We start from the raw sequence: 576,716 nt of genomic DNA, 5'->3' as shown, positions 1-576,716 counted from the left end.
GGCTCAGAAAGAACAAGCTGCCTCTGCAAGCAGAGGATTGCTCCTGGCAGATGCTGTAATTTAGTGCTCACAGGTCCCAAGATTTCCTCAACTCGTTTCAAGCTCCGTAAGCCATCGAGACAACATAATCTGCCTTCTTAAATAGCTTTTAGAGTAGCACCTAAGGTTTTCTTTTAAGGGGGGCAGGTTCTACAAAGGATGCAGAGCACTTATTTCTTAACAAAATCCCTTCCACCGTTTGGTTGACATTTAGAAAAACGAGATGCAGCAGCCTAGAAACAGACTTGTGCAAAAGAGTTGCATCGACTTTTGGAATCTCAGCAGCAATAACGTATTGATTACTGCACACGTTGCAAAATTTGCATTGGCTGCAAGTCAGTTGAGAGCTAGGCACCAAGACCAGCATCATAAGGGGGAGTGTGATAAGTGGTGTGCTTAACTTATGCAGGTGTGGTTTTTCCATTTTTGTATGTTTGCTTTGCTGTTCAGTTTTAATTATTTGTATTTTACGCATTGTGACCAATTGTGACGGCTAGCTTTTTGCAATAAAGATTTCATTCATTAATTCATTCAGAATGTTCCATGTTCTGGTACACATGCTTATTACAGACCACAGAATGCCTATACTCATGTTGATTTATAATATTTAAAATGACTTACTTATATTAGCATTCATTAATATCCAGCATGAATATTAGCATCCAGTGTGATGTAGTGGTTAAGAGCAGTGGACTCGTAAACTGGTGAACCGGGTTCGCGTCTCCGCTCCTCCACATGCAGCTGTTGGGTGACCTTGGGCTAGTCACACTTCTTTGAAGTCTCTCAGCCCCACTCACCTCACAGAGTGTTTGTTGTGGGGGAGGAAGGGAAATGAGATTGTTAGCTGCTTTGAGACTCCTTAAAGGGAGTGAAAGGCAGGATATCAAGTTCAAACTCTTCTTCTTTCCATTTGATATACAGCTCTCATATAATTAGTTAAATTTTCTATTTTTGTGGAATTTTCTGTATTATGCTCACATCCGAATTTGTTTGTTGGGTTTGGATGTTTGGCTATGGCCCCTTCCTGGTGATGCTCCCCTGCAACCTATGTGGCGGCACATTGGTTCAGAAGCAATGGGGCAACTCGGATGGCACAAGGGGCTTTTTGTGCATGCAGAACATCCTCTTCCTCTCCTGTCCTCAGGACCTTTGTGTGCCCTCAAAATCAGCTCAAGGTTTGGGGGGACCCTCCAAAGCAGATCTGGGAGGTGTGCACCTGGGGAGGAACCACTGCGCCAGTATCACACCCAAAGTTTTCTTATGCATTCACTGTCTGCGGGCTTCACAGAGACACCTGGATGGTCATGGGGGAGTGTGTTGGTCTGATGCAGCAGAGCTCTGATCTTACGCAGCCAAAATGTCATCACAACATCACACGCAACAGGGAGGTATCAGCAGGAATGGTGAAATCCCAAGGTTGCAAAAGTACAAATAAACTAGTGAAGGGGGGAGATGAGCGCAAAAAAGAAATGAAACTTATTTAGGACGATGACTCACTCAACTCAGATTGCTGACTGATTTTGGGGTGGGGAGACAAACAGAAAACTAGGGGGGGGGGAGAAAGTATATTGAAAATGAGCATGGCTGGCTGGAACCCGGAATAGGGGTACAGCACACAATAGACACATTGGGTTGGGACCACCCTAGCTTCAAACTCCTACACCCCCCCCAAAAAAAGCTGACCCTGATGATCCATTCAACCTTCAGCAGTGTGGAATAGCTCGCAGAAGGCTGCAACAGGATGGGGAAATCAGGGATCTGGAGGGCTGCTTTGGCATGCAGATTGGAAGACATCTCTGAAGCCAGAAATACAATCCACAGAGAGAAAGGGCATCAGTATGCAATAGCTTATAACACAACTTTTATTAGAAAAGTTATACATAACAGCAACTATTTTCAAGAATATTAACCTTGAAAAGCAACAAAAACAGACTAACAAAGTTTAACAAGAAACTAATGACCTCTATAATTAAACATTCAAGTTATCTACAATGTCTCTTTGTACAAAGGGGGGAAATCATGGTTGTACAGGCACATCATGTCAAAAATAAAGCTGCAGTAACTATTTTATATAGTTAACTTTCTCAAGGATTATGAAAACATGTTGCAAATTTTTAAACATTCACATAATTTTACACTTGGGTATACACTGAAATCTTAGTTCCAGAAGAGAATCATTTCACAAAAGTGCCAACATTTAAAGTCAGAAACTTTAGTAATTTTGCCCCACCTTAAAAAAAGAATGTTGATGTATCCATCAACATAGTCACATGATTTCTGGTATGGCCTGGTCCTGATAATTAGTAGTAAAATCAAATCAGAGGTTATTTGTAAATCCGCTCAGTATTTCAGGAGTGTGCATTATTGTGAAATACACTGTTACAAAAACTGTAAAGGTCACTGGAGATCTATTAATACTTATTACACAACAAGATTATGTTCAATAAATGCAAGGTTCTCCTGCCTCTAAAATATACATATGTAGCTTGCTGTCGTTTCAGGGTCAGTGGTGTGCCACATTTGTAAAAAGAAAAGAAAATGAAAAAGGGAAAAAAGTAGCATGCTCAAACCGAGACCCTTCTACCTACCAGCATACCTAAATAAAATTGCCTGTAATTCAGAATTATGGCATTTCTCAAAAGCCTTTAAAATTCTCAATAATTTTCAAATCAACAAGTAAAAAAAAAACCCTTTATTGCAGTTGGTGCTTTATAGCAGAACTACCCCACCCTTGCTTTCAGAAATGGACCACTGAGATGGAATGTAAAATCCAATACCAGAAATGTATTGTCTCTTGTACTTAAATAATATTTTCCAAGGATACCCATTTACATTTAGCCCCAGAGCTGCTTAAACTCTATTCTAAAGATACCATGGCACAGCAAATACTCCTGCCAGGCACTAACATTCATATTGGCAGCTCCAAGAACAGCATCAGAAGTAGGAAGATGATAAAACACTGACAGAAATGTGGGGCAGGAAGAATTCACTACCATGAGGAAAAGAGAGCACATTTTAAGCATGTTTGGCAAAAACCTGTAATGAGACAATAGGGTTGGCCATTTTTGGGTCTTCTGGAGTAGCATTCTAGCTTACTAAGCAGATAATTGTAAAACAATGTATTAGTCATAGTTACATGCACCAATATTGCACACATCTGTTTTGATTTGTTTTAGAAACACTCTTTATTAGGTCCTTGAGTCACTTTCTCTCATCTCTGCAACTGGAACTCAAGTCACCCAGTGCAGAAGTTACTAGAAATGCAAAAGTGGTAAAATGTAATAGAAAAAAACACAAAACACAAGTCAATGACTGTACAGGACAATGGACTCTAGGTTTCTTCTTTTGTAGGCCCTACACATTGGGCAATGTGTAAGTACTAATGATGCTAACTATACAGCAAGCCAAACAAACATTCAAATAATATGGAATCTGGGACCAGGAGTAGCAATGATGTCACTATAAGGTTCTTCCTGTGTCAGCTCAATAGCTTGCTGCTTTTTTAGTACCAAGAAACTGTAGAATTTTGCTGCTGCTTGTTTGCGGTTTGTATTCCTACACAGCTCAAGCAAACTGATGGATTCTGCTCCAGTCTTGGCAAGAGCTCTCTGAAAAAAGAAAATGTTATAATTACTTCTGAGCTTAATCTAAACATTTACTACTGGACCACAATTGAACCTACTAGAACATCATTGGGAAGCACATATCTTATTCTTCTAAGACTATGTGTCATTCTCTGAAGCCTGAAAATGCTAGATACTCTTCCTAACCATGTACTTAATCTTAGAAAGCAAAAGTAGAAATTTTGCTGCTTTCTGAGCCTCTTTCAATTTAGCAAATGCAATACCACCAACACCTCCAGCTTGAAGGAAGGGATGATCGTGAAGACATGCCACAGCAGTCAACACTGGGCAAATGTAACAGCCAAGATCCCACCCCTCTACCTCAGATGAAGACTGATGCAGAGAGGCAATCTCTGACTATTATAGCCAGTCAAGATGTGTGGACCCCACCCAATAAGTACAGAACCAAAACCTGATCAAGTAAAAACATAAGCAGCCAAGAGGGAGATTATAAAATACATATTTAATAGTAAAACAGAAACTTTCAAGTATCTGAATGTGGAAGTGCTCCTTCCACCATGTACATGAGTGCATAGTAACATAGATATTTTAGCATAATTAGCATGAGCTTCAAATTATGTAGAGTCATGTGGAGTGGAACAATCCCCTGCTTGTTTGGGAAACTTTTGGTTTTAGAAAAGAGCATAGAGTTTGAATTGCTAGATCCTAAAATCTGTAAGTCACAGGATCCCCACTGCATACTAAGTTTCCTACAACACCAGCTATTAGACAGCAACTATGGGAAGGGCTTGTTGCATTTATGACCTACACGTCGGCTTCCTGGCTGGCCTGTGTGGGGAGACTCAGGTATGTACTGTCTGCATAAAAAGCCATGCTCAGAAGAACTCTTCATTTACTACTGAAACCATTTCTTACCTGAAGACCATGAAGCATTTGTTGAGTTCTTTTGTTCCATCGTCTTTCCTCTTGATCCTGGTCACCACCTGTACCATCTTCCTCCTGCAACCAATCACATTTTAGATAGGGCTAGCTATTTCATTAAAATGATGCTTTTCTGCTATTCTAAAAGGCCAGATTGACTTCACTTTAAAGCTCAGGGCACAAAAGAAAAGGCACATGAAGAAACCATAATGGATTATGGTTACATGCATGAACCGTACAACAGCAGAATAAAATTCATTGCCTGTAGATTCATGATAAACAAGAGTACAATGAGCAACTTATATGATGCTGCACCCATCTACAAATGAATTGCATTGCATACAAGTAAGTGCCCTCCTCCGTTTAAAACAGGCATAGGCAAATTCGGACCTCCAGATGTTTTGGGACTACAACTCCCATCATCCCTCGCTAACAGAACCAGTGGTCAGGGATGATGGGAATTGTAGTCTCAAAACATCTGGAGGGCCGAGTTTGCCTATGCCTGCTTTAAAAGCTAAGGGGCAACATTCCTAATCCTGAGCAGTCTTTACTCATCAGTTATCTAAGCACCGTGGAATATCTTTCTTCAATCTGTGTTCCTTCAATCTGTGGCAACACTGTTGTAAGATGTAATTGGAATATATCTAGTTCTATGCAATACATATGCTAAAAGCAATTCTGGCATCTAGTTCATCTTTACAGGAATCTCATACTAAGGCCATGTACAAAAGATCTGTCTCCATAACTAGTTTCATTGAAGCACATTTGAAAATCTCTCTGAAAATCATTACAAGAGCTTCACAGTTCTTTTTATTTTAGGCAATGATGAAGTACACACAACTATACATCCTAAGATTTCAAAGTATTTTTATCATGCTATCATATAAATATTGTTAAAGAAAATGATTAAGAAACTTATTTGAATTCATTCAAAACTGCAAAATGTTCATATACCAGTTTTTTTGTACCTTCTGTTTCAGAATGGTTTGTTAATAATTTGTTTGTACCACTGCTAAAATTAAATAAAGAACTGCTCAAAGGAATTTAACTTTTACAGAAAAAAAAATGATAGGGTTTGTAATGTTTCTGAATAGTGGTCATGCTTACTCTTTCAACTTTTCTATGTAAAACTATTTACATAGTTTCTAATTTCTACTTCTCTATTCTTTTTAAACAAGAAATTTCCTTGGTGTGTCTACTTGATGAGTTTTTCAAGTGTTCTATTAGCAGCACAATCTACTCTACTGAGAAGTAAATCCACTGAGCTCAATAGAACTTATTCTCAGTGATTGTGGGACTGCAGACTACTACTGTTTAGCCCTGTTTAGGGAAGTTTTTAATGATTGATGTTTTAATGCATTTTTAATCTTTTGTTGGAAGCCGCCCAGAGTGGCTAGGGTTTAAATAATAAATTATTATTATTTTCACAAGCTTCCTATAGAACAAATTGTTTAAATAACTGCCCAGGCCAGTTAACTTATTAATTGGCCTGGCAACTGCAAGCCCAGAAGTATGAGAAACATTACAGGAGGTTGGAATAGATGACTCTCGGGGTCCCTTTCAAGTACAATTCTATGATTCTATAACTCTTCCTCTTTCATGTTCCTCAAACGTATCACTAGATGCAAATTTACATGAGGGGGAGAGGGGAGAGATAGAAGAGACACAAGGAAGATCCTGGCCTTCCAGCAAAATTAGTGGTTGACAAGGGATTTAAATGGGTTCAAATATACCATTTAGAACAAGAAACAAGTTACTCAAACCCAGCTCAGAGATCATCAACTCATGCATACAAATGCAACCAAACACATGATTGTAAAGCTTCAGCATTTTTCTATATCTGTAGAAGCAACAAGTAATAAGAGATACAGGTAAAGAAATATGCACAATCCTGTTTCTGCCTGCTTAATTCTGCAATGAAGATATATAAAGTAGTAAATGTAATCCTTTTCAAGGGCAAGGTAGGAAAAATCCAAGCATACAAATGTGTTCAAATTCTAAATGCCATTGAATTAACTCGGCCAATAGAAACTACAGTGTTGCACCCCTGTTATAACAACTCAGTACCTACCTCTTCCTCTTCCTCCTCCTCCTTTTCCTTTTCCTTTTCTTTTTCCTTTTCAGGCAAGAGCTCTAGCTCTGGAATTAGCTGGCAGATGTTTTGAGGCTCTTCTGGAGGCAGTTCCACTGGGGGCATTTCTATCGGTTGCAATGGTTGAGACTAAGGAGAGAAGCATTCAAGTTATAACAACTGAAACTAGATAACTGTTTAACTATTGAGTACATATTATTATAATTTAAAACTTTCAAAAGCTTTGTATAGTCTTACTGCATTAAGCATAAATGTATCCACATTCTGTTAAAGTCTCTTCAATGACTCTCACTCACATCTTTCCTCAATAGCCAAATTTGTTATCATTTATTTACTTATTTCATACGAAATACTCCCAATTGCTACTGAATGACATAAATACTCTTAATATGGTGTTGAAATCAGTCAGTGGAGAAAGCTTCCTTCTTTACAGCAAAAGGAGTAAACTTTTAATATTTATGTATTTCTTGCAACATTACAGCTTATGGACTCATGTCCTTAACAAAGGAGGTAATTCTTTTAAGTTTAGTAATGCTCCCATGCCTTTTACATTTAAGGTTACTACTTTTAAGCTAGCCATTTTATTTATTATTTCATAAAATTTATACACCGCTGGATTGGGGGGCTTTTTTTTTTTTAAAAAAAAACACACCTCAGAGTGGTTTACAAGACTGTAAAACAAGAAAATCAAGACAAATTTACGACCATATTTTAAAACATATACAAGTTAAAATACTAAGATTAAAATACTAAGATACAACCAACTTACTACACATCTAGAACATAAATATTTTCAGCAAGTGCCAAAAAGAGGGCAGTGAAGGCACCTGCTTGATCTAAATAGGGAGCAAGTTCCAAAGTAGATGCTGCCACAATAAATGTTCTTACAAATGCAGAACAAGTTATGAGAGGGGAGTATCCCACACTATTGTTCCACTAATGCAGTGGGCTTCTGCTTCTACAACACAACTACCTTCCTCCTCTCTTCTCTCCTGTAGCCCTCCCCACTGCTCATCTTCAAAAACGGCTCCAGAGGCCTGTGATAAAACCCAGGAATTAGGATAGTGCTACTCCCAAGTTGCTGCATTATTCAGTGAGGATAGTTTGAAATACTGCCAAGCATAGCATAGACTTTGAATTTACACTCATTTCCTATATTAATATTCCACATATGAGTCATAGTGCTGCTTCTGAATGCCCTCAACACATCGAGCCTTGCACAGCTTACAGGTCATTTTCTTCCCTATGTTCTAGTAAAACCTAAAAGTGAACAGAGAGACTCGCAATTATGCACAACATTGGGGAGTCAACAGCAAGCAGAATAGGACATTGTCACTCACGGGTAGCACAGGCTCTGGTTCCACTTGTGCAACCTTTCGCTTTACACCTGTCTGAGGTGGCGGTGGCGGCATGACCGATTCATCCAAGTTGGTCCTGCTGCCTTCCACGATGGACTCCTGAAGACGACTTGGCTCTTCCAAGATGGGTTCATCTATTGCATAGAAGTAATCATAAATGACAACCTTACTCAAAAGTCATTTAGGAGTTTGTAGCCCTTTCTATTTTGCTTTTTAAGCATGAGAGTGTTGCAAATTAATGTACTCTATTGGGGGGGGGGAGATACTAAAACTCAACATTTTCCTTTTTATGACTAGAACATTGCTTTGCTCTAAACTTAGATGATCCCAGTACACTAAAGCAGCTACAAGCATTGAGCACTAAGATTATGTAAGTTTTTAGATGTAGTTAAAAAGTCTCTACAGGTTAGGAAAGATGCCATTAAAGAAGCACAAACCAATAACACTGCGCTGTGGTTCCTCTCTGGGCACTTCTGGATTCTCAAAGTCTTTCAGGAACTCATCCAAGTTATCAGCTTCCCCACCTTTCCTCCTCTTTCTAAGATCTTCTGGTACAAGAGGTGTAAGACAGCGAGTGAAAAGCTACAAGCAAAACAAAGCAAGGTAAGTCTTACATGTGGAACAGCAGCACTTTGAATTGCTTTTGCAGCCAAACCACTGATTTAGTATTAAGTGATTTAGTATTAAGACCAAGACCAGAAAGATACCAAATTTTATGAAAATGATTTTAAGCAAAATGGCAAGCACGCACATATACAATTCTTATGAACTTGCCATTTGCAATCTGTGATATGCTATGGTGTATTTAGCTTAGGATAACTGTTATTTTTAGGGACGTGGGTGGTGCTGTGGTTTAAATCACTGTGCCTCTTGGGCTTGCCAATCAGAAGGTCGGAGGTTCGAATCCCTGCGACGGGGTGAGCTCCCGTTGTTCGGTCCCAGCTCCTGCCAACCTAGCAGTTTGAAAGCACACCAGTGCAAGTAGATAAATAGGTATCGCTCCGGCAGGAAGGTAAACGGCGTTTCTGTGCGCTGCTCTGGCTTCGCCAGAAGCGGCTTAGTCATGGTGGCCACATGACCCAGAAAAACTGTCTGTGGAAGTGGACAAACGCTGGCTCCCTCAGCCTGTAAAGCGATATGAGCACCGCAACCCCAGAGTCATTTGTGACTGAACTTAAATGTCAGGAGTCCCTTTACCTTTACCTGTTATTTTAAAATAAATTTCCCTAAGTTTGGTTTACCTTCAACAGTCTGTTATTCCACAGAGGCTGAGCAGGGAGAGAGAAAAGTTTTTCAACACCCCCAGTCTCTTTCCACATCATTAACTTCTTAGTAGGAGGTGCCAAATCCAGTGTAGTGACAATATCAGAGTAGTCACTGAGTTGGGCTCTTATAGTTTTGCTGTCCAGTTCTTTTACGCTGTCCACAATCAGTTTTCTCTTCCTTTTTGCCTTTGTTTCTTTAACTGGTCAAGAAAAAAGTAATGTGTTAACACTTCTCAATCAGCAAAAATAGTCATATTTAGAATCAGGTCACACCATTAACAACTTTAGAATTCTTTACAAGTACTGTGCTGCTCAGGTAGAAAACATTTTTTTATAAAAAGATTTCTCTTAAGACTTGTCAGCGCTAAATCGTATTAAGGTATCACTCGCAGTTAATACCATATGCACCAGGGACTGAGTAACAGCATAATTGTGACCACTGACTAAAAAGGACATATTTTATCAAGGTCAACAAGCACAAGCTGCTGCTATTGGTTGTTTGCATGTGTGAATTGTATGTATGTACATACACAGGGCACACAGGTTGGTTTAAAGCACTCTTTCTGTATGGTATGTTTTGTTACTTGAAATTAAAAATAATAAATAAAAATACTCTTTTTCACTCAGTAAAGTTAACCAGGCTTCCACCATGTTTATATCAAAATAAATTAGTTTTTTTAAAATGCCACAAGGCTCCTGTTTTTGACACAAAAGGCTAACATGGAAATTCTTCAGTCAAGACTTTTCTAGTACAAAAGTGAAAATAAGAATCCAGTATTTACCAGTTATATCAATAGGCTCTAAAGCAAAAGCTTCTTCTTCATTTGGAACCAGTGTTGTCTGATCAGTCATCGTTGGCAATGGTTCAACCGGATCAACTGAGTCTGGACTATCAGGTCCACCCACTGCGAATCAAAGATATAAACTGAGTTTCCTAATAAATGGTTAAAAGCATGGAAGTTTACACAATTCAGCCCATTTCCAATTTTCACACACTGCTAATCCATTTATAATTACACACCACTCAACACATTCCCACACTCAGACAGTGTGCTTAGAATAGGATAATTGGCGGGGGTGGGTGGGTGAAGGAGGCCTAAAATTCAGGAAGGCAAGTAAGCCAAGCAACAGAGTTGACTTGCAGCTTTTGTGAACTCAAACCGTCACCCTTGCCCTTTATTTCCTTAGTGCAATACTAAACAAGAAGAAATATAAGGCATGCTGGATCAGGCCAAAGGCTTGGAAGCCTGTAAGTAGAACACAAGGCAATAGACCATAGACATCTTGCATTATTGTTCCCCAGCAAGTGGTTTGAAATACCAGACATAGTTTGCTGGGGGTGAGGGGAGAGAGGAGAGGAAATATTATTCCTTCCCTTAAAATATGCCTTCCTTTTAGTTTCCAGCCTCATTAGCAAAAAGTACTTTCTCAGTTACTGTCAAGATGCTTATTAGCATACAAGATATACAGACTACATGAGTTCAACAAAAGGTCTATGAAGCGCTGCCCATCATTCACGGCATTTTTTTCTGTTTAAAACATTAATTTAAACACTCACTTGAGACATTATCATCATCATCTATATCATCATGCGGAGGTTGCTCAGGCATCATTACTCCACTTTCTGAAAGAGCAGGTGGGTCATCAAATATGCCTCCCTCATTGTTGCTGAGAAGTTTGTCATCTGAAAGGGCAACACAAGAGTTAAGATTGAAGGCGCATGCCATGTACCAAAATGTGGCATAGTGGTGGGAATTACTACGGTAAAGTTGACATTAAAGAAAAAACACAGCTGTTATCAGTAATAAAATTTGGGCTTTTCGTGGAAAAAGGAAATGAATGACACTTGGACCTAAACAACTTTATAAATGTAACTGGCAGGAGGAAAAATCAGACATTCTTGTTTTTCCCCTCCCTTCCTTCCTTCCTTCCTTCCTTCCTTCCTTCCTTCCTTCTCTTTCTTTCCTTTTCCCTTTGGCAGCTGTTTGTCTTTTTAAATTTACAGTAGTTTTCTATATCTAACTGTATTATGAAAAACTTTTTAAAAATCATAATACGGGGGGTGGGGGGTGGGATGGCAAAGACACTTTTTTAAAGGCAGCAAATACCATGAGCTAGCCTATGATACAAGAGCAGCTTGCAAGGAATGAAGAATCCACCTGTAGAATTCCATTCCAAGATGACACACATAGCCCAAATCCTTTATCTTCAGGATTTTAAACCAAATCCTCTGTTCACCACAGCCATCCATTTTTAATATTGCCTAGGAAAGAATGGCTTGTATGCAAGGGGGAAGATGTCCCTGCATTTTAAGACAGACAGAATACATAGAAGGATACATGAGGACAGTTGATCCCCATACAATATGGTTACCAGATGTCCCCGTTTCCCAGGACAGTCCCCGGATTTATATTTTAAGTGCTGTAGATTTATTAGTAGGGAATTAATGTTGCATGATTGGTTCAACGGCACAAGACACATATGGGGACTTCTGGTGAGGCAAAATGACGGGTGCCATGGCAGCGAGCAGCTCCTGAAGCCAGCCAGAACCAACTGCACTACCTGGCTGGCTCCAGGTGGCTGAGACTGCAGCTACCGCTGCTGCTGCTGAGGGGGAACCCGGGACGCCCGGCACATCAACTGGGGGAACCGCTGACACACAGCCCCATGATCAAAATCTAGCCGGCAGCAAGAGTGCCCAGCCACCTGGCCGACTGTCCAGCGGCGCTCCAGGGCTAGTAAAAACCCTGGAGCCAATGCAGGGAGAAGGAGGAAAGGAGAAAGAGAAGGAAGAGAAAGAGGAAGGAGAAAAAAGAGGGGAACCCCAACCTTGCCGCACTGCTGCCGCTGCCACCGCTGAGGAAGAGAGGTAGGAGAGCACCGGGAGGGCAAAGACACATGGCTGAGCCCAAGCCCGACCCAAGCCTACTCCATGGCGGATAGCGCTCCAAGAGATCAGGCTGGGGCCCAGAGGAAGGCCGTGCAACAGAGGAGATCACAGAAAAGATAACTTTCTTAATTTTTTTAAAAAAATAACTCCCCCCCCCAAAAAAACCCGTGTCCCCAGATTCTTTGAAAAAAATCTGGTAACCTTACCATACAACCCAGAAAACATGCTCCTATTAGTTACTGGTGCCACTGTCCAATAACCCCACTCAGTAGCTAGCCTGTCTTCTACAGTAGTATTTCTTCAACTATAAGTAGGGTCCTTTCTCATAAACACGAGTTTTATGTTTTTAAAACAGTGAATCAGAACCTCAGGGACTAGATAAGTAAGTGATGCTGGCAAGACGTTCAAACAGGCTTTAAGATTTATACACTATATTCTCTTTAAAACAAAATCCACACAAGGTTGGACCCCTTAAATTATGTAGGGTGAAATATGAATTACCAACATACCCAGGATGCCACCATCATTTCCCTCTCCAAAATTGTCATCTTTGTACTGATCTTCATATTCCAAGTGATTAGATTTCTCATTAAGGTGACTGGTGCTCTGCTCAGGCTCCAGCAGAAGGTTGGAAGCACTAGTACTATCCAACATGTCATCTGCAAATGCACTATCTTCTCTCATCATTTCACGATCATCCATTCCAAAATCACCTGTTATAAGAGCAGTCATCATAAATGCAAGTGACATTGAAAAAGAACCTCAACTGGTAATACAATATTATTACGCTACAATTTATGAAATCCTCTACTTCTAATTTTAATCCTACTGCTACTGAATGGCATACTCTTAATACGGTGTCAAAATTGGTCAGTGGATTCTTTATGGCAACAGAAATTAGCTTTTAATATTTATGATTTTTTTGCAACATTACTGTTTGCAGACTCATATCCTTAACACAGACGGTAATTCTTTTAGTTTTAAAAATGCCTCCCATGGCTTTTGCATTTAAGGATACTACTTTTAAGCTAGTGGTTTTATTTTATAAAATTTATATACCACTTGATTGTAGGAAAAACCCTCAAAGCAGTTTACAAAAAGCCATACATATATACAAGTTAAAATACTGAAACTGATAAAAACCACCTCAACTTTCTAAACATCTTGGTGAACTTGTCTAACCAACAATGCTTTAAGCAGACATCCTGCTTGATCTCAACAGGCAGGGAGTTTCAAAGTATAGTTCCTGCCACAGTAAATGGCTGCATTCTTACAAATGTGGAATGGGTATTATGTGGCACTTTTAGTAGTGACGATTCCACTGATCGAAGCAGTCAAGTGGGCACATGTGGCGAAAGGCAATCTCATAGATAAACTGGACCCAGCAGTGCAGTTCCTTCAGCACAGGTGTTATATGCTGACAAGGCCTCATTCCTGTCAACAATTGTGCTGCAGCATTCTGCACCAACTGCAGCTTCTGGATCAAGTGGGATGGAAGCCCCACATAGAGTACATTGCAATAATCCAGTCTTGAAGTAACCAACATAAGAAGACATTAACTACTGTGGCAAGGCTTTCGTGGTCCAGCAATGGCAGTAACCGTCAAATCACTTGCAGCTGGTAAAAGGCACTTCTTCTAGCCACTGAAGAGAAGGTTAGCAGTTTGGGGGTGCTCCTGGAACCAGCTGTCACTGGAGGCTCAGTGCCTCCATATCACCAGGATTCAAGCTTAGCTTGTTTTTCCTCATCCATTTCAGCACTGTGTCCAGGTGGCTGAGGGACTGCAGGGCCTTTCCTGATTCAGATGTTATAGAGAAACAAAGCCGAGTATCATCAGCATAATGCAGGCACCTTGCGCTGACACTCCTAAACATCAGGAAGAACTTTCAGAAAGTAAGTGTCATTTGACAGTGCATGGACTCCCTCTTCAGGAGGTTGTGGACTCTCCTTCCTTGGAGGTTTTTAAGCAGAGATTGGATGGTCATCTGTCAGGTTTTAAATTTTTCTAAGCTTTGATGTTAATTCTTCCTTTTTGCTAAATCCCTGGGGGTGCTCCCTGGAAGGAGCAGCACCTTTCGGTTTGGCAGTAAGTGCTGAGAGACTCAACGTTCATGGCCAAGCTTTCAAAATCAGAAATGATGGAAATCAACCAAACAGCAATAAAAGTAGCCATGGAAGGGGAATGATCCTCTGCTCACTCCAGAATCAAGCAAAAGCGGTTATTTCCAGCTTACTTCTGTTTTCCATTTCTTCAAGATTTTCTTTTATAATCTTGTTCTCTTTTCTGAGAAACACTAGTTCTTCAGTTTTTTGCAAGCCAATGTGAAGCACCTCTGAGGCACAGGTAGCCATGTCATCAAGGTGTATTCCAAACTGAATCATTTTTGTTTCCAGAGGCTTAATTATCATATTCCAGCTTGTTGCTAAAGCCATTGCAAAATGTGCTTTAAAAAGTCTTTCTTAAGTTACCATGATCACAATCAGTCTGGATTCGTGTTTGTTGGACAGATCATTGCATTCTTGGTGCCATTTTGTTCTGGGTGACTTTTGTCTACTTACTCCAAAGAGTCCTAATCCTGGTCAGCTTTCTCTACTGTTCTAAAATAGTCAATAAGTTTTCTTTCTTTTTTCTAACTAAGGAAAGACAGAGCCAAGCAAACTACCACAACACTATACTAACTGCTTCTGTGGTAACTTTACGTAAAACTGTAGTGCAGTTGCCACAAATACATTTAAGAACAGAAGTTATACTTTACCGAAGTCATTATCCTGAAGGATACTGATGTTTCCCACTTCTTCTCTCATTGTAATTTCTTCCACTCTGCTTTGATTTAAACTGAATTGCTGAGCCACATCAATATCACTTTGAAAGAACAAAAAAAATGAGAAATATCTTTAGTTGGAAACCATCTCAAAACACAAATAATAACTAATAAAGCTTAATCACAGAAGATCAGGTTTATCAAACTAATACTACAGAGACTTACTTTTCTGATCAACTTACGTTTGTAAAAGTAGTTACAAGTATCCTTAGACACAATTATTTAAATGTTTGAAAGAATTTAGTTAAAATATTGGCTCCATAAAGTAAGGAATATACAAGAATGCTACAAGGATACATTCTGAAAGTAGCCTGGGTACAAAAAGCACTATCCATTCAATAGTTTCTATCATTACAGCAGGTTTAGAAAAGTGGTAGCTATCCAACTATACAATTTAAAGACAAATAAACCACATGCACTGTAGTACAATCATTCAGAATTTGGCATGTGGTCAGCCTTCCCCAAAGCAGTCTTAGCTGAGGCATCTGTGTGTCTTACAGGGTTCAAGTGCTTACACATAACACAATTAGAGGAATATGAGAAAATGTCAACAACCATACATTCTCCAGGATAGCAGTTCTAGAAACAGCAGAAGACAAAGCAGCTTACTCTAAATCTGGCAAGGGTTGGTCAAAATCATGGAATTCTTCAGGTAAGGTGATAGCATTATATGCAGCTTCTCTATTTTCCTCCGGCAAATCAACCACACCTGAAAAACAAGTGCTATAAAATTCGTAAGGTGATACTTTTAAACAAGAAACAACCATCTTGGCACATGGCACTTATTGCGGCAGGAGTCTTTTTAGCCAATGAACTATTCCATCCACTGAAATAAAACCTATTCTTTAAGTAGCATTTTCTGTTACGGTGAGGCATCATGTGCTCACAGACTATTGGGTCTTTAAAGGTTCCACATGAAGCCAGTGTGGTATAGTGGTTAAGAGTGGTAGATTTGTAATCTGGTGAACCAGGTTTGCGTCCCTACTCCTCCACATGCAGCTGCTGGGTGACCCTGGGCTAGTCACACTTCTCTGAAGTCTCTCAGCCCCACTCACCTCACAGAGTGTTTGTTGCGGGGGAGGAAGGGAAAAGAGATTGTTATCCGCTTTGAGATTCCTTAGGGTAGTGATAAAGCGGGATATCAAATCTAAACTCTTCTTATTTTTCTTCTTCCTGTAACTCCATGAGCCCACTGAGTTATTTGTGTGGCAATGTATTTGTAGCTACAAAAAGCGCCCCTAAACAAATATGCCTCTGGAGAATTTCAGTGGGTAATAACTTAGGAAACATTCCTACTTATAAAATATTCCAATATTCAATAGGCCTTACACCTACTTAAGCATGCACAGGAAGGGAAATTTAAACATGCTATGAAAAGAGAATGAAAAATGTGTAAAACAAGTAAATGTTGATATAATACAGGCAACCCCCAATTTGCATGGGGGTTTCATTCCGGGTCATCATGCATGACAGCAGAGCACACATAAGCCCGATCCATCCCCTTTTTTGGCCACTTCAAAGTCGCCACAATGCACAGCCGCGCACATATGAAACACACATAAAATCGGTCATTGCCTGTACAGTCATACGTCGGTTTAAGTACGCCTCGGTTTGAGTATTTTCAGTTTAAGTACTCCGCGGACCCGTCTGGAACGGATTAATCCACTTTCCATTACTTTCAATGGGAAAGTTCGCTTCAGGTTAAGTACGCTTCAGTTTAAGTACTCCACGGACCGTCTGGAACAGATTAATCCACTTTCCATTACTTTCAGTGGGAAAGTTTGCTTCAGGTTAAGTACAGACTTCCGGAACCAATTGTGTTTGTAAACCGAGGTACCACTGTACTGTATATGCTCATGCCTAGTACCACTGTACTAAATTCCAGAGCAATTTGCTCTTTATGTAAGAGCAGTAACTTAGTGAATAGCAATTATGCAGCAAATACCTGGACGGAAAGCCATCTTGATCTTAATGAATGCCTCATTACAATCTGCAAGGAGATATTTAGCTTTCCTGTGATAAATTCTAACAACTCCCAGTAAAAGATGTCCTGAAGTCCGAAGAGCCATCTTCACCTGAAAATTTACTTATAGTTAGTATGCAGCAGTCAATCATATCTGATGGAGAAACATTTTTTTTGGCGAAAGATAATTCCTCAAGCAAACAAGTTGGAACTTCTTTTCACTGTCAAAAATATTTATAACTTTGAGAAGTACTTTCTAAGACTATCCTTCCTGGATCGCTAAAACCACTGTTTCACCAATATTTTTGTTTGTTTGTACATGCAAATAGTCACACACTCTGCGTCAATGATGACTAATGATCATTTTCCAGCATGCAGGTAGGGATTACTTTCTGTAATCTGGCTGAGCATGAATTCTACCCATTCACCAATTCAACTATTGATGTACCACAAATTACTTAAACTGATATCCACAAGCTTGGGCTTGTAAATTTATGTGGCTTTAATATCAAAGATGTTCTATTACTATTTTTAGCAATCATGAAAAATATATATTTCAGAAAGACTGACAAAAAACTTATTGCAGAAGCATCCAGAAGAGGATCAGTACTTGAACAATGAATTATGAGAATAATTAACTAAAATAGCCAGTTTTAGTTTCCATTGTTCTAGGTCATTTTACATGATGCCATCTTACCTGGATAATATAGTACCTGGTATATTTTATTGAAGACAATAGGGAGTTAATTAAAGCAATGTGGGTTGTGAACACAGAACACCAACAGTAAAGTAAACAACACAAGCACAGATGAGATTCAAAAAGCAGGTATGAACTAAACTTCATCCTGCATGTAGGATCAGTTTCTCATTCTGCATATAGGAAGTCTACAACAATTCCTAGTCATGATAGATAAATGATATCTCTTTGTTGAAGCAAATATACCTCTGAATGCCAGATGCTGTGGGCAAATGAAAAGAGAATGACACATGTCATTCATGCCCTAAACTGAGTGCCCAGAAGCACCTGCCTGGTTACAAGTGGAAACACGACACTGGACTAAGCGTATGTTGGTCTGATATAGCAAAGCAGTTAATGCCAAGTTCAATGAAGCAGCAACTGAATGAATGCATATTTTTATATCAACACTTCTGATAGCACATGAAAAACACAGAATCCTATTATCTCTAAACAAATGCTATTACTTTTGTAATACCTTAGGCGAGATGATGCTTTCCACACTGCTCTCCAAATTGCATTCAAACACATGGGCTTTGGTTAGCTTCTTATCCCAATGGGCCGCCAGCCAGATTTTGGCTAGCGGCCCTCGCTTGCTCAGAACAAAGTGAGCGTAGAACATTGTGCCAACTGTCTATGCCACAACCTGTAAAGAAATACAAGTAAACTAAATTATTATGCAACAAAAAGGAAACAGATTAATTCTTGCAAGTTATTTTGTAGAGGTATAGATGTTTTCTGTTTAGCAGAAAAAGAAGCCATGGATTTACCTATATAAGGGCCACTTTGTACAGTAGGGTTATCAGACATGACACCTGGGAACATGCCATCTAGAAACACCATACACCACTGTTGGCCAAACTTTGGTCTCCAGCTGTTTTTGGACTACAACTCCCATCATCCCTAGCTAACAGGACCAGTGGTCAGGGATGATGGGAATTATAGTCCTCAAACAGCTGGAGACCCAAGTTTGGCCAACACTGCCATACACCAATCAGGAGTTTGGAGCATTACTGTGCACAGGATTGTCAGGTAGCAGGTTGCATCACATCAAGTAGTTCCTTAAGCTTGTTTCCTCATGAAACAAGCCATGTGATGCCCCACAAATATACTTCAAGGCACGATGCTAAAATACCAGATGTGTGGAACGTCTCAGTTGTAGAGACAAAAAGCAGAATTGAGCTTTTTCTGCTTCAATTATTATATTACTTTCATTCCAGTAGCACAACAACCAGCAGGCAACAAGTACAGCAAGAATCTTAATTAGTTTAAACCTCCAGAACTGTTTCCCTAACCCAGTATGAAGAAATACACTTGCAAGCTTCAGTATGTGTCCATATTATTCTCCCTTTTGCAAAAGTCTTCTGCAAACTATGTACTTAACTGCAAGCCTTGAAATACAATGCACATTTCATGAAGTCAAACAATTTACAGCAACTAGTCTGCAACTGCATCTGCTAGCCCCCCAAATACCAATATTGCTATGATTTCACTTGCTAGCTCCACTTCTCTTAACTGCATATTATAGACAAACTCCCATTACTGTGACAGTGTCAGCAATAGCAACAATATCAACACCAGACTTGTTCCCTTCCAGCAACTGGGAGCAGCAGAGAGAATTTTCAACAACCAGGTATAAACGTTCCCTTCAATAACTGTAGCCCTCTTCTCATATTCTGTACACATTCTACCAAAGTGTGGGAGTGAGATTTTAGCTACTGATCCTCCCTCACTTCATCAGCTGACTCTGCTCTCAATTTGCTATATTGAGCACATGGTGAGAACATGTTTTATGTACGGTTTGTACTTGGGATCAGGAAAACTAGTAGTTTCCAACTGCATGTACAGCTGTGCCTATATATGAAGCCCATCCTAATCTACTAAACATAGATGGAAATCGGTGGGTGTGATTCTGTCTCCCTCCACACGCTGACTGAAGTGAGAATGGAACACAAGAGACTTTATACCCAGAAAACAAAAATATGTTTATATGAACTACACACAAACACTACTCTTTAGGAATACTGAAATTATTATGCCTCATTCACACATCACACTAAGCCAAATCATGAACATACAAACAAACAAACAAACTCCAAGAGAGATCGGAGTCATTTTGGTTTTTCCTTATCATTTTGCTACTACACTGAACGAAGCCATGGTTTGGTTTAGTGTGTCATTTCAATCTAGGCTCATGGTTTAGCTCTCTGCAACCAACTGCATCCTGTGAACTCTCAAACTTTATTATAACTTGTGTTTGACTAGAGAGCTAAACCAAAAGTTTGGGTTCAAATGACATAAGCCAGCATTGTGCAAGACAGCAATAAAACAACTAGGAGTAAAGCAACCACAATCTTCTCTCTAGTACAGGGGACCCCAAACTATGGCCCGAGGGCCACATACGGCCTGCGAGGATCTTTTATGCGGCCCCCGGCAACCCCATCGCCCGCTCTTACCGGCGCGGCTGCCCACTTCCGACCCGGAAAAGCGACGGAAATAGCTTGTGCGCACACGTAAGCATCATTTCCGGTGTACTTCTGGGTGGGAGGAGGCTTCTGCACATGCACACAAGCTATTTCCAGCGCATTCCAGGTCGGGAGTGCGCACGCGCTCCCTCGCCCTCCGTGCGATCGGCGCGGCAGGCATCCGGCCCGAAGCCAGGTAAGATTGGGGACCCCTGCTCTAGTACATATCCTCTGGCTGAGAAAAATCAAATGTTCCCCTTAGGAAAAACTTCATGCAATTAAGAACTCCATTCAAATAATAGCTGCTAGCCACTGATTTACAGTTATTGCACCTCTGTGACCCAATAAGAATTACTATCATGTTAGGTACTTTTCAGAAAAAGATTACTAAATCCACAGCTGAGCATGCTTTGCTGCTTCAGTGAATGCTATCCATAAACTCCTACTTTCATGTCTTCAAGATGGGAAGAGGATCTCTGGCACTGCAATAGTGGGATGAAAACTATCGTGCCTGCTGTAATCCTAATAACAAAGCATCCAACAGACATAATACAAGGCTGAAATTCTGGCACCACAGGAATGTGACTTAAATGACCTTTGACATTACTTGTCCTTCCAGATGAAAGTTCTCTCCAGTGACCAAGAATGTTTGTCAACACTGCTCATTTATTAGGAAATGTTTGTGTGTTAGTTTGTTTAATTTATATACCACCTTAATCTTGCAAGAAGCTCAAGGTGGTTACATGGTTCTCAGTGTTTGAAACACCCATTGTTCCAGGAGTATTTTGCAAAAAGCGAATTTCATTAGTGTGAGCAGTTTCTGAGCTGGGAGGGCATTAAGATTTCAGATTAAAACTGCAGAGTGGAAGGAAAGGAGGAAGTTTTTCTGCCTCCCCACTTCCACCTACTCTCTGAAGATTGGAAAAGAGACCCTCTTAAGAATATTAGCAGGTGAGCAAAGAAAGGACTAGACCAGTGGTTCCCAACAGGTGGTCCGGGGACCCCCAGGGGTCCGCGAGCTATGCCAGAGGGGTCCGCAAGATGCTATTAGAATAAAAAATATATTAAATATATTTTGTATGATAACAGATTTTTTGTTTTGGCCGCTTCCTGCATGAGCAGAGTCTAGCTCAAAACTAGAATTAGATAGAGGCAGTAGTTCTGCTGTATGCCGTTAGGCGGCGCTTTACAAACACTACTGTTTTGCAAAGAGGCAGCACGAACATTCTACTAACGCTCACCTCCCCAAGATGCTTTGCGCATGTCGGCTTCATTTGTGCGCTACTGTGCAGGTACCCTGTCTTCTCCATTCCCCTCCCTCCTCCCTGGCACGCGCTGCCTCTTTGCAAAACAGTAGTGTTTGTAAACAAAGCGTTGTTTTTCGCGGAAGCTACAGTTCGCGTAGTTAAAAATGGACTGTTGGTTAAAAAGTCTTTCGTTAAAACGACAAAGGCCTACAGATGAAGAGGAAGATAATGCATTTGATGTTCAAGCAAGTAAGTCAGTGACTCTCGAACCGATCTTGTCAGTGTCCATTGAACCTAAATCGTCGGCGTCCCTTGAACCTAACCCTTCCAAGATCAGTGTTAAGCTTACTGGAAAAATTAGATTAGGAATTAGGAATTAGATTTAGGATTAGGAATTAATGGGGGTCCTTGTCACAATAGCGGCTCGATGAGGGGTCCTCGAGAAAATTTTGTTGGGAACCCCTGGACTAGACCATGTGAAAAATGAACAGAATATTTTAGCTGCAGTTCATTCATTTTCAGCTTTGTATTCTTGTTAGAAAAAAAGCGTACCTAGACATTCTGTTGTTGTGCCCGTAACCTAGGTTTAAGGTGCGATTTAGCTCCTAGCTTTCATATCTCAGTTTCTTACACTGTTGGTTCTCCTCCCCACAGCAACCCTGTGAGGTAGGTTAGGCTAAGAGATGGTGACTGGCCCAAGATCACCCAGCAAGCTTCATGGCCAAGTGGGGATCCAAACCCTGGTCTCTCAGGTCACAATCTAACACACTTGCCAATACACCACACTGCCTGGACATTCTAACTTATGCAAATTCACATATGCAAGAATCCTCCTCATCCTGAAATTACAAGTTTCACAGATGACTGTGCCTTGCCATGAGATACCAGCCGGGGAAATCACTCAACCCTGGAAACATGCATGAGACTCTCATGGCCTTGGTCTGTCTCCCAATCGCTCCCACAATCCAAACATTTTAGGAAGCTGAGCCGCCTGATAGCAGAACCTCCAGCTGTCACAGTCCTTCTTTTCCTAGGCATCAATTAATATCTCACCCCCTTAAGCACCAACAGTAAATTCAACCTGTGGACCTGTACTACATGAGGCCATCTCCCCCCCCCTTTTTTTACAATGAAAGGAATCATAATATTACAATGCTGGGCAAAGCGCAGGAGGGGAATTAAAAACATACACCAGTTAATGCCATTATGAACAAAAAGTTTTCAGCACAGCCCTATACCTATTTACTCAGACGTATTCAACTGAGTTGCATGGAGCTCGCTTTTACCGTGGACTGGATTGCAGCATTTCGATTTTTCACTTAAATGAACAAAATAAAGCAAACAAACAAAAACGCATGAAGGGGAGAGGATATATTGTATCACTACGTATGCAAGCAACAATTGCATATATGCCAGTCTAAGCAACTGTTACTTAGTTATTACCTAAATACATATACAGTATGGCTATTTATAAGATGAGATATAAAGATTGATAGATATGGATAGATATAGTTATATAGATATGTACTGTATATATATTTAATAAACGCGTTCAAAATATCTTTACACTTGTCCAGGCAAAATCTGCAAGCAATCCGTCCATAAGTTGCGAGTTTTGTCCTATCTTCATTTTTTTTGGGGGGGGGCGACTGGATCGTGGTCTTTTTTTCCTTTTTCTTTTAAGTAGACCATAGGGGGGGGAAAACCAAAACACAGCCCAATTTTCTGCGGATCGAGACCTCCTTTTGCAACCGTTTGCGCCGCGCAAGGGGCTGCTTCTTCGAATCAACGGCGCCCGCCGCCTTCGAGGAAGCGGGGAAACGAGGCGCGCGCCGAGCCAGGGACGAGAGAGACTCAGAGGCGGGGAAAGGCTTCCTCCTCCTTCCCTGCCGAGCCTCTCCGAACACGCTGCGGCGACGTCGGAGGCGAAGGCGGGTTTGTTCCCCCGTCAGGCGGAGGGCGAAAGGCAGCCAAGGCCGCCTTCCTCCCTCCTCTCGGCCTTCAGCGGCTCTTTCCCGGCTAAGCCAGGCGGTTCCCTCAGCGGCAGCGGTTTCTCCTCACACGGGCACCTACCTGGGCCCGAGCCTAGGCCTCTTCCCCGTTCCCAGCAGGGTTGGCGGCCCTTCCCGCCCGCCTCCAGCCCCTTACCTCGATTCCTGCGCGGCCGCCGAGGGCAGCGGGCCCCACGGATGAGCGCTGGGGTGAGGGTGGCCACCCGCCGCCGCCGCCGCCGCCGCCGCTGCCCCTTTCCTCGCGTCTCCCCCTCACCCCCCCTCCGCGAGACACTCAAACAAACAAGATGGCGGCCGCTCCCCTTCCTGCCGCCCAAACCAGGCGTTTAAAAATCGGCAGGATGTTTACCGTTAAAAAAAATGGAGGGAGGGGAGAGAGAGGAGAGAGATTGGAGGGCGGGGGAGTGAGAGCGGGCCCCAGTGCGCCTGCGCGCACGAGCCTCGCGGCGCTAACAGGCCAAGGCTTGCGCAGTCGCCAGTCGCAGGGTTGACGTTGACCAATGAGGTGCGGAAGCTTGTAGAGAGACCGATAGTGGGGCGGGGCCGTCGTAGAGGCCAGCGTGTGAGGGAAGTGGGGAATGCGAGCGGCTTGAGTGTGGCGCATGCGCACATGTTCACCTGGGAGGAGGAGCTCTAGTTTGTGTGAGTTTCTAGTAGGCTACAGTATATGGTATTTCATGGGTTGGTTACTGTTCCCCGAAAAAGAAAGAAAGAAAGAGAAATGCACTTTGCAAAACATTATTGCATATTGGAGGATTTGATATGTGTGTGTTGAGCATGTGCAAGTTTTTTGAGATGCGCAGGAGTCCTGTTTGGTATTTTACTCAGAAAGTCTCCAAGCACATCTTTATTAAGTAATGACGGAAATTAGGGAATTGTAGAATTAGAAGGGATCCCGAGGGTCATCTAGTCCAACCCCCTGCAATGCAGGAAACTCAGATGAGCATCCATGACAGATGGCCATCCAACCTCTGCTTAAAAACCACCAAAGGAGGAGTCCACAACCTCCCTAGGGAGTCCATTCCACTGTCTTTACAGCTCTTACCAAAACAGCATTAGCCTTTTTTTTTTTTTTGCTGCTGCTGCTGCTGCTGCTACATCACACTGTTGACTTGGGGTGTAAAAGTTGCAAAGGAAAATGCAAAGCCTTTTCCAGCTACGGTGCTGCAGCGATACCTAGGGGAATTCTTCCTTCTGTGTGACTTACAGGCATATGCAGCCTTCCAGGGCCTGAACAACAGCAGGTCATAATTCTGCTTTCTTTTTAGTCTGCCTTTCATCCTGGTGACCAACATTCACTTTCCACGCTGAGCCGTCAGTTCCTGTGTTCTCCAGTAGGCTGCCTCATTTGCTTGTCTTTCTGCTGCCCTACAAAAAGCGACTGGCTCACGTGTTAACTCCTGTCCATGCCTTACCTGCAGCTTGAGGGGCACTCCTCAAATACAGTATGTTGAAATGGGCTTCTGTGATAAGTAAAACCCAGTGGCAGCTTTACAAGGAGTCGACAGGTGACAAAGAGGACTTGGCCTCCTGCAGCACACCTGCTGAAATTGCTGCTGCTCAGCTACCTTTAATAAAAAAACGACACACTAATGTCAAACAAAGCTGTCAATAAATAAATTAAGAAATAAATGTGACAATGGTGCCAGAAGGATTTTTGCTGTTTAAAGCCACTACCTGTGGTTTTATGTTTGAGCAATCTATAGGAAAATGGAAAGATGGAGATCTGGACAATTTGATGACCCAGTGCCAGGGCTGGCTTTTCCTTTACGCAGAGTGAAGCAGATAGAAGTCAAAGAACAGATCTGTGTGTGGCACTGCATCTTGCTAGTCTCTTGCCCTCAGATGCAGTGGAAGATGCTGTCCTTTCAAAATACGCAGCAAAAGGAGTTCCCAGTATAAGCAACCAAAAGACAAACTCACAGGAACCAAATAGCATATTATGAGAACAAACAAAGAGAAACAAAACATATCAAGGTCGCTAGATAATAAGAAACAAAGTACACCATATTCACCGAGATTATCCAAGCAGTCCACTACAAGCAGGTCACAAAGCAATTCTGCAGTGAATATGGAGCATTCTTCCATAGAGAGTAGGCATGCATTTTGCCTAGGCCCCCCACCTGCCTCGAATAAAACATCTGAAACAGAACAGTCATGTAAAATGAGTTTATTTGATATGTTTGCTTATTCTGCATTGTGTATTCTGTTTCCATTAGTTATGGAGAACCCAGGATCGTTAGAGAACTTGCTCTACCCCATCTGACTTGAGATTGCTCAATGCATTGTCCATATATTTTGAAGCTATTTTCACAGTGTTAAGATCTAAAAGTTCCCTTTTGAAAATATGAAAGCTCATTATTTTCAGGCTGCTGAAGGCTGTGTCCCATCCCAAACTCTGCCCTCAAACAGGTCTAGCCTTAGGTATACCACCAGCTATAAATACCATTAGGCTACCCAGTCTGGTTGCCTTACATTATGAATTGCTTAGGGACCACAAATCCCTAAAATGGATGGACTTGGAGTTGAGAGCTCCATTATTCTGTCTACCCTAATAAATGGGGAAATGCTATTAAGCATGTGCCACAAACATTCTGTCTTACACTCCAGTCCTATACAGTATATTATCAGAAGTGGGGTCCCATTGATTAAATAGGTCTTCCTCCTCAGTTAATTAGGTAATGCATCGTGGGGTATATGGCTGAGTACACACTCCTGTTTACTCTGTATCCATTGCGCTTCCACTGCTGGTTTGGGAAACGGGGCTACAAACCTTGGCAACCACAATCTGTATCTCTCCTGCATCCAGCCTTTCGGTTCTTATGAAATGCTGCATTTGTATGCATTTTCCCCAACAACCAACATTGACCTGAATTTACCTGCATTTCAGGCTGGTAATGCATGCAACAGTCTTTGGTTGGAAATATGTCAGAGTAATTCCTGCAGTGAACATTAATCTGAAATAAGCCCATGTCTACTGATTCAGGGACTCCACTCCCATCTGTCTGTAGAACTCTGGACCAAAACATGGCAGCCAGGGTGCTATGTGGCCTTCCAGGTCTCTTTATCTGGCCCCCAGGACCCACCCCGGGCCACAATCCTCCTCTTGAATTAATTATGCATCTTTCTTGCCTGGATGGAGGATGCTATGTGTGCAGAAACCTCTGTGAGATAGCTTAGGCTGGGGGACTGTAACTGGACCGAGGTCACCCAGCAAGTTTTATGGCTGAGCAGGGATTTGAACCTGGGTCTCCCAGCCCCACAGCCGACCATCACCAGCTTTTCTCAACCTTGGGTCCCCAGATATTACTGAACTCCAACTCCCATCATTCCTGACCACTGGCCATGCTGGCTAAGGAGGATGGGAGTTGTAGTGCAACAACATTTAGGGACTCAAGGCTGAGAAAGGCTGCAATGGTTGTTACACCACACTGGCACATCATGGCAGCGGGAAAGAGCTAAACTCTTCCTCCTTGCTTCATGTTTCCCAAATGCCTCTTGGGACCCCTAAACCTGATACTTACGCTTGAAAGCTGCACATCAGTTGCATTTGCACATTCTGTAGGGTGAGCAACAGAAAGAGAAAAGGGGATTGTAGGAAATTGATCAGGATATTTTATTGAAAATGCTTGGGACCCCAATGATCTGATGGACACAAACAGTTCTAGTTTGCTGAAAGACTTACAGGATTTTGGCATTTTCTGACAAACATTCTTTCGTTGTTCCGTCTGAGTCAGAGGTTGCATCAGATATAGAGCCTTTCAGTAACTGTTGAAGAGACCTTGCTGTGGGTGTTCCAAGTTGCTGCAGATAAGATTAATCAGGGCTACAAAAGACCTTGGGGACTTTGTGTGGAATTTGAAGCTTTGACTGAATTTAAAGATAGTGTGATAGACTGTGAAATCCGCTGTAGAAAAATGACAAGCAGCCAGCTAAGTGACCACAGTTAAGATGGTCTCTAGCCAAAGGAAACCACTCTGTTGGTTTAAAGATAAAGAACCACAAGAGTATTGAGAGCAAGTGTGGTGTAGTGGTTAGAGTGCTGGACCCTGGGAGAGCAGGGTTCAAATCCCCACTCAACCATGAAACTTGCTGGGTGGCCTTGGGCCTGCCAGAGTTTTCATCCTGACCTGCTTTACAGAGTTGTTGTGAGAATAAAACAGAGGTGTGGGGGAGAGCCATTTGTGCCATCTGGAGGTCACGGGATTTTATATTTAAATAATATACAAATACTGTACTGTAAAGGCAGACCCTCTAATTTTCCTTTTTTCCAGGGACAGTCCCAGATTTACAGAAGTTGTCCCAGTTTCTGATTTGATCCTAGAATGTCCTGCTTTTCCTTAGGACGTCCCTATTTTCATCAGAGAAATGTTGGAGGGTATGGAGTTACCGTATGTGACCCGCAAGCCAAGGGGATAACTAACTATACAACCTTTAGAAGGCATCTGAAGGCAGCCCTGTATAGGGAAGTTGTTTTAATGATGTTTTATTATGTTTTTATATATGTTAGAAGCCACCCAGAGTGGCTGGGGCAACCCAGTCAGATGGGTGGGATGTAATAGTAGTAGTAGTAGTAGTAGTAGTAGTAGAATAGGATGTCCCTATTTTCATCAGAGAAATGTTGGAGGGTATGTAAAAGTAGATACTTTACTCCAAAACAACAGTAAGTTGCCCATCAACAGCTAGCACCTAACAGCAGACACTATAGTGAAATATATTTCTATGTATTTCTAATTGGGGAAGGAAATGAAGAACAATGTTTTTAAAGAGCAACAAATAGGAAGAAAACAAGGACTAATTTAAAAATGACAGTTACCAGAAAATAGGGAACTTTCTTGATAGCTTTACATCTAGAGGGCCAAGTTTGGGGGTGCCTGTTTTAAGTGCAATATACAATATGACACTAGATGGCAATGGTGAGCCTTATGGAAAATTCAATGTATTTTAAAAAACGCTTTTTTATATAAAAAAAAGCATTTTCAGAACGGCTGCCAGTCCAGTTGGCTTTTTCAGGCATGATCTTATCCTTTGCACCAAAATATCTTACGCTAGCCCTGACTCAAAGGCTGTGCATGCACCATAAACATAAAACACATGACACCCCCTCCCCCCCAAAAAATCCTGTGAACTGTAGTTTGTTAAAGATGCTGGGAATGAAAACTCTGTATGTCCTGAACTTCAGTTCCTAGAATGATTTTGGGGGGAAGCCATGTGCTTTAGACGTGTTTTGAACACCGCTTAAATAATGAATATTTATGCAAACCACCGAATGTAAAACATCAACCGCTTTTCATTTTTGTTTCTTTTGGCAATTGTTTTATAGGTACATTTGACTGTGGTGTTCAGCAGAACCTTCTGCAAAAATAAATAAAAACCATTACTGCATGTATCTTCTGAAGGTTCCCTCATGTGCAGGTAGCTCCCTCAACAACAAGGAGTTGAGGTTTGTTGCAGAAGGGCCAAACCAGTATTTGGCCTTGACTTGTTGCTAAGATCCATTTGGCAGAAACAATCCATCCATCCACATTGTAGCACCCCTTCCCTCCCACCCACCTTCTTACTGCAAGGAGGGTTTTTGTTTTTTTGTGGTGAAAAATCTGCTGACATTGTTAAAGAAATTGAGAAGAGCTCTTGTAGCTTGTGCCATTCCTTTCCTCTCCTTTATAGCCTGGGAACTTGCTTGTGCCATTCCTTACTTCCAGCTTATAGTCTGGGAACTTCATTTCCACAACAAAAAGGCTAAATTCTTCATCTGTTTCATGCTGTCCTTAAGTGTTTTGCATCATAATTGCATTTGACTATGTGGGGTGCCACATGGAAAGGACAAATGTGCAACAAGTTACTCTCTTTTGTAGCCTTGCAATTTGCAAGATTGCAAGGCTTGGGAGAAAAGGGGGGGGGCTGACCCAGTTTACCTACCTTAAATGATGGCAAATAAGGGGAGAACCCTACTCTGTTCTCCATTTCTGCTTAATGGGGGACCTATTTGCATAAGCCCCACAATTATTTGCACTCCCTAGTCCCCCCCTCTTTTGAGGAGTGGTATACCAAGTCGCACGACCAAACAGCAGCCTGTGGTTCTCTCTGAAGGGGTTATCACACAGAAGCAGCTTACATCCAATTAAAGGGAGTTCCTACCTGCAGGTTTACAGCATAAAGGGAAAAAGGGACAAGGAGGGAAGGGGGGTGGGTGGGAAATGAAAACTTAAGCAGTGCTTGTAGAATGGGTTTTTACTCTAATAAGTTGCATTATTTAATAATAAAACTATGAATAAAAGCTATTATTTTACAGCAACAAAAACACGATCACTAATACCTTTTATTGTAATTTTGATTATATAGTTTTAATTCTGTTACTGTTCAATTGTTTTTCAATGATTTCTTTTCTCCCTCTCAGTTTTGAGCGGCTCTTAATTTTTATCTGTAAGCTGCCTTAAGTCTCCTAAAGCAGATTATTAATAAATATATAACAACCACCGCAACAGTTGTTATTGCATTATTTAATAATGAAACTAAAAACCGTTTCGAAGCTGGTATTATTTCTACCGGTATGCAGGGGCTACTACCTTTCCTAAGCTGCGCATCTCCTTCAAGCAGAACCCAGACCGGGCCAGGCGGGGTCGGTTCCCAAGCGTGAGAAACGCCTCTCCTCTTCCCTCTCCTCTCCCACTTTCTTTGGAATGACATCGGGGGTGGGAGGTGGAGATGTGTTTTTTTTTCCCTGCAGAAAAGGAGCCGCGCTGGCCAGCCAGGGGCTAGGAAACAAAAGGCCTGGCCTGGGAGGAGGAGAGGAAGAGGAGAGGAGAGCGCTTGTTGTTGTGGTGAGGTTTGGAGCAGAGATCTGCGCTCCATCTCTCCAATTCCCCGCATCCTTGCCCGACGACCGGTCCCGCCTGATGGAGCCCATCAGGGTGGGCGCCGAGCAGGCTCCCTGCGAGGAAGCTTTTTGCAGCTCGCTGCTGGACGACATCAAGCAGAGGCTGCTGCACGCCTTCCGGGGACCGGGGGGAGACGCCGCGCCCCAGCAGCTGCTGATGCTGTCCAGGCCCGCGGCGCCTTGCAAAGGCAGAGGGGTCGAGGTGGCCCGGGAGGAAGCGCGCAGGGCGCACGTCGAGGGCGCCATTGCCTGGCTCCGTGTGGAATTGGTGAGTGATTTGGGGCGGGGGGGGGGCTTATTCTAGAGATACGTTATTAGATACTTATTTATACTCCGCCTTACCCCACCCCCAGGCGGTTTACAGATGAAAACAAGAATTGCTAAAAGCATAGAACTGGAGATTTGGAAGGGGGGCGTCCAACTAATCCAAGCCCCCTGCCATGCAGAAATCTCAACTAGATCATATCTGGCAGATGGCCACCCAACCTCTCCAAGGAAGGAGAGTCCACCACCTCTAGTGGGAGTCTGTTCCGCAGTCAAACAACTCTTACTGTCAGAACGTTCTTCCTGATGTTCAGTCGGAATCTCCTTCTGTGTGGCTCGGAAGCAATCAGTTCGGAGCAGGAGAAAACAAGTTCGCTCCGTCTCCCATGGGGCCAGGGTTCAAATCCACGCTTGGCCATGAAGCTCACTGAGTGGCCAGGGGTTGGTCGCTGCCTCTCAGCCTAACATAGCTGCCAAGTTTTCCCTTTTCTCGCGAGGAAGCCTATTCAGCATAAGGGAAAATCCCTTTAAAAAAGGGATAACTTGGCAGCTATGGCCTAATCTACCTCGCAGGGTTGTGGTGGGGATTAAATGAAGAGGAGGAGAACCATATACTGTACGCCGCCTTGAGCTCTTTGGAGAGAAAGGAGGGATAGAAAGGCAATAAATGATAACCAGTTTAGGGAGAGGAGGAGCGAAGTCTGCAGATCATAGAAGGATTAGAGCTGCATCTCACCCGTAGAGGGACATGCCTTGATGAGGATCAGGCACTGTGTATGTTCACATTAATGCTGGAAATGGCAGGAGGGGAGGATGCTCTCGTGTTTGAATCCTACTTGCAAGTTTTTTTCGAATAGTTAACTTCACTGACACAGGTGTTTTTATTGCTGACCTACTCCTGGCTCCAGCTCCCGACACTCGTTCTCTCCATGTGAGCAGGAGCTCGAAAACGGTGAGGTTACCAATCATAGAACAGAATCCTAGAATTGTGGAGTTGGAAGGGACCCCGAGAGTCATCTAGTCCAGCCCCCCAGGTATCTCAGCTGAAGCATCCATGACAGATAGCTGCCCAACCTCTGCTTAATTTTTTTTAAAAAAATCAGCCAGAACTTGCCATTGTCCATATGTAGAAGCCATGCAGATAGATGATCATCCGAACATCTGCAGACAACAGCTGGGTGGCGCTGATGGGAGTTGTAGTCCAAAATATTTGAAGGGCATCAGTTTGGCAAAGGTTAGCATGGGGCTTCTGTTGCTCAGTAATGAGGAAAATCCGCCCTGCCCCTGATCAGGAGCCCCCCTTTTTGTAACCTACTCCGTCTACACGAAGTCCAGGAATGGATTTGGACACTGACACAATGCCAGGGCTAAGCGCTGGCACTAATTAAGCCCTTCTGGGTGGCGATCACCTGCTAAAAAGTAATTATCGTCTTTTTGTTCTTTGCAGTTGGAGATGAAGTCGCAGAACCACAAGCTTGCCAAAACCTTGCTGGATTTAAGCATGGAAATACAGAGGTTGAGAAACGAAGCTGACATGCCAACTGCTCTAGAATCAAAGGCCCCGAGCTTTGCTGCAAGCTCAGAATAACGGAGCTGCGTTTCAGGGAGAAAGCCAGAAGACGCAACACACAATCCCACCGGCGAGCCTGGCAAAAATTGGAAGATTATGTTGCACAGTTAGGTCTGAATTGGTCGGGGAGTATGGCTTGAATATTAATGAGAATTTCCATTAACTTGGCTGGAGAAGGAATCTTAGTTATTATATTAGAATTCAGAGCCTCCTTTGGAGTAGAGGAAAGAATGGGACACCTCCAAAGAATGGAATGTCTGCTTTACTTTTCAAATGATTGCTGCCTGTTTAATCTGCTTAGTTCAGAACAATCACCACCAGTCAGGTCACTGAAAAGATGGGAGGGCAACCCACACACCCCACCCCTCTGAAATGCAGTGGTTTGGCAGTTATCTGGATCCTCCATTACGAAAGAGTGAATGAACGGTGTCTGTTCCAGACCAAACATTCAGGGCAGTTCCAGATTGCCACTAGTAACTTTAGTGGGATTCAGGTACATGCCGACAAATTCAGGTTGTGCAATCCAAGACGGTTTAGCACTCTTGTGCAACGAGTCCACTTCTCCTGCAAAAGACTGAATCCCTTGCAATGAGGAAAGTGATGGGGGGGGGGAATACACAGGGAAGTGTTGGGTCACATTGTCTTGATGCAGTGCCGTCTAAGCCCCCTGAAAGCAAATGTTCAATAAATAGCTGACATTGTCCAACATGCCTGCAAACTTTATGCAAGCAAATCAAGTCAAACTGGTTTTTTTTTAAAAAAAAGTGTTATCTGGAGTGATCTCACTGTGAAAGCAGGGCACAACTATGATTGAGTGTCTCAGTCCCCCCCCCCCCAAAAGGCAAAATGTAGCCGGGGGGAATCTACTATGAAACTAACGAAGCTTTCCCCCCTCCCAATATTTTTTTATTAGTTTTCAAACAATTCAACAAATTTAATTCAATTTCAGTACACTATTCCCACTTTGGGTGGCTCCCAGAAAAATATTAAAAACGCAATAAAACATTAAACACTTCCCTACACAGGGCTGCCTTCAGATGTCTTCTCAGTAAACACAAATGTGTGTCTTTGGCCCCATGTCTGGCAAAAGCGCACATGAAAGTGGGGTCCTGATTGACGAGCAAAGGGGGACATGCATGTGGTGTGCCCGTGTAAAACTCCTACTCCCATTGGCCTCCCCACAGCCTGCTCCTGACATCACTGTCCCCATTAGCTGATATCTGACAGCAGCCGAACTGGCGAGGGCCGTAGCTTAGTGGTGGAGCACCTGTCCTGCATGCAGAAGGTCCCAGGTTCAATCCCTGGTGTCTCTAGGTAGGACTGCCTGAATCCGTGCAGAATGACTGCCAGTCTGTGTCTACAGTACTGAGCTAGGTGGGCGTGGCTGGTATAACACTTATGGCCCAGTTAGAAAATTGCAGGGGTTGATGTGAGTGGTTTAAATCACAAAACCAGAGAGTTGGAAGGTACCCCCAAGAGTCATCAGGTCCAACCCCCTGCAATGCAGGAATCCTTTGCTCAGTATGGGACTCGAATCTATGAACCTGAGATTAAGAAGAGTCTTATGCTCTGCCAACTAAGCTATCGCAGTTTATGATCTCCACAGAACCGGTTGAGTGTCAGGCCTGATGAGCAGAGCAGCTCATTCCCAGTGGTCCTAACCCCATGAAAATCAGTTGCCAAGATTGAAAGTCCCCGCCTCCTTTACAGCCATCTAAGTCCCATCCTCTCCAGGGCATTTTCCAAGCAATCAGAAACTGTGCCTGCTTGCAGCCAATATCTCCTCTGCCCTTTTCATGCCTCTCCTGGTTCTGGGAGACAGGGGGAAGGGGAGATTGTCGCAGGAGGAGACACCCTGGCTTCTTCACCAGCCTCTCCTGATTCTGATTCTGAACTTCTCTCTGCCACAGACTCTCCCTGCTCACCAGACCCTGTTACCTCTTCAGCTTCCAACACCTCCTCCCCTCAGTCTCCTCTCTCTCCTCTCTGTGACCACTGTCGCTCCACCACTCCCCAGGCACTGAGCTAGAGGGTACCTTGATACCCTCACACCTGGTGGCAGCCTCATCCTGCAAACGCCACCAGTAAGATGAAAGGCTGATTCATATGTCTCAATTCACGACTGGCGTGCGTTGAAAAGCTAATGCAGATGGAGCCCTTAATGAAGAAAATATGAAAAACAGCAGGTAAAAATAGATATCTTCCTTCCTTTCCCTTTTTTTTTAAATAAAAAAAACAATAAGTGGATATATACAATGACTGTGCCCTCTTTACCTTAAAGGCACAAACCCCTGAAGAAAATGCTTTTTCTGTTCAGAGACGGCAGCGCACAAAACCCACAGGGCGATTGGTGCTGTTTGCCGTGCATAAACAGTGAAATATGTGCTCAGACAAATTTTTTAATTAAAATAGTTCTCTTGCCCTACAGCTGGTGGCAGAAGGTAGGGTGACAAATGACGACATTTGCAACAACAAGCTGTTAGGGTCCTAAACACCGCAGATTACAAAGCAGCGTTAAATCTTGACAAAAACGAGTTTACAGTCGCCTACGCAGGGATTATACATAAATGATACTTAAAAAATAAAATAAAATGCTGCCACCAAGCTCAAAAATGCCGTGATTATGAGGCCAGCAAGCCTTGCAGTTACCCATACACTTATACATGCTGGGAGCTTGAAATAATACTGCTTATAAATAATGCAGCCAGTAATCCAGAAATAAGCTTTACTAGCTAGCCCATTATATCCAGATTTCGTACAATGTGCAAAGTTCACAGGAGACGAGGCTGCTTTGCATACCAGTATTTAAGGTATTCTGAGCTGTGTGATGCTTCCAGCAAGTGAAAGGACCAGCTCCACACAGGGCAGGTGTAGCGAAACTTTCTCCATCCAGATGTTGCAGAACTACATCTCCCATCTGCCCCAGCAAGCATGGAATAGTCAGGGATGATGGGAGTTGTAGCTCAGCAATGTGCTGGCGATCCAAAGGGTCAGATCCAACTACATCCTACTCAGAGTTGGCCCACTAAAAATTAATGGAGCTAAGCTAGTCGTGAGCATTACTTTTGATGGGTCTACTCTGAGGAGGGCCAGTATTGGTTCCCCAAACCTTTCAATAGGAATTGTAGAGTTGGAAGGAACCATGAGGGCCATATTGTCTGAAATGAAGGAATCTTTTAACCCAAAGTGGGGCTTGAACCCATGACTCTGAGATTAAAAGTCTCAAGCTCTGCTGACTGAGCCGAGGGGATAATAGCTGTAGCATCAGTCACTGGAATACCGCTTATTAACATGCATAGACACATTAGGCAGAAATGGGACACCCTACTTCAGGTGTTATTTCTTTTTAAAAAAGAATAAGAAAGAAAACCAAGAGTCCTTCTTCTTTGGCGATCACTCGTAGCCGAGTAAGATTGTCTTCCATAAACACGGTTTTAACAATGAGTCCGTAAGTGACCGTGGAGACCAATTCTGGATCCACACGTCCTTCCACAGTGGGGACATCGGTTTCCAGGTGGGAGTTGATCACGGTGTGGAATTGCCAAGCATGCCTTCCTCTTAGCACGTTTCTCCCTTGCGTCCTGAGTTCGAGTGTCTTCAAAGCCCATTATACCTTTGGTAAAGGCTGTTCTCCAATTGGAGCGCTCGCAGGCCAGTGTTTCCCAGTTGTCAGTGTTTATACTACATTTTTAAAGATTTGCATTGAGACAGTCTTTAAACCTCTTTTGTTGACCACCAGCATTACGCTTTCCATTTTTAAGTTCGGAATAGAGTAGTTGCTTTGGAAGACGATCATCAGGCATCCGCACAACATGACCAGTCCAACGAAGTTGATGTTGAAGAATCATCACTTCAACACTGGTGACCTTTGCTTCTTCCAGTACACTGATATTAATGTAAGGTAAAGGTAAAGGTACCCCTGACCATTAGGTCCAGTCGTGGATGACTCGGGTTGTGTGCTCATCTCGCTTTACTGGCCGAGGGAGCTGGCGTTTGTCCACAGACAGCTTTTGGGTCATGTGGCCAGCATGACAAAGCCACTTCTGCCGAACCAGAACAGCGCACGGAAATGCCGTTTACCTTCCTGCCAGAGCGGTACCTATTTATCTACTTGCACTTTGCCATGCTTTCAAACTGCTAGGTGGGCAGGAGCTGGGACTGAACAACGGGAGCTCACCCCGTCACGGGGACTCGAACTGCCGACCTTCTGATCGGCAAGCCCTAGGCTCTGTGGTTTGTACCACAGCGCCACCTGCACCCCATGTATAGGACTGCACTGTATTGTTAAAACACCTTCTGTGCATTTAAATGTGCATGCAAGGGGCAGAACTGTGGCAGGAAGTCCAGGGGCGGCCCACACATGAGGCAAGGTGAAGCAAATGCCTTAGGTGGCAGATCCCAATGTAGATCTTTATTCTCTCCTTGTTCTTGATGTAGATAGTCACTCACAAAATATTTTATTATGTTTTTTTATATGTTGGAAGCCATCCAGAGTGGCTGGGGCACCCAGTCAGATGGGTGCGGTCAGTGCTTTTTTCCTATAAAAAAAATAAAAATGTTTCGCAGTACTCTCATTTAGACTCAAGAAAATCACCATTTTATAGTTCAAATCGGGAAAAAGAAATACAGTGGTACCTCAGTTTACGATCGCTGCAGTTTGCAATCAATCGGTTTGCGAACGCCGCGGACCCGGAAGTGCTTACACCCGGGATCTGCGGCGTGCAGATGCGCAGAAGTGATCTGCACAGCGCATGCATGCGCAGAAGCGCTCTATAGGCGCTTCGCGTACGCGCAGAAGAGACACTCCGTTTATGGACTGCTTGGGGAGCAACCAGCTCCCCAGAACCAATTGTGTCCGTAAACCGAGGTACCAGTGTACAACAAATGGACAAAAGTGCAAAGAACATGCATTACTCATATTGAAATACTGCCCCTCAATGAGGCCAAACTTTCATCAGCAAAACACCATACATCTACATTCCACACTGCTTCACACATTAAACGCTCACTTCCACCTGAGACTCAGGAAAACCGTGACAGGAAATGAGGCCGCCATCGTGGGTAGCAACGGAATTGACGATTCACTGTGCTACAGATTAAACTATATATATATATATATATATATATATATATATATATATATATATATATATTTCTTCTCCCATTAGATTCACAAAATGTTTAGGGGTATGCATACCCCTGTGTCTCCCCAGAAAAAAAGCACTGGGCACGGTACTATTATTACTACTAATTCTTCCCTCTCAGCAGGTGCCATTTTGGGGTTCACCTCAGGGGCCAAAATGTCCCGGGTTGGCCCTCAGCAAGCTCACCCCCCAGGCATTCTTTGTTTGCTTGTCTGCAAAAACAGGTACAGTTTGTGCAGACTTATATGCAGAACCGCACCAGCATAACATATTTACTCTCTATCTTTTTCCCCCCTCCCCAAATTATGCCCTCCCAAAAGGGAACCTGAGGCAGCTAACTATTATAATCCCACCCTATACAGAGAACACTTAATGCATCAACTCAAAACAGGATAAAAAAACAACGGTTAATACCTGCAGTATAAAACATCACCCAAATGCCTGGATAATTGTTAATATTTGGGTGGGGTATGTGTGTTGCATTCGAGTTCCTCGGAGACTTTCCCCATATAAATGGAATAAATGAAATAAAGAAATGGATTAATAAAATGTTGTGAGGATGGTGATTTGGGAAAATTGAAAAAGAAAGGGCAGTCTAGTAGAGCCACTGAAATTAATAGGCACAACTAACTTAGGTTTATTGATTTCAGTGGGTCTGCTCTGCATAGGACTTAGTTGGCTCCAGCTCGGAATCTTCTGAAGTAGCCAACATTTCCAAGGTTCATCCTTCTGAACAGCAGGCATGCTGCCCATCAATTTGATTGGCAGGACAGCATTGGCAGGAGAGGGACCAGAAAGCTATAACGATCTCTCTACTTCAGCAGAGCTGTAAAAACCAAGCCAGAATTTATGGCACCACTGAAATATTTCTGTCTGCTGCTGTGGAGGTTATTAACTAAAAACAATCCCTCACTGGAGATTTATTTGGCTAAAAACGCGCTGAAATTATTTGCATCAATGAACTGCAATGTCGGTAAAGTTCGGCATAAATACTACAGGAGGGAATTCAAAACTGAGACAGCCAACTAGCTAGATGAAATGCTTCTCTTTCTTAATATATTGCTTTTCACCCAGAAACAGAATTTAAATCTTATAGAAGCACACACACACATTCTCCACACACACACCTTGATTTTGAACACAGTAGCACAGCTCAGCCATGTGATTTTAACATTCTCTTTCTCTCTCGCACACAAATGCCAATTAACCCAACATACCACTTTGCAAAGAAGCAAACTATAATTTCCCATTATATTGTCTTAATTCAGAAATATATATTCAGTCATACCTCGGTTTAAGAACGCCTCGGTTTGAGCACTTTCAGTTTAAGTACTCCGTGGACCTGTCTGGAATGGATTAATCCACTTTCCATTACTTTCAATGGGAAAGTTTGCTTCAGGTTAAGTACAGACTTCCGGAACCAATTGTGTTTGTAAACCGAGGTACCACTGTAACTTTTTTTCAAACTCCTGCAATAAATAAATACTATTCACAAGTGTCATTCTCATGGCCTTGCTTCCTAAGGCCCTTGTTGACATTTTTACATGATGAATCATCATTTAGACATGATGATTTGTGTTCATGATGATATTGAGCTGGTTAAACACAGCCCCACAAATGTTCCCGCTTGTTTCCTTCCTTCTGCTTTCATTGCACTATAGCGCAAGAGGGCCCCGTCAGAGACGCCATAATGCAACAACACTGGGGAAACTAATGAAACGGAATGAAGTGCGGACACTCCAATAGCAAACCACCACCACATTCACACCATATTTTTAAAGCTTCCCCCAAATCATTATGGGAGCTGCAGTTTGTTATGGGTGCAGAGAGTTGTTGGGAGAGCCCTATTCCCCTCCAAGATTTACAGTCCCTAGTGTCTCCTGGGAAGAGTGATTGCCTGCTAAACCACTCAGGGTATTGAAGCTGGGAGAGAGGACTAGGAGTCTTCTAGCAACTCTTAGCACAGGAGCTTAGGAATCTACCTTACGGAAAGCTGGACCATGGATCCAGATTGCTCAGTACTGTCCACACTGACTGCTAGTGGCTCTCCTGATATTCAGACCAGGGACTCTCCCAGATCTACATGGAAATGCCAGGGATTGAACCCAATACCTTCTGCATGCAAAGCAGATGCTCTACCACTAAGCTGCAATCCTTATCATGTACCATGCAAGGAGGGCTCATGGGCCAATCAGAATCCTCCACAGCACGGAGGAGCTCGATGCATGGACACCAGCGCCTTAAACACGCTTCCATCAGGGGGTGGGGCTAGCCTGTTCAGCCTTGGGTCCCCTCACTCATGCCTTTAATGCGAAGGAGGGTTGCCTGAAGCCCCTTAAAGGCAGGGGGGAAAGAGGCAAAGGCAACGTTGCACACAACCAGAGCAGGTCCCTTTCAGCTCAATGCTATACCTGTCCATTTTCAAGAGCAAGTCTCAAAAGAATTCAGAGGGCCTTGCATCTGAGCAGGATTGCAGCTTTAATTGCTCCAACTAATGGATATACAGCAGAGGAGTCTGTGTGGCTACTCAGTGAGGTGACTTGCATGGTCAGAGAAACCTACTTGGATGTAGAAGTTTTCATAAGGCCCTGGTGTGTCTTTCTTGACCTGTAGGGTCAGCTGAGCCAACTATCTTCAGGCACAGGCAGAACTGCAGTCCAAAGGGTACTCTGACTGGGTTGCTGAAGGCGGCAGAGGGCACAGGATGTATGGTGCAAAGGCTAGCTGTCTGAGATCCACACTATGTGCCTTGACAGGATCTTGCTACCCCCCTATATCAGTCCTGTTTCTCCTCAGGCCTCAGATATCAAGGGGCTGACAGCATTGCAATTCTCCGCCTCTGTCTCATACTCTGCTACCACCACCAAAGGCAGAGCCACAAGACCAGCCACCAGTCGCCAGTCCAACCACCGGGTCATTGCCCCATCCAAGTTTTGTTGCTGAGCAAGTAGGGGCCAGGAGTCTCTGAGGAACTCTTGCCTGAGAGCAGAATCCACATACAAAGTCAGACAGCCCAGAGGTCAGAGAATCTGGATGGAGAGCAGGAAAGAGTAAGGTGGGGCCAGGAAACACAGGCATTGTTTCCAGTATCTGACTGCTGCTGAGAGCTCTGTTTAAGAAGGCCAGAGCCAGCTGCTTCTCATCCGTTCCTTCTCCTCTGTGACGGCTGATCAGCTGCAGGTGGAGTCACTCTTTCTCCCCCTTCAGGCTGCTATTCAACAGGCGAAGCTGACTCCTTGCCTTTTAAAGTAGGTGCTGCAAACTGTGCATGCTCCTACAGGTCTCATGGCCTCATGTGGGGCCACCCAGGGCCCTGACAGGCACTTCTCCTTGTGTGTGGCCACATTGCCGTGGCAACTATTCATGATCACCTTCCAGCTCCTCGGTGCCCATTAAGGGGCTGACACTCACGGCCAGCAAATCTCCCAATTGTCCCTCTTGCCCATTATTGATGGAAGAAGGAAGGGACTGCCTTCGTTGTTTTCATTGTCCAACACCAGAGTTGCGATAAGATTCAACTTCCAGTTCAGTAGACCACTGTATGTGGAATGGAGGCAACCACCATCTTGTCCTTTGCTTCCAGCGGCTGCATATCTAGGCCCAGGCCCTAAGGAATGTAATAAGTAAACAAAACAACAACAACAACAACAAAACAGTCAAAGCTATTAATTAGGAATGTCAAAACTTGATGATCCTGAGGGTATTTTCACTGTATGCCTTTCTTTATTAGGTAAGGATATAGGCACTTCACTTCTGCTAATCAAATCTTTAATTTAGTATATTTGGATGATAAGGTACAAAAACATTAATTTTTACAAGGCTGGCTCATTATTTTAAAAATGTTTTCCCTCTCCTCTCGTATTGCTTCATCAGCGAAATGTGTAGATGCTAGATTATGTTTACTTCGTTGTTCGGGTGGTGAAGGATTGTAAATACTGCCGCTATTAAAAACAAAGCCATAAAAATACATTTAATTGTTTGTTTCTAAATCTTGCTTGACAATATGGCTCTCTGTACAGGAATTCAGATTGTGTCAGCTTTCCCATTATACACCCCTAAAAAATAATAATTAAAAAAAAGTTTAGAGATCAGCCATAAACTTTTACTCCCAGCCGAAATTTATCAAGTCTTTGCTTGAGAATTTTCTTGTTTTATGTTACAGGACATTGCAGAGCTTATACTCTCTATATCAGGCATCCCCAAACTGCGGCCCTCCAGATGTTTTGGCCTACAACTCCCATGATCCCTAGCTAACAGGACCAGTGGTCAGGGATGATGAGAATTGTAGTCCAAAACATCTGGAGGGCCACGGTTTGGGGGTGCCTGCTCTATATCATGGATGAGGAAGCTGAGGCATTTCAGGACTACAAATCCCATCATCCCTGTCTCTTGGCCTTGGAAGGTTCCCAACTCTGCTTTACTTTTCCAATTCCCCCAACGTAAGGGTGACTACCAGCAGTACAGTAGCTTAAACTGCACCAATTTGGACAACTGCAGCCCACGATCAGTTGATTGTCAGTTTGCATGCTTTCAGAAGAAGCCTGAACCAATTGCAATGACACAATGACACGCTTAACTGGCATTGGTTGGGGAAACCCAGCCAGATGGGTGGGGTAATAATAATAATAATAATAATAATAATAATAATAATAATAATAATAATAATAATAAATATCCTACCTTATTGTTCGCCACCTAAAAACTGTGGTGTTAAGTGGTGTAAAAAATGATTTTATATATACCGGTATATATATATATATATATATATATATATATATATATATATACACACACACACACACACACACACACACACACACACACACACACACATATACATATATATATACTTGATAAAAAGGATGATAGGTTTCTTCCTGCATACCTAAAAGGGCTGATTCAAAAAAAGTTGTGGGGATCGCTTTATCTCTCACTACTCAATTCCCCAATCCTGGAGTCTGGTTCAGACTGACGACTAGTCTATCAGCAGTTCAATGAAAAAACTGTTCTCATTGAGAGTTCTTAGGAGATTCCCTTGAAGAGCCACAATTCTCATCACCCTTAACGAACGATGTTTTCCTAGATTCTTTGAGGAAAGCCATGACTGCTAGAGTGGCATAAGAGTGCTTTAGTGTACAGTAGTTGTAACCCAAGTCTCATCAGCTTCACGCTTGTGGCTAATGGGAGTTATAGTCGAAAACGCCTTGCCTGGAATGTGCAGCTGGTAGCCGGAAGTGAAACAGCAGTCACAGGAAGAAGAAGAAGAGTTTGGATTTGATATCCCGCTTTATCACTACCCGAAGGAGTCTCAAAGCGGCTAACAATCTCCTTTCACTTCCTCCCCCACAACAAACACTCTGTGAGGTGAGTGGGGCTGAGAGACTTCAGAGAAGTGTGACTAGCCCAAGGTCACCCAGCAGCTGCATGTGGAGGAGCAGAGACGCGAACCCGGTCCCCCAGATTACAAGTCTACCGCTCTTAACCACTACAACACACTGGCTCTCAGGAGAGAAGGAGAGAAGAGCCTATGAGGTGTATGATGGGCACTTGCCCGAATGTTTTACGCAGCTGCATATTTAGCAACCTGCCATATTTATCTTTCTGAAGAAATTCAATTAAATAGGCACATGTGTTATACAAATTGCTACATTTGCTTCACTTCTGTTCCTGTCCTCTATCCAAATATGGCACACTGTCATATTACAGAAAGAGGCCTTTTTTTCTTTTTTTCTTTTGCAAGATTCGCTGGAAGGTAATCATTGAAATGATTTTTATTTATTTAAAAAAAGCATTTGGGGTTCTCTAGAGATATACAGAATTGTTTTTCATTTGTGAAAAAAGAAGAATGTGTGCCATTATTCCCCTCGCCATATGTGTTTGCATAGATAACAGCACCTTTTGCTCAGCTCTCAGAATTAAAGGCATTGCTTGCAAGGGAGATTTTGCAGTTATTTCATGTATTGAACATCCTATGAAAGGAACCAGCAGCACTCCTTCTCAGCTCTGGGAATAGATCTTTGGCTGACTGTGGAATCTCCCAAAGCTGAAAAGATTCTGGTATGACAGTGGGGAAAGAGTAGTTCACACATCCTCTTTTAAGCTCCTCTGTCCAGATAGGAGGGCTATTTCCGCCTGTCGGTGTCATTTAAAATCTACTCAATATTGATCCGGAGTAGATTCCAATGTATAGTTAGCAGAGTAAAAACTTAAACACGTTGCAGGATTCCCCCCAAAATAGACCAGAGGCAATTAATATTTCATCCAGCAGAGCTTTACTGCTACAGCGGTACCTCGGTTTATGAACACAATTGGTTCCGGAAGTCTGTTCATAAACTGAAGCGTTCATAAACTGAAGCGAACTTTCCCATTGAAAATAATGGAAAGTGGATTAATCTGTTCCAGACAGTCTGCGGAGTACTTAAACTGAAGCGTTCATAAACTGAAGCGAACGTTCCCATTGAAAGTAATGGAAAGTGGATTAATCCGTTCCAGACGGGTCTGTGGAGTACTCAACCTGAAGCGTACTTAGCCCGAAGCATGGGTGTAATTGGTTCCGGAAGTCTGTTCATAAACTGAAGCGTTCATAAACTGAAGTGAACTTTCCCATAGAAAGTAATGGAAAGTGAATTAATCCATTCCAGATGGGTCCGCGGCGTTCGTGAACCGAAAATTCGTAAACCGAGGTGTTCATAAACCGAGGTCCCACTGTACTGAAGGCAAATGAGCAGAATGGTCACAAATCCAATACATTCAGAATTGGCACTGTCCATAAGAAATCCAGTTGCAGCACTTATAGTAAAACTTAAAATAATGTGTAATAAGACTAAACCTTAACACTAAGCATACAGAACACCACACTAGACAGAAAAGAGATAGAAAGTGTAAAGGCCAGGCTCCTTCTGGCCCTCCTATTAATGTCAGCATGACCTCGATAGAAGAGATAACAGAACCAGTGTAAAGCAGCTGGTACTCAGCTTCTCTGAAGGAATAACCCGAACATCATGAAGTTTCTTTCACGCAGAGAAGCTTCTTGAACCCTCTTGAATTAAGTAGAATAGGAAAGGTCTCTGCACATTTTGGTACTAAGAAATGCAAACTGACAGTCGGAAAAGAACTCAGGGTGGTATCAAATACACTCATTCTGTGAGCAGAAGGATTTACACCAGGCATCCCCAAACTTCGGCCCTCCAGATGTTTTGGACTACAATTCCCATCTTCCCTGACCACTGGTCCAGTTAGCTAGGGATCATGGGAGTTGTAGGCCAAAACATCTGGAGGGCCGCAGTTTGGGGATGCCCGATTTACACTTTGCAATGGAACATCCTTCTCTTCCACTCCCATGCATACCCTGCACCCAAGGGTGGAGAATGGGGGTGCAATGGGTGTGGTGTGGGTCACCCCAGGTGTCACCACTGAGGGGGTGACAAAATGCCAGGTGGCACCGTGGGGCCTGCAGTGCGCCCAAGCCATGCATCTCTCCTAGGAGTGACGCAGTGGCTTGGGCACCCGCAGGCTCTGTGCTGCCCCGAACTCCCCCCCCAGCTGTAGGGTGACTGAGTGGGAGGAGACAGGCAGACTCCAGAGGCCCTGTGGCGCACCCCAACCTTGGCTGCCAAGTATCCCGTTTTTCGCGGGAAACCCCCGGATTTTAATCCGTTTCCCGCTGTTCTCCCGAATGGAGAAAAATCCCGGAAATCCCCCAGAGTTCCTTTTTTTTAAAAAATTATATTTATTGTCATTTTCAACTTAAGATTTCCATTCATATCATTATCTCCATATAACCAATCATCAAGGAAAGAAAAAAGTCCAAAAAAAGACAGAGAAAAAGAAAAATCAAAAATAAAGAAAAAACTGACAAAAAGCAAAAAAAAAACCATACCAATCTATTATTTCATAACATTATCATAACATTGACTTCCCCGCTCCTCCCTTCCCGAGCCTAATTTTAACCCCTATTTAGCAATTTTCTAATTAAACAAAATCAAACATCTCCAATTATTCGTCAAAAAAATATTCTAACTTATACAATTTAACATTCTAGCATATACAATTCTTTAAACCACATAACAGATTTAATTAAGCCTCTAATTACACCCTTTAGCCTCTTAATTTTCACTAAAATTATTCTAACTTATAAAAACAAATATTCTTTCACTCCAATTACGATTTTAAAAACCTAATGTCCCCCCTCCTCCACCGGATGACTTTCCCCTGGATATCCCAATCAGCTCGTGTGTTCAGTCCAAATCCAAACCATTTAATCTGTCCCTTTGTTTACAATCCCTCTCAACCCACTCCATCTCTCACCCACTTCAGCCCAGCTTCTTTGCTCCACCAACCCCTCTGCCATCCCCAGTCCAGTTGTTCCTTTTTCTTAGCCACCCAGTTAACGTGTTCTTCACCCGGTTCTTGCCTCCCCTCTCTCACTAAGGAGGTTCGAACCCAGGCCTCCTCTTCGGTCTTTGGCACAGCTTGATTATTTTTTCCAGGAACCTGCTCTCCCTCTCTCACTGGGAGACGCAGTTCCTGGGAGTCTCTATCCGATACAGTTCTATTATTGTAACTCATGTCCCGTGCAGCCTCTCCCACCGGCTGCACTTCGTTCGAAGTCTGTAACTCCTCTCGATCTTCTTGTCTTGAAAAATTGAAGTTCTTGTTTTCTAAAATTTCAGTCTGTGTTTCAGTGCTGTCAGCGGAGAGGGGTTGGCGTAGGTTTTCAATGCATAACTTTGTAAGTCTCGTATATTCTTTAACTCCCCGCATCACCTCTTGCACTTTTTCCCACACACTTTGCATCCCTTTCTCACACAACATGTCTGCTTATTTTGACTATCTCCGTCCTTTGTCTTCTCAAATTACAATATGGCGCATAGGCTGTTGTGCCCGGGAGAGAATCCTTCTTTGGCTGGCCGGTACATCCAGGCTTCTGTCACTCCGCTACCGGAGAGCTTGTTCTTATTTATATCCAAAATTTGCGGAAATCCAAACTAAGAATCACTCACCTCCCCTTGGCTCCGCTACCACCGGGGAGGGGTTCAAATTGCTTTTTAGCAAAGTCCAGAGTCCCGTTCCAGCGTTATGGCTGCAGGCTCTGCAATTGCTTGATGGTATCTCGGTAGGGGGGGAACGACCTCCGTTTTCTTTTAAATTCCCCTCCTGTGTCCCAATTCCTTCCAAATTATGAAATTTCTTTACTTACAAGTCCAATTTTCTTTCTTTGGAGGTATCTAGCGCACGTTGTCGCTGGCACGGAGCTTACCGCCTCAGAGGTAGCGAAAAGACCCAAGGCTCCGTCCCGCTCTGCCTGCGCACGTCATCCCCCAAAAAGGGGGTTGTCGGGCGGCGAACGGGGCTCAAAGGAGCTCAGCTGGGTACCCACATCCCCGAAAAGCCAAATTCAGGGGTTCTCAGGGTGGCCGCTTCGCTCGAGCGGCTCTATCCCCCCTCTGAGGCGCCGGGAACCTCGGAGCCCGAAAATTCCCCTCCGGCTTCCAATGGCACCAGACCGGAAGTCCATTAGTGGTGGAATGGACTGGGGCGGGGAGATTTCCTACCTGCCAGGGAGCCTCCATTTTGGGTGCCGCTTTTCCCATGTGTGGGCACCGGAAATCGGGCAGAGCAGCACCGGAAGTCGCTTCTACGCATCCCCGGCGGCCATCTTGGTGATGGCCGCACAGCGGTGGCTGTCACCAAGATGGCCGCCGCCATGCGGCCACCACCAAGATGGCCGCCTGGCATGCGTAGAAGCAACCTCCGGTGCCTCTCTGCTCGATTTCCGGTGCCCACACATGGGAAGAGTGGCCCCAGAAGTTGCTTCTATGCAATTTCCGGTGCCGCGCCGCTGCTGATCCCACATTTTTCAGCGGGAGACTTGGCAGGTATGACCCCAACCCCTATGGGTGGCTCACCTCACCCCTGGGCACGCCACCCCACTTCCTCCACCGCTGCCTGCACCTTCCCTAATTCTTCTCTGGAGGGTTGGAGGAGAACCCAGAACAGATTTAGGGGATGTATATGGGAAGGAGAGGAGGGAACGTCCCTGCATGGAACTCCTTTGCACAGCTCAGCCTTTAAGAAATCAGGATTCAACCCACCACCCATCAGCTGATGGACGAAGGATTAAATCCTGCTCGGTTGGCTGCACTTGTGTTCCTCTGCTCCATCCTGCAGAAAGCATTCGTGGCAATGTAAAGGAAACAATTTAATAAACCATGTCGTTGGCTTTGATGGATTTCTATTCCTGACAAACACACAGACGTCTGAGATTTCCCTTTCCGTGTTTGTTTGCAGCAGAATTCTTTGACACCCAGCAGAATTCTTCAACCTGCCCATTGCTAAGCCATAGTTTGTGTGGTCTGATCTCCTAAACATGGTTAGGTTGTCATTGAGACCACCACATACACAAAACTTGCACATTTCTCCCCTGCTCTCCTCCTCTCTTCCACCAGTGTTTCGGAGCTAACAATGGTTAATACCACATTCATACCATATCACATTTAGCACTAAACCACAGTTTTTAGCCATGGTAGAAAGTGGGTTTGCGAAACTTTTGTTCATTAATCTACCAACTGAAGCTTGCAATGATGAATGTAATGAATGTATAAATGTATAAAGTACACTCTGTCAACACATGGAGTTTTGAAAAATGGTTCATTTCTTTCTGAGTTCCACCTTTTTTGGGCCTGTGCGCCCATAATTAAGTGAGAGAGAATGGAAGAGAGAACAACTTTGTCTTTGTAACAGAAAAGAACAAAGTGTTCCTTCACTGAATCATGTTGATCACAATCTGCTTGCTGCCTCTCGTATGCCTCACTTATAATTAACTTATATATATTTTATTGAGATTAGTGGCTTGTCAGCATTTTTGGGTGTTCTGCTAGAGATTCAAACTAATAACAGCATTTATCTTCTCTGTCTGCTTGGGTATGCTTCATTTTGGCTGATAAAAACGAATCAGGATTTGCAAATGGTTTCCATGTACCTTCATTTCTTAAAAAGAGTCCTAAGAGCAATCGCATTTTCGTGGAAAGCTTCCAAATATTAAGGCATGCAGAAAGCGTTATTTATTGCTTTCAGGCCAATATGGAATAGAAATGAAGAACTTTTCACCCTCTTCCTACCATAAGCTCTGTACTGTATAATGACATTTGCCAAAATATATTTTACAAATCGATAGCCTCTTTCTTTCCAAAATAGACAATACAGAGATAGCTCACCAAAGAATTATGATGCTGTGATGTAAAATCTTAACCTGACCTATCATACGGTAAGCCTGATTTGCATGCAACATTAAACCATAGTTAAAAGTAACTATGGTTTAATGTGAAGGTGTATAGTGTTGGTCAACACTGGTGAAATTGTGGGCAGCTCACTCCTTCATTGGTTCTGCTGCTGCTGCTGCATTGCCAGCAAACAAGCCATGGTTTGACTTAGTGTTATGTCCAAACCAAGACTTTGTTACCTGCTTATGGTTTGCTACATTCAAACCCATAGCCTGGGTTTAGCCACACCTCTTTAATCCACAATCAAAGTGAACTGGGCACTCTTGTGCAACAAACCTGCTTTCCCTACCCCAGCCCTCCTAACTTTGGGTGGTAAGGAAAACAAACGGGAAAATTTGGGGTAGCAATTCCTAGGTGCGATGTCATGCAGCCAATATGCTTTGCAAGGGGCAAACAAACCAGAATGAATGATCAGTAAATGGTGGACGTCATATAACTTTGCAAACTTTGTGCAAACCAATCAGGACGAATGCTGAATAAACAGCTCATCTGGACGTGACCTCAGTAAAGTTTGCCAGGCCCTCTGCTTCCTGGATTCAGTCTGTTTTGTTAATCTGCTTCTACTAACAGAAGGTAGGGAAATTAAATATGAAATGCGGTCTCAGACTGAAACATCCATAAGCAAGGTCACTTCTGCTTCCTAAACAGCTTTATCTGGTACTGTACTGTGGTTGTGCAGCCAAAACCCTCCCCAACAGTCTCTCTGTAAAAGGTGTAAAGATAGAATGCTTCCATACATTTCCGGTTAAATGTGGCAGATCAGGGGACCTTTTAGTTGTGTGTCAGAATCAGCTTCATCTGTCTAACTTTCAAGTCAGCTGTGAAGGATAAAGCTTTCGTCAAGGCTAACTGAGCTTTGCAAAATGATTCTGGGTACCCTGGAAACCAGGGGAGGAGGAACTAAAGGTGCAGGGACAGAAGGTCCAATAGGAAACGGCACCATTATTCATAGCCTTGCTGTTTCATTTCTTGCGTCATGCTTCCGTAGCTTCCATGGAACTCCAAGGTTTAAAATGTAGTAGCACTTAAGCAATATTGAAGCAGTGTGTATATACTTCTAAAGCAAGGTGTGTGAATCAGCTGGCACAGACTTCACCCATCTCCGCTTTTGCAGACATGGTACCACCTGAGCTAAATCATGAAACACATCACACGCACCCCATTTTTAAAAGTGTTTGTTTTCTGCTTTTCCTGCAAGAAAACCTTGAAACATTGGCATGGCGTGGGTTGCCAGTGCCTGGGGGCCACATGGAGAGGGGAGGGAGGGAAACAGATGGAGCACATATGCACATTCAACTGCCTAGTGGTGTCTGCATCACCCAGGAGATAGTAGCCGCAGGGATCAGAAAAGAAGAGTCTGTTCCGTTGTCTGGAGAGGTCACTTCCTAGTTCACATGGAGAAGCAGTTGTCAATGGAACCCAGCGATGGAACCACGCAACTGTATTGAGGCAGTACCAACTGTTGAAATATTGCGCCCCTAACAATTTTGCACCTGGGCCAAATGCCACTGCTTTGAAGCAGCTTGCATTTCAAACACCACTTTCCAACTAAATAGTACCTTTGGGGGCATAAAGCAGGGGGATGTGTAGTGATTAACTAGCATGCAGCCCCGCCCCCCCATCCACACTGCTGCCCTGCAGTTTCTTTTCCTTCAAAGCCAAGGTGTCCAGCTGAAGCACACTATTTAAAAAGGCTTGTTTAATATAACATGCAGTTTGCCCCCATTCCCCAAGGAAAGTAGGGAAAGCATTTGGCCGTCACAATAAACCATGGTTTGTTATCTTTCTTCGTCTTTGGCGATCACTCGTATCCGAGTAAGATTGTCTTTCATAAACACAGTTTTAACAATGGGTCCATAAGTGATTGTGGAGGCCAATTCTGGATTCACACGTCCTTCCACAGTGGGGACATTAGTTTCCGGGTGGGAGTTGATCACGGTGTGGATTTGCCAAGCGTGCCTTCCTCTTAGCACATTTCTCCCTTGCGTCCTGAGTTCAAGTGTCTTCAAAGCCCATGCCACCTTTGGTAAAGGCTGTTCTCCAATTGGAGCGCTCGCAGGCAAGTGTTTCCCAATTGTTAGTGTTTATACTACATCGTTTTAGATTTGCCTTGAAACAGTCTTTAAACCTCTTTTGTTGACCACCAGCATTAAGCTTTCCATTTTTAAGTTCGGAATAGAGTAGCTGCTTGGAAGACAATAATCAGACATCTGCACAACATGACCAGTCCAACGAAGCTGACATCGAAGAAACATTGCTTCAACATTGGTGATCTTTGCTTCTTCCAGTACACTGGTATTAGTTTCCCTGTCTTCCCAAGTGATGTGTAAAATTTTTTGGAGACACTGTTGATGAAATCTTTCGAGGCGTTGGAGATGGCGTTTATAAGTGGTCCATGTTTCACAAGCATACAGTAAGGTTGGTAGTACAATAGCTTTGTAAACAAGGTTTGTTATGATGGGAATGAAGCCACCCGCACGTCAATGCCCCTTTCCTTTTCTGCAGCTTTCTTTTCTGATTTCAGCTAACAGTTTAGCGTCAGACCGATATACTAAATTGTGCTTAATCTTAACAATGGTTTGTTGACACTGGCCGTCTTCATAGATAAGGGCTTGAAGTTTACTGGTTTCAAACAAACCATATTTAAGATTAATCACAATTCAGGATTTGGATCTAAAGATAACCAGTTGGTTTGTTGGGTTCAGACACCATGGCAAGCTGTGCTTAATCTAATAGAGTGATTATTCCAAACTCTGCCTTGTGACTATGCCAAAGGAAGGCACGCATGAGCCCAGGCAGCTAGGCTCATTCCCATCGCAATAAACCATGGTTTATCATGATACCAAGACATAGATGTTTTCTCACCTGTAAGCAGGGCTGGTGAAGTGACCTGCTTCAGCTGGCACAAAGGGGTGAGATTGGTGAGGACACGGAATAGATAAAGACAATAACTGATGTCTGAATAGTACAACAAGATGTTTTATATAGCAGGAGTAGACCATGTGATGCTCTCCAGATCTTCTTGGATTCCAGTTCCCATCAGCCCCAACCAACATGCCAATGGTCAGGGATAATGGGAGTTGTAGTCCAACAGTATCTGGAGGAAACCATGTTGTTTAAAAGCCAGGGTAGAGAGCTGTTTGAATTCCAAAATGTGTTGAGCCAGAAGTGCTTCCCTCTTTAGTTTCTACTGATGTTGACCACAGAACGCTTCTTTTCTTTTAAGCCTAATGGGGGAAGGGGCCCTCTGGACACCAGGAAAGGCCTCTGTGGGTACCTGTGGGCACCGTGTTGGTGACCTATGTCCTATAGTCTGCAAATGGTTCTCTCTCCCTCATAATTTTGCTGAGTCTGCAACTCTGCTCTTAAGAGCTCTGCATAATTAGAAGCAGAGATGAACTCTCGGCTCTCTGTCTTTTGCTGGGCCACTTCTTTGGGAAGATATAATGTATATTTCATTTAGTGCCTTCATTGTCCCTTTATTGCTTTCATTCAGAGAGTAGGCTGCTGAAATACTGCCAGTGGAGGAAAACACATTTCATGATGAATAGTCGTACAACATGAAAAATGAGATTGGAAGGATATCTAAACTAATTTCAGGTTATTACAGTCCTCATTGCCGACTAATTCCCAGTAGCTTTACTCCGGGTTTAAAGGCAGAAATTTAAAGCCCCTGCTTTGTATAATCTGTATCAACCAGCCCACCCCCTCCCTGCCTTCTTTCAAAGTGGGGCTTTGCAGCAGTCTCTTTAATTTCCAGGAGACTGAATTTCACCTTTTATAACATTCAAAGACAATTATGCTGTCTTTATGATGAAGGATGTCTGCTTGGACCTGACAATAAAAGCCAATGTACTAATGCCAATAAATATCTGAACTATATCTTTCATTCGGCTTCCCACTCTTTTAGAAGATATCAGCTTTATAGCAGGGATGAAGTCCTGTGGATGGTTTTTGGACTGTGAACATCTGTCTGAGCCAGCACGGTCACTGGTCTGGAGAATGAGAGATCTAGAAACAGCTGGAGAGCCACAGGTTCCCCCCCTTGTTCCGCCATGAGAGTCATTGCTGTAGTGGTGAATTCAATGCAGGACTTTGAGATGGAAGTCCAGCGCCCCATTCAGAACAAGCAGGAGGCGCCCTAAACACAGCAGGGCTAGCGCACCACATTTTTACAAATCACCGTATTTTTCGTTCCATAAGACACTCTTTTTTCCTCCTAAAAAGTAAGGGGAAATGTCTGTTTGGCTTATGGAGCGAGTGTGTGGTTGATCGCTGGCTCCCTTTCTGGCCCCACGCCCTTACCCAGGCCTCCATTGTTGAATGTTCTGCAGATGGAGACTATTTGTTTCCCCAGTGACCTGTGACGGGCTGATTAGATTATCTGTCTGGAAACTGTAGAAACGGCTCCCTTTCCTTTCCTAAAGAAGCTGCAGAACTGTGAGTTGAACCCCATAAAACAGGGTTTTTCCCCCTTTGCAAAGTAAGCTCAACAACTTTGAGCTGATCCTCAAAAAGGATCCCATTTGCAAAAGAAGCTGCACAATTGTGAGCTGATCCCCCCAAAAACGGGGCTTTCACCCTTTCCTCCTCTAAAAAACTTATGGTCTTATGGTCAGGTGCATCTTATGGAGCGAAAAATATGGTGATACACATTACTGTCAGAAGAGATGACGCCAGTGAGAATATTAGATCCACTACAACTGTACTACTGCATTGCAGGTGACACCAAACTGGGAGGGATAGCTAATGCCGAAGAAGAAGAAGAAGAAGAAGAAGAAGAAGAAGAAGAAGAAGAAGAAGAAGAAGAGGAGGAGGAGGAGGAGTTTAGATTCGATATCCCGCTTTATCACTACCAGAAGGAGTCTCAAAGCAACTAACATCCTCCTCTCCCTTCCTCCCCCACAACAAACACTCTGTGAGGTGAGTGAGGCTGAGAGACTTCAGAGAAGTGTGACTAGCCCAAGGTCACCTAGCAGCTGCATGTGGAGGAGTGGAGACGCGAACCCGGTTCCCCAGATTACGAGTCTACCGCTCTTAACCACTACACCGCACTGGCTCTCAGAAGACAGAATTGGGCTTCAAGATGACCCGAACAGATTGGAGAACAGAGCCCAAGCTAAGAAAATGAATTTCAATAGCGACAAATGTCAGGTTCTGCACTTAGGCAGAAATAACCAGATGTACAAATATAAGATGGAGGACACCTGGCTTACCAGTAGTACAGGTGAAAAGGATCTAGGGGTCTTAGTGAACCACAAGCTTAACATGAGTCAACAGTGTGATGCAGCAGCAGGAGGAGGAGGAGCAACTAGGGTTCTGTGCCTTTAATTGCCCTGCTCTCTTTTGAGTCTGGAAACCTTAAAAAGAAACCAGCAGGCCCTTTGTTTAATTTCCAAGCAAAGGGTCTGCTGGTTTCTCTTTATGGTTTCCAGACTCAAAAGAGAGCAGGGCAATTACAGGCACAGAAGTCCTGTCCTCTATTGAGTCTGGCAACCCTAGGAACAACATCAACAAAAAAGCTAATGCTATTCTAGGCTTCATCAACAGAAGTATATCGTCCAGATCAAGGGAAGTAATAGTACCACTCAATTCTGCCTTGGTCAGACCACGCCTGGAGAACTGTGTCCAGTTCGGGGTGCCACAATTTAAGAAGGATATTGACAGCCTGGAACATGTGCAGAGGAGGGCGACCAAGATGATCAAGGGTCTGGATAACAAGCCTTATGAGGAACAGTTGAAGGAACTGGGTATGTTTAGCCTGAAAGAGAGGAGAATGAGATATGATAGCCATCTTCAAATATCTCAAGGGCTGTCACATGGAAGAGGGAACTCTTTTGGAGGTTTTTAAGCAGAGGTTGGATGGTCATCTGCCATGGATGCATTACTTGAGATTCCTGCATCACAGGGGATTGGACTAGATGACCCTTGGTGTCCCTTCAGTCTCTACAATCCTATGATTCTATGACTCTATGAGGGAGGATGGGAATTGAAGGGAGACTGTACGCTGCAGAAAAAAATGATAACAATGAAACAATGCATGCCTTGATAGTTGCGGCTTAATTTGCACCAAAGCTCACCAGGGCTTAGCAACAAAACCTGTTTCACCATACGGCCTTAACTTTAGCACATGGGACGTAATAATAATGAGCAGAATAGCAATGAAGAAAGTACCTCTGTGCATCTGCAGAATTCCTTTCCAATTTACTCAAATGACCTTTAGACATGAGAATGATGTTCCCATCCATTATACTATAGCCTGTATTGATTGTTTTTCATTACAAACAAAACGTATGTATTAGAGAAGATGAAAGGTGACCTTTATATTCGTTGTCTATCTATCGATTGTGATAAAATGACAGGAAATGCAGGCTGCAGGGACACACTGAACAGCGTTCTGCTTTCATCCCCGAAACCTAAGCTGGTGCTGCCATCTTGTGTTCCAAAGGAACCAACGAGCCGAGAGAGAGAGAGAGAGAGAGAGAGAGACCTTGTTTACAGTGCTCAGCGTTTCAGTCTGACCCAGCTTTGAAGTGGTCCTGCGACCCATTCTGGATTTCACACTTTAAGAAAGGTTAAGAAAAGTTGGACGAGTTTGAGAGCAGGGCAGCAAAGATGGTCAGTGGCATGGAAAACAAGTCATAGAGGGAAAGGTTGAAAGAACTAGGTCTGTTTAAGCTGGAGAAGAAAACTGAGAGAGGACTCGAGGACACCCTTCATATGTCTTAGGGACTGTCACCGCAGGGGTGTTCACATGCGCACACAGATAATTGAGTTGAACAGCTGTTCACACGTAGAGCTTAACAAGTGCCGAGCTTGTGTACAGAACTGTTGAGCCGTATGGCTCTTTCACACATGCATGGAGACCGCTTGTACCTGTGTTCAGTGTAGCATGCGAACAAGCATATCAGAAGGGGCTAAGACTTGCCCCCCACTGCCTCAGAGGTAGGGCTAGATCTGAGGGGCTTAAGTTACAGGAAGGTAGATTTCAGGGAAGCAAGATGTGTTGGAGTGTTAATGCTGTGAACCCTTCCGTGAAGTAAACAACACATCAGAAAGATATACAAGAGGATTTTGCTCCTGCGTCATCATTATTTTTATTTGGTTTGTTATTTATTTAATGTATGCACTGCCCGTCATCAAAAGGCCATGTAGCAGGTCTGTAGCATAGAACACAAACGTTAGTATATATAATTTAATACCTACACGGCACAAAAATCATGACAGTTACATACATGCAATTGTAATGATAAGAAACGCACAATAGAATGCAACTTCTTATAAAATGCATATTTGCTTTTCCTGCCTTCCCTCCTTGGTCCAGTTCCCTTGTGTGTCATGTTTTTCAGACTGTAAGCCTCAGGCAGGGACTGGCTTGTTTTAATTGATTGTATGTAATCGATTGGAGATTGGGGTATGTAGAACAGTATGTTGTTGAGATTCAAGACACCCAAAGGTGAACCAAGGAATTAGCTGCCATTTGTCATCAAAAGTGAATGACAGGCAAGCGAAACGACTGGTCTGCCGTGGGATGAGTGCCTGAGAAATTGTTTGAAAACACAGAGAAAAGTATTAAATTTTAATCATTATTTGATCCCGGTGATTTTTTCATTTGTTTGTTTACTCTCTGCCGGAGACTCCGCTTTGTTTCCTCTGAGGCTGAGGAGGAAACGGTAAATTGTCTTATCAGTTAATCTGACTCTTATCTGCTCTTTGTCAACTTTCAAATTGGATTTTCATTATCCTGAGCTCAAGCCATGATGAATAAATAATTACAGTGATTGACATTTGCATTAAGCAAGAAACAAATAAAAATTCTCGCCAGAGGCACAAATGGAAACAAATAATTAAAAATAAAGATACAGCATCTCGACTCTTTAAGTTTAAATTATTGCTCCACCACCTATTTGCTGTGTGGCTTACTTGATCACCTAACTTGGCCTAGGGACATAGGAAACTGCTGTATACTGAATCATATAATCTGGATATTAGAACAAGTCTTGCACATCCTTAGGGCCATGTACCAGTTGTGTTTCCTTCCCTGACTATTTACAGCTCCTGCAGAAACTAACAAAATCCCCTAGTTTGTGACCCATTCTCATCTTGTGGCCAGGTGTAAGCCCACCTAAGCCTTTCTCTGTCTTTTCGTCCCCCAAATCATTCAGGACGTTGGCAGGGCTCTGGCACATTGGAAGAGTCTGGAAGGCTCTCTGGAGCAAACCTGCTGACGAGCGTCGAAGTGAGTATCTTTTGGTCCAGGTCTCTGGTGTGACAAAAAAAAACCCCAGTACATTTCAGGATGCAGACAGAAGCCAGGATTGGCTTCAGCGATTCTGGAATGTAACTAACCTTTGTTACCCAGTGGGTACACCTGGAATGCTGAATAATTACCAGGGGTAATTATTCAAACAGAAATTCCCAGATGTCAAAAAAGGCTATTTATGTATGCTACTACTGCAGCCTGTGTTTCGTTAGCCCAAAAATGGAAAACGAGTGAGGTCCCAACTAAACAAGAATGGCAACTTAAGCTGATGGAATATGCACAGCTTGCGGACTTAATATATAGAACAGGCATCCCCAAACTTCGGCCCTCCAGATGTTTTGGACTTCAATTCCCATCATCCCTGACCACTGTCCTGTTAGCTAGGGATCATGGGAGTTGTAGGCCAAAACATCTGGAGGGCCGCAGTTTGGGGGTGCCTGATATATAGAACAAGAGAACAAGAAGAACATATGTGACGACCCGGGTCCCACTCTACCTTACTATCACCGCGACACAGGAATTCAGAGGGGAAAACACCCACCCTCTGGTCCTGCCGCCTCAAAAACAAACCCCTTTTTCTAATGGGTTTCTAAGTAAGGAGAGCCTTCCAGCCTGCGTGGCCTGGTACCCTAAGGAACTCTAGGCTGTCCCCCCAGGAATAACCTCTTGCCTCCAGTAAAGGGTCTCCCTCAGTTGGATTCCCCTACTGTAAAAGTTTGCCCTACACACTCTGGCAACTTCTTGGCGCCTCAGGTTACCCTTCTAAGCCTCCTCCGAGTGACTTCAGGACACCAACTACCACCTCCCTGCCTGAGGTGAGTTTTGTCCTCTCTTGAACCACCACGGTTGTGAGTCCTGGTACCTCGCTGGAAAAATAAAGACGGACCTCTTTTTGGCAAAAACAGAGATGAAGATTTATTGTGTTAAAAACATAAGGGTTTCTTTAACGTGTCATTTATTAATTAGCTTTGTTCCAGTTGTACAAAATAAACTCAGTTCAACATTTAACTTTAAGTTTTCCTAGCCTCTTCACTTTCTTCAAACAAACCACCACATCAAAACCACATCCACACCTTCCTCCCTCTCCCTCCTAACTGACCAAAACCGACACTCCCTCCTTTCAAACCGGGCACAGTCCCGCCCCCATCAGAGTTCTATGCCAGTCAGGCTGGAGGTGGGTTAACTCTTTGCCAGCCGGGCAGAAATAAACATTTTAAAAGTGCTTCAATTTGTCACATATCTCCCCCACCACAAAGACATTGCGTCGGCTTGCTCTTAACTAACTAGAGCAATGCCAAAGCAATGGGCTTGGGGTTAAAAATACTTCAATGCATTCTATAACATTCATATTACAAAGTCAACTAAATTAACATCTCATAAACTTGTACACAGATAAACCATGTTTGGCATGTGTCAGATTATAACGCCTAAGCACAAATGTTCTGCTAGGGTTATCACCGTTTCATATAATAATTTGCACCATCCTATACCTCTCAAAAATACCTGGATAAGGCGTCCGCTATGATGTTTTCCTTCCCACTTATGTGCTTACCCTGTGTCTATTACATGAGTTGCTAGGTTGGTCCTCCCTGGGATGTTTGAGAAGATCTGAGCAAACTGAGCAAGGACTATTTTTAACTGCTCCTTTTGCTCTGGGGTCAGACCTTCGTCGAATGACACCTCTGCTAGAGTTGTGCCCTTACTTAGCTCTCCCCACCCAGTTAAATGAATTCCTTGTGTCATCTTCCCCTTTACTTGCAACACCAACTTATTTCTGTCAAAATAAGGCTTAAGTAAATTTACATGAAAGTTTTTACATCGGTTCCCTTCCCCATCTAACTCTACCAAGTAGTTCACCGCTGATATCCTCTCGACCACTTTGAAGGGACCGTCCCACGACATCTCCAACTTCTTTCGACGTCTTGTTCTTAACACGAGCACACTGTCACCAGGCTGGAAAGTTCTGTCTCTTGCGTGTGCATCATACCACTGCTTCTGTCGACGCTGTGCCTGCTGCAAGTTGTGAGCAGCTTGCTCCCGTAGCTCTTGAAGGTCGCTCTGCAGCTCCTGTAGATACGTCACAACATCAGGGCTGTCAATCTGCTCCTCCCCCGACCACGCTGCTTTCATCAAGTCTAGGGGTCCTCGTGGCTGTCGTCCAAATAGGAGTTCAAAAGGACAGAACCCTGTGCTCTCCTGCGGCACTTCGCGATAACCAAATAGGAAGTGTTGCAGCCTCTCATCCCAGTCGTTAGGATGATTGATGGAATAGGTTTTTAACATCCGGCTCAGGGTCGAATTAAATTTCTCCGTCAAGCCATTCGACTGCGGATGGTAAGCCGTAGTTTTAACATGCTTAATCCCACAAAGGGTTAAAAGCTCTTCCATGGTCTTGGACGTGAAGGATGTCCCTAAATCTGTTATAATTTCTTTGGGGAATCCCAGCCTTAAGAACACCGACATGAGGGCTTTTGCTACAGTCTTTGAGTCAATGTCCTTTAGAGGTATTGCTTCTGGATAGCGCGTAGCATAATCCACTAGGCATAAAATAAATTTATTCCCCCTTTTTGTAACTCTGGATATAGGCCCGAGGATGTCCACTCCTACTCTGGAAAAGGGCTCAGTAATTACGGGAATAGACTGTAACAAGCCTCGCGTTTTGTCCGCTCTTTTGCCTGCTTTTTGGCAGATCACACAGGACTTGCAATACTCTTTGATGTCTTTGCCCATCCCAGGCCAGCAAAATCTTGCTTGGATTCTATCACTAGTCTTTCTAATGCCTAGATGCGCTGCTGAGGGTGCGTCGTGTGCCATTTGTAGCACTTGCAACCGGTATGCTCTTGGCAACACTAACTGTTTCTTCCTTTCCCAAACAGCAGCAGTTTTCCTCCTCCTAGAAATTCTATACAGTCTTCCCTCAATGGTGGTAAATAAGCAGGGGTTCTCCACAGTTACTTCTGCAGTAGGACTTTGTGCTTTATCCCACAGCTCTTTTATAGTTTCATCCTCTTTTTGATCACTCAAGAATTGGGCACCGTGCTCCTGGACCACTGGCACGCTAATCAGCCCTTCACCCTCACTAGGATCTATGGGTGACTCTATAACTGCAGGAGGATTACTCTCAGTGACTTGAGACTGTGACCTAGTTATCACTTGAATACGGTGCTTCTGACTAGCTAGGTCATTCCCTATTAAAAAGGGCACCTCCAATTCATTTAGGATTCCTACTCTCCATTTGCCACAAAATCCTTTGTAGGTAATATCAACTTCAGCTAATGGTACTTCAAAATGTGGGCCCCATATGCCTTTTAAACTATAGGACTGACCCTTGAGGTACTGCTCCTTTGGAACAAATTGTGATTTGACAAGTGAGACTTCTGCTCCTGTGTCCCTCAAACCTAAACAAGACTGACCATTTAATTCAATAGGCTCCATGTAATCTTGGTTGCACTCCTGCTCAGCCCTCCAGACCTGTAAGACCTTAGAAGTAGTCTCAGCTGAACTGTCTGCTTTCTCTGAGCCTTCTGTCTGAGGCGAGCTATTTTCCTGTGACTGCATTACCAGTTTTACTTGTTTAGCTGCAGTAGGTGTAGTTTGCGACTTAACCAGCAGGGGGCACCTGGCACGTACATGGCCCTCACGATTACAGAAAAAACAAGTGATTTTCTTAGACCCTGTCTTGTCAGAAACTGATTCCCTGACAGGAAAATTTTCTTGCCTGTCTTTAATTTCTCTGTTTCTCCATGGATTACCCTTCTGTGAGTGTTTTGGGAATGCTATTTCATTGAAATCACCTTGTAGTTCGTCTAAGACCTCGGCAACCTGTGCCACAGTTTTCAGTTTTTTATCCCTCAAGAACCAACGTAAATTGCTAGGGATTTGCTTAAAAAATTGTTCTAAACAAATTAATTGTTTTAACTCATCAAAGTCCTTCACTCCACTCCCTTGAATCCATCTGTCAAGTAATTTATCTAAGCGGCTAGCTAGTTGGGCATAAGTCTCTTTATGTTCCTTTTTTGCCTCACGAAAAGCCTTTCTGCTTTGTTCAGCCGTGAGTCCACATCGAACCCTGACCCTTTGCTTAAATACTTGGTAACTTGACAGCTCTTCTTCCCTCAGGTCAGCATAAATTTCACTTAGTATCCCACAAATTTGAGGTCTTAAATAAAGCATCCAGTTCTCCTCAGGTATTTGAAATTCCACACAAACGCGTTCGAAGGTAAATAGAAACGATTCGACATTATCGTCTTTTCCAAATTTGGGGAACCTTTTTAAATTAATTGCGATACTATCATTATTAACTGGACTCTGAGTTAATTCTGATCGCAAACGTATCTCTTCAAGCTTCATTCTGTCCTGTTCTAATTGAACCCTTAACCTCTCGGACTGCATTCTCTCCTCAGCTTCAATTCTAGCTTTTTCCCTCTCACTATCAATTCTAGCTTTTTCCCTCTCACTTTCAGATGCTATCTTTTCCCTCTCAGCTTCAATTCGGGCCATCTCAATTCGTAGTTTCATCAGTTCTACCTCAGAACCTGGGCTTCCCTCAGCCCCTTCCGTTCTTTCATCTCCTTTTGCCTCTCTGGGTTTTCTTACGTGAGTCATTTTCCTCACAGGAAAATCCTGACAGACTCTAACCAAACTAGGCGCGTGAGCTTTGAATTTCGATCACGACGCTGCCACCAAAAATGTGACGACCCGGGTCCCACTCTACCTTACTATCACCGCGACACAGGAATTCAGAGGGGAAAACACCCACCCTCTGGTCCTGCCGCCTCAAAAACAAACCCCTTTTTCTAATGGGTTTCTAAGTAAGGAGAGCCTTCCAGCCTGCGTGGCCTGGTACCCTAAGGAACTCTAGGCTGTCCCCCCAGGAATAACCTCTTGCCTCCAGTAAAGGGTCTCCCTCAGTTGGATTCCCCTACTGTAAAAGTTTGCCCTACACACTCTGGCAACTTCTTGGCGCCTCAGGTTACCCTTCTAAGCCTCCTCCGAGTGACTTCAGGACACCAACTACCACCTCCCTGCCTGAGGTGAGTTTTGTCCTCTCTTGAACCACCACGGTTGTGAGTCCTGGTACCTCGCTGGAAAAATAAAGACGGACCTCTTTTTGGCAAAAACAGAGATGAAGATTTATTGTGTTAAAAACATAAGGGTTTCTTTAACGTGTCATTTATTAATTAGCTTTGTTCCAGTTGTACAAAATAAACTCAGTTCAACATTTAACTTTAAGTTTTCCTAGCCTCTTCACTTTCTTCAAACAAACCACCACATCAAAACCACATCCACACCTTCCTCCCTCTCCCTCCTAACTGACCAAAACCGACACTCCCTCCTTTCAAACCGGGCACAGTCCCGCCCCCATCAGAGTTCTATGCCAGTCAGGCTGGAGGTGGGTTAACTCTTTGCCAGCCGGGCAGAAATAAACATTTTAAAAGTGCTTCAATTTGTCACAACATACGTTTCGAGAAGATTGGAAAATGTTTATTGAATATATGGAGGGAATTGTGTACACCTGAAAACGATGGCAGCATTAAGATGAATTCAACAGTGTAAATAAATTTCGATGGGTGTATTCATGGAATACTGAATGGTTTAGTTTATGTAAAATATGCAGGGATTTATGATGTGCAACATGAACCATGGAAAGAGAAGAAGGGAAGTCATTGATATTTTAAGGATGCTTAAATGAGTATTCTAAATGGTAAAACAGAAAATTTAATAAAAAAAATAGAGGGGGTGGGAGAATTGCCAGGGCTGCCATAGAGAGTGGCATAACACAAAATAGGTGCAGCATCTAAAAAAGCAGAAAGAGAGAGGATCGCAGAATGGTGCAGGAATTATTCCCCACCCTCAATAGTGGAAAAGAGGCACCCGTATCAGTCACCAGTGTGCTTGCTCATGGAGAGAAACTCTTTGCACTTCTCCTTTGCTCAGAAGGCAAGGAGGGTATCCACTCATGGCAACCAATGAAATGTGGGAACGTGTAAGGGTGTGTTTTCATTACAGGGGAGACTAAGGTGGTACAAACAGGAACTGAGCCAGAAGAGCAGCTTCTCATGCATTGAGGATTTTTGAATGTGTATTTGCAGGTGTCATAGACACATTGGCACCTCTGGGTGTCATGTTGATGACCCATTGGTCACCATACTATGGGGTGGAGAGAGAGAGAGAGAGAGAGAGAGAGAGAGAGAGAGAGAGAGAGAGAGAGAGAGAGAGAGAGAGACCCATGGTGTACAGAAAGAAAAGCCAGGGAGCTTGGCAAAGGAGCTCAGAGAGACCTGTGATGGTTGTGAAGAGAAAAGGAGAGTCTGTATAAGATGGGTTACAAAAGAAAACACCGAGTGAAAACTGCAACAAAAATACTGTTCTGTGTTAACTCAGCAATGTAGCCTTTTGAATTAATAAAAATGTAATTAATAAAAATGTAAAAGTGGCCTTCAGACTTATTTGAGTTCTACACAACAGGCTTAGATTATGTCCCAGCTATGGTTTTCCCAGTAGTGATGTATGGAAGTGAGAGCTGGACCATCAAGAAGGCTAATCGCTGAAGAATTGATACTTTTGAATTATGGTGCTGGAGGAGACTCTTGAGAGTCTCATGGACTGCAAGAAGATCAACCCTATCCACTCTTAGGGGAATCATCCCTGAGTACTCACTGGAAGGACAGATCGTGAAGCTGAGGCTCCAATACTTTGGCCACCTCATGAGAAGAGAAGAATCCTTGGAAAAGACCCTGATGTTGGGAAAGATTGAGGGCACTAGGAGAAGGGGACGACAGAGGACGAGATGGTTGGACAGTGTTCTCGAAGCTACGAACATGAGTTTGACCAAACTGCAGGAGGCAGTGGAAGACAGGAGTGCCTGGCGTGCTCTGGTCCATGGGGTCACGAAGAGTCAGACACGACTAAACGACTAAACAACAACAACAACAAATGTCCCAGAGTTCTCTACAACACACAGGCAGGTGCTGCTCAGGGGATTTCCGCCAGGTAAGGTGGCATGGATAGTTCAGCTCCCACAGGTAGGAAATTTGGACAACCACTGGCTTAGCTGTAATAGGCCCGTGCCCTTGTGTCATTAGTCAATTGAGCTAAGAGTTGAAACCTAAGGAGTTTTTTCAGCCAATTAAAACTGAACATGTTATGACTAATCCAGGTCACTCAAGCGCTGCTGAATATTCTGAGCCTCTAACCCAGGGGTCCCCAAACTTGCGTGGTGGGTCGGAGGGTGCGGGAGCGCGCAGCTGTGCGCGCCCATGTGCATGTGCAAACACTATTTCTGGCACACTCCCAACCTGGAAAGCACTGGAAATAGCTTGTGCACATGTGCAGAAGCCTCCTCCGACCCGGAAGTACACCGGAAATGACGCTTGCGCGTGCGCACAAGCTATTTCCGTCGCTTTTATGGGTCGGAAGTCGGCAGCCGTGCTGCACCGTGCTGGTAAGAGTGGGCGGCGGCAGCGGACAGCAAGGGTCCCCGGGGGCCGCATAAAAGAGCCTCGGGGGCCGTATGTGGCCCCCGGGCCGTAGTCTGGGGACCCCTGCTCTAACCTCCAATGCTCAGGGCTGGGGAGAACCAGCATCAAACTGGAAAGCAAATAGGAATATCTTCCCAATACCAAGGGAAATTGTTTCACATGGACACCATTCACACAAACTGCAGATGAGCTTTAATTTTGTTCCTGGAGTGTCCAACTTGGGGTGTGTGTGTCAAAAATCACACGATTGAGGGTTCAGTATACAGAAAAAGAAATGGAAGAATTGCACACATCAAGTTAGATGTCAGAGAGAAGATCTGAGGTCTTGGTTTCTCCCCTAACCTCATTGTTTAGTTGAATATTATCGAGGAAGAGGCTTTAACACCTCATCTGTAGTTTGTTCAGGGTGGTGAGAATTGTAAGTCTGCAAGATCAGCACCCATAACAAACTACAGTTCCCAGGGTTCTTTGGGGGAAGCGATGGTCAAAGTGGTATAAAAAGGTAAAGGGGGTTGCGGCGCTCATCTCACGTTATTGGCCGAGGGAGCCAGCGTACAGCTTCCAGGTCATGTGGCCAGCATGACAAAGCTGCTTCTGGTGAACGCAGAGCAGCGCACGGAAATGCCATTTACCTTCCCGCTGTAGTGGTACCTATTTATCTACTTGCACTTTGACGCGCTTTCAAACTGCTTGGTTGGCAGGAGCTGGGACCGAGCAACAAGAGCTCACCCCATCGCAGGGATTCGAACCGCCGACCTTCTGATCAGCAAGCCCTAGGCTCTGTGGTTTAACCCACAGCGCCACCTGCGTCCCGATTCAAAGTGGTATAAGAACACTTTAAATGTATGTTGTGGATGTAAGCTCAGTGTAGCTGTTGTAAAACGGAGGCTATGTGTGTGCCTGGCAGCCTGTACCTCAGCCCTGCCTATAGAATCTGTACCACAGAATAACAAATTGGTATGCCATGATTATTTTAAATGAAAGAGGCAGCCCTACGAAGGAAGTTTTCTACTACAGTCTTCTTTTGTTCTATAACGCGTTTGATGGAAGAATCATCTGGGGCAACTGACGTTTGGAGTCTTTTCACATCAATATTATATTCTCGCTAGTTAGTGACAGCAATTGCCAGCTGCACTCAATTTTGGCCAGCTGTGTAATTTCTCCCAGAGGGAGAACAAAGTCAAAGAGGTGGTAGAACACCACAAAGGAAAAATCCATCCACAGTTGTCATTCTGTCTCCTCATCTGCATGATATTTCATCTCTAACTGTTTCTCTGCGTCCATTATCTCCAACCTGAAAATTGCCTCCTCTTCTCTCAGATCCCTTTCCATTTGTTTCTAAGCTCCCTGTTCCTTCTTGAGGAATCATTTTTGTGTTTTCTTCCTGTTTCTTGGAGTACATATTGAGGTCAAGGGCAAACTTCCAACCAGGGCTGGCACACCCTGTTCCACCCCCGCTGCTGCCGTCACTGGCAGAGAAGCAGGGCTGGCCTCAGCGCTGATTTCCTGCGAGATCTCACCATAATATCGCGAGATTTTGCATGCTTGTGAGATCTTGCGAGATCCTGGTGATTTCTTGTGAGAGCTCGCCAAATCCTGGCACTGATAACAGTGCCACTTCTCTGTTGGTGACGAAAGCAGTCAAGCACCATGGAAGGGCCACCTCAAGGACTTCTGCCACCCAAGGTGGCTGCTTCACCCTACCTCATGGGTGGGCCCATACGTATCTGAAGAAGTGTGCATGCACATGAAAGCTCATACCACTAACAAACTTAGTTGGTCTCTAAGGTGCAGGTGGCGCTGTGGTTAAACCACTGAGCCTAGGGCTTGCTGATCAGAAGGTTGGCGGTTCGAATCCCTGTGACGGGGTGAGCTCCCGTTCCTCGGTCCCAGCTCCTGCCAACCTAGCAGTTCGAAAGCACGTCAAAATGCAAGTAGATAAATAGGAACCGCTACAGTGGGAAGGTAAACGGCATTTCCATGTGCTGCTCTGGTTTGCCAGAAGCGGCTTTGTCATGCTGGCCACATGACCTGGAAGCTATACGCCGGCTCCCTCGGCCAATAATGTGAGATGAGCGCGCAACCCCAGAGTCGGTCACGACTGGACCTAATGGTCAGGGGTCCCTTTACCTTTACCTAAGGTGCTACTGGAAAGAATTTTATTTTGTTTCGACTACAGCAGACCAACACGGCTACCTACCTATATCTATAAGTTCTAACTCAAATTTAAGTTAAGTCTGCTGCAACTGGATTTCTTATGGACTTTGCCAATCCTGAATGTATTGTATTTATGACCATTATGCTCATTTGCCTTCAGTAGCAGTAAAGCTCTGCTGGACGAAATACAATTGCCTCTGGTCTATTTTGGGGGAACTCTGCAACGTGTTTAAGTTGTCCTCCTCCACGGATGACAGAGATGGCAGGGATTGAATGTGGAACCTTCTGCACAGGTGCAAAAATGTCTTATTCTTTTTTTAAAAAAAAATGCGGATTTGTTGTGCAGGGGTTACAGAGCTCTTTTATCCACTTTTACAGCACAAACCTAAAGTTTGGGTGTGCTCTCGAATCCCTTCCAAGAAATACTCCCAGTCTGCGAGTCAGGAGAGGATGTGCGCCTGTGCGGTGTGGTTTGGATGGCTTTCTATCCAAATGGCAAGTGCACCAGAGGATGTGCCCAGAATCTTTCGCAGTGCATAAGGGTTATGCCACAGTTTGGGTGGTTGTGGAAAAGTTGCCCTCAGGGTAAGAAATTTGAACTGTTCCAAACCGACAGATGCTGGTATGGATTGAAAAGGCACTAGCATGAATAAAGTCTGGGTTTTTTTTTTTTTAAAGAAGCCACCTTGGGATTTAACTTTAAAATAAATATTGTATCAGAAGTTAACTGTAATCAGACAGTGGCAGGACTGTGTTAAGAATGAAATTGGAAATCCATAGGCAAGAGAACTGATGGGACCTGCGGGGATACAGATGATAAAATATCAATTTGAATCTCATGATTCTTCTTTGACTGGCACATATTTAATTCCTTCAAAAGAAATAAAATATGTGTACAGGCCTGTCCTTGATTAGAAGCAGATACCTTCCCAGTTCATTCCTGGGGAAAACAGAATATTTTTTTCTCCCCCCCCCTATCCTTTTGTTCTCGCGTACCTTCATCCTTTCACACCATTTTTGTCTTCAAGAGCATATAGGCAGTTTTAAAAAGACGGTGGTGAGCCAAGAAATGTACTTTTAAAAATAAGGTAAATAGCAAGTGTGCTTAGACATGTGGCAGGCTGCATGTGAGGTCCATTTAAATCATGTTCAAATACGTCTTATAATGAATTTTTGCCAACTCCCAACCGGACCCATTGATGATAATGCAAGATGACTCACAAATTCAGCCCCATTTTCTCATTCAATTACTTGTGCAGTGGAAAAAGAGGCTAGAGTTTCATAGCCTCCTTCTCTTTTCAGTAGAGCTTCTAAGATCTTAACTATTAATCTCCCAATTATCAGAATTCATTGCATGTATCTGAGAAGTCTCATTTCAACTAGGGCATATCGCCCAAATGAAAGTTTACAGTGCAGTTCTATATGTGTTTACCTGCAGTTAATCAGACTGAGTTCAGTTGGACTTACACAGGTGTAATTGTGTGCAGGATTTCAGCCTCTATTGATTAGTCATGTGAGTCTTATCTAACCAATTGGATCTACTGTACATAAATTTGTACAATTTTGCACAAATTAGCTCTGACTGTTAGCTAGGCAGATTGAGGCAGAGACAGAGAAGAATCAGGCAGGGGAGGAGAAGCAGAGCCAGGCAGAATCTGATGGGTTTTGTTTTTTTTTGGTTTTTTAAAAAAAACCCCTCAGAAAATGCTGGCTAGTTGAGAAATCTAGTCTTGGGGTGTGTGGTGGCATTGAATCTGTTGTCAGGCTCCAAGGTTGATGAGGAAGGATTGGCAGAGGTCTCATGCAAAAGGAAACCCTTCCTCACAAAACGTCTACAAATCTTTAAGGTTGTTAAAAAGAGTTTGGATTTGATATCCCGCTTTATCACTACCCTAAGGAGTCTCAAAGCAGCTGACATTCTCCTTTCCCTTCCTCCCCCACAACAAACACTCTGTGAGGTGAGTGAGGCTGAGAGACTTCAGAGAAGTGTGACTAGCCCAAGGTCACCCAGCAGCTGCATGTGGAGGAGCGGAGACACGAACCCGGTTCACCAGATTACAAGTCTTCTGCTCTTATCCACTACACCACACTGGCAATCAAGCCAGTGGTATAGTGTGGGGGGTACAGGGGTGGTTGCCCCGGGTACAAAATTGTTAAAGGTGCAACATTTTAACACCCAGTGCTGCCTCAGCACAGCTGTGCACTTCCAGCACATGGGTGCATGCAAACCAGCAAGTGATCTCTCCAGACAATGGAATAACTCTTCTTATCTCTGCGCCTGCAATCTCCTGGGTGATGCGGACGCTGTTAGGCAGCTGAAGGCACATGCACGCTCAGTCCGTTTCCCTTCCTGCCCTCCTGGGCACTGGCAACCCATGCTACGCCACTGCCTCAGGCCCTCTGTTTGGAAGCACCCTTTGACTCACCCTACAGCACAAGTGGCTTAATAGAAAGGGATGAATCTACTTTGTAAAGAGAGCTGGGAATAAGACAAAGCAGCATCAAAAAAGTTGCGCAGCCCCATTTAAAAATTAGATGTGAAGTAGCTCTTAGACAGAGGCCCGAGGGCGCTACAGTTCTTTCAGCAGCAGCTCTGAGGGTATGTCCCCATGTCCCCATGTCCCCATGTACACACCTTGGGCACTGCTCTCAGAGAGCTGCATGCAATAATTTAAACATTGATGGTAAATTACAATCAGGTTTTTAATCCCTCAAATAACAAGGCCTCTATTTAGGTTGGGGAGTTTATGTTTCATGATTGCGTCTGATAAACAGACTGTTGTCTGTTGAACTCCAAAACATTCATTTAAGCCTTTATTACCTTCCCTTGCAAGAACTGATGAATTACTACCCCATTTTAGTAGGCTCTGAGGCTACTCAGTTTTGTCGAGCGACCTAAGCTTTTAACAAAGGGATCCAGTTTGATGATGACAGGCATTGAAAGCACAAAGGAGGATTTCTTGGGAGAAAGAGATTTGAGTGACAAGCAGTCATAAGTGAGGAGCAAATAAGGAGTCGCTCAGTTACCAAGTCCACATGGTCTGCCATGCAGAATACATTTTGTAGAGAACAGCTCACAGTTCTTTCAAGAGGTGACTAGGGACAATTTGAATGTGTTATAAGTATGTAACACCAGAGGGCACCAAAGAGCAAAAAAAAAAGTATGCTATTTTTACATCGCATTTTCTTTTGTTTTGTTTTAGCGATTTAATTTCTGACCTATTTATAGCATCCCCCATGTGTATATCCACCCATAAACTGATTAAAATAAATAAATGAATAAATACTAACTCAACATGTTGCAGAGACACACAAGAGAGGTAGCTATGGTTCTCAGATCACTGGGCTCCCCCAGATTATATCTTTATTCAGCACCCATCCCTATTTGCTTTCACAAATCTTACATGGCAGTCAGTACTATTTTTCTAGAAAAGGTGGTGCCGGAACTCATCATGAATGCCTCCCTCATTCTCTTAGAATGGCAATGGCACCCACCAGAGAAGTGCCTAAACTCAGTTCCTGTAAGATCTAGCTGAAAAAGAGTCCTGACGGTAGTTAGTCTATGTTCTGTCTATACTGAGCATTTGTTGTGATTTGTTTACAGTGTAGTTATGGGCAGTAGGGAGGACTGGTGCTTATTGCAACTGGTAGGAAGGCAGGGAGCCCCAACAGTGGACCCACAACCATGGGTTGAATCACAGCCAATAATTCTAGTTTTCATAGAATTTCCTGCCTCCTTTCACTGAACTGCTTTAAAAAATGCAATGTATGTGGCCTTGCTTTCATTGGTGGAAGAAATCTGGGACTATCAACGCAACAAAAAAATTAACGCTAAGAATTAAATAAACTATCCTATGATCTTTGTTAGGACCAACTCAGCCAGACTGTGGCATAAGACTTTACGGTGGTAAAAATTAGTGCTGACCAAGGTTATTTTTAACTTCTTGATAAGACAGTCAGAATGCAATGCCTACAAAGAGTGCTTCAGTTTATTGCTCTCTCTCCTGCCTCCACCCCACCGGAAGCTAATCTAAATTAGAATCTCCTGAGATCAATAGCTCATATATATTTTTTACAGCAGAGCATTCTAACTGTATCATACAGATTAGATAAATCATCTTCCACCGCACTTGAAAGTTTATAAGTTGCAGGGGTAAAAACTACATCAGAACTGGCATTGGGAGTTAGGAGAAATAGCTATAAAACACCATTTTCCTACAAGTGCTGGCTTTAAAGCATAGCAGCTATTTTGATTGCAAATCCATTCCAAGATCATGGTAGGCCTGCTCTTCTTACAGGATAAACATTACTCTTTATAATATCGCTTGGTGACACGTTGCAGAGTTCTTGGCTGCGTTTGTGAAATGAACAGATCAAGGATCATGCGTGGGATGAAATGGGAGGACATTGAAAGTAAAAACTATGCATTTATAACACAGACACACTGAGAATGCATTATCGTAGATTCAGAAAGCTGTCTGGTGAAGGAAATGGCACAGTCAGTTAGCTGTAGCCTACCTTAGTTCAGGCTCTGGCGGAAAGAGCAGTAGTGGGTCCAATGGTCAAGAAGGCCATTGCATGTGCTGTAGAGGGTGGTGAGGGGCAGATGGGACTCGCAAGCCTGGGAAGGTAGCCCATCTAGGAGAAGGAAAACTCAATACCTTTGGGAGAAGAAAAGGCCAAGGGGTAAACTCTACATCAGGGATCCCCAAACTTACCCGGCTTCGGCCTGGTGCCCACTGCGCCGATCATGCGGCGGGCTGGAGTGCGTGGGAGTGTGCGCCCATATGCATGTGCACACGCTATTTCCGACACTCCTCCAACCCGGAAGTGCGCCGGAAATGATGCTTGCGCATGCGCACAAGCTGTTTCCGACACTCCAGCCACCCGGAAGTGGGCAGCCGTGCCATGTCGGTAAGAGCGGGTGGCGGCAGCGGGCGCCGTGGGCCTTAATTTGGGAAGCCTGCTCTACATGAATCCAGAGTGGAGCCTCTGCTTCCAGCAACTCCTGCAGCCAACTGGTGCCAAATGTATTGCTCTGCTTTCCTTTGGACCACATCAGTGAAACCGAGAGATGACTCTTGTCGTCTGGGCAGCCCACAACCTCCATACACACTGCCCAGGCTTGCACCCCAAGGAGGTTCCTTGGATGCTGCTAATGCATCCGTTTGACTTCACCCCCGGAGGCACACTCCATTGTCTCTTGAGACAGATGGCTGCCAACAACCTTAGTTCGGATCCCTACTCAGAACTACTTCGCAGATTATGTTTTCTTTTGCAGGGATGTAGGAAATAGTTGTTTCCACAGTGGTAGGCCATGTGGTACCCTCCAAATGTTGTGAACTATAACTCCCATCATCCTTGATCACCAGCCATGCTGCCTGGGGGTCAGGGAAAGTGTGATCTGCAGCATCGGATGGGCGTCATGATGCGAAGGGCTGCAGCTCAGTAGGAGAACATTTCATATGCAGATGGCTCCCAGGTTCAATTCCTGACCCCTCCAGGCAGGGGTGGGAATGTTCCCCTGTTTGAAACCCTGGAGAGGCACTGCCAGTCCATGTATGAATGCTCAATAAACAGGTCAACTGGAGGAGCCCCCTATTGTTTAGCCGAGCTGAAATCCGACAACTTCTGGAGTAATATGCTGGGCGACTGATTGGAATTGATAACTCTGTATCTCATCTCTATCACTTTTTTCCAGCTCCAGAAATACCAGGCTTTCGTCTAGGCTGGGGATTTTAGCAATTCTGTGCTACCCATGACAAGAGGAGGGTGCTTAGGGACTAACTATAGTCATCATGGCTAGGTTAGAATAAATTATTATGAATAGCTATGGCTGACTTGGGAGCGATCTGGAAATCACATATAATGAAATCAGCATTCAGGGTCTCAATTTCATTTAGCGATATTTAAAAGTTATAAAAACTCGGAGCATAAATTTACATTACTAGGTCCTAATCACAAGGGAGCCGTTGTTTAGCTCACTGTTTAATTTCCAGATGCTGGGTGTGTGAATTGCATAAAGCACTGTGGTTACAAGTAGATTCAGAGCTGATGAAGCGGCTGGGCCAAAGCCGAAAGGACGCTCAGTTGCGGATATGCCTGGAAGCGAAAGGAAAGTCCGATGCTGTAAAGAAAAATATTGCATAGGAACCTGGAATGTAAGAACCATGAATAGAGGTAAGCTGGATGTGGTCAAAAATGAGATGACAAGAATAAATATCGACATCCTGGGCATCAGTGAACTAAAATGGAAGGGAATGGGTGAATTCAGTTCGGGTGACTATCATATCTACTACTGTGGGCAAGAATCCTGTAGAAGAAATGGAGTGGCCCTCATAGTCAACAAAAGAGTGGCAAAAGCTGTAATGGGATGCAATCTCAAAAATGACAGAATGATCTCGATACGAATCCAAGGCAGACCTTTTAACATCACAGTAATCCAAGTTTATGCACCAACTACCGGTGCTGAAGAAAGTGAAATTGACCAATTCTATGAAGACCTACAACACCTTCTAGAAATGACACCAAAGAAGGATGTTCTTCTCATTACAGGGGATTGGAATGCTAAAGTAGGGAATCAAGAGATAAAAGGAACAACTGGCAAGTTTGGCCTTGGAGTTCAAAATGAAGCAGGGCAAAGGCTAATAGAGTTCTGTCAAGAGAACAAGCTGGTCATCACAAACACTCTTTTCCAACAACACAAGAGACGACTCTACACATGGATATCACCAAATGGGCAGCATCGAAATCAGATTGATTATATTCTCTGCAGCCAAAGATGGAGAAGCTCTATACAGTCAGCAAAAACAAGACCTGGAGCTGACTGTAACTCAGATCATCAGCTTCTTATAGCAAAATTCCAGCTTAAACTGAAGAAAGTAGGAAAAACCACTGGGCCAGTAAGATACAATCTGAATCAAATCCCTTATGAATACACAGTGGAAGTGAGGAACAGGTTTAAGGATTTAGATTTGGTGGACAGAGTGCCTGAAGAACTATGGATGGAGGCTCGTAACATTATACAGGAGGCAGCAACGAAAACCATCCCAAGGAAAAGGAAATGCAAGAAGGCAAAATGGCTGTCCAACGAGGCCTTACGAATAGCGGAGGAGAGGAGGCAAGCAAAATGCAAGGGAGATAGGGAAAGATACAGGAAACTGAATGCAGATTTCCAAAAAACAGCAAGGAGAGATAAGAGGGTCTTCTTAAATGAGCAATGCAAAGAAATAGAGGAAAACAATAGAATGGGGAAAACCAGAGATCTGTTCAAGAAAATTGGAGATATGAAAGGAACATTTCGTACAAAGATTACCATAATCAAGGACAAAAGTGGTAAGGACCTAACAGAAGCAGAAGACATCAAGAAGAGGTGGCAAGAATACACAGAGGAATTATACCAGAAAGATATGGAGGTCTCGTACACCCCAGGTAGTGTGGTTGCTGACTTTGAGCCAGACATCTTGGAGAGTGAAGTCAAATGGGCCTTAGAAAGCACTGCTAATAACAAAGCCAGTGGAAGTGATGATATTCCAGCTGAACTATTTAAAATTTTAAAAGATGATGCTGTTAAGGTGCTACACCCAATATGCCAGCAAGTTTGGAAAACTCAGCAATGGCCAGAGGATTGGAGAAGATCAGTCTACATCCCAATTCCAAAGAAGGGCAGTGCCAAAGAATGCTCCAACTACCGCACAATTGTGCTCATTTCACACGCTAGCAAGGTTATGCTTAAAATTCTACAAGGCAGGCTTAGGCAGTATGTGGACCGAGAACTCCCAGAAGTGCAAGCTGGATTTCGAAAGGGCAGAGGAACCAGAGACCAAATAGCAAACATGCGCTGGATTATGGAGAAAGCTAGAGAGTTCCAGAAAAATGTCTACTTCTGCTTCATTGACTATGCAAAAGCCTTTGACTGTGTCGACCACAGCAAACTATGGCAAGTTCTTAAAGAAATGGGAGTGCCTGATCACCTCATCTGTCTCCTGAGAAATCTCTATGTGGGACAAGAAGCTACAGTTAGAACTGGATATGGAACAACTGATTGGTTCAAAATTGGGAAAGGAGTAAGACAAGGTTGTATATTGTCTCCCTGCTTATTTAACTTATATGCAGAATTCATCATGCAAAAGGCTGGACTAGATGAATCCCAAGCAGGAATTAAGATTGCCGGAAGAAATATCAACAACCTCAGATATGCAGATGACACAACCTTGATGGCAGAAAGTGAGGAGGAATTAAAGAACCTTTTAATGAGGGTGAAAGAGGAGAGCGCAAAATATGGTCTGAAGCTCAACATCAAAAAAACCAAGATCATGGCCACTGGTCCCATCACCTCCTGGCAAATAGAAGGGGAAGAAATGGAGGCAGTGAGAGATTTTACTTTCTTGGGCTCCTTGATCACTGCAGATGGTGACAGCAGTCACGAAATTAAAAGACGCCTGCTTCTTGGGAGAAAAGCAATGACAAACCTAGACAGCATCTTAAAAAGCAGAGACATCACCTTGCCGACAAAGGTCCGTATAGTTAAAGCTATGGTTTTCCCAGTAGTGATGTATGGAAGTGAGAGCTGGACCATAAAGAAGGCTGATCGCCGAAGAATTGATGCTTTTGAATTATGGTGCTGGAGGAGACTCTTGAGAGTCCCATGGACTGCTAGAAGATCAAACCTATCAATTCTTAAGGAAATCAGCCCTGAGTGCTCCCTGGAAGGACAGATCGTGAAGCTGAGGCTCCAATACTTTGGCCACCTCATGAGAAGAGAAGAATCCTTGGAAAAGACCCTGATGTTGGGAAAGATTGAGGGCACTAGGAGAAGGGGACGACAGAGGACAAGATGGTTGGACAGTGTTCTCGAAGCTACGAACATGAGTTTGACCAAACTACGGGAGGCAGTGGAAGACAGGAGTGCCTGGCGTGCTATGGTCCATGGGGTCACGAAGAGTCGGACACGACTAAACGACTAAACAACAACAACAACTGTGGTTAAATCACTGAGCCTAGGGCTTGCTGATCAGAAGGTTGGCGGTTCGAATCCCTGTGACGGGGTGAGCTCCCGTTGCTTGGTCCCAGCTCCTGCCAACCTAGCAGTTCGAAAGCACGTCAAAATGCAAGTAGATAAATAGGAACCGCTACAGCGGGAAGGTAAACGGCGTTTCCATGTGCTGCTCTGGTTTGCCAGAAGCGGCTTTGTCATGCTGGCCACATGACCTGGAAGCTATACGCCGGCTCCCTCAGCCAATAATGCGAAATGAGCGCGCAACCCCAGAGTCGGTCATGACTGGACCTAATGGTCAGGGGTCCCTTTACCTTTACCTTTAGCCTAGAAATTCTGGGCCAGGGGGTGGGCAGAGAGAAAGGCAAGTACAAAGGAGGGCAAGTTGGCTTTAACAGTTACATGGAAGAAAGCAAGTCAGTCAATAGGCCAAAGGTGGGGGATGTTTTCAGCCCAAGAACTTCATTTCTTCTTGGAGAGCCTTCTGGGGCCCACATGCCAGTTCTGGGCAGTGCCAGAGGCAAAAGTATGTGGCACAATGAAAATATGACTTGGGGAGAACACTTTGGTGCAGCTGACATAGCAGTTTAACTCAACAATCGATTCTCTTTCAAATGGCAACAACAACCACTGCCCATAGATATTGAAGCAGTTTACAATATGGAAATTTAAAGCACACAATCAAAATACCTAGCTGTCAGAGGTGTCTGCGGCTACTCTTGAGTAAAGACGCTCCACTCCGTCTTGTCTTTCAGAGTTTTATTGTGCATATTATTGACAGTGCAAAGATATCAGCAAACATGACTTCCTAGTCCGTGTCAGAACCCCGCAATGGCTTCTTCTGGGTTCTCGCCAGCATAAAAGCCTGGGCACCCCAAAGCGCCGCCCCCTGGCCCTACGGGTGGGCGCGCGCCTCAATTTGGGCATCAGAGGGAACGGTCTCCTTTCTGGCGGTCCTGTGTCCGACATCTCTCCAGACTCCTCCCCCCCCCGGCCCTCTCTCATAGTGGTGCTGAAGCTCCGATACCTGAAAGAGCCCTCTCTCCTGCCCGCTCACTTCCTCATTCCTTTCTCCTGACCCGCTGCTTGTGCTGATGCTGGGTGAAGAGCTTGTCAGGATGACAGGGGGCGGCTCTCTGTAGGGTGTCCCCCTGACACTAGCTATGCAATAAGCATGGTTTCAGATGATCTACATTTTTAAAAATCCAGATGCATAAATATGCAATATCCATAATAACCATAGCTATGTAATTTAAGACTGGAGAAACTGACTAGGCAGTATGATAGAAGATGCCTTATACCAAGTCAAATCATTAGATTGGTCCATCTAATTCAGTATTGCCTTCTCTGCAATACTCTGCTCTGCAACCATCCTCCTGCTTGACCACTGGCCATGGTGGTTTGGGGCTGATGAGAGCTGGTGTCTAACAGCATCCCTGGTCAGCATCACCTTCCCTTAACTTGATGTCTTCCAGATGTTTTGCAACAAACAAAAAACGGCCATCAGCCTCAGCCAGCATGGCCAAAGCCTGAGATTATAGGGGTTGTGCTCAAACTTCTGAAGGGCATCAGTTCTGGGAAGACTGTGCCTCTGGAATGAGTAGACCAGTCCTGTCCCAGAGCAGAGAGGGGAAAAGGTTGGAGAGAACAAACCAAACTTGCCTTCAAGAGGGTAGTAAAGAGGTAGCCTAAGCAACACAGAGGCAGCAGGGCCTCTGCATTGAAGGAGTGCTAAGTCCAAATGCAGGGATGTAAGAAAGCATCATTTTCTATTTCGCCCCTGTATTCATCACATGCATCACTGTTTCCGTTCCACTGCTGTTCAACTTCTGCCAAAAATAACTGTCTCACAGCACTCTGGCGAAATTATGTAATTTACACAGATAACTATGTTGATCACATAAACCATGTTGTCTTTACATTATTCCACCCCATTCATTTCAATGCAAAGGAAACACAATACAAATGGAGGAATGTAATCAGTTATGTATCATTTACAGACTGAAAGCAACAACAGTGAACACCAATCGTATTCTCTGAATTGCTTTCTTTTCCAGAGATGGGTCAATTTGGCAAATATGAGCAATTTCCTCTCCTGTTTCTGTTTCTGCCAGAATTCTCTGATAACCCTACCCAAACGTAAAGCAGCCAGACATTTTAAAGCACACTTTCCCACACATTTGGGTAGGAAAAAGTTAACAACGAAATTGTTACTAACATTGGAAACGCAGTAAAATTGCGGTACAGAAACTTAATTTTGAAAAAGGGAAGTCTCTGGCACCTCAATGGAATCTTTTCTCTGCCAAAGCAACTGACCTGTTTAATGTAGGCTCCATGATAAATATAAGATTTAGTATGGGGCCAGGGAGATGTAATTCTTTTAAAGTCCAGCCAGGCAGGCAGTGGGAGTCGTCATGTGTAATCATTCCTGGGTTACTAGCAGCTTGACTTTTCAAATTAAAGTCCAGATCCAATTGTGCTGGATTCATTAAAGAAGAGAGAAGACTCAGAGCTGCCCAAGGAGCACTTGCCTAGTATACCACACCTTAGGGGGGAAGCAATAAAAAATATTCTTAAGAAAGAAGGAAAAACACTGCAAGGATTCTTGAATCCTGTATAAACAGGGTAGAGGATGAGCTTCTCAAGGCCCTTCCAGGTTGGTGTGAGGGCTATTTTTTTTGGGGGGGGGGTTATTCTGCAATATGTCACTGATGCAACCATAGGACATTAGTGGTTGATTTATACTGGATCCTCTCCACATCATTCCGCTTTCTTAGTTGTTCCGTTATGCTTTCCCAAAAGTTATTGCATGATTGCCAGATGTCCCGGCACTCTTGCACTATAGCGGAATGAAAGCGGGACAGTCACAGGATTTCAGCAGGAAGTCACAGAACATGCACTGATAGGAAATAAAGCAGTCTGTCCACCCATGGGTGTAGCCAAGATATATGGGGGGGGGCAGAGCACCCACTTGACATCATCCTCTGTTTGGCTCTGTCTAGCTGATTTGGAATGAAATGTCCCAACAACAGTTGCTTTGAATTACTTTCTTTTGACCCCAAGTGCTTGGAAAAATCTGTCAAAATCTTTTGGCAATTTCTACTTCTATTTTTATTTTATTTACTTGATTTAAGGGGGAGCAGCTGCCCCCCATGCTCCTCCTGGCTACACCCATGTGTCTACCCCAAAACCTTTCCAGGCATAAACAGTATCGAAAGTGGGATTGCGTACACCAATGCCATCATGAGCACAAATAATCATGATTGCACAGTAAAAGGGACACCTTTAACCTTTGCAATGAAGAGAAACCATTACTTTGCAAATTAAGCTCACAGTCTGAGCATATGTTAGCCAGGGGGAGGGTGGGGGGAAAGTTGGGCATCTGCCGAGGCCAACAGAATTCTGGGGGCTTTCACCGTTGACCTCCAGAGCCTCTTGACTCTTTCGCTCATCTTCCTTCCTTCTAATGCATTGCCAGAAAAAAAATGAGCGGGTTGCCATAAAAGGGCACAGATTTGCACAAAATGTGGCTAGCTTTACGTACAGCTGCCAAAATCTGAATGGAAGCACAATAAATATACCATATTGGGGAAGACTGTGTCCAGGTGGTGTGTCTCTGTTCAGCCTGATGCCCAGGTGTTGTTCCCTGTCGATGGGCAAATGTCAAAGCTTCTGCTCTTCTTCTTAGGTGTCTTTAAACCACACTTGGACAGACAGAGGGCTGACCTCTGTAAAGCAGGATGTGAGGCCATGCTATTGCTGCTGCTGCTTGTCTGTCCACTCTTGAGCATCCAAGCAGTGATGAGAATGAGGACATGGACCAGCATCTTCCACTTGTCCATTTACCTGCTCCAAGGAAGACTGGTCCCAAGGGCTTTGGATTCCAGAGGAGCTGTTCCTTCAGCACCGATGGAGTTAGCTCAAACTGAGAACTTATTTAAGAGAGTGAAGCCCTGAGGGAGCAGGTAGCTCCCCAGGTGCTGTTGGACTCCAACTTGCATCACCCACAGCCAGCATGGCCACTGACCAGGACAATGCGGGTGGTAGACCAACAACATCTGTGGGGCCACAGGTTCCTTATCCCTGAATTGGGTCATCCCACAATGCTTCCTTGCATGATGAGTCGCTACATCCATGGCAGCAGAATTACTGTGCATTTGGTAACTTGATGCTTCATTTGCTTGTGTTCCTTCAGCTGGCCTTTCCATTCCAGTATCCTGAGATCCTAATTTAAGGCTATGTTGGCTCTCCAGCCTCTCTGGTCTGCTTGCGCTGTTAAATTGCCGCACCGCTCACTAGAACAACCACTCAGCATTGATTATCTTTTTGTCTCACAATAGTGTCTCGTTCCATAAACTGTGTCTTTGTGTGTTGGGAAGGGGGAGAGGCAATTAAAGAAGCGTCTTGTTGTTTTGCTCATTTTCAGTAGTTAATGATTCCACCGGCTTCTTTTTAAACGTTTTGTTCAATATTTTATTACTTATTGAAATTGAGGCAGTGTGGTAAATTAGAGCCTGTGCGTGCTATTTTGCTGTGCATGATCCAGGAAGACTCCTGGATTTATACAGAGTTTACAAGCTCCTTTTCCTTCCTAGGGCCCAAGGCAAGGATAGCAGGAATGGGGAGGGGGGCTCTGTGGCCTTACAGATACCAGTGGGCTGCACCTCCTATCATTCCTTAACCTTAGCCATGCTACCTAGGGGTGATAGGATGCAGTCCAAACATTTATGGGGTTGGGCATGAGGTTTCCCCAAACCTTTCTATGGCAGCAGGAATAGCCAGCTCCCATCACCCTCAGCCAGCATGGCCAATGGTTTAATATCTTTTTTTGGCAGCTCCTCACAAAGCATGGTATGTATGCCAATGTAGAAATAAGATGGAATGGGTTGCTTCCTTTCATTGCTAGTTGTCAGATACTGACTGGGCAGAGGGGTGGTGGTGGTGGATACCGCCTCCTCAGCCTGAACCTGCCAGAGAAGAGGGAGACAGTACCGTGGTACCTTGGTTTATAAACTTAATCCGTTCCGGAAGCTTGTTCTTAAACCAAAGTGTTCTTAAACCAAGGCGTGCTTTCCCATAGCAGTGGGGGACTCAATTTACAAATGGAACACACTCAACAGGAAGCAAAACATGTTCTGCTTACAAGGCAAAGTTCTCAAACCAAAACACCTACTTCCGGGTTTGTAGTTTTCTTAATCCAAGTTGTTCATAAACTAAGCTGTTCTTAAACCAAGGTACCACTGTATAGATGTACAATGGGAGGTTGTGAAAGGCCCCAGTCCAGAGGCTGCAGAGGGGTGAAGCTGGGAAATATTGGAAGAGGAGCAGGAAGAAGAAGCACCAGTGGAGACACAGCAGACTGACTCAGTGTCTTTGGAAAGCATTCCAGACCCCCCCTCCCAGAACCCAGCAAGCATTGAAAGTTGGAGAACAGAAAGCTCAGAGGCAGAAATCTCAGCTCAGCCAATGTAGGGATGACATATAATAGGAGAGATGGTGGGGGTGGGAGGCTTTACTTGGAGCAACACCATTATTACTACAAGAGCTCCTTTTTAAGCCCCTCTCTGTGAATATTGAATAAACAGACTTGGTAAGAACTCTCCTTCTTTATCTAATTTTTGGCTGCCTACCATGGGGGTGGGGGTGGGGTCAGATTCCCTGAAGCCTGACACTAGTAGGGGTGCTTGAGGAACTCAGTACTTGCAGAGAGTGCAATCAGATAGGCAGGGAATAATAATAATAATAATAATAATAATAATAATAATAATAATAATCTCTCCTTTGCTTGTTATTTAATGAGAGGCTAGAGAGCTGTGTGTCTGTTGCATTGGACAGGGCGTGGGTAGGTGTTACTAAATGACCTCCAAAGTCCCTTCCAAGTATCTGAGTCTATGATATGAACCAACTTGATTGGCATCTCCCGGACTAATGGGCGGATTGGAACTCATAGGGCAATCCAGACCTTGGTTGCTGAACAGTGAGGCTTTATGCAGCAACGGGATCATTACAGCAGAAGATGCGGGTGCTGGAGGGGAGGTGCAGGATGGCTGTTCTAGTTTGGAGCTGATATAGCGCCTGGGACCGATGCTATCATGTGACAGTGGTGGGGCCAGCAGATGCCGGGCCACCTGAGCCACCCTTGCCTTCAGAAGGTCTCATTTTGGGGTCTTCCACTGGCAGCCTTCCTCCCACCTGCATGTTTTGTAGTTAGAAGGGGAAGCTCTGCATTGACAGAGCGGCGCTTGCATCATTTTGCAGCAATGGCAGCCAGCAGAGAGTTGGGTGTAGGGATGGTGGAGAAATTCAATCCAGTTCACATTTAAAGGTGAGCTTACCCAATTTGCACCTTCTGAAACAATATGCGCACTGAAACACAGCCATCCTTCAAAATTCACATGTCTCTGAATTTTGCAATGCAGTTCTGCAGCCAAAAATGCATGTACTATAGGGGACATTCTGCATATGAATGCATGCATTAGTGGAGACATCATACAATAATGCATTGCAGTAAGGGAAATTGCTTTGCAAAAATGTGTGCATTAGACAAAATTGCATACATTAGGAGAATTTCACACTAATCTGGGGGTGAATTTTGATGAGGACTTAAAATATTGCAAGCTGGTGAGGAAATGTGAAAAACTGAACTTAAGACAGGAAAAATAAGAAAATAAAATTGACACTTATTTGAACTTATTAATAAAGGATTTTTTATTTAAAAAATTAATTTTTTTGACACATTTGCCCACCCCTTGTTAGGTAGTGGGGCGAGTAAGGGGGTAGGGCAGTTGGGATTACTCTGTTACTTATGCACTGACTTTTGCACTGGCTCAGTTGTAATACTCAGCACAAGAAAACAGAACAGAAGAAAGCCACACATATTTGGAGAGAAAACACATTTTTAAATGCTTATTTATGAGAAAATACATTTCAAAATGTAATCTAAATACATAATTGCAGACTTTTTTTAAATAAAGAAGCAGATTAATATGGAAACAGAATGGAAAGGACTTATGGGTGAACATACACAAAAGTTGTAAGGAGAGGAAATGGATTAAATCACTGATCCCTAATCGTGCGTTCTGCAATCTTAACAATGCTTAGGCCATTGTGTTTCCAATGCAGTTTGACGGGGGGCCAAAGCAAAGCCTATTAATCCATCTCGTTTAGTAGCCATGGACCCATCAAATGACTGATTATTCGTGCAACCCAATAACTTCAGTCTCTTGGGTCTTGACAGAAAACACAGCCTGGTTTCTGGTCTGCTTTGGCTTCAATTTGAAGGGTGACCGCGTAGAAATGGTGAGTGTCAAATAGAACGTCAGTAATTTTATTCAAAATCTGTTGTTTGTCTGCAGCATCCACTGTAGGAGACAAACACAAGGAATTAATGGATGCAGTCCACATCTTACAGTCCTAAGGACAAGAGTTTTCTCATGTTTGTTGAACAAGGGATGGGGTTTGCAAAAACTAGGCGGCTTCCAGACTGTTGCTAATTTGTAGGGAAGGATTCAAATTCAGGTTAAACAATTAAAGTGTTTTTGGTACGCTTGGGAAACAAAGCTGCTTAAAAAAAAAACCCAGGCTTTTTGCATTAAGGAAACTGACAGGTAAATACAGTGGAAACGATGGGATAACAATTGTTTGACGCAACATCATATAACCTCCCTGCAGAAAAATCAGAATGAATGCACAAAATGTCATATAAACTCCCCACAAACTTTGTGCAAGATAATCTGGATAAATGCTCAGTAATCGTGGATGTCATAAAACTGTTTGTGAACAAATCAGGACAAATGCCCAGTAAACAGGACCCTAGTGACTTTCGAACGTAAATATTCCCATTCCCTTTTTTCCTGGTCAGTATAATGATCATCTTCGTATCTCAGACAGAGGGCTCCGAGCTCGAAAGAGCTGTGGTGTCAGGGATTGGACTGAAGAGGAATGGTGGGGGCCGCCCCCCTTCTCCTGAACCTTCCCAAGAAGAGGAGGACAGTATAGATTTACAACAGTGGTTTACAGAAGGGCATACGGTAGATCAGAGACTGCAGAGGGCAGAAGGTGGGAAATACTGAAAGGAGAACAGCAGGAAGAAGGAGAAGCACCAGGGGAGTGACAGCTGACAGACTCAGTGTCCTTGGAAAGCATTCCTGACCGCCCACTCCCGGTCCCAAGATCAGACGGGCATTGAGGGTATTAGAACAGAGAGCCCAGAGGCAGAAAGCTCAGATTAACCAACGCAGGAGTGACGTTGAATAAGGGAGACATAGGGGGGGGTGGGACTTTACTTGGAGCAACACCATTATTAGGGACGCCTGCATTCATTTGCCATTCTCTGTAAATTATTGGATAAATTGCTTGGTAAGAACTTTTATCGTTTCTCTGATTCTGGGCTGCCACCGTGGGAGGGATTTGATTCACCGAGCCTGACATGTGGTGCCCATTAGACCCCCGCTAGCCAAGGCTACCTTGTGGCTAAGATTTGAACTTCTGGCTCACAGCCTACACTCAGGTAGGCTACAATTACAAGCACATAGAAGGAACTGCCATTTGATGTCAGTGGGATGTATGTTCTGAGTTGGGGCCATAAGATCCACAACATTTGTGTTTTTTTTAATCTTCTCGTGTACCCTTGTACAACCAAGCAATGACCACAGATAAATAGTGGCCTTTCCTTCAGCTTGACCTAATTTCCCGAGAAAACGCTTGAATATTGACTCTCTCATTTTATTTTATTTTTACATAAATGTACTGACCTGTGACGATGTGAGCTGTTAGGAGTATCTGGTTCATTGTCAGACACCAAATATGAAGGCTGTGAACAGACTCCACTTTTTCTATTGCTAGAATTCTCTCTTTCACCTCATCATAGGGAAGTGCCCCCGGGGACCCTGTAGAAAAGGGGGTAAATTCCTTTGTTTTATTTCCAAAATACAGATTCCTACATTTAAGGAGAATTTTTCATCATAGATCATTAGAAATGCTTTATTTCTGAGCTTGTCCACGTGTTTACCAAGCCAATCTAATTTCTTCCCGTAGTAGAAAGACAGGTGTATCCACATCAACCCCATTCACCATGTACATAACGTTACAAGAATACACACAGCCCCACCATTATTTCTGCCTCCCTTGTAAACATTGGAAAGTTTGTGCAACCCCACTCTCTCTACACAATGGCTTTGCATGTTGCACTGCATATCTGAGAGAGAGTGGAAGAGAAAGAATCCACCACTACAGCATGTGAAAGACCACCAGGCTGCGTACATATGTGAACCGGTCCTTTGTTAAAGTAAATTAAGGGGGTTTGTGTGTTCCACAGTGGAAGGGCAGGTTCCTTTGAACAGGAGGCTTGTTCAGAGAGCTAAGAGAAACCCCAGAATAGTTGGATCAGGTTAGATACTCAGACCAAAGTTCTGGCCAAAGGATGATGCAAACAGCATCTGGTCTGCTCCTCCACAGAGCTCAGTTGCTTCTAGATATCAAACCAAAGCAATAACAGCCTCTGCTGTTGACCTCCTAGGTTTGGGGTCTGCTGGGTATTTCCTGCACCCCACGTTCATTGATATCTGGTGGGACAGCAGGAACGTAATAATGAAATCCCATAATTTTTGAATGAATTCATAGTCATGTTGAGGCTTTCTAGCAATTCTAACCATGGCTATCTTCATCAGATGAAACGCCCTAGAAAACCCGGGAACTACCGGGGATACTGTCATGTTTACATCATGTTTTATTGTTGAATTCAATATTTAGATCTATGCCGGTTCATACGTTGATATTCTGTAGGTGGCTTTGCTCATGAATGGGATGCCACCTGGACACCTCTGATGTATCTCACTATGAGGTTCATCATGCAAACAAGGTGGGATAATAAGTAGTGTAGATATTAAAAAGGAAGGAAGGAAGGAAGGAAGGAAGGAAGGAAGGAAGGAAGGAAGGAAGGAAGGATTCTTGGGGGGCGGGGAGTTGCTCTACAAACAAAACACCTTACCTTCCATCAACACAAGTAAAATGTCCCGTAAAATAGTGAAGGTTGTTGCCAGAATAAGTACAGAAAATACAAATGTGCAGATAGGGTCGGCTATTTTGTATTCTGGCTAGAGAAAAAAAATTAGATATTCAGTGAATAAACCACTTTCTGTTAACAAGCACTTTAAAAAATGCTTTGTAATATAAAATTTGCTATGTAACCAAATGCCTTGTGGTTGTCATCACAGGTTTGTAAATAGATTGAACCAAAGTTAATAAATATTAACCATATTGGAACCCAGAGTTTGGGGTCTGTTCTCTCCATCCTCACCCTCATAGCATTTTCAGTAACAGAGGTGGCACTTTGAGGAAGGAAGTCAGGACAAAATGACTTAGTGCAACATTGGCGGTTTCATAAACAACAACAACTAATGATTGAGCGAGGCCAGATCCACACCATGCCTTTAAAGCACTGTCTTACCCCTTTAACAATCACAGAGGATCCTGGGAACTTTGGCTCCATGAGGTCAGCCTCCTTAATAGACTACAGTTCCCAGGATTCTTTGGGGGAGCACATATAACTGTTAAGGTGGTATAAGGGTGTAAATGTATGGTGTGGACCTGTGGGTAGCGAGCCTTTTGTATTCCCTCAAATGGCAACACACCTCCAGTATCTGAGGCAACATCCCTCTCAATAGTATATGCTTGGGATCACGTGCAGGAGAGTCTTATTACACTCATGCCCTGATTCAGGCTTCCCATAGGTTGGCTACTGAGAGAACAAAATGCTGCACTGCATAAAAATTGGACATGCTATGAAAACAGCTGCATGCTTAATTGCTATGGAGGTGAGTCAACTCAATAAAACTGACCTTAAAGGTAAAGTAAAGGTAAAGGACCCGACAGTTAAGTCCAGTCGCGAACGACTCTGGGGTTGCGGCACTCATCTCGTTTTACTGGCCGAGGGAGCCGGCGTTTGTCCGCAGACTGTTTTTCCGGGTCATGTGGCCAACATGACTCAGCCACTTCTGGGGAAACCAGAGCAGCGCACGGAAACACCATTTACCTTCTTGCCGGAGCGGTACCTATTTATCTACTTGCACTTTGACGTACTTTCGAACTGCTAGATTGGCAGGAGCTGGGACAGAGCAACGGGAGCTCACCCCGTCGCGGGGATTCGATCGGCAAGCCCTAGGCTCAGTGGTTTAGACCACAGCGTCCCTAAAACTGACCTTAAAGAAGATTATAAGCGCACTGATTAGCACGCTAAGGCTCTGAAACAGATCTCCGATGGCGTGGACAAAAGCGGCTCTTATGCTGGCATTGGTTAACACTTGCTCTGCATCCGAAGGTCTGTGGTGATGGGCTTTGTGGCCGTGGTGAAGATGCTCCTTCCCCTTTGGGTGCAGGGTCAGGCCTAATCTGCAAGAATCACATGAGCAAGACTACTCATCCCTTCACCCCTTTGCTTTTCCAGCACATCATTGACAAAGCTATTAAAATCAGGTTCTGATGCTCTATGTTTTCTGGTTTCCATTCAGCCTGTTTTTTATGTGCTGTTTTAATCTTTAATTTGATTGTGTACACCACTTTGGATTTTTCTTCCTTTTTAATTAGAAGAGCGATAAATGTTCTAAAGGTCAAGGGAACCAGAAAAACCACTACGCTTTCTTTACAGTTTTTGCCAAATGCAAAAACATCGCGCATAAAAACAAGTTATTGGAATCGGCATAACACATACAATTTCTGCACGCTATGATATGTAATTGAAAACATCCCATAGCTATATAATTCTCTCTCCTGTTTCTTGAGCAAAGGAAGCAAATATCCTCACAGTTTGTAATGCAGGCAGATGAATCGGTGTCAAACAGGTTTTTTTAATCAGTGTATCAAAAGCTATGTTTAAACACCCTGGTTAGGTGGTTGCAGTTATGGGGATGAGTTCGGGCAGACAGGTGCATTTGTTTTTTCCTGTCTCCCTCCACAAGACTGTTGAAACACTTGTACAGTGCTACCTTGGCTCTCAAACTTAATCTGTTCCGGATGTGCATCCCAAAACCAAAGCGTTTCAAAACCAAGGCACACTTTCCCATAGAAAGTAATGCAAAATGGATTAATCCGTTCCAGACTTTTAAAAACAACCCCTTAAACAGCAATTTAACATGAATTTTACCATCTAACAAAACCATTGATTTCTAAAATGAAAGCAATAAACAATGTACTCCATTCACACAATGAACCAATCAGTAGCTGTGGGTTCCACACAGTCACAAAAACAAACAAAAAGAGGCGCATAAACAAAAATGCAAAATAAATAGCAAAAACAGACAGAGCTCAGCGCAACACTCAAAACAGAAGTGTGGCACTCAAAACGGAAGCGTAACCCCCAAAACGGAGCACGTTCGGCTTCCGAAAAATGCTTGCAAACCGGGACACTTACTTCCGGGTTTGCAGTGTTTGGGTTCCAAGTTGTTTGAGTCCCAAGGCGTTTGAGAACCAAGGTACCACTGTACGTGGTGGCCTCCCTGCTCCTCCTCCGAATCACCTACTTTTCCCATGAAGCATTTGGCTTACACCCCTGATCCTCAAATTGTAATGAAGCCTAATTATGTTTAATTGTAATTGCATTTCTCTCTCTTCCCTTCCTCTGTTGTCTTCCCAGTTGTCAACATTTAGACTGTAAGCTCCTTGAGACAAATGTCATTCTTTCCTTTCCTTTCCTTTTCTTAATGCTATTCCAAATAATTGCAATAATATTTAGATAACAACTAGGCCCATGCATCTGGACCAGACAAATCTCAGTTGAGCTGATTTGGGCTGTTCTGAGATTTTTCCAGAATAGGTTAAGGCTGGATCTGCCTGGGTCCTAAGAATGGACCTGCATGGATCGGATTCACCCAGAGCAACCCAGAGCTGTCAAAAGGGGTGGAGGATATTAAACATTTGTTCAGGCAATGGGGCGGGGGGGGGGGAGAGAGAGATGATGTAAGAGAGACATCCATTCCCTCTCCCATGCTTCTCCTTGGTGCCTGACCCAGGGGTTGTGGAAGTTCACTGATTTGGTTCCGCACCTGGGTTAGGTGAGGCATGGCATGATCCAAAAATGAACTGGGGCCCGATCAGAATTGCCGAATCAGGACTTGAAGCAAACCGGGCTTGTCTTGCACAGCTGTTCTTTGTGCGAATCCGACAACATCTTAGCATCCCTTTTCCCTGAGCATCGCAGCTCATTCCAGCCATGTCAAAATATCCAGCTTAGTTGAACTCAACCCTCTTTTGCAGTTTCCCCCCGCTGAAATATAACTGCAGCTAGACTTTTAAAAAGGGGGTGGGGTGGGAAATGCTCATGATAACATGACATTTTTCCTTGACACAGTAGCATTTAAGATTAAAACAAAGGACCACTTACATTATGTTGGCTATTACTGCGCAGGCAGACGTAATGAGCATGACTGTACTTTCAATTTCGTAATGTGGGTGCAACAGCCTCATGACGGCTAAAAATGTCAATATGCCGGTCACCACCCAGATGACGATCGTTGACAGGAAAGCTCCAAGGATTTCTAGTGATTCAAATAATTGTTAGGATAGTAGGATAACTGAAACATTTTTCCGGCGAAAAGCTGTCACACACCCCTTACTGTTGCCTAACTGGATGTAGGGCATATGATCTTCTATCTACACTATAGACTGGTGCTGGTTTGACCGCACTAGTTCTGGTCTGACTGCACTGGCTACCAATTAGTTTCTAGGTCCAGTTCAAAGTGCTGGTTTTGACCTATAAAGCCATAAACAGCTCAGGACCGCAATACGGTTTATACTACATTAAAAAAATGTAGTATAAACACTAACAACTGAGACATTTTTGTCCTCGAAATCAACCTGCTCTGAAGAAGAATGCTTTGGGGGAAAACCAGGAGTTTATTTATTTATCACATGGTGGTGAACTCCATTCTGACACTGTGAACAAATTCCTGGACTAAGCATGTGCTTAAAAGCAATCTGTTTCTTAATCCTAAGGATCTGGAGATCCTCCTGAAGCGTGAAATAGCCCCAATGAAGTTAATAGACATGGACTGAGGTTTATTAATTTAAATGGGTCTACTCTGAGTAGGACTTTAGTTGGCTACAACCCCAAACATTTTACAACCTGGTGCCCCCTCCAGTTGTTTTTGCACTAGAATTCCCATCATCCCTGACCACATTGGTCCTGCTAGCTAGGGATGATGAGTGTTATGGTCCCAAAACAGCTCGGAGACCCAAGCTTGAGGAACTCTACTCTGTGCTGATCTCAGCATCTGATCCATTGTTGGTAGGGATTGCTTTTCATAGTTTTCACATTGCAATAACGTTTGGTACCTGCTCTGTGCCATCCATAGGTGAATTTCTTACTGGGTGGTTTAGATGACAGCCACAGAGAAAAGAGGCTGATCAGAAAGCTCATCAGGTCCACCATTACATGGGATGCATCCATCATCACAGCAAGACTCCCTGCAATGTGTCCACCTAGGTCAAAGCAATTATGATAGTTACTCAATCCAAGGACGGAAGCAAAAATGTAAAACAGGTGTCACACAAACGACAGCGGTAGCATACCCTCCAACGTTCCCCAGATGAAAATAGGGACATTTTCCACATCAGTATCACTACTTGAACATTTCCTCCTGGTCAGGTACAAAAGTTATTAGAGGAAACAGTGAAGTTTTTTAAGCGCAGGAATCTTTGAATTTATGTATCGTGGGTTAGGAAAGCCTGAGGGAAACAGAAAACCCCCAAATCAATACATACAACTAACTAGCAGTGATACTGATGTAGAATAGAATGCCCCTATTTGCATCTGAAGAAGGTTGGAGGGTATGTATGAGGTTTTTTTGTCACTCAAAACTTACATATTTTTACTCAGGAGTGGCCATTGCAGCAAGACCTGTGGGTCCTCTGAGACCACTTCTCCCCTCCATCCTCACTCAGCCTGTCCTCCCCCTCAAGATCCAGGATACCATATCTCCCAGATCTTCCAGACAGAGACAGGACAAGGGATGTGGACTTTACAGCACCTTCTCAGGGTTCCTTTCAATGCTTGGTCAGTGACACCCAGGAGAAGAAACAAGAACAGCACAGAGGAGAATCACCAAGGACAGGAGGCACCCGGGGATTGGTAGTGGGTCTCCTCCTGGGGTTTGGGCCTCTCAGCTGGTCCCTACAAGGCATGACTGAGAGCCAGTGTGGTGTAGTGGTTAAGAGTGGTAGACTCGTAATCTGGGGAACTGGGTTCACGTCTCCACTCTTCCACATGCAGCTGCTGGGTGACCTTGGGCTAGTCATACTTCTTTGAAGTCTCTCAGCCCCACTCACCTCACAGAGTGTTTGTTTGTGGGGGAGGAAGGGAAAGGAGAATGTTAGCTGCTTTGAGACTCCTTCAGGTAGTGATAAAGCAGGATATCAAATGCAAACTCTTCTTCTTACTATTAGGTGGCTGGACATGGGTGGGTGGGTGTGAACCACTGTGTCCTTCAAACCAGGATCTTTCCATCCTCTGGTTCACATTAGCTTAGGTATTATTGAATCTGACAATTGGGGTTTCTCTCAGTTTCTCATGTTTCCAATCTTAAAGTCGGTTCCCCACATTGCCATGTCCATTTGCAGTTTGTTTGTTTTTTAAAGTCCTTATGAAACCAACATTGATCCAAACCATAGCTTAGCTCCAGGTGGCCCATCAAGGCAGGAGCAAAGTGGCTTTGACTCTTTTTGCTCTGTGCAGCTGCGCACTTCCTTGTCCGCATGAAGTACAGTGGTACCTCAGTCTACAAACTTAATTCGGTCTGCAAGTCCATTCTTGACCCAAAGTGTTCTTAAACCCTACTGAGGCCTCCTGCCACCAGTGCCCTTCCACCGTTCGGCCTCTGTTCCGAGGCAACATTCGCTAGCCGGAACGCCTACTTCCAGTTTTGCGGAGTTCATTGCCCGAATAGTTCATTAGCAGGACTGTTCGTAGACCGAGGTACCACTGTAATAGCTTTGGCATAGCGTTATGTGTGAGCCAGGCCACTGTATCAGTTGCATTTGCCCCTAAGAGTAGGATGGAAGGATAATTTGTTCTCTCATTATTTTAAAGACAAATGCTTCTTTCAGATTAGCAAGTCTTTATTGCTTTGTAATGATGCTTCCACCAAATTGTTTCCGAGATGGAGTGTTATTCACAGTGACTTTTTTTACTGCTTTGTGCACTAACACAGCAATGGGAATTGTCAGTCACTCAGTGGTCAATCATCCAGCAAGCACTGTCTAGACTGATTTTAAAAATAAAAGAGTTTCATCGTTGCAAGGTCAGAGAGACTGCTGTCTGTACTAGCAGTTAATACGTGTTTCATCAGAGTTTAAAGTTCTGCAGCAAAAATAAAAAAATTCCTGCTTAAAGTTGGCACTACAACAATTTAAACGATTTATAAATTGGGAGATGGGGAAAATCTTATATTGCTAACAACTATCTGTCCATGCAAATAGGTTCTAGGGCTGATGAATTCATTTAACATAAAGCTTATGTTTATATAAGTTTGCTAATCTTGCACAGCACCTAGAAAATGACTGCCCGGAGCTTAAGAAGCAGGCAGCAGCCGCCAAAAGGTGCATAATGTTTTCTCCTCTGCTGTGTACACAGAAACTCACTTCATTTTTGAAGACGCCTGGGAACCTGTGCACAGCTCCAGATAAATTAGAAGACATCTGGAATCTGTTTCTCTTAGAAAGGCCACGCGCCATATATGCTTATGTGGCCCATGCTGAGCAATAATATGGAACTCAGGACAACCTATTTTAGAATCATAGAATCATAGAATCATAGAGTTGGAAGAGACCACAAGGGGCATCCAGTCCAACCCCCTGCCAAGCAGGAAACACCATCAAAGCATTCCTGACAGATGGCTGTCAAGCCTCTGCTTAAAGACCTCCAAAGAAGGAGACTCCACCACACTCCTTGGCAGCAAATTCCACTGCCGAACAGCTCTTACTGTCAGGAAGTTCTTCCTAATGTTTAGGTGGAATTTTCTTTCTTGTAGTTTGAATCCGTTGCTCCGTGTCCGCTTCTCTGGAGCAGCAGAAAACAACCTTTCTCCCTCCTCTATATGACATCCTTTTATATATTTGAACATGGTTATCATATCACCCCTTAACCTTCTCTTCTCCAGGCTAAACATACCCAGCTCCCTAAGCCGTTCCTCATAAGGCATCGTTTCCAGGCCTTTGACCATTTTGGTTGCCCTCTTCTGGACACGTTCCAGCTTATCAGTATCCTTCTTGAACTGTGGTGCCCAGAACTATTATTAATTATTAATTATTATTCGTTGTACCCAGGGAACCATAAGAACTGCAGCTATACCTGTATGAGGATAGCAGAGTTCTGCAGAGGATTCTCAGCCCTCGACTACCAAATTAAGTCCCCAGGACACTCAAGGGGTGAGGTGAGAACTTCAGACCTGGTGGGTGAATAATAGTGCTCCAGACCTGTTTTCTGATGCTCCCAGGCCACAGTCCTTCTATATAATTACTTCCTTCGTCAATAAGAAGTTCTTGAAGAGGGAACATCCCATAGAGATGAGTAAGAGGAGTAAGCAGGGTTCCCTGTCTACTATACTCAAATTCATATTTGAGGTTACCTGAAGCACCTGGAGTCTGTTTCTCAGAAAGACAGCCATGCTAGGCAACAACACATGCTCCTCTTTGGCCCTGCTGTACATCTTCCTCAACTGCCTTTGGAATGTGCATTTGAGTTGTGTTTCTACAGTCAAACCTCGGCTCCTGAATGCCTCTGTTTTGGAATGTTTCAGCTCCCGAATGCCAAAAACCCGGAAGTAGATGCTCTGTTTTTCAAACGTTTTTCGGAAGCTGAACATCCGACGCAGCTTCCACTTGAGTGCAGGACGCTCCTGCAGCCAATCGGAAAGTGGACCTCGGTTGTCGAACATTTCGGAAGCCGAACGGACTTCCAGAACGGATTACATTAGACAGCTGAGGTTTGACTGTACTTCCCGTTTGCCTCCGTTAGAGAGGTAGGAGGGTGTGAGAGAGGGGAGAGAGAGAGAGAGAGAGAGAGAGAGAGAGAGAGAGAGAGAGAGAGAGAGAGAGAGAGAGAGAGATTTAACAAGAGAAATAGTGAACTCCCACCTACGACTTCTGCTATCATGAAGACGCAGCAAATTACCGATGCCAGGTAAAGCTTCTTCTTGGCTTGTCGCTCCTCTCCCTTTCTCTCCTCATAGGCTTCTGAGTGGTTATGGCAGTGATACCTTGAAACCGGCACAACGTTTCCTGATTTCTCACTGCTGTTCGCTTTGTGTGGATTATTCCTTAGTAGATCAATGTCATGTGTGAGAGAGGAACAAGAAGCTTTTGTGAATTCAACGACTTCGTATTCTCTACACAAGCCTTCCGTCCCTCTCCATCATTTCTGTTCCAAGAAAAGCCGCATTCCGCAAGCTGAATAAATTATCAGGCCCTCTCCCCAGTCGCCCAGTAAGCCTTGCCAGCCTGCTACTGGCATCTCAGTTTTCACCAGGCACTGACCACCAGGTGCGCCAACTCTGGGGTGCAGAAGTGTCACCCGGCCCCTCAATATTCCTTAGCAGGGGGCTCAGCCCCCCATTACTGATGGGGCGGAAGAGGCCGAGTCACCAAGCTGAGCATGGCACAACATCAAAGGCAGGCTTCTCCTGAATGTGAGAAAGGAGAAGCCATAGCCATTGAAGCTGCACAGCACTGGGTAATAATAATAATAATAATAATAATAATAATAATAATAATATATTATTATTATTATTATTATTATTATTATTATTTATACCCCACCCATCTGGCTGGGTTTCCCCAGCCACTCTGGGCAAGGTCTGCTCTCAATGAAACACCTCCTCCTGACAGTGTGCGTGCGCCACTCAGAACATGTGAGATTTCACACTCACGCTGCGCCTCCCTCCCAGTCTTCAGCCAAGGTGGCACCTCTGCTGACGACGCATTTTCATGCTCACCTTTGCAGCCACAAGGATTAGAATTGTGCTCCTTCTAAAACAAGGGCAGGTACCTGAGATCTTTAGGATGCAGGTTATGAGAGAGATTCTCTGCACACGAGAGTATGGAAATGTGGGGTCCATATTGGTGAAATCATAGATTTCAAAGACTCTGGGGATCAGAGCTTGTTTAGATTTCTTTCATTGATTTACTAGCCTGCTTATCTTAAGAGGTTTTATGCATTCAGCGGGGGCCCTGAATAAATTACACGCCAATAGCATGTAATTAACACGCTGTGCTGTGTGACAGTAAATTTGCTAGGCTGACTGAGAAAACATCCCGCTCTGCTCCCGATTCGCCGAGTGAGTTATTGGTATTAGCGTAGTGTGGCTCAGACTAGTGGCGCAAAATACATCAGTCTGAAGTAACAAAGAGTGTGTGTCAATATTCCTTGGATGTGAGCGTGACAAATAACCACAGTGGCTGCAATTTGTTTCTTTTCTTCCATTTATATCAGGCTTCCTCAACCTCGGCCATCCAGATGATTTGAGACTACAATTCCCATCATCCCCGACCACTGGTCCTGCTAGCTAGGGATCATGGGAGTTGTAGGCCAAAAACATCTGGAGGGCCGAGCTTGAGGAAGCCTGATTTATATGAATCACACCCTATGAAGCCTCTTGAACCAATTTAAGGAAGTAATAGATTTCTTGCATATCTTTTCGGCCATAGCTCCTCCCCCAGTTTACTTGGACGATAACAGGGCAATCATCTGTAAACTTACTCAGAAGTAGGTCCACAGACTTCAGTGGGGTTCATTCCCAGTAAACGATATATAAGGTTGCGACCTAACCCTAAATCATCTAGTTCACTATAACAGCAATCCTATACACACTAGCCTGGGAGCAAGGTCCATAGAAACCCACTGGGCTTACTTCTGAGTAGACATGTGAGGATTGTGCAAAATACTTGGGAGGAAATGTATTACAGGAAAAGGGAGATGGAGCCAAGTTTGCAGCTATCTGAATAATTAGCTTTAATATTTATACTTCAGTATTTTGGAGTATAACAAAAGTGGCTTATAATACAGTAGGATAACAGACTATATCAAGTAAGTTAAACTTGTAATCCATAACTAAAAATGAGTGAATCTGTCAGTTTTGCTTTCTCCCAGCTTCATTCATAAGTTCCGTTCTCATACCTACGGTACCTACGGGACCGCCTCTCCCGGTATGCCCCGCAGAAGACATTAAGGTCCACAAATAATAACATACTGGAGATCCCGAGTCACAAGGTGGTTAGGCTGGCCTCAACCAGGACCAGGGCCTTCTCAGTACTGGCCCCGACCTGGTGGAACGCTCTGTCTCAGGAGAATAGGGCCCTGCGGGATTTGTCATCTTTTCGTAGGGCCTGCAAGACAGAGCTGTTCCGCTTGGCCTTTGGACTGACGCAGTCTGACCCCGGTATTACCCTCCCCTAAGGTTTTATCTTACAATGGTTTTATCTTACTTGTAGATTTCTAATTTTAAAATTGAATTTTAACATTGTATTAATCTGCATTTTAATTGAATTGTTTCTTTTATACTTGCGTTGATATTTTTGCTGTTAGCCGCCCTGAGCCCGGTCTTGACTGGGAAGGGCGGGGTATAAATAAAATTATTATTATTATTATTATTATTATTATTATTATTATTATTATTTCTACATCTGTTTGTGATTTACTTATTTTTTGAAGTCCTCATGAAAATTCAGCAGCATTTTAGGGTGTAAATTCTCCTAATATACACATCTAAGTATGCAGTTTTGGCTAATATACAATTTTTTAATATATATAATGCCTTTTTGCATCCTATTTTCACTAATATATCCATTTCTATGCACAATTTACCTCAGTATATGCAGTTTTCTACACCATTATTTTATTGGAGAACTACATTCCAAATTCAGAGAAATGCAAATTTCAAAGGTGCGCGTGGTGTTTTAGTTTGTGTATTGTTTTGGAAGGATCAAATTAGGTAGGCTTACCTTTTCAGCGGCAAAATGAATTCAATTCCACTGACATGCCTATGCATAACTTATCCCACATTAATGTGATTGTTCTGCAGTAAGTGATGCTGCAGCTTGCAGCAAGTCTAGAACCAATAATGTTTCATCATCATCATCATTGATCTGCCACCCACCTGTCTGCATTGCCCCAGCCACTCTGAGCAACTTCCAGCAAATTATAAAAGTAACAGTAACATCTTTGGAACATGCTTATCTTGATATTCTGCAGAAAGTAAAGCAATTGTATGAATCAGGCATGGCATGGTTACCTGGGAAGATCTATGGTGTACCTCTTGCCACCTCTGTCATTCACAAGGTAAGTCCTTTCGGCATCCTTTGCCATAGTTGTCATGGTGGCCCCGTTGATCCCGAATGATGGCTGTGTCACTCTTCGGATGCTGATGAGGAATTAAAACGGTTCTTGTAGCTCAAGAGAAACGGCAGCCCAAGTTTCCAAGGTTGGACCTCTCCTTAATCATCCCCAGGGACCCAATAACTGCTCAACCGCTGAGAGCATCTCTATCTACCTCCCGGGATGTAAATCTGCTGTTCGGTCTGTGTGCCTTGAAGGCTTCCCTGCTTTCTGACAGCCCCCCCAATTGACACAGTCAAATGCACAAGATTTGCTGACTCAGGTTCGCTCAAACCCCTGCAACAGGTGGCTGCAGAACAGCCCTGGCTTCTCTGAAACAGCTAATCTGCTGTTCACTGCTCAGCAGCTACAGCCTGGGTCATTTGACCTGCCTGGACAGAAAACCGTTTAAGCCTGAGGATTTCATAACACATTTCTCCTGTGCTTATGAATTACTTGCTCCACAAAGACTGTTTGTAATTCCAGTTATGGGCTCGGTGCAGGATATCCATATGTCCTACTTTCTAGATTTGAAAGTGTCCTCTCTTTGAAGAGCTGTCCAAATTAACCCCAGTTTTAAACTGACTGAGCAGGCACCCGCTCACAGTCTTCCCCAGATCCCGATTCTATTCCCGTTTAAATTGCATTTTGTTTATTTTCTTATTTTCTTATTTATTCAATTTATGTACCGCCCTTGATCAGAAGATCCCAGGGCAATGTACAACATTAAAAACACATTACAGAACACCAGTGATAAGTACATAATAAAAACCCATAATGACAGACAACCTAATAATAACATAAGTCAAGGTAAAGGTAGCCCTGACCGTTAGGGGTTGCGGGTTCATCTCGCTCTATAGGCTGAGGGAGCTGGCATTTGTCTGCAGACAGCTTCCGGGTCATGTGGCCAGCATGACTAAGCCGCTTCTGGCAAACCAGAGCAGCGCACGGAAACACCGTTTAACTTCCTGCCGGAGCGGTACCTATTTATCTACTTGCACTTGGCATGCTTTTGAACTGCTAGGTGGGCAGGAACTGGGACCAAACAGCAGGAGCTCACCCCGTCGTGGGGATTTGAACCGCTGACCTTCTCAGCAAGCCCTAGGTCTAAACCACAGAGCCACCCGCGTCCCTTAATAATAAAATAGTCACCATAATAACAGACCTCTCTCCCCAGCACTTTCGTGGGCCATAGTTAATAGCCATAAGCTTGGGTAAAGAGGAATGTTTTTGCCTGAATCTTAAAGACATGTAGTGACCATGGCTACTAGGACGAGGGTGGTGCTGTGGTCTAAACCACTGAGCCTCTTGGGCTTGCCGATCAGAAGGTCACAGTTCGAATCCCCGCAACAGGGTGAGCTCCTGTTGCTCTGTCTCAGCTCCTGCCAACCTAGCAGTTCGAAAGCACACCAGTGCAAGTAGATCAATAGGTACCGCTGCAGCGGGAAGGTAAACGGCGTTTCCGTGTGCTCTGGCTTACGTCAGGGTGTTCTGTTGTGCCAGAAGCGGTTTAAGTCATGCTGGCTACATGACCCGGAAAGCTGTCTGTGGGCAAACGCCAGCCCCCTAGGCCTGAAAGTGAGATGAGCACCGTAACCCCATAGTTGCATTTTGACTGGACTTAACTGTCCAGGGGTCCTTTAGATTTTTACCTTTACTGCCCTTCCTTTTGATCTGCCTCAATGCTACTGAAAACACAAGTGGACAAAGCTAGAATAGGCTTGCTCCCTTCCTCAGTTTACACCTGCCCCAGTCCCAGTAATACATACTAGGACAGCCCCTCTTACCAATGATCAAATAATGAATGGCAGCTGCTTCATTCCGGATCGATTCAGCATATACTAACACCACTACTGAAGCAAAGGACAGATTAACAGACCTCGTTGGCGGGGGGTAGCAACAGCCATGGGGGGGCACCTGCAGTCAGAAGTCCTTCTTTCACCTCCTTTGGCCAGACAAGACCCCTCTGCTGTAACTCCCCATGCCCTGGAGGGTTGGCATATTGACACCCGCACTCCCCACCCCTCACAATGCTCACCCAAGCACAAATTCTAGTGCTTACTGTGCAACCATTGCAAAGTGTCTCTGCACTAAAGGGTTAATGATAGGCTTTGTGACATCACTTTGTGCCCCCCCCCCCGGCATCAACAGGGTCTGGGTTGCTCTGCCCTCTGGCCTGGTGACACTGTTATGAAAAAGGAGGGTGGGGAAAAGGCTTTGTGACATCATCACAGGACATCTTCAGTGGACAAGAATTGCTGTTGCAGGAAGAGGGGAAACACACACGCACACACACACACACACACACACGATACCAAGCCAGCAATAGGTTGGGAAGATAAGCAGTAGCCAGGGCATCATACTGACATCAAATGAAGTAAGCAAGTTGTTGGAAAGGATTGTATTCCTTTCAGATGTCCTCTTATTTGTCCTGCATAATGAAACAAGCTGAGAATTTGGGAACAGATTACCCCTAAGGGACTACTTTGCCCCATATATATCCCTGCCTGGCAACTGCCCCCTCAGATGAGGTAATGCTGAGAGTACTGTACCTTAATCTGTACTAGGCACTGGGCTTTTTAGTGCTGCAGCTCCAGCCCTCTGGAATCAATGCCCAGTTGAAATTTAGACAGGTGCCCATCATCATGAATTTTATATACCAATGGGCCTGGTGCCTGAAGCTAGCTCCCCACAGAGCACATCCTTGGGGATCCTGCCATCTTCCATTCTGTGGACATGACCAAGCCAGTGTTGAGGTCACTGAGACAGGAGTACCAAGATCCTGGGAATGTGGGCTTGGGAGAGCACGTCTTTCTTTGAGACTCTGTCCTGCCATGTGATGCCCGTAGAACCACAAAAATGAATGGACCTGTGTTAATTACATCCATTCATTTCAATGGGTCTGCTCCAAGTATGACCAGTGCTAGATACAACCCTTAGTTGCTCTTTTCATTTTGCAGCGTGGCCACAACAGATGTTCTCTCATTTGTTTTCATTTTTATGATGTCTGGAATCAGCTGAGGAATTAAGTCTGTAATTATGTTGCTTACAATATCTCTTGGATGTACTTCTTTTTTCTTTGGGGATGGGATCTTGTTAGTAAGAGCAGAAACATTCTGGCAGCAAGAAAAGGCAGAGGTGATGTTTAGCAGATAAGCAATGAGTGGGGAGGGACCTGGTTTCATGTTCATCTTAGAGCCAAGTCTCCAAGCTGACCTCATGGCTTGATTATTGTCGATACCTCTGCTTTGTGTAACATCTCGCCGGATGAAAGAGTAAGTGTCTACACCTCTTTCCAAGCCTTTTTCTTTTTGCTGGTGGAACTTGGGGTTCAGAGCAGAAGAACAGCTCACTAGATCAAGCCAAAGGCCTATTTTCGGTCACAGTTTCCTCCCCCCCCCTTTCTAGGTGGATAAGCTACATTATTTCTCACCCAGTGCAAGACAAGCCAGTTTTCCCCAACCACCGTGCAAATATTTACTTAAGTGTTATCATCCACATTACTGTAAATCAAGACAGCAGCTTGGTGAAAATGAAGGCAGGCAGCAACACACTTCAAGATTTCCTGGTAACCAGGTATCAAGAGGGCCTTCAAACCATGTCCATTTGGGGCCTCTCCGTACATGTTGGTTGTTTTCCTGGGGAGCTAGTTCAGTGCCTTCAAATTGTTATGTATTCAGTGGTCTGTGTTTGCCTGAGCTTGAGTTTGGACTAAGGATTCTGAGCCCCTTTGTTCTGATTCGACACATGATATCCAATCACAGAACAATTCAGGATTCGGGGCTCTGCCATTGGCCCTTAAACTCTGAGTTATGATTCGCAGCTTGGAAGCTTAGATAGCCAATCGTGTTGGGAGTGGGAGTGACCAAGGCCTTCAGAAATGTATATAAGCAGTTGCTTTGCCCCTGTTATCAAGTTCTGTTAGTTCAATAAAGGTTCTTGCTGTTATCACTGTGTCTTGCCTCGTGGGAACCCATCTACACTTCATAAATCTTCTCATATGCCCTGTTAGTAAGAAGCCAATTGATTCTGGTAACAGTCAAGTGTTGTTGTTGTTATTTAGTCGTTTAGTCATGTCCGACTCTTTGTGACCCCATGGACCAGAGCACGCCAGGCACTCCTGTCTTGCACTGCCTCCCGCAGTTTGGTCAGACTCATGTTGGTAGCTTCGATAACACTGTCCAGCCATCTCATCCTCTGTCGTCCCCTTCTCCTAGTGCCCTCAATCTTTCCCAACATCAGGGTCTTTTCCAAGGATTCTTCTCTTCTCATGAGGTGGCCAAAGTATTGGAGCCTCAGCTTCACGATCTGTCCTTCCAGGGAGCACTCAGGGCTGATTTCCTTCAGAATGGAGAGGTTTGATCTTCTTGCAGTCCATGGGACTCTCAAGAGTCTCCTCCAGCACCATAATTTAGAAGCATAAATTCTTCGGCAATCAGCCTTCTTTATGGTCCAGCTCTCACTTCCATACATCACTACTGGGAAAACCATACTTTTAACTATACGGACCTTTGTTGGCAAGGTGATGTCTCTGCTTTTTAAGATGCTGTCTAGGTTTGTCATTGCTTTTCTCCCAAGAAGCAGGTGTCAAGTGTCCCACATAAATTCCTTGCTTCAGGGTGGGCGTTTAAACCCTCCAACAGACTCTCACCTTCATACCTCAACATCCCAGTAACTCACTGTGCATCCTAGCCAGTCTCACTCCAGAGCGACAACTCATTACTTAGAGCTCAAAGAGTTGGGGTCTGTGCGGAGTGTGCATTTGATTTCTTGGGTACGACAATTGAGACGAAGTTCATCCAGTTTTTATGTCCAACCCCCCCAACACTGCGACACGAGACACATACCCTGCGAGAATTACAGATGGTTGGGATAGGAATGACATTCTCATTTATGTTTAGTGGTAAAACGTGGGTATAACAATCCTGCCCGGTTTTAGAGTGGGTTGCTACTTTTGTTGCCTGGCGAATGAATCACATAGATAAACCTTGTCACTCAGCAACTGCATCAATTATTTCAGCGTTGGGCCTCTGTGCCACCTGCATGCTAAGTGGCTGAGGATTTCTTTTACCCATCTCATTTGCTAGCGGTGCTCAAATTGCTGTGCCTGTTCAGCCAGCTGGTCCCATCATAAGTGGCAGTGAGGGAGGAGAAAGAGGAGGAGGAAAGCAATCCACAAAGAATGTCTGTTGAGACAAATGAGAGACATGAAAGGATACATCTGAACTCGTGCATAAATCTCATTAACTTCATTTGGGTGTTACAGGTAGGTAGCTGTGTTGGTCTGGCGTAGTCAAAACAACTTCTTCAGAAATGCATGCACACGAAAGCTCATACCAAAGACAAACTTAGTTGGTCTCTAAGGTGCTACTGGAAGGAATTTTTAAATTTTGTTTTCATTTGGGTGTGCTCTAGAGGTGATCCACTCTGCCAAAAAGTAAAAAAAGAAGAGGGGGGGCGAGAGGAATGTCATGACCCGCTTACTGGTAATGCTATGATTTTGGTGTTGGAAGTGCAACAGCAGGAGTGATTGATTGGTTACTTAATTTCTTTACCACTTAATATATTTAAAATATATTCAAGCAGTTCACACAGAACTGAAGCAACAACTTAAAATATTACAAAAGCACACAGTTACCTATAAAATGTTACATTAATGCAAAGTTGCTAATATATACAGTCATACCTTGAAAGTTAAACGGAATCCATTCCAGAAGTCTGTTCGACTTCCAAAACGTTCGGAAGCTGCGGAAGCTGCGTCGGATGTTTGGGTTCCAAAGAACACTCGCAAACCGGAACACTCGCTTCCGGGTTTGCGGCGTTTGGGAGACAAAATGTTCAACTTGCAAGGCGTTCAACTTCCGAGGTACGACTGTATATAGAAATCATTATCAATTCATTTTTCTTCTGAAGCACCATCCTACTCAGCTTCTGGGTTCTTCCCCAGGGTCCAAACAAACTCTCAGCTCCCCCACAAAAGTCTCATAATAAAAATAAATAAATAAATAAATAAATAAATAAATAAATAATATATTTATACCCCGCCCATTTGGCTGTGTTTCCCCAGTCACTCTGGTTGGCTCCCAACAGAATATTAAAAACACGATAAAACATAAAACATTAAAAACTTCCCTAAACAGGGCTGCCTTCATATATCTTCTAAAAGTCAGATTTGTTTATTTCCTTGGTGTCTGATGGGAGGGAGTTCCACAGGGAGGGTGCCACTACTGAGAAGACACTCTGCCTGGTTCCCTGTAACCTCACTTCTCACAGTGAGGGAACTGCCAGAAGGCCCTCAGAGCTGGACTTCAGTGTCTGGGCTGAACGATGGGGGTGGAGACGCTCTTTCAGGTATAATGGACCGAGGCCGTTTAGGGCTTTAAAGGAGATTAGTTCCAGGAAACAGTGGACATCACTCTAGTCCAGGTTTCCTCAACCTCGGCTCTCCAGATGTATTGAGACTACAATTCCCACCATCCCTGACCACTGGTCCTGCTAGCTAGGGATCATGGGAGTTGTAGGCCAAAAACATCTGGAGGGCCGAGCTTGAGGAAGCCTGCCCTAGTCTCTCATTCTAGACTTGCTTTTATGGGCAGGTCCAAGGTGAATGGTCCGTCCTCTGGCTGCCCACAGCTGTGTCCTATTCAGCTGCACTTTCCACACCCAGCTCCGGGGGCAGCAGGTTTGCTGAGTTTCTCAGAGGGTCCAAAGGATGGGAGAGGGCCCCGCTCCACTTACAGCACTTCCTTCACCCTCTGTCCTTGCCTCCCCCAACTGCTTTCATTCAGTTGACAATTTAAGGCACTTGAGGGTTTAAATTTTTAAAACTTAGAATCATAGAATTGTAGAGTTGGAAGCAGGGGAGCCAGCTATAGGGGGTAGAAGGGGCTTTAGCCCCCTCAATATTTTGATACAGGAGGCTGAGCTCCCCCCCCCCAATATTGAGGGTGCTGCCATCCCCCACCGCCTCCGGGCATGCACTAGCCCGCTGGGCAGGGGTGGGAGGCTTGAAAGGCGATTTTCACCCTCATCGCCCCCCACCATGATTGTCAGAGCATCCCGGCAGGCGACCGTGTGGCCCAGCAGGTGTGGCCCGACACTGGTGGGGTGTCACACTTGTGACATCATGCAACTGCAACAGCGCCCCTCCCCAATGTTCGGCCTAACTTGGCACGCCTGGTTGGATGGGACCATGAGTGTCATCTAGCCCCCCACAAGTTGTCCCCCCAACATACCACATAGGGGGACCCTTAACAGTTCAGGGAGGTGTTGGCAGAGGGGGGAAGGAATGCAGCTGGCTGCAGTAGGGACAAGAGGACGCAAAATGTTCATTTTGTGAATTGTATTTCTTTAACAACTCGGGATCCCAGTAGAATGTGCTCCCCAAACCAGCACAGATTGTAGTAATAGATAAAACTGACAAATGAACTCGGAAGCACGTATCTCAAATAATTTCACTGAAATGAAACGACGACAAAAGAAACTTCCAGAAGACTTATCCTGCCATACCTTCTTCCTGCAACTGACTTGCTACGTGAAAATCCAGACATTTTCTGCAATACTTAGTAGCTAAACGCTTGCATGGTTTACTATGAAAAACTGGTCCCGGGAGTTTACATTCAGTGGACATTTTCCTAAAGTGATGAATCTGGAGGCTTAAGAAGTTATCTTGTATATATTAGCACTACATATTCACCGGGGGGCAAAGGAAGACAACTCTTTAAGCTAATGTGCCCCAAATTACCCCCAGGATATCTAGCAAGCTAAGCCTTTCAACAAGGAGTCTCCATTATAGCACAGGGACAGCAATAAATAAATCGGAAGCAGGAGATTAAGCAGTGAGCCGTTATCCTGGTTAAAAGGAGAATTGCTCTGTTCTGTTATCTGTTTTCGAAATGTGCGCCTCCCAATTTAAGACACGTAGAAAGTAAATCCAAGACTAAGGGAGGAAATTGATAAAGCAGAAGGAATAAATGTAAGGCAAGAGAAAATGTCTGCAAACTTGAGGTTAGAAAAAATCACGGAGGGAAAAGGCTAGCAAATAGGGGCTTGTCATGATAGCTATATATTATACCCAGGATCAGAAGCAGAGTGTTGCTGAATGTCAGCTGCTGAGGAGCCCAAGGGACAGGAGAGGAGGGCATTATTGCTCCTTGTCCTGCTTGCGGCCACTTGAGAAACAGGATCCTGGGTTAGCTTTTGACCCCATCCAGCAGGGCTGAGCTGTTTCGTATGGGAAATGTCAGGAAGTGGCAGGACAAGTGTGCACTGGGGATAGGAAGTGTGGAGAGGGGTTCAGTGATTTGTAGAGCCCTGTACCAGCCAGGAGGCAAGAGGCAAAGGCAGGGGAAGCTTCAGAGTTGGAGGGTGGAGAACAGGATAGGGACTTCTTAAGAAGAGGAGGAAACGGCAGGTCAGGCAAGTGAAGGGCCAGGTGCTTCCCCACCCTCTCCTGTACTACTGTCTCCCAGAACCTTCTTGTCCCACATAGAGATTTCTCAGGAGACAGATGAGGTGATCAGGCACTCCCATTTCTTTAAGAACTTGCCATAGTTTGCTGTGGTCGACACAGTCAAATGCTTTTGCGTAGTCAATGAAGCAGAAGTAGATGTTTTTCTGGAACTCTCTAGCTTTCTCCATAATCCAGCGCATGTTTGCAATTTGGTCTCTGGTTCCTCTGCCCCTTCGAAATCCAGCTTGCACTTCTGGGAGTTCTCGGTCCACATACTGCGGCACCCTTAACAAACCACAACTGCCAGGATTCTTTGGGAGAAGCCACGACTGTTTAAAATGGTATTGTGCTGCTTTAAATGTGTAGTCCAGATGGGACTGGGGAGATACAAAAGAAAATAGAAAGTAGAAAGTAGCCTACTGTACAAAGCAATATTTATACAGTGGTACCTCTACTTACGAATAACTCTACTTATGAATGTTTCTACTTACGAACGGAGCTCCATCCGCCATCTTGGATGCAGTTTAGATAGGATTTTTTCTACTTATGAATTTTTAGATAGGGTTGCTTCGAGTTATGAATTTTTTCTCCCAATGCATTCCTATGGGATTCGACTTACAATTTTTTTTTACTTACGAATGTGCGTTCGGAACGCATTAAATTCGTAAGTAGAGGTACCACTGTATTCACTGCTCTATTCACTTTTGCTTCGCACCCTCCCCACTGGTATACACCTCCCAGAACCTCTGCCCAGAAGGGAATCTGATCCCTGGCTTCGAAATATCCCCTGCCCGCTGTAACGGATTAGCCCCAGAATGGAAGATTTATTACACCCTGGATTAGAAAGAGTTAATCCACCTCCAGCTTAACTAACAGCACATCTTTAGGAGGCGGGACGGTGCCCGCTTTTAAAAGGAGGGAATAACCGTTTTGGCAGTTGGAAGAGGGGGAGTGTGGTGACGAAGAGGGAAGAAGAAGGGTGTGGGGCCAGGATAGTGGTGGTTTAGGTTAGGCTTAGGATAACTTGAAGTTAAAGTCGGACAGAGTTAATGTATAACTGTAACTAAGCTTGTAAACTTATGCATCATTAAGAAAAGAAAAACCTACGTTCTCAAGAAAATAAAATTCATCTTCTTTTTGTGCCAAAGAGTATCGTCTTGGTTATTCCAGCAGTATATTAAAACTCACAGAGGTGGAGACTCAGAAAAGGGCAAAAATTACCTAAGGAAAAAGGGATAGTTTGTGTCCTAGAGTCACACAGGAAGGGCAGTACAGTATGGTGAAAACCTAGAGTGCCACAAGTTTGCCAGGTTGATATGGCAGACTGATACAATGGGGATCTGAGTTGAAGGAGTCCCTGTTCTGTAGGCAAGAGGTTGTTCAATTCAAATAGCCCTGAGTGTTTGTGAGATCAGGCCACGAAAGCTGGAATTAGACTCTCTTTACGGAGAAGCCCAGACTTGAGGGGTTTGTGTTAAGGCGTAAGGAATTGAGTGGGGATTGCTTTACCCCTGTACCCTTTCGTCTCATAATCTATTGGCAATGTCGGCGAGGGGGTTCGTCGCACCTGCCACCCCAGTGTAGATTCAAGGCAATGGATGAGCAGTGATTGAAACCCAGCATTCCTTGGACTAAGGACGAATCTACACTTGTAGTTTATAGCATTAAAATGTGCTATTAAAATGTGACACCAAAGGGGACTGTAGAGCAGCGAGACTTCGACAGTGGAAAACTGCATTGAGAGCTATATAACGTTATATTTAATAACATTTTTACAGATCATTGTAGATCCAGTCTAAGGCTAATACTCTATGCTAGAGATGATAGTTCTAGAACACCTTCTGGCTTTTTGTCATGACTGTTTCATTAAAACCTACATTTTAAGTTCTGAAGTTACTAGATTATTTTAACTGCTCTACCAAGAATTCTGGATTATTAAATTGAGCCACTAAGCTATCCTTCCTCATTTACCCTTGGTTGGCGGGTTTAATTCACACACACACACACAATTCTCCTTGCATATGTCCAAATTGTGCAGATCTTGATCATTTTAAAATGTGGGTTAAGCCTATGGCAGAATTGTTCCCTGCCAGACCTTTTGCTTTGGTGCTATGATAACTCATTCCAAACCTGAGGCACACTAAGGCCTTTTCAATTTATTACTCAATTTAAGTGAACTTATCTAAATTAAAATCTCCTTGAATCAATACCTTGTTTTTATCACGGGGAACTCTGACTGTATCATTCAGATCAGTCACCCATTGCCTACTGTAGGTAAGCAGAAAATTTTCCCCCTCAACCTCCTGTATGGAAACAATGCTCTCTCTCTTTCCGTCAGTCTCACGCACAAATGTGATGGAAAAGCTAGAGCAGTAACTCGTGTGGCTGCACCTGTCATAAATGTCACCAACCCTTTGTAGCTCTGTAAATCAAACATATGCGTGTTTCCTTGGAAGTTAGTTTGAGTGGGATTACCCTGAAGTAAGTAGCCACAGGATCCCTCCATTCACTCTTTATACATCTTGCACCTATCTCCCTATAATCTGAGACAACACAGCTATGGCCTATTCTGTGAGGGCAGCAAAATACGTAAACAGATTCCTGCTGGATCTGGCCCATCTAGTCCAGCATCCTGTTATCACAATGGCCACCTGCATATGCAGACCCTATTTAAGTGTCCCTATTTTCCAGGGACAGTCCCAGATTTATGGAAGCCATCCCAGTTTCTGATTTGTTCGTGGAATCAGGGGTGTTCTGAGGGGAGGTGGGGGTGGTTCGCCCCGGGTACCATTCCAAAGGGGGGGGCACAAAATGCCGATCCTGATCAGCGCCCCCGGGCATGCGCCGCTTGCTGCATGCCCCGCTGGGGGGCGCTACACCCCCTGGGATGTGCGCTATGTCCCCTGGGACGAGCACCACTCCATAATATCCCGCTTTTCCTTAAGGACGTCCCTATTTTCATTAGAGAACTGTTGGAGGGTATGGAGTTATGCGACCCGCGAGCCATGGAGATGATTAACTACATAACCTTTAGAAGACATCAAAAAAGGTTATTTATATATGCCACTACTGCGGCCCGTGTTTCGTTAGCCCCAAAATGGAAAATGAGCAAGGTCCCAACTAAAGAAGAATGGCAATTAAGTTGATGGAATATGCGCAACTTGCAGACTTAACATATAGAATAAGAGAACAAGAAGAATATATGTTTAGAGAAGTTTGGAAAATGTTTATTGAATAGACGGGGGAGGGGCAATTGTGTACACTTGAAAACGTTGGCAGCATTAAGATAAATCCAACAGTGTAAATAAGTTTTGATGGATGCAATAAAGGAATGCTGAATGGTTTAGCCTATGTAAAATATGCAGGGTTTTATGATATGCAAAACGAACCATGGGAAGAGAGGAAGGGAAATCATAGATATTTTAAGGATGTTTAAATGAGTATTCTAAATTGTAAAACAGAAAATGAGAGAGAGATCTGAAGGCAACCCTGTATAAGGATTTTTTTTTATTTGTTTAATATTTTATTATGTTTTTATATATGTTGGAAGCTGCCCAGAGTGGCTGGGATAACTCAGTCAGATGGGCAGCTGGTAGTAATAATAATAATACTGTAATTATAATAATACCATAATAATAATAATAATAATAATAATAATAATAATAATAATAATAGGACGTCCCTATTTTCATCGGAGAAATGTTGGAGGGTATGCAAGCCCACGGGAAAACCTGCAAGCAGGATTTGAGTGCAACAATACTTTCCCCAGTTCTGATTCCCAGTGACTCGTATATAAGCATACTTCTTCTAATGGTGCGAGCAGAACACAGCCATCGTGGCTAGTATGTTAAGTATAGCAATTGAATTCACTGAAATTTCAAGTGCTCGTATGCATTATTATGTGTTTAGATCTGGTTGGTAACTGAATTCTAGAGAGTTGTTTAGTACAGTGGTACCTCGGGTTGCGGACCTAATCCGTTCCGGGGTGCCATTCGCACCCTGAAAAGTCGAGCGGAGCTTTTGCGCATGCGCGAAATCTCGATAGAGCACTTCTGCGCATGCGCGAAGTATGCAGAACGCTTCTGCGCATGTGCACGCAGCGGAACCTGGAAGTAAGCACTTCCGAGTCCGCCACATTCGCAACCCGGAAAAACGCAACCCACAGCAGACACAACACAAGGTATGACTGTAGTTTTCATGTGGTTAGCTAATGTTGGTTGCATGGGAGGTATCTAGTGAAGAAGAGACTACATTTTATGTGAAGCAAGATGACAGCGTTTCAGAATCCACTGTAAATACTGTTAAGTTGAACAGAGTGTCGGAGTGCTTCACTGCTTGGAAGGAAGGAAGCAAAGCTGCAGGAGAAGGTGAAAGTAGAAATCTCTCATAGGAGCTACATGGCATTGCCTAATTGAGATACAGAAGTGTTATGTACTGAGCTGAATCCTAGAACAATAGGATTCAGAATCAGCGGGAGCTACCCAATCCAACTCCAGGTGGAAGTGAATCCGCAACCTGATTGGCCTGCTGGAGCAGCCAATCAGGCGGCTGGCAGAAGTGAATCTGCTACCTGATTGGCCTGTAGGAGCAGCCAATCAGGCTGCAGGCAGAAGTCAATCCATAATATAATTGGCCCACAGGTGTAGCCCTGAAGTAGCCAATCACGCAAGGCCCATTGTGTAAATAATGTATATAAGCAGATGGTTTGGGGAAAAGAGCCATTTTTTCGTCTTCTCTTCTCCTCCTTGATGACTATGAGCTGAATAAAGAGCATGAAATTCACTCTTGACTCCGAGTATATTTCACTGGCGACGAGGATGGGATCCTGCTGAGCTGACCGCCACCACGCACTGCACCGCAGCACCGCCACCTGCTGCACCGCTGCATCGCACCGTGCATCCAGGCTTCAGCTCCAGGACCCAAGGAACCCAGAATGGCAACCGACAGCAGCTTCTCGCCATTCAAACCAGCATCAGGAGACTGGGAAGGGTACGCCGCCCGTTTCAACTTCCTCCTGCAAGCGAAAGAAGTCACCAACGATGCCATGAAGAGGGCAACATTCTTCAGCGTCTGTGGAGAGGAGACGTTTGAAATCGCCCGGGCTCTCCTTGCACCTAGAGATGTCGCTACCGTCTCTTACAAAACAATAATGGAACGGCTGAAGGAGCACTTCTCACCACAGCCCTCGGTGGTAGCTTGCCGAAATGCCTTCTACGCAAAGCGGCAAGCCCCGGGGGAAACCATAACTGGGTTTGTGACCTCCCTCCGCCAAGCCGCCCGGTTATGCAACTTCTCAGAATTGGAGAACATGCTTCGTGACCGCCTCGTCGGTGGCCTGAGGGACGAGATGTTGCAACGACGCCTCTACGCCCAAAAAGACCTCACGTTCCAGATTGCTCTGGAGGAAGCCCTGGCAACCGAAGCCGCCGAGAGGTCAACGCAAGAGGCACGACCGGCCCCGCCATCCCAACCGAGGGTCTACCACGAAGACCTCACCGACGAATCCGAATCTGACAGGGAGGAAGTACACCGAGTACAGCGGCGCACTCAAGCAGCACACACACCACAGCAGCCTCGACGAGAAGGAGGGAACTGTGCAAGCTGCGGGGAGAACCACGAGAGGAGGACCTGTCGTTTCCGCAACGCAGAGTGCAGGCAGTGCAGAAAATTGGGACACATCGCCCGGGTGTGTCGGGCTCGACTCACCCGTCGACAAGCATCAGATGACCGACCCAGGAGCCCCAGGTCACACGGCACCATGCACCAAGGCAACTCGACGGAGATCACGGACTACCAGGTATTCCAGTTGCCCCATCCCAGCACAGAGAAAATTTATATAGAGGTACAGATAGAGGGAGCCCCATGCCGCATGGAGCTGGACACGGGTTCAACTCTATCCATAATCTCGGCCCGAACATTAAGGGAACTGTGCCCTAATGGGGGTCCCAAACTAAGGCCGGCCCCATTCACCCTCCGGGACTTCCAGAAACGTAAGGTCCCTACTATGGGGGTGGGGACCTTCAGGGTGCAATATCGAGGGCGAAAGCAACAATTGGACTTGCTGGTAGTTAAGGGCCCCTACGTTAGCTTACTGGGACTGGCATGGTTTGGACCTCTGGGGCTAGCCGTTACCGGGGTGAACCGCACTAGCTTACAAGTGGACGTGGACGCCATATGCAAAGAGTTTCCAGGGGTTTTCGATGGGGCATTGGGACGATATACAGGACCCCCCATTGCCCTACAGCTAGACCCCGCTGTACGACCCATCAGGCACAAGGCCCGCCGGGTCCCGTTCGCCCTGAAACCCCGCATAGACGAGGAATTGGACCGGCTCGTGGAGCAAGGAGTGCTGGAGCCAGTGCCCAACGCCCCCTGGGAAACTCCAATTGTCACACCCGTCAAGCCTAACGGTTCGGTCCGCATCTGTGCAGACTACAAATGCACCATAAACAAGGCTCTCACGGCCCATGCATACCCAGTGCCAGTGGTCAGCCATGTCCTCGCCACCCTGGCTGGGTCAAAAATCTTTGGCAAACTGGACTTGGCCCAAGCGTATCAACAGTTGCCTGTGGACGAAGCCACAGCAGAGGCTCAGACGATTGTGACGCACAGAGGGGCATTCAGAGTTAAGCGGCTGCAATTTGGCGTTAGCGTGGCACCAGGCATATTCCAGAATCTAATGGACTCTCTCCTTAAAGGGATTCCTGGCGTCACCCCCTTCTTCGATGATGTACTGATCGCCGGGCCCACACCAGAGGAATTTGAGGACCGCCTCCGCTCCGTCCTGCACCGTTTCCAGACGGCGGGCCTCAAGGTGAAGCGGGAAAAGTGTTTACTGGGAGTGCCGCAGGTGGACTTTCTGGGATTTAAGGTGGACGCAGAAGGGGTCCATCCAACCGGTGACAAGGTACGGGCCATTTGTGAGGCCCCAGCGCCCAAGAGCAAGCCCGAACTTCAGTCATTCTTGGGACTATTGAACTTTTACCATGCCTTCCTTCCCCATAAGGCAGCGGTAGCGGAGCCCCTACACAGACTCCTAGATAAAAGGGCCCCTTGGGTGTGGGGCCAGCGACAAAGGGCCGCATTCCAGGCAGTCAAGGACTTGCTCGTCTCGAACTCGGTCTTAGCACACTTCGACGAGAGGCTGCCAGTGGTGCTGGCATGCGACGCCTCTCCCTATGGCATCGGCGCTGTCCTGGGACACCAACTCCCGGATGGAAGAGAGGTGCCGGTGGCATACTTCTCCCAGACGCTTGCTGCAGCCGAACGAAACTACTCACAGATTGACAAGGAGGGTCTGGCAATCGTGAAGGGCGTAAAAAAAATCCATGATTTCTTGTACGGGCGGCCCTTTACCATAGTGACTGACCACAAGCCGTTGCTTGGCCTGTTTGCCCCTGAGAAGCAGACCCCCCAAGTGTTGTCTCCACGTGTCCTCAGGTGGTCAATTTTCCTTGCCGGCTACCAGTATGCACTAATCCACTGCCCTGGGAAGGCGATGGGCCACGCAGACGCCCTCAGCAGGCTACCACTACCAGAAACAGGCCCCGACCCAGCGCCTGCGCAAGAGGTTATGACCCTGGAGCTGCTTCCCGACCGACCCATTCAGGCACAAGAAGTTGCGCACCATTCCACAAAAGATAGGGTCATCTCCCGGGTCCTGGACTGGGTGTGGCGAGGATGGCCCAGCAGCAGCCCCGGGCCAGAATTCGCTGGCTACACAAACCGCAAACATGAACTGTCGGCCCACAAGGGGTGCCTGTTATGGGGAAGCAGGGTTGTTGTTCCCCAGCCCCTCCGCAAAAGGGTCCTCACAGCCCTACACGAGACACACCCAGGGGTAGTGAGGATGAAGGCCCTTGCCAGGAGTTATGTGTGGTGGCCGGGGATTGACAGAGAGATAGAGGCCTGGGTCCAACACTGCCAGACCTGCCAAGAATCCCGCCCGGATCCCCCAAGGGCCCCAGTCCAGCCCTGGGAGTCCGCCCGACATCCATGGTCACGCTTGCACGTGGACTTCGCTGGCCCCTTCCAGGGAAAAACATTCTTCATAGTGGTGGATTCCTACACCAAATGGCTGGAGGTCGCACTGGTACCATCCACTTCTACGGCGGCAGCCATCCGGGTACTACGTAAGCTGTTTGCGACCCACGGGCTCCCTGACACCCTCGTCTCGGACAATGGAACCGCATTCACGTCAGAGGAGTTCCAGACCTTCACAGCGCAGAACGCCATCCGCCACATCCGCTCAGCACCATTCCACCCTGCCACCAATGGCCAAGCGGAGCGCATGGTGCCGACCACAAAGGACGGCCTCCGCCGCATGACACAAGGGGACTGGGAATACCGCCTTGCCGCATTTCTTCTAGCACAGCACAGCACCCCAAGCACAACGACGGGCCGGAGCCCAGCTGAATTACTAATGGGCCGGCGCCTTGCAACTAGACTGGACCGACTTCACCCCGACAGAGCTCAGGATGAGGTAGTGGTGGGGAAAGGCAGGAACCCCCGGACATTTGTGGCCCAGGACCCAGTGTATGCAAAGAATTTTGGGGCAGGCCCAGCATGGGTACCCGCCACAGTCACCAAGGTGACCGGTCCCGTGTCGTACGAGGTACTAACGGAAGGGGGGCAATGTTGGCGCCGCCACTGCGACCAGCTACGGCGACGATTCCCAGGAGGAACCCGGGAGGAGAGCGGGACAGAGGGGTCCCAAGGGGACAGCAGGGCAGTGAGGCCTGTAGAGCGAGAGGGGTGGGCAGGGGAAGCAGAAGCAGTAGGCACAGAGGGGCGCCCCGAGGCTGGAAGGACACCGGAACCAGAGCTACAACCTAGTGGTTCAGTGGCGCCAGACCAGACAGCCCTGGCACAGCCAGCAGCCTCGGAACACGAGCCAGAACCAGAACCCCTGACCAAGGAACACCCCAGGCCACAACGCACACGGAGGCGGCCAGCAGACCTTGGGGACTACGAATGCAACTTCCCGGGCAGGACTGGAACTTAGAGGGGAGGGGTGTTATGTACTGAGCTGAATCCTAGAACAATAGGATTCAGAATCAGCAGGAGCTACCCAATCCAACTCCAGGTGGAAGTGAATCCGCAACCTGATTGGCCTGCTGGAGCAGCCAATCAGGCGGCTGGCAGAAGTGAATCTGCTACCTGATTGGCCTGTAGGAGCAGCCAATCAGGCTGCAGGCAGAAGTCAATCCATAATATAATTGGCCCACAGGTGTAGCCCTGAAGTAGCCAATCACGCAAGGCCCATTGTGTAAATAATGTATATAAGCAGATGGTTTGGGGAAAAGAGCCATTTTTTCGTCTTCTCTTCTCCTCCTTGATGACTATGAGCTGAATAAAGAGCATGAAATTCACTCTTGACTCCGAGTATATTTCAAGAAGGCTGGGTGCTGAGCTCTGGAAAGAGAAGAAAATACAGTTGTTTGGAAGTTAGAAGTAGAGACTGCTTGGAGAAGCACGTGGCTGTAAGGTAGCCAACTCCCAAGAGACTGTGATCTACTCACAGAGTTAAAAACTGGCGGTGATCTACCCTGTTTTGGGGGGTTCAGGTCAAAGTTGTAGAGCTTTTTAGGGGGGAGGAAAAGCCCATTTCTTTGGGGTGCAGGGCAAAAATGTTGAACTTTTTTTAGGGGAGCCAAAGTTGTTGAGCTTCTTTGGGGGAAGCCAGTGATCTACCACAGACATCCGGTGATCTACTGGTAGATCACGATCTATCTGTTGGACGTGCCTGATCTATAACTATAAGTTTCAGCAAGTAACGTTTTTGAACGTTGAAGTCTGGATATTGGTTTAATGTCCAAACGAAGGGTGTCAGTCATATATATGATTTGAGCTTCTTAGCTGCATTTTTGCTACATGGTAGCCATTGATAGCCTTTCCCTCCATGAATTTGTATAATCCTCTTTTAAACCCGTCCAAGTTGGTGGTCCTGACTGCCTCTTGTGGGAGTGATTCCCTAATTTGACAACACACTGTGTGAAGAAGCATCTCCTCTTGAATCTTCCAGCATTCACCTTCATTGGATGGAGAGAGAAAAACTACTCCCTATTCAGTTTCACCCCACACTATGCAGAATATATTTGTTTGTTTGTTCATGTCTCCCAGTTTATTTTGGGAATTTATACCCTGCCCTTCCAACAACTTCCCACGGTGGTTTACAGAAATTAAAAACACTGCAAAAAAAGAAAAAGGGAAAAGATTAAAACCAAAATATTAAACGTCGCAATTTAAAAGAGCGGCACAAAAAGCAGTCAGCAGAAATAAAACAAAATGCAAAGTGGTGTGAAAGTAATCCGCAGAGATAAAATAGGTCAGATTTTAAAAGCTAGGGGAAGTAAATGTGTGTTTTAAAGTAGCATTTATTAAAAAAATACACAGGCATTTCTTATAAAACCCAAAGCAGTTTATGGCAACAACAATAAAAAAAATCATAAAGATAAAATACAATCTAAAAATTAACAATGGCATCAGAAAAGGGCAGAAAGGGTCAGTGAAGTGCAAAAACAGAACGAAACTGGGCAGCCAAAATGAGCCCGTCTACAAATATAAGATACAAAAATGTTTGGGGGGTTTTAATCCAGAAAAAGGGTAAGTAAAGGGGGATGTACAGATACATTTTCATGATATAGAAATACTAGAACCTGTAATACTAGAACCTGGGGTCCTTTGATGAAGCTGAATGTTCGATGATTCGGCAGGATAGACAACAGTTTGTACTTCTTTACACACTGCATAGTTGTTGAACTATGAAATTCACTTCCACAAGATGCAGAGACAGTCACCAACTTGGATGGCTTTAAAAGGTGATCAGAGAAACTCAATCCATTTCATTTTTTTGCTGATGCAACTCAAAGCAACTTACAATATTTTAAGCAAGCAAGCAAGCAAGCAAAGTAACAAACACATAAACATATTAAAACCAGCATTGTAAACAAATTGAAAAGACAGTTCTGTGTTGTTGTTTTTTTAAAAAGATCTGGATTGAAACACCCCACATTCACAAATAAAAGCCAAAAAGCTAATTAAGCTTTCTTTTTTGAAACAATTTTTATTGGAGTTTTGCCATACATAATAGCAAATAACAATCTGGAGTTACTCCACTCCAGGAATATGAATAAAATAAATAAATAAACAATAGAAAGAAGACATCAAAACCAATTACGCATCAACTCTCAAAGTACACTGCATACACAATATTAAAATAGTTGTGTGCATAATTAACTCTGTAAGACTCTGCAAGATTGGAGGAGAAATATAATAAATATTATGATTGGTGATGATGATGATTGCACCCCCTGGTTAAATCACTCTGCTGTCGTGGGGATGGATTTTTGAATGAGAAACTTTCTCCAGATGTTTCACTGAGGTTCTTCCTACTGAATTGTCTCAACAAATACTGTAACAAGAATGCTGGAGAAAGTGTGTTTTGCAGGAGGTTGCCTTAGAAGGCCTCTCATTTTGTTTATGGAAAAGACATCGCTCTCCCACCATATTGTTGCTCTTGCCTGCTTTAACCTTCCAAGAGCAAGCAGGAAGAGAATCTACACTTCCCGCTGCTGCGTTGCAAGCCCTAATTGTTTTCACACAGCGGCAGCTGTATTTATTTTGCTTTCCCGACATCTCTCTAAGTGCATCTGACTAGGAGTTCGAGGCAATGTTGTTAGCTGCCCACACCAAGAGCACATGCTTCGATTCCCACCCTCTCACCCCACTTTGGCAAATGTATATCTATATATATTTGCTCATTCTATCACCTTGCAGATAACATTGAAACAACATCTGTTCCTCACTGTTTGTTCCGCTCAGTGAAGTTAAGGGCAATTTTCTGGCTAGCCCTTTCAGAGTTCTTTTCTCTATGTCAAACTGCCTTTCTTGGTGTTCTCTTTTGATTTTGAGAACTGTCTCCATCTTTGCTCAATTCACGTAGGTGCAATTCATGTAGGATTGGTGGAAATGCAATTTTCAAAGAGTAGCTGCATTTTGCTTCATGCATGTTTTCGTGACATGTTTACCAGACTGGATTATTGTATTGTGTTTTAACTTTCAGACTGATTTGATTTTTGTATCTCCTGTGTGCTATTTTATATTGAGACATTTGCATAAAAGGCCATTTTAACCATTCTGAAATATATGTTTAAAAACCACATATTGTTTTCCAAAGTGCAAATCAGGTGGATTATTATTAAAGTGGAATGGAAGTGGTGGTTTGTTCTCAGGGCAGTGATATGCAATACACTGTTTGGGCCTGCAAAAGGGGTGGGCATGCCACTTCATTTCCAATCAAATAATTCCCAGCTGAAATCCTGTAACTTTTTATGCCACAAATATTCTAGGTGTTGTTGTTTTCAGTCTGGCTTTTGTTGTCCTGTAGCACAGAAGTGCCCTTCCAGACAGCAGATAAAATTTCATGGAATAATAGAATCATAGAGTTGGGAAGGATCCCAAGGGTTATCTAGTCCAACCCCCTGCAATGCAGGAATCTCAACTAGATCATACATGACAGATAGCCATCCAACCTCTGCTTTAAAACCACCAAAGGAGGAGATTCCCCAACCTCCTAAGGTTGGGGAGGTTCCACTGCAAAAAGTTTGTCCTGGTGTTTAGTTGGAATCTCCATTCTTGTCATACAATCATAGAATCATAGAGTTGGAAGAGACCACAAGGGCCATCCAGTCAACCCCCTGCCAAGCAGGAAACACCACCAAAGCATTCTTGACATACGGTATGCCTGTCAAGCCGCTGCTTAAAGACCTCCAAAGAAGGAGACTCCACCACACTCCTTGGTAGCAAATTTCACTGCCGAACAGCTCTTACTGTCAGGAAGTTCTTCCTAATGTTTAGGTGGAATCTTCTTTCTTGAAGTTTGAATCCATTGCTCCGTGTCCGCTTCTCTGGAGCAGCAGAAAACAACCTTTCTCCCTCCTCTATATGACATCCTTTTATGTATTTGAACATGGCTATCATATCACCCCTTAACCTTCTCTTTTAACTAGAATCCAGTGCCACGAGTCCTTTTTCTCCTCCTTTTTCTCCTCCAGAGCAAGAGAAAACAAGTTTGTTCCATCCTCCCCGTGACAACCCTTTAGATATTTGAAGATGGATATCATATCTCCTCCCAGTCTCCTCTTTTCCAGGCTAGACATACTCAACTCCCTCAACCATTCACCATAAGCCCTAGATTTCCAGACCCTTGATAATCTTGGTCACCCTGCTCTGCACATATTCCAGCTTGTCAGTATCCTTAAATTGTGGTGCCAGGAATGGACACAGTACTCCAGGTGTGGTCTGAATGGCCACAGCAGAATAGATCTGGACACTATACTTCTATTGATGCAGTCAAGAACAGCATTAGCTTTTTTTTTTTTTTTGGTGCTGCACCGCACAGTCGACACATGTTAAGCTTGTGGTCTACTAAGACCCCCTAGATGGTGTTTGCCATCTTATATTTGTGCATCTGGTTCTTCCTGCCTAATTGCAGAACCCTACAATTGGGAGCCATGAAGTTTTCTTGGCAGGGATACTGGAGTGGCTTGCCGGTTCCTGCTCCAGGTGGATCACGTTTATTCAAAATTCAAAACTCTTGGGTTCCATGATCACTGCAGATGGTGACAGCAATAACGAAATTAAAAGACGCCTGCTTCTTGGGAGAAAAGCAATGACAAACCTAGACAGCATCTTACAAAGCAGAGACATCACCTTGCCGACAAAGGTCCATATAGTTAAAGCTATGGTTTTCCCAGTAGTGATGTGTGGAAGTGAGAGCTGGACCATAAAGAAGGCTGATCACCAAAGAATTGTTGCTTTTGAATTATGGTGCTGGATGAGACTCTTGAGAGTCCCATGGACTGCAAGAAGATCAAACCTATCCATTCTGAAGGAAATCAGCTCTGAGTGCTCACCGGAAGGACAGATCCTGAAGCTGAGGCTCCAATACTTTGGCCACCTCACGAGAAGAGAAGGCTCCCTAGAAAAGACCCTGATGTTGGGAAAGATGGAGGGCACAAGGAGAAGGGGACGACAGAGGACGACATGGTTGGACAGTGTTCTCAAAGCTACTAACATGAGTTTGACCAAGGCAGTGGAAGACAGGTGTGCCTGGGGGCGTGCTCTGGTCCATGGGATCATAAAGAGTCAGTCAGGACTAAACGACTAAACAACAGCAGCAGCAACAACAACAACAACAACATTTGGGAAGCATTGCAGAACAACTAAGGAAGCAGAATTATGTGTGGACGGCTTGGTATAAATCCAGCACCAACACACTATTATTGTCTCCATGATATGTTGCAGAGTATACCCATAACCCCCCCCCCCAACCACCCCACCAGTCCAGAGGAGCCCAGTATGAATCCCTGTGAATCTCTGTTGCCCCCCACCCTCGTGAGATTCTCCACTCCATTGCCATTATCAGGAAATTGTACGTGCATAAGTTACTGTCTGGCTATAGCTCCTGTAATAGAGATTTTGTTATTCCAATAAACCTTTAAAAATAATTGAATGTTTTGGTTGAATGTCTGGGAGTGGGGACGACTCTGTCTCCCTCAAACTTTACCATTCTGGCTTGTCTGGGAAAGGTAGTGAAGGAGACCACTCTAGACGGGAGTTTAAGGAATTAATTTGGTCCGTCAGGTACTCCTTCGGAGTTAAGCCATAAATTCCCCTTCAAAATCAAAGACATTTTTTTCTTCCACTGCTCCCCCTCCCCACTTCAGTTTAATATGTTTAATAGATTGCTGTGTGGGTGTAGGAATTACTCTCTTACCATTTTAAAGACTTGCTTTATGATGTATTTATGATGTAAGCACTCTCTTTTTATTACAGGCTGCTTTGAGGGCCTTGTGACCAGTAAGGAGGATATAAAAATAAATGTTGACTAAATAAATAAATAATACAGGTACCGGTGAGAATATTCTGCTGATGCCCTTTTCTCCCACCCACCCCATCCCCAAATTTATCCTATTTATATCACTAACCCAACGAACCTTTAAAGTTCTAACTTGCCCAGGGAAAAGATTTGCCATTTCTTTTAATAAGTGAACACTTGTTTCCCCAAGAGGGGAATGGCCCTGTTTATGGTGTTCTGGAATAAGGAACTAGACCAGTGGGGACCAAAGTCTCCAGATAAATAGATTTTTTAAAGAAGCGACACCGATCATATAAATAGTTCTGTTTTGGTTAGCAGTCCCAGCTGGAGAACACATCTAGCCCAGATTGGTGTGCGATGGCTGGGCTCTGATTCTAAGGGAGTGAAATAATATTGATTGAGTCTTCCTGCCTCCACTGTGCAGTGTCAGATTAGGCTGGCTAATCCAAATTCCAGAAAGGCAGCTCAGCGAACAGAAGTCGGGTTCCATTATGCATGGTCAGGTGCAGCATAAATTCAGGTTCAAGGACAGCCAGCAAATGAGAGGCTGACAAAAAATTGATAGCACAAGTGTCCAGTGGGGGGGGGGGAGACTCTGCTGCAGACCTGCCTTCCAGCAGCAGCAGCAGCAGCACCATCACTGCCACGTCACATACCCTCCAATGTCCCGATTTTCCCTTACAGCTCTCAGAATTCTGTTATTGCTCTGTAGTCTTCAGTGCCATCTGTCGGTGGCCATGTGAACTACTGCTGCATGATGACACCGCTACATTTTTATTATATAGTAAGATCTATAGAAACATATAGTAAAAGCTTACTGTTCAGGGTCCCAGCCAGTCCCAAGCTAGACATTTCACTCTTCACCTGCCACACTCCTGCCACACTCCATTTTTTTCTGTTCCAGCTGTTATTCTACATTACATGGATATTGAACGTTCTCAGGCGTCATTCGGCTGTTCTCTCTCTCTCTCTCTCTCTCTCCACACACACAATCTGAAACATTAGAGTTGCCCTGAGAATTCGGATTTGTTCATCTTTTTTTCTCAGTGGCCTCATTTGTGCTACACTCTAGGAGCACTCAAATACCTGCATTTGCTATTGGATGGTGTTAGTTAGTTAGATATGCAGCATGGGCCGACAAGGGACCTTCAAAGTCAAAGGAGAATGAACATTTGTATGTGGGAGAGGACCAATATGAATACAGTCTGTGTACATGTATTTTATCTAATAAATCACAAATGAAGGGCAGAGAAAAATATTGTTCCGCAGGGCATCAGTTTGTGACAGGAAGAAATAAAATATTATTAAGACATGAATTGTGTCCTTGTTCTAGGAGGGATAACCTGCCAGCTCCCATACCGTTATTTAGCATGAAGGTCGCTTTTAAGATATACCATTTGGCCTTTAGGTTAAATTTTATATTTACACCCCACAATGTGGCAACACTGAAAAATGCTCAATGAGGAATGGGTCGGGTGTCCTTGTTGCTAGCTCCCAGAGCATCTCTGTGAGTTCTGTGGTAGTGGAATAATCTTTCTCTTTTTTCCTCTGTGCTGTAAATTGATGCTACACAACGCACAGGGAGAAGGGATGGAGCAGAGCAATACAGTAGCTGTCAAGTAGCCTTGGAATTGTCACTGACAAACCAGGACAGCAGGGGGGGTCTGGGGAAGGAAGAAAATCAACGCCATAGAGACATGAAAAAAAGAGGAAGAAGTAAAATGTCATTCTTTTACCTTTTAAGTACTGTACGTTCTTTGTGGTGATTTTCAAAATTTTACCAGTTGAGTAAGGTAAAGGGTAAAGGGACCCCTGACCATTAGGTCCAGTCGTGACTGACTCTGGGGTTGCGCGCTCATCTCACATTATTGGCCGAGGGAGCCGGCGTACAGCTTCCAGATCATGTGGCCAGCATGACAAAGCCGCTTCTGGCAAACCAGAGCAGCACATGGAAACGCCGTTTACCTTCCCGCTGTAGCGGTTCCTATTTATCTACTTGCATTTTGACGTGCTTTCGAACTGCTAGGTTGGCAGGAGCTGGGACCAAGCGACGGGAGCTCACCCCGTCACAGGGATTCGAACCGCCGACCTTCTGATCAGCAAGCCCTAGGCTCAGTGGTTTAACCACAGCGCCACCTGGGTCCCAGGTACCAGTTGAGACCAAAGCTCAATTGCTCCATTTATCTCCTTTTAGCCCCTCTGATGCTTTCAGATGCTGGTTCTTGCAGGGTTGTGTATCCAACAAAGTCATCCCATTAGCACACGGACTTCTGCCTCTGCAATGGGATCTCCTCTTTTTCTCATCTCCCTGTGAGGACCTTCCCTATCTCTCCTCTAGAAGGCGGGGGAGAATCCAGAACAGGTTGAAGGGAGGGAGGAGAGTTCTGCCAGTGAGTCCTGTTGTGCCAATGAGAATCCTTGCAGTGGCAACATGATTTTGTGAGTCGAGGACCCGCCACCTGCATAGGGATAAATAAGACACAAAAAGACACATTATTTTAGGTTAATGGGCAAAATAAGGCCACAACTTTATTGGTTACAGCATGTGATTCAGATTCATTTATTATTACAGTCGAGGACCAGCTCTTATTACAGCATGTGAGTGGTATTGGCTTAGGCATTGGAAAAAACAAGCAATAAATGAGTCCACCCCGCTCAGCGGGGAGTCATTATGAGGGTTAACACCCAGTGGGAGGAGCCTGTTGATGCAAATACAACTGAAAGCTTCCCCTGACGTCACCGGGGGTTGTGTCATGGCCCTAGCCACCAGCAGGGCATCGGACAGGATCCACAACCACCAGATTCCTTTAACGAAATACGCAAAATAGAAGGGGCAGGTGGATGGCCACACCCTTACCTCCAACACAGTACACATAATCCAATGCCTAACCGCCAATACCAGAAAGTTGTGACAAATTGCTACGAGGTAGGCGATAAAACCAAGAGGCCGGTGCCAATTAGCCAACTGCTGCATAGAGCACTTAAAAATGTGGGATGGGCAAATTATTAATAGGAAGACATATGACACCCTGCAAACAGATCAGAATGAATGTGCAATGCAGTATGGAAATAGTCTAACCGCCACTGTAGGGATGGGAGTAAAATTCAGTTCAATTTGGATTTGAAGGTGAACCTGCCCAATTCACGCTTTCTGAAACAAGACGTGATCCGAAACACAGGCACCCTTCAAAATCTGCCCTTCACAGAATTTTGCGATGTAAAGTAATATTTTACAAAGATGCCAGTGCTAATGTGGAGAACTGCATTTCTCCACTGACTTTGATGTGGGATGCTTTGCAGTCACGAACAACTAAAAAATAACAACTAGAAGCATTTTCACATTCTCTGACCCTTGAGATATTTATCGCTTCCTCCGTGACAGGATGAAATGAAATGGTTGGATTGGAAGATGCTCAGCCTGCCTCTAGGCTTGTGAAATGGCTTGAAAAGGAAACAATGTCTTTGCAGAACAGGGCTGGGGGACCTTTTCCACCCTGAGGGCCACTTTGCCTCCTCGTCAGACTTCTGGCGGCCACATACCAGCACCGATTGTGGCAAAAGTGGCTGTGGTCAGACACACACCACCCTCCGTGTGAGGCATGTGGCCTGGAGGTCAGAGCAGGGTCCTGAAGGTCAGAGAGTGAGGCCTGGATAGCTGCATCCTGAGGTCTCCCACCCCAGGTTCAATTACTGTTGCTGTTGACTTTCTGCGGATAGACACGGAGTCAAGAACTTCCGTGCGCGCCAGAGAAGAAAAAGCATCTTATTAGATGCAGCCTAATGAAATCTGCACAATCATTATGCAGGAAAGAAAGATAACAAAACTGCAATGAGAGGCAACATTTTTTAAAAAAAGATACCAGTTTTTGCACCGTGTCTGCGTGGGTGTAAGGAATCCAGGCAGAGCAGCGGCAATTAAATCTGGAGGAGGAAGAGGTCATTGGACCAGTCAATATCCAGCGTCCCATTTCTCCACTCTTGGCGTACAGAAGAATTTCCAAAGCACGTGACCTAATTAAAGTTTGGATTTTGGTGGGGGGTTTTTTGGATTTGTTTTATTTTTCGGTGGAGCATGCCTGCCATCTAGAGGATCCAGAAAAAGCCAGATTTGCAAAGGTCTGCTGAACTCTTACTGTAATACAAGTAAGATCGGCAACAAAAGGCTGCAGTGTGGAGGGCTCGTTTTGGGGGCTCCAGCCAGCCGGTCAGCCAGCTATGCTGTTTTTCAGGGTGCTCCATTCCATCATTCCCCTGCTCAATCCCCAAAAGACATTCTACAGCCACTGAGCATGCTCATTGGGCAGTTTGGGGCTATTTTTTGCCCTCAAATATGTTTGGTAATTCTGCTGAGCTTGGCGTTTCCAAGCCTGCTGATACCGTACCTCTCTCTTGTGCACGAGCTGCTTTTGCTACATCGTGTCCTCCCTCAAAGAAGGCACGTGTTGTGGTGCAACTTGGCAACCGAACCCTGTGTTGTGGGTGGGTATGATTGGATAGCCACAACACCCTATTGGTGATTAACCCTTGATGCCGGGTTAATCAGCCCAATGGGACGCTAGCCAAACCGATCAAGGGACCTATATATGCTCATGCATGTGACTCAGAGCTTCCTCTTTTGGTCAGTGCATCGGAACACCCGCCCACCTCTCCCTACTTTTAGGGCTTGCACACTTGACCTTGCTGTGCCGTCCTGTCGTCTGTCATTGGGACAGGGGCACGGCTGGAATTTCCCCCACTTGGCTGATTGGCTGGTGCCACTTGGGTTTTGCCTGCCGTGTAGCAAATCGTCACAACTTGTAAGGTTGCGGATAGGCTCTGGTTTAGGTGATAGGGATGGGGGAACGCTTTGGCCATCCCTATGTGCCTATGTGAAGGAATCCAGGGACTCAATGGTTGGGTCAACCCTGAGAGGGGTTGTGCCCGTGCCTGAGTCCAGGGGGACATCTGGGTGGTGGACATAGACTGTTCCCGGCTTTCCGCCATTCTGGGTGTTCACCCTAGGCTGACCTATGCTGGTCGCCTGGGTCAGCGCTACCTGCAACGGTGCAGGGAGCTAGTCGAACCAGAGCCTATGCAACCACTCACCTGATGTAATCAATAAAGTTGTGGCCTAAATTCTGCCAAAAACCAAACCAAAATTTGAGTCTTGTCCGAATTTATTTAAGGGGGGAGGTTTAAAGGTCTAAACACGCAAGTAGGTTTCCATGCTTATTAGTACAGTCGTACCTTGGTTGTCGAATGGAATCCATTCCAGAAATCCGTTCAACTTCCTAAATTGTTCCAAAACTAAGGCAATTAGGCAAAGCTTCCGATTGGCTGCAGGAGCTTCCTACACTCAATTGGAAGCCACGGACGCTGCGTCAGACATTCGGGTTCCAAAGAAAGTTTGCAAACCAGAACACTCACTTCCGGATTTGCGGCATTCAGGAGACAAAACGTTCAAGTCGCAAGGTGTTCGGGATCCAAGGGACAACTGTATATAGGATCATCCTTCTCCTGCACTTCCCTTAGGAAGCTCAGTGTAGCTTACATGGAGCCTTCCGAGGTTTCCCACTTAGCTTCCACAGTGCAAGGGACCAGGGGGATGTCAGACCATTTATTTGGCTGGGGTTAGGTAGGGAATTATTATCTAGTTTTGGTGCACAAACTGTCGCTGGAAGATCTGATGACTGCATGAAGGACTTTTGGATGTGAAGTCAGGGGGTGGGCTTTGGTACTATGGTGCCCTGAGCTAGGCCAAAATCTCTTGTAGGGCTTTGGGAAGGAAGTGGGGGTGGGGGGCTCTGACAGGGTCCTAGAGCCCTCCTACCCCCTTCCCAAAGCTGGGCAAGTCCTAACTAGGCTTTGGGATGGAAGCAGGAGAGCTCTAGAACCTTGTTAGAACCCTCATGCTTCTGTCCTGTAGCCCCTGGCACCCTCTCCGCTTAGCATCCAGTGCGGGGGACCGGTTGTGCTGCCCTAAAACCAGCAGTGGGTATTCATGGATAGATAAAACCAGTGGAAGTTGGCAGGATGAAGTTAGTGGATGAAGTGGCCAGCCAGAAGCTAGTGGAGGTGCCAGGGTCATGCTGTCAAATGGTTGCCATCCCCCTAATTGTCTCTGCTTTCTTGTCTTCAGGGATGTTTGCAGACCCTGAGGTTTTTTTGAGACCACCCTTAAAAGCAATGAAGAGGACTGCAACACTTAAGCAAAGCAGCTTATACGTTTGACTAAATGGATTTCTAAATACATCTAGCTGTAGCGCCCACCCTAACTTTAAAGACGGATAAGGGAAGATTGAATATCTGAGATGTATGGTGTGTGTCCGTCGTGTCTTCCTTGTTAGAACACTTGGAGGATGGGTGGGGTGAGAAATAAATAATAAACAAATTGATCAGGTGTCTGGTGATTGACAGGTAGGTGACCATGGCCAGGGCAGGGGAAGAGAGAAAGATCCTCCTGTCCCCAGCCACATCTACTTCTCCCTCCGTGCTTTATGGCATACCTGTTGGAAGGTGACAATTACATCCTCGCAACACATGCAAGGAAGCAGGGCTTGGCAATGGCCACAACTCTCCAACAAAGCAGCAAATTCAGGTTTAATGCTGCATGGCAGGAGGTGAAAGGAGGAAAAGACTTATCAAGGGCAGCTTCTAAGTTTATGCACCCTTGGACATCTTACAGCCAAGGTCATTGCAGCAATGAAGCACGTAATGATTCAAGAGAGATAGCATAATTAAAAAAATTCCAGAGGATTAAGATGCAAAAAAATTGCATAAATATCCCATTATCCTTAACGTTAATCAATGAAGCACAAGGCAGAATTCACCTTATGCATGACCCAACAGCGATGGTGAGAAATTGTGATTCTCTGCTGTGCAAATAAAAACCAAAAACAAAAGATGAGTAAGTAATACTCGGTTGCATCTCATGCTTTCTCCACGGAGCCTGGGGCAGTGGGCATCGTTTTCCAGCCTCTCCACACTGCTGTCGGCGTAGCGACCTTGTGAGGTCAAGTTAGGGTGGTGAAATATACTCGGAGTCGAGAGTGAATTTCATGCTCTTTATTCAGCTCATATTCATCAAGGAGAAGAAGAGAAGACGAATCGCTCTTTTCCCAAAACCATCTGCTTATATACATTATTTACACAATGGGCCTTGCGTGATTGGCTACTTCAGGGCTACACCTGTGGGCCAATTATATTGTGGATTGACTTCTGCCTGCAGCCTGATTGGCTGCTCCTACAGGCCAATCAGGTAGCAGATTCACTTCTGCCAGCCGCCTGATTGGCTGCTCCAGCAGGCCAATCAGGTTGCGGATTCACTTCCACCTGGAGTTGGATTGGGTAGCTCCCGCTGATTCTGAATCCTATTGTTCTAGGATTCAGCTCAGTACATAACAGGTGGCAAAATGTGGCTGCCTCAAGGTCACCCAGTGAGTTTTGTGGCTGAGTGGGCTTTGGGACCTTGGAACGTGTCCTCAAATGTCTGAAAGACTTTCTTCTTTCCGTACAGGCCCTCTCAGAAGATAAGATGAAGAGAGAGGGCCTTCTTGGTGGTTCCCCCACCCTAGGAAGTTTGGAGGTGCTGGTTGCCCAGGAGATACTGTAGAAATTCTTGGTGCAATCAGGAAATCAAATGAAAAGGTTCCAAGAACTCGGGCCAGGAAGGTGATTAATTATGAATTATTCAAACTGTTTTTTGCTTAAGGTAATGAAACAAATTCCAGCTGAAATGATTTTCAAATCCAGGGCAAGGCCCTGTTTCGTTTATTCTTCATCAGCTATAGTTTCATGGTCAAAGTGTACCAATTAATCACCTTCCTGGCCTAAGTTCTTGGAAGCTTTTCATTTGATTTCCTGGTTGCCCAGGAGATGGCATTCTGTGTGGCATTCCCTCCACACAGAGATTTTTTTGGCACCTTGTTCAACTAGTTTTCGTCATATGCTGCAGATGCACCTCTTTACCTTGGGGTGTGTGTGTGTGTGTGTGTGTGTGTGTGTGTGTTTAAATATAAAATGCAATATTAAAACACACAAGTGACGCTGACACAACCCCCTCCCCACACTAAGTAGAATAGAAGCATTGCTACCCGACCCCACCCCACTCACCATTTTCCCCTCCAACACTAATGTCTCACAACAAATGAAACTGATCTGTAGGAAACATAACTTGAAAAAAGAGACATTGCACATACTTTTGTAAACCCAGAAATCATTCTCTCTCTCGTATATATATGCAATATTAAATTGAGCTGAATATAGGGGACCCATTCAATTCTTTCTATTCTAAATCATTTAAACTGATTTTAATATTGCATTTTATATTGCAAACTATGATCCTCGGATGAACAGCAGTGTATAAATTTAATAAACAAACAAATGGAGAATGATAATATTTTTTTACATTGTTGAAACCCATGCTGGGACCTTTAGGGTGAAGGGCAGGAACAAAATTGAGGAAAAAAGTACAAAATGCCTTAATCACTATGCCACACTGGTTTATTACAATGGCCAGAAATTTCCCACCTGGAATTCCCCTTGACAGAGAATGAGAATTGCAGCAAATTCCATCCCTCCATCGCTCCAGCTGGTTGATTCCTTTCATTGCCAGAAGGAAAGCGTTGGATGCTGCTTTCGGAGGGTTCATAAAGTGCCCAGTCTGACAACAGGCATCAGATTGGCGATGGTTGGATTAATCTGATTAATGGACTAAATGTTGTAAGCCAAATCTTACCATACATGCAGATGAGCTTCACAGAGCTTTTGACTTGGTAATTTCATCGCAATCATTCCCAGAGAGGCAAAACCACGCGTGACCAAGATTTAGTGAGCTAGACCGCAGACAGGGCCTCCTGTTTTACAGAAATTTTATGTTGTGTGGCAATGTCCTTCCCTCCCCGTGAGAATAAAGACACACAGCACATCAGATAGATTTAAATGGGCGAAAAGGCCACAACTTTATTGGTTATGGATGTTGAGCGGTATTGGCTTAGGCATTGGACCCTAACCGTCTATATCCGACACCAACCCGTGTGTTGGATGTCCGGGAAGAGTTAACCACCAGTAAGGAGCCCCAGTGATGTACATCAACCGGAACTCCTCCTGTGATCACCGTTAGGGGCGTGCCTTATGGCCCTAACCTCCCTAGGCTTCAGACCAGGCCACGCCCCCGGAATCCTTTAACAGAATACTCCTCCATTTGTAGGGCAGGTGATGATGGCGCTACCTGCCCTCCTCAGCTCTAACGCAATTTCCAATGCCTAACCGCCAATCAAGCCTAAAGGGCTCACCGCCAATACCCTCACACCCACAACCAACACCTTATACTCCTGATTATGTCAGACAACCAAATATCGTTCCCCACGACTGAAAGATGTACGCCATCGTCACGGTAAAGGGGTCCTTCACTGCATTTCAAATTGGGGTGCTGGATAACCTGACCATTGAGCGTTATCACCGTACGAGCCACAAATGAGTCCAGGAGCCTCCTTGCTTTGTTTAAGGCGCTAGGGCAATGCCCATCATGCCACGAGCACCTCTGAAGCAAAGAAGATCACAGAAGCGTCAGTCCTGGGTAAGCAACCAACTATTTGTCAAAGTCCTCAAACACCTTCCATTTCAAATCAACGGCATTACGGTTTGCCAAGTCATTTCCCCCGAGTTGTATGACCAAAGCATCGGGGGACCCCAGTGAAGCAGCCCTGGCCTGAATGGTTGGCAAGAGTTCATCTCACTGCATCCCCCGCCTTGCAATCCAGGACACTCTGACATTTCTTGGAAGGCCGAGACCACACCCGAGCCCAGATTTGATCGCTCGTGACTGAGCCCAACGCAATCATTCCCAGAGAGGCAAAAGCATGTGTGACCAAGATTTAGTGAGCTAGACCGCAGACAGGGCCTCCTGTTTTACAGAAATTTTATGCTCCTGTGCAAATTACAACCGAGAACTAATTGCAGGGCCTGACTGCCTGCAAGCTTATTGGCTTAGAAATATATTTCCTATCCTAGTTAGCACTAAGAAATATACAACCAAGTATCGCACCAATTTGGAGGCTATCACCTTTTGGGGGGGCTGTTAACAGTTTTATTTAATAAGGACCAGAATCAATTAGTATATATACATCTAGATCTCTGTAACAATTTGATTTTATGAGGCATCTATAAAATGGAAAGTCAAAGGGAGTTTTATTGGCTCTTGCCTCAGATTATCATGCATCATAACTTTAATCTTTTCTAGGCTTTTCTACTCATTAACAAACCTCCATCTAGCATTTTCTGAATATTGGTTCAAATGATCCTCCTCCTCTTTGTAATTAGTACCAAATGGTAATTAGGTCTCTCCCCCAACCCCAACCCCCCCCCCAATGTAGAAGGTTCTTCTTCATCTAGATACAAGTAAGCTGAATTATGGAAATGAGAAAAATCTCCATCCCTCCTTCAATTGCTCCCTGGTGATTACCTTAATTGGAAACGCTAGTTCTATAAGAGTAGCTAAGTTCAGTAATGCTGTCTTTGTTTGTAGATTTCCTAAGAGGAAAGGTTACAGTGTACTGCGACTTTTTAGCTGAGTAAAAGAAGTGATTGTTGTTGGGGGAACGAAATGACAAATTACACAAAATTATGAATTGCATGCAGGAAGTGGATAGAGATATTTTTCTCTCTTTCTAATAATACTAGATGATCAGGTCATCCAATGCAGGTGGAGAATTCTGGACAGACCAAAGCCTGTGTGGAGTAGCAGACAGAGAGCTGGAAAAAGACCTGGGAGACCAGGGGTCAAATCCACACTCAACCCCAGACCTCACTGGGTAACCTTGGACCAGTCACGTTCTCTTAGCCTAACATACCTCACAGAGTCTCCCTAAACCTACCATATTTTTCGGTCCATAAGACGCACTTTTTCCCTCCTAAAAACGAAGGGAAAATGTCTGTGCATCTTATGGAGTGAAGGCACTGGACAGCAGTGGGATCCCTCAAGTGGAGGGATGCCTCTGCTGCCGGAGCCATGGCTCCCAGCGGCAGGGGAGGGACGAGCAGCCCGAAGGTGGGCTGCTCCTCCCTCCGCTGGCACCACTGACAGCGGCATTGATTCAGAATATTTTTTTCTTGTTTTCCTCCTCTAAAAACTAAGTGTGTCTTATGGAGCGAAAAATACAGTAGTACGCCCCCCCCCAAGGTCTGAGGGACAGTGGACTGGCCCCCTGCTGAAAAAGTTTGCTGACCCCTGCACTAGATAGACCAATGGTCTGAGCAAGTCTACAATGTTCTCTCTCATCCAAATGAAACCGAGACCTCAAGCATGCGATAATATTCGGTTACTACATTTTTGACAAGTTTCCACTATTTCCAGCACTGCTTTGGAAAGAACTTCTTACTGCATTATGTCCAAATGCCAGACAAAACCAGTGCGTCATGTGACTAGTGAATATGCTGAGTAAGATAGAATGACTGATAAGAGTTTTAAAGTGTGCAGTAGCAAGGGATGGGGGAGGGATTTGATTATGTTTGCATATAATGGAGAAACTACCGAATTAGCACATTCTGAGGCAATATGAGAAGTGAAACACAGCCATCCTTTAAAATCTCCATATTTTGCAGTGCTGTTCTCTGGTCATGTAATGTGTACAAAAACACATACACTGGGGTAAAATGTACATACAGTCATACCTCGGTTTAAGTACGCTTTGGTTTGAGTACTTTGAGTTTAAGTACTCCGCGGACCCATCTGGAACGGATTAATCCAGTTTCCATATCTTTCAATGGGAAAGTTCGCTTCAGTTTAAGTACTCCGCGGACCCATCTGGAACGGATTAATCCAGTTTCCATAACTTTCAATGGGAAAGTTCGCTTCAGGTTACGGTAAGTACGCTTCAGGTTAAGTACAGACTTCCAGAACCAATTACACTCATACTTCGGGTTAAGTACGCTTCAGGTTGAGTACTCCACGGACCTGTCTGGAACGGATTAATCCACTTTCCATTACTTTAAATGGGAAAGTTCGCTTCAGGTTAAGTACGCTTCAGGTTCAGTACAGACTTCCGGAACCAATTGTGTACTTAAACCGAGGTACTGTACCACTGTATACTGTAAGCACATATATCAGTGAACATAACACACAAAACTGCATTATTTTAGCGGAAAGTGTGTTGTGAAGATGTGTATATTAGGCAAAATTGCATACAAAACTGTTTATATTAATTCACACTAAAGTGCCGGTGAGGCTATTCATGAGGATTTAAGAAATAAATAAAAATAAACTGATGTGGAAATGTGCAGAACCCTAGGATTGGATAAACAAGAAATGGAGAGAAACCAAAAGTGAAATATTTCCACATTCTTAGGACTCAGCTACATTAGTCAAAAAACAGCATTTTAAATATGCTATAAACATGCAACACAAGATGGTGATGTCGAGCACAAAAATTTTCTATGCAATTTTACAGTGTTTCCCCCCTTTTGTTCTAATGATTTAATCTATGACTTATTTATAGCATCCCCCCCCCCTGTGTGCAAATCCACCCTTAGTTGCAGCTACAGTGGTGCCTCGCTAGACGAATTTAATTCGTTATACGGGTCTTTTCTTATAACGAAAAAATTCATCTAGCGAGTCCCATAGGAATGCATTGAATTTTTTTCGAATTGTTTTTTGCCCATAGGAACGCATTAATTGAATTTCAATGCATTCCTATGGGAAACCGCGATTCGCTAGACGAAAACGCATTCGTCTAGCAAAGCAACCTCCGCTCGAAAAATCCTTTCGTTAAGCGGAAATTTCGTTAAGCAGGCCGTTCGTTAAGCGAGGCACCACTGTACCTGGAATTGATTGATCATCGAGATTTGGGCGAAGCAGCTTGAATGTTCAGGAGTGAAAGCTGCTGCATAAGATACACTGGAAGCAATTGCAGGCAAAGTTTTGCAGTTGCAAAAGACAGAAAGGAAAAGCAAAGGGATACATAAACTTGAATAAGCAATGACAGAGAATCGTAGGGTCTCAGAGGTGCTAAGTGGAAGAGGCCAGATGGCCGGCTCCAATTAATCAGGGTTGTATTTTTAATTTGCCACCGAGCTATTAATCAGTTCATCGCGCCAATTAATCGATTAATGTGCTCAGTCCTAATTAAACTTAACAGCAGTTTTCACATCCGTAATTTCAATTACGCTGCCCTTATGTCTCCTGACTGCTCATAAATTAGGAAGCTTGCTCATAGGGCAAATAAATGAAACAGATAAGTGGAGAGCATCTGGATTCATGGCCGCAACTGCCATGGAAGAAAGGGATCCGCAGGTGTGATTTACGGAGGAAAAGCCAGTGCACAGTTAGCCTGCGAGATTTTCCATGTGCTTCTGGATTCCGACAAGGCGACCAGACGTAAAGGAAGGCAGGGCTCCTCTCACTTTCTTTGAATCGTTGGCTGGCTGCAATCTCAACCCTGGTCAGCCAGGTTTAACAGAGTGACGAAACCACTGCCACATCCACACCTCTGCCATGCAGGCCAGCTGGGGTGAAAGGCAGGCAAATTGCTGACAAACGTAGACCTAATTGGGCCAGGATTGGGTTGGATTCCATCAAGCAATAGCAGGGCCAGATTAAGACCTTTAGAGGCCCTGAGCATTGAAAAGATTATGGTGCCCATCCCCGCATAATTCAAAACAAAAAGTCGTTAAAATTGCAGCCGCGGTGTAAGGGTCTGACTGGTGTGTAATTGGCATTTATAAGTTTTTGGAATGCAGAGTTAAAGTAAATTATCAAATCAATTCTGGCTCGCGGGGACCAACAAAACAATATAATTTGGCATCTGAGCAACTGGCATAATTAATTGTATTATAATTTGGCATTGACAATGAGGCTTTTATTGAGTTATTGTAATTGAAACTAATAAAAATTACTACCCACAAAATAAAAACAATACTAAAACGTAAAATAAAATTTTATAAGTTGCATTTCATCCTTCCTCTTATTTCAGTTATTTGATTTTTTTAAAATGCACAACATACACTATGTGTGTAATATTAATAATAATAATAATAATAATAATAATAATAATAATAATTCAATTTATATACCACCCTTTATCCAAAGATCCCATAGACCTGGGAATAGCTGCCTAGCCATTAGATCAGTGGTTGCAGATATCCAGAGTTGTAGAAGCAACTGTGTTATCTTTGACAATAAATAACTACCTTCCATGTGCATTCCTTTGGCTGGGAAGAGCCTTGACACCCTGTGACTTAGACAACAGCTTGATTTTCAGATTGCAGCAAGTGGTCACACCGAGTGTTCACGTTTGTGAGAAACTTCGCGCTGCTGATTTCTGTATCTAAAGCTTTCATAAAGGGCACAGGGCTAATTGAGTTGTATCTCAAGGCAAATCTTTAAAAATGTAGTATAAAGGTAAAGGGACCCCTGACCATTAGGGCCAGTCGTGACCGACTCACATTATTGGCCGAGGGAGCCGGCATATAGCTTCCAGGTCATGTGGCCAGCATGACAAAGCCGCTTCTGGCAAACCAGAGCAGCACATGGAAACGCCGTTTACCTTCCCGCTGTAGCGGTTCCTATTTATCTACTTGCATTTTGACGTGCTTTCAAACTGCTAGGTTGGCAGGAGCTGGGACCAAGCAACGGGAGCTCACCCCGTCACAGGGATTTGAACCGCCGACCTTCTGATCAGCAAGCCCTAGGCTCAGTGGTTTAACCACAGCGCCACCTGGGTCCCTTCCCAAAAATGTAGTATAAACACTGACAACTGGGAAACACTGGCCTGCGAGCGCTCCAGCTGGAGAACAGCCTTTACCAAAGGTGTCATGGGCTTTGAAGATACTCGAACTCAGGATGCAAGGGAGAAACATGGTAAGAGGAAGGCACGCTTGGCAAATCCACACCGTGATTAACTCCCACCCGGGAACCAATATCCCCACTGGAGAAGGACGTGTGAATCCAGACTTGGCCACTTACGGACTCATTGTTAAAACTGTGTTTACGGAAGACAATCTTTCTCAGCTACGAGTGATCGCCAAAGAAGAAGAAGAATGAAAGCGAGTAGGACTCCCCCTACTGATCTGGGGTTGATGTTTGAAACTTGAAAAGAACTCGTTGGGTTTTTAGAAATAAATGCACAGAAAAATACTTTGCTGGGTCTAACTGTAGAAGAACCTGGCTCAGAGAGCTCAGATGCTGTTACGGTATATATATATAGCACCACTGGATTATTGATGCTATTCAAATGACGACCTCGCTTTGAAGTTCTCTTCCCCGCCTCCCTTTTTAAATTCACCCTAGATACAAATATGTTTTATGCTTCTTAACCACAACAATTTCCTCCTCCGGATTCTTGTACTTTGCTTCAGGGATCAATTATAAAACACACGATATTTTCTCCTCTTCTACTCTCACAGGTCTTTAGCCCAGGCTGCTTTGGGGATCTGGAGAGTCTCATTTGGTATACGAGTGAAGTAGATCACGAAGCCACGATACAAAGGGCAATTGGGAAAAGGAAATAAAAGTGCTCCACTGCAAGTCGTTTATACAAATAAGATCCATTTTGGCTTCTTGTACTTATTCAGCTTTTAATAACATGACGCGCCGCTGCACAGCAGGAAACTTGGCTGATGCGAAAGGAAATGAAAGGAAGCTTCGTGGGAAATGTAAATGGTGTTCTGATAACAAGTCATTTTGTCTGCTAAGGTGGGCAAGGCAAAGGCCTCTTCCAACTCTACAATTCTATGCTTCTATGTATTTAGTGAGTAATCTCCTTTATGCTGATTCTTCTAACTTCATAATTTCGTGCCCCCCTTTCCCATTTCTTTGTTTCTTTGCAGCCTCCATGTTAATGAAAGAACGTGTTATCACAGATAACCTAATTATTTCAGCATTTCTGGATAAAACTCAAGGTTCTTCTAATCCAGCATATTATTCTCCACAGTGAACGCAGGAAGTTGCCTTAAACAGTGGTACCTCGGGTTACAAACGCTTCAGGTTACAGACTCCGCTAACCCAGAAATAGTAAGAAACATTGTTAGAGCTACAGGTGGAACTTGGCAGTTCCCAAGGACAAATTTGATGTGCTTATCTTACAGTTTGGGGAGATGCATTGGGCTATAGTATTTATGAGGCTGCTCAGACATACTTGTCTTCCAAACTTTGGCTTTCTTCTTCAAGGTTGCTGTAAGACAAGCGGGGAGGAATGATTGCAAAGCATGAAATGTTTCGCAGAAATGCCCCTCACCCCCCTTGCAGTATGAATAACATTTTGTGACATCAGGACATTTTTCTTTCGTCAAACGTTTCATAACTCAGGTTCCACATCCTATTCTCTCTCTCTCTTCCCCCCCCACCCTTTTTGATACATGGCACAAAGCTACTTTGACATATGATGCAATCTGTCCTGTAATTCTGCAAGCTGGTTTGTGGAATGCCGTTTATCACCGCAGAGTATCTTCCACAGGGCAGTAGAATATCACACAGCCTCCTTTCTTTGTCTTGGCGATCCCAACAGAGAACTTTTGTTTCTGTGGGAGATGTGAGTGGTTGGTATTAGAGGGAATGCAATAGCCTAGCCAGCCTGATCTGGCCCCCTAAGCATTTTTTTCTGGTCCCCCAAAACCCTAGCAAAAAGGAAGGAAAAAAACAGGAGAAGGATGGATGGAGAGGTCCCCACCCCAGCCTAGTGGTTTGGAGTGGGTGCAAATGCCCCCCTCCTCAACAATCAGGATGCTGGACTAGCTCCAACTTTAGACTGGTTGAGCTGAATTCTGCTATTTAAAAACAAATCGTTTTATGCTTTTTCAGTACCTAACCCCTCTACTGTGTCCTTCAGCTGGGTCTTCTTCTCCTTGGAATTGAGATCTAAGCCCAGTGGGGATTGTGTAGTGAATGTGACTCTAAAGGAGCCCTGGGTTCCTTTGGAGGAAGGTGCAGGGTCTAATAAAAGTAAATGAATAAATAAAATAACAGCACTCAGTAGCCAATCAGATTTGGCTACGTGATGATTCCTTGAAGCCAAATTAGAGTGAGGGCAAGAATTCCTCACCCTCACTCCGAATGGGCAAAAGTCCTTCAGAATGATGTTGATAAATGTTTTTGCAAAAGGAGCCCCGGCCTCATCCTAACCTTACTTTACTCCCATGCCCAAGAAACACAAATTCTGCCAGCAGCCATTTTGGCTGCTGTACTCTCGCAAGAAAAAACCGGCTGTCCAATTTTTTTTCCAGGGCAGTTGATGCGTACATATAAAGTACATTCAAAACACGCCTCCACCACCCTCAAAGAATCTTGGGTACTGTAGTTAAAGGTTGATGGGAATTTTAACTCTGTGAGAACTGAAGTAAACTACAGTACCCAGAATTCTCTGAGGGACAGGATGCACTTTGAAAGTGCCTTAAAGGTATAGCATGTGCACAGCCATTTCCTGATTTGTGAGGAAATAATTTGCTTTGCCAGCCCCAATTACAGACTGAATGAGGTGTGTGTATGTGTGTGTGTGTGGGGGGGGGGGTGTTTCTCCATAACTATCTCAGAGATACCCATTGCCTTTCTTTTTAATGAGAATTTGCCTAATCTCAACCTTCCACCAGCAGGAATCATTGTACTTCACTTCCGACTCTCCACCATCATCCAAATTATTACGTTGGAACCTCGGAAGCCAAACGCCTTTGTACTCGAATGTTTTGGCTCCCAAACGATTGAAAACCGTAAGCCAATCAGAAGCTGTGCCTTGGTTTTCAAACTGTTCCGGGAGTCGAACAGACTTCCGGAACAGATTAAATTAAAAAAACCAAGGTATGACTGTGTTTATTTTCCGCCAACAACAACAAGAAAATATTTGAAAGGTTTTTCTGTTTGGCTCAGTCGGCTCAAAATGGCCTTTGAACCTATTTGATTTTACTAGTTATTTTTTTCCAAACTGGGCTGTCCGATTAATGACCCACAAACAATTAAATGGCAGCTGCTAGAGAAGTGAACGATCATTTTATAATTACAAAGGCATTGTAGCAACATATTATATGACCTGTACTGTGAACATTTCTAACAGGTAAAAATAAAATTAAAAAATCTGAAAAGAAATGAGGTTTTCCTATGAGATTTTTAATCAAATTCAAAGCACCTGTTCATTTCAACCTCGGTCAACCCCCCCCCCCATTTCCCATTTCTTCTCGTTCCTGAGGCATTCTTTGCTCCCTATTACTTTCTGCAACATCTAGTATATTCTGTTTCATATTGCTTCTCTTACCCTTTGCCCAGTCATTCGATTTCACCCTCCAACCTTTCTTTCTTTAGCCAGTTGCTTTCATTCAGCTCTCACTAGAACTATAAAATAAAAAATATCCTATTTGGCATTTTGCCTCAGGGGCAAAAAATATACCCAGCGAAGCTACAATATAAAAACGCAGTGGCATGGAACAAAGGGAAGATGAGGGAAGCATTGTGTGGTGCGAAGATCTTCTGCATATTGTGTTCTGGGGCAGCCGTACATATCCGTGTGGTTGCTGGAACCCACCAGGGTTGCTTAGACAGCTTACTAACAGCGAAGGAGTGCCTTCTGCCCTTCCCTCTGGCCTGAGGCACCCAGACACAAAATAGGATGTATTCAAGGCTGGCCCAAGACATTTTGCCACCTGAGGCAAAGGGCAATATAGCACACATGCACACCCCTTCCAACATGTTGTTGTTGTTGTTGTTGTTGTTGTGCCGTTCAGTCGTGTCTGACTCTTCGTGACCCCATGGACCAGAGCACGCCAGGCACTCCTGTCTTCCACTGCCTCCTGCAGTTTGGTCAGACTCATGTTGGTAGCTTCGAGAACACTGTCCAAACATCTCGTCCTCTGTTGTCCCCTTCTCCTTATGCCCTCCATCTTTCTCAACATCAGGGTCTTTTCCAGGGAGTCTTCTCTTCTCATGAGGTGGCCAAAGTATTGGAGCCTCAGCTTCAGGATCTGTCCTTCCAGTGAGCACACAGGGCTGATTTCCTTCAGAATGGATAGGTTTGATCTTCTTGCAGTCCATGGGACTCTCAAGAGTCTCCTCCAGCACCATAATTCAAAAGCATCAATTCTTCGGCGATCAGCCTTCTTTATGGTCCAGCTCTCACTTCCATACATCACTACAGTACCGGGAAAACCATAGCTTTAACTATACGGACCTTTGTCGGCAAGGTGATGTCTCTGCTTTTTAAGATGCTGTCTAGATTTGTCATTGCTTTTCTCCCAAGAAGCAGGTGTCTTTTAATTTCGTGACTGCTGTCACCATCTGCAGTGATCAAGGAGCCCAAGAAAGTAAAATCTCTCACTGCCTCCATTTCTTCCCCTTCTATTTGCCAGGAGGTGATGGGACCAGTGGCCATGATCTTGGTTTTTTTGATGTTGAGCTTCAGACCATATTTTGCGCTCTCCTCTTTCACCCTCATTAAAAGGTTCTTTAATTCCTCCTCACTTTCTGCCATCAAGGTTGTGTCATCTGCATACCTGAGGTTGTTGATATTTCTTCCGGCAATCTTAATTCTGGCTTGGGATTCATCTAGTCCAGCCTTTCGCATGATGAATTCTGCATATAAGTTAAATAAGCAGGGAAAGGAATGGAACCAATGGAATATCCCAATGTTAAACTCTTAGCAGCACTGGGACATTCTCCATTTCGGTGTGCAATTAAACAATTGTACTTAACAGATTCCTGTTGCACCAGTGGTGCTGCAACACTGCATATGGGCCTATATGTCCGTGGAGGCTTCCCTAAGCAATAAAGATTTTATCAGATGCCAAAAAACAATACGGCAAAGGTGCCTGCCTAATATCAATGGGCAGGTAGTTCCAGAGAGTAGGTGCTGCCACATTCAGCCCCCAGACCTGAGGTACCCCACACTGACATATACAACTGATGCCTCCATTGTTGTTGTTTAGTCGTTTAGTCGTGTCCGACTCTTCGTGACCCCATGGACCATAGCACGCCAGGCACTCCTGTCTTCCACTGCCTACTTATGGCGGGTAAATTCTGCAGCAGGTTTTTGAGACAACAATAGAGCGTGAATAGTGTATTTGTTCTGCACGAGTTTGTTCTGCGATGCTCCTCCAACCCTGTTGCAAAAACAAACCAGAACGTTTGCGATATAAAAAGTCTGGGGATTTCGAGGAGCACTGGTTGGAAATGAGGCAGTGCAGCCACCCCGAAATGTTTGCAAGCATGAACAGTATTGAAAGTGTGAATGGGTGAGACTGCCCTGTGAGCAAGGATGTCTGGAAGGACAAAAAAAAATGCCAGCCCTGGTTTCTAGCTGGAATTTTTTGTTTTGATTTTGCTTTCCCTTGACTGTTAGCATTTTGAACACCAGGTGGCACTGGCCTCTTACGGGTTTTCCGTTGCCCTGTAACTGAGACTCACAGAGCGACAATTTGCTCTTCTGGTCAGTGAGATTCTATGCAAATATCTGGAAAATAAATTATATATCGATCCTTCCCTAATGCGGAGGATTTTAGTAACATCCCAAAAGGAATCTCAAGCTAATTGGTTTTAGAAACATGCAAATTGCAATACTGCATTCGACGATATTTCTCGCTGTAGGATACTTCAGAGAAATTGATAGAACTGCTACACAATGGATGCTTTTAAAGCGCTGAAATAAAAATAAAGGCAGTATATATATATTGTGGCATTAAAATGGTCCTCTTTCCTCATCAAGATAGCTGGGAAGCTGCAGAAAGCTGCGAGGCTTACCTTTCCCAACTTACTTTTGAATACCTTTCTGATTTTATGGTTCATATTCCACTGTCATTTCTTGTAAATGTTATCTCTGGTGATTTATTCTTCTTCTATATCCAGGTTTTAATATTGATGTTATGCTTATTTGTAAGCAGCCTGGAGGTGGTGACGAAGCTGGGCAAATAATTTCATATACAAATGAAACCTTCTCTCTAATTACCAGTCAGCTTTAGGAAGGGAGAAAAATAAAAGAATGAAAATGAAAGGATAGCCAGATAATGTGGCTGGCTATATTAAAAAATATGTACAGAGGGGGTGAAAATATACAGGGACTGGAAGAGAGATTTAAAAAGGCATAGATCCAGAGTGGCAAATATCAAATGTAGATAAGATTTAGAAGATGAGCAATTAAATAGTCCTGAGATGGTATGTTGGATGTTGTTGGGGCCAGTAATGGTGTTGTCCGGGTGTATGTGGCAGCAAAGTTGGCATCTGGGTTTATTGCAGGCTCTGGTACCAGTGTCCATGTTAAGTCTGGTGGTTGTATTATTGTGGGTGAGGAGTTGTTTAAGATTGGGTTTCTGTCTGTAGGCAATGACAGGTCTTCCTCCCAGAGCTTGAGAAAGAGAGCTGTCATTGTCCAGGAAAGCTCATACCAAAATAAAAACTTAGTTGATCTTTAAGGTGCTACTGAAGGAATTTTTTTATTTTGCTTCGACTCAGACCAACACGGCTACCCACCTGTAACTAATCAAATGTAGAATTTGTTTCAGTATTATTATTATTTTTATTATTTTCATTTTCGTTTCTACACCGCTTTATATTATTAAGAAAAAGAATCTCAAAGAGGTTTACAGCACATTAAAACATCAAATAAAACAATCCACAATAAAGCATTACTGAAGAAAGTCAGATATAAAGTATACATTCAAAGCAATGTAATTGAAAGGAAGCTAAAATATTCTCTTAAGGAGTTCAAAATGAATTATTACAAAGGAGGTTAAGTGCACATTTAATGCAGCAAAGTTAACATTTCAAAAGAAACCATTACTAAAGGAAGTCAAATATAAAATGCACATTTAAAGCAGCATAATTAACAAGAGAATAAGATAATTTAATAAGCAGGGAACCTGTCTGCTGCCGTTGCTGCCAATCCTGCCAATGGTGGTTCGTGCCAGACAGTGGCTATGGAAACTCTGGGTCAGTGAGCTGGGTTTGCACTAAGGTGGTCTCTGGCCTCTTCAGCAGCCTCAGCTTTTGTAGCTGGAGTCAGTCCAGGCCGCACCCTCCAACGCCAGGTGGAAAACATTTCTGTGTTAAATGTGCATTCCATACGTGACCTCCTCTGTAAGGCTTTATTTTGAAATCTTAAAGATAATATTTCAGTTACCTGTTAATTATGTTGCTTTGAGCGTATATTTTCTACTTCACTTTCTTCAGTTATGTTTTATTCCGGATTGTTTTATTCAAAGTTTTCATACAAACTGCTTTTAGATTTTCCCCTTCTCAAAAATATAAAGTGGGATACAAAGGAAATGATTAATAATAACAACAACAATGGGAGACATCTGCACTGAAATGCTGACAAATTTTCATGTAGCCTTTTTTTAAAGCAGAAATGTCCAATTGGGAGGAAATTGAAATGGACCGATTTGCCCATCCCTAGTGCAGCCGCAAAAGCTGTTTCTGCTGCTCATGGTATCCAGAGTCCATCAGGGTGGGATGTTATTTTAAAAATTGCTGCTGGGATCAATACTTGCTTTTGGAGTTGCATGGCTTTTTTCTTTCCTTTTTGCTGTTATCTGGATTACGTGTCTATTTATTAGATCTCCTTATGAGTCATCAGTGGATCGTTCCATTTTCTGGTCTATTTATTAAAATAAGATGTTTTCATTAGCCTATTGTTGATGTGACCATTTAAATTTTGCATCTCGTAATTGTGAGAGAATTATCTTATGTAAATTCCTCGGTGCCGTAAGCTGCTTTGAGCTGGATTTACCAAGGAAAAGCAGAAATAACAAAGGGACATTATTTTATTTTATTTTTTGCACCCGGGCTCCGAGCTCTGCATTCATCAGAGTGCTACTGTATATGTGCGGACGAACAGCCTCTTACCTCTGCTATGACGAATAAATCAAACGGCAGAATGCCTTCAGTACCTGTCAATCCCCTTCTGGATGGATTAACCAGGCAGAGACATAATCTTGGCACCCATCTCAACTGCTGTTAGGTTGTCTTCAGATATATTGGATTCAAAAGGCTATGGAAAGCACGCAGCGAGCCAAGTAAGTAGCTGGGTGCAACAGAGCATTGGCTCAATGAACCCAAGACATCCCCAGGGGAATAGCATGGAATAGCGGTCCATTTCATAAGTGCATGTCACACAGCAAAAGACAAGAGTTGACAAGAATCAATGCGAGCAGGGAGGGAGGGTTTAAAGAAACTCCCCTAGCCCAATGCAGCAATTCTCCAGATTCAACTCTCTTCGTACCTTGGGCCTGTCGCCATATCTCGGCCCGGCCTACCTCACAGAGTTGCTGTGAGAAGGATAAAATGGGGAGCAGGAGAACTACGGTACGTTATTATTATTATTATTATTATTATTATTATTATTATTACTACTACTACTACTACTATTACTACTACTACCCTGCCCATATGCCTGGCTTTCCCGAACCACTCTGGGTTGCTCCCAACAGAATATTAGAAACACAATAAAACATCAAACATTAAAAACTTCCCTAAACAGAACCGCCTTCAGATGTCTTCTAAAAGTCAGATAGTTGTTTATTTCCTTGACATCTGGTGGGAGGGCGTTCCACAGGGTGGGCGCCACTACCAAGAAGGCCCTCTGCCTGGTTCCCTGTACACCACAAACCACATAGAATAAAAGAGGGATGATAATAACTCTGCCATCTTAGTCCACCTCGTCCAGCACCCTGTTCTCACACTGGCCAGCCAGACTCCTATGGGTTGCCAAGAGGAAGAGATGAGTGCCATAGCCCTCTGTACTATTGTGATTTCCAGCTATTGGTATTCAGAGGCATACTGCCCCCATTCAGGGAGGTAAAACATATATGAAGAGAGGGTTTTCCCATCTCTGCAGGATCCCCTGTATAATTTTGAGGGCTGGTTCAGCTGCCGCTCAGCATACTCAGAGAAGAGCAGTAAAGTCTATTCTTTATTGAAGGACACAGAATACAAATACAGTGGTACCTCGGTTTAAGTACACAATTGGTTCCGGAAGTCTGTACTTAACCTGAAGCGTACTTAACCTGAAGCGAACTTTCCCATTGAAAGTAATGGAAAGTGGATTAATCCATTCCAGACAGGTCCGCGGAATACTTGAACTGAAAGTACTCAAACCAAAGCGTACTTAAACTGAGGTATGACTGTAGGGAAACCTACGGTGAAGCAGTTGCCAGAACGGACGACCCCCCCCCCACCTCACACTTCCCCCGAAGTCTCTTCCCCATCTGGCTGTTTCCTCAGCAGTCTTAAACTACAACAGAAAGGGAACCGCTGCACTCTCTGTGCTCTTTGTTCTGCTGCATGCAAAGCCCTTCAGGCCCTTGGAGACAAGGGGAGAGGGGAGCTGAATACAGTAGGACCCGCAGGTTCTTGTAAATCTGTTGCAGCCTGAGCCTCCGCCTCCTCCTCAGCTGCCTGTCCTACATCTGCAAGCTTTCTGCCTCTTCTTCCTCTCTCTCACTTAAGCCTGTTGCTTGTTCAGCATCCAACCATTCTGCCCCCTCCTCTTCATCCTCTTACCTGTCTTCCATAGCCCACCATCACTCCCCTGGCTTGAAGCCTTCTTTTTCTGAGGTTTCCCTAGTGGGTTCTCTGGCTGAAGCTTCCCACCCCACTCCTCCCCATCCCTGACACCGAGGTTCTTAAACAGCAGGTGGTCCCTTCCAACCCCTGCAATGCAAAGGCATCTCACCACAAGGTCCCCCATCCAGTTTGAAACCCTACTGGACCCTGCTTAGCTTTGCAAATGTGCCAGCAGTTTTATAGCTGCCACACACATCTACACACACAGCCTCACGTGTTTACTCTCACTGATCTGAAGAGAACTTCACTTGGGAATGAATCCCATCAAACTGAATGAGACTTCTTCTTTCGTCAAAATGGGTAGGATTGGCTCTCACAGCAGCTTTCCATCATCCTTGATGCTTTCGTTGGTGGAAAAAGTTGTGGGATCGAGTCTGCCTTCTGTGCAATTTACAGATGATCAGACGGTGCTTTTTTAAAATTCTCTCCTTTTGGTGCTTGCTATTGATATCTCTCTGCTTCACACATAATCGCTGAGACTTGCAACAACTTGTTTCAATCTTATTTTTATTTGGAACACTATGCTGCCCTTCAGCTGAAATGGTTCCCAGAATGGTTTTCACATCCAGATATAACCAGCGATACAAAACCTCGCTGTCTGTTCCTATCCCCCGACAGGATTGCATGGGGGCTGTTGCCAGTTTGAGGAACAAGGGGCTTACGGCTGAATAATTCCAGTGGGGAAGAATGTTCTGAGGAAAAGGAAAATGGCTAATTCCTCCCCCATCCATGCAAACCTTTCCTTTTATGTGATAGGTAAAGGTAAAGGGGCCCCTGACCATCAGGTCCAGTCTGGGGTTGCGGCGCTCATCTCGCTCTATAGGCCGAGGGAGCCAGTGTTTGTCCGCAGACAGCTTCCGGGTCATGTCGCCAGCATGACAAAGCTGCTTCTGGCGAACCAGAGCAGCGCACGGAAACGCCGTTTACCTTCCCGCTGTAGCAGTACCTATTTATCTACTTGCACTTTGATGTGCTTTTGAACTGCTAGGTGGGCAGGAGCTGGGACCAAGCAACGGGAGCTCACCCCGTTGCAGGGATTCGAACCGCCGACCTTCTGATCAGCAAGCCCTAGACTCTGTGATTTAACCCACAGCGCCACCTGGGTCCCTTCTATGTGATATGGGTCCCTTTTATGTGATATAAAACATTAAAGAGCCCTGTTCGCCCCATACTGGAGTGCTTCTCTGCTATATAAAGGTATGGAGGAGAAGGGGAAAGAAGCCCATTGAACCAGACATATTTCAGAAAAGGGCAACCAAAATTATCACGAGTCTAGAACAACTTCGCTATCAGGAAAGGTTGCATTGCAACACTTGTGGCTTTTTAATTAGAAAAATCTAAGAAGAGAGGCATGGTAGAGGTCCACAAAATTTGCCTCACATAGAAAAAGCAGCCAGAGGTTGTTACTATATTAGCAGAGCCCGCTGCGTGAACAGAAGCGGCGTGAGGAGGCCTGTGAAAGCATAACAAGCAGATTTATTAAGCATAAATCAGGACAAAGAAAACATGTTGTCTCTCCTTTGTCTCCTTGGAGAGACTCACAAAAGCAAAAGCTATACACAACGGAAGTACCCAGCAATCTGTGCTGGTATGTTAAACAGACATGTGACACATAACAGTTCCATGTCTGTTCTATCCCATAATAATAGAACCTGGGGTCATCCAATGAAGGTGGATGATGGAAGATGCAGGAAAGACAAAATAGTCTGTTAAGGCTGCAATCCTAAGTGCATTTACTCCACATGGAGTTCAGTGGGACTTACTTCTCAAAGAATCATAGAGTTGGAAGAAAGAAGGTTGCCATATATTGAAGAGCAAAGAAGAGGACACATTTGCCAACTTCTTTTAGCTATGGATCGCTATGACTTTCTCTACCCTTGAAAAAGAGGACGTGTCCTGGAAAATGAGGACCTATGGCAACCTTAAATCCTGAGGGTCACCCACCCCACCCCCCTGCAATGCAGGAATCTCAACAAAAGCATCCATGGCGTATGACCATCCAACCTCTGCTTTAAAACCTCCAAGGAAGGAGATTCCATCCGAGGGAATCTGTTCCATTCTTGAACAGTTCTTATTTTGTACAGGTTATTTCCTTCCCCTCTCCTATATAACACGATGCATCTGAAAACAAAGAAACTATGCTTCTTGCTTCGGAAATACTGTTTTTGCCTGTATATAAATTTGATCTGGTTACTTGATTCATCAACTAAGACCAATGGTTTGGATCCTAAAACCAATACTTTGGACCGCAACCAGATGTCTGTGAAGAGAAAGACTCCTTTCATTTGCATCTGGGAGCAGCAAATAAGATCCATCTGAGGATTCCTCTGGCAAAAGGAATTAAGGGAATGTTCACCATATACCCCTGATCTCTGTAGGCCCCGGCCCCGTGTCTCATGCTGTTCTATGAGCCTGACCCTCCAAAGCAAAGGACATGAGGAGCTGCAGGTAGAAGCAAAATCGGTGGAAGTCATTCCACCTTCTGATGAAGATAATGTCCCATGAGTAGAATTGTACCAGCAGAACCCTAGATAGGATCCAAGTCCTTATAATCAATTAATTAAAATGCACCCAGTCAGATGGATGGGGTATTATTATTATTATTATTATTATTATTATTATTATTATTAAATTGGTTGCTGTCCTAGGGTTGTCTCCAACAAAGGTCTACTGAGAAGAGACCCTTTGAAATTAATGGATCTAACAATCATGCCCGTTAATGTTGATAGGTCTGCAATGAGTATAACTAACATTGGGTGCAACCCCTAGATATTAACGAAAAGTAGATAATTTATGAGTGTGTGTGTGCCTCAGAGCTCAGGAGAAAATCCTTTAGGATTAGAAAGCGAGAAGCACATATCTGGGGGGAAAGGAAAATAAAGTGAAAGGACACAGTAGGAATATACCGAGCATAGCCACACTTGCAATCTAGTTGAAAGTATCAAAGGAAGGAATAGTTTAACTTGTCAGGCCTTTCTAGGCTGCAAAAACATCCTTTGATAGCATTCTCTGAAGATCGCGGGGAGAGGGGCATGGTATTCAAGAGGGACACATCCTTTCGCTGAGGCCTGCAAAAGCACCGCAGAAAGTTGCCCCTCTAGCAACGGATGTCAAAATGCATGAAAAAGAGCTGTGGGCAGATAAGGATGAAGTTTGGACAATGAGAAGCAAAATGGCAGGTTGTCACAAGCGAGCAGTTCCCTGGCTGCAAAGGCCGTCCTGAATTCTGCAAAGAGGCTCTCGTGCCTGAGCCAATCTTGTTGTTTTGTCAACGTGTCATCTGAGAGAGATTTAGATCAGCTGCTCATCTTGCTGAATAATACTAATAATAAAAAGAAGAGGGAGAAAGTGCACTTCAAAGCCAAACAATAGAGATAAACAAATATGCTAACATGAGTTTCCTCGCCTCCCTTTGTGGGATATGTCAGTCAAATCCAACATTCTGAGAGAGGACTAGCTGCCTCTATGTGACAGTCAGTTGGTCAGCTGCTGATAGGAGTGTTAAGTAGTAAATGCTCTGATGGAATCTTTTTAAGATTCACTAATATCTAGTATATAGTTTATATGTTATGTAACCCCGTATATACTCAAGTATAAGCTGACCCGAATATAAGCCAAGGCACCTAATTTTACCTCAAAAAACTGGGAAAACCTATTGACTCGAGTATAAGCCGAGGATGGGAAATGCAGCAGCTACTGGTAAATTTCAAAAATAAAAATAAATACAATCCTATGCCTTTCCCAGCTGTCGGCGGTGGGAAGGGGGGGGGGGAGAAGCGGTGAGGAAGGATCCCTTCCTTGCCGCTTGTCCCTCCCTGCCGCCTCACACAGAGCAGGCATAGGACGGGGGTTCGGAGAGTCGCAGCGCAGCGCTTCTCCGAACCCCTGATTCTGTGCCTTTCTCCACCACCGCCCGCCTCACTCGAATATAAGCCGAGGGCGGCTTTTTCAGCACATTTTTGGTGCTGAAAAAGTAGGCTTATACTCAAGTATATATGGTATGTACTCAATGAATCTGACAGTAAAGTAGTTTATGTTATTATCATTCAGATTCATGTGTATTTTTCTTTAAGAGGGACAAAAGGGATTATCAACCAGGAAGGCAAGAAGGCAGGAAGGTAGAAGGCATAATTATTAAAAGGACTCCAACGAGTTAGCAATCCGCTTGCTGCTGTTTAAACTCAAACAAGGAATCGTTTAACTCTGCTATATTTGTATAAACGTTCCTACACCCTTTTCTTCTCTCGAAGGTGTTCTACAAGGCAGCAGGAACAGATTTTTCCTTGGGCTTTACTCCCAAAGCCTTTCTAACGAGTGAATATAGCCACAAGGCAGTGGAGGTTTGGGATCAGAGTTTTCCTTCTTCCAAGCATAGATATTCAAACGCTACCACAAATGCTTTTACAGGATGTTGTTGTTAATAGTTGTAGTAGTTTTCATATTAAAAATATAGTGCTGTTCATAAAGTGGCACTTTGCACATGCTCCAAAGAATCCTGTGATTTGTTCCTCCCCGCTTTTCTTTCTAAAATCATGCTCATTCCATCGGCAGGAATCATGATGCAGGGCTTGTTTTATCAGCTTTTCCGAAAGACCAGTTCCACCAGACACTTCCCCATCCCTGAACTGTTTCTGAATTGCTATTTAAGAACTGGTGCCTGAGTTTGCTTTTTTCCTCTTCCCTCCCCGTTCCTCACCCCTTGTGTGTCTTTTTTAAAAAGATTGCAAGCTTGTGGGCAGAGACTGTCCTGTTTTAACTAAACATTTGTGAGCAACTCTGGGAGCCTTTTTGGCTGAAGAGTATGGTGCAAATGCTTCAGACAAACAACTAAATATCACTGGAAATGTGTTCTGTTCATGCTCAGAGGCACTGCTTTCCCAGTCATTTTAAAATATTAAATCTGTTGGTGCCCTCTGAAGGAGAAGATGCTCTGCACATAAGATGCCAGAATTTTGGCGAACAAAAGTTAACAAGCCAAAGAAAGGTTCCAATTCAGTTGGCAGCTTTGTCTCCGTTGATCAACTGTCTTTTTCTCTCTCTCTCTCCCTGTTTTCTGAATTACTCTGAACTTTTAAGTCAGGAAGCCAAAAAAGGAATCACGAGAAATAATAATCTGCTAAAATGAAAAATGATACAGCCTGAGAAAGAGATTTAGGACTGGGGTGGAGAGGGGAAATCTATAAAGTCAATGATGATTCAGAAGTGCTGGGAGGGGGGAACTGTTGAGCCTTACAACTTTGGAGGGTGATGAATTGGAAATTTGGCAGCATGCATCACATGGCGTTTCAAAATGGTTGTCCGAATTCCAGTTCCCTCTGCCTCCTGCCTTTCCACTGAAATTGCCCGTCAGCAGCAGGCACCTGCGACGGACAGTGGGGCTTACTTCTGAGTAAACATGCATAGGATTGCACTGGGAATCCACAGCCAGACTTTCCTAAAACAGGCCTGTGTGGGCAGGCTATAAAGTGTCTTACCAGATCCGCTTGCTAAATGAATTACAAGCTTTTTTGCGGTTGATTCGATTTTGTCCAGAGGCTACCAGAGATCATCCCCACAAAAGGCAATTTGCAACAAATGGTAAAATCTAGCCAAGATTTTCCTGAGTAAAGAAAGCTGAAGTGGCTCAACACTGGCAGAGTCCTTCAGTAGCTGCCAGGTTTTATAGAAGACTGGTGGGGCTCAGCTAGTTCATCAAGCTAAACTGGAATAGAAGTACTGGCAGAAGCATCAGCAGAAAGGCGAGATGCAGATTGATTTTGTAGCTAAAGATACAGTTGGAACTTGGGTCTCAAATGCCTTGGCTCCCGAACAAATCAGCTCCCGAACGATTGAAACCCAGAAGTGTTCCAGTTTTTGAACATTCTTCTGGAAGCCGAACGTCCAACGGGGCTTCCGATTGGCTGCAGGAGCTTCCTCCTCACTTTCTGCCATCAAGGTTGTGTCATCAGCATATCTGAGGTTGTTGATATTTCTTCCAGCAATCTTAATTCCGGCTTGGGATTCATCCAGTCCAGCCTTTCTCATGATAATTCTGCATATAAGTTAAATAAGCAGGGAGACAATATACAGCCTTGTCATACTCCTTTCCCAATTTTGAACCAATCAGTTGGTCCATGGGGTCACGAAGAGTCGGACACGACTAAACGACTAAACAATAACAACAACAACAACAACAACAACAACAAGCAGGGAGACAATATACAACCTTGTTGTACTCCTTTCCCAATTTTGAACCAATCAGTTGTTCCATATCCAGTTCTAACTGTAGCTTCTTGTCCCACATAGAGATTTCTCAGGAGACAGTTGAGGTGATCAGACACTTCCATTTCTTTAAGAACTTGCCATAGTTTGCTGTGGTTGACACAGTCAAATGCTTTTGCATAGTCTCTGGTTCCTCTGCCCCTTCGAAATCCAGCTTGCACTTCTGGGAGTTCTCCACATACTGCTTAAGCCTGCCTTGTAGAATTTTAAGCATAACCTTGCTAGCGTGTGAAATGAGCACAATTGTGCAGTAGTTGGAGCATTCTTTGGCACTGCCCTTCTTTGGGATTGGGACAAGGCAGTGGTTCATGAAAGAGTAGCACCTTAGAGACCAACTAAGTTTGTTCTTGGTATAAGCTTTCGTGTGCATGCACACTTCTTCAGAAGTATGCACACACAAAAGCTTATACCAAGAACAAACTTAGTTGGTCTCTAAGGTGCTACTGGACATTTTTTTTTATTTTAAAAAAATATTTCGACTGCGTCAGACCAACACGGCTACCTACCTGAATTTGGAATAACTGTATTACTTATATGCCTATATTTCGTATTGTATCACTGTTTTATGTATTTCTTTTTCTCTTTTCTGTTGCTTTCTTTTCTCAACGAAAATTTTAAAGAACATATATATATTTAAAGTTTATTATGCTGTGGACGCATAGCTCTGCGGCTGCTCTGAAAGAATTGCATATTTCAGTCCTCCAACTTCTACTTGGCCTAAGTATTATTCACTGCTTCTAAGGTTCCAGTGGGAAAGAGGAAAATAAATTCTTTCTCACAAGAACTGGTCAACAAAGCTGTCAAATCATAACTCTCATAGCTACGGTTCTTTACAGCAGCCATCCTTGCTTATTGCATTTATTGCATTTTTGTCCTGTCCTCTTCCCAAGGGAGCTGAGGTGATGTATGATGGCCCCCTCGCTCCCATTTTCGGAGTTCCCTGCACAAGGACTCTGTGCAGTACTTTAAGGTGAGAGAAAGTGCCTGACCCAAAAATCATAGAGTTGGAAGGGACCCTGAGGATCATCTAGTCCAACCCCCTTCAATGCAGGACTATGTGGGGGATCGGACCTGCAATCTTATCAGCACCACACTCTAACCAACTGAGCTAAAGAACCCCATAGCTGAACCTCTCCTGTCTAAGTTCAATGCTAGGCTACAATGGAACCAACCCCAAAGATCAGTAAATAGACATTAATATTCTCTTTGCAGCTGTGGTAGGTGTGATTGCAGCCGATTTCCTGCTAAATGACAGCAGCTCGGAGTTACAGTATTTTTGGGTGGGTGGGTTAGAGAGCCCTTAATGAAATCTACAAGCTCTACCCTCTGTCCTTTCAAAAACGGAATCAAATCATGGCTTCCCCCAAAGCATTTCTTAAAGCACGGGGCAGGGGTCAAAAGCACACAGGATGAGGCTGCATGGCTCATCTAGTACAGCATCCCATTCTCACAGTGGCCAATGATATTCCTGTGGGAAACCAGCAAGCAGGACCCAATCACAACAGCACTCCTCCCATTCTGTGGCTTCCAGCACTGAGTCACAGAGGGAGAGGGGGCTGTGCCCCCTCCTCCTGTAATCTGAGCAGTGGATGATGCTGTTGTGTGTGTTTCTGAGCACAGTTCAAAGTGTTGGTGCTGACCTTTAAAGCCCTAAACGGCCTCAGCCCAGGATACCTGAAGGAGCATCTCCACCCCTTTGTTCAGGCCGGAGGACACTGAGGTCCAGCTCCAAGGGTCTTCTGGCTGTTCCCTCCCTGCGAGAAGTGAGATTACAGGCAACCAGGCAGAGGGCCTTCTCAGCAGTGCCACCCACCCTGTGGAATGCCCTCCCATCAGATGTCAAGGAAATAAACAACTATCTGACCTTTAGAAGACATCTGAATGCAGCCCTGTTTAGGGAAGTTTTTAAAGTTTGATGTTTTATTGTGTTTTTAATATTTTGTTGGCTGGGGAAACCCAGCCAGATGGGTGGGGTATAAATGATGATGATGATGATGATGATGATGATGTTCTGCCTACCTAGCAACAGGTAGATTTCTTTTACTGCTCATCCCACTTTTTGAAGTGGTGAGGTGTTACTAGGGGTGCAGCGGTTACCAAGGTTTGGTTCCCTTTGCAGGAGGCTACTGGAGCCTTACCTGTTGTTGTTGTTTGTTGTTTTCAGGTTGAGCATAGGGGGAGGCATATCTCCGCGCTCCAACAAACAGCCAAAGCCCCACTTGCCCACAAGAGAGAGAGAGAGAGAGAGAGAGAGAGAGAGAGAGAGAGAGAGAGAGAGAGTCAACCGAACACCCAAAATGCTGTTGACCTACAGGGCCCAAGCTCAGAGCTCAGTTCTCTGTCTTGGGGTGTTTAAAAGTATGGAGGGGTATGCACACAAGCCCCACTCTCAATATCCTGACATGTCTCTGATCTGCTTTAGATATTCCTGCCTTCAGAAGGGGGGGTCGGGAGGCGAATTTGTGTTGAAACATGGTTAACGGAGCATGCTCAGAATTCTCCCTGTGTCTGGGAACTCTGCCTAGGGCTTTAGTCTCCCTCGGAACCCACAAATATTGTTCTATTTGCATTGTTGTTGTTTAGCCGTTTAGTCGTGTCCGACCCTTTGTGACCCCATGGACCATAGCACTCCAGGCACTCCTGTCTTCCACTGCCTCCCGCAGTTTGGTCAAACTCATGTTGGTAGCTTCGAGAACACTGTCCAACCATCTCGTCCTCTGTCGTCCCCTTCTCCTAGTGCCCTCAATCTTTCCCAACATCAGGGTCTTTTCCAGGGAGTCTTCTCTTCTCATGAGGTGGCCAAAGTATTGGAGCCTCAGCTTCACGATCTGTCCTTCCGGTGAGCACTTATGGCTGATTTCCTTCAGAATGGATAGGTTTGATCTTCTTGCAGTCCATGGGACTCTCAAGAGTCTCCTCCAGCACCATAATTCAAAAGCATCAATTCTTCGGCGATCAGCCTTCTTTATGGTCCAGCTCTCACTTCCATACATCTATTTGCATAGAGACCCCTAGATTGCTAGCTTATTCCTAGCTATGTGTGGTGGAGAGAAAGATATTCCCCTTTCTTGCAGGCACCATCTGCCTAAGGAAGATCATCTAAGCATTTGTACCATAGAAGCACATCACTGGAGCACCCTGGGCTTTTTACTCATTTGCCAAGTTCAGTATTTCAACCAGGCAACCCACAGTGATAGACCTCTGTTCACAGAAACCCATTGCATTATTCAATCATTCTGGGGGTGCTAAGAGAAAATGCCACTGGGGGACAGTTAACCCCGCCGCCCAGTTCCAAATCACAGATCTTATTCTCTCTCACACACACCCATCCCAGCTATTAACTTTTGATCGTAACTGCTGGAGATCTATCACAGAACTCTTGAAATCATGGTCACACCTAGCTGCATCCCAAGATACAGTATTTGAGGTAGAGGTCATCCAGCTGACGTGGATAGGAAGACCCCCTCCCACCCCCCTCAGCTTTGGGCTGGTCTGAAGCCACCAAGACATCAGGATTCCTTTGCAGCACAGAACCACCAGATAATCCTGGGCGAAATCAAAACACAAAATCCTCCTCATCTTTCATGCGATTGAGAGATTTGGCTTGGAAATGTAACCACAAAGTAACCATCATGTGATGTTTCTTTTTAAAAAATAATAATAATGCCTTGACCCCTAGACTGAAGTTGTCTCCCTTGAGTGGCTTTGGCTAAGCCGTTAATTCTCTCCCAGGCCTGGAGTTATTAGTCATCAGACAAAAGCTGCAGAAGGACCCCTTCCCATGCCCTTCTTTATTACTGTGCATTAGCTAAGAAATATGCTTCTCCCAGTGATGCAAACAGCACCATTGTGTACATTTTTTTAACGATTCAGTACTTTAGGAATTCTTAGAGGAATTTGAAGAGGGGTTGGCGCAGAAGTCAGGCCCATGGCCAGATATTTTGAGATCTGTTCCTCATTTTGTAAGAGTGAACTAAAAGCGATGCTAAATGGGACTGGCTTCTCTCCTCTGCATCCCCTTCTCGGTCTCTTTGCCAGGCCACGTTTGCATTATTCTATGGCCCGTGGTATCAAGCAGAGCTCATCCATTCCTTTTATTTGTATGCCACTTTACCACACTGGGGGGGGGGGTGTTCAGAGAAAACAGGAATGTGTTTCAAAACCAAACACTGCAAAAACCATTTTGGAACAACACAGCAAAACAACACAACATCAAATCTAATAACATACAAAAACATTTCAGTACTATAAATATAACAAGATCACGTAAACAACACCCAGCGTCCAATAGCAAAAATATCAAGGCAGGTTTGCAGTTTTGTCTTCGTGCTGGAAATACACACCACCCAGTGTTGTTCACAGTCCCTCTTCCAAGAGTGGAGAGATCTCTGGTGTCCTGCATCCTAATAATCAAACAAAAAAAGGCACCAATTGCAGCTTCTGAGGCTCCAAGGCACATTGGGATCCTAAGGTAAGGTTGGGGACTTTAACTGGTAGGGAGCTACAATCCTCTGTTGTAGTCTCAAATCAGTTCTGCAATTAGCACTGGGGGGAGGGGTGCTCCTATTTGCTCCAGTGGTGGTTGAGGAAGTGGGGGGGGGGCTTGATTCCAGTTGCCAGAACTCCTGGCTTGAGACTCCTTGCACACACATCCCTTCAAGTAAGTTGACTGCCTGACCATTGGCACCAGCCTTGTAGTAAGATGAGTGGCATCTCTGATGAGAAGGCATTGCCTGGTTATTTCCCCCCTCCAGCTGAAACACGAAGTGATGCATGAATAAAATGTGTTTTCGGCTTTGAAGGAAGAATCAATCTGTAGGGATGTCAGACACATACCGTATCGGTGAACTTTAAACATTCCAGATAAAATTAAAAACTCTTTCATCTCAACTATAGAAGTAACAACAGGACGCAGACTTTTTACCTTTAAGCTTGCTTTCAAGACCAAGACTTTGATTCTCTAAAGGCTGTAAAAAGAATTTTTTTGCATATATATATATATCCTTTAAATTTGATATTTATATATGCTTTTCATGTTACAGTAATTTGGTATCTGCATCTATAAGATACAACACAGGTAAAGATGAAGGCTCTGTATTTCTAGAGATCACACAAGAACAACTAAACTTTCCCTAGAAGTACCAGGCAATGCAGATAAACCCCATTGCATGTTATGGGTGAAACAGCCTGTCCTATCAATCCAATCTCCCTCCGCTAGGTGTGAATTTAGTATGTTATTTCTGCTAAGATCCTGAATTCAGGATACACCAGCAGTTCCCCCTTCCCCGCCCCTTCCTTTTTGTGTTGTGGCTTTTTTAGATTGTACGCCTCATGTCAGGGATTGTGCTATTTTTATTGATCAGTTATCCACGGTTGGAACTTTTCTAGGGATATAAATGTTTTCAATGAATTAATTAATGGGAAACGGTTCCTTATCCCCATTTTCCTCTGGCACGAAGCCACATTCGGACACTAGCAAGAACATGTGAACATTTGTTGTGAGTGCATCTCACACACACCTCACAAATATGTTTATCCAGACGAGTGTTCCCAAAGCATTTCAGAAAGCCCTGGAATTCAAATTTCAAAGACAACCATACAACATCCATATTGTGCCTGCTGTGCTTCTTCCAGGGAGCTCAGGGCGATGCAGATGGGGCTGGGCTGTCTCATTTATTTAATCTGCAATACCCTGTGAGGGTAAGCTGAGGTGTAAAATGAGTTTCATGGCTCACCAAGAACTTGAGCCAAAGAATCTCTGCTCTGGGTTCAAAAGTCCACGGTCCACGCACAACACACCTGGCTCCTGTGTCTCCCAGATCAAACCTTGAACTCGCAGCCTTTTGCCCAGCATGTTTCTTAACAAACACACAAAGGACAGATGGGGCAGATGGAGAAAATAAAAGCTGTCTTGCTTCTTTTTTGAAAAAAATTGATTGCTTCCGTGCAAGACCCTGAAAGTAGGCAGGATGACGGTGGGCCGGTTCCGACATCACCTCCGTATCGCAACACAACCAGAGTCCTTCATTTGGAGAGAAAATGTGAGCCCTCTGGACCTTTGGGCTAAAATATGAAGCGTAAACCTTATCCTTTGAATTAAGTCAGAAAGTGATACCAAATTTATGAGCACAGGTACAAGTAGCTGCAGAAATGTTGCAGAAACACAACATTTTCTGTTTTCAAAAGTGGCTGGAAGGGGTTGGGCTCTGCCATTCCATCAGATCTCACCTGGGTGAGGCTTAAATGTTCCCCGTTAGCCAAAATCTGAACTCCACAGCATCTGCAAGTATTAGCATGCCTATTCCACGCAATGCTGTTATTCAGCATCTGATACTCCTTGCTTTGCTAATAAGCATTTTTTGCTTCTTCAATATTTTTTTTAAATCACTAATTACCGTCTCCATTCTTGGGGGGGGGGGATAGAACTCCTGCTCCTGCAGCTGATGAGCATGTGAAACTGCAGCAATGCCAGATTCCCCAGCCACATCAGCCAGCTTGAGCTGACAGATTTTAAGCTCTTGCTCATGTTACATTTGAAATATATATAAAACTTTTATCTGGTCTCCTGTCAGCTATTCTGCAAATGGCAACGGCTGGCAGGATTGACAGCTTGTAGCTAGACAGCTTCCTTTCTTCCTCTTTCCACCACCCCTCCCTCGTTCGCTCATGCAGAGTGCAGCAGGCAGGCATTCCATATTGCCACAGCATGAAAGCCAAAAATCCATCCAAAGGACATGGCATTCTGTGACTGGGTTGGGACAGTTCTGTGGGGAGGAGCCCTAGGCAAACTGAAGTGCTGCTTGTGGTCCTCTGCCACATCTTCTCTGCATCTTCCTTCACTCCCAGACTTTGAAATGCTTGAGCAGACTTTAGCAACAACTGCTAAATAACAATGATTTTGTGCTATCCCTTTCCACATCCTGCAGGACAGGAGCAGCCAATGTGTTACACTCCAGAGGTTGTTCCCCTCAGCCCAGCCACCATGGCCAATGGTCAAGAATGAGAGCTGAGGTCTACCAGATTGCCCTGCTTTGCTGTAACTGGTCTTCTCTGGAAATCAGAGCACTGAGCCCTATGGCGCAACTCTGTTGCTTCCTTTCCCCCTTGGGTTGTGGTTACACACAGGTATCAATTTCCAAGTCTACCCTAAGGGTAGGTTTTTGTTTCAAAGTTGTCGTCTAATGACAAATGAAAAGAACACCCTGCTTCCCCAGTAAGAATGAGAGTCCCCTAGCCTGTACAGTGGTACCTCTACTTACGAATAACTCTACTTACGAATGTTTCTACTTACGAACGGAGCTCCGTCCGCCATCTTGTATGCGGTTTAGATAGGATTTTTTCTACTTACGAATTTTTAGATAGGGTTGCTTCGACTTACGAATTTTTTCTCCTAATGCATTCCTATGGGATTCGACTTAGTTTTTTTCGACTTACGAATGTGCATTCGGAACGCATTAAATTCGTAAGTAGAGGTACCACTGTAGTTGTCTATGGAGGAAAAAAAGGATATATAACTGACTTTGGTCCTTAGCTATGCTGAAACTCAACTGAAATCAATAGGGTCAGGTGTGTCCAAGTCTTCCTAGGGTTGCAGCCCTAGAAAGCAAGCAGTTTCTTCCCTCTACGTAACAGAACTGGATAACTCCCAACATACAGGTGAAACTCGGAAAATTAGAATATCTCATTTACTTCAGTAATGCAACTTAAAAGGTGAAACCAATATATGCGATAGATGCATGACATGCAAAGCAAGATATGACAAGCCTTTATTTTTTGTAATTGTAATTATTTGTCCTTAGGCAGGTCAATTATAAATGGAATGTAATTCATGAAATGTAATAGTAATGTTTATTTTTGTATTATTGTAACTATTTGTTTTATTACTGTGGAATTTCCAAAAGAAAGCATTTGTAAAAATTAAAAGAAAAATAAAAAACATTAAGTTGCATTACTGAAATAAATGCACTTTTCGACGATATTCTAATTTCCCAAGTTTCACCTGTAGTGCAGGTCTTAGAAGGACAACGAAAAGTTTAGATAATGGAGAATTTGCTAGGGTAATATGTCTTCTTTCTTCTTTGGCGATCACTCGTAGCCAAGTAAGATTGTCTTCCATAAACACGGTTTTAACAATGAGTCCGTAAGTGACTGTGGAGGCCAATTCTGCATCCACACATCCTTCCACAGTGGGGACATTGGTTTCTGGGCAAGAGTTGATCACAATGTGGATTTGCCAAGCGTGTCTTCCTCTTAGCACGTTTCTCCCTTGTGTCCTGAGTTCGAGTGTCTTCAAAGCCCATGACACCTTTGGTAAACTGGAGCGCTCGCAGGCCAGTGTTTCCCAGTTGTCAGTGTTTATACTACATTTTTTTAAAAATTGCCTTGAGAGTCTTTGAACTTCTTTTGTTGACCACCAGCATTACGCTTTCCATTTTTAAGTTCGGAGTAGAGTAGTTGCTTTGGAAGGCGATCATCAGGCATCCCACAACATGACCAGACCAACGAAGTTGATGTTGAAGAATCATTGCTTCAACACTGGTGATCTTTGCTTCTTCCAGTACACTGATATTAGTTCGCCTGTCTTCCCAAGTGATGTGTAAAATTTTTCGGAGACACCGTTGATGGAATCTTTCGAGGAGCTGGAGATGGCGTTTGCAAGTGGTCCATGTTTCACAAGCATACAGTAAGGTTGGTAGTACAATAGCTTTGTAAACAAGCATTTTGGTTTCCTTGCAGATGTCCTGGTCCTCAAACACTCTGCACTTCAATCAGGAGAAAGCCGCAGTTGCAGAGCTTTGGTTAATATGTAACCAATCAGAAAAACAATATATTTCTTTGTTACTGAGTTTGAGATTTGGCTAGGGAAGAAGGTGAAGCTAGGCTTGCCGTATTTCAAGAAGTCAAATTGCTGACACCCCCAAAGTTGTTGAGCTACACCACAGATGGGATGGGAAGAGGTTACCTGCCTTGTTTTCTTAATTAATTTAAACTTAATGCTGCTTTATGCTACTTAAGAAGGTGGAGGAGTAAGAATATGGGGCAGCCTCCCATCATTAGCCCCTCGAGCCCCCTATTCTGCTGTGTGTACATCTCCAGCTGTCTAGCTGCGCTCATTCCGTTGCAGGAGGGGGACCCTCGAAGGCACTGCCTGCCTTCGGCCAGGAAGGTGACTGACAGCAGCCGAAGCATCTCTGGCCCCTCCCCATTGGCTGTGGATTTCAAGGAGGAAGTCAGAAAATGCGGAAGCCCTGAGCTGCAGATGAGGCACACTTTGCATCAGGCGGCAGAGGAACCAACCCCCACAGCAGGTTGCCAGGAACAGATAAGACAAGGAAAAGTCCTTACCAGCTGCTTTTATTCAATATTTACAGAGAGAGGCTTGGGAATGCAGCCTCTTGGAATAATGCAGTTGTCCCGAGTAAATATCCACTCCCCTTCTACATTCGTCATCTCTTCTATCGGTGGCACTGAGGACCCTTTGCTTCTGAGCCCTTTACTCTCCTATTTTTAAGGCTCACCGGGTTCTTGGAATGCTTTCTGGTGATAACGTGTCAGCCAGCTGCTCCGACTCTGCCTCCTCCTCCTCCTTTACCATTATTTCCCAACTTTTCCCCTCAACCGCATCTGAGCTGTAACCTCCGCAAACCCCTGTTGTAAATCTATACTGTCTTCCTCTTCCTCCTCCCCGGAAGGGGGGAAGAAGTCTCCACCATTGCTCCTCTACCCAGTCCCTGACACTTAGCAGGATTTTATGAATAACCGCCACCCCAGGTGGAGGAGACCCACCGGCTGTACCGTTGCAGGACACTGACACTGCTAGGGCGATTGTCGCCCAGCACATATGGATGGCCGCTCTGCCCAGCTCTGACAGGAAAATTGTAAAAAACAAAAAAATGCAGGAAAACCCCAGAAGAAAACCTTGGGAAGAAAGGAAATTGCCAGGCTCGCAGCAGCAGCGCCTCCCCCCTCCCCCAGCCAAGGGAAGTGACCTCCCATCACTTCCACTGCCGCCAGGGCACAGCCTTCCCCATAATTTTTTAAAAAACAAAAACAAAAATGGGGGGGACAGAAAACTGGGGGGAAAATTGGGTTGCCATACGTCCTAGAAATTCTTGACATCTCTTAAAATTCAAGAAGTCCCCCCCCCCCGATGCCATTTTAGGCATCTGATTTCTGTAGGTGTCCGGAATTTTCTGGACGTATGGGAAGCCTAGTAAAGCTATCTACTGTGCAAGCTAAACCCTATCATAAATTTATACAGCTCTCATCCCTAAATGCTCCTTGACTGCTTTCATCTTTTTCCCTTTTAAGTAAGGCTGTGTACCAAGCGGCAGACTTTTTTGATTCGTAACCAGTTACAAGCTTTACGCACTGCATACAGAAGAATGTACGTGCCGTCAGTTTTAACACAGCAACACCACTCCAGCCCTGTTCTTTGATCTTGAAACGCAGCATGGTTGTTGTCGGTGTTTTTATACAAAAATAATAATAAATCATTGGTGTATGAATGCCCCCATCTGCCGTCTCATGCAGTTAGTGTCAGAATCATTACAACAACTGTCCTAAGTGTGATAATAATTGCAGAAAACAGGAACTTTGATTCTTATTAGCCTCAGCACAAGAAAGGAAGCAGACGCTGATTTCACCCCTTCCGCCATATGGATGCAGTTGTTTTGACTGTCATTCAATAGAGTCCCATCAGTATACAGAATACCTTGACAGTTTCTTTGAACTGGTTGCACTTTTCATCCAAAAGTCCCCCTGTGTATGTATGGTTGTCAGCTGAGGGCTGTATAACCATTGTTTTTCCTGCCTGCCTTAGAATGCAAAAACGCAGGAGCTCTGCTTAACCCGTCCCAAGGTCCATCTAATTCAGCACCAGGCTAACCAGAATAGCCCTGCTACATCAGGCCAATGGCCCACCTTGTTCTCAGTGTGGCTATACTTCCCATTGGGAAGCCTGCAAGCAGGACAAGAGCACAACCGCACTCTCCACGCCTGTATTTCCCAATAACTGAAACTCACAAGCATACTGCCTCCAACAGCCTCCAGCAGTGTTGATTGTATATCACCACAATGGCTACACTGGTACCTCGGTTTACGAACTTAATCCGTTCTGGAAGTCCGTTCTTAAACCAAAACCATTCTTAAACCGAGGGGCGCTTTCCCCAAGGAGGCATCCCATTGCCAGTGCCCTTCCACTGTTTGGATTCCCTTCTTAGACCGAGATAAAGTTCCCAAACCAAGACACTATTTTGCAGAGTTTGTTAATTAAATCATTCTTAAACCAGGCTGTTCTTAAACCGAGGTACCACTGTACTAGCCTGATCTTCTATGAATTCGTCTAATCCCCTTTTTAACTCCATCCACGTTGATGGCCATCTTGTGCCAACAATGCCCTTCTCCGGACTACTGGGACAAACAAGCCAGCCTGAACACAAAGCAATAAATGGGACACACAATCGATATTGGAAATGGCATGGCTAGATAGCCCAGCCTAACTTTGGGTGAATGTGTGTGTGCCATGCCTTCCTTTCTGGTTCACACAGAAAAGTTATTTTTAAATGCTCCCAGGGACAGGAGAGATACCCATAGGCTTCAACTGAGTTCAGGGGAAGGGGGGTTAAATTTGTCATAATGTGTTTAAATGTTAGTATGATAGAATTAATATTTAAATTTATGGAAAGTTCTTGGTAAAATTTTTGAGGCTAAGGGGAGAAATAGAAGATAGAAGGAAAGGAAAATAATTTACGATTTGGATAATTGATTAATTAAAGGTGGAAAATAGGTATTTTTAGAATAGAATATTCGAGTGTTAATGATAAAATGTACCTTAAAAGACCAACTAAGTTTATATTTTGGTATGAGCTTTCGTGTGCATGCACACTTCTTCAGACTTCTTCTGAAGAAGTGTGCATGCACACGAAAGCTCATACCAAAATATAAACTTAGTTGGTCTTTAAGGTGCTACTGAAGGAATTTTTTTATTTTGCTTCGACTCAGACCAACACGGCTACCTACCTGTAACTAATGATAAAACGTGTTAGATCAATTTAAGATATAAGATGAAAACTGCTTAATGGGAATTTTAAAATGGACCCAGTGAGGGGGGAATCGAGGAAGTCAACAATGTTAAGTAAATAATATAAGATCTGAGATGTTTTTCTTTTTTAATGTTTTCTTTTTTCTTGTTTTTTCCTGCTTTGAGTTTTTGTTTTGTTTTTTGTGATTTTGTATTTGGAAAATGAATAAAAATTATTTGGGGGAAAAATGAATTTATTTAATGTAGCTGGGACTGGGCACAAGTGTGTCTATCTCACCCACCCAAAACAGCCAAACAAAAACAAACACCAAACAGGCAGGGACTGGGCACACTACCAACACTCAGACTGGTGCTGGTGTCTGTGCATGGGGGAGAAGGATGGGACCATTGAATGATGTTCAAGAATCCTGAACACAAGCTTTTCTTTCTTTCTTGCAAGACCCCAGTTGTATATACTCATAGATTTGAGACATGCTTATGTAGCTGAAAGTGTTCCACCCATGCACAAGCCAGAGGTAGTGAGAGACTCAGGAAGATCCCAAGGCTAGCAGAAATCCCAAAATATTTTTGAAAAATGGAAACTCTGAGCAAATAAAAATGAAACAACCAGGTGTGTGTGTGGGGAGAGAATTATGGAGTGGCTGGAACAGAAGGACAGAGACGTATAGAAACATTTACAGTATAGGCATGTGAAGGGTAAATAAGAACCATTGTTTGGACAGCTTCTCGATGAGCAGCTGTTTTTAAGTGTGCTAAGGAAGAGAAAGCTGCTTATAGCTATCAACAGCAGAATTACAGTACAACACTGAATATTACTGGAGTTGAGCACTAATGTATCAACCCTCCCACAAAAAACAAAACAGCCCAATGGAGACTAAACATCGTCATTGGGCACTGCTTGACGTGGACATGAAAACCAGTGAGGGAAGAAGTATTATCAGTGACATTTGTTTAACGTAGGACCATCTTGCCCCAAGGATATTACATGATAAAACTTGACACAGGTGACACAACTGGGGGTGTGGAGAAAGATGATGGGCAAGGGCAAGCAGTGGATTTAATAACACTTGATTCTTTCTTAATAACCTGTGGTGTCGTACAGAGCAAAATTAAGAGACCCTGCCTGCTGGGCAAAATCTAGGAAGTCTATTAAAAATTTGAAATAAAATTTGAGCATTGCAGAGTAAATCTACCTCCTTTGCTGGCTGAAATCAAACGAAAGGTTTCCAGGTGACACAGCATAGCTTTCAGTATAGTAGGAAACCTAGAACCTACTTATGGATATTATCTTGTTGCTGGCATTTTTAATAATGATGATTTTTCTTATACTCCCCTACCTGCTCACCCTTCCTGCCTCATGATTAACATTAATATCGATTGTTCTTATACTCCCCATCCCATCCGCACTGCCTGCCTCTTTATTAATACAATATTCCTTAATTTCCACACCCACCCACACTGCCTACTTCATTAACATCACTTTAACTAATAATCTTCCTTACATTCCTCTACCCACCGGCACTGCCTGCCTCGTTATTTCATTTATCTGCTTGCCCCGTTTCGCCAAAGTGACTGACAGCCGAGCCCCCCCCCCCCCGTCCATAGATGCATTAAAACCAAGTTGGGGGCAGGGGCGAAAGGCATTAAAAACATTCCACCCACTAATGAGCAAGGAATTAACATTTCTTACATTCCCCTGTCCCCACTCCACGCCTCTTTATTAGGAATGCTGATATTTCTTAAAACTTCCCATCCTACCCTGCTTCTTTATGGATATATTCTTTCTTATATCCCTCGACCCACCTGAACCGCTTCCCACACCGTGATGTTCAGGGATCTACAGTATTACGGTAAATGTGTTAGCTGCTTCATCATGCCAAACAGAATTACAGCCAGCCGACACATAAATACATTAAAACAAAAAATATGGGGTGTGTGTTAAAAGAAATGCATTAAAAACACCCCACCTCTAAATAATAAATAATAACAACTAAATTCTCTTCTATTCCACACCCACACTGCCCATTAATATACTATTGTAGATACTTATATACTAATTAATATACCACGCTGCTTTATTATTAATAATTAATTAATAACAACTAAATTCTCTCTTCTATTCCCCACCCCGACTTCCCATTAATATACTATTGTATATACTAATACACTAATTCATATACCCCGCTGCTTTATCACCATCAAGGATAATACGTAATTTGCTTTACGCTCCCAGACCCAAAAACACAACCCTCTGCGAGCTTCCGTTTCCGGTAGGGACACCGGACGACCAGGGGGAGGGAACGTCGTCCCTCCCGGAAGCGGAAGTAGCGTCACGGCGTCGGCGCCATCGCGAACGCGCTCTCCGCCCGGCTCTTCTGTACCTGAATTGGAAGGAAGCGTCTCCTTCCCTCTCGCTGCGGCGGCGGCCTCTCTCGGTTCTCCCGGCCCGGAAAGCGCTGGAGTACGCTGGGCTGGCCGGTACTGAATGAGGCTCGTCTATGTGCCTCTGGGTGCCCCTGAATGTGGGTTGGTGGTTGCTGCTGCTGCTCCTCAGGGCCAAGGGTCCCGAATCCTTTGATCAGGGCCAGTCCCACAGAACCGTAGAGAAAGCGCAGGGGAATATAAACCTGCTGGCTGCGGCACACACACGTGTATGCATGTCTTGACGTTCCGTGTTTTTTGTGGTTTTTTGGTTTTTTTTAACTTCTCCTTCCTCCACACAGCAGCAAACATGTCCACGCCTCCCTTGGCCGGAGCAGGGATGGCCCCCGGGGCGTTTTCGGGATCCCAAGCCCAGGCCGCTCGGGAGGTGAACACGGCTTCGCTGTGCCGCATCGGGCAAGAGACGGTGCAGGACATTGTGCTTCGCACCATGGAGATCTTCCAGCTGTTAAGGAACATGCAGGTGGGCAGCAGTAGGTGAAGAAACTCGTCTCTCTTTCTCACAAACAACAACAAACACACACACACACACACACAGTGTTTTCCCCACCTCCTTGAATGCGTTCTCTGTTCTCAGCTCTTGGAATGGGGTCAAAAATAGAGGAGGACATGCAAGCAAACTGCAAGGTGGTATGGAAAGACTTTGGGCACGTGAAAGGGAGGAGTTGGCTCTGAGGCACTGTGTTGGCCATGTACTTGTTAAAATAAAGACAGAAACACTTTAATATTTAAAGTGTACAAAGAATGGTTCAAACTGATACAGATACAAGAACAAGACAAGCAGATAAAAGTTATAGTTGGCACTAACTGGCCTGCAGCAATGACAACAGTAGCTCTATGTGCAAATTCTTCGCAGGATACTTTTTAAATTCCAGTATGGAATAAATGTCCTGTGTGGCTCGCTAAATAAACTCAACACTCCTTTAGTTCTGTACACTTGAGGAAAGCAGGTACTGTTCTACTTTGGTTACTCTGAATTTTTTTAAACAGTTTGATATTTTTACTGGATACGCCAATTTATACCTAATTCTTGGAAAGTACATTTTTAAAAAATTCTTTCAGAAATGCAGAATATTTTCCCTGGAATGTATTGCTCCCCGAGATATTGTTTATACACCAGCCTAGGAAAGATTTCTGTCACCAGGTTCCTTACTTGCAGAATAATATTCTTTCCTCATAATTGATTAAAAATGGTCTTGCAAAAGGCTTAAATCCTTAGCGTACTAAAACAGACGTAAATTGGGCTCACTTCCCTGTAACAAGTTTAGAACCAAAACGTCTACCGTTTTATGGAGAATATAAGCTAGAATGAAGTACCTGGCTAACTCTGTTCTGTACTTTGTGTGTTCCAGAAATCTCATGAAATTTATGTACACAATAGCTAATTCACATAGAGGATAGGATAAAATTAAATAAATGAAAGCAATTTTGAACTAGTTGGAACAAATACTGCAGTTAGCATTAATGGTCGGGGGGGAGGTGTTTGCAAGAAATACCCATCTCTGTAATTGTTTTGATTTTTCAGTGTAGATGAAATGTAACCATGGATTTCATTCATTCCCCCTCCAGCTTCCAAATGGTGTCACCTATCATACAGGCACATATCAAGATAGATTAGGGAAGCTTCAAGAACATCTGCGTCAGCTTGCAATACTTTTTAGGAAACTCAGATTGGTCTATGACAAATGCAATGAAAACTGTTCAGGGCTTGATCCTGTTCCAATAGAGGTAAGTGGAGGAGAGGTGCAGATATTTAGATCATGCTGTATATATTTCAGTAATTCAGAAACATGGTGAGAGATCCAATTGTAACCGCTTGCTTGACAGTTGTGCAACAGGGCCTCTGGTTTCTCTTCTCCCACCGTCACCACTCCCACCCCAGAGTATGTCTCCAAAATCTGTTCCAGGGGGTCCTCCAATCTCCAGAGCAGGAGATGCTGCAGGGGGCAAAAGGAAGCTCTGTAACAAAGTGGGTGCCTACTTGCGTGTCGCTGGATCTTTCCCATTCTGCGAACCACTTTCTCTGGTTTCATGCTTGAACCAGTGCATTTTAGAATTCCTCTTTTCTGCTTATGCCCCTTGGCTGTGGGGGGAAATGTTTCATGGACCATATTTTCAACCCTTTTGAGGTCTTTCCCAGCCTGTATCTGTATTGGAATTGTTTTAAATGTGCTTTAAAGCTGTTTCATCTCTTGTTGTTACCTGCCCAAGGCTTCTTTGAAAAGAAGGGTGGGATATATATTTAATAAATAATAATTAGTATTAAGCATTTGCACGAGAGTCTTCAGTTTTTAAGATGTCTGAATACAAATAAATATAATAGAAATGTGATTTTAAAAAGCTAGTGTTTCTGTAATTTCATATTTATCTTGACTGACAAGTCTTAGGGCATGGTTTTTCAAACGTGGTTCTACGAAAAGCTCTCAGTATATTTTATAGAGCATGTTTTATACAGCAGCTTTGTTACCATTTGCAGCAACTCATTCCTTATGTCGAGGAAGATGGCTCGAAGCATGATGATCGAGGAGCAGCCAGCCAGCTTCTCTTTGCAAGTGAAGAGAGAAGGGAAATAATGGAAGTGAACAAGGTAATAGTTGATACGATTTGCGTGCAGCAGAGTTCCTATCAGAAGCTTTCTTTACTAGTTTGCTTGTACGGCCTTAAACATACTTCGGAGTCACGGAAAAGAAATAGGGCCAGGTTCATTTAAATACCAGCACAACTGTCACGCCAGCACTGGAGGAGGAAAAAAACTTAAACACGTAGCAGAGTTTCCAAAAAATAGACCAGAGGCAATTGTACTTCATCCAGTAGTGCTTTAGGGGTACTGAAGGCAAATGAGCATAAATGGTCACAAATCCAAAGCATTCAGGATTGGCACAGTCCGTAAAAATCCAGTTGCAGCACTTTACAATAAAACTTACAAACTTATAATAAGACTAAACCTTAACACTGTAGCATACAGAAACAGAACATAAGAACAAATAGAGATAGAAGAGAAAGTGAATGAAACCCATGCTCCTGCTGGCCCTATTATTATAGTCAGTACGACCTTGGCAGAAAGATAATAGAAACAGTTTAAACCAGCTGTACTTAGCTCCCCAGAGAAATAACCCAAACATCTGAAACCTTCCTGTTTCTCTCACATAGAAATAAACCTCCTTTCATGAAGGGAAGAACCCTTCTAGAACCCTCTTGAACTAATCAGAATAGGAAAGATTTTCTACACATCAGATCAATACTTTCTGTACCAAGAAATGCAAACTAACAGCAACAAGCCCAGCTAGTGCATTGGAGCTTCTCCACTCTCCTCCCACTGCACCCCCCCCCCAATTGGCTTGTGGTCAGAAGAACCCCCAGAACAGCATGCGAGAAGTGGGGAGGGAGAAAAGGGGAAACTGCTCCATCAGTACAAGCATTTATGCTTGTCAGAACAGTTAACTTAATGCAACGTTGAATTCTATCCATAGGGTTATAGCCAATGCTAATCCTACTCGGAGTAGGCCTGTTGGAATTGATGAACGTAGCGTAGTTATGCTCATTAACTCCAACGGATCTACTCTGAGTAGTATCCCACTGGATACAACCCATGGGGTGGTGTTTGCTAGTCCTATAGAATATAGACCTATTGAAGTTGTTGTTTATTGAATTTATATACCGCCCTATACCCGGAGGTCTCAGTTAATAAGTTTTATTTATTAATAAGTTAATAAACATAACCAACTTAGGTTTGATAATTTTCAGTGGGTCTACTCAGAGTAAAACTTAATTGAATGCCACCCATAATCTTAACAAATTACAAATTGTTGCTCATAACTATCTTTTTGCTCCAGATAACTGTGATTTTGGCTTGTGTAGAAAAACAATGCACCAGTCCTTATTTTCTGGCATTATAGCCTATTTGATAGGAACGTTGTAGCTGAATGTTTGCCTGTGGGACAAAAGCTGAGCTGTCAACAGCAGCTCTAATTGTATCCCTTGCCTAACCTATCATGTTAGCTTTCTGAAGGAGACATTCTCATTCCCATATATAGTCATTTCATTTAATATCTAGAGGCTGAGAAGCAGCTACTTTAGGAAGGGCATGTGTGCTTCTTAAAAATGGCGAATAACAATATGTGCAGTTGGACATACAGAAGATCTGTATTTGTCAAGGATGCTTTAGTTGAGATTCCTGCATTTCAGGGGGCTGGACCAGATCACCCGAAGGGTCCCTTCCAACTCTACAATTCTATGATTCTGCGTTCCTGGAACATTGAGCCACTTCTTGCGATCCAAAGACTCATGTCCAGGCTGCAGGCAACTGTATTCAAACTTTTGGCTGGGAGAGTGCAGTCTTTATCACAGGTTCCTGGAAGTTAGCTGCTGAAACTGCAAACGTGAACCTCAAACACATACTGTGTTAGCTGAGCAAAGGCCAGACCAATCCAGGGACTTGGCAGTCACACAGGCAGATGGTGTTTTTTGAGATGGCCCTTCTATGAACTTAGGAGTCTGCTGGAACATTCTTTACAGCCTGGTTCTACCATTGGGAGGTAAACAGTGACAGTCAGAAGTATTGGCGGTTGCATAGGGCTGCTAGGTCCTTGCCCAGGTTTGTCCTTTTAGCTTTAAATCCTCTGATATACAGCAGGTAGATCCTGCCTGTTCCTCATCCATCCTCCTTTCTACTTGCTTGCGGTGTGTGTGTGTGTGTGTGGAATAAAGGTTTCTTTCAGACAAAAGCAGGAGGGAAAGAAGGGCGAGCAAGGAAGGCAGTATAGGAAGGGAATCAGAGCAGCTAGCCTCTCAATGGTGTGGAGCATTTAAAATTACATGCACAACCTCTGGGTGGGCAATTGGCATCCCTATTGGGGGACAGCCTTCCTCCCATAAGGAAGAACAATACAAGGTCAGTGGCATTTGTTCACCAAATGACAATTGTTCCATGCTTATATTAGTAAGTAGTTGTTAACAGCATTTTATTTTAAAGTGTTGCCTAATGCAAAATGCTTCTAGGCAGTGTACAGTTAAAAAAAAATTTGCAATACCACAAATAGAATTTTAAAATTGCATGCATAAGAAGCATCCTACCAGTCGTTCCCATGATCCGTTGACCTGAGACTCCTTTGTTTTAATGAGACTGCTGTTTTGCATATTTCAATTATGGATGTTTATATTTTAATGCTTGCACAATTGGTTTTAATGCTTGTAAACTGCTTAGAAGCCTATCCGGGCATTAAATAGCATTTAAATTAATAAGTAAATAATAAAATAAACATCAATAACAAAATCTCAGTTTAAACAAAGTCTGTAATAAGACACACAGAATTTTCTATAAGGAAGAAGCTGGGTTCTACTCTCAAGGACACCTAAAAAAGGGAGGGAGGGAGGAAAATTGTCAAGACAACTCAGATTTATTGCCTCCCACAACACACATATTCCCTCATCCCTTTGCTGTAAAAATTTGCTGCAGGGGCTTTATTCCAAGTTGTAATAGCTGAATTGTAACTAAGCCTAGTGATTAGAAAGAGCCTTTCCAACAGATATCAAGGCACAGAACTCCTTTGAACATTTGATGCCAAGTCAGGACAAACTTGGGTTCATAGCTGTGAAGGCATCCTCTCTGTAAGTAGACAGACATTCCATCCAGTGCCTTGTCTTATACAGCTGCAGTTTCCAGTATGGGGAAAATGATAATTTTGGAGAGAGAAAGAAATTTGTAGAATGCTGGATGTAGGCTTTCGCATGAGATGGGGAGTTAGTACTTTAATACACTGTTGGAAATTGGAAATAGGAACCGGAGATTAAAAGCTCAGTAAAAACAACTTAAATTTAACAAATGCTGTCGCTGCTGCGCAAGTGGGGTGCAAGGGCTCAGGGATGGTTGGCTGGCTCAGCAGCAACAACACTGGAGGGTGATGGTGAAGAACAGACTGCTCATGAGTCAACAGAATGACAGTGGCGCGAAAGGTCACTGCTGACAAACAAAAAGGATTCAAAGCAGAGTTGCAGGAAAGGCAAAGGGACTTGAATGCCAACTATTTGAGGACAGGCTAAAGGTGTGATCCAGCATCTGCTTCCCTGTGTTGGCTGTGCTAGCATCCTCCTAAGGCGCTTCAGTTGTGTTTGAGGGGAGTTCTCTTGAGGACTCATTAATTCATCAAGGCATTGACTATACCCACTGAATCTTCAAGTACTAACGGTCAGGATCCCCAACTAAAATGATTTAGTTAAGAGCCTGGATGAGAAGCTGGGAGCATTCTGCCCTGTGAGCAATCACCATTCCCATGCAGTTTACAAAGGGAGGCCTGCTTCCCAGATCCAAGTGCTGCCTTGCCAAGGATTTGCTGCTATAGCAGCGCTTGTACCACTACAAGCAAATAAGACGAACTGTGCAAAGCATGTGGTTCCCTTCAATCCTCTGGTCTGTCCTTTCAGGACGTGCAAGTGAGTCGAGTTCTGTGGCAGTTCCTGATCAGGTTATTGTGTTCAGCGGTTTGTGTAGGACAACTTGTATGCCCATCCAGACTCTAGTCCATGCCAGGCATTTGGTATGTGTGGTTTGCAGAATTTAGCGTTGCATGAGTATAAGGAGCTTCTTCTGGTGCTGTGATATAAGGGCAGTTTTGTGCTTTCTCGTGCAGTGGAATAGTGATAATACTGAATCGGACTTTTTGGTCACCTAGCCAAGTGTTTTCTGTTATTGACTTGTAGTCCATGGACTAAGGCAGAGGTTTTCTCCCAGTCCTGTTTTACCAGCAACCTTTCAGCTAGAGATGCCACGGACTGGACTGTCTGTCTTGCTAACTTTAGCCTTGCTAGACAGCCCCACCCCAACTTCACCTCACAGCTTTGCTCTTCTAAGAAGCCACATCAGTGTTGCGTGTGCTTTGTATCACTGATGGAACACTTTAGAGCGCCATACGAAGCTGCCTTAGACCAGTTGGTCCATATAGTTCATTATTATCGACAGTGACTGGCAGCAGCGCTCCAGGGTTCCAGACATGGGGCATTCCCAGCCCTACCTGGAGATGCCAGGGATTGAGCCTGCGACCTTCGACATGCAAGGCAGGTGCTCTGCCATTCAACTGCGGCTCTTCAATGCTGTTTAGCCCAGTAACCTAAATATAGTCCTACCTTTGGGGGGTGAAACCACTCGCCTCTTTCCTCCTAGGCAGAGAATCCCCTGTCCTTGGATCCTCAAGCAACGGGGTGTCTTTTAATCCACTCCCCTGATGCTCAGTTTGAGAATGATAACTCAGCTAGGTGCCATTTTCCTTTGGGTACATTCTGTATATTGGGCAAATCAGAAGCAGCTGTGAGGTGTGTGTGTGTGTGTGTGTGTGTGTGTGTGTGTGTATTGAACCAGCCAGTTCCGCACAAAGGGCTTGAAGCTTCCTTTTTCTTTTTAAAACATGTGGTATTGGGTGTAGCCTGTTATATGGAATTTTGCTTGAAATGCATCCAGTATAGCCTTGGCAGCATTGGTAGCAGCTATGGAGTGCACTGCAGTGCTCAGAAGTGTTTTCTCTACACTGTGTGAACTGTGTTGAGTGTTCCCAAAAAATAAAAAAGCACTAGAAGTTTAAAAGTCACAGCATGGTGGAGAATTCTTTTTTTACAGTCCAGAGAAAATCCCAGAGAGGCATTTTGTAGGCAAAGCCGTGCGGTATGTAGCACTCAGATCTGAAGAGTTGCACCCCGGGAAGCACATTCATCATGCGCAATGTCCCTGAGTTGGCATGGCTCCTATCTTCTGCAGCAAATCCACATTGCGCTTGCTAACATAGGAGGCAAAATGCTATTCATCCAAACCAAGTTGAACTTTATTAGATTCTGGCTGAATAAAAAAAATGGCTCCAGGAGGGGGGGGGGGAACGAGGATTAAATTCTTTATGTCAAAAGGCCTAAGTGACATCACACTGTGAAACAGAAATTGCAAACGCCTCTGTACTTACTTGGTGTTCAGTCACCCTGAATGTATAGGCAGAGCAATAATTCCTCCTCTTGGCAACGCTGAAAGCTCTTTGATAAGCCTTTCACAGCCATGTAAAAATACAGCTTTGGAGCAACTGTTTTAATTCATGGCAACACCAAGTTATAGGTTTGCACAAGCTGGTGGCTTATCAGCTCAAACAATAGGCAAGTGCAGGTGCAACTTCCTTGTGTTATCAGTGAAGGTACTGGTGGGCAGAATTGGAGTGCATTGGTGGTAAGATTTATTTGCGGCTAAGATTTATTTGCGGACCCCTCGGAACTTAATAGAATTCAGCACTATTAGACGTTTTCGCTCAAGGGGATTCGTTTCAGCTGTAAATCAAGCTTGAAGTGTATTGGCAAAGCTATTTGGCAAGCTGGCACAGCTCTTTCTCCATGGCTCCACCCACCACTAGCAATCTTTTCAACGCTTGAGCATTATTCCTACGCAGTGTACATTAGCTTCCTATCAAAAGGCATGCTCCTCCGGAATCTGGACCCAGGTGTGCTTGCTGATATGGAAATACAGTATTGCAAGAAGAATGAGGTGTGTGTTGCCCTTTTCCAATGGCTTTTCATGGAAATGACCTTGTCCGCAGAAGGAAGATTGGGAAGGATGCGCCGAAAGAGAATGTTCCTATAATGAAATCTCCCCCAACCTGGTGTTCTCCACATGTCTTGGACTAGAACACCCATCAGCCCCATTTAGTGTTTCCAACTGTCCAGGATGATAAGTGTTGTAATCCAAAACATCCAGATGACAGCAGGTTGGGGAAATCCGCTACAGTGTGCCCTAACTTAACTGCTATTTTCTGTCAACATCTGTCATTAATCTAGCGCCTTCCACCTTGATGTGCTTCTTGTCTTGCCAAATGCAAGGTGGTTCTTTTAAAATGAGATTCAGAAGGAATACAAAACACAAGTGAGTGAGAAGATTAAAGATTTTATTCTAGACAGCAAGCAACAGATACTTACCAAGCAAGCACTTAAATCTGCCATTTGGAAGCCCTCAAGAAGCGGCGAAGTGATTCCCCCAGGTAGCCTCTGTTTGCACGGCCCTGCAGCCGATCAGCTCACTCCTCGATATACAATTGCCCATACGCTTCTTTGGCACTAAGTACAGGCACCCCCTGTTTTGCATGTGTTTGTGCATGCGCTGGCGATTTTTGGACCCAGAAGGTAGCAGGATGGGCCTATGCGTACAATGACCCGGAATGCAACCCTCGCGGCAAATTGGGGGTTTCCTGTAGTAGACCTCTGTGCTGCCCTATGCCCTACCATTCCCCACCCCGAATTTAAATTCAGAATACGTAACCTGACTAGACGCCAGTGTTGACAAACTTTTTCTTTCCGCAGAAACTGAAACAGAAGAATCAACAGCTGAAGCAAATTATGGATCAATTACGGAATCTCATTTGGGACATAAATGCCATGTTGGCAATGAGAAACTGAAATATGCTTTCTCTCTTTCTCATTATGGCAGCTGATACTATTTGTTGGGCAGGGAAATAAGTATTTTCTGAAAACATAATCCTTTATTCCTCTGCTATTTTCCCCTCCAGTAGTACACAGTATTTCCAAAATACCCAAACTTCTGTACAGCCAGTGTGTATAAAAATGAGTGTTCTATACAATATTTGCAACCCATTTGTTAATATTTTTATTATTATGAATGCTGAAAGAGTTTTTATTAAATGAACGAATTCTGTATAAAATTAAGCTTTATTTTTCAGGCCAGGGTGGGCAGCTTGTGCGGATTATTTGGCAACCCGCTATTTTACCCTGAATAGCTGTGGCTCTTTTTCAAGGTAAAACCCAAAGAACAGCTGTGTAGAGAGAGAATAGAGCTTTTGTTCTCGGCTGAAACCATCCACACAGTTTAGGTTTTGTTGTACAAAAATAGAATAAAATACTGCTACCACACCTTTTTCATGGCTCCCTTTTCTTAGCAGTTAGACCCAAGGCAGCTGCAACCTGTTCATCTGTAGTACGAATGCAGTGCTAATGACTGAAGAGATCCAAAAATCTTAAGAGAACCTGGGCAACGATATAAAAAGCTGCTTTAGGAGACCAGTTTTATTTTAACGTCTCAATAGATTTTGAACTTCGCAGCTCTACGTTTTTCTTGAAAAGGGCTCCCCCCTCATGATTTCTGAACGTACCAATTTCCACATGGGTGGTCAACTTGGTCTACTGCAACAAAAACACCAGGGGCTGTCACATGTTAAATTTAAACAAGATTTATTGCTGCTTAATCTTTTTATGGGCCGGAGTCTATGCAATCAGATGCTCACATAACCGTCATAAATCTGTACGTTTTGAGATGGTATCAGGCTCTTGGTTTCTTTGAGGAAAAAAGCTTTATTATTTAAAAATAATTAAGACTTCAACAAGAAAATACACGGTCTACATACCTCTTGACATTTCTATTCTTGCGTGGGTCGTAGATTGATGCAGGCCTCTCTTTGTTTTTGGATTATTGACAGAAGGCTTCCCATTTATTTATTTATTTTTGCCAATTTGTTTTTATTAGTTTTCCGAATTTTTAACAAATTAATTCAAATTTAACACTAAATTTCAAAGTTGACTTTCCACCCGTCTTTCACGGTGCTTCTTTTCCGTCCCTTCTTTGCTGCTCACAGTAAAATATTTTTTTCTTAATTCCTAATACTTTCCCCATCCATTCCTACATTTCCATCGACTGTGTGAAGGATTCCTTTTTAAAGATAGTTGAATCAATACAGGTGGGAATCTGCTAAGACCCACTGCAGAGTGCTGGACTACAACCTCCACCATCCATGACCATTGGCCATGTTGGCTGGGGATGATGGGGGTTGAGGTCCATGAAAACCTGGGCACACAAGGCCAGGGAAGGCTGTCTTATAGTGGCACACATCCTTTGAACACAAGAGATTTCATTAGGGCATCATGTCTCTGATAAACCGGGTCACGGATTAGACACGTTTGTAGAAAGGTCTTATCTACTTACACAGGAAAACCGTGGATTTGCGCCAGTGCAGTTACAAACGTAAGAAAACAGTTAATGGATTGAGGCAAACCCCCTCTTTTAACTAGGGAGAGCTAGCAGCCCAAGGTACGGTATTTCTTGCCGAGTAAAAAAAGAAAAAGAAAAGAAAATGTGTTAGAAAATTCCCCCTTTTTCTATTTGCAACTAAAGTATATACAAATCAAGCTGTCTAGCTAGTATGCCTTGCCTTTGAGCGCTATGGGAATTTGTAAACAAACCCAATGACAGTTAATTCTGTGCAATCCCAAGCATCCCGGGAAGTCGTGAAATAGCAGAGGAAAATAGATGGCTCTTTTTAAAATTACCATTAGATAACTTACTTATTGCTCGCTCCCATGCATGCCTACTCAGAAATAAGCCTCACTGAGTTCGGTGAGATTTACTCCCAAGGAAGTGTATGCCGGATAGCAACTTCTTATGTGTTTCATTTGCTTAATAATGGGATGTGAAAAAGAGAATCTCCTAGGGCATAATTCTGGACTTTAATAAAACAGTAGCGCCACTGCAGTCAACTGCAATTTTTTGGATTTATGGTAACGTAACCGAGAGCAGAATTTGATCCATTTGTTTATTCATAAGGCACAGATCTTGCCAGGCAAAGGACAGTGAATTTTCGCAAAGTTGTGTTTTAAATGTTAGCACAATAAATGTGTACAGAGAGCCCTATATATGTACCTCCTTGACTTGCAAAAGAAATAACGTATGGACTACCTGCATGCTGATGAGCAGTGTTCATAACTTTAGCGCAGGATTCTAGATCTCATGAGCAAAGTCAATGTTCTGATATATTTAGCATGATTTATTGACTTGGATGCATTGGTGTATTAGAGTAGGGATGAATGTATAAATTCACAATTTTTTATTTTTATTTTTTTGTTAAGCTACTTCGGGGCAAGGGGGTGAAACAACAAAAAAAGTGCTTTTCTTCTGCTTTTGGGAAATCACTTGGTTCCAGACTTTTTCCTGGCTTGTTTGTATTCTCAAGTCAAAGTAAAAGATCTCGGTAGTATATTTTGAATCCGCATCTATATCAGTACTGTGTACAGTGTAAGCCATTCTGTTTTTTATAACTGATGCTAAAAGTGCCTCTTTGTGGAAAGAATTTCAGACCATTAAATTGCGCAGGCAGCAACAATTTCCTTTACTGCTGTGATTCTACATTATAAAGCAGACACATGGAAGCCGAAGAAAGGAAATATAAAGTTGTGCAGAGCTGTGCGAGATAATCTTCAGAGCGATCTCCTGCTCTGAATGTGCCGCTTGCGTATGCCGGTTGCATTAATCTCCCGGTTTGCTGTTGGAATACATGTAGACTTGTGGACTGAGCATTTGAAGTGGGGAGACCTGGGCTCAAATTCTCACGGAGCCTTAATGCGGACTGTTGAGGACCCAGCCATACAGGTGTCTTCTGGCACACTTCCCTGAAGCTTCAGGGGCCAAATGATGAAGGGCAGGTCCACACTCACAAGCTTGCACCCCCCCCCCCCGGTGTCATTGTCAGTGTCCACCCCCAGCCACTCAGCATGTGTACAACCGCCATCAAACTTTGCCTCTTAGGAATGTATGAAGCTATGGGGAGACCATTGGTCCCTTTAGCTCAACATTCCTTACACTGGCTGGCAGCAGCTCTCCAGGGTTTCAGAGAGAGGGAATCTTTTCCCAGCCCTACGTTGAGATGCCGGGGACTGAATCCTGGGATCTTCTGCAATCAAAGCAGATATTCTACCACTGAAGTACAGACTAGGGCTGCTCGATAACTGGTCTTCAACATCGCAAGATATCACTAGCTAAACATTGCAATATGCTGATATATCACAGTGTCTGAAATAAGGATAGAGCTATCTACAGCTGCCTTGGCTGTCAAACTTAATCGGTTCCGAGAGTCCATTTGACTCCCCAAACCATTCAAAAACCAAGGTGTGGCTTCCGATTGGCTGCAGGAGCTTCCTGCACTCAATTGGAAGCCGCGTCGGATGTTTGGCTTCCAAAAACGTTTGCAAAACCAGAACACTTCTAGGTTTGCGGCGTTCGGAAGCCGATTTGTCTGGGAGCCAAGCTGTTTGGAAACCAAGGTACGACTAGTGGCATTGGCTTTCTTCATGGTTTTTCCTGCATTGTGATTTGTGCATAGCACACGCACACACACCCATAAACATATGATTTGTGATATATTGCCAGGTCAAAAATTATGAAACCGATATTATGACTTCAAACCTGTTTTGAATGATAGATCTCCCAGCCCTACTACAGACCTTCCCCAACGCAGAAACAGGCTGTTTTCAATGTTGTTTTTACAGAGAAGAGATAAGGGTAGGTGCAAAGGAGAAAGATTGGGACTGAGTCCTATCATTGGCCCATCCACTGCTGCGTTGTCTATTCCAATGGGCATCCGCTGTCCAGGGTCTCAGGAAGAGGGCCTTCCTCCACATTTGCTACACGATCCTTTTAGCTGGAAATGCCAGGGATGAGATTTGGCTGGGGCCATTCCCACCCGGAGAGAAAACAAGAAGCAGAACGACAGGACAAATAGTTTAATAGAAAGTGGGCAGGGATCCAAAGGCGGCCCTGGGTCTCAAAAGGTTGAATACTGCTGCCTTGAATCATCGGCTTTGAAGATAATATGAGATGAGAACTGAATAACAAATCAAAGTAATTAACATTGTCTAGTCAGATCTACAAAGTCATTACAAGATAAAAATTAGCTCCAGTAATGGTCACTAGGATGCTGTCAATGCGGCGCAGTTTAATTTTGAAATCTAAAATGGATTTTGCTGCTTGTCTCTTGTGTTATTAACTTCACTGTCATCACAACAAAGCCGTCAGTCTCAATATGTCCCCATTCATTCCCCCTTCGCTCCCCATACAGCCAGCCTTTAGCACTTAGTGCATCTAGATTTTGAAATTACTTTCTTTTTGGACTAAATAATGGTACGGCAGAAGACTCGACAGACAGTAGGCTGCCTTTCATACGACGGCTTCTTGCCGCTTTTCGTTTTTGCGGCACGCCTACATATTATTTGCCTAACAATGAGTTTGGTGCGTTTTAATATCAAGGGAGAAAACATTGCCCTGCCCTGCAAAAGGGTTTGCGGTTTTAAAAACACGGTGATAACATAACAATAGCAGGCGTCTTCTATATTTATCTTTTTAAGAATTGGCTGAAAAAACTTTTTTGTGCTGCCAGGCTTATGCAGGCAATTAAAAATACTTTATGTAAGCTGGTGATCTTTTAAAAAAATTGCATGTGGATTTTATTGTGTATTTACTATTGTTGCAAACGGGGTTTTAATAATGAATTTGAGGTATACAAGTATTTTATATAAATAAATAGTAGAGAATATTTTAATAAATAACTCGAGAACTCCCTTAAACACTGCTGGCCTTTAGGGACTTGTAGAGGGTTGCTTTGGGTTATGTAGGGTGGTGCTTGCAAGCAGATGAGTTGATTACAATTAGTTGTAGTCTATAGCTCCCCCCATGAGAGCTGTTCTACTTGGGATTCCACCCCAAGTGTAACAAAAGGAAGGAAGTATAATGAATCATAGAATCATAGAGTTGGAAGAGACCACAAGGGCCATCCAGTCTAACCCCCTGCCAAGCAGGAAACACCATCAAAGCATTCTTGACATATGCCTGTCAAGCCTCTGCTTAAAGACCTCCAAAGAAGAAGACTCCACCACACTCCTTGGCAGCAAATTCCACTGCCGAACAGCTCTTACTGTCAGGAAGTTCTTCCTAATGTTTAGGTGGAATCTTCTTTCTTGAAGTTTGAATCCATTGCTCCGTGTCCGCTTCTCTGGAGCAGCAGAAAACAACCTTTCACCCTCTTCCATATGACATCCTTTTATATATTTGAACATGGCTATCATATCACCCCTTAACCTTCTCTTCTCCAGGCTAAACATACCCAGCTCCCTAAGTCGTTCCTCATGACAGAAGGAACAAGGAGAGCATTTAACCCTGTCTTCCCCAAAAGTGTCCTCCATAAGTTTTGGACTGGAACTCCACCCCACAAGTCACGTTCGTTCGCTGATGGGAGTTGTAGTCCACATCATCTAAAGGCCTTCAGGTTGGGTCAAACTGATTTAACCCCTTTTTGTTTGCCTTGATTTTGGTTTTCACTGCGTGCGAGTATTTTCTAACTCATTTGGAACTTGGGTGGGTTTTCCAGAAATTGGTGCATTGATGGAATTCCAAGGGAGTTTAAAAAGACTATTTATGTATGCAACAACAGCCGCTAGAGTGCCGCTTGCCCAGAGATGGAAATAGGAGAAGGTACCAACAAAAAAAGAATGGATAACTAAGATAATGGACTGTGCCGAAACAGCAAAGATGACTGAAGATCAGAGATCAAGATGAGAAAAAGTTTGAGCAGGAATGGAAGAAAATTATAGACTATTTAAAAGACCACTGTAAATATATTAAAACGTTAGCAGGTTTGATACAGCAGGTTTGATACAATCAGAAATTAAGATAAATAAGAGGGAAAACAGTGTTTGGAGAAATAAAATGAGACACAAGAAATTATGGGGGACAAAATTGGAATCCAGGGGAGGGGAGAGGGGAAGTCTATATTGTATTTTTGGGAAAGTATTGAATTTATGAATTATTGTGATGATAAAATATGAAAATAAAATATTTTTAAAAAACATATTTGGAAGCTGAACAGAGAATGAAGGGGAACGTAAGTTGGGAAATTGATCAATCTATCCATATCTGTATCTTTCTATCTACATACCCTTCAACATTTCTCCCGTGAAAATAGAAACGTCCCCTTCAAAATTTCTCCAGTGACAATAGGGATGTCCTATTCCATAGCCTCCAACATTTCTCTGACAAAAATAGGGACGTTCTAAGGAAAAGCGGGACATTCCGGGATCAAATCAGAAACCAGGACAGCTTCTGTAAATCCAGAACTGTCCCTGGAAAACAGGAACATTTGGAGGGTATTTATGTCTCTATCTATCTATCATCCATCTTCTCCCTGGGCCCTGATTGCCTGTCATTTCTGGAATCCTTTCCACATCACTGAAATTCTGGTACCAGCTCTCTATACATCCCTTAGTAGGTGCAGAGCCATGCATTTTACTGGTACACCTGGGACATTCTGAGCTTTTGCTCTGAAAGTCAGGAATGTATATGGCCGAGCCAGTGTTGGCAAATCATTCATTCAATCAGTGGATCTCTGTTGACTTGAATTCCACCCAGACGGCTGGCCCGTGGGGCTGTAGCAGAAGTGAACGGTGGCGTGACCTGAACCAGCAGGAGCTCAGCTATGCTGCTCTGTCCGGACTTTCCAAAGCCATGCTACGTTGAGATATTACAACTGTGCATTTCACAAGAGCTAGAAATTTATACTGAAGAAGTGTTGGCTGCCTCAATACCTCTGAGGCATGTGCATGCTGAATACAGGGGGGGGGGGGGTTGAGAGAGAGCAAAAAGCAGCCCAGATCACCAGGAAACCAAACAAGGGTTCCGATTTAGAAATGGCGGCATGAGAACAGAGCTACTTTTTGTTTTGAGCTGTGCTGGACCAGTGCCTGAACTTTTGTCCCTTGTGTAATATATACGTCCAAGGACAAGCGAGTGTTGCGTTCATGTGTGGCCATTTGCAGTATATACATGATGATCATGTTAAAAGACCTGAAATGCCTTCTCCCATGCTTGCAAAGCCTTTCACTTGTGCGCTGAAGAATTGTCTTGACCTTGCCACTGCTGGCAGGCCCAGGGCATGCTCCTGGCACTGAGCCCATTGACCCTGTGACACCGAGGGCCGTGCCCAGCAGGAAAAACGGTGGAAGTGCCATGCGTTCATTAAGGCACAAGGGCCTGAAGTCAAGGCAGTGACGTCAACTGTGAACCTCTAGAGATCTGGTCCCGAAACTTGGTTCTAATAATGCCTTGTAGCATTCTTCTGCTAGAAGACTGAGATCTTTGCCTTTCCCTGGGTCAGCCTGGACTCTTTCGCAAATGTATATGGCTCTAATTCCTTCAGTAGCACCTTAAAGACCAACTAAGTTTTTATTTTGATATGAGCTTTCGTGTGCATGCACACTTCTTCAGATAGAAGAAGTCTATCTGACTTCAGATAGTCTTCTGAAGTCTTCAGATAGAAGAAGTCTATCTGAAGAAGTGTGCATGCACACGAAAGCTCATACCAAAATAAAAACTTAGTTGGTCTTTAAGGTGCTACTGAAGGAATTTTTTTTTTATTTTCCTTTGACTCAGACCAACACGGCTCTAATTCCTGTCGCACATTCTCGCATGTTCCCGCAGCCGCACATACACACACATGTTCATGAGCTGGAAGAGATAAGAACGTTATGGATTTCAAAAATAACAAATGCACATCAAATCCCTTCCAAGCTGCTCATGCGGGTGCCTCTGTTATCACTTCATCGCATCCCAGAACCAGGGTTGTGTTTGTGTTTTGCTTTTTGATGGCTTTAGTTGTCCCCAAAATATGCATGTTCATCACTAAGCATTTCCTTCTAAGATCCTTACTTATTAAACGGCTCAGGACTGCAATACCTCAAGGACCGCCTCTTTCCATATGGACCTACCTGGACCCTGAGATCATCTTCTGAGGCCCTCCTTCGTGTGCCGCCTCCTTGAGAGGTCCGGAGGGTGGCAGCATGAGAACGGCCCTTCTCAGTGGTTCCCCATCTGCGGAATGCTTTCCCCAGGGAAGTTCACCTGGAGTCTTCATTGTACACCTTTAGGCGCCAGTCAAAAACATTCCTTTTCAACCAGGCCTTTGGTTGATCTTCTTGACATCCAACACTCTTTTATAATGTGGCTCTTTTCGGGGTGTTTTTATTGGGTTATTGTTTTTGGCTTCTTTTTTAATAATAATTTTTATTGAGTTTACATTATTTTTACCGTAATCACAATCCGTTAAAATCATAACATCACCTATAGTCTTGCTCAAACTGAGCCTCGATTCCCCCCCCCCTCATTACTTGGCTTTCATAAATATTCACTTAGAATTTAGCATTTCTATATCAACCTTCTTTCATGCTTATAAAATTTACCTTAATGATTGTAAAGAGATTCCAGAAATTAGTATTGCAAAATATTTCAACTCAAACCTGCAAGCGTTTTCAAATGTTTGCAATGTTCTCTCATATATTGTAAAAATTTACTCCAGTTCTTTTCAAACAGCTCGTCACGCTGGTTTCGTATCTTCCCCGTCAACTTCGCCAGTTCTGCATATTCCATCATTTTAGTCTGCCATTCTTCCAATGTTGGAAGTTCCTGCTGCTTCCAGGGTTATTGTTTTTGGCTTGATTTTATATGTTGCGGTCTTGTTTGTGAACTGCCCTGAGACCTCTGGGTATAGGGAGGTGTATAAATTGAATTATTATTATTATTATTATTATTATTATTATTATTATTATTATTATTATTATTTCTCTCCTCCCAACAACTCAACCCTGGACAATTTCTCCCATGCCAGTTTGGTATTTATAGCAGAGTTGTCTTTGGGTACAGTGCCGGATTTACGTATAAGCTAAACAAGCTACAGCTTAGGGTCCCACTCTCTTGCCCCCCCCAAAAACCCCTATAAAAAACAAACCTGGATGTACATTTCCAAAATATAAGATAAAAACAATTAAATAAATCCTACATACAGTAACAGTGTTTTGTGTTGTGTACGGACCTGTTAGGTCCATAAATTACCATATAGCATATATTCAGCAACAAAAAACCAGCAACAATTTGTTGTTGACGGAGGACAGCTGGACATATCAAGGGCCGCATTACCTTCAGTAGCTTAGGGCCACATCAAACCTAAATCTGGCCCTGTTTGGGAGGCGTATCCTTCTTCCCTTGATGGTCCCCCAGATGATTTCCCCCCCCCCACCAGATGGTTCCCAGTCCAACCAGTCCATGACATGGCCTTTGCCTAAGTATCAACTGGTTGGTTGGTTGACTGTTGCCAATCTGATGCTAACACACCAAGCCAAGAGCAGGGGTTCACATGGAGATGTGGACGAGCCTAAGAAAAGGGTTGTAGCTCAGAGCATCTGCTTTCCATGCAGAAGGTCCAAGGTTCAATCCAGGTAGGGGGATAGACTCCTTTCTGAAACCCTAGGGAGCACCTGCTGCTCAGTGCCGACAATATTGAGCTAGATGGACCAATGGGTCTGACTCAGTGTAAGGCAGCCTCCTAAATTCTAAAACAGGGGATCTTGGGTTGACTACAATACCCAGAATTCTCACCCAGCAATCTGGAGGCTCATGAACTGAAGAAGTTAAACTATGTTCCTAAATGTCTCATTAGTAGGAAACATCATGGTGTGTGTCTTTTCGATTTGGCAGACGCTGCACAGATAGGTTGAGATTATTCATGTTCAGCACCCGCCAGCACTATCTCGTCTTCCATGATTGTCCTTTATATTTTCTATTAAAGGAAACGGAGTGGTTCTCCCCCACCCCTCTCCCCGCACTTCCCCAGATGTCATTGCAGTGTGGGACTGTCAGCGCTGTCAGTCACAGCCGGAGATAGCTTGGCATTCTGCATTCTGCTATTTGCATAAAATCAAAAAATAGCTGGAACAAATCTGCCCACCACAGCCTTCCAATTTGTGCCAGTCTGCCAAACCCCTCCAAACAGAGGAAAAGCTGTGTTTAGTCACTTCTTTTCGCTTAACATACTGTGGGCGTAATGTTTGGCAGTCGGGCGGCATTGTAGGGAGTTCCGTTTCAGGCTTTCATTCTCCCTCCAAGTGCACAATGGCGCATAGGCTTGTATGCTCAGCTCAGCCACAAAATCCAGAGCATTGGGGTTGGCATAACTGGGTGCTTAAGCCATTCCAACTGATCAGATTTTTTTAAAAAAAATATCCATTAGACTATGTTATTAAATAAAAAGTGGGCTGCAATGCTTAGCCAATCAAGCCAATTGATTGCTTCCAATGTTTTGATTGACTTTGAATATGCCCACATTGAATTGATTCATCTTTTTGGGGGGGGGGGTCGCTTTAATTCCATGCAAGTACTTATGAAAATGGCATATGGCAAGTACCAGCTTAGAACAAGCATTCCCTCCAAGGACCGACACTAAACATCACATTGAATTTGCTTTTCCATTTTTTAGCGTGCACGTTTTTTTAAAAAATGCAGGCATCTTTGTTTTTGGCCTCTTTGTCTATCGCCTCTGATCTTGCCCATTGCTGACATGTGGCCCCTGACAGATTACTTCCACGGGAAAGTGGCCCTCAGTGGGGAAAAGACTGCCCATTTCTGCTTTAGATGAATAACCTTTAGGAAAGGGTGTTGCTGCTAGGAAGTTACTGATAGCATCCTGTCTGAAACCACAAGCAAAAAGAAATCAAAAGTGTTTGGAACCGTGTGGCCTTAGAGCCTAGTCCACTAAGGACATACCCAGCACACAAAAAGAAAACACAGCTTATCATTACTTACTCATAGTTCCTTATCCGCAAGCTGATGCCTATCCGTTTATTCCTGTGAAACGCAGAAAGCTGATGTACAGTATTCTAAAAAACAACAACAACCCAACAAGACTTTGCTACCAAGGAGTGTGGTGGAGTCTCCTTCTTTGGAGGTCTTTAAGCAGAGGCTTGACAGCCATATGTCAAGAATGCTTTGATGGTGTTTCCTGCTCGGCAGGGGGTTGGACTGGATGGCCCTTATGGTCTCTTCCAACTCTACGATTCTACGATTCTATGACTTGCTTTTGGGTTTCTGTGGAAAGCAGAGCTGTGGTACTCTCCGTCAGTCAGTAGATGTCACCTAACACCAATTTTCCATGTTCTCCACTGGAATGGAAAATATCCTTCAAATAGCAACATTGATCCCCTAACGATTTTCCAAACATGGTGTTTGGAAAAAGGAAGGGGGCGTAAAGGGCCCATCTGTCAATGAAGAACGCAAATGTTATATCAACTCTGATGTATATTCAAATGTATTCTAATAATGTTTCAAAACCTTTCTGAGTCTGCTTTCCACTCCTGAACTTCTTTGCCAGTGTGGGAGTGGGAGAGGAACTGTTGGGAAGTGGAGAGGAAAATAAAACTAATAGACTGTGTCTGGGGGAAGTTTTCAACCTTTCACGGCGGAGAGAGACCCCAAATGCCAATACCCAAGGAATGAGGGAGTCTATCGCAGTTTTCTTCTTCTTTAGTGAGCCACCAAGGTCTTTGCAATATCAGCAGCCATTACACCAATTCCCCACCCTCCTCTCAGCCCTATTTGCATGCCTAGCAACCACAACATTTGGCACCGTGGAAAATGGTGCATAAACCTCTGGCCCAGAGGGGAAAAAATAATCAGATTTTTATTGATACATTTTGCAATCAGTTTTTTTTATCGTAGGTTGTTTTTTTTTTAAAAAAGCAGAGGTTGGGTGGCCTTCTGTCATGGGTGCTTTTGTTGAGATTTCTGCATTTCTCCCACTTGGCTGATTGGCTGGTGCCATTTGGGTTTTGCCTGCCGCGTAGCAAATCGTCACAACTTGTAAGGTTGCGGATAGGCTCTGGTTCAGGTGATAGGGATGGGAGAATGGTCTCACCATCCCTATGTGAAGGGTATTCCATTAAAGAACCCAGGGACTCAAATGGTTTGGTCAACCCCTGAGAGGGGGTTGCGCCCGTGCCTGAGCCCAGGGGGACATCTGGGTGGCGGACATAGTCTGTTCCCGACTTTTCGCCTATCCAGGTGTTCACCCTTGGCTGACCTATGCTGGAGCCCTGGGTCAGCGCTACCTGCAAGGGTGCAGGGAGTTAGTCGAACCAGAGCCTATGCAACCACTCACTTTCTGTAATCAAAAAAGTTGTGGCCTAAATTCTGCCAAAAACCAAACTAAAATTTGAATTTATTGGGGGGGGGGAGGTTTCTGGGTCTGAACACGCAATTGCCTTCCAGGTGAGAATCAAACGCCTTTATGATCAAATTAAGATCCTAAAACCTAGATAAACCTTGCCCAGTGCCTAAAAGCTGTGAGTGTTTGTGCCAGGTGAGTTTCCCTGAGGGGAAAGTTCCGTAATGAGGGAGCCACCACTGAAAAGGCCTTTTCTGCCATTGCCACCTTTTGCACCTCCTTTGGAAGAGACACATGAGGACGGATGTCTGATGCTGAGTGAAGGGCTCAGGCTGATTCACGTTTAGGGAGGTCCTTGAGGAATTTGTTGATGTCTTCCTGGTGGTGCTGAGGACCTGACACGTTCTTCCACAACTGGTAGGAATTTGGGTGCTTTATAAGGGATTCTTGTCACAGTGAAGGCCGCTCTATGTTAACATTGCGTGCAGCAGCAGCATTTTTCCTATTCTTATATAATGCAAAGCGCTCACTCCTGTTTCCTATTCCTGGCAAGCAAGCAGGTCATCTGAGTCACTCCCTGTTAACAGGCTCTGGAATTTTGCACATCATTACTCAAAGCACATTGGTTCATGACATGCAAAATTCCAGATGATGCTCCTGTCTAACGAGGCTGCCAATAGGGAAAGAGCTGCAAAATAAAATAACAGGGTTTTGGTTTTTTAAAATAAAAGCTCCAAATTAAATTATATACCCTACCAGAAGCTGCTATATATATATGATTAGTGTGGTTAGAGTATCAGGATGATAATTTGCATTTATCAGTTGCTTTATAAAGTATCAAGATGAAATGCAAACAAGAGCTAGAAAATATTAAATCATTGCACAATAGGGACCCCTGACCATTAGGTCCAGTCGTGACCGACTCTGGGGTTGCGCGCTCATCTCGCATTATTGGCCGAGGGAGCCGGCATACAGCTTCTGGGTCATGTGGTCAGCATGACAAAGCCGCTTCTGGCAAACCAGAGCAGCACATGGAAACGCCGTTTACCTTCCCGCTGTAGCGGTTCCTATTTATCTACTTGCATTTTGACATGCTTTTGAACTGCTAGGTTGGCAGGAGCTGGGACCAAGCAACGGGAGCTCACCCCGTCACAGGGATTCGAACCGCCAACCTTCTGATCAGCAAGCCCTAGGCTCAGTGGTTTAACCACAGCGCCACCTGTGTTGTATTGTATTGCACAATACAAAACACCTAATATATTAATCCAATAGCACAATAAGGACAAGTTCTATCTTTCTCCACTAAAAGGTGAGCATCACTGTAGAAGTGACCAAAGGACTGAGTGGATTAAAAAATGCCTTAGTCTGGCTTAGAACCGGGTAATGATGGTATCCTTTATTAAATTTATATATTTCCCTTCCTCCCAACAGAGTCCTGGTGTGACTAGCAGTGGGAAGACCCCCCCCCCATTCTCATCTTCACTCGGCCAAGAAGCCTCACTTGACCTGTCGCTCTGCCTTAGCCTAACCTACCTTATAAGGTTGTTGTGAGAACCAAAGAGGGAGGGGGAAGAAACCATATACACCAGGGGGGGGGGACCTTGGGCTCTCCTGATGCGACTGAGCTACCATGCCTATCATCCCTGGCCATTGGCTGGGGGAGCTGTAGCTCAGCAACATCTGTAGGGCAAAAGTTCCCCAACTCCTGATGTACGCCGTCATGAGCTACTTGGAGCAGCAGTGGGATATACCGTAAATGCAACAAAGAACCGGCCTCTCTGAGAGCCTGCTACCCACTTCTCCTGTATCTGAGGTGGAGCACTAACTGAGCCTGCTATCTGAAGCCCTGCTTAGGATGTCCCTCCCCATAGAGGTTGATGGATGGCAAACCCTCCGAGTGTCCCTTTTTTCCAGGGACACTCCTGGATTTACAGAAGCCGTTGCAGTTTCTGATTTGATCCCGGAACATCCCTCTTTTTCATAGGACGTCTCTAATTTCATCGGAAAAATGTTGGAGGCTATGGAGTTGTGCGACCCACAAGCCAAGGAGATAAGTAACTATGCAACCTTTAGAAGACATCTGAAGGCAGCCCTGCGTAGGAAAGGGTTTTTTTGAAAAAAAAGTTTAATGTTTTATTATGTTTTTATTTATGTTGGAAGCCGCCCAGAGTGGCTGAGGCAACCCAGTCAGATGCGTGGGCTAAAACAACAACAACAACAACAACAACAACAACAACAACAACAACAACAACAACATTATGGAATAGGATTCCCCATTTTCATCAGAGAAATGTTGGAGGTTATGGAAACCCAGCCAGATGGTTGGGGTATAGATTATTATTATTACAGTGGTAACGCGGGACGCGGGTGGTGCTGTGGGTTAAACCACAGAGCCTAGGGCTTGCTTATCAGAAGGTTGGCGGTTCGAATCCCCGCGACGGGGTGAGCTCCCATTGCTCGGTCCCAGCTCCTGCCAACCTAACAGTTCGAAAGCACAGTCAAAGTGCAAGTAGATAAATAGGTACCGCTCTGGCGGGAAGGTAAACGGAGTTTCCGTGCGCTACTCTGGTTCTCCAGAAGCGGCTTAGTCATGCTGGCCACATGACCTGGAAGCTATACGCTGGCTCCCTCGGCTAATAGAGCGAGATGAGCGCCACAACCCCAGAGTCGTTTGTGACTGAACCTAATGGTCAGGGGTCCCTTTACATTTACCTTGGATTAAGAACTTAATTTGTTCTGGAGGTCCGTTCTTAACCTGAAACTGTTCTTAACCTGAGGCACCTCTTTAGCTAATGGGGCCTCCTGATGCTGCCGCGCTGCTGGTGCACGATTTCTGTTCTTATCCTGAGGTAAAGTTCTTAACCTGAGGTACTATTTCTGGGTTAGCAGAGTCTGTAACCTAAAGCCTCTGTAACCCGAGGTACCACTGTATTATTATTGGATGGCTATCAGCAGCAGGGCCTGCTTGGTGGCGGCACCTAAACCACCTCAGGCCATTCATGCGGCAAGCATGTCATTTCATTTGAAGCAGCCGTTAAGTATATCTTTAAGGACCTTTCTGCTGCCGTTTAGGTTTGTTATCTTCATTTGAATTCAATTATTTTAATGCATGTTTAGCTCATTGCTGTTATCAACATGTGCACAGCACTAAGGGTCGGATCATCTGTTCCTCAGGCTGCCAGTTGCAAACACAAACCCCGAGATGAGCAGCTCACCTCTGCATTGCCTCCTCTTCCCCAACAACCCAATTGTGGAGGGGAAAAAATATTTTTGGCTCATGTCAAAGCTGCAAACACAACTCAATGATGCCCTCTCTCGAATCAGCCCACTTGTTCCCCCCCCTCCAAATCCAATCAATAAAACAGCCACACTGAGCCCCCTGCGCCAATTTCAAAAACACAGCAGTGCCCGCAAGAAGTAAATCTGCTGCTGATCAGACCTCAGGGGTTCATTTTAGTTTAGCTGCAGTTTTTTGCAGTCTGTTTATATGAGCATCAAGCCAACAAATGTACCAGCATTCTTTAGGAGCCGAAGAAGGGAAGCAGAGCGATCTGTGGTTTTGTCTGTGAAAAAAGGGCTGGTCGTGAACTGCCATAAAACCCACTGCATTCATTTCAGGTCTTTCTAATAGGATGCCAGGTCGAGGGATTTCCCTTATGTTGCGGGATTGACTTGCACTTCAAACATTATCATTCCCTAAACAGAACGAAGAGCTTTTATTTCAGACATAACGGTTTGGGGATTTCCTTGTGTGTGTGAGCTTCCCTTTTAATTTGAAGCTGGCAGCCCCAACTCTTTGGGATTTTCATCCAGAAAATACCACTTTATTCCCTTTATGGGTCTATATGAAAATCATGAATGGGGCACATGTTGATTGCTATCTACAGATGAATTAGGTATAGCCAGACCAGTGTGTGCTTTGGGGGGAAAAACTGCCCTGAGAAATGTTGGATTCTGCACACAGGCACATACAATGCATTTGCAGCACTTGGTTGGATAGCTCAGTTGGTAGAGCAAGAGTCTCTTAATCTCAGGGTCGTAGGTTCAAGCCCCACCTTGGGCAAAAAAATTCCTGCATTGCAGGGGGTTGGACTAGATGACCCTTGTGACCCTTCCGGCTCTACAATTCTATGATTCTTTTCCTTATCAAGGGAGAGGCAAAGATGCTTCCTCCTGAGCCAATGGAAATCTTATTCAGCCACCTCTCTGCCCTTCTGGAACTTCAGTATTTGTTGCACCTGCTATCACAATGTATCTTCGCAATGATAAGGCCTAGAAACGTGGTGGTGGTTTTTTAAATAAATGAAAAGAAAGCTGAGGTTATCAAGAGCCCGCCAGTCTCACAACTCCCCTTCTAGACTCCAGTACTTGAATTCCTTTGGAATTGTGATGCGCACACCCTAGATAGGTCACCGGGTGGAATATTACGCTAAACGATGATCTGGAGAAGTCGTGGCTCCACGTCATTGCTATACAGGTGAAACTCGGAAAATTAAAAAGGTGAAATCAATATATGAGATAGATGCAAGGTATGTCAAGCCTTTATTTGTTGTAATTATTTGTCATTAGGCGGGTCAATTATAAATTGAGTGTAGTTAATTAAATGTAATAGCGATGTTTATTTTTGTTTGTTTTTGTATTATTGTAACTATTTGTTTTATTACTGTGGAATTTGCAAAAGAAAGCATTTGTAAAAATAAAAATAAAAAATAAAAAGTTGCATTACTGAAAGAAATGCACTTTTCGACGATATTCTAGTTTTCCGAGTTTCACCTGTATATATATATATACACACATTTTATTCTAGAAATATTGGAGAGTACTTGTTTTTTCTATGCAGTCCATGCACAGTCTCGATCTATTGCATACCTTTTGCCCCCAAAATGTGCTTCTTGAAAAACTCAGACCTTCCAACTGTCCCTATTTTCCAGCGACGCCCTGATTTACAGAAGCCATCCCGGTTTCTGATTTGATCCTAGAATATCTTTTCCTTTAGGACATAGCTGCCAAGTTTTCCCTTTTCTCGCGAGGAAGACTATTCAGCATAATGGAATTTCCCTTTAAAAAAGGGAGAACTTGGCAGCTATGCTTTAGGATATCCCTATTTTCATTGGAGACATATTGGAGGGTATGGAATTATCCAACTCCTGAGCCATCTGAAGGTAATCCTGTATAGATAAGTGTTTTTTTTTAATGTTTCATGTTTCATTATGGTTTTCTATATGTTAGAAGCTGGCCAGAGTGGCTGGGGCAACCCAGTAAGATGTGTGGGGTATAAATAGTAAAATTATTATGGAATGGGACGTCCCTATTTTCATTGGAGAATTGTTGGAGAGTATGGAAGAATTGTTGGAGGGTATCTTTCTTGGGTTCCATGATCACTGCAGATGGTGACAGCAGTCACGAAATTAAAAGACGCCTGCTTCTCGGGAGAAAAGCAATGACAAACCTAGACAGCATCTTAAAAAGCAGAGACATCACCTTGCCTACAAAGGTCTGTATAGTTAAAGCTATGGTTTTCCCAGTAGTGATGTATGGAAGTGAGAGCTGGACCATCAAGAAGGCCGATCACCGAAGAATTGATGCTTTTGAATTATGGTGCTGGAGGAGACTCTTGAGAATCCCATTTACTGCAAGAAGATCAAACCTATCCATTCTGAAGGAAATCAGCCCTGAGTGCTCACTGGAAGGACAGATCCTGAAGCTAAGGCTCCAATACTTTGGCCACCTCATGAGAAGAGAAGACTCCCTGGAAAAGACCCTGATGTTGGGAAAGATGGAGGGCACTAGGAGAAGGGGACGACAGAGGACAAGGTGGTTGGACAGTGTTCTCAAAGCTACGAACATGAATCTGACCAAACTGCGGGAGGCAGTGGAAGACAGAAGTGCCTGGCATGCTCCGGTCCATGGGGTCACGAAGAGTCAGACACGACTAAATGACTAAACAACAAATGGAAACTGATTTAATTCTGAAAATAAGCAGATTGATTCTGCATCACTCCTGCAGTGTTCCCATGTGTTTATCCACACCTACCCAAGGACATTGTTGGTGGACGTGTACCCAAATTGCAATCAGAGCTTCCTTCTTCACCTGGCACATGTGCAGGGAGGAAAAGGGAAAACTTAATCAAGGGAAGAGTTTTCAAATGGGTGTGGAGTAACCACACCCATCCTTTGGGATGGAAGGATCTAGACTTACTCTGGATTGAAAGTGGCATTGCTTAGGAGGAGCGCAAACAATTCTTGAACGAGAAAGACTACATTTTTTTCTATTACAAATGGGTTAGTGTGTTTGCAGAGCTGCGCTTAACTTCCATGCTTCCCCCTACCCCTAAATTGTTTTATTCTCAGCTGTAGGAGCAAGCAGCATAACCTGTACATAGGTTTAGATGGTCTCTTACCCCAACAGTGCTGTTGGGGAGGAAAAATAAATTTGACACTGAGCCAGAGAGAGAGAGAATGCCTTGCAAAAGAGCAGTGTGTTGGGAGTACTCTGATTAAAATTGCTTTTTATTTGCTAGGTTTAAGAGTTGTTGCAGGAATTTTTTCTTTGACACTGATAGCCATCTGCAGTGAAGGAGGTATAGCACTGCTGACATGTTCATTTCTGTCTTAGCTGTTTTCTGGAAAGAACCATCAATCAATGGTTCTGTTTAGAATCATGCGGCTGGAAGAGGCCTCTGGGGTCATTATGACTACAGTGTAATTTCCAGGGCTGTTCATACTATGCATTACAAAACACACACCCAGTTCTTCGCAGAAAACTGGGGGGGGGGGGGATACCCTTGAGATGCTCAAATTATTTTTTGCAAAAGACGTCACTCGGTTGGCATGCTTATATAAGCAGCTGCCCTAAATTGGAGTCTTCTCGAAAACTAACAGTGCCAACATGGCATAATAATGAACAAAAGGTTGAATGGACAGCTGTGATTTAGACTCAGATCTCTGGCCAACCAGAGGGCTTGCTAGGGGGACCTTGGCCCTCACTTACCTGAAGGCAGCCCCCCCCCCGATGTTGGTGGTGGGCTCTTAACTCCTATCAGTCACATCCAGAATGCCCAATGGTCTGTGATGATTGGACTTGGAATCCAGCAATATCTTGCGGAGGAGGGGGCACAGATTCCCTATCCCTGCCTTAAGGGGTTGTTGTAAATACAATGACCATCTTTGCAGGAAGGAACCATATAGAACCTTACAGAAGGCCCCAAGTTCAAGTTCGAGCATCTCCAGCTGAAAGGAATGGGCAGTGAGCGATGGAAAAGACCTCTGCTTGAGACCCTACACAGCCTTCATGAATCTGATCAGGTGGTTGCGGGGGCTCGATGAAACAAATATAAGGCAGCCTTCTGTGTTTCTAGAAAACCATAGTGGGCAACCTATAGCTGAATGTGATCTTGGTCCAATTCCATGTGGTGGTATGGAAGCGGTTGGAAATGTGAAAGGTTGTGGCAGGGAGAGAGATAGAAGGTGCCCTACCCACTTTTGGCTTTAGCACCGCCCACCGTTGACAAAGCCACTCCCCCTTTCATACACAATTACGTACATCATTTTCAGGGCCGTCTTAAGCATGCCGGGCGCCCGGGCGCTGTGATGCGGAGATCGCTCAGACCCTCCCCCCCGTTTCTCGCCATGGCTGGTGGGCGGGCGCAGCGCGGCTGCCATGCGGCGCCCCCCTGGCGGCTCGGCGCCCTGGCACCCTGCACCACCCAGCCTTCCCTTAGAGCCGGCCCTGATCATTTTGTTTGTATGCCGCCTTCCCATAGTTAAAGCCATGCTCACGGCGGCTTGCAACATGAAAAAATAACAGAATTACAAATATAGCAAAAGCAGTCATGAACAATAAATAAAACACATCGAAAAGTACACAAGCAAATGGAACAATTTCCACATAAGAGGATTTAAAAATACCAATACAAAAATTTAATATCAGTAACAGCAGCAACACCGTGCCCGCAAAACCACTAAACAATACACCGATCCAAGAGTCAGCCTCAGCTTTTGTAGCTGGAGTCAGTCTGCGACCCGCCTTCCCAGGCCAGGTGGGGAAAGGCCTGCAAGGCAGGGTGCAGGCCTTCCAGGACTCACAACCAAGACGGTTCATGAGGCCCCTGACATATCACCAGCCAAGGGAATCTCTCAAGAGAAAAAAGGTTCCTTATCCCTGCTATAAAATAATAATAATTTTATTATTTATACCCCACCCATCTGGCTGCGTTTCCCCAACCACTCTGGGCAGCTTCCAGCAGAATACAGTAGTGAAAACACAATAAAACATCAAACATTAAAAACTTCCCTAAACAGGGCTGCTTTAAGATGTCTTCTAAAAGTCAGATAGTTGTTTATTTCCTAGATATCTGATGCGAAGGTGTTCCACAGGGAAGGCGCCACTACCGAGAAGGCCCTCTGCCTGGTTCCCTGTAATTAAACACACACACACACACACATTCAGGCATTACCTATGTTAAAACCAGTACATGTATAGGGTTTTTTTGTCTCTACCTGACGGCAAGTCCTGCTTTTGGAAGGACTTGACTGCTCTCAAAAGCGAGCCCTGCTTGCTGAGGAACGATTGGAAATGCCTTTCAAGGCATTCTGTTCTCTTTCTCTGCCATGCACACTAGACATCATATGGCATCAGAGGGGGCAAGTGGGCACGGCCTGGGGAAAGCTGCGTAACTAGGACCCTTGCCGGGACTAATGTGACTCACACCCCGGAGTTTCCCCATACCCGCCCCATATGGGCCTCACTCAAATGACGAGGCTTGTTACAAAGCCACGTGAATCAGTAATTTCAATTAACATTTTGCATTGTTGGGCTCGCAGCCTGCTGTTAAGAAAATGTCAGAAGCGGGTGTTTTCGTTCCGTACTGCGCCGACACAGCGCTGTGATGTTTTTGTGCAAGCAGGGAAAGGGCAAGGAGAAGTACCCTCGCTGGGGGTTTCTTACGCTGATTTATGGCAGTCACTGCATCATCTCATCTTAAACCAGTAGCTGCTGTTTATGTACGTGAACACAGTTTTAAAAGTGTGTGTTTGTAACCATAACAATCCAAGTGCTGCATCTGATATAGGAAGGAGATATGTTCACAGGTCTTTCCTCCTCTGCTTCTTTCTTCCTCTGGTTGCAAGCTTTAGGGAACCTCATTGCAAAGGAGAATTGGGGCTCAGGGCAAACATGGTTGCAGTGATGGTGATGAGGGGAAAACCAAAGAGAAGAATTTTGGACTCTCTTACGTCCAGGATTATCATCAATATCCAGTGCCGGATTTACGTATAAGCTAAACAAGCTATAGATTAGGGCCCTACTCTCTTGGGTGGGCCCAAGAAAACTAAAGGGGAAAATACTAGGTGTACATTTCCAAAATATAAGATAAAAAACAAATAAAATAAAACCTACATACAGCAACAGTGTTTTGTGTTGTGTAGGCTCCTATGATGTAAGTCAGGCACCCCCAAACTTCAGCCCTCCAGATGTTTTGGCCTACAACTCCCATGATCCCTAGCTAACAGGACCATTGGTCGGGGAAGATGGGAATTGTAGTCCAAAACATCTGGAGGGCCAAAGTTTGGGGATGTCTGATGTAAGTAATGGTCCTGCCTGCTAGTCTGCTCCCTAAAATATCACTGGTTTGCTCATTTGCGTGTTCAGACCTTTGAACCTCCCCCTTACATAAATTCACACAGATTCAAATTTTGGTTTGGTTCTTGGCAGAATTTAGGCCACAACTTTATTGATTACAGCAACCCCCTCACAGGGTTGACCAAACCATAGAGTCCCTGGATTCCTTTAACGGAATACCCTTCACATAGGGATGGCCAAAGCGTTCCCCCATCCCTATCACCTGAACCAGAGCCTATCTGCAACCTTACAAGTTGTGACGATTTGCTACATGGCAGGCGAAACCAAACACTGAAACAGCCAAGTGGGGAAAATTCCTGCCATGCCCCTGTCCCAACGACAGACGACACACGACAGTACAGCAAGGTCAAGTGCAAAAGCCCTAATAGTAGGGAGAGGTGGGCGGGTGTTCCAATGCACACACCGAAAGAGGAAGCTCTGGGTTATGTGCATAGGCAGATATAGGTCCTTTGATCTGTTATAGCCTGCGTCCCATTGGCCTGATTGAACCCTGCATCAAGGGACCTACCAATTGGGTGTTGTGGCTATCCAATCATACCCACCTACAACACAGGGTTTGGTTGCCAGGTCTCACCGCAATACGTGCCCTCTTTAAGGGAGGACACGATTTCTATATATAGGGTGACTACATTCTGCAGGGACTGGCTGCATGGCAACATGTGCAAATGGCTTTAGCTACCTATTAGGTCCATAAATTACCATATACAGTGGTACCTCGGGTTACAAACACCTCGGGTTACAAACACTTCACTAACCCGGAAGTAGTATCTCGGGTTAAGAACTTTACTTCAGGATGAGAACAGAAATAGTGCAACGGCGGCAAGAGGCCCCATTAGCTAAAGTGGTACCTCAGGTTAAGAATGGTTTCACGTTAAGAACGGACAAATTAAGTACGTAACCAGAGGTACCACTGTAGCATATATTCAACACAAAAAACAGTGACAATTTGTTGTTGACAAAGGACAGTGGGACATATAAAGGGCCCCATTACCTTCAGTAGCTTAGGGCCCCATCAAACCTAAATCCGGCCCTGTCTATACCAGAGGGGAAAGGGCGGTATACAAATTTAATAAATAAAATAATAACAAATATCTCCCACATTTTTATTATTAGACCAGAGGTGGGGAACCTGGGGTCTGTAGACCGAACACAGCCTCTGAGCCTCTCTCTCCATTCCACATGAAATACTTCTGCTTGTGTGTTTCCTTATGTTCTTATGGAAGTCTTGCCCTGGCGCTGAAGAAAAGATTGCAATGTCAGCTTCTGGGGCCTGGTAGGTATGCAGTCTTCTGTCTCCCTCATTGCTATTACTGTGTCCAGATTTGGTGATCTCACGTTTCCACCCCTGGAAGAATGCTAATGCGAAGGGAATGTGGGGCTTCCTGGCATGTCACGCATATTTAGGATGTTTGCCCTAATATGTAAGCAAAGAGAAGAGGGCTGCTCCGTTGCTGTCTGTAGGTATTGACATCTGGCACATTTCAATGTCTCTCTCTCTCTCTCTCTCTCTCTCTCTCTCTCTCTCTCTCTCTCTCTCTCTCTTGTTTTCATCTTTCACATAATCCCCCTCCTAAAGCATGGAACATCTCTTGATGAGTCAGGGAATGGATTGACCACACACCAGAGGGGGAGAGGGTGGGTGGCCTGGAGTGGAGGCTGCTAATTATTAGCTGCAAGAGGCAGCATTCAAATCAGCATTGGCAGCCGCATGCAATAATAGCTGGCCACCGTGTGTGTCAGCTGCCTTCTCATCTGACAATCGGACCCTATGATGTCAACAAGCACATTATTTACTCCATAAAGGGGGCAGGAGGGAGGGTAAAGAGATCGGCAGCTTGGGAGCTAAATGTCCCTCCTATGCTATCACAGCCCCGAAGGCCTGGCAGTGGTGGAGAGTAATCTTTATGAAAATATGCATTACATGTCTATTTTGGAATGGTCATTCCGCAAGAAGGCGAGGTGGTGCCCTCCGTGTTTGGGAGAAAGGTTGTAGCTGAGGGGTAGAGCATCTGCTTTTCCTGCACAGGGTTCTAGTGTGTTCATGCCCTAATAAGTGAGCTCACTCTTCTCGCAGAGAGTGCTGTTTTCCTTCCTTCTCCTCAATCTGCTGCTCCCTCCCTACTTTCCAAGGTGGCAGGAACTTCTCCCTGCGTCATGGTAAAGGCAGGTCTGGTTAGTGGAAGGAAAGGCTTAGAGGATCCCAATCTCCTGAGAGGCAAAAGACTCCAGGGGTTCCAAATTTCAAATCGTAGAACTGTAGAGTTGGAAGGGACCCTGAGGATCATCTAGTCCAGGCATGGCCAAACTTGGCCCTCCAGCTGTTTTGGGACTACAGTTCCCATCATCCCTGATCACTGGTCCTGTTAGCTAGGGATGATGGAAGTTGTAGTCCCAAAACAGCTGGAGGGCCAAGCCCAACTCCCTGCAGTGCAGGAATATGCAAGTGTCCCAAACAGGGATTGAACTTGTGACTTTGGCGATATCACCACCATGCTCTAACCAACTGAGCTACCTCAGGGTTCAGTTTCCTTTGGAATGAAGGTCAATGGAGACTGTGGTGTCTTTAGCACATATAATTTTATTTATCCATATTTAAACCTAAGCATAGGATGGAGGGGCTCACTCCAACCAATCTTGTCTCCCCATTGGGTTCCCAGTGAGATCTCCAAGCCATTGCTTTGGTTCTAGCACAGAGTAAGACAAGCCTTTGTGTCTCCAGCATCAGTCAAGCTCATGTTCACGTATTCCTCTTGGCCTATTCGTCTCCTTCCTTGGATGATGTGGCATCCGGCCAGGTGAGGTGGGAAAAGGGCCGCCAATTTGTCCCTATGGCAACCGTGCAACTTCTTTACACACGTAAATGTTGTTGTTGTTTAGTCGTTTAGTCGTGTCCGACTCTTTGTGACCCCATGGACCATAGCACGCCAGGCACTCCTGTCTTGCACTGCCTCCCGCAGTTTGGTCAAACTCATGTTCGTAGCTTCGAGAACACTGTCCAACCATCTTGTCCTCTGACGTCCCCTTCTCCTAGTGCCCTCAATCTTTCCCAACATCAGGGTCTTTTCCAAGGATTCTTCTCTTCTCATGAGGTGGCCGAAGTATTGGAGCCTCAGCTTCACGATCTGTCCTTCCAGGGAGCACTCAGGGCTGATTTCCTTAAGAATGGATAGGTTTGATCTTCTTGCAGTCCATGGGACTCTCAACAGTCTCCTCCAGCACCATAATTCAAAAGCATCAATTCTTCGGCGATCAGCCTTCTTTATGGTCCAGCTCTCACTTCCATACATCACTACTGGGAAAACCATAGCTTTAACTATACGGACCTTTGTCGGCAAGGTGATGTCTCTGCTTTTTAAGATGCTGTCTAGGTTTGTCATTGCTTTCCTCCCAAGAAGCAGGCGTCTTTTAATTTCGTGACTGCTGTCACCATCTGCAGTGATCAAGGAGCCCAAGAAGGTAAAATCTCTCACTGCCTCCATTTCTTCCCCTTCTATTTGCCAGGAGGTGATGGGACCAGTGGCCATGATCTTGGTTTTTTTGATGTTGAGCTTCATACGTAAATGGCAATACTTAACTGACCAGCTTCTTAAAAAGAAACAAATTTGACCAGTTCAGCAGGTTTCTTCTTACAGATTGGTTGCCTTGCATACACAGGACCACAAGTTTGGAAGAGACCCGCAGGTATCCTCTAGATTGATCCCCCACCAAGCCCATAACAATAAATACAATACAAAGGACTAACCAGTTGCCATTTTGTCCCACTTCTGATTCTGCCCTGCCCAATGGAAGCCCAATAGTGCTAGGGGTTGGTAGTGAAAAGGAGACATGAACATAGCTGCCAACCCTCCCTTTTTTATGGGAAACTCCCTTATTCCAAGCCACAGCTGTCAACTTCCCCCCCCTTTTTGCTGGAAATTCCCTTATTCCAGTGCTGTTTCCCGCTGCTATCCTGGATTGTTAAATATACCATAGACTGTCCCCGGGACAGGTGAGGCTGCTGATCCCTTATTGTCAAATCCAAAAGTGGACAGGTGAGGCTGCTGATCCTTTATTTTCAAATCCGAAAGTTGACAGCTATGGACATGAACCAGCCCGTAATTTTCACTTAAATAGACTGTATTACTGAAGGACTTGAATAAGATGGCTGCTTTGTTTCCTCTTAAGACCTAACTTCCAGTTTCTAAGCTTCCTAAAAGGGCGAAAATCTCTCTCTCTCTCTCTCTCTCTCTCTCTCTCTCTCTCTCTCTCTCTCCTTTAGTTATTTAAGCTGTAAAATATGATTACTAATATGCTGACAACATCTTTCGTGTGCTGAGTAAACTATGCAGCTGGGGTTTATATATTTTTGCTAATGTGACAGATTCTGTTTATTATTAATCAGTCTGCGCTTGCAAGACACTTGGGGGATTTTTGTCCGGTCACTCAGTAGAAGCAGAAAGGAATTTAACCAATTACTGTTTATTTTCCCATCATAAAGGAGCAAAGACTTGACCCCTCCACCCACCCACCCTGCTTAGCCCTGCGAAGATTGCCTGCCCCCCCCCTGCCCACCTCTGATCCATCATTTAGGAAAAGCAAAATGTTCTACAAACAGATTATCTCATCTGAAAGGCGTTTTATGTGTTGGGCAAATCCACTTCTTTAAGGTTCTTCCCACCGTCGCTGCCAAAACGAGCCTTCAGACTTCATTAGATTTTACTGTTCTTCAAAAGCAAAATATCTGCCAGATATTGAGCCCCTGGAAGAAAAGGGAGTGGAGAGGTCAAATGGCCCAGAATAAAGAAGGAAAGGCAGCAGACTCCACAGTTTTGTGGGGGTTCAGCCAAGTGGGTTGCAGTGTCCCCTCATTAGACCATTTTTGCAACCCAGAACATATGAATGCTGAAGAGAGCTGCCTTATGAATGTAGAAAGTGTTTTCTTTTACTATTGTACAGTTCCAAGGACTTGAGATGTAGAGACTGGTCTTCCAGAAAAAGCACTGGCGCATCTGGACCTGGTCCTTACCAACAGGGAGGAACTGTTTAATGAAATGAAAGTACTGAGAAACTTGGGGAGAAGTGACCATGTGCTCCTGGATTTCATGATACAGAGGCATTGAAAAGCTGAGTGTAGTCGGACATGCACTCTGGACTTTAATAAGGCCCATTTCAAAGAGTTTAAGGAGCTACTGTGTGAGATCCCATAGTCAGAAATACAGTGGTACCTCTACTTATGAATTTAATGCGTTCCGAACGCACATTTGTAAGTAGAAAAAATTTGTAAGTCGAATCCCATAGGAATGCATTGGGAGAAAAAATTCGTAAGTCGAAGCAACCCTATCTAAAAATTCGTAAGTAGAAAAAATCCTATCTAAACCGCATCCAAGATGGCGGACGGAGCTCCGTTCGTAAGTAGAAACATTCGTAAGTAGAGTTATTCGTAAGTAGAGGTACCAATGTACTCAAAGAGAAGGGAATCCAAGATGGATGGGAGCTTCTAAAAGTTGAAAAACTAAAGAAGGCCCAAATGCAGACAATTCCAACAAAATAGAAAAGCGGGAGGCATTTAAGGAAACTGGTGTGGCTACATAAGGAGGTTATAGATGAGCTTAGAATTAAGAAGGGCATGTATTTTAAAAATGGAAGAAAGGGGAAATCACCAAGGAGTATACATGAGTAGCCAACAGTTGCAGGGTGAACGTTAGGCACCTAAAGCTCAGAATGAGACCCTACAACCAGCATGGGACAGACCAGGAAGCGTTTCTCCTGAGACCTGGTCCCAGCAAACCAGACATTGGCGCGTTTCTTCCTTCTATTGGTTTTGGGGGAAACATGGACTCGGTTATGCTAATTCTCCTTCCTCTCATCTGCATGAAATCTCTGCTGAAGGAGCGAAAATTGTGAACATCTGGCTGTACACGCCATCTGATGCAGAATTCTATTACAGTTCTGGCATGAGCTCACGAGCAAAGAGCTGCTAAATAAATCATTAAATTTAGCAGAATGTACATGGAGGGAGATGTGTTACTCAGCAGTGATGCTATCTAGCAGAGGGGCCAGATGCGCAAGAGAAAGCTATTTAACTGTCCTCATGCCAAGCCCTGAACCTGTTTCTGCTCTGGTGGCTTTACCATGTCATTCCAGGTGCGTTACGGAGAAGTGTACAGCTGGGGAGGTCCCTTGGAGATCCTCGGGCCCGTACTGAACAGTTGTCTTGCGCTGCCAGAGATCAAGCATCATGAGAAAGCTGTCTTGTACTACATTAGACCATCCAGGCTGGTCCATCCAGCCTAGCACTGCCCATCAACTTCTCCAAGGCAGAGCTACACTTCTCCAAGCAGTTTAACAGTTGGCTCCTCTTCCCAGGGACCTCTGGGGATTTTAGTTCTGCTTAAGAAGCTACGGTCCCAGCAGCGCCCGATTTAGGATGGTGCAGGCGGTTGCCCTGTATAGGGTGCAAAGCTGGGAAGGCACAGAATCGAGAAGATCCATAATCGAGAAGATCCATTTGAGGGCACCAAATTTTGGGCTCACTCAAGGCACCATATTACCAAAGATTACCAAAGTCCAGCCCTGGTCCCAGCAGGTTTAAAGTGATATGAGACTGCATTGAACGCATAATGTGGCCTTAGAAAAACTCAGAGATTCCACAGCTCCGTTGATTTCAAAGCTCAGGAAACTTTATTGCACTGTGCCTTGAAACTCGTCCACCGAGGGCTTTTGCACAGCTCTGTCTGAGGCACATTTATTGGAGAGGACATGAAGGCAATGCAGAGAGGCGCTTCAGATTTTCAAAGGACTTGCTTAGGCTGTGTGCATAATGGCATTTACTCAGTACTTCCACCGCTGGTGTTTGAATCCACGTACACACAACATTACCCAGAATGCAGAGCTATTCTGTAGTTTCCTGAGCAACACTGCTGTGTTATGTGTTTCCCCCTCAAGACAGCTTCAGCCCAGGAGGAAAACTCAAGCCACGTTCTCAATTCACAGTTATGCTGAGGTGTGTACATTGAGGCAGACATTGTGCATGCACAGATGACAGCTTCATGATTAGACGTTTGCGGGTATCGAGGGTGTTGCAGGAGCGGGGAAACTAGGCAGGTCATGTGAATCGAGTGACGACATCCCATCCCCCTCTCTGTTGTGTATAACAGCATGGAAATGTAAAATGACACACAGTGGGGGAAAGAGACCTTGCTGCATTTTAGGCCACTAATGTGCATATAAAGGTAAAGGGTAAAGGCACCCCTGACCATTAGGTCCAGTCGTGACCGACTCTGGGGTTGCGCACTCATCTCGCATTATTGGCCGAGGGAGCCAGTGTGCAGCTTCCAGGTCATGTGGCCAGCATGACAAAGCCGCTTCTGGCAAACTAGAGCAGCACATGGAAACGCTGTTTACCTTCCCGCTGTAGCGGTTCCTATTTATCTACTTGCATTTTGACGTGCTTTCGAACTGCTAGGTTGGCAGGAGCTGGGACCAAGCGACGGGAGCTCACCCCGTCACAGGGATTCGAACCGCCGACCTTCTGATCGGCAAGCCCTAGGCTCAGTGGTTTAACCCACAGCGCCACCTGGGTCCCATATGTGCATATAGCCTTAGCCATTTGAGTAAGAGTTTTCTATTGTTGAATATTCACAAATCATTTAAAAAAAATTAAAGTAACAACTCAGCTCTGAATTGAGTTTTGCATGCATCCTGGCTGGCCTGTAAAAACTACCAGGTAGTCCACCCACTACTGTCCCTTATGACTCATGACCTTTACGTTTGAAGGGCAACAGTTTCGAATACCAGCGTAACAGAGCAACCTACTCCACCAGTTGTAATTTGACATTATCCAATTATTTGCATCCTGCAAACTTTTTAAACTTAAGATAATTTGAGAAACAGCGTCCCTTTACTTTTGGGGCTACAAAATCAAGGGCTGGTGGGGAAATAGGCCAACCCTTTAGAAAATAAATGTTAGACGTTCTCAAGCCTTCTTTTGAGGCGTTCTGTTTTGGCACTTTCAGTCATTTGTGAAATATTATTCCTGCACATTGCAAAGCAGCAATACCAGAGTGCAGCGGTGGCTGGGGGGGAGTCTGGAAAAGGGCAAAAGATTAATGGTGGGGTGGAGATGGAGCATGTGAAGAACGTCGTAGAGCATCTGCTTTGCGTGCTCAAGGTCCCAATGTCAATTCTTGGGATCTTCAAGAAGGGCTGGGCATGTTGCCAGCCTAAAATTTTGGAGCGCTCCTACCAAGTCTATTCTTCCCCTTGCATTTCATGGAATTCTGAACCCAGTATGTTCCTCTCTCTCTCTCTCTCTCTCTGACAATATGATTATTCAGATTGAAATGGATCCTAGAGAACTAAACATTGAGCCACAGTAAATCAATTAGTTGGTGCAGCCACAATTAATTAGTCTGCTTTTTGTGCCACTAAACAGGGGGAGCTAAGCAGGGGCAGTACATTTGAAAATGCCACCAAACATGGGGTGAGATTCAGCTACAGAGCCCTGACAGTGGAAGACCTGTGCAAGGATTTCTGCTTGTGAAATGGGACTTCCCCCAGCCTTGCATGCCCCCTGAAATTGACTCGGGGGCTGGGAGAACCCCCAGCCCAGCACACGGAGAGAGCAGGGATCATTCTGTCTAGCAAGCCGAAAGGCTTGTGCAGACAAAAACGTTTGTCACGCTGCAACATTCGATTCCACCCACAGGCATCTTCTGAAGCACATGCAGGTCCTTCACGAACATCCTCACTCCCAAATTTGAATAATCTGCTTCCGGATCAGTTCCTTTGAGAGATAGACTGAACCATGTCATGTTGGTTTTATGAAGCCCACACCCAAACATCTTCAACATCTGGTCTTTGTGGCCAATTAATTTCCTTGACAGGCTTTGCATTTTAAGTTGTTGTAAGTTTTAATTTTAATTAAATATTGAAAAATGACTGTGACACCCTGCATGACAGCTGAATGCAAAATAATTTACAGTATCCTGTTAACATTGTTGTTTGGGAACAATTTTGCTAGCATGGGTAATCTTCTTACAGCCTGCTGCTAAATTAAATTACTGCATTTTTACTGCATATATCATATAGTGCTAAATGGAATCTTGGGAGTATGCAGCAGCTTCCATTGGAAGCGCTGTGCAAGACTCCCTCTCCCTCTCCCCCATACGTGTGTGTGTGTGTGTGTGTGTGTGTGTGTGTGTGTGAGAGAGAGAGAGAGAGAGAGAGAGAGAGAGAGAGAGAGAGAGAGAGAGATATTAACTTTCTCAGTATGCATAATCTGTGGGCTTCAGCACCTCCCAAAGACTAAATATAATTCAGCAAGATGGATGTTTTCTAAATGAGTGCACAGTGAGAACAATCCGTTAAAAGGTGTAGAAACAGATTTATTATCTCTCTATATAAATAGTAAGCTTGGACAACACAAATTGTGTTGGGAGGATACAACCTGTAGATTAACAGCAAGTTAAACAAAATACAGTGTGGACCGTAATGTTGCTCAGAATACATTGGACTTTTCTGTTTGTATTATGTTTTTTGGAAAGCAGTTCTTTCTGCACATTTCCTTCCTGAACTCGCATGTGACATCAGGGGATCCATGACAGGAACATGACAGGAAGCTGCCTTCTCCTGAGTCAGACCAGGCTATGGAGGTCTGGGAATGTCTCTTGGCTGAACCCCTTGAGAGCCACTGCCAAATGGTGTGGACCATAATGAGCAAAAGGGACCCAATGACTTGATGCTCTAGTTATCTCTTGCTTGGACTACTGCAATGCACTCTACGTGGGGCTACCTTTGAAGGTGACCTGGAAACTACAACTAATCCAGAATGCAGCAGCTAGACTGGTGACTGGGGGCGGCTGCCAAGACTACATAACACCGGTCTTGAAAGCTCTCCATTGGCTCCCAGTTCGTTTACGAGCACAATTCAAAGTGTTGGTGCTGACCTTTAAAGCCTAAATGGCCTCAGTCCAGTATACCTGAAAGAGCGTCTCCACCTCCATCGTTCTGCCTGGACACTGAGGGCCAGCACCGAGGGCCTTCTGGCGGTTCCCTCGTTGCGAGAAGCCAAGTTGCAGGGAACTAGGCAGAGGGCCTTCTCTGTAGTTGTGCCCGCCCTGTGGAATGCCCTCCTACCAGATGTCAAAGAGAAAAACATCTATCAGACTTTAGAAGACATCTGAAGGCAGCCCTGTTTAGGGAAGCTTTTAATGTTTGATGGATTTCTGTATTTTATTTTTCTGTTGGAAGCTGCCCAGAGTGGCTGGGGAAACCCAGCCAGATGGGCGGGGTATAAATATTATTATTATTATTATTATTATTATTATTATTATTATTATTATTACTGATATGCAGCAGCTTCCCATATCTTCTGTTTTGGAACCCAAGGCAGCATACATGCAGTTCCCAGTTTAGCTTCAGCAAAGTGGTGTCTTCTTCATGTGCCCCCAGACCATATCTTGGGCCCCAATATATAAGACACTTCTACAGAGTACAAGAAGGCAGTTCCTTCCCTCAAGAACTTAGTCTTAAGTTTGGGCACAATGAGATGACAGAGGAAAGGAAGGAAGGAAAGTGGGAGGAGGAGAAAAAAATAATGGGTTATTACTGCTTACCCTCTTTCTCCAATGAAAATAGGGACATCCTATTCTATTATTATTATTATTATTATTATTATTATTATTATTATTATCCCACCCATCTGACTGCATTGCCCCAACATATATAAAAACACAATAAAACATTAAATCTTCCCTCTCCAGGGCTGCCTTCAGGTGTCTTCTGAAGGTTGTATAGTTACTTATCTCCTTGACTTGGGGGTCATATAACTCCATACCCCCCCCCAACATTTCCCCAATGAAAATAGGGGTGTCATAAGGAAAAGCAGGACTTTCCGGGATCAAATCAGAAACCGGGACGGCTTCTGTAAACCTAAGACTGTCCCTGGAAAATAGGGACACTTGGAGAGCCCATTACTGTTCTCAAACCTAGGCTTAGTTTCGGTATGGCCTAATGTAATACAGGCTGGGGGCTAGTGTAATATAAGCATGTATTGCAACAGACATCCAGTGGTTACAGGTTGTAAACATATGCCTCTTTGTTCATAATTAAATAATAATAATTTTAATTTTATTATTTATACCCCGCCCATCTGGCTGGGTTGCCACTGTTATGTTGTTAGCTGCCCTACAGGTTCTGTGGAAACGTGGTGGTGGTATCTAAATTCAGCAAACAAGTAAAAATGCTCCATCACTGCAAAGATTTCTCTCTGCTCGGTGAAACATTCTCCTACCACCTCTCCCTGCCTGTCCCCCAAATTTGCTCCTTAGTCTTCCCCTCCAACCCTCTGGACCAGGTTTTTGGATGGTGCAGGGCACAAGCAGTGGGAAGAGAAGGGAGGAAACGCCTTCCACATGTGCTAATCCTTGCACAAGCACCAAACCTTAGCCCAATGACCAAAGGCAGTAAAAAAAAAATCATTTAGGTTTGCAAGAGCTGCTGACTTCTCCAATTCCCTTAGAAGGGACCAACTGACATTGTGCTTGCTGTAAGCTCTGTAGAGTTATGTAAGCAAAGGACACCAAGAGTGACATTCAGGGCAAATCCAGAAGTTCCTGCCCAGGGACTTAAGGGACTTCAAGGGAAGTGAAAAGAGTTTCAACAAGACTAGAAACTTTTATTTTATTTTTTATTTTTATTTTCCAAGGCTTTATTATGAAGTTAAAATAACAGCCTGCTAATAAATGTAAAATGGGGTGCGGGTGGCGCTGTGGTCTAAACCACAGAGCCTAGGGCTTGCCAATCAGAAGCTTGGCGGTTTGAATCCCCACGACAGGGTGAGCTCCCGTTGCTCGGTCCAAGCTCCTGCCAACCTAGCAGTTCGAAAGCACATCAAAGTGCAAGTAGATAAATAGGTACCGCTGCGGCAGGAAGGTAAATGGCATTTCCATGCACTGCTCTGGTTCGCCAGAAGCGGCTTAGTCATGCCGGCTCCCTCAGCCAATAATGCGAGATGAGTGCAGTAACCCCAGAGTTGTCCGCGACTGGACCTAATGATCAGGGGTCCCTTTACCTTTACATTTAGGATAACAAAAAGGGAAATAAGGAAAGTCGTACAGATATTTGGCTTAATAAAGTAATGTTTATTATTATTTCTGAAAAAATTGATTCACAAATTGGGGGGCAGCTAAACCTATGGATTTTGCCTCCATTTGTTATTTACATGACAAGTTGATCATGGTGATAATGTGAATGTGGTAATGGGTGTGAATCAGGGTTTTGGTTTTGCTCTGGATTAGAAACACTTCTTATGGGAGTTTTGCTCATCAATAGAACTCTGCTCTCCAAGGCTCAGTTTCTGCATTACATTTTGACAGATTGAAACTGGAACCAAGGAACCTATGGCCCTCCTAGATATTATTGAACTCTAACTCCCAACAACCCCAGCCATCACGGTCCAGGGTGAGGGGGAATGGGAGTTGTGGTCCAACAACACTGGAGAACTACAAATCAGTCCCCCGTGATTTAAAGTTATGGTGAATTTTATGGTGTGTTATTTTTATTCTTATTTTGGACCATTTTGGGGGTGAGCACTGCATGTGCCAGCAGGCTGTGAGAGCTATTTATTTTATGACGCCAGGATAAATTTGTTTTGAGTTCTGCTGAAGTTATCCACATCAGCAGTTCTATGCAAGATCACGGCTGAATATTTAGCATAGGAATATTGCATTAGGAATATTATATTATAGCATATTTAGTGGAGGGGAAATTTTCCTTACTAGCCACAAATAAAGTCACAGCACTAATATACTCTGACCAAAACCTTGATTGCTGACTAGGGCTGTCTACTGATGAAAGCATTTTACTTGATTAATCATCTCTTTTTTTATAAAAAAACAATTCATTGATTGAATTGAAATATGCTAGATATACATTGGTGCCTTTTTGAAGTATAGAAGGAAGTATGGGGTAATTTACAATTTAATAAGCAAAGGCTGTGACTTGTTGATGGATGAAAAGGGCATCGTTAATATTTTATTTTCCATCCTTGGCTAATAGCACTCAGAGAGAAAATAGCTTCACAAAGAAATGTGTCCTTAACTGTCGGTCCATTGCACAAACTTGCCTAAGTTTTAGTTGATTAACCAGTACGTTTCCGAGCACAATTCAAAGTGTTGGTGCTGACCTTTAAAGCCCTAAATGGCCTCGGTCCTGTATACCTGAAGGAGCGTCTCCACCCCCACCATTCAGACCGGACACTGAGATCCAGCACCGAGGGCCTTCTGGCGGTTCCCTCATTGCGAGAAGTGAGGTTACAGGGAACCAGACAGAGGGCCTTCTCGGTAGTGGCACCCGTCCTGTGGAACGCCCTCCCAGCAGATGTCAAGGCAATAAGTAACTATTTTACTTTTAGAAGACAACTGAAGGCGGCCCTGTTTAGGGAAGTTTTTAATGTTTAATGCTGTACTGTTTTAATATTCGGTTGGAAGCCGCCCAGAGTGGCTGGGGAAACCCAGGCAGATGGGCGGGGTATAAATAATAAATTATTATTATTATTATTATTATTATTATTATTATTATTATTACCAATGTATGTTTTAGTTGTTTAATCTACTGACCAAGCCAAAGTTTGAAGCCCTGTTGATAGTGCTGATTTGTATCACAGTCTTCAAAATCCTGCTAAACCTGTTCACTGGACTGGATGAGATACTTCTTTGAATATTTCATCATGGTTGGGCAAGGGTAGGAATTGCATATTTAAAAACTAGTCTATCAGAAAGAAGGTTAGGCTAGAATTCTTCTCGGCATCTAGTTTTCTATGTGTATGGATGTTTTTCTGTTTGTTGTTGCTGTTGTTTTAGTGAGGAGAAGGCAACTTCCCGGCTAAGACTGGAATGTCTTTACCCAGTTTACCCAGACCCTTGGTTGGGGTCATACGGCAGGATGACTTCTGGTTTCTGACTGGGGGGGGCACTTGTCCCCCAGGCCTGAGGATTCTTACACCATCTTAACAGCAGAACTTTAAGTACAGGGTTCAATGGGACCCCAACCTTTCATACTGCTCCCCTTTCCCACTGTCATTTTCAGAAGACTTTGAATGATATGATGCGCTGGATTTTTTGGGGGGGGGTTGGCTAAAATTGGGGGGAATCTAATGGGGAGCTTGCAGGTTTCATTAAGGGCCCCCGAACCTTTCATTGCATATTCTGTGCACTGCTTGGTATGTCTGATAACGTCCAGGAGGGATCAATCAAGCAGGAAGATCATTAAAAGCTTAGTAAGGCATTTACATGAGAGATGAGTCCCCATTGGTGTGGTAGTAATTTCCCTGAAACTGTACAATTAATGTCAGGATGGAGATTCTGAAAACATTCCAGCACAAATGATGATAAATACCCTTAAATAAAAATGAAAGAGGGGGCACCTTACACTGGCGTCCAGACATTTTTAAAACAAATTAGTAAAACGGAAGCCCTGCCTGCCTCTTTTTACAGCAGCTCTCAGTTGGGTTAGGGAAAGGCTTGTTTGCCTGTGCCACAGGTGGAGGAAGCTGTGGCCAAGCTCCTCCAGATGTTGGTGGATACCCATCAGCTCTGCTGCAGATGGTGGCCTGGCGTGGTGGCACTTACGTGACCTCCTGGCAGCAGAATTGCTGCAGCTTACTGGGACGCAGAGTGGGAAAAGCAAGGTGAAGCACACAACAGCGATGAAACTCATGGACATTCAATGAAGCTTAAAATGCAGACCCTCCAACTGTCCCTAGACAGTCCTGGATTTACAGACGTCGTCCTGGTTTCTGATTTGATCCCGGAATGTCCTGCTTTTCCTTAGGACGTCCTTATTTTGATCGAAGAAATGTTGGACAGTATGGAGTTATGCTACTCACAAGTCAAGGAGATAAGTGACTATACAACCTTTAGAAGACACATGAAGGCAGCCCTGTACAGCCGTACCTTGAGTTGCGTACTTTTCGGGTTATGTACTCGGCAGACCCAGAAGTGTTTACTTCCTGGTTTGCAGCGCGCGCATGCACAGAAGCCTTCTGCGCTGAAGCACACTTTCGCGGTTTTCGAGTTATGTACTTTTCGGGTTACGTACCGCACCCCGGAACGAATCAGGTACGTAACCTGAGGTACCACTGTATAGGGAAGTTTCTTAATGTTTTATTATGTTTTTAATTATGTTGGAAGCTGCCCAGAGGTGGCAGGAGCAATGCAGTCAGATAGGTGGGGTATTATTATTATTATTATTATTATTATTATTATTATTATTATATAAAGGTAAAGGGCCCCTGACCATCAGGTCCAGTCGTGTCCGACTCTGGGGTTGCGGCGCTCATCTCGCTCTATAGGCCGAGGGAGCCGGCGTTTGTCTGCAGACAGCTTCCGGGTCATGTGGCCAGCATGACAAAGCTGCTTCTGGCGAACCAGAGCAGCGCACAGAAACTCTGTTTACCTTCCCGCCGGAGCGGTCCCTATTTATCTACTTGCACTTTGATGTGCTTTCGAACTGCTAGGTAGGTGGGCAGGAGCTGGGACCGAGCAACGGGAGCTCACCCAGTTGCAGGGATTTGAACCACCGACCTTCTGATCAACAAGCCCTAGACTCTGTGGTTTAACACACAGCGCCACCTGGGTTATTATTATATAGGACACCCCTATTTTCATTGGAGAAATGTTGAAGGGTATTTGAATGCTGGGAGATCCAAGACAGATAAAAGAGGGTAACTTCTTCACAGAGCACATGGTTAAACTATGAAACTCGCTTCTCCTAGAGGCAGTGATAGCTACCAACTTGGACAACTTTAAAAGAATATTGGGAGTTTTCATGGAGGATGACGCTAGTTATCATGGTTACTAGCCATGATGTCTATGCTCTGCCTCCACATTTAGAGGCATTATGGTTCTGAATACCAGTTGCTGGAATCTGCAGGTCCTGCTTCTGCATTTCCTACAGGTGTCTGGTTGGCTGAGACCAGGATCCTGGATTAGATGGGCCCACTGGCCTGATCCAGCAGGCTGTTCTTATGTTCTGATGTACCTTTGGCCCCCGGTGTTTTGAATCAAAGAGCTAAGCATGAGCTGAGCTCCCTTCTATCCAAATTGAGAGTGCTTGAAAGTCTTTCACTTTGGCTGGATCATGTCCAGTGCAATAATTCATTTCAACTCAATTATGGAATAACTTCCACTGTTAAAAAAAATGAGGGGTGGAATACAGGGTGAAATTTATGATCTGTGAACATGCTTCACATTTTTTAAAAGGTCAAGGGAGTCTAGCTGGGGGGAGGGAGAAAAATACACATTGTGAATTTTGACAGCCAAGAGGACATTTGCAATTGTGCAGCCAGAAAATCTTAACTTTCCAGCTCCAGACTATTAAGGGTTTGAAAAGAAAGAATACATATTGGCTGGAGCAATATCTCAAGGGCAGTATTAGGCTGTTCTCACAAATAAAGCACTGGACATCACAATATTATTATCTTCCCCTCTCGTAATCTTCAGCTTCCAGGCATTGCTCACCTCTTCTTTTAACAACAAGAAGGGGAAATAAAACCCTCCTATTCTGCAATTGACCAAAGGAGACAAAAGCAGCCAGCAAAAACATGTCTTGTCTGAGTAGCACAGGAAGAGTAAGAACCATTTTCTGTTTATTTATCCTGGTGACATTTTAGCAACCTGTTCTAACTAGGGTTGATTACAACCTCCCTCCCTATCCCCGTTTGCTGGAGTCATCCAATATTTTTTTCCAGAGCTGGAGTTGGTACAGAGCAGGCATCGTTATGCATGGTGAGTGCACTTATCCAACCGTTATCTTTAATAAACAGGTTGTTCAGGTTTCTGTTGCACTTCAGAACCCCACAAAACCCATTTTACTAGAGGAAAACAGGATGCTGGACAAGATAAAATTTTCACCTTCTTGAGAGCTCTTCTAAAGTTCTTTGATCACGGTGGGACGAAAGTATTAAGTATACAGTGGTGCCTCGCTTAACGAACGCCCTGTAAGACGAAATTTTCGCTTAAAGAAAGGATTTTTCTAGCGGAGGTTGCCTCGCTAGACGAATTCATTTTACGAAAAATTCGTCCAGCAAATTGTGGTTTCCCATAGGAATGCATTGAAATTCAATTAATGTGTTCCTATGGGCAATTTTTAAAAAAAAAAAAATTCAATGCATTCCTATGGGATTCGCTAGACGAATTTTTCGTTATAAGAATAGACCCATGGAACAAATTAAATTCGTCTAGCGAGGCACCACTGTAATTGTTTAGTTGACATCGAAATGGAAAATTCCTGTATGTGTATTGCTACGGATTTAACATTGGAAAATTCCAATTCTTAAAGCTATGAAGAGCTCTCTAAGCACCTAGATGGGTTAATAATTAACTGTCAGCAGTCTCTGCTCTTTCACGTGGTGTTTAACTTTAGATCATGCAAGTAAGGTATTTCGTTGCAAATCACCATTTTGAAGGGAGTTGTCTTTGGCCTTTCCCACCAGCCACAATAGAAGAAAGATGTGCAAATGAGTAAGGTGTCAGAACTCACCATGAAAGCCTTCCTTGTTCTCTTATAATGGCAATGATACCCACCTGAGAGGTGCAGAAACTGAGTTCCAGCGAGTTCCGGCTTTAAAAAAAGCCCTGTGCGAAACTATCCTAGGGCGTTAACATTTCTACTTACAAAATATGAATGTAAGAAGTGTACGGAAGTTTGAAGTTCTTTATAAGTGCACAGAGAGTGGAAGGATCTGATAATCTTATACAGGTGAAACTCGGAAAATTAGAATATCATTGAAAAGTGCATTTATTTCAGTAATGCAACTTCTTATTTATTATTTTTCTTTTAATTTTTACAAATGCTTTCTTTTGGAAATTCCACAGTAGTAAAACACATAGTTACAATAATACAAAAATAAGCAAAAATAAACATTGCTATTACATTTAATTAATTCCATTCCATTTGTAATTAACCTGCCTAACGACAAATAATTACAATTACCACAAATAAAGGCTTGACATATCTTGCTTTGCATGTCATGCACCTGTCTCATATATTGGTTTCACCTTTTAAGTTGCATTATTGAAATAAATGCACTTTTCGACAATATTCTAACTTTCCGAGTTTCACCTGCATATTATCGTGAGGAACTGAATCTCTCTCTCTCTCTCTCCCTCTCTCTCTCTCTCTCTCTCTCTCTCTCTCTCTCTCTCTCTCTCTCACCACTGGAAGCAACAATTTATCTAGAATGCTCCCTGCTGATATTTTGCTATTTTGGCAAAAATTTGTTTTCTTGCAAAATGTGTTTTGAAGCTTGTTATAGCGTTCTGTATTATTTTAATGGCTCGACCTTTTCTTCTTCAAAAAATAGTGGTACAGAAGGCCCTCTTCATTTCGATTAATCCCAACAAGCTATTTTGAGAACGGCGCATGGGGAGCCAGAGTGCAGAATCTGAGATGAAGAAATATTATTTTTCAATACGGCCTAAAATATTTACTGTCTGCCAGTGACAGCAATGTGAGTGATTTGTGAATATTACCCTGACAGCTCAGCGTTTGAGGATACATTTTATCTTACATAGACAATCACCAAAGTAGCACATCAAAACCATTTTTTTTAAACACACACACACAAGTACTCTTATCGACCATATTTGGAACAAATTGTGTGCTTAGAGTTGTCTTTGTTGACTAGAATATATATGGAGAGAGGGAAGGGGAGAGAAAGAGAGAGTCAGTAAAATTGGACACATTGGCAGGGCCGATAATGAATTGTATTAGCCAACATGGTGGCTTCCAGGTATTGTTGGACTACATCTCCCATCATCCCCAGCCAGTATGGCCAATGGTCAGAGATGGTTGTGACTGTAGTCCAACCACAACTTGAGGCCAACATATATTGGAAGTGCAACCATGGGGATCATTCAGTTTGTAATCCCCCTCACAGAACTACAGCTCCCAGAGTGGTTTAACAGGTGACAGTGGGTATTGTAACTCCGTGAGGGGAACAGAGGTCTCCTAACAACTCTCAGGACTTTAAACCAAACTACAGATCCCAGAGTTCTTTGTGGGAAGCCACAAAGGGGCATTATATTTATTTGCATGTACTGTACAGTGAGAATGTGGCCATAGGGAGAGGCCTGGAGAGCTGCACTTGGCCCCCAGGCTCTGAGGTCCCCACCACAACACCTGCTCAAAACTGTGAGGACTCAGCTACATTAGTAAAGAAAAAGCGCTTTATATGAGTTATAACACCGTGACACCAGATGGTGCTGTGGAGTCCCGTCTTTTGCCAACGGGATTTCCCTTTACGAAGTTTCCAACACATTTAACTGAATCGCTTTTTGGATGTGTCTCGATCCAGCCTGAAGCATCGCTTCCAGTTCCCAAGTTGTTTCTCCTTTGCCAGCTACATTCCAAACTGCTTCGCTCCAGCATCCTTCCATAGGGGCCAACTCCTAGGAGCTGAGGTTCCTTTGCCCTTCCAATAAAATATTTGAGGGGGCCAGGTCCCCCAAAGTTGATGGGCATTGCCATTCAAATGGTGTGTGTGTACTGTGTCGTGTGATTGGTTATATGGGGCAGGGCTTACCTGGGCCTCCCCAACATTTTATTCAAGTTGGCACCCCCCCCCTAGCTAACTACACAAGAGGGGTGTCCGTTATCTAGTAGTCACCAGCATGGGTGTACCCAGAGAGGGGCAGGGGCGCAGCTGCCCCCCCGAAGCAAAAACTTTTTAGCGTATTTTACAGGCCATAACCCACACTTTTTCCCTCCGAAAGTAGCTGCGGGTTTTTGCCCCCTCCGTGGCTGCAGCCAGTGACAGTAACGTGGGGAGGGCGAGAAGCAGCCTGAAATCGGGCTGTTTTCGCTCCCTTCATGGCTGCAGCCAGCGACAGGAACATGGGAGAGGGGAGGAGCAGCCTGAGCTGGGGGGGCGGGGCGGATGGGAGCTCCATCCTTCCTTCCATCCTTCCTTCCCCCCACTTCCTTTCTTCCTTTTTTCCCTCTCTCTCCCTCCCCCCTTCTCTCTCTCTCTCATCCCTTCTTTCCTTCTTTCCTTCCTTCCTTCCTTCCTTCTCTCTCTTCCCTCCCTCCCTCCTTCCTTCCCTCTCTCTTCCCCTCTCTTGCCCCCCCCCCTAGTTTTGATCCTGGGTACGCCCCTGGTCACCAGCTATCACTAATGTGACGGTCTGAATGGGGAATGGAAATTTGATTTGAACTGGAGGGAAAGAACTATAACCCATTAAAAAGTTCAAGGAATCTGGGTTCCTTAGGGAATTAAAGACAGCAAAATAAGCGAGTTTGATTCCATATGGCAGGGAAAGAGTGTTTACCTGTTAAAATAGCTGCAGATACCGAGGAGGACCAGCTAAGATTACATCAAACACAGGTTTGCTGCGACAGCAAAGCCGTGTGTGTGTGTGTGTGTGTGTGTGTGTGTGGAGCTCTTAACAAATGTTTGCTTAGAATTCTTTATCGTTTCTCACTTTACTTTTTTTTTTTTTAAGGCACTTCAAAAGAGTCAAGAATCTGTGACCGTCAGCATTGCAGAACTGGTGGTTGCCTATTCATATCAGGATTGCTGCAGCAGAAACCCCGAGCGGTTCCCAAAGACCTCGGCATACAATGTTGTAGTGCGCTGTGATTTGAACAAGAAGCACATGTATCATCTGTACAGGAGCAGAATCCTCTTCACTGAATAAGCAAATGGCATCCGAGTGTGATATTCTAAAGAGCTTTATGCCTCTGGCATGTGTTGCATGCTAAGTGTTCTGTAATGGCGAATCAGAGCTGTAGTAAAGTTGCGCTCAAGAGTTGTAGGCGTGCTTTAAAAAATAATAATTCTGGTGATGGGAAAGGGTATACAGTTGGTTTCTGGGGCTTTCTAGACCTGATGGAGGGAAATGCTAGAGGCAGGGCCGTTTCGTACGCCATGATTCTACAAGCGGACTGAAAAAGCATGGGAAATATTGGCATGCTTAGCTGTGATTCATTGTGCTGAGTCACGAACCAATCCCCTCACGTATGTCGCCTCCAAGGTTAATGTTGTGGAAAGCGAATTTGGATTCATATTGCCATGTTGTTTGCAACACGCCGAAAGCGTAGCTGGAGCTTTCTGTGGGCCCCTCAGATGACTTTGCAAAATTGAGCCTCCCAGAAACACCACCCTGAACTCCTGCTAGGAATGGAATTCCCCGCGGATCAGTCATGGAAGTATGCCTCCCAGAGAGAAAGATGTGATTTCATATTTAATATTATTCTATATTATTTTAATGAATGTTGGATGTTATTTTATTTGCATATTGTACCTCGACTTACGAACGACTCGACAACCGGATTTTTCGACTTACGAATGGGGGTAATGGCCGCACGCTTACGAATGTCTCGACATCCGGAAAAAACTGTGGTGGTTTTAGATAGGGATTTTGTGAGTTACGAATGTTTAGATAGGGTTGCTTTGACTTACGAATTTTTCCGTTTCCAATGCATTCCTATGGGAAATCGCGTTTCCAATGGCGTTTTTCGACTTACTATTTTTTTTACTTACGAAGGTGCCTTCGGAATGGATTAAATCCGTAAGTCGAGGCACCACTGTATTGTATTATGCATATTGTCTTATTTATATGATGTTAGCCGCTCTGAGCCCGGCTTTGGCCAGGGAGGGCGGGATCCAAACAATACTTATTTATTTATTTATTTATTTATTTATTGGGCAAAATTGTTTTGTGCAGTGCCTCTGTGCAATGGTAGAAATACCTTCATTCTGAAGCTGTATTTTGCAATCTCTCGGGGTTGATAGGCGATCCTAGCTCAGCAGTGGGTAACCAGTCCGGGCCTCCCAGTTTGGCCCCATAGGCTGCTTGGGCCCAGCCACACCCACCTACTATACACAGTACATATGTGACATTGAGGTAGAAAATATGGACGGGGCCAAAGGGCAGTTGCTGCTAAAAAGAAAAGAGAAAAAAATAAACCATGTGCAGCCCCAAGCACAGTGCTTTGACAATCAGCTGGTCACCAGGCACAGTGCTCTGCAAGGCCCAACAGACAGCAGAACACCAGGGTTTATGAAGCGCTGTGCCCATCCCAAATGCACCTGTAAACAATTCCGCCGATCGAATTGGTCAAGTGTGTGTGTGTGTGTGTGTAGGGGAAGGTGATTTTGTAACGCCTTGCGCTTGGCCCAGTAGCAAATTGGAAAACCAGTACAGATTTCTGAGCACAGGTGTCCTATGCGGACGAGGCCTCTCTCCTGTCAGGAATCATGCTGCAGCTGATGGTGCTTGGCTAGCTAGAGGAATGTGAAAGTGGATTACACCAGGGCCGGGGGGGTGGGGTGGATGGAGCCTCTTGGAGCATCTGACACGTTTGCTACCCAATCCCACCCTGAACATATGCAGCTTAGTGCAGTTGGAGATAATCTGTGTATCTCACTAAGCACATTCCACCGGCTGCACATTTGTGCAGCTGAAGGCAAATGTTTAAGCATGTGGCTAATGTGCTATATGCCTAGAATGTTTTAATTCCCTCAGACATTTCAAGATATTTTCATTTCAGCCGTGGCTCACTGCGTGCATTTATTTTGCCCGATGCCGAGTACGCCGGGTTACCCATAAAGGCTCTTATTACTACACAATGGTAATAGTAATACTTATTACTAATAATAATACTACTTCTGAGAATAACACAGGGTGGATAAAAATCAATGATTTAATAAATAAATTTTAAAAAAATCAGATTCTTTTATTATTTAAATCAGATTTTTTTAAAATAAAATGCTTTTTGAGGAAAATATATTACCATCCAAAGGTTATTCCATCATGAACTAAGATTAGTTTTTTAATTATGTAGAATAAGGTTGTATACGTTTAATTTTTTTGGTAAATAAATTCCATTAATCCATTCACAATGCCAGGCTCTTCCAGAGGTTTTTGTAAGATTATTGGGCAGTTTCTCTGCCCACAAGGTATTATCACAGGTGCTTGGTTTACTTTTGCAGTTCTCAAAACTGAATTTGACTCAGCAGAGATCACATGCCTCTTCTTCACAGCAAAAATGTTATAAGATGATCAGAGTTGAGAAAAAGACCTTAATCCTATTGTTCTACAAACCTATGGATACAGAATCAACCCCTTCAGTGGTAAGTTTCAAAAAGTTCAGTGAATAGAATAGAAACAATATTTTTCTGATTGTTTGGAGTGGATAGTATTTAAGTTTTTCATGTGTAGGCTGGGCTGACAGTCTAAGTTTCTTAAAATATATATATATTGTTTTTGTTTAGCCAAATTAGTTAACAAACATGAATGTTTGTTTAAGCAAATAACATATGCTGTAATGTTATTGTTTCAGTTGAATGAATCTGTTTAAATTGCTATTATTAAGGTAATGATTATTTTTCTCCTTCCTAAGTACAACAGAAAAGTTGTCCAAATATGAATGATTAACCTATTAAACTGGGGATAAAAAACTAGTATGCAAAGTTGTTATTCTAAAAATCTTCATCTCCTAGCATATTAAAGTTATACCAGCAAGAATTAGTCTTTATGTAGAAAACTATGATTTAAATCAAGCCTTACTGACTAGTGATTTAAATCGGGATTTAAATCAGTTTAATTTAAATCAAATCCACCCTGGAATAACACATTTCATAAATGATAACATAGATTGAAAAAATTCCTTCAGTAAGCTTTCCTTAGCACCTCAGCCCTTGCTCCCCCCCCCCCCCCGCAAGACCAATTGCAGTCATTAACAGTCGTTAACAGTCATCAACAGGTTTACCACTCCTATCAGCCCATCTCCCATTCCCATCACCCCCACCCTCTGAATATACATAAGGGTCTGGCTACTTTTGTTTCAGTGTATCTGACGAAGTGTGCATGCACATGAAAGCTCATACCAAAACAAAAACTTAGTTGGTCTTTAAGGTGCTACTGAAGGAATTTTTTTATTTTGTTTCGACTCAGACCAACACGGCTACCTACCTGTAACTATGAATGGATTGGCCTTCTTAAACTGATCTTCTCTTTTGCAACATCTCCATCATATTTTGGCTGATTAATAGCCAAATTTCATTGGTGTTTCAGGTCTATTAACTCCTTATAAACACACACATTTTAAACAAGATAGCCGCGCATCTGTGTTCCTGGAATGTGCGAGAGCTTGAGCATCGTACAGTGGAATCTTACGTAGGTCTACTCAGAGGTAAGTCCCACTGAGTTTAATGAGGATTACTCATTAAGTAGGTATCTTATTTCAGCTGTAGGGCATTAGTGGAAGGAGAATTGCTTCCTGGGTTGACTTCTTCATTATGGAAGCACACCAAACTCACCTGCAGTTCTTTTTGCCAGATCCGTCACTCCTAGCTGGGAACCTTCACTGTATTATCAGCCACAATGGTAAGAAGAGCTTCTTATGTATATATAAAACAATATTTTAGGTGATATGCAATGTCCAGACTTTATATTCAGAAGACCTTTGCTTTCATGAACATATAACTGAGAAGAGCATATCTACAATCTCACGCTTATTCACTTTGTTCCTTATAGAGAGCACAGGTTTTTCCTGTTAACATTTAGGAATCCTCCTCTGTCTGCTTCACCCCAGAGAGACCCCACCGGCCTCAGCAGCATCGAGAGAAACCTCTGTCAGCAACTATTCTCCCTCACACACAGAGAGACAAGAGAACAGAAAAAGTCTAAAACGACAGTTACTTGAATAATAGTCACAAACAGAATCGAATGCCTCTCTCACGTAACTCAAAGTCAGCCAATCACATGAGAGAGCTACATCCAAACAAAAAACAAAACACCCTGCTAAAAATACACAGAAATTCGGCCTAGGCACACATTCCCATTTCAGGAAATTAAACCATTATCATTAACAGAGCTTCCTCCTCCAGTTGAGGATGGTTCTTTTGAGTGAATTGAATATTGCTATCCAAGCTGGTGGGTTCCACAATTTGACTATGCACTCAAGGATGTATCAGAAGGTACCATTTTAACTGTCACAGCTTCCACCAAAGAACCCCATAACACAGATTTGCACTTCCCATAGGACAGGGGTTATCTTCCCCCAGTTTGGGAGATGAGTTCTAATTACCTTTCATCCCAGACTTCCTTTCCTGTGAATGTGTCCATCAGATAAACTGTCTGTTGCTAAGTGTCGTTGTCAGGTGAAATCCGCTCCTGACCTCATACTAGGAATGGCTAAACGTCAATTTTTTCCTCTCACTTCTCCAGTCCAGCTCTCCACATTGCCACATCATCAGTTTGCTGTGAGCATAGCACATTTTTTGTACGCTGTTTCAACAGATGCACCCACTTATAGCTGCACCCAGGTTCGTGAATTTTTGTACCCACTGCTGGGTCCAAGAGCTGCATTGCAACATTCAGAGCTGAGCGAATCTCGCCCGATGGCTTTGTTTCTGTTTGTGTGTTGCAGGGGTCAGAAAGGCTTACCAGGCATGGGCTGGATCACTCCCACAAAGATCCTCTGTGGGCCGGGCCGGCGCAGCACAATGCTGGAAATTGCATCTGCGCATTTCCGTGGCACCGGAAATCACTTCTGCGCACGTCCAGACATCTGAAATCGTGCCTGCGCAGAAGTGATTTTCGGCGTCTGGGCATGCACAGAAGTGATTTCCGGGTGGGCGGCTTGGTTCGGGGGCAGCTCGTGGGCCAGTTAAATGGCCTCCGTGGGCCGCTTCCTGCCCATGGGCTGAAGGTTGGGGAACCCTGGTGTACTGCTTTGGAAAGTGTGAATGGGGTAGGTTTGCCTTCAAATGTGAACTGAATTGAATTCCCCCCTCATGCGTACCCTGCAACATTAGAACATTCCTTTCAGCACTCAGAGCTTCTTTGCCTTCTGCCTTTCCTTCCTTCATTCCCCACCCCCACCCCAAGTGGTGGATGAGCTATCTATTCTTAATAACACTGCACTGCTTCTTTTTTAAATATTAGCTTGGTGATTTGGCAAAGGAATAAACCTAGACACATCTCTTTCCTTCACTCCATTAGATGCCGAGAGAAGGGTGGGTGTTCGGAGCCAAGCTGTTAACAGGGCGGCCTGATAAAAGCTATCAGCATGTTAAAGAAGAATAAAAACCCCATGCACTAAAAAGGGTGACATATAATTATTGCCTAACCTATTAAAGAAATAAACCTGCTACGACCCAATTACACCTTTGCAATATACAATGAAATAGCTCTTAAACAATTCTTCAACAAAGGAATAAACCTGTCATGAGAGAAAAATATATAGTTCATCAAGGCTGGGTATTCAGGAAGTAATATTGTTGTCAGGGTCATGCTGGCAGTAACTCAGTGTGCAATTAGAAGGATTCTTCCCTGCATACGTTCCACACTTTGTCGAGGGAGAGGATATGCCCTTGAAGCCCCTGGCTTAACATCGGAGAGGGAAAGTGTTCGGCGGGGAAATTAGCATGCAGAAGAATGTTTGCAAATTGGAGCGACACAAAGCAAACCGAGCCGCTTAGAGCAACAACCTATTTATAACCATTTCCAAAGGGTTAGTCTGTTGTCACGGCAAAGCAGCTGAAGAGGCCTGCGGCACCTCAAAGACAAGCGGATGGATTGAGGTGCACAAGATGGTCATCTTCTTCGGATGCATGAAGTGTCAATTGAGATGTAGGGTATGAAGGAGGTCAAGGTGGCGTGTGGGGTCCTCCCCCTTCCCATTTTGTCCTCACAACATCCCTGTGTGGCAGAGAGAGACACAGAGAGAGACAGAGACTCGGCCAAGGTCATCCGGTGAACTTCATGGCTGAGTGGGGATTTGAACCCTGGCATCCCAAGTTCTAGTCCAACCATCTTAACCGCCACTACAGCAAACTGACTCTCGGTTGTGAGTTGTGATGGAGCGTCAGGAGTCCAACCCTGTTACAAATAGATTAGAACGGGGGGGAGAGAAATGCAGAGGTTGTAAGTTTATATGTCAGTGGAATCCAAATTGCCTGCGACAATTCAATTAGAGCTTAGAAGTATGCAAAATGACCCTTTGCAGCATCAGTAATTGGTGATTACACTATTTTCAATTAGTAATTAATGATAAAGCTATTTATACATTCTATAAAGAAGAAATGCCTCGCTATAGAAACTGGCTCCATACAGAATCAAAGCCGCCAGGTGGATAGAAAGGTTACCCCCTCAATGCATATTCCAGGACCTGTTAATTTTCAGTTTTCTTTTCTTAACGTATTAATCTCTAGGCTTTTTTTTTGTAATATAGAAAGGAAAAACCAAAAGGAGCCTGTTCTATGCCTTTCATTCTAAAGTGAGACAGTGCTTGCATGAAGGAGGAGAGTGAATTTCCCATCCCCCAATGCTGTGCACATCTTTATTTTTCCATTCTTTTGCATTAATTGTATATACTACCCTTCATCCAAAGTTCTCGGGGTGGTTCACAAGACAAAAATGTACAGAAACAAAGCACAAAAACCAGAATAAAACAACGACGAAATGAAACAATAACCCACCCTCCAGAGAATATCTGTAGTGGGGCAGCTGGCACACTCAAACTGTTGCTCCATTCAGTATTCTTGAAATAAAGAAATGGGAAACTCTAATCCACGGAATAACATAAAGGTGCACTGCACCCACCTATTCCACACACATACTGGGGAAAATATGTATAGTCCAAGAAGATTCCGTCATAAGAACGGTTGCCATATGTCCTCTTTTTCCAGGACATGGCCTCATTTTTGTGGGTCATAGCGATCCATAGCTAAAAGTAGAAGTTGGCAAATGTGTCCTCTTTTTTGCTCTTCAAAATGTGGCAACCCTAATTGAGATTTAAGATGTTTGCACAAGGTTCTCCTCTCTGTGTTTTTTTTCCCTGCTGGAGTGAAAAATTCTACCACCGCTGTGGTCTAAATCACTGAGCCTCCTGGGTTTGCCGATCAGAAGGTTGGCCGTTTGAATGTCCGCGACGGAGTGAGCACCCGTTGCTCTGTCCCAGCTCCTGCCAACCTAGCAGTTCGAAAGCATGCCAGTGCAAGTAGATAGATAGGCACCATTGCAGCAGGAAGGTAAACGCCATTTCCGTGCGCTCTGGCTTCCATCACGGTGTCCCGTGGCGCCAGAAGCGGTTTAGTCACGCTGGCCGTGACCCGGAAAGCTGTCTGTGGACAAACGCTGGCTCCCTCGGCCTGAAAGCGAGATGAGCGCCGCAACCCCATAGTCGCCTTTGACTGGACTTAACCGTCCAGGGGTCCTTTACCTACCTTACCTGTTCTACCACAAAAAAGCTCTCCTGTCTTGCATGTTGTGTGTGCATATTGTTGTTTAGTCATTTAGTCGTGTCCGACTCTTCGTGACCCCATGGACCATAGCACGCCAGGCACTCCTGTCTTCCACTGCCTCCCGCAGTTTGGCCAAACTCATGTTCGTAGCTTCGAGAACACTGTCCAACCATCTCGTCCTCTGTCGTCCCCTTCTCCTAGTGCCCTCCATCTTTCCAAACATCAAGGTCCTTTCCAAGGATTCTTCTCTTCTCATGAGGTGGCCAAAGTATTGGAGCTTCAGCTTCACGACCTGTCCTTCCAGTGAGCACTCAGGGCTGAATTCCTTAAGAATGGATAGGTTTGATCTTCTTGCAGTCCATGGGACTCTCAAGAGTCTCCTCCAGCACCATAATTCAAAAGCATCAATTCTTCGGCGATCAGCCTTCTTTATGGTCCAGCTCTCTCTTCCATACATCACTACTGGGAAAACCATAGCTTTAACTATACGGACCTTTGTAGGCAAGGTGATGTCTCTGCTTTTTAAGACGCTGCCTAGGTTTGTCATTGCTTTTCTCCCAAGAAGCAGGCGTCTTTGAATTTCGTGACTGCTGTCACCATCTGCAGTGATCAAGGAGCCCAAGTGTGTGCATATAAAGATGGATAAAAGATGGTTCTGGTATCATTAATCTGGCCCTTGAAAAGCACAAAGAGCTGGAGAAGGGAGGGGGGGGGAAGTGCCAATCTTCCAAGAAGACCCCTATTCACCTCACAGGACTTCAAGTCCCAGAGTTTCCTAGGAAGAAGGGTTGGCTATTAAAGCAATCTGCAAGGACAATACGAGTCCCCTAACAGCTCTCGGCACTCTTAACAAACTACAGTTCCCAGGATTCTTTGTGGGAAGCCAAGGCTGTTGTTAAAGTTGCATAATAGTTGTATGGAATGGCTGGGGCCTTAACGGGCTCCAGGTGGAGACCTCAAGAGCCCCCTTGTGTCCACTGGCACCATGTTTGCAAGCCCTGCTCTGTCCCATCCATAGATTTTACACCCTCATGACCAGGAGCAGAATCGGTCCTTCAGTCAACAAGAAATGTTCAGGGCCAGGGTGTCCACGTATAATGTTGTTTAGAGTTCAACAAAGAAACTTGTTGGTGAAGCAGTTTTAATGATTTTTTTAGCTCAGGGAAAAATTCCCCCATCAATCTTTGCAAGGAAGACCCAGCAAAAAGGGAAAGCAGGGGGAGTGTGAAAGAGGGGGGTCATATCGCAGTCTCTGGGTTCACTGTGCTCCAGGTGAAAATTGCAGGCGGGAAAGAGAAAGGTCACGACATAGGCTTAAATATTGATTGGCTGCACCGTTCTTATCCTGAGGAGTTTAAGCTGCAGAGTCCCCTGAGCTTTTCCAATTACTACCGGCCTCTTCCACCAGCCTCCTTCCACCAGGAAACTGCTATTTCTGACTGACTACTCCTGCAGCTAAGCGTCAATTAGCACTGTTTCCTTTGGAGAAAAATTAAAAATGACCCAGTGACATAATTACAGAAGGTACACAATTTCTTCGAGAAAGAACTGCAACAGGACTTAGAAGAGCCATTTGCAAAATGAATTATGTTTTCTCCCATTTATGCATGGTGTGTGTGTGAGAGAGAGGGGGGGGTATTTTGTGGGGAGTGTGTGTATGTGTGTGTGTGTGTGTGTGTGTTTGCCTGCCTTTTCCTACTTGCAAAGATCAGTGGAACAATTGCTCTGGATAAATATGATTCCTGAATCATTTAGCAATCATTTAAAGGAGAGCGGGTGCTACTTCTGAGCAATTAGTGCCATGATCAGAAATCACCAGGCTGTTGAGCTCAGGAAAGGGAAACTAGTTATAATTCTACCGCTCCCAGGAAGGGGGGAGGAGGTGGAATTGCCATATAATTAAGCTTTCTGAGCTTTCATGGAAATATTTATGAAATGAGAACGGCTTTGGAATAAATCATTGGTCTGTTTTATCATTCAAAAAGGATGATTCCATCAACATAAATATGCCCTAAGCCTTGATTGCTGGCTCTTTCCTGTTGATTACAGCCCCATAGAGCAGCCTTTGCTAACCTGGCGCCCTCCAGGTGGGACTGTGATCCCAAAACATCTGGAGGGCAGCCAGGTGGGGGAAGGCTTCTCTAGAACCAGCTGGAATTCCACCTTTGCCCTCTTAAACACCTTTGTGTTTAAATTTGTAGTGCTGCAGGAAACCATTGTCTCTATTCAGCCCTAAATCTCTATTCAGCCCTAAATGAATAGACTTGAACTTCTGGATGAATTTTTATTTGCCTTGGAGCGTCCTTCCAAGACGCCTTTGTTCAAATTCCTCCAATCTCACCTTCATTGGCAGGAGGGACAACTGGTATATTTTCAGAGGTGAAACGCACAGGGCATTGAGTTATCTCTGAGGTGTTTTCATATATTATAGCCAGTCATATATTTTGGAGATGCAAAGCAACCTTCTATCACGACTTCCGAATCTCCTTTGCTAAGAGAAAACGTTTGCAGGATGGCCGCCTTTTGTGGCTGGTGACGACTAGGTGCTGGAGGCTTTGACCTGCTCCACATTCTGAGGTGGGGGCTACAAGAAAGGATTTGGCAGCTTTCGAATGCAGCCCAGTGGCAAGCAAGAGCTTCAGTGGTTTCAAGGGCATGTCGGTTCATTTTGAGGAACTAAACTCGTATTTCCTGTCTGCGCATTTGTCTTATCCCCCGGTTCAGGGGTCGCCAACCTTTTAAGGTCAGTCCCCTCATTTGGAATGTTGAGGGAGTGCTGTAGGTGCCAGTCACAAAATGGCCGCCCTGGCACACGTGGGACAACACGAAATGGCTGAAACATTGGGGGGGGGATGCAGGACTACAAAATGGTTCAGGCAAGTCCCCTTTCCCCAATCAACTGAAGAGGGGGGGGGGAAAGGCACCAACATTACTCACCACCACACACAGGTAAGAACTTTGCACCTCTCCAAACCTGGGATCCATTGAAATGTGAGCATGTTTAAGAGGGCTTGTTCAGTGTGGGGTTGGCCAAGCTACTGCAAACAGGAACTGAGCAGGAATAACAGACAGACTGTTGTGCATTGTGGCTTTTTGAGGGGAATTTTAGTGAGAACTTTTGTGGGTGGCATAGGAGATACTGACAGGTGCTATACTCTGGCACCCATGGGTGCCCCCACATTGGTGACCCCTGCTCCAGTTTGACAGAGGTATATTTCTGAACAAACGCTAAACATATATTTCGAAAACACCTTAAGTCGCTAGTAGAATGCCACTGCCAGAATAGGCTGCTCAGGGAATTGAGGAATGCAAATCAATATATGAATACAGGCAGGCAAAGTACTTTGATTTAACTGGGTGGTGTGTTAAGCTGCTGTGAATCAGAATCATATTGCGGCAGCCAAAGTAGTGCTGCCGTGAATAGCACAGAATCAGTATCTTCTACCTAGAACTTCTTCTTGTTGTTGTTCAGTCGTTCAGTCGTGTCCGACTCTTTGTGACCCCATGGACCAGAGCACGCCAGGCACTCCTATCTCCCACTGCCTCCTGCAGTTTGTTCAGAAGAACTTATTACACACACACCCCTTGCAAAAAAGGACCCATGGATTTCTCTGCTACTGATTTCCATGTGAGATCAGAATGATTTAGACAAAGGCATTTCCAAAAGACGTTTCAATGGGAAACTGCTGAATCATAGCTCATCAAGTAATTCAATTCTATTCATTTGGTTCTGAATAGAAACAATTATTTCCCATCCCACCACATAATTTAACCCCCAATGTGGACAGCTGCTCCAGGAATATTCCATGGTCAATGATATCAACAGCCACTGAGAGGTTGAGGAGAATTAACAAGGACACATTTCCCATCTGTCTCTCAACAGAGGCCATTATACAGGGCGACCAAAGCGATTTCTGTGCCAAAACCAGACCTAAACTGAAATGGATCTAGAAAATCAGTTTCCTCCAAAGCACGTAGATCTGGTCTGTGACCACTTGCTCATGAAGCTTGCACAAGAAGGGGAGATGGGCAACTGACTGGTAGTTACTAGGGTTGTCAGACTCAATAGAGGACAGGACTTCTGTGCCTTTAATTGCCCTGCTCTCTTTTGAGTCTGGAAACCTTAAAGAGAAACCAGCAGACCCTTTGCTTGGAAGAAGAAGAAGAAGAAGAAGAAGAAGAAGAAGAAGAAGAAGAAGAAGAAGAAGAAGAAGAAGAAGAAGAAGAAGAAGAAGAAGAGGAGGAGGAGGAGGAGGAGGAGGAGTTTGGATTTGATATCCCGCTTTATCACTACCCGAAGGAGTCTCAAAGCGGCTAACATTTTCCTTTCCCTTCCTCTCCCACAACAAACACTCTGTGAGGTGAGTGGGGCTGAGAGACTTCAAAGAAGTGTGACTAGCCCAAGGTCACCCAGCAGCTGCATGTGGAGGAGCGGAGACGCGAACCCGGTTCCCCAGATTACAAGTCTACCGCTCTTAACCACTACATCACACTGGCTCTCATTAAACAATGGAAATTAAACAAAGGGTCTGCTGGTTTCTCTTTAAGGTTTCCAGACTCAAAAGAGAGCAGGGCAATTAAAGGCACAGAAGTCCCATCCTCTATTGAGTCTGGTAACCCAGATTTAGATTTTCTGAATCTAAAGAGGGTTTCTTGAGGAGTGGTTTTACCACTGCCTCCTTCAAGCAGGAAGGGACCACCGCCTCTTGCAATGAGGGATTAATCACCTCTCTAGCCCAGCCAGCTGTCCCCTCCCTGCTAGTTTTTTATGAACCAAGGCAAGGGTCCATGGTACAAGGGATCACCTTGACCGATCCAAACACCTTATCCCCATCCTAACTAACTGAAACTCACCCCAAACAACAAGGCTAGACAGTCCTCTGGACAGCCTTTGAGACTGATTCATCTGCTGTTAACAGCACAGTCAAGATCCCGGTGGATGCAAGCGATTTCGTCCTCAAAATGTTTTGCCAATGACCATATGCTTGTTCCACGTGCTACAGCTTATCTAGTGTCAGAAGAGAGGCAGCTTGGAATGCAGGCCACAGGATGTCATCAGTTTAATTACGGTTCCAGGAAAGGAGCTTCAATCCAAACCGTTGCATTTATTAATGCATTATTTATATTATTTTGGTGAGTTCTGAGAAGCACCCAGAGGGGGGTCGGGGAATGATGGAAAGGAAGCCGCTTGCAAGACAGAAATAAAATACGAGAGGGAGGCACATTTCAGAGCAGATCTGGGCTCTCTAGGCCTCTCTACGGTATTGTATACTGTTCCAGTTTATCTTATTTTTACCTTGCACTAGTGCGGAGCGGAATAAAAGAACGAAGAAATAAAGCAGGATGTTTTCTATTTTGAGGGGGATATGTGGCACTCAACATATATTCCTCCCTCTATTCACTGAGATTTTCCGTCTCGGAATAAAATATGATGCTCACACTCCACAAACCCCGCGAATAACACACAACAATAATCACACACACAGCACTTCCTTGCAAGCGCTGGTCCTACTCCAGATACAAATCTCCTGAAATGGTCTCCATCACTCTGAAATGGCTTGGAAATATCAGAGGAAACACGAATCAGCTAGTCAGTGCTGTTTCTGTCCCACAAAGTGAACAGGCTGTCCAGGTCAGCCAGTCCTCCGAGGGAATTATTTTAAAAAGATAACTAGCATTTTCTTTCAGCATTTCCTTGACGTCTCCGCTGACCTTCGAGTCTGACAGCCAAGGCTGCCAGTGTAATCATTCTGATATCTTGCCCTGATAGTTATTCAGAATGACTGGCCATTCTGGATGTGGCAATAAAGGAAGGGTTCAGTACGGCTCGGAGGCAAAAAAAACCTAAAACCCTGCCCCATCTGGAAAAGATAATTATGAATTTCCAGAACTTAACAATTTACCATACTGTAACATGGTTACAGCATCTTAAAAAGAAGAGACATCACCTTGCTGACAAAGGTCCGTATAGTTAAAGCTATGGTTTTCCCAGTAGTGATGTATGGAAGCGAGAGCTGGACCATAAAGAAGGCTGATCACCGAAGAATTGATGCTTTTGAATTATGGTGCTGGAGGAGACTCTTGAGAGTCCCATGGACTGCAAGAAGATCAAACCTATCCATTCTTAATGAAATCAGCCCTAGGTGCTCACCGGAAGGACAGATCATGAAACTGAGGCTCCAATACTTTGGCCACCTCATGAGAAGAGAAGAATCCTTGGAAAAGACCCTGATGTTGGGAAAGATTGAGGGCACTAGGAGAAGGGGACGACAGAGGACGAGATGGTTGGACAGTGTTCTCGAAGCTACGAACATGAGTTGGACCAAACTGCGGGAGGCAGTGCAAGACAGGAGTGCCTGGCGTGCTATGATCCATGGGGTCACGAAGAGTCGGACACGACTAAACGACTAAACAACAACAACAACAAACATGGTGGTGAGGAAGCAAAGTGTCTCACCAGCCCTCTGAGGCTGGTCCAACAGGTAGTTTGGGAAGAGCCCCGCCCATTTTTCCTATGCCTGACATCATATGACATCAGACATGGGAAAAGTTCAAGCTGGGAAAGATCAAAAAAGGAATTCGGGCCGCAGCTGAAAAGAAGGAATCTTCCTTTGCAGCAAAAGTTTGAAGTTTCAGTCAGTTGATGTCAAGGAATGGCTGGCTGAGAAGGAGTGGTGGGAGCCTTCGGATCAGGACCCCGCCCAGGAGGACAGGGAAGATGAGGACTTAGACCCTGAGTCCTGGTAGTGGGTCAACGGGGAGTAGGCTGGGGAAGGGACGAGCTGGGAGGTGCTAGAATCAGGAGGCTGGACAGGGCTGGAGGCTAAGGATTCTGCTGCCTATTATATAATGAATTTAACAAGTTATAATGTTAGTGTTATCAAAGCATCTGTAGGAGCTCCTTCGACAGTGGGACAGACTTCCTTGGGAGGTCGTGGACTCTCCTTCCTGGGAGGTTTTTAAGCAGAGGTTGGATGGCCGTCTGTCATGGATGCTTTAGCTGAGATTCCTGCATTGCGGGGGTAGGGCTAGATGACCCTCAGGGTCCCTTCCAGCTCTCTAATTCTATGATTCTCTGGAAGACAACTTAATGTAAAAACAGAGGATATATCGTCACACCATAGCTGAGCCAAGCAAGGGGCACCACTTTAGCTTGGGTGAATACGACTTGATGATTCTATAAAACAAATGGTCAATTTAGATTGCTATTATCATATTACATTCTGAAATGATTTTTAATACTTTTTATTCTTGCTGTTGTGCTGCTTTTTTGTGCTGCTCTTGGTCTTGGGGCAGCATAATAGTACTGTTACTAAGGCTTTATTATCTTTAGGGATGCTCAGCAGCTCAGGATCAAAGTGCATTATATAAGATTCCTATTAGGCTAGGATCAACACCTTAGGCAACTGCAATAATGTTATAATAATGTAACTTTTAAAGTAGTAGCAGCAGGGAGAACAAGGCCACAGCCCTGAAACAATCAAAGGAAGGCCATCCTGTTTAAATGGATTATAGCAAATTTGGCTTTTACAAAAAGTAGTCAAGGCTAAGAACACAAGCCGTAAAAAGCATCAAACTCTTTTCCAGAGGAGGAGTTGGCGGAGGACATTTGGCCGAATGAGCTGAAGCGTATGGGGGAAAGGCAAGCGAGGAAAGGAAGGCAAAGAACAAAAGATTGCACAGCAGGTTCAGATAAATAATAGAACACATTTGGCAACAATGTACGGAACAAGATTTCGGGTCAAAGGGTACAGGGAAGGGTTTCCCTGGATAGTGCCACGGGTTCAGTTTTGATAAAGGGAGTCAGAGACATGGCAAGAGATTTTTTTTGGGGGGGGGTGGAGGGGATTAAATGAATATTTTAAGGGCAAAGTGAGGGAAATGGACTTGTTTCAGGGAGAAAAACACGTAAGAGAAGATAATAGGGAAATTAGAGTCTGCATATTTCCAGTGTCAGTAGGAAGAGAGGATTCCAATATAAATACCCCAAAGTCATTGCCAGGACTAGGGGGCCCTAGTAGGCGTACACTTGCAGCACTTGGCTTTTTTCGAGGTGTTAGAAAGAGTTACTCGACTAGTAAGTGATCAAGGCAAGATTGCAGAATCTGCAGGAAAAGGATCAAGCCTGGTGTGACCATTATAAGGCATCCTTAAAAGGTGAAGGTAAAGGTACCCCTGACCATTAGGTCCAGTCACAGACGACTCTGGGGTTGCGGCGCTCATCTCGCTCTATAGGCCGAGGGAGCTGGCGTACAGCTTCCAGGTCATGTGGCCAGCATGACAAAGCCGCTTCTGGCAAACCAGAGCAGCGCACAGAAACACCGTTTACCTTCCCACCGGACCGGTACCTATTTATCTACTTGTACTTTGACATGCTTTCAAACTGCTAGGTTGGCAGGAGCTGGGACCGAACAAGGGGAGCTCACCCTGTTGCGGGGATTTGAACCGCCAACTTTCTGATCCTTAGGCAGCTGTTAACTCCGTGCCCCCATTGGTTGGCTCCATTCCACCTGGTTTCCAGTTCGCCCACTCTATTGATACCATCTTCCAAGATCAAGCACTCAAGTTCATCCATCCTGAAGCATCTAGCACCAGCATGTATATATTTCTATACAGTCTCCCTCATTAAGTGTCTTTGGCCCTTGCGCTTCGGCTTCTCTGAATCGCTCTCCTGGGCCCCTGCACTCGCCTAGCTCTGCACCCCATATTTTAAATCTTAATCATCCTTATCAACTTTATCACAGTTGACCTTCCTCAGCTCCTTTCAACTTCTCCCTCTCAATCAAGTTAAAAGCTGTTCTGCCACCTTCCTTGTTTTAACCGCCAACTGTCTGGTTCCATCCCGGTTCTAGTGGAGCCCATCCCTTGTGTACAATCACATCATTCCCACAATGCCTAACAAATCCTACTCCTTCTGACACCATCATCCCATTGACATATTGAGACCACAAAGCCTCTCCTCTCTAGTTGACCCTGTGCATGGAACCAGAAGCATTTCTTTTTTCTTTTTAAAATATTTTTTTATTAAATATTTCTTGAATTACAAAGGTGTGTGCAGTGTCTCTCATATTTTAACATGTATCATTTTTGCAAATCAGTTTCATTTGTTAAGACACTAAGAAGAAAGAGGGAAAACAAGGTAGATAGGGGGTGGGAGGGTGGGGGTGGGGGGGTGAGAGTAGGTGACGATGTTTCTGTTTTGCTTAATATATGTAGGGCTTGATGTCAGCTTTGTTTGTGTTGGTACTCCTTTATTCGCTTGTGTTCTTTTGAAGGTGAGAGAGATTGGGGTTGGCCAAGGGTGTGGTTGTTTATTTGTGATTGGCTATGATGGTCTTTGTTTTCATGTGTAAGTGGGGTGGGTGGGTGTTTTGGGTCAGGTTAGCCATACTGATTTGTATACTGGCGGTAAATTTTTGTCATCATCTTGTTGGGCTGTGTGTGATAAAGGGCAACCATACTGGGGTGAAGGTATCCTCTTCTATTTGTCCCCGTGCCAGTTTCAGCTTGTTGGTTAGCTTTTCTAGTAAGGCTGTTTCCCATACTACTTGGTACCATTGGTCCATGCTTACTCCTGACAGGTCTCTCCAATGTCTGGTTATGACATTTCTGGTTGCTGAAAGTAGGTGGGTTGTGAGGTCTCTGTGGTCTAAATGGGCATTATTATTTTGAAAGATATTTAGTAGGGCCAATTCTGGGGTAATTTCTATTACTTGTCCGGTTATTTTACATATTTCTCGTATGGTTGTTGCCCAGAATAATTGGATTTTGGGGCATTCCCACCACATGTGAAGGTATGGAAACCAGAAACATTTGTGAGAAAGCTATCTATCTTGGAGGGCCTGGCTTTCAGAATCCTACCTAGCTACCTGAATTTTGCTTCCAGAATTCCATGACTACATTTCCCCTGTTACTCACGCCAACCATGAGAGCTGACTCCTCCCCAGCGCTATCTACCAGGCTATCGAGGGGATGTGCAACATCTGCAACTTTTGCATCAGGCAGGCAATTCACCCTGGTCTCTGTATGCCCACCACACACCCAACTATCTATGTTCTTAATGATCAAATTGCCCACTATGAGGATCCCTCCACTCCAGAGAAATATCTTTGTCCTGAGAGGACAGCTGTCTGTCCCCCAAGGAATCGACCCCTTCTAAGGAAATGTTTCCGTTTTCCTCATAGAGATGTTCTCCTTCCCCAGACCCTAAATTTGCCCTGACAGCAGGGGAGCTATCATCATAGGAGTGTGACACCGTTATAATGTCCCTGAAGGCCTTATCTATCATGCTCACTAACTCTCTTAGCTTTTCAAGGTCTGTCACCTTAGCTTCAAGGGAGAAAACTTGCGCCTGGAGAGTCAGGAGCTCCTTGCAATATGAGTGCACCTATGACTTGTGTCCAGCAGGGTGACATGCTATCGACAGTGCAAAACACAAGAAAGTCCTCGTACTCATGCTAGCATTTTATCTGCGTAACTGTGTTTTGTAATATAATTACTTTATTTTTTAAAAAAATAATAATTTTTATTAATTTTATATAAACAAAACAAAACAAAACATACATCACATATCCATCCACCTTCCCTCCCTCCCCCCGCAAGTCCACTTCTGCCACCAGTAGATCCTGCAGGTGTTGAGACCGAAGGTAGTCCATTTTACAGCTGAGTTTGTCCTCCCCCCTCCTCCATCCCCCGCCCCCCCCCTGCCACCAAGAGGCCCAGAGATAGAATGAGTATTGGGGTTTGGGTTCCCTATAATTACTATTGGGTTCCCTATAATTATAATTACTTTATTAAGGAATCGACTCCTTCTAAGGAAATGTTTCCCTTTTCCTCATACAGACTTTATTAAGAGTTTGGTTTTTCTGGCCTCCTCCCGTTGCTGGCGAACTCTCATGTCTGCTTAACTCGCCTTGACATTTTGTCATCTGGGGCTTCCAGTAGCTTGTGAAGCAGGCTCTCCTTGCTCAGTCGCTCTAGGTCAGGGGTAGGCAACCTCAGGCCCGTGGGCCAGATGCGGCCCAATCGCCTTCTAAATCCGGCCCGCGGGCGGTCTGGGAATCAGCGTGCTTTTACATGAGTAGAATGTGTGCTTTTATTTAAAATGCATCTCTGGGTTATTTGTGGGGCATAGGAATTCGTACATTTTTTTCCTTCAAAATATAGGTAGTCCGGCCCACCGCATGGTCTGAGGACAGTGGACCGGCCCACGGCTGAAAAAGGTTGCTGACCCCTGCTCTAAGTTAATAACCTTGGCTAATTCCTCCTAGCTACCTTGGCTAATTCCTCCTAGCAGCTGATGAGGTCAGGAGGTGTGGCTCAAATTCATTTTAACCCTGGGGAATAGGGAGCGAGCAATTGGCGATGATTAAGTTGGGAGTGGCCAATGGTTGGTGAGTCAACTGGTAGTTGACTCCTTGGTGGATTGTAGCAGGAGTGCCAGCTTGGCCCTGTGACTGTGGGTGCCTGGCACTGTGGGTGTGATGCCGCGGGCACGGCCCTAGCACCAAAATTTGTGGGTGCCCGAGCCCTTCATGGGGAATTTTGTGGGGGCTCAGGAACCCAGGGTCCCAGGGAGTTGGCACCTATGCCCTGTCAAGCAGAGGCTTGACAGGCATATGTCAAGAATGCTTTGATGGTGTTTCCTGCTTGGCAGGGGGTTGAACTGGATGGCCCTTGTGGTCTCTTCCAACTCTACGATTCTATGATTCTAGTTTTAAGCGCTAGACTAGACTAGATTCCACACTAACAGCTGTGATTTTCTGCGAAGTCTCTTTTGAACACATGACAACAGACTAACCTTTATAACCTCGGGAAAAGGAGCTTGTGGGGGTGGGGGTGTTTTTAACGAAGGCCAAGTCTACCCTTTCTAAAACTAAAGTGACTCTCCCACTAGCTAGATCCGTGTTGTGTAGAACAATATACAAGAGTTTACCGTGGCCCCCCACAAGCTTCCTTGCTGAGGTAGCACTGAACACTAGGTTTCTACAGACTTCCTATCCTTAAAATATAGCTCCTAAGTTCTTTGAACTGTTGTAACAGACAAACATGCCCACCGCTCTAGAATTTGTAAATATGGAAGGCACCGAATTTAATACCTGTTCGGGTATTTCCCCCATCACACAAGGGGGCAAGGAGAGATGCAGAGAGATGGCGGAGAGAGAGAGAGAGAGAGAGAGAGAGAGAGAGAGAGAGAGAGAGAGCGCACACCTCTTGGCTTGGCCCCCTCTGTCATTTTCCCGACTGCCCTGCCCCTGTGGCTTCGAAATCTAAATTTTCTGAAATAACTTTTATCTGCATTTAGCTAGAATATCCCTCACATGACAAGTGCCGTGTGCCTCTTCGCTTTAACTGCTTCATAGATTTCATCCTTAACTAGAAATATCTTAAGTACTAAAATATTTTTTGAAGCTTCTAAAGAAATGCAGCTCTTAGGAACAGAGCATTTTTATTATCATAAATGCTGCCAATTTTAAAGGCAATAAAAAGAGTCTAATAGCCTGGCGCCCCAGGGATCAGGGCTGTGTCTATATTGGTAACTTAAATTTTTTGCTTACGGTGTGAACCTCCTGAGATATCCATCCGATTTGCATTCCTGGGAGGGAAGTAGTCCAGTAACACCGCTCATGGCAATGATGATATCTTTATTAACCTGCCAGGGGTGAAAGCGCAGGGTGGCAAAAATCTGCTGATGGAAACAAAATTATTTAGGTTAGACAAGACCGAGGGCGGATTGCAAAGAAACTCCAGGAAGACTTAGCCAGGCTAAGTAATTGGGCAGCAGGACACCAACATAATTTTCTCTGTGGGTAGATGGAGTGTGTGGAGCTTTTTATAATACTGGTAAACACTGATGAGAACTGAATTAAGTGGAGAGATCACAGCAGCATTGCAGGCAGCTCAATGAGGATGTTGACTCAAGCTATATGCAAGCCAGACCAACAGTCCATCTAGCTCAAAATTTCCTGCACTGACTGGCAATGACACTCCAGGGTTTCAGGATCCCTCCTTGGAGATGCCAGGGAATGATCTGGGAATCTTCTGTATGCAAAACAGATGTTCTACCACTGAGCTATGGGCCTCCCTTGAAAGTTTCCATTCCAATTTAAGATGATTCTGAATACTTGGTGCAAAGGGAAGTATGTGGCTGGAAAATCATATATTCAGACTGTTCTTGTTTATGAGATGCAATCCCGATGTTCTGGTACCCATGCCCGGCAAAGCACTGTCCATATATATATATATACACGGTATATATATTTCCTTATTCTTTAGTTCATGAGTTTATTTTGAATCCTACTGCATACAAGGACGTAATTTGAATGCAAGGAGAGCCCTAATGGTTGAGACCCAAGGCTTAATAATAATAATAATAATAATAATAATAATAATAATAATAATAATTTTTTATACCCCGCCCTTCCCAGTCAAGACCGGGCTCAGGGCGGCTAACAACAAATAATATCAACACAAATATAAAAGAAACAATTCAGTTAAAACAACAGAATAATACAATGTTAAAATTCAATTTTAAAATTAAAAATCTACGAATAAGATAAAACCATTATAAATAAAACCTTAGGGGAGGGTAACCATGGGGTCAGACTGCGTCAGTCCGAAGGCCAAACGAAACAGCTCTGTCTTGCAGGCCCTACGAAAAGATGACAAATCCCGCAGGGCCCTAGTCTCCTGAGACAGAGCGTTCCACCAGGTCGGGGCCAGTACTGAGAAGGCCCTGGTCCTGGTCGAGGCCAGCCTAGCCACCTTGTGACTCGGGATCTCCAATATGTTATTATTTGTGGACCGTAATGTCCTCTGTGGGTCATACCGGGAGAGGCGGTCCCGTAGGTACGAGGGTCCTAAGCCGCATAAGGCTTTAAAGGTCAAAACCAGCACCTTGAAGCTGATCCTGTACTCCACCGGGAGCCAGTGCAGTTGGTAAAGCACTGGATGAATATGATCCCGCGGCCGGGACCCCGTAAGGAGCCTCGCTGCGGCATTCTGCACCCGCTGGAGTTTCTGGGTCAGTTTCAAGGGCAGCCCCGCGTAGAGCGAGTTACAATAATCAAGCCTAGAGGTGATCATCGCATGGATCACTGTGGCTAGATCAGGTCGAGAGAGATAGGGGACCAACTGCTTAATGCGGCGGAGATGGAAAAATGCCACCTTGGCTGTGGTTGCAACCTGTGCCTCCATGGAAAGGGAGGCATCCAAGGTTACCCCCAAGCTCTTGACAGAAGGGGCTGACACTAATTGGGCCCCAGCGAAAGATGGAAGTTGCCCCCCCCCCCGCCCCATGTCATCCCGACCCAGCCAGAGGACCTCTGTCTTCGAAGGATTTAGCTTCAGCCGACTCCCACGTAGCCATCCAGCAACAGCTTCCAGGCACTTGGTCAATGTGTCCGGGGCCGAGGCAGGACGGCCATCCATCAACAGATAAATCTGGGTGTCATCAGCATATTGATGACAACCCAGCCCAAAACTCCGGACAATCTGGGCAAGGGGGCGCATGAAGATATTAAAAAGCATTGGGGAAAGGATTGCACCTTGCGGGACTCCACACACCAAGGAGTGCCGCGGTGACAACCCCCTCCCTAGCGCCACCCTCTGTCCCCGACCTGAGATAAAGGAACGCAGCCATTGTTGGACTGTACCCTGGATCCCCACGTCGGCAAGGCGGTGGTCTAAAAGCTCATAATCGACCATGTCGAAGGCGGCTGACAGATCTAGAAGAATCAGCAGCCCCGACCCGCCTTGATCCAGCTGTTTACGGAGGTCATATGTTAGGGCGACCAGTGCTGTCTCGGTCCCGTGGCCGGGACGAAAGCCGGACTGGAATGGATCTAAAGCCGATGTTTCATCCAGAAACCTACCGAGCTGTTCGGCAACCGCTCTTTCAATTATCTTACCCAAGTATGGAAGATTTGAAACAGGGCGATAATTGGATAGATCTAGCGGATCTGACGATGCTTTCTTTAAGAGCGGACGCACCACTGCTTACCAAGTGCAACATCCTCTTTTCCACAGTGGTCAAGTAGATGCTGGTTGGAAGCCCACAAGCAAGACAGATCAATATTCCTCTCCTGCTGTTGTATTCAGACTCACAATATTTCTGATCCTGGAGGTAGCATGTAGGCAACAAGACTGGTAGCTTCTGTGAATTCGTCCAATCCATTTTTAAAGCCATCCGAGTTGATAGCCATCACCACATCTTGAAGTAGCAATCTCCTTAATACGATTATGTGCTGAATGAAGAAGTACTTCCCTTTGTCTATCCTGAATCTCCCATCCTTCAGTACCATTGGGTTTTCACACAGGCATCAGAATGTCTTTTGGCTATCTGATCCGCTGTCTTAGGACAGAACTTCAAGGAACTCGTACCTTTTTCAGGACCAGAAGGACATAAGAAGAGACTCCTGGATCAGGCCAATGGCTCCGTCTAAGTCCAGCATCCTGTTCTCATGGTGGCAAAACCAGACCCATACACAAGACCACCCTCCCTCCTGTAGTTTCCAGGCAACTGGTATTCAGATGCATTACTGCCTCCAGCTGTGGAGGAAATAGCATTGCCATCATGGCTCATGGCCTTGGATAGCTTTATATTCCATGAATTTGTCCACCAGCCTGGATAGCTCAGCTGGTTAGACTGTGGTGCTGATAATGCCAAGGTTTGAGCCTCGTATGGGACAGCTGCATATTCCTGCGTTGCGAAGGCTTGGACTCGATGATTCTCAGGGCCCCTTCCAACTCTACAATTCCATGATTCCATGATTCCAATGCTCTTCTAAAGCCATCCAAGTTGGCGGCCAGCATTTCCTCCTGTGAGAGCAAGAACTTTCTCTTATCTGTCCCGAATCTTCCAACAGTCAGCTTCATTGAATGTCCAGAAGTTCTTGAGAAAAGCCTTTCTCTCTCCACTTTCTCCATGGCATGTGTAATTTTATAAACTTCCATAGTATCATCTCTGACTCAGCTTTTCTCTAAACTAAAACGTCCCAAATGCTGGAACCTTTATTCGTAGGGTAGTTGGTCTATTGCTTTGATCATCTCGGCTCCTTCTCTGAAAATAATAATAATAATAATAATTTATTTATACCCCGCCCATCTGGCTGGGTTTCCCCAGCCAATCTGGGCGGCTTCCAACACAATATTAAAATACAATAATCTATTAAAAATTAAAAGCTTCCCTAAACAGGGCTGCCTTCAGATGTCTTCTAAAAGTCTGGTAGTTGTTTTTCTCTTTGACATCTGGTGGGATGGTGTTCCACAGGGCGGGTGCCACTACCAAGAAGGCCCTCTGCCTGGTTCCCTGTAACATGGCTTCTCGCAGCGAGGGAACCGCCAGAAGGCCCTTGGTGCTGGACCTCAGTGTCTGGGCAGAACAATGGAGGTGGAGACGCTCCTTCAGGTATACTGGACCGAGGCCATTTAGGGCTTTAAAGGTCAGCACCAACACTTTGAATTGTGCTCGGAAATGTACTGGGAGCCAGTGTAGGTGTTTCAATACCGGTGTTATGTGGTCTCGGTGGCCGCTCCCAGCCACCAGTCTACCTGCCACATTCTGGATTAGTTGTAGTTTCCGGGCCACCTACAAAACCTGGGTCACCTTCCGGGTTTTGACGGTGAGGAGAGTGGAACTGTACACCGTATTCCAAATGTGGTTGCACCATAGGTTTGTATAATGGCTGCATGATATTGGCAGTCCTAGTTTCAGTTCCTTCCCTAAGGATCCCTCACATTGAATTTGCCTTTCTCACAGCTGCCACACATTTCCCTCTTTTCTTCTCACCTGGACTTTATTGGGTACAACAGCCACTGGTGCCTTTCATGTTGAAAGGATAATCGGAGGGTTGGGGATTCTGTGCTCCTCAACCCTTTCCTTCACAGCCATTTTTTTGTTTTGATACCCTTCTCCAGCCCTGAAGGGAAAAAGCAGAGGGGGGGAGGGTATGGTTCGAATGCAGATAAATAACTGGGGAAGGACTGAGTGAAAGAAACCTTCTTCTTCCATCCCTTCCCTTTTTGCTGGTCTTCTGCTAAATCTGAAGCCACCCACACAACTGCTGTTATTGCTGAAAGAAAACCTTTGGTGGCTGAAATATACTCGGAGTCAAGAGTGAATTTCATGCTCTTTATTCAGCTCATAGTCATCAAGGAGGAGAAGAGAAGACGAATGGCTCTTTTCCCAAAACCATCTGCTTATATACATTATTTACACAATGGGCCTTGCGTGATTGGCTACTTCAGGGCTACACCTGTGGGCCAATTATATTATGGATTGACTTCTGCCTGCAGCCTGATTGGCTGCTCCTACAGGCCAATCAGGTAGCAGATTCACTTCTGCCAGCCGCCTGATTGGCTGCTCCAGCAGACCAATCAGGTTGCGGATTCACTTCCACCTGGAGTTGGATTGGGTAGCTCCCGCTGATTCTGAATCCTATTGTTCTAGGATTCAGCTCAGTACATAACACCCCTCCCCTCTAAGTTCCAGTCCTGCCCGGGAAGTTGCATTCGTAGTCCCCAAGGTCTGCTGGCCGCCTCCGTGTGCGTTGTGGCCTGGGGTGTTCCTTGGTCAGGGGTTCTGGTTCTGGCTCGTGTTCCGAGGCTGCTGGCTGTGCCAGGGCTGTCTGGTCTGGCGCCACTGAACCACTAGGTTGTAGCTCTGGTTCCGGTGTCCTTCCAGCCTCGGGGCGCCCCTCTGTGCCTACTGCTTCTGCTTCCCCTGCCCACCCCTCTCGCTCTACAGGCCTCACTGCCCTGCTGTCCCCTTGGGACCCCTCTGTCCCGCTCTCCTCCCGGGTTCCTCCTGGGAATCGTCGTCGTAGCTGGTCGCAGTGGCGGCGCCAACATTGCCCCCCTTCCGTTAGTACCTCGTACGACACGGGACCGGTCACCTTGGTGACTGTGGCGGGTACCCATGCTGGGCCTGCCCCAAAATTCTTTGCATACACTGGGTCCTGGGCCACAAATGTCCGGGGGTTCCTGCCTTTCCCCACCACTACCTCATCCTGAGCTCTGTCGGGGTGAAGTCGGTCCAGTCTAGTTGCAAGGCGCCGGCCCATTAGTAATTCAGCTGGGCTCCGGCCCGTCGTTGTGCTTGGGGTGCTGTGCTGTGCTAGAAGAAATGCGGCAAGGCGGTATTCCCAGTCCCCTTGTGTCATGCGGCGGAGGCTGTCCTTGGTGGTCCGCACCATGCGCTCCGCTTGGCCATTGGTGGCAGGGTGGAATGGTGCTGAGCGGATGTGGCGGATGGCGTTCTGCGCTGTGAAGGTCTGGAACTCCTCTGACGTGAATGCGGTTCCATTGTCCGAGACGAGGGTGTCAGGGAGCCCGTGGGTCGCAAACAGCTTACGTAGTACCCGGATGGCTGCCGCCGTAGAAGTGGATGGTACCAGTGCGACCTCCAGCCATTTGGTGTAGGAATCCACCACTATGAAGAATGTTTTTCCCTGGAAGGGGCCAGCGAAGTCCACGTGCAAGCGTGACCATGGATGTCGGGCGGACTCCCAGGGCTGGACTGGGGCCCTTGGGGGATCCGTGCGGGATTCTTGGCAGGTCTGGCAGTGTTGGACCCAGGCCTCTATCTCTCTGTCAATCCCCGGCCACCACACATAACTCCTGGCAAGGGCCTTCATCCTCACTACCCCTGGGTGTGTCTCGTGTAGGGCTGTGAGGACCCTTTTGCGGAGGGGCTGGGGAACAACAACCCTGCTTCCCCATAACAGGCACCCCTTGTGGGCCGACAGTTCATGTTTGCGGTTTGTGTAGCCAGCGAATTCTGGCCCGGGGCTGCTGCTGGGCCATCCTCGCCACACCCAGTCCAGGACCCGGGAGATGACCCTATCTTTTGTGGAATGGTGCGCAACTTCTTGTGCCTGAATGGGTCGGTCGGGAAGCAGCTCCAGGGTCATAACCTCTTGCGCAGGCGCTGGGTCGGGGCCTGTTTCTGGTAGTGGTAGCCTGCTGAGGGCGTCTGCGTGGCCCATCGCCTTCCCAGGGCGGTGGATTAGTGCATACTGGTAGCCGGCAAGGAAAATTGACCACCTGAGGACACGTGGAGACAACACTTGGGGGGTCTGCTTCTCAGGGGCAAACAGGCCAAGCAACGGCTTGTGGTCAGTCACTATGGTAAAGGGCCGCCCGTACAAGAAATCATGGAATTTTTTTACGCCCTTCACGATTGCCAGACCCTCCTTGTCAATCTGTGAGTAGTTTCGTTCGGCTGCAGCAAGCGTCTGGGAGAAGTATGCCACCGGCACCTCTCTTCCATCCGGGAGTTGGTGTCCCAGGACAGCGCCGATGCCATAGGGAGAGGCGTCGCATGCCAGCACCACTGGCAGCCTCTCGTCGAAGTGTGCTAAGACCGAGTTCGAGACGAGCAAGTCCTTGACTGCCTGGAATGCGGCCCTTTGTCACTGGCCCCACACCCAAGGGGCCCTTTTATCTAGGAGTCTGTGTAGGGGCTCCGCTACCGCTGCCTTATGGGGAAGGAAGGCATGGTAAAAGTTCAATAGTCCCAAGAATGACTGAAGTTCGGGCTTGCTCTTGGGCGCTGGGGCCTCACAAATGGCCCGTACCTTGTCACCGGTTGGATGGACCCCTTCTGCGTCCACCTTAAATCCCAGAAAGTCCACCTGCGGCACTCCCAGTAAACACTTTTCCCGCTTCACCTTGAGGCCCGCCGTCTGGAAACGGTGCAGGACGGAGCGGAGGCGGTCCTCAAATTCCTCTGGTGTGGGCCCGGCGATCAGTACATCATCGAAGAAGGGGGTGACGCCAGGAATCCCTTTAAGGAGAGAGTCCATTAGATTCTGGAATATGCCTGGTGCCACGCTAACGCCAAATTGCAGCCGCTTAACTCTGAATGCCCCTCTGTGCGTCACAATCGTCTGAGCCTCTGCTGTGGCTTCGTCCACAGGCAACTGTTGATACGCTTGGGCCAAGTCCAGTTTGCCAAAGATTTTTGACCCAGCCAGGGTGGCGAGGACATGGCTGACCACTGGCACTGGGTATGCATGGGCCGTGAGAGCCTTGTTTATGGTGCATTTGTAGTCTGCACAGATGCGGACCGAACCGTTAGGCTTGACGGGTGTGACAATTGGAGTTTCCCAGGGGGCGTTGGGCACCGGCTCCAGCACTCCTTGCTCCACGAGCCGGTCCAATTCCTCGTCTATGCGGGGTTTCAGGGCGAACGGGACCCGGCGGGCCTTGTGCCTGATGGGTCGTACAGCGGGGTCCAGCTGTAGGGCAATGGGGGGTCCTGTATATCGTCCCAATGCCCCATCGAAAACCCCTGGAAACTCTTTGCATATGGCGTCCACGTCCACTTGTAAGCTAGTGCGGTTCACCCCGGTAACGGCTAGCCCCAGAGGTCCAAACCATGCCAGTCCCAGTAAGCTAACGTAGGGGCCCTTAACTACCAGCAAGTCCAATTGTTGCTTTCGCCCTCGATATTGCACCCTGAAGGTCCCCACCCCCATAGTAGGGACCTTACGTTTCTGGAAGTCCCGGAGGGTGAATGGGGCCGGCCTTAGTTTGGGACCCCCATTAGGGCACAGTTCCCTTAATGTTCGGGCCGAGATTATGGATAGAGTTGAACCCGTGTCCAGCTCCATGCGGCATGGGGCTCCCTCTATCTGTACCTCTATATAAATTTTCTCTGTGCTGGGATGGGGCAACTGGAATACCTGGTAGTCCGTGATCTCCGTCGAGTTGCCTTGGTGCATGGTGCCGTGTGACCTGGGGCTCCTGGGTCGGTCATCTGATGCTTGTCGACGGGTGAGTCGAGCCCGACACACCCGGGCGATGTGTCCCAATTTTCTGCACTGCCTGCACTCTGCGTTGCGGAAACGACAGGTCCTCCTCTCGTGGTTCTCCCCGCAGCTTGCACAGTTCCCTCCTTCTCGTCGAGGCTGCTGTGGTGTGTGTGCTGCTTGAGTGCGCCGCTGTACTCGGTGTACTTCCTCCCTGTCAGATTCGGATTCGTCGGTGAGGTCTTCGTGGTAGACCCTCGGTTGGGATGGCGGGGCCGGTCGTGCCTCTTGCGTTGACCTCTCGGCGGCTTCGGTTGCCAGGGCTTCCTCCAGAGCAATCTGGAACGTGAGGTCTTTTTTGGCGTAGAGGCGTCGTTGCAACATCTCGTCCCTCAGGCCACCGACGAGGCGGTCACGAAGCATGTTCTCCAATTCTGAGAAGTTGCATAACCGGGCGGCTTGGCGGAGGGAGGTCACAAACCCAGTTATGGTTTCCCCCGGGGCTTGCCGCTTTGCGTAGAAGGCATTTCGGCAAGCTACCACCGAGGGCTGTGGTGAGAAGTGCTCCTTCAGCCGTTCCATTATTGTTTTGTAAGAGACGGTAGCGACATCTCTAGGTGCAAGGAGAGCTCGGGCGATTTCAAACGTCTCCTCTCCACAGACGCTGAAGAATGTCGCCCTCTTCATGGCATCGTTGGTGACTTCTTTCGCTTGCAGGAGGAAGTTGAAACGGGCGGCGTACCCTTCCCAGTCTCCTGATGCTGGTTTGAATGGCGAGAAGCTGCTGTCGGTTGCCATTCTGGGTTCCTTGGGTCCTGGAGCTGAAGCCTGGATGCACGGTGCGATGCAGCGGTGCAGCAGGTGGCGGTGCTGCGGTGCAGTGCGTGGTGGCGGTCAGCTCAGCAGGATCCCATCCTCGTCGCCAGTGAAATATACTCGGAGTCAAGAGTGAATTTCATGCTCTTTATTCAGCTCATAGTCATCAAGGAGGAGAAGAGAAGACGAATGGCTCTTTTCCCCAAACCATCTGCTTATATACATTATTTACACAATGGGCCTTGCGTGATTGGCTACTTCAGGGCTACACCTGTGGGCCAATTATATTATGGATTGACTTCTGCCTGCAGCCTGATTGGCTGCTCCTACAGGCCAATCAGGTAGCAGATTCACTTCTGCCAGCCGCCTGATTGGCTGCTCCAGCAGACCAATCAGGTTGCGGATTCACTTCCACCTGGAGTTGGATTGGGTAGCTCCCGCTGATTCTGAATCCTATTGTTCTAGGATTCAGCTCAGTACATAACAGTGGCGATGGCAGCAGGGTAGGGAGTGGAATAAGTAAACCATGCATAACATGTAGCTAGGAATGGGTGAATCTGTCCGTTTCAGTTTCTCTCAGTTTCTTGTTCTTTCAGTCTGGGGTTCTGTCCTCCAAATTCTTCAGCTTGTTTGTTGTTGTTGTTTTTAAAGCATTTAAGTGAGAATTTCCCCTCACATTTTTGTACTCAGTTTGGCCTAACATTTACAATTTTGCAAAACCCAACATAATGCATTTTGTATGCTATTCTCAGTAATGATATGCACTGATGCGCACACTTCACCCCAGTATTGTACATATCACTTGGCTGGAGGACTGCATTGCGAAATTCAGAAAATTGCAAATTTAGAAGGCTGGGCGTGTTTTGGTTTATGTCTTCTTTCAGAAAGTGAAAAGTAGGGGAGTTCTCCTTTTGAGGTAAACTGAACTAAATTTCTACACATGCAGTCTTGCCCTCTCTAATGTCGTTTTTCCATTCCCGAAAAATGAGTAGGTCAGAAGATGGAGGCCAAGAGGGCTTATACAAATTTGGGAGCAGTTAAGTACTTCTGTTTCCTGTGCTCTTGCGCTTAACAGCTCCATCCTGTTTTCTTTTATCTCTTCCCCTCTATCTTATCACTCCCTCGATCCACTTGACTCTCATGCATAATAGTCCATTGCACTGATAAGAGATAAATGCACCAGCCAGTTCATCCCTCTATTATTTCCTCACCTAGGGATGGCAATAAGCTCTGTGTTAAATTGTCCTAAAGGCACTTCTGAGAGGGCAGCAAAGTCTGACTGCAGTAAATATAAAATATTTAAGCTCCTTTCCTTCCGTGTAAAGCTCTTCCGAACACAAAGAGCAAAATAACTGAAGGTCATGATCAGAAAATAGAAGCGCGTCAGAAGAGGCTGCTGCCCAGTTTTGCTTTTTTAAGCTCAAGGTAATTCATCGCAGATAGCTTTAAAATGATATGCAACCTGTTATCTCAGAACACTGAAGAAGGTCATCTTAATTTTCAACTCTCTCAGAGCTAGTGTCATCACCTGACATTTGGGGGCAGCTTCTAGGGCCTTGGGACACTGGCAGGGCCTAGCTCTGACGTCCGCTCTGAGTTCGTTGAGTGCTGGGCCCCATTTAAATTACCCACCATCAACAAGACTGATCTGATGCATGTGGGCAATCGAAATTATGGGCAACGTGTTGCCACTCAGTGCAGACTGCATCAGAGGGTAGCCAAGTGGTGGACCATCTACCTTGCATGCAGAGGGTTCAAAGTTCAATCCCAGGTGGCATCTCAAGGTAGGTTAAAGAATGGTTCCTGCCTGATATCACGGAGAGTCACTGTCAGTCAGTGTAGGCAACACTGAGCTACATGGACCAAGTATAACACATGTTCAATTTATGGAAAGTCATGGTAGCCTAACCCATGGACCATCACAATGTTCTGTTCACAGCCCTGCTTAACAGTGTAGACCTCATGGAGAGATGTCTCTGTGTTATTTGGTTCCACCGACAGCGGCGGAGCTAGCTGCTCAATCACCCGGGGGGGGGGGGGCAGGGCAAGCTGCCCAGGGGGCAATCGGCACAGCAGTCGGCGCCCATTGGGGGCAATGGGCGTAGTGATCAGCGCCCATTGGGGGTGATTGGCATGGCAACTGGCATCCAGGGGGGCAATTGGAGCAGTGATTGGCGCCCAGGAGGGCGGGGTGGCAATCCACCCGGGAGGTTGTCACCCCCCCCCCCCGGGGATGACACCCAGGGTGGACTGCCTCCATTGCCTCCCTTCCTATGCCCTTGTCCACTGAGTCCTATACTTATGCTTAATATGAAGTCATTCTAATTGATATATCTCATTGATATAAAAAGCATAAAAACCAAATTGACCTTGTATCCAAAGATATTGTATCCAAAGTTCTTAGAGTACTCTCTCTCTCTCTCTCTCTCTCTCTCTCTCTCTCTCTCTCTCTCTCTCTCTCTCTCTCTCTCTCTCTCTCTCTCATATATCTGTCTATCCACACACACACACACACACACACCGCTCATTAAACTGCCTCTCTTCAACTCAGTGGGCTAAGCACTGAGGGACTCTTACTCCCATTGCCTGAAGAAATTTGTGGAAATGAAACTTTACAAGGATAACTGATCTCCTCCACTTGGAGAAGTGGATCACCTCTCCTCCTCCTTCTCCTTCTCCTTCTGCTTCTGCTTCTCCTTAGCAAAACTTTAATTTCCGATTCAAAGTTTTCCTACAAGAGGGCCCTCCGCCTCTGCCACCTCATACACTGTTGCTCTGGACTCATTAATTTTCTTCCACAGGCGTTTAAGCCAAGTATTTATGACTTTGTGTTTAAGTAATTTATGACTTTAAAATATGAGTTCCACCAAGCAATGCATGAATAACAGCTTTAAATCACCACTAGCTTTTCTCATTTCTGAAAGCGCGCTGACATTTATTGTTTGGTCCAGTTAAGTATTAGGTGCCAGCTTGCACAAAATAGGTGTGATGCTCAACCAAGGGATACCCATCCACTTCATTTCTGCAAGTATGTACAGTCACGCATACAACCAGGACAAGGGTCACAGAACCTACTTTTAGAAGACATCTGAAGGCAGCCCTGATGGCTGCCCAGTGTCCAGTGACAGCCACTCCTCCAGTCCAACCAGCAACTCTGTGTGCAGAGGAAGTTGACAACAGCATCCTTGGTGGATCAGTGTGTGTGTGTGTGTGTGTGTGTGTGTGTGTGTGTGTGTGTGTATACACATACAAAGCTGACTTCAGCATCCCACTCCTGTGCTCCAAGGCCTCTGGGTGTCTCGGTAGATACAGTGATTAAACAAGCACAAACAGAATATGAAGCTTGAAGTCGTAAAATGTGATGGCACAGGCAACAAACTCCTACGTATTACCACCAGCCAGTTATATAGATGGCACATTCTTTTTCAAATATGCAACATGCTGGGTATCTGAGGAAGGCCTGTTCTATTTGTGTAAATCACCTGCCTCCATTAAGCAGCAATGCGGAGGGGGGTGTTTTGTTCCTTCCTTCTCGCAAGTTCGGGGCCGTACCCTGCTGTTTTACTAATTATGCAAGCGATCCGAAAAAGAGACAAGGAGGTCGCACTGTTGCCTGGGGTCATGAAGCGAGTCAGTTTCTGTGCCTGAGTGAAGCCTGCGTTCTCTAACTATGGTAATTGAACAGCCACATGCTATTTACTCCAAAGCGGGCTCCTTGGTGAATGGCTCCCATTGTCTTCCATAGGGAAAGAGAAAAGAGCAGTACCAAGTGTCCAGTTCTGGGCGCCACAATTTGAGAAGGGTGTTGACAAGCTGGAAGGTGTGCAGAGGAGGGCGACCAAGATGATCAAGGGTCTGGAAACCAAGCCTTATGAGGAACACTTGATGGCGTTTGGTATGTTAAGCCTGGAAAAGAGGAGACTGAGATATGTTAGCCATCTTCAAATATTTCAGAGGCTGTCACATGGAGGATGGAGCAAGCTTGTTTTCTCTGGAGGGCAGGATCCAAACCAACGGCTTCAAGAAACAAGATTCTGACTAAACATCAGGAAGAACTTTCTGATGGTAAGAACTGTTCGACAGTGGAACAGACTCTCTCAGGAAGTCATGGACTCACCTTCCTTGGAGGTTTCTAAGCAGAGGTTGGATGGTCATCTGTCATGGATGCTTTAGTTGAGATTCCTGCGTTTGCGGGGGTTGGACTAGATGCTCACCAGGGTCCCTTCCAGCTCTTCTTAGATGCAACCTGGGGAGATGCAAAATGGAGAATTACCAGTAGCAATTTGCTTTTGCTTAGGGTCGCTGCAGATTCCACTGCTATAAACAAAAGAGCTAATGTCCAGTTTCAAAACCGGCTTGGCTGTTTGGCCTTGGGAATTCCTGGAGCAACAGGAGAGCAGAGTTGTGGGAATCGTTGGAATGAATCCGACGTTCCAGCTGTGTGTGCAGTTTTCTCTTGTGGCCAACCATCGACTTTGCTGGATCTCTGCCTATGGGCAGTAACAGGGGAGTTTTCAAGCCTGTGGAAGCCCATGGTATGTTGACTGCTGGGTAGCCTTTGACTTGGCGGTCCGCCGGCTGCAGCAGGCCTGCCCACTAAATTTGTGTCCAGCAAAGAAGATATGTGCACAGAGGCAACTTCCATGGACATCTTCCCACACTGCACAAGTTGCTGCCCAAGCAAATTCAACAGTCCGCACCATACTTTTCTGAGAAAGCAAGTTATTGTCTATGAAAGCTTATGTCCCAAGAGCTTGGGTTTGTCCAAAACTCCACAGTACTTCCTGTTCGTTCTAGGTTGTAGCTCCTCTTCTGGAACTTCTGACTAGGCAAGGAGTGTCCCGTGCCGTGATTAATTTTAGGTACAGAAATGCCATTGCAGAGCACATGCTGTCATAGTGACTTATCGTAATGTAGGGGGAAGAGGGCCGCAGAAACCAGACAGCTGCCACGAGGAACAGGAGGATACGTTTGTTCGGAAGATACAGGAAAGTTGCTTGTTTTCTAATTCCCCACAGCAGCCTCCTTTTCTTACAGTCTTTTCCAGGATGGATCAGAGCTGACATCACGCATCTTTCCAGCATAGACTAGAAGTGTTTTCGCAGACTGCTGCAGGGCTAGCTGCGGTTTGCAGGCGCCTGCTAAACTCCTGGCTTTCAATTAAGCCCGCACACTCATTGTGGAGGCAACAATTTAATCAGCAGCATCTGCCAGCCTTGCAGACGGGCACAACTCCATAGATGTAAGTGCTTTGGACTGGGGAGTGCCTTTCCTCCTCTGCAAGAGAGGAATAGGAATACAGGGAGCTGCTTTCTACTGAGTAAGAACATTGGTCCATCTAGCGCGGTACCATCTACAACAGGCATCCCCAAACTGCGGCCCTCCAGATGTTTTGGCCTACAACTCCCATGATCCCTAGCTAACAGGACCAGTGGTCAGGGATGATGGGAATTGTAGTCCAAAACATCTGGAGGGCCGAAGTTTGGGGGTGCCTGTTGTAGATGGTACTGTGCTTTGGGGATGCCTGGTCTACAATGACCGGTAGGGCTTCATGAAAGAGACATTCCCAATCATAGAATTGTACAGTTGTAGGGGACCCCAAGGGTCATCTAGTCCAACCCTCTGCAATGCAGGCATCTCAACTAGATCATGTATGAGAGATGGCCACCCAACTTCTTTGTAAAATCTTCCAATGAAGGGGAGTCCACCACCTCTCAAGGGAATCTGTTCCACTGTCGAACGCACACAACTATTCTGCCATCCAGCACACTGCCCCACTTTTTACTCCGGTGCCTCCAGACTGTCACAGTTTTGAGGGAGGTTCAGGCACCCGCTGGAAATTGCAAGAAGATGTAGATTTGCCTGTGTATCTGTTTGCACACATCACCTTTGTTTCCCCTCTGGCTTTCCCCGTTGGCACTGACAGGCAGTCACCCAGGAGACCTTGCCATAAGGGCTGCCTTGGTTCAGAGCGGCTGCTGCTGCTGTTTGCTCCCTCCCCCTCTCCCTTTCACAATACATTTGATTAAAGTTTGAAAGTTTTTTAAACATAAACAACTAATCCAGATTAAAAACACAAACCAAAAGGAGGGTAAGGAAAAAGAAAAGAAAGAAGAAAGAGAGGGCGGAGGGGGGGGGGAAGAGAGAGAGAGAGAACTTCTGATTCTCCGTCTGTCAGCTACATATAGAAAATTATTCAAGACATCCACTCCAAGATAACTGCCAACAACTCCACTTTCTATAAACCAATGTTTCCTTCAATCTTCAGACCCAGATATAAGTTCAATTCCTTTGCCACGCGAAAAATCTATAAGGAGTTTCCAATCTTTAGTAAATATCGACGATGTGTTTTTTCCCCTCTGATTGAGCACGTCCACTTTGCCATCTCAGCTAAGTCTTTGAACAACCGTATAGGGAGAAAGCTGGAGAACGTGAGCTTTCTCCAGCTATAAGGTTAAGGTAAAGGGACCCCTGACCATTAGGTCCAGTCGTGACCGACTCTGGGGTTGCGCGCTCATCTCGCATTATTGGCCGGCGTATAGCTTCCAGGTCATGTGGCCAGCATGACAAAGCCACTTCTGGCGAAACAGAGCAGCACACGGAAACGCCGTTTACCTTCCCGCTGTAGCGGTTCCTATTTATCTACTTGCATTTTGACATGCTTTCGAACTGCTAGGTTGGCAGGAGCTGGGACCGAGCAACGGGAGCTCATCCCGTTGCAGGGATTCGAACCACTGACCTTCTGATCAGCAAGCCCTAGGCTCAGTGGTTTAGCCCACAGCGCCACCTGGGTCCCTCTCCAGCTATTAACCAGTCCAAATTTTGTGTAAACCTTAGTTGCCATCAGAACCCTGAGCCCCTCTCTGCCTGTGCAACTGGCTCCTTCTAAGGGATGGAAAGGGGGGGGGCACCAAAGTTAGGTAAATATTCTTTGCATTTCAGATCTGCCAACGGCAGCAGCGCAGTCTCCTCCTTTGGTGTCAGTCTGTGCTGATCTTGGATCGAAATGGATTGCTCCCTGCCAGTCACAGGCAGTGTCTTGCTTGTTAGCTGGAGGTGCAGCCAATCGGCTTGCTTGGGGTGCTGGGGGTTTCCCCCCCCCCCCATCACTGGCAGGACAGTAGGTCCGATTCTTATCTGATGAGCGACACCAGTGTTCGGCCGTGCTCCTGCCTCAGCTTGTCCTGGCACACGAGGAATGAGCCGGGAAATCAGATCTCGCTCATCCATCATCGGCACACCAGGCCCCTTGGCAAAAGCAAGGCCAGGAAGGACCCGCTTCTCCTGCCAGCAATTTTTTTAAACCCCCAAAGGCTTCTGTGGAAAAGGATGTATAGATTTCTTCTGTACCTTGGAGGTTACTGAAATGTACTCTGTATAGGCAGAGGGCCGGATTTAGGTTTGATGAGGCCCTAAGCTACTGAAGGTAATGGGGCCCTTTATATGTCCAGCTGTCCTTTGGCAACAACAAATTGCCGCTGGTTTTTAGTTTGTTGAATATATGCTATAGGGTAATTTATAGGTCTCTAAAGCCATTTGCACATAACAAAATATGTATTTCATCAAAGTAATTGTTGAACTGAAATACAGTTAAGAAGTATATTAATAGTGAAATACAATGTTTTCGGGGTTGTTTTTAAAAGTCTGGAACGGATTAATCTGTTTTGCATTACTTTCTATGGGAAAATTAAAAAAAATCCTTCAGTAGCACCTTAAAGACCAACTAAGTTTTTATTTTGGTATGAGCTTTCGTGTGCATGCACACTTCTTCACACGAAAGCTCATACCAAAATAAAAACTTAGTTGGTCTTTAAGGTGCTACTGAAGGATTTTTTTTATTTTGCTTCGACTCAGACCAACACGGCTACCTACCTATGGGAAAGCACACCCAACACTTTGGTTTTGGAACAGACTTCCGGAACGGATTAAGTTTGAGAACCAAGGTACCACCGTATATAGACATAAGCAAACCAGTGATATTTTAGGGAGCAGGCTAGCAGGAGGGGCCCATTACTTATATCATAGGAGCCAACACAACGCAACACAACACAACACAACACAAAACACTGTTGCTGTATGTAGATTTTATTTTATTTGTCTTTTATCTTAAATTTTGGAAATGTACATTCAGTTGTTGTTTTTCTTTAACATTTTTTGGGGCCCCCAAGAGAGTGGGGCCCTAAGCTATAGCTCGTTTAGCTTATACGTAAATCCAGCATTGTGTATAGGGCAAGGCATAGCAGAAGAACACAAGGGGGAGAATGGCAACTGACCATTTTCTCCCGCTCTCATTACATCTGGGACATTCAAGGAAGCTGAATGCTGGAAGACACATGGCAGATGAAAGTCCTCCTTTCAATGACTTTCAGATAACCTTCTTTCCTGTAAAAGCTTCAGGTTTGTAGGTTCAGCCAGCTTGGTTGCGTTTCTGCTCACTATGGCTGGGGGGGTGGAATCAGGATGAGTTTTCCCTTATTATTTCCCCATATTTAGTCAGGCTGGAGAGGGAATGCTTACATCAATAGCTTCTGATATTTTTCCATTTTGACAAAAAGTTAATATAATTGAAAGAAAAGAGAGGGGAAACAGTAATTTAATACAAACACCCCAATGAGGAACAAAGTTTGTTTGTGTAGTCATTTATTTAAATAGCAGCAGTTCGCATGTTAAACACAAACAAAGGGGGGGGTAACCATTGTGAACCTGCAAGCAGGAAGCTTTCAGTTAACATTGGAAAGGTCCTTTGCTGAATGGAATTTATCTGAGTAGTCAATGATCTTGGTCGTGGGGAAGGCTAATTAATAGCAGGCGATATTGAATGTCTGTATAGAATCCCTGTTTTAATTTTGCTTCTAATTCATTGTGGAAAGGCAGTGCCTCAGCAGCACTAAAAGGCTCTGTTGTGGAAGCAATATATATATAAATTTGATACACGGAAAGAGATTTACTCTCCCAAAAGACTGTGTCACATGTGCTATTTTTGCTTCTTCTTTTATTCCATCATTGTCACACAAAACAGGCTGCTACAATTTCAGCATCCTCCTGGGTCTCAGAAGGGTCCAGATTTTTCAGGGTAGCCTTTTCACTGAGGTTTTCCCCCCCTTGTGCATATAATTATTTAAATTCTAGTTAATAGGAATTAGAAGCTCGTAATAATTAAAGCCAAGTCTTCTAAAGATTCTGAAACGCTCAGTGCGTTAGCCAAACACCAATTACGGTAATTTATCTAAATAGTAACTTAAACGACTTTTAAGCTTTACACTGCAAAGCTGAATAAATTACTCCGTTTTAAAGCTATCCTCAAAGAGCTCCATCCCAGCTGTTCTCAAGCTATTCCAGAAAGAAAGCTATGCTCTCGCTATCTTGCTTCAGTGTATTACTTTAGACTTCAGCTGTTACGGCAATGGGCGAGAACAGAAAAGAGCTGCACAAACACACACACACACACACACACACACACATACACACAGCCATGCCCCTGCTCGTGAGATGCAGGAAGCTCAGTACCCAATGGCAGAGCCAAGAGAAGGTTCCCTGCCCATTCCATGCCCAGAAGCAGATGGGACTGGCAAGAGACTTTTATGTCAACTCTGGAAACAGAATAGCATACTATTGGCACCTGAGGGCAGCAGACTAGTTTAGTTGGGGGTGGCCTGTGGCACCCATAGCTCTGGTCTCCAACAGAGGGGAATGCAGTGGTACCTCGACTTACGAAGGCGATCCGTTCCGTGGCACTCTTTGTAAGTCGAAACCTTCGGATGTCAAAGCGTCCATTTTGCACATGCGTGACGTGTGATTTTGCAGTTTCTGCGCATGCGTGGACCGCGCGTGCCACTTCTGCACAGGCGCAGAACACGCGCGCAGCAAAAATACTTCCGGGTTTGCTGACATCATAAGTCGAAACCTTCAGAAGTCGAGGCATTCGGATGTCGAGGTACCACTGTAGTCAGATGGATCGTGAGGAATGTCTTTGGGGCCATTGCCTCATTCTGCCTAATAGTTGTGCTGGTCCCATGGGTAATCCGAGAGGTGAGGTCCAGGTCCAGTCCGTGGTCCAAAGAGTAAACATAGTCCAATGTAGCCGAAGGAGGGTGCGGGGCGGGGCAGGGCAGGGCAGGGCACCAGGCAAGGTCAAGAACAGGAACACAGGCAGGATCTGGCAAACAGCAATGTTGCTCCCGCAACCTGGGGTGGGGTCTGACTGCCTTTTATCTCTGACAGGGTAATGGCCAGTCCCGATCCCCCGATGACTCACCACCCTGTCTCACCCGAAGGCGAGCACTCCTCCTGCGAGTACTCAGGTCTCTCCTTCTCTCAGACCTGAGTCCCTGCAGCTTGGGAGATGCCGGTGGGTTACTAGACCCAGGAGCCGCCTCAGCCTCTCCTGACTCAGCCGGTAGTGGGTCAGCTGTCGGTGATGACCCAGCTGACAGCAATGAGGTATTCCCTGCATCTGGAGCCAGGACAGGCTCAGGCCCCTGACTTGGCCCAGCTGGTGCTTGTTGCAGGGGAATCTGTGCAGACTGAGGCTCCTCAGAATCAGGCCCCAGATTTGGTTCAGCCGATGCCCAAGGCAGATGATCCAGTGCAGACTGAAGACTCCTCTGGTTCCGAGTCTGAGCCCGAGTCCCAGGCCATCACAATAGTAGTGCCAGCCCCTTGTGCAGAACCATAGAGGATGGAAGACAGGAGAGTGCCCTAGGCCTTTGGGGCCCTCAGAGGTATTGTGTCCTTTCTGCTACAGCTCTGCAAATCGGTGTTCTTGGACACGCTCAATATTACTTGGTAGGACTAAAAAAGTAATATGGTGTCTTGAAGTCTAGCCTGAAGTAGCATAGCCTGGGAGAGGGGGGGGTAATCTTTAGCGCTTGACTTTGCAAACTGGTCCCCAGATACACACCATACATGAAAAACTTGACAAAGTACCTGCGAGTTTCACAAACTGGGGGGGGGGGACCGGGACCCTTTCTTTTCAAATAGAAGATGATGCTTGTTGACCTTTCTTGTGCCTTCCTCATTGTTTAAGAGGAGCCCTCTCCAAATACGGGCATGTACTTCCAATAAATGGGGGATGTGGTTATCAAATACATCCGTCCCTCTCCTTTTGCTTTTCTGCCACAGACAATCTTTCCTTTAATATTTACAATGTTTCGCTGGCTCCAAAAGTTGTGCATTCTCGCCAAAGGAGAACTGTTGTTATCAATGTACTCTACAAATACATGCCGCACCTACCCAATCCTTCAAAAGTATTGACTTTCTCAGAATAAAGTGTATTGGGGGGGGATCTGGATTGCATGAATCAATGATCTAGCCATATTTACTGAAATTCTCATGGGCAACAGCTCTGACACATCTTAGGCTTCGCTTTAGAGGAAGATCGCTCACTTACACGGCACGTTATTACGATCTTAGTTGAATAAAAATGAGACTACCCACGGTTGTGGGGAAACATTTTAGGATTCTATGGAATGCAAGGTGCTCCAGAATCCAGAGAGGGTGGCTGACTGTTTTTGAATCCGATCGGTTTCCTATAATTTGAATATTAACCATGTTTTATTTGCAAGTCAAATACTTCCCCTCTTTAATGATTTAATGACTGAAGAGCAGAGTACAGTCTTTTTGTAAAGCTGGAGATGTTAATTTACCTGTTCTCCCTTTTTCAAAGGCAGCCTCATTAATGGGCTTCATATTTAGTGACACGTCCCCTTGCACAGTTCTATCTGCTCAGAGAAAAAGCTGCAAGGAAACTTTTCTTCCAGCCCGAGGACCACAGTGCCTTCTAAGCAACTTGGGGGGGGGGCACAGGCCAGTGGTGGGTGGGGCTGGAAGCAAAAGTGGGTGGCAAAAGAACCCCATTTATTTTATTTATTCATTGTTTATTTAAGAACATGTATGCACTGCTTAATTGTAAGAAACCCTTCAACAAATTAAGGGTTTACAAAAGGGTTTTATATTTATGAAAATGTAAAATAAGACATGCCCTCCTGTGGCGCAATGGATCAGTGTGTCTGGCTGTTAACCAGAGGGCTGGCAGTTTGAGCCCACCCAGAGACAACTGTAGGCAAGATTCCTGCATTGCAGGGGGTTGGACTAGATGAGCCTCGGGGTCCCTTCCAACTCTACGACTCTGTGATTCTCCATACATACAAAACCATATAAAAGGATGAAATTAAGAAGCAAAGACTCACAACTTTTAAAATTCTTATTTTCTTAACTAGATCCTTGAACTCCTCTTCTTTCTTCCCTTTTTCGGGTGAGGCGGCCGGAACAATACACAGAATTGCTGCTGCTCTGACTAAGCCTGGCAGAGGGGAAACAAGCCTTTGAAATGGTGCTCCAGGCTGGGTTGTCAGGCCACGTGACCAAGCTTGAATAGGCTTAGGGTCCAGCTAAAGTCACCCTCTCTGGTCCTGCCCCTCCACACTGCTGGACTGCCTATGTTTTGGTTCAGCCTGCTGAGTCCTAGCTAAGCTGGGATGAGGAATCTATGCTGAATCTTTAGCAGAACCAGTGTTAGGAGCTTAACACCAGCTGAGCTCAACTGAGTCGTGAACCTGCCAGCTCAGCAGGAGATTAACTGCAGCTCCAGATTTGGGTGTGTGTGTGTGTTGCGGGTGGCTCCCCTGCTGAGCTGCGGGGGTGAAAAATAGAGAAGATCCATAATTGAGATGATCCATTTGGCGGTGCCCAATTTTGGCCTTGCACAGGGTGCCATATTACAAGAGATGACCAAAGTCCGCCCTGCTCATTGCATCTTTAGCTGCTCATGCGAACAGGTCTTCCCATAGGATTGCCCTGTTGGAGACCTTTTAGGTACGTAGCAATCGACTAGTAAGTTTAATACATGGATAGGATACTCCCTTGTTTTGGGTGGTTTGGCTATTTTTTTATTTTATTTTTTAAAATCCAAATGGATAATTGACTTGGGCACTTCCCTTAACATTTCCCTCTTCCCATGTTGCGGGCTTCACCTTCATCTCCTTTGTGAAGCGTTTTTTAAAAATCATTGATAGCCCTTAACATCTTTAAAACTACTTGACTGAGTAAGCTTCAAAAAGCTGTTTTCCCCAATGTTTTCTTCTGTACAATGTTCTGCAAATAAGCTGTGTGCTCATTTTATGTCTCTCAAGCAGAGTACAAAACGGGGGGGAAGCAGCTGTTCTGAGCTCCATGAGTACATGTAAATCATATTTAAAACAACAAACTAACTTATTATTCAGTCATTTTTTCCTGCGCAAACTGTTGTTGTTGTTTAGTCGTTTAGTCGTGTCCGACTCTTCGTGACCCCATGGACCATAGCACGCCAGGCACTCCTGTCTTCCACTGCCTCCCACAGTTTGGTCAAACTCATGTTCGTAGCTTCAAGAACACTGTCCAACCATCTCGTCCTCTGTCGTCCCCTTCTCCTTGTGCCCTCAATCTTTCCCAACATCAGGGTCTTTTCCAGGGAGTCTTCTCTTCTCATGAGGTGGCCAAAGTATTGGAGCCTCAGCTTCAGGATCTGTCCTTCCAGTGAGCACTCAGGGCTGATTTCCTTCAGAATGGATAGGTTTGATCTTCTTGCAGTCCATGGGACTCTCAAGAGTCTCCTCCAGCACCATAATTCAAAAGCATCAATTCTTCGGCGATCAGCCTTCTTTATGGTCCAGCAGTTCTCACTTATAGCAAACTATAGGCAATCCTAAAGGGCCCCAATCCTTTCCCAGTTGTCAAGAAAGGTAGCCATTTAAATGCACAGGAGCCAGTTAGAACAATTGCTGGATCCAACGTGCTATAACCTCTCCGCAAACAATCATAAGAAATGCTTAGGAAACTTTGTGCAAGCAAATCAGGATAAATGCTCAGTGAACAGGTCACCTGATAGTGACCTTAGCTGCATGAAGAAATGAAGGAGGGTTGCAACCACTTCTCCTCCCCACAAAATGAGGGTCGGGCCTTTGGAATGCATGAACCGGGACTAAGAGACTTGGTGGGATAAATGTTTCTATGTTACCATGCACAGAACTGGTTAGGGTTTTAGAAGGGACTGAAGAAACCATCCTTCTTATGTGCTCATGGGTCACCCATGGCTGAATAACTTACTCTAGTACATTGGGAAAACAAACAGGTTGTTACAAAGAACCCATTAAGTCTCCACTGCACAGAAAATTGGCATTATAGAAATGGGATTCAACGATCCATCATGCAGATAAGGGAAAATGCAGGACAATATTTAGTTGAATCTATCTATGTATCTATCTATCTATCTATCTATCTATCTATCTATCTATCTATCTATGGCAAAATTAAGCCTGTTCTAGGATCTAGGTGAACTTAGAAATGGGAAGGGGATTTGCAGATGAAACCACTGGATTTGCATTGCACCACACTTTGCAGACATTTGACCCATCGCCGATATATATGTGTTGTGTTTTAAACTGTGCTCCCTATTAAAGTTCCTTTCAGAGTGATTGTTCAATTATTTCAACCCCGAGTCAGTGTGGTACCTGGTAGAGCAATTAGACCAGGAATATTGCTAACCGAATATCTGATCGTTCTTTATTGTGTGGCCTTGACTGACTCACTTAATTTCTCCATCTCTTTTCCGCTGCCAGTAAAAGAGGGATAATTACCCACTGTGCAGGGTTGTTTTAAGGATGAATGAGCTAACGTTCTCTGCTTCAAGAGGAAATCTATTCTATAAATGGTGAAGACTAGTCGTATTAATTCCAAGGCAAAGCCCTCTATTGAGTTAATGGAACTATCTGTTATCGTGAAATCATTTCTTCCAACCCTGGGGTTATTGATGAAAGCTGTACATTTTTCAGGAGTTGGTTTTTCTGCAGGAGTAAGAATGAGAATCCACCACTAGATGAAGGAGTGAGTGGTCCCTCTTTATCTGTCAGAAGCCTGGAAATGGGATTATAGCGCTTGTATGAGAACCAGGGGCCCGACTGGAGGTGGGACTGATCTGCTTTGCAGTCAGAAGCATCTGCGGGCCACCAGACATGGTCAGACATCTTCTTTCTGCTAACCAGACCCCCGAATTAAGACCTCAGTCTCCATGACCTAGAAAAAGGTTTCGTGCTCGCCCCAATATCAAATGCATAAAATACAAATAAAGAAACGACCATACGACCATCTACCTGCTTTGTAAACACAAGCAAGGGCAACCCAGAAAACCAAAGACCTTGACCCTCAAGTCTACGCATATCTGAACAACTACTAAAGCGGAATGATGTGTGGATGTTCCAGTATAAATCCATCACTATTTCACTATTATTGCATCGGCGGCATGTTACAAAATACACCTGCAAAACAACGACCACCTTCTTGATAGCTCACCCAGTAGAGCATGAGACTCTTAATCTCAGGGTTGTGGGTTCGAGACCCACATTGAGCAAAAAAGATTCCTGCAATGCAGGGGATTGAACCAGAGGACCCACGTGGTCCCATCCAACTCAATAATTCTATGATTCTACGAATGTCGAAGGGGAGACATTTGTCATGCAAATGATCATTCTGACCAATATAGTTCCCCCCGCCCCAGCCCTTCGCATTCCAAACCAACTGAGGATATGAAGGTGAAAACACTCGTAAGGATTGGCGCATAAAACAAAAGCAGCCAGTAATGCAGTGATTAATTTAATTGCAAGGCATCGGTTCAAAGGGCCATACCACAAATGGAGTGAGGTTCTTGACCTGCTGATGTGCCGTGGATAACTTCATCAAGATGTTGGCACTAATTTTTCCCCGGGGAGCCAAAGAACCATCATCATCTGCCCCGATTTGCACAGCTAAAGGCATCTAGAGGAAATTAATTAGTCCCACCGGTACTCTCTAAGGAATTTGAATTAAGGGAGTTTCAGGGTGGCGACTGGTCGCATAAGAGCAGAGGAAGAAGGATCCAGCATTAACACACTCAGCAAATGGCATTCGAGAAACGCCATAAATCAGGAGTGAGGAACTGAGGGCTCTCCAGATGTTGCTCAGCTGCAATTTTCATCTTTCCCACAAGCCATGCTTGCTAGGTTCGATGCCTTCATTTCCATCCACCGCCCGTTTTACGTGTTCCTTCCTCCTTCCTTTGGTATGTTATGCATCTCTTCTGGAGAATGTTTCATTGTTTGCCATGCAATTTATACTAGTTAATTAGGCTCCAGCAGATTGAGCGGATGAGACCAATATTGGGTCCAACAGTAGAGAAGGCTGTTTCTGCCCAAGCTGCAAAGGGCGACAGTTGGGGGTCGTCAACCTGGGGAGACAGCCTATCTAGGAGAAGCAAAAACTCTGATCCTAAACCTCTACTGCCTTGGAAGGTTCATGAGAAGGAAAGGCTAAGGAGTAAACCCTACACGAAACTGGAGGGGACAGTTGGATGGTGCCTTGTACGCCTTCTTCTGGCAACCCCTGCAGCCAAGCTGGTGCCAAATGTATCTGCTTTCCTTTGGACCACCTCAGTGAGGCTGAGAGGGCGTAGCAACCCCTGCTGGCACCCGGGGAAGACAAAACTTGTTTTTAGGACAGCTGGATGCCCCCCTACAGCACCCGAGATGCCCAGCAGCCACCGTAATCCCTCAAACTTCTCTGCCACCCCCAATCCCCAGTGCCATCATGCTGCAGTACAGACCCCCATGGCGCCCTACAAGCCACCCCCCATGGTTTGACTTCACCTCTGGAGGTGCACTCCATTGTCTCTCAAGACAGATGGATGCCAGCAACAGTTCTGTATTTGTTTTAAATGCTATTAAAATTGTTGTTGTTGTTGTTTTGCTTTCTCCATCGTTAATTTAGGAACAAAGAAAGAAAGGTGCTCTGTACTGAGCCAAACCATTGGTCCATCCAGGTCAGGACTATCTACACCAGGCATCCCCAAACTGCGGCCCTCCAGATGTTTTGGCCTACAACTCCCATGATCCCTAGCTAAGAGGACCAGTGGTCGGGGAAGATGGGAATTGTAGTCCAAAACATCTGGAGGGTCGAAGTTTGGGGGTGCCTGATCTACACTGACTGGAAGTGACTCTTCTGGGTTTTTGATTGGCGTCTCTCCCAGCTACCACTGTTCCCCATAACTTCCTTTACTTACAGAAAATCAGGGTGTTGGGGACATATTCTGCATGAATGCCCTTTTCTTCACTTCCTCCTCTAATATTAATGTAATACAAGCCCATGCTTTAAGAGTCTGTATCCTCTTTTTCTCTCCCTCCCCCCTCTTTGTGTGTAATAGTTCTGAAAACTTTCTAAAAGCATGAGGGGGATCAATAATTGATAACATCACTTCTTAGTTAAATATAGGAGCATTTTCTGGGCCCTGGTTGAAGTACAGCGCCATGTTTAAGCTAACTTGTAATTTCCATTATAATTTGCTATGTCTCTGTAATGTGCAAAGAACTAACATTTCATCTCCACAGTTCATGAGACAAAACTTACACCCTTGGATGTTTAATATTAACCCATCTTCTACTCAAAAAGAGAGAGCTGATAATGGGGATTTTGTGCCATTTTCTATGTTCCCCTGCCCCGAAGAATCCCTGGAATTGTAGTATAATGAGGGATACTGGCAATTGTGTTGGAAATGTCCCCTTACACAGCAGTTCCCACAGGACCCTGGATACAGGGTTTTCCTCTAGCCAGTCTTTTTACTGTGTATTCATGGCGCTTTGTGCTTAGGGTGGTATCAGGGCAGTTAAAACTCCTAGCTCATTTGCGAAGCTAAGCAGGGTGTGGTATGGTTTCAAACTGGATGGGAGACTCGCATTGCACGTGGGTTGCACTAAGGTGACCCTTGGGGTCCCTTCCATCTCTACAATGCTATGATTCTATGAATCCTGCTTTCAATAGTGTTTGTGCCTGCAAAAGTTTCAGCGAGGAAAGTCTGCGTAGTTTCGAATCAGTGCCTATCCTGTAACTTCCTGCAGAAATCCCACGACTTTTAATATCTCAGTGCTCTCATTTTGTTGGTTGGTTTTGCCCCACTTTTGTGGTGCTACAGGCACACAGGAATCGGTGTTGCCTTCTTTTACGCATCTTCTAAAAACTGTGTTGTTCAGACAGGCCTTGTTTATTTATTTGTAGCATTTGTGTCCATTCCTTTTCCTGCAAGGAACTCGAGGTGGTGTACCTGGTCCTCCCCCTCTTCATTTAACCCCCACAACAACCCTGTGAGGTAGGTTAGGCTGAGAGGCAGTGCAGGGGCGGAGGAAGGGGTGTGTGGTGGGGCTGGGCCGCCCTGGGTGCCTTCGCTGAGGGGGTGACATTTGGCGTGCCATCCACCCGTGAGTCCCAAGCCTATCCTGAACCGTCAGGGGAAGGGGGACCTGCACCACTTTGCCAGCAGCTTCCCCCCTTCCCCCTTCGTTTTGTCAGCTTGGGGGAGGCTTGGGAGTCATGGGGGGGGGGGGGTGGCGTGCCAAATGTCCACAATCAGCTGCTTGCTCTGTGCACCCAAGCGGCTATCCCGATCCAGGGAGGGCACCTTCTGCGCCCCGACCCCCTCAGGAGGGTGCCCGCCCTGGGCAGCGCAAGCATATGCTCTGCCGCTGAGGCAGTGACTGGCCCAAGGTCACCCAGTGAGCTTCATGGCCGAGTGGGGATATGAACCCATGTCTCCCAGGCCCTAGTCTTAACCACTGTGCCACCCTGGCTGTCTTTGCTCACTGTCTGCCTTTGCAGTGTTGGTTTCATTTTGCCAGCCAGTATTTAGTGAATTCTTTCTTATTCTTGTTCATATTGAGAATTTGATGTATGCTGCCTTGCTGTATTCTGAAGGAAATGCAGTTCATAAAGATGATGCAAGGGTGCCCCTCATGATGGCAATGATGCAGTAATGCTGGGGAAGTGTCACAGAACAACTATTAATGTGGAACGATGTGTAGATGCTCCAATATAAATCCACCACAAATGCACAATGATTGCATCAGTGACGTGTTGCAGAATACACCTGCAAAACAAACAAACAACCCCACCAGTCTGGAAGAACGCATGGAATGTCTATTAAATAAGTTTTTTTAAAAAAAAGAATAATTTTTTATTATTTTTCAACATATAAACCATAAATTATCATACAATCTTCCAAATCTTACATAATTTTATGACTTCCCTCAGCCACCTCTTATGATTTCCTTCTTCTTAGTATATTCTCACATTTCAATAATTCACTATTACTTATTATCTCATATAAACCTTCTTCTTTTCTTCTTATGTAATACTTCTAACTATCCTCCTTATAAAACTTCCTGCAAACCTACAAGCGTAATTTGGTTCTTCCAGCTATCTTTCAAATAGTTCGTAATTTTTTTTCCAATCTTCTACTTCTGGTCCCGCTGGTTCCGAATTCGTCGCGTCATCTTGTCCGATTCTGCATAGTCCATCAATTTCATCTGCCATTCTTCTTTTGTCGGTAATTCTTCTTGTTTCCACTTAGAATCATAGAATCATAGAGTTGTGAGAGACCCTGAGGGCCACCCAGTCTAACCCCCTGTCAAGCAGGAAACACCATTAAAGCATTCTTGACATATGCCTGTCAAGCCTCTGCTTAAAGACCTCCAAAAAAGGAGACTCCACCACAGTCCTTGGTAGCAAATTCCACTGCTGAACAGCTCTTACTGTCAGAAAGTTCTTCCTAATGTTTAGGTGGAATCTTCTTTCTTGTAGTTTGAATCCATTGCTTCTGTGCTATCAACACTCTCGCTGTTGTTGTTGCATACATAAACAACATTTTATCCTGTCTATATCATCACCTATAATGCCTAACAAAAATGCTTCAGGTTTTTTAACGAATGTATATTTCAACATCTTTTTCAATTCATTATATATCATTTCCCCAAAACTTTTAACTTTCTTACATTCCCACCACATATGATAAAATGATCCTTTTTTTCTTTACATTTCCAACATTTATTACTTACTTCATACATTTTAGCTAATTTTACCGGTGTTATATATCATCTATACATAATTTTCACCATCTTTTCTTTCAAGGCATTACAAGCTGTAAATTTCTTTCCCTCTTTCCACAATTTTTCCCAACCCTCGAACTGTATGTTATGAACAAAATCTCTGGCCCAATGAATCATAACCGACTTTACCTCTTCATATTTCAAATGCCATTCCAACAGCAATTTATACATTTTTGACAATATTTTATAATTATTACTTAATATTTCATTTTCATATCTTGATTTATTATGATCAAAACCACTTATTTTCAGACTTTCTTTAAATATCTCATTGATCTGGTGATAGTGCAACCAATCATTCATGTATTCTTTAACCTCTTCATACGGTTTCATTTTCCACTTATTATTTTCTCTTATTACTGGTACCAATTTTTCATATGTTATCCAATTTCCACTCATATTGACTTTTTTTTCCACACGCATGGAATGTCTATTAAATAAGTTTAGGCTTGTGATGTAGAAATACCCTGCGTATCACGAGAACCTTGTAGAATCTGTCGCTTTCCTCTTTCACAGGTGCAAATCCTCCCCAGGGACCTTTCCCACCCCAAGTTCGCTCTACCTGAGCAATTTAGAGACTGCACGCTAGCAAATTTTGGCAGATTGGCCTGAAAGGCAAGGGAGGCGACGTTCCGACGTCTTCCTGATGGCTTTTTCCGTTCACCTCAGCACTTTCCTTCAGGTGACAACGCCTCCCTCCAATTAAGGGATAAAGAAAAACCCAGAGCCTTTGACCACGCTAGGCCGCCCAAGCCTGGCAAAGCAGGATTTGATGTGATTTGAAATTTGCTTTAATGTAGTCGCATTCCAAGCCTCCCTTTAAGATTGATTCGGCCTTGCCGAATGAGAAGAGAGCCCCCGGCAAATTGCTTGGGAAGCCGAGTGTGACATCTCTCCGCGCTCCTCTGCACAGCTTTTAGTGACCCTCGTACGCCTGCCTAAACAAACAGGCCCATGTGCCAAGCCAGCTATTAGCACGCAGCGCACAGAGAGGTTGTGGCGGGGCGTTGAGCGGGTTCCAGAGATTTCCCAGGCGAGCGCTTTGGCATCTGAGCCGCTGCGGCAAGGCTACGCCAGTTCGCGCGGGCCAGGAGGAGATCCTTTCGCGTCGTTGCCTGTGGTGCTCTTCAGAGGGAAGTTGGTCAGAAGCAGGGAGACTGAAATCCCTAAGCCACTTTTGCAACCTTCTTCCTCAACCACACCTGTTTCAAAAGAGAGCTCGCATACCCTCAAAGTGTCCCTATTTTCCAGGGACAGTCCTGGAATTATGAAAGCCATCCTGGCTTCTGATTTGATCCCAGAATGGCCTTATTTCGTCTGCCAGTGCCACCACTGCCAAGCTCAGGGAGAAGGTTGTGGTGGTGGCAGTTGTGAGGGAACATCCTGTTGCCTCTCAATGGCCTTTCCATAGCCACATTGCTTCTGGATGAGACCAATGGCCCAGCAGTTGCCCCACAGGGAAGCACAAATGAAGGGCATGGACCCCACAACTGGTATTTAGGGGAATGCTGCCTCTCTGATACTGGAAATGACCTGCAACATCTGTGCCTAGTAGCCAGTGTCAGCTGGTGCCGATTGAGACTGGTAGGGCAGAAAGAAGGGAGCCAAACACTAGGTGGCGCCAGAGCAGGTGGCAGGCAGCGTCAACTATATTTCCAGTTCTGTCTCTTCCCCTTTCAGAGCTCCATAGGGGCAAACTAGGAACGGAGGAGAAATTGGATTCAGCTCGCACCTAATTCGCACATGACAAAACACAGCCATCCTATGAAATTCACCCTCCTGCAGCCTGAAGTGGTACGGTCCAGGCACATGCTGTATCTTGGCCTGCCAAAGACAGTCCCCAGCCAGTGTTTAGCATGAGCCATTAAAACGAAACACTTTCCAAGGTCTCTTTTCAATGAACGTGTGAGCATGCAAGTGTAGTAAAAGTGGCGAGAACATTGAAGCACCAGCAGTTGCTCCAAAACAGATTCCTAAGGGAATAATTTCAAGCCCTGCCTTGTAAGTCCTGGTAGAGTCCCTTCGTTTCTGCCTTTTGACAACCCTGTTCCACGTTCTCAAACTTTTTTATTTTAAACTGCAACTTAATCTGCACATTCTCTAACCCCCTCTGCATGTGTTTTGTTCATATTCTAGAGGGAGGAAAGGGCTTAATGGAGACCCCCCTGTTCCCTCCCCTGCCCACTGTGTCATTTATTTCCTCTCCATGTTCCTCCGTTCTGCTCTGTGTGAGCCAGCAGCAATGTCAGTGAAATTGACTCACATTCCCATCACTGAAGCGTGGGCACAAAACACTTTGGAGACCTGGAAGGCTGGTTGGCCTCAGCAAGTTTTGCTGCTGTTGCACGCAGCGCTCAGCAAAAACAGCATGGCAAGAAATGTGAGTGGGAAAATATCATAGAATCATAGAGTTGGAGGGGACACCCAAGGGTCATCTAGTCCAACCCCCTGCAATGCAGGAATCTCAGCTAAAGCATATAGTGAAAGAGGCTGCTGTGTCTGAAGGGGTGGAGAACTGATATCCAACTCTTGATTCCAGAAGGACACTTGCCTCTAGGCTTGTTTACACAGGTACAAGCTGTCTCTGTGCATGGACAAGTGTTTGTGTGAAAGATTGCACACTCGTTAGTTTGTACTGCAGGGCACCCAGGTACACGCATTGAATGTTACATGTGAATAATTTCACGATTGCACAAAGCTCAACTATTTGTGCACAGAGACTGTATTCTTGTTGAATGCAGGGTGTGAAGATCAGGGCCGGCCCATCCATGAGGCAGACTGAAGAAGCCACCTCAGCAGAGACGGATTTGGGGCAGCGTGACCGGTTCTGCCACACTGGGTGTCAAGTCTAGGGGGTGCCGCTGTGTGCTGCAACTATGACCTAGTGAACTGAGCAGAACGGAAGGCGAGAGATGGGGGCATCAAATTTTGATCTCGCACCGAAATCTGAAAGAATGAAGTCCGCCCCTGACCTCGGGTAGCAGAATCCAAGGGATGCCTCCATGGGAGTCCCCCTTCCTGCTGGTGCCGCCAGAAAGGTGAGGAGAAGGGACTGCGGCAGCTTCCGGTGAGATCTTGCAAGAGAAGAGCCTCACGAGATTGTGCAGAGTCCTCTCTTGAGATCTCGTTGGAACCCAGAAGTCAAAGCGACGTGACCCCAGTAAGTGAAGCTTCGGCGAGGGGCAGCAAGACAAGTGGGAGACGCCTTCTCGCTTCACCTCAGGTGGAAAAACAGGCGTGGCCACTCCAGTGAAGATCCAGGATGAAATCATTTGAGCCCTTTCACATTATGAAGAATGGATGGATGGATGGATGGATGGATGGATGGATGGATGTGTGGACATGGGTGTACATGTGTTCAGAAGCTTTCACAAATTTTTGGATATGAGTCTGAAGTCTCTTGAGATGTCTAGCATTACAGAACATTTGTAGCGGATGAGACCAAAGTTTCGTTCTACTGCAGCATTCTGCCTCCTGCCTTGGAAAACAGTTGGCACCAGCTCTGGGTAGTTTGTAGTTTCAAAAAGGTTCACATTTGTTACTGCCTTATGGATTCTCAATGCAGGCCTTGAATCCACTTGAAAATGTAGCCTGAAACAACTCCAAACAGAGTACTAGGTGTAGAAAGAGGACAAATCAATATAGCTGCTCTTTCCTGTTGCAGTATGGTGCATTGGTTAGCAGGCGCAAAACTTTAGCATCGATATGAAAAATACCTGTCATTTCCTTTAAAAATGAAACACCAGAAAGCTTTTAGTTGGTTCTGTTTTGAAAAACTGGCTGTGTCCAATAGTTCAACAGGGGACATTTTGGAACATACAAGTCCCAAGGCATATTTAAGGATGGATGGAGATGTAGTCATGCTCAGTTGAAGTATATAGAGGGGGAAACGCTCCAATTCTGCTCCAAAATCTTGGATCCATACTTAGTCATCAGTAGTGTAGTCTCAATGGGACTTAAGTTAGTCCCATACTAGCAGGCCTCATTGATTCCAGTGGTTCTCTTGTAAGCATGTATAGGGATGGATCTACACACAGGAAACCCCCCACTATAAATAAGTCAGAAATTAGATCGTTATAACAAACAAACATCCTATGGAAAATTGCGTATAAAAATTTCCTGCTCTCTGGTGCCACCTGGTGCTGCATGTTTATACCACATTCAAATCGTCGTTTCTTTACGGTAATGTAGCTGAGTCCTAAGTTTGCATCCCACCCCATATATTTGCAGGGCTGCAGCACTGGAGGGTTTGCCCCTCTATATTATTGAATAGTTTTGAACTCTAATGTCAGAATACAGTTAGCAAACACTATTTAGGGTCCTTTCAAAAATGAATTTTGAAAAGAAAAAGGAAAAACTAAGGAGCTAATTGCTATGCAACCTTAAGGATCGCTCCTTTTTTTTTTTTGCTGTTAAGGCTTCCAGTTCCAGACAGTCTCAGGAAATGATTTTTTGGAGTCCACACCAGTTAACTGTCGTCATGGAGATTCCAAGTTTGAAGCTACAAACTTAGTCTGACATGTGTTTCTTCTATAATTACTGTTTCTGTACAGAGGCTTAATATAAAGCTTTGTCGTGCACATTTTTATATGGCGTTTTGAATGTATTTGATTTCGTTTGCTTTGGCCGTGATATGATCTGCAGACTAATTCAATAAATTCCATTCAGTACGATACAAGTGATTCTCTCCCCCCCCCTTCCTTTCATTTTGTGGGGGCCAGTTTGCAGCATTCGATGCTTACTGTGTGGTTTTTGAATCCTTGCTCCCAGGTAGAATCATAGAATCATAGAATCATAGAGTTGGAAGAGACCACAAGGGCCATCCAGTCCAACCCCCTGCCAAGCAGGAAACACCATCAAAGCATTCCTGACAGATGGCTGTCAAGCCTCTGCTTAAAGACCTCCAAAGAAGGAGACTCCACCACACTCCTTGGCAGCAAATTCCACTGCCGAACAGCTCTCACTGTCAGGAAGTTCTTCCTAATGTTTAGGTGGAATTTTCTTTCTTGTAGTTTGAATCCGTTGCTCCGTGTCCGCTTCTCTGGAGCAGCAGAAAACAACCTTTCTCCCTCCTTTATATGACATCCTTTTATATATTTGAACATGGTTATCATATCACCCCTTAACCTTCTCTTCTCCAGGCTAAACATACCCAGCTCCCTAAGCCGTTCCTCATAAGGCATCGTTTCCAGGCCTTTGACCATTTTGGTTGCCCTCTTCTGGACACGTTCCAGCTTATCAGTATCCTTCTTGAACTGTGGTGCCCAGAACTGGACACAATACTCCAGGTGAGGTCTGACCAGAGCAGAATACAGTGGTACTATTACTTCCCTTGATCTAGATGCTATACTCCTATTGATGCAGCCCAGAATTGCATTGGCTTTTTTAGCTGCTGCATCACACTGCTGACTCATGTCAAGTTTGTGGTCAACCAAAACTCCTAGATCCTTTTCACATGTACTGCTCTCAAGCCAGGTGTCTCCCATCCTGTATTTGTGCCTTTCATTTTTTTTGCCCAAGTGTAGTACTTTACATTTCTCCTTGTTAAAATTCATCTTGTTTGCTTGGAAAAACAAGCTGCCAGGACTCATGGGGCCAAATGTTTTGGACAGCATCCACAATAGTTTACTGGGCTCAAAGTGGGAAATCGAAATTCTAGGCCAGAAGCAGGAAAACTCAGGCTCAGGACCCTAAATGTAGCCCTGAAGGTCTTCATTATCTTGCCCTCTGGACTCTCCCTGGGCCATGTTCTTCTTCCAGTGAATCCTGGTCCACACCCTCCTTGAGAACTTGTCTTTGAACTTACGGTGCCTCTCAATTTGCCTGGATGGAGAGAGGTTTGTGTATGGGAGCTGGAGGGTGCCATTTTGGCTTCCTAGTCCCTAAGCTAAGTAGCTATTGGTGAAACCCTACATGTAGCCAATACCCCTTTAAATCCATCCAAGCCAAGTTCAACAGTGTAACTTGCGGCAGTAAATCCCATAAATCGATGGCATGTTTTGTGAATCCGTGTGCATACACAGATAAAGGGGTGGCTCCAGACATATTCATGCTTGGAAAAGATCCATTGAGTTCAGTTGGGCTTTGCTTACCCATGACTTGCTTAAGTCCCATTGATTTTGTTGACAGGAGCGAGCCAGCAGGAAACCAAACTGAGCAAGCTGAATTTAACTCTTTATTAGCAAAAACAGGATCTGCCCAGAAGTGTCAAACCTAATGAGCACAGCAACTCGTCTCTGGCAGGTCTTGCCCAAATGAAGCAGATGCAGAGACTGAAGGTCTCCACCTCTCCACAGCAATCTAAGTCCCCTCCTCTCCAGGGTTTTCCCCAAGCAATCTGAGACTGCGCCTGCATGAAGCCAACCCCACCTCCTCTATTTTCATGCCTCTTCTGGTTCTGGGAGAGCAGAGGGGAGGGGAGCTAGTGAAAGCAGGAGGGGGAGATACCAATGACTCTTCACCAGCCTGACCCACCTCTGCCTCTTTGCCTCCTTTCTCTCCTGCTTCAGCTTCTTCTTCTGGACTTCCCTCTGCCACAGACTCTCTCTGCTCACTAAGCCCTGTTACCTCTTCAGCTTGCAACACCTCCTCCTCCCTCCAGTCTTCTCTCTCTCTGTCATCTCACCATCACACCCCGGGCTCTGAGTCTTCTTCACTTGGGGGTTCCCCAGCTGGTTCCTCCCACCATTCCTCTGCATCCAACCAGTCCATGAAACACACACACATATCAAATATTTAAAACAATGAAATATATTTATCTAGTCCCAAGCAGGGAAGGGCTGTAGCTCAGTGGTAGATTAACTGCTTTGCATGCAGAAGGTCGTGGGTTTGAACCCCGACACATCTCCAGGTAAGGAAACACTTCCTGTCTGAAACCCTGGAGAGCCACTTCCGGTTAGGGTAGACACTGCTGAGCTCTATCTAGGTGGACCAAAGTCCTGACTCAGTATAAGGCAGCTGCTTATGTCTCTGTGCTTCTCATTAGGACAGACACACCTGATGTGAAAAAGTGCTAGAGGTTATGTGAGGGGCAAGGGGTATCGCGAAGCCCCTCCCCTCCTGAGTTCCAGCCCAGCCCAGAGCACGACTGAGAGCAGGGAGAGCTCCAGCTCCAGTGGGGAAACAGGAAGTGGGATCCAAGGCTCTGGCAGGGTAGAAGAGCCAGCGTCCCAGGTGGGACAGGAAGGAGGAAAGAGGGGGGGCAGACCCATCCCCCCAACTCCGGAACTTCGCAGAAAGCGTCGGGGGAAGAGGATGGGGCTCCCCAAGTTGTTATGCTGGCGCAAGACGCGCCAAAAGCCATTCGGAGGTTCTGATGAAAGCTGAAAAGATGTGTCTCTGTAAATAGCTCTACCTTTAGCACTGTAAATACGCAGCACCAATAAAAAGATAAAATGCAGAGCGGTGGAGAGTCGTTACTCTGAAGTAGTCCCATCCGACCACTGTGACAGCTTATTTCCAGAAAGCTGGGGATCCATGCTACCATTACCGTCTCCACCTCTCAACACGGCCTCCCACTGTATGGTGTTGACTGTGCGATACTTCACTCCAGACTCGATAGCACCCTTCAAGGGGGCTGCGACACACCAATTGCCTACTCCCACTGAGGCTCACACATAATGAATGGCTCCTTTAGGGCTCTGGCGTGCTGAGCATGTTCTACTGATTCCTTTGGCTGGTTTGATTGAAACAGTGTGACTCCTTTTCTCAGGCTGAAGGGGGAGCGATGCTGGGGAGGCTCTTGGGAAACCGAGAGATCCAGCGAAGAAAACAACGAAGCAGGCAGGAAAATGTAGCAGCAGAGCCAAAGGCTTTTACAAAAGAAGGTTTTAAACAAAAATACAAAACGAGAGTTAGGGAAGCAGGATAGGGACTCTGCACATGCTCAGATTATAGGGCAGGTTACGCCAGAAAATCCAGAAGAAATCAGGATGGTGGGAGGTTTCCCCATGACGATAATTCACCCGGAATGAGCTGTGTTTAAACAAGGCTGTGTAAAAATTCATAGCAATGGCATGTCCACTTCAAGATGCGCTCAGTTTGCTCTCTTTCAAGAACATACAGTTTGGTTCAGGGCTCACATGGAGACGAGTCTATTAAGCTGGACAACATGCTTGCTGGCATGCTGTGATGATAATGGGAAAGGAAGCACAAAGCAAACTCATGTCTCTTTCTAGTAAACAGAGGCTGGAGGAGGTGCATATGCAGCAGAAGTGGTAGAGTCCTGAATGGTGGCTGGACCGTACCATTTCAGGATGCAACTGGGTGCCAGTGGGGTGGATGCTATTTGTGGCTACTCTTTCATGTTTAAAATAAATAAATACTGACCACCTCAGAGAGACTAGAATCAGGGGTCAGCAAACTTTTTCAGAAGGGGGGGCCGGTCCACTGTCCCTCAGACCTTGGGGGGCCAGACTATATTTTGAAGGGAAAAATAATGAACAAATTCCTATGTTCTACTTACAGGTAGGTAGCTGTGTTGGTCTGACGTAGTCGGGGGAAAATATATAAAAAAATCCTTCCAGTAGCACCTTAGAGACCAATTAAGTTTGTCATTGGTATGAGCTTTCGTGTGCATGCATACTTCTTCAGATACACTGAAACAGAAGTCACCAGACCCTTATATATAGTGGGAGGGTGGGGAGGGGTATTACTCAGAAGGGTGGTGGGAATGGGTGATTGGCTGATAGGAGTGGTAAACCTGTTGACAACTGTTAACAACTGCAATTGGTCTTACAGGAAAAAGCATGGGGTGAGATGGCTAAAAATAGTTTTATCATGTATAATGAGATAAGAATCCAATGTCTCTATTCAGACCAGGTCTCTCCATGGTTTTAAGTTTGGTAATAAGTTGCAATTCAGCAACTTCTCTTTCCAGTCTATTTCTGAAATTCTTTTGTAATATGACAGCTACTTTGAGATCTTGTACAGTATAGAATGTCCTGGGAGATTGAAGTGTTCTCCTACTGGTTTCTCTGTCTTGTGATTCATGATGTCAGATTTATGTCCATTTATCCTTTGGCCTAGGGTTTTGCCTGTTTGTCCAATATAGAGAGCTGAAGGGCACTGTTGGCATTTGATGGCATACACAATGTTAGAAGATGAGCAATTAAATAGTCCTGAGATGGTATGTTGGATGCTGTTGGGGCCAAACTTAAAACCATGGAGAGCAGGGGGCCTTGGGAGGGAACAAGGTTGGTGCTTAGGGTGCTGTGGTGGCCTCGGGTGATAATAATAATATATAATAATAATTTATTATTTATACCCCACCCATCTGGCTGGGCTTCCCCAGTCACTCTGGGGGGCTCCCAACAGAATATTAACAACATGATAAAACATCAAACATTAAATTGGAGACCCCGGGGAGGGGAGAAAGGTATGAGCAGAGTTTCAATGGGCAATGGACTCTCGTGTCCCCAGCATAGCTATTTTCCTCTGTCCACAGCTAACCAGAAGGACTAATTGCACAAAATGGGCACATAATGCAATCCAAATGTATTCAGGATCTCAAGTTAGCCTGGGACTGGGCTCAGAACGGGGATGGTTTTATTGCAGAGTCTCTCTCACGGCTTCCCTCTCTGCAGCCAACAAAGGCACACAGCCGATGAGGAAATCTCGTTGTTGTGTCGCGCTACAAGCCACGGCATGTGGTGACCTTTTCGGCGAGCCGTGCACAGAGGGGGAGGAAAGCACACACAAACACATACACACAGCAAACAAACAACTCATTTATATACAGCGAAAAATTAACCAGTGTGGGGTGGACCAGATGCACCGTTAGGCTTGCTTGTGGGAGACTGGTTTAGAAAATCCTGCTCAGCCACAACATCAAACGAGCAGGATGACCTTGGCCAAGCGCCTGTCTCTCGGCCTGATCAGTCTCCTGGGTTTTAATACGAGTCAGAGCCTTCGGCAGATTTCTAGAAAAAGAGATGTCAAAACTCTGCTCTGTTTGGAAGCGCCACTTCCGTCAAGAAACCTTCGAAGGAGGGGTGTGAGGAGAGAGGCCTTCAATTCCATTCACACTTAGATGTGAACTTACCTGGCTTACACTTTCTCAAACCGAAACAGAGCATTCGCACTTCTCTGAATTCATGCGCCAAAAAGCACATACTGGAACAAACGGTGCACATAAAATGGCATATGTCGGTGAAAACAACATACAGAATGGATTGTATTAGGGGAAATTGGTTTGCAGAAACGTGTACATTTGTCTAAATGTGAATACTGGGAGAAATTTGCTCCAAATTGGAAGGTGGCGGACTCTCCTTCACTGGAGGTTTTTAAACAGAGGTTGGATGGCCATCTGTCTGGTATTACCTATCTGTGGTTCCTGCAATGCAAGGGGTTGGACTAGATGATCAATGGGATCCCTTCCCACACTACAATACTGTGATTCTATGATTCCAAAATGCCGATGAATTCTCATGAGGACTTTTTAAAAAAACCTGATGTGGGAATGTAAGAACTTAGACCTGGAGAAACGAGATACTGAGAGAAACTGAAACAGATGGATTTTCCCATCTCTAAATTTCCCCCTTGTATGTGGAGCTTCTCTGAAATTATCCAATGATGAGAGACATGCACACTACTCCTGCTCAGGAAAGATCTTGGTGAAGTTCACAATCACCTGGTTCAGAGCTTGTTACTAATCCAGTGTCATTTACCTGAGAAATGTTTCTACTGCTTGGAATCGAGGGAATTCCAGACATCTGCAGGAATCTCCTTTGCATAGCTCACGTTGAATTGCATTTGCCATCGGACAGCCCATTCTCTCGATCTGGAGAGTCCTTTGGGGGTTCTTTGCCATTTTTATATTTTGTTTTAACCACCCTGGACACCCAGGGCTTCTGCTGGTGGGGTTTGCTGGTGAATCCTGTCCATAATTTACAGCAGGCAGTAAGATGCATAGCACAGGTGCTTTGTTTTTTGCAGCAGGATCGAGACAACACTGGATGTGATGAATGCAGGGCGAAACAGAAAACAGGGCCTTCTTTCACCTCTACCTCAGGCAGCAAAACGTCGCAGGCTAGCCCTCGTCTCCAAGCATGCACAGAACCTTTTCCCTTCCCCGCTGAGCACGGCTGAATGATCAGAGGAAGACGCACATATCTGGTGTTGTGCAAGAGGAGAGGAAGGGGCTGTTCACCACAGGCCATTGCTCACAGCCTGCCTAGAATGCTCACACTGTTTGTTTTACAAATAATACACGGTGGCCAATATAAGCATCTTGGCAGGCTGACTTATAAAGCTATTTCAATCCGAAGGAGATGAGCTTGTAAGGATGTTTGGAAAGCAGAGGGTGCTTCCTCAGGTGCAGGGGAAGCTGGTTCAGGCGTTGACGGTGACAGACTACAGCAAAATGCGCTGTTGGAAGAAAGAGACAGAGCGCAAGGCATTCCACACACCCACTTTCCCCACGGGGGTTATTGCTCCTTTGTGTAGGAGTTGGAATATAGCCGGTGATTTTCCTAGCTTAGAGTCGGAAGAATCGCAAGAGGCAACAGGCATGAAGGAGGAGCTTGGTTGGTAGCCATTAAAAAAAAAGGCCTGCTGAAATGATAAGTCCCCCCACTCAACAAAACATATCCCACTGCGTAACCCATATCTCTGGCATCTCTGAAGGGGGCCTCGAAATGAGTTAGGCTCTGTGGATGGTGTTCCACCGAGGCCACATTCGCACTACTCGTTCTAAAGCACCAAGAGTCAAACAGTCATGGATTCCCCCAAAGGATCCTGGGATTTATTAAGGATTGTTTGGAGACCCCTGTTCCCCTCCCAAAGCTGTAATACCCAGAGAGGTTTAACAAACAACCCTTCTTCCCTGGGAACTCTGGGAAATGGAGCTCTGAGAAGGGAACAGGGGTCTCCTAACAGCTCCCTCCACAAACTGCCTCTCCCAGAATTATTTGGGGGAAGCCACGACTGTTGGAAATGGCATCGTAGTGCTTCGAATGTGCGCTGTGAATGTGGCCCAAGTTTTCCTCAGAGCAGAATGGACACGACCATGCTTGTGGTGAAGAAATGGAAGAAGGCAGTCCATCTAAGACTCGCTGTGCAGTTTCACAACAGCTAGGGGGGAAAGTGGCTTTGTTGAGAACCAAAAAATTAATAATAGCAAAGACGAGATACGGTATACTCATTGGGGTGAGAGGAATGCAGCCTCTGAAGCGATTTGCAGCTGGATCCACCTCTTCCCTGCCACAGATTGGGCTTTTGGAGACATGGGTTGAGCCGACTATGCAAACCTCTGGGCAGGGGTGGGGCTGGTACAGGCATTCAATGGCCATGCATGGCAGGAGGGCAGTAATTTCCCTTTACTGCCTCCTATCTGAAGATTCAGTGCTCCCTCCTTACCCCAGGGCCTCGTGCTTTGGCTGCCCACTCCCAACAAATCTGATTTGCCATTAATAGAAACTGAGTGACATTGCAGCTGACTCTGGATGTTTGAGTTGTACTGTATCCTGTCTTGCTCAGAGGAGATCCAGTGGAATTAATGGACGTGGCTGGCTTTCTCTCATTCATTTCAGTGGGTCTACACTGAGCAGGACTTAGTTTCGAGATGATCCATTGGCGTTCACATTTCTGCAATTCATAGAAATGCAGAGTTAGAAGGGACCCCGAGGGTCATCTAGTCCAACCCCCTGCAATGCAGGGAACTTTTGCCCAATGTGTGGCTCAAACCCATAACCCTGAGATTAAGAGGCTCATGTTCTATCGACTGAGCTATCAGCTAATGTTCAAATCAAAAACATGGATTGGGCAGAAAGCATCTTCTTCCATTTCAAGTTGGACGTATTTCACTTTCTGTTCCACGCTTACAAATGTGCACGAGCGTTGCATCCCAGACCATAAGGAATTCTCAGTGTCACTTATGATAATGTGCTGTGTGGCAAAAATGTGCATGGCACATCTATTTATTTTTAATTTATTAGCATATTACAAAAGCCAATTTATTCCAGGCAATTTAATATACTGTAGTTCACTGACCCGGCTCAAGAACAACCTGGTTAAAAGGTTGTTACCGAGACAGGACAGCTGCTTCACCTTTCCTTTATTCTAGGATGTGATAAACTCTAAGAACCAGGAAATATTTTTGTACTCTGGTAGGGTACCAGACTGCAAATGATGCGCATTCAGCATCAGCTGTGTTCATTCAACACTGAAACCATTTTAACACTTCAGGCGCTGTTGAAATTGACTAGGCTCAAGGTGTGGGGGGTGGATTTTGGTAATATGGCACCCCCTCCCCATAAATATATTTTTTATTTTCCTTTGGGTGCAATTACCTTTTAATGGATTTTCTCCATAGCAACCTGTATAATATATGTTTATATATTATAAAGAGAGGCAGAGATGAGTCACTGGTGGAAAGTCCTGGGTACCTCCCCCTCCTGCTGTGATGAACTCCCCTCCTCCCTTGTCTCCCAGAACCAGAAGAGGCATGAAATGGGTGGAAGAGAGGTTGGCTGCGTGCTGGCGCAGTCTCCGATTGCTTGGAAAAATCGATTGTCATGAACTGGCAGGACTTTGGGGAGGAGGAAGAGGATCCTGGTGAGAGGTGCAGCTGGGAGTAGGTCACACAAGAGCTAGCTGTCTAGCCAGCACTCACAGGGTGACAGAGGATGGTGAGGGGACAGGGGACAGTTCACAGTAAGCTGAGCAGCGGGACCCCCTCGCCAGAGAGACCCCATCCCCACAAACAGGGAAGGTCCTGAGACATAGGGAACAGCGGGCAGGGCACTCCAGGAATCAGAGGCAGGCCAGGCCCTGCAGCCTAGTTCGCTAGCTGCCCAGGTGGGGAAGGAGGCATGTGATTCCTCAGGTGGGGCAAGCTGAGAGCAGGTGAGGCTCACATGCCAAATCAAGCCCAGGTGCAGACACAATACAAACCTCATCTGGTATTCTCCTTGGACCTTCACTGGTTTCTACTTCGGGATTGACTCCAGACTGTATCCTGACTGATGAACTTCTATCTTGGCTTATTTAGACTGACCCCAGACTGCATTTCCTGATCTTTGGACTTTGCTTGTGAGGATTGGCCTCTGGTCATGGAACTTTGTCTGTCTGCCAGGTAGGCCAGGGGGTCCAGACAGCCATGGAGAGGAGGGGGCTTAGACAGCTGTGAGGAGGTGGGGACTTTCAGTCTCAGCAACTGATTTTCCTGGAGTAAGACCGCCAGGAGCGAGCTACTCTGCTGATTAGGCCTGGCAACTGACCAAATCTGTGGAGATCGTGTTTTTTGCTATGAAGAACTAACTCCAGCTTTGAACTGTGTGATTGCAGACCATCACGCTCCTGTGGCAATAATAACAGTGGCAAACATTTGCATTCAAAGGCAGTATCCAGCTAAATAAATCTCTTAGCGCTAGGATTTCCGCTTGTGCAGTAGAACTTCTCCTCCCTTCTTTCCCCACGCAGCCCCTGAGCCTTCCACAAATCTGATCCAGAAGGTTGAGAGAACCCTCAGAACAGATTTAGGAGCTTTCTGCTTGCACAACAGAATATCTCCTCCCTCTGCACACTTTCTGCATACCTTCAAATCTACTCAGGAGCTTTCTCTCAACCCTCTGGAGAAAATCTGTCGGTGTTGCAACCCCCTCCACCCCAAAAAATTTAGTCCCCTGCCTTAAACAATAATACCTCATGGGTCAGGACAGGGTGGGGACAGTCACAGGGATGAGCCAGGGGTGGGGGGAGGAGGGAGCAGGATAAGTCATCTGTCCAGAGAGAGTGGGGGGAATCACAGGGGAAGGAATGAATACCTGTATGGTTTTTGTATGGTGTTTTTTTGGGGGGTGGTATTATTTTGGTGGTGCCTTTGGGGTTTTGCCTGCCTCACGGGGTTGTTGGTGAGGTGGCAAGGTTTGGCTTTTGGCGGTGGCGGTGGCGGTGGCAGCGGTGGGAACGGGTCCTTGTGGTTTGGCGGGGAGGTCCGGCTTATGGTGGTGGCGGCGGCGGGCGAGGGTCCTGACCTGGCTGACGTTGTTTTGTCAGCGGTGCCGAGGTGTTTTTTTGGGTGGCGCTGCCGAGCAGTGCGGGGTGGGGTCTGGGCCGTGTAGGCAGCGGCAGCGGGGGCTGCGGGGTCTGCTCTGCCTTGCAGATTTTTTTGTTTGGACGGCGAGGTGTGGTTTGTGGGGGTGGCGAGGGGGGTGGGTTGTTTAGTGGGGTGTTTTGCGGCATTTGTTGTGCTCGGCGTATCTCCCATCATCTGGCTTTGAGGGGTAACGCCCGTTTCGGCGGTTATCAAAGACGCAGCTTCTTTTCTATTGGATGCTGCTGGAGTCTTCAGAGCTTCTGCTGGTGACGTCTAACTTGGGCGCCACTTTTTTGTGTGTTTAATCATTATTTTAGGTATGAAAGGTTTGCTTTTTTGGAAAAAAAATTATGCTAGATCCCTCACCGATGGGCATGGAACATTGTGGCCAAATTTGTTACGTTATAGTTCAACGGTTACGGAGAAAGGCTGTGACCTCTGCGCACGCAATGCCTACATTTATATATATATATAGATTGCAATCCTATCCTGCCTTTTCTTCCTCTCCCAAGGAGCTCAAGAGGTCCTACATGGTTTCTCCCACCTCTTTGTTTAATCTGCACAACAACCTTGTGAGGTAGATTAGGCTCACAGGGAGTGACTGGGCCAACGAAAGTGCACTCATAACAAGATCAATCCTAGGGCTTGTGTGAGCAAAATGGCAGCTCTGTTGCCACTTTCAAAGCCTGGGCAACTTGTTTCGGCCAGGATGGGGGAGTGCATGTGTGGTCAGATATGTTTTTTTTGGGTGTGTGTCATATGAATCCTGTTTTATTTTCACTCCCCTGCTCCCTAATGGTTCAAACAGGGTGAAATTTAAGTTCCTCCAGTTCCAGACTGACTTTAAGCCTTATACCAGTTTGGACCATTGGTCCATCCGCCTCAGTATTATCAACACAAACAGGGACTTTTCCAGGCTTTCTTGCAGGGGTTTCCCCCTAGTCCTATGTAGAGATGTCAGGAATTCATCCTGGAGGTGCTCTGCCACTGAGTTATGGCAGGATCTAGCTCTGCCCTTCCCCAGGAAGGTCTAATGTCAGAGTCCATCACAATAGCTCTATTGCTTGGAGCATTCAGTGGCACCACACAGGGTTTCTTTGCCCTGGTTCGCTCCCTGGCATTGCCAAGTAGGCATGGGAAAGACTCTAGTCTGAAACCCCCCAACATTGCTGGCAGAGAGTTTAGACAACACTGGGTTAAAGAGACAAATAATCTGACTTGTTATGAAGCAAGCTTCCTGAATCTTTTATTTAGGGGGAAAGTGTTTCACCCTGTATCCTACCGTGTTTCTCATATTTTAAGACATGTCTTATATATTTTTTTTCCGAAGAAAATAAGCCTATGGCTTATTTTCAGGGGTGTCTAATTTTTTGCCGAGCCACGACTGAGCGGGAACCAGCAAAGGCAGCAGCCCGCCGCCGGCTTGGAGCTCGGCAACGTGCGCGCTGCTGCCTTTGCCAGCTCCCGCTCTGTTGGAGCTCGGCAAAGCGCCGCTGCTACGGTACCTTTGCCGGCTCGAGCTCCAAGCCGGCGGCGGGCTGCTGCTTCGCGGCTTCTCCTCCTCCTCCTTCTCCTCACTGCCGCCTTTTTCGGGCTCCAGCTCCTTCTTCCCCACAGGCTCCTCTGCGGAAGGCCCGTCCAGCAGCTCGGCCTCTGAGTCGCCGCTGCTGCTGCCGCCTCTTTCTCCTTCTCCTCCTCCGCTGCCGGGCTCTCCTCCTCCGGGCCCCTTGTCCTGGGCGGGAAGAGCGGTGGTGGGGTTCTCGGCGGCCGCCAGGCTCTCCTGGGTCTCCTGCCTTCCCGCTCGCCTCACACGCGCGGCGCACGAACAGGCAAGGCGGCGCGCTGGGCCGAAAAGGGGGAGGGAGGGGGGAGGGTGAGCGCAGACGCGCGCGCAGGGGAGGCTCCCTCTCACCGGGCCATGTGCGCGAGAGCGGACCCGGCGGCGAGTCTCGCGAGAGGGGGCAGGGACCAACTCGGCACAGGAGGGGGGGAAGGAACGGATTCCAAAAGCGGTGTCGTTAGAACAATCCTGGTGGTTAAGTCCAACATGGCGGCTCGAGGCCCCCGCATTAAGCCCGCCCTTAGGTGGGGTCGGATGGACCATCCCAGAAGGAGGGTGGAAGTGAAAGTAGTGTCGTGAGTAGTGGCATCGTCATTGCGTCCTTTCGCTTGTGGCAGTATTGTCGAAATTGAGCGGGAAAGCAGCAGCCCGCCGCCGGCTTGGAGCTCGGCAAAGCGCGCACTGCTGCCTTTGCCGGCTTCCGCTCCGTTGGAGCTCGGCAAAGCGCGCGCTGCTGCCCTTGCCGGGTCCTGCTCATGTCTTATTTTTGGGGTATGCCTTATATTTCGCAAGGTCTTGAAAATCCTGCCATGCCTTATTTTTTAGGGATGCCTTAAAATATGAGAAACACGGTACTTTTGTGTTATTTGAAATTAAAAAGGAAAAGAGCAACCACGAGAAGTTAATAATGAGCACAGTTTGACAGAATGGTGCATTATTCCAAGGTTGTTTGGGTGCTGCTTTTTTAAATGGCTCTTAAAGGGCTTTGCATGATTCCTTTAACAAGCAATATGCTTATATGCATGAGTGAAGGAAAGGCATAAAATGGTGGGGTAGAGGAAACTCATGGCCCTCAGTTTTGTGGGACTCCATATCCCATCAGCCATACCCAGCAGGGGCTGAGGATCAAAGGTAATGGGAGATGTAGTCAACCATCACTGGGGGCCAAGGCATCTAGAGGCCCATTTTCTCATGTATGAAATCAGCTCGGCTCCTTCGCCCATTCATTGAGACCTTTTGTCAAGGTATTTCACCACCATCCAGTGTCTCCGTCTTGAGAAGTTAGGTGGGTGGGATCTGGGGAAAGGGCCTTTGCCGCTGCCCTCTTTTGAACCTCAGGCCAAGTCTGTCCTGCTTGCCTGCAGTTTGAACTGTAAATGCTTTAAAGGTAAAGGGACCCCTGACCATTAGGTCCAGTCGTGACCGACTCTGGGGTTGCGGCACTCATCTCGCGTTACTGGCCGAGGGAGCCGGCGTACAGCTTCCAGGTCAGGTGGCCAGCATGACAAAGCCGCTTCTGGCAAACCAGAGCAGCACACGGAAACGCCGTTTACCTTCCCACTTGGAGCAGTACCTATTTATCTACTTGCACTTTGACGTGCTTTCGAACTGCTAGGTTGGCAGGAGCAGGGACTGAGCAATGGGAGCTCACCCCATTGCAGGGATTTGAACCGCCGACCTCCTGATCAGGAAGCCCCAGGCTCTGTGGTTTAACCCACAGCACCACCTACCCGTCATTAATTTCTTACATTATGGTTTTGCTGCCATTTCCGTTATTAGTCAAAGGGTTTGGCACTCAGAGAAGCTCTTCCCTGCTTGGGTGTAATTATTGTTGGGAATACAGACAGTGGTTTTAACATTGTTTTGGGAAGTCAGCTTCAGTAACTAAAAAGATGTGCGTAGGTTTTGTTGCAATAAATCCCCAGAAAGCCCTTTCTGCCCATTTCTTAATAAAAGTGGTAGTGGATTTGGTGTCTGTTTGAAAGCTGGTTATCCTAGCCTCACACTTCCATAATAAAAGCATCCCCCGAGTGGTCTGAGTTAAAAAAAACATGTACTGTCAAGAGCGGGTAGAATTGTTTCATGATCTTCATGGTAGATAGCTACCTTCCCAGCAGCTGTGCATTCGACACATCAAGATAAAATCTTTACAAAAAGTTAAATATTAACTTTTAGGGTGGGGGGACGTTATGATAATATTAAAATTGGAATGAGAAATGGACACGGTATCAGGAGATTGCCAAATGCTTACAAGGCAAGCCAGTAACTCCCTGATCTTGGACATTTGCCATTCGTTTTCTGCCTATTCCCCAGCGAACAGCTCTCCTTCAAAAATGAACTGCATTCACACTGAATCCATGCAAGGAGTATTTAGAAATGAGTTCAACGACAAAAAATGCATTGACCTCCCCCAACTGGTAACTCCTTCGTTTCACTTCATGGAAATTGATTCAAGTTTAGTGTTTCATTCGAGACTGGTCCTTAGATGTAAGGCAAAGGTAAAGGTAAACTGCGGGAGTTTGACCAAACTGCGAGAGGCAGTGGAAGACAGGAGTGCCTGGTGTGCTATGGTCCATGGGGTCACACGACTAAACGACTAAACAACAACACAAAGGTAAAGGAAGCTCTGGACGGTTAAGTCCAGTCAAAGGCGACAATGGGGTTGCGGCGCTCATCTTTCAGGCCAAGGGAGCCGGCGTTTGTCCACAGACAGCTTTCTGGGTCATGACTAAACTGCTTCTGGCGCAATGGGACACTGTGACGAAAACCAGAACGCATGGAAACACTGTTTACCTTCCTGCTGCAGTGGTACCTATTTATCTACTTGCACTGGCGTGCTTTCAAACTGCTAGGTAGGCAGGAGCTGGGACAGAGTAACAGGAGCTCACCCCATTGTGCGGATTCGAACTGTCAACCTTCTGATCGGCAAGCCCAAGAGGCTCAGTGGTTTAGACCACAGCGCCACCCGTGCCCCCTTTTAGATGTAGGATGGCCCAAAAGGAAGAAATGCATCGTGAAAAGAGGGTGCAAGAGATGATTCATTTGAATAAAATTTGCATTTGCTAATTCATATTCCTAGATGCAAATATAAAAATGGTTATGATAAATAGAAGTACGATACACCTGACCATAGTGGGGAAAACGAATAAGCTGGTCTGTGTGCCCATTCAATCTTGCTTAACTGCTGATAGTCAACTTAAGACCCCAGTTTCTCATCCTTACCTTTCATCCAGTCTTGGACAGAGAGTTCTTCAAAGGAAGGACATCTTCAAATACAGGCTCCCAAGAGCCTTTCAAGCAGAGGACTTAATTAGATGTGTGGAAATGATCCACACACAAAATATAACACTGGGGGCAAACAAGCTCTAAGCTAACTGGAGTCGGTGGCAATTATTTTGGAATATGATGTCTTAGGTTTGAGTAGTGGCACTTCAAACTTTTAGGTGGAAGTCAACGGGTTTTATTGCTTACTTTTACAAGTCCTATTGCAGGCAACTCCCCATTTACGTGCGTTCAAGGCACACACGACTGCACACATGCACATCACCACGAACCAAGAAGTGGTGTGAAAAGGGGCAAAAACGGCCCTAATTCCCCACCCCATCTATTTAGTCGTTGTCAGGAACCTCGTGAGTTGAAAAGCCATTCCGTTGGCAAAAATTGTCGCACGCAATCAAAAAAGGGAAAAGGCGTGCTACTTCTCTTTGCAACTGAACATGCACAAAAGGGTTTCTTTGTGCGCAACCCAAGTTGAACAGCTCTGCAAAGCACACAAGAGCGAGGGACGTGTTGAATGGAGGGCAGCTCGGTCTCTAAGCTCCATGCTACCGTGTTTCCCCCTTTTTAATACGTAGTCATAAAGTAAGCCATGGCAGGGTTTTTAAGCATTTGAGAACTATTAGACATACCCCGAAAATAAGCCATACTTCCGCGCGCCCCAGCCAGCTAGCGGGACCCAGCACGCCGGCCGCGACAGGAGGAGGAAGCCTGCCGGGTCAGGTCGGCGCCTGTAAGCGGCGGCGGCTGCTGCAGCGCCGATAAAGTGCGCAGCAGTGCCGCACGGAGCACGAGCAGCAGGAGGAAAGAGAGAGAGAGGCTTGTTGCTTGTGGCCGGAATAGGGGACAGCAGCTTGGAGCAGCCCGTTAACGGGAACAGCTGCTGCTGCTGCGGCAGTTTGCTGGGCGAAGAGGGGGGAATTCCATTGCCGAGGCTGAGCCCGGGAAAACGTGTGGAAGGGCGGCAGCGTGCGCGCGTGGCTGCTGACGAGGCCAGTGCGCGCCAAAGCGGGAAGCTGCAGCGAGGGCTGCCAAAGCGGAAGGAGGAGACAGCGGCCACAGCAGCAGCAGCGCGGAGGAACAGGGAAGCTCTGTTTCCCTCTGGCATTTGTGTCTGGGAACTGGTGGCTGCAGCGCTGAGCGCGCCAAGCGCCCTGCCGGGCCGGGTGGAGTGCCTAAGCCAGCGGCCTCCCCCTGGCCCGGCCAAGGAGGCCTGCCTCCCCGCCGCCCAGAACTGGCGGATGCAGCGTGGAGCGCGCCAAGTGCTCCACAGCGCCAAGCACTTGGAGCGCCCTGTCGGTCCGGGCGGAACGCCTGAGCCAGCGGCCTCCGCCTGGCCCTGCCAAGGAAGTCTGCCTGCCTCCCCCCGCCCGGAACTGGCGGCTGCAGCTTGGAGCGTTGGAAAAGACTCCTGGATGAAGCCCTCTCTCCAGGCAGAAGAGAAGCTGGGGGTTTGTGAGTTGACCCCAGGGCAGAAGAATCGTGGGCAGCGTGGAGGGATGCAGAATGAAGTCGGGCAGAGCAGCGTCAATTGCACCTGCTTGCTGGTTTGCTTTGCCCTCTTCTGCTTTGCACTAAGCAGCAAAGGGCTTGAAAATGGGGACTAGTTAAAGGAAGTTTATTTTTTGCACAGCAGGTTGCTCTTACACTCACATGAGCAGAGCCAGTAAAAATAAGTTGGCAATCCTGCTGTTGCACTGTAGTCTAACAATATGTTTTGAGTTGTACTTTTGCAAGGTACAAGTAGGGTTACCATTTTTCCTCCTTTTTCTTCTTGATTAATCCCCAGGACCACCATTTATGAGATAATTTTATTTCCGTTCCTAGTCCCAAGTACAAGATAGATGCTTGTGACATCCATTTTGAAGTATGGTAAATGATACTGTGTTTTTATACATGAGTACAAAATTATCTCCTAAATTCTGCTTCATTTCTTTGCCATGAGAAGTTTTGGAAACTCTGCAACTGGCTTCCCTTTAGAATGGTTTGCTGGGCTGATCATTGCACAGGATCCAGCACAAAACTCAATTGTCTACCTAAAGACAACTGAGAAATCATACAGACAGATGTGCTCAAAATACTTGGTCAACTGGAGTGCCTGGTTCCTCAATAATAAAACATACCATAATAAAAACCATACTGGTAATAAAAAAATAAGACACCCCACCAAAAATAAGACACCCTGTGTTTTTTTGAGAGAGAAAAGTTATAAGACGGTGTCTTAAAAAAGGGGAAACACGGTAGAGCTCTCCATACAATCCGGATCCGCCCTGCCACATAAACCAACCAGATCGCCAACTTGCCCCACTGTTGCAAGCGTCTTTCCCTCTAATGGGGACACTGCTGGCTGGATGCCTTTAGAATGGGGATATTTGCTTGGGAGCAAATTCCTGAATCTGGGGCAGCCTTTTCCAAGGTTGTCTGCGAGACGCATATTTGCCGAGGCAGTCGGATGTGTCTTGGAAACGTGCTACAAAGGAGAAAATGCCCTGTACCTTCCTGAAATCATCCTGGAGTTAAGCCGTTTATTGTCTTTTATTTAATTAGCTATCTGTAAACAGAAAGAATGGTGAAGGGTATTCACATGTAGGAAGCCAAATTCATTATTTTAGCTATTCACTGTAGGGGGCAGGGACTATGCCAAGCCACGTATCAGAGATAAACAGCTCCCATAATTTGACGAGCTCACACATATTTTGCATCGCTGCGAAGATCTCTTAGGGCACAGTGATGTGTTGCAGTTCAAGTATTCTGTGGCCTGATGCTAAGCACCTTTCTTTACTCGCAGAGAAGAAGCCAAATCATTTTCAGTTGAGCTTACTTCCAGGTAAACTGCAGCAGAGTAGAACAGTGCCCTAAGAAAATCTAAAGGTAAAGGTACCCCTGACCGTTAGGCCCAGTCGCAGACGACTCTGGGTTTGCGGTGCTCATCTCACTTTGCTAGCCAAGGGAGCCGGCGTACAGCTTCCAGGTCATATGGCCAGGATGACAAAGCCGCTTCTGGTAAACTAGAGCAGCGCATGGAAACGCTGTTTACCTTCCCGTCGGAGCGGTACCTATTATCTACTTGCACTTTGACGTGCTTTCGAACTGCTAGCTTGGCAGGAGCTAAGAAAGTCTGTTGTTGTTTAGTCGTTTAGTCATGTCCGACTCTTCGTGACCTCATGGACCACTGCACGCCAGGCACTCCTGTCTTCCACTGCCTCCTGCAGTTTGATCAGACTCATGTTTGTAGCTTCGAGAACACTGTCCAACCATCTCATCCTCTGTCACCCTCTTCTCCTTGTGCCCCCCCCATCTTTCCCAACATCAGGGTCTTTTCCAGGGAGTATTGGAGCCTCAGCTTCACGATCTGTCCTTCCAGTGAGCACTCAGGGCTGATTTCCTTCAGAATGGATAGGTTTGATCTTCTTGCAGTCCATGGGACTCTCAAGAGTCTCCTCCAGCACCATAATTCAAAAGCATTGATTCTTCGGCGATCAGCCTTCTTAATGGTCCAGCTCTCACTTCCATACATCACTACAGGGAAAACCATAGCTTTAACTATACGGACCTTTGTCAGCAAGGTGATGTCTCTGCTTTGTAAGATGCTGTCTAGGTTTGTCATTGCTTTTCTCCCAAGAAGCAGGCATCTTTTAATTTCGTGACTGCTGTCACCATCTGCAGAGATCATGGAACTCAAGAAAGTAAAATCTCTCACCGCCTCCATTTCTTCCCCTTCTATTTGCCAGGTGGTGATGGGACCAGTGGCCATGATCTTAGTTTTTCTGATGTTGAGCTTCAGACCATATTTTGAGCTCTCCTCTTTCACCATTATTAAAAGATTCTTTAATTCCTCCTCACTTTCTGCCATTAAGGTGGTGTCATATCTGAGGTTGTTGATATTTCTTCCAGCAATCTTAATTCCGGCTTGGGATTCATCTAGTCCAGCCTTTCGCATGATGAATTCTGCATATAATTTAAATAAGCAGGGAGACAAAATACAGCTTTGTTGTACTCCTTTCCTAATTTTGAACCAATCAGTTGTTCCATATCCATAAGAAAGTCTAGTCAGAAGCAAATCCTGATGCGTTTAATGGGGCTTAAATCTTTAGAGAATGTGCAGGCGGTTGCTTTGTGAGTTGGAATGTTAGCAACAGTGTTGACAAACACGTTGAAATCAAGAGAAATAGAGACAGATATTGTGAAGAAAAACTTTTTTAAAAAAAAAAAAATCAACTAGCCCCAAAGTAGGAAAGAAGCCCTGGAAGACAGACGGTTGAATGACAAAGGTGTGAAAGGAGCAGAGGATAGGGAGATTGCAGAAAAAACGGAAAGAATTATTTGAGGAAGAGTTTGGAGTTACCTTATTCAGACATAATTATAAACTATATTTATTGGCTTTTGTGCTCTCTGCCCCCCAACATTGCCCCAAGGAGACTGAAAGCTTACCCCCCCCCAACTAACCAGTTAAGCACTATGTCCAAACCCTAAACTGTGAGTAGCTTAAATATCCATTTTGTTTTTCATATTCACAGTCCTTTTTTGCCTCAGAATATACCTTTACTCTTTGTCAACCTCGTTTATCAGACCATCTAGCTCAGTCCTGTCCCCTGTATCCTGACTGTCAGTGGCAGTCTAGGATTTAAGAGAGGGCATGCCTGCCTAGCCCTACCCCTGGAGATGTTGGGGGTTGAACCTGCAATGTTCTGCATGTAAAGCAGATGCTCTAACCATTGAGCTACAACCTTTTCCCATCCCACCCAACAAGAAGAGTAGATGCTACTTGGCCGTGAGTCCTGGAGGACCTGCTCCCCACCTTGAAGGCCCACCTGTTCTGGGACAACGGGGCCCAGACTAACTCCAACTGCAGAAGCTGAAGCTGCTGAACAGACTATCAGACTTGGGGGTTGTTTGGGTTTTGTTGTTTTTGCGGGGGTGATCGTAGTTGCTTGGCAGGGGGTTGGACTGGATGGCCCTTGTGGTCTCTTCCAACTCTATGATTCTATGCTGTTGGCATTTTGTATCTTTATCTTTATGTGGAAACTGTTGAGTTTGCTTTTGTGTTTTTCATGTTTTATTGTGTACTAGCTGTACCCTGCCACATGTTGCAGTGGCCCCTCCTCCCCCTAATCGGCCAGCAGATCCCTGTGACCCCCCTTCCTGTACCCCCTCCTCCCCCCACCCCTCGGTTCCTCCCTGTGACTCCCTCCACCCCTGGGGCGGGCTGGTGGTGGGTCGGTTGATGGGGAGTGGGCGGGATTGTGGCAGTATTTTTCTCGTAGGTGAGTTTGATTTCCACTGGAGGGTGCAGTTTTTTTAATAGAAACCCAGGTTTTTTACCTGCCCTAGGTGTGTTCTGTCCTATGTACGTGCATGGAAACACTCCTGCAGCCACATGTGAGGTTGTGGCCAAATTTGAGGCCAATCAGGTAAGCGGTTTTGGAGAAAAGGGAGCCAGTGTGGTGTAGTGGTTAAGAGCAGTAGACTTGTAATCTGGGGAACCGGGTTCGCGTCTCCGCTCCTCCACATGCAGCTGCTGGGTGACCTTGGGCTAGTCACACTTCTTTGAAGTCTCTCAGCCCCACCCACCTCACAGAGTGTTTGTTGTGGGAGAGGAAGGGAAAAGGAGATTGTTAGCCACTTTGAGACTCCTTAGGGTAGTGATAAAGCGGGATATCAAATCCAAACTCTTCTTCTTCTTCTTCTTCTTCTTCTTCTTCTTCTTCTTCTTCTTCTTCTTCTTCTTCTTCTTCTTCTTCTTCTTCTTCTTCTTCTTCTTCTTCTTCTTCTTCACAAACATGGACCCTCTACATTTTTATGTATATAAGATGACTACTTTCTTACGTTGCAGTTATGTATGCCCCCCCCCCCAAAGTATTAAGCTGGCTTGAACATGGTTTGAACTGCGGAAAATCCCATTTGTTTACTAGAGGGTTACCATATTTTCTACTTCCTGCCAGGCTGTTCTTCCTGTTGGTGGAATGGGCTCCCTCTGGCATAGTGCAAGACCTCTCCCCAAGAGATCTCACTGAAGGGGGTAAATATGGTGGCTATTATTTTACCTCCAGCACCACATATACACGAGGAGCACACTGCTATCGACCTCTTGCCCTGCTTGTGGTCTTCCCATGTGGCCAGCCATGATGGGGCGCAGGATCCTAGAATAAATGGAACTTTTAATCTGACCCAGTAGGGCTCTTATGTTTTTATCCATTTCCATTAACACCCTTGCCCCACCCCATGATTTTCTTCTTGTCGACAAAATCAAAAACAACCCTTCCACCTACACACCGGGGGGGTCGGGGGTGGGGTGGGGACTTTTTATAAGGATGAAGCCTGTCGACCTTCAACACAACAACCGACACAATTCTGATTAAAGAAAGAACTCTGTTTTTAATAGGGTTTTTTTATCATTAAAAAAGTTTAAACCTGCATAGCAATCATTTCAAAAAATAATTATTTAATGTTCCATAATGAAACTGTACACAACCTAGTCTTGAGCGACCTGCAGCCCGTGAGGTGGTTTTCGAAGCTGTCCAGCACAAAGAGTCTGTTTTTTTCCCCCCTTTGGAGTTGGCATTTCCCACTAGCGTGTCAAGAGGGTTTGTGTTTTGTTCTTGGTTGGGAGTCTGGCTCCGTGAGTCAGCGGTGGGCTTGTGCCGGGCTATGTGAACAGTCCGCTTAACCCCCCCCTCTCCCTCTCGCCCCCTGCCCCAACCCCTTTCAGCAGGGCTCCTCAAAGTCGTTCAATGTCTCGATATTTCTTCCTTAGGATGGAGACTTGGTCTTTAAAGAGTACGGGGTCGAGCCTCATCTGAGAATGGGTCAGCGGCATATAGCCAAACCAGCTGGCAAAAGTGTTCATGCAGCTCTGCCTCTGAGCAAAATGGTCTGGGTCGGCCCACCGAGAAGCCCTGGAGGTCTGTGAGGAGAAATCAAGCAAACGGGGGTCAAGGATAGGCCTGCAGTGTTCAATTAATCTCACATAACCCTCCGCAAAAACCAAACCATTAAAATTGACTTAAAAGATGTCCCAACAATTAATTAAGTGAGCAGCAGATTAAAATAAAATAATACAGTAGTAGAAAGTGCTTATGAAAACTGCATCTAGAGGCACAGTTGGTTTTACCTCACACTTTAAATAATAATTAATAATAATAATAATAATAATAATAATTTCGGCTACTTTTTGATACTGGAAACCAGCCAACTTCAAACTAATGTTTCACTATCCATACCATTTAGGGGCAAAAACTCTGGTTATGATAAAATGGAAGCAGATGTTCCCAAACTCCTCCTCGCAGCGGCGCTCTTTCTTGTAGTGCTTAAACCATGGTTTAATGTTACTTGTAAAGTACAGTGGTACCTCTACTTACGAATTTAATGCGTTCCGAACACACATTTGTAAGTCGGAAAAAATTGTAAGTCGAATCCCATAGGAATGCATTGGAGAAAAAATTCGTAAGTCGAAGCAACCCTATCTAAAAATTCGTAAGTAGAAAAAATCCTATCTAAACCGCATCCAAGATGGCGGACGGAGCTCCATTCGTAAGTAGAAAAATTTGTAAGTAGAGGTACCACTGTATAACACAGGGAAGTAGCCAGGCACATGCTCACTCAAGGGGCATTTTGACCCACTAAGTCTTAAAAACTAATGCCATTTTTTTTAAAAAAAAGAGTGCTGCCCATGAAAATAATTCTAAATTAATTTACTAGCTCCCAAGCAAAGGCTAAAACCGGTGTGTGATCAGTGACGTCTTATCTGTGGGCAGCTCCCAAAAGCCAGAAAAGAAAAGGCTGCTTGCCAAGAAGGAACCGCACATTGCATCCCCACAGTTAATGCAAGCTGCTGAATCGTTTTGGGGTGGCAAAGAAACAATTCTGAAGTGATCTTCTTGTTTTCTTATGGGAAGTCACTTGAAAGAATAATTTCAAAAATAGAACATCACATCTGTCACAGCACAATTTGAGAACATTCCTCCTCTCAGACCATGACGGCTTCGAGTTATTTTTTGAACAGCACAAATATTTCATTGTTCTATATGTATCTATATATTTATATACCTTGTTTTTCAGCGTTTTAAGACCATAAGGTGTTAGGACTTTTATTATAGATTTGTAAATGGTCTCCCACTTGGCAGCAGTTTAGAGGCAAAGTGGCCTTTATCAGCTGGAAGAGAAACTGCAGAAGACTAAAGCAGGTACACGTGCGTAGAGAGGGGCTTTTCGTGGACTAGAAACTTGCTCAGGCTTTTTGATTTTGCAGGCGATACGGCTCTCCTAAATGATAACATGCTAACTGACAAGTATACAAGCCCTCTATCATATTGACGGAAGCATGGCTTTGCAGGATAGATTTACCTGAGAACTGCGGTTAACATGTTCACATGATCCAAGCCATCACAATCCTGTATTACTAGATCGTGCTATTAGTTTTAAAAAGTAGCCAAGATGAGATGCAATATTCTGTCTACATGTTTGCAGACAACCTGACAATAAAACTTGGAATTATTCTGATTAATAACTAATTTTATGCTACCCTTCATCTGAGGACCATTGGGCGGTTTACAATATAAATCTACAAAAACACACAATATAGTTAACAAAGCAAAACAAAAAATAAGCCCTTCTTTAAAAGGACATATAGATTGTTTACTTAGCAAAAGGCCTGGGGGGTGAGGAGCAAGTCTCTTGGTATAGCATGCTAGGTGGCTTACTCTGAATGTGTGAACTGAACCTATTTTTTAAAAAAGTGTTTGGTTATATAAAGGGGGGGTGCCGTATGTATATCGCTGCAAGAAGGTTAAAGCTGGCTCTAGACACATACCTGTCCCATCATGGTTTCCTTATACTGTTTTTTCTGTGTCACTTTGATTGGTGGCAATTTTGTCACAGCCGACGCTAAAAAGTTCATCAAAATGTCCTCGCAGTTGGCCAATTGGTCCACCATGTTCTTCAGGCTGGCAGGCAAGAAATGAGTGTACAGGTAGTGATAATATCTGTAAGAAAAACCCAACAGAGTCCCGTCAGTGAGGATCGGATGAGGCCATCCTTTGCAGATTTACCTGGAGTTAAGCCCTGCTGAACTTGGGGATAGGAACATGCGCACATCCATCCTTAATGGTGCATTTTAGGGGACAGTGAATGACAATACATTTTCAGGCCATAGGGATACGTAGGAAACCTCGTTATACCAGGTTAGGGTAGCAATACATTCAGCCGAGGCTTGTGCACTCTGACTTCCAATGGTTCTCCAGGTCATCAGGAAGAAACTGACAGATCTTCAATCTTGGACTTCCTGTTTGCAAGCAACCTGCTCTACCACCGAGTTACAAACCCTCCCCATACTGGGGGCAAAGAGTCCACAGTCCATCCTCTACAATTTGAGGAATCAGAGGTGGAAACATGTTTGATATATATAGGGGACCAAGAAGTACACTTTGTGGACATGATGTGGGGTAGGTTTATTTGACCATGGGCTACCAGTTGTGGACCCCTAAGGAAATCTGATGATCTGCCCTAAAATCTATTCTCCTATGTGCCTGCCCAAAAAATGAGATTTTGCCTGAATCTGTCCTGGGCCCATTGTTATTCAACATCTTTATAAACGACTTGGGCGAAGGAATTGGGGGGGGGGGATGCTTATCAAATTTATAGATGACACCAAACTGGGAGAGATAGCTAATGCCGCAGAAGACAGAATCTGGATTCAAGATGACCTGAACAGATTGGAGAACTGGGCCCAAACTAACAATACGAATTTCAATAGGGACATATGTGAGGTTCTGCACTTAGGCAGGAAGAACCAGATCTACAATGGGGGACATCTAGATGGTACATGTGAAAAAGATCTATGGGTCTTAGTAGACCAGAAGCTTAGCTTGATGCAGCAGTAGCAAAAGTTAATGCTATTCTAGGTTGCATCAACAAAAGCATAGGGCCCAGATCAAGGAAAGTAATAGAACCTGTGTCCAGTTGTGGGTGCTACAATTTAAGAAGGATATTGACAAGCTGGAATGTGTGCAGAGGAGGGCAAGCAGGATGACCAAGGGTCTGGAAACCAAGCCTTATGAGGAACAGTTGATTCTAGGAGGCTTGCTTGGCTGTTCAAAGGCGAGGGAAGTCAGAAAACAATGACTCGTTTAAAACCAAAACGAGGCTTCCTTTGGTGGCTCTGTTCTTTTGCAATCTCAATAAACAAAGATGACTATTTCCAAACAACTCTGATTCACTAGGACCATACTGGCTCCCTACAAAGCTGGCTAGTTTAGCATCTTTGATGGTCAGCCAACTCAAACCTTCTCTTGCTGGGGACATGTCCTTCCTTCCTTGATGCCAAGGGGTGTTTTGGCTTAGGCCTTTTGAAGAATTTGGGGGCACTTTTGAAGTCTATTGAAGCCCATGAAAGGGAACAGTTAGGCTGCTTCTATAATACGAGCAGCATGAAAGAGATTCAGAAAAACACAATAATTACCGGACCCTGAATTAAAGTCATCTATGAAACAAACTCGAACTCTAATCCTTCCAGAATCTCGTTTGGTGTTTTAACAAGAAATGCTGTTAAAAACAACAACTAGCTAACAGGAAAGGAAGAGATAGAGATGAGAAAATATTTTCAGGGCCTAGCTACATCACGGTTCCACCTAAATACCAATCTTTACCTATCAATAATAACAGGTGAACAAACTAGAGCATCTTGAGCGTGTAAAGCAGGCACCCCCAAACTCCAGATATTTTGGCCTACAACTCCCATGATCCCTAGCTAACAGGACCAGTGGTGGTGGAAAATGGGAATTGTAGTCCTATATTACCTGAAGGAGTGTCTCCATCCCCATTGTTCAGCCCGGACACTGAGATCCAGCGCCAAGGGCCTTCTGGCAGTTCCCTCACTGCGAGAAGCAAAGCTACAGGGAACCAGGCAGAGGGCCTTTTCGGTGGCGCCCGCCCTGTGGAACGCCCTCCCATCGGAGGTCAAGGAGATAAACAACTACCTGACATTTAGAAAACACCTAAAGGCAGCCCTGTTTAGGGAAGTTTTTAATCTGTGATATTTTAATGTATTTTTGTATTTGTTGGAAGCTGCCCAGAGTGGCGGGGGAAACCCAGCCAGATGGGCGGCATATAAATAATAAATAATACTAATAATAATAGTCCAAAACATGTGGAGGGGCGAAGTTTGGGGATGCCTGGTGTAAAGGCTATTTTCCCCTCACCAACCATAACCAGCTCTCCCAGTTTTTCAATGGGTCTTCTGAGGGCAGTCTTCCTAAACCCACAAAATTCTGGTCACTCTTATGGTAAAACAAGGCTGATTTCTTGCGATGGCCCAGTAGGTGCTTGTGGTGTGAAGAATTGCATTGTGGGAAGCAAGGCACTGTAGGGTGCACACAAGGATGTACAGAGGCATCCATCCTTGGATACCAGTTGCAGCATTTAGCTGCTGCAGCAATTAGTGGAGATCTTGAAGGCCAGGGCAGCTGTAGCAGCAATAAGGGGCATCTTTAAGGCCAGGGAAGTTATGGCGAAACTCTGCCCCTTCACATCTCGTTGAACTACAACTCCCATCTTTGGCCTTGCTGGCTGGGGCCGATGGGAGCTGGAGTCCAGCAACTTCTACAGTGCCACATGCCCCCTATTCCAGGACTAGGGCCTGCTCACATTTCACTAAATTGGGAGGGTTTGGGGTGAATGTTGGAATCAGGAGTAGGATGCAGGACTCCACATTCTCTTCTCCTGTCCCACCCGCCTGACATGCGCCAATTCATCTGCCCATTTTGGAATTATGTGTGGCAGTCAGGTTAATATGTGTTGTCTTAAACACATCTCCCAAAGCCCTGATTAAACAAGAGTTTCTCCAAGCAAATGCAGGAATGCACCGAAGCTTTTTTAAAAAAATATAAAAAAGTCTCCTCTTGCCGAGACTGGTTTCAAACAGATGTGACGCTCCCGATTCTTACTTGTGGTAGATAGCAGCTCCAGTCAATACCATGGAATAGTCATTAGTCCATTTGGATGTGTAGCCCCATCGCTCCTTAGTGTTGTCCCAAAAATGGCTGCGGGCAGGGTAGCCCACGATCCTCTCCGGGAAACTCTGCCAAACTGTAAAGGCAAAATCCACCTGCAGGCAAGGGAAGCAAACAGAACATATGTGGCAAGCGGTAATCAAACAGCCTCAAAAATGTCAGCAAAACAAAATATTACCTTTCCCACTAATTCATAATTTGCAATCTTGGGAACTGTTGCAAAACATTAATTCTCTGTATTCATCAGTAAATTAAACTGACTGCTTGACATTTTGCCCTGTAATTATGCACATTTTAATGTTTTCCTGTTAACAGGAGTCTAGAGCTCCAGAGAATCGCATTAACATTTTGCAGGCGCGACTCGTGCAAAGCTAAAGTTTGCAACTGGTAGAGAATCTGCGTGCCGTGCGGGAATTGCATGTTTATTGGTGTGAACAAGAAAGCCAATGCTTTAAACCATTTTCATTGAAGGGCTCGGGTGGGGGTGGCGAAGTGTTCTTGTTTCCTTCCGCTGAAAATGTCAATTTTCTATTCTCTCCATTCAGCTAAAAGTAAGCTCCAGAAATCCTCAACCCCCCCCCCCACCGCCCTGTTCGAAAACTGCTTGAAGCAAGGAGGCAAGGCAGATTGTGAACACTGAAAGTCCGACTACAAATACCATGGTGCACTCCTGTGGCTGACTTCCTATGAGAAATGAGGGTCTCACAGCATCTTTGCTGAAGAGGTGGATTATGGGAGATTCAGCGCACTGAACCACAAACAAGAATGCTTCAAATTAAGGTGTAGCAATAAGGGCCTATGTTTGCACCAGACATAGAACATAAAGCTTTTAAAAAGGTAGAGTAAGCATGGCTTGCTTTCCTTGTTGCAGTTATTATCAGATCCTTAGGAATGGAAAGCTGTCTTGGGGAAGTGAAGAATGGCACACCCCCTGAAATATGCAGCTTTTAGGCACGTCCCAAAACTTTTAAGTATTTCCATTCGGAAGGCAGTTCAGGCAGAACGTTCATGCTGCAACTCTGATCGCATCCAAATCATCCTGTCAAGGAGCCAAAGGTCACCTTATGGCTGTCAGCTCTAAAATCTGGCATCTGTTTCCTCGAAAAGAAAAGTAGGAGGGGGAGTGGCCGGGTGAAAGGCAAGGAATGCTGCGCCCATGCTAAATGATGAATCCAGGTCAAGGGCGAGTCGTGGGCCATCACAACCTCCTCTCTCTAGTGTTCCAATTCTCCCTACCATCTAGGGCAGAGGTGGGCAACCTGTGGGACTTGGCATTATTTCAAAAGCAATGGGTTCAGACCTCTGGCAACAGCGACCTGTCCCTCCCCTGGCAGCGAAGCGCGTGGAAAAAAGAGAGAAAAGGAATGTAGCCAGAACACCCATTTTTGGCTCCGGTGCTGCCCCACACTGCCCTAACAGCTGACCAATAATAATAACAACAACAACAACAACAACAACAACAACAACAACATTAAAAACTTCCATAAACAGGGCTGCCTTCAGGTGTCTTCTAAAAGTCTGGTAGTTGTTGTGGGAGGGCGTTCCACAGGGCAGGCGCCACCACCGAGAAGGCCCTCTGCCTGGTTCCCTGTAACTTGGCTTCTCGCAATGAGGGAAATGCCAGAAGGCCCTCGGCGCTGGACCTCAGTGTCCAGGCAGAACGATGGGGGTGGAGATGCTCCTTCAGGTATACTGGGCCGAGGCCGTTTAGGGCTTTAAAGGTCAGCACCAACACTTTGAATTGTGCTTGGAAACAGAACCCCGCAGCTTCCGTATCGATTTTCTAGGTGGGTCAGGAAGCACTTTTCACCACGAGGGATCAATTCCCCCCTAGGCAAAGCCATGCCAGTGGTGGGAGGGGAGAGAGGCAAAAGGGGGCGGGGCAACTCGAGCCCCCATCTAGAAAAGCAAGAGGCACTGTTCAGAGTCCAAGGACACACTCCGGCCAGAATTAAAAAACATTTGGAGTGGGAAGCAAGGATTGGCGGTGCCTTGGGGAGAGTTCGAAAGGGTCGGGCGGTTGGCCTTCGGGGCGACACCATATCCCTTCCCATGTCAGTTCTGGAGCTTCTTCCATCGATTGTGACCCCATGGTGTTACCTCCAGCATCCCACTGGGACTAAATTAGGGTTAGGGGCGTAGTTGAGGTTTTGCGGGACTGCTGCATGCTAGTGTGGAAGTTGGATTTGAGTGCCACCTGCCTCCCCCAGGCGCCGTGCAAAACGACTGCCGACTCCCATTGCGGAAGATCGACACGAGCCTCACAGCTCACTTTAATCATTTCCCTCCGAAGCGGATGCAATACAGATTATCTGGCATGGGTGGCGGAGAAAACAACCTACCACCTACTGGCCTCTGCCACCTGCTCCCCCTCCCTCCCCATCAGCCCACACAGATTTCTAATTACGAGACTCACACATGTCCCTCCCAGTATGGGAGATGGAACTTTGGACTCTCACCCAGAGGAATGAAAAGGCTTAATATTTCATTTCATTATGAATGAAAAGGGCAAAACCTTCATTAACGATAAAAGATGAAAGAACAGAACAAAACCATTTGGGGCTTTCCCCCCCCTTCCAGGTTTTTATCATTCAGATTTGAAAGCAGGTTTCAAACTGGAGACTACTGTCAAATGTTAAATTGGGCAATAATAGGCCACTTGCTTTCATGGGTTTTGTGTGTGTGTGTGCATGCCAGGCATGGAATTCAAGAAATTTAAAAGCAGCCTCTCTTAACCTGCGGCATTCCAGATGTTTTGGACTGCATAGTCAGGGGTGATGGATTTGTAGCCCAAGAACACCTGAACAGCACCAGGTGGGGATAAGTTGCTTTAAAGTATCTGGCTTCATCAACGATAACTCCACGTTTGAGACTCATGTCATACAGAACATTATGTTTGGCCATTGCTGTAATGTCTTTAAAAGAAGATTTAGACTCATAAGCTACATGGAGTCCAGGGGCGAACCTACATTTTTGGATCTCTCGAAAATGGGGGCCCCTTTGCAACCACCAACGAGGTCTGGGTAACCACTGTAATCTTCTTCAATGGGGTTGTTCAATGGCAAATCACCACACCATTATAATGTCTGTGCTACTAACTCTCAAACTTTGGGATTGTTGCAATGAAAGATTAATTAATTTGAGTCGCGCCGCTCAAATTGGGTCTACTAGGCCCATTTTTTTTTAAGCAATGTGGACTGAAGTTGCTTCTGGCGCCTCGCCTGAATTAAGGGCCCTGAAGCTGGAGCTTCGTTAGTTTCACGCAGATAATGCAGGAGAAAGTGAACTGGGTCACCCAAACACAAGCACTTCTACCACCTTGGAAGCAAGAAAGGTGTTCATCTCTGAAGCAGGAAATGGAGAGCCTGTGGCTGCCTGGATAGGGTTGGACTCCAAATCCCATCATCCTTGGCTACTAACCAAGCTGACTGAAGCTGATGGGAGTTGAAGGCCCAGCAACACACAGCTTCAAATCAGCAGCGTCTGGCAATTCCAGGGGAGAATTTGTCCCTTTAAGGGAGAGGGAAGGAGCTATAGAGAACAAGAAGAAAAGTGCCGAAATCGAAAGGGACAATAAAGACCCAAAGCTTTTCCACAGCTGCCATTAATAATGTATTTCCGATATATTGCAGTCTTATATAAACGGTCGCCCATCTCCTCCTTCTCTTTGCGGGAAGAGGTGCTAGAAATCAATACTCATCCCAGTTGTAAAAATTGGTTTTCTACAGCGAGCTTTTAGTCTCTCTCTCTCTCTTTCTCTCTCTCTGTGTCTTTTTCCTTCAGCACAATCTTGCTCTGGGCACAACAACTCTCAAGTTCGAGGAATCTCCTTTCATTTAAAGAGAGATTGGGCTCAGCTCTTGATGTGCGGGAAGGAGAGACGCAGGAATCAAACACAGGCACCAGGGTGGAAATGTTTGCTGTGCAAAGCAATGGTGTTGCTCTGAGAGAGAGGGAGAGGCAATAAGGCTGGGGATGAGAAAATGTGCCGTTCTTTAAAAGGAAAGGAAAGTGTCAACTCCAGCCTGAAAGCCTGTGTTAAGAAGACGGGCCATGCTGCAACCAGACTGTGTTTGCTGTTAGCGTGGAATGTAACCTGCGACCCGACAGACACGGGAAGGAGCCGAGTTCAGTACAGGATGCTGAAGGATGGGCCCACAGCCAGTGAGTGACTGAATTGCAGCAATGCAGCAGCCCAGCTCCATGGAATTGTGTTCGCTGGGACTGAATGGAGCTGCATCGATAGACACAGTCGTACCTTGGAAGTCGAATGCCTTGCGGGACAAACGTTTTGGGTCCTGAACGCCGCAAACCTGGAAGTGAGTGTTCCAGTTTGTGAACATTCTTTGGAACTTGGACGTCCGCCGCGGCTTCCAATTGGCTGCAGGAGCTTCCTGCAGCCAATCGGAAGCCATGCCTTGGTTCCCGAACGTTTTGGAAGTTGAATGAACTTCTGGAATGGATTCCATTCGACTTCCGAGGTACGACTGTAATACCGTAGTGAAGGCATAGTTCAAGACCATAGCTCAATGGCAGATCATATGTCCTTCAGGAAAGACGGTCCCCACAGCAACTGGCAGAACCAAGTTCTGGACCCCCTAATCTCTCTCTCTCTCTGCAAAGGACGTATCCCTGTGATACTGACACAATCCCTATACTACCACCAGGCAATAGAATGAAAGAACAACATCCGCATCACACTCTCTCCCCCCTTTCTTTCCCGCTAAATCGTACTTTTCTCTGCTTATTTGTCTCGTAACGTAAGAAAACCTTTAATAAAAAAAATATTTTTAAAAAGGAAAGTAGGTCCCAGGTTCAAACTCTGGCAGCTCCAGGGAAAAGCTTCTGCTTGAAAGCCTGGACAGCTACTGCCGGACAGTGTAGACAGCACTGAACTAGGTGGACCCCCAATGGTCTGGCTCAGTATGAAGCCAGCTTCTGATATTTCTAATGTCAGAGACGGCTGATCGTGGAATCCCCACCTACGCAGCAAGCACAGAAACTGTGAAGAGCAGAGGCCGAAAGCAAGCCAGCAGCAGACTTGGACGGGAAGACGTCTCACCTCAGTGGTTGAAAGCACCGTATCCTCATCGAGGCTTAGAACAGCATCCGTGACAATGTTCTCGTAGGGCAGGAAGCGGCTGCTCATCACCTACGGGGGGGACAAAGAGGGTCAGTGCTCAGCTTGTGAGACTTGCCCTGCCAAGGGCAGCACCCCTTTCAGACCCCAATTGGAAGAGTTAACTCTCCGCCGTCACATTAATGGAGAAAATGACCCCATTGAACAGAAAGGTCTGGGGAAGATTTGAGGATGACTGGTCAGATAAGAAGAATTGAATTTCATGGTGGCTCGCCAAGCATTCCTCCTGCGGGCTGCTTGTTTCCGCTGCTACATTATCCACCAATTCGTTTTGCAACAGCAGCACTGCGGGGGACTCACGGCTGCTCCCTTCCACCCGCTTTTTGTCATGTGTGATGCTCATGTGTGTTAGGTATCTGCAGGGGGGGTGGGAACAAGGGGGGCAGCTGCCCCCTTCCATGAACCCCAAGCCCCTGATTCCCAGCTTTTGTTCAAAAACAAGACACGCAAGTTACTAGCAAGCGGTAGAATTTGAGGTACCCGGTGAATTGTACAGGCCCTGTAAAAATCCCTGCAGATCCCCATGCCAGGAGGTTGTTGCTTTATTTTGATTTTCATATCCATTATGTAGCTATATGAAAAGAAGAAGCAGAGAGAGAGAGAGACATGGATGCATTTGCTACAAAGAGCTGAAGGCAGTGGCTATGGTTGCCCTTCCCACTTGTATCCTCCCAGCTACCCTTGCAAGGTTGGCTAGGAGGCAGCGACTGGCTGAAAGTCACTCAAGTGGGGATTTCAACCAAACCTAAGGCGGGTCACAGGGACCCAGGTGGCGCTGTGGGCTAAACCACTGAGCCTAGGGCTTGCTGATCAGAAGGTCGGCGGTTCGAATCCCTGTGACGGGGTGAGCTCCCGTTGCTTGGTCCCAGCTCCTGCCAACCTAGCAGTTCGAAAGCATGTCAAAATGCAAGTAGATAAATAGGAACCGCTATAGCAGGAAGGTAAACGGCGTTTCCATGTGCTGCTCTGGTTTGCCAGAAGCGGCTTTGTCATGCTGGCCACATGACCTGGAAGCTATACGCCGGCTCCCTCGGCCAATAATGCGAGATGAGCGTGCAACCCCAGAGTCGGTCACGACTGGACCTAATGGTCAGGGGTCCCGTTACCTTTTTAAGGCGGGTCACAAGCTGACCCATAGGCATATATGCCGGCAAACTGAGCAGCTGACCCCCGAATGCATGTTTGGACTAGAGGTGGGTCAGTCCCAGATCTTAAAAAGGTTTCCCTAAATTTGGTTTAGAGCAGGGTTTCCCAAAAGTGGGTCTCCAGCTGTTTTCAGACTACAATTCCCATCATCCGGTCCTGCTAGCTACGGATGATGGGTGTTGTAGTCCAAAAGCAGCCGGAGACCCATGTTTGAGAAACCTTGGTTTAGAGCAAGCATCCCCAAACTGCGGCCCTCCAGATGTTTTTGGCCTACAACTCACATGATCCCTAGCTAACAGGACCAGTGGTCAGGGAAGATGGGAACTGTAGTCCAAAACATCTGGAGGGCCGAAGTTTGGGGGTGCCTGGTTTAGAGCAAGGACAGGCGACCTTGCATCCACCAAATGTTGGATTCCAGCTCCCATCAGCCCCAGCCAGCAAGGCCAACAGTCAGGGATGATGGGAGTTGTAGTCCAGACCATCTCAGGTGGGGAGGGGGAGCCAGATGTTGCCTGCCCCTGGCTCAGATCGTAGATTCTGAAGTCCACAGACATTTTGTCCCGCCTCCCCCCCCCCCAATTTGGGAATCCATTCTGGAGCGCAGAGCCATCTGCCAGCGTGCGAACAGCGCTCTGTTGGTCGCACGTCGAGATTTCTTTTGTTCTCTCTAGATGCCTCCAAGGCAAGTTCCTACACATGCTTTGGAATGTGAGGGGGCATTTTGTTCCCTTGGGCTCGCTGATATAGGAAAAGGGGAAACGATAATGGCAGAAGAGGTGGGCAATCTCCAAGCAGCAGCCTCCTATCTCAGCCCTGCAGCAAATCTCCTGGTACTTGCTCACGTGGCCACTATTTAGAGTCAGGAACCTAGTTAGCTAGCAGCTTAGCCATGCACTGACTTTCCCCTTGTCAAATCTACTGGGGGCGGGGGGACGGTAAAGCCCAAGGCCCGTACATTTCAAACAGCCGCAAAGCACCTGGAAAACTTCAGAGTGAAAATTCGTTCTGCTCTAGACAGCTGGCTGATAAAAACCGAACCCAAACCCCAAGCCTTCCAAGCTGTATTCCATGTCAGTCAAACCAAGATTAGACTCTTCTCCTTCCTCCAGTTTAGCATTTACAGGGGACCTGTTTCTGTGTGTGCATGGAAAAGAAGACTCCAAGGTCCAATGCGCTGTGCAAATAATAATAATAATAATAATAATAATAATAATAATAATAATAATAATGTGGCGAGTTTGGAAATATACTGCACAGCCCTTTCTCTGGTGCAGAGCAGGGACCAGCAGCACAAAACCAAGCCGCTATTTTCAGCCAGACATAACCACACCAACTTATTTCGTGGTTGTTTGGAAAGAGATTCCCAGGAACCTGGATTAGTTTACCTGCAGAAGGGCTGCTTCCAAGGATTGGCATCTTTCCTATTGGCAAGCCCTCGAGTTGCGAGAACGTCAGCAGAGCCCTGCTAGCTCAGGTCAAAGGCCACTGCGTCCAGCACCTTGTCCTCACAGTCCCAGGTTCAATCCCTGGATTCTGCAGGTAGGACTAGAAATGTCGCCTGTCTGAAACACTGGAGGGCCACTGCTGGTCAGTGTGGACGTTACTGAGCTAGATGGACTGGGTAGGAGGCAGCTTCTTAGGTAAAAAGTGGGGGAACCACCACTGCCCTGTGGAACACCCTGCCACTAGAAATTCAGCAGGAGCTTTTGTGCCAAAGCTCGCTGAATTTTTTTTTGTTCCACGAGGCCTACGCAAGCAATTAAGAGTCCATCCCCTGCAATGGTCTAGCGATGCTTGTTTTTAATTTCTTTTTTGCTTTTAACTTGTTTAAAACTTTTTTGGTTTTTATTGTTTGGTTTCATGTCTTTATAGGCTTCAGGGAATCCGATCCCTCTCACGGTGGGCAGCCAAGAAGTAGATAAACAAGAAGAGTTCTTACCAAGTCTTTTATTCAATAGTCAGAGAGAGAGAGATGTAGAATTGCTGTCTCTCTTGGATAATGGCATTGCTCTGAGTAAAGTCCCACCCCCTCCGTCTCTCCTATCAAATGTCATCCCTGCGCCAGCTGATCTGTGCCTTCTGCCTCTGAGCTTTCTGTTCTCCTACTCTCAATGCTTGCTGGGACCTTGGAGAGGGTGGGTGGGTCTGGCATGCTTTCCAAAGACACTGAGTCTGTTGGCTGTCTCTCCCCTGGTGCTGCTTCTTCTTCCTCCTCCTCTCCTAATACTTTCCAGCTCCTCCCCTCTTCATCCTCTGAACTATGACCTTCTGCAAACCAATGTTCTAAATCTGTACTGCCTCCCTCTTCTCTGGGAAGTGCAGTGAGGGTGGGGTGGGGTGTCTCCACCATTCCTCCTCAATCCAGACCCTGACAATATTGTTGTAATCCGACGTATTTTGAGGATATAGTTAGGATATAGGATTTTTAGGATATAGTTAGGATATAGGATATATATATATATATTTAATGAATGAATGAACAGATAATGAATGAATGAATGAATGAATGAACAAAGAATGAATGAATGAACAAAGAATGAATGAATGAATGAATGAATGTTATTTTGTCCCCATGACTGAGACCTTGGCATGGCCACTGACCTTGCTCTCCCCTTCAATGACAATAACAGGAACAGCAGTGGCAGGCCATCGGTGCTTGGCAGGGAGGGGCTTATCGCAATTCCATAAGACAATGATCTGAAAAGGAAAATTCATCATTTGTTGAGCGAAATGCCTGCATAACCCAAAGACAAAGCTCAAGCCTCCTCCTTAGTTACTCCACACAGTTCAATTTTGAGCTTCCCCAAGAAATTAAATTAAATTGTGCAATCCAATTCCTTTCCAGAGAGAAAAGTACATGACAACGGGGGGTGGGGTAGGGGAAACTCAACACCTTTGACAGATGCCATCAGGACGACAATTGTGCCACATCTGGAAGGATCCTTACAGCTCACTTTGGCAGAGGCCAAAGGCCAAAATGTTCCATTATATAAAGAGCAGGCTCTTCTCGCCTTAACGCTGCTGGTATGATACGCAGTTTTGTGCCGCTCTAGTCTGACAATAAATGTCTCAGGATGCAGTAAACTAAAATATATCCTCTGGGACTGGACCTTAGGCAAGGATGCAAAGCCAACTAGCATACCTTTGGGAGGAGAAAAGTCTTGTGGGACACTTGCTGTTGGCCACAACTCTCCAACGAGGCCTCCTGCCCAACCATATTTTTCCATTTTGGTACAGTTCGCACTGAATCAAAACTTTCAGTAAGGGTGGAGAGACAGTAGCTCAGGAGCAGAGCAATCCCTCGCAACTCCATAGGATCTCAGCTACCAGAAAAACACTTGCCTGAGTCCCCAGAAAGTCGCTGCTAGCCAGAGCACAGTAATAAAAATAATACCCCGCCCATCTGGCTGGGTTTCTCCAGCCACTCTGGGCAGCTTCCAACACAATACAATAATCTATTAAGCATTAAAAGCTTCCTTAAACAGAGCTGCCTTCAGGTGTCTTCTAAAAGTCTGGTAGTTGTTTTTCTCTTTGACATCTGGTGGGAGGGCATTCCACAGGGCGGGCACCATTACCAAGAAGGCCCTCTGTCTGGTTCCCTGTAACTTGGCTTCTCGCAGCGAGGGAACCGGCAGAAGGCCCTCAGCACTGGACCTCAGTGTACGGGCAGAACGATAGGGGTGGAGACGCTCCTTCAGGTATACTGGACTGAGGCAGCTTAGGGCTTTAAAGGTCAGCACCAACACTTTGAATTGTGCTTGGAAACGTACTGGGAGCCAATGTAGGTCTTTCAAGACCAGTGTTCTGTGGTCTCGGTGGCCGCTCCCAGTCACCAGTCTAGCTGCCGCATTCTGGATTAGTTGTAGTTTCCGGGTCACCTTCAAAGGTAGCCCCACGTAGAGCGCATTGCAGTAGTCCAAGCGGGAGATAACTAGAGCATGCACCACTCTGGCGAGACAGTCCGCGGGCAGGTAGGTCTCAGCTTGCATACTAGATGGAGCTGGTAGACAGCTGCCCTGGACACAGATTTGACCTGCGCCTCCATGGACAGCTGTGAGTCCAAAATAACTCCCAGGCTGCGCACCTGGTCCTTCAGGGGCACAGTTACCCCATTCGGGACCAGAGAGTCCTCCACCCTTGCCCGCCTCCTGTCCCCCACATACAGTACTTCTGTCTTGTCATACAGTACTTCTGTCTTGTCCCCCACATACAGTACTTCTGTCTTGTCAGGATTAAACTAGTTATTGACTAGATCAGCCTCAGACGTTTTGGAGTACAACTGGCATCACCTCTGACAGCTGACATTCCTGGAGCTGGTAATTAGAATCATAGAACTGTAGAGTGGGAAGGGACCCTGGGAGGTATCTAGTCTGGCCCCCTGCAATGCAGGAATTTTTTGCCCAATGTGGGGCTCGAACCCACAACCCTGAGATTAAGAGCCTCATGCTCTAATTGCAGTGCAACAACTTCTGGAGGCCTCCAGGCTGGGGCAGGCAGAGCGAGATGGACCAGCTGTCTGACTCGGTGCAGGAGAGTGTGCCACCTTCACCCAAAATAAAAGCTATTTGCATCTCTTTAAACTCTGCTGCATTTGCCAAAGCCCTGCATTAGAAAAGCACATCGACATCTATCAAGCAAGAGGCACCCTTTATTTTGAAGTAATCTCAGAGACACGACTCAATGGTTGACCGCCTTGAGGCCAAGTATAATTCCTTACCTGGGCACAGTACTGGGATTTGGCTACAGCAACCAGGAGTTTCAGCACAGGTTGAGACTGAGAAACTAAAGGAGTAACTGCATGGATAACGGCGGTGAATTTGGATGGGGGCTTGACGCCTGGAAAGGAAGCCAGCAGTAAATATATATATAAATATATGTTGTTAAGCAAAGGGCGACAAATCAATATTGTTATGAAAAGGGCGACAATCTGAGCAGTAAAGAATTGCTGTCATCTGAAACAAAATGAAATTTGTTGACTTCCCCGCTCCTTGCATGGGGAGACTGGAGGCATCAAGAGATATTTGCTTCACTCCCTGCCCTGGGCTTTTATCAATTTTATCTATTGCAATTCTATCCTGCGGAGGACCTTAAGGTCCACAAATAACAACACATTGGAGATCCCGAGCCATAAGGTGGTTAGAATGTGCTCAACTAGGGCCAGGGCCTTTTCAGTATTGGCCCCAACTTGGTGGAACGCTCTCTCACAGGAGACTAGGGCTCTGCGGGATTTGACATCTTTCCGCACGGGCTGCAACATGGAGCTGTTCCGCTTGGCCTTTGGCCTGGACTCAGTCTGACCCCTATGTTTTCCTCCCTTATGGTTTTTGACTTGGGCCTTTTTAAAAATGAGGCTGCATTTAAAATTTTAAATGTAAATTGTATTTTAACCTGTATTTTACAAGGCCCTTATCAGTTACAAGGCCCCAATCCCTTATCTCCTTGCTTGGCTCCTTAGAGGAGTCTCTGTTGGGGGTCCCTGGTGGCTCAGAAGCATGTCTTGTAACGACCAGATTGAAGCCACATGTTCAAGCCTGTGGAACTCCCTCCCAACTGAGATTAGAAAGGCACCCTCCTTGCTGAAATTCAGGCACAAGACAAAGACTTTCTTTGAAGGCAGTGTTCAGGGTTCCGTTGGGTTTTACAATTAGGATTATTTTATTGCTGAATTTTCACGTGCACAGCTTTGAACTGCTAATGATTAAGCCTGAAGTTATGAACAAATAATAAATGGAAAGGCCCTTTCAGTACCGTAGTTTGCTGACCTGCCACCTGTTGGCTTTTATGCATGGAGGGCTTCTTTTGAATGAGCCTCTCTTGCTAACACAGGTGCGTAACTGCAGCTTACATTGCAAGGCAAGTCCTTACGATTAGATTGGACTCCATAAGCTTAGAAAGTTTGCCCATTGATTTCGTAAACTCTCTACAGGTATGTGGGGAGCAGGTCCTCAACATGAAGGATTTCCAGCACCCATCTTGCATGACCTGTGCATGGGCAGCTATGCTGCGTGGCTCAACCTCCCCACCACACTAAGAGCCGGTGTGGCTCTTCTCTCCCACTACTTTCCTTGAGATCCAAATTCTGCTCCAAGCACACCCGTGTGTATGTGTGTGTGTAAGGTGTGTGTAAGGCACTGGTGTTATAGGGAACAACAACCCTGTGGTGAAATGAAGTAAGATCAAGAGGTGGAAATACCAGAGGTCCGTTATATAGGTAGACAGGTGTCAGCTGATGCAAGCAGAGTGAGAAGTGAGCACACCTTAACCATCCTAATCACCATAATCATATCTGCAGAGCACACTCTCTGTAGCGTGAATTTGTGCATCAGAAATGGCAATGCAATGGCCTCATACAGTCACAACCATGGCTCTTTGCTGGCAACATGGCTGGTAAATTAGAAGTAAGACACATAGAAAATATCCTTCCTTCCTTCCTTCCTTCCTTCCTTCCTTCCTTCCTTCCTTCCTTCCTTCCTTCCTTCCTTCCTTCCTTCCTTCCTTCCTCCCTCCCTCCCTCCCCTCCCTTCCCCTTCCCCTTCCCCTTCCCTTCCCCTTCCCTTCCCTTCCCCTGGATTGATTTCCCTCCGCTGGTACTAAACAAGTCTTTGCAATACATGTGGCATTTATAGAAACTCTACAGTTTAAAAGCACAGCAGATTCTCTCATCACAACGGCTCGTAGCAGCACCTCAAAACTTTCCTTCCCATCTTTCTAGTTCACAAAAGAAATACGGTTTGCATTGCTTCACAGGGAGCTGGGAGAATTCAAGAGACGAGAGCTTGAAATGTGCTTGAAGTGACCTTGAAGCTAGTGGGACTCACGGCCTGCTATGCCACAGAAGAACCAGTCTTCTCTTTGGAAGGAAGACCCCTTGCCATTTGTTACCCCCTCCCTCTTTTGCAAGGTAATGGGTTTTTTGGGGGGGGAGGGGAGTGCTTGGGGAAGCGGGAGAATGACCCCCAGAGGTAAGGGTTGGCTAAAATTGTGCTTGAGGTGTTCCTTGCAACTGAAAGTTCAGACACCCCCCATTAGGTTCTTCAAGTGTTTGACAGCAACACTTGAGAAGCCCAGTTTGAGGGCAAGCTAGCAGGGGTTAATGCTGAGAAGGGAAAGAACTGGGGGATGTGGGGAGACTCCCTCTAGAAAGAGGGGGGGGAGGGAGTGCCACAAGGCTGGTTCCTGATTTGCACACCCAGGCAGGGCCGTCTTACCCATAGTTGCCAGGCCGAGAGTCTGGGACCCAAGAGTTGAGTCCGGGGAAGAGCCTGCCCATTGGTCAGAGCGCCACAGAGGGTTCTTCTGCTGTGGGCGGCTGCGCGCCGCGAGTTCGGGGGCAGTTGAGCCAGCGAGACACTGAGGCAGGTGGCCGGCCGGCTCCACCCTCCTGCGCGCCTGGGCCTGGGCAACTGGGGGGCGGGGCGGGCACCGGGCAGATCTTTGCACCCCGGCACCACATATGCTTAAGATGGCCCTGCACCCAGGTTTTGTGAAAAGCCTGTACCCCCTGTAGGAATGAGATCCAGCCTCCGGATAGGGAAGGTCATCCACAGAGAATCACTTACCTAGATTAGCATAATAGTAAGGAAAATCTCCCAGATATGATGAATACTGTGGCAGTACAAATAACCCTCCGGGGTGCTTGTTCCATATTAAGCTGTTACGTGATATGTGCTTAAATATTCTGTCTTGAATAATCTGTTAAAAGAGAAAAAGAAAGGGGGAAAGGAGCAACTCTTAAGAAGGTCCGAATGAGAAACGGGAGAGGTGGCGTCGCTTGCCAAAGGTAGCAATCAGCACACTTTTCTGCAGAAAGCCAGCAAGAGGCCGGTTGTTTAGCATTCCTGTTTAATCTATTTCTCTTTTCTCCCAAGCAGCCCCGATGATGCCGGACCCGTGCACATTCCTGCGGGTTAGAAGCCTCGCATAATGGCATTCAAACTACCTCATTAGGCGCTGCAGAAACCGTGGCAACAGAGCAAACTTATTAGATGCTGCAAGCGGGAGTCAAAATATTTTCACTTTTTAAAATGGCATGTCAGCTTGCGAGGCTGATGAATCCATGCTACAATTTTGCCATCAATGTCCTGCATAAGATAATTAGTCTGGCGGTAGGTTTAGACAGGGTGGTACCTTCCTGGAATAACGATGACTGTTACCTTCGCCTCCTTCCCCATCTCCCCCACCCCATGCAAACACACACAAAAATATGGTGCCGGAAACACAAATTGCATGGAGCAGAATGTGATGGTAGCACCGTGGCTTCGGCTCAAGGAAAAACCAAAGGTGCAGTAACATTTATTCGGTTCTGCTCCAATTCTGTGCAAGCATGGAAGAAAGCAGCTGATTCTGTATGGGCGCAAAAAAGCAGGATGCTGAGGAGATCAGCTCCTGTTTTATAAAAGCAAGGCCCAACCTTTGGTATCATCCCCACAGATGGTGCATACAACCCGCATCACTTCCAGCCAGCATGGGCAATGTTAAGTGATGCCACAATAAACAAACAAGAATATTCCAAAAGATCTAATGAAAATAAGGTCTGCTTGCTGAAGGAAGTTCCACAAGGAGGGGACCAGTGCTCACAGCTAAGTGACAGAGCACACACTTCAAATGCAGGAGAATGATCTAGGCTTGGTCCATGGCATCTCCAGGGGACAAAACTGGGACAGTCTGAAACTCTGGAAAACTGCTAGTCACTGTAGAGAACCTGTCACCCTCCAAATGTTGTTGGACTCCAGAACCCATCATCCTTGACCATGCTGGCCTGTGGCTGATGGGAATTGGAGTCCAACAACATCTGTAGACCCCACTCCTAGTGTAGAAAATACTGAGTTGCTAAGTGACCCAACTGTACTGGCTGCCAATTAGTTTGCAGCCTCAATTCAAAGTGCTGGATTTGACCTATAAAGCCTTAAATGGCCTAGGACTGCAATACCTCAAGGACTGCTTCTCTCCATATGAAGCATCCCAGACTCTGTGTTCATCCTATGATGCCCTTCTTTCTGTGCCTGCTTCATGTGAGGTCCAGAGAGCGGCAACACAAGAACGGCCTTTTCTGTGGTGGCTCCTCATTTGTAGAGTGCTCTCCCCAGGGAGGCTCGCCTGGCACCTTCATTATTCACTTTTAGGTGCTAGGCGAAAACGTTCCTCTTAAACCAGGCCTTTGGCTGATTGACATCCCATGCCTTTTTTAATGTGTGGTGGGATGGGGGATTCTTGGTATGCTGCTGTTTTATATTGTAATTTTATATTCCTGCGTTGCAGGGGTTGGATTAGTTGACCCTCGGGGTCCCTTCCAACTCTACGATATTTTCATTTTCCGGTCTCTATCATTCTTGCTGTTGCCCGTTCAAAAGAAACAACCAATAAAACTGCAGCTGAAATACCAAGTTTGGCTTTCCTGTGACAGTGCAGAAAGGGCATTTCTCTAGTTAAACTACACTGATCATACACAATACTGTTTCACTGTTGAGATTCAGGACAATGCTTCTCCTCCCTGCAACTCAGCCAGGTTCAGTTTTTGAAGCAGGCATCCAATGCCTTTGTTTAGATGTGCTTGTGCTGCTTACAGATCCCGTTATTTTGCGGGCCAAGGTCCTGACCTAAAAGGGCTTTACCAAATTTAACAGATGGCTATTTCTGGCCATGAAAACAACACTTAACCGTCTGCAGAGCTGAAACAGATCGGGGGGGGGGGGACCTGTAAGAAAGGATACAGGAAAAGGACAAAAAGGGAACAAATTTACAGCTCCTCCATTAACAATAAAAAGCACTGGGAAAATTGGTGCACACATGTTGCTAAATACCATCTTTGGATTTTGCCTTGTAAAAGATAATGGCATTAAAGAAATCCCTGCTGAAAATTAAATCTAAGAAGATGTTTTTTCCTCTGTTTCTAACATTACTGTGTAGGCTTGCCACAATCCCACTTTTATCGGGCATACACACACTTCTGCGAATTCAAGTCAGCTCTCATTCAAGGAGGGGGCCAAATCCAATATAGGCTGAACATGGGAACTTCTCACCAAAGGAAAGCGTGTTGCATTAGATAGGCTTCACATTTCATCTAGTTCACGGGTAGCCAGTGGGGTGCCCCCCAGAGGTTACTGGACTACAACACCCACCATCCCTGCTCACTGGCCATGCTGGCAGAGGCTGATGGGAGTTGGAGTCCATCAACAACTGGAGAGAACCATGTTGGCTGCAACTGAGTTAGCATAACTGAATGAGACTTAAGGGTAGGTGTGGGGGGGGCACTAGAGAAAGGCCAAATGCAGATATAATGATGGCCCCTTGCAAACCATGGTTTAGAAACAGAGGGAAAGTCTGCACTTCCCCCCCCCTCAGAACAGTGCTAACCACCATTAAAAGTTAAGGTGTGCCAACCATGGTTCCCTCATAGACCAGCACTCAAAAACATGGTTTGAACTGTGGTTGCAAATCATAGTTGATGAGGGAATCTGATCAGCATTAACCACGGATTGATGTTATGAGCGAGCGGCCTTGGGCTTACACGCACTCCTTCCTTGCCTTGCATGTGGAGACCAAGTGTTTCCATTTTGGGTTTGCAGCAACCTAGACTTTGTCATTATATCTGAGCCTGCCAAACCCAACTTGCCTGGAAAAACAGGGCCTCAAACCGTAGTTCGATGGGGGCTTCTGCAATCCATGGTTAGCAGGGTTTGGACAAAACAGCAAACCATGGTTTGTGGCAAACCAGGATAATATCATCCTAATCTCCATCAGGTGCGGAGTAACAGAAATTGAAATTGCTAGTGTTGATAATACTAAATCATACTTTTAACATCACATCTTAACAGTCCCAGAGAGAGAGAAATGTGTGCATGTGAGGGTTTGTAACATGCACCCACAGTTCTCCAAAAATCCTTTTGAAAATGTGGCAGACTTGTTTTGTTTCCCATCAGAGTTCCTTGTTAGTTTTCTGTCATCTTTCTCTTGAATCTACTCTATGTCCTACTAAGCTCCTCACCCCACGCCACCCCAGGCAGACCAGTCAAAAGGCCATCAAAATGTCTTGGGGGCACAAAAGCCTGCCATTAGAAGAGAGGGCTTTGCAATTCTACTTCTTCAGAAAAGCGATTTATCCAGGAAGGTTCCCTAAAAGACCTCATTCACCAGGCATGACAAGAATACTGATTTACCAACCGCAAAGCCCCCAAGAATCCTCTAGCCTGTGCGAGGCAACTTTTCCCTGGAAGTGGAATGGCTTCTCATTTGTCATGGTGTCATTTTTTCTTACACCAGGCCCAGTAACAAAGAAACGTTATTTCCTCAGGGGAGAAAAGTTATAGAGACAGTGAAGGTCTTTCCTCTGTCCCATTCCTCACATGTGCGCACAACCCCCCTCCCGAGCAACACCCCCCCCCCCTAGAGCCAAGGTCAGACAAAGCCCGAGCATTGAGACCGCCAACGCCTCAACTAATATCTGAGAACAGTTACTCACCTCTAGCGTGGTCAATACAATCTTCTCAACCGAAGAAAAATAAGCCTCCCACAAGAACTGTGTCTGCTGTCTAAGTGCTAGGATTTTATCCTGATGGATAGACCTGATTGTAGAAGGGATCTGTAATACAACGTTGAAACAAATCAGACAGTGTAGAAAACATTGCAACTCGAGAACATTAAGGCACTTCTGGGGGCCTTTCCAGATGATCCGTTTACGGCACAATCAGTTTAGGTTTTATAGATCAGCGCATAGTGCATTTGGCTCTCATTTGAAGCACACAGTCCACACTGTCAGGCAACAGCAGCAGCCGTGAGAGCAGTAATTGGAAATTGAATTATACAGGCTGCTCGTTTGTGTTGCTGTCTCTCTGTCCCACTTCCGACTGGACAGGCTGTGCTTCCCACACTTCTGAGAGTTTGCAAAATCAGAGACTTTTCCAGAGCAAGATCGGTTAGCAACCTTACCCTGCTGGGGAGATCTCTTTTACCAAGTGAACAGCGAGCCATCAACTTGGGTGACTCTTTCCCTTCGTCTTTAAAATAGTTGTGAGATTTTAGCATCAATGCCCTGTAGCTAAAATAAAAAAATTCCTTCAGTAGCACCTTAAAGACCAACTAAGTTTTTATTTTGGTATGAGCTTTCGTGTGCATTTTACTTCGATCCAGACCAACACGGCTACCTACCTGTAACCTGCCCTGTAGCTGTTATTCTTATTTTGGGGTTCCAGTACCCTCAGTGTGGGTGCCCTATAGTCTTCCAAAATCAGAAAGGTTCAGTTCATTTCCCATTTCCCCCCTCTTCTCAGTCGTAGGAAGCTGGCTTGACTAGACAAGCAACCCCTACGGAGGCCGTATGACCTGACAGATATGGCCCCTCAGTTATGGCCCAATTATAGGCCAACCACTTTCTCCAAATCCTGCCTTAACCCTATGATCTTTGGACACAGGCTTAGGCTCCACCCTCTCCCACGATGAACTAGTAGGCTTCTTACTGACTGTGGCACGATTAACGATAGCCCAGCAATGGAAGAACCAGAATGAAATACCCCTGAACATATGGGAAAATAATATCTGGGATACAGCGATATCTGAGCATCTCACCAGACACAGGAGGGCCATTAAAGACATAATAATAATAATAAATAGAGACACATTCCAAGAAACGTAGACCCCTTTCTTTTATGTTAATGACCAAAATCAAGACCTCCTTATACCAACCACTCAATATTCTCAATGGAGAGGTTACGTTATGTCTGAACGTTGACTGTGTTAAGTGTTTGTCTAGAGGCAAGGGGTAAAACAAACACTATTAGTTGTACTGCTAGATAAGTGTTTAATGGTTGTTGTATTTGTTTCAAAACCAATAAAATTTTGTTTTTAAAAAAGATACGGCCCCGTACTGTCAATATATGAACTAGGTCAATGTGCTTCATTCCCAGATCACCATGACCACCCTTAGGGAAAGTGTTTTAACTAGATTAGGGGTTGTCAAGATGGTGGCCTCCAGATATGGGACGTGGGTGGCACTGTGGTCTAAACCACTGAGCCTCTTGGGCTTGCCAATCAGAAGGTTGGCAGTTTGAATCCCCGCAATGGGGTGATGTCAGTGAAGGAACTTCTCTTGACAGGTGAGCTCCCGTTGCTCTGTCCCAGCTCCTGCCAACCTAGCAGTTCGAAAGCACGCCAGTGCAAGTAGATAAGTAGGTAGTGCTGTGGCAGGAAGGTAAACTGTATTTCCATGCACTCTGGTTTCTGTCACGGTGTCCCGTTGTGCCAGAAGCGGTTTAGTCAATAATGCCGGCCACATGACCCGGAAAGCTGTCTGTGGACAAATGCCAGCTCCCTCAGCCTGAAAAGCGAGATGAGTCGCCTTTGACTGGACTTAACTGTCCGGGGTCCTTTACCTTTAACCTCCAGATATTCCTGGGCTCCAGCTCTTGTCAGTCCTGCCAGCTGGGACTATGGGTGCTGCAGTCCAGCAATATCCGGAAAGCACCACATTGGCTACCCATGGGGACTAGATCACACGTGGCCAAAACCTAGATCATAGCATGAGCCTGTCAATTTAGGCCAATGGGGCATCTTCTCCAACATTCTGCTCTCACAGTGGCCAACTAGATGCCTGTGGGAAGCCTGCAAGTGGACATGAACGCAACACTCTGCCCACCTATGACTCATAGCAACTTATTCAGAGTCACACTGATAGTGGAGGTAGAACTTAGCCATTGCGGCTAGTGGCCATTGATACTAGATTCCCAGGGTACCACCTAATGCCTTCTGTTTCCAGAATCCATGCAAAGAATGCAGGACTAACTAGACTTCGATCTATATCCAGCCAGACTAGATTGTGTTCTTAAAAGCAGGAGTACCTACTTTAGACCAGTTAACCCAGCTGAGTTATGCTTTAATACAGGCATCCCCAAACTTCGGCCCTCCAAATGTTTTGGATTACAATTCCCATCTTCCCCGACCACTGGTCCTGTTAGCTAGGGATCATGGGAGTTGTAGGCCAAAACATCTGGAGGGCCGCAGTTTGGGGGTGCCTGCTTTAATACCTTCCCAAGTGTGCGTTCTTGCTTTCTAATTCTTACACTCATTGGTGGACCGCAGGGATTCACGTTCCACAAACAAGGGGGGAAAGAAAGAAATAGACCATGCAAGATTGAAGTTTGCCCAACTTCAGACCTCATGGCCTTCAGGCACCTTGCAGACTCATTCAAGGAACATGCATATGAGCGGACACAGCAAAATAAATGCACCCGGGTACTTTTCTGTTCTTCACTTTCTGCTGTTTATTTAGATAAGCTTATCTGAAAGGGGGGGGGGGACAGAAATAAATCCTTTTGTTTGGAGTATGTGTTGGTTTCAGCATAGTGTTTTCTCATTAGAGGGCTGCGTTCCCCCTAAGCCTTTCAAATATTCATATATTTTTTCATATATTCTTTCCGGACTAATTATGCACAAGGCAAGCACCTATGTTTGCTTTTGATTTGTGCTGCTCTGCATTTTCCTCTTAGATATTAGATTACACACAGCGAATGCTTTCTCACTCACGCACACCCTTCTCGCTTATTGGAGGGGGTTGGGGAAAATCCATTTCCCAATAAAATATTCTTAATTAGAATACATCTGTTCTCTGCATTGCCTCTTGGGAGGGGCAGGGGGAACAGCTTGGTGGCAAGGATCTCCTTATGTCAAGCACAGATTTCATATAGACTTGGCATCAAGTTCAACTAAAATTGGAATTTGCTACCAAGGAGTGTGGTGGAGTCTCCTTCTTTGGAGGTCTTTAAGCAGAGGCTTGACAGGCATACGTCAAGAATGCTTTGATGGTGTTTTCTCCTTGGCAGGGGGTTGGACTGGATGGCCCTTGTGGTCTCTTCCAACTCTATGATTCTAAAAGCAGCCCAGTTTGAACTGTCCAACTTTCCTGAGGTTGCTTCAGCAAAACATTAAGCCCATAATGAATGTCAGATGTGAAACAAAAGGTCCCAAGACAATGGGATGGGTTGTTGAACTACAACTCTCAACATCCCTGAAGATTGGCTGTCTGGCTGAGGCGGATGGGAGTTGGAGTCCAACATTTGGAGGTCACCAGTTTCCCCCACCCCTGCATTAGAGCCATCACTGAAGATATGGCCAGGAGGAGAACAGCCAGTTATATCAACTGTTCAGAGCCAGACCAGGACTGCTGAGACCCTGGTTATTATCACGGTATGCAGAGGGTGCATTTTTCCTATGATGCTAGAGTATTATTTTAAAACTGCTCAGTTGCCTTTCCAAATAACCTCTTCCTAAGGCAGATCACAACAGATAATCTAATACCCAAACCTAACTGTGCAATCAGAAGCGAGTCCCATGTATCCAATGAGGGTTACTCACGAGTAAGCACATTTATAATTGCGGCCTACTTTCACTTATTATTATTATTATTATTATTATTATTATTATTATTATTATTATTATTTACTAAACTCATAGCTAAAATGTTACAGGGCAAAAATATCTGGGCAATATGTACAGGTAGAATGTTTAATGGCCACATGCATTTGGAGACAGATTTTTGCAATGTTTAAGCGTATGCATTTTTACTTGTTAGGCAGCTATTTTTGCAGTATAAATTTGCATTGATTGCATTAAGTTATTTTTCCCCAAGCGCTTTCAGCCGAATCTTTTGATATATACCTGCGTTTGAGACGAAGAAGAAGCATCAAATCCATTAGACAGAACGAGCCATTCATATTTGCAAAGCAGGGGGAAAAGCTTATTTTCTAAACTATATATTTTTGTGTGAGTTGATTCTAACAGATGGGAGCTGAAATCAGAGCTCCCATTTTAAACCGTGCTTGGCTATTTGCTATTAATCCTCTTGGCCTAGAAGTTGGGTGTGGGAAATGATGGATCTGTGCTGATTTGCCACAAATACACTAGAATTATTAGAAAGGGATGACGTTTTAATAGCAGGTCATTTGTGTAATAATGGGGAAGAGGAGATGGGGAGGGGGAATGACTTTTGCATTAAAAATGAGGGTAGGGTAGGGGGAGAAAGAGAGAGAGAGAGAGAGTATCTAACTGGTTCAAGCTTCCCTGGAGTGGGAGCTGGTGCAAGGATGAAGAGAATATGTAAATAAAAACATCCGAGCTAGTCTAAAAATGAGAAATGAGAAACTGTAACACAACAAAAACATTTCCCAGAGCAGACATTCCGGCTCAGCGCCAGGTCTTTAAAAACCACTGTTAATAATGGTGTAGTAGCTTGCTTTGGTAAGGAAGCAGCTGTGAAGAGAATCAATTCTGCATTACAAGAACAGGACAAAGATTTGGAACATTAATGTCCCCATGTGGGGAGGCGGGGGGGGGGGGAAGAGAGGGAGACCCGGAATCCTCCCTTCCCTTTGTCGTCTTCTGCAACCAGCAAGCCCAGATCCTGCAGCTGGGTCATGCAGATTTTCAAAAATGTGCATGATTTAAATATTTCGGTTGCATGGCAGGGCCATAATCAAGCTATAGAGCTCTGCTGGACCGCTGGATAGCTCAGCTGGTTCAAGCACGGTGCTGATAACACCAAGGTCGTAGGTTTGATCCCCATATGGGATAGCTGCATATTCCTGCATTGCAGGGGGTTGGACTAGATGATCCTCAGGGTCCCTACATGTCTTTAATTCTATGCTTTGCATTGGAAGAGCAGACAGAGGTGCATAAAATTAGTACCGGCAGGGAGAAAATGAATAGGGTGAATTTTCTCTTCCTCTCTTGCTATCAGGCATGGGGGATTCTCTCCTCCACCCCAGTAGCATCAAAGAGCAAGGAAGAAACAAGAAAGTTCGTATTTATGGTTTTATTCCATGGTGCAAGACGAAGAATCCTGTCCTTAACTCCATAGCAATGTTGCTCACTCTGAGCTCCTGCCCTTCTCTCCCCAGCAATGGCCCTTGGCTCTACAGGGGCCCCCAGCAGTCAAATGTCGTTGAGCCCATTGCTGTTGAACTCTAATTGAGCGATGAGATCTAGGGGAGGGTGGCTCTTCTATGCTTTCCAAGCTTGCTGCCCCCCCCTTCTTCTAACACCTAATAACTAAGCTGTTCTGAGTTCTGCTGTAATTCAATCCTGTCTCCCTCTTCTCTGGAAGCTACTGCAGAGGGGGGGCAATCACCACCATTCCCCCTCCTCCTCTTGAGGGAAGCAGAGGAGAAGGAGGGGGCTATCTCCAACCCTCCTTCTCCCCCTCCTCTTCGGTCCAGTCCATGACACTTGCAATACTAGAACTGCGGGTCATCCAATTAAGACGAATGGTAGGAGATTCAGGACAGACCAAACAGAGGGCTGCTTCACACAGGGCATAATTCAACGGCAGGGGAGTCACCAACTTGGATGGCTTTCATGGGAGGTTAGATAAATTCATGGAGCCTCATGCTATTAATGGCGATTGGTTAGGAAGAGCCATGAATAGAAGCCATGTCCAGAAGAGGGCAACCAAAATGGTCAAAGGCCTGGAAACGATGCCTTATGAGGAACGGCTTAGGGAGCTGGGCATGTTTAGCCTGGATAAGAGAAGGTTAAGGGGTGATATGATAGCCATGTTCAAATATATAAAAGGATGTCATATGGAGGAGGGAGAAAGATTGTTTTCTGCTGCTCCAGAGAAGCGGACACGGAGCAATGGATTCAAACTTCAAGAAAGAAGATTCCACCTAAACATTAGGAAGAACTTCCTGACAGTAAGAGCTGTTCGGCAGTGGAATTTGCTACCAAGGAGTGTGGTGGAGTCTCCTTCTTTGGAGGTCTTTAAGCAGAGGCTTGACAGGCATATATCAAGAATGCTTTGGTGGTGTTTCCTGCTTGGCAGGGGTTGGACTGGATGGCCCTTGTGGTCTCTTCCAACTCTATGATTCTATGAATACTAGGGAATAATGAGAGAAGGTCTACTGCTTGTAGGATGTCCACAAGTATCTGGTGGGCCGCCATCGAAACAAAATGGCCTTGAGCCCTAGGGCCATAGCTGTCAAGTTCTCCCTTTTTAAAGGGAAATTCACTTACGCTGAATAGGTTTCCTCGCGAGAAAAGGGAAAACTTGACAGCTATGCCTCGGGCTCACCTTATGTCCTCATGCATTACAGAATGGTGTATTTCCAATTACTGAAGAAGGAGGAATGGTATCTTAGTGTGTTGAAATATGCAGAGTTAGCAATAAGAGATCAAAATGATAGAACTTACAAGGAAGACTGGAAAATATTTGTAGATTATTTTAAAAGTCAGTGTCGGCAGGTAAATACGGTAGCAGGATTAGAGCAGATTCGGCGGTATAAGGTAAAGTGAGTTTAAAAGAATATGAGAGGGGAAGGTATGGAATATTTAGCATATGCAGAGTAGATGGGTAACTGAAGAAACCATGGAAGAAGGGGGAGGGAAATCGAGACTACTGGGAGTGTTTGGATGGTTGCAGTATAAATGTGAAATATGTAACAAAAAGGCAAATAAAAAAGTTTATATACAAAATGGTATCTTTGTGTGGGCCTGGCCTGGCTTGACTGTGTAGCTTGGCTGGTCTCACTTTCTCTTCCCAAGAAACTACTGTACTGGTTTGCAATAACTGGCCCAGGGGAGAGGCGAAAAAGACCCAAGGGACATGTCCATCCTTTCTCCATGTTTCTACATCATATCCCATTGTGAAGCCATTCTGAGCTGCCCCCAAATAATGTCTTGCAGCATGGAATACTATTGCACCCAACATCCTGCCCCCTAGAGAAAGGGGACTAGGAGACTAGGAAGGGTCTGAAATTTGAAAATTCCCGTACTGATCTGCAGCTCTTGGACTTATGTGTGGATTGGAACTTAGCTACCCACCAGAATCTAACTTCCGAATGCTTAAACCATCAAAACGCACATTTAAATGTGTACCTTGAATGAAAAGTACACATCTACACCTCAAAACACCTATTTAAGTCTGTCAACTTCAACTGGTCTCTTGTGAGGGTGACTTAAGTTGGATACCAGCCACTGAGAGCGTTCAGAACCATGAATATCTTGGAAGTTGAAAGAAACTTTCCCCTTCCAAGCACTTTGCAACTCAGAAGCTTGTGTGTGCATTCCTCTAAAAAAGAAATGAGCTACTCGTACATTTTTAACCAAGACATTTGGAGGCCTGAGTGACCTTCATGTCAGAATGTGAATGATGCCTTATTAAATGAGTTAATATTCACAATGACACAGACAAATCCCTCCTGATAAAAATCTCTTTTATAGCCGTGACCTTTCGGATACATCTTTCCTGGAAGTGTGGGGGAATGGCTGCCACTGTCAACTACTCTGACGAAGGCCGCCGTTTCTCCCTCCCCTCCCCCCGCCTTACCTGTAATAACAATCTCTCATCCCCTATGACGGCAGCTTGATTCCAATCAATCACTTCAGAGAATGGCAGCTCCCATCCATTGCTGAGCATCACAGGAACACAGGCAGCCTGCGTAGGCAATCATTAAAATCAGGAAAATGGAAACAAGTTGCAGCAACTGGCCCTTCCAAGGCCCCGTGGCAATGAAATTGCAGCCTATTCTGCAGAAATTGGACTTTAATAGGGAATTGTGTTGAAAAGTACTGTGGAACCATTGCCATGCCACATTTTAAGGATCACTGAACCTTGGGTCTGGCAGGTCTACTATTGGAAGGCTCATACACTCAGACCACAGAGAGAGAGAGAGAGTGGGAAGCCCATCAAGGGAGTGGCCCTTGTTTATTCCCTCTAATGCCTGGCTACTTGCATGGGTACACACAGATTGGTACAGGCCCACTGGTACACCCCTGTGTGGGCTTGCTGTTGGGTCAGAAGATTCAGCAGATGCAGAAAACGGCAGCTACGCCGCTGTGTGGGCCACCCTATCGCAATCATATTGCATTAGTTCTGGAGGGTTTGCCACGGCTACTGATTTGCTATTAAGCCAAAACATTGTTTTTAAAAATAATAATAATAATAAATAGGGGGGTTCTTTTAGTAAAGATTTTCAAAACACGGAAAAGTACATGGCATCTCCACTTTCAATTCACAGGGTCTTTATCACGGTTGGTTTACACATAGTGAAAGATGCTTTTGTCACAGACATCTTGCGGTTGGGGGGAAAGAGAGGGGAGAGAGAGAAATAGGGGGTGTTGTTCTTTCATTCTGTCACACAGTGTTAGTGTAGGGGGTTGTGTCAGCATCATGTGGGTAGGTTCTACACCCACCCACCCAAGGACCCAGGTGGCGCTGTGGGTTAAACCACTGAGCCTAGGGCTTGCTGATCAGAAGGTCAGCGGTTCGAATCCCTGTGACGGGGTGAGCTCCCGTTGCTCGGTCCCGGCTCCTGCCAACCTAGCAGTTTGAAAGCATGTCAAAATGCAAGTAGATAAATAGGTACCACTACAGCGGGAAGGTAAACGGTGTTTCCATGTGCTGCTCTGGTTCGCCAGAAGTGGCTTTGTCATGCTGGCCACATGACCTGGAAGCTATACGCCGGCTCCCTCGGCCAATAATGCGAGATGAGCGCGCAACCCCAGAGTCGGTCATGACTGGACCTAATGGTCAGGGGTCCCTTTACCTTTTACACCCACCCACCCATTGAGAAGAAGAAGAAGAAGAGTTTGGATTTGATATCCCGCTTTATCAGGAGTCTCAAAGCGGCTAACATTCTCCTTTCCCTTCCTCCCCCACAACAAACACCCAGCAGCTGCATGTGGAGGAGCGGAGATGCGAACCTGGTTCCCCAGATTACGAGGCTACTGCTCTTAACCACTACACCACACTGGCTCTCTTGAGAGAGGTTACCAGGGATGAAGGTGCTTTTGTTGATATACAAAGCCCTAACGACTTTAGGTCTGCATATCTGGAGGAAGGCCTGCATCCATATAAGACCTTCCTGCATGTCGAGATCCTCGAGAGAAGGCTCTCCTGATTTTACCAACCCCAGTTGAAGCACATTCCATGGCAACCCAGTGGGGAGGGCCTTCTCTGTGGTGGCACCCAGCCTATGGAATTCCATATCCTCTAAAGAAAGCGGGCCTAAACTCTGATGAGCTTTTGGTGCCTCCTTAAAACTCACCTGTTCACCCAGACCCCTGCTGGCTATTAATTCCAAGCTTGGTTATATCACTGGCTACAGTGATTAGAATTTTAGATTTTAATATATGGATTCCATTGTATTCTATTTATATCTTTTGGTAACTCCAGCACCCTCAGAATGTGGGGAATGCCAGCCGGGAAGAGACCTTTCCTGAAACAGTGGAAACCCCTTCTCCACAGGGCTGCTTCCAGCAACTTCATTTGACAGCTTCGGTCATATTCTCTATCTTGGCCTTTGATGGTTCAGGCGTTTTGTTTTGTGGGATCCAAATTTGTCAATGAGGCATCTTTCCTTCTACGGCATGGCCTCCTCCACCTCCACTTGTGCGCCATGGTAACAGGCTCATTTCCTTTCCATTCACAACTGTGCCATTCACAACTGACCCTACCGTTTCCAGTGCCTGCTGTTTTGAAATCCCGGTGGATCAATGGAGGGTCAAGGACAGACGTCACCGCGGCAAAGCAGAACCCTCCTGACCCTAGCCTTTTGCTGCAGAGACGCCCTTTATTTTCTAACACTTATTTTCATGCCATTTTAACCCTGGGCATGCTCTCCCCTGCAGATCGCTTCCCTGTCGCCTGCCTGTTCAAAATCCAACCTAATTGATGCCGTCACTTAGAACTTACTTAGTATGCAACGTGAAAAACCGGGCAGAATTTATAGGCAATTTTGTCTCGGCTGAATTACAACAATGAGCCTGTATTATTTATTTCCTCCTAGCTTCCTGGTTGGGTGAAGTCAGTGTTTCTCCAGGAATATAGATTCTCTCCCCCACCACCCCGCACACACTCCCCAAGTTCAACAAACCCTCTTAGGCTACGTCAACCCAGCTTTGGTGAGGGCAGAATGGCTGCCAACTGCTCCTGAAGTAGGAACGCTGGATTATGGACTATTAGGGAAATGAAATCTCCAATCCGCCTTCCTCTTGCCTCGCTATCACACAGCGCAGAATTCCAGCTGACAGGAGTGCTAAACGGCTCTAAGTCTCCAGTCAAACGGTTGATCTTACCTGCAGCGCCTCCAGGAACCTGAAGGATCCCAGCCTCCGGCCGCGAGGGACGAGACAGAAAGTGGCATTGTGCAGCATTTCACGATAATCATACCTAACAGGAGAGAAAGGGGGGGGGGGAATAATAAATTATCAATGAGCCTGGGAGTAACTGTGCATGCTAATGTAAACATCTGGCACTGCACATCTGGTTAGGCTCATCGCTGGACCAGCTCACATCTGCAGTGTTGGCATTGCATTAGGGGAGACACAACAGGAACAAAAGCAAAAAAAAAGAAAAGAAAGGAAAACAAATGTAGATGGCAATATGCAAGCAACTGAGTGAGCTGAATTGAGTCCCTGTGCTCAGTGCCCGGATTTACGTAGAAGCTAAACAAGCTATAGCTTAGGGCCCCACTCTCTTGGGATCCCAAAAAAACTTAAAGAAAAGAAAAAAACACCTGGATGTACATTTACAAAATATAAGATAAATAACAAATAAAATAAAACCTGCATGCAGAAACAAGTGTTTTGTGTTGTGTAGGCTCCTATGGTGTAAGCAATGGGCTCACCCTGTTAGCCTGCTCCCTAAAATATCACGGGTTTGCTCATTTCTATATATAGGGTGCTTACATTCTGCATGTGCAAATGGCGTTAGATACCTATTAGGTCCATAAATTACCATACGGCATATATTCAACACAAAAAAACAGCACAGGCAATTTGTTGTTGACAAAGAACAGCTGGACTGTATAAAGGGCCCCAGTAGCTTAGGGCCTCATCAAACCTAAATCTGACCCTGCCCGTCCGACAGATTATTTCTGTTTAAAAGCAATGGAGGATGGGCAGATAGGATGGGTAAGAGCCTATAGCAGGGTTTCATACCCTCCAAAGGTCCCTATTTTCCAGGGACAGTTCCAGAATTACGAAAGGCACCCCTGCTTCTGGTTTGACCCCAGAATGTCCCTTTTTCTTATTTGCTGGCGCCGCCGCCGCCAGGCTCAGGGAAGAGGATGAGCCGGAGCTTGCCCTGAGCAGCAACGGCAGTGGTGGCTGCAAAGGGGCACCCCGTTGCCTTTCCATGGCCCCCACGGCCAGCCTCCTCCCTCGGGCAGCTTGTGACGGCGGCTGGAGAGTGGGGGAGAAGGAGGAGAGGCTGCTGCTGCCCCCAAGGCCCAGTCTAGTGTGATGCACTGGCTCAAAGGGGAAGGCAGCCCTGGGCGGGAAGAAAGGAAGTGGGAGGGGACAAAAATGGGGGCTCAAGGAGGGTCAGTTGCGGTGGGGGGAGTGGGAAACGTCCCTATTTTCACCCGAGGAATGTTGGAGGGTGTGGGGTTTGCAGTGCAATGCCGTCACTGGTAAGAGAAGCAGAGAATAGGGGCGCCTTTAACAGAGGTTCAAGGAGACAGGGAGAGTGAACGCAGGGGATAAGTAGCATACTAGAAAATAGAGATAGAGAAGAATATAGTTTGGTCCGCATTTTTAAGTGAATGGCCCTCATTTTTTACCTCCTGGGTTCGTATATCAATTTGAATGCATTTTTTTTTAATTCACTTAAAATAATCACAGATTATTGTGGAAACAGAAGAGTGTCATGGAAAAGTGTCGTGTCTCAGAAATAGACGACCCACCTCACTAAAAGGGAACCTGCGCTTGGAATTTGTCCTGCTTTGCTGTTCTTTGTAAACACGACAAACATTGCAAACATTGTCTGTTTTTCTCGTCTTGGGATTTTTGGTTTCGCATTGTAAACTACCCTTGGGAGAAGTTGGGATTAATATTATGTCTTCATATTACACACACACACACAAAATACAGCATCTCTTTTGACTAAGCAGCAGAACAAAAACCATTTGTTGTTTGGAAAACAGTCTTGAGATGCATTTCTGAGCTCAACAGATGCTATTGCAATTTTTGTTGCTAGAATGATCTTGGGGTGAGGAAGATTGGCTCAGATTAATGTCAGATTGTTATCATTTTTTAAAATAAATCTATGTTTTGAATGTGTGATTAATGAATTGATTTAATGCACCCCATTAAGTCACTCATGCTTTCCATTCTGGAAATATTGATGCAAAAGCTGCCCCACGAAGGCATCAATTTATTGTCACTGAAGAAAGAGGCTTGACAACCGATACAGCCAACCAAGAGCAACAAGGCACCGATACAATCTCACCTTAATCAACCCAGTAAAGGATGAAAAATGGCTAGAAAGAGTCAGATTGTGTAACTGTGGGCCAGCAGGGGACAAATTAGCTGGGCTAGGGAGGGAGAAAGAGCAATTCTAAATTTGTGTGTGTGTGTGTGTGTGTGTGTTGTGATGCAAGACTGGTTTGGAGAAGAAATTTTGGCAATTAAACACCGAGGACCGGTGACCCCCCCGCTTCTCAAAATTAAAGCGTTTAGCTAGACCCTACTGCTTTCTTTCCAATTCCATCAATCATTTCAGAACCATTTACCAAAAACACACATCAAATCCCTAACAGTTTCAAGCCAGTTATTAGCTAATTGTGCTTTTGGCAATCCTGCAAATGGCTCTCAACTTGCCAAGCCTGCTGGTTCCAGAGAGAAAAAGGATCAAGATTGAATCTCTCCTTGCCCCCCCCTCACATCCCTTAAGCACACACCTTCCCTTTCTACAGAGATTTCTGTACTCTACAAATAGTATAGTAAAATAGTCGATTTTTTTTTACTTTGACAGTAAAATCCTGCACAAAGACTTCGCAGTGCTAATAATCTCATTTAATCACACCCTGCAGACACTGAATGTTTTAAAGGTATTCTCTCTCTCTCTCTCTCTGTGTGTGTGTGTGTGTGTGCATGTGCGTGTTTGATAAATCTATACTGTACATAGACATACAGTGGTGCCTCAATTTACGAATTTAATCCATTCCAAAGGCACCTTCGTAGGTCGAAAAGCGCCACTGGAAACACGATTTCCCATAGGAATGCATTGGAAATGGAAAAATTCGTAAGTCGAAGCAACCCCATCTAAAAATCCGTAAGTCGAAAAAACCCTATCAAAAACCGCCGCTCTTTCCATTCGGATGCCAAGAAATGCGTAAGCGTGCAACCATTTGTGCCATTCGTAAGTCGAAAAATTCGGTTGTCGAGTCGTTCGTAAGTCGAGGTATACCACTGTATGCATTTCTGCTTTTATATTTACTCTCATGAGGCTGTGAAGACTGGAGTAAACTAATTTTCAGTTACAGGCCCCATCATTAGGAGAGTCGCATTTGCTGAAAGTAGTGTGTATAACTTGCATGGGAATAAGCGTGGTTGTACGGGGGAAAGCTTCCCGCCCATCTGGCTGGGTTTCCCCAGGCACTCTGGGGGGCTTCCAACAAAATATTAAAACACATTGGTCTGTTAAACATTAAAAGCTTCCCTAAATAGCTGCAATGATGCACAGTTACGCTGATCAAATCCCAACCAGCCAACCAAATCCATATACAGTGTGTATGGAGAGAATTCTAGGAAGTCTACTATGAACAAGTGCCAACTGACCCCCAAAATGCCCGTATCTTAGAATCATAGCATTGTAGAGTTGGAAGGGAACACAAAGGTCATATTCCCCCCCCCCGGATTTATTTTGCCCAAGGTGGGGCTCGAACATGCGACCCTGAGATTAAATGTCTTATGCTCTGCTGACTGAGCTACCCCAGCTGCTGTATCTGTTCCTTTTAACAGCACTGAAATTTGCAGAAACCAGCAGGCGGGGCTTTTCCAGATGTGGTGAGTAGCATCACCATCTTTTCATGCCTGCACATCTGGCTGCACTTGGAAGCACAGAAGCAAGGGCTAGTAAAAAAAAGCTGGCAGTAAAACACTGGAAAGGGACGAACAGAAGCGCCTGTGAGCTCTCGTTTGCAGACACAATGCCATTCTGTGTCACCAGCCTTATAAAACAGGGCAGCACGTACTCTGCACTGGAATAAAATTAAATCTACGCACCTAGGCATTCCAAATTCAGCACAACGGAAAAGCCAAATCCCACAATCTGCATAGCTTATGCAAACTGGGAGAATGCCAAATTGCTTTTATTTTGCAAACACCCTGCAACCTTTATGCATTTTCAGCAATTGTTTGCTTAGTCGCGGAATGAGCCACGAGACACCCCAGACGCTCAGCCTCCAAACACTGGAGATCTTAGGCAGCCACCCACCTGGTTTCTGAAGTTCCTCAGCAGACATTTAGCCCACATACAGACACTCAAGCATATCTCCACATCCATAAGGACTAGAAGCTTGCCATAAAAACGGAAAAGAGAAGAAAGAAAGCAGTGCTATTCAGGAAACCGGACCCAGCTTTTGTACCCACATTCTGCGTTCCTGAGGAATCACAGCATACATCCCACCCTGCTTATATCCGCAGGATAATTAACAATAGCAATTTCTTTTTTCCCGCATGGGCAGCAGATTGACCTTACAATTCAACAGCTTGCTTGGCACCATTCATGGGAGGGAAGCCACATTAAGAAGACAAAGTTAAAAAACAGAAGTTGCTATCTCTCCTTTTCTACGCACCAGCCTTTTTCTCCCCCTCAGTGTTTGTCACACGATGGGAAACTTTAACATGTACTAGAATAGCTTCCCCCTTTAGGGCTAATATATGCCAGACTTATATCTCCCATCATTAATGTTCTAAAAATGTGAAAATCCAGTTAATGTTCTGGATAGCTACAAGCTCTGCAAAATGTCAGTTTTAGAGATGACTTAAGAAAGAAAGAAATTCAAACTCTTTTTTAAAAAAAGTGGGCTAATAAATGCGAATGTGGCAAATTTTCTATGCTGGAACATCTTTCCTCCCCTATAACCTTGTCTGCTCCTGAGATGCAGAGCCTGAGGTTTTCAATGCTGGGTCACCGAAAGTCTAACCACCTACCTCTACCCTTCAAACATGGATAGCTGTGTGAGATGCTCAAAGAAGAGCATGATGGGAATATCTACACTTGCTATTCGTCCAAGCTGGAGAAGGCTCCATAGCTCATTGGTAGAACTTTCGCCTTGCAAGCAAAACATCCCAGGGTTCAGACTGACTTGTAACCGGCTCCCCCCCTTGTATAGGGCATGCTAGACAGATGGGAACACTATTTCCTCTCTTCCCGGGTCTCCCTCCTCTTGTCCTATATGACATGCTTTGTTGGGCGCTGGAGAAAAGGACAAGTTGTGTTTCCCTTTCTTTGGCTGCGTTCTTTGCAAACTGGGTTTCCCAAATCAACTGCAATGGCCAGTGGGATGGTAAGGAAAGGCTGGTTGTCTCTCTTTATACTGAGGCTTCCTGAATTAATAATAATAATAATAATAATAATAATAATAATAATAATAATAATAATTTATACCCTGCCCATCTGGCTGGGTTTCCCCAACCACTCTGGGCGGCTTCCAGCAAAAGATTAGAAATACATTAAAACATTAGTCATTAAAAACTTCCCTAAACAGGGCTGCCTTCAGATGTCTTCTAAATGTCAGATAGTTGTTTATTTTTTTGACAGTTCAGCACTGCCCACACCAGGATAGGGAACCTCAGTCCTGGGGGCCACAGGAGGAGCTCCAGGCCTCTCTATCCAGCCCTCAAGACTACATAGTTAGGCCATACACTCACCTGAGCCACTGCCGTCACTACCTATGATTTGCCCCCATGAACTGACAGTTTGGGCTGGGATATATCACTGAATTCCAATAATGCTTCTTAGTTACCTGGATTGAGGATAGGGAGAGATGTGTGGGTATGTAGAAACCAGTCCCTATTTGCGCCGAGAACTGGCTGGACGAGGAAGAGTGGAGGGTGCCGCTTGCCCAAGAGACCCCCAGGGAGGACTCCGAAGAAGACTTAGATCCTGGATCATGGTGGTGGGACACTGGGGAAGGGATAAGTTGGGAGGTGCTAGAAGCAGGAGGTTTGAGCAATCAAGGGGAGTCAGAAGAAGGGTGCCCTTTCTGGAGCTGGAGGCTGAGAGTCTCAGTGTGAGCACAGACTCAGAGTCAGAGGTTGCCCCTGCCACCCAGCAGCAGGACAGGCCCAATCCTGCTGGGTCCCCTCCTCCCATAACACCCTGCCTGAGGAGTGTCCTGCTGAGCAACGGGCCAGACAGGCCCAGGGGGGGAGCCCACCCCCTTACCGCAGTCTCCGTCTGCTTTGGGGGGGGGTGTCCAGAGGTAGAGGCTGGAGGGGAAAGGCGGGGTCAAGGGTTAGTTTCGCCTCGAGCCAGAGAACTCTGTTGTGTCGCTACTTTCTGTGAATAACAGCTCATCGCATTACGCGTCTCAAGTTCTTTCCTGCCCCGTGGATGCCCTGTGCTTGCCCGACAGCTGCTGGACACCTACTGCACGAAGGTAAGTTCATGTTTATGGCTCTGTCTACTTTTGCCTCTGCCTCTGCCCAGCCGTGGAATGTGGTCCCCGACTGGCTTTGCCTCTCCAGGATTTCAGATAGGAATCGTCCTTTGTCCTAACTGGAGAAGTCAGAGAGTGAACCTGGGAGCTTCTTGCACGCCAAGCATGTGCTCTACCACTGGGCGGCAGACCCTCCCCAAGGAAGCAGAAGAGCATAGCTAAAGGACGGGCAGTTGACCACCTCTCCTTTACCTCCTCAAGTGGAAAAAAAGGGCTTGGTTTGGTCCACCCGTGTACCTATTGTCTCATCTCTATCTAGATCTGCTCGTGCTTGCAGACCTCACACAGAATTTTGGCAGCGGTTTCTATAGGTTAATTATGAATTGTGAGCAATTTGGGAATTCCAAAGGGGGGGAAAAAGAGAAAGAGTTGGCACCATGCGTGCGTTCACATCTTATTAAGAGCTGAATATCTTTAACAATATCCTACTTAGAAGTTGTCCCTGAAGGGACAGGAGATAGACAGTTGGTAACCTTTTAAGAGAAATGGATTAGTTCGTTATATTAGACTTGGAAGGCGATCAAGGAAAATTTGAGGCCGCTTTTGGAATACAATCACGATATGAAGGTAAAGTAGGGGCGGGGACTACCCAGAGACATTTTTAATCAGATTATACAGCAATGGACCTAAGAAACTAATTGAGCAAGCCTTATGGCAAAATAAAATAAAACGGGGGAAATAAAAATCCGAGTCTGCTTTAATCAGGCAAATATCCAAGTGCTTTTTTGAACTTCTCGCCAGAAACATCAAAGAAGCACGCAGTGGAGAACCTGCTGCGTTGACCCACTCAGTGAGTCCCACTGAGCTCATTGAGGCGACTCCCTAGTGAGTTTGCTTTAGGATTGCAACGGGAGACAGCTTTAAAGTCTGGGAGTATAGGCTCAGCCCAAAACCAAATTAGTTTGCAAGGTGGGTTTTCCACCAGAATAAATTCATTTTACATGGGGGGGAAGGACTGGAGGTGGGTGGGTGTTTGTGCGCAGGGTCGGTTCAAGAGAATGTTGAGCTTGGGAACTCCAAGAAAGGCGAAGGGCCCACTGAGCCCAATGCCCAGGTAGATTAGAGGCAGCACGAGGGAACCGAAAACAAATGCCATAGACATCTACTCTACCGAGTAATGCAAACCAACCCAAAGGGTAATGCTTCTGCCGCCAAGCGCTGCCCCGTGTGGTGAACCACTGAACTGCAAGTAGCGGCTTGCCTCCGCCAGGAGTCATCTGGTGAACCAATCAAGTAAGAAGTATAAATGGGTCCCTTTCACAGCACTGAGGCCTACCTGAGGTTCCGTCAAGACATTTTGGCACCTGAGGAGAACCACAGGATAGAACACCCCTTCCTGCCAGGGAAGAAGGGGCGAGTAAAGATCTACATCAGGAACAAGGGAGGGGATAAAGATCTACATTGGGATCTGCTGATCCCCGGGGGTGCTGCTTGCCTCATGGGTGGGCCGGCCCTGGGGAAGGGAGATAGCTCACTGGTAGGGCATCCGCTCTACTTGCACAAGGTCCCAGATCCCTGGTAGCTCCAGGGAAGGTTGGGAGACACCCTGGAGAGCTACTGTCAATAAATGTAGACAATACTGAGCTAGATGGACCAATGGTGTGAGTCAGTAGAAGGCAGCTCCCTGTGTTCCCAGGACTAGGCGCAAGCTTTGGTTTTTGTTCTACGGACCTAGCTTTCCGATTCTGACCGCTCTTTGATCTTGACCATTAATCTGCTTTACAGCTCCTGGCTCCTGGCTCCTAATACAGTCCACCGCACATAGTACAGCCCTGACAAGGCCATATGAGGAAGAAATAAATTGTAAAGGTGTCCACTCTGCCTTCTGGCATGTGCACTTGGGCACCAGCTATCCACCCTCTGCCCCAAACAGACCAGGGCAAAAGCACCCAAGAACACGTACTCCTAAACATGGGACTTTACAGAGCAATGGAGAATAATAATAATAATAATAATAATAATAATAATAATAATAATAATAATAATAAACAAGAGCAGAAATTTAATTTTAGGAGCTTGACGCAGCACAAAGAATGATCTATCAGTCTGACACACAACCCCTCCCCTCCATCTGTGAAAAGCTTCTCGAATGTGTGAAGTGGTTATGCAAGCGGCAACCTTTCACCAAGGTCCCTTTGTAGGAACCTGAATCACAGCCTCTTAACAGAGCAAAAAAATGCATCAACAGCCAGCCTGGTAGCAGATTGTGGGATAACAAGCATCTAAGAGGCTCCATTTGGACAGAGATGTTTTGTCTGTTGGAGGAAAGATTCAAATGCTTCCACCCACCTCGGCTCTATTACATCTAGCTGAAAATCTAAACACTGGCGAGCAATTTCTGACATATCCCAATTATCAATCATTTTTATGCTGAAAAAGTGCTCTTTCTTAGCTGGATCTAGGCAAAAGCGTGAAGTGTGAGAATCTCAGGTCCCCAGGTCTCATGCAGTGGGGAATCAAGGGCAGAGTAGCAGCTTGTATGCTGATTTACATCCGGGGTAACCTAAGGTGGTGTTCTCCCCACACAATTGGACTACAGTTCCCATCATCCTTGATCACTGGCAATGCTGTCTGGGGCTGATGGGAGTTGGAAGCAGTGTTAGAAATTAGCCAGGCGCCAGGTGCATTTTGCGACTGGTGCAGGTTCAATGGTGACCATGTGGAAATCTCTGGATGCCAGCTTGATGACTGACATCTGTATCCCCCACCCCCAAGTAAGCAGAAGAGCTTATTTATTGCATTTATATCCCACCTTTTTCTCCTAGGAGTCCATGGTTCACCCCCCCTCCTCAGTTATTCCCTACAACTACCCTGTGAGGTAGGTTAAGAGGCTGTGACTGGCCCAAGGTCACCCACTGAACTTCCTGAGTGAGGATTTGAACCCTGGCCTCCTAGGTCCTAGTCTGACACTCTAACCACTACACCACCCTGGCTTCCTAGAGTACTTCTGTTATGGGGCAGGCCAATAAATTAAGCAGGTAAATAAATAAGGGGAAAGCAAAATGTCACTGAGAGAAGGATCTGAAATATTTCCCTTGAAGCTTGAATTCCTTTTTATTCTGGATTGTTTTATTTGATGTTTTAATGTGTTGTAAACCGCTTTGAGATTTGTTTTCTCTTTAAATTCTAGAGCAGTATAGAAAATAATGAGAATAATAATGATGATTATGATCATTATCATCATCCCACTGGAAAAAAGAATGCCTAGACATTCTGTTGTGGTGACCACAACCTAGGTTTAAGATGCTATTTGGCGATTGGCTTATACACCTGAGTTTCTAACCCTGGTTGGAAGCCAACGATGCTTGAAGAAGACCATGTTGCCTACCTCTGTTCTAAGTACACCCCTAAAAAATGACACTTTAGATCAAGGGAAGTAATGCTACCACTGTATTCTGCTCTGGTCAGACCTCACCTGGAGTACTGTGTCCAGTTCTGGGCACCACAGTTCAAGAAGGATACTGACAAGCTGGAACGTGTCCAGAAGAGGGCAACCAAAATGGTCAAAGGCTTTGAAACAATGCCTTATGAGGAACGGCTTAGGGAGCTGTGTATGTTTAGCCTGGAGAAGAGAAGGTTAAGGGGTGATATGATAGCTATGTTCAAATATATAAAATGATGTCATATAGAGGAGGGTGAAAAGTTGTTTTCTGCTGCTCCAGAGAAGCGGACACGGAGCAATGGATTCAAACTACAAGAAAGAAGATTCCACCTAAACATTAGGAAGAACTTCCTGACAGTAAGAGCTGTTCGGCAGTGGAATTTGCTGCCAAGGAGTGTGGTGGAGTCTCCTTCTTTGGAGGTCTTTAAGCGGAGGCTTGACAGCCATCTGTCAGGAATGCTTTGATGGTGTTTCCTGCTTGGCAGGGGGTTGGACTGGATGGCCCTTGTGGTCTCTTCCAACTCTATGATTCTATGATTCTGTTGGAAGCCACTGTGTTAAGTACAGATGTGTGAATCAATTCACATGAGTGTTCATCGCATCATGCTATTGTTAAAGGGTGCTTATTCTAACCCTGGGTTTTTAACAGCATTTGCAGGAAGCATTCCCCAGGCCTAAAGTCTGTTGAATAATCATGAGGGCTCCATGTTTCATCTAAAATTAAAGTCTAAAGCTAAGCGTCTGTTCATGCCTGATCTTTTCCTTACTGTTATACAGTGGTACCTCTACTTACGAATTTAATGCGTTCCGAACGCACATTCGTAAGTCGAATCCCATAGGAATGCATTGGGAGAAAAAATTCATAAGTCGAAGCAACCCTATCTAAAAATTTGTAAGTAGAAAAAATCCTATCTAAACCGCATCCAAGATGGCGGGCGGAGCTCCATTCGTAAGTAGAAAAATTCGTAAGTAGAGTTATTTGTAAGTAGAGGTACCACTGTATATAGACTGCTGGTGGAGGCCAACCTGTATCTAATGGTCAAGTCAACCTGAGTCCAACATAGTACCATATCTGTTTATTGTAAATTTACAATATGGGGAATTCTGAAATTCTCAAATGACCATGCTTGGCGAAACAATGTGCCCATATATAACATGCTATTGTGAAAATATCCTTCCTGAAGCTATAGGGAAATGTATATTTAAAAATCAACACTGCAGGAGTAAACCCTCCACAAATCCAGAGTGGAGTCTCTAAGACGGTTGGATGGAGCCTTGTACGCCTCCTTCTGGCAACTCCTGCAGCCCAGCTGCTTCCAAACGTATTGCTCTGCTTTCCTTTGGACCACATCAGCGAGGTCTTGTCGTCTGGGCAGCCCACAACCTCCATACACACTGCCCAGGCTTTCACCCCGGAGATGTCACTTTGGTGCTGCTAATGCAACGATTCGCCTTCACCCCCAGAGGCACACTCCATTTCCTCTTGAAACAGATTGATGATGCCAATGGAATGGAAGATGAGGGCAAGTGGCTCACCTGTTTGGTTGGCTTCAAATTATTTGGGTAGCTATGTTGTTGTTCCTTGTGTGTGAAGAGATCCATTTTGTGGAGAAAAAGAGCAACTATATAGCCTTTTCAATCTAATTCTAAGGACATATATATGGCAGGCTGTGGAATAAGACCTTGGTTTCGTACATCCTCCCAGCTCTGTCCCAGTGCTTGGGATTGAAGTGGTTCAGTTTAGCAAAGTTCACCAAATTAATTCAAAAATCTCAGAACAACACCTGAAAGTAGTTCCCATACTTGCTGGGTGAAATGAACTTGACGTTAGTTAGTTTTGGGGTGGAAGTTTGAATGATTTCTAGTTAATCTATCTCTCTCTCTCTCTCTGTGTGTGTGTGTGTGTGTGTGTGTGTGTTTTCTTTAGACTCTTGAGACTTTCAAGCTTAAAGATCATACCTGCAGGGGGAAATTAATTAACCGATTCACATTCCACTGTGTGTGTGCTTTGATGGGTTTTTAAAAGCTTTCTTAAGTATATTTTATATTTCAGCACAGCAGCCTGCAACATTCTGAACGCTGAATTTTTGTGTGTGTGCCAAGGAACATTTGGGTGAACTCGAAGTAAACTGTGAACTGAACCCTTTCATTTTGTAAAGGGTCAAACACGAACTGGAATTAGTTCCTTTTTGGACATGCTGAACTTGAACTAGTTCCTTTCAGAAGGGGACTTCGCCTAAGCTAAGCTCGTTCCCAAATGTGGGGCTATAGATTGATCAATAAGCCATAACACTGGGGAATAAGGTCTCGTTCTCCCTCAGGTCAAGCTGCAATGGCAGCCTTGGGTGGACATTACCCTGCAGGAGTATATATTCCCAAGTGCTTCAAGTAGTTTTATTAGCTATTTTATTCTCGCTGTTGGGGTCTGAGGAAAGAGCCCCCCCCTTCCCCGCCCTGCCGTCATTCCACAAAGATCCGTCACACATTTTATTAGCTTTCAGCCTGCTTTCCATAATGATTTAGTGGTGCATGCTTTCAGCTAATACCTTTTTAGGCAGTATAAACAAATGGCCCTATTTGTAATCAATTCTAATTTATTCACACTTTAATTGAAATATCCCTCCTTCCCACCACCCATAGCTGAGAAAACATACACGACCTCATCCATCACGCAGGTGTAAACACCAAAGTGCTGTGCTGGCAATTATCAGAATGCACAACATTCCTGTAATTTCAACTTCTCGATCTAACACGCTGTTTGGGGGGGGGGGAGAAAAGTATCAGCCCTGTCAATCAATGCTCGGATTAGGCAGCGGCTCTGAATTCCCGAATAGTCATTATCCCAACCCGTAGAAGCAAACAGCAAGGGTTCTGCATCAATTAATCAGCCATAACTTACATTCCTCCCCAGTGTTTAAGGCTTCTCCCTCGTCGTCGCTACACTGAAGAGATTATAAACTATCCAGGGAACCATTTTAATTCATAATGGCCACGATTCCTCAGTCCCCTGCTAATTCTAGCCTTGGTCCTTGTCATGTCTAAAATCATGGAGTTTCACTCTAGATGGTGAACCCGTCTAGCTAGTTCTGCGATTGCCAGTATTAATGGTCTAGATGAGGGGTAGGCAACCTAAAGCCCGTGGGCCGGATGCGGCCCAATTGCCTTCTCAATCTGGCTCACGGATGCTCCGGGAATCAGCATATTTTTACATGAGTAGAATGTATGCTTTTATTTAAAATGCATCTCTGGGTTATTTGTGGGGCATAGGAATTCGTTCACCCCCCCCCCCCAAAAGAAATATAGTCTGGCCCACCACATGGTCTAAGGGACGGTGGACCGGCCCACAGCTGAAAAAGGTTGCTGACCCCTGGTCTAGATATTTCAGGTTTTAGAAGACGAACCTGAGATGCCTGTACCACAACCTGCCAGGTAGTCAATAGATCCACAAATGAGCTTGGGAACTAGAGGTCAGTAGAGTTCAAAATTTGCAGACCTGGTCTGTCTTTACTTGTAAGCCTCAGCCTGAAAGATAGAATCATGTGCATCTTGGAGAAAAGGTGGGCTATAAATGCAATAAATAAAATTTATTATTATTATTACTTATTAGATTGCTACTTCATGTTTTCTTCCAAAGGAGTCCAGGGCAATGAACATATCACTAGCAATACAATCAGAAGCTGTAAGAAACAACCTTCTCAAACAGTTTAGAACAACCTTCTGTAAAAGTTTGTAACTCCTGAATACAACCACATACTCTTAACTAATAATTTCAGGGTTGCCAGGGACAGAACTTTCAGCCATCAAATGCCTAGGTAAAATGGGATGTTTACATTTCCTCCCTAAAAGTTAATACAGTGGTGCCTCGCTAGACGAATTTAATTCGTTCCACGGGTCTTTTCTTATAACGAAAAATTCGTCTAGCGAATCCCATAGGAATGCATTAATTGAATTTCAATGCATTCCTATGGGAAACCGCGATTCGCTAGACGATTTTTTCATAAAACGAATTCATCTAGCGAGGCAACCTCCGCTCGAAAAATCCTTTCGTTAAGCGGAAATTTCGTTAAGCAGGGCATTCGTTAAGCGAGGCACCACTGTCGTGGGGGAGACTGTATCAATAAAAGCATGGGACCCTCTTGAAAAATGGCATCCACCCGCATCTTTCTTTTAGAAGCACACTCAACTTATGCAGGAAATAGATAGTTATGACAATGGCTTCAGCCGCACACCACAGCAGGCCACCGTTAAATAGCTTGCTGTGAATGATCAGATGGTACCCACTTTATTCATCCCATTGGATTAAAATTATGTCTGGCAATTTGCATTCAAGGTTTATTCTGCGCCTTCCAAGGTTATAGTGTGGCTTGTTGCTTCCCCACTTGTGCTAGGGGAAGAGCAGAATGGGAAGATCTGCTTGCTCACAGTAAGCCAATAACCATGGTTTACTGTGACAGGTGGACCAACCTAATGTCACATAGGTTAGGGAAGGACTCAGATCATGATTTACCACAAACTGAAGACCAGTTTGGTGGTTATCTTCAGCAAACCCCTTCCTCGCCAAACTGGGTGCCCAAGAGCTCTTGCACATTGCACAGATTTTCTGGTCAAAATGTGGAACGTTCAGTTCACAAGGATTGCTGATGTGGACTATTGTGTCTCACTATGTGAATGGACCGGGGCCCAGAACACGCCTCACAATCTCCTGGGGCTGCAAGCTGCAGGACAATCAGAAAGTTTGAAGAGGTTTTGTAGGTTGTCCAGGCCAACTTATTTCCTGCTCAGTGGAAGGAAACCAAAGTTAGATAGAGCATTCCCAACAGATGGCTGTCCAGCCTCTGGTTGAGACCTCCACTGACGATGAACCCACCACCTCTCCAGGTGAGTGTTTCTACTGCTGAGCTGCTCTTACCATCAAGAGATTTCTGGCCAGCCAAAATCTACCCTCCTGTAGCTTAACCCCATTAGATCTAGACCTCTCCTCTTGGGCATCAGAAGACCAGAATTTGCTGTCTTCTATGTAACAGACTTTCGGACATCCTAAGATTTGTAGTTCATTGTAGTTCAAGATTTTATTGTCCACAATTGCTGCTCTTGTAGCTCTGGGCTTTAGCATGAAAGTCACCAAGTTAGAGCAGCCTCTCGGACGTTATATTGGAAATTCTAACAGCCACCCTTTAATTTTCCTCCAAGATATATCTCAAAAGAGAAGCCAAGGCCAGCAAGGAGTTCAAGTCCGACAAAATGCATTTCGCAAGCACCATACTTAATCGGCTGTCGGATGCAGTGAAGCAGGTTAACATTGCCAGCCAGCTGCCTGCTGTGGCAGTAGGAACACATTCTGCTTACCTCCCCTCCCCACTGTTTTCTGAGCCAAAAAGAAAAGAAAAAGCAGCCGGGGGGGGGGGAGAGCTGCTGTGGCAAGCACCCAAATCTTTCCAGTTCTCCTTTCCTGAATCTGCACACTCCGTAGGAAAAAAAACACCATATACTATCATCCCAAATGCAGCATCTGGATCAGTTAAAGTGTCGCAACAGCTAAAGTAATTAAATACACATGATACTTCAGGGCAAAACGGCAAGAGTTCTTCCTTATTTTTTCCAGCGTATTAAGTTTCAGCTATTAACCAATCGGGAAGTTTGCAGCACATGAACTCTTAATGCGGATAGTTCAGAAGTACCGAAGAGAGAAAGAGCGAGACGGGGAGACAAAGAGAGAGCGCCCAAAGAGAATCGCCGGTTCTGTTCCACCGAATGCCTTGCTGGCTGCTTTCCATTAAGGTACCTTGGCTTTTAAATAAGCTGTCAAGTAAAACTTGGCATCCGAAACAGAAAAGTGAGTAACGGCTTTTGCAGGAAACCCAACAGCTCAGCTGCGTGTCAAGAGAGACGGTCGTCTAGGAGTGAGCTCTAACGCAGCACACTTGGGCAGGCGCCACTGCCATTAAATTGGCTGTGTCTGGATTGAGGTTCAGTGCCATTTAGGGATAGTCCTTCACAAAACACACACACACACCCTATACAATTGGTAGGAACTTCAAACTTCTTTCTTCACTCAAGCACTGGTTTTCTGAATTCAGGGCAGGGGAAGTTTGGAAGGTGCAAAAACATAATTGGAAAACTCCCCCCCCCCTCCTGCTTAAAGAGCTAATTGATTTCGCAGGTGTTTAATTATCATTTGCTGTGAGATAATACCTTGTAGTGCCATAAAAAATGGATTTAATTTTCGAGTGCTTGCAGAACCATTGCCAAAGCCAAGTTAGAGCTAAAGCAAGATAATTATTCTATAAATCAAACACACTGCCTCCTTTCTTTGAAATTTTTAATACTTGGCTATAATGATATCTGACGACCTTGAAACCAACATAAAAAGGAGTTTTGTGCCAAGCGCCAAGAGGCAGCCATCAAGAGTATTTCATTCAGTCTGGTTCATTAACATTGGATCAGCCAGACATTGCACCCTTGACGTAGCCAAGCAAAATAGGCTGAGGTGTTAGCAAAGTGGCAGAAATTATGGAAACGCTGGTCGTCGTGGCCCTTTGGAACACAGGAAAGCCAACGAACGTGACACAGCCAAGCTGGATTCGCCAAAGGAGCTCTGCAAAATAAGTTTCAACAATGGATTTTGAAAGTGCAGAGGAGAAAAAGACCAATTCCTTTTATGGCTTCAACAGGTATGAATTCAGTGCAGTTTCCTCCCCATCCCTGCCCATGATGGAGAGCCAGGCTCCTAGAACATGTCTTAGAATCTAGTGCACCAGAATATGAAGAAACCAGATTATGATACAGTTGAAGGTTTAGCTATGCATTGTTGCCCAGAAAAGAAATTGAGGCAGAACTGGAATGTGATTCTGATGTATTCTGCAACTGTTGCATCACTTTCATCGTGAACTAGTTGTGATTTTTCAGGAGGTGATCATGATATAAGCCTGATATTACAGGGGAAAGTGCACGGGGTCATGTTAGCATGGATGGAACATGAGAAGTTACATTATACAGAGTCAGACCCATTGGTCCAGCTAGTTCAGCATAGCCCGCACTGACTGGGAGCAGTAATCTGGGCTTTCAGACTGGAGCATCTCCCAACCCAACCTGGCGATGGGTGGGATCAGAGCCGTCTTCCCCATTGGGTTTGCTGGTGCATTTCGCCAGGGCGCCAGCTTCTCAGGGGTGCCCCAGCGAGTGGGGGAAGCTGCGCGGCTTTGCCGGCGGCCTCCCCTTTCCCTCCTGCATGCCCACCAGCTGCGCCCTGTCAACCATATGGCTGGCGGGCATGCAGCTTGGCTCTCAAGCCTCTTCGGGAGGAGAGCAATCCCTGAAGAGGCTTAGGATGGAAGCTGCGCCCCGCCAACTATATGGCTGGTGGACGTGCAGCTTCCTTCCCAAGGCTCTGCAGAAGGAGAGCGATCCCCGCAGAGGCTTGGGAAAAGGTAGACAACTCTGGGAAACAGGGGCGGCGGGCGCCGGAGGGATATTTGCACCACGGCGCCAGATATGCTTAAGACGGCCATGGCTGGGATTGAATCTGAGAACTTCTGGATGCAAGGCAAGTGCTCAGCCAGCCTTCCCAGTGCTGTTCCATATGGCCCAAGGTTTCTCTACTGGCTTAATCAACACATATGGAGGCCTCGGAAGACATCACTCTGGGTAAATAGGCCATAGTTGTGACTAAGGTCCATTCTGCGACTTAGGGACGGCTTTTGAGTCACCCTAAGGGACATGGGTATCATTCTGGTGTGGCTCCTCCACTAAACATTGGAAATAAGGTGATTCATGGGGGGGGGGGGAGAAGCCTATGCCATTATGAGTCAACCCTTTGTCAACATCATCAAGTTCCCACAACTGCGGCATGTGGAAGTCACATTTAAAAATAAAATAAAGTGGATGCAATCTGTAGGTTAGAAAATCTGTGCACACAGTGATATCTGATGTGCATCGTGAGAGTTTCTTCCAGTTCTGAGACCACTGGTGGGGTAAGTACCAGACCTTTCCATCCCGTGACAGCCTAGTTGAAAGGGACAAGGGGAGAAGATGGCCCAGCTCCTACTCCACCAGGGCTATAATCTCATTGTGCAGATGGGCACTAAGGTATTTTAAATCACATTTACAGCCTCTAATGGCTGTTCAGATGCTCGCCGTGCAGTGCTATGCTATACATAAAAATACTCCGATATAGAAGCCATTAAAGTCAAGCTCGGCTCTACTTAGTGAAATATGCTTTAATGATTTCATCGGACAGAAGCATCTTCAGTGAATAGACAAGCCCTATTTCGGATAAATCTATGTCACATGTCTTCGGGCAGACACATCATGGACCTGTCAAATGCATCAAGTTTTATTTCCCACAGGAGGGGTCATGGGATCTAAAACTCATTACTCTTCGACTAATATTAAGAGGAGGGATTTCTCACTTGCTAATACTTGGCTTCACTTTTGGAGATGTTGATAGGTTTGGGGGCAGGACTTTCATATAACGACTCACATCCGAAAGAACAAAATAATGCATGCTTGATGTAACTATCAATGGGATTAAAGATACTTATTACCTGCTTCTCGTCTAGGGGTGAAACGTCTGGCGCAAAGAAGCCAAAGTCAGAAGCATGGCTAGCCTGAGCTGTTAGGAGGCCAGAACTAAGTTGGGGCAAGGAAGATGTCATTGTTAGATGGAATCATATTCCATTTTGCCAGTTTCTGCTGTCAACTGAAACGAAGAATGAAATAGAAACGAGCCTCAGAAATGTCTGGAAGTGACAGATCAGCTTCATGCCTTCCTCAGAAGAGGTCAGCCTTCCAGATGTTGCTGGGCTCCCATTTTGCATCAGCGTTGGAATAATCAAGGGTTCACTGTAGCCCAACAACATCTGCAGGGTACCAGAAGGCTACCGTAGATGATACTACGCTTCTTTTTAAAACCAGATGTCCAGCACAGTCTCCAGATTTGGCAACACCAGTGCAGAGTTATTCTTGGGGTCGCAGGAAGGATCAAAGGAGCAAAGCAGTGCAACCCCCTGCTGGGGCAGGCCACCCACACACTCAGCCACCCATGTGATCCATATGTGTCACAAGCAGAGAGAGGAGGCGCACACAAAGATGGAGCAAACATGCGATGGGAAAAGGCAAAAGAGGCCCCTTCCTCCAAGAATCATCAGCCAAGAAAAAAACATCCCACCCACCCTCAAACACAAATGCAGAAAATGAGAATGGATCCTGAGCGTTGGGTTCATGCCATACCACAAAAACAAAAAAACAAAAACACCCTGGTCTGTGGTTAAGGCAGTTTTCTCAGATGTCCCAGTACAAGTAGGAAAGAAAAACCAAGTTCATATAAGGTGGCTTGGTGGGACTTTCCCCAACTATCAGAGGTCCTTTTTTTGTGCTAATTATCGTACAAAACAAATCTGGATTTTTAAAAAACAAAATAAAAAAATTCCTTCCAGCAGCACCTTAGAGACCAACTAAGTTTGTCATTGGTATGAGCTTTTGTGTGCATGCACACTTCTTCAGATACACTGAAACAGAAGCCACCAGATGCTTATATATAGTGAGAGGGTGGGGGGGTATTGCTCCCTCCTTGTGGTGGGAGTGGGTGTACTACGTCAGACCAACACGGCCACCTACCTGTAACTTGGATTTTTTATATTTTTTTGAGGGGTGGTTAGTTGGGAAAACAATTCCACAGATCTTGGAGGGGAAGCTGTGGGCCATTGAACAAGCTTTTTTTTGCTTGTGCACAAAATATCTGCATTAATTGATGCTTGACCACATCTGCATCCAGAATATTTGGTTTGCTCCGTTGCATCAGCCTGAGAGATGCTGAAACGCAGCCCCAGTCTTCCACCCGCTGACTTCCTCCAGCAGCGAAGGAGCCAGCACCCCGCAGGATCAAACCACTTTCCTTTTAGCATTCTTCCCGCGCCGCTAGAATGTGCTAAGTCCATTTGTGAGCTAATACATTATTTACACAAGTTATTCAGGCATAGCAGCCAGGATATGAAACATTTATCAACAAAGGGTCCAGTTTGTCATTTAAAAATAATTATGTTTCTTTAGGAGAAACTAACAAATTCTGTTGGCCTAGAATTATTTATTACACAACTTCGCGGGCACAAAGGGATGCTCTGTTTTAAGACGCCAGTGATTTTGAAGCAGGGAAGGCAAGCTGTCTCGGGAGAACTTTCCGGTGGTTTGTAAGCATTCTATCAAGGTGAGACCCTTATTGGTCACCTGTCCAGGTAGGCAGCCTACAGGAACCCATTAAAGAGAGACCCCACCCTTTCTATCCCTGCAGTTCTACAATTTAGCCAATAGGTGGTGCACTTCCACATTACCATTCCACCCAACAAACCATCTCTTTGGGTTGCCTTTTTCGCAATCAAAACATACAGAGTTGTTATGGTTTAATTTTCTCTTTTGGCTGCCTGATGGAAAGCTCACAGTACAGACCTGGGGAGGGTTCGGTGGGATTGACTTGCCCTTCCAGCATTTGCTGCTCAGCAAAAACAAGAAAGGTGGTTAAATGGAAGTCTAGCAGAAATCACTGTGCTGACGGGATGAGTTAGTTGGATAACACGCACCCTCTGTAGCGATTGTGCGTGTGAAGATATATATGGACCCTGCAATAATGCAGTGAATTATTCCCCCCCCCCCAGTATGGATCTTTAAGTAGCCAGAACAGCACTATCCAAACACTGAGATAGCTCAGTCGGTAGAGTACAAGACTTAATCTTAGGGTCGTGGGTTCAAGTCTCACATCAGACTTGTGGGAAGTAGGACTGTTTGATTCTCATTGGTCCTTTCCAGCTCTGTAATTCTATGGTTACAGGTAGGTAGCCGTGTTGGTCTGGGTCGAAGTAAAATAAAAAAATTCCTTCAGTAGCACCTTAAAGACCAACTAAGTTTTTATTTTGGTATGAGCTTTCGTGTGCATGCACACTTCTTCAGATACGTATCTAAAAAAATTCCTTCAGTAGCACCTTAAAGACCAACTAAGTTTTTATTTTGGTATGAGCTTTCGTGTGCATGCACACTTCTTCAGATACAGTGAAATGGAAGTTTCCAGGCACTTATGTAGAGAAGGGGTGGGGAGGGGTGGGGATGGGGAGGGGGGATCACTCAGAAGGGTGGTGGAAATGGGTGATTGACTGACTGATAGCTGTTGATGACCGCAAACGACTGCAAATGGTTTTGCATGAAAAAGCAAGGGTTGAGATGGCTGAAGATCGCTTATAATGTATAATGAGATAAGAACCCGATATCTCTGTTCAAACCAGGTCCCTCCATGGTTTTGAGCTTGGTGATAAGTTGCAATTCAGCAACTTCTCTTTCCAGTCTATTTCTGAAATTCTTTTGTAGTAAGACAGCTACTTTGAGATCTTGTATAGAATGTCCTGGGAGATTGAAGTGTTCTCCTACTGGTTTTTCTCCTACTGGTTTTTTTTACGTATCTGAAGAAGTGTGCATGCACACGAAAGCTCATACCAAAATAAAAACTTAGTTGGTCTTTAAGGTGCTACTGAAGGAATTTTTTTATTGTAATTCTATGATTCTACACAAGCACCAGCAAGTGTTGGAGGAGCCTTGCAGAAGTATTTTAAAGTTAAAAATAAATAAAATGAACCTTAATTTTTTTTTGGGGGGGAAGCCTTCACATAGTCCAGTAAGGACAGAACCATCTCAGTGGGCAAAGAATACTCACTCTGGTGTGTGTGTGGAGGGGATGAGGGCAGACAGAATGGAGTATCACACAACAGGGCTTGGTGAGCAGCAGCACGCTCCACGCCACAACATTTTGTTGTGGGCCCTGCTTGTTATTACACAAAAGCGAATCAACCCATCATTTGTCCCCAAGGAGTTTAGCAGAAGCCTATGAAGGGGGGGGGGAGACACACACACATACCCCACCCGCTGCCCAAACAAAGCTTAATTTGCTGTCTGAGCTGTCAAGCTTAAGCAGTTTTAGTTTTTAAACTTCAGCAGAAGCAGTGACTCTGTCCCTCACATCTTCTCATCCGCCGCTGCTGTTTCCTAGCTTCTATTCTTTCTTCCGTCTTGACAGCGACAGCAGACGCAGAACATTCTGGTAGCCCTCCCCTCCTCAACAGCATTCTCGGGGAACTGGGTAATTACTTTGCCAAGACATTCCCAAGAGCAGGGGGGGGGGAGGAAGGAAAGAGAGGGGAGCCAGGACTCTCTCCTTATCAGTGAGCATTCAAAGCAAACCCTCTGAAGTGGCGTACATACGAACACCCTCCCTGATCCAGCACCTTCAAGGCCTGTCTATTTCCGCCTGTCAAAACACTTCGGAAAGTGGTGGCTGAGTGAAGCGTTTGGCACCAGTCTGGCGGAGACGCTATGTGGCAGATGAGCGTCATCCCTATTCTCTGGGAAACTGCTCGGCTCACAACCTTTTACGCTTAAGGAGGGGGGGGGGAACCCTTTAATTTTTTATTTTTTAAAAAAAGAAAACACTTTTCGTTTAAACGCACGGACGGCTTTTTCACACAGCTGCAAATGCCACGGAGACAGACGCTGAGCTTCTCTCCGTCTTTGCAACTCAGGCTTCATTCCAAGCACCGGTTGCTTAGCAGAACAGGGCCCTTGTGCCCTTTTCAACCCGGTGCAAACATTTGACTTCACGTGTCGATTTTTGGTCATTGTTGGCAGAGAGAGAGAGAGAGAGAGAGAGAGAGAGAGAGAGAGAGAGAGAGAGAGAGAAGGGGGGACGCTCAGAAAAATTGTGGGAGAAATTACCAGGAAAACAAAAGTTCAGGCAACAAAGGGTGAAGCCAGGCCTCAGTGCCGATATCTGAATTTACTCTGGGGAAACATGGGAATGGAATAATCATCTGGTTGCAAGGGTATCCCTCTATACAAGAGGACACCCCCCCCCGAGGTCCTTGTCTCTGCCTATATAATATTCCAGAGAGTAATCTCTTGATAATGGTTCTGTTGACCGGGGTGGGTCAAAGAGAAGTGAAATTCATAGGCTGGATTCTTTGGATAGTCTCCTTCTTTGGAGGTCTTTAAGCAGAGGCTTGACAGGCATATGTCAAGAATGCTTTGATGGTGTTTCCTGCTTGGCAGGGGGTTGGACTGGATGGCCCTTGTGGTCTCTTCCAACTCTATGATTCTATGATTTTGTCTCAACTCTTTTCCGTCCAGAACTACCCGCTTTCTGGGCAGTCACCACATGGTGGCAATGTAGGCCAGGTTTGCCCAACCAGGTGGACTACAACTCCCATCAGCCAGGGCCAGCAGAGCCACATTGGTGGTTGGGGAGTTGGGAGTTGTCCTCCGAAACATCTGAAAGGGAGCAGGTTGGGGAGAGCTGGAGTAGATTGTGGGGGCATATGCAGGGCATATATTCGTGGAACGCACAGGGTCCCACTTTCAGAAATCTCACAGTGATTTTGCAAAGGAGGATAGGAGTCCAAAGAAGTAAGAGCGCTGAATTTGGGGTTATGCACAAGGCAAGGGCGCGGGTGGTGCTGTGGGATCGGCAAGCCCTAGGCCACAGAGCCTAGGGCTTGCCGATCAGAAAGTCAGCAGTACAAATCCCCCAAACGGGGTGAGCTCCCATTGCTTGGTCCCAGCTCCTGCCCACCTAGCAGTTCGAAAGCATGTCAAAGTGCAAGTAGATAAATAGGGACCACTCCGGCGGGAAGGTAAACGGCGTTTCCGTGCACTGCTCTGGTTCGTCAGAAGCAGCTTAGTCATGCTGGCCACATGACCCGGAAGCTGTATGCCAGCTCCCTCGGCCAATAAAACGAGATGAGCGCAGCAACCCCAGAGTCGTCCGCAACTGGACCTAATGGTCAGGGGTCCCTTTACCTTTACAAGGCAAGGAAGCCAAATGATTGGATGGCTCAGTTGGCTGAAGCGTGGTGCTGATCATGCCAAGGTTGCAAGTTTGATCCCAGCTTCGTATTCCTGCATTTCCCAACTCTGCAATCCTATGATTCTGTGACTGCTGAAGTCCTGGCACTGTTTCTCCCCACCCCATGACTCAAAGCATTTACAGAAAAGGAACTGGCTCACCCTGAATGTAGCAACTGAACTGGGGAACCATACTGAGATGAGTGTTCAGCTGCTGACCAAATGAACTGATCTGAGCACAGATGCAAATGTCTCCATGCAATCTGCATAGGAATACGCATAAGAACACGAGAAAAGCCTTACTGAGTTCAGGCTGAGGGTCCATTTGGCCCAGCATTCTGTTTCCACAGGGGCCATCCAGATACCTATAAGGAAATCCTGCAAGCAGGACTTGAGTGAAACAGCCCTCTCTCGAACTGCGACTCCCAGCCACTGGTATTCAGAGGCAGCAGTGGAGGAAGAACATCTCCACTGTTGCTAATAGCCACTAATAGCTACTAGTAATAGCTTTATCGCAGGGACCCAGGTGGCGTTGTGGGTTAAACCACTGAGCCTAGGGCTTGCTGATCAGAAGGTCAGCGGTTCGAATCCCTGCGACGGGGTGAGCTCCCATTGCTCAGTCCCAGCTCCTGCCAACCTAGCAGTTCGAAAGTACATCAAAAAGTGCAAGTAGATAAATAGGAACTGCTACAGCGGGAAGGTAAACGGCGTTTCCATGTGCTGCTCTGGTTCGCCAGAAGCGGCTTTGTCATGCTGGCCACATGACCTGGAAGCTGTATGCCGGTTCCCTCGGCCAATAATGCGAGATGAGTGCGCAACCCCAGAGTCGGTCATGACTGGACCTAATGGTCAGGGGTCCCTTTACCTTTAATAGCTTTATCATCCATGCATTTGTCTAATCCTCTTTCAAAGCCATCCAAGTTGGTGGCCATTGGTACCTCTTGCAAGGGTGGATTCTAGTTTAGCTATGCACTGCATGATTGAAGTCCTTATTCTGCCTGTTCTGAATCTTCCAACATTCAACTTCATCATCACCATCGTGTTAGATACATGGAAACAACATCAGAGTTCTACTATTATGAGAGGGGACTTCACGTAACTTAGCCTTCTTCTGTCGCAACTAACACGCAATGCCTCCAAAGAGGAGAGAGCAGTGTTAGATAACTCAGATATATAAGCTGGGCACCAAATGGTTTATTAAACCAGGGTTACAGCTTCTTAAACCAGGGTTACATGGCTTGAAAGTTGAATTTCTCAATATGACTTTTTGGTTCCTGAAATTCATTCTGATTGTGCAGATAAAACATAAGGGATAGGATTCTACTGGATGTGTTGCTAGCGTATGAAAACAGGCAAGATCCAAGGATCCCCAGGCATGCACCTCCAGATGGTGGAGACTCCTGGCGCCTGGGCATCTTCCCTCGGTCGCAAGTGGCCGATAACCAGGTGCAAAATGCGCTTGGCAAATTTCGAACACTGGAAGGGAGCATATCAAAATCTCACAGTCTGACTTCAGCTACTTCAGGATTTGTTATTTGCTTTTCCAAAGAGTAGAGAAATAATTGATGCATGAGACCCATAGGTAGGTCGAAAGTCGTCTATGACTAAAGCACTAAAGCAATAACCATAAAGTCTCTGTTCCCATTAAGTCATTGGCACCTACTTGGGTCTATGCTATGCCTATAGTCTCATTAATTCCCTATTTCTCCAGGACCTGGCACAGGGGTAAAGTTAATTTAAGCAGGAGAAAGGCAATTAGCTCTTACATTGCATTTAAATTGAAAATCATTTCTTCCCCATCTTTGAACACACTTTTTGTTCTTGAAATCTAAATCCCCCAATTCCTAAGCTGATATTAATCAAGCCATGTTTTTCTGAAAGTGTCGAGGTCACTAATGAATACACAAATCCTTACTTCTGGGCATGTCGATCTTTTTCGGCTGCTTTGTTCCAGCATTTGCCGGTTACTGAGCCTGCCAAGTTAAAGAAGGAAGGAAGGGGGCGGGGGGGGCAACTTCTACGTTACTTATTATGTGATTAGAAGCTATTTAGCCCAATAAGGCTCAAGCTTTTACTCAAACAAATTAATAGATGCAAACAAAATGTTTTGTGTCAACACGCTTGTCATTCTAAGGACGGAACTAGCAGGTCATAGCAGGAGGGTGGTTGAGTCTGGATGCAAAAGCCAAGACTCAAACCACTCAACCACTCAGCCCGTTTAGTAGCCCATGTGGTGGAAACTGATTGGACTTCCTTTGGCATAGCACAGAAGCTACAAACAATATGTGTCAATTGCAACTTAGGCATGCACATATAAAAATAACAATAGAGAGTTGCATTATCGGCTAAGGAATACCAACCAAAATGTTGCAGAGATCTTAGAGCACATTCTAAAAGCAGACATTCTGCTGAATGGGGTACTAGGTAGCCCCAGGGACCTTGCTGTTTGAACTGAGAGTAGAGACTAAGACAAATCCAACACTCTCCTGCAGATGAACATTGGAAAGTGAGTTTAAAGGTGAATGGGCAAGCTGTGCAGCAGGGAAGTTTCAGAAACCTCAGAGGAAACCTCCCGAGGAACCCTGGGGTTATCTAGAATGCAGGATAAAAACCAGAGTAGCCACTTAAGTACCATCAAAGAAGAGGAAGCATGCCATGGGACTGGGGCACGGGACAAAAGGAGCCTTTGGATTTGCAAAGCATTCGTACAGATGCACATTTAGAAAAAAAGTATTATTATTTTTTTGCTGTAATTCCCTCACGACAATGGGGAATGCTGCGACCAAGTGACCTGTCTACCTGCGGCCCAGGTGTGAACCTTTGATGGACAACTTCAATGCCCATATTCTTATGGTTCTGGGTCTCTAAACTACTCTTGGGCTGCACAGCCCGAAAGTAGGTCATCACACGACAACCTAATAAAGCCCACGATGCAATGTTCCGGTGAGAGCAGGAAACTGTCCCCTGGTATCTGATACTCCTTCTGGCAAAAAGCTGGGCAGTCAAGCAAATTTGCCTGCAGGTGGCACTCCAATAACACCCCCCTGCCCCAAGAAGCTGGCAAGACCTTTCCATGTCCTGCCAGCTACACAGACTTCCAGGCAGATCGCCCTGTGACTAGGCAAAGTGTAACTGAGGCATCATGACCTATATTCTTCTTTAGCTTGGTCTGGCGATCCTTCTGATTAGGAAATGCAGTCAGTCTGACGGAAGCCAGCCTGACAGATTTCATAGTTAGGAGCTTCCCTTGCTCAGGTCCACATCTTTTCACTCGCCCTCCTTCAACAGCCTTGGCTTTTGCCCTTGGAATATTGGGAAATGAAATCTTACTCGCTGGTACCATCTGTGCCCCTGCACCCGACATTATTCATTCATTTCCTGATAGATCACCTTCAGCATGTTGGCTGGGTGGGAAGCTACATAAACACACGTCGGTGGTGGGGAACCTGGGGCCCTGCATATGTTGTTGGGATTTCAACTCCCATCAGCCTCAAGCACCCTGAACAATAGTCAGGGGTGAGGACCATTGTTGTCCAGCAATGCGTGGAAGGTCCCCAGTCCCTCACTCCTGGATTGTTTAAAGCAGAACTTCATGTGGCCTGCAGAAGACATGCGGACATATTTAAGCTGCCCGTGCTATCGTTGAACAGTCACAAGAACCTCAGCTATATTTTCATAAACGAAAATAATAATGTAAGGTTCTGTTCTTTGCCACTGAGGTAAAGCAGTATGATCGTGAAGACTGCTATATCACCCAAAGGTAGTTTCCTAGTGTGGCTGATTGAGAGGATACAAGTTTCTGGAAATCACAAGTAGGGAGAAAGCTGTTGTGCTCAGGTCCCGCTTTCGGTCTTTTGACTGGCTACGTTGAAGGCAGGATGTTGTTCCTTCTGGTTTTATGAGAGACACAGCTAGGCAAAGAAAAGCAGTTCTAGCAGAACTGATCCCCAAAGTGTCATCTAACCCGGACAAGCCCTGTGGAAAGGATTATGGTGACCCGCTTTGTTTTCATATTGTTTGCTGATAATTCATTCGTGTGTTTTGAAGCTCCTTGTGAGTAGCCTCAGAAGGACTTGCATTCCGAAATACGGGATTTAAAATAATGGTGTGTTTGTGTGTGTGTGTGTGTGTGTGTGTGTGTGTGCGCGCGCATTCAGTCACTAAATAAAAGATCAGACATAAGGAAAAGTAGGGGAAATGGAAATCTAATTCATGGTGGCTTTTCTTTTCCTTTTCACTTTCATGACTGGTGAAGTCCAGTCAGAGGAAAATCTGCTGGTAGCATAAGATTTTTCTTTCGGCAACAGGGCCCTTAACCAATACAGCACATCCATCCGACCCTTTCTCTATTCAAACAGAAACAAAACTTTGAGTGTATTCCATTGCACATGTGCAAAGGCAAACATAGTCTGCAACTGCTACCTTCACAAAGGTTTGACTTTTAAGGGCAACTATCTCAGAAGACAAGATGTGACAGAAGAATCACGGATTGGCCACAAATCGGCCATTTGATAATTTCAGGTCCATGCTGAAATAAAGATGCAGATTGGCTACAGTTCTCCAATCACCTCTTGATAGATTTCCAGTATGGGCCTCAGTGCTCTGATCAAGGTCTCTCCCAGTTTGTGATACTGCTATCAGCACTGACTATTTCCCCCTGCCCCCCCCATTGGAGAGGGGAGTCCTTATTTCTGCTTCTTTTAAGCACACACTTCTAGTTTGCAAATTACCGCACCAATTATTCAACAAGTGCTTTCAGCCTAACACAAACAACAATTAATATGAAATATCCCCGTGCATCACTTTCTCCTCCCTGGCTTTGAGGCATTTGGGTAAGTGATTGTAAAAGGATCCGTTCTCAAGATTAGAGCCCACACCGTGTGGTTTCTGGATTTACATTTGCTGTTCCAAAGAACAGAATCTGATTCTGCCAGCACCTCACACTGAATAAGACATTCTGTCCTCAAACGGCGGTTGGCTTATTTCCTCACCGACTGCTTAATACTGTCTGGTTCAGTCATTGCCATTCCTCGTCCCCTAAAATCTGGAAAGCAGAGTCGCAATTCACTCCATATGGTTTCTTGAAGACTTTTAGTCACAACCGAGGAAAGAGACGCTTTGCTCATTTGAAATCACGCCCGCTCTAAAAATGCACTTCGTTCCCACTCTGTGGAGAATGGCCAGAGCCAGAGCAGATGCTTGGCATGCAGAAGATTCCCTGTTCTGTTCCCGACATCTCCAGGTAGAGCTGAGAAACACCCCTTTCTGAAACCCTGGCGAACTGCTATCAGTTTTCTCAAATCTGGGTCCCCAGCGGCTGTTGGACTTCAACTCCCATCATCCTGGGCCATGGGCCCTGCTAGCTAGGGACGATGGGAGTTGTAGTCCGACAGCAGCTGGGGAACTAAGATTGGGAAACACTGAGATACAGTGGTACCGCGCAAGACGAATTTAATTCGTTCCGCGAGTCAATTCGTTTTGCGAAAAATTCATCTTGCGAATCGCGGTTTCCCATAGGAATGCATTGAAATTTCTTTTTTTGACCATAGGAACGCATTAATTAAATTTCAATGCATTCCTATGGGAAACCGCAATTCACAAGATGAATTTTTCGCAAAGCGAATTCTTCTTGCGAGTCACCATCAGATCACAAGACTCATTCGTCTTGTGAAAAATTCGGCTTGCAGGGCATTTGTCTTGCGAGGTACCACTGTACTGAAATAGATGGACCAATGGTCAGCCTGTTATAAGAGATCTCACTATGGTGCTAAAGGGGTCAGATGGAGGCCAACCTTAAAAAAACAAAACAAATTAACATGCCATGGAAATGCTAATGCTATTCCCCCTCCCCAGTAATAATGAGATTTTTGTTTTTCTCAGCCTATGCACCCTGCACAAGACTTTTTATTATTATTTTTAAAAAAAGAGAGAATCCAGCAACATGCTCTGCAAGAAAGCCTCTCCTTTCCCCCAATTATCGGTGTGGCTTGCACACACATCTGTTTCTTCCCTGCCCCCGAGAGATGTCTGAAATCTAATTAACCAATTAATTTGCAAATATATACTAATTTATTCAAGGCAGATTTTCTTAGTGTTAAGCTATCCGACAGCGAGCCATATGCAGTACGGGGGAACAGGACTTCATTAAAATACCAAAGGGTTACTCAAACGGAATAAAAACTTAACATTTGTACTACAGTCAGCACCAGACATTTCCTCATTAAGGATAAGGAAGTGCTTGTATTTGCCTCTTGCTAATTTGTTTTCGCATGTTTGGTGTAAACCGGTTGTTAATCCATTTGATACCAAGGCACTATCACAGGGAGTGAGATCACGAATGCAAAAAAGAAAGAAAGACAGAGATCAGTGTTTTCAAATTCAGCTGCCAGATATATCTACCTATCTCCATCCTTGCAATTGTGAAAAGCCTTGCTTCCATTCCTGCTCTGCAGCAAGCCATAGTTTGCTGTTCATCCAAACCTGGCAAACTTTGGTTTGTGCAAACCCTTGCTTGCCCACGAACCAGGATCATACACCAAGGTTTGCAGTCTAGGATATGCTGACAATCCAAAAAAATGAAGTTTCTAAATCTGGACACAAAAGGCAAAGGAACAAGGAGAGCGAGGATGTGCCAGAGCTTGCTTTTAATGCTGTATTATGTTTTATTCTGAAGTCATCCATTGACTAAGTGTGTCCAGTGTGTCTTGATTTTGCAGTGATTCATGCATTGTACATACAACAGATACCCTTCAAGTGGGGAAAGCAATATTTACCAGCCCTTGTGGATCTTAGGGCATGCAGGGTAAGCTAAGCAGATCGACATCTAGTAAGTGCCCGGATGGGAGACTGCCTGGGAACCTCACGTATGCTGCCTTGAGTTCCACAATAGAAGAAGAATGGAATATAAATATACTAAATAAGCACCTAATTGACATTGCCCGATGATCCAATGTTAGAGTAGACCTATTGAAATTAATAAAAAAAGGTAAAGGGACCCCTGACCATTAGGTCCAGTCGTGACCGACTCTGGGGTTGCGGGCTCATCTCGCATTATTGGACGAGGGAGCCGGCGTACAGCTTCCAGGTCATGTGGCCAGCATGACAAAGCCGCTTCTGGCGAACCAGAGCAGCACACGGAAACGCTGTTTACCTTCCCGCTGTAGCGGTCCCTATTTATCTACTTGCACTTTGACATGCTTTCGAACTGCTAGGTTGGCAGGAGCTGGGACCGAGCAACGGGAGCTCACCCTGTCGCCCTAGGCTATGTGGTTTAACCCACAGCGCCACCTGCGCCCCTACACTGAAATTAATAGACATAGCTAAATTTGATCCACTGTCAATTTGTGTCCATTCTCTAAATCTTTATTTGAATATGTACATCACGTTGCCTTAAGGCAACGCTCATTAAGGAAAATGTGCATTACTGTATTTTGTGTGTGTCTCTCTCTCTGTGCTTATATACACATATGCACGGACCTAAAGGAACACAGGCAGAAAGACAGACAACCCCACGGTTCCCATTCAGACAGCAGAAAGAACTAACATCGATATTTTCATGCGCCATCTGCAGCTCTAACGAAATGATGCTTTGCTCCCTGCCTCGGCAGGTAACATTATTTATGGAGAAAAGTGGAGTTGTAATATACAACGCTTCGGTAGAATGGTTTGAAAACAAAACAGGGGGGGAAAACACCCGAAGAGAATTGGGGTGGAATTGATGATCTGTTCTTAATTGCTGCGCTGAAAACGTTTTACCCAGCTCTGCGGCTGTGTGGGGGCAAAATACAACAGCTGGGTACAATTCTGGCAGCTATTAGAGAGATTATGTAATTTACAGTACAAGGGTTCCAGCCACAAGAAGGCTTCCCCCTCTCTGAAACAACCCGGTACGGTCTTTTCTCAGAAGTAAATAAACTTCCATAATTGCCAAATGCTCCATTACCGTATTATACAGTGTCAGAACCTGCACAAATTTGTTTCCCGAGAATTATCCTTTATAGCATACATATATTATACTAAATAAGCAGCGATGGCTGGCTATGAATTGCTAAGGATTGCTGCTGCCTACTTATTCTCACGAGATGCTTTTTTTTGGGGGGGGGGACCTGCCTGAGTGCTGTCACTACTCTAGAAGCCTCCGCCCCACCGGGAAACAAAACAAAGTGCATTGATTTTTATCATTTATTTTATTTAATTATTTATTTATGAACCACCCTTCCTCCAAACTGAGCGCCGGGTGTTCAACAAATGTAAGAGCGAAAGACATCAAAGCAAGCCTTTCCACATATATACTACTGGTATAATATACATATGCTACAAGAGGGACTTGGGTGGTGCAGTGGTCTAAACCACTGAGCCTCTTGGGCTTGCCGATCGGAAGGTCGGCGGTTCGAATCCCCACAACGGGGCGAGTCCCCATTGCTCTGTCCCGCCTCCTGCCAACCTAGCAGTTCGAAGGCATGCCAGTGCAACTAGATAAACAGATACCGCTGTGGCGGGAAAGTAAACGGCATTTCCGCACGCTCTGGCTTCCGCCATGGCGTCCCATTGTGCCAGAAGCAGTTTAGTCATGCTGGCCACATGACCCGGAAAGCTGTCTGTGGACAAACGCCGGCTCCCTCGGCCTGAAAAGCGAGATGAGCGCCACACCCCTATAGTCGCCTTTGACTGGACTTAACCTTCTGGGGGTCCTTTACCTTTACCTTTAAATGCTATAAAGGGTGATTTTTATTCCTTTAGGAAGAGCTGTGCTTGCAAAGAAGAAGACAGAAATGTGGGCTGAACCTGATAAAGGACCCAGGAGTTGCTCCCTTATTCTTCTGCTACCTGCCAGGGCTGGCCCTACCACTGGGTAGACTGAGGCACACACCATTGTGGGAACACAGGAGCCCATTGCGCCATCTAGCTCAGTAATGTCCACACTGACAGGCAGCTGCTCTCCCCCAACCCTACCTACCTGGATATATCTGGGATTGAACCTGAAAAGCAGATGCTCTGCCACTGAGCTAGAGGCTTTCCCCATAGCTCCCCCTCTTCTCTTGGCTTTTTGTGTAGCAAGTTTCCAAGTCTGCATGAAGAATCTAAGAGGGTTCAGATGAACAGTCTCCCTGCAGACAGTTGTGCTCAACACACAAACATTAGGAGAGAAACATCCCGGACAGCTGAGCCCTCAAATTGTTGTTTGAATGAACAAAGCTTCCATCTAAGGATGAAGTTGGTCATATATTCTAAGGCTGCCTTGCTCAACCTGTTGCCTTCCAAATGTTGTTAGAGCACAACTCCCATCACACCTGACCATTGGCCGCCATGCAAGCTGGGGCTGTTAAAATTTGTAGTGACACCAGGTTGTGGGAGGCTGTTCTGAAGTATGGATACTACTGGTTTGAACACAAATTTGTTCTGTATTTCGAAGCATTTCTACCAGCGCAGAGAAAGCGCAGTCCAAACAACTTCCAACAACAGGCTTAGAATAAATATCTTTCTAAACTTTACAAAAGTTTTAGCACAAACATCCACACTGAAAGGGATAACGTTCGCTGTTCTCAGAGTCAGTTAGGTCCTAAATTGTCTGCAACCTGTCAAGATTAAGATATGGTGTCATTAAAGCCAGCTCAGAGAAAACGTTTCCCTGTATGCACAATTACGGACAACGTGATTAGATAAAATGCTAAGATATACAGTAAATGGAGCCAAAAACGAAAATAGCGTTTCTTTCATATGCCCAGAAAGCAAATGTTAATCTAGCTTAAGTAAAATATGCAAGTATAACAAGATGAGAATTTTCCTCCCTGATAAAGAAAGTTATACTATTTTAAGGCATCGGGCTAATCCAGATTGGTTAAGACGACAATTCAAATACGTAGAAAAAGCTTGTTTAATTCTTCCTCAGATTGTACCATTTCAGACTGCAGGGTGTGTGCATGTGTTGGAAAGCTGCACCCTTTGAATGTTCTCCCTTTTGAAAACTCTCTGCATGTGGAAAGTAGGCCGATCAGGATTGTTAAAATATATTTTTTAAAAGTCTTGAAGCACTAGCTTTCCAAGCTGAGCATGCTCCGGATATCGAAGAGAGGCAAACTCCTTCTAAAGTATATTGTCTTTAGAGAATGATAAGAAATGCTTCTATAAAATGGGCCCTAATTTAAGTGAGCAGACACATTCCTTTTCATAGCACCTGGTTTACTCAGCAGCAGCCACAGCTAACGTGGAACCCTATGGATGTAATTCAATGCCAGAAGATGAGATTGCACACAATATTTAGACAAATTTACCAAGGACAGATCTAACAATGGTTGTTTAGGATTGGAAACTTGCAACCCTCTAGAGCAGGCATCCCCAAACTTCAGCCCTCCAGATGTTTTGGCCTACAACTCCCATGATCCCTAGCTAACAGGACCAGTGGTTGGGGAAGATGGGAATTGTAGTCCAAAACATCTGGAGGGCCGAAGTTTGGGGGTGCCTGCTCTAGATGTTTGTTGGACTACAATTCCCATCATCCCTTACTACTGGCCACAGTGGCTGGAGTCCATCAAGAGCGACAGGTTCCCCATCCTTTTTCATACCGTACTAACAGGAAACACACCCTACAATTGGCTGGTCCTTATGCGGCCAAAACGGCACCATCCATACACAAGTGAGAGGTATCGGCAGGCTTAGTGGGGGAACCAAAGTTTTGCAGAAACACAACAAATCTTTTTTTTGGGGGGGAGCCCTAAGTGAGAAAAACCTCAAAAACAGCACAATGGGGACTGAGCACGGAAAGCTCACTGACTGTTGGGAGTAGGCAGAACTGAAAGCTGAGTGGTGGTGGGATGGAGTCTCCTACCAAAGGGCAAAACTGCCCAGCAACGACACTGTATAGGAGAATGCTTCACTGCAAGGTGTTGTATCAGGTCCCACTAGTGAGAGTCGAGTAGCACGTCCAGATACATAGACAGCATGCCTCTGAAAATCAGTTGGAAATTACAGTGGTACCTCTACTTACGAATAACTCTACTTACAAATGTTTCTACTTGCGAACGGAGCTCTGTCCGCCATCTTGGATGCGGTTTAGATAGGATTTTTTCTACTTACGAATTTTTAGATAGGGTTGCTTCGACTTACGTTTTTTTTCTCCCAATGCATTCCTATTGGATTCAACTTACAAATTTTTTTGACTTATGAATTTAATGCGTTCGGAACGCATTAAATTCGTAAGTAGAGGTACCACTGTATTTGCAAGTTCTGCCCAATTTCATATGACCATGCTGTTTCTGGCTACTGCATTCAGAGCTTGCTCCTTGGGTGATGCTCTGGAAGAGCCAGAGACCCATTGCCCAGGTGGTTAAGTGCTATTCCATCACAACGAAGATTCCTTCCTTCCTTCTTTCCTTCTTTCCTTCCTTCCTTCCCTCCCTCCCCACACCTTAACCACAGTGAAGTTAACTTCTCCTGGAAGTCACCCTGATTTGCTTACTTGCCTATGTGTCGCAACTTTAAATTAATGTGACATTCCAGACAGCATCGTATTGATTTAGGTATTAATAAACCGCCGACTGTATCTGCCATTGATTGTAAATAAAACTAGCATTTTGCTGAGATCTTCAAACTTTCAAAAAGGACTCTGATCAAAATGGGTTCCTGCATTCGTGACAGCTTAAGCTATTAAAAAAGAAGGGGGGGGAACCCACCCCAAACACATTCCTCTCCATCTGCCTCAATGTCAAGCACAGTAAATTGCCTTTGACGTACATATGGGGTGGAATTTCTCCTTCTCCTTTATGTTTGTTAAATAAATGAGATGATGGGTTTTTATCCTGATGAAGAACAGAGCACAGGTGTGCAGGTTAGGTGTAAAACAGACACAGATTACTGAGGACTGCAGGTGGGCGAGACCTCAGATCTTGATGGGAAAGTTGCCTTCTTTATAGTGGAACCGTTGTTGTTGTTGTTGTTGTTGTTGTTGTTGTTTTAAAAAGGCAATTGGCTGAGCAAAGAACTGCAGTCTCTCTTACTTCAGACGGGAGTCATGATGAGAACAGCAATGTGGGATGTGAAATTTGAGGGCCACAAATTGATGTAAGCAAAGAAAAGTGACTCCTTCTCTCACTTCCAGTTTAGTGCTGAATTCCCAAACCAAGGATTCAGGAATGTGTATCGCATACATCTATTAAGGCTCAACATTTCCTGGTTCACCCAACAAGCAGACCCACAAACCCACAAACAATTCATCCAATCGCTGACATCTCCACTTCAATGATCTCAGGTAGCTGGGATCAAATCAGTCATCTGCTTGAAACTTGGAAGAACTTCTGCCTGCTGGAGCAGATAGCCTTTTTATTTTACTTTTATCTTGTTAAATCTTTATATACCACCCTATAACGAAAGTCCCCTAGGCAGCTTACACCCAGCCCTGGGTGAGCTGGACAAAATAGTTCCAGTAGTTGCTGAATAGACAGCTACTGTTTAATATTTGATGGGAGGAAATTCTGATGGGTAGATGTCCAATTTCTACTTTGTGCAGAACGGACGTCCTGATGGTGTTTGCATCTTCCATAGAAACACACTACACTTCAGCCATGGTCTGAGGTGCAATAACTCTTGGAACATTTGACAGTGCCTTTGAATGGCCACATTTGACCCACACTTGTACATTAAATGCTATCAGGTATCCCATGTTTTCATAATCTCCATGTCCCAAAGGCCACCTCAATTTGCTCTCCTGCCTTTGGAGGTCACTCAAGTTTACATCCAAGGTGGCCGTTTTGTATCTGAACAAATTCAATCTGAAGTTCTCGTCCGAGTGGTATGGAAGTCTCGCCCCCTTGTTCTACTAAGACTTTGAGGCATTTAATTTCCTCCTCTCTTAGAAGTTGTGCCTCAACTGCACTTTTCAACTCCAGCTTCCACTTACTCTTTCAGACGGCTGGAAGAACAGACCTTGAAGTCACCCGGCAGCTTTGCCGCGTTCCCAAGAAAGTATATGTAGCAATCAGCCCGCCACTTACAGCTCCCTTTTGATAAACCAAAGAGATTGAGGTCGGCAAATGTCCTATCAAGCAACTTGCTTCTCAGCCTTTGTTTCATTTCTTTACCCATCTTAAAGGTATTGCGGAAAGTTATATAAAAGAAAGAAATTCTTGCTTTAAACACACACACACACACACACACACACACACACACATTTTGGGAAAAGAAAGTTTGAATTTTTTTACCATTTCTGAGAATGGAGTGTTGTCAGTTTCAAGGAGAGCAAGCCTGGGCACTGGGCAGTGTGCATGGAGGTCCTGGGCTGCCCAGATGGCAAGACCAGCCCCTCTCTTGACCTCCCTGATGTGGTGCAAAGGAAAGCAGAGCAATATGTCTGGCACCAGCTTGGCTGCAGGAGTTGCAGGAAGGAGACGTACAAGGCACCATCCAACCATCTTAGGGACCCCACTCCAGATTTGTGTAGGGCTTACTTCTTAGCCTTTTCTTCTCCCACAGGTATCTCACAAGCCAGCTGAGGATGAGAGTTTTCCTTCTCCTAGATGGGCTATCTTCCTAGGTTGACAAGCCCCACCTGCCCCTCACTTCCCTCTACAGCAGAAACCACCTTCTCGACTGCTGGGCCGACTAAGGGTCTCGTTCGCTCAATCTGTTGGAGCCTGTCTTTGCATGCAATATTGTACTGACAGAAGCCCCATGAGGTGGTAAAAATGCCATGTTGGTTTTTGAAAGCCAAATGGCAGCACTTTGAACTGAACTTGGAAGCAAACAGGGAGCCAGTGGAGATGCTTCTCACCTGCTGGACTCATCGAGGAGCATTCTGAACTAACCTGAGTATTCAGGCGATCCTTTCTACTTCTACATCCTCATCTTTCTTTGTTTTATTAGTGCTTGATACTGGTTATTTACTTGCTGTAATTTTGACGTGAGGAGCCCTGGGAGCTTTTCTCAACTGAAGGGTGGCATGTGAGTATTTTAAAACAAATACGTAGATTGTCTCACTTGACAGCCCACAGAATACCCTTGGGTAAAGTACTCACACTTAGTCATTCCCTCTCCCTCTCCCTCTCTGTCTTATAGTGCAATGCTATGCAGGTCTACTCAGAGAAAAATCTGAATTTTATTATGTACCTGATCCATAAGGACAGATCGTGAAGCTCAGGCTCCAATACTTTGGCCACCTCATGAGAAGAGAAGACTCCCTGGAAAAGACCCTGATGTTGGGAAAGATTGAGGGCACTAGGAGAAGGGGACGACAGAGGACGAGATGGTTGGACAGTGTTCTTGAAGCCACCAACATGAGTTTGACCAAACTGCGGGAGGCAGTGGAAGACAGGAGTGCCTGGAGTGCTCTGGTCCATGGGGTCACGAAGAGTCGGACACGACTAAACGACTAAACAACAACAACAACAACCTGATCCATAATAAAATAGAAAACCACTATGGTAAGCAATGTACTGCCCTAATATTCTACGTAAACATTCACATGTTCACAGATGATAGGACTTGATAGATAGTTGGCGTGGTGAGGCACAGTGGCTAAAGCGTTAGGGCCAGGATTTGGGAGACCAAGGTTCAAATCCACCCTCAGCCATGAAGCTCATTGGGTGACCTTGGAACAGTCTTTGACTCTCGGCCTCAACTACATCACAGGGTTGTTCTGTGTTTTGCTGGAAGCCACCCAGAGTGGCTGGGGCAACACAGGCAGGTGGGTGGGGTACAAAAAATAATAATTATTACAGTCGTACCTTGGTTCTTGAGCAGAATCCATTCCAGAAGTCCATTCGACTTCCGAAAACATTTGAAACACGGCTTTCAATTGGCTGCAGAAGCTTCCTGCACTCAATTGGAAACTGCGCCGGACGTTTGGGTTCCAAAGAACGTTCGCAAACCGAAACACTTACTTCTGGGTTTGCGGCATTCGGGAGCCAAAACATTCGAGTCACGAGGTGTTCAAGAACCAAGGTACGACTGTATTTATTATTATTATTATTATTATTATTATTATTATTATTATTGAACTATGAGTGCTTTTTAAAGCTCTTTTTAGGAAAGGATATAAATTTAATAACAAATGAAAACAAATACACTGTGATACGAGCCAGGCATTTCCCTCTCTTTGCATAGCACAAACATATTTTATAATCTTACCTACATGCCTAAAATGACAATTATATACCTCACACTTCCTCATCTAACAGCTGCGTTTATGAAATACCATATTTTAGATTTTTTGTCTCTCTCTCCCTCTCCCCCACAATACATTCACCCGTTTCTAAAGGGGGGGGGAGGAGAGACCCTCTCTTGGATTTTCAATCCTTGGAATTGTCACCTTGCCTCTAATGTCGATAACGACAAATTGTAATAATTGGTGGCCGGTTTGACTTCAGTAACTGGGCTTTCCCAGGTTATCCAAATAATGGTCAATTATCTGCAGAGTGAGAGAGGAGTTGGAACTGATCAGGAACGAAGGTGGTTACTTGGGTCTCTTAGAGTCACAACCTCCGGGAGCAGGAAAAGGGCTAGAGAGGGAGAGGGAGAGCTCTATTAGAGGGAGCTGTTCACACTTTTGCTAAGCCAACAGCTAAGGCAGGGTGAGAAAAAATAATTAGGTCCCAAATCTGCATTAAAACATTTTTGCAAGGCTTCATTCTTAGTGTGGAAAACTGCTCCCACCAGGTCTATTTTTAGGCTCTTTTATTTTAAAGAGATTTGGGGGGGAGAAAGAAAGAACCCGCTTCATGTATAAATTTCTCAGTGGGGATTTTTACAGTAATGGTACTTAGAAGGAGACTAATGGTGACGGGGCAAAAGAAATAAGGAAATGGAAGGAGGTCTGGGGAAATTCAGAAAATTGCAAGAACCGGATCAATGCCTTCCTCTCTCCCGAGATACATTCAGAGACTTCACCCACCCCCAATGCAGGCCTGTTCACCTCTGTCCACTTCATTGCCTTCTGAATGATAATGGTTTGCTTGCAAAAATAAATAAAAAAATGGCATTTCTGGCCATTAGGGCTCTCAGTTTAGCCAATCCACACTGCATGCATAGGAGCTACCATTAGCAATTCTTTCTGGCCATTATCCAACTAACTCCAGTGCATGTAAATGCAGATTCTCTGAGGGCGGGGGGGGGGGAGGAATGGAAGGGGAAATGGCCCACACAGGGGGAGGTGGGGGGAGGTTTCTGAACACCCTCATCTTAAGAACTGAAGATCAAAGTGACAGCAGAGAGCAGGGGTCCCAAAGCTAAGGCCCGGGGGCCGGATGCGGCCCAATGGCCTTCTAAATCCGGCCCGCGGACAGTCCTGGAATCAGCATGTTTTTACATGAGCAGAATGTGTCCTTTTATTTAAAATGCATCTCTGGGTTATTTGTGGGGCCTGCCTGGTGTTTGTACATAAGTAGAATGTGTCATTTTATTTAAAATGCATCTCTGGGTTATTTGTGGGGCCTGCCTGGTGTTTGTACATGAGTAGAATGTGTCCTTTTATTTAAAATGCATCTCTGGGTTATTTGTGGGGCCTGCCTGGTGTTTTTACATGAGTAGAATGTGTGCTTTTATTTAAAATGCATCTCTGGGTTATTTGTGGGGCATAGGAATTCGTTCATAATTTTTTTCCCTTCAAAATAAAGTCCGGCCCCCCAAAAGGTCTGAGGGACAGTGGACTGGCCCCCTGCTGAAAAAGTTTGCTGACCCCTGGTAGAGAGTAATGCAAGGAGAACCAGCTTCAGCACAAGGATTACCGCAGCTTCAATCTCAGAATCACAGGACTGCAGATTTGGACAGGACCCCCCCCCCCAAAAAAGAGTCATCTCTGCGGTGCAAGAACCACAGATATCATTGCCTATTTCTCATCTCTTGGGCATCAAGCTTTCTTCTGAACAGAGGGCAGAGGTTTAGGCAATTGCCCTTTGTCATGTGCCATCGTAGAATTGTAGAGTTAGAAGCAGTGCTAGGAACTGAGATATATACGGTAAGCTAGGCACCAATGGCACCTTACACCAAGGTTACAGTCGGCCACAACGCAATGTCTATTCGCCAGGGGTTGGACTGGATGACCCTAGGGGTCCCTTCCTGTGATCTCAACTGCATCGCTCAACTGTAGCTTGCTCTTACAAGAATTCACTTGCCTGCAAGATGATGATGGCCGTTGTAGCTCAACAACAATGGGAAACCCAAGTTTGAGAAGCACCTCCCGCTTCTTCTTGCATCTGCTCTTAGCACATTTTTTGGGCTAGCAATCTGGAAAGCACCTGTTATTAATGGGCACTTCAGAAGACGGGAGGAGGATACAGAAAAGATACTGTGCTGTAAAGGTTTGGCTAGTTGACTAAAAGCATAAAGAAAAAGGGTCTTGCTTTCAAGACTTGTCACAGTAAGCGCAGGATTTCCACAAGATTTAATGGTTGGGTCAGCCAGAAAGAATCTGGTTGTCCAGCGCCATATATCTGAGCACGGTGTCAAAACCCAACCTTGTACTGGGAGGCGAAAGGTAGGTGGCAGAGTATTCATATCCGCCTCTGTAATTATCTATCTGCCAAGAACCCTGGAAAGGATTTAAATTAGTTTTCAGAAAACCTCTCTTCTCTTGCAGCCTAACGGAGTGCCTGTCTGTGTACATATGCACAGACACAAAATTCTCTTCTTAAAAGCTTTTCGGCGCCCAGGTGACCGAGTCTAAGATGAGCAAGTAAATATGAGAATCAGGGCAACCAGGAAAATAAAAACACAGCACCTTCCCTTTACAGCTTTTTTGACTTTTCACAAGGCAGCAAATTAAAACGTGGCTCTGGGATGGAGGTGGGGGGCAGACTTAGTCGTTCAAAAGGCCTCCGTGTTTCTTAGCAACATGCTGGGCAACCCAGATAAATATTCAGCCACCCCGAACCTCGGTGCTTATTGAGGATTCGGGGTTCTCAATCACTACAAAACTGACTTACAATTGCCGGTGGTGTAGGGCTCTAATGCTATTAGTATCCAGGATGCATAGGGAGGAATTTGGTCAACACCACTTGTTTTAATCCAAGGCAAACGCACAAAAAATAAAATAAACCAAGGCTTTGGCCAACCGTAAAAGCCTTGCCATGTCCACATTTTACCCACAGTGTCGATTTATGGCAAAACACTCCACCCTTCACCAAAAATGGCAGTTTACAAAAGGTAAGGTGTTACCAGAGAAGTGGTCATTGCGTGTACCCCCTGCCAAATTCTAAGATCGCAAAACAATAAAATAAAATGTTCAAAATGCACAGGGTGGGTGTACATAAACCATATCTTTAAATGTTATAGGTGAGCAATTCTGAAGCCCTTTTGACTTAAATGCCCCCCAGTATTTCTCTGCAGTAAAGGTAAAGGTAAAGGGACCCCTGACCATTAGGTCCAGTCGTGACCGACTCTGGGGTTGCGCGCTCATCTCGCATTATTGGCCGAGGGAGCCGGCGTATAGCTTCCAGGTCATGTGGCCAGCATGACAAAGCCGCTTCTGGCAAACCAGAGCAGCACATGGAAACACCGTTTACCTTCCCGCTGTAGCGGTTCCTATTTATCTACTTGCATTTTGATGTGCTTTCGAACTGCTAGGTTGGCAGGAGCTGGGACCAAGCAACGGGAGCTCACCTCACCCCGTCACAGGGATTCGAACCGCCGACCTTCTGATCAGCAAGCCCTAGGCTCAGTGGTTTAACCACAGCGCCACCTGGGTCCCTCTGCAGTAGAAGGAAGGAAATGAGTGATAATACCTTCCCCAAATAGTTCTTTTCACTTGTTAATAGATAAACTGCTTGGAAAGTAGGGGGCTTATCCCTCCTTGCAAAACCAGTCCGGTAAGTATCAGTTAAGCCAGTAGACATGTCAGTAGAGCAACTTCTGCATATCAGAAGGTGTAAGCTTGTAAAAGGGATTCAGGAACCAAGGTATTTACCATGTCAAAGGGATATCCCAGGCTGGCCAGATGATGCAAACTGTGACCATTATCAGGTATCTTGTCAGTCAGGAGACAAGACACACACTCAAATTACTGAAGAAGTGTGCATGCACAAGAAAGCTCATACCAAAATATAAACTTAGTTGGTCTTTAAGGTGCTACTGAAGGAATTTTTTTATTTTGCTTCGACTCAGACCAACACGGCTACCTACCTGTAACTCAAATTACTGTTGTAGACCCCCTTCTTTCTATGGTATATGTATGATGCTTTTGGGTGGTCTTTGGAGAAAGATAGTCAGGTTGAGCACCTATAGCAGTGACCAGAGGAGGAATGACATCTGGGAGAAGCAGCACAGCTAGATGCCACCCAACAACATCTGTCCCAACAGCAACAAAACAGGTCTCCCCTGCATTGGTTTCTACAGCCACAGCAGGCGCTGTAACCCTCCAATGGCTTGGCTTCACCCCTGAAGGCGCACTCCTGCCTTGTCTCCCAAGGCAGACAGATGCCAACCAACAACTATAATGCATCAAAAATGGGATCATTAATCAGAAGAGGCTGATGAGAGCCCTGCAGTTTCTAGTATGAGTTTTTGGAAGTATACTTAATGGGATTCGAACTGACATTTATAGACCACTTAATTCCAGTGTCTCTGTACTGAATGAGGCTGGTGCAATGCATTTATTAAGGCTGCTCCCTAACAGTGCTTTATATCACAGGCTTTAATTTTATTTCTTCTTCTGCTGATACAGAGAAGTATTAAGGTTCCTGTTGTGGCACATCAAGTAATGTTAGTGCTCCTGAATTTCAGGGGTGGGCAATTTATATGTATGTAATCCTACCCTACAAACTGTGCTCTTAATTAGGTCCCTGATATGGTTCTTATATTTCTAAGTTCAGTTGACATCGCCTAATTCTTGATTTGGGTTGCATACTTTATCACATTCACTCTCTCTCTCTCACACACACACACACAAACACACACTATTCAGTGTGAAACAAAATACTTATTAAGACAATACATGCTGTTTCATTAACATGACACTGAGAACGTTGCTGCCCTGGTGCCTTAATTTCTCAATAATTCCACCTGCACCCACCAACTCCTTGTTTCATTTTCAAACCGGCAATTTTTATGCACAGAGGTTAGACCCAGAATTCTCACACTTACCATGCAGACGGAAGACAAGGAAAACCAGACCCAAGAAACAAAGTGAGGACACAATTTATTTCACGCTCAAATGGCCCGTGATGAAGGGAATTGAAATAATTTATTTTTTCCTTCCAAGAAGAACAATACGGAACTTGTGAAACAAAGTGGTCAGCAGCTGCGGGTGCGGAGTCAAATCTTTGCCTCAGAGTAGGGTGATTAAGCAAATATCTGCCCTTCCCTTCAGTTTGTGTTGCAATCCTGAAGCGGGACCATGATTTTGTGGCAGGAAGCAAGAAGCCACGCAAACTCTTCTGCTTTCATTGCAGCACACCATCAAAAATACCAGGCTTGGAGGGAATGCTTGAGGCAGTGGTAACTGAGATATAAAAGCCAAGAGGACATAATACCGTATTTTTCCGTGTATAACACGCCCCCATGTATAAGATGCCCCCTATTTTGGGGGACTCCAAATTAAGAAAATGGGGGGAGGATTGCCCAGATTTGTTGAGCTTTTTTGGGTTGAGCTTTTTTGGGGGGGGATTGCTGAAAATCGCTCACCCGCCTGACCTACATAGCCACTCGCATGCGTCACGAAAGCCACCTATTGTCTTTCCCCTTGCAAGCAGAAACCGCCAATCGCCCGCGCAATTGCCGCAGGGACAACCAATCAACACCAGCCCTTCCCGCAGCCACCAATTACACGCCCTATAGTCACTGACAATCTCAGGCTCGCGGCAGTAACCAATCCTAAATTCCTCCCCCCATGCACTATCCATGTATAAGACGACCCCCAATTTCAAACATAATTTTCGAACCAAAAAACCCCTCGTCTTATACACGGAAAAGTACAGTAAACCACGGGTGCGCATTCCAGGGGTCACGAGTTAAGCAACACGTGTGAATACAGCAGCTGAACCACAACACAGAAAAGAAGGCGGAGACTCTTCTCAAACCTAGAAAGCCGACATCATCCGATCAACATCGCTTTGGTGGCCATACTCCATTCAGCATTCTTTTAATTTCTGGCAGACAGGTGAGCAATTATCGGACGCCCCGTTAACCAATAACTGTCAGCGCAAAACGCCGCTGCCTCTCACCGCTAATGGCTGGAGATGTTTCAGAGATAGATGAGCAGCGAGCACTCAACCGGAGCTATCGGAACTACGGAATACACCAGGCGTCAGCAGTTCCACCAAAAAATGGGCGGCGGGGGGGGAGGAAGGCCAAAGCTCAGCTGTTGCATTTGCTCTGATTCGGTGGCCCTTCTGACTGTCTTTCATGGACACTTGACACCGATTCCTTTCCATTTTGCCAAGTTCTCCTACTCTGCTAGGATTATGCCGGCTACCCGCAGCAGCGGGAAGAAAGCCAGCCAGCCAAGAAGCAATATAATAGTAGGACTACTCTAACTAAGCAACTGTTGAGCGCATTTGTTTCCTGCAGCGCTTGCTGGGAAAATGAATCTGGGTAGCGGGGAGTCACGCATGCTGCTTGTGTAATTAAATGTTCCTTAAGAGTCCTCAGATCAGCTGCAGTATCAGTCAATGGGCGGCTGTATGGCAGCTCTTCTGAAAGTTAAAACCTTCTGCCGAGAGCCTTCTTCCTTCTTCAGGCAGGTCTGTATCCTTTCTGTCTCACCTTCTCTTTTTAGGATTGCCCCGGCGACCATGCCTCCAAGGAGCTGGCTTCATTCAGGGTATGAAAGCAAGCCAGAACTTCAAGAGTCCATGGTTTTCCACTGCCGTAAATGCATTTTAATCTGCATGCACTACATTCCTTTTGGAGGATGCTCAAGAGAAGATTAAACGTGGGGGGGGGGGGGGAGGAAGAGAGAGAGAGAGAGAGAGAGAGAGAGAGAGAGAGAGAGATCAAGCAGAATCTCTGTAGATTTCTGCTTCCTTGAACAGAGGTTAATAAATTACTCTGCTTGAAGAAATGACCATATGTTTCAGACATTGAGCTTCTGCACAGAAGTTGCTTTGAAATCTGGTTTCACACTCCAGGACCCTAGCTAACTGCTCTTTGAATGGCTCCTCCTTCCCGGCAATTTCCCTTATGCAACCCAGCTTCACACACACTTAATCCAAGTGATAAAGACATAGCAAGCTCCTACCAAAGGGGTCGTGCAAGTGGGAGGAAAAGGCCATTACGGGGCAGCTCCCAGCATTTTAATAATAATAATAATAATAATAATAATAATAATAATAATAATAATAATAGAAGATTCGATATCCCGCTTTATCACTACCCGAAGGAGTCTCAAAGAGGATAACAATCTCCTTTCCCTTCCTCCCCCACAACAAACACTCTGTGAGGTGGGTGGGGCTGAGACTTCAGAGAAGTGTGACTAGCCCAAGGTCACCCAACAGCTACATGTGGAGGAGCAGGGAAGCGAACCCGGTTCACCAGATTATGAGTCCACCGCTCTTAACCACTACACCACACTGGCCACTCTATAAAGCACAACAGCACAGTTCTGAACACAGAATCTTCTGCTAACAAAAGTACTGAAGTATTCGATTGCTCCGTTTATTTACTTACTATTTTAATTTTTAAAAAACGCTACCCTGTTGTAGAGTTTTCTTCTCCCTGGAGTTATAAGATTACAAAGCATTCTGTGAAACTGAACAAGAAACCTTTGTTATTGCTGGCTACACTATTCAGCTGTTAACAAGAGTCCTGCAAAGTACTCTATAAAAGTTACTAGTCCACAACATGTTAACCTGCCCACATATTCTCATTAGGCCTTTGTGGTGCAGAGTAAGGAAAAACAAACACTTTTTTTTTTAAAAAAAAGCAAGCGTGTCACCTCATAGTCACAAGTAGGAAGGAGCCTACAGTGGCAAATTAAAAGAGTTTTGATATAAACTTGGCCGTGGTGCTTTCAATGTGCTTCATTCATCTACAAACAGGACCTTCAAATTAATGATGCACAAACAATGGCATCAAAATACCAACTAAGTTTTTATTTTGGTATGAGCTTTCGTGTGCATGCACACTTCTTCAGATACCATATCTGGTATCTGAAGAAGTGGTATCTGAAGAAGTGTGCATGCACACGAAAGCTCATACCAAAATAAAAACTTAGTTGGTCTTTAAGGTGCTACTGAAGGAATTTTTTTATTTTTATTTTTGCTTCGACTCAGACCAACATGGCTACCTACCTGTAATCAAAATACCAGTCAACTTTTTTTTTTAAAAAAAAGAATGCTAATAAGACCTCTGCAAATGAACCCAGGGAACATCTCCTCCTAGAACTGCATGGGGAGGGTGGGGGGTGGAGAAATAATACTCTGAAGTTAAGGTTACCAGATGTCCCTGTTTCCCAGAGACAGTCCCCGGATTTACAAATCAGTCCCCTGACAAAATCCTGCAAAAATCAACTGAACTAACCTGGTAACCTTATCTTAAGCAGGGGTGGGGAACTTGTGGCCCTCCAGATGTGGTTGGACTCCAGCTCCCATCAGCAGCAGCCAGCATGGTCATTGCTGGCATCCATCTGTCTCGAGAGAGAATAGAGTGCGCCTCCAACTGCTGGAGAATCACAGCGCCTGCTGTGGCTGCAGAGGCCAGTAACTCCTAACTGCCGCCTCCCACTGTTTTTGCTGCATTACCAGACCGAAATGACCTTTCCTGGGAGGAAGGCTGGTCAGTGTGCCTGGAGGTTCTTGACTGCCCAGGTGACAACCCCCTCACACACCTTCTCTGCCTCGCTGATGCGGTCCAAAGGAAAACAGAGCAATACATTTGGCACCACCTTGGCTGCAGGAGTTGCAGGGAAATGGCGTAGAAGGCACCATCCAACTGCCTTAGGGACTCCACTCTGGATTTGTGTAGGGTTTACTCCTTAGCCTTTTCTTCTCCCGAAGATACTCCATAAGGCAGCAGAGGTTTAGGATCAGAGTTTTACTTCTCCTAGATGGGCTTACCTTCCCAGGTGGATGGGTTCCATGGTCAATGGCCAGAAACATAGTTCAGCAACACCTGGATGGCCAGAGCTCTCCATCCCTGGTCTTAAGAATGCTTTTTTAAAAGCCTGACTATAACACATAAAGCAAGTTAACTTATTCTCTGAAGCAAACAGCAATTTTAGTGTGGGGCCCAAATTTGGCAGTGTTCTCCTGGCGTAGAAAAATGTCCTCCTCTTCATACAATCAAGGCCAAGATTATTAATCTCAATGTTCTTCAAGCACAGCATTCATGAATCCTCTTGTTCATCTTCCCTCTCTCTCTCTCTCTCTCTCTCTCTTTTCCAATAACCATCAAAGAGGAAGGAAATATATACAAGGGCCTGGACTGAAAAATGTGATTTGCCAAATTGCAATAGGAAGCTGAATTTTGTAAAATATTAAACTTGAGGTTTTAACACGGGAAAGGGGGGGGGAGAGAAGCAGAAAACAGGAAAGCAAAACAGCATGAAATCAACACAACTTGCCACTTCACACTGAAGGAAGCGGTCCTAGTCATGCAGCCTGCCTCAATGCCATTACTCCCCTTGCAGGGCTAAGAATGTTAAAGCCCTCAGGTAAATTCAAGGGAGAATCTCTGCCCAGAGAAAGGGAATCAATACAACGGAGTCGCAATAAGCTTGACAGCCATCTTGGGAATAACCCCAAAGGTCAAGAGCATTAGGAGATCTCTCAATCTCCCCAGACCGTCACAAGGATGGTTATGCTGGGAGCACAAGAGTGGAAAGAACCCAGGTTTATTTGAGATATTTGAACTTAGGAGAGTGAAGAGGATACTTCGTCTAACACAGGCATCCCCAAACTTCGGCCCTCCAGATGTTTTGGACTACAATTCCCATCTTCCCCGAACACTGGTCCTGTTAGCTAGGGATCATGGGAGTTGTAAGCAAAAACATCAGTTTGGGGATGCCTGGTCTAACAGATGCAATGGGAAGTCAATAGTAATTTAGTTTAAAATGCCATGATCAGGAGAAGCACTCTGACGGTTGCATCCAACATTAGTAATCCTCAGAGTAGACACACTGAAAATAATCAGAGTGACTAAGGTCCATTCATTTCATGGGACTACTCTAAGCAGAACTTAGTGGCACGAGATACGATGGTGAAGAGTTGTGGGCCAAAGCCATACTGGATTTATGAAACTCCCAACATTTCTCTGGTGAAAATAGGGACGTCCTGAGAAAAAGCGGGACATTCAGGGATCAAATCAGAAACTGGGATGGCTTCTGTAAAACCAGGACTGCCACTGGAAAACAGGGACTCTTGGGGGGTCTGGAACTAGGGGTCTTCTGCACACGGAACACGTTCTCTACCATACATATACCCGCAAGTGCAAAGCAACTTTTGTCATCTGCTGGAACAGGAAGAGCAAGAAGGCATATCTAGTGAGGTTATCCAATCCCTCTTTCTCCCTGCCTCTCATCCTTTGCAAACTAAATCAATAGGCGAGTCAAAGCTGATGCATACAAGATAGTTCTTGGAAGATTTTCTGTCTCATTAAAACAAATTGCACAAGACAAATGCGATCAATGATCATTAGCTCAACTCCAGAAAGTTGATGGTTCCCCTCCCCTCCCCAAATACCGACTACCGTAGATCAAGCCCAGTGGAGCTAAATGGAAAAGAAACGTTATAACTGTATGATTTCGCCTTACTTTGCGTAATCTGAAAAAGGTAGAAAAGAGCTTTTATTTTTTAAAAGGAAGAAAAGCCAGAAACCAGTTTGCATCAAAACATTTATCCCTTGCAGCATTGGTGGCTGTTGTTGTTTTTAATAATTACTTTGCTATTTCCAAACTAGGTTGCTTCCTCTAATTAGTGAGTCAGCTCTGCTAAGAAAGATTAGAATGAGACAATCAACTAATGCTGAAGAAGGGAGTTATTTATGAAGGTCAGTAGGGGTTTTCCTAAACATTTTGATTACAACTTTTAACTCCACTATAATGCATGCACTTAAACCAACAAAAACAAAGAGGGCCTTGCAAAAATTCATTGCATATCATTAAACCAGCCTGGAGATTGCGCAGAGTAAGAATGGCAAATAAACTGTTGTAACAGAAATAAGACACTTATTTCTGATCCTCAACAGCAGTAAATATGGGAAAGCACTCCCCCCCCCTTTCTTTTTAAAAGAATTCCTTAAGGGCAAAATATTCTATAGTAAGTATGGCAAAATATAGTGGCCTGCAGATTAGATCAGAACCCTGAAAAAATTTGACTTGCTGCATCAACAAAAGTACAGTCAAGAAAAGTCATTGTATTGCTGTATTCTGTCTTGGTCAGACCACACCTGTCCTGTTCTGGGTGCCTCAATTTAAGAAGGATATTGACAAGCTGGAATGTGGGCAGAGGAGAGTGATCATGTCTGGAAACCAAGCCTTATGAAGAACGGTTGAAGGAGCTGGGTATGTTTCAGCTTGGATAAGAGGGGACTGAGAGCCATCTTCAAATATTTAATGAGAGGAAGCTTGTTTTCTCCTGTTCTGGAGGGTAGGACTCAACCCAGGCATACTAGGCAAACTTGGCCCTCCAGATGTTTTGAGACTACAATTCCCATCATCCCTAGCTAACAGGACCAGTGGTCAGGGATGATGGAAATTGTAGTCTCAAAACATCTGGAGGGCCGAGTTTGCCTATGCCTGACTCAAACCAATGACTTCAAGTTAGATTCTGACTAAACCTCAGGAAGAACCTTCTGACAATGAGAGCTAACTGACACACATCCAGAGGTTCATGAATGGGAGCTAATTTTAAGAGAGGAGCCTTCTTAAAAGTTATTTTACTCGGGCTATTTTGCTATAACAGGAGGGTGAAAAGAAAAGGAATTAAATGGTTGCCTTTTCTAATTAGGAGGAGCAGATTCTCTGCATTCAATTCCTCACCTCATACATTTCCTTCCATTATCGCAAAAAAGGCACCTAAATATTGGGTTTCGGCAAATGCATTTACATTTAATCCATTAGTTAATCAATCAATTAATTAGAAAGTAGATAACTGATCGACTTTAAAGTTAAGCCTATCAACCAAGTTAAATAGTGAAGTTTCTGCCCCGTTCCCAAGGATTACTCTATAAACCATTTCACGTAGTCACAAAAGTACCAGTGTTTTCAGAATGGGTGGGGGAGCTGTTTCAGTCCGAGGGCCACATTTCCTTGTGAGCAGCTTCCTGGGGGCCACATGCCAGCCAGGCAAAAGCATGCAGGGAGGGTGTGGAGGAAGACTCCCAAGTACTGAGCAGAGAGGTCCAAAAGCCCACACTTTGCTGGAAGAACGGCGGTTGTCCACCCAGCTTACAGCTTTCAGCTTTTTTGCAAAGCTTTGACTTAAGAAAACAACCCTCTCCTGACTTCCCTTTCATGCAAGAATACCAGTAGCAAGGCTATGACATCATCAGGGCAAAGGGGACCTTCTTGGAACCAGACAAGGGCAGACATTGACCTCACGGCTCTCCCCACTGGATTCTGCTCTGCATAGGATTGTTTTCAGGTTTTTTTTAAAATAAATAAATAAACGGCTTTCGGGAGGCTGACACATGCCTCGCTGAGCTCACAAGAGGCATGGAAAGAAAAGCTGGACATTTCCAGAATCTCGTTTCCTGGAATCCTGCTATCTTGAGTCAGCTTGTGGAAACAATATTTAAGATAATAATGAGTCAACTTAAACTGATTACTTCCCCCCCCCAAAAAAAACCCAGTAAAATTTCCCCAGAAGTATTACGAGTCCTTTCCAGCAAAACAAAAAACAAAAAAAGCACCGGGGAACAAGTAAAAACAGAACAGCCCATATTGCGGGTGAAGAGGAGGAGGAGGAGGAGGAGGAGGAGGAGGAGGAGGAGGAGGAGGAGGAGGAGGAGGAGGGAGTTTGGATTTGATATCCCGCTTTATCACTACCCGAAGGAGTCTCAAAGCCGCTAACATTCTCCTTTCCCTTCCTCCCCCACAACAAACACTCTGTGAGGTGAGTGGGGCTGAGATACTTCAGAGAAGTGTGACAAGCCAAGGTCACCCAACCCAATTGTCTAATGAAGTATATTTGTATCATTCACAGACGTATGTCACTGAATTGCAGAGTTGCAAAGGATCCTGAGGGCCATCTGGGCCGACCCCCTGCATTGCAGGAATCTCAGCTAAAGCATCCATGACAGATGGCCATTCACATTTGTGCTTTATATTTTCACTTTTTTTTTTTTAAGGACTTTGAATGTTCACTATCTTAGACCAGTACAGACCTCACTAAACTGTGGGGCCTGGTCTGGATACACTTGACCCCCCAAGGGAAATATCAGACGTGTAGAGACGAAGCTGAATTGTACTTTGTGCATTGTATCAATGCGCCCACTGGCCACACATTCAGCGCCCATGAGAAAGAGTGCTATGCGAGTACCAACATATGCACGCAAAGGTGGGCCATTGGGCCAATCATCTCTCTCTCTCTCTCTCTCTCTCTCTCTCTCTCTCACACACACACACACACACACACACATACACGAAAGTTGTCCCAAAGTTTCTGAACATGCAAAGCGTTGTGGGTGAGCAGGGCTAGCCTGAAGACTTCCTGAAACCTCCCGCATGGGTCTCAAATGCATGGAGGGGTTCATCTGAGGCCACCTAACCAAGACTAGGCTACAACAGGAAGGTTCAGCGCACTGCGATTCTCCCTCACTGCGCCATCACCCAAAGTAGAAAGCAAGAGCCCTGCTAATACCGACTAAGGAAATCCCTGCCTGGCTCAGCAGCCTCAACCTGCAAAAGATGCATTTAACCACACCCTGAATCCGACCAGCCGCACTTTCAGCAGCCAGGGGTCCAGCATTTCATCCACATCATCAGGCCACAAATAAGAGGAATGGTGCACTGGATAGCTCAGCCAGAACTGCATCTCTCTCCTTGTCCACGTCTAGCTAATACCTCCACAGTTAGGGCCTGTTTTGATTTCCTCCGTCGAGTTTCAAATTCCATTTTCTCTCCTTTTCTCCCTTGCTCTCTCTTCAGGAAGCGCTGCTCAAGGTTCCAGCATCTCGGCAGGGACGCGAGGCACAAGGAAATGCCTCAGCTAGGAGCCAAAATCCTCAAAACAAACTGATGTGGCGTTTGGCTGCCTCGTCGGGAGACGAGAGAGAGAGATCTCTTCCCTCGCTGCACCGGCGAGGTCTTGGCAACCCCCAGAGGATTGCTGAGTGCAAATGGAATTCAAGTGGCGAGAAAGGAAATAAGCAGGCCTGCTTTCCGAGTGCGGGTAGCAGCCATTCGCAGGCCCCTCCCCGCACTCCGACCTGCTGCTAAACTCCTTATTACAGCAGAGGCGCAAATCGGAGCCCACGGTTTCTCTTTCCCGTGGCTTTCTCCTTAGCCTCTACCACTGTCGGAGGCAACGCCAGTGCTTTCCGCTTCTCTTCACAACAAATATGATCCGGCTTATCAGGAGGCGACCGGCGAGAAAAGGACTTTTCTCTGCACTTGCGGAACAGTGTGAGGTCGCCCACTCCTTGCCTCCCCGTGCAGAATTAACTCTGGTTTTGCTGTCCTTCACCCAAGCCCAGACCACAAGCCAGCCCCAAAGCCTCAGCAAACATTCCTGTGGCAAGGAGTCTAATCACCCTCAAGCACCTTAATGGCTCATTTCTTCCCGCTCTATGGTTCTCCGCAACCACTGGAGAGGGGCCTTGCTTTCCTTCCTCTCCCTAGGTTCTCCTCTAAACCACTGCTGGTTACAGGGATTATGAATGACACCAGAGCCCTCTGTAATTCCTCAGTCGCTCACAAAATAACAGCAATAACAATCCAAACTCTATGGCTCTGTTGTCGGCACATGAGACTTTTAATCCTGTGGGTTCGAACCCCACGTTGGACAAAAAGATTCATGCATCGTAGGGGGTTGAACTAGATGGGGGCACCGCGCCCATCTCTACAGTTCTATAGAATCATAGAATCGTAGAGTTGGAAGAAACCACAAGGGCCATCCAGTCCAACCCCCTGCCAAGCAGGAAACACCATCAAAGCATTCTTGACATATGCCTGTCAAGCCTCTGCTTAAAGACCTCCAAAGAAGGAGACTCCACCACACTTCTTGGCAGCAAATTCCACTGACGACCAGCTCTTACTGTCAGGAAGTTCTTCCTAATGTTTAGGTGGAATCTTCTTTCTTGTAGTTTGAATCCATTGCTCTGTGTCCGCTTCTCTGGAGCAGCAGAAAACAACCTTTCTCCCTCCTTTGCAAGAAGCCATGTCCTTTGGCTTCTATATACACAGCATACTCTGTCTACAACAAGAGGTGGGGAAACCTGCGGCCCTCCATATGTGGATCCAGCCACCGTGGCCTACAAATTGTAGCCTAGCAACAACTGGAAGGCCAAAGTCCCCACCCCCACCCCTTCTCTAAAAGGCAATGATACTAAGTGAGTCACTTTGCAAAAAATAATAATAGGCCTCTTGCTTCACGTTAACCCTTGGTTTTAATTTGCGAAAGCCGCCCCAAAGACAGTGGAGCACTTGCTTTTGAACTCGCACATGCCAATGCTCCAAGTGGCGCAGTGTACAGACAAACGTTTTTCTGGGGGCGTATGTTAATGAGTAAGCATTATCCTCTCCCACACACCCTTCAAGGTGCCCTCTATCTTTTTGCCTCGCAAAAAAAACCTCTCTCCTGCATCTGAGCGATGTTCGCAGCTTGGGGAAAAGTATCTTTTTCACCCAGACTTCAATTGGCGTTTTCTTCCAGGCCCAGCAAAACCAACCAAGTTCTGAGCAGGCCACCATCTGTGGAAAGAGTGAGTCATCTGCAGCTAATGATCCTTGGGCAAAATTGACTCTCAAAGAGACTCAGCAAGGCCAGCTCCTGTGCTGTTGGGTGAGGTGGGTGCTAGACAAGACACAGCCAAAGAGCTCTCTTCCCACAGAGAATTCATCCCTCTCACTGCGCTTGTTGCCAGCTGTGGTGTTGCTCCTTGATCTCAGCAATGTTGCTCCCTTCTTGCCTGCCAAGCAAAGCTCATGAGCAGCCAGGGAGTGGCAACCCTTTCTCTCAAGTGCAGTTGTCTGCTCGCTCATCCCCTCTGGGCCAAAGCAAGAGGCAGGTGGACACACAAAGTGGCCTTCTATTGAGATACAAAACGGATATTGCCTGATGCTAAATGGCAGTGGCTGTCCAGGGTTTCTAATAACAAACAAATCACAGAATCATAGAGTTGGCAGGGACATTGAGGATCATCTAGTCCAACCCCCTGCAATGCAGGAATCTCAGCATCCATAATGGATGGCCATGCAACCTCTGCTGGAGAGTCCACAACCTCTCGTGGGAGTTTGTTCTACTGATGAACAGCTCTTGCTCTCAGAAAGTTTCCCCAAATGTTTAGTTGGAATCTCCCTGTCTTGTAACTTGAGGCCATTGCCTCGAGTCTTACCCTCAAGAGCTGGAGAAAACAAGCATGCTCCATCTTCCATGTGACAGCCCTTCAGATGCTTGAAGATGGCTATCATATCTCCTCTCAGTCTCCTCTTTCCCAGGCTAAACATACTCAGTTCCTTCAAGCGTTCCTCATAAGGCTTAGTTTCCAGACCCTTGATCATCTTGGTTGCCTTCCTCTGCACACGTTCAACATCCTTCTTAAATTGTGGTGCCCAGAATTGGCCACAGGATTCCAGATGTGGAATAATAAATACAAACAATTTATTATTTCTATGCTGCCCATCTGATTGGGTTGCCCCAGCCACTCTGAGCGCCTTCCAGCAAATTATAAAACCACAGCAAATCATCACACATTGAAAATTTCCCTAAACAGGGCTGCCTTCAGAAAGTTGTGTAATTATTGAACTCCTTGACATCTGATGGGAGGGTGTTCCACAGGGTGGGAGCCATTACTGAGAAGACCCTCTGCCTCGTTCCCTGTAACCTCACTTTCCACAGTGAAGGCCCTCGGTCCTGGCTGAACCATGGGGGGTGGAGACGCTGACGCTCCTTCAGGTATACTGGGCTGAGGCCATTAAGGGCTTTGAAGGTCAGCAGCAACACTTTGAATTGTGCTTGGAAACGCACTGGGAAGATCCTTTAGGACTGGTGTTATATGGTCCTGGTGGCCACTCCCATACAACAGTACAGCTGCTGCATTCTGGCTTAGTTGCAGTTTCTGGGTCACCTTCAAAGGTAGCCCCACGTAGAGTGCATTGCAGTAGTCCAAGTGGGAGATAACCAGAACATGCACCACTCTAGTGAAGTGGTGTTCACAGCTCTAACTGGAGGTGCTGGTTGCTGAACAGGCAGCCTTCTACATGAAAAACAGATGCTCTGCCACCAAACGATGCTCCACTCCAAACAACCCATTTGCAATGTTGAAGAGGAGGACCAGGTCCAGGGGACTCGCATAATATGGGCCCTTTGCTCAGGTGTGGGTCAACAGAGGCCTGGCCAAGGTGACCTTGACTAGCTTTGGTCAACACCAACAAAACCATGCAGAAGTAAATAGGTGCCAGGGCAAACATATCCCTGTTTATCCCCAGCTTCCTGAATTTACAGCACTGTACTGTGAAAAACGCTTTTGGGATTCTGTCCCCTACCTGTAGACCAGCCTTTTCCAACATGGCTTCCTTCAGATGCTTCGAACTACAACTCCCATCATTCCAGACCACTGGCCATGGGAATTGAAGTCCACAATGTCTGGAGGGGACTACCTTGGGGAAAGGCTGATGGCTTACATTCAGGATTTCATTCTCTACCTGTAAGCTCTATCATTTGGGTGTGGGAATCTGCTGATTAGCTGAGGGCTTCGGTCTCTTTGGTCCCTCCAAATAAATGAGGCTGTCCTGCAGATAACACATGGGGTTGGATTTCATATTGCAAAATTTATCCCTTTAGACCCAAAGCTGCCAAATCCAAATGAGGTTTCCATTTTAGAAGTCCCTGTAGTTTAAAAAAAATGGGACCGGTAAGGGGTGGAATCTTCTTTCCACATCACTTTATTCCCTTGATATATGTATATATATTTTAAAAAGGATGAGTGCTTAATTAGATCTGAATCCCTTAACACAAGCATGCAAACAGGCCCAGCATAGGGCTATTATTTATATAAGAATCCATCTTCTTACAGCATGGCGTGGTAAGGTAATTAAAGCATCTCAAATAAAAATAAGAATAAGATGCTTTTCTGTTAACTCAATTTGAGCCTGCAGCGTCAGCAAGCAGAATTGTCTCTTCCACAACTCAACATTACACAGAGGGTGGGGGGTGAAAAATTTCCAGCCTGGTAGTATGGTTTTCTTTAATAATGCAAATTAGAGGAAATAATGAGAACATTTGCATGCTTTGTCAACAAAAGAGGGGCATTTCAAAGTCTCCAAAATAGTCTCAGCAGCAAGAAGCTCTTCTTGTTCTAGTGTCAAACTGCTTTGCTTTTCTTCTTTTCCTGCTGACCCAAAGGTTTCATGCTGAAAATGCTAATCACATCCTCATTTACCACAGCTTGGTCTCATTCTCTCTTTCTCTCTTTCTCTCTCTCTTTCATTGTCCGCATCTGTCTACAGTTCGGCCAAATGGGAGTCACCACCACATTCAACAGCAGTACACAGATACAAATGCTGCTGCTGCTGCTGCTGCTGCTCTCTCTCTCTCTCTCTCTCTCTCTCTCTCTCTCTCTCTCTCTCTCTCTCTCTCTCTCTCTCTCTCTCTCTCTCTCTCTCGTTCTCATAGGCCTTTCGCTCGCATAATTGCACACCATGAGGTTCAGGAATTTAGAAGTCAGGTCTTGGAAATTGAAATTGAAATGCGAGAACTGGAGGTCTGCAACCAAAGGTTTGGAGCTGGTTCGTTCAAATCAATAGGTGAACTTCAAGCCAAGGCAACTCTGCCAGTTCTCTCCCCACCCTCCTACTCCATTTGGTCCCCCAACCCTGCAGGGCTGCAGCTCAGTGGTATAGCATCTGTCTTGGATGTCGAAGGTCCCAAGTTCAAATCCTGGCACCTCCAGACAGGGAGGGAAGAGGCCCCTGCCAAAAATCTGGTAACCTTAAACTAGAACACCCTAAGAGGGAATAACCAAAGCAAACCACCAGGGACCTCGCTAAGGAGTCTTGTCCATCTCCTAAGGCAGAGTTCATGGGGCTGTCCCATTTTATCTGCACAACCAGCCTTGCAGCTTGGGTGGTAGAGTTGGAGAGCTGGCCAAGATCATCTGGTGAGCTTCGTACCTGATTGAGGATTTGAACGCAAGTCTCTCAAGCTCAATAATCTATGCATTGCACCACTCTAGCTGTCTTTGCTATTTTTTTTTTCTTCTGCCTGGTTCCTCCTTCTGCATGGGCACTTGAGGGGCACAAGATACTGTTGATACTTTTCACTCCTGACTTAATAGCATCTCTGATAGAACATTATGCATTCTACAAGGCAGAGGCGGTGAATGCAGCTCCTATAAGGCTCTTTTGAGCCTTAGTTTTGAAGGACACTAAACTCAAGATAAACACCAGATTCAGCACTTAGCCTCAGCATTTGCTTTTCTCTGAAAGACTACTCCTAAGAGCATCCCTGTCTGATTCAAAAGCTTGGTTTTGTGGCATAAGCTGGTTTAGTATCAGGCATTTGCAAAGAGTCTAATGATATGGTAAATGGTCCAAATGTGGCAGAAATCACACTATAGTAAGTCTTGAGTGCACAGGCATCTTTTCAACCATGTATAGTGCTAGAAATCTGGGTATTGACACCTAATCATTCCTCTCTGTTCATACAAGAGCCAAATGCTTTCTTAGAGCAAATTCATAAGCAGTGTTCAAAATGAGCCAGTCACTATTTTACACCTGGCTTTTGACCACTTGCAACCAACTTGCATGGCGCCTGATATCTCCTTCATCTAGAGGTGCATCTAGAGCTAAAAAAGCCAATGCAATTCTGGGCTGCATCAATAGGAGTATAGCATCTAGATCAAGGGAAGTAATAGTACCACTGTATTCTGCTCTGGTCAGACCTCACCTGGAGTACTGTGTCCAGTTCTGGGCACCACAGTTTAAGAAGGATACTGACAAGCTGGAAAGTGTCCAGAAGAGGGCAACCAAAATGGTCAAAGGCCTAGAATCAATGCCTTATGAGGAACGGCTTAGGGAGCTGGGTATGTTTAGCCTGGAGAAGAGAAGGTTAAGGGGTGTTCAAATATATAAAAGGATGTCATATAGAGGAGGGAGAAAGATTTTTTTCTGCTGCTCCAGAGAAGCGGACACGGAGCAATGGATTCAAACTACAAGAAAGAAGATTCCACCTAAACATTAGGAAGAACTTCCTGACAGTAAGAGCTGTTCGGCAGTGGAATTTGCTGCCTAGGAGTGTGGTGGAGTCTTCTTCTTTGGAGGTCTTTAAGCAGAGGCTTGACAGGCATATGCCAAGAATGCTTTGATGGTGTTTCCTGCTTGGCAGGGGGTTGGACTGGGTGGCCCTTGTGGTCTCTTCCAGCTCTATGATTCTATGAATGCCTGGGGATCCTTGGATACTGACTGTTTTCACACACAAACACCGCATCCTGCAGAATTCTATCAGTTATATTTCATCTGCAAAATCGGAATGAATTTCTGAAACCGAAATGCTTTTTCTGTGCAGCCTGAGCAGGAACAGTCACCATTAAGAAAAAGAGATCGGAATAGGCCAATATCTATGTGTACTATCCCTGGATCAAGGGGCTTTTCTTCTTTAAGCTCTCAAAGTTCTCAACCTAGCTCAAGGTTGGCATCTGAACTAGCCAGATGTTTAACTGGAAATCAATCACAATCAGTCCATCGTTTTAAACACAAGACTTGAGAGCCATCTTACCCCAAAATGGCAACTAGACCTTCCGTTTTGGTGACTGCAACCTTGGTTTAAGGAGTCACTGAGTGCCCAGCTTATATATCTGAGTTTCTAACACTGTTCATAAGCATGTAAAAGTCATTGTCGCATTTCTAGCTACAAGCAGTCAAATTCGAGAAGTGAACCCAAGACACACTTCTATGAGTTTTATAGTGAAAGAAAGGTGGGATGTGAAATATATATACAGTATATTTGTTAGCTTCTTAGCCTCTGTTTGACCAGCTGCAAAAAAAAAAGGGCGTGGTAGGGGTAACTGCAAAGTGATAGTAAGGATTGTTGCTTGGGAGTCCTATTGTGCTATAATTTACTTACAATAGGTGGCTTCTGTCTTAGCTACAGATTTGTGGTTTGTATCACTAAGGATGGGGAATGGATAACTGGAAAGTCCCAGGATAAGCATAATGATAACAATCAGTTTTGAAGATAGGTAAAGCAAGCCCTGAGGTGTTTTGCTACAGAGACCATAAACAGCTCTGTTGCCTATTTTTTCCCCTAACCTACACAAAGAGAAAGAAAAACTTTTATGGTGGATAATAAAGCCTTCAGAGCAATCCTAAAATGCATTTTTGCAGAAAAGGTCACTTGCTTTTATACGGTATCTATTTGAATTTATTTCTGCTATTGTGATAGACGAACCCCCACTATAAAGAAAAGCAGCATTTGGAGGAAGCACTTATCATGATTAAATTTACATTCTCCGAGAATGTCAAAAGAGCGCTCTCGTGTCGACAATTGTGCGATCAGCGTTCACATTTCTAAATATCGGAAATGACTTTTTAGAAAGGTTTTAATAATAATAATAATAATAATAATAATAATAATACCCTGTTGCTGAGTTGGGGGACTCTCACAAATGCACAGTCTACAAAGAGGGAGTTATTTATAGTAGATGAGTGAAAGGCTTTTGAGAATGCCAGAGGAAGGGGGCAGAGACAAGCTATATAACCAGACAGGACCATAGTTATGGGGTTTTGATAAGCCTAAATGATTCATTTGCACTATAGGAGGAGTCCTTTACAGCTTGTATGGCTACTTCGTACTTTTTGTACAAAATAGTATCAGCCCTCAGATGTTTTGAGCACCACAGCTGCCAACAGATGCCCCAAAGGGGCAGGAAAATAAAAACTAAAATTTGCCCCAAAAGCGAGTGAGAGAATTAAAATCTAGTTACAGGTAGGTAGCCGTGTTGGTCTGCCGTAGTCGAAACAAAATTTAAAAAAATCCTTCCAGTAGCACCTTAGAGACCAAATAAGTTTGTCATTGGTATGAGCTTTCGTGTGCATGTACACGGTGAATCTGAAGAAGTGTGCATGCACACGAAAGCTCATACCAATGACAAACTTGTTTGGTCTCTAAGGTGCTACTGGAAGGAATTTTTTTATAGAATTAAAATCTGTTAAGTTTCTTGGCTTGGTCACTTAGAGATTTCAGGTAATGTTCAACTAATTTTTCCACCTCTGCCATGTTAAGCAGTTGGTTGCTTATCTTTCTCGCCCTGATCTAGCCACTGCGATCCCGTCGATGGTCATCTCCAGGCTTGATTGTTGTAATTCGCTCTACGCAGGGTTGCCTATGAAGCTGACCCAAAACTCCAGTGGGTGCAGAATGCCGCGGTGAGACTACTTACGGGGTCTTCGCCGCTGGACCACATCCATCCAGTGCTACATCAGCTGCACTGGCTCCCAGTGGAGTACAGGGTCAGGTTTAAGGTGCTGGTTCTAACTTTTAAATCCATATGACCAGGGACCCTCGTGCGTACGGGACCGCCTCTCCTGGTGTGCCCCGTGGAGGACCCTACCATCCACAAACAATAACACCCGGGCCTTGAGGAAGTTGGACTGGTCTCGAACAGAGCCAGGGCCTTATCGGCGCTGGCCCCAGCCTGGTGGAATGCCCTGCTGCAAAAGACCAGGGCCCTGCGGGACTTGACATCTTTCCGCAGGGCCTGCAAAGAAGGAGCTGTTCCGCCAGGCCTTTGGTCAGGGCCCAGTCTGACCCCTCTCCTCCTACAAGACCGTATATATAAGAGGCCTCTCTAAGTCCTCTCCCCGGCTCATATAAATAGCTGAGCTCATATAAATACCCAACCCCTATAGTCATAATTTGACAGTTGCCTTCTGATCTTATTTGATTTTAATCCGATTTTAAGCTGTATTTCAGTCGATTGCTGAATTTTATGTTTTAATGTATTTATATTTTGATGTTAGCTGCCCTGAGCCCAGTTATGGTTGGGGAGGGCGGGATATAAATAAAGTTGTTGTTGTTGTTGTTGTTGTTGTTGTTGTTGTTGTTGTTGTTGTTACTATGTGTCCCATCAGCGTGAGGATTCCCACTTGTGTAATGGGACTCCCCACTCTCTCCCTCCCTACGTGCATCCTCTGCTTCAGAAGGTTGTGGGGAAACTGATTTAGAGAGTGCAATTTGCCTCTTCTTTGCATTGTAAGATATATATATATTTCTCTTTTTTGTCTTTTTCTTCTTCTTTTCTTTCTATTTTTTGGTATTGGATATATGTTTCTAATCAGTTAAAATCGGAATTTTTTAACTTTATGGTTTGTTGTGATATTGTTTATTATGAATAAAGTTTTTCTTAAAAAAGCCAAAAAGAAAAAAAAATAGAAAAAAATAGAGGGTGCACAGGCAGGGTGGAGAAGGGGGGACACCTTCTCTTGCACAAGCAGAAATCCTTGTGCTAACTGAATGTTCATGTAGTGCTGTGTTGGATGCATGTTTTCCACCCACCGCAGGTGACCAGGTGAGTTGCTGCTCAAAGCCTATGGGTAAAACATATATTATTTAAAATATCTCACGTCCAAATCACGGTGCCAGCGACAGGGCACACAGGCCATGAGATGCAACTTTGATCACCCAGTGCATTCTGCAGAAAATGATGCTTCCACGCCACACGTGAATGCTTGCAGGCTGCACATCGTGAGAAATAAGAACTTCACCCCTATCCACCAGCAAAAGTCTTAATATATCTCACCCCAGTGTGCTTGCCAGATACTTAATATACCAAGCTCGCACGGCTAGCAACTCTGCAGTTAATGGCACTAATTCCAGTTATTCTGGAAGGTTACATAGCTATAAATTATGACATAGGAATATACAGCTGTACATAAAAGCACATAGCCATGACAACTAACAGCGGCCTCCCTACACAGAGGGCTATTCTGCTGAATCCAGATTTCTAATGAGCCGAGTTCCAGTCACACTGGACTAAGGAGGTGGAGAGGCAGTTTTAGCTGATTCCTCCTTCCCCTTGCATCCCTCTGAAAAGTTTTCCTGGAGAGCTGGATTAGGGGGGGGAGTGCCCCCCCTGGAACAGCATAGGAAACTGCAAGGGGAAGGGAGAATTGGCAAAAAAATACATCTCCCCACTTTCTTCTAAGCTGCCCTAGAACCTGGTCCCTTGCATGAATGGAAGACACTCTTTTACTTGCTGGGGATCAAATCTGGATCTAAACTGACAAGTGCTAGATCCCAAGGAACAATACCAGGGGGTTATTTAATTTAACTTTCAGCATCTATACATCACCTTTCCAGCTCTGCTCGCAAGCTTCCCTAAGCACCAGACTGGCTACTCTCAGAAGTCAAAACGCTATCAGGAGGAGCGGTCAGCCTGGCCGAGCACAGGCAGGTCTGTTGGGATCATTTAAATCTTTGAAGGTTCCCTGAAATAGCTGCTCCTCGATGGCTGCCCGATAACTTGGCTCAGCATGCCATAGACTCAAAAAACTGCACGGTCAGTAGAGCGTGGAAGAGATGTTAGCTCATACAATCCAGAGTGCAGATCAGGGATGGGACCTCTGTGGTTCTCCAGTTGTTGGTGATCTACTTCTCTCAACCTACCTGATCACATTTGACTGGGGATGCAGAGCCACAGAGTCCTCGCCTCTGATTTAACATATCTAGTATTGATTTCATTGCACGCATCTTTGTTATTACTCTCCAACCCCACCTGTTTTGCCCATCCCTGTGTGATAACCCATTGAGTCAATTAGCAAAACAGGAGATATCACACTGTACTGTAACTCCTTAGACTGAGATAACGGCTCCAAGCTACCCCCCCCCCCATTTGTTGCTGGAGGAATTGTGCTGAGCAGAGAGTGTCGGATTCGCGTCTACGGCAGCGTGTCAATACCACTGTATTATTAACTGTGAGATATCGTATCTACAAAGGGTTCGAGTAATTAACTTATCAGGAAATGCACAACATGCTAACTGAGAAGGCGCTGCAAAAAAACAAAGAGTTTTGCTGAATGGTGGCTTCGTCGCGGAAGCCACTGCAACCGACCTCCTTTCATCAAAGGAGCAACTTATTTTTCCATTTGTCACAGGGGCCTCCCATCCAAGGGTTTACAAACCAGATCGCTCTTTGCGCTGCTCCTGCTCCTCTCCTGGGAAGCAGATACAGTTCTGCAGGTTATCCGGTGTGCAGATATCCTGCTATTCAGCAAGAGAAATTCAGGGAACAAGAAATTAAAGACTGTGTTCACAGACACATGGGCCCAGGGACATGTCTAGCAGAGAGAAGTAGCTTTGGGTTATTCCTTCCTACTCAAAGTGTTAAATCCTAAGTAGGGGAACAGGAGTTGGCTGCAGGCTCACCCATTCGCTTCCAGCACAAAGTCTCTCCTCTCTTTGGCATCAATAATAAACATAGCTAAGGCTACCATAGTTCTATACGTGGCCGCCAGGTTCCTTAGGAAATGTCAGGCACTGCTTAAGAATCCTTGTTAAGTCAGGATAGCTTTGACCACTATAAATGTTGGTGCCAATGAATCCCAGACACTCCAAGTTCTCTATTTCTTCAGGGTCTGTCCCGGTTTCTGATTTGATCCTGGAATGTCCCGCTTTTCCTTAGGATGTCCCTATTTTCATCGGAGAAATGATGGAGGGGCTGTCTCTATTTTCATCGGAGAAATGTTGTTGGAGGGTATGGAATCCCTTAAGAAGAGAGTGGGGAATGACCCTATTACAGTGGTGCCTTGGTTCTCAAACGCCTTGGCACTCAAACAACTTGGAACCCAAACACTGCAAACCCGGAAGTAAGTGTTCCGGCTTGCGAACTTTTTTTGGAAGCCAAACGTGCTCCGTTTTGAGTGTTACACTTCTGATTAAAAAATTAAAAAATTGTCTAGTAGCACCTTATAGACCAGCTAAGTTTGTTCTGGTATAAGCTTTCATGTGCATGAACACTTCTTCAGATACCACATGAAAGCTTATACCAGAACAAACTTAGTTGGTCTATAAGGTGCTACTGGACATTTTTTTAAATAATTATTTCGACTGTGTCAGACCAACACAGCTACTTCTGATTTGAGTGCCACACTTCCATTTTGAGTGCCACACTTCCGTTTTGAGTGTTACGCTGAGGTCTGTCTGTTTTTGCTATCTATTTTGTGGTTTTGTGACTGTGTGGAACCCAGTTCAGCTACGGACTGATTGACCGTGTGGCTGCATTCCACTGTTTATTGCTTTCATTTCATGGACCAATGGTCTCGTTAAGATAGTAAAATTCATGTTAAATTGCTGTTTTAGGCATTGCTTTTAAAATTCTGGAATGGATTAATCCATTTTGCATTACTTTCTATGGGAAAGCGTGCCTTGGTTTTGGAACGCTTTGGTTTTGGAACGGACTTCTGGAACAAATTAAGTATGAGAACCAAGGTACCACAGTATTCTACTTTCTTAGCCAAGGAGCTCAAAGTGATGTATATGGTTCTCTCCCCCACCATTTTACCCTCCCAACAACAACCCTGTGAAGTAGGTTTGGCTACAAGACAGTGACCAGCCCCAAGTGACCCAGGGGGGTGGTAGTTTGTTTGTTTGCTGAGTGGGGATTTGAACCTGGGTCTCCCAAGGCCCTCGTCCAACACTCTAACCTCCATACCACTGGCTCTCAGTCTGCACAAGTCCATTACCAACAGATATCCCAGATATGAAGTACTTGGAAAGATACTCAATGAGGAAAGCTCCATGTTACATGTGCAATGCATTGAATAACCAACCGCCCACCCCCCACTTGAGCATACAGGCAAACTACTGAATAAATGTGAAGAGCCACATTTGCTAAAGTTGAAAGATGAATCGCTAAATTCCTTCCAGTTCTGTTAGAAATCAGGAACCCCCTTGGTGCTCTTTTTTTGGCGTTTCATCTGTACCCGTTCTAAAGGAAACACATGAAATATTTAACTGCCTCTCTGTGAACAATTGCTGCTTGGAGGGATAGGAACTCTCGATGACCAGGGGTTAATTTTGTATTAATTAGAGCACAAAAGAATTCTGACTTCTCTCTCATTATGGCATCTTCAGGCCATTTGGGGTCTTGCTCATCAAAGAATAGATGGGAGTTCTGAGCATGACATTTGCCGCGGACGGAAGAGAACTCAACAAGACCCCTTTTAGCAGCAATGGAGCCAAGCCAATGACAATTTCACAGGGGGAAGAGAAAGAAAAGGGGGTGGATTTATCTGCTTTCTAGGTTTTTATTACAATCCATGGTGACAACATAAAGGGAAACGTTGCAGCTGAGCTTCAGAAGCGATGAGAAAGACGGGCCAGAGCGGTGGATGAACAGAACACATAGATTTGTGATTGTAGAAATAAAAAGAGAAAGAAAGAAAGAAATTAAAGGGTGGGGAAAACCCACCTGATACAGTTAGGCCTGACTATTTGGAATTGAACCAATTTTGCTCCGCTAGGATCATCACAAATTTGATCAGGATGGGTAAGAGGAAAGCTCATCACCCCATGTGTCAGTGTGTTGGTCTCAAGAGAATTAAGGTATCAAGGATAACAGATTCAGGTCCACCCTTTTAACTCCTCCCCTTGCAAAAAGGTATCACAAAGTCCCCAGGAAGCAAGCAAGCCAACCAGAGCCTGATGGTGCTCCTGTCGACCCACGTTTTCCTTTGGAGTCTGCCAGATCCTCTGCATACCATTCTCCATCCTTCTTTTTTTTTAATTAAAACACACACACACACACACACACACACACGACTGTGTGCTGTATCGCAGCCCAAAGCAGCAATAAAAGCCTTTTAATGCATCTTGTGTTTGTATTAAATACAGAGACATTCCCTGGTTTAATGGTCCTTCACAATCACAGAAACAACAAACAACCCTAGAATGATAGTTCCGCCATTTTAAAGTCACACTGTTGGAATAAGAATGTGCGCCTTGCAACGTGGCCTGGATGCTTTCGCATGGGTTTTTGCCATTGCAGCCACACAGAAAACGCACGCACACAGCCAGGAGGAAGACAATGCCAAATTTTGAACTAAGATTTGCTTACAAAACTTTCTGGGAACCCCTGGAAGAAGGGAAGGCAAAGCTAGGAAAACCTACAGTAATGCTGTGCAGGAATGGGACCTTATATTTGTCTCTAGCATCCTATATCCCAGCCTTCTTTCATTTAGAATCCTAGAGCTGGAAGGGACCACGAGGGTCATCTAGTCCAAACCCTGCAATGCAGGAATCTCAGCTAAAGCATCCATGACACATGGCCATCCAAACTCTCCTTAAAAACCTCCAAGGAAGGAGAGTTCACAACCTCCCGTGGGAGTCTGTTCCACTGCTGAACAGCTCTTACTGTCAGAAAGTTTTTCCGTATGTTTACTTGAAATCTCCTTTCTTGTAACTTGAAGCCATTGGTTCGAGCCTTACCCTCCAGAGCAGGAGGAAACAAGCTTGATCCATCTCCTATGTGGCAGCCCTTAAGATATTTGAAGATGGCTATCACATCTCTCAGTCTCCTCTTTTCCAGGCTAAACATACTCAGCTCCTTCAAACACTCCTCATAAGGCTTTGTTTCCAGACCTTTGATCATCTTGATCACCCCTCCTCTGCACACAATGTAGCTTTTCAACATCCTTCTTAAATTGTGGTGCCCAGAATTGGACACAGTATTCGAGGTGTGGTCTGACCAAGAGAAAACAGAGTGCTACTATGATGTCCTTGATCTGGACACTATACTTTTATTGATGCAGCCTAGAATAGCATTAGTTTTTTTTGCTGCTGCTGCATCACACTGTTGACTTATGTTAGAATTGGAGGGAGGAGAAGTGATATAAGACTTGAGCCTTGAGCCTCAGCATGGCTAATGCTAAGTAGTTAGGAGATGTTTGGTAATAGTATGTCTCAGGAATACTGTGGCTGTCTTGGTGTTGTTGGGGTCCAGCTCCCATCAGCCCCAGCCAGCATGGCCAATGGTCAACGATGATGGGACCTGAGGCCCAGCAACATTGGGGGGGGGGGTACAGGTTCCCCATCGCTACACTCTGACCTGCATAACACAAAAGACTTGCAGATTCTGGATGCCAAAAAACTGGGAAGGAAAAAAGTTAACAGACACAATGTGCAATCTGCTGCAAGAGAAAGGATGTCAGTTTTGCGGGATTAACTTTGCAAAGGGTCAAAATATAGCGGAGTGCTCTTCCGGGTGCAGACTTTAGGGCTGCAAATGTAATTCTGAAAAATCAGTAGCTGCTATAGGGTGACATTTCAAAAGCCAGATGGAGAGTCAAGGGGAACTTCCAATAGTCAGGGGGGTAGGGCTTCAGTAGTCTGCATGCAGTCTTTGCCCTTCACTAAATAAATCAAGCAAAATAAGGTGCACACTCTGTCTGTTTCAATAGGTTTCTAGGTGCAGAAGGCATCTGGCACAATTATGAACACCTTTAGAACATCTGGAGGGGGTTGGCACAATCTCTTTGACACTATTTTGCCAAGACCGCCTGACTAATTTTCGGTGGTTAAGGAGGGCGTTCTTTTTCTAGGAAGGTCTTTGGATGGGAAGCTTCCAGGTGACAAAAACTGAGTATTTCAGAAGTTTTTGCTCTTTTGCAGCTTTTGAAAATGAGCTTATTACCTACTTTAAGGGGAAAAATTTTCACAAAGCATCATATAAAAAAGTACAGCTCAAAATGCAACCTAAACAAACCTAAGTCATAGAGTTGGAAGGGATCACAGGGTCATCTAATCCAACCTCCTGCAATGCAAATCAGGCTCGAACCCACGACCCTGAGATTAAGAGGCTCATGCTTTTCCCTACTGAGCTATCCTAGCTATACTTTTTAAAGATTATCTAAAACTTCCAAGTAAGTCATAACGCTCCCAAGCAAGCCAGCGTGAAAACCCAGCACAAAGTAACCATACTGTAAACTAATCACAGCCCGACTGAGTATAAGGCTACTTTTTAACCCAGGAAAATCTTCTCAAAAGTCGGGGGTTATCTTATACGCTGGGTTGTATTTCTTATGCGACGAGTATATCCCAAACTCTATATTTTAACTGGGAAAGTTGAGGGTCGTCTTATACGCCAGAATATACGGTACTGTACTTGGTTTGTATCCATCACTCAAGGAAGAGGTGAGACTTTAAGACCCATTCAAAAAACGACAAAAGATGGAGCTTGCCTATGGCCACTAGGAAAGGAACTGTAGTACAGTTGTATAATACCCGTTTTGGAGCAGGGGGTCTGACTTGGTGGCAGGCAACTCCCAAGGTTCTTAGAAATGAACTCCACATGTAAATTGGCTGCCAATGGTTTTATTTTCAAAGTTAGGCATTTTCATATTCAGTTTTGCAAGCTTGCTGCTGTGGCGCATTCCTGCGTGGGTTTCGCTATTTCAAGATACGGATGGAGGTGGGAAAACACCCATATTTTCCATGCACTTCCGGAAAAGCTAACAGAAACTCAGGCGCAACCTGGAAGGGATCGAGAACGTCGACCAAGCCTGTTGCAACGAAGGAGGGGAACCCAGAGCCACTGTCCTGCTGCTCTGTGTCGATCCACTCAAAAGCCAAGCTGCTTCTTGTTTAATTGCTCAAGTCTCCTTGCTCTCCCCCCTCCACTTTAAACTATAATTGTTTCATTACTTGCAGGAAATTAGTTCTTGCTGTTAAAAACACTCTAAACAAAAAACCCGAAAACCATTAGTGTACCCCTAGCAATCTCTACCATGACCTCGTGCAAACGCTGAACTGGGAGTGCCGGCAAATTTGTATGTGGATGCTTTTGCAGACGAAACTGAAAAGCCACAAAATGGTCAAGTTCTTATTGTTACACACCAGTTGTCCCAGTTGAATGACACTGGATTCTTCTTCAGGAGCTGACTCGCAAATCTGCAGAGATTCACATTCACAGAGTCTGCTCTGGTAAAAAGATATTATTGCCCTATGAATCTCATGAGCCTTTTGTTCTCAGCAATAACTTCTGCAGAAAACTGGGTATTAGCATTTGCAATATCCTGTTTGTTGACAACTGTCTCCCTGGCTAGAGAGCACCAAGCCCCGGGAACAACGAGACCTGCCACAAGGCACTTAAGATGTAATGCTCTCCCCCCCCCCCCCCCGCCATACACACAAGCACGCACAATCTCTCTTTTTATTAAAAAAGAAAGTATCTCTCATCCAGGACCAGACATATTATATTACTATTATTAATCACCACCCCAATCGGTCTCATCATCATTGTGATCTAAAACTCTTCACAAAGCTGCTTTCCCCTAAAGCAACCTTGCAGTTTGCACTGGTTGAAAAGAAGCCATCCCTCTGTCAACAGAAGAGGTTGGGATGATGCTGAGGGGTGTTTTTCCAGGGGGGAGGGGGAGGTTTTGGGGTTTTTTTTTAAAAGTGCTAAGCTATTCCAATAGGATATTTGACTGCCTCTACAAACTGAGGCCATAAGGAAGATGGATTAATACAAAATCTCAGCTGACATTCATGTTCCTGCTTGGCTGCAAGGCTCATTAGGGGCCTGATCCCAGGAGTAAGTGCTCCATCATAGGAGAAGCCATAGCCGGCCATAAACTGAAACACAGCAGCAAACCTCCAGCAACTGTCGGCACTGTGCAGTCAGCTAAATTCAACCTCAGGACCTGCAGTTGTGAGGGAGAGCAGCAGCCAGCCATATAGAATCACAGAGTTGGAAGGGACCATAAGGGTCATCTAGTCCAACCCCCTGCAATGCAGGGATCTTCTGCCCAACACGGGGCTCAAACTCATGACCTTCGAGTTTGAGAGTCTCATGGTCTACCGACTGAGCTATCCCAGGTCCTGAAACACACTTGTGTGGCAGAAGTAGCACAAATTTGCCAGGAGGCATAAATTTAGGCTGCCTTGTAAATAAGCCCATAAAAGCTACTGGCCTGAAAATTTTGTTACTCGTCTGATAAAGGAGAAGCAGGCTGTGTTTCTTTGCTGGTTGTGGAAGGCCAGAAGTCACAGAAACAGAGAAAGCTGTGTTATACTAAGTCAGACTACTGGTCCAACTAGTGATCTGCACTGACAGGCAGAGAGTATCCAAGGTTTCAAACTGGGAAAATTCCTTCCTTCCTTCCTTCCTTCCTTCCTTCCTTCCTTCCTTCCTTCCTTCCTTCCTTCCAGCAGACACAATAATCTCCCTCCTCTATCATGGAGGCCAAGAAGACTGGAGAAGGAGCAATGGCGTGATCCATTCAGCAACCTGCTCACTTGCCTGAAAAGAATTCCTGGTTGACCCATAGGTGAATTACAGGCTCTGCGTCAGGTTCAAGCAGCTCATTCCTGCCAGCCTGCCTTCTTGGGAGAACACACAATTCTGTTCCTTGCGTCATTGTGATGGGCACATACACAGACCAATGAAACACTGGAACTCTGAGGAGGAGGGTACCTACAACAAGAGTCCTTGCTCTGGGCACACCTCCTTCAAAAATATTGTGCCCTCAAATTCAATTCACAGGAAGAGGGTGCCTCCAGGAACAGAAATTTGGGGAACTCTTTGCTAATATTTCTTACTAATCCATTCCAAGAAATCTTCATTTCAGCAGTGCAAATTTAGGGTGGGGTGGAGGAGTGTTGCATTGCCGTCGCTCCTGTTAAACATTTGGAAGTCCTCTAATAGAATCATAGAATTGTAGAGTTGGTAGGGACCTCAAGGGTCATCTAGCCCAACCCCCTGCAATCTCAGCTAAACCATCCATGACTCGTGGCCATCCAACCTCTGCTTAGAAACCTCCAATGAAAGAGAGTCTGCAAACTCTCTGTGTTGATCTAGAAGCAGATCCAGATCACGGCTGGACAATGAATGGTAGTGGCTTTCCCTAGGGTTTTAGAATAGGTGTCTTTCTCAATTTTACCAGAAGACCCCAAGAACTGTAAAGCCGTTTGCTCTGTCACTGAGCTATGCCCACTGAAGGCTAGTCCATTGGGGGGAATGGGGTACCGCCCCACCAAACCCAGCCTGCCTCCAGCCAATCCCCATCTGCCTGCCTTCTTGTTTGCAACCAATCAGGGGGAGCCTCTGCCTGTCATTGGCTCTGTCTCCACATACCATTGGTCTCCAGCCACCAATTGTTATGCTAATTCATCTAAGCATCAAAAACATTTAAGGAAGGCCTTTGTTAGCAAGGCTTTCTCTTCAACAGTGACTTTCCCCAAAAGGGCTTTCCGGTTTGTACATAATACACAAAGCGAGACCACACTGTCAGAAGGGACACAATGGCTTAATTCCCCCATAGGTTACACAGAACCTGTTCATGCAGGTTTGCTGCGCATAAAAGGCAATCGCCGTAGAGAGCCCACAATTATTGTTGCTGTTTTTAAAAGGGAGAAAAAGAGAGAGAGTTATTCAGATATTAATTACCCCATTCATTACAGCTGTTTACTCAGTCAAGGCAGCAGTTAATCCGGGCCATTATTTTTTAATAAAGCTTCACTTTCTCACCCAGCGCATCAGTTTGTTCGGCTCTTAACGAGAGAGAAGTGGCAGCAATGTTGCATCATCATTTAAAAGCCCCGCAAGGTCGCACACTGACAAAGTACCGTGGTGTTGATTCACAGGGCAGTCTTACGAAAGAACCACATGGGGCTATGTGCAAAGGTCCACTCCTATGTGCCTCACTTAAGGTGCCAGCTTGCACACATCTCCATAAAAAAAGAAAGAAAATGCAATACCCCCCTCAACAAAAAAGGACAAAGTATTATATTTGCATTAAAAAAAATTGCAGAAACTAATTTCTACCTATGGATCGACGGGGAGGATCTGAGGCCTGGGGGGCATATCTGGTCCTCTGTTCAGTTGCGGCTCAATCATAGAATCATAGAGTTGGAAGAGACCACAAGGGCCATCCAGTCCAACCCCCTGCCAAGCAGGAAACACCATCAAAGCATTCCTGACATATGGCTGTCAAGCCTCTGCTTAAAGACCTCCAAAGAAGGAGACTCCACCACACTCCTTGGCAGCAAATTCCACTGTCAAACAGCTCTTACTGTCAGGAAGTTCTTCCTAATGTACGTCACTGCATGACAAGGCTTGTGGATTCTCCTTCATTCCCAAACAGAAACCCAATACATAATAGGGCTCTGTAACTAGAGATGTCAAATTCTCGAGAATAATCTTTTGGAGAATATTCTCGATTAATGAGAATGTTAGAGAATTTTCATTTAAAATAGGAGAATATTCATTTTAATGCATTGAAGATGATATAATTAGTTAATATACATGTTTATTCATGGGTAAATGTGTTCAGATGGCAACCAAAAACTGCACAGATACTTTTATTCAATGGGGAAATGCAGTGAATTCACATTCTTTGATTTTTTTTTGCACCAAACTTGAAATTGAAAATTCAACGTGAATGACTCACGTTAATCACTAAGCCTGCCACTAACCGTATATTTACCATCAACTTTGAATTCTAATTATGTTGTGTATGTATGAAATGCAGAAACCAGGTTACTGGCACTAAATAAAAATACAGACTTGTCAACTGTTTAATTCAAGGCCACCTCACATGCTGTTACACGTAATTGTATAGGCCTAGGTACTTTTAGTGCATAAACCATTGAAGCCACTTTCTGTTAAAAAAAATATCACGCTGTATGGCTAAAGGTATAGAATTGCTAAGAATAAGGTCACACCAAAATATACAAAAGGCTATTACATATACAGTGGTACCTCGCAAGACGAATGCCTCGCGCAACGAAAAGCTCACAAGACAAAAGTGTTTTGCGATTTTTTTGGTGACTCGCAAGACGAAGTTTTCTATGGCCGCGCTTCACAAAATGAAGTTTTTCGGCGTTTTTTGTTTTTGTTTTTTTGCCGCGGCAAACCGCGCTTCGCAAGACGAAATGACTCGCGGAACGAATTACTTTCGTCTTGCAAGGCACCACTGTAGTTGAACTAGAAACGAATTCAAATGTTCATCAAATTAAATGAATTGCATTTTAAAAACTAATTAATAAAGAAATAAAGAAATATGTTTTCTGTAGCTCACATTTCAGAACTGCCAATGGTGAATGACACAATGCCCAGTGATTTTTTTTAATGATAAAAAAAATCATTATTCATTACTTACACTGTCAATATCACAGCTTGACTTATTATTTACTGGATTTTTTTAAAAAATGTGGGTTGTAAAACTGGTTCTTACATTAGAATTTACAGTTTGTGGAGAATATTCTCCAGAGAATTTTCTAGCTGAAAATATTCTCATTCTCGAGAATATTCTCCGGAGAATATTCTCACCTCATTTCACTATCTGTAACCAATATTGGCTCTCTGACATAAGCACCCGTACAACTTGTGTGCACACTTTGCTTACAAGCAGGACACTTAGCACATCCTAGGTGTTAAGTGAATGCAATGCAGGAACTGGCCCTTGTGATCAGCGCACCACATATTTAGGAGCCCCTTGTAAATAGAAGCCAGGTGTTTTCTTCCGCCCCACCTCACAGACCCCCTTCTTTATGCAACATTTAAATCTGTCACGCTCCTATAACTGAACCTGTATTACAGAAGCTGACTGGATTTCACATCCCCGCACAGAACGTTTCCGTACATAAATTACAGCAACTTTGCCCTGCACTTTCTCCCCTTCCCTTCCCCCCTTCTCAATGTGATTTACTGTCATCTCGTAATAGAAAAGCTTTATTTCCCTGACACCCGAGCGGTAAAGGGACCGATAATTTCATCCCTGGGAACATTCCCTCCTCTCGCCTACCAAAGGTGTTTTAAAAATCCAGAGTGCATTTGCAGGTCACGGCCATTCTGATACCGGTCTCCAGAGTCTAGAAAAGCTTCTGCAAACTCTCCTTCACACATGCGAGAAAACACACTCATTAGCCAGGGATCCCTGGACTAAGGCAAAACCTCCAATTAACAGATGAACAGAGAAAGGATACCTGCCCTTCTCCTGCAATTTTCTTTATCTAACAAGAGTTCGTATTGCTGGTTTCATGCCAGTCGAAGTCATTAACTATCTTTCTTTCCCCACTTGAACCCCAAATGTAAAAGAAAATTGCCATAAACGAAGCGCTAACAGAAAAACATCCACATTGATTTCTCATTGCCCTTCCACAATGCTTGCTTGTGATAATAGTTACAGGTAGGTAGTAGGGTTGACAGACTCAATAGAGGACAGGACTTCTGTGCCTTCAATTGCCCTGCTCTCTTTTGAGTCTGGAAACCTTAAACTTTGAAAGCAGCAGACCCTTTGCTTGGAAATTAAACAAAGGGTCTTCTGGTTTCTCTTCAAGGTTTCCAGACTCAAAAGAGAGCAGGGCAATTAAAGGCACAGAAGTCCTGTCCTCTATTGAGTCTGGCAACCCTAGTAGGTAGCCGCAGTGTTGGTCTGACGTAGTTGAAACAAAAAATAAAAAAAAAATTCCTTCCAGTAGCACCTTAGAGACCAACTAAGTTTGTCATAGGTATGAGCTTTCGTGTGCATGCACATTTCTTCAGGAACTGAAGTATCTGAAGAAGTGTGCGTGCACACGAAAGCTCATACCCATGACAAACTTAGTTGGTCTCTAAGGTGCTACTGGAAGGATTTTTTTTTTCATTTTTTGCTTGCTAATAATTTAGTCAAGTGAAGCTGCACAGGGTGCATTAACTGGGTCTAGTGGAAGGTGTCAGAAACCAAGAAACCCTAAAGCAGAGTCTGACAGTTGGGTCCGCTGACATTTTGGGATGGGATAAACTTGGCGCATTAATCAACACCCTAATGACCTGCGCTTTTCTAACTCCCTGGCTTCAAGGAACCCTTTCCACAGTCAATCCAGCAACCAAGACCTTTATATCCGCACACTGACTGAACGTGTGGAAGAGGAGCAGGATTACAGCCAATGACCCACACATTCAGCAGAAAGACAGGCCTGCCTGGCTGAGCTATGGCTTCATTAGAGTTCTCGGTCACACCTGTTCTCATATTGCAATGAATGCACAGGGAGGGAGCAGCTGGTGCCATCCAGATCCCATGCCTAACAAGGAATGAAGATGGGGTCTAAGGAAGGGCTGAGGAACCGAGGGCCACATTCTGTCATAGGCAATATCCCAAGGGGCCGCATTCCAATGGTGGGTGGGACGAGAGCAGCATATGGGACTCTTGCCTTTGTAAGGCAGACACAAATGTCATGAGATTTTCTACACGCACTTGAGGGCCACACTGAGCCCTTGCTCCCTCACCCAAGAGGACAATTGTAGGTTTGCCGCAAAACCCCATTAGGTTTCACCGTTGGCACATCGTTGAAGAGAATTTGACCTAGCTACATCCTCTAGCCTTTCTTGGTTGCTTCCTTCAAGAACCTCTGTTAAGCCTACATCTTGAAGGCACCAAGATCTTGAAAGCTGATGTATACCCTTACGATGACTTTATATATAAGTGAGAAATCTAAGAGTTGCAAAGCACTTTTCTACTTGGAAGTATCGTGAAGGTTCCGACTTCTAAAAGTTTCCTTCTGGAACCTCCGCACACAATTTCTTTAGTGTGCAATTGTTTTAATTTTGCCGAATGCAAAGAAAGCCCAAAGAAACGAAAAGTGCTAGAACGCCGTCCATGGCTAAAGAAGATAACAATTCGTGAAATCCTGCACATAGCTAGGCTGCTTATATCCCGCTGAAGCAAATGGGATTTAAGCAGCTTAGCTGTGCTCAGGAGTGCAGCCCATTTCTGGCATGGCCGTTGTTTTGATTGGCAGGGAGAAGAGGTTTCCCTGGGAGTTTTCCAAGCTGCCCAGATAGCCTTCAGCAACATGCTCTCGAATCTTTAAAGCAGGGGTTCCTTTTCCAGAGCAAGGACCACATTTCTTTTTGAAAATCCTTACAGGGGCCATATGCCAATGGCAGGTAGACAGGGCAAAAGGCAAAAGTGGGTGGAGTGATTAATATAATATACCTATGCAGGCTGGTACCCCTCTTGCCATACAGGCAAGCAAAAGGCACTTCCAGAATCCAAGGACATTAATTAGTTTTTATTTAAGGATTTTGTGTTACAAAACAGATAAAGAAGGAAAGGTACCTCTATTGTCTCCACTTTTAATTCGCAGCCTTTTTCACAGTTCGTTTACATTCAGCGATAGAGACTTTTGTCATAGACATATTGCATTTAGGGGGAAAGGGAGAGAGATGGGGTATTGTTCTTTTGTTCTATTGCCTGTTAGCAGTGTAGGGGGGTTGTGTCAGCATCTCATGGGTGTGATGTACTTATTTGTTTTTTCTTGATAATGTGAGAGGTTGGGGGGGGGGTCCCCCGAGATTGGTTGGCTGCCTTCAACTGATTACAGTGCGAAGGACACAGTTCAGCTAGGCAAAAACCATTGAGGAGAAAAGAGCAGCAAGGCTGGCGAGGGGTGTGACCTGGGAAAGGGGGAGTGGCCTGGGAGAGGGGGTGTGGTTGGTATAGGGGTGTGGCCTGGGGAGACCCCCATGGGCCAGATAGGGAGGCCTGGAGAGTCACAATTGGCTCCCCACTCCCTCTTTAAAGCTGCTGCTATCACCCCCCAGACCAACAACATTATGAAGCCCTTTGTCTGGTGCTTGGCAAAGCGTAGAAGGAAGCCTCATTTCATTGAGGGCCAAGAGGGGCTTGTTGTTTGTATGATACTTAGTGGGGAGGAGGGGAGGGAGTCTTTTAATGGGAGCCGCTTCTGACCAGCAGCTCAGCAGGCAATTTCTTGGCTGAAGTGGCTCCTGCAAAATGAACTGGAATGATGTTAAATGGCAGCGAATCCACTTTGCTTGACCAGCTAACCAGCTAAAAGGAAATTATCTGTTTACACCTTTCTTGTAACATCCTCTCCAATCATCTGAGCACAAAAGGCAATCAACGGTTTGCCAGTAATTACTGTGCTGGGTAGCTCTTCCTGGCCTTAAGCTGGACCTTGTGAGCTTCAGAGAGAGAGAGAGAGAGAGAAGGAGAGAGAGAGAAGGAGGGAGGGAGGGAGGGAGGGAGGGAGGGAGAAGGGGGAAAGAGAAAAGGAGGGACCAAACAATGCTGGCCAAACAATGAGAATAGACAGAAGATGCAACTGAAATGCTGGACTGTGAAAAAAAGGCAACTGTGCCGATAGGGCTTTAAAAGGAGAGCCACATTTGCATTAAAATGTAGAATATAAGACCACAACTGCATTGTCATTTGTTACGAGGGATTGCTATTAACAATTCCATGTAAGAAAGTGTGTGTGCGGTTGGGGGTGGGGGCGGCCTTTTGAAAAATGGGAAAATCCAGAAACAAGTTAATGAAACAACGAAAGGCATCTATGAATAAACTCTCACAGAAGCGGCTAACTGTTAGATCTCTATGTGATCAACTGCTCTGCTCTTGCCACCTTCCAGCCAGTGTGTCGTCCTTCCATGTCTCTCTGCTGGAACATTTGATGGGAAAGACACTTAAAAACAAAACGAAAACCCCATTGGGAATGTTGCCACCACCTCGCAGCCTCGCAAGTGTGATAAGACTAGGTCTGGGCGATATATTGATATCGTCCAAAATGGGATTGAAGTCCATATCGTGATATCGGTTTCATAATTTTTGACTTGGCATTATATCTTGAATCATGACGTGTTTGTGTGTGCACTTGCTATGCAAAAATCACAGTGTGGGAAAAACGATGAAGCCAGCCCTAGATAAGTTCATCTTGAGGTTTTAGAATTGGGATGGAGACTGTGTGGCTGACATAAAGAGAGCAGGGTCATATCAATCTAGATAGTAGGTCTGTCTGTCGGTCTCAGCAGGATGCAAGACAGGGAAGAAGCCATGATTCCCATCAAAGTAACGTAGGAAACTGCCTTCTTCTCATTGGTTTGGCCTAAGGAGAGTTATCGTCAAAATCATCTGGGGAGCACCCACAGGTTGGTGTATAACAGGAATGGGGAACCTTTGGCTGTCCAGATGTTGTTGAGCTCCACTTCAGTTGGCTTCCACCAACATGGACAACTGTCAGGCTTCAGGGACTTGGCATACTCCCCCCTCCCCTTGGCAGTACCGTATATTCCGGCGTATAAGACAACTGGGCATATAAGACGACCCCCAACTTTTCCAGTTAAAATATAGAGTTTGGGATATACTCGCCGTATAAGAAATACGACCCGGCGTATAAGATGACCCCCGACTTTTGAGAAGATTTTCCTGGGTTAAAAAGTAGTCTTATACTCAGGAATATACAGTAGGTAAGTAGAACAAAGTGAAAGGAATCTCTTACCATTTAGAGATTTAAATGAGCACAGCGAGAGAACAAAGCCATTCCTAGGACGAAGGTGCTCCCAATTAAGGATTCCACCCACTTCCCCCCTTGTCATCCACATCACTTCCACATCTTCCAACCTGATCTCACAATAACTTTGCTTTCTGTGCTGCCACCTTATCGGCTCTCCTTGACCTTGGGCTGAGTGGATGTACGCTTTCCAGCAAGAGACAGTTTGTTAACACTCTCTCTCTCTCTCTCTCAGAGTTCGTCTTCTCCTAGCTGTTCACCACCCAGTTCTTCCCAACTTCTATCTTCTGAACTATGTCCCTCTGCAAACCACTGTTCCAAATCTATACTGTCGCACTGCTCCTGGGGAGAATCAGGATCCTGATCAGCAGCAGGGGGAGGGGGAGACTCCCACCATTCCTCCTCAGTACAGCCCTCCTCAGCACGATCCCTGACAACAGCCAGGGACAATAAGAGCTATAGCCCATTATCATCTGGAGGCACAGTTTCACCACCCTGTGATCCATAGTGAGGGACAGTGACTTTCCAGGAATTCTTACAGGGCTATTTCCAAGCACTATCTCGGAGTGAGCCTGGGACCTCTTGAATGCCACGGTGCATTATACTTCTGAACTACAGTGGACCCTCCGGATATAAACTTAATTTGTTCCGGGGGTTCGTTCGCACCCCGAAAATAACGTAGAGGAGCGCTTCTGCACACAGGTTTGCCGTGGCCGTAAACTGAAGATTCTGTATCCAGAGGGATACGTAAGTAGAGGTACGAATGTATAGCTCAGGCATCCCCAAACTGCGGCCCTCCAGATGTTTTGCCCTACAACTCCCATGATCCCTAGCTAACAGGACCAGTGGTCAGGGATGATGGGAACTGTAGTCCAAAACATCTGGAGGGACAAAGTTTGGGGATGCCTGGTAGTCTCTCCATAATCAGAACACTCTGAGGAGGAAAGTGTTTGCTTTAACCCCAACTGGGATGTTCCTGCAGGGCTCTAACAAGGAACTCTACAGATTGGGCAATGGTTATGTGCTTGCTCTCTGTTGCCAGCAGGGCCCCTATATTTAAACACAGCTTGCAGCAACAGGGAAGGACTTATAGCTTGCACACGCAGATGCTTAAGAGCTCATCAGATGATTTGTCTTCAGCTATAAAGTAGATGCTGCTCAGCTACTGCTTTGCTAGCTACTCCCTCATTTCCTACTAGCGTGCTTGCTTTGTGGGGTCGTTTTCTCTTCCCCAACCCTGCTTCAAGCATTCATACTGAATTCAATTTCATTCAAATTGAATTTTCAAATTGAATTTCATTGTGTTGGTTTTACTGCCTGGTTCTTCTAAATTTAATCAAGATCATTGATTAATGATGGGGGGGAATAGCATTATGCAGGGAGGAAAACCCCCGAAACTCATAAATAGGGGCCGGTCCCGTACAGAGAGCCAGGTTTTAAAAATGCCATAGACGCCCAGCCAGAAAAAGAAACAATGGTTGAAATTGCTGCTCTTACTACACTTTCAGGCAAACCCAGGTCTGTTGTGGTACCTGTGCTTCTGTTCCCCCATGCAAATAACGGTGTGCTGGAATATCACCACAAACCTTGACACTTTACTCATGTGATTTTCTGAGTTAAGGGGGCTGCAAATGGCTATTCCCCCCCCACCTGAATCAAATAACATGCAAATGAGTGCTAAATATGCTCTATCACAGAATCCTAAAATTGTAGAGTTAGAAGGGACCCTGACTATCATTTAGTCCAAGTCCCTAAAATGCAGGAATATGCAGCTGTCCCGTACGGTTATCAGTGTTATCTGTTACACACTCTTAACCATCCAAGCCTAATGGAGATATGTTCCATTAGTTCTCCACAAATGGCTTCTTTTACGTCGTATGGAAAGCTCAAAAGCTAACCGTTAGCGAAATGGTGGTAAAAGGGAATAAATTGCTGTGTGAATGCAATCCAATGCAGTCTTACCCAGCAGGGCACTCTCTATCATTCTGGCCTGTATTTTCCCTGACTGGTATCACTACTGGCTAGAACTGATGTGAATCCAAAACACCTGGAAGACAGTTAAGGAAGGCTGCTGAAAGGGTGTTAACTGGGCCTTAACTGCTGAATTTCTGACAGGCGACCCTCTCTCTGACTGCTGAGTAATAGATAGGAAGGCTGAAACCTCAAAAGCTCCCTCTGCCCAATTTGCCCTCCCTCTTAGGAGGGCAATTCCTCCCTCCCTTACCTAGCTGTGGTACACATGATGCTATATGAAAACATCATATCCCATCTATGCCTAGTATTAGGAAGAACTTCCTGACAGTAAGAGCTGTTCGACAGTGGAATTTGCTGCCAAGAAGTGTGGTGGAGTCTCCTTCTTTGGAGGTCTTTAAGCAGAGGCTTGACAGCCATATGTCAAGAATGCTTTGATGGTGTTTCCTGCTTGGCAGGGGGTTGGACTGGATGGCCCTCGTGGTCTCTTCCAACTCTACGATTCTATGATTCTATTAGACAGCATGTGCTTGGCAGCATATCAATGATAAAATGGGATAGGACCATAAAAATGTACAGGTTAGAACCCATTGAAAAGTCCATTTCACATTCAGTTTTTAATCTTAAGCATTTTTTTTGGTAAATTCCAATTTCAGATGCAAAAATCCAGCACTTTTGTTGGCAGGATCAGAGAAAAAGTTGGGGACCAGAATGCTAGGTTGACCATAGCTCAGTTGCATGAGTTCAGGTTCAATCCCCAGTGTGTCCAGAAGGAGCTAGGGGTGTCCCCATCCTGAAACCCTGGGCTGCTGCTGACAGTCACCAAGCTATGTGGACCAATACGTCTATCTCACTATAAGGCAGGTTCCTATGCTACATTCATTATGTTTGTTGATGCCACTGTAAAAGCACTAAAATGTATTTCAAGAAAAAACAGGTACCTGGACGCAGCTAATAAAACAGCACGATTTATTGCTCAGTTTTGGATGGTGGTGGGGAAAACACGCAAGGAATTACAGAGCTTTTAAAAGACATTCCCTTCCAGATTTTGCTTATTTTCTGAACTGGACTCAAGGTGATTGAAAACAACTGCATTGTGGCAAGGTCTCTTTGTTAACGTATGTACCAAACTCACCAGAAGGATAGGGGAGGCTGCAGCTTTGCACATTACCCTGCACGGTTCATCCATCTCACAACATAGGAGCTCAGGATATTTGCTTCCCCCCCCCCTAAGACACGGAGGCTACAGTTCAACCTAAAAACAGCCAAACTAACATTCTTTGCTCAGATGCACACAAGGCTGAATGATCTGGGTGTCCCTCTCCCACTAGCAAATAGCACACCTAACATTCTAATTAGTGTTATGCATAAAAGTCCTAATGGACGGACGGACACACACACACACACACACACACACACACACACACACACACACACACACACACACACTGTTTCCCACCAGTAGACGTTTAGCCACATCCAGATGAGGCAACCAGTTTTTAAGCAGGAATTAAAGAATACGTCTAACAACATCGCATAGCAAGGTTACCAGATCTCCTTTGCAGGATTTTAAGGAACAGACAGATTATTCCATGTCTGTGTGGCTCAATACCCTCTTTAGGACACCATTCATTGCAAAACTGCACTGGTACCCTCGCTTACTGATGGACAAAATGTCTTTGGATGTTTCTCCCCAAAGATTATTAAATTATATTTGCCTGGCCCGTAAGTGCCACCAAGTGCCACAAGTTCAGCCTTATAAGTCCACTTCAGAAGGTACATAAATTGCAAAGGGGTGTGAGGTGGGAAAGAACAGGGAGGAGAACGGATCCAGCGGCAATCATTGCAAGAGGGGAAGAGGCAGCGTTGTTATTAATTTAAGGTGGTTGCACATAAACAACCTGGAGATCTGGAAAATGGCCTTGCTCTTCATCCTCTTGACAAGTCTCCCAGGAGGGAGAGGGAAGCTGGATATCTGCATTTCTAAGGCAGGCTATATCACTGAAGTGTCTCCTATCAAGACAGTATCTCAACATCTGATTTCCAGTTAGACAGGATTGGAAATCCATGTGATCAGAGCATTCTCGTCCTCTTGACAGGCCTTTCCCAATGTTTCGGATAATGAAGCGCCACAGTGTTCAATGGGGGGGGGGGATAATTAAGTTAAACAAAAACAAAAACCTGCAGAATGATCGTGGCAGGGTTTCTTCTGCAACTGCATTGCAGCCTGGAAAGGAAATACAGGCTGGAAAGGAAATACAGAACATTTTCATGATTTTTCAATTGCCGCAACAATAGCGAAAATCAAACCTGCCATGAAGAGGGGTAAAATAATGAGCAGGGAAAGGCAGCATGTGAATTTACAGCAGGGCTTCACAAACTTGGGTCTCCATCTGTTTTTAGACTACAATTCCCATCATCGCTGATGACTGGTCCTGCTAGCTAGGGATGATGGGAGTTGTAGTCCAAAAAAACCCCAGCCAGGGACTCAAGTATGGGAAACCTTGATTTAGTGTCTTTAGCCATTACAGGTGCAGCATAGCAGTGGTAGGAGAATCTCTGGCCTGCTTCTTCCATTTGGACCTGTTTGGACAAACCGCATCCACCTTTCCTATGTGTGCTGTCAGGGGAATGCTCAAAGCCCGGCTGCAATGGAACAACCAGGAGCACACGTCAGAGATTCTTCCTTTGTAAGCACTGCTTGAAGTTGAAACACCATACAATTCATGGTGCCAGGCGACTGGCAGGTGGGAGGTCCCACTCAGCTGTCACAGTGGCCTGTGGAGGGTTGGCCACCGTTGCATCTGGCCCTCCGGCCAGAAACGGTTCTTCCCTCCTGCTATACAGACAGGCAGCAGATAGTCAGAAATGGCTACAAGGTTTTCATCTAGGCAGGATCCTGTTAGTTCTCTAGGCTTTGCCAGGAAGGCATTTGAGAGGAGGTGTTGCCGACAAGGCCAGGGGGTTCCCACTCCCACTCCGAGAACCTCATAAGGTGTGGGCACTACTACAAATGCGCCACATAACACCCATTCCACATTTTAAAAACAGCCCTGGTTAGACACTTCTACCCATCTGCTTAGAATGATGAACTAATTTTAATCTAAAAAAAAAATTCCTTCCAGCAGCACCTTAGAGACCAACTAAGTTTACCATAGGTATGAGCTTTCGTGTGCATGCACACTTCTTCAGATACAAATTCTTCAGAAGTGTGCATGCACACAAAAGCTCATACCTATGACAAACTTAGTTGGTCTCTAAGGTGCTGCTGGAAGGATTTTTTTTATTTTGTTTCGACTACGTCATACCAACACGGCTACCTACCTGTAACTAATTTTAATCTGTTTTAGCATTTAAGCTTTTGTTATGGTTTCAAGTATGGTGGTGGTTTTGTGTGTGTGATCTTTTTATGAAATTAAATAAATAAAAGCAGCCAAGCCGAGAAGTTGAGAAAGGTGAAGGTGATATGAACAGAAAGGGTCATTCTGCAGACTGCGTAGAGACGGGCAACATTTCACGGCTCAGAAATAGCCATGTCCCTTGGAGCATCAAAAATAGGTGCTTCCTGTTTGCATTAGGAGGCTTAGGCAGCTGAGTCCCATAGTTCAGTGAATACTGCACATTAGCTTTTCACTCATTGTTATTATTAAAAAGGAAGAAAAGAAACGAAACACGGAAGCGAGAAGATCATGTACTAACTGCGCTTCAAGTGGTTTCACCACCATTTACAATGCAAATAAATGAAAGCTCTCCTGGAGTTCACTGGACAGCCTTGAGCAAGTCACAGCTTCACAACCTCAGTTTCCAGTCTGTAAAAAGATATTGGTTTCCAGTGGAAGGTGGGACACAGAAAACAACAACAACAACAACATTATATTATTATTATTATTATTATTATTATTATTATTATTATTATTATTATTATTCCCAGCCCTCTCCGGCCAAAACCGGGCTCAGAGCGGCTAACATCTGTGCAAAGATGTCAAATCCCGCAGGGCCCTGGTCTCTTGCGACAGAGCGTTCCACCAGGCCGGGGCCATGGCTGAAAAGGCCTTGGCCTGGTTGAGGCCAGTCTAATCTCCAACCTAATGCCTTCCCCTATGCTTCGGACTACAACTCCCACCAGCGTATTATGGTGACATAATTTATCTACGTCGCAACAGCTTTGGGAAACAGGTTTTATCTTCTCTGCACTGAATGACAATCAATGGGAGGCTTACGTTTGCCCTTTGCATTACATTCACCTCTCTGGCGAAAGCGAAGCAAATTGTTTGTTTCCACCCGTGGCGAGTTTGTAAATCAACACCCTTCACCCCAAATACTTGGGATGGGGGGGGGCGATTCATTTAGTATCCAAAAAAATCACACGAGGAACATGGTGTGTGTTGCGGGGAGGTCAGGGGAAGAGAGAACAAGGAAAATAACACTTATTTCCAAGGTGACGTTAACAGCGTTTGACAAATCTAATACAAACTTGATTTTATAAATTCAATTAGCACCTAGCAAAATCAGATATATCTCAATGCTATACAACCACGACTACGTTTTCACTACCTTCCAAATGCAACGTAAGACTCTCCTGCCTAAAATGAAGGGATCCACAATCTAGTAAAGGGTGGAGGGGCATGAACGAAGGAAAGGATTCTCGACAGACTGATTTCTTTCTTTCTTTCTTTCTTTCTTTCTTTCTTTCTTTCTTTCTTTCTTTCTTTCTTTCTTGTGTGTGGGGGGCAAATTCTGGAGGAACGCAGGGCAAGCTGCCAGTTGCAGAAATCTCTACCATCAAGCAAGGTTGATTAATATTTGAGCAAATCCCCTATCTGTACATTGGCAGGCAAGTATGTGCAAATGAGATAGAGTAAATGCAATAGAGATTAAGCATCCAGCACAACGGAAGATTAAAGATACTGCATTGCCTGCTGCCTAAAGCCCAGGGATGCCTGTCTACTATAGAGCCACTGATACAGTGCCTCAAAGTGCCCTAGGCTCTTGCTGCTAATACTTTTCATTCCATGTCCGTCACAGGTTGGCCATCTATGCCCCGAATGTGTGCAACATTAAGGTCATTTATCTGCGTTACTGCCATCACACCATCACTTTAAAAGCTAACCATGGTTTAGTGCTGCGGGGATGAGCCTTGGGTTCACACTTTCCCCTGCTTCTCCTCTCCTCTTCTGGTGCTTTGCATGCAAAAGATCCCAGGTTCAACCCTCCACACATCCATGCAGGGCTGGGAGAGACACCAGTCAGTGTTGATAATTCTGAGCTCAATGCACCAATGGCCTGATTCAGTGTAAGCAGCTTCCTTTCAGGGCCGGCTCTAGGTAGACTCCCGGTGGTGCGGTGTGTGAGGGCGCTGGGCCGGTAGGCGGGGCGCGCCAGAGTGATCTCCGCCCCTCAGCGCCAGAGCGCCCGACCTGCTCGAGACTGCCCTGCTTCCTTTGCTCCTGACACCTGGAAAGCCACAGGGTCCCCATCTTCAGTTTAAACTAGCCAGAGCACCCCCAGGTTCCAATGTAACAAGGAACTCTGGATAGTACAAAAGTGAAACCAAAAGCTTCCAATCTTTTCCAGAGAAGAAGACAGGGTGAGAGAAGGTCAGAGCCTTCCCGCAACACTAAACTGTGGTTTGGTATTGCATAGAAAATAGGCTGTGATATCTTAGCAGAGCTAGACCATGGTTCATGAAGCTAGAAATAAGCTTCAGGGCCACAATCTGGTTTGTTTTCCTGGTTATTATCCAACTCAGGATCCTCATGCCAAAGCTGGCGTGTAACAGAGAGGGGTGGGGGCAGAGGAGGGGTTATGGAAGCAACACTCTTTTTTTTTTACTTCATAAACCATGGTTTGTGATTTACGAAGCCTGGTATGATTGTGCGAACCAGGCTTTTGCATTAGGGAAAATACTGCTAGATAACTTTGTAGAGGAATGTGTAACTTTTTGACAACTGAGCATTTTTTCCATCGCTGCAAGAGGGTTTGGTGTGTGTGTGTGTGTGTTTTGAGACATTTTGGCAGTTTCACACGCATACACTTCTCTCTCTCCCCCCCCCTTTCCCTGTTATATGATTAACAGCTTTATTAATTTAGCAGCTCCTTCTTTAAGAGGATTGGGTCAGATTACTGGTCGGATCTTGGATACAGACATAGACGACAGTATATACACAGAGAAAGGTAATGTAAGCTCATCATAATGTAACAACTTCACGCAGTACTTAATATAATTGCAGGCACACACAATGGAAGTATTCTTCCTAAACTAATCAAACCATTAAAACGTCAGCTCCGAGCCCAGATGCATGATGTATAAGCATATGTATAGCTGGCACAGAGTCAAGTCAAACGGGATCCGAGTGAATCTCCATGATTTATTAAGTTCGACTGACTTGCTTCCCCACAGCGCCCCCCCTCCTCGTTTTTCAAGGCACACAATCGCAGCGAGCGAATGAAATGGCACGCAGCCAGACGCCATAACCTACAGCACAAAGTAGGCTCTTGTCAAACAATTTCCCCCATTATTATAAACAACTCTCCCCCCGCCCCGACCCCAGTAATTCCTGAAGATCCAACGTACTTTGCAGCACTTCCCAGCCATCTTCCCCTAATCCAAACCAACAGTTACCCTTCTCTTGCTCCCTCTCCTTCCACACCAGGGCCCGCCACTCCCCCTCCCTCCCTCCCTCCCTCCCTCCCTCCCTCTCTCTCTCTCTCTCTCTCTCTCTCTCTCTCTCTCTCTCTCTCTCTCTCTCTCTCTCTCTCCCAAAGACAAAATCTACCACAACCCAACGTACAGACTGATTACTCAGCAAGCAGGAAGTCTGTGTCATAATCCTACAAGTTTCTAAGAGTCACTTTGCATCTCTTCCCATAACAAAAGCCAGGCTCAGCTCCCTCCCCCCCTCTTAAAAAAGGACATGAAGAGGAAATGCCAAAAATATGACCTGCTAGGTACAACTTCATGGGAACAGCCACTGGGTTTTTTGGGGTCTTTTAAAAGAAACTTGATTAAACCTGACTCAGAGAACATCTACTTTCCAACCTAGATGGGGTGAGAATTTGGAGAGGGGGGGGGGGAGGAGATGGATATAATCTGTTCAGAGTTGATGTCATTTCATGTGGACCAGACATCCAATGTCAATCTGGTCTCTACCCTACAACTCATGGCACAAGCGCTCCTTCCTCAGGGCTGGTCTCCCCATGAAGCAAGGTGAGAAAGCCGCCTCATTTGGTGTAAGCCCAAGTGGAGCTCCCACCTTCTATGGGTGACCCCACTGCCCCCGCCACTTGACATCATAGCCCTTAGAGAGTATGATACAATATCACAACCATGTTGGCACATGGATCTTTCCCGACCAATTGACATGCTCCCTTCAAGCAGCGCTGTGGTCTAAACCACAGAGCCTCTTGGGCTTGCTGATCAGAAGGTCAGCGGTTCGAATCCGCACGACTGGGTGAGCTCCCGTTGCCCTGTCCCAGCTCCTGCCAACCTAGCAGTTCGAAAGCACGCCAGTGCAAGTAGATCAATAGGTACCGCTGTGGCAGGAAGGTAAACAGCATTTCTGTGCGCTCTGGTTGCCGTCACAGTGTTCCGTTGCACCAGAAGCGGTTTAGTCATGCTGGCCACATGACACGGAAAGCTGTCTGTGGACAAACGCCTGCTCCCTCAGCCTGAAAGCAAGATGAGCACCACACCCCTATAGTCGCCTTTGACTGGACTTAACTGTCCAGGGGTCCTTTACCTTTTGTCCTGTAGCTGCAACGTTCATGCATACTCCCAGAAGCACAGCCATTGTATTTGGCCTGCAACAAACAGAACACTACAGGACACCCTTGAAAGGCATTATGGGTATTCTTGATGACCATGACCTCCAACAAAATCCTTTCATTCTCTTCTGTTCTCCATATCAAGCTCCATTTTTCGTCTCCAATTGACACCCTACATTCTAAGACAGGTTCAGGTTCATGAGACTGTGTTTTGTTTTTTTAAAAAGGTTTTGTTTTTGCCTCTTTGGGTTTTTTGTGTGCTTCTGTAAACTGCCAAGATTTCTTGAGCATGCTGATACTTCCTAGTTGCTTCCCTTTGGCTTCCAATTTGGCTACCATCTTGTTGGCACCAGCACGTGAGTCCACTATCAGAGGGAGTGCCACCGCTTTCCTGTATGCACTAAGTTCAAAGCAGTACACGAGAGAACATCAAGCAATAATATAAACACATCCAAGGTAAAGGGTAAAGGGACCCCTGACGACTCTGGGGTTGCAGCGCTCATCTCTCTTTACTGGCCGAGGGAGCCGGCGTACAGCTTCCGGGTCATGTGGCCAGCATGACTAAGCCGCTTCTGGCGAGGCCAGAGCAACGCATGGAAACGCCGTTTACCTTCCCGCCGAAGCGGTACCTATTTATCTACTTTCACTTCGTGCTTTCAAACTGCTAGGTGGGCAGGAGCAGGGACCGAGCAACAGGAACTCACCCTGTCCCAGGGATTCAAACTGCCAACCTTCTGATTGGCAAGCCCTAGGCTCTGTGGTTTAACCCACAGAGCCATCCGTGTCCCAGTTGACCGTAGTATCTCCCTACAAAAGACCGTTCAGAATGGTTTCTTAAAAGAGGCATAAACACACTATAGTGGTACCTCGGGCTACGAACACGATCCGTTCCGGGTCGCAGTTCATAACCCGAAAAGGTTGCAAACCGAGCGCCATTTCTGCGCATGCGCAAAGCGTGTTTTGCGCGATTTATGCGCTTTGCGCAAAGCGCATGCAACAAAAACACTTCCGGGTTTGCGGAGTTCGTAACCTGAACTGTTCGTAACCCGAGGTACGACTGTATCTCTTTTTTAAAGGCATCTAAACAATTCATAATTCATTACTAACAGAGGGGAAAAGAGAGAGCTTCTGGCTGAGTCCTTTAAAATGTCAGAGGGGCAATTTCTCAGCCCCAGGTGTTGGCAGAGGTAGCCTAAAACATCCTCTGGCCTAGATGGTCATGGGATCTATCTATGAAAAAAAAATGGCTTTCATGCCACCGGCTGCATATATATATTTAGGAATCATGTGTTGCAGTGGCTGCCCGTAAGCTACTTGGGACCAATCTGAAGTGTTAGCATGAGTGCACCACTGAACAGGATGGAACCCAAATACTTAGAATTATGTCATCCCCCACACCTTGATCTCGGTGGGGAAGGAGCTTCTCACGGTTCCCCATAAGACCATGTTCCATAGGGCAGTGATGCAAAGCAGGGCCTTCTCGGTGGCAGCACCCTGGTTGTGAAAGTTCCTTCTGGTGGAAACAAAATTATAAAAAATTCCTTCCAGTAGCACCTTACAGTTTGTCATTGGTATGGGCTTTCATGTGCATGCACACACTGCTATCCTTCAGGTGACTACTGCTTGTTTGGTTGGTTCATATCCAGAGTGGAGCCCTGTGATTGCTGCCTGTCTACTGCAATGTGGGTTTTAAGGTGCTTTTGTTTCATGTTGGGGTTTTTTTGCAAGGGTGTTGCTAACTGCCCTGGGCTCCTAACTGCAGAATGAATGAATGAATGAATATAAATACAAGAGGACAAACCCACAATCAGACTAGATATCCCTGCACTATCAAAACGCACTTATGGAGGTATGGGAGGGTTTTTCTTTTCTTCATTCACAAGAAGTGGGTGGGATAATAGTTGCCATAAGCACGTCTCAGGGATGGTAGTTTTCCTGAGCTACTCACTATGGAGTAAAGAGGTGTGATGCTGTAAATGTATTGCCATCACACTCCAGAGAAGTAAAGTGATAGTTCTTCTCTAAAATTACAAAAACCTAGACTTTCAGACTAGATACAGACAGGGAAACAGATCTGACATACAAATGTACAAGGTTACTCTTAAGCACTTTGTGCATTTGTATTCAACAGAGCTGGTGTCACTTATTTCAAGGGTTTTATCTTTCTTTGCTTCATGAAAAAAGATATCTAGAAAGCCTATTTATTCTGAGCCCGTCACCTAATGAGGACTATGAATATGCTAATGCCCTTTGGTGTGACTAGCTAGATGGCGGTGTTAATTACCACTCAAATAGCAGCTCTAATTGCCAAAATGTTTTCCAGTCTTGCAACTGCACTGTGACAGCATGACACCCCCATTTTACAGACAGAAAATTGGGGCTGAGTGACTTCACCGAGGTCATAGAAAGAAGCCACAGCAGATGCGGACATGTGCCCAGGCTTCCCAACACAATTCCTGCTCCCCACCCCAAGAAAACCCAGTACTCCCCCACCTACCCCCCCCCAAAAGAAGAACTGAAAGAAATTTGTGTGGAATATTTTCACACCTTTTTAGACTCTGCATTTACATGTGGAAACTTGCATTGGCAAACTCTGTATGCATATTATTCACAAGATATCAAATTTATCAAAAACTCTGTTTTGCTTCTTGTTCGGTACACCCCATCGTTCCTTAAGGGCGCTCGATAGCATCAGGTTGCTGTCTTTCAGAGGCCCAAGGAATTTCAAACTGCAGCTGTGAAAACCCCTTCCAAAAAACTGCCCAGAAACTGTTGACAGGGCAAATGATCTATTCTTGCAAACTCCAACAGAACCAAGCTTAAAACCATGGAGCCACCTGGGATGAATAAAGACATTGGATTCTTATCTCATTATGCATGATCAAGCTTTCTTTAGCGCCTCAGCCCTTGCTCCCCCCCCCAGGACCAATTGCAGTCATCAGCAGTCGTTAACAGCCATCCACAGGTTTACCACTCCCATCAGCCCATCAGCCATTCCCATCACCCCCACCCTCTGAATATACATAAGGGTCTGGTAGATTCTGTTTCAGTGTATCTGACGAAGTGTGCATGCACACGAAAGCTCATACCAAAATAAAAACTTAGTTGGTCTTTAAGGTGCTACTGAAGGAATTTTTTTATTCTGCTCCAACAGAACCGTTTGCCTTGTGTGCTCTCAGCTGACCAATGATTTCCAGCTAGGGGTTTTAGCTTCAAGATTTTGCATCGGTCCGATGCAGGCTGGCTGCAAAAACTCAGCTGGAATAGACACACCCGCCCAAAAGTGAAATAATCTCACAGCTTTGGCAGACACAAGTTCCATTTATTTCCCCTCATGAATTCCCCCGCGAGGCTAAGAAGATAGGAGGATTCGATGTCTGTCTGGCACCTATCACTGTTTAGTTGGCTTCGCCCAGCCTACATCTCCTGCTCCGTTGGCAATAATGATAAGGATCTCTGTTTTGGGTCCCTTGTCACTATTCAAATCAGTTTTTAAGAGTTCCTCCCCATTCCCTGCTATGACTTCTCACACAACCAGATATTCAGGAGTGTTAATTCAGAGATGGCATACTATTCTGCATCCCTCGGGCACGATTATGCCGATTAATTAGCCTGGGATTAAAGTGGCACAGAAGGAACGCCTCATAGAACATGTCTCTCTTTTTATAAAAGCGAGAAAAGCTCCTCGAGGTCATAGCTAATGTTATTGTGGATGGAGAAGGAGGATAAGAAGACCTTTGTACGACATTTTCTGTAGCGTTACATTTCTCCGCTGCTCCCATTTCTAAGAACAGAGTTGCAAGTACAAAGGAGTAACTAAAAGGGAAAATAATCTCCATTAAGCCATCTCGAGTATGTATCCTTAATGTGGATTAGTAACCCCCCCCGAAGACAGATGGACAGGTTTGCCCAATCACATAAAAAGAATGGATTTTAGTATTTAAAGGGCTGAGAAGCAATTCTAATGCAACGCCAAAATTAATGACTAGGAGAGTGGGCAGTATAGGTTAAATTTAGGGTAAAGCCGAAGTGGTAAAAAACCATTAAAAAGTAAGTTTACTCAATTTGCAGGGATACAAAGTTAGTGTGTAGTGTTTGGGTTAACATATCCAGTTTAAGCCCTTGCAAATAAAATAGCAATTCTGGTTGAGTTGAGGGCTGGCGAAAATACAACTGAAGAGTAGCGTTTATTCTGACGCAATTTAATCTGGAATAAGAGCCATGCTCTTTGATCGCACAAACAGGACAGGATATTGCAATTCCGCTTGGAGCTAGTATGCAAAAGCCAAAACCACAAACAAGCGAGCAGCCTTGCTTTGGTATAAACAACAACATACATTGCTGCAAAAGAGAGAGAGAAAAAAGATGTCTGTAATAATTAACTGTTCAGGCTTCTCTCTGGGATTTTCAAGGGATCTCAGCCTGCCATTTGGCACAAGGGCACAGTGCTTTACAGAGCAGGAGACAGCGTGACTGTCTAGTGCGACTGGAACTTTAAAAGTTCTGTGCCCATGGAAACAATAAGGAAATTAAGTCCTCTGACAGGTTTTTTTAAAGACCTGAAGCAGAACTAAGATGGCACAATGGCACCTGGTGTAGCTAATTCACATATGTTTCAGCCATCTCATTACAACAGAACTGATATTCCAAAAGAATGCTTCCCATCTTTTCTTCCTCCTCTCACCCCCTGCAATGTATTGACTTGCTGGATCAAAGCAAGGTTTCTCTTGCTCAGCACTGCAGCAGCTGCGAAGATGCTTTTCGGATGCTCATAACACCAAGAGGTCTCCTTTGTCTGCTCCAAGCATCTAGCAGTGGGAGATGCATCTAGAAGAGACAAGCAGAAGCATCTACCGGTAGGTAGCATCTCGTAGAGGTGGACACCTTGCCTCTGCATGTAGAGATGCTATTTAGCAATATCATCCGTATAACTCCCCACCCCTTGGAACTGTAGTGTTAAGAAGAGTCCCTTTATTTACCCTCTTTCCTGCAAGGAGTTTTTACTGGGAATTCTTCCGGTGGAACCTCTTTATGGAAACGACAACCCAATAAAATGGGGACATGGTTTGCAAGCTGGATTGGCATGTTCCCAACAGGCAACAACAAAATGCCTCCCAATGCATTTCTTTAATAGTGAAGTTCAACATGGTGTCTTGACAGGGAAAGGCCTCTGTATGTTCCCCCAACACTGCCTGGTTTGAAGGGGCTGTCATTTGCAGCAGTAGACGAAAATGGGATTTCAACAGAAGCCCAAGTACTCATCTGACAGTTTAAGATGCTTAGCAGCCACTTCCGCTGGGCATGTTTCGTTATAATTAACAGAGTCAATGCCCTCAGATAAAGCTATCTGGATTAGATAGGAAAGTGATCTGATCTCCCTTAACCAGCTATTAGTAGTAGCTGTTCCTCCCAAATGCCAGGCTACTGCCAAAACTGGTGATCCTGTTGCTTGATTACTAAGAATCAGAGATGCATTCATTGACTTGAAAGCTGTGACAGAGCCCTGGGTAGATAAGCAGCCACAGTGAAACACATTCTGTGAGTTTCAGATCTTTGACCCAGAAATAACCAACTTCCATAAACACTCAGAAAGCAGAAGAGGGATCTTCTATCTCCCTAGCAGGATCCACCCAAGGTCCAGTATTCTTGGAAGGATCTCGGCAACCAGCAACACCAGGAAGGTCTACTAGAAATTGGCCAATAACCTACCAGTAGATCATTGTCTACCTTAAATTCTGACCACCCCAATCTAGCTTAATAGCAGGCTACTCTGACTGGAAGCCACTCTCCAAGGGCTCTGGCAGGTATCTTTCCCAGGCCTGCTGAGACCTTTGGGCTTTCCCCCTCTTTTTTTCCTGAAGGGAGATGTCAAAGACAGGCCTGGGGACCTTCTGCATTGAAAGAGTGTGTGCTGTGTTCTGGTCCGATGTCTGGTCCGATGTCCACGAGGAAAACGGCATGACGAGAAGCAAGGCTAGACCATGGACAGCTCCAAGCAAACAACTTGCTCCAACAAAGGTTGGGAGCACACTTGGGTGTTTTGTGGCCCTGGCTCCAGAATACCTCCTCTAGGTTTGACCCCCTTCCTAGAACTTCAGAGCCTTAAAGGGCCAACCCTCTGGTCTAAAGATGCTGGGTACTCCTGCTTCCTTCCTCCTGGTGAAGTCCTGACACTCCCAAGACTGGTGGTGTGTGTGGTGGGAGGCATCTGGTTCTTCAGACTCAGGAGAGAAGATGTCCATGAAGGTCCAGACTTTGGTTCCATAGGCCCTGGTAGTCTGAGAGTTCTGCCTCAAGTGCAGTGGTGTTCCTATCTCCTGCAGTCAGTTCTAAGCCCAGACCCAGCTCCTATTCTGATGCCCTTGCAGCCTCTAACTCTGTGTCCAGGCCATTGCTGGTACTGGGGTCATGACAATGTACCAACTATGGCCTCCACCTCTTCCTTTATAAGCATTAACCGTTCTGCCGGCTCCTTTGAAGCCATGTGGCACAACCCCAATGCTTGCTGCTTCAGCATGTAAAAAGTGTAGGATGGTGCATAGAACTGCACCAGCAAGTTCATGCAGTGATGCAGGTGTTTGTGACATGGTATATGCCAGAACAAAAGATGTGAGTGTAAAAATATCCACACAGGCTAACATATCCGCACTCAAGCTCTATAGCAGCCTTATTGCTCCGTTATTGCTACAGTGAGCTCTTCCAGAAAGAGGCAAGGAGTTCACAAAGTGTGGCTGGCTACATCAATCTAGGCATGTGGGATTGTATAAGAGAGATTCCCTTATAAAAGAGAAAAACCCAAAGCTATTCTGAGGCAGGCGGTGCAGGAAATCACCCCTCTCTTTCGGTCTCTGTGGAAACCCATGATGTCATAAAACACCTATTGCTCTTTCAGATGCAAGTTGAAGCAGTAAGTGCACCCGCAAATAAAAATAAAGAGAGGCACACAAGTGGACTACTAGTCATTCTGCCAGAACCTGATATCATTAAAGACTCGCTTACACCACCAGCGGTGTGCCTAGCCAAGTTGTTTTCACAACTTCTCAACTCTGTGTTGCAAACTTCAACTGCCCCTTCAACATCACAACGAATTCCAGCAGATTTAGTTATTTCTCATTGTATCCCCTTGCCCACAGATCTGTGTAACTGTTCTCATAAGAACAAAAACTAGAAGCATTAATTACTACTCCTGTTGGGGTTTTATGCAGGAACAAGCACGTTACTTTTCAGATATACAGTGGTACCTCGAGTTACAAACGCTTCAGGTTACAAACTCCGCTAACCTGGAAGAGTCACCTTGAGTTGAGAACTTTGCCCCAGGATGAGAATGGAAATTGTGTGCAGGCAGCGCAGCGGCAGCAAGAGGCCCCCATTAGCGAAAGCACGCCTCTAGTTAAGAACAGTTTCAGGTTAAGAACGGACCTCCGGAACGAATTAAGTTTGTAACTAGAGGTACCACTGTACTTTTACGAACAGGACCATGATAGTCAGTGATTTTCAATATGGAGGATTGTTCCCAACAGTAGAACGAGAACCAACGAAACACTTCAGCCAGAAATTGAGAGATTTGTCCCAGGAACCAAGGGATCAAGAAAGGGCAAGGAGAAGTGACATGCCCTCTACAGAAGACTGGAAGTGCAGGGTCACATCTCAGAAGCCTCCTCCCACAAGTGGGTCATCTGCCAGGTAAGCAACATCACCACAACTTCCTCCAGAAATACTGTGGACTGGCTTGCCGGCCATCAATAGCCAATTCCTCTTGACTTACACTCAAGAGACTCAGTGTGGTGCAGCGGCAAGTGTTGGAACTGGAAACCCAGGGGGTGAATCCCGACTCAAGTCATGAAACTTGTTGGGTGATCTTGGGCCAGTCAGTTTCTCGAGCTAACCTACCTCACAGGACCGTTGTAAGGATGATGTGGAGAGGGGGAGAACCGGGTACGCCACCTCAAGCTCCTTGGAAGAAAGGTGGGATATAAATAGTCCAGAGTTTCTTTCCTTTTCCAGTTAAGAGGTAGCCAATCCCAAGGCAAGATGATCACGGACTCTGTCGTAATGGCTAAGAAAATGAACTGGAAAATGTCCAAAGCTACAAACTCACTAGAGAGTCTTAAGCAAGCACTCTCTTGGCCTACATCCCTCATCTACAATATGGGAATACCTTATTCAGCTCTCAAGTTCCTCCAGAACATTTATGGGGTCCTAGATAATTTGTGTAAATAGCTTTAGAACAGGGGAGGGCAGAAGGTTGGTCTCTAGGTGGTTTTGGCACCAACTGTTCAAGAAAACAAAACAAATTAGGCTGTTGAAATAAGGAAAGCAGACTTTTGTGGGAAGGGACTGTAAGCTCAGTTGACTTCTGGTACTAAAAACAAATTCCTAGGCTCGTAATACACCAGAGTCACTCTATTCTTCAATTCTAATTGACTCTTGCACCTGACTCCAGCTACTAGTACCAATTATTGGGGTTCTAGCAAAAAAAAAACAACACACAGAGGAGATGCACCCAGGCTGAAATCTGCCTAGCCCTGACTCAAAACACTGAACGGAAACTATAAATAAACTCCATAAAACAGTAATAATTAGTAACGGTATTTGTCAGAGAAGCTCCACGAGCTGCCAAAACAGACATCTTTATTACAGATCCAAACTACGTGAGAAAAAGGAATTACATTCTGCCAAATCCTCTCCAGCAGAATAGGGGACAGGTGTATGTTAAGAGAGAGCTGGAAAGAGCTGCTGGTAAGGGAATAAACAGCCACAAAGGCAAAACAAAAGAATCATTTTTGCCAAGCGAAGAAGAGCCATGTTCTCAGCAACTGGGATGCACATGGATAATACAAGGCCTCCACTGCGAGCATGTAGCCAGCCAAGTGCAAGTTTACCAGGCTGCATCTGTTTAAGGGAGAGGCTTCTTTTCAAAACCAATTCCTGGCTAGCCAAAAGCTGGAAATGTGAGATTCAACTCAGCACATGGGACACTTCAAACCCATCTTCCCCCCCCTCCTTTCTAATCCTTTTCCTGACACAGATGGTACATTTCCAAGCTGCATAATTTCAGGACTTAAAACAACCTCCCAGGGAAAGTTCCCAGAGATTACTGCACCTATTCAGGCTAGGATGTGATGACTAACATTCCAGATTGTTTTCACACTTTTAGGTTTAAATGTTCCCGATTAAAAAAAGAAAAAGGAAGGAGAAATGAAAATTGCACATTATCAACTAGCTTAAAAGGCCTTCCAGACAAGCCAAAAAACAAACAAACGTTGGAGAAGGAGGATGCCACACAGTACCCACCACTCAAATTTTATTATAAACGTTAAAATGTCTCCGTTTGAGAGAGGTTTCTGTTTCAAACATAGCCAACTGCTGCAGAGGGAGAGGACTGGAGATTCTGCAACACCAAGAAGCATGCCCTTCTTTCGTTCAAGTTCAAGCAATTTGGACGTCGACACATTGTAAAGCTTATCGGCTGCGCATCGAAAACAGCAACTTGCGTTTCAAACTAACGGCTCTAATTAGAATTGGCATCTCTGAGCATCTCTGACGAGGGAGGCAGCCATCTTGCTAAAGTGACAACCTTTGTGTGAGCGAGCAGACAGTCATGGGAACCAGGATGCCGAGAGGATAAAGCGGCCCTGTTTATAATTACCGCTGATCCTACATAGTGCTTTGCGTCTCCAGAGTGCCTCGGCAACATTACCTCATTAATTCTCTAAAACACCCCCCGCGAGGAAGAAAAAAGGTTACTGGCCCCATTTTGTAAACAGCGGAAAACAAGCACAGGGCCTACGTCCCTTATTACACTGCTGTAGAAATGTAGAACATCCTCTGTTTTGCTTCGCTGAACAAATTCATGGCCAATGTCAGTGCAATACTGGGGACTTGGGGGCCGGCACTAAAAAAAAAGGCAGGAAACTATGACTTCCAGAATAAGCTTCATAAACAGGGCAGGCACTTGTGAGCCAATTTTAATCAGCATGTTGCATTCGAGTTGCAAAAGCAGGCCTCCCATTTCATACAGGAGAAACAGCAGCAGGAAATAGCTCAGTCGGTGGAGCATAATACTTTTAATCTCAAGGTCATAGGTTCGAGCCCCACGTTGGGCAAAGGATTCCTGCATCGCAGGGGGTTGGACTAGATGACCCTCGGGGAACCCTTCCAACTCTATGACAGTCTGCATCTGTTCAGGAAATGAGGGATAAACATTCTTAACAATTTGTCGGGTGGAAGTTATTAGTGGCAGGTTGTGGTGGCAAGCATGGGAATCTCTCCTAGAGGGGCCACCATCAGTCCCTGTCAGGGAAGCAGGCTGGGGAAACCCAGCCAGATGGGTGGGGTATAAATAATAAAATCATCATAATCATATAAACAAATACATACTACTACAACAACATGCTTTGCACTGCAATGACATTATCCTGAGCACAAGATTTCCTCTGGATACAGGTAGATAGCTGTGTTGGTCTGCCGTAGTCGAAACAAAATTAAAAAATTCCTCCCAGTAGCTACTGGAAGGAATTTTTCAATTATAGTTCCTCTGGTTCCTGGTGTCTGTGGAGCTCCAGCAGCAGCTGTGGGAACTATATTTCCTATAGACTTGGGACTACCGTGGCAATTGAGAAGATGCAACAGAGGCCCTGAGCCCTCACTGGAAGGACAGACCCTGAAACTGAGGCTGCAATACTTTGGCCAACTCATGAGAAGAGAAGACTCCCTGGAAAAGACCCTGATGTTGGGAAAGATGGAGGGCACAAAGAGAAGGGGATGGCAGAGGACGAGATGGTTGGACAGTGTTCTTGAAGCCACCAACATGAGTCTGACCAAACTGCGGCAGGCAGTGGAAGACAGGAGTGCCTGGTGTGCTCTGCTCCATGGGGTCACGAAGAGTCGGACACAACTAAACAACCATAACAGAGGCCCTGCAGCTGACTTACCAATGTAAGAACATTATGTCACTGCCAGGTATGTTTTTGAGGGAATGGAAGGGAATCAGAGTGGTTTGAAGTGAGGAGAAGTTTCAAAGGTTTGAACACTGGAATGTCCCCAGAAAGAAAGCTACCTATTTTCTGAGTGCTTGGGAAACACTTTTTTCTCATCCTGACACTCACAAAGAGACAAGCAAGAAAGGTTAGCACTGAAACACTGAGATTTGATGTGGTCTGAAGGAAAACACCACTAAAAATAAACACAAGTTTTCCAGCTTGAAAGCAACCTTACAAGCGTAGCCTGTAAGTCATGAATACATCAGATTTCCTTCCTTTTTTACGCCTTCCAGTTTGCTATTGGTCTTGCCAAATTTGAGTCATAGTCTCAATATTTCCTTGAAATCCTTAGAGTTAAGAGGATATAGTTTAACTAACAGCAAACCAATGAAATTTCCAAAATATGAAGCTGGGATCTCAGTGAGCAATTCAAACTTTTGTACGTTTACAATGCAGTAAGATCAGAAACCATGACAAAGCATAGTTTTCCAATCCAAATTCTAATTAGAATTTACTGAAAGAGAGACAAAACGCTGACATAACAGATGCTTCTGAATATATGGGAAGGGAAATGGCTCTTATTTAAAAAAGGGAAGCACATTGAGGCCCAGCTGCTACAGCACTAGGTTAGGAATTATCATTTATCAGTCTAGAGAAGGCCTTATTTTAGCTAAGTATCTAATTTTTAGGAGACTACATTTATCCCATCAAGATGCTGATGGTTGCAGAAACTATTATTAATTGTCATTCCCAGAGGGGCTTCGTGAAGGGAACAGGGGGTCCCCCAATAACGCCCAGCTTCCTTAAACTGCAGTTCCCAGGACTGTTTGGGAGAACTGTTAAAAGTGGTCATAATAAATAACAAGATGAAATATTATGCAAAAAGAACTCCCTTAAGAGAATCAAGTCTCTTTGTCTTAAAGGTAAACGGACCCCTGACCATTAGGTCCAGTCATGACCGACTCTGGGGTTGCGTGCTCATCTTGCATTATTGGCCGAGAGAGCCGGCGTACAGCTTCCAGGTCATGTGGCCAGCACGACAAAGCCGCTTCTGGCGAACCAGAGCAGCACATGGAAACGCCGTTTACCTTCCCGCCAAAGCGGTACCTATTTATCTACTTGCACTTTGACGTGCTTTCGAACTGCTAGGTTGGCAGGAGCTGGGACCGAGCAATGGGAGCTCACCCCGTCACAGGGATTCGAAATCCCTTGCCCTTCCCTGTGGAACCAAATGCCATTATTAACAGTCATCAAAGGTTATAAGGTTGTAGCGAACTCTGCTTCAGAGTATCTGAAGAAGTGTGTATACTGTACACAGGAAAGCTCATACCTAGAAAGCTTATACTTAGTTGGTCTTTAAGGTGTTACTGGAATTATTTTTTTAAAATTAATGGGAAAGATTCTTTTAAAGAGTGTCTTAAGAAAAAAAGACTTGATTCTCTTAAGGGAGTTCTTTTTGGATCATCTTTTAATATAATTTTTTTTAAAAAAATCTTTCATCTTGTTCTTTATTATGACCACGACAGACCAACTCGGCTACCTACCTGAATCTGTTAAAAGCGGTATAATAGTGCTTCAAATGTATGGTGCGTGGATGTGGCCCCAGACTGAAGAGACCCCTTATTCTGGGGCTAATCAAATCCACTTACTTCTGGAAGCAATAGAAGATTGGATAGTTGAGCATTTTGAGAGGTGCAGCAGTTCAGCGATTCAGCAAGAGCGTCCCGTGTATCTCTAGATGCATTTTATAATACTCTGTATTACCCGCACATACGCCGTGACACTAATTAGCTGGGATTAATTCATGAAGCTAATGAGCAGCGCTGCAAACTTCAGATGACCCCTCTCCCCCCCCCGTCCTGATGCTGCTTACCAACATCTAGAAAGACTTTGCTCCCTGAGAAGCAGATGGATGAAGGGTAACATAAGGCTAAATCGCCATGTCAGCAACAGGGTCGGCCTACAAGTGTCTTTCCCAAGGAACGTTAGTGCTCAGGTAAGAGAAAGATGCACACCAGCTTTGCATGTTATTAAATGCAAGGATTGAGCTCCTAGACATGCCGGCTGTGTGCACACGAAAAGCGAAATGGCGTTTTCTCTCATAGTGCCAATGCTAACTGTACTGCCTAGCATTATAGCGCCGCTGTGGTATATAACCGTGTTGGGACTATGACCTGGGAGACTAGGGTTCCTCACTCAGCCATGAAGATCACTGGGTGACCCTTGGGCCAGTCACTATCTCTCAGCCTAAGCTCCCTCGCAGGGTTGTTGTGAGGATAAAATGGGGAGGGGGCAAAAGACGTCACCCACATTGAGCTCCTTGGAAGAAAAGGGGGTATAAAAATGTAACAAATAAATAAATTTGTACGGTGCTTTCTGAACGTTCAAGGTATTGGTTTGACTTCCCCATCCAAGCTGGCCATTCTAGTGAAAGCTTCCTGTTCAGGGTGGGTCTTTGCCTGGGCTACAAAAAGTGTCTTTACTGGCTCTGACTTCTGCCTGCTTTTCTAGATCTGACTTCCAGCTCCACCTCTCAGTTCCAGGTTTCTACTCAACACTCATCTGTGGCTCAGTTTTTAATCCCCTTTCCAAGAAAGGTGACTTTTGACCAGTTCTGGAGCCTCTAAGTAAGATATCTGCTCATTTAGCACCATGACCTGGGCTTTTAACAGTTAAAAGATTACTTGCATACTTAACGGATGGAAATTTAACATGGAATATCAGAATAAATGTGAGCTATTTTGTCGGGGGGGGGGAGGTCTGAGCTGTTTTTTAACTGAAACGTTCTCTGTTGAAATGGAGATATGTTCTTAGATGTTACCTTGGACTGAATCACATGTCCTGGAAACCCAGAGAGATAATATATTTCCACTTGCAGATGGATTACACAAGAGAAAAGCTTCTTCCTACCTCCAAAACTTCCTTCCTTCCTTCCCACCCAACTATTTGGCCCTAGGCAAGCACAAAGATCTTTCTATGCAGAAATAGTCCAACCAAATGACTCCCATTAATAAACATCACAGGACATGTGATTTAAACCTTGTGCTGGTAATAAGAGATGAGGCACAATGAATGCTACAGTGAAATCCACGGGCACCGAGACACTGGAGCTCAAGAAACAGCTGAGCAGAACTAAAAGCATATGATCAGATCTCGTTCTTGCTTTGTGCGTATGCTTCAAGTTGGCACAGATAAAGACAGAGACCTGTCAATCTACTAGAAGGAGCTGAACAAATTAGCAACATCTTATGCTAAGCGCATTGGTACTGACTAATTCTGCGGATGCCGTGACAATGGCCTGGAGGCACTGCGACCAAGAAAAGTTGTGTTTGCCTTGCGGAAGCGTAGACCCATAAGAAAATGCACATGAGCAAACAACAGGGGTCTTACGCAGATGTCATACTGTCAATCTCATAAGCTTGCCTGTAAGATGGGGGGTGGGCTGTGCGCCCATCTACGCAGCCTCCCATGAACTCTCCCTTCTCTAGAGCAACCCTCCCTTTTCCACTTCCCAGTATTAACAACGGTATCACTTTGCGTATATACCCAGCACAAAACATGGTTACTAACGCGAAGCAGCTTCCCCAGAAATTGCAACTTGCAAGTTTACTTTAAACCAACGATTCCCTCCCTGCTTCACTGGTGCACGTGTTAACACAAAGCTATGGTTGATGCTGGTGAGGGAGGGGATAAAATTGCTCCAAAGAGGGGGAAAGCGGAGAGTCTATGGGTCACCCCCTTTGTTAATGAATGGGCAGCATTACACAAGGCCTGGACTACTATATCTGAATGCACCGGGGAGGCCTTCAGTTTCAAGGATAGGGGGGAGATTTGACCCCTCATCCCTTCATTTTTTTCACAGGAGTGAATGAAAGTCAAATGCTCATTCTCTCCCCCCCCCAATACATTCAAAGACAACATTATGGTGGGGAAAACCCTCTGCCCCCTAAATAACTGGAATGAGGGGCTGGAAAAGTCGCTCAGCTTTGCCCCATAGAACTAATATAGCAGCCACTGAGGACTGAGCTGGTCCTCCATCTTCAGTGGCATTGCCCTATCCCTGGGTTCTGTTCCTTGGTCACGCTGGAGTGTGACGGAACCTTAGGAGCTACCCTACACACACACACACACACACAGAGAGAGAGAGAGAGAGAGAGAGAGAGAGAGAGAGAGAGAGAGAGACAGAGAGAGAGAGAGACAGAGAGAGAGAGAGAGAGAGACAGAGAGAGAGAGATAGTAACAATTTTGATCATGACAAGCTGCAGTAAGTTCTAAGTAATTTTCAGCCCTGTGACTCCGGATTCTTTTATAGGGAAGGTAAAAGAGAGAGAGACTCTCAGCCCAGCAAGTGAAGCTAATATGTGTATTTTGACCTCAGGAAATACCTGCAATTAACCTATGCAAACATTTATAAAATATACACCGTGACATACAATATATACCTAATAAGGCGATGACACTTTCATCGGAGTGACTTGTGCAACGGGCTGATAAGCTTTACTCCAAGGAGCCAAACATTGCAAGGCTGTAAGCAGATGCAACAGATGCAGGAGCACAAGGTAATAGGGGGGCGATTGCGATCAGCTGGGTGAACAGCAGTACCTGTCAATATTTTAATGATAGCTTTAGGGTAGATAAAAGACATGGTTTTTTCTCTCTCTCTCTCTCTCTCTCTATTTCCCACACCTGCTTTTTCGGATTAGCTTAATTTGAACAAAGAAGTCATTGAAAGAGCAAGGTTCCCTAAGCCAATCATTCCATCAGCCTTTCTTCTTTTAAACTAAACGGGCATTATGAAAAGAAAATATTATCGAAATATATATCGAAGAAAAGATATTGAAATATTATAACTGAAAACACACACACACACACACTCCTTCCTTGGAGGTTTTTAAGGAGAGTTTGTATGGCCATCTGTCATGGATGCTTTAGCTGAGATTCCTGCATTGCAGGGGCTTGGACTAGATGACCCTCGTGGTCCCTTCCAGCTCTAGGATTCTATGATTCTAAAATTATAAGGGAAGCTGAACCACATGTGACACTCCAAAGAGGCAGGGAAATAGAACGACAACATACAAATCCGAAGGGGTTCTCAAATAAACTTGGGGGTGGGGAGGGGAAGAGATAACAATACTTGGGATAAAAACGTACAATTTGTCACTCATTCTATTTCAATCACAATGTATCTGTTGAACTTCATTATTTTAATCAGTGCTGCTTGTGTAGATCTGGCTCCCCCTTATTCTCTCCTATTTTTTCTTCTATTTAAATCACTGTTTGCAAAGCAGAAACAGTGGGCAAGGGGCTCCCCGCCCCCCACTCTTTTCCAGTGTCTGCAATTAACATTCCCCACGTTTTCTGTTCTGTCCTAATGACGCTAAATGCTCGTTTAAAAATCCTCAGTCCTCCCACGTGGAAATATGCAGCATTTCGGTTTCTCAGTAGAGTCTGCCCATCTGCAAGGATGACGATATAGCGAGAAATCCAAGCCTGTATCACTGACCACAGCACACTATGCTGGTCTTTATAAACAATGTGCTACAGCTATTAGCAAATATTCATTCAAAGGGAACATGGGTTGCTGTGGTTGCAGCAGGGCAACTATAATACGGGAAGATGCAGAATCTCCCCCTATACTTCACTGCTTTCTCTCTACTGAATGCCAACTCTAAAAACCAAACCCAAAGGCTACTGGACACCTTAACTGGAGATCTTAATAATCATGCACATTGATCTACCATACTTTATCCTAAAGGCAGGCAACCTGATGTCCTCTGGATGTTGGAACTCCCATCACTCCCGGCCATTGGCCGTGTTGGCAGGGATTGATCTCAAGGACACCATGTGGCCAACCTCTGCTTTATCCAAAAACAGGAAGCCAAGTTGGATACATTCAAATTCAAGGCAGCACTTGCTTTCCACTCTTAAGATTCCTGCATGAAAAATTTGGCTCATGGACTTCCACCAGTCCAGAGTAGCTTTTATATCGTTGCTGGAAAATATTCCATTCTTATAGGGCACGACTAGGCTTAAGCTTCAACAACAGTGGGTGCTGAGCTAGGGAACAGTGGTCATGGAAATGCTATCAATTTGCCCTGCCCTCCGATGATGATATTGCTGCTACAGTTCTTAGTTAAATCTCTTATTCTTTTATGGTGTTTTATTCCGCTGGACCTGTATTTTAAGTATTGTATGTTCAATTAGTATATTGACTGTTAAAACCCCATATCAGCCATTTTTATTGTTTATGTAGAGAATTATGCAGAATTTCTGGTTTAATATGCTGGCTGTTTGCCGTAATAAACATTGATTGATTGATTGATTGATTGCTATCATATATCCTCTCCAGCGATTTTTACAAATCTGTTTTTTACTATACATATGAGATAGGCTGAAGGTACATACGGTAGTATATTGCCCCAACAGTAACAACTATTTCCCAGGGAAAAGCAGTAAAAGTGTTAGAAATTATTGGGTAAATTCTCTTTTCGGAAAGCACTATTATGCATGATTCATTCTTTGGCTGCAAGGAAATATATGACAGCTGTTTATTTCTTCTTACCATGGGGGCAACTTAATCTTTTTCTATAAAACAACAAGAACCAAGAAACAAAAGTCTGTAGTTTGTCCGATTCTGGATTAGTCTTGCAAATATCAGACCAATTAATCTAGGACTTCCAAAACCAGGAAGTGCGGTGCTGATCATTATCATTATTGTGCTCTGTTTGCATATTTGTTAATACATAACATCTGTGTGCCCAATATTTGAACAGCCGTTCAGCACGTCACACACCAGCTTTGACCACTAAACAAGGGCTCTGAGTCACGTTTGCCCCATGTGTTTGGGCTTGTCAGTGTTCCTTTCAATAGAGCTTAAAAGATTACAGTTTTTAAAACGTCGTGTGTTCTCAGTTCTTACTTTTTACAAAGGGGTGTGACAAAAACCTCCTCAGTAAACTGGCCGTGCCCCCAAAAGCAAACCAGTTATTTCCATTCCAACAGTTTTCCCACACATCCAAGAGAGTCCAGTTCGATTATTCTTAAACATCACATGGTGCAATCTGCTCTGGACTGCACCACTTCAAAAACAGTGAAGAAATACATGTTTGCGCATTCATCTATACTAGAAATCAAACTCTAGCACACAGAAAAGCCAGCATGTCAGGCAGTGAACTTTTGACACTCGTGAATGGACAAATTTGGCCAGCCCCTCTCCTAAAGGCGGAAGTAGTACGGTTTCAGAAACCTATAGCACATGTCTCTCTACACATCTGAATGTCCTATCTCAGGCATGTCCAACAGGTAGATCGTGATCTACCGGTCGATCGCAGGGATGTCTGAAGTCAATCGCAGTATTAAGTTTAGTGATCGCCTTGGTGGTCAATTCTCCCCTTAAAAAAGGCTCAACATCTCCTGGGAATGACAATGGGTAGATAACAACCAGTCTTTTTACACTGGGAGTAGGTTGCAGTCTCTTGGGAGTTGGAAGTGCATGTCCTATCTGATGAGAGTTCACCCTCTGCCAAATAGTCCATGGAAGGATGCATGTGGAAGACGGAGTCTACAAGTCCTCTAGATCAGGGGTGACAAATCAATAGCTCTCCAAATGTCACCGGACTACAACTCCCTGGTCATGCTGGCTGGGGCTAATGGGGGCTGGTGTGGGCAACAGTTCCCCATCCCTTCTGTAGATGGTGATGTCCTTCCTAGGTTAAATAAAGAAAGTGACCAACCTGATGCTCACTAAATTTGTGATGAGCAAGAGCCAAAAAAGGGGACAGCCAGAGCCAAAAGGAATGGGGTCATCCTCTTTTTCGTATCCTCATCCCTCAAAGCACGCAGCTTGAAAACATACTATCTGTATTCAAACTTTCAAAACTACAGGCTCCATTAAAGGCTGATTACAGGAAATTTAAATGTCCCAACTATTCAAGATATATTCCACACACACACCCTGAGGTGGGCAGAGAAGGAAAACTGGCATATCAACTGTGCACTTGGTCAATTTGAGATTTATCCTCCACTGAGATGCTTTGCACAGAATTTGGATGCTGTCCATCAACGTTATTAATTCAGTTTAAGTAATTAGTAATCATGGGTGAGTTGTAAAACTCCGTATTTATTCTTCACATCAGGAATATGTAGCTAAGCTTCTCCGACAATAAACAGATGGATTCCATCCTAGCTAAAGGAAAGGACTTCTTTTTATTCTTAATCTACCAATGAGGTTTCCTTTTGCCCGCTTTCAGGCACAGCATACTTAATGTAGATTTTTATTCGACGTAAGCCCAGGTGTTCACTTAAGTTTCCATTTTCTCATGGTCTCACAACACTTAAAAACTGGCCTGGACTCATTCCACCCGTGCGGCTGAGCTCTTTGGTTAGATTTCTCCTCACCTCTCGTGTTTCATTTCCTAAACTTTTCAGCCAAACACACACAGACTCAGAAAGAAGCCCCCATCCACCCAATGCTCCGCCTTTCATTGCAATTTCACACATAACCTCCCATCAGAAATGGAGCGGACATAATGAATTGGACGTTTCATATGGTCTCCGGGGTGGGTGGGTTGGGGGGGGGGAGAGACCCGGTTGCCAACGGAAGTGTTATTAGGGATTCAGCTGGCAGCCGGCTCCCCTTGGAGCTCTCTCCGAATCAATGCCTCGACTCCGTGCCAGCAGACACAAGGCAGCTAATGCCTGATGAATGCAGTAGAAAAACAAACCATCAAAAAGTTGCAAGGAACTTTAATACCGGTCTCTTGAGGTTTGCTCTTCTCCAGGCTAAAAACGGCATCTGCACCTTGCAAAAATCACAAGTAGCCGCACAGACCCTCCCTTCCCCATTAGCACACATGAATGGTTTCAATTCCCCGTCCTTCACATTGTCACTTTCTTTTCAACGTGATAACCTATTTCTTCATAAGAAAAGTCCCACTGGATCAGACCAAAGGCTTATCTAGTCCAAAGTCCTGTCTTGCCCAATGGCCAACCAGTGTCTCTAGAACAGTGTTTCCCAACCTTGTGCCTCCAGCTGTTTTCGGACTACAATTCCCATCATTCCTTACCACTGGTCTTGCTAGCTAGGGATGATGGGAGTTGTAGTCCCAAAACATCTGGAGGCACAAGGTTGGGAAACACTGCTCCAGAAGGACAAGAAGGGCTGTAGCGTTGCTGCTTTTGCATTGTGACAATTTGCTTTCGTTTTGTCTGGGACACTTTATGATTTTTTTAAAGCAAGGGGGGCTATAAATTTAAGTGGCAATCTTCAGAGTGGATATATATTTTTCTTTTATCCCTCTCTCCTCACACTAAAACATGGGCATCCAATGATGCTGAACGTTAGATGATTCGGGACGGATAAAAATACTTGTTCACCCACCGCTTCCACAGGAGGCAATAATGGTCACCAACTTGCATGTAGGGCTGGGCGATAACACCGTGATACATCACATCACCAGCTAAACACTGCGATATCCTGATATATCACGATGCCTGAAATAAGGATGAAGCTATGTAGAGGCTTCGAGGCTGGCTTCAAGGTTTTTCCCACATCGTGATTTTTGCCGGCGCCTGCTCTTGTGTCTCATGGCCCCCTGAATGAGGCAGGGGAGAGTTGAGCCGGCAGAGTGAAACAAGCGCTGCAGGAATCGGGAGAAGTATTGGCTAGCTTCACAGTTTTTCCCACATTGTGATTTTTGCATAGCACACACGCATAGCACACACCATGATTCATGGCATATTGCCAGGTCAAAAATTATGAAAACTCAGAAACCAAGAGGAGAAAAACTTTATGAAAAAATTGTAAGTTATTTAGGAAACCAAAGTAAGCAGATCGGAAAAAGAGCAGGATTTTGACTCACTTGTTGTGGAATAATACTATGGACAATATGGTTTAATATAAAAATTGGGAGAAGGAATGAATATGCAGTTCTAGATGTTTAAAATAAGACTCCAAGGATGGGGGGAAGTCTTGAGATTCACAGAATCTACGTATTTTTATAGATATGTCTTCACTACTTTATGTTTATTTGTATTTTGTACTTGTAAAACTAATAAAAATGATTTTTTTTAAAAAGACACACAAAAAGGCAAAAATAAATATATATGAAACTGATATCAACAACAACAGTCTTTATTATGGTCTAGAGACCCAATAAATCGTTACAAGGCAATATACAATTTACACAGCCTACCTCCAGGTTAAAGAAGCATTTTGTTCAGTCTTAAAGATAGGGATCATTGGTTCTTGCAACTACCGATAAAAGCTTCGCCACTGCCAATGTTTTAGCGTTTGACCTGTCTTCCAATAGGAATTTGACATAGTGAGCTTCTGATTTTCCTGGGAAAGGTACCAGTAAGGGTAATATGAAACTGATATCACAATATGGCATGGCCAAACTTGGCCCTCTAGCTGTTTTGGGACTACAACTCCCATCATCCCTAGCTAAGAGGACCAGTGGTCAGGGATGATGGTCCTTGTAGTCCCAAAACAGCTAGAGGGCCTAGTAAGTTTGGCCATGCCTGGATATTGATATATCACCCATCCCCCACTTGGAAAGAAGGTTGGATAAATTCATGGAGTTGATATCGACTAGCTGCAATGGCTACATTCTACTTCCCATCAGAGGCACCATGCCTCTGAATATCACAACCCCAATGAGTGAGATATATGATGCTCTAGGCACACAGGTTATAGGAGTGATACTGAATCGGGTCATTAGGCCATTAGGCTCACTATAAGCTACACTGAGTGGCAGGGGCTCTCCAGGATTTCAGACCTGGAGATGCTGCAGATTGAACTTGGAACCTTCTTCATGCAAGGCAGATGCCCTACCTATGAGCTCTCTTTCACTCCAGCAGATAGAATTAATTCTCACATAACTTAGAATGCTCTCATTTAGTTGTGAAGCAGCTCTGAACATGCATGGGCCCAGCCCTTATGCATAAGGCCTTGCAGCATCTACCGTGACGAGTTAGGAAATAAAAAACAAAAATCCCAAAGCCGGTATGTTTGTTAACTTCCACTGCATCCACACCCAAATTGCATAATGCAACAATTTCCCAGAGTATCACATTGCAGCTTTGGAATAAGAATGAAAAGAGTGGGCTGAGCAAAGAATCGTCATCATTGTGGGACACAGAGAGACATTGATTTATGACTCTCTGGTCAGGAGGACCTAAGAGCTTATTCTAGAGCCCCCGAAGGCCATTTTTCCTGCATTTAAAAAGACACGAGGGGACAGGGACACACACACACACACATTGTCAGTATCTGACGACATTAATTAAACTGGATTTCAAATACAGGAATGGCCAATGGCATCGCTCCATATTCCTTAATACTGGGATAGTCACCAGTCTAGTTTCTGCATTCTGAATTAGCTGTAGTTTCTGAGTTGCCTTCAAAGGAAGAGTGGGCAGTGGGAGGGCACTGCAAGGTGGCCTCAGAGCTAAAGGCAGGCAGAGCCAACTAATTCCAGTTTTGCCCCCCTGCAAGAGGAGAACACTGACAGGCAGTTCCATCCCCTGCTCTGGTTGCATGTAGGAATTCAGGCACAGATGGGCTACCTGATGTGGACAGACCGAAGTGGGAGGCATGGACCAGCTTCCACCGTAATCCATGGACAGAGCGCTGGGCAAGGATTTCCGCGGCACGAAGTCAGACATCTACCTCGATGCCAGCAGCTATATCTCCGCGCCGGCACGACGGAGCTGGCTTTCCATTATAGCAGGAACCATGGCGTCAGCACGGCAGCTTACGGGCCGTAAACATATTCTCGATACTTGTGATGTATCTCTCAATTTACATCAAAGGCGAAACTGGGTTAAATGGTTTGCCCAGGGCCCTTGCAGGAAGCCTCTGGAGCAGCCGAGGTCCCCAGACGCCTCCGCCCCTCGTTTTAAATTATCAAGAACACATTGTCGAAAGTTTACAGCAGCTCAACTTTTCCTCGTAGCAGAAACAAATAGTCGCTGGATTTGCTCGAAGCAAAAGGCAACTGCCAAGGAAGTCTCCTTGCCTGTTCCTAAACATTATTTACGGACTGCAAGGTGCAGCAACAGGGAGGAGGGAGCGGGGAGGGGAGGGGAGCCTCTGCACCGCAGCCATATTTCACTTTCACGCTAATTCTAATTGTGTATTGAACAATATCGAGCAGGCGGCTAATTAAGAGCCTTTTGCAAGACTGTTGCTGGATGTTGCGTTTTCATTGAGGAAGACAGACTTCCTGCAAGAAGCCACATGAGAGAGAAAGTCCAGAGGCCACAATCACTGGAAAATTTAAAAAGTGTTTCACTTTCTGCAATGGTTCCTCCATTTCTCCACGCCCCCGAAGGGTTGCAATTCATCTAATAGTGGTTGAAAAGCCAAGTTAGAAACACGCTTCAGTGTCTCTCTGAGACCACGGGATCCTTTTTCTCATCTGGGCAGGCAGGCGGAGAAGTGATGAATCAGGCTTCCCAAGAAAATCCTGCAGGCCCTTTCTCATATAAATGTGTTTCAGTAACTTTAACCCTTCTGCCCAGCAGCCATAAAGTATCAACAACTTTCTTGGCACGTAAATATTAGAATATGCCTGTCTGGGCCCAATTGGGGTTATCTGTGGCTATCTTAGATAGTGTATTAAAAGTCTGTGCAGTACACTTGCAAGTTACACACCGAGGGCCTTCTGGCGGTTCCCTCGTTGCGAGAAGCCAAGTTGCGGGGAACCAGGAAGAGGGCCTTCTCGGTAGTGGCGCCCGCCCTGTGGAACGCCCTCCCACCAAATGTCAAAGAGAAAAACAGCTACCAGATTTTTAGAAGACATCTGAAGGCAGCCCTGTTTAGCGAGGCTTTTAATGTTTAATAGATTATTTTATTTCATTTTTCTGTTGGAAGCCACCCAGAATGGCTGAGGAAACCCAGACAGATGGGCGGGGTATAAATAAATTATTATTATTATTATTATTATTATTATTTAACTTTTGCAAATTCAGCTTTACACATTGAGCAAATTTAATAACTAAAGGGGGGGAATGGGATGGGCATAAGGGGAAAAAAGACTTTGGTAATTCCACCCAGTGTGTTTTGACTATGAACCATTTAGGCTCAATCCTGTGTTAAGTTGCGGGCTTACTGTATGTTTTAAAGGGGTTTTGCTTGCCCCTCCTCTCTGCCCTATTTTGGGCCTTTTTGGTGGTGGCTCTTCCAGTGCTCCCCCCACCTAGGGGAAAGCTCACCTGGTCCCCACACTGTTGCCTTCTTGGCTCCAGGTTAAAACTTTTCTCTTCTCAAATGTCTTTGGTTTTAAGTCCCTGTGGTATGGTTGGCGATTTTAATGTATGCATTTGTCAATGTTTTAGTTCCATCCTATTTGGATGGTAGGTTCCAGAAGGTGGTGGTTCTCCAGAAGATGCTGTTCAGCTCCATAGAGTCGCCGATGCGGGGATCCAGAGGGTGTGATTTTATAGCCCATATTTTTTAATATCTACTACATGAAACAGCTGAGTGGGGTCATCCAGACATTTGCAATCAGTATGCTGATGACACACAAATCTGCTTCTTTACAGTTCATGAAAGTGTGCTGGATCGGTGCCTGGCCTCACTAATGGACTGGATAAGAGTCAAGCAAGTGAAGCTCGGTCCAGATGCTGAGACACTGTTGGTGGGGGGGGGGTGTCCTTTTTTTACATGAGATGGCAGTAAAGAAATATTGCTATGAAGGAATGAATGAATGGGGAAATGTTGTTGTTGGTGAAATCCAGCAGGCATTTTTCCTGTTTGCTGTCCAGTGGTACAGTGGTTCTCAAACGCCTTGGTACTCAAACGCTGAAAACTTGGAAGTAATTGTTCCAGTTTTCAAACGTTTTTGGAAGCCAAACGTCTGATGCAGCCGTCAGCTATTGTTTCTGGGACACCTGCACCAATCAGAAGCTGTGCCTTGGTTTTGGAACATTTCGGAAGTCAAATGGATTTCCGGAACGGATTAAGTTTGGCGTTTTTGTTTTTTGCTATTTATTTTGCGTTTTCGTCAGTTAATTTGTTTTTGTGACTGTGTGGAACCCAGTTCAGCTACTGATTGATTGATTGTGTGACTGTGGAGATGGATAAAAGCCCCCAACCAAACAGTGACTATCATCAGTGCAGGTAAGGGGAAAAAATAATGTTAATTTTTATCATCTACAATACTATCTTATTTATTTTATAGTACAGTACATTGATTATTGCTTTCATTTTATGGACCAATGGTCTCGTTAGATAGTAAAATCCATGTTAAATTGCTGCTTTAGGGGTTGTTTTTAAAAGTCTGGAACGGATTATTCCATTTTGCATTACTTTCTATGGGAAAGCGCGCCTTGGTTTTGGAACGCATTGGTTTCGGAACGGACTTCCGGAACGGATTAAGTTTGAGAACCAAAGTACTACTGTACAGAAATACTGCTATGAATGAATGGATGGATGGACCAGGAAATGTTGTGGGTGAAACCCAGCAGGCATTTTTCCTTAACCAACATCCTACAATGGCTTCTGAGATCACTACAGAGAGGATCCACACACAAGATTGTACAGAAGCTGGTCTATCTCCTTTTCAAGATGGCCATGGATTCATTCTACAGGGCAATGGTTATTTAGGAAAATGAAACAAAACTCAGCACATTTGTGTAGATGAAAATGCACACCAGGCTATTCATAAAATGTGCACACAACAAATACAGAGACCCCATTTGGATGAAATGCAATACAGCAGCTATATTATCCAATGTAATTCCCTCTCCCGCCAAATCGTAGCTGTATTGTACTAATATAAATAAATGCCCAAATAGCAAGGAAATACCAAGAATTACGGATCGCTGGCAAAGCATCCATTTCAACAAAGTGTCTCTCTCATGTTTCTCCAAATTCTTTGGGGGAAATCTTATAATCAGATTCCAGCTTAAATGATGGAAGAGCACTAGTGCCCTTTCTAGGATAGTTATGCGTTAAATGTAATTCTTCCAGCTTGCTGCGTCTACTTTTGTAAGAAAATTGTTTCCTACAAGGTATAGAGTAAATCTCTGCTTTATAACAGACTGTATGGTTTTAAAATGTCAAAACAAAATTACACGTACACTTTACTGGTTACCAACTGCGCTTCGGTATATAATGCAAGGTGTCTGAAGTACTGTCCGCACTCCGGTGGCCCAAGGAAAGAAGGAATTTACTCAAGCTCTCTTCTCAATTTATAACAGCTGTGACAGGCTTCAACCACTCCCTCAGAGGGATTAGGTTTCGTTTCTGCCATAGAGATTTTAAACAATACAACACCCTTCAGCATACAGTGGAACCTCAGTTTATGAACACCTCGGTTTATGAATTTTTGGTTTATGAACGCCGCGGACCCATGTGGAACGGATTAATTCACTTTCCACTACTTTCAATGGGAAAGTTCGCTTCAGTTTATGAACGCTTCAGTTTATGAACAGACTTCCGGAACCAATTACACCCATGCTTTGGGTTAAGTATGCTTCAGGTTGAGTACTCCGCGGACCTTTCTGGAACGGATTAATCCACTTTCTATTACTTTCAATGGTAAAGTTCGCTTCAGTTTAAGTACTCCGCGGACCTTCTGGAACAGATTAATCCACTTTCTATTACTTTCAATGGGAAAGTTCGCTTCAGTTTATGAACGCTTCAGTTTATGAACAGACTTCCGGAACCAATTGTGTTCATAAACCGAGGTACCACTGTATAGTCGAAGTGGAAACAGGCATTACAACAATGACATTATGACAAAAATGACGGTAAATAAATTTTTTTGTTTAAACCAATGGGGGCAATGGGTAGCATAAAGCCAAGATACTTCCCCTTGAGAAAGTAAAATATGGGAATGTCCTTTCTGAGCATATATAAACTTGCTCAGCTGCCAAACACTTCAATAGGGGGAGCATACTCCATTAAAAACCATTGTGTTAGGCATAATTTGATGGGATGTTCATGAGAACTAGACCTTAATAACCAAGCATTTTTTTCTAAACCACAAGGGCTGGAAGTATCCTTTCAAAACAGGATTACAGCAAGTTGACCCTCCCAACACACTAAAGTTCCGTCTGAGTTATACTATATATTTATTATTTTAAGTATGCAACTATACCAAGCTGCAAAAAAATGAAATTAAGTTTGCACCATCGACAAGAGAATTATTTATAATTTATTCTATCTGTGAATAAACAAATGTAAAAGAAACGTAAATGGGGGGGGGGGAGGTAGCTTGACAGGCTATCGTACCTGGGCGTAATATTTAAGCCATTTTTTATATTGCACCAGGAAAGCTACTACAATATAAAACAGATTTACAATCTCGCGGCCATTTTCTGCTGCTCTGCCCCCCCACATCTCTTTCTTTTGAGCTGATAGTAAACAGATTCTTTTCATCTCCCTAGCACTGAGTAATATAATCAAAGAGTGCTGCAGGGAGGAAAGGCGTCTAAGCATTGTTTGTTTGTATGAATATCTATAATCCAGTCTGATTTATACAAGAGGGGTTTGGGGGTGGGTGGGTGGGTGGGTGCTCTGGTTAAGCAGACTCATTTCAGTTAATTTCTGCTTCACACTCACTCTCAGCCCCCAGAGTCTTATGAGTTAACACAGATGTACCAATGATGAAGAGGGAGCAAAACCATGATGCAAAGTTTTCGGGCACCGCTAGAGGAAAGGGAGCTGGGCTGTAATGGGAGAGATCCCCAACGGTGCAGATGATTGTTGGCTTCCTGTCTAGAGTAGCTTGAAGGAGTTTATTAATACAGAGGACAAGAAGATCAAGAGTGCCGGTTTTCGAGATGCTGCACTTTAGGACCCACAAGATCGGCAAACACAAAAACATCAAGCAATTGTTTGTCAGCGAACCTTCAGACGAGGAAGCGAGGGTGTAAACATCTGTGTCAAAGCCAGGAGGGGGCTCTTTAAATGAACATCCAGATGCAAAAGGGGGGGGGCAGTCATGCAGTAGGAAGCTCAAGGCTGGCGTCTTTGCAAAGTCTGCTCCCATGTAATTAGAACATGCGCTGGAGATTGCTTCCTATGCTATAATATCTGTTAATTTACAAGTCTACTAGCCCAACATAGTGGAAGCAAGCAGGCCTGCAAAGCAGGCAGCACAACAGGTAATATTGCATCTCAAAGATGGACAACTGTGGCAAATTAACAGAGCTGATTCCTTCTGCTCAAATTCAAAACCCCTGACACATTCAACACTGGTCTTCAGGTACCAAACACCCCAACAGGTACATTTGACCTCAAAGAGAACACCTGAACATTAGCAAAAAATGAAACCTACTTTTACTGTCCCAATTTATGTGGGACATCCCAATTTTTGGGGGGATGTCCCACATAAATTGGGATGAGTAAACTGGCTCCCATGAGATCGCGGCCCCAAAAGACGTACACTTTTCAGCACTGTGCTCTCACGCGAGTCACCTGGCTCTTGAGGGATAGTGACCCTGAAATATGCATGTCCTAAATTTCCTCGTCTAGGGCATGTTGGAGGGTACGCAATACTTACATACATCACAGAGAAACAAAACATGCGTGCAGAACTAACTTTGTCACCAAACTGAAGCTAAACACTACCAAAAAGACCCCCTCATGAATTGATGTGAAATAAAACACAATCTTATCATCTGATTATTTTTATCGCTCCTGCTTTTGATAAGTTGCTGCAAGCCATTACAAAGAAATGAGTCCCCACTTTACAGTTTATTTAATATGAGCAGCCACGATGTCTTCCTAGATGTACAAACCGAAACCTCTCCCCCTCTCATACACACACGCAGACACACCGGGGGGGGGGGGAGTTACTCTCCGTGCATAAAATGCAAGATGTATATGCAGCTGCTCATTTCATTTAGCTGGCTCATAAATGAAAGTTAATAGGCACTACACATTATTCGCTAAGCTACTGAAAAGCTAAATAAGACCCACTGTGGCACCAGCTGGGAGAATACCAAATATATATGTTGGTGGTTATTTATAATAATGCTGCAGAAAAAGAACACGTTTGCTTTTTAAAACGCCTTGTGGTTTACAATCGGAAGTACCTGTATTATTATTATTTTAGGAGAGTCATATCCTTCCCATGCAAATGTATATTTTACAAACCAACAAATTTCTCTAGATTTGGTGCTGTATTTCCAAAATTTGGGGCAAGATTACACGTGTTTCTATATGACGTTTGGAGAAAACATATTTAAAGAGCAAATTTGGAAGAAGTGTGCATTTGATTACTTGGAAGTTATCAAAACTTGGTTGGATTTAGGTAGGTCATATACATATACAGTGGCACCTCATGTTACGCCCGCTGCGGGTTATGTCTTTTCAAGTTATGGATGCGCCGAACCCGGAAGTCCCGGAACGGGTTACTTCCGGGTTCTGCGCATGCGCAGAAGTGCTAAATCGCGCTTTGCACATGCAATGAATTGCATCACGCACGTGCGCAGACATGGAGCTTCAGGATGCGGCCTTTTCATGTTGTGAACAGGCCTCCGGAATGGATCCCGTTCGCAACCAGAGGTACCACCTTTTAATGAACCCTGAATGGCCTAGAACAGTGTTTCTCAACCTTTTTTGGGCAAAGGCACACTTGTTTCATGAAAAAAATCACGAGGCACACCACCATTAGAAAATGTTAAAAAAATTAACTCTGTGCCTATATTGACTATATATAAAGTAATTCTCCCACGGCACACCAGGCAACATCTCGCGGCACACTAGTGTGCCGCGGAACAGTGGTTGAGAAACACTGGCCTAGAATAGGGCATAATATCTTTACCTCTTTTTATATCCCCACAACACCTCTAAGATGCATATGCTAAGATATAGCTACTTTTCCCAAGGATACCAAAGAACCTGCAAGTCCTGAGCAAATATTTAAAGGTGGGATTATGGCAAGAATTATAAATCTTTTCTTCTTGCTTCATCTTGGAAATTTTAAATGTGCATGCATGTATGTCTGAATCAAAAGTTTTGAAAATGGGAAAAAATGTAGTAAAGACTGGCATGCAGTCTAAAACTCCACGAAAACTGGGTGCAAGCAAATCAGGATGAGTGCTCAAGGTCTCTGCCTCTGGCCCTTGGTTCTCGTTGGCCTGAACTCCGCTCTGTCTTTAGCTACACCTCTGACCAGTTCAAATATTGCCTCCTTTTGCCAGGATCACATCCCAGGGGCAGCCCATCACAAAGCCTGAGGATTCCTGAAGTTATATAGTCACATGATTGCAATGTAGACACAGTGCACACTCAGGGGGAAAAATTAATCCATGGGAGCATTTATAATATACTGTATATCACTAGAAATAGCTCGTCATTCTTTTCTGATAAGGCAGGCAATCTGATAATCCAAACAGGGTGGATAGCACAAAATTCCAAGCTCAAGGCGAAGAACAGCCAAAAGCAAATGCAGCGATACCTTGGTTCTTAAACACATTGGTACTCAAACAACTTGGAACCCAAACATAGCAAACCCAGAAGTAAGTGTTCTGGTTTGCGAACTTTCTTTGGAAGCCGAACGTGCTCCGATTTGAGTGTTACGCTTCCGATTGGAGTGCCACACTTCGGTTTTGAGTGTTACGCTGAGGTCTGTCTGTTTTTGCGGCTCTTTCTGTTTTGTTTTTGTGACCGTGAGGAGCCCAGTTCAGCTACTGATTGATTGACTGCAATACATTGATTATTGCTTTCATTTTATGGATCAATGGTCTCGTTAGATAGTAAAATTCATGTTAAATTTCTGTTTTAGGAGTTGTTTTTAAAAGTCTGGAAAGGATTAATCCATTTTGCATTACTTTCTATGGGAAAGTGTGCCTTGGTTTTGAAACGCTTTTGATTTTGGAGCAGACTTCCGGAATGGATTAAGTTTGAGAACCAAGGTATCACTCTACAGTGACAACAGTGGGACTTCATTTAAATGAAGGCTATGTTTGTTTGTTTGTTTTATTAATTACCCTCCCTTTGCTCTTAAGGTTTCAGATCAGGTTATGACAATTGGAATACCATGCCAAAAGCGTTTCAAGTAAGGCCCATATAAGCACAATGGCTTTATTGACTAGTCAACAGCAACTAGGACACACACCCAACCCTAACAAAACTCTCCTGCATAAAATATGAGATATTAAAGAAAACCTGTAGACTTCAGAGAATTTGCAATCCTAAGAGATACTTCTTTGAAAAAAATGAAAGCTTCACAAATGTGGAGAGCAACTCCAAGCTTCTCCTTCCCACTTCAGAGTCCTTTTTCTGGTTGCTAAATGAAGTATTCCGCTCACTACGGGCAAGAGTTATTTTTTTCTCTCTCCCCCCCTACAAGCGCTGACCTAACTCATAAACAAAACAGACAGAGCAATGTCTCATTAGAGCCTGTATAGACAAATGATCATGCTGAGAGGGCAGGCCCATGCAGAGCATGATCCTACGGCAAGAGGAGCAGTTGTCTGCTATTTTCTTAATATAACAGAGGCACTGTGTTTATTCGGCATCCGGGCCATGCTTGGTACTGCCCTCTGAAAGTCCCCGGTTGAAGGGACTGTAACCCCATTGGGCATACTGAAAGATGACTTAACACTAATACCTGCTATCGCTAAAGTACAGTATAGCCAGAACAATGGGTAAAATCTAGGCAAGGTTAAGTGCTTTCAAATCCCATTCTTTTCAGTGAAAGTGTTATGAACTCTCCCACTAAAATCCATGGGACTTATGGGGCACAATCCAACCACTTTCAACCCCCCCCCCCCCAGTTTCTATATGAGAGCAAAGCACAGGCTTAACTCTACCATCGATACCACTGGGAATTAAAAGTCCTTAACTTCGTTTCGATGGTGCTCGGCATATCCTGTACCTAACGTCTTCTTTCTAAAAGGGAAGGTTCAAGTTTAATTAATTCATTGTACAGTGGCTCTGTACACACAGAGAGCAGTTAACAGCAAATGAATCTCGAGAGGTGTCCAGAGCAATGTCTAGTCCTGTTGTGTTGGATGAGTTTCAGTTGGTAAGGCTCAAGAATGCGGACAAGATGCTTGGATCGGTCAGGGTGACCACTTGTGTGTCGAGGCTTCCCAGAAAATTACCTTAAATAACTCACAACTGACAACAGAATTATGGTTTGGTTTTTGGCAAATAATTTAGGGCCACAACTTTATTAAATACACAATTTTAATTCGAGTGTTGGCTTAGGCTTTTGGTTATTCACTCGTCCTTCCTAAAGAAGGACTATCCCCATCTGTCCATCTAGGACAGGACTCAATCAGCTGTCCCCTTAGGACAGGACTCACCTCATCTGCCCCTCGTGGCAGGACTCACATCAGCTGTCACCCTAGGACAGGACTCACCACTGTCCGCTTGGACAGTTCCTGCTCCGACTTCCGAATGGAAGTCAAGTAAACATACCTGGGAGTGAGGAGGTGGCTGCGCCCAGTCATTCCCTCCTCACCTTCACCAAGAATGTTCCTCAAGGCTCTTGCTCTTAAAATTGGGCCCACCATTCCCGCCAATGGCGGGATGGTAAGGACAAGAGTGTAAGCCCCGAGATTCCTTTAACGGAATACTTCTATATGGAGCAAACGGAGGTGAGGGTAGGCATCCGTGTGCCACCCCCTCTACCAACCGATTAACCAACCAAAAGCCTAACCGCCAACCTAACACGTTGTGACAATTTGCTAGCGCAGTAGGCGAAAACCAAGAGGCAAAGCCAATCAGCCAATTGGAAAAATTCCTACTGACCCCTGAATACAGGCGGCCCCGAAGGCAATAGCAATGTCGTGCTAACCTGCAAGAAAGAAAGGGCGGGTGGGAGGGGTTCAAACGCCAGGCAAAAATGTGACTATAAAATGGTGGACGCAGCTTTAAGGGGGGCCCCAACAACCAATCAGATCCAAGGAATTTGCATACGCACGCCCCCCATTACTCAGCATGAGCTGTGGCCTTACACAAACCAAACCCTAAGCTAAATTTCTTAACAGCCCTACCACAATCCGCTTTATATTATATGATATAAAGCGCTTTGCGCTCTGGACTCTTGCCCTCCTGGGTGATAAAAATCTCCTTGTGAGATGGGGCGGTCCCTTGCAGCTTGAAGGAGGCAATGGCAAAACCACTCCTCAAGAATCCCTCCCTGGATTTGGAAAATTAAAGTAAATTACTGGCCAGTTACCAATCTCCGTTTCCTGGGCAGGGTCCAGATCCAAGCACTCTTGGAGGGAACTGATTTTCTAGATCCATTTCGACTGGAGTTTAGGTCAGATTTTGACACAGAAACTGCTTTGACCACTGTTAGGAGGCAAATGGTGGAAATGTGTCCTTGTTAATTCTCCTGAACCTCTGTGCAGCTTTCAATACCATCAACCATTCTATCCTTCTGGAGCTGCTGTCCAAGTTAGGGGTGTTTAGCATCGCTTTGTGGTGGTTCCATCCTGCTTGGATGGACGCTTCCGGGGGGGGTGGGGGTTTGCATGAGGAGTGAGCATTTCATTTGGGGTTCCTCGGGGTTCGACTTTATCCCCATGGCTGTTCAACATGAAACCACTGAGTGAGGCCGTTCCTAGCATTGGACATGCTGGAGAACAAATTCATCCCTCCAAATTAAAGGGAGATGTATCTGGATTTTAAACTTCCAGCCAATCACTAGTGAACAATTGGAAGACTGGCCGAGGTAAGGTAGAAAAAATGGAAGCAACGTTTTGAGGCTAAGACACCCATACAGCAACATCAATATACTACACTCAGATGGTGGTGGTTGGGAAGGTGTATTGAAAATAGATGTCCCCCCCCCCAAACTGGAAAACCAATGCTCCCTTTTATCCAAACCTCACTTCCTCTGGTAAAGTCAGGGGTCCATCTGTGGCCTTCAGCTAAGGAACTCTCCAAGCCGAGGAAAGAAAGTCAACGAATCCCAAGTTTGGGAAGGGTTGAGACAATTTTTTCAAGAGCTGGATGTTTTCTTCATAAAATGCACACCCCAGAGCGGCCTCGGTAAGATTTATGGGGAGAGCTAGTGCAGGATCTATGCGGCACTGTATTTCTTTGAGAACACAGAAGGAGATTTACAGCGGAGATGATACATGCAAATGTATTCTATGTGGAAACTTTTGGCATTTGTTATTAATTATCCTTCCCGCAGCCCAAAATGCCACCCCCAACCCATACTGCTGCGCTTCCCACATCGCCTCACCCACAACATAGTAAAATTTACAGATGGTGTTGATACCAAATGAAATAAAGTCATTGTCTTCATTCTGCTTTCCTTGGTTCCTCACTTCACAACCTTCCTGTTTTCCTCAACCACAGTGTTGTTTTGTACTCTAAGCTGAGTTTTCCATTAGGGTAGGTGGAAAATAAATTTTATTACGGTTTTAGAGAAAACTACAAAACGTACTATCTTTTCCCACTTTTCTTAAGCAAACCAAGACTTTTATCTAGATACAATAAACACACAAAAGGGGTGGGGGAAGAGAAAGGAAGGAATGAAGGAAGGAAGGAAGGAAGGAAGGAAGGAAGGAAGGAAGGAAGGAAGGAACAGAGTAGAAAAGAGGTTGAAAGAGAAAAAGAGAAAAATAAGATTCAGATATTAAAGAACTTCCTATTCTTCATCTGTATGCTATAAAACAAACATTATTCACTTCATTCAATCCAATATAACACCCAACAAGGCCACTTTCTATAAACAAACATTATCTCCAATCCTCAGATCCAGATATCATTGTTTCTTTTTCATGCAAATGTCTATGAGGGGTTTACAATATTTAACAAATGTTAGCAATGACTTTTCTCTGATTAAACATGTCAATTTCGCCATCTCAGCCAAGTCTGTTAGTTTTAACAGCCATTCTTCCATTGCTGGTCATCATGGGTCCTTCCATTCTAGTGTCTTCTAACATCAGCCCAATAATAATAATAATAATAATAATAATAATTTATTATTTATACCCACCCATCTGGCTGGGCTTCCTCAGCTACTTTGGGTGGCCTCCAACTGAATATCGAAAACACAATGCAGCATCAAACATTAAAAAAACTTCCCTAAACAGGGCCGCCTTCAGTTGTCTTTTAAAAGTAAAATAGTTGCGTATTGCCTTCACATCTGCTGGGAGGACGTTCCACAGGGCGGGTGCCACTACTGAGAAGGCCCTCTGTCTGGTTCCCCTTCGCTTCTCGCAACGAGGGAACGACCAGAAGGCCCTCGGCGCTGGACCTCAGTGTCTGGGCTGAACAATGGGGGTAGAGACGCTCCTTCAGGTACACTTGACCGAGGCCATTTATGGCTTTAAAGGTCAGCACCAACACTTTGAAATGTGGTCGGAAATGTAGTGAAAGCCAATGCAGATCTCTCAGGACCGGTGTTATATGGTCTTGGCGGCCACTGCCAACAACAGAGGCTTTTTAAAACAGGCTTCCCAGGCTGTGGAATAAATCACGAGTTGTGCATAGGGTGCTAAAACGTCTCTCTTAGAAATCCTGATCCCATACAAAATTACAGCTCCTAGGGATTCCTGAGGGAAAGCAACAATTTAAGCACGTAGGGTGGGCCTAGACACCCCCCCCCCGCTGCCAAGGGATGAAATCTTCGCCTGCTGGTAGGAAGTACAACATTAAACATACTGCAACGCCTATTATTATTCTCCAGGCCTAGCAATATTTAGAAGTCATGTGGGATGAAGTTACCTGCCAAGTCCTCATGACCTTGAAAAGGGGGCACATGAGCCCATGGAAGCCTACCAACCGGCGCCACGGGGCATCAAAGAAGCACATGCCTCTCCACCCCACCCCAGTGATTTATACCTAAAAGGGAAGTCATGCAAGTTAGTGGCTGAATCCTATGAAAAGCTTACACAGCTGGACACCATCAAACTTCCCAGCAGGGAAGACAAAGAGTTTAGGACAGGAGGGTGAGGCAATCTGGCAGGAAGAGGGAGGGAGGACTATATAAAGTTACAGCACATGGGGTTGAAGGAAGGCAAGCCATGGCAAACCAACCCTTTTACTATTGGACAAACAAGGTTCACGTTGAGCAAAGAAGGACTTGGGTGCCTTTTAGCAACCAAACAGAATGACCCAGCCAGGAGGATCATTTCTGGGGGAAATGTTTCAGAAATATTTGCACGAATCCTATTATTATTATTATTACCCCACACATCTGGCCACCCTGGTAGCTCCCAATAGAATATTAAAAACATGATAAACCTCAAACATTAAAAACTTGCCTAAATAAACAGGGCTGCCTTCAGGTGTTTTCTAAAAGTCGGATACAGTAGTTGTTTATTTCCTTGACATCTGATGGGAGGGTGTTCCACAGGGCGGGCACCACCACCAAGAAGGCCCTCTGCCTGTTTCCCTGTACAGTGGTACCTCGGTTTACAAACACAATTGGTTCCGGAAGTCTGTCCTTAACCTGAAGTGTACTTAACCTGAAGCGAACTTTCCCACTGAAAGTAATGGAAAGTGGATTAATCCGTTCCAGACAGGTCCGCGGAGTACTTAAACTGAAAACCGAGGTGTACTTAAACTGAGGTATGACTGTAACTTCACTTCTCGCAGTGAGGGAACTGCCAGAAGGCCCTCGGAGGAGGACCTCAGTGTCTGGGCAAAACAATGGGGGTGGAAACACTCCTTCAGGTATACTGTGACATGTTAGAGGTTTCCAATTTATATTGTCTCCCAATACTTTAATGTCCAAAATGAGCAGTTTCAGAATTTTAAAACTCAGTGCTTTATTAACAAAGTTGAGACATCCAATTGTCAATCCAATTGAGCACACTACTCAACTCTACCCAGTATAGTAGAGTATAACTAAATAGGAGCTTCAGGTTAAGTACAGACTTCCGGAACCAATTGTGTACTTAAACCGAGGTACCACTGTATTAGGGGGATAGGCAAGGGAAGGACTAGACCATGTGAAAATGAACATGATATTTTAGCTGCAGTTCATTCATTTTCAGTTTTGCATTCTTGTTATTTAAAAAGTGTGCCTAGACATTCCATTGTTGCGCCCATAACCTAGGGTTAAGGTGCCATTTAGCTCCTAGCTTTCATCTCTCTGTTTCTAACATTGGATGCACACACACATACACACATACACACCTTTTTGCATCCCAAAAAGGCGAGGAGGAAGCACAGACACCCCGCCACAATATGAAATGACTAATTTATCTTAAAATCCACAAATGCACTCTGCTAAAATAAATGTTTTTCAGTTCCACACCTCTGGGCTTCTTCCAGTTGTCGCGTCTCACTTCAAAAGACTATTTTTCAAGATAAAGTGTTTATATTATCCAATGTGAGGAGAATAAGTTTGTCCACAACTTTTCAGCCTGCAGAATTTGCATGTCTGCCTTGGAAGATTCCACTTGCCCTTCATATCCAGCCCACTGAATGCAGTTTGAATTGCTGAATAAATGGGCACTCGTGACTGCCCTAATCTTTTAAAAGTAGCAAAGGATGGCCCACAGTCAGGTTTACGTGCTTCAAATTATTTTAATCTCTCATTGTCTCCAATATTGCTTTAAAATTTTATCCATAAAATACCTGTTAAAATATACAGATGAAAGTATAAATTGCTACCTTGGTCAGCTACAATTTTTTAAGAGGAGCCATGGTTCAAAGGGCCTCGGGACCAGCAACACAGAATGTCTCCACCGACTTGCTCCCACATCTCTCCTAAGGTACAGGAGAAGGACTCTTATTCAGCTTCTCCTTCACTCATAACCCTTCGGCTGCTGATGGAAGGAATTGCAATGCAAGGTGAATTATGGGATAATTCTGTAAAGAGCCTCAATACCCTAGAACAGGAGTGGCAAGCTGCTGTATTAATTCTTGCATCCAACTATGCCAGGGTTCAGCTGCACCAAAAAATCAGAATGGGTTGGTGCTCTCTCCAAACAGAAACTGGCCCAATTGATATTCGGTCCAGTATACCTGAAGGAGCATCTCCACCCCCATCGTTCTGCCCGGACACTGAGGTCCAGTACCAAGGGCCTTCTGGCGGTTCCCTAGTTGTGAGAAGCCAAGTTGCAGGGAACCAGGCAGAGGGCCTTCTCGGTAGTGGCGCCCGCCCTGTGGAACGCCCTCCGCTCAGATGTCAAAGAGAAAAAGAGCTACCAGATTTTTAGGAGACATCTGAAGGCAGCCCTGTTTAGGGAGGCTTTTAATGTTTAATAGATTATTTTATTTTATTTTTCTGTTGGAAGCCGCCCAGAGTGGCTGGGGAAACCCAGCCAGATGGGCAGGGTATAAATAATTTATTATTATTATTATTATTATTATTATTATTATTATTATTATTATTCTACTATGAACTGTTTACTAAGGCAGCCTTGCACTTTGCAGAACTTAACACTTGGCCTTTGAAAGTCAAGAGAGGAGACATTAAAAATAAAACGTAGCCCACTGTACATTACTCATACAAATAGCTTTCTTGAAATTAGTTATTTAAAGCAGCCACACATGCCCAACTGTGCTAAGGAGAGTTGATCCTATTTCCAGGGAATTCCGGGAGCACCTTCCTACCAAAGACTTGTTTACATGCTACAAGTGGGTTGAATGCCCTCACAGTAAAGTAACACAGAGAAGCATGCAGAATGTTTGCTTCATACTGTACAGGCCACCGAATGGCCAATGCAAGACTGCAGAAATAATAATACAGTCATACCTCGGGTTGCGAACGCTGCAGGTTGTGCGTTGTTGGGTTGCGGACCGCGCCGAACCCGGAAGTGCCAGAACAGGTTACTTCTGGGTTTCGGCGCTCATGCATGTGCAGGAGTGCAAAATGACATCACACGCATGTGCAGAAGCGCCAAATTGCGTCACGCACGTGTGCAGACGCAGCACTTCAGGCTGCAAACGCTGCGGGTTACGAACGTGCCTCCTGCACGGATCACGTTCGCAACCTGAGGTATTATAATAATAATAATAATAATAATAATTTATTATTTATACCCTGCCCATCTAGCTGGGTTTCCCCAGCCACTCTGGGCAGCTTACAGCATATATGAAACAGCAAAACATCAAACATTAAAAAACTTCCCAATACAGCCTTCAGGTGTCTTCTAAAAGTTGTGTTGTTCTTTTATCTCCTTGACATCTGAAGGGAAGGTGTTCCACAGGGCAGGCGCCACTACCAAGAAGGCCCTCCGCCTGGTTCCCTATAATTTCACTTCTCGCAGTGAGGGAACCAGCAGAAGACCTTTGGAGGAGGACCTCAGTGAAGTCATGGCATTTGCAGATAACAAATATTTGTTAGCATAACTCTTTTCCCCCCCTCAAGTTAAAATTTCCAAGGCAAATGGATGCAATAAACACGATAAACCTGATCCCAGACTCCATTCAGCCCTGATTATGTCACTTCTTAAACATTTCCGTTCCCCTCCCCTTTCAATTGCAGGATATTAAAATCCTTTGTTGGAGTTGCTTCTCCCTGCATCACCAGGGCTTTGCCAGCAGCTTTCCTTGACTTCCAATTCCCTGCAGGACTGCTGTTGTTGACATTTCCCATGCACCTATTTTGCAGGCCCTTTGTCTTATGACAAGATAATCAGCAGAAGCTAGATAACCACTTGAGAGGAAGTTAAACTGGCTCTCTGTCGGTAGGCAATAGCAAGGAGATTGCAGCGGGCTTGATGACATGAGAACAGACATCCATAGCCCCTGGATCTATCTAGGAGTTTGGCTTGACTAGATTGCTCCTCTCTTTCCCACTGCAGCGAAATTGTCCAAGGTTGCAAGCATCACCCCCCCCTCCCTTTGCTGTCATTCGGGAAAGGTTAAGATTTCAGGCACACATGCAATGCAATCTCTGCAGTTTCTCAGCTGTTCTATCATCTTAATCCTATGTCTCCAGATCCCATACATATGAATCTGCTTTATAATCAAGGTCAAACCATTGGTCAACCCAGCTCAGCATTGTCTAGATTGGCAGAAGCACTCCAGAGTTTCAGACTTTCCAAGAACCCAGCATTTGCTCTACCGTTGACCTATGTTCCTTCAGCCAAAGAATTGGAATCTGATTCACTGACTGGCCCAAGGACATTGTGATTTCCTGAGTAAACTATGGTTTGGCTTGTCTGTCTCGTTAATAAAAGGCAAAGGGACCCCCGACCATTAGGTCCAGTCGTGACCAACTCTGGGGTTGCGGCGCTCATCTCGCTCTATTGGCCAAGGGAGCCGGCGTACAGCTTCCAGGTCATGTTGCCAGCATGACAAAGCCGCTTCTGGTGAACCAGAACAGCACACAGAAACACAATTTACCTTCCCGCTGTAGTGGTACCTATTTATCTACTTGCACTTTGACGTTGGTGGCTTGTTCAAAGCCACGCAGAGAGAGTTGCCTGAATAAGCAATAGATATTAATTAAGATCTACCCTACCCAAGTCCAACACTATCCGCTACAAAATACCACAGCTCAGTGGTAGGGCATCTGCCTTGCATGCAGAAGATCCCAGGTTCAATTACCGGCATTTCTAGGTAGTGCTGGGAGAGAATCCTAATCGAAACCCTGGAGAGCTGCTGCCAGTCCGTGTAGACAATACTGGCCCATGGGCCAGACTCAGTACAAGGCAGCTTCTTGTGTTCCTGCTTTGCTTCCTGATAGATCTGCTTGAGAAATTTCACATGCCCCTGGCAAAAAAAACGCGCCATAGAATAAAATAATTTAAAGCATCATTTTTCTTGGAAGACACTTATACCAGACACTGATCGAAACCTGATGACTAGATGTAATTTTTTTTAAAAAAATTACAAAATGTAGCTTAACACCAGAACAATAAAATTGCTGGCTTACAGATGACAGGTCTCTCATGTTAAATCAGTTTGTGATTTATATTGACCAGAGCACTCTCAGCAAAGTCCCAGTGCAAACAAACCCTTCCAGCCAACCTCATTCCCTTGAGCCAACAAGTCTTAATTTGCTAAAAGAAACGCTCGTTTTACAGTATCTCATACATCTGGCAGTGACCGAAATGCATCTAACAATCTGAAGTCAGATGTGGCGAAACAGAACCGGGGCTTTTTCGTGTTTCCCCCCTCACTGGGGCGAAAGTGGGGCTAAATTCAGGCGGGCCGGATTCAAAACCTGAGCACCGCCGAACATCAGGTGTCCCAGTGTTCATTTTCAATTAAATAGGTTTCATGCAATGTTTGCAGAGATATAAATTGGCTGCAATGGAGTGTTTGTTTGGAGCAAGTTTCAAAAGAGTGGAGGGAGAGAGACTTTAAAGACCAATGAGCTAAGCTTTGGGTCATGTCAGCAACAATTTAAAAAGAAGCAGCAGCAGCAGCAGCAACATTTCATTGCCGCAGTGTTAAAATGGTGCATCCCAGACATTGCTTCCCAATCGTAAGATGTTTCTTGACATTTGACCAGAAAAACAATTGAAATGGGAGGTGGTTCGATCACACCTGGTATATGTTTGGGCCTCTTCCACCCCACCCCCAAACACACATTAAAATGCTGTGATATCTGCTTTTCCATCTAGACAAGATGTTGTAAACACTCTTCGTTCCCATAATAACAAGAGACACTCACTGAGCTGAAATCAGCAGCCAGGCAGCATTGTTCCCCTTTCCTGAATCTTTCAGAGCAGCTGAGATCCCCAGGCCTTCGAGTTGCTAAGATGGAAAAATGCCCCGCAAAGTCTCCATATGGAGGCACGGAGAGCAGATTGGGCAATATTCCCTGGCTCCTGGAAACCATGACTAATAAGCTACTGGGAAGATTCCAAAACTGACTTGCTTCCCCACTGGAACAGAGGAATCAGTTGTTAAATGTGGAAAACCTGAACTTCCAACCATCCTACTTAGTTCTCTGATTCATTCTATCTGGCAAGGAAACTATTTCTCCTCTTATCAGGAGAACACGGGGGAGAGGAGAAAATGCACACAAAATTCTTTCTGGAAAATTGCAAAATCTATGTCTCTTTCCCCCACTCTGTCTTAATAATAATAATAATAATAATAATAATAATAATAATAATAATAATAATATTGCCGTTGTTACTAGGAGGAGTAAGAGAAGATGAACCTGAAGACCCAGTATATCAGCTGCAAATTGTTTTACTAAAGTTTGTGACAGGAACGCCCTGCTCTTCCAATGAATTCTGATGTCCCAGCAGAAAACTGCTGTTTTCTTTGAATCTTGGCGTTTATCTGATTCCCCCCCTGCCTTTCCCCCCCTACTTGGCAGATTTTCTTTTAGAGAAGGGTGGGAGAAACCACACTCCACCTTACTAATATCTTTTCACTGCAATGCAAATGCGTTAATGCAGCATGCTCAGCCAAAAAGCTGTTCCTCTACAAGCTTGTTCAGTGCCTGCTTATTTTCCAGACAAAAAAGCAAATGATAAGGAAAATGTGATTCTAACATACTGGGTACCATTGGATATATATGCCTATGTGCTCAGGATAGACAACAAGAAGAAGTCCATAAGACTTGCTTTGAACTATGTAATAATCCCAACATAAAAGGTAAAGGTAAAGGGACCCCTGACCATTAGGTCCAGTCGTGACCGACTCTGGGGTTGTGCGCTCATCTCGCATTATTGGCCAAGGGAGCCGGCGTACAGCTTCCAGGTCATGTGGCCAGCATGACAAAGCTGCTTCTGGCAAACCAGAGCAGCGCATGGAAACGCTGTTTACCTTACCGCTATAGCGGTTCCTATTCATCTACTTGCATTTTGATGTGCTTTCGAACTGCCCTAAACAACTTTCAGAGAGGAGAGAAGCTGAGTTGCAGAACTAGGGCAGAGACATTAGAATACAGTGGTCCCTCGACTTACGAAATTTCGAGTTACGAATGGAAAAAATGGCCGCACGCTTACGTTTTTTCGACATCCGAAAGGAAAACCGTTGCGGTTTAGATGGGGTTTTTTCGACTAACGAATTTTAGATGCGGTTTACTCGACTTACGAAGTTTTCAGTTTCCAATGCATTCCCATGGGAAACCGCTTTTTTCGACTTACAAACTTTTTGACCTACAAATGTGCATTTGGAACAGATTAAATTCATAAGTCGAGGGACCACTGTACCCAGGTATATAAAAGACTATGCAGAACTGGCAAAAGTAACAGCAAAACTAAGAGAATTTAATGATGAATGTTTTATGGAAGAATGGGTGCCTTTTTCGGATTGCTCAAAGAATTGTTATAGTATGGTGAACTCGCGAGCAGGATCTGAGCTATGAGCAACAGAAGTAATTAGATTATGATATCATGGTTATGATTTAATAGATAGAAGATCGGGTGCAGACCAGTGTGGGAAAACTGTGGCTCCCCAGAAATTGCTGGACTCTGGTTCTCAGCATCCCTGACCATGAAGCATAGGGTTTAGCTTTAGGGGAGTCCAACAGCATCTAGAGGGACACAGGCTCCTCAACCCTCTCACAAACAGACCCACTTTGATAGTAATCAAACAAAGTTTAACAAGAGTCCACTTTTGGGGTGAGAATAAAGTTTTGCTACTGGGAAGTAGACAACCACTGCCACCACCACTCCCAGCGCATGCAAAAAAGCCTTGACTGGCTATGGAATGCTCACGTGAGCTAAAACTGCAATATTATTTCAAGGCAAGCAACCGGAAATGCCCCAGCTGAAAAAGCAGCTCTTCTTTTTTCTGTATCTCACCATATGCAAAACAACAGCACCCAAGAAACTTTTAGAGTGTGAGTTTGTCAGGTACAGGTTTTTTTTTTCCTTTCCTTTTATTCCTGTGGCGGTGATTCATTTTAAGAGAGCATTTGCAGTTCCAAACAGATGTTGCTTCATAAAAAAGAGAAAGAATGTGTTTTGGGGTTTTTTTTGCATTTGGCTTGAGAGAAACAGAATTTGCAAGGGGTTTGCTGAGTCTATACTGATAGCACAGAGATGGAGAACCTCAGGAGTGTAGGCCGAATTCAGCCTTGTCTCTCTGCTGCTTGGGACTCTCCCTTTGCCACAGTCCTGTCAGCCCTACTTTCCTGCTTGCCTGGACAGAAGATAGAGATAGTGTGTGCAGAAACTGCCTCACTATTACATTTGTTGCTTCAACTGCCCTTGTCTTAGGTTGTCCCTAAGAGGTTGCTCAGATGAGAATGTGGCCCTCAAGTGTCATGAGCCCTGAGGAACTGTCATGGAGGTGCTGGGCAGATCCTGAAGAGGTGGGGGGGGGGAGATCAGGGAGTAGCAGGCAGAAGACCCAACGGGGATTAGGAAGGTGGCACCTGTGCTTCAAGAACAGTTGAAAGGCACCCATAACAAGTTCTGTTGTTGAAGCCCAAGCCTTCAACACGGCGGCATTAGATAAAATTTTAAAACTGGGCCAGTTGCCCAAGACATTTTGCTGCATGAGCTGAAGGGCAAGATGGCTTCCACACCCCAAATTCCAGGTACAGAATTCCAGGTACAGAAGCCAACCGTGTTGGCAGCTGAATCTTACTTTGATACTCGTGATGGGATGGTTTCATCCACCCGCACCCAAGGACAGCAGGATAGGCTGTGTAGTGCCCAAAGTTCTGTCCTCCAAAAAAAGATGGAAAAAAAGCTGAAGGGCTCAGGAGGTACAACTGTGCGCTTCAGCCACCAGCTCCCTCTCCTGCGTACATAATAATAATAATAATAATTTATTATTTATACCCCACCCATCTGGCTGGGTTTCCCCAGCCACTCTGGGCGGCTTCCAACAGAAATATTAGAATACACTAATTTCTTAAAGATTAAAAGCTTCCCTAAACAGGGCTGCCTTCAGATGTCCTCTAAAAGTCTGGTAGTTATTTTTCTCTTTGACATATGGTGGGAGGGCGTTCCACAGGGCGGGTGCCACTACCGAGAAGGCCCTCTGCCTGGTTCCCTGTAACTTGGCTTTTCACAGCGAGGGAACCGCCATAAGGCCCTCGGCACTGGATCTCAGTGTCCGGGCAGAGCGATGGAGGTGGAGACGCTCCTTCAGGTATACTGGACCGAGCCCGTTTAGGGCTTTAAAGGTCAGCACCAACACACTGAATTGTGCTTGGAAACGTACTGACTCGAACTGGTTGCTTCACTCTGCCTCATGGTGGAGCCGGCCCTGGTAGAGACAGAGATTTATTAGTGGCACCTCTCATGCCGCTTTACGAACAAACAGGTATGATCTAAAGCAGTGCTTCCCTAGCTGGGGTCTCCAGCTGTTTTTGGACTACAACTCCCATCGTCCCTAGCCAGCAGGACCCCAGTGGTCAAGGATGATGGGAATTGTAGTCCAAAAACAGCTGGAGACCCCAGCTAGGGAAACCCTGAACTAAAGGTAGAAACGAGAGCGGAGGCAGGGGAAGAACGTGTGGTTTTATACATGTGTGCAAGAGAAAGAAAGAGAATGAATGAATGAATGAATGAATGAATGAATGAATGAATTGTAGCCAAGCAGAAAGGCGAGAGTTCGCAACTTGTAGCAGCTGTTTTTGGGATGCTGCACCAATACTGGGTGGCCACCTCCGAAACTGCATTTTTTAAAAATTTTAAAAAAAGAGAGAGAAAGTTTTATAACAATCAGGCTTTGGGATTTCTAGCCTGAAGCACCTTCCCCTTTCTCCCAATTTTCCACAAGCCAACTGTGCGTTCTTGCTTCCCTTCCTTGCAAGCCTTAAGGCAGGGACCTCCGTGGTCGTTTGGGAAGACTCGTCCCCTTCCTGCAAACGATTCCAGCCTGCATGTGCTAAGCTGAATGGCTAACTGAAGCTGAGGTGCATGGACTTACTGAACTTAAAAAAAGAGAGAGAGTGAAATGAAAGCTCTGGCCAAATAGGTTCCAGGCACATATTATGCGCTACTCCAGCACACACACACACAACTCTACATATGTACACACTTGGGATACAAGAATTAGCAGCTGGGGTAGCGTTACTCAGAATAGCGTTTTGCATAAAAAACATTCTCATTCAGGCATGGCTCTGTAAAATTTCAGAGCACAAGTTTATGAGTTTACTGGACAGCGTGCCAGCAAGGCAGATAAGCTTTTGCCTCTAAAAAGATTAGTTTCGTCTAATAGATGGAAAAGCCAGGGGGAGAGAAAAAGAGAAGGTTGTACTGCATCCTTCACTGTTAACACTGTTGTGCTCCTTCAAAAGAGAGAGACGCACATCCCAGTATGCTCTGCAGCTCGCGTCTCAACGATGCATGCAAATAAGTCAACCATTAAAGCAAAACCATGTGCACATTTATGTATTGCAATTTATTACTACTTAGCGAAACCCAGGACAAACAAGTGGCTAACGGTTGCGGTGGCGGAGGTGCATGCTGGTATGATAGTAGTAGTATGATAGCTCCAAAACTGTGGAACTCCCTTCCTATTGACTCATGCTTTGCCCCACTGCTTCAGTGAGCATTAAATACCTTCTATTCCATTCCATTAAAGGCCTTCAGCTGAGATAGGGTTGCCATATTTCCAAGAGTGAAAAATCTGGACACAGAACTTGTTGAGCAAAGTTGTTGCCAAAAAAAGAGAGAGGTTACTGAGCTATTTTCAGGGAAATTTGCAAAAAATCTGGATTTTCCGGGATATTTAAGCAATTTCTACTCTAGCCCCCATATTTAACTGGAATATTTCAACGATAGCCAACATGGTGTCTTCTAAGGTTCATTCCCTAGTACATGCAGTTAGGAAATCCAGGACTGGGAAAGTTATCTGGCTAAGTCCTTGGCAGAGCATCTGCAAAACAGGACAGGCATCATCATCATCATCATTATTCTACCCTTCATCCAAGGGCAGTTTACAATATAAAAACACAAAAAAATGCATACCATAGAAAAACAATAGCCCCACAAAAATGGTTTAAAACAGTGTTTCTCAGCCTTAGTTTCCCACCTTTTGTTGGACTTCATCTCCCATAATCCCCGCCCACTGGTTCTGCTAGCTAAGGATGATGGGAGTTGTAGTCCCCAACAACAGCTGGGGCCCACAGCTGAGAAACATTAGTTTTAAAGGCCATAGATGGTTTTTAATTATCCAAAGACCTGGGAGAAGCAGAGTGCTCCACATCACTAAAAGCACAAGGTTTGAAGACTTAAGTGTGAGTTTACACCAATGTTCGAAACTCCCATTGTTCTAGGCACATTTTGCAACAGAGAAATTCATTAGTCCAAGCAGTTTCTGAGCTTTGGGTGCGGTACTGTGCCTAAGATTTCAGATTAAAACTGCAGAGTGGTAGGGAAGGAGGACCTTTTTCTGCCTCCCCACATCCAGCTATTCTCTGAAGACCGGAGAAGAGACCCTCTTAAGAATATTACGGGGTTGGGCAGGGGAAAGACTAGATCATGTGAAAAACGAACATAATATTTTAGCTGCAGTTGATTCATTTTCAGCTTTGTATTCTTGTTATAAAAAGCCTGCCTAGACATTCCGTTGCTGCGCCCATAACGCTGATTTACCCATGGCGCACAGAAATCTGCCTTTGGTTCTATGTCGCGTTTCAAGAGCCAAACTCAAAAAGCAAGCGGCTGTTGACCAGGCTGCTAACTCAGAATGTTTTCAGAGATACAGATCTAAATGAAAAAGTCCAGTTGCGATTACTAAGTCAGACCGTCATCTGTGCCCATCAGATACCACAGTATTAAGAAGTACACACAGATTAGCACAAGTAAATAAAATCCCAAGACGAGGACTTGCCTAGTCAAAGGCAGAGCTTACTCTGCCTGCTCTCTGCCTCCATGGAAGTCAACAGTTTTTGGGAGTTATGCCTGGACAAAATGTAACTTGAGAAGGACTCTCATGAGAACACAAGAAGAGCCTGCTGGATCAGGCCAATATCCCATCTGGTCCCACACCCTGTTCTCACAGTGGACAACCAGATGCCTATAGCAAGCCAACTTGCAAAAACAGAGGACAAAAGAACTCTCGTCTCCTGCAGTTTCCAGTTACAGTGGTACCTTGGTTAATCCATTCCAGCAGTTCTTTCCAAAACCAAAGCGTTCCAAAACCAAGGCACGCTTTCCCATAAAATGGATTAATCCATTCCAGACTTTTAAAAACAACCCGTAAAACAGAGATTTAACATGAATTTTACTATCTAACGGGACCATTGATCTATAAAATGAAAGCGATAAAAAATGTACTGCAGTCACACAATCAATCAATCAATCAATCAGTAGCTGAACTGGGTTCCACAGTGTCACAAAAACAAAACAAAAAGAGCCACAAAAACAAAATCGCAAAATAAATAGCAAAAACAGACAGACCTCAGCATAGCACTCAAAATGGAAGTGTGGCACTCAAATCGTAAGCGTGACACTCAAAAGGGTAGTGTAGCAATCAAAACAGAAGTATGGCACTCAGAACGGAAACATTAACACTCAAAACAGAGCTTCCAAAAAAAAGTTCGCAGATGGCAAACAGGTTTGCACTGTTTGGGTTCCGAGTTGTTTGAGAACCAAGGTATTGATATTCAGAAGCATCACTGTCCCTCGCTGTGGAAGCAGAGCCGAGCCTCCATCGTGGCTGATATAGCCTTACCCTCCAGAAATTTGCCTAATCCTCTTTTAAAGCCATCCATGCTGGCAGCCAGCCATCACCGCCTCTTGCGGGAGCGAGTTCCGCAGTTCAACTAGGAGCTGCGCAAAGAGGTGCTCCCAAATCTATAAGCCTTAATAAGCAAGGAAAGCAAGCTAATTTTCTTTCTCCCCCCCCCTCCCAATGTCTCCTGCTATCGTGGCCCTTGGAAATCCATTTACATAGCATTTTAAAAATAAAAAAGAAGTTTGAAATGAGGAAGAGCCAGAAGGACAACATTTTCCAGCCCCTTTACTAGGGGAGGGGGGGCTTTAAAAATGTTTTGGCAGGTATGGCAGTGGGCCAGTGTGGCAAATAGAGCAGTATTTAAAGAAAAGGAAAGAAAGATGATCACATCTGGACATGGGACACAGTAGCATTTTCTGTTGGCACACAAATATTACTTTGGCTCTCCTCCACTCTGGCAGATTGTAGGAAGTCCCATTAGATGAGATTTACATGAGTGAAGATTAAATCCGCCCCTCTGTGCCACTACTTTGCATGCTGTATCATTTTACACACACACACACACACACACACACACACACACACACACACACACACCCTAGACCAAACCAAAATAGCTTTTCTCATTCCAACCGATAAACATTTTCGATGCATTTCAAAAACACCCCACTATTTGTAAAACACACACACACACACACACACCACACACCACTTGTGTTGGATAATTAGAAAGAGTTATCCAAAGTAATGGTAGCTCTCTAACTGCTTTGTATTTAGGCTTTATTAAACCCAGGACCCAGGTGGCGCTGTGGGTTAAACTACAGAGTCTAGGGCTTGCTGATCAGAAGGTTGGCGGTTCAAATCCCTGCAACGGGGTGAGCTCCCGTTGTTCGGTCCCAGCTCCTGCCAACCTAGCAGTTCGAAAGCATGTCAAAGTGCAAGTAGATAAATAGGTACCGCTCCAAGCGGGAAGGTAAACGGCAGTTCCGTGTGCTGCTCTGGTTCTCCAGAAGCAGCTTTGTCATGCTGGCCACATGACCCGGAAGCTGTCTGCGAACAAACACCGGCTCCCTCGGCCTATAGAGCGAGATGAGCGCCGTAACCCCAGAGTCGGACATGACTGGACCTGATGGTCAGGGGCCCCTTTACCTTTACCTAAATACAAAAAAAACCCTGCCACCCCAAAAACCCAGCAATTGCTTTATCACAGAGCTTCCCAATCACAAGAGTTTTCATTTCATTTGGAAATCATCCTTGATAGTCAAGGGATCAAGGCCATGCGGGAGGAAGGATCGTCTCAGCCAATGATTTAGTGTGGCAAGCCATACTCCAGCCTCGATTCTTACCAGTTTCAAGACGTATGGTAGCGTTGGAGATATGTTTAGGCACTTGTAGGGCTGGTCTTAAGAATTTAGTCTGTACCAATTCTAATGGTGTGCAATTGGCAAGGTGGGGTGGGGCTAATTGGGCACCATGTGTATACAAGCTGCGCAATGGATCTGGCCTCAAACAGTTTGAGGGCTGCGGGTATATATGGTCTGCCTTCAGTCGTGAGGTACCTGAGTTTGTGCTTCTCTGGGCATTCCCTGCAACATAATCCCTGTGAGCCTTTCTGCTTCCTGAGGAGGAGTGAAGCGTTATACCCAAATATTTGAAACAGGTGACCTGCTCAAATTTATGGCCATTGATGTACCATGAGCAAGGTTTGGGCCTTTTGGCAAAGACCACGATTTTGGTTTTCTGAGAATTTAGTTCTAGTATGGAGGAGAGATCAGATTTGTCCACAACTCTAGCAGTCCAAAAAAAAAAAAACAGGCGCCAGGCGTGTTTTGCGACTGGCACAGGTCCAATAGCGAACATGTGGAGATTTCTGGATGCCAGGTTGGAGAATGACATCTCCATCTGGCTGGCTCCTCCGGCTTTCTTAAGCAGGTAAGCAGAAGAGCTTTTTTTTATTGCATTTATATCCCACCTTTTCCTGCAAGGAGTCCATGGTTCACCCCACTCCTCAGTTAATCCCTACAACGATCCTGTGAGGTAAGCGAAGAGGCGGTGACTGGATCCAAGATCACCCAGTGAGCTTCATGGCTGAGTGGGGATTTGAACCCTGGCCTCCCTGGTCCTAGTCCGACACTCTAACCACTACACCACAATGGCTTCCTAGAGTACTTCTTCTATAGCTATATAAATTAACTAGGTAAATAAAATGTGGGGAGAGTAAAATTTCTCTCAGAGAAGATCTGAAATAATTTCCTAGAAGCTTGAAATTGTTTTTATTCTGGATTGTTTTATTTGATGTTTTAATGTGCTTTGAGGTTTTTTCTTTAAAATATAAAGCAGTATAGGAATGAAGTAATAATGACAACAACAACAACAACAACAACAACAACAACAACAACAACAGATTTCATTGGAAAAAATGGCACCATTTGTCCATTTATGTGAGTAACAACACAAACCACCCACCTCTTTCAGTTCAAATAAGAGAGGTGTGCATATAAAAGAGATGCACGCACACATCTGCACAGAACAGGGGTAGCTAACATGGTACCCTCGAGATATTATCGGAACATTGTTGGACTACAACTCCCATGTTCCCTGACCACTGGACATGCTGGGTTTTGTAGTCCATCAATATCCACACTGGCTCCCACTGATGCGGACTGACAGAATTTAGTGTGTGGACATGACTGGGATAGAGAGGTACCTTTTCCACTTTGGGGGGACGGGGAGAAGATTTAATTCCTTAAAAGGGCAATCAACCAGCAACGTCACATGGGCAGAGAGCAGTGGCAGATGTCCAGGTCCATTCGATTTCCTCGCATGCAATCACTTGTCAACACAAAGGAATGCTAATTATGCTGGCCTTTGGGCCATAGCCTTTTAAAAACACCACCTCCAAACCTTGCAATTCTGATGGAATGAATGCCACAAGCCCAGGAGGAGGAGAAAAAAAAATAAATATTTTGTTTCACCCCCTAACGTAGCCGCAAAAAGAATAAATAACTGAATATTACTTGCAAGAGAGGCAAGGATTACTAATAGCCCTAAACTTTACCATTTTAAACAACGGAAAAACCGGACAGTCATTCATGGTATATCTACATACAGTATATATAATGAAGTCAAGAGCACTCTTCATTTAACAGGTAAATGTTAGCAGCCCATTTATTAGTAGAACCTGATGGGGCTTTGATATACCTCATGGTTGAGAAAAGCAAGGTTTCCAAGCATAGAGATACAGAGCCTTTAAGGTAAATTCACTTCTCTCCTCTTTAAGCCACAGACCCATAAATTCTCCTGGTGTTTGAGGTTTCAAACTGTGGCTTCCCTTGTGAAGATTTTCACACCTACAGGGAAAAGATGCAGAGCCAGCCCCGAGGTTACATTCTCATGTCTGTTTACATTTGATGGGGAGGCAGGGGTTGTGGGCAGCAAGTCCAAGTATTATTATTATTATTATTATTATTATTATTATTATTATTATTATTATTATTATCAGATGGCAGAAGTATACACTGATGTCTTTCAACCTTGGTTAGGTCTTGTTGTTTTCTTTTTATTTTAAAGAACTAAAGGAGTTGAGTCACCTTCAAAGCCGATAAAAGGCAAGTTGAGGGGGTTTTCCTGAAGTGTTTTCACGCTCAAAGCCCTTTTTCGTTCTGGTTCAGGAGAGGAATGACATGGTATCAGATTTACAATTGAAACCATATTTCCCCCACCTCCACCTGGCCTCGAGAATTGCGTTTCTGCCATTTGATCAAACTCCTAATTCTAACTCTGGAAAGATTGCCCACCCCAACTCACAAATTTATTTATTTATTTATTTATTTTGGGGGGAGGGAAATATATGACTGCAAATACCAGCCAAAGTACACTAAGTTCGTTTCGTTTTTCCTCATTCCACCCAATTTAGATTTACAGTTTCTAGGTTTTTTGTTAGATGACAAGTGTTCATAGAGTGAGAGCAGAGGCGGTTTAATAAAAATAAAAGACAGATCCCAAAATGTTTCGAGAAGGTGCACTCTTAAAGCAGGGAATTTAAGATACTCTTATTAGATAGAGGAGTTTTGTTGAAAGTAACCTAAAACTGGAGTGCCTTACTGAAATCATACATGAATCCCCTAAAAGATTCAGTGTATCTTTATTTATTTTCTATACTAATTCGTTGCCACTGAAACCCCCTTTGTGACTGCGTTTTATCATCTGGATACCTGGGGTGCAAGCTGGTTTTACATCTGGTTTGCGGGTTTTTATTATTCTTGGGAGTTTCTTCAGCACAGTGCATTCTGGGGACAAATTCCAATTATTTTGAATTAGTTGTTGTATTCAAATGCAATGGTAAACTATGGTTTATCATTAACATGAATGAACCTCAGGCTGTTGTTGTTGTTGTTGTTGTTGTTGTTGTGTCGTTTAGTCGTGTCCGACTCTTCGTGACCCCATGGACCAGAGCACGCCAGGCACTCATGTCTTGCACTGCCTCCCGCAGTTTGGTCAAACTCATGTTCGTAGCTTCGAGAACAATGCCTTCTTCTTCTTCTTCTTCTTCTTCTTCTTCTTCTTCTTCTTCTTCTTCCTCTTCCTCTTCTTCACACCCCACCCATATGCCTGGCTTTCCCCAGCCACTCTAGGTGGCTTACATGTGGCTGCAAAAAGATTAGAAGCTTCTGTTTCCCTTTTAAACCAACCACAGTTTAGCATTATGTCCAAACCCAGATACACTGTGCTTAGTCTGAACTATGGTTGACTGAAACAAGCCCCAACTTCAAACCTTCGTTTATGAAGCTGCCTTTTTCCAATAAACCATAGTTAAGGTCCCAGTTTACTGTTCGGAGGTACAGCTAAACCGGTTAATTAGAAAAAAGCAGTTTCTGTATGATGCTTAGAAACCATTTTTAAGTGGCATATAAATTATTGAAACAATAAATGATAATAAATATGTAAGCTTCCAATCTCTTACTTGTGGTGTGCTGGCAGGGGAAGTAGGGAAACCCATGAACTTTAGATGATGATGATGAGGAGGAGGAGGGTGATTTATTATTATTATTATTATTATTATTATTATTATTATTATTATTATTATTATTCCGCCCATCTGACTGGGTTCATATGATGATAAACCATCATTTATTGTCTCTTCTGAATGAAGTCCATGTGCATTTAACAAACATGAATGGGTAGTTGTTCTTTGTTATGAATCAATCATTTTAGGGTAGGGGAAGAATAAATGGAGTTTCACCAACAAAGAAAGAGAAAAAGAGCTGTGTGAGTTAGCAGCCATTTTTTACCCCTCCTTCAGAGAACTCGGGCATCCTGGCCAGATGCTGAATCGCATTCCACGGCCCATCTGTTTCTCAGTTTAGCAACATAAATTTTAGCTCAATATGTTGTAGTAACAAGATATTTTAAAAAACCAACATGGGGCTATGTAAGGGGTCTTGGTAAAGCCAGCTTTCAAAGTTGTGTAGATGCCAACAGTTACAGAGATACCTGTTGGAAGGTGTCATCAAATAATTCTTGGTGGCAACAATAGGCAGTTGCGACTGCAATGTTAACTGTGTTGTTTGCAGGACCTCGCTTCAGTATTCCATTTGTTTAAGCCTTTAACATTTGCATCTGCTGCACAGGAATACAGTATAATTCAGTACTAACAAGCAGCATATGAAATGGGTGGAGGGGCCAAGCAGAAAAGACATGTTGTCTTCCTTCTTTGCAATGTTTGCTTTTTTTATAAAATGTTTTTTCATTTAAATCACCAACAACCAAACACAAACAGTAAACCCCCCCCCAAAGGCGGCCGATACATTGGATATACATAAACAATAAAACATATTCAAATCAACCATATGTACAATTATATATATATATATATATATATATATATATATATATATATGTTAAGCTCCACACTCCACACCTTCTTTGCAATGTTTGCTAAGGACTAGAGGCTGCTCCAAAACTGGCACAATGTTATTTGATCCTCATTGCAAAACCCTTAGAATGACAACACATAGACAGGCGTTAATATAAATAGAGGACTTGCAGCAATTCTCAACATCAAAAAAACTAAAATCATGGCCACTGGTCCCATCACCTCTTGGCAAATAGAAGGGGAAGAAATGGAGGCAGTGAGAGATTTTACTTTCTTGGGCTCCATGATCACTGCAGATGGTGACAGCAGTCACGAAATTAAAAGACGCCTGCTTCTTGGGAGAAAAGCAATGACAAACCTAGACAGCATCTTAAAAAGCAGAGACATCACCTTGCCGACAAAGGTCCGTATAGTTAAAGCTATGGTTTTCCCAGTAGTGATGTATAGAAGTGAGAGCTGGACCATAAAGAAGGCTGATCGCCGAAGAATTGATGCTTTTTAATTATGGTGCTGGAGGAGACACTTGAGTGCCCCATGGACTGCAAGAAGATCAAACCTATCCATTCTGAAGGAAACCAGCCCTGAGTGCTCACTGGAAGGACAGATCCTGAAGCTGAGGCTCCAATACTTTGGCCACCTCATAAGAAGAGAAGACTCCCTGGAAAAGGCCCTGATGTTGGGAAAGATGGAGGGCACAAGTAGAAGGAGACGACAGAGGACGAGATGGTTGGACAGTGTTCTCGAACCTGCCAACATGAGTCTCACCAAACTGCGGGAGGCAGTGGAAGACAGGAGTGCCTGGCGTGCTCTGGTCCATGGGGTCACGAAGAGCCGGACACGACTAAACAACACAACAACAACAACAACAACAAACCCATCTGCACAGTATTTGTGATAGATCCAAGACTGTTAGTGCAGGGACAGGGAACCTGCAGCACTCCAGATGTTGCTAGACTACAAATCCCATCATCCGTGGTGACGCTGCTTCCAAACCACTCTACAGCCATGCCTGTCTTCATCCCCAGTTTGCCCAAGGGCATACAACACACCCTGGCCTCCATACTAACCTTTCCCAGAACCTGTTGCCTTCCAAATGTTTTGGGCTACAACTCCCATCATCCCGACATCCATTGTCTGCAGACACTATGATTTCTAAAAGAGGTCTGCGAATGTGGGGGATGGCAGTCATACCACACACTCGTGAGCAGTAAATAGTCGGGGAAAGGTACATAACCTCATACAATGGCGCTTCCATTGCTTTAATGCAATGAGCAATGCCACAGCAAGGCTTTCCGTTCTTTATCAGTGAATAATAACAAAACATTAATAGATGAAGAGACTTTAAATAACAGCGGAGAGTTTCTTAAGGAAAGAGAGAGAGAGAGAGAGAGAAGAATGGAGATCAGAGGAGCTCGTGCTTTTTAATAAAAGGTCATATTTCTATGCAGAACGCACTTCAAAAGCCAAAAAAAAATTGAAAGAAATTTTGCCACGACTTGTTCCACATTTAAAGAAAGGTTTATTGCGGTTCCCTTGAGATCTCGCAACCTGGATACGGCATTCCAGCAGGATGTATGTAACCCCCCCCCCAAAAAAAATCAACAGGTTTGCATGTGAGGGGGTGAAAAAGATTTCAAGCTACATTTCAGGCCCTCTTTCCTCGTTGAAGAGCACGCAGGGCTAAGACAGAGCAAGTCCTTTGGCAAGAGGTTTCCATGACCCCTTTGAAAAACAAAGGAAGACCAGGAAAAATCAAACATCAAGGTAGCTTTGATATAAAACAGTCCACCACAGGCCCGCAATCAGCAACAGTGGTTTGAATTCCCAAGATTCCACAAGGATGATTTTAGGGGGGGTTGGAATGTTCCCAGGCTAGGAAAGATGCAAAGATGGAGACAATATAAAATGGTTTTGTGGCAAGTGTGCCAGCTGCACAGAGAACTTTTTTTGCACTGCCACCCAACCAGCAATAAATTTGAAAGGAGGTCTAAAAAACAACAACAGGTAGATTTGCAATAGGACAAAAAAACCGCATATTTCAAATCCCACACATAATAATAATAATAATAATAATAATAATAATAATAATAATAATAATACCCCACCACCCATCTGGCTGGGTTTCCCCAGCCACTCTGGGTGGCTTCCAACAAAATATTAAAATACAATGGTCTGTTAAACATTAAAAGCTTCCCTAAACAGGGCTGCCTTCAGCTTTCTTCTAAAAGTCTGGTAGATGTTTTTCTCTTTGACATATGGTGGGAGGGCCTTTCACAGGGCGGGTGCCACTACCGAGAAGGCCCTCGGCGCTGGACCTCAGTGCCACAGCAGACCAATGGGGGTGGAGACGCTCCTTCAGGTATACTGGACCGGGGCCGTTTAGGGCTTTTAAAGTCAGCACCAACACTTTGAATTGTGCTCAGAAACGTACTGGGAACCAATGTAGATCTTTCAAGACCGGTGTTATGTGTAATCGGCAGCCGCTTCCAGACAACAGTCTAGCTGCCGCATTCTGGATTAATTGTAGTTTCCAGGTCACCTTCAAAGGTAGCGCCACATAGAGTGCATTGCAGTAATCCAAGCGAGAGATAACTAGAGCATGCACCACTCTGGCGAGACAGGTAGGGTCTCAGCCTGCGTACCAGATGGAGCTGGTAGACAGCTGCCCTGGACACAGAATTGACCTGCGCCTCCATGGACAGCTGTGAGTCCAAAATGACTCCCAGGCTGCGCACCTGGTCCTTCAGGGGCACAGTTACCCATTCAGGACCAGAGAGTCCTCCACACCTGCCCACCTCCTGTCCCCCCCAAAACAGTACTTCTGTCTTGTCGGGATTCAAACTCAATCTGTTAGCCGCCATCCATCCTCTAAACGCCATCCATCCTCCATTAACACAGGACACTGCTTTCATACCAGGTCAAACTATTTGCTCCAAACTTCTCCAACCCGATGTCCTCCAGATGTTGCTGGAGGACAATTTATTCATTTACACTATTTATTCATTTATTTACAAATATTTTTTATTGAATTTTAATAACATGCAGTAAGCAGATGGACAAGTAACAGACAGGTCACAGAAGAAAGGGGGGGGTTTAAATGATAAGTTGTCACAATTGTTGCCTATAAGGAAATACAGGATTGAGCTATGTGATTTACTGAGTCAATAATTAAACATACCAAGAGGAAAGGAATGTGTGATCTATGACTACAGAGGGTTACACAGTCTTAAAAAAAAGATAAAAAAAGCAACCTTAACCTACCTGGCCTACCTATTTATCAGGTTACCTACCTATCCATCCCTGTAAGGTCTCAAGCATGGATTTTTAATAACAAAAAGAATGCAATTGTAAACAAAGGACCAAAAAATGAATTACAGCCATAAAACAAGGAAAAGTGTAAAAAAGGAATTAAAAACAGTTTCATATATATTTATATATATCTATATATATGCACATCCAATACATCAAAACACTCCAAACGATTCCATACATAAAAAAGGCTAAAGGTAGTTCTAACAAGAAGCAAACTGGAAGAAGAATCTCCACTTAAAAGGTTTGTTGAAAAATGAAGCTCTTCTGTAGAAATGACAAGAGACAGTGCCCACAGCTCCCATCATTCCTGGCTACTGGTCACGCTGTCTGGGTCTGATGGGAGTTTGAGTCCAACAACATCTGGGGACGGCTGCTATACTTTGCCAGTGGTTCTCTCCAGCATCTGTCTTTCCCATCACCTGGAGCTTCCAGGGGTTGGACTTGGGACCTTTCTATATGTAGTGTGCTAAGCTATGGCACCTCCTCCCTTCCCTCCCAAGGAATAACTCCATAACAGACTCGTCTTTTTCCCCTTCTCCCAGGACGTGGGAAAACCAAGCAGCGCTGTGAAAATGAACAAACAGAACAGATTCCTGCCCTTTCCTACAAAGCAGGGAGGAAGTTCCGCAATAAGCAAATCAAGTTTTTCACACATGAGCAAATGTCACTTTTGGGCAGGCGAGTAGAAAATCCTTTGTTGTGATTTGCTTGCATTTTATCATCTCAAAACAGATATTGGATGGATCTGGAACACACTCTCGTTGGTCCAAAGGGCCACTTAAATAGGAGAAACAAATGTTTAGGTGTGTCTGCTGTCTACAGACAACAGCGGCATATGGCAATTTTTCAAAAAGTCAAGATAGTGAACTTTCAAACATCCGGAGCTTGTTAGACACGCATACAGCTCTTTGTTCCTAATACAAATCAAGACAAAAGGAGAACGAAATATAACTTGGAGAGGCAATGTATAGTCTAATGACTTTTGCTGACATCTTTAAAATTCCAGTAGTAACCTTAAGATTACTCTGTAGCAATGTATCGAGCCCTAGAGGCACTGACTTTTAGCAACCAAAAAAGAATCCTATTGGATAGCTCCGTTGGTAGAGCATGATACTCCTAATCTCAGGGTTGTGGGTTTGAGCCCCACGTTGGGCAAAAGATTCCTGCATTGCAGGGGCTCGGACTACATGACCCCCCAACTCTACAATTCTATGAAGATTTGGCACAGGGAGGTGTGCTATAAAAACCAACCTGTCCAGTTCTTGACGTTTGCCGAAGGCGGTCCTGGGTCTACCTCACTGTGCTTCTCTGGGGCTAGAACCTAGAGCAGGAATTGTATATTGCAGCCGAAGCTGTGTGCCAACCAGGATATGTGATTCAGTTCTTATTGAGCATACAGTGGTACCTCGGTTTATGAACACAATTGGTTCCGGAAGTCTGTTCATAAACTGAAGCGTTCATAAACTGAAGCGAACTTTCCCATTGAAAGTAATGGAAAGTGGATTAATCCATTCCAGACGGTCCGCGGGGTAACCGTTCATAAACTGAAGCGAACTTTTCCATTGAAAGTAATGGAAAGTGGAATAATCCGTTCCAGACGGGTCCGCGAAGTACTTAAACTGAAGCGTTCATAAACTGAAACATGGGTGTAATTGGTTCCGGAAGTCTGTTCATAAACTGAAGCGTTCATAAACTGAAGCGAACTTTTCCATTAAAAGTAATGGAAAGTGAATTAATCCGTTCCAGATGGGTCCGCGGCGTTCATAAACCAAAAATTCATAAACCGAGGTGTTCATAAACCGAGGTTCCACTGTATAAGCTTAGATTCATTGCACGGAAAATAGTATCAGTACAAAGAGCAGGAGGTTAAAATGCAGCTTGAGACAGAGAATCATTAAGATGCAATCATTAGTAATTGTAGGGATGGTCTAGGAACAGAGGCTTTTAGTCCTCACCAGCTGGACCATGGGGTTAGGACTTGAAATTGGTGCTCTCTACACAATCACATTGGGATGCGGGTGGCGCTGTGGGTTAAACCACAGAGCCTAGGGCTTGCCGATCAGAAGGTCGGCAGTTCGAATCCCCGTGACGGGGTGAGCTCCCGTTGCTCAGTCCCAGCTCCTGCCAACCTAGCAGTTTGAAAGCACATCAAAGTGCAAGCAAATAAACAAGTATCGCTGCAGCGGGAAGGTAAATGGTGTTTCCGTGTGTTGCTCTGGTTCGCCAGAAGCTGCTTTGTCATGCTGGCCACATGACCCAGAAGTTGTACAGTACGCTGGGTCCCTCGACTAATAAAACGAGATGAGTGCCGCAACCCCAGAGTTGTCCACAACTGGACCTAATGGTCAGGGGTCCCTTTACCTTTACACAATCACATTTTCTGAACTAGATCACCTGTAATTTTATACAGGTTGTTCTGCGCACACACACACACACACACACACACACACACACACAGTTCTTTAAATATCTTGTTTACTTTCTATCTTGTATGAAATATTATATATTATTATGTATTTCTGCGGTGGATATCGTATCGTATATTTGTGCATACGTTTTGAATGTGTTTGTGAACCACTTTATAAATGCGTAGAAATTCAGCATCTCGCAATGGTTCTAATGGTGATGGTGTGGTTAGCTTCAGAACTGCCTTGGACAGAAAGTATTCTCAGGCTCTAGAATGGCCACTCCTACTCAGGAAGGACCACAGAGTTATAAACTTTGCCTGAGAACAATAACCGGTCTTGCTTTGCTTCCTCTGTCTACTGCCCATCACCCAACCATGGAACCCATAATGGATTTATTTATGAATTATTTGCTGCATTTACACCCTACCTTTCCTCCAAGGATCTCAAGGAACCCTCAATTAATGCACACAACATCCCTGTGACAGGTAGGTAGCCGTGTTGGTCTGCCGTAGTCGAAACAAAAAATAAAAATAAAAATAAAAAATATATTATTTCAACAACCCTGTGAGGTAGGTTAGGCTGAGAGGCAGTAGGAACTAACTCTGTCCTTAGGAAGACTGGGTGCTACCTTACCTCACACTGAACCATGCTATTGATCTCTCTTCATCCATGTTTTCTAGAATGACTGGCAACAGTTCTCCAGGGTTTGAGATAGTATCTTGCAGCCCTGCCTGGAGACATGAGGGATTGATCTTGGGAGCTTCTGCATGCAAAACATATTGCTCTTCCACTGATCTGTGGCTCTGCATTGCTCGAGTAGACTTCTTTTATTTAAAAACCATACCAACCATTCTTTACGAATTATTTCCCTCCTTTGTCTTGTACGATTGCATTGCATATCAGAATGAATGCATTGCGGATCAGAATGCAATATTGCATCCAATTCTAAACACTCCCCCCCCCCCAAGAAGAACAACTGGGAGGGTGGTGGATGAACGGATAAGGAATTCCATGCAGAACAGATAGAAGCACAACATGAAGCAGTGTGACATAAACTGCTGCAAACCAAGCGCACTGTGCCAGCTTGCCGTACTTCGGCCTCTGCCATGCTCATTAAATTGCTAAGCAATATAGGGGGAAGGGTGTGGGCTCAGTGGTAGAAAAGACTTCAAAGGTCCCAGGTTCAATGCCAGGTACCCCAAGGAAGTCTAGGCAATGTCCCTGTGCTAAATCCTGGAGAGCCAAAGGCAGTCACTATATGGACAGTATTGAACGAGATGCAGTGCACTAATTTTGCCCAGTGCACTATTTTCCACCTTCCCATTTCGACTCTCTGGCACCCTATCTGCATAACCTAGCAATTCTAAAATATAAACGCGCTCTTACTCTCGCAGGATTGAATGTATTGCCCTCGGCTGTACTTGAGGGACGATTCCAACACACGAAAAACGCTTATGTCCCTGTGGAGATGGCAGTACCGAATCGGTGGCACATGCCCTGCTGGCTTGCACTCTTTATAAAGACTTGAGGAATGAGATTATCGCCCCTCTTTTATTGTCCATTCCAGGTCGCCCAACCACTGCCACAGTGTCCTTTCTCTTGGCAGATCAAGATGAGCAGGTGACAGCAAAAGTTGCAAGGTTTTTAGCTGGGGCAATCAGAATTAGAATCCGCTATTTGAATATTGATTCAAAGCCCTAAAATGTATTTCATATAACTGACTTTTTATTTCTATTCTTTGTATATCGTATTGTTGTTTTATTGCTATGGCCGATGGCGGACGCCAGGCAGCTTCCAACGTTATTTTAATGACACACAACTAGAAAAGGAGAGAAAGAGAGCTTTAAGTTATAAACAAAGATGTGTCCACCAATAGATCAGATTTATCCGGGCACGTTATGGCACAGTAAATATGCTTTCTATGCAAGAAAACAGGACAGTTCAAGCCTGGAATCCTACCTAAATGAAAAGTTGTCAAGCCCCTTGTTTTCGGAACAGGACCAGCTCATCCAACACTCTGTTTGGGAGAATTTGTGTCAAATCGACATTCCAATTTCAGCAGCGCACATGAAATTCTGCACATTTATTTAGCACCGTTAACAGATTTTTACATAACTCTCGAAGGGACTGACTCGATTCATTTCCCTCCCGAGCGAAAGACGGATTAATCCGAAACGAACTAAGACAGGCAACCAGAAATAATGTTACTACAGCCAGTACACATTTCCTAAACTGCTGTATCTGTAAGCTGCTTAAGAACCTCCGTACCACTGTACTCTACATCTGCTCGATAATTACTACCTCTCAAAGCGCAGATTATGAATAGGCACACAGCACACCAGAACAACCCTACAGGGGACCAAGAAAGAGAGAATAACCCCTCGGAGTGGCTCTTTTTTCTTATCTCAAAATTCAAAACAGGTTCGAAGCAGTTCTAAAGAGCCTAGTTAAGAGGAAAGCTCGGTAGAGCTGCCACCGGTGTAATAGTCATGGTTAAAACTTGATAATGGAAGGTGTGTTTGAGTGTTTATATCAGTCCCCCAATTCCTAGAAACTATTCTTCCTCTGCCAAGGATGCTTCCGTTTTTCTGCCGCAGGCGAGCTGGGATGTTTACGGCTACCTTATTGTTGCATGGTGGCTGAGGGAGTTGGCATTGCATTTCGTCGCCTGCACTTCCTGGTGTGGAAAAGTCCCAGGGGTGGAATTACGTCATGATGTCATTCCCTTGGGCTTTAATGAGAGGGAGCACCCCGGAAAGGGTGCAGACCACTGACAAGATCAGACTCTCCTACACGTGTCTGTATTTTCCAGGGACAGTCCCGGATTTACAGGAGCCACCCCAGTTTCTGATTTGATCCTGGAATGTCCCGTTTTCCCTTAGGATGTCCCTATTTTCACCATAGAAAAGTTGAAGGGTATGCAAGATGGCAATACACAAACTCTGCACCCCACCCACAAGAATTTGGGTGCAGTTCTCTCACTGCGAGAAGTGAGGTTACAGGGAACCAGGCAGAGGGCCTTCTCGGTAGTTTTATTATTATTATTATTATTATTATTATTATTATTATTATTATTATTATCATCATTATTATCATTATCATCAGCAGCATTAATTCTGTTGGGTGCCGCCCAGAGTGGCTGGGGAAACCCAGTCAGATGGGCGGAGTATATTATTATTAATAATAATAATTTATTAATTTTCACAAAAATCTTATCTCCCTTTAAAAAAACAATCTTCAAAACAAAATTGTCTTCTCACCCTCTGATGGAAAGCGGCAAACGCAGGGGGCAAACGCAGGATAAAATTTTCGATGCAGCCAATAAGGAATCGGGTTCAGGAGGGTTAGGCAGCAGAAAGGTAAAGGTTTGGCGGTTCAGAAAAAGCTGCAATAGATTTTAAGGCCGAGGCAGGTGAATCGCGGAAGAGATCAGCACTCAAAGCACCTCCAGCGCAGAATATTTCAAAGTGTACTTGCATGCAAGATCTGAAAAGTCAATGCATCAATCTCTCTGAACTCTGGGAGTCAAAGGGATTCGCCTTCTGTGTGGCTAGCAACTTCCAGGCAGGCCTTAGCTCTTCAGTCGTGTGCATACAAGCAACCACCTGGCATTTGTTGCATCTGGAGTTTGTTCTGTGCAGCCAGGCGTGTGTGTGCATGCTTGGAGGAAAGAAGCCCGTACAAGGAAAGCGCTCCCCCTAAGGATTTTCTATGCATTGGTTTATAGCATTAGCGCTCATCAGATTGCTTTGGTGCAAAAAGTCACGAGAAAATTAGTTTTGTTAGCAGCGCGAGGATTTTAGCAGGCTCTTCGGGGAGGCTCCCAGCAGCCTGTTTAGTTTTTGCGACGAAAAGGCACAACGACTGGGAAGTAACTCATTATGGATTACTATCCGGCTCCATAAATATGCCAATAACAGCTATATTAAGCACCTGTTTCAAGAAATCCTCTTATCTCACAGTTGTTGGATTTTGTTCCCTAAAAAAATAATAATCAGAGAAAGCCAGTCCTACCTTGGAACACTTCCCAAGCATCTTAACGTGGGCAACAGCTTTGCCATCTCTTGTGCAACCCAAGAATATTACTCAGTGGGAGTGATGCATGAAGGAAGTCCCATTTCCTATCTCTGGCAGTTCCAGCTAGGGCTGGGGGAAGGTCCCTGTCTGAAACCTTGCAGAGCCCAACCTCGTAGCCTCTAACTGGCTCTGGCATGGCCATATCTGTAAAGCACCAAGTTGGGGTTGGATGGGACAGCCAACATTTCTCAGCTTTGCACCCCCAGATATTGTCAGGACTATACTAATTCTCATCATCCCTGGCCAGCTCGGCCAATGGTCAGGCATTATGGGAGCAGTAGCCCAACAATGCTGAGCTCGATGGACCAATGGTCTGATTCGGTACAAGGCAGCTTCTTACAATTGCTCAGCCAGGACCGGGGAGACGCACGGTCATCAATACATACTAACTCTCCCACTTCTTCTCATTTTCTTAGGCTACATCCACACAACTTTTTTCCCACCCATTTCCCTGACGTTTCCCTAACTGTTTAGATTTGAGCTTTCACGTGGAAAGTCCCTTTGGGAAAACGTCCGGAATACAGTGGTACCTCGCAAGACGAATGCTTCTTTGTTGCCTCGCAAGACGAAACTTTCTATGGCCGCATCTCACAAGACGATTTTTTTTTTTGCCGCTTTTTTTTGGGGGGGGGGTCTGCCGTTTGTTTCTGCAAGACGAAAATTTTTGTAAGATGGCATGACCCGCGGAACGAATTATTTTCGTCTTGTGAGGTACCACTGTATAGTGGGTGTTTGGTGCTCGTTTCCATGCTACTTGATTCCAGGGGAAAAAAATCTGTTTGCAACCCCTTAGTGGTGAGATTTGGGGCATGTAGCTCTTTCCTGCCATTCCCATGGGGGAATCCTAGGGGAACAGAAGCATGCATGTGCGGAAAGGGTAGCTTGGGTAGCAATGTTGTCCAGTGATGTCCCTTGCTGTGTTAACACCACCCACTGTGTCCCTATTTTCCAGAAACAGTCCCAGATTCACAGAAGCCGTCCGGTTTCTGATTTGATCCCGGAATGTCCCGCTTTCCCTTAGGGTGTCTCTATTTTCTTGGGAGAAATGTTGGAGGGTATGGACCACACTCACTGGTGTGAATGGAATTTGGTGTGGCGTGCCGGTATGTCGGTCAGAAAGTCACTGTTCCGTAACACGTAAGGGACTGCAGTATGAAAGGAATGTTAGAAAACAGGACAGAAGCACTAGGATTATAATCCGGAAAGCTAACGCAATGTTCACCATGTCTGCATGGAGCCTTATTCACATAGGGTTCCCCTGCCTTCAGAATCCCACAAAGGTCACGAAAAAAGCACAGCAGAAAAATCCGTTTGTGCATATTATCCATCATTTTGCACTCCTAAATCTTGCACTTGAAATGCTGGCAACTTACCTATGAAAATGCTCCTCTTGACAGGTAAAGGAGTCATTGTTTGCTTAATTTCTCCTACCTATGCCTGTGTTAATGAGGCCACATTATTTGCATTCCTGGCTTGCTTGTTCTGCTTTTTTTATAAAAAAAACAAAAACCTGCATATCTAATTTAACTGCAGCCCCAAAACTATCTAGGAATTCAGAATAAAGCCGAAAACTCTGAATTCTTTGTTATCTTCCGCCACGCAAGCAAGACATCACTATGGTATCAAGGCCCAGCATGGAAATCTCACAGCGTTATCTGATCAAACAAATACAAAATTCTTTCAAAATGTTTGGCTGCAAGAGCCTTGGAAGAAAGGCGGGCGCAACAGCAGCTCCCTTTTGCTTAAAAGGAGCTCTCTTTGTTTAAATACAGCGTATGCCCTGTAGCATTATCTTCACATCCCGAAGGCTCGAGGTTATTTTGGGACACTGCGACTGATGGAATAATTACATTACTACAGGGTTTTAAGTTATAATGTCTACATGCTTTAAATATCTCCCTGTTGCTGCTTGGCGATAAACTGCACAACACATCCTGCAGGAGCCAACCACAACGAACGGTAGAGCAATATTTATGAGTTTGTTTCAAAGGTTCCCGGATTTTATGCAGCATGTTCAAAGATCTGACGCCTACTTGAAGCAATACATTAAAAAGAAAAAACTCCCCATAAAGCATTCCCCTCACACACAAAGAGGGAATGTTTCATTAAAATAAGAACCCAGCAAATTACAGTGGTACCTCTAATTATGAATTTAATGCGTTCCGAACGCACATTCGTAAGTCGGGGAAAAATGTAAGTCGAATCCCATAGGAATGCATTGGGAGAAAAAATTCGTAAGTAGAAGCAACCCTATCTAAAAATTCGTAAGTAGAAAAAAATCCTATCTAAACTGCATCCAAGATGGTGGATGGAGCTCCATTCGTAAGTAGAAACATTAGTAAGTAGAGGTACCACTGTATACAGATACAGTAGATGATAGATAGATAGATAGATACACAGACTGTAAACTGTTACTCAGAGTACCATCCTTTAATGTCTTGCTTCAAATGGATGGTTCTTCCAACTGTTCCAACTCTGAACATTGCGGACTTGATAAGACCAGAGCCATCTCCCAGGCGTAAATTCTGATGTCTATGACCCAGATACTGAGAATAGCCCCCCTGCTTGCTTTGGACACTGAAACTTGCTGGTGGTGTTTTCAGCTCCACAATTCAGCTATGGGAATCCAAATCCAGCTCAAAAAAATTTTTTTTATGGACTAGGAAAGGGACACAGAGGATTGAAAATGTTGGAAGCCAAGCATGCAATCCCAATGCACGCCTACCTTAGCGAAGTTTCATCAGGGCCTTATTTTGGCCCATGGGTCAGAGATTTTATCAGGTCCCCCACCTCTTTCTTTCTTAATTAAAAAGGTAAAGGTAAAGGGACCCCTGACCATTAGGTCCAGTAGTGGCCGACTCTGGGGTTGCGGCGCTTATCTCGTGTTATTGGCCGAGGGAGCCAGCGTACAGCTTCCAGGTCATGTGGCCAGCATGACAAAGCCGCTTCTGGCAAACCAGAGCAGCACATGGAAACGCCGTTTACCTTCCCGCTGTAGTGGTACCTATTTATCTACTTGCACTTTGACGTGCTTTCGAACTGCTAGGTTGGCAGGAGCTGGTACCGAGCAACGGGAGCTCACCCTGTCGCGGGGTTTCGAACCGCCGACCTTCTGATCGGCAAGCCCTAGGCTCTGTGGTTTAACCCACAGCGCCAACCGCTAAATTAAATTAATTAAATTAAATTGGCCCAAATACTTTAGGGTTACATTTACTTATTTATTTAAAAGATGTTCCTACCCCCTGATCATTTTGATCACCTTTTTCAACCTCAAGATATCCTTTTTCAGATGGGATGACCACAGAGTTCCAAAACTATAAGTCCTGTACTAAACTGTGCAGCCGCGTTTTTGGAATAATGTTACGTACACACTTAACAAAGTGTACTCATACACTTTTTCGTACAACTGTTACAAGAGCATCTTTTTTATATTCTCCGTCCCTTTCCAAACATTTGCCCCATCACATGTTTCTTTGCCCTCAAACTCTTGAGCCTGGGTTGTTGCCCATTTGCAGAAGATATAGGACTCTTTTTTTTAATTAAAAGAACAACCACCCCGAAAATTTATAACTTTTCTAACATCCCAGTGCCTAACTATTACAGTTTTATGAAGTAATGGAAGATACATTCTTGGTCGAAAGAAAAAATATACACATTTTAATGTATTTATTTAAAGTGTTTATATACTGCGTTTCACAGGCAGAAGGCAGTTTACATAAAATACCGTAAAGTCATATAGCTCAATCAAATGCACTGCAGGGTTCTGTGAAATCAGCAGCCAGAGAACACAGCAATTCAGAGCAAAAGACGTGGGTCTGCAACTATGTGAAGACCATAATTGAATCTAACCCTGATATAAGAATCAGCAAAGCATCTGGTCTCCAGCCCAGGGTGTTGTGATCAACCACTTTTTAAAAAAGAAAAAAACCCAAACCAAACCAAACCCAAAAGCTTCTGATCTTCAGCTTCCTTTGAAAGCTATTCTCAGAACCTCAGGGGAACATACCAGACAGGAACAAAAAGAAATTCTGCCACCGACAAGACATTTCTGGAATGAATTGCCCTTTGATAGGTTCTTGTGATCCAAGGCTGACTCACAAATGAAAACACAGGAACACAGCACTGCGAGGGTGGAAAACTCTTTCGAGAGAGACAAATTGGGTTGTTCCATTGGAATCCCAACATGGAGGTTCCATTTATAATAGGATCCTCTAGGAATTCATATACAGTACTCTCCTACCTGACTACTGGCTGTGTTTGCCTAGAAATGATGGGAATTGTAGTTCGACAACATCTGGAGGGCATCATGTTGCCTGTTTCCACTGACCCAGAGCATTAAAGGCTAACGGGAACATCAACCAGAAATCTCCCATAAAAGGATTGCTGCAAAGATTAATATCAACTGTCTTCAGCTTTGTAGAGGAGACATGCTGTAATCCTAAAGAAGGTATTCCCCACCTCCTATGTCCATCTCCCCCCCCCCCACTTTCTCTCTCAGCTTTCTCCTTCTCTTGCCTAAGTTCCCACCCCCTTTAAAATGAATGATGGTGTAGCTGCTATTACATGAAAGTCTGGCTTGTGGGACCCAAGCAATCAGTGGGAGGTTTTAAATGCACAAATGGACCTAAACAGGAGGAAACCAAATGCAGTATTTATTTATTTTTAAGTGAGAGAAGCAAACAGCCGGACCCCATGCACATTTACTCAGAAGTAAGCCCCACTGAGTTCCATGGTATGCATGAGATTGCACCAAAAAGCTTTTCCCTCCGCACTTCTCTTTAGCGGTAGTAAATTACTACCTCCCAACCAATTCGTACCATCAGCTGCAGCCCTGAGCAAGTGCGAGTCATTAAACATTATTTTCATTCTGAATTAGTAGCGAACATTGACACTGTAAAATATAGGATGCTTGCCCCCTTTTCCATTACCCTTTGGAAAGAAGCTTTTCAAGCATGCGAGGCAATCTCTAAATGAAGACGGAATATGCATGTAAACACAGACCAAAATACTTTAGAATTCCAGAATGCCAGAAGATAAACAAATATGCAGAGCAGGTTTTTACAACCTCCATCAGCTAGGATTTTAAGTGATGAACTGCAGGGATTTGCAGACTTTTTTAGGAATTAAAGGAATGCAACTGTCAGTAAGATATCTCTCTGATGTCTCCCAGTACAGACTGACCTGCAAGGAGGCCAGGGTGACGGCTTCCTATAGAAAGGGGAAAGACTCCTACCATGGCCTTAGGGCAACTTGGAGGCAGAACAAATAGAATGGCTTTGAAGAAATGCAGTGGCAAAAGGTATGTATTTCAGCAGGTAAACAGCCCTTGCTTACAGAATTGTCAGTCAACATTTGACAAGGTGGCTTGACCTATGTACAGGACAAAATCCCAGGGACACCAATCAGCCGAGCAATGTGTCTCCTTCATATCCTTTGCTATTTCGGCTACAACTATTTCATATAATGCCAAACGGATTATCTTGGCTCAGAGGCCTCCTGCATTTGGGACACTACTGTCGCTATCAGATCACCCACAATGATTATTAAATCTGCTACAGGAGAGAGCTAACGAATGAACATTAAAACAGTGCAGGAAACTAGTATGAAGGATCTAGGCCCGGAGTGGCCATCCAGATTTTGCCAGACTGCATCTTCCATTAGAGAATGGTCTACATCAGGCAGGTTAAACAGGTAGGTCATGATCTACCGGTAGATCACTGGTAGGTCATTGGCTCCCCCCAAAGAAGCTGAACAACTGTGGCTCCCCTAAAAAAAAGCTCAACATTTTACCACTTCCCTGAAAAAACTCAACAACTTTGACCTGAAACCAAAAAAGGAGGCAGATCACTGCCAGTTTTTAACTCTGTGAGTAGATCGCAGTCTCTTGGGAGTTGGCCACCCCTGGTCTTCATGATTCTCTCCATCTCCACAACCCCGATGGGATAGGTTAAGCCAAACGCTTATCATAGTCTAACATTTCATTCCCACTGTGGCCAAGCATTTTTTTTAACACCTATGTATGCACACAACCAATCCCTTTGGAGCAAGTTATTTCTAGGTCGCTTTAACCTACCTCACCGTTTGGGGGAGAGGGGAAGAAATGAGATGAAGGATACACCTCTAGCCCTCTTGGAGGCCTTGAGTCAAGGACACAAAGAAAGCAAAACAAATACAATCTAAATAAATAAAGTGTTTACGTCTGTAGCAGCAAGACAGTCAATGCAGTGGAATCTTAAAGAGACCAAAGACTGGTTTATATGATCATTTGGGAGGTCCGTCAAATCAGCAGCGACCTTCCCTTGCCATTCTTCTTGGGCAATGAAGGTGCTTCCACTGGAGAAACCACCGATGAATGTGCTTCCTCTGTAGGAACCACTATTGCAAAAGCAATAACTCCCAGAAAACTCCAGAAATGGAAATTCATGGGCACAGCCAATCCTCCTTTCCCATGGCGAAACCAGCCATCCTGAGCAAATTTTCACAATAAACTGGGAAGGATGAACGAGGGCATTGCTCTCTCATCTTGGTGTTCTTCTAGGATAATATTTTTAAAAAATTAAAATGAAGTAGCCACAATATAAGGGGAATGGCCATAGCTCAGCAGTGGAGAATCCGCCTTTCATTGCAGAACATCCCAATTCCCGGCATCTCCAACGTACAGCTGGGATAGAACCTTGCCTGAAACCCTGGGGAGTTGCTGCCAGTCTGTGTAGGCAATGCTGAGCTGGGTGGACCAGTGGCCTGACTCAGTGTAAAGCAGATTCCTGTTGTTTCTATGGAATGTGTGGTGGTGAAATGAGCGACATGTCCAAGAACAACATGTGCAAACCTTCCTGTAGGTGAAAAGAATATGAGTCACAGGTTGACTTTGCCTCCCATCTTTTCAGCAGAGCCTGCTGGATCAGACCATTGGCCCATTTAGTCCAGCATCCTCTTATTACAGAGGCCAACCAAACAGCTACAGCAGGCATCCCCAAACTGCGGCCCTCCAGATGTTTTGGCCTACAACTCCCATGATCCCTAGTTAACAGGACCAGTGGTTGGGGAAGATGGGGATTGTAGTCCAAAACATCTGGAGGGCCGAAGTTTGGGGACGCCTGAGCTACAGGAAACCCGCAAGCAGAACATGAGCACAAGGGTGCTCTGCACACTTGCAGTTCCCAAGTGAAGGTAGAACAGGACCACGGAAATGTGTTCCATCTTCTAAGCAGGACTTTTCCATATGGAAACCAACAGCCCCTGAGTTTTCTTTGCCAGACTAGGAGGGCAGGTGGTTCTCCTCCGCGGCTGCGTGCAAAAAAACAACACACAAGCTTTCATTCCCTAGTTTGTGTGTCTTAGCCCTCCACCAGCTTCCTTCAGTTATTGCTTTGTTTGGCTGATCCTCAAGAGGTATGACTCTATGTATCGGAATGCCTGCGTTCCTATCCATTCCTGAAGCCATCAAAATAAGGAGTTGAGCTTCGTCTGCATTTTCTTTTCCATTTCATCAACCTTAATTAATGGCAGCCAATGCGCACAAGATGTGTGATGTGGAGGAAAGGAGGGGGGGAACCCCTCCTTTTGGCCTGAAAAAGTCCTTCCTCAATTAGATTTGCAAGCAGTTAGCTTTGAGGGTAAAGAGTCGGTCATTAGGGGTCTAACAAATTAAGACCGGGACAACCAGTAATCTTTAAATACAGGCTTTAATGATTTCGACAAATCACTGTAGGCAACATCATTTTCAGGAGTGCCAGGAGAGACTTTGGATAATGTTTTTCCAATGATCCAATGGAAGAAGAGACAAACAATGGAGGTTGGCGCTGGAGACTGGAGAGACAACATCATTTGGTGTGTCCTCACTGTCCTATTCAGACCCCTTAGATCTACGAAGGTCACCTGGTTGATTTAATTGCAAATTTGCTCTACCTTTGGGCAGCAATTGGAATGTGAATATAAGTGTTCTCTATGGCCCACCTACAATTATGAGTGAAGTCCCACTGAATTCAATGGAAACTACTCTCAGGCAGGTAGGTATAGGAGCCCCAGTTTTCCACTAGAACATGGGCGCTTTCCGGGAACACTGAAATTGCTGCTTATTGGTGTGGAGGGTGAAGCTTTTAATGATCTGGGATGCTATCTAACAGTTTAAAGTTCTTTTTTTACAATGTGCATCACTTCTGATGGTAACCGTCAGCAGTAGATTATGTGACAGCTTAACGCAAAATAAAAAGACATGGAGAAATATTGCTCCTTCCAAACATGAGGCAGGATTTCCATGACATTTCCAGTTCCTAAACACCTGTCCAATGCTTGCCCCAAATTCCCTGCATTCTGCTTGTCCAGAACTCAAAACAATGGTTTGAATTCCTGCATCCATATGAAGGATGTATATTTAAACATAATGTAATACCTGATGATTATGGTCTCAAAACATTTCATATGAACTGCAGTGGTCTAAAACAACACTTAACACAATTCAGATGGTGTAACTCAATAGATACACTCCTACCTATCTGAAAATCCATTCAGCACAGGCCAATATTCAAATAAGCAAAGTAAAGAGCACGGAATTGCTTTTTCTCCTCCCAAAAGGCTCGCATGATGGCTTTGAGAAAAGATGGAAAGCGTGCCAAGCAAGCGTCAACCCAGAGCAGTAGGGGGAAGCGCAATGTCTTTCTCCTCTCAATAATTCTTCAGAAATTCCACCTCGGATCGAAGGTTTGAAAATTACCAAGCCATGTCCACAGACCATGAAAATTTATCAAGTATGTCTTATGTGACAAGAAAAGAATGCCTCGCTGCCAAAATTAGATGGGCTTCAAAAGTTACTGACAATCACTGCCATACATCAGACGAACAAACCATCATCTTTTGACACAAAAGGTGTTTCAAAAGACTGATATTTTTCACGCCAGGAAACAAAAAGTTTGTATACCGGGAGAACTTCGTGATTGTACCTAAAGTCACTTGCATGCCAAAACATTTCAGAGGGCTGAACTGTTTCTGTGGCCGCAATCATAGGCAAAGATTTATACATGAAACAGATGGGACTTCAACCAATTTCCATATAATCAAGTCCGGGCCAAACATCCACACTACTGCATCAGAGCAAAACATCACAGTCGTCATAAATAGACAGGGCATTTAACAAAATTTAATGAACGAAGGAATGAGTTCAGTAAATTACGGAATCTTTAAAAAAAAGAAAATCCATTTATTTCTTATTTACTTAGAGTATTTGTTACTGCTTCTCCCCACAGGTGCCCCTGTGGTGAAGTTGCGGGGCACTATGAGAGCTGGATGGCTATGATTCCTCAAGTATCTTAAGGGGGAAAGGGGGAAAATTAGAAGTAAAATATCAACATCAGTCTAAAATGTTGGCATAGGAGAGATAACATGAGGTGCAATCCCGATTTGCTTCTAACATTAAACCATGGTTAAGCATGGACGAGCAAATCTGTGGGCTTCTGGAGAAGAGGTTGAAACCACTTCCCGTTGTTCTGTTGCTTAGCCATGGTTTGGCTTAGTGTATCATCCAAAACTGTGTCCATGGGCTACTTCTCTCCAGACAAATCACGAGCTATAAGTGATAGGACAAACTATGGTGTTTTCCCCCAGATATTTGCCAATAAACCCTAAGCCAAACCATGGTTTAGCTCTGCACAGCACCAGAGTGGCAAGAAGGAGGAAGCAGAGCAGATGCAATCTCTCAGAAACTTACACATTTGCATCCTTTGGCTTAGTGTTACGTGTTATTGAGGTCATTGCATATGAGAGAGAGAGAGAGAGAGAGAGAGAGAGAGAGAGAGAGAGAGAGAGAGAGAGAGAGAGAGAGAGAGAGCAGAATAGACAAGAGGAAGGAAGTTCCAAGAAAGCACTGAAGCAAAGTTGGCTGCTACTCGGGTCCAAATCATTTACTTATGGGTAAGATCTGCCTGTACTGTAAAAAGTTTTTAAAGGCAATAAAGGCTTAACTGGGTAGTTTAACTGGGATAGCTCAATTGGTAGAGCATGAGACTCTTAAACTAAAGGTTGTGGGTTCGAGCCCCACATTGGGCAAAATATTCCTGCATTCCAGGGGGCTGGATTAGATTACAATTCTATGAGAACATGCAGTAGATTTCAGCGCTAGCTCAAGAGCAGGTGGCAAGCATTGCAAATTATGGCCAGGTATGAATTATTGGAAGGTTTAGCCCACAAACTCAACAGAGGTACTAACTGTCGACCGTCAACACCACAGTTTGGACATGGAAAATTCCCCAATAAATCCAGCATGGTGTAGTGGTCAAGAGCAGTGGACTCATAATCTGGTGAACTGGGTTCGATTCCTAGCTCCTCCACATGCAGCTGCTGGGTGACCTTGGGCTAGTCACACTTCTCTGAAGTCTCTCAGCCTCACTCACCTCACAGAGTGTTTGTTGTGGGGGAGGAAGGGAAAAGAAGATTGTTAGCCACTTTGAGACTCCTTAGGGTAGTGATAAAGCGGGATATCAAATCTGAACTCCTCCTCCTCCTCCTTCACAGTCCTGTATGGTAGGTCAGCATTATGTCTATACCTCTGATAAGACGTGAGGTGGAGGCTGAGAGGAGCCGACCCAAACAATGCACAAAGTTTGCAAAAAAACTGGTATCTTGAACAGGAATAGTTTATATAGGCCATACTCTTAACCACTATGCAGCTCTAACTCATTCCACCACCACCAAAAGCAAATCAACGTTTGCACATTTCTTCTGATGCATAATGAAATATTTGCTTCTTATGGTATGGTGCTCCCCCCCCTAGAAATTCTGCTAAGATGAAGTACAATCCAGTCATTCACATGAAGTAAAATCCAGCACAGGTACACTCAAAAGAAGAAGGAAAAAAGGGGGAGAGGATGGGAGGGGAAGCCTTATCTGAAACAAGACACCACATTTTCCGATCAGCAAGGTTAACCAAGAGGCAACACAACTGAACGGGCGTAATTTCTCAGCCGTTTATGACACACTTGCGTTCCATTTTAATCTAAATCTTGCCTTACCAGGACAAGAAACAAGCAAACAATTTTCTGTTCCACACAGTAAATTGCAGGCTGCTGTACAAGTGGATTGTAAATTCCATATGCATCAAGCTGCTAAGCCTCGCAGCTGCTTACTCCTTCTGGGTTTGTTTTTTTAAAAAAAAACGTGGACTAAAAATGTCTTTACTTTCTTCATTTGGCTGCCCCACACCCCACAAAAACCCACAATGGTATAAATACAAACTTTGACCAGGTAGACAGAAGGAACTTGGATAATGATGATGTTCTGATTTGGGTGTGATGCTAAACCATAGTTTAATGAATGAGCATGGATGTGCTTTTTGAGCTCATGCCCTCTCCTTTCTCCTTCTGGGATTGGAAGCTTCCTTCTTTAAATGCACTGAAGTTGGTCTTTATGGGTCAAACCTGATTTACAGAAAACAACCCAAAACCAAACTGTGGTTTCTTTTCCTGGTTTGTTCCAGTGAACCCTAGCTTGAACTAGCCATAGTTTCTGAACTAACGTAAAGGCAAACTGTGGTTAATTTAAACCAGAAAGTGAATGCTTCCAATTTCCTCCTTGTAGGTTGTGCCAGAGAGGCAGAACAGCTGGGGAAGCACCAAGCCTGAGGCCGACACCCAGATTTCATCCATGTAGCACCACTAAACTATGGCTCAGCATTACAAACTAGGTCACTATGCGTCATTTCCAAATGCTAATTGCATACTTTCCAAAGCTTTCATGCAACTTTTAAAGCACAATTTGTGTTTGAAATTGTGCCAGAAAAGGCAAAAGAGAGAGAGGAAAAGAATGGAGGGGGGAAACAAAGACAATATTTGACCTTTGAAACCTATTGCCTTGTTACCAAAAGAAGACTACACCGTTTTGTTTGAAAAACAAATTTTTCTGTAACATTTCACACAAAGCATGAGACCTAATTAGCAAGCCATACAAGCCACAAGGAAAGAAACAAACAAACATGCCAGCTTCCTTGCAGGCTGTCTATCTGTTCAGTGGTCTCTAGGAGACATGCAGACATACCTTAGAACACACTGCAGACACCCTGGAATGTGCTTTGCCTTGAAAATGCCAAATAATTAGATTTTCTTCCTAGCTGTCTCAAGCATTTATAATGCCCGGCAACTTCAACTGTGCTACCGAAGCAGTTGAGGCACTCCTTCTACCAAAGAGGGGTGTGGGTTTATCTAGAATCCTCTCCCACTTTGCCATGCACCGAGGAATAGAGTTGATGGGTGCGAAGGAGAGGACATTCTCCCATACCTTCCCTTCAAAGTTTTCCAGAAAACCAGCATTGCAGGTGAAACCTCTAGGGATGTACTGTGAAGGACCCAGCACCTTTATAAAACACTTCCTTTAGGTGGTGTAAAAAAAGAATCTGATGGTGTTTTAAATGAGAGTTTTTAGGAGATGCCTATTCCTCTCACAGAGCTACCATTCTCAGAGTGGTTTAACAGTCAATCCCTCTTGACAGGGAACTCTGGGATGTGTGAGGGGAATAGGAGCCTCCAAAAATTCTCGGCCCCCTTAACAAACTACAGTTCCCAGAATTATTCGTGGGAGGCCATGGCGGTTCAATGTGGCATCGTAACAAGCTCTGCTGAGCTCAATGAGGCTTGCTCCCGGGTAAATGGGGTTACGACTGCCGCCTTAGGTGTTGATCCGCCTAAGGGGTTGATCTCAAACACCTTGGCACTCAAACAACTTGGAACCCAAACACTGCAAACCCGGAAGTAAGTGTTCCAGTTTGCGAACTTTTTTTGGAAGCCGAACGTGCTCCGATTTGCGTGCCACGTTTCCGATTTGAGTGTTACGCTTCTGATTTGAGTGCTACACTTCCATTTGAGTGTTACGCTGAGGTCTGTCTGTTTTTGCTATTTATTTTTGCATTTTTTGTTTCTGCGGCTCTTTCTGTTTTGTTTTTGTCACTGTGTGGAACCCAGGTCACACCATTCAGCTACTGATGGATTGATTGTGTGGCTGCAGTACAGTGTTTATTGCTTTCATTTTATGGATCAATGGTCTCGTTAGATAGTAAAATTCATGTTAAAATTGCTGTTTTAGGGGTTGTTTTTAAAAGTCTGGAACGGACTAATCCATTTTGCATTACTTTCTATGGGAAGGTGAGCCTTGGTTTTGGAACGCTTTGGTTTTGGAACAGACTTCCGGAAGGGATTAAGTTTGAGAACCAAGATACCACTATATCGTGCGTGATATATGCCACTTCTTAAAACTAGGGCTTAACTGGGATATTGCAAAACTCAACTCTTTGGAAAAGAAAGGGGTAGGGCTGGGGGACTCCCTGCCCAAATCATGAATACTGTATACAACAGCTTTCTTATTCACGGAAAATAAAAGCGACGCCAAGATTTTCCCACCCACCCCCGGCCCGCTTTTAGGAGGCCCAAATGATTTAAGAAACCAGAATATGTCATAATTACATAAAGTTTCCAAGAACTAATAACTTCCATGGAAAGAGTTTTGTGCTACATATGCTGAATAATTTGCTTTCCACATTTCCCCTTTGGTCTACTTAAAAGCAAGGAGCTTCTGACAGCAATTTGCTGGCAGGTTGGGGAATTCTTGCTGAGCTCTAAAGAATGCTGGATTATGCTAAATTGCTGAAGGGGGCAGGGAAGAGACCAACTAGGGTGGGGAGAGTCCCTATAAATAAAGGGTTAAAAGTAAAAGGGACTGGAAAGCAGCAGAGCCTTTAAAGTGCCCAATTACACAACATTTGCTAAACTTTGCTTTTATTATCAAACTTTCTAAATATCTTTTAAAGAAACGACAGATTAATTTCATCTGTCTGTAAATATATAAATATTAAAGGCATACTATTCGTTACAAAGAGATTTGAGGTTTTCAACACAATCATTTCTTTTAATTTATAAAAGTAACGAAAGTTCTAAAAGAGAGATTGCTTTAACCCCACATCCATTCATGATATAAGCCTCAGTCCACTAAAATATATTTGTATTCGAATACAAGTGATTAAGGGACTCGTGTGGTGCACTGGTCGAAACCACAGAGCCTCCTAGGTTTGCCAGTCAGAAGGTCGGCAGTTTGAATCCCCACGATGGGGTGAGCTCCCGTTGTTCAATCCCTGCTCCTGCCCACCTAGCAGTTCGAAAGCACATCAAAGTGCAAGTAGATAAATAGGTACCCCTGTGGCGGGAAGGTAAATGGTGTTTCCATGCGCTGCTCTGGTTCGCCAGAAGCAGCTTAGCCTAGTCATGCTGGCCACATGACCCGGAAGCTGTCTGCGGACAAACACCTGGCTCCCTCGGCCTAGGGGTACCTTTACTTTACAAGTGATTAACTGGAGGGGGGGAGAGAGAGGCAGGAAACTAAGCGACACAGGAGGCTTTTGTCTGACCCAGATAAGGCAAGGAGACCACCCTACAAAATATCCTCAGTGCTAACTTTTGGTGGTGGGTGGGGACTCGTTCAGAGGATCCAGCAGATGATCAGATTAATATTCAATTAACGGCTTGGAGGAGGTAGCTACTCTTACACAACACCTAGCAAACATAAGGGTGTACATTTGGGTGTAGGAGACCCACCTACCCAATCCTGCTTCATTGTCAAAGCTGCTTTCAAAGACCTGGACTGCTGAAATGGAAATAAAACCTGAATAGCTCACTTTTTATTTAAAAAAGAGAGGCATGTTATGCCTAGCAAGCACCCAGAGACTATAAAAGCCCCAGCCGCGCCAAGACTCAAATGGCAACCCAGCATCTGACTCGTGATTTAGCACAATTGGCAACCGTCTTGGGCAACCAAGCAGCCACCCCAGTCTCCTCCAGCAGCGGGTGCCAGCAATAAAGGCTGGGAATATTAAGAGGCTGCGGAGGAGAGACCAGGCACCACCAAAATATTCAATTAATGGATCCAGAATGGAAGTGGGTGAAAAGACCAAGGGCTGTGAAACTCTGGAAGGGGGTTACTTCTGCCTGGAATGGGACAGAAAGCAGATCTGCCGCAGAAACAAAGGGAAGCTAGCAGCCATAGAATCACAGAAATGTAGAGTCAGAAGGGACCACAAGAGTCATCTAGCCCAACCCCATGTTGCTTTTATGTTAACGTTAGCCTTCGGGAAACGCTTGAGTATTAGCACCCCACAACAAGCTGTCTTCTTCAGGAACCAAGGTGTTTGCAATGGTTGGCACCAGAAAGACGATTCATCCCATGACTCATCCTGCCATATAAAGAAGGGGGTGTAGAGAAGACTACAAAGTGAAGGTTTGGGCCAACATCATGGTCCCTGAACCTACTTTATCAGCTTCACCTGTCATTTGCTCACCAATTGTTTTCATTGGAAAGGGGTCCAGTAAAAGCCCAGAAGTGTGTTCACATGGGGTCCAATGGGTTGCCTTCCTTAAGGCGCGAGCGAAAATCTACTTATAGGAGCAACACCCTTATGAGTTCACTTTCCATCCTTGTGGGTCTCCCCGCAAACACACAGTACAGACAAGCCGCTGCTGGTGGGCTCACTCAGCTATGAACACACCACTAACAGCATCAAAGAGATCAATCATGCACTAAATTGCTACTGAAAATATACTCTCTTTTCTGCTCTTATTTCTCCACACGGCTGACCTGCTATTTTCTGCTATATATTCTTTACATGCTGCGTCCCGGCGATTCTGACTCAAAGCCTGCCTCCTCACGAGCATCGCAGCAAAAATGAGGGTGGGCCGGAGGCAAGCTCTCGGCGCAGCCCCAGGAGTTCACGGGATGTGGACTTTTGCTGTTGCTGTTTGCTTGGTTAAGTCTTGCTGCTGCTACTGCTGTGGATTATTCTTATTTTCTCCTAACCTAGAAGAGTCAGCTGCTTGGCCAATAACCAGCTGGAGAACCGCAGCCGCTGCTCTGGCACTAGGGGACAGCCTATGAATCAGCCTTTGGCCTCTCTCGGCGCTCAAGTAATAGGATAGCGTGCCAACCTTAGTTACATCAGATCCCTGGCAAGCCAAAGTACGAAGGGGAGAAAAACGGCACGGCTAATTACACCAGGCACCCAGCAGCTCCAGCTAGAACACAGTCTTAAAATGGACATGGTTACACTTCCGGCATAATTTAGGCTATAGATTATAGGTGGCAATTATGGGCAGCATTTAAGTGTTCTGTACTTGTATTCCTGGGCGGGGGGGGGGGGGAGGATTCCACTAAATCTAGCACCAAAGCAATCCACATTCTGGTTCTGGCAATTCAAGGACAACTCTATAAATGTAAATCATTTGCATAATTCATTCCACGTCCACTAACTGGGGCAGGTAGGTGGGCAGGGAAAGGCACAAAGCACTGAAGCATCACCTTTTGGACAGTGGGGAGATGCCCACCCACCAGGCCATGGTTCAGTGGCAGAGAACCCGCCTTGCACACCAAAGGTCTCCGGTTCAATCCCTGGCATTCCCAGTTAGGACTGGGAGATACTCTCTGCCTGAAACCCTGCAGGGCTGCTACTGGTCAGTGTAAACAATACTGACCATGGGGGACTGATGGGTTTGACCAGGCATCCCCAAACTGCGGCCCTCCAGATGTTTTGGCCTACAACTCCCATGATCCCTAGCTAACAGGACCAGTGGCTGGGGAAGATGGGAATTGTAGTCCAAAACATCTGGAGGGCCGAAGTTTGGGGATGTCTGGATTTGACTCAGTACTTCTATCCTCCCCAGTGCCAATTCCAGGAATCCCTTGGACAAGTTGCCTGCAGTTATCCTCATCTTCCCCTGCGATCAACACTTTTCCTCCTGTCTATCCACTTGCCATCTTCCAGCTGGCCCAATCCACACAGCTAAGCAGAGAGAAAAGTACTAAGCCTGGCTTGCATGCTGAGTAACACCATCTCAAGGCTCTCACTCCCTTTGAGCCTTCCCTTTTTATTTCTGCAAAGAACAGGGCTGCTGTCACAGAAGCATGCTGGTCAGTAATCACACAGTTCAAAGTTTATTCTTTATTATAAGGAAAGAAGTGATCTCCACAGACTTGGCTGAGTGTCCGGCCTAATGAAAAGAGTAGCTCATTCCTGGTGGTCTTCCTCCATGAAGATCAGTTGCCGAGACTGGAAGTCCCTGTTGCCTCACAGCAAGTCCCCTCCTTTCCAGGGCTTTTTTTCAAGCAATCAGAGACTGTGCCAGTGTGCAAGCCAACCTCTCCTCTGCCCTTTTCATGCCTCTTCTGGTTCTGGGAGACAAGGGAGGAGGGGAGCCTGTTGCAGCAGGAAGGAGAGACACGCTTGACTCTTAACCAGCCTAACCCATCTCTGCCTCTTGGCCTCCCTTCTCCGACTCTCCTGCTTCAGCTTCTGCCTCTGATTCTGGACTTTGAGAACCACTGATCTAAGGACAGGCACTGGCACATGCACACCCCAGCAGCAGCTGATGATGCCAGTTCCCGACGCCAACCCACAGAGTGGACAGTGCTGGCATTTAATGCATGACAATAAAAAGGCAAGACTCAAAAGGAAGGGAAACCATGAGAGAGAGGATATTGCTCCCTCTTCCCCAACCTACTGCACTCTGGACGATTACAATTCCCAAAGGCATGGCCAGCGATCTGGGATGATGGGGGCTGTAGATCTACAGCACATGAAAACACCAGGTTGGCAAAGGCTGGCTACATTTGATAACATGCATATTCTGAATACCGCAAAACTCAACTATATTACATTACCCCATTTGCAAACACAACAATATCAATAACAGCATTATTTCCAGAGCCACACAAAGGGAAATTGCGGTTCCCCCGTGTTGTACTAGCACAGCAGAAAGGCTATTTTGAAGCCATCGGTTTACAGTCGGGAAGACTTCTAAGGCTCCAAGTTCTGTCTTTTCATCAAACCTAGGAATCTGGCAGAGCCCTGCAGAGTTGGCTTGAAAAGAGAATAAGCAGTCATCATTTCAGATGCCATCGCAAACAATGGGAGAGATGACTTTATTTTATTTTTTTTCTGTTTGTTAAATTATTTTATTTTGCCAGCTATTTTAAGAACAGCTTACTGCATAAACACAGTTCCAAATAATGCCAGCAATGAGCGGACTGGTACAATTACAAAACTGATGTTCAAATATTTACAGGACCTTTTGCCTACATTTTCCAGTTTGCGTATAGAAGGGGTAGCTAAAAAAAAAACCACATTCAGGATTCTGTTCATACTCTTTAACTTGAATGAGTACACCCTAGATTATTTTAAGCTTGGAGATATGCTGTGCTTACTGATAATCAACTTGTTCTGCAGCAGCATCCGCCCCTTTCTCAGCAAAGTAACCATCTTATAAGCTTGGCCCTTTTCTCCCTCCAGCCACTCTAGCCTGAGAGAGCTACTTTAATGCCAGCTTTTCATCATTCAACAGGAACAAATTAGGATAATGCTGCTATATTGGCAATTCTGGACTGGCATTCCAATTAATGCTCAAAAAGGATTGATCTCTTCAGGCCAACGCCAGCCCTAACTGGGCCACCTTCCTATGATGTGCTTGTGGTAGTGGTACCTATTTTTCATAATGCCTTAAAACGAGTAACACGCTGGAAAATGAAGGCAGGACTATGCTGGGCGATTTACAGCAATATCTTGGTCAGAGAGAAAATCTGAGTTCTCTGTACTTTCTTTGTGGAGGCACCACACCAGTGTCTGGCCCACTCCCGTCATGCTGATCACGCGATAACCACGCTTCTCCAGCTTGTCCAAGACGATCCGAGGGGCATCCTGCACATAGTATTCCCAGAAATGGTTCCCCAACATGTTTCTTTTCGTGGCCCCAAGGTATTGCATCAGGTTTGGGTCAGAATGCTCATCGCCAACCATGGTGGGCCCAACCTCCATGCGGATCTGAGTACTGATGAGGACGTACGGCATGATGCCCCGCCGCGCCGCGCTGCCCCCAAGGTCGAGAGATGACTTTATTTGAAGAGGGGGGACTTTCCTGTAGGAGCTGCATTTGTACAGCCAAAAATTCATTTAAAAATCTGATTTTGTGAGAAGGGGGGTGGCACCTCTACTTCCCAGTGCCCATGCTTTGGTCGTAGGTCTAGCACCACCAAGCACAGGAAGGGCTTTGAAATAAACATGCCAAACTATCCCTTTGCAACTCTGGTTCCATATACAGTACTGTATTAGTTGGTTCACCCACCGACTCTTCCCACCTGCTCCATAAACCAGGGTTCAGAATTGCTTAGCCTTCAAAAGCATATCGTAAGTACATTTAAAACATCCTTGAATCCCTTATTCCAGCACTGGCAAGGGATGTTTTTTCCCCCTACAATCTGTACATTTTGTAAGCTAACACTTAAGAGTCACGCATGACATATTATCAGATTCTGAAAACATTTTCTTTATAATTGTTAGTTGAAATTTCACATATTAGGCCACTCTAATGGACCATCCATATGCCAATGAATTATCTAGAGCAGGCATGTCCAACAGGTAAGGTAGATCGTGATCTACTGGTAGATCACAGGGTGTTCCTGGTTGATCTCTGGCCTCCCAGCGATCTCCTTAGAAAAAAGCAAAAAAAGCAAAACAACAACAACAACAACAACTTTGGCTTTCTACGGTAAGAAAGCTCCACAACTTTGCCTTTCTCCAAAAAGCTCCACAACTTTGGTTTCCTAAAAAAGCTCAACAACTTTTGCTTCCCCCAAAAAGCTCAAAAACTTTGGGTAGATCACTGCCAGTTGTTTTCTTTTTTACGACAATGGGTAGATCACTGCCGGTTTTTTAATACTGTGAGTAGATTGCGGTCTATTGGGAGTTCCCTGATCTAGAGGAACAAACTACCAGGAAAAAAACCCCAGAAACTAGCTGTTAGGAGAATTAACTAAATGAATTTGTATTTAGAGAGATGCCACTTATTTTCCACCTCCTGAACAACAAAGAAGAGCTGGAAAAGACAACACTTCCTTGTCTGCCAATTTATGCTAAAATTATACAGGGAGGGCCCATCTCTTCCATAAGAACTTCCTTGTTTTGTTATTCCAAACCCGAGAATTTCCATCTAACGATTGACACCTCCAATGTTGTTGGTTTTTTTTTAAAGGAAACAGTTGTTTACAGTGAGGCTATTTTTAAAAAGGGTGTGCAGGTGGGGGGGATCCATTTAGCTGTTTCCTCTCCTTCCCCCCTCCCCGCAAGGTGTTAAAGGTTTATAGCACTTTTTGCGGGCTCCATGAAGTCAAAAGAAGCTTTAAGCAAATTGAACTCTGCATGCAGACACAAAAGAGGAGTGCTGTTACATGGGTCAAGCAAAGTCTCCTTTGATCTTTCAACATCTGGATGGCTATTACATGGGGAAAGTCTGAGCTTCCCAAATCGGGCCATGTGGGCAGATGAGCAAGCCATTCTGCAGAAGCAAAGCAGAAAAAAATAATTTAAAAATCTGATTTAAATAAAAAATATCTGATTTTTTCATTTTTCATTTTTAAATCATTGGTTTTTTACCCACCCTGTCTACCACTGAGCCCTTCCCCATTGCTCATGTTGCCTCGTCCAAAGCAAACTGCTCAGCGCTTGCCTGGGTTCTTGGTCCCTGGCATAGCCTGCTAGACCAAGCACCTTCGGTTGTTTCCAATGCTAGCCCTTCTCAGAGTAGACCCACTGAAACGAAATCCATTTCAATGGGTCTACTCTGAGCACAACTTAGACAGAGACAACCCCTTGTTCCTTCAAGGCCATGGCTGCCTCTCCACTGTTCACCCTGGGCTTGAGTCCCTTCCTTCCTACAAACTGGCTGAATGATGCCCCAACATGGGAGCTGGTAAGAAATGAGGTTGTGCAGAGCAGGAACAGCAAGGCTTGCAGGGAAAGAAGCAGGAAACTCCCAACTCACACAAGCACCTTTGGTGCTTTTTGGGAACTCCCAACTCACACAAGCACCAGCCATCATGGCTAACCACCAGGAATGATAGGAGTTGCAGCCCAGCAGATTCCCCGCCTCCCCTGCGAGAACAAGGAGCTGATGCCTCCGGAGGAAAGAAAGAACCAAAGCACGGAACGCAAGGCCAGAGAGAAGATGATCGTAGCCATAAAGTGGGTGGTGGAATTTAGCACAAGGATTCTGAATTAATTGAAGCCGAGGACAGATGGCAAGAGCAACAGCCAGCAACTAGTCTAGACAAGGGGATTGTGCTTCCCAGTTTTTGACAATGTTATTATTTCAACACCCACGACATGGAGAGTCAAGCAGCAAACAGAAAGGGGAAAGGGATTGGGTCCACGGGTTTTCCCAGCACCCCCTTCCCCCATGGAAATCTGTATGCCTACATAAGAAGAGTCCTGCTGGATCAAAGACCTGGATAGCTCAGTCAGTAGAAGCATGAGATCTTAACCCCGGGGTCATGGGTTCGAGCCCCATGTGGACAAAAGATTCGTGCATTGACGGGGGTTGGGCTAGATGACCCTCGTAGTCCCTTCCGACTCTACAATTCTATGATCTGGTCCAGAATCCTGCACTCACAGTGGCCAGTCGGATGCTTATAGGAAGTTTGCCAGCGGGCCCCGGGTGCAACAGCAACCCTCCCCAACTGCAATTCCCAGCAAGTGGTATTCCAAAGGCATACCGATTCCCATGGGGTTAACGCAGCCATATCCCAAAATACAGCTCCGTGCTTCTAATCCATGCAACAAAGAAAAGAGTCGGTTGTGAAAATGTTAGTAAGCATTCTCTGAACGTGATTCCGGGAGGTTTTCCTCGCCCACAACTAATAGCCGCTTGGAGAGAGTGATCTGGACTCGGTGTTGTGGCACAAGAGGAAAGGGTTAGACTTTTGCTTCCCCACATCAACAGGGTCCCGATCCAAGCCCCGCCGCATCTCCTGCAACGTGTTTAGTTTAGCCTCCAACAGGCAGGGCAAGCTGTGTCCTACCTTCGTACCTGATAGTCAGCCTCCGTCCCTGCTGGAGAGCAATTTAGGAGGAAGGACTCACACTGACCCAACGTTACTGTGGCATGTTTATGGAAGCCACAGAAAGCAGGTTTTAAGCCATCCAGGCAACTTGTGACGTGGGCCATACACAGCTCAGTACAGACCTTCCTACAGAAGTTATTTTATATGGGGACGCGGGTGGCACTGTGGTCTAAACCATTGAGCCTCTTGGGCTTGCCGATCAAAAGGACGGCAGTTCGAATCCCCGTGACGGGGTGAGCTCCTGTTGCTCTACCCCAGCTCCTGCCAACCTAGCAGTTCAAAAGCATACCACTACAAGTAGACAAATAGGTACCACTGCAGCGGGAAGGTAAACAGCTTTTCCGTGCACTCTGGTTTCCATCACGGTGTTGCGTTGCGCCAGAAGCGGTTGAGTCATGCTGGCCACATGACTCAGAAAGCTGTCTGGGGACAAACGCCGGCTCCCTCGGCCTGAAAAGCGAGATGAGCGCCACAACCCCATAGTCGCCTTTGACTGGACTTCACCGTCCAGGGGTCCTTAACCTTTACCTTTACTTTTTATGGCTCATACCTACTCAGGGCATTTAATTTCCTGGCCATAAAAGAAAGTTAAAAAGTAAGATATGGGGGTGAGGGAGGGAATGGAAGATGATTGCTCATTATAGCACATTAGCAAGCACAAACATTCTGCTTCATGTGGTTGAGGGGTGCAGCAAAGTGCAGAGAAATTAGGGTTTGGAAATATAGGCGAACGTCCCCACCCATCCCCAAAAGTGGGGAGGGAGGATTGATTTTGGAAAAAATGTCTGGCGTATCAATGGTTAATTAGAGCATGCATATATTTCGCCAATGAAAATGGAACCATTATCTCATTACAGTCATATTTGGACTCTAGCAGATCATTCACTCTGGATGTTTATCCACAGGCACAAGGAAACCAGGCACTGGTTGGTAGAAAGTGGCTGGATTGCTGTGCAGCAGGAGAGAGTATCTCCTGCAGGTTCCAAAGATCTCAGGAGGCTGTTCCACAGTTAACTCGGAGGAGGGCTTTTTTTAGTGTGGTTGCCCCTCCAAACATCTCAGAAGGCCCTTGTTTGGTGAAATAGCATTTCTGCTGACATGCAACAGGCACACACTCTCTACATTTTCTAGAAACCGCTGCAGACATTTTTGTTCAAGCAGGTTTTCCCAGCTGGAAAAATGGGTTTTTACAGCTTTTTTGTTCCTTTTTTTGTGGTTCTTTTTAAAACTTTTCTTAATTACCTTGTGTTTAAGTCACCTTCAAATGGTGGTTTGGAAGAAGATATAGATTAACTGTAACAACAACAAGAAGAAGAAGAAGCACTTCTACACAGTGGGTCTCGTCAACTCCAATAGCTCCTGGTCGTTATTTTGAAAATTTAAAAAGAAAAAAGAAAAAGAAATTAGTGCCTTGGACCTTAAGCTGCAGGGAGTTAATTCCTGACTATTGTCCTGCAGAGCTCCTTTGGAGAAACTGGTGTTTTGTGGGGGAAGAGGCAAGGGTAAGATAAGAGTCTCGACTCAGATACACACAAAAGCCAGGAAATTCACAGTTAATGCTGAAAATTAGTGCTGACACGCCAGCATTCTCTCCCACCATTAAGCCTTTTGGCAGGACTGGCAGAATCAAGGCTGGGGTGTCAGCTAAGATTTGCAAGCTTCACCTTGAAGTTCTTTAATGTCAGCCAGACAGAGCTCTCCGACGCTGGTATTAGACGTAGGAAAGCTGTGTGCGTTGATACACACCACGTATGTGCGGGTGAATACAAACAGAAACACACCCCTCTTACACTTGTAGCTGCACACAAGTGATATAGAATATATATCACACTTCCCCCCCCCAAAAAAAAACCACCCACACCAACCACCACCATGAATTCTGCATTAGCAAACTTGTAAGATCCCAAGCTATTCTGCTAAAAGGGACCCAAAGCCAGATTTAGTACCGTAAATGGCTGAATGGCACCAACAAACAGGGTAGCCATGGCAATCAAATTTTCACAGAGGGGTGTCAAGTCTAAAGAAGTGGCCTCTCCTCCCACTGAAAAGTGGCAGGGAAGCGGGGACAGAGAAAGAAAAAAAGAAAGTAACTATAACATTTGTATTTTGAAAATGGCATTTCCCCTAGAAATAAATTTCAAGGGCCGGAGGGGCTCTCCAGCGCAGAACTGCCAAACTGGAACCAACCAAACAAGTTTGATTTGATCTGCTAAGGAATAAATAGAAATAACAGTTTCCCATTCCTTAGCAAAGTCAGGATCATTTTATTATCATCAGTTGATCGTGCTGTTGTGATTTATCCCTATATATTTTAAAGCTTTGATCTCACGTGGTAAAACATAAGGGTGTGTATGTGTGTGCGCGCGCGCGCACGCACACACACACACACACACACAGAGAGAGAGAGAGTTCATGCATAAAATAAGGCAGACTGGATGGATTCAGGGCAAGACTTAAAAAGGAAAAAGGAAAAACCAACCAGATAATCACTAGGATGTTGAATCAGAACAATGGTAGGCCTTCGGTAAGGGGAAAGCAATATATCCTCTGCCTGTTCTTTTTGCACAATCCTGTCAATGCACGTGAACTGTATATAAATAGATTTTTTTTAATTTACACAATGCTCTCTTTTTTGGTAGATTCCCAGAATGGTTTGACAATCTTCAAAGGCAACTCTGGAAATTACAGCTCTATGAGAGAAACAGGGGTCTCCTAGCAACTCTCGGCACCCTTCCAACAAACTACAGCTCCCATAATTCTTTGGAAATGTCATGGCTGTTTAAAGTGGTATCATAGTGCTTTAAATGTGTGGTGTCAATGTGCTCCAAGTAAGCCTTTTTTTTAAAAAAAAAAACCAAAACCAAAAAGAAAATCAGTCCAAGCACAGCTGCAAAATTAGGGAGGAAAAAATACTGAAATTATGAAGTGACATGTCCAGAGAATTTAATTCCAGAAGAACTGGATTAGCTAATCGCTGGGTTAAGAATTTCAAAAACTAATAACTGATGTAATTAGGAGCTTCTGTCTCGTCAATTGCAAGTGCTAAATATTTAACTGTCAAATTTGCATCTATAGGGGAAAGGAGGATCACTTATTTTGGCAAAGAAATTAATGCTTTTGCACTTGAAGACTTGCCAGTTCAGATCAACATCAACCCAGTATCACTAGTAGTTTTTTAAAAAGCTGTTTAAAATATTTTTTTGCATTAAGTATAAATGCACTATTTGAATATGACATTAAGAGGGAATTATGCAAATTCAATGGCTCTTAGCCATCATATTAGCTAAATAGATCCTCCATGTTCAAGAGGCAGTATACCTTTGAATAGGGATGCAGGTAGCGCTGTGGTCTAAACCACTGAGCTTCTTGAACTTGCCAATCAGAAGGTTGGCGGTTTGAATCCCCCCGATGGGGTGAGCTCCCATTGCTCTGTCCCAGCTCCTGCCAACCTAGCAGTTCAAAATAGGTACAGTGGTACCTCGGTTTATGAACACAATTGGTTCCGGAAGTCTGTTCATAAACTGAAGCGAACTTTCCCATTGAAAGTAATGGAAAGTGGATGAATCCGTTCCAGACGGGTCCGCCGAGTACTCAACCTGAAGCATACTTAACCCAAAGCATGGGTGCAATTGGTTCTGGAAGTCTGTTCATAAACTGAAGCATTCATAAACTGAAGCGAACTTTCCCATTGAAAGTAATGGAAAGTGAATTAATCCGTTCCAGATGGGTCCGCGGCATTCGTAAACCGAAAATTCGTAAATCGAGGTGTTCATAAACCGAGGTACCGCTGTGGCGGGAAAGTAAATGGTGTTTCCGTGTGCTCTGATTTCCGTCACAGTGTTCCATTGCGCCAGAAGCGGTTTAGTCATGCTGGCCACATGATGCGGAAAGCTGTCTGTGGACAAACGCCGGCTCCCTCGGCCTGAAAGCGAGATGAGCGCCGCAACCCCATAGTGGGTGGCACTGTGGGTTAAACCACTGAGCCTAGGGCTTGCCGTTGCTCGGTCCCAGCTCCTGCCAACCTAGCAGTTCGAAAGCACCTCAAGGTGCAAGTAGATAAATAGAAACCGCTCCAAGCGGGAAGGCAAATGGCGTTTCCGTGTGCTGCTCTGGTTCGCCAGAAGTGGCTTTGTCATGCTGGCCACATGACCTGGAAGCTATACACCGGCTCCCTCGGCCAATAATGCGAGATGAGCACGCAACCCCAGAGTCGGTCACGACTGGACCTAATGGTCAGGGGTCCCTATACCTTTATAGCAGGGATGGGCAACCTTTCAGGTTCAGCAGACCAGATCTTTATCTCACCCCACCCCAAAGGAACAACTACTTGTCAATTATCTGGCATCATGATGACATCAGGTGATTGGCAGGTAGGCGGCCCTGTCCACTTGTCAAAGTTGAGGACGGGGTTGGGTGGGGGATAGTGACCAAGCAGGACTCAACTGATGCAGGGAATTCAACCCCGCTTCCTTTGGTGATTGGCTGTGCAAGTTCCAGACACTCAACACCTGATGTCAAATGTGACATGATTGTGGCTTGGGTTCGGAAGACCTTGTAGGCCAGGTAGGCAAAATATGGCCTGCGCTATAGAATAACTGTTATCTGGAAGTGGGGAAAGGGAAGCATCTGCTTGGTTACTGTGGAAAGGAGGATATTTTGCTAGATAAGCAGTGGATAACCTTTTCCTACAAGGCCTTCCTTCTACCCAGTGATGAACTAACCTTGCAAAGCTCAATCACACTGGGGAGAGCCTAAAATGAGAACCTTAACTGGCAAAGGAGCTCATAGGAGGAGAGGCTATCTCTTAAGCATGCAAGCCCCAAGCCATTCAGGGCATTAAAATGCTAAGCACCAGTGGGTCCGATATGCCCCTCTTATTTTTACGCCGTCTGCAGGAGGCATAGACAACAGAAACAACCTGTTTTATTATGAAAGCTTTAGTGAAAGCAAAACCTAAGAACGCATCACTCTTCATTCTCCGATCCACAGCCTTCACTCTCCGCTCATTAATCCAGGGGCATGATGGGAGTTGTCTACGGATTGACAAGAAGCATAAGGACGGAGTATCATTGAGTCCAATTAGTCTACCTTGGAAATCTGAAGGGCTGACATTATCTCTGTTGGGATTTGAACCTGCTCTTCCTGAGGAGCGAAGGGCTTACACACACACACACACACACACACACACACACACACACACACACACACACCTGTCCATACAGTGAACTGGAATAATAGGGAGAAAAGTAAAGTTAGAGACACAAAAAGAAGCTGGAGTGGGGCGGGGGCAATAAATATTAGGATTGCTTTGCAAAAGAAAAACACACATCTAAGTTTGTATGTCTGAGGTCAAGGAATTCGGACAGTCAGTCAAGGTTTGCCAGTGGGTAGATCGTGCAGAGTAGACTATCTGTTTTCGTATCAGATCCTAAAGGGCTAAATAACTGGGGAATAAGTCATTGTGCCAGCGCTCTCTGTCCCTCCTGGGTCGTTTTTTATAGATTGCTCTATAACCATCACACCATCTGTGACACTCTGAATTAACGCGAGATAGAATTACATACTTCATTGTTTGCTCCCTGACACATTCATGTTGCGATGTCACTCAATATTCCTTCAGACTGTATTGTAACGAGGATGACAGGTACCGATCGGGAGGGATTAATTTAAAAATCAAGGCAATTTAAAGTGCTGATTTAAAACCAAGATTCCCATTTTGAAGTGCGTGTGTTTCCTGAACGAGAACAAAAAAACAAGCTAGCCAGTTGATATTATAAGCAACTGGTTTGCAACTAAAGATACTTTTTTATCTACAATCTAGGAGGGATGTTCAAAACCATGGATTAACCTCCATGGACCATACTTTAGGAATTATATCTGCTTAGACCAGGGTTTCTCAAAGGGCGTGGCACAATCAGTATCCACATCTCTCTCCAATCCACAGGGATTTTCGACTCTGACAAATATGCAAGATCAGAGAAGAGAAAGGCTTCTTTGTATTGCAGAGGAGATGAGAGTTTGTTTGCCTCAAATCAGACCTAACATAAAGGAGATTACCCGGGAAAAGCAAGCTCACACCTCATCGAGTCTGTATACATGTTTACGGTGCATACATAAAAGTTTCGTTTATAATTATATTCTGAGAATGGTTCCTGTTCTTATGTAGCTGCATTGTTTCAGATGTCTCATGATCATATTTCCATAGTTCTAGTTACAGGTAGGTAGCCGTGTTGGTCTGACGTACTCAAAACAAAATTAAAAAAAATTCCTTCCAGTGGCACCTTAGAGACCAACTAAGTTTGTCATTGGTATGAGCTTTTGTATGCTTGTTTTGACTGGTATCTGAAGAAGTGTGCATGCACATGAAAGCTCATACCAATGACAAACTTAGTTGGTCTCTAAGGTGCTACTGGAAGGATTTATTTATTTATTTATTTTGCCCATGATCATATGACACAGTAGTTGTGTTCTATGTTATAAATCAAGCACCGCTAAGAGTTGTTTCTTTTCCTTTTCCAATGTATTTCTTATCAGTAAAAAAAAAACTGGCGCAAGCAAATTTGTATTCTGAAAGTGTGGCCCCAGAAGAATTTTTTTTAGAACCACTAGCTTAGACACAGGAAACAGAATTCTACATATGCAAGGATACTGAGCAAGTTCATTTACTTCAACCCTGTGCACACTTATTTGGAAGCAATTACCGCTGAATCAGGTGGGACTTAGTTCAATGTTATGGTTTTGACCTTCAAAGCCCTTCAGGAAATTCTCATGGAACATGTCCAGAAAAGCCACTGGCCTGCAAAAGGGGGCCGGAAGAAGACAGTTCCATCCCTTCTCCTGCAACCTATTGCATTCCTAAAATGGACACAAACTTCCCTCCTCTGCCAGAGTGGTGTAGTGGTTAGACTGTTGGATTAGGACCAGGGAGACCACGGTTCAAATCTCTACTCAGCCACAAAGCTCACTGCGTGACGTTGGGCCAGTCACTGCCTCTCAGCCTAACCTACCTCACAGGGTTGTTGTCGGGATTAAATTAGAAGGAGAAGAACATGCAAAAGAGCTCATGCTTTCTAAACATTTGAATGTGTGCTCCTTCCTTTTCCCTTTCTGGAGCAGATTCCACTCCACTTTGTGCCTTGAATTTCATACGACACCTGCACCAAAAGAAACTATGCTTATTATTAACTGCAGCTCCCTATTAAATCAGAGACTGAAGCTATAAAGTTTGAAGCATGCTCACAAACCATGGTTATGAGGGAACCGCGAAACCATGGTTATGATGAAACCATGGTTAGCATCAACTCTAGTTTTGTTGGAGCAGTTAACCTCTGAACAGGGCTTTATCTAGCTCTCTCACTGAGCACCATGATCCCTCGTAAGGTCATAATTAATCTACATAAAAGTTGTTCCAATGAAATGTCACATTCCGCTAGTTTTGAATCTCGGAAGGTGGCACAGATTCCGTTTACATTAGTTGCATGTGGGGGGGAGGGAATATTTGGGTGCACACTTTGAAATCTGCTGTGTGCCAATTCCTATCAGGTGCCACCATATGAAATCTTTATGTTTCGGTATATTTTGTGTGCTTTAAAATTAAAGGGCAACATTTTGACATTTCCGAAGGAGAAATTTTAAAAGCGCGAGAGTAATTACTGGTTATTTCAGGTACCTGCTTGATCAAGACAAGTTAGGCACGCGGGTGGGCGTCCTTACTCTGTGGTTAATTCCTCCCCCTCCCCACCCCGTGGGATACACTTCACAGACAATGCTTCAGTCTTGCAGCTGTGACAAGACAGAGCCCATGGGGTGGGGAAAGCAGCACTGCTTAAAGGCACTTCAAATATATCTGCGAATAGGAAACTGCCAGATCAAGTGTGTAACCAGCAGCTCTCCAAGGCCTTCGGTGGGAGGTGTTGAGCTGCACTTCCACCTGAGTTCCTTTTAATTTGAAAAAGCCAGGGATCAAACCCAAGACTTTATTGCATTCAAAGCATGTGCTGTGCAACTGAGCCACGGCCTCGCTCCCTTCTTTGCTCCCTGCAAACTGTGGGCAGATTCCAGCTCCTGGGAACATCCCTTCTGCTCCCAGCATCCTGTGCAGATTTGCCTACGGGTGTCAGCTCTGCACAGGATCTCCCGGGAGATCCTTTTATCTTGTACATCTGGCCTCAACAAACACATTCCAAAAATAGTGTGGAAGGCAGCAAGCAGCGGTGGTGGTGGTCAGGCTTAGCAAACGTACGGAACACAGAGCATTACAAATGAAATTGCAGGAACAAGCAGCTAAGGGGCATTTCTGGACCTCTCAGGAAAAAAAATGATATTTTGAACACTTTTGTTGCTCAGGTAAAACACGCTGTTTTTCATTTGCTACAATTCTCCACCATTAGAACACTCAAACACACACCAACACCAACAAACAATCCCTATTTATTTTTCAAATGCACATGAGACCACAAAATTATTAGTCTCCCCATTTATTTTTTTACTACTATACCTTTCTCCTTTTTTTAGGGGAGGGGAGGTACACATTGTGCTCCTTCTGAGGTAGTTTGTTCACCTTTGGTCCCCACCTGTGGCTCCTCGAGGCTGTCAGCATGCGACAGCAGCCACATCCTGGGAAAGGCTTTAACCCAGGCATAGGCAAACTCCGGCCTACAATTCCCATCATCCCTAGCTAACAGGACCAGTGGTCAGGGATGATGGGAATTGTAGTCCCAAACATCTGGAGCACCGGAGTTTTCCTACCCCTGCTTTAACTGGCTGGCTAAACTAGGTGAGGGTAGCCGATGGGTCTCTCAAACCCTCAGAGGAGGGGGGGGAATGCTTCCAGTAGCACCTTAGAAACCAACTAAGTTTGTCATAGGTATGAGCTTTCGTGTGCATGCACACTTCTTCTTTGTTGGTCTCTAAGGTGCTACTGGAAGCAATATTTTTTTTCCCCGACTACGTCAGACCAACACGGCTACCTACCTGTAACTAAACCCGCAGAGAGTTAGGGACTTCCCCTGCATATGAATACAGGCCCATGGCAGATTGAGTGGACAAGACCAACAGTGGGTTCAGTGGTCAAGTAAGCAGTTTCTGCATGTGTTGGAGAGGGAAGTGATGAGGCTCTTCAACCTGGGAAGGTAGCCCATCTGGAGAAGGAGGCGGTTTCTGAAAAATAAGTCAAGAAAGGACTTAGGTGCCGATTGTAAACCAGTATAGATTTTCAGACATAGCTACGGTACTTCTGCTAGATTTATGGCTCAATATGCTCCCAACTCTCTGTATTGAAAAGCAGACAGGACACCACTCAATCCGCCATTTTAACTTCCCACAATGCCCTAGTGATGTTCGGCTGTTGAAATGGCAAAACCAGCTGCTCATGGATGTCTGATGTTGGCCTTACTTTGTGTGGCTCTGTCCTTGGAAGTCTAAAACAAGGCCAACATCAGGCATCCATGAGCAGCTGGTTTTGCCATTTCAACAGCCGAACATCTCTAGGGCATTGTGGGAAGTTAAAATGGCGGTCGCCTGCCACTGCTTGGAATGCGAATGATTCTTGCCATTGCTGCCGGTTAAGTCCATCAGGAGATGAGCAGACACACCAGAAGTTATGTGTCCTGCGTTTTGCCTCAAACCTAGATCTGGTCTCTGACTTCAGTAGTCAACCCAAGAGGCTGCAACAAGGGTATCCAATGTGGTGCCCCTCCCAGATGTTGTGGGGACTCCAACTCCCAGCACCCCTTGACCACAGACCATGCTAACTGAGGCTGATGGGAGTTGGAGTCCAATTAACATATGAAGGACCCCCGCTTTGGCTATATTCCTGGGTTACAAAACGCAACTCCAAAGCCCGCTTCATCCGTTACAAAGACGTTATCCAACACTCCTGTTGACAATCGCTTTTCTGCCAATGCTGAAGTCACGAGTTTCTAGCTAGCAGGGAAACAAGCAGCTGGAAATTAAGACTGCAGAAATTAGACTGCATTCGCTTCATCGAGACGCACTTATGAGATGCACAGTTTTATTTAAAGAAAAACCACATGCACACATCCCACATAGCTGCATTAGTTATTCCTTGCTTCACTGAAACACAAAAATCACCTGATTCGCTTGGCATTTTAATAATTTGATTTACCATATGAAAGCTTCATCTATTTATTTATTAAATTTATATATCCGTCACCCGAGGATCACAGGGTGGTTTACAGCAGCTGCTGCTGTTGTATCGCTCTTTTAAGAATCCTCCTAAGCTACCGGCAGAAAGGTGAAATTAATAATTTTGCCACTTATTATTATTGCCACTAATAGGATGCCTTTTGGTGTGTGTGTGTTTTTTAGCACCCCCTTTTTTAAAGAGAAGTTCAGGGGTTGCCCCAGACATGGTAAATCTTTTAGTGCCCTCAAAAGTCATTCTGCCTTCTAGACATTCCATTACCCCCCACCCCCCCCGCAGATGAAAAAGAGGCCAGCGACCCATGAAATGTCCGGAATTCATTTAAACAGAGCTCAGGCAAAGTCGCAGGGAATCTATTGTGCTCAAGTGAAGTTCAAACGCAAATCCTGTCAGAAATGATGCCGCTCATTGGTCCCTTGGTAGCAAAGGGGGATTTTTTTCGGGGGGGGGGGGAGAGGAAAGGATGGGGGAGGGGAGGCTGGAAAGTAAGAGGCCTTTTTGCAAAACCAGAGATGAAAAGCGGAGAAAGAGGAATGGTTTTTTAAAGGCAAACGTTCTCACAGTCCTAGCGGGGGGGGGGGAGAGGTTTTGGGTAGTGGGAAAAGGCAAACCTAGGTCCTTGCAAGGGTTTTGGACTACAACTCCCATCAGCCCCAGCCAGAATGCGCCAGCTGGTGGGAGTTGTGGGATCGTAATTTGAGCCATCGCTAATTTATAACATGGCTCTTTTCCCCCCAGAGTTTGGCAGGTGGAAAAGTCTAGCATTTGCACACCAACTTTCTGAAGCAAACCGCACTCAAGGCTGCTCAGAGCACGAAATTCCCTAAGGAATATAAGACCTAGCGATATTTAAAGAGTCCTATAAACAACAGGCTAGTGGAAACACCTCTATCTATCTATCTATCTATCTATCTATCTATCTATCTATCATCTATCTATCTATTTTATTAGATTTCTACACCGCCCTTCATCCTAAAATGTTAGGGAGGCTCACAGAGCAAATTACAGGATAAAGACATAAAAGTAAGTAAAACTAGGGTTGCCATATGTACAGAATTTCCTAGACATCGCCGGGATTCGGCTGTTGGAAACAGTGTCCAGGAGGAAAACGCTGAAATGCCTGGGGCGTATAGCAACCCACGTCAGAAGTGTAGAATTTGGCAAACTTCTTTAAAATGAGCTCTAAAACTTTGGCCAAAAGTTCAGATTTTGCAATATAGCGGTGTCTGTTGCCAGGCAATGTATACATTGCCAGGTGGTGCAGATTGGCAAGTATACATTGAAACAATGTATTCATAATAAGAACTAACTGGGGCAAAAATAATGAATCTCCAAAACTAAATATTGGGGGGGAACCCCCACGCTACTGACCACCCCTAAACAATATCCCACCCTAGATCAGCATCTAGGTTCTGCGGGTTGAGGGGAAAGGAAGAGAAGGAGAGAAATTTAAAAAGAACGGCTTGCCGTGTTAAATATTCATACCAGCAGCTACAGTAGGCTAATGGGAAAAGTGTTCCTAGAGCCATGAACAACTTTGTTAATGGACGGAGGCTGGTAGAGGTCACAGTATGCTTTGGGGAAGTCATGAGCAATTTTAAGGATGACGCTAACTGAAGCTGTTCAGTAGTCCTCTCCCCCCCCCCTTTGCCGCCACCCCTCCCAGAAGGACCTTAATGTGTGGCCGTCTGTTGCATTAAAACTACGTGAAGCCAAGAGAGGAGTCCAAATGCAGGCCTCCATGCCCATCTGTTCCACCCCACACACGGTAAACAAAGAAACAGCACTGGGTGTTGCTGCAGGGAATGAAATCGTCAGCAAAAGCATTCCTTGGCATAGCCTTATTGAGGAGGGGGTGTATTTTTTCCCGTCTGAGGGCCACGTTCACTTGTGGGCAGCCTTCCAGGGGGCGCATGCCAGGAAAAGTAGGCAGAGCAACTAACGAACATTTCACCTATATACAAAAGGCTGGTTTCTGCACACACACTAAAATACTTCTCTCTATCCTCTACTCATCGACAAGCAAGAGGCCTGGTCAGAGCCAAGGACATGGTCCAGCCAGGCAGAAACATTCAGGGGTGAAATTCAGGGTAGGTGAGGGATGCGGCAGGGGGGGAAGAGCTGCAGGTGCCGGATTGGGAAACCTGAAGAGCCATTTCTGGACCAGGGCAGTGTTAGAAACTCAGCAATATAAACTAGGAGCCAAATGGCTCCTTAAATCAAGGTTGCAGTCGCCAAAATGGTATGTCTAGTGGCCATTTTGGGGACAAGTCTTATTTTTCAAATGATGGACTGCCTAGGATTCTGAAATTCTTTTGTAATAAGACAGCTACTTTGAGATCTTGTATAGAATGTCCTTGTATAGAATGTCTTCTAACATTGTGTATGCCATCAAATGCCAACAGTGCCTTCCAGCTCATTCCTCCACCCTTCTGAGTAATACCCCTCCCCACCCTCTCACTATATATAAGGGTCTGGTGACTTCTGTTTCAGTGTATCTGAAGAAGTGTGCATGCACACGGAAGCTCATACCAATAACAAACTGAGTTGGTCTCTAAGGTGCTACTGGAAGGAATTTTTCTGTTTTATTTTTATTTTGTTTCGATGGCAGGCCAACACGGCTACCTACCTGTAATCTAATCATACTGACAGCAGCATTTGGGGGGGGGAGGGGAGGGCAGGGAGAGAATGATTGAACCTAGCTTTGAATTTGAAATATTTATTTATAAAGGTATTTCTATGCTGCCGTCTCACAAAAGTTCAGGGCAGTATACAGGGACATAAAAACATTCAGAAGCCGTGCCAAGCAATCAATGAAACAACTGTCTGCTCAGGGGACATATTAAACAACGGCATAGGCCTGTTGGCATAAAATAATGCAGGTGGAAGTTAGGCTGCAATCACTGCTACTTTAAATATATAGATATCTTTTTGAAAAATGTACCCCTTGTCTCCTCTTCTCTGTAGGGTGGCACAGATGAATTCTCTTTCTTATTAACTCCAACCGCCTATTCCTTGGGAATGAAGATGAGGTTCGTAATCAGCAGTTCTACACAAAAGAGGTTTCCATTCTAACTCGAACCCCTAAAGCCTACGGCATGCCAAATTAAATATAACTAATAATAATAATAATAATAATAATAATAATAATAAGGAAGACAGAGTATCGCCAACACACTCAAAAGCAATTAAAAGTCACAGTATGCATCTATTGAATTCTGACCACCCTAGCAGGCCTGTGGTTTTAGGTGTTATGGCACACGGTGACAAACTAATCACTTTTTCCCCATCTCCAATATCACACAGACCTGCATGCCTAGCTCCCTTTACAACATACAGTCATACCTCGGTTTAAGTACGCTTCAGTTTGAGTACTTTCAGTTTAAGTACTCCGAGGATCCATCTAGAACAGATTAATCCACTTTCCATTACTTTCAATGAGAAAGTTTGCTTCAGGTTAAGTACGCTTCAGGTTAAGTACAGACTTCCGGAACAAATTGTGTACTTAAACCCAGGTACAACTGTACTGTACATTTTGGCTTTTGAGTTTGCAAGCTGCTGCCCAAGTTATCAATCTTTTTACTCCTCTAGACCATCACGTTAAAAAGCAAACAAAAAACAAAAAACCCACCAGTATATACCTCCTGTTCTATAATTTTTTTCACAAAAGTTGGATGTGAATGCAGAGGCCAAGAGTGGGAGCCAATTAACTTCCTTTGGAAACCCAAGGTCATGCAGCAAAATTATAAAAATCATGCAATGCAAGAGGAGACCAATGTAGGGAATCGCCTCAAGGGATCTCCACAGAAGAGCCTGTTCCTGAGATTACAGTGGTACCTCGACTTACGAAGGTGATCCGTTCCACCGCGCTCTTCGTAAGTCGAATCCTTCGGCTGTCAAAGCGTCCATTTTTGCGCATGTGCGAAGCACGATTTTGCGCTTCTGCACATGCGCCGAACACGCATGCCGCTTCTGCGCAGAACACGTGTGTGGTGAAAAGACTTCCGGGTTTGCCAACCTCGTAAATCGAAACCTTCGGAAGTCGAGTCATTCGGATGTCGAGGTACCACTGTATATTAAAAGTGGGTGGGGAGATCTTAATACAAAGAGAAGGATGGCAAAGTCACTCTTAATTCACTTACACGATACCTTCTGCTGTTGCCCATTACATTTTAATTCCACCCTTCCTCCAAGGAGCTGTGAGGAAGGCAGACATCACACTTAGCTTTCCCACTTTATCTTTCGGGGGCAGGTTAAGCTAAGGCACGCGGCGAGTTCCATAGCTGTGCCGCTATAGCTCAGTGGCAAAGCATCCGCTTCATCTTCAGAAGGTTCCTGGTTCAATCCCCAGCATCTCCAGGGAAGGACTGGTAGGGAGGCCCATGCCTGAAACAGTTGCTGCCAGTCCATGTAGACAATACTGAGCTAGATGGACCGCAATTTGGCGGCTTCCCCTGACATTTGAACACAGGTCTCCCCGAATTAGAGAACACCGGTTCTAGTTTCCCAAGCAGATTTTAAGCTGCAGATATTGAATGGGTGTTTTAGGAAGTTGGCAGGGCCCAGGCAACAAACAGGACAATCAGCCACTAATGCATAGTGTGCAATAGATTACACAAAAAGTACTGCACTTTTTAGCCACTAAAAAACACACCCAAAAGCATGCCTTTTAAAATATAATTTAAAAACCTCAATGGATAACATTCTAAAACTATTATAGTTAGTTAGTTAGTAGCAGCTGGAAAACTTAAACAATAATACATAGTTAATTAATTAATTAATTAATTAATTATTGGTTGGGTTTTCCCAGCCACTCTGGACAGCTTACAGCACATAGCAAAAACATCAAGCATTAAAAATGCCCCAATACAGGGCTGTCTTCAGGTGTCTTCTAAAAGTGGTATAGTTCTTTATATATCATCAGCAACACATCAGAAGCTTCTTCCAATTCAAATTTCTAAGAGAAGCAGGGAGGCAAATACTATATTCCATAAACAGGGAAGTTGGCACTCCAATGTGGCCTCTCCAGAACATCTCCAAGGGTGGGGAGAGAAATATATACAAATTTTCCCACAGGGCATTTAAGGCTTGGGGTAAAAGTGGGGGGGGGGATATCTTCATTTTGAGTTGGGCTTGGAAACTGACTGCTGACGACTGCGGCTGAGCTCAAAAACCAAAATGGTGTGATTCTCTCTCCCACGGGAGTACAAGCAGCCAAATTCTGCACTGCCTGAAGATCTGTGCACTGTAAGAAAAAGAGCCTTGCTGGGTCTGGCCAAAGGCCCACCTGCTCCAGCGTCCTTTTCTCACATGCGCAACTAGACACCTATGAGAAGCCAAAGGATTATAAGAGTCAGGCCTGCCTAGTCCAGTCTGCTGTAAAAGGCAGTGGCTCTATAGAGTCTCAAGCAGAGAGGGTATTTAAGTGGATATGCCGGGACTAGAACACTGGGACCTTTCGCAGGCAAAGCATGTCCTCTCCCACTGAGCTAAGGACCCTCCATCCATGAGTGAAAGCGGGGGGGGGGGGGGCAAATTTTCAGGAGGCTGCATGGAACACACACAAAAAAAACCTGAGCAATATAAGGCAGAGAATGAACGCTTTCTCCGAGAACGTTTTCTGAAAAAGCTAACAACCGTTAGCGGGGGAGCCACAAAAGCCTTTTTATGTTAACACGAATAGCCTTCCTAAACCTCATTTTGCACCGAGAAGGGAGGTCACCAATGGATTTTCACCTGGGGCACTAATAACCTTCTGCATGTTCAACCTTTCACACTGTTTACATTTGGAGACAGCACGCTTATAAATGAGCCAAGAATCTTTTCAAGGCTAGACACCACCGCCTGGTATTCCTGATGGTCTTAAACACTCTGTACAAAGCAGCGCGGAGAGAGCTAGGTCAAGTAATTCACACAAAAAAGCCAAGCAAACTGGACAGTTCTACCATCGCCTTTCACAGGGAGTTGCCTGAATTTCTTGCTCCTTTTTTTTCCCTTCAGAAACAAAATCCTGAAAGGGTTCTACACCTAGAATTCACCAATCTGTTTACTTGGTTTCCGTTGGAAACATGACGTTTTGGGGGGAACCTGGAAGCCTCCTTACTTTTCTTCTGTCAGACTTGAACTACAGGAGAGGGTCTGTTTCATTTAGTTTTGGACACTAAATGAAGTTTGTGGACCCTTAAGTATATCGCAGCAAAAGCAAAAGAATCCAGGTCATGAACAGACAGGGAAACGTCTCAGATGCTTGGTATCCCAGGCACCTGGAAACTTGATGCTCGGTATTAGTAACTTGATATTTTTTTTCTATCCCTGAACAAAACATGCTGGTCACTCAATAGTTCCATGCTAGCAAGGGAGGAATTTCGCCAGCCAAGTTGGAGCATCCAAAGGGCTCCCTTTGGAACTCCGATTCGAGAGTAGCCAATAAATATGTACCAAGGAAGTGCAGGGAATACTGCTGTAGCTAGCTGCCCTTGCCAATCACCTAGTAATTTATTTATTTTTAAGGTAAGGACCTCTGGATGGTTAAATTCAGTCAAAGGTGACTATGGAGTGTGGCACTCATCTTGCTTTTCAAACGAGGGAGCCGGCGTTTGTCTACAGACAGCTTTCTGGGACATGTGGCCAGCATGACTAAACAGCTTCTGGCACAACAGTGATGAGTGCCAGAGTGCAAGGAACCGCCGTTTACCTTCCGACCAAAGTGGTACCTATTTATCTACTTGCACTGGCATGCTTTCGAACAACTAGGTTGGCAGTAGCTGGGACAGAGCAATGGGCGCTCACTCCCTGGTAGCAAGAACAGTGTAGGAAAAATAATTACAAATGCAACCTGTATGTCAGAAATTCTTGGAGGTTTTTGGCCTAAGTCTGCACTGCACTGAAATATCAGCCCTTTTGAGCACATCAAAAACCACCAAGGTTGCAGTATGTCCTCTACACACTCACCCGAGAGTATGTGTGGACTTACTTCTGAATAGTTATGCATAGGATTGCACTGCAAAAGAATTAAGGTGAACTCAATGAAAAGCTACAGTAATAAACATCATCTTATTAGGTCACTGAGATACAGAAAGCTGATACGGAACATGACCCTAAATGGGAAATGTTGGTTTCCTGGTAAATAAACAACCAGCACAAACATTGGGCTGGTGTACTTAGCCTTCCTCTTTTGGAAGGAGACCATTTCTACTTTTCAACAAGCCAATGTTCCCCACATTTTCTAACAATAGGGAACTGTGGTTTGTTGAAATTGTAGTTTCGAAATAAACCATGTCATGGTTTGTTTCCAGCTTGTTTTCACTAACCATAGCTTAAACAAATCACAGCTCAGTTTGGACATCACAGGAAACGGTGGTTTGTTTGAAAGCAGATGCTTTCAACTCTCCCCACATGTAGAGAAGAGCAGGGAGGAGAAAGCAGAACTATGCTTCTCATTGTATCTGAGCCAGGTGCGTGTGTGTGTGTGTGTGTGTGTGTGTGTGTGGTATTTGTTGAGATTTCTCTCAGTTTCTCTCTTCGCTAACAGAAAGCTAGTACAGTAGTGCTTAATGTTTATGTATCACTTTTTCTAAATATGCACAACACTGTAGAGCAAAGCAAAACACGAGCGCCCCGAGAATAACCCTCTGTGTCTCTGTGGCCATGAAAAGTCTGTGTCACGATACTTGGGATGAACTGCATTTCAAAAAACCATTAAGAAAACCTCTTGATGCTCAGAGCCCAGGAAATTCAAAAGGTCAGACCGCCACCTAATTTGTTGTTACACATGAAGATTCAATACGGAAATTCTTCATTTTAGGAGCCCTCTCACAATCGAATGCATCACTTTATGGCGACATCTTTACTACCGTTAATTGTTTAACACAGCAAACTTTAGTGGCATCCTGAAGGATTTATTCACACCCAGCAACAAAACCTACCTCATCACCAGAGGAAACGGCTTCCATTGTTTGGGCTTTTCTCATTGGGTGGGTGGGGGAGGGGCACCAATCTTCCGCAGCTCTTCAGGTTTTTTAAACAAAGGGAAATGGTGTTGTCTTCTCTCCTAGGATATATTTTTCAGCGAATTTGCTTTGTGTGCCGCACAAAAGCCGTTATCGAAAAACCTGTTCTTAAATTGACCTGCGGCAAGTGTGTTACTCTCACCGAGCCGGGGGGGGGGAAGGAGTAGGGGGGAAGCCTCGCACAATAAAAAAGCATTATATATATATATATATATATATGCATAACACTAGCTAAGATGACAATAAATGGGACCATTTTAGCAAAATAGTTTTAACCTAACAGGCTTGACACATATGGATAAATGCTACACGAACAGAGCCAGTGAAGGCAAAATTACTCTGTTAAAAAGGAAAAATCCAAAAGACAGCAAGTTGTGGTGTTTCGCTTCCTCCTCCCAAAAGACATTAGCTGGAGAAGTAGCAGCGGGGGGCCAGGGGGGAGGAACATAAGAGGAACTTTGCTGGATCAGACCAGTGGGAGGACGAAAGCAGGACTTTACAAGAGTAACCCTCTCCACTTGCGATCCACAGAACTGGCATTCTGTTTCCAACCATGAAGGGAGATCTCAGCCATGGCGGCTGGAAGCCATTGCAAAGTTATTGCCTTTGTTTTCAGACTCCCAGAAGGGCCTTGGCAAATCATACGGCAGTGTAAGACTATTGAGCAAATACATATGTCCCGGGACTGTCTACTTGGACCAACAGTTCTCCAAGATGGCAGGGAAAGGTCTTCTCCTAGTTACTAGATACGCTTTTCAATGGAGATGTCCTGCTGAAGTCATGCCAGTGTGGTGTAGTGGTTAAGAGCAGTAGACTTGTAATCTGGGGAACTGGGTTCGCGTCTCCGCTTCTCCACATGCAGCTGCTGGGTGACCTTGGGCTAGTCACACTTCTCTGAAGTCTCTCAGCCCCACTCACCTCACAGAGGGTTTGTTGTGGGGGAGGAAGGGAAAGGAGAATGTTAGCCGCTTTGAGACTCCTTCGGGTAGTGATAAAGAACACTTCTTCTTCTTCTTCATGCACACTGCCTGGTCCCACCTCTCAGCATCCACTTGGCCATCACCAAAGAAAGTTCGCTGCACGGATGCTTTCCTTTGCAGTTGGCCACACTAATGTGTGGATGTTTAGAGGCAAAGCCAGCCAGCATGCGCATCGCCAAGGGTGAGGCCAGGAGTGTGGTACCGTTCCCCAGTACTCGCCTGGAAACAGCGATGTGGGTGGCGCAGTGGTCTAAACCACTGAGCCTCTTGGGCTTGATGATCAAATGCTTGGTGGTTCGAATCCCCATGACAGGGTGAGCTCCCATTGCTCTGTCCCAGCTCCTGCCAACCTAGCAGTTCAAAAGCACGCCAGTGCAAGTAGATAAATAGGTACCGCTGCTGCGGGAAGGTAAACGGCATTTCTGTGCGCTCTGGTTTCCGTCACGGTGTCCCGTTGCACCATGCTGGCCACATGACCTGGAAAGCTGTCTGTGGACAAATGCCGGCTCCCTTGGCCTGAAAGTGAGATGAGTGCCACAACCCCATAGTCGCTTTTAACTGGACTTAACCATCCAGGGGTCCTTTACCTTTACCTTTTACTCTCCGGGTGAATTGCACATTTGCACGTCCCATGTTCAAAGCGTTCCTTCATGTAGTATGCATTGGGGCCGACTATGAGCCTCAGCTGCTATTCCTTGTACAAACACTATCGATTCCTCCATATAGCAATTTTCCTTTAAAAAATAACTTTCTGAATAAAACTAGATACATATCTCCCAGGCATGCAACATGACCTCCATCTAAAGAAAAGCTTGGCTTTTTTGTCGGAAAGCATATTTGCCTCCGAGGAAACCTTGCAATTAATACCTATTTGAAATACAGCACATTGGGTTCGAACTCTGCTTCAGCCTCAACTCTGCAAAAAAAAGCCTCTGAGGCACGCTGTTTTATTTACTCATTTTTATATCCTCAATAAACCTTTGATGCAATTTACTACTGTTTTCATGGTGGCTATTAGCAGTAATAATTAAAGGACTACTGGCTATGGAATTCTGCAGTTTGAAAATTGGCCTTATTTATGCTTTGTTTACGATTCCTCCCTAGCACTAAACAGCCTGGAGCACCAAAAAGCAAATTTTAACAAAGGAGAGAAAGACAATGAGACTGTATTTGTTTACGAGCTTCAACAGCCCTTTGCATTGGATTTTTTGAAGGCCGCAGCAGCTTCTGTGGAAACTCCCCCTGTTTGTTGCGAGACCTCCAAAAGCTCTCAGGATAAAAGAAATCTGATCGCACTAGAACACACCTACACAACTGGTGACACACACACACCCCAAGCCAAGCACAGCTGGCCGGTCACATAACATGCCCAGTGCTTGACAATGTCCTCAGTCACTTCTTCTACTTGTGACTCTGGCATGTGGCCCCCAGAAGGGAATGTGACCCTCAGGCGGAAAGGGTTCCTCACTTCCACGCTACAACCCACTACCTGAGCACTGGCTGTCCTGTTGTAGTTACCGTCACACATGCGCCAAAGGAATTGGCAATAGCCAGCCTAAATAATTTTTTTAAGAAATAGAGCACCGTCAGGTTTAATTATTTTTATTTTATTTGTACCCCTGCCATCTGACTGGGTTGCCCCAGCCACTCTGGGAGGTTTCCAACAAATATAAAAACATAATTAAACATTAAAGCTTAAAAAGCTTCCCTATACAGCCTTCAGATGTTTTCTAAAGGTTATATAGTTACTCACCTCCTTGACATCTGATGGGAGGGTGTTCCACAGGGTGGGTGCCACGACTGAGAAGGCCCTCTGCCTGGTTTCCTGTAACTTCACTACTTGCAGTGAAGGAACAGCCGGAAGACCCTCGGTGCTGGATCTCAGTGTCCGGGCTGAATGGCTTTAAAGGTCAGCAGCAACATTTTGAATTGTGCTTGGAAAGGTGCTTTAAAAAGTAAGAGAGGCAGGTCACTCTCCACAGGAAGCTTACAATCTAAAATTCAATGCAAGAGAATAAGCGAGGGGAAGCAATGCAATGGCTTCAGCAGCGCATACACACAACTCAACAAGAAAAACATTGCACGCTGGACTGCTATGTACTGTATGTCTCAAACAGACTGCATGGTACTGCAAACCTAGCAAGAGTTGTCAGGGACCAGGTAGGGTGCACTGGCTCTTGTTTATCCTGGTTGATCACAGGTTGTGCAGGTTTAAAACTACAAAGGAAGGTGTTAAGTAGTACCATCAGATATTCCCACCATCGTCTGCATGCAAGATCTCCCATGGCTGACCTTGGGATCCCTCCCTAAATCCACATCAAACCCTTTCCCACTTGCTTGTCTCCTTCGCAGATCCTCACCCAGGGGGGAACTGCGAAGCAAAAAGCAAGAACAAGAATAATCTGTTGTCATTAATGAATTGACTCAGTCATGCTGTTAACAGCCCCATTTAATTGTACAACAGTATTTCCTTGGCAGTGCCTCCCACTCTAATGCAATAACAATCCTCCGCAGCGTCCCCAAAGAATTACGCAGGCTCAGTTTACACCCGTGTCGCTATACTCTTCCCCCGGAGCCCGTCTCCAAAATACTATCCGCTTGCCTCGCTGTGATTAAGCATACAGTCAAGATTAGCCTAGTCAATATCCATCACAGCTTTCATGCACAGCCACAGACATGAGTTCAAATAAAGAAATAACATGGTGCCAAGATGCTAACTAACAATACTCTCATTACTGGCAAACCTGCCATTAATCACAAGCTGATGGGTCAGAGCTGGGCTTTCCAGCTCCCCCTCCCTTCTTTGTGGCACAGAAAAGGTGCTCTGTTTAGCTAGAAAGCTAGAGAGAAAATCTCACCTAGCATTTCCTAGTCCGATGCGTTAAGCCTCTTTCCAGCAAGGCAAACAACGGCCTCCAAAAGTATTGCTGCACCTGAACCAAGCGGCACCCAGATCATATAGAACAGGGGTGTCCAACCGGTCGACCGTGATTGACAGGTCGATCCCTGTATGATTGTGGTTGATCGCGGGATCACGATCACTCGCGTTGTTTAGAATAATGTCTCCGCCCCCCTCCCCCCTTGGTCTTTCCCTGCGTCGCGTTTAGTGTGTGTTCCTCTGTTGTCTGCTGTAGCGCTGCGTTCGTGTGTTAGCGTCTGCGTTGTTGGTGAGCATTTTATTTTAATTCTGCATACTTACTGTTTAATAAAAGGTGAACAACTTCGGTCTCTCCTCCTAAAAAAAGCTCAATCACTCTGAACTCCACCCCCCCATGGGTAGATCACCCCCCCCCCCAGGAGTAGATCGCAGTCCCTTGGAAGTTGGACGTCCCTGATATAGAAAACCCAGGACTGGGTGCAAAAACCAGAAAATACGGCACAGTTTTATAGCACTTTTACGTGCTCACCATGTAAGGTAAGCAATATTATTATTTCCCATATTGTGGATGAAGTGGGGTTCAGAGGGCAGGGTGAAGAGGGGAAGCTGCTCAGGTGCAAAATTAAAGGAAACCCCAAAACCAAAATGTGGTCTTTGGCACTCGTGCCATTCAGATTTCCTGGCTGTTTTGAGTGCATTGTTAAACATTTGTCTAGATAAGATATACCTAGTTGACTAGGGGTTCAGATGGGGCTCACCAACCAGGGAAGGTAGCATACAGAAGAGAAGGAAAACCCTGGTCCTAATCTTTCACTGCCTTGTGGGATATCTTCAAGAGAAGGAGCCTGTCAGACAGAGATCTCCACATGGTCGCAACTGGACCTGTCAAGCGCAAAACATGTCGGGGGGGGGGGGTTTCTCGAACTGCCACATGCCCATTCTTCGCTGAGGGTTCTCATCTAGGCATAAGGCCCCTTGGTACCAATGAGATGCTTTGTTTATAATCCTAGGTCCTGCTAAAATGCAGACCTCAAAAGTCCTGAAAATTAGGCCATGCGGTTTGACGGGAATTAAGAGTCCAAGAGCACGTCTATGGTTACCCATCTCTTGCCCTGGGTGAATTAGAACTACACTATTTAAGGTTCTGAAACGCCTCAGGACCATACCTGCCAAGTTCCTGTCAGAGAAATAAGGAATCGGGCGGAAGTAGCAGACCGGAAGTAGCGCTGCCGCCATTTTGGAACTGGGCGGAGCATGCTCAGAAGCGACTTTTGATGCTGCTTTGCCCAGTTCCAAAATGGCTGCTGTGCCAGAAGTCGCACTGCAGCCATTTTGGAACTGGGCAGAGCTGCATCAAAAGTCGCTTCTGAGCATGCTCCGCCCAGTTCCAAAATGGCCGCCGTGCCAGAATAAACCGGGGGGGGGGGGGAATCCGTTTTTTCAGCTGGGAACATCCGGAGTCGGATCATGATCCCGGGATCTTGCGCCACTTCTTTCCACTGCACCCTGTCTCTCTGTTCAGTTCCCTTCCGCGTTCTGCCAACCTGTCACAGAGGTCCTGTCACAGAGGTCCATAGTGCAGTGCAGAAATGGTATATTCCAGATTATGCTCGCCTACATAACAAAATGTTGTTGGAGCACAACCGTGAGCTCCGGTTCCCTCGCTGTGGCTGCGGTTAACTGATACCTGAATAGTCATTTTATCCTCTGACACCAAAGCAAATGCCCAAATTCTGGCAGCTTCCCAAGAACACAACGCAGGAAATCAATGTGCAAAAGAAGCCACTCTCTTCTCTTTCCCCCTTTTCCAAAGTAACAGCTCTGCCCAATGCCTAGGTTCAGAAAGAACCTAAAAATCAAGTTCTGAGAACCTTAGGAGACCAAGCTTAAAAGAATCAGAATAAGAGGTTCACCATGATACGCGATCCAATTTTGAGAGGAAGGGGGCCAATTTATTTAACAAGAAACAGGAAGGGCTACGTTCTTTCACACAACTAATAGCATATGGTAATAGAATCATAGAATTGTAAAGCTGGAATGGACACACACACACACACACACACACACACACACACACACCCGAAGGTGATCTAGTCCAACCTTCTTGCAATGCCAGAATCTAACCTAAAGCATCCATAACAGATGACCATCCAACTTCTGGTTAAAAATCTCAAAGGAAGGAAACTCCATGACCTCCCGAGGGAGTCTGTTGCACTGTTGTTAGGTAAAAACGTTTAGTTGGCTAAATGGCATTCAGCAGGAGATTTTTAAAAAACTGGTAATTTTTAATATAAACACAACAAGCACCATATTGGAAAAAGGTGATCACCCTTAGCTCTCACACAGGTGGAAATAACTCCAATATGATATCTACCGCAATATATATATATATATATATATATATATATATATATATATATATATGGGGTGGGGGGAAACCCCAAACTAGGGACATCTAGGCAGATCTAATTGATTATATCTCATTATCAATATGGTGTCTTTAATTGGGCGGCATGAAAACCTTCTTGGATCTGCGCACACCTTTGCAACAGTCAGAGATCTTGGATCGTGGCCAATGTTAATAACCATCTCATTATTTTAAAGGTTCTTCAGTTCCACAATGCGGCACAGCAATTTGTAATCATTTTGTTATACAACAGTGAACCATACATGAGAATATTCCTTATGAAGGCACATGGAAATGGTCCCCCTGCCAAAACTATAGGGAAAACTGCACTGAATAGTTCCCAAATGGGAGACCAACAGAGATCCACAGTTGTTTTTTATTTATTTATTTAAGGTTTTCTTGAGTTACAGAAATATATGCAATGTCTCTCATAACATGTTTACAAATCAGTTTCATTTGTTGAGACATTGGGAAGAAAGAGGGGGGTAGAAGTAGATGGGGGGGAGATGGGGGGGTCATGTGACGGTGTTTCTAATTTACTTAATATACATGGGGGGTGTCAGTGTTGCTTGAGAGATGCACAATTGTGAAGGATAGCTCAGTTGGGTAGAGCATAAGACTCTTAATCTCAGGGTCATGTGTTTGAATCCCCATGTTGGGCAAAAAGATTTTTGCATTGCAGGGGGTTGGACTAAATGACTCTTGTTGATTGATACACACACACACACACACACACACACACACACACACACATCTCACAACTGTAAGATTCCTGGAAGAGCAGCAAGGTATATCATTAAAATAAATTATATTTGGAGCAATCAATTGGCCAATTCCTGCTCAGTCACACGTCCAATCCAGGAAAAAATAAATAAATCAGGCTGTTAGAGCATTCTTTCCCTTTTACAGTTCAAAGAAGACAAACTTCACAAAAATCATTTGGCTAATACTAATTTTAATAAGTACCTGAAAGACTGCAACAAACTACAATATTTGCTCAAGAGCAGAGGGAGAATGCAATCAGCATTTGGACGACCAATATATTATTATTTCCATTAACATATAAATCAGAATAACTAATGGATCTTGGCAACTTACAAATACAGCAACATCAGCAAGTTAATGACAGAGGTCAGACAGAATTGATCGTATTTGTGATGTAACAGCTAACAGGATTTTTTTAAAAAAATACTGTAGCATGCTGTGCTGAAGTTATAAAAGAATGTTGTTGTTGTTTTTTTAAAAAATCATCCCTTCACTTCTGCTGCAAAAAGAGGCTGGTATTTGTTAATTTTCTGACACACATTTCTTCCTCCATCACCAGCCGAACAAAGACTTGCATTGCTCTTCACACCTGAGCATTCTGGCTGGCTTGGATTTAGTAAGGAAAGCTTAAAGAAGAGTAAGTTTTTAAAGGAGTGGTGGGTAATTAAGGAAAATGCAAGATTTTAATAGCACACGTAGCAGGTACTAACTAACAGGACATTGCAGATAAACAGTACAGGCGTTGGGCAGATAGTGAAAACCTAGCAGGAAATACATGGTTATGTGCTGCTAAAGATAAAGGAAAGTACTGGTAAGCCTTCTGCTTTAACAAAATCCCAACTGTAAATCCATGCAGAAGTTTATACCGTGGGGAGCCTGGCAAAGCCACAAATGGATGTTGCAAAAATGCAAAGTGAAATTCTAACAGAATTTGTAAGCCGTGTTGCTTGCAAGAACTAAGCCTGCTCCCATAAATGTGTGCACCCCAAACTGGATATACTGATTGACACCCATATATTTTTACAGAGTCTAGATGAAGTTTTGCAAGCACCCTTATTATCCATGCAGAAAGTATCTCGCGTATCATATTCATTTATTTATGTTGCAATATTTATATATGCAGCGCTCGATTGCAATAAAACCTCTAAGTTACATCCCATATTTGACTATTGGGTGACCTTGGGCTAGTCACCATCCCTTAGCCTAACTTACGTCACAGGGTTGTTGTGAGGTCGAAAAACCATTTTCACCGCCTTGAGATCGTTGGAAGAAAAAAGGTGGGATATAAAAAAATTAGTAAATGGGTCTACTCAGTGTTAGAAACTCAGATATATAAGCTAGGTGCCAAATGTCTTCTTGAACCAAGGTTACAGTCACCAAAGTAGAAAAGTATAGTTGCCTTTTTGGGGCAAGACGGCTCCAAGGTCTTATTTTCAAATGATGAACTGACTGTGAAACACCTGGCTGGTTCATATCACAACCTTGAGCTAGGTTGAGAACTTTTGAGAACTTAAAGAAGAAAAGTCCCTTGATCCAGGGGCAGTCCATTTCTATATTGGCCTATTCCGACCTCTCTTTCTTAATGTCAACAGCTCCTGCTCAGGTTGCACAGAAAAAAGCATTTTGGTTCCAGAAATTCATTCTGATTGTGAAGATAAAATATCGCTGATAGAATCCTACAGGATGCAGTATTTGCATGTGAGAACAGTCAATACCCAACAATCCCCAGGCATGCACCTCCAGACGGTGGAGATGTCAGGCTTCTTCAGGCATCTTCACTTGGTCGCAACTGGTTGATAGCCAGGTGCAAAATGCGCCTGGCGCCTGGCTAATTTCAAACACTGGGCCTACTATAAGAATTAAATAGCTTTTTTCAGTGTCAACTATTTAAATGCCCAGCACGTATTTATTTTCTCTCTCACACACAGACACACAATCAATCAATACAATCAAAATATTGGCAAAATGCATCTTCGTTACTGATTTTCTAGTGATTCAGGATGGCATTTCTTTAAAGAAAATAGGGGGAAGCCTGAAGAGGTGGACCCTTTCATTGCATGGGAGGAATAAAAAAATGCACACACCCCGTAACAGAAAATTATGTTTTACCAGTCTTCCTTTGACGAAGATTGTGTTAGAAGAAAATAAATGCCAGGCGCCTGTTTGTTTTATTCACTGGAAGAGTGGAGGGATGAAGTAAAAGAGAGAGAGAAATCTCTGGAAGCTCCCTGTTTCAAGCAGTACTGCTTTTAATTAAACACTATACGTGACGAGTACATAAAAATGAGCGCTGCTGGAAAACAGCAGGTAGGAAGTAAATTTATCCAACTGTAACTGCGGACTATTCCCTCTCCTCTAATGCTGTGCTGCAAGCCCATTACTGCTGTGCCGAGCCAGTGCTCTTGGACAAGTTCGTTTACAGGGTTTATGTTTATTTGGTGGTCATTTTGCAGGGCAAACAAGAATTCTGCCAGTCTCCTCAGAAGTCAAGCTGGGGTTGGAAAGCCAAGACAGAAACAGTCTCATTGCAACAACAACAACAACAACAACAACAACAACAACAACAACAACAACAACAACAACAACAACAACAACAACAGCATCTCACTAATGCTCAGGTCAAAAGACAAGCCTGACCTGGAGCTCTTATAAAAGGTCAATAAAGAGCAGGTGATCTGCTTCAGCCTATGTTTGTCCGACTGGTCTCTACAAGTCCCAGGTTCAGAGCCCACTAGGGTCTGAAGTTCTGTTATCTAGAACAGGAGTTCCCAACTGTTGCTCCTCCCACCCAGGAGGTCCACAGCACATACCCATCAAGTGTCCGGGACATCTCATTTTGGGCGGCGGTACTCTCACAGTGCCTCGAAACGCGTGAGATTGCGGCCGGACGCACGAGATCACGACATCCAAAAAGCACACATTTCTGGGTGCCGTGATCTCCCACGGGCCACGTAATTCACACGGGAGTGCAGCCCGGAAGACGCGCATCCCAGTTTTTGTGCCGGGACATGTAGGAGGGTATGGTGGCAACATTTGCATAACAAAAATGGCATAGCCCTCCCACTCTCAGCAACCAGAAGCATCCTAGCCAGACCCTGGAGAGACCTGTTAGGAGTAAACATGGACCAATGGTACAAAATAGTATGGGAAACAGCCTTACAAGAAAAACTAACCATTCTCACCCCATCCACCCTCCCACCCCCTATCTACCTCGTTTTCCCTCTTTCTTCTTAGTGTCTTAACAAATGAAACTGAATTTGTCAAATGAAACTGATTTGCAAAAATGATACATGTTAAAAATAGGAGTGAGACTGCACACACCTTTGTAATTCAAGAAATCTTTAATAAAAAATATTTTTTTATATATACAAAAAAACTAACCATGAAACTGACAGGGGGACAAATAGAAGAAGACGCCTTCACCCCAGTATGGTTCCCCTTTATCATAGCCCAACAAGACAAGAACCTGTTGACAGCATACGAATCAATAGGGCTAACCTGACCCAAAAATCCACCCCCTCACACACATATACAACTCTCACTGCAGCCAGCCAACCACAACCTAGGCCACCTGCAACCTCTCTCACCACCAAGGAAATGCAACAAGCGAATAGGAAGAGAACCCACTCAAGTGATGCTGACACAAAACCCCACACATACACTAAGTAGATGAATACTATAGAAGCAATACTATAGAAGAAAGAAGGCTGATCGCCGAAGAATTGATGCTTTTTAATTGTGGTGCTGGAGGAGACTCTTGAGAGTCCCATGGACTGCAAGAAGATCAAACCTATCCATTCTGAAGGAAATCAGCCCTGAGTGCTCACTGGAAGGACAGATCGTGAAGCTGAGGCTCCAATACTTTGGCCACCTCATGAGAAGAGAAGAATCCTTGGAAAAGACCCTGATGTTGGGAAAGATTGAGGGCACTAGGAGAATGGGACGTCAGAGGACAAGATGGTTGGACAGTGTTCTCGAAGCTACGAACATGAGTTTGACCAAACTGCGGGAGGCAGTGCAAGACAGGAGTGCCTGGCGTGCTATGGTCCATGGGGTCACGAAGAGTCGGACACGACTAAACGACTAAACAACAACATAGAAGCATTGCCATCCGATGCCCATCTAACCTCTTTTCTTTCCAACCTAATACAGTCATACCTCGGTTTAAGTACGCCTCGGTTTGAGTACCTTCAGTTTAAGTACTCCGCGGACCCGTCTGGAACGGATTAATCCACTTTCCATTACTTTCAATGGGAAAGTTCGCTTCAGGTTAAGTACAGACTTCCAGAACCAATTGTGTACTTAAACCGAGGTACCACTGTACTGCATGCAACACTAATGTCTCACAACAAATGAAACTGATCTGTAGAAAACACAACTTGGAAAAAGAGACAATGCACGTATTTTTGTAAACTAAGAAATATTTTATTTAAAAAAGTGTTTTTTAAAAACAAACAAACAAACAACTCAGCATATTCCTGCATTGCATGGGGCTGGACCAGACAACCCTTGAGATCCCTTCCAGCTCTACAATTCTACGATTCTATGAACTGCCACAGAGATATCAACGTTTTCAAAAGTAGGGGGGTCTATGGCTTGGCTTTAGAAAAAACGGGGTTCGCAGTAGTTGGCTAACTCTAGAAGATCAGGTAAGGAAATGCTCACAGACCAGAATCAAAACTGCACACAGTGATCAGAGCAGCACATTAAGCAAGCCGTGATCTTCTTTAAAGATCAAAGAAAAGGAACAACAGAGCCTGCTAATGTCACTTACCTTAGACAGAAAAAGAACCAAGGCACATTTTGTTTTAAGGATTCCTCGGTCAGACCAAGTTTATTGTTCTGCCCATTGTCTGGCACATCTTATTCTTATGCAAGTAAAATTAACCTCATCTTCCCTACGCTTTTCTTTTCTTTTCTTAATGGCCCAGGAAGAAAACAAAGACATGTGTAAGGACAATAAAAGACTGCCACAGTCCCCTTTCCTTTATCACCAGCTGGAGGGAGCAACATGCATTGCCCACAGCTCAGTTCCGTGGCCAGAAGTTCCCATTAGGATGTCTCTCAGAATTCCCCCACTGACACTTAAAAAGAAAATGTTCTCAGCCTGAGGGTTGTGGGCATGTATCTGAAAATGCGATGGCCACAACGGCTAACTCTGCCATCCAGTTGTCATACTAACAAAGGCCATGAGGCTGTGCCACAACGAGAAGGAACATTTGTTGTTTTATGTACACTGGGGGTTGGATCCAAAGTGGCCCTTCCACAAACAGGAGACTAAAATTATTAGCAGTATGATCATTGAATTTATAGATCGCCCTATACCCGGAGGTCTCAGACCTCCAGCAGACAAGTTGGAAGAGGATGTGATGAGAGAGGCAATCTTCACCTTCTCCCTGCCCCACCTCCCACATTGTTCCAGAGGCTTGGCTTCCCCAAACACAGGGGTTTCAGGAGGAAAGAAGAATCAGTTTAACCCCCCCCCATTTTTAAAGGGTAGTTTCTTTACAGCTGGGGAAGCACTGATGGCATACAGACCATTTTTAAGGGGTAGCTTCTTTACAGCTGGGGAAGCACTGATGGCATACAGACCAAGCAACTGATGGCTAAACAATGGGGAGGAAGAAACCCTTGGAGATCTACTACAAATTAGCCAGAGATAAGAATGTATGAGCAGCCCTTCCTGGATCAGGGCCAACAGTTCATCTAGTCCAGCATCCTGTTCTCAGAGAAGCCTGTAAGAAGGACCAGGGTGTAACAGCACTTGTGATTCCCGGCAGCTGGTACAGAATACTACCTCCCACAGCTGGTAGAACATGGCCTCATCCTCCAGGTATTGGTCCAATTCTCCTTTAAAGTCATTTAAGTTGGTCACCACTATGACCTTCTTTTGTCTCTATTCTAAAATTCAGCTTTGTTGGACAGACCTGGGTTCTAGGTATTAAGAGGAGAAAAATTAGACTCTGGCCCACTTTCTCTACATTGTGCACGAGACCTTCCAGAAGCTAATAAAAGCTTTCCTCCCCAATGAGCCTTTTGTTTTGTAGATGCTTGCTCTATTGTATTGGTTTTAATTATCTCTGCTTTTTTTAATAACTTTTATTGTTGCTGATAGCATATTTCTGTTGAGTTTTGTTTTTCTACTGCTATTCTGGTGCTTTTGTAATTGATACCTTTAAATTGTTCCTATATGGTTTGATTTGCCATTAGCTACCCTTGAGTTTGTTTGGTTTTTTTATGGAGGAAAGACTGGGCACAAACATTTTAAATAAATAAATTATATAAGGCATCCCATGGTACTTCTGTGATATTATTATTATTGTCATCACCTATCAATTTATGTACCACTTACATTCCCAAATGACCTCTAAGTGATTTACATGAATGAAATCAGTTGCAACATATCGACACATAATTAAAACGTATAATAAAAGAACTCCATCAAAACATTAGAAACATCCATGGCTAAAATAATTAAAGAAGCCCATTAAAAGACAGAATGGTGAAAACAGCTTAAAAGATAAATTGAAAACAATAAGATCAGAAAATTCAAGTCAAGGGGAACGCTTGTCTAAGCCGGTGGAATGCCAATACTGATGGGGCCTCTCATATTTCCGCAGGAAAAACAAGGCTATATTGCAGGGATGGGGAAGCTGCACTCACCAGCTGTTTTGGACTACAACCTTCATGATTCCTGCCAGTTGGCCATGCTAGCTGAGGCTAATGGGAGTTGGAGCCCATCAAGATATGGAGGGTTACAGGCTCTTCACTCTGATATATTTGAACCCACTTGGACCCTTAAAGCAAGGCAGTAAAAGTAGTTTAAAGTGCGAACTGCTGTGCACAAACTTGATGCAGACACCCTCTTTTCTCCCACCATCTCGGCACTGAGATGCTGGAACAGCAACAGGCAACTGAAAGCTGTAAAATGTCAACCTGATGGAGAGATTTGGAGAGCGAAATCCGAAAGGCACCAGATCAGAGTTACAAGGGAGAAGCATCCCAAATGGTATCCTATTAAAAATTGGGGGGGAGGGGGGAATGCTTGGGAAGAAGGTATCCACTTGTGACGAAGCATCTCTAGAGTGGTCCGAAATGGTGTGCCCTTGGAAACCCAGGGCTACCCAGTTTAACTATGAATATATGGCACACCTTAAGAAAAGAAAGGACTGCAGGTACACAGAGTTGTTCTTTTTAAAGGTTCTGCACCCAGAAAAGCTGGATCCTGCTGTTTTGGTAAGCTGTGAACATTAGCCCAAAGTGTGCACAATTCTTCTTTCTTTGCATACATTAGCTCCACATTTATTTTTTACTACAATGTATAATATACTCTGGTCCTGCAATCAGGAGTGGGAGGGGAACTGGACACTGTAGCCCTGTTCCCAACCAACTACAGTACTGGAAATCCTACTTCTCTTTGACTTCCAAGAATTCAGCCAGCTCAAACATTTCAAACATAATCTTCACAGCCATAAAAGACTGGAAACTTTTATAAAAAGTTAAACCAGAGATTCTCAGGAAGTTGAATTATCCAGTACTCTATTCTGCTTGCTCTCTCTACACTTATTTATATTCCAAGGTAGAGACCGATTTCCCTCTCTCCCTATACAGTGGTGCCTCGCAAGACGAATTTAATTCGTTCCGTGAGTCAATTCGTTTTGTGAAAAATTCGTCTTGTGAATTGCGGTTTCCCATAGGAATGCATTGAAATTTCTTTTTTTGCCCATAGGAACGCATTAATTCAATTTCAATGCATTCCTATGGGAAACCGTGAGTCGCAAGACGAATTTTTCACAAAACGAATTCGTCTTGCGAGTTACCCATAGAATCGCAAGATGCATTCGTCTTGCGAAAAATTCGTCTTGCAGGGCATTCGTCTTGTGAGGTACCACTGTAGTTCTTTCAAAGGGGTGAGGGAGGACTGTTGCAAGAAGGAGACAATATAGTTGATGGAAGCACAATGCCACTTTGAGTGCAAAGCCAATGTTAGCTCGGAAACTGGAAATGGGGCAGGGGGGAGAGAAATGCTAGCGTGTCAAAGAAGAGGATGGGGAAACAAGCCAGTCCTCGGGGGATTCCCAATCATGGTTAGGCGAATAGACAACATTACATCTGCAGCGGCCAGTCTGTGACAATGGATCGCTGGCAGCCAAACTGACTTGGCGTTCCTGCTTGGGTGCTTGAACAGGTGTGAGCACCTCTCCTCACAAGAGGAAGCAAGTTGGTGCACAGAGTCAAGGCTCGTGGTCCCTCCAGTAAAGAAATGAAGCACATCCTGCTCCAAAAGCAACCAAGAGAAAGAGGGCACCCCCACTCCTTCAGCACATGATTAACAGCCCAATAGTATGTGAACTGGCCACCATTATCCTCATGTGAGAACATTTGCCATAGGTCAAAATGCCACCATATACAGTGTATATATATCTCCAACACAGAACACCACTTTTGAACAGAGGTTGTTTGCATGCACATGGATGAGAGTCAAATTATTCTATATCCATATACCTGCATAGAAAACAGCCCTTGATTTACTGTGGCGCTGTGGGTTAAACCACAGAGTCTAGGGTTTGCTGATCAGAAGGTCGGCGGTTCGAATCCCTGCAATGGGGTGAGCTCCCGTTGCTCGGTCCCAGCTCCTGCCCACCTAGCAGTTCGAAAGCACATCAAAGTGCAAGTAGATAAATAGGGACCGCTTCGGCGGGAAGGTAAACGGCGTTTCCGTGCGCTGCTCTGGTTCGCCAGAAGCAGCTTTGTCATGCTGGCTACATGACCCAGAAGCTGTCTGCGGACAAACGCCGGCTCCCTCGGCCTATAGAGCAAGATGAGCGCCGCAACCCCAGAGTCGGACACGACTGGACCTGATGGTCAGGGGCCCCTTTACCTTTACCTTTAAGCAAGTGTAGTATCACAGCCCAAGTGACCTAAGGGGGTTTCAGTCCTCCCTCTGAAAAGCATGCCTCGGACCAACTGATCCCCTTAATCGCTCTAATCTTCCTCCATTCTCTTACAAGAGTTGTTTTAGTATTCATACCGTGGGCACACCAAGCGTTTTACTTAATTTGCTACCACAAAGGCTAAGAGAATCTGACAATTAATAAGAGTTAGAAACAGGTTTTCTTACACTCATAATGAGCCTCGTGTCTTTCATTATGATCCACATGCTTCTATTAATTTTCAGCGATTATTTGCCATATCAAATGCTATCAGGCTCCTTATTGTTGTTCTTCTGAATACAGGATTTTGATGGCCACCATCTCCCTGCCCCACTCAAGCCATCCCGAAAGTAGTAAACTGAAAATGAAAGTGCATTATTCATATTATTATTATTATTATTATTAATATTTATATTAAAGAAAAGACCTCATCCACCAGCACCCTGTATAACAGTGATGGCAAATCAAAGAGACAAAGAAACAGCATCACATATGGGCTGCCTCTGTGGAAAGAAAGCAAAGCATATTTTTTTGCCTTCTGAAGTGCAAAATCCCTGTTGCAAAACCCAGAATTGTTCTCTCCTTCATCTGCAAATAATGAGTTTGATTTGCAGAGCCAGGCTCCGATTTGGCACCTGCGGAAGATATCGGGTGCAATTTCCGATGGCACACTTTGCAACAGTTAAACATCAAATTCCTCAGCTGCACCTGTAAATCAGGTGCTGTTATCAAATGTGCCTGCAGTTATCTGTGGGTGCAAAAATAAAAAAGAATAAGCCAAAAGCCAAAGAGAGGCCGTTCTCTGGGGGGGAGGTGGCGGGGGGGGGAGCTGAGGCCTCCAGGTGCACTTGTTACATCTTTCTGAATGCCCGATTGCCCAGGTAAGGTCATTTGTATTCCACGTAAGTAAGAGGTTTGAGAAAAAGGACATAGTGACTGGGGTATAAATAAATTATTATTATTATTATTATTATTATTATTATTATTATTATTATTATTATATACAGTAATGTATTATTGAGTTTTGTGAGAATTGTAGAATCAAGGACTTGTAGAGTTGAAAGGGCCCAAGGGGATTGTCTAGTCCAACCTCCTGCAATGCAGGAATCTTCTGCCCAATGTGGGGCTCGAACCCATGACCCTAAGATTAAGAGTCTCAAGCTCTACCAACTGAGCCATCTCAGTCCGCTAAAGAGAGGCTGCAATGACCTGCTTGGCTCAGGTCTCCACGCTTAGCAGCAGCATTTGTTTAGACCAGGCATAGGCAAACTCGGCCCTCCAGATGTTTTGGGACTACAATTCCCATCATCCCTGACCACTGGTCCCGTTAGCTAGGGATCATGGGAGTTGTAGGCCAAAAGCATCTGGAGGGCAGAGTTTGCCTATGCCTGGCTTAGACCTACATAGCTTCAACAAGGTTGGGGTATCATCTGTCTCCATAAAGCAAAAGTTTGTCTTGATTTATGTGCCCGATTCCACTTTACAGAAAGTACTGGAATTCAGGTTTCCTTGGTGCTGAATCTAGGATATTTGGTGCCCCACTTTTTTTTAAAGAGACAGGCAGAGAATAAGCGTAACACGCCCAACACCGACATTCTTAAAAGTCACAAGCATGTTGCATTAAATTACATGGAATGGAGGTAAGCAAACCTATACCCCCACATGGACAGAACACTTTCTGCAGCCGGAGAGTATTTATGTTTACTTTGAAGCCTCCCCTAATTTCCAGGAGATTTACTGCTTAACAAGCATATTTACGCAGGCATCAGCAAATCCACTTGCTAAGGGAGCGTCCCACTGGTTTGGATAAGATTAGAAGAAATGCAAGATATCCCTGTAAGTTTCTTATCTCCGCAAGTTCTGCAGGACAGGCAAAGCCTTCTCTCACTCACACCAAAGTTTGGAGAAAGCAAATCCCTCTGCCGTTTCTAACCTTTTGCAGCACCCCAGCGCAAGTGAGATGAAATCATTCGTCTCCCCTAAAGCTCCAAGAAAAACTACAGGCTGGTTAGTAAGCCGAGACAAAATTTGGAGACCTCTGTTGTTTAGGATTGCAGCCCAAGAATGAGAGCCGCAATCTAATGCACGCTTACCTGTGTAAACCCCACGGAACTCAATGCAACTTATTTACAGGTAAACATTCACAGGTTTGCACTGAACATCTCGCTCTGCCGGCAACATGCAACCGACCATCGGGCTCAACCACCTACCAAAATAAAAAGTCTCCTGATCTAAAATGTGTGCAATATTTCTGAATGACTTTAGATTGTATCTCGAACAAAAGGAAACAAAAAAAGAGTGTGGGCCATTGATTTGTGTCCACATTCCAATGACCAACTGCAATTTAATGGGAGGAGTTCAGAGAGGAAACTGAAGACTCATTCTAACCAGAGCAAGTTATGCAGCAGGCAAGAGGGAAGGTTATCAGCAGCAGACATCAATGCTCAACACATAACACATTCCAGGAACTCAAATGGGTTTTTAATTGGGTGCAAGCATACAATGGGAACCTGCATATGATCGGGGTTTATAGTGAACTCTGTGTCAAAAGGCACAAATCCAAGCATATAATTATAACCCGTTACAATTATGTAGGGGAAATGAAAAAAAAGAAAAAGATACAATCCAATCTGGAAGCCTGCTCAATTGACATTCTTAACACATTCAATACTTTTGTTTCACAGCCAGCTAATCAACCAAATCAGGGCTAATTCTGTTCCATTCAATTGCACAGAAAGTATGAGACAAACAAGTAAACAAATGGGAAATTTGCTTACGGAAGAGTTTTTAAGCCGTTATGCGTTACCGATAAGGACAGAGGGGGCGGGGTGGGGGGAAATAAGAGAGAGAAAAGGAAACTTGTTTGAACAAGTGAATTCAGCCCTGCATAGATTATTATTAGCTGCCTTACAAGAATGATTTTATCAGTCGAGCACGGCAATTCCTCTTATCAGCTTAGAGGGGAAAGTGGTCTTTGCAACAGACTCGGCAAGACCAACGGAGTTTAAAGAACAAGAAACAAGGTTTGGGAAGAACTGCTGCAAAATATCTTTTTAATAGAGATTTTGAGCAGAGGCTGGATGGCCTGCTTATGGGGGATGCTGTTGTAGTGGACTGTGGAGCCAGTGTGGTGTAGTGGTTAAGAGCACTAGACTCGCTCCTCCACATGCAGCTGCTGGGTTGACCTTGGGCTAGTCACACTTCTTTGAAGTCTCTCAGCCCCATTCACCTCACAGAGTGTTTGTTGTGGGGGAGGAAGGGAAAGGAGAATGTTAGCCGCTTTGAGACTCCTTCAGGTAGTGATAAAGCGGGATATCAAATCCAAACTCTTCTCCTTCTCCCTGATATCAGAAGAGGACCTCAACTAGATTGCCTGTGAGGTCCGTTCAAGCTCTTATAATTTCCATGACACCTGAGGTAGGACTTTTAAAAAGGTGTGTGCTGATACATCACCTAAGGCTTTTACGGCACTGCAGAAGCTGACAAGATTGATCTCAGAGAGGGGGGGGGGGAATTTTAGGTATCAACAATGGCAGATGTGTGCAAAGCATCTTCTTCCTATCAAGAAAGAACATTTACTTGCTTGTTTATCTATTAGATTTATATACAGCCCTTTATCCAAAGATCCCAGGGCGGTGTACAACATTAAGAACATTTTTTAAAAAGTAACACAAAGCATAATAATGGACAGTTTAATGATGTAATAATCATGTTAACAGTCCGTTCTCCCAAAACGGCTATTGGCCACTTGCATCTAAGTAAAGATGCCCAAACACCAGGATATCACCCAATGTCACCACCATCTGGAGGTGCATGCCTGGGGATCCTTGGATCTTGCCTGTTTTCATACACTAACACCCCATCTGGTACAATTCTACCCGTGATATTTTATCGGCACAATCAGAACGAATTTCAGGAACCAAAAAGCCATGTTGAGAAATACGACCTTTGAACCGCCTGGCCCCCAAATGACAACTAGACATTCCTTTTTGGCAACTGAAAAAACTGTGGGCGCACACACACACATTTAACAGGCCATAGATTAATTACCATAATTTGCCTATCATACTGGAATTGATTCCTATTTGAATTCATCATTACATAAATAAAACCTTTTGAAGATTTACTTGAAATTCATCTTCCTCCTGGCCTGAGTTCTTGCAGTTTACTGTTTATTTCCGGCGCCTGAAGACAGGCAATGATGGCGCCAGGCAAGCCTCTCTGGAGAGAGCATTCCACAGGCAAGGAGCCACCAATGAAAAAGCAACAATTTTTTAAAGTATTACACCCTAGTCCCAGATGAAAGCTGCTTCTAAGGCTGAGCACCGTGATTCAAAGCCTAATCTCTAAAGTTCTTCCCAATTTCACAGCAAACTATAGAACAAGTGGCATTCAGGGTGTGGCATTTAGAAGAATTCTTTCCTTCAAGAAGCAAAGAGGGATTGCTACAGCAGAAAAATAAGAACAACTTTGGTCTCTAAAAAAGATTGCCTGAACATCAGAGTTATAATCCAAGCGAGATGCAATGAGGGGAAGTGAACAGGAGTTAAGATGTGATATAATTAAATAACCAAAATGCCTTCTCCGTATTTTATCCCTGGTTTATTTTACAACCATTTTAAAATGCATTTTTTTGTAGGAGGAAGGAAAAAAGCTGCACCTTTATCTGTTCATAAGAAACTGGGGGGGGGTCCAGCTTGCTACAAGCATATTTATCCTCAATGTGATCCCCCCACCCCAAATTGTATTATCCACAGCCAGGTAGAGCCTTTTATTGGATCAAGGTCTGGTCTCTTTGCAAAACAGGAATTTCTTCCCGTGTATTTCTTTGCCTCTCTCTCTCTGCGCATGAAACATGTCAAATCTTGCTCGGCCAGCCACGTCCTCTGCCTTGAATTCCTCCATCAAGAGAAGCCTGCTTTCATGACTCCACACTGGAATTCCTACCCACTCTGCTTTGAACTGTAAGGTCTACTGGACATTGTGGGAAATGGCAAGGCTTAATAAAGAACAATTTGCTGGCGAGCTGAAAAGAGAGAACAGAACCCAGGAATAGCAGCAACAAAGGGGCACATTGATACTGTATCTTGCAGCAGGACTGTATAAAACTATTTACAGGTAGGTAGCCGTGTAGGTCTGAGTCGGAACAAAATAAAAAAAATTCCTTCAGTAGCACCTTAAAGACCAGATCTGATGAAGTGTGCATGCACACGAAAGCTCATACCAAAATAAAAACTTAGTTGGTCTTTAAGGTGCTACTGAAGGAATTTTTTTTATTTTGTATAAAACTATGTTTTACGTAGACACAGGCTCTTCCGATATTCCTCATCAGATAAAGATCCATGAAAGCCTATACGTACCTAGCACACTCCTCAGTTGGTGCAAAGAAATATTTTATCTACAATTTTAGTAGAAACCTGCTCATGGCAGGTGAGACTGTTTCCCCAGCTATCACAATATTATTTGTTCCGACTGGCAGTAGAATTCCTCAAGTCTTTCCCATCACCTGAACCTTTTGGCCGGAGGCCAGAGACTGAACCCAAGACCCTCTCTGCACACAAGAGACACAAGACTACGGAGCTGATGTGTTAAGGTCAACTCACATTCCCACTAGGCTGGTTCTAATTGGCACCCCTGTACGCATAGAAAGATGCAAATCTAGCAGAGAAGCCCACTGGCAGAAGACAAGGGGATGTGATTTCGGCCAATTGCCCTTTCCCCTGAAATCCACTCACCTCCCATCCTTGCTATAGGATAAGGACCCCTATCCTCAAGCAGGGGTCGGCAAGGTTTACCTTGCCTGGGCCGGTTCACTGTCACAGACTCCCGTCCGTGCGCTGGATGGTGTGAGCACGCGCGCCCGCGATTTCCGGCGTCTGCATCTGCGCAGACGCGATTTCCAGTGTCTGTGCAGACGTGATTTCCTGCGCTGCGAAAGCGAGTCCCTGCGCCACACTGCACCAGTTTAGCGCAGTGTGCAGGTACTCGCTGAGCGGGCAGCTCGGTTCGGGGGTGGCTCGTGGGCCAGTTAAACGACCCCCGTGGGCTGCTTGTGGCCCATGGGCCGTAGGTTCACTGAAGTCTCTGAAGCTGATTTGGCAGGCCATTCTGAACTGCAAGTGACAAAAAAGGGGGGGAATTGGTATAATTGCTTCAACTCCGCTAAATCACAATGCCCTTCTATGATTGCAAAATACCATCTGGTTCCCCCTTACCCCCAGTTAGCCTGGAAGGATAACTTTCTTTTTTTGGAGAGAGAATGGTTTTTCTTTTCCCTAAGACGTTATGCATTCATAGACAGGCAACACATAACTGAAGGTTACGCTCATTAATCCTTCTGATGTGAAGTAATCTACAACTGATGCAACTGATAGCTCCTGCATTGCCACACATAGAAACAGTTACGGGCTATGGACAAAACATACACACAGGCAGACAATAAAGAGTCTGTTTAGCAATACAGAAAATGCTGCTTTAACTACATAGATAAACATGCAGCTATTAATCACTTATTATTACAGAGACGGCTGCCTGCCTACCTGCACTGACAACTCCGTGGGTATTCCTAGTAAAGCTGCTAAGCAGATAATGAACAGAGAAAACCCTCAGGAAGTCAGATTTCAGCTCACCGTCAAACACCCATCCATTAAGTTAAGTAAATGCTTGATGCTATTTATCTTAAAACAGCGCATTGGCTCAAAATAGACTTGCAGGCCCAATTCATACATGGCAAGGAAGACGCCAGTTCTCTGCAGCTGAATCCCATGCAGTTGAAGGCAACATCTGAGTGAAAGGGTAGCTGGTCGCAATGCACTCACCATGCAAGCGAATGACCCTGGTGCAAGGAATTCCCACGTGAAAACAATTCAGCCTAAACATCAGCAAGACTCTTCTGCCATCAGTCTGGTCTCAGGAACACAGGGTCCTTTTTACCTGCTCTGCCTCACCTGCAGCAAACTCCTGGGTAATTATTATAATCAGTAATTGCTCTAGGGATGCCAACAGAATGTTAGCAAAAAGGGGAAGATTTTTGCATTTACACATTAACACCACATGGCCTCCACCTATAGGGCAGTACCAACATCACTTTCCTTCCACGATTAAAGACCTTTTGAGCCCTCCATCTGCAAGCTCTATACCTGCCACCTTGGAAACAGCACAATTTTCTCCCGGTGAAGGCAAAGCTATAAGAATTTAAAATTTCTGTTTTGCTACTCACTGTTATGAATATATGGTTTTGGTGATTAACTGCCTCGAACTAGGATCCAGAACAAAGTGATGTTTGATGCTTGCATTATGACGTCTTATAACATAATATATCTAATAAACATTATCTTATAATATTTAGTCGGCCAAAGCAGCTGCACCCATTGATTTCAGCTGCCATGCCGAAGAACTGACGACCCTTGACTGCTTTTTGATTTGCCGATTAAGAACCTGACCCCTCAATTACTCCTGTTTTCTGACATTTTGCCATTCGAAAGAGGATCCTCATTGCCAAACCATTTCCTCGCCAGCAATCACTTCCACTCAGTGGGGGCATCCAAGAATAAACAAGGCAACTATGGGGCGCAGCGCTCATCAGGCCGAGGGAGCCGCCGTTTGTCCACAGACAGCTTTCCGGGTCATGTGGCCAGCATGACTAAACCGCATCTGGCGCAACGGGACACCGTGATGGAAACCAGAGTGCACGGAAACACCGTTTACCTTCCCGCCACAGCAGGACCTATTTATCTCCCTACACTGGTGTGCTTTTGAAGTGCTAGCTTGGCAGGAGCTGGGACAGAGCAATGGGAGCTCAACACCGTCGCGAGATGACTGTCACACCCCATAATCGCCTTTGGCTGGACTTAACCGTCCCGGGGTCCTTTATCTTTTTATATTATCAGGAATAAGCATTTTTGAGTTTTGCAGAATCAGTTCCATGGGTGCCATGAGAAGTTGTGTGCTCACACAATCGTGAAATACCTATTGTACAGGGGAAAGAAGACATGTATCACTAATATGCACACTTACAGATTAATACACACTCTTCCTCTTTTAAACAGAGTGGACAGTCCACCTTGTAGCCTCATGGACCATTGGCATAGGAAATTGGGCTCAGTGGACATGTGCCAAGGACTCTGCATCTTCTGGACCCAATTCCTTCCCCTCCCAGTTCAAAAAGCATTAGACCATTGGCTTCTCTTCAGCTCCCCCCCCCCAAAAAGCAAGATGCCAACACCTAGGCCCATATTACAAAGCACACTACACAAGCATTTATATGATTCCGAATTAATGGCACTAAAAACAAACCTAAAGAAGCGATACAGAGGCATATGTATTAACATAATATATATTAGATACATACACAGAGAGAGTGCAAGTCGCTCCTTAAATCCCGTTTGCGAGTATTCTAATCAAGATAATGCAATTCATTTTAGTCAGCATCAGCTTTATCTGCTGAGATGCATAACTTTGATGAAAATTAATTAGTTCAGTGCTGCAGATGGATTTCTTAATAGAACTCGGGAAGACTGAGCCAAAACATGTCAAACACTCACTAAGCATATTGCAAAAATGTTGGGGACTTATTACGACAGATTTGGGGGTGGCAGAAGAGACAGGGGGAAAAGTGGGGTGCTGGACAGTTCTCTGGGCATAATTTAATGGCCATCAACTTTTACACTTATGTTTTTTCTCCAATTTGCTACTCAAATGGATTTTGCAAAATATTATAATTTATAACCTGATCCTTTCCAGGGTTATTAAAAACAAACAAAAACCAATTACCCGCACAGAGTCCAATTTCAGTGGGGTTTAACCCCAAGGAGACACAATCAAGATTGCAGACTTAGGGTACAAGCCTGCTCCCATTTACCTGGGAAGAAGACCTATGGCAGGTAATGGGGATTTCCTTCTGAGTAAACCAGGTGCAGAGGATTGTGCATTGAAGTCACAATCCTGCGCACCCTTACCTGAGAGTTAAGAAACATTTAATCCAACAGGGCTTGGAAGTCAAAGTAGACATGCCCAGGATTGCAATCTCACTCTGCTAACACAACACAATAACCCTTTTTTTTAAGAAGGGAAAAGGAGAAGTGAATCTAATTGTGAGGTTTACACTTGCTTTCCCAGCCACTCAGTGTCTGCCTTGCCAGGATCAATATTGCCAGGCCAACAGGTCACCTGCCGAGTACCTGTAGTCCTGTCCATCACAGAAAACGAGGAAAGATAAATTCCTCTGCAAATTCAATATCAGACACGAGGTGAAACTAGGAGGCACAGGAACAGTGGCCTCACCCAACTGCGTTGAGGCAAGGTAGCCCATTTCTCAGTTAAAGAATGGTGCGCCTTCAACTTACAAAGCACAAGCCAAAAGGAACTAAAAATTGCTGGGATGGATGCCCAAATCATCTCTCACTCCACTCACAACAGCAAGATTTGTGTGGAATCTCAGGGCAGGTGTAATGGCTCTACTGCTGAATAGCTCAGTTGATACAGCAGGAGACTCTGGCAAATATGTTTATTCGGCTTTACGCCCATCATGAAACACAACAAAACAAACAAATCAAATAAAACAGCGGACTCGTACAAGCCACAAATAATATAACACAATTCACAGCTCACAAGGACAAATATTAACAATTCCAAAAAGAAAAGTTTATCGTGAAGATTAAAATCTAGGCACTACGCTAAAATCAATATCTGGTGTCATTTCAGAAAATTCTCATAACTATCAATAATCAGCTAACATTCCATTCCGTCTCTTGTACGAGAGTTTAGCTGTTAGGAATTTAGTAGAGTAATATAAGGATCCACATCTTGAAGAACCCAGGCAAGCTGTAGGTCAACTGGTTTGTCAGCCATATGCTGGATTATGGAGTTTAGTATACTAGCACGAGCCGAACTGTACATAGGGCAGATAAACATAACATGGTGTAGAGATTCAGTTGATTTAATTTCACAAGCACACATTGAAGAGACTTGGCCCTTAGTAAATCTGGCAGGGGAGACACCTTGATCAGGGCCCTGGGTCCGAGCCCCACATTGGGCAAAATATCCCTGCATAGCAGTGATAACCCTCAAAAATCCCAGCTCCGCAAGTCTACGATCTCTGGCCCCTGGTATACATTGCCTCTGCCCACAGAGGTTCCACGCAGCTGTTTGCAAGCCCTAAGGAACCAGCCATGAAGAGGCTAATGCAGCAGGAATTTATGCTACGTCTTCTTTCCAAAAAGCTCTCAACATTTAGATCAAGGGATAGGAGGGCAGATGTTTCTGGACTCTGAATCCTAACACCCCCAGGCAACATGGCCAATGGCCTTGGGAGTTGTGGTCCAAGAACATCTGTAGGGTCAGAGGTTCCTATTCTCCAGCCGAAATCGAAGGAAAGGGCTAAGATTTTTTTTGAGGCTATTTCAGGAAACTCTTTGGAGCTGTCACATTCTCTCTCGGAAGCAAGCCGCCTTTTTCTCCCCCTCAAGGTAAAGAGAGTTAACAGAGGACAATCTCCTACAACTATCACATGTATCAGAATAGATATAATGTGCTTATAAAGAGATATTGCCAGGATTCTGTAAGTCATGCTTCCCCCAGGATGTGGCCTTGTCAGATTTCATAAACTATATGTGCAGAGCCAAGCATGGACGGGACTTGAATAGGGGGAGGGGGAGTGGGGGGGAGAGAGAGAGACAGGGAAGAGACAGGATTCTGCACAGTAATGGCAAAATTCTATAAATCCACACTGAATCTATGCCTTGGAGTGATTTCTAGGGGTGCCAACAGATGCTTCACACAGGTGCCGCCTTTCCAAAGTAAATGTTATTCATGGCATTTTGCAAAAGTAATCACAGCCGCCTTTTCTAAAATACCGCAAGTCAACATCCCTAGGCTGCCTTAAAAAAACCTCACAGAGGACCCTGCTCTACCTCAGACAAAGCTGGGCATTTTTTGGTGCCTAAAAAGAGGAAGTGGAACCCTTGCATCTTCTCCCAGGTTTAAATGACAGCAGAAAGTCCTGCGCTGACATTCCCTGTTGCTGGGACCTGCGGCATCCCTTAGTCAAGGCGAATGAGCATGGGACCGAGACCTCCAAGAGCCAAGCCTTTTAAGCAGAGCGTGCTTTTAAACATAAATGAACCAAAGGGAGCTTGACAACATACCCAAACTTCTAGACTTAAAGGAATGGAAGCATTAGACTAAGCTCAGGTGGCAAAATCAGAGTGGCAGATCATATTCCAAACAAAGAAATTCCTGAAAGCCTACAGGCATTTAAACCTCATTCTCTCAATCGCTCACCTCCTTCAAGAGACCCATTTACTGGCCACCACCAGGATGATATTCCCATGACCTCTAAATGCACATTATACACACAGCCAACAGAATTGGCCCTCGTGGAGGAATCAGGTGCACTGCCAGTACAGATGTTCCTTATTTGGCTGCTCTTGCAGCAGCCCGTAATGCTCATTCTTCTAGTGCTAATCAAGCTTTCAAACTTTTCCATTTTATGACTTACAAATTGACAATGGTTGCAGTCTTGCAACTTGTATCGCCGACCTGAGTCTCCCTAGCCATCCCTGACACAACCTGATTTTGGAAGTGACATCTAAATAAAAAGAGTAAGCCTCCACATTTGTTTCTCACGTGGAAATCAAGCTGCTTTTACTTAGGGATCTTAGCTCTGCAAGCACAAACGTGGTCAGCATTTAAAGTTAACTAATGAGTTTCAAACAGGCTCATTATCACTACAACCCTACAGTGGCCATTTCTGCAAAGCTGTTGTCTCAACAGCATCTACATGCAAAAAGTTACATTCACAACTTGCAAATTATATTGGAGAAGACAGACACTAGGAATAGGAGCTTGGATGCAGAAGTAGCTCAGTTTATACCTGCCATTATTGACACACCTGGGTAAGTGTTATGAACTGCAATGAGCCTCTCTTTAGGTCTGGAGAAAGGGGTTCTGTACAACTCAAAAGCTTGTAAATCTACTCTACCACTTGAAGAACCAACAGAAGGTACCACCCATATTACTCTGCAATTTATATTTCTTATCTAGTTTGGTATTCATCCTATGGACTTAAACGTACCAAAATAGGAGCGGGGGTGTTATGGGAAAGACATGGAACAGAAAAACCACAGGCAACAAACCACAGGAAACATTTACACCGCTGGAAACAGCTGTCAACATGGAAATATGCAAAAGGTTTTGGAGCTGGACGCACCTCAACGTTCCCTGGTTTCACAGCTGTTTTGTGCAAGAAAAATAAAGGTGGAGGCTGAGCATCAATCCAGTATATAAATTAACCGAATCAGATCTGCAGCTGCATAACTAACTCACAGCCATCTAAATAAATGTTCACGCCCACACGTTTTAGCAAGTCATCAGATTTCTTTGAACTTTGTTCTAGGCATTATCCATCAAGGTTAAAAAGAAAATCGACACCACGCAGAAGCCTTTTGTGCAAGCAGAACTATATGGGAGCTAAGCCACAATGAACTTTGTTCAATTTCTACCCAGGATGGGTCACAGCGACTAGGATACCACAGGTCACTCTACCTTCAGCTGCAGTTGAACCAAGGAAGCTTACAAGACGAAGCTGTGACCTGGCACACTTTTACCCCTGGAGGAAGCCCCAAAGAAATCAGGACGATGTCCCCTTGAACGCTTCTTGCACATTCAGAAGCAAACCCTGGAGAATTCAGCAAAATGTACGATGATGCAACCTTAGGCATGCTTACTCTGCAATAAAATCAACAATTTTCAGCAGGGCTTCCTCCCAGGAAAGCGCACACAGGATCGCAATCTTGTTCCCAAGTATGCACAGGCTTTCATCCGTCGGGGTGCAATTCTCAAGTTATTTAAATGCCTCCACCCAACTCAAGGGGGGCAAATAAACCTGCTAGGCCCACGCCTCCTATTTCAGAAACCTCCCACACTTAAAAAGATTTCCATTTATCCTGCTTGTAGTTTTTAACATTGTTTCAAATCAGGGGAATTCTGTAGGAGAAAAGAAGCAGGCCCAAACTGTGGGGTTGCACAGAGCCATTAAGCTGCCACCTTTTAAGGTGCCAAGAAGGAAAAGAGACAACAAGAGCGGCCACTTACTTTTCATATTCCGCGTTGTCCCTATCGCACCGTGAGTCCTTGTGCTTCTGCCAGTCTTTGCCGTGCTTGCAGGTGGTCAAGAGGACAACATCCTCCCCATTATGGACATGATATAAGGCATTCCTGGTGTCGGACCCTATCCCAGTCAGGTACCTTTTCCCCTTGAACACCAACACGTACTTCCTGAGAGGAGGGATGGTGTTAAACCTCAGGAAGCCCTTCTCCCCTCCTGTCCTCGGGTGATCCTTGGAAAAGAGCGGGATAGAGACGTCAAACTTCGGGCGGAAGTTTTCCGTGCTGCTGCTAGCTTTGGCCAACATGGCCTGGCCAATGTCGAAGCCCAAGTCCTCGGTGTAGTCGGGCCACGTGCCGGAATATAAATTAAAAACTAAGTGGTTCCTACCATTGTTCCACAAGTGGAGGTTCTGGACTTTGGACCGAAGGTTGTGCACGTACTGGGGGGATAGCTGGTCCCTGTCTAAGGTATCCAGGCTGAGGACGAACAGGCAAGCTTGGCTGGGGTCGGAAGTATAAAACCGGGAGCCTTCGATGGCAGCGAGGATGTTTTGGTAACTCTCGGCGATCTTCTCCCCTTTCTGCTGAGGGTAGACGTACACCTTGAAGCCGTTCTTCTTGCAGAGGGCGAAGTCGAAGCAGGACTCCATGCGACACTTCTTGCCCTTGTAGACGCTGGCGCTGGCGTCGCGCTTCTGCCGCGGGGAAGTGTGCACGTTGTACTCCTCGTTCTCCAGCTGCTCCCAAGGGACGAAGGGGCGCAGGGCGTCTGGGAATCGGGGCCAGTAGTGCTCGGGGCCGCTGTGCTGCAAGCCATTCCTGCTACTGTGAGCCTCCCGTCTGCTTTGGCTCCTGGATGCTCTGAACTGCAAGCCTCCGAAGTAGAACAGCAGGACGACGAAAGTGCCAGCGGAGAGCAGGATGAAGTAGCGTTTTTTGGCCTGCATGTGTCCTATCTGGGTCGAGAGGATTGTAAATAAACACAAAGATCGCCCAAGTTTGCCAGTCGACACTTTCAGCTTGAGTCCGCCATCTTCCCGCCTGCAAAGACTTTAAACTCTCTTCTCCCACCTCCTCTTTATTCCTTTCCCAAAGCCTCGGACTGATGCAGCGCATGTGGGCGATTTCTTTAACTTTCTCCCCTCCGGTCTTTCATCTTTGGCTCGCACAATAGAGATTGGGGAGGGAGGGGGGAAGGGAGAGAGAGAGAAGGGAAAGAGATAGAGAAGGGGGAAGACAGAGAGGAGGAGAAGGAGAGAGGGACTGAGAGAAGCAGGGGCAGGCAAAGAATAATCACGCCCAGCCCGGCTTTGGAGGGGAGGAAAGGAGGGGGGGGCGCTAGGAATTCTCTTGCAAGGAGGAGAGAGGGAGAAGGCACCCGCTCCAGCAAAATGAAACCACCGAATCCAGGATCCCCCCTTTCGCCCTAAAATCTGCTGTTACAAGATTGAGAAATTTGTCCCGCCCTCTCGCTCTCTCTTCCTCTCTCTCTCACACACACATAGGGAGCCGGTGCTTGCGGATGATCAAGGTGCAAGAGCTGCAGCAGCAACTTCAACTCACACACAACATTCCTTTGATGTCTTTTCCTAACACACAAAATAGGAAAGGGAAGCGCTGGGGGAGGGGTGGAGGAGAGAGGAGAGACAGACGGACGGACGGACAGACACACAAACACACCCCGAGTCGCCCGGCTTCTCAGAGCAAGTCGGTATATCACCAGCAGCCTGTGCAAGCAGCCGGCTCCGGTTCGCGGCGTAGCACCATCCAAGGCTCACATCTTCCAGCCCGAGCGCCGTAACCTGACGAATCCCTGCATTTCTCTCGCCTTCTTTTCTTGCAGCGTCTCCGCGGGGAGGAGGAGAAGGAAGGAGAGGGGAGTCTCTCTTCCAGGCTTCTCTGCGATCTCCGTGCGGATGGCCCCCAACCTGAGAAAAGACCCGCCGCCGCCTCTTCTTCTGCTGCTGCTGCTGCTGCTGCTGCTGCTGTTTCTTCTTCTCCTCCTTCTCCTCCTTCCTTTGCCTTCGCGGCCGCCTCCTCCGCCTCCTCCTCCTAGCCCCCGCCCCTCTCAACCATTCATTTCAGCGAGCGGCGATGGCACAGGAGCGCGCCCCCCCTCCGGGAGGGAAAGGGGTGGGCTGGGTGGGAGGGAGGGAGGCTGATCGCCGCCTCCCCCGCCTCTTCGAACGTTGCCGACCGCGGAGTTCCGACCGTCGAACGTTACCCGGTTCTGAATGTTACACTTGCAACATTCCATTCCCCGACACCACGGCGCTGACCTCATCCATCCACGCAGCCCGCTCGCCGATTGGCTGGGCGTCACGTCCGGAGGGGGAGGTGCTTCCGCTGCACCCATTCATAACCCCCCTCGAGCCGGAGAATAGAGCTTTGCGGTAGATCCAATGCCGTGGAAGATTCTCTTCCTCCTTCCCGCCCCCTCTAACCCATCCCCTCTCGGAAGGTGCGTGCCCGGTGGCTTGCTTGGTGGATGCGTGGGGTGAATGCTCGAGGGGATACCGGCTGCGAGAGGAAACGGCCTGCCCTTCCTCCTCCTCCTGCCCCCTCCTCCAATCCTGCAACCATAAAAGAGACACTGGTTTAAGGGGAGGAGGACCCTAAGCGTGGATGGAGGGGGGACACGCACGCACACCCACCCAAGTCTGTGGGAATTAGGCACCCACAACACCCCCCCACACACACCTCCACCACCACCCCAAACTCCACCCCGGCCCCAGTGCAGGTAGCGACAAGAAGCGGTTGCCTAGGGCACCGCCAACGTGTTTAGCGATTGTTGAGGGTGGGAGTGCCCGGGAAGAGGGAAAGACTCGCTCCGGTTCGCCTTCGGGGCAGCGGAGATCCCAGCAGAGTCAGCAAGAGGGGGAGGGGGAGGAAGAAGGGCGTAGCAGCTGGAAACAATTGCTGCGAGACGGCGGCGCTCCGGGGATGAGTTGCTGGCCCGCGTTTCCTTGCAGGTCGTGTCTCGTAGGGCCGCGCCGAAGCCTGCCATCAACCCTCGGCGGCGCTTGCTCCCGAGCAAAAACCGTGCACGGAACCGTTAAGTCAGCACCGGCAGCCCGATGCTACCTATGTACAGCCCAGTGCAAGCCTGCTAAACGGGTCTACTCGGAAGTAAGCCCCCTCCCAGCGAGGTGAGCGGTGGCCGTTGAAATCGCACTGGGTGGCCAATGTGGTTTGCTCTCAGATAAAGCGTGTGCAGAAGGCCCAGGTAGCAATTTTAAGGGTAGCGATTTAGGAGTCGGACCCACACTGAGTTCGGCGGATTTACTTCTGAGTAAGCACGCACAAGTTGGGGCTGCCGTTAAAATAAGGGAGTCAGATCTGTCGAACCCAAGCGAACCTCTTCATGGAGGGTCGAGATAAATAAAATAAAAAAAAGGAAAAACTGGCTTTTGGAGGAGATTGAGGAAAAGGAGCAAGTTCGCTCCTCTTTCCTTCTTCGACAGGGAGACAAGTTTATACGTGCGCCCTCTACTGCGCGGACTCCCGTATCAGCGTATGGTACATCCCAGCGAGAGCAAAGATTGCGTAGCCTTTTGGCACATTGAGCTGCAAGGCAGTTTTGTCAAGTGAGTGTGGGCTGGAGGGTTCTCCCGAAGCACAAATTCTCCCGCAAGTATCAAATGAGCTCCGTCTGGGAAGTTCTATAGAGACTTGCCAGAACTGCAAAGCGAAAGTGTAGACCTGATCCCATGCATGCTTACCCTGAAGGAACGGCCACTGAATTCAGTTGGATTTGCTCCCAAGTAAATGAAATTTTAATGGATAGAAAGTCCAAACTGAGACAAAAAGGATACAATTCTGATGCATCAGGATAGGTGGGTGGATAATGCATACATAGATTTATAAGCTGTCGCTAGCCTCCAAAGGCGACTTCTGTACAATCACAGAACAGAACACAAACTTTTTAATAATAATAATGCAATTCTAATACATAGTGTGTGTGTGCAACATAAGCCATAAAACCAGCTATACATGATCATAACTGACTCACACCAGTGTAATAAAATCAATGTAGAACCACCTTAACCTTTTACAGGACCACCAGCCAGAAAGCTTCTGAAATTCAGTATTGTGATCTCCATCCAATAGGTTAGAAGGCTTTCAAATGAGGATCACACCAGCCTTGCAAACAAGACAACAAAAGTTACTAGTCTGAAATACTAGTTTTAGTTCAGCCCCCGCTGTTTGCCCAGTCGAATCCTAGAGTGGTTTACACATTCAGAAAATCACAATACTTCATAAAATACAGCAATAATTATACTAGGCTGTTGGGGGCCAGCAGAGATGGGAGACAGCTGCATTCGAAGACCATGCTTTCAGTGTTCAATGGAGTTACATCACATGACATCTAGGCATGTGGCAAAATTCATTACTTCATACCAACCTTCTTCTGCCGTGAGGTCAGCTGCATAGAGAGTCTCCTCCAGGTCCCACTGCTAACTTAGTTACTATCTGCTTAACCTAAGGAGAGGATCTTCTCAGTGGTGACCCCGCATTTACAGAACAGAATTCCTTCCTCAGAGACACCTGCCTGGCACCTGTTTTGGTATCTTTTTGGCGCTATGTAAATACTTTTACTTTTTTTGTCCTTCCAGGATTTCTCAGTGTTTGAGTTGTAATCTTCTGGTTTTCACTACGATTGTGTTTGACTCTGTGTTGATTTTATTGCTATTTTATTTGGGAGGAAACTGCCCCGCAGTCTGCCGGGGGGCAAAGTGCATTGTACAAATATATATGTGAAACAAATCTAATACAAGCAGGCTGACAAGTAGAATCCTGGGCAAATTATATCCAAAGCCTCGCTTGGCTTGGCTTGGCTTAACAGACCAATACATGTCTTACACAGAGTCCTATGTTGAAACGCAATTACCGGTAATATTTGTCCATATCTGATGTACAAATCCCTAATTTGTACGTTCATAAAATGCAAAAACCTTCTACCCTGCCATTTGGTTGACCAATGAACTGAACTGATAAGGAGTGTGTGGGGAAACAGAACCTGGGGGAAGAGGAAATGGTTTTTATTACCGGTATGAATTGACGCTGGAGGGCAGGTGTCTCAGCAGATGATCCTGCAATCTTGAACTCAAATTAAGTAATGGTTGTGTCAAGCAACATTCAAGGCACCTGCGTCCAAGGTCTCTACTTGGCGGACGGGGAACAGAGAAGAAAAAGATGCAGCCGCCTTGAAACATATAACAAGCTAGCTGGAAAACAAGAGTAGAGGTCGTCCAAATTGCTTCACATACATCAGTCTGCAGAGTTGCCACTACCTCGGTTAGCTGGCCCTGCTCTTCCACCTTTATCACAGCACTTCGGCATGAAGAAGTGATGTGTTTGCAGGCACAAGGATAACAGAATGCGTCACCTTCCGAATTTCTGTATGTCAGGGAAGGAAGCAAGGCCAGCAAAACACGGGGAAGAGCTAGAGCACGGTCACATCTCCACTTACTCCAAATGTGCTCCCATTGCTAGTTTTTGAAACCGCATTCCCAGAGCATGAGCCACAATCCATATCAGTCCCGTCGTTCCTTGATTGGGTGCATTTTTCTTCTCTCCAACCATCTTCAATCCGACTAGAAAAATTAAGCTGCATTCACGTCATACTTGGTGTGTACATTTGAGACAGCTGTCACACATGCATGGCCTCGGTGGCACAGAGTGCCTTCCATCAGCTTTGGCTGGTGGCCCAGCTGTGCCTATCTGGACAGGGACAGCCTAACTTCTGTTGCCTATGTGCTGGTAACCTCAAGGTTAGAATTCTGCAATGTGGGGCTGCCTCTGAAGACTGCTCAGAAACGTCAGCTGGTGCTAGGTTGCTCGTCAGGGCAAGAAGGTGTGAGCATATATAATGGCAGCCCTGGCCCGACTGCACTGGCTGCCAATTAGTTTCTGGGCACAACTCAAAGTGCTGGTTTTGAACTATAAAGCCTTAAATAGCTCAGGACTGCAATACCTCAAGGACCGCCTCCCGCCATAGGAACCGACCTGTGCTCATCATATGAGGCCCTTCTTCATGTGCCCTATCCATGAAAGGTCCAGAAGGTGACAACACGAGATAAGGCCTTTTCTGTGGTGGCCCCAGTTTGTGGAATGTTCTGCTCAGGGAGCCTCGCTTGGCTCCTTCACTACATATTTTAGGTGTCAGGCAACAATGTTTCTCTATTACCAGGACTTGGGCTGGTTAAACATTTTGTGACCTTTTAAATGTTCTTGTGGGAGGGGGGTTACTTTGTTTGTTTGTTTGGTCTTCTCATTTTGTATTTTTTTATGTTGTGAACCGCCTTGCCATCTGATGAAGGGCAGTATACAAATTTAATAAATAATAAATGTGAACAACACTCTGGAAATGTAACCTGGAACTCAGCAGTGTGCAGCGGTTGGGAGTGAGGTCACCTCTCTGCCATTTAAGCTGCTAATGTGAACACATAGTTGTACAGATCTGTGAAATTCAACGCCATTATACAGTCATATATGCCTTTAAATCTCTGTGTGGCATGCAAATAACTCAGCCACAACTTCTCCTACCCATTCCTTCCCAGGCCCGCTCCGTTTGCTAGACGCCAGTCCCCAACCCTGCCGTTCAACAAATCTCTTTCAATGGCCATCGAAAGCCACTGAACATATATCTTCATCCAGCTCTCAGAACATCAGCAGTGAGGGTCAGCAATCTAAACAATCATCTGTTGCATCATTACCAGGAACAAACTGAATGTGGTGCTCAAAGTAAAGGTAAAGGGACCCCTGACCATTAGGTCCAGTCGTGACCGACTCTGGGGTTGTGGCGCTCATCTCGCATTATTGGCCGAGGGAGCTGGCGTACAGCTTCCAGGTCATGTGGCCAGCTGTAGCGGTACCTATTTATCTACTTGCACTTTGAGGTGCTTTCAAACTGCTAGGTTGGCAGGAGCTGGGACCGAGCAACGGGAGCTCACCCCGTCGCAGGGATTCGAACCGCCGACCTTCTGATCGGCAAGCGCTAGGCTCTGTGGTTTAACCCACAGCGCCACCTGTGTCCCGGTGCTCAAAGACCCGGGCGCAAAGACTCTTTGTGTGCAACCTTACCTTTACTAACTATCCAAATCAGTCTGTGTACAGCTTTAAAGGATATTCAAACCATGTTCGGTTCCTTAGGAGAATTCTGGGAACTGTAGTTTACCCCTCACGGAGTTACTATTCCCAGTGACCCTTAACAAACTACAGTGCCCAGAATTCTTGGGGGGGGGGGAATGTATTTCCAAGGTGTTTTCACAGTATATTGCGTATGCTGCCTCGGTTTATCTGTAGTTGTTAACCTGCAAGATCCACACCCCAAATCCAGCTATCATGTGCAGTCTCAATACCCCTTGATATTTATCTTGTTCACAAGCGGCACTGAGGCAATGGCAAATATGTCAAGGGTAAACGTCTGTGGGGTGATGGTTAAAATGCAAAATTATATGAGAAGCGATTTAAGGCTGCCTTGTGAAGTGCTTCGTTCTGTGGGATTCCACCTTAAAATAGCATTTGCCTTGAGCTGTTCTTGCTAACTATAAAGAGAAACGGAGAGAGAAAAACAAAAGCATGTTTTCTAATGTGAATTTATGGAATGAGGACGCTCAGTCAAAATTATTCTATAGCTTGGAGCAAATTAAAGTGGTCTCTTCTCCTTTACAAATTAGCACTACAGCTAGGCTGGTTTATCACAACTGGATATTGCTCGGGAAGGAAAAATATTGGTGTTTCTTTTTTACCCCGCGGGATGTAGCTGCCTAAACTTTTGCATCACCTAACAGCTGCTTGTTTTCTCCTTGAACAGAGTTGGTTGTTGGTTGAGGCGATGGAGAACCTGTGGGGTCTACAGATGTCATTAGACCTTATATAGGCTTAAAGGAAGGTGCTTTATAGCGAGTCGGACCATTGGTACATTTAGTTTAATATTATCTACAATATCTGGCAATGGCTCTCCATGGTTTCTCAGCCTTACCAAACTTGGGTCCCCAACTGTTGTTAGACTACAACTCCCATCATCCCTGACCACTGGTCCTTCTAGCTAGGGATGATGGGAGTTGTACTCCAACAACAGTCAGGAACCCAAGTTTGAGAAACACTGCAAGTGTGCTTTTAAATTGCAGGCATAAATGACTTACAGTGGGGTTTTTTTTTACATCTGGTATCTTCTACACAGAAGATGCTTTTGGTGCAGAACGAAACATTATAGGATGATGTCATGACAGGGTATGCATGCAGAGTCAAGGTCAAATCCTGCTTCAGTTTTGCTTCATAATAGGTAAAGGTAAAGGGACCCCTGACCATTAGGTCTAGTCGTGACCAACTCTGGGGTTGCGCGCTCATCTTGCATTATTGGCTGAGGGAGCCGGCGTATAGCTTCCAGGTCATGTGGCCAGCATGACAAAGCCGCTTCTGGCAAACTAGAGCAGCACATGGAAACGCTGTTTACCTTCCCGCTGTAGCGGTTCCTATTTATCTACTTGCATTTTGATGTGCTTTCGAACTGCTAGGTTGGCAGGAGCTGGGACCAAGCGACGGGAGCTCACCCCGTCACAGGGATTCGAACCGCCGACCTTCTGATCGGCAAGCCCTAGGCTCAGTGGTTTTAACCACAGCGCCACCTGGGTCCCTTTTGGAACAGTTTTGCTTCATAATAGCAAGATGTAAACACGGATCACCTGGAATCCTGCAAAAGCAGTGAGGAGGAGCCCATTTGGGCTGAGAACGTACTGACAACTCATGCTTGATAGATGCTCCTCAGATTCATCATACTACTGTATAAGTTAAACACAATGCCCAATCTTCCCTAGTTGTCAACTTTTTCCCCCTGGCAGGGTTACTGGGCCTTAGAGGCAGAAAATCATCAGGTGAAACTCCCCTCCCTCCCGGCCTCCATTTCTCTTTCCAGGAAGACCTGTGCAAGCATCAGGAGGTCTGTTCCAGTGTCAGAATCAGGATCTAACTTTTGGAACTCCTTGCTGTTACATATCAGAAAGGCCCCTTCTGTATTATCTTTGCAGTGCCTCTTGAAGACTGCCCTTTTCCAACAAGCCTTTTAAGTAGAGGTTTTTTTATTCCAGTCCATATCTGCCCCGGACTTGAAATTGTTTTTGAGATATGCTTTTATTGCTGATGTTTTTATTGTAATGTCGCTTCGGGATGTTTTTATGGAGAGCGCTTCAGAAACGAAACGAGTAAATAAATAGACGGGGGAGAGAATTCTGCCCAGACAGACAGAATCCTGCCAAGCACGACTCAGGGAACACATGACAATGAATGAGGCGGTCTACCCAGTGAAGCCCCCACTTAAAAGAATTCAGCACATTGCTTTTATTCAGAATTAGTATCCTGGCAGGCCCTCTAGATCTGGCGTTTTCTATTTGCTCTGCGGAACTTTGCCATATGCAAAACCACATGCCAACCCAGAATATGACCCCCTGGCACATGAGGCTTCAGTGGGTGACTCCGTGAACCCAATGTGGAACAAACAACATTTACCACCCTGACCACACGGTCATTCATCAGGCAGGGTCGCTTGTGCTCTAGACATTGTTTCTGTTTCCAGTTGTTCAACGCTATTATTAGCCGAGTCATAAACATGCACCTGACCTTATAGCAGGGTCAGTGTGAGACACAGTCAGATGGCACTTGTTCCAAAGCTGACTCAAAAATGCTTAACGCTAATATTTCAGAAACTTTGCCTGCCATCTTTGGTTCATGGCACTGCTTAGCTCAGACTGCAGTACTTGATTGGGGAAACTTGGTTGAGTATAGCAGAAATCGGATTGCCAACTTTCTAAATTGGCCCTGCTCCTGGACTTTTTAATAGCAGCCTGGCACACAGAAATCAAGCGGGGAAATATTTCAGTGGTATGGAGAAAAAGTGATAGGGAAAGCTTTTCGTGCCAGACAGAGGCTCCCCTCCAGACTGGGGTTTTATTGTGGCTCGTGTTTTGCTGCGTAGTCTCGACACAGCCATAGGTTGTGGATTTATCCTGCTTTAGTTTGCGGTGCGGTGCGTACCCAATGCTACCATATTACTGGTGTCCGGAGGGGCTATAGCATAACGAAAGCAGCACAAAAGTAAACATTTGTGGTTTAAAAAGCGACAGGGTTTCAGCAGCAAGTTACGGGATATGTGCCAATGGGAAATGAAGAAGCATGACACCACACACACACACACACACACACACACAGAAAAACCTTTGCAGGTACAAACAGTATTAAAGTGGGATTGTGTATGACCTCCCCAGTAACATAATGGGCACAAATAATCACAAAAGTGCTATTAAAAAAGGATGTCTGGAGAAGCCCCTAAGAGGTGATACGATCACCACCTTCAAATATTTGAATGTCTGCCGCAAAAATAATGGAGTGAATTTGCTTTCAGTTGCTTCACAGGGTAGGACCTAAACAGTTGGGTTCAAATTAAAAAGAAATTGAATTTAGACTATCCACTAAGAAGAACAGCTGAGGAACAGATTGCCTCAGAAGGTGGTGGATTTTCTTCATTATTTTATTTTATTTTAAGTGGGAAATGGCTAGCTACCTTTCCACAGCATCAGTAGCTGTAGCAACAGAGTTCCTGTCTCAGTAGAGAGGTTGAGCTGGATGTCCTCTGAGGTCCCTGCCCACCAAGATTCTACTGTTAAAGGCACATGAGCAAGGCTGGTAAAAGCATGGCAACCCTAGTGGGAGATTATAGTTGAATGTGCACACCTCAGGTTGCAGTGGCTACTGTATTTTCATGCCACCTTCAAGCCTGAAAAGTTTTCATTTTGTATAAGACAGGTAAAAACTATAATTACATGCCACAGGTGGTAAAAGGGCCTCCATCTATTCTTCTTCTTATTAGTGCTGCCAGCTCCAGGCCCAGAGCCTAAAAATATCTGGGGAACGGCAGCACCTTCTTTCCTATTGTTTGAATCCTATTTCCAATGTCTGTCCCTGTGCAAGCAGGAACTTAATTTGCAGTCATCTGCAGGTTTAAATGTTTATGTTCAAGCTCTGAAATGGCCTAAGTGTTGCAGGACAGTGATGGGGGGGGTACCTTTGCTCCTCCACGTGTTGCTGGATGTCAGGAATGTGGGATGTGATCCACGAGAAGCAGTCAAGTACAACATTCCTTGTAAAGTGACGTGAGGGAATGTTTGGTCCAGCCAGTCAAAACTTCCTGTCCCTCCTGGCTGGAGCATCCTTCCTTTTGCATATGATAGAAGGTGGGCGTGGCCTAACCTGTCCTGGTAACAAAAGGACGAGACACGCAGTACACCCCTCTCTTTTTTACTTCCTTCTTCATTTGACCAGCTTCTAGGTAGGACTGCTCTGCTGGCTCTCAGCTAGCAGAAGCACTGGGATTATTCCCCCATATGGGGTAGATCCACATTTACATATTTGTAACTAAGTCTGCCTTCAGGAATCCAACTGTGAACTGATGTGAGTAAATTTCTTTCATTGACTTTGAATAAGATTGTCGCCTCTTTATTCTTTTAAGAGGGATTCAAGGGAACTTACCAGGAATGTACAATTCAATCTGAGACAGATTGAATTGTATAATAGTGAGAGCTTCACACAAGCCTGCAACCAGCTATCTATCTGCTGTGCATATAAAAGGGGAATGTAACTCTGCTACATAAAGGGACTTGCTCACGCAAGTTAGGAAGGATATTCATAAATAATATATCATCTCCTGCCACCCTTCCCACAAGGAAGGTTTGGGGCATCACATGGCAAGACAGATTCTCAAACTAAGATGTGCTCTCCCAAGCCCACATTCCCAGCATGTTTGCTCTCCTGTCTCGGCAACATCTATGCTGGGTTGGTCATGTCCACAGAATGGAAGATGGCAGGATTCCCAAGGATGTGCTCTACAGGGAGCTGGGTTTAGGTACCAGGCCTGTTGGCAGACCAACTCTGTTTTACAAAGACTTCTGCAGACGTGACATAAAGGCTGCCAACATCACCCCCGCCGTGTGGGAATCCCTTCCAAACAACCACAGTGCCTGGAGACAGGCAGTCAAGTTGTGTATCCACAGCAATGACCAGAGGAGGAATGATGGCTGGGAGGAGCGCAGAAGAACCATCACGGTGCATCTGCCAAAGCACAACCGGGTACTTTCATCTGCCCCAGCTGCAACAAAACATGTCTCTCCTGTATCGGTTTCTACAGCTACAGCTGGCCCTGTAAACTTTCAGCAGTTTGACTTCACCAGCAAATGTGCACTCCTCCATTGTCTCCTGAGACAGACAGATGCCAACTTCTGAGAAAACAGCTTCGGTTATCCCTGACCATTATCCATGCTGACTGCTATATTGTTACAGACACAGCTGCTGTGTCTGTCCTGTTAAAAGAAAAAAAGTTGGGAATCCTACCTATATACAAACAAACAAACAAACAAACCCAGTTCAAATTCAATTCCAACTGAATCAGAACTACTTTAATATACAGTATATGATTTTAAAGTTATAGAGTTTTTAAAGGAATCTTTAAGGCTAAGGGCTCCTTTACATTAAGCTGAGTCATTCTGTGATATTCTGAGCTTATTCACTGTCTGATGAGACTTTTTGAAGATCCGCCAGCCAGATTTCTCCTACACACACACCTTTTTTTAAAAAAAAAACTTCCTCCCTCCCAGCATTGTAAATGGCTGAAGAACATTTGGAGTGAGAGATATGGGTCCTTTTGTGATTTACATTTCTCTAGGCGATCCTTGCAAGTCACTTTCCGTATGCAAATATGGATGGCAATCAGATTAGCCAATAAATTCACATATTACTTAATCTTACCTGTTCTTGATCCACACCTGTGCAAACAATACAGGAAAGTGAAAGCGTATGCATCTACAAAAGATCTTTCACAATATCCTGAGCTTTGCACACTTAATTTCCCCAAAGAATTCCAGGTTTGTATCTCCTGGCTCCTCTGTTGCCCTTTCAAATCCTCACCCCTCCCCCTAGGGCATCAGCACCAAGCTCTGCTTTTTTTGGGGGGAAGAGAGGCAATAGCCACAAAGGTAAAGGTAAAGGGACCCCTGACCATTAGGTCCAGTCCTGACCATTAGGTCCAGTCTCGCGTTATTGGCTGAGGGAGCCGGCGTACAGCTTCCAGGTCATGTGGCCAGCATGACAAAGCCGCTTCTGGCGAACCAGAGCAGCACACGGAAACGCCGTTTACCTTCCCGCTGTAGCGGTACCTATTTATCTGCTTGCACTTTGATGTGCTTTTGAACTGCTAGGCTGGCAGGAGCTGGGACCAAGCAACAACAGCTCACCCCGTTGCGGGGATTCGAACCGCCGACCTTCTGATCGGCAAGCCCTAGGCTCTGTGGTTTAACCCACAGTGCCACCTGCGTCCCTAATAGCCACAAACTCAGGTCTTAATGTGCAGATCCCCTCACTTGTTGAACCAGCTTCTAGTGATAGGTTCTCTTGCTACAGGTAGGTAGCCGTGTTGGTCTGGATCGAAGTAAAATAAAAAAATTCCTTCAGTAGCACCTTAAAGACCAACTAAGTTTTTATTTTGGTACACGAAAGCTCATACCAAAATAAAAACTTAGTTGGTCTTTAAGGTGCTACTGAAGGAATTTTTTTATTTAGGTTCTCTTGCCTTTGACCAAATCAGTGAAGGGAAGCCCCCCCCCCAAAAAAAACATCTCTGCCCTCCATCCAAAGGCAGAACATCTCTGCCACTGTGCTGTGGCTCTGTTATCTTTCCACTGCCCCTCACTGCCTGCTCAAACAAGTTGCAAGGCATTTACCTCCCTCCTTGAGGAGGAGACCCCCGATGCAAGGCTGTCTGATCATACACATCGCCGCCTGGGCTACCAAGCAATACCTGTAGGTATTTACAGGTATTTACAGTGTAGGACCTTTGGCAGGATGCAGCTGGCTGGGCCATAGAACAGAGGGATCGCTCAAGAGGTGGAGGAAAGGGAGAGGCCCAGGGCAAAAGGGCGAGGCAAGTGGAAGGAGGTGGGGAAATGGAAATTAGGAGAAAGGTGAGGAAATGACTCACAAGCAGCAGCTGCTTCCAACTCCACAAAGGCACACCAGGTGTCCTGAACCACAAGCCACTACAGTGGTGCCTCGCTTAACGAATGCCCTGCTTAACGAAATTTCCGCTTAACGAAAGGTTTTTTCTAGCAGAGGTTGCCTCGCTAGACGAATGCGTTTTACGAAAAATTCGTCTAGCGAATTGCGGTTTCCCATAGGAATGCATTGAAATTCAATTAATGCGTTCCTATGGGCAAAAAAAAATATTCAATGCATTCCTATGGGATTCGCTAGACAAATTTTTCATTATAAGAACAGACCTGTGGAACGAATTAAATTTGCCTAGCGAGGCACCACTGTACACTAAAGCTACCTGCCCTATTTACAGAGGACACTCTTGTCTTGGAAGTTCTTTACTTAAAGGGCTGTTGCTTAGTTTAAAGATCAGGAATCATCAGAAGAGACAGACAGCAAAAGAGGCCTTGAAGTTGGTTATCTACAGTTAGCAGCAGATTTTGGGGTCAGTTGCGCTCTGTGTGACGCCAAAATTTGGCACCCTCCCTTGCCTTCCATTCTACATAATAGTTGCAGCACCGCCGAGGCTCTGGACCCAGTGTGACCAAACCAGTCACGCTCCCCTAAACCGCAGACCCTCAAAGTGTCCCTATTCTCCAGGGACAGTCCCAGAGTTACAGAAGCCGTCCCAGTTTCTGATTTGATGCAGCTTTTCTTTAGGATGTCCCTATTTTCATAGGAGAAAGGTTGGAGGGTATGGCGTTTTGAGACACCCCCGAGGCAAGGAGATAAGTAACTATACAACTTATAGAAGACATCTGAAGGCAGCCCAGTAGAGCGAATTTTTAAACATGCTTAACGTTTTATTATGTTTTATATATATATTGGAAGCCACCCAGAGTGGTTGGGGCAACCTAGTCAGAAGGGTGGGGTATTATTATTATTATTATTATTATTATTATTATTATTATTATTATTGAATAGGACGTCCCTATTTTCATCAGAGAAGTGTTGGATGGTATGAAATCTGCCTCTCCACCTGGGCTGCAGACTGTGTGGTCCCTTCCTCATTGTGGTAAACTCTCATCTAACGAAGTACATTTCCATAGGAAAATTATATGTACATCTGCCCCCCTTTTGGGCAATGCATAACATGGTTACTCCACACGGAGAGGGTATGAGGGCTGGGCTGGATTCTCCAGAAACAACATAGGCTGCATCACAAGTAAGTGTGCTTGACTGAACGCTTTAAAGGAGGCAAGTCTCCTTAATCTTACACAAAGTAAAAGGGAATGGCTCTTTTCATATGTTCAGGAACACTTTCTCCCAGTGCTTTTTTTCTGGGGGCTCTACAGGGGTATGCATATCCCTAAACATTTTGTGAATCTTTGTACTTTTGTCCATTTACTGTCCATTTATTTTTCCTGATTTGAACTATAAAATGGTGGTGGTGGTGGGGTTAAATCAAAATGAGAGTACCCCTAAACATTTTTTTTAGAAAGAAAGAAAAAAAGCACTGCTCTCTCCTATATTGTGAGGTCAGGTCTGGGCCCCATTCTCAAAAACATGTGCCAGAACAGAGCTCAGGCGTAGGGCCATTGCTATGAACATGTCGTCACTCAGGGTTTGCTAGCAAGGCAACTTGAAGGGGGGAAGACACAATCGCAAAAGCTGGGTTCTAATTATGATGCATGTTTCTTATGTAGTGGTATTGCTGGTAGATTCACACCCAGGTCTAAATTAGACCCTGAAAACCAGCGCCCTTCCTGCGTACCAGTGGCAAGACTTGTGATTACATGCCTGTTTGTCAATTTAAAATGCTGAAATCCTGCCCAGCGTGAGTTGCTAACTTGTGACTGGCAATGCCACTCTGCCTTTAACAGAGCACCCTAGCATCCAAAAATGATAGCAGTGAAATCGTTTCTGATATCAGCCAATCACCGGCCTGCTTCCTGCCTGCCGGGCTGCTGCAAAAGGCAAAAGAAAAGTAATGTTGACAGAATGACACCTCCTTCTATCTGCCCTAGTCTGGGTCACTCAAACTTCTTTTAAAAATCATTATTAACAGGCATTAGAGAAGGCCTTTCGTTCTCTGGCAGAGCATCTTTTCTGCATACATATAGGTGCCCCTTCCTCCCCATCAGGAGCCCAGGGTGGCTCACAAAAAAATAAAATTCTATTAGAACAACGTTAAACAACGCAATAACATATTTCAGGCAGCTGTTAAAACCAGCCGTGTTAAAACTGCATAAAATGACCAGCTGAAACTCTATGAACTCATCTCCTAGGAACTCAGCCCAATGCAGAGTTGGACCGTTGTTCCATCTAGCTCAGTACTGTCCACACTGACTGGCAGCAGGTTCTCCTGGGTTTTAGGCAGGAGTCCTTCTCAGCCTCTAAAGTGCACTCTGACATTCTAGCACAGGGGTCAGCAAACTTTTGCAGCAGGGGGCCAGTCCACTGTCCCTCAGACCTTGTAGGGGGCCAGACTATATTTTTTGGGGGGGAGAAGAACGAATTCCTATGCCCTACAAATAACCCAGAGATGCATTTTAAATAAAAGGACACATTCTACTCATGTAAAAACACGCTGATTCCCGGACCACCTGTGGGCCGGATTGAGAAGGTGATTGGGCTGGATCCGGCCCCCGGGCCTTAGTTTGTCTACCCATGCTTTAGCAGGTTTTTCCTTGATGGAATAGAGTGTCGAACATTTCAGCTGACAGTTCACCAAACTTCACTTCAAGGCGAAAGAGCAGGCCAAGCAGCCCCCCCCCTTTCACATGGCAACCTTACTCCCTCTAATTATCAGACTCTCAAGCTTTAAGTAGGATTGCACACCCCCATTCATAAGCCTGATTTGCCGTTTCACAGAGCAAGGCTTTTATGAGGTGTCAGCAGCCTTCAGGATGGTACTCCATTCGCTGGCTGAACCAGAGGGATTGGGTAGTGCTGTTGAGAGATGTTAAATAGTTTTCTGAAGTCCTTTAGTTAGGGGGAAGCAGGAAAGGGAGAGAGGATCACAGCACTCTCTGTAGAAGCCAGTGAATAGGAGTTGAAGGACACATGTAAATTCCACTTCTGTGTTCTGGCATTCCTTGGGGAAGTACTCAGAGCACCTTGTTGGGGCTCTTCTCTCGGTTTAATTTGAATATCCTTGCACATTAAAGATTAGTGTGTTTAGCCTCATGGTAAGAGTAGGCACTTACCGTAGTTTGCACAGGAGACGAAACGAATCTTTGGGTACGGATGGCCAGCGGGGTGGGGTGAGGGAGCGGAGCAGAGCGTGGCACCAATTCAGCCAGTCATATTTAAGGCCTTTGGGGCTGCTCGGGTCTATAATCAAGGCTGGCTCCATTTTTAGGAATGCAAGAAGCTACCTTAGACTGCAACAGACCATTGATCTATGTAGCTCAGTAATTTGGGGTGAGCCTAGTTAAGGCTGTGCAAGTGTGTCAGAGATTATTTCCAAATATTGTGCTTCTAACTTGCAAGGCTCAGGGTAGGTTAGGAAAGAAATTTGACGGCTGGTTTCTTTTGGAACACGTTGAAACGGTTTATTTTTCTTTGCGAAGCATGCTCTTCAAATTGGACAATATCCTCATCTAAGATGTGGCGAAAGGGCTGTAAATGTCGCCGCTTCCTCGGTCAGCAGCATGCGACAGGGGCCGCACTCCAGGAATGGCTTCGACTTGCCAATGAAACCAGGTGAGTGTAGCTGATGGGTCTCAAACCCTTGGTGAGTTAAGGATTTCTTCTCTGTGTGAAGACAGGCTCTGGTGTATTGATTAGACAAGAACAATAGTGGGTCCGACAGCCAATAAGGCGGTTTCTGCACGTGCTGTAGAGGCAAACCAGAGCAGCGCACGGAAACGCCGTTTACCTTCCCACTGTAGTGGTACCTATTTATCTACTTGCACTTTGACATGCTTTCGAACTGCTAGGTGGGCAGGAGCTGGGACCTAGCAACGGGAGCTCACCCCGTTGCGGGGATTCGAACCGCCGACCTTCTGATCCGCAAGCCCTAGGCTCTGTGGTTTAACCCACATCGCCACCTGCATCCCATTGTTTGTATATACTGTTGCTTTAAACACGCACACACGGGAGGAAGGGAGCGAGAGAATTTTTCTAACTATATAGGAAGCTGAGAATAGCTAAGGGCAGAAATGTAATTGCTGGGCATTGCTTTTATCGCCTCTCCGAGAGCAAAGGACAGGCCTTTTTGAACATCAGATATCCTGGCCCGACCGTTGACCCCTCACTGTGTCAATACTCACACCAGGCTGACAGTATCAAAGTCTTTTGCAATATCAGAAATGGATCAAATAGAAACCCTGACCTTTGCCTCTGCCAGGACAAAATCACCGAGCAATTAGAGAAGGGCTATTCAGATACACCCTCTCCTGAAACCTTGGAGATTGCTGGCGGGGGTGGGGAATCCTTCCAAAAAAGCAATAAAATAAAATAAGATTCCTTCGTACGGCACAATAGCCACCTCTGCTATCTGCTTTTGCTACATTACTGCATTCATGCAGCACCATGCAGAATTAATGAGAGTGCTATAATCATCTCTTTTTCTAACTGTGGCCCTCAGACACATTAGCCAGAATATAGGGGCCTCAGAGGGGCTTGCATAAAGCTGGCTGCAGTCGCTGCCTCCAGCAACCAAGACTTTCTTTACGTTAAATAAGCCAAAATAATACTAAAATCCATCATGGTTTTGGTTAAAACTTCTAACATAGAAATACTTTGCAACCTGAATCGGATCAATTTTATATTCCAGTTTCAGTTTGTGGCTACTGCCTGCCATAACTCATCGCCGTATGTCTGCAGCATGCATTTAATTACTATACGTGCTCACATGCGCACACCTGTCAGTATACAGTTTTTCAAAAAGTGCACAGGAGGTTGCCAGGGTAGCTGGGTGTCCTGCTCTACAGAGAACAGTCCTCTAGTTGGCGTTCCAAGTCTGGCTGAAATATTAAGAACCACAAGAAGGGAGAGCAAATGGGGCCTTGAAGTTGCCCGTCCATAGTTAGAAGTTCCCAGATAGCACACGGATGGTCACCAACTTGGATGGCTTTCAATGATGAATAGACACATTCATGTTGGCTTTCAATGGCGACCAACCATGATGGCTGGAGACGGTATTGCTTCTGAAAACTTGGGATTCGTTGGCTCTGCCTATTGGTAGCTCCTCTGCCCTGCCAGTCCCCATGGCCAGCAGCCACCATGCTGGATGGAAGCTGTGTTTCACAGGAGAGAGGAGAGAGGACCTACCAGAGTCACAGCAACATAGCAAGAGGGGAATGGCCTGTACCTACATAGTGGTACCTTGGTTCTCAAACTTAATCCGTTCCGGAAGTCCATTCCAAAACCAAAGTGCGCTTTCACACAGAAAGTAATACAGAATGGATTAATCCGTTCCAGACATTTAAAAACAACCCCTAAAACAGCAATTTAACATGAATTTTACTATCTAACAATTGATCCATAAAGTGAAAGCAATAAACAATGTACTGCAGTCACACAATCAATCAATCTGCAGCGGAACTGAGTTCCACACAGTCACAAAAACAAAACAAAAAAGTCGCAAAATAAACAGCAAAAACAGACAGACCTCAGCGTAACGCTCAAATCGGAAGCGTAACACTCAAATCGGAAGCGTAGCACTCAAAATGGAGGCATAACACTCAAAACGGAGCACGTTTGGCTTCCAAAAAAAGTTCGCAAACCAGAACACTTACTTCCAGGTTTACAGTGTTTGGGTTCCAAAGTTGTTTGAGTACCAAGGCGTTTGAGAACCAAGGTACCACTGTATATGGGCTTGGTGTTAATGCAGTTAATGGGTTACTTCTCCATGAGTCATCAGAGATGACTCATCCCCCCCCAATGTACGTACCTGCAGGCATCTTGTGGCTCTCTTTATCTGTGTTCCTGGGGAGATTTGGCATGTAACTTGCATATCAAAGGGGCTCAGGTTGCAGCATCCTGTTGTGCTAGGAGATAGCCATCAACAATTCTTGCCATCTTTTGGAGCTGTGGATTCAACTGAAGGGTTTTTTAAGAGATCTGCTTGAGTTGGGGAAGTTCCAGACTTCAGAACTCAGAACTCCATCCGTTGTTGCAGGACGTTGCAACCAACTGGATTTGGCTTGGAACTGTAACACAGCAAGGACTTTGCAGCAGAGAACCCTTTCTGGGTTCTCGGAGAGAGAAGACTACTTGTAACATCTGTAAATACTGTGTGTAACGTATGTGTTGGCCCAGTAAAGACAACTCTGCTCAACAGCTGTCTTCTGCAGTGAGCTTAACTGCTTGACTGAACTCCCGCAGCACACACACCCCAACAACCTCAACACTTGCCAGCTGCTGAGGAATCCTGTCTAGAAGCGAGTGTACTTAATTCCGTTCAATCCCATTGCACCCCCCAGCAGTGCTGAGTCACATTCAATCGTTGCAAGTAACTAGACCACAATAAAAAAGTATTCCAGTTGCTAAGCAATGTCTTTCAGTCTACCATTGCGTGCAATGAATACCCAGTGAATTTATGAGGAGGGGCTATTCGGGGCAGAACCCGAATGTTTAAAAAACCCTCTTTCATTTCTTCACAAGCAACAAGTCTAGTGGAAGTGGAAATTCCAGCTCGTGACCAAAACAACAACAAGAATAACAACAACAACCCACAAAAAGGAAAGTCACCGAAAGAATGACATATCAAAGGACATATCAAAGGGCAATAGGGAAGATATAACTTTATTCCACTTCACTGGAGGAACATGTTACGATCCGCCATAAAAATCTCTGCGTGTGAGATCCAGCGTAAGTCAGTGGACAACATATATTTATATTCCTGCTCAACTGCATGCTCACCATTTCCCCACTGCCTCACTTTCCCATCTGTAAAATGGAGCAGTAATGATGATACCCTACTACACAGGGTTGTTGGTGAAACAAAGGAGATCAATGGCCCAACACAGCAATTTCACATAAAATCAACTAGTGTACACTCTTCCACATAAAAACACTTGCCCACGTGTAACAAAAGCTCGTCCCTGTATTCAGTGCAACTTGTGAACAAACCTAGTACCACGCCACAACTGGGCTATGGCACTACAGACCCCACAGTATGGGCTTCTCAGTGGGCAGTTAAGAGTTTTATTTCGTCTTTTGAGCTGGATTAAGTGTGTGTGTGTGTTCTCTCCCCGCCCCCCAGCCCCAAGCTTATGCAATCTTCTAAAAAATATTTGATAGACACTTTTCCTGCTGTGCGGAGCTCATTATTCTATTTTATTATGTATTTTTTCACTTGTTTGATCTTGCCAGTTGCTTTGAAGACTCATAGGTGGAAACGTGGCCTAGATATATTAATATAAAGACAAACAGACACTTAAGTAAAGCTTCCCCATTGCATATTCATCACGGAAAGTAAAGGCACAGTCTTTGGGTTAATCCTGGGTGACTTGTGTTCCTCCATACTGGGATGGGTGAGGCTAGGAATGGAAGGACAACATAATGCAACTGGGAATAAATGGGGGGGGGCAGATCCACACGATACATTTTAAGCACATTCAATGCGCATTTAGAGCATGTGACAATCCCCAATGAATCTTGGGAACTGTAGTTTCCTCCTCCCAGAGCGACAATTTCCAGCACCCATAACAAACTACAGTCCCCAGGAGCCTTTGGGGAAAGTAATGTGATTTAAATGTGCCATGGATGTGCTTTAAAATGAGGATCTGTCCACTTGAGTCTCTGTATCCGGCGTGCAAACTAACCCAAGCTGGTTTTGGTGCAGCAAGTGCGAAGCAGAAACTCTGCAGCTAAATGAACATGTTTAAGATGGCTTAATTTTTTTCCTAGTGGTGCATGGAAGAGAAGGAGGAGGAGGGTAGGCGGAATACAGCTCTTTGAGCGAACACAGAATATATATGTATTCATTCCACCGAGGCAGGGTTTTTTTTTGTTACAAGAAAAAAAAGAATGAGCAGCTGCTATCGCCAGGTGGAATTATAAATTTGGAGTCACAATTGCTTGAGTTTCTGACAAAGCTTGAGTTGCCCCTGAATTGCCAGAACAACAGACAAGCTATACAAGACTCATTTTACACGAGGAGGACAAGTCTCCCTCCAGGAGCAGCACCCAAACTGAAGAGGCAGAAATAACCCTTTGTTCTCCTCACAGCATCGGAATGCAGGCCTGTCGGCTCTTGCCAAGGCATATGCAGAAAAGGGTATTTTCACTCCGAAACCACCGTTTGCTGTACTATGAGCACTGGAACATGTTCCATTCGAGAAAGGAAAACGAAACCACAGATCTACAGTAATTGCAAGCTGCACACTCCCTCTTACGGCGTTGTAACTCACTAATTTCCGGCTCATCTTCCAGCGTCATAACTTTTATATGCCTGTTGTCTTTGTCCATGGAGTTTTCTTGGCAGGGATACTGGAGTGGCTTGCCAGTTCCTTCTCCAGGTGGATCACGTTTAGTCAAAACTCTCCACTATGACCTGTCCATCTTGGGTGGCCCTGCATGGCATAGCTCATAGCTTCTCTGAGTTATTCAAGCCCCTTCGCCACGACAAGGCATTGATCCATGATCGTGAAGCTGAGGCTCCAATACTTTGGCCACCTCATGAGAAGAGAAGACTCCCTCGAAAAGACCCTGATGTTGGAAAAGATTGAGAGCACAAGGAGAAGGGGACGACAGAGGACGAGATGGTTGGACAGTGTTCTCGAAGCTACAAACATGAGTTTGACCAAACTGCAGGAGGCAGTGCAAGACAGGAATGCCTGGCGTGCTCTGGTCCATGGGGTCACAAAGAGTCGGACACGACTAAACGACTAAACAACAACAATTTCCGGCTAACGTAGCTGCAACCTTTGGAAAACAGAAGGTGTAAATGTAAAGCCTATAAATCAGGGATGGGCAAACTTTTTTGTTCCTTACGGACAACTGTCCAGGGGGGGGCACACTCCAGCTGTGGGCGGAGCCAGAGGGGGGAGTGGGCGGAGCAACAGATGTGACTCTTTCAACCACTGGAAGTAGAAGCATAGAGCAATGGGGTAGGGAAAAGAGGCAGTTATGGTTTGGATCCTGCTGGTCCTTCTCCAGGGAAATTGAATTGGGCTGAAAGGTTACAGGTAGGTAGCCGTGTTGGTCTGAGTCGAAGCAAAATAAAAAAATTCCTTCAGTAGCACCTTAAAGACCAACTAAATTTATATTTTGGTATGAGCTTTCGTGTGCATGCACACTTCTTCAGATTGGAAGGCAGGTGAAGAGATGTGTAATGTGCATAGAAACATCTGAGTTTTGTTTGGCTGGAACGTAACCTATTGTACAGACCCTCCAAAATTTCTCCAATGAAAATAGGGACGTCCTAAGGAAAAATGGGACATTCCAGGAACAAATCAGAAACCCGGACGGCTTGGAGGGTCTGATTGTATAAGAGTAAGAGTCCCTTACTACAGATGAAGGATAGTATACATATTTAATTTATAATAATAATATGCCCATTTTTGCATCCAGCTCTGCCTGACATATGCCCCCCACAGAAGGTTATCCACTAAGGGAAGCAAAGGTGATGGTACTTACAGAATTTACAGAATCGTGTGTGTCTTCCAGCAATTAAAGCCAGAACTGGATTCAAGTTGATTTATCTCAGCACTACTTTTCATTCATATGTATGGCACACCGTTAACCTTGCTCCTTCCCCCCACCTTTGAAGCTATTAAATCTACTCCCATGCCTGGGTTTGTTTGTTTTTTAAAGCACCAACAAAGGCAAAACTTGTAAGTTTTCTTTTTTTTAAAAAAAAAAAAAAGATAAATAAATTCCATATTTCAAGAACATTGCCATGCAGAAATGAGGTCAAACAACGCAGAGTACAAAACTGTCTAAGATACAAAACGAGAAAGCGGATTTCCAAATCTCCCAAAAATCATGCTGAAAGGGACTCGTGTGATAATTAAATTGTTTTTCACTAAAATATGCTTCCTCTCCCTCTCCTCCCTGGCTTCCTGTAATTATGAGAACCTTTGAAAACAGAAGAAATTAACAAACATAATTAACAAATGTACACAGAATTAACACTGATATCCGTATAATGCACCGAACATCACAGTATCCTCTGTCTGCAGGGGAGAAAAATACCGCTCTACAAATTAACCTTTATAATGCTGGAAAAGGGATATAGAATACAGCGTCTGTCCATTAGAAAGGCACTCTACTATTATGCCATTTCATTTGGGGTGCTGCTTTTTAAGATCCCAGTAGGAATAGCCTGAGGGCTTATCCAAATGTTACATTATTTGAGACATTTCCCATTGCAGTTGCCATCTTTTCATGAATTATGCTTTAATTATCCTGCAGCTAGCAACCAAGTAGATTCTTACTTTTCTCCAGTGCTGAGATGGAAAAGAGAAGAATCAGGATCCAGATCTGGATATCTAGATCTAGACCCCTGAATTGCAACTCAGTGAATATTGGTCTAAATAAAGCTATAAGCCCTACAGCAAGGATGGGGAATCTGTGGTCCTTCAGTTGTGGTTGGACTACAGCTCCCACCATCCCTGACCAAAGGCTAAGTTGACTGGGGCTGATGGGAGTTGGAGTCCATCTGGAAGGCAGCACATGGAATACCCCATTCCAATGCTCTGGAGAGGCTGGGAAGTGTATATTGTCCCATCCATGCCCACACCATACATTTAAAGAACATAGCTTCCCCTGAAGAATCCAGAGAACTGTAGTTCAAGGTTGCTAAGAATTCAAGCTCTGTGAGGCGTAAAGCTACAATTCCTAGGATTCTTTGGAGGAAGCCATGTGCTTCAAATGTTTGGTGTGTATGCAACTTCTTTCAGTTCCTCTTGCTTGCTGGTCATATGCTGGGTCCAATTCACTCCTGGCCCTTCTCCGGTTAGTTACCGGGACATTCGCAGGGAAACCAAAATGCTTGTTTACAAAGCTATTGTACTACCAATATATGCTTGCGAAACATGGACCATCTCCAACTCTTTGAAAGATTCCATCAACAGTGTCTCTGAAAAAAAATTATACGGTGATGTATAATGGGAAGACAGGCGAACTAATACCAGTGTACTGGAAGAAGCAAAGATCACCAGTATCAAAGCAATGATCCTTCAACATCAACTTTGTTGGACTGGTCATGTTGTGCAGATGCCTAATTATCATCTCCAAAGCAACTACTCTATTCCAAACTTTAAAATGGTAAGCTCCCGTTGCTCGGTCCCTGCTCCTGCCAACCTAGCAGTTCGAAAGCACGTCAAAGTGCAAGTAGATAAATAGGTACCGCTTCGGCGGGAAGGTAAACGGCGTTTCTGTGTGCTGCTCTGGTTTCGCCAGAAGCGGCTTAGTCATGCTGGCCACATGACCTGGAAGCTGTCTGCGGACAAACGCCGGCTCCCTCAGCCAGTAAAGCAAGATAAGGGCTGCAACCCCAGAGTCTATGACTGGACTTAACGGTCAGGAGTCCCTTTACCTTTACCTAATGCTGGTGGTCAACAAAAGAGGTTCAAAGACTCTCTCAAGGTAAATCTAAAAAAAATGTAGTATAAACACCGACAACTGGTTAACACTGGCCTGTGAGCGCTCCAATTGGAGAACAGCCTTTACCAAAGGTGTCATGGACTTTGAAGAGGCTCGAACCCAGGACGAAAGGGAGAAATGCGCTAAGAGGAAGGCACGCTTGGCAAACCCTCACCATGATCAACTTCTGCCAGGAAACCTATGTCCTGACTGTGGAAGGATGTGTGGATCCAGAATTGGCCTCCATAGTCACTTACAGACTCACTTTAAGAACCATGTTTATGGAAGACAACCTTACTCGACTACGAGCGATTGCCAAAAAGCTCCTCCTGGGTAAAAGTGAAGCTATTGGCAACCACACAAAAACTTTCCCCACCAACTCTGAACCCTTTGCTGGACCCCAACCCTGCCTCTGTTCCTGTTGGTCTGGAGTTAAAGGGTCTGGGGGTGAAGGTGCCTCTATTCATTGAGGCACAGAGGAAGCTGCAGAAGTTATAGTGACAAGCCCGACAGGAAGACATCTGCTGCCTTTCTAACCGTCCGACAGTCCTTGGTCTGCCTCACATATTTTACGCTTATATTGGTTTAATTCCAGGAGCCACTCTGGTCTTCATCAGCTGATTTTACATCGTTTCTGGAAAGGTCTGCGCTTACCATTTCCCAGACAGCCCTCAAGTCACGCAAAAAGTGCAAGATGCAATTATTTCGGAAATGTACCTTGGAGTCACCCTGGAGATACAAAGTAAATCGTTATTTCTATCTGGGTTTGGACTTTTGTAATATTCCAGCCTTATTTCAGATACTTTGCACATTTCATTCATGCCAGCTCCTCAGACTATCACGCAGCTTAACCTAGGGATGGAGAATTCTGCCCATTTCCCTTTCCCTGTTTCTCATTTTTCTCATTTCAAGTTAAGTTGCATCAGCTTGCAATTTTTTTTTAAAGTCTGCAGAAATAAATTGTATGCCATCTTTGCATGCATATTTCCTAATATAGATTTTTTTGCAAACAAATTTGTCTAATATGAATATTTTTACAAGCAACTTTCCCTGGTTTTTTTTTTTTGGGGGGGGACACAATTTCCTCCAATATATGCACTTTTCTATACATAGTTTCCTAATTTTGTTGTTGTTGTTTAGTCATTTAGTCGTGTCCGACTCTTCGTGACCCCATGGACCATAGCACGCCAGGCACTCCTGTCTTGCACTGCCTCCCGCAGTTTGGTCAAACTCATGTTCGTAGCTTCGAGAACACTGTCCAACCATCTCGTCCTCTGTTGTCCCCTTCTCCTAGTGCCCTCAATCTTTCCCAACATCAGGGTCTTTTCCAAGGATTCTTCTCTTCTCATGAGGGGGCCAAAGTATTGGAGCCTCAGCTTCACGATCTGTCCTTCCAGTGAGCACACAGGGCTGATTTCCTTCAGAATGGATAGGTTTGATCTTCTTGCAGTCCATGGGACTCTCAAGAGTCCCCTCCAGCACCATAATTCAAAAGCATCAATTCTTCGGCGATCAGCCTTCTTTATGGTCCAGTTTCCTGATATATGCATTTTTTTTGTTGTTTTTTTTTGTTTGGAGAATTGAATCACAAAATCCACAGAAGTACAGATTTTGAAGGATAGCTGTGTCTCACTTTGCATATTGATCTGGGAAAGGGTGACTTTGGTAGGCTGTCATTAAAATGTGAACGGAACTATCTTCTCCCTCATCCTGAGCTTAAACTAGTTTAAAAAGCTTTCTCTGGCCAAGGAACCCTGGGGATTTTAGGTCAGGGAAGGGGACTGAGGGATTTCCTGACAGAAAATTCTCAGCACTTCATCAGATTGTGATTTCCAGAATTCTTTGCCGAGGAGGCAGAAGAACACTGAACGGCATGATGTTAATAGAAATGTGGGGCTGGTTCTGTGGAACTCTATCTCAAATGAGACCAGACAGGCACCCTCCCTGTTGAAGTTTTGATTCCTTGCCCCTTGAATTGGGATGGTTGGGGTGCCCCTAAAACAGATTTCGAGGTGCAAAGGGAGAGAAGAAGGGAGAAAGTCCTGTTGTGCCAGCCGAACTTGTTCTGGTCATGCATACCCGGCTGAATGCTACACTGAATTCCACCCTGTGTGTTTACTTGTGGTTGGCTTGTTTGGAACACCGTATTATTTGATTGATGATCTGCCTTAATTGATTGTTCTGTAAACGGCTTTGTGACCATCTGTGCTGCAAAAACAGCCAAACAAACAAACAAACAAACAAACAATGCAGCTAGCTTCCACTCCCTAATTTATGTGACTGGTAACACAGATATCCTCTAACCAGAAGCCATTGTAACAACCGGAGTTCAACCTGTCTGATTGTCTGGGCAGACAATGGTCAGTTGTAATGTTTATCCGAAAACAAAACACACCCATATTTAGCACAAGAAAGCATAGGATTATGAAATGAATATAGAATCATAGAGTTGGAAGAGGCCACAAGGGTCATCCAGTCCAACCCCCTGC

General features: G+C 44.9%; 6 protein-coding genes and 1 long non-coding RNA gene across 9 annotated transcripts; 2 read left to right on the top strand and 5 right to left on the bottom strand.

Moving 5' to 3' along the window:
• Positions 1-1,872: 1,872 nt before the first annotated feature.
• RAD21 (RAD21 cohesin complex component) lies at positions 1,873-23,690 on the bottom strand. Its single transcript, XM_035125645.2, has 14 exons — positions 23,531-23,690; positions 18,149-18,316; positions 16,917-17,046; positions 15,581-15,680; positions 14,906-15,012; positions 12,659-12,862; positions 10,818-10,943; positions 10,042-10,164; positions 9,236-9,459; positions 8,432-8,576; positions 7,977-8,128; positions 6,616-6,765; positions 4,539-4,622; positions 1,873-3,647 (listed from the first exon to the last, which is right to left on the bottom strand). The coding sequence occupies exons 2-14, from the start codon at positions 18,290-18,292 to the stop codon at positions 3,456-3,458; spliced, it is 1,881 nt and encodes a 626-aa protein (XP_034981536.1). The 5' UTR covers positions 18,293-18,316; positions 23,531-23,690; the 3' UTR covers positions 1,873-3,455.
• Positions 23,691-30,115: 6,425 nt separating this feature from the next.
• AARD (alanine and arginine rich domain containing protein) lies at positions 30,116-32,806 on the top strand. Its single transcript, XM_035124420.2, has 2 exons — positions 30,116-30,539; positions 31,983-32,806. Exons 1-2 carry the CDS (start codon positions 30,291-30,293, stop codon positions 32,121-32,123), a joined length of 390 nt encoding a protein of 129 aa, XP_034980311.1. The 5' UTR covers positions 30,116-30,290; the 3' UTR covers positions 32,124-32,806.
• Positions 32,807-82,262: 49,456 nt separating this feature from the next.
• Positions 82,263-96,946, bottom strand: SLC30A8 (solute carrier family 30 member 8). The gene is made up of 8 exons (XM_035125657.2): positions 96,703-96,946; positions 93,551-93,732; positions 89,753-89,899; positions 88,803-88,956; positions 86,626-86,815; positions 85,416-85,521; positions 84,181-84,315; positions 82,263-82,788 (listed from the first exon to the last, which is right to left on the bottom strand). The coding sequence occupies exons 1-8, from the start codon at positions 96,783-96,785 to the stop codon at positions 82,643-82,645; spliced, it is 1,143 nt and encodes a 380-aa protein (XP_034981548.1). The 5' UTR covers positions 96,786-96,946; the 3' UTR covers positions 82,263-82,642.
• Positions 96,947-165,264: 68,318 nt separating this feature from the next.
• On the top strand, positions 165,265-175,256 carry MED30 (mediator complex subunit 30). 3 transcript variants are annotated; one of them, XM_035125947.2, is made up of 5 exons: positions 165,265-165,388; positions 165,651-165,832; positions 166,939-167,097; positions 167,846-167,956; positions 174,685-175,256. In XM_035125947.2, exons 2-5 carry the CDS (start codon positions 165,659-165,661, stop codon positions 174,778-174,780), a joined length of 540 nt encoding a protein of 179 aa, XP_034981838.1. In that variant the 5' UTR covers positions 165,265-165,388; positions 165,651-165,658; the 3' UTR covers positions 174,781-175,256. The 3 variants fall into 3 exon arrangements, with proteins under 3 accessions (XP_034981838.1, XP_034981839.1, XP_034981836.1); XM_035125948.2 differs by having other exon boundaries at positions 165,265-165,405; positions 165,654-165,832; XM_035125945.2 differs by having other exon boundaries at positions 165,265-165,405.
• Positions 175,257-292,686: 117,430 nt separating this feature from the next.
• On the bottom strand, positions 292,687-550,950 carry EXT1 (exostosin glycosyltransferase 1). Its single transcript, XM_035124490.2, has 11 exons — positions 548,650-550,950; positions 326,747-326,840; positions 323,997-324,104; positions 316,146-316,265; positions 312,247-312,379; positions 309,405-309,523; positions 307,289-307,384; positions 303,464-303,553; positions 298,336-298,496; positions 295,206-295,377; positions 292,687-293,300 (listed from the first exon to the last, which is right to left on the bottom strand). The coding sequence occupies exons 1-11, from the start codon at positions 549,609-549,611 to the stop codon at positions 293,115-293,117; spliced, it is 2,241 nt and encodes a 746-aa protein (XP_034980381.1). The 5' UTR covers positions 549,612-550,950; the 3' UTR covers positions 292,687-293,114.
• LOC132592536 (uncharacterized) lies at positions 340,429-373,449 on the bottom strand. Its single transcript, XR_009557988.1, has 2 exons — positions 364,755-373,449; positions 340,429-364,471 (listed from the first exon to the last, which is right to left on the bottom strand). It is a non-coding gene; the product is annotated as an uncharacterized LOC132592536 (long non-coding RNA).
• On the bottom strand, positions 433,297-524,725 carry LOC118089709 (GTP cyclohydrolase 1 feedback regulatory protein-like). Its single transcript, XM_060277653.1, has one exon. It carries the CDS (start codon positions 498,473-498,475, stop codon positions 498,062-498,064), a length of 414 nt encoding a protein of 137 aa, XP_060133636.1. The 5' UTR covers positions 498,476-524,725; the 3' UTR covers positions 433,297-498,061.
• Positions 550,951-576,716: the final 25,766 nt, after the last annotated feature.

The sequence above is a fragment of the Zootoca vivipara genome, chromosome 8 (genome assembly GCF_963506605.1).
Source record: "Zootoca vivipara chromosome 8, rZooViv1.1, whole genome shotgun sequence".
NCBI classification, from domain to species: domain Eukaryota; kingdom Metazoa; phylum Chordata; class Lepidosauria; order Squamata; family Lacertidae; genus Zootoca; species Zootoca vivipara.
This window is presented reverse-complemented; position numbering and strand designations above follow the sequence as displayed.

Coding starts and splice junctions, on each gene's coding strand:
- RAD21 (XM_035125645.2), bottom strand. CDS start 18,292: ATGTTCTACGCTCACTTTGTTCTGAGCAAGCGAGGGCCGCTAGCCAAA. Junction 15,013..15,580: donor CAACCCTTGCCAGATTTAGA/GTAAGCTGCTTT, acceptor GTTCTTTCAAAG/TGATATTGATGTGGCTCAGC. Junction 4,623..6,615: donor AGGAGGAGGAAGAGGAAGAG/GTAGGTACTGAG, acceptor GATTGGTTGCAG/GAGGAAGATGGTACAGGTGG.
- AARD (XM_035124420.2), top strand. CDS start 30,291: ATGGAGCCCATCAGGGTGGGCGCCGAGCAGGCTCCCTGCGAGGAAGCT. Junction 30,540..31,982: donor CCTGGCTCCGTGTGGAATTG/GTGAGTGATTTG, acceptor TGTTCTTTGCAG/TTGGAGATGAAGTCGCAGAA.
- SLC30A8 (XM_035125657.2), bottom strand. CDS start 96,785: ATGACAACTATGGCAAAGGATGCCGAAAGGACTTACCTTGTGAATGAC. Junction 86,816..88,802: donor GCAGTAATAGCCAACATAAT/GTAAGTGGTCCT, acceptor TGATTCTTGCAG/ATTAGGCCTGACCCTGCACC. Junction 82,789..84,180: donor AACAGCTCACATCGTCACAG/GTCAGTACATTT, acceptor TGTCTCCTACAG/TGGATGCTGCAGACAAACAA.
- MED30 (XM_035125947.2), top strand. CDS start 165,659: ATGTCCACGCCTCCCTTGGCCGGAGCAGGGATGGCCCCCGGGGCGTTT. Junction 167,098..167,845: donor TTGATCCTGTTCCAATAGAG/GTAAGTGGAGGA, acceptor TACCATTTGCAG/CAACTCATTCCTTATGTCGA. Junction 167,957..174,684: donor AAATAATGGAAGTGAACAAG/GTAATAGTTGAT, acceptor TTCTTTCCGCAG/AAACTGAAACAGAAGAATCA.
- LOC118089709 (XM_060277653.1), bottom strand. CDS start 498,475: ATGAATTTTTGGCTGTACAAATGCAGCTCCTACAGGAAAGTCCCCCCT.
- EXT1 (XM_035124490.2), bottom strand. CDS start 549,611: ATGCAGGCCAAAAAACGCTACTTCATCCTGCTCTCCGCTGGCACTTTC. Junction 312,380..316,145: donor TTGTATTGACCACGCTAGAG/GTGAGTAACTGT, acceptor CTCTTTTAACAG/ATTATTCAAGACAGAATATT. Junction 298,497..303,463: donor CGGTGCTTTCAACCACTGAG/GTGAGACGTCTT, acceptor CCTTGCCTGCAG/GTGGATTTTGCCTTTACAGT.